This window comes from Syngnathus leptorhynchus, chromosome 1 (assembly GCF_054491065.1).
Source record: "Syngnathus leptorhynchus isolate UIUO chromosome 1, UIUO_Slep, whole genome shotgun sequence".
In the NCBI taxonomy this organism is placed as follows: Eukaryota; Metazoa; Chordata; class Actinopteri; order Syngnathiformes; family Syngnathidae; genus Syngnathus; species Syngnathus leptorhynchus.
Genome location: NC_141195.1, coordinates 13561992 through 14138707, shown reverse-complemented (window position 1 = coordinate 14138707; position 576716 = coordinate 13561992). Strand labels below are relative to the sequence as shown.

Below are 576716 nucleotides of genomic sequence, written 5' to 3'. Positions count from 1 at the left end.
TCACAGCGCTCCTGGCCTCTGTCCTCTAAAGCGACTTCACAGAATCGCTGATCCCATATCCTACTGAATTCGTCAGCTCTTAAATGCTCGCATGGAGGAATCTGCTCATGAGCCATGTGCAGATGTATGAAAAGGCTCCAAGGCATGGCAATCCATCTGCAAAACTATACAGTAATGGCATTCATCTGTACATCTGCCAAAAATATCTTTTTCATCTTGGATTTCACATGCTCTGTTACACCCAGCGAGGATACTAAATTAATCCTGTCCAGTTGCAGCTAAATAAACCTGAGCAAACACATAAATACACACTTTGAATAGGAGAATGTACAATGCTGTCTGTAAAGTTTGGAGAGCTACTTCTCTTGTTACTCCTTACCATGACAAGAACAACTGTGTGAGATGGATGTTGGAACCTTTACACAGGAACCTCAAACAAACTGGGTTCATGCCAGACGTACAAAAGAAGATGACACTAAGACATAGCCAAATTTTACTGCAGCACCATTAGTCACGTCAAACACATGTACTGCATTTGTCACATCAAGCATGTACTGCATGGGCCTCCCAGAAATGGGACAGGGGACAGAAATAGATGAGGCTCACATCCATTCAATGTTCAAGAACCAGAAATGAGATGAACAAGGCAAATGTCATTTTATCGGTTCTGCTGCCACAGTCGCTAGTATGCATGCACCACACTGTGAATAATTGGTGACAATATATTCGAAGGCCCTGCAGCGAACCCTATACAAGCCCCTCTCCGCTTTTGCCTACACTCTAAATTCACATCATATCATTCGCCCACCACTGGGGTGGCTCCGCACTTGACGAGCACCCACATTTCTCAATTGATGAGGAGTCAAATGGCTGGGGCTACAGTGCAGCGCAGGCCACTTGGCTTTGAGCAAGCAGGCTAGCAAGTCTCTGAATGCGATATAAATACTTGTCCAACTTTTGCTGCTTTCATTGTTGCTGGCAATGGTAGATCCAAAATACATTCATCTCTTCCACTGTATCGAAAGGTTCATTTGTTTTGCTAGGCCTTTGGCAAGACATCAACAAAAAAGTAGGCCATGGAGAATAATGGGACATCATAGTTGTTACAATCGGGAACGAAATCGTTTTTCATCATGTTAGAATGACTTTAATCGTTGGCCACAATAGTTTTTTTTTATTTGGTATGCTATAACTCACTTTGGCTTGTCACCTTCAGGGAAATACAGAATAATAAATGCTTTGACATTTCTACTGCACTTTAGTTCTGCAGCATTTCCATATGACACAGCAACTTTGGCGTGAGGTTTGCATTCTAATACAGTGAACCCGCGAATGCCAAGCAACCTATTTGGAAACAGTTGATGCAGTCATATTCATTCTCTCTCATCTTAAATGCCAGACAAGTGTAAAAATAAGTAAATAAAATAAAGCAGTAAGTAATCCACTGCATATCTTAGTGCCTCTCGCTTATTTTATTAAGCCCCACCCACCCAGGAAGAAAAAAATATTTTACGCCCCCCAACTCTACTCAGAGTTAATTATTGTTAATTAATACGTGTCTATAAAATTGTAATATGTTCACCACTTCATAACATTGTATGCTAATTAAGATGTTCCCTGGGGTCACCCGCAACCCTTGGCATCGCATCGCGCCCCCCCCCCCCTCCAGGGGGGCCCGCCCCACTATTTGAGACGCACTGGCATATCTTAACATATCAAATTGCGAGGTCTTAAGAAGCATGACAGAGTAATAGAGAAGAGGGACTATTGACAGTATGTGCCTGGGAGAAGCATCTCCTAACCCAAACAAATTTTGGCTTTGTTCTTCTTTTATTGACATCAATTTATTGTCATTTTACCCATACTGTACTCAGCAGAGACCCATTTGCCTCTCGCTTTCCCTTTTTTTTTTTACCTCAGCTTATATGTTAAACAGTGGCACAAGAAAACAGTCAAAGGGTTCCAAAAAGGAAAAGGACAATTGTGGAAATAATTCTTTTGACTCACTTGAAAATTCTGGTCCACTGTATCATTTTATGGGGTCCGCTTAAGCAAATAATGTGCATGTTCTTCCTGAAGTCTGTAACATTGGATTCACTTTGTTTAAAAAAAAAAAAAAAAAACATTCACCTGTAGTTGAACATATTATTTTGCTTGACTTAAAGTATTATTTTAAAAGAATAGTTGTGAACACTTAAAAATATTGTATTAAATATGATTTCGACATCTGTGTAATAGATTATTAGTCTTGAGCAATGACTGTTCCGCCTGCAAGTGTTCCTTAACATTTTGTTTTGACTTTTGAAATTACACAACCTTTTCCTCTATGCTGTACAGTAATAGTAAGACAGAACAATGTTACTTATAAAATAGCAATACTCTTGAGCACATTTTTTGGCTATACCCACGTCTGACTCAATCGCAACACTAAACACACCGCACACTCGGCTGGACCATCTGCTTCTGCATGAACGTGCTTAGAGAATCTCTTTTGAGAAAATACATGCAGAAAGACAGAGAGTGGTCTACATTTACATATTGGAGATCCACTCAAATTACATCAGCAAAAAATATCAAAACTTTCCGACTGGTTTGACCTATCAAATTGCAATGATGGTTTGCTAAAGTCAAGACAAATATGCAAGTATAGAAATGTGTGTTTGAGAATAGGTCCAGTGGATGACTAATATCTTCCCTAATAGGCTACAGTATATGACCACATTTGGGTGTGAGAGCATCAGTGATGTGAATACACACCCAATATGTGGCTAACACCAAGTTACAGCTTTATATGGCTTGTTAATCGAAATGACACAGTTCCGTCTCTCTCACTCTTTCTGTCTCTCTCTGCAATGATCCCTTTGTGGACAGTATATCTAAATGAGTGGCTGGAAAGCATATGGTAGGGTTCCAGACTATCAGTCATCATCAACATGCATTACAGGCAACTAATTACTCCCTCTATTAACTTGTTAAGGTTTTAGTCTTATTAATCATGCCAACGTGGGTCGTTACAGTTGAAATACTATCTCTGATGGGTGGCAATTCATTCCTAATGTAGGACTCATCAGGAAAGTAACGGCAACAAGATATGTGCTAAATGAAGTCAGCCAAAGGAAACTGTGGGGTTTCACTGCTTCAGTGAGTAGCCATATGGACAGCAACTGTCAAATAAATGTCTAACAATCCTGCCATTAACATGAGACCTGGAAAATGATTTTTTTTTTTTTGGGGGGGGGGGGGGGGGTCCTGTTTCCCATTGTGAAGTGGATTTCCATTACCATCTTCATCAATAGTAACTATCTCACGAGTGCGGTTTACACGTCTAGAACTAATTGACCGCTGCCATTCATGATTGACCGGACTGTCCCAATATGTTTCTCCTCTTTTTTGATTATTTCTATGGTTATTCTACACCGAATTCTTCTGTGATTGACAGCAAGTTTAAAGCTAGTTCCTGTGCATGTAAAAAGGCATGAAAATAATGGTGTGTTATAAAATGTCAGGACTAAGTGCTGTTCAAGCAAAACCCTATCATCTAAAGTCAGGAAATTGTACACCTCAAGAAATCTGATGGGATTTTGGCAGGCCCACAACCAACCGCCAATAAACGTAAGCTGGTCTGGGAATGATATTCATTGCAGCCATGAGGAATTGATGTGCCTTAATGCATACCATTTCAACATTGGGAAATGCACTACATGGACAAATGCAGTTGGACACCAGGTTATTCCATCTACGGCCGCCTTTCCCAAACTCTAAGCCACATACCATTTTTTACATGCCAGGTGTAGGCCTCTGGCCTGAAGAAAAAGTAAAAACTAAGCTTGTCTTTGGCCAATAAAGGCACGTTGTACAGCATAAACAGAATTATAGAAAAATGCAATACTTCTCTTGCGTGCAAGTTCAACTAAAATGTCAAATTAAAATGTTCTTATTCCCATTACTACTACTATTATAGGGTGATGAGAGGCTATGCCAACCCCTGAATAGTTAATCAATTTATTAAGGTGTGTTCAGATATGTAAGGCTCACACAGTGAATATTTAATTAATTGGTTTGGAGAGAAGCAGACTCTCTCAGTGTTCCCATCAAGGGTTCCGTTGAACTGCTCTAATGGACTATTCAAAATTACTTTTCAATGAGACAGCCTCCTGACGTAACAATAATATCTAAATTAATTTCCGATGTTAGTGGCCAGGGAGACTTAACATGAGCAGAGCTATAGCACTGCAGTCTTCGTGCCATTTTAATGTTTAAATTTGGCTTCTCATTAATGATGCATGTAGACATAAATCCCTCATGCTAAATAATATTGTATAATCAGGCTAATTCAGCTCTGATCTTCGACACCCTCATGAAGAATGTTATAGATTCAGGTTCTGAGATGGAATTAGGAAACAAACTGATTTTTAACGCGCGACTTGTAAAGTCAATTCAGAGATTTGCGTATAAATTAGAGGCGCTCCAAATCTCTGATCCATCACGCACCAATCAGCCAATCTCCGTGATCGTCATGTGTCACTCCATTTTTGTTGTGGATCATAAAAATCGATCACCCATAGCTCCGATTTTGCAGCTTGCAATCATCTGGAGAGCAGCCTGCGTGCATCTCCAATTCCTTCATACTGCACAGGTGCACGGCAGCGGCAAACAAACAATCATGTTTGCCATGTGGAACGTTTGTGATTTTAGTGTGATTTGAAGATTTCATCTCACCACACATGCTATAAAAAGATAGCTTGTCGGGACAGCATGTTAAAAAGGTTCATAACAAAAGATCTCTGGTCAACTTTTCACATGTGAAACAATCTAGTCTTAAGCGTCGTTTACAGATAGCACTACATTGATACGTGGATTTCAGTTGTCTTTTTTAGCACAGCTATTATGTTTTATTTTCGACTTTTGTCAAAGTGACAGCATTCTAAAATCAAGTCACGTGTATTTGAAAACGAGCTTTCCCATTGTAGGCCAGGTCTGGTAGGAAGCCTCCATCCAGTGCATAAATGACAAGACAGAGCATGAGCAGAGCGGAGACAACGGATGACTAAAGCGTATGTCTGACATTTTATTTTCACTTTAATGATACTTGGAAAGATTGGCATAAACAATAACAATTGAGCCCGGTACAGAGAAACACAATTTCTAACCACTTTGTAAGCCTGCTGATCTTGTTTGGCTTAATATTTCGTTGCTATCGATTTCACCATTTTAGTCACCGACAACTAAGCTTTAAAATTGTAGACTAAGAACCTCGCTAATATTATAATTACAGTATGCCTAAAGCCTTGGTGTGGGGAATTTAGAAAGGTTGGCTCTGAAAAACACTTGAATGCACTTCTCATTTCAGTCACTACTAACATGTTTCAAGCACAACAACATACACATAAAACTATTTGACTGCTCATTAAATTGATCTTCACATCATCAGACAGATCTAAAAAGTCACACTTTTCATGAAGTGGCTAAGTGCACATACACAGATTACATATATACAATTTGCTATTGATATTTTTCACTGTGCGGCATAAGAAAACCTCGAGGTAGAAACAACGTAATTGAAGAAAAAACTATCCTGCTGGCGAGGTCACCGCTGCTTCTGTTGCTGTGCTGCCAGGTAGCACCAGCAACTTCTCTTCCCTCAGGACACGCGCTGTGCCGGCTGTGCAATGAACCGGTGACCCTTAGCGCGCACTTCCCTTCCAAATGTAGCCACTGATGATGAATTACCTAATCCACCAAGCCCCAGCCGTTACTCGCATACACCTCGGGTGGTAAAGGACAGCTCCGGGGAGAACGAACAGATAACGAGCGATAGGCATGAGGCAAAAATAAACGCGTTTCAAAAGGAGTGGAAAGGTAAGCAGGTCAAATAAAAGCAGGGATATTTTTAAATGATGTTCAAACTGGGAACTATGAAGCACTTGGTTGCAGACCCAAGATCTATGCACACACTCTTTCTTAAAAGAGCATTTCTGGTCACAGAGAAGTCAAAAGGATTGAAATTCATGTGATTTCCATCACGAAACAAGAAGCCGGCGGCCATCATTTCATCTAAGCAGCCAAGCAGTTCGAGGGACAATGACATCAGCGCTCTCAGAGGAACGCTTGTCGTCATTCACTTTGGCACACTGCTATGGTAATGGTGGCAATGATAATGTGTATGAAAGTTATAGGGGACGCTTCACAGCAAAATATAGAAAATAAAAATTGCACACATAGGAACCCAAAGCAATTGCAAACAAAGCAATTTTAAAGTCACCAGCTGTGTCATGCATTGGCTGTGTTTATCGTTTCCTCGTAACAAAGGTCAACAAGGACTACATGACTTTTAGTCATAGCGGGGAATGCCGGCTGACCTATTTTTTCTCGTGAATATGCAAAGAAGAAGTAGTGCAGACCTTTACGGCATGAGTGTAGCTTGACCTCTGAGGTGTCTCAAATATGTTGGTTGGGAGGGAACATGCTGCAGACAGACAGCTGGCTGGAGCAGCTGACTGCTATGGAAACAGGCAGAGTGTGGAAGTACGTCTGTGTGCCAGGATTTGCTGAGCCGAGCATGCTTATGTCACCGACCATGTGTAAATACACACATCTGTCCGCTGTTTAAGTCCAACTGAGTATATGAAGGTAAGAAAGGGTAAACAATAGCGCACACACACATTGAACAGCATTTTACAGACGGGACAACTATTCAAGAGCTTTCTGTAACCATAACCCACGGCAACCCGAAAGCCGCCCACCTCTTTAGGGTACGCAGATCCATTGGCCAGCATAGTGCGAAATGAATGGACTGGCAGCCCTGTTTGTCAGGAGACAAAAAAAGAGGCTGTAACTTTACCCACTCATGCCTTACCAAAGTGCAGCACTACCCCCTCTTAAAGGTTCACAGGGTTAATTATTCAACAGAGGGAGGGAAGCAGGGGGTGAGAGTGGACACAAGGCAGCCAGAATTGCGACTCCCATCTCTATTGTGCAACTCAACCACTCACTTCGACTGTGCATTTTCTAACAGTTTGCACCACGTGCTTTGTGTCTGCTCGTACTACACGACAGCATCCGTATGCGTCTCTGCATGTTTGGTGATTCTCGGCACATGATTCCACTCTGGGGCAGGCACTGGTGTCTTACCGTTGTGGTTGTGCTGCCTGCTCTCAAGAATGCAGCTGGAAGGGTCAGCAGCACCCAGCTCAGTCAGTCTGCGGCTGGTGGCGCTCAATTCCGAGCGCAAGTTGGTCACCTCCTGGCTGGCTGACTGAATGGCCCCGTCTATGTGCTGAGCCAGCTGCTTGTTGTCATCCATCATTTTCAAGATTTTTGCCTGCCAAAAGGAGAATCCGGAAAAGGTGTCATGCTGACAAGTTGTGCATTTCCAGTGGAGCCATATAAATCCTTCTTTTTGGCCTTTTGATGACAAAGCCAAGTTAAATCCTCAAAACAGTTTGTCCTTTCGTTTGCTTCTCCTGTGGGGAAATGTGAATCTGCTGTAGGGACACTGTGCGTGTGTTTGTGCGTGCGTGCAGAAGAGTGTCCGTGCGCTTGTGTATGTGTCTGCTTGTGAGTTCTGTAAGCACATGTGTGAGAGTGTTAGTCTGCAGAGCCCCTCAGTGATATGTGCTCCCCGCAGCTGACTGTTGAAGGGACACAGCGCATTGAGAGATGACAGGCACCTTTTTAAATGGACTGTACCACTTGCACACAGAGTCGGAGGGGGGAGTTGGCTCCACATGTGAGCTCAGGGAGGTCACAAGTCTTTTGCACAGCTGTGTTGTGAAGATACTGCTGTTAATTACTTTGCAGTGAAAATAACTATAGTCCTACAAAGCGTGAGAAAAGAGATTAAAGTGAAATTACGTTGCTTCTTACTCTTTCTCTGTCTTCTCAGTGGTCAAAGGGAAGGGACTTATTAAGATATTAGGTTGACAAATAAGTACGTAATAGTAAGGCAAAATAATTGTTGTTTCACAAATCAAGCTTCGATCAAAATATCACACCATGTTAACCCTCCTGTTGTGAGGATGACTGGCATTTGTATGCATCCAAATGTGGTGGATGCTACAAAAGTATATTCCTTTGAAAATAGTTGAGGGAAGAGGGTCTAAAAATAAACAAAAGAATATCAATTTTGCTTTGATTCAACAAACCAATGCCAACACCTGATATTTTGAATGTGATGTATTTGTATTAAGTAGGGGATTGACAATGTTAAGTAAGGGATTGACGATGTCATATTTTTACCAAACAGTGGTAATTAGGTCCAACAATCATGTGGATATGTAGGGCATTAATTGTGCCAATTTCCATGTATATATAAAATTAATGCTTGAAAACTTTGTAAAAAATGGTATTCAGATGTTGTATAGCCTGAGAATGAGGTACCCTCCTATTCTCCTGCTATGTTATTGTTTCTATTGTTTCTATTTCTTTATGGTCTGCTCCTTTCACTGGAGTTGAGTAAATAAACACCACCAACCATTATACAAGGAAATACTATATCAATATGGTATACTGGTTAGCAGTTGCTATTGATTAAGTCAGTTATGGTCATCCATTGTTTTCGCAATAGACTGTATATTGTGTTCATTGTAACCATATCCTTAAAATCACCTGCATGTGCATGATTAGGAATATGCAATTAGAACATATCTTGCATAGCTGTTTCAGATGACTATCATTGCAAACACTAATTAAATCTCCAAATGTTTGTGGTTCATTTGTGATCCAAGCCCCAGTCTACTGTATATCTTTGAGATGACGGCATGAATATCCCATTGCTGAGGTTGGAGGTCTTGAATGCGTGTGCTGGTCAGTGGAGTGAATCAGTGCCTAGTGGCGAAGGACTGGTAATTAGAGAGCGCGGCAGGGTTTTGGATTTGCATGTGAATGGAGCCAGTGGTGAGCGGACTCGCAAGTCTGTAGCCATCCTTCATTGTGCTGAGGTTGAGCATCTGTCTATACACTGCAGACCTTTTGCAACCAAGGCAAGGCACCAACTCTGCTTTTAAGTCCTGAAATAAAAGTGCACCATGGACACTTCAATACAAAAGCTATTAGGATGCTGTGATTTTTTTTCTGTTCTTTCCCCTCCTCAAACAAAGTAGAGATGAATGGTGTTGCTATGCAATAACATATATGCTGCATACACACAGTGAAGCTATTTACTGCCTGGCAACAACACAAAGTAAAGTTTATTTCTGTGCTTGTCATCTTTTGGCAATAAATGTGAGCACTTAAAGGTAATCAAGGCTAGTATATACAGACTTTCTTCTCAGCATGTGTTTGCTGTCAAACAGGTGAACAGTGCATCAAACACATTAGGCCACGAGTTTGTGTTTTTTGTTATTGTTATGGACGATGTCATTTGAAACAAGAGATGTATCTCATGTTATTGTTATACATGTGACTTAAGTCTTTAGTTCCAATTTTGGTTTCAAGTTTTGTTGTGAAAAATGATTTCACAGATAATTGTCAAGTTGATTGACACACATTTCCATTTGTTTAGGCAAGGTAGGAGCAGCTAAAGGCGGGGATGTATTACTGGAAAGTTACATGACAACTGTCCTTGACATGACAAATCTCTCAACTCTCATCTTAACTTTTGGTTACACCCTCCTTATGTTATGTTCATGATGTCAAAGGAAACACATAAAAGAGTGAGGACAGAATTTTGGGGTCAATCCTAACACCAACACCACAATTGAAATGAAACATTTACTTTCCAGAGCAAATCTGGACAAAAAAACTCACACCGGCCAGTTTGACAATTTCACATGTATGCCAAACAGGTGCTCATCAAAAATAGTAACTATTATTTTACCTGAATAAAAATAAACTGTACAATGCTTAGTTCAAGGCGATGTGTGCAAATTTCAGACAAATGAGAACAGTATGTATTAAGAAAATTATTATTTTGAAAATTGAATGCAAGTGAGTGCCAAAATGGTGGCTCCAATTCCAGCAGGTTAAGTGGGATCATAAGAAATTGAGGGATAGAAGTTCTGACCAAGAAAGCAGACGCCTCACTGCTTTTTTTGTTGTTTTTAGATTATTGTCTTGTAAATGTACATACAGATTGTGCATGTTCAGAGTAGACAACTCTTAACAGAATACAACACGTGACAAAAAAAATCTCACACCATAAATGCTGAGTAAACAGCAAACAAAAAATTTAATTGAAAAAGTGAACAAAACCCCAGCCACTGACATTTGAACAAGTCCTCAACAAATACATGCCAAAGTAATTCGTTGGTTGTTGCCCTCAAGGGCTTACAGATGGATCATTTTTCCAGATGAAAAGTGAGCGTGGTTGCACATCTGATGATGAATGTTGTGCTAAAAAAAACTCTGCGTAGGTGTGAGTGAGCTACTGCGTGTGGTTTGTTTAAATTTGAAGTGTGTGTCAATATGTCTGACTCTGCGGCTGTGCGTGTTTGAGGGAAAAAGGAACCAGAAGGATGGCAAGGGATGGGAGTGTAATTGTCTGTTTCAGGTTGAGGGCAGCTCTTGTCTCCTCTGCTTAGTATTCAGCAACTGTCATCTCAGTGACAAGGATTGAGAGATGCTCTGTTTAGGGTTTGTAGCAGGGCTGGATCTGGCTTCTTGGTGCAGCTATTCCAAACCAATTTCCTTCCAAAAGCCTCATACGACAGATGATGCGCATTATTTTCTACAATACAGATGCAACTAAATATAATATTTAAGTTAGCTTTAACAGATAAGCTGATGAGGGGAGATTAGTCAAGACAACAACCTACCTTAATGGGGCAGGTAAGCAGCACGCATATTGGCAAAATATGGAACATTAATGCCTTCACGTTTGAAGCCCACGATTTGCAAATTCACCCCCCCCCCCAGCTAGTCACTGAAAAAGTCCTTTATTTGCAGTTTTTGGACTCTTTCTGCAACCCTAAGATCTCAAAAATGAAAGCAGTTTGCCCCAGAGAGAACAACCTTAGGATGGCTGTCGTATAATACTTTGTACGACATCGCAATAACTGACTTGGGTTTGATTCTACCGTACCGAATGGGACTCTGGTAAATGAGTCATTTTCAACCTTGTAGCACTGATTTGCGTATTGTGACAGTTTCCGTGAAAAAGCGTTATGGAGGAGGAAGGTGGTAGCGAGACTGACAGTGACAAAGAAACAGTATGACACAGGAGAGTGACCAGCAACTCCCCACCTTGCGTTGCCGTGAATCGCTTGAGTTATATTACAAGGACAAATTCTGCGGCGATTGAAATTGTACTGCCTCACGGCACATCACAGCTTGAGCGGTCGCCGCGAAAGACAACATTTAATTCTATCAATTCATCTGATATGATACTCACACCTAATCAAGACAAAATATGTTTTATGAATCTTAATAAAAAGGACGCTTTGGACTATTTTTTCTTGTCTGTGCACATCATTTCAGACTGCCTGCAAAATGGCATTCATAAATGGGTGGCTTTGGCATCCAGTTGAGGAAAAATACTGTAGTTCCATTCGAGAAGATGGTCTGAAAGTTGTGATAGAGAACAGTGACTAATGCAAATTGTGCCAATTGGAGGATAAAGTGGCAGTGTTTGAGGATGCCTTGCAGCTGTTAACAGTGCAGTCCAGAGGCCTACACAGTCAGCACATTAGTAGGCCAGCTGTGTATTAAAAAAACAAATCTAAACCAGTAATCACATTGAGGCCCCGTGCTAGGCAAATTACAAATGGGAATGTTTTATCTTGAAATGGAACAAACTCCAAGCCAAATGTCTATGCAGCATAAAACAAGGGTCGTCCAACGCAACAAGCATCAAGAAAGAAAAAGTCACGAGGACCTTCGTGACAACAAAACACCAAGGGACACAGCTGAAATAATCTGATGTGATTTTATTTATTCATTTGTTTAAACTCTGCAAAGGACCTCAGTCGAACGAGCCTGTGGCTATAGTACAAATTATCTTTGATGAATTACATCACTCAGTGCATCAAACCGGGTCAACAAATTCATTATGATTAGAAACATTCGCTGTGAAACGAGACATCTTTTTCGACTTCTAGAACTTAAAACACGGTTGCATGAAATGATGAGAACTAGAATACATGGCATAGATTTATCTTTATTTTCTCATTGATATTTATACTATATTATAATGTATTTACTGATAAGTACGCATCAAAATAGATGAAGTTCACTGAGTTAATCAGTTTGATGGTTTTAGAATAGTCTATTTGGTGAAAGAAAACAATGTTAAGAAAACCTCCTTCACAGTGTTAGCAGCCTTGATCTTAGGATTTTGTTGCAAAAAAAGTTAAAAGAAATGACCCAGAAATTAGTGTTATTCCATTTTTCACAAAAGTGAAAAGGCAATGTACTTAATTTCTACAATACAGGACTCACAGGTGGATTTTAAAGACAAGCAAGTGATAAATCTTAGTGAGGGTTTGAGAGAGACTGAGGAAGAATGAGCATGATTAATTCCATTTACTAAGTGTGTCCGAACCAAGATAGAAGATGGAACTCAAATGGGGGGAATGAGCATTAGGGAAATCATTAATTGGGGGGGGGGGGGGGACTAGTGTTTGAAGTGAAAAATTCAAATGCAAACCTATATATGACAAATAGACTGAATATAAAGTTTAAAAAAGTATCCGCTTGGGCTGCAATTACAATTACAAAATTGGCATAATCATAATAAAAGGTGATAATTGTGTCCATTTGACATGACACGACCAATAAAATGGTTCATTCAGAGCATTACATGTGGAGCAAATTGATGTGTGGAAGGAAACGAGAAAAGAATACCTCAATGAGAAGCACAGTTGAAGAACGTTTTTTATATTTCAGTATAAGATGAGTTTGATGGGAAACTTTTCAGACTTGATCGAAATCGATGACATTTGACATTGATTAAAAAAAAAACGTTTATGAATTCACACTCACCAGTGAAAGAACCTTATATAGACTATGCTAATTCTTCCCAGACTTCCATTTCCTTCAGTTAATTAATGCACAACACATATCCAATTCATCTTGCATCTCTATTAATTGAAAAATGTCAATCATATTCCTCCACAATTCACCGGCTCTTGCTGTGTGCATGACTCATTTCACATGCAGTGTGTTGAATTTCAATGTAAATCAAAGTAAGTCGTTAATATTCCTTTACAAGCGATGTGAGACCTTTTTTTTTTGATAATGAATGCTGTCGCCTTCAAAGAGAGGTCACCCTGCAGCTGAACAGCTGATGGCAGATTTTGCAGAACTGTGTTTCAGGGACCTTTTCTCATGCTTAAAACTGCAGTCACTCTAATCACGTTGATATTAGCATACTGCAATGACAGATAAGGCATCGTCTTCATTGCTGAAATGCTCAGGTATGCTTCTTAGGGAAATTTTGTGTATTCAATATTAATCTATGACTAGTCTGGACGATTTCATGCTGTAAACCGCCTGTGACATTTTGAGTGGCCTCAGCTCAGGAAGTTTTGCTTCTCATCCAAGAAGGCTTCATGCGACAAGGACTACACCAGCCTTACTCCTAACCTGGTCTTGCTGAACTAATTTGGCTTACTCAGATGAGTGGCAAAACATTTTCTAAGACAACTAAAACAGTCCAGTTGCAATCTGTGGTTGGAAAGAAATGACCTGGATGAAAGAAAAGATTCACAAGCATTTCCATTTTATACACACGTGCTTTACATGATTAGAAGTACAACATTTGAAAACAAATGAGAACCCCCCCCCCCACTCACACACACACACACACACACACACACACACACACACACACACACCTAAAATACACTTGTTGGACCCACAGGTGCCAGGCCAGATAATTGACTTTTGGGTATTTTCCACTTTTGCCTGGAATTTTTTCCACCTTGCCCCCCTGTCCCCAATAGGGAACATTTAGTGAGTATTTATCAGATTGTTCAGAAAACAAGAGAATTTAAGAGGTTTGGGTGTTTGGCCCCCTCAAAGGAAAAGAAATCCTACCTGACAATGGCATCTTATGATCCTTATGAGCCTTGGGCAGGATCATGGCAGATGCTTATTTCAAACACTGTAAGAGTCTTTGATGCACTGCGTCCACCAATCACCACTACTTGAAAGGTAGCTATGGACAATCAAAAGTTGCTCTGATAGGTACAAAATTGGACATGAAGACTAGCAGTATAAATCTACCCTATAAAGTTTAGAATTCGATATTTTGATTCACATAGTGAAGAGAAATAAATGTAAGTCGGGTTTAATTATTATTCATGAAAATGTGTGTATTACTGTTCTTTTTTTTAATGCCTTGATTGAAAGAGCAGAAGATTATATTTTTCCTTCTAGGATCATCAAGGAAATTACCAGTAAAATAAATACAAAAGTCAGCACTAGCTCTGCAAATATTTGTCCAACTGACAGGCACTAAAGCTAATTTTTCCATCCATCCATTTGGTATAATTAATTGTAATGTGCAATTACATGGAAATCCAAATGAATGGTCTTGAGCATGTATTTTAGTAGGATGGTTGTTTGGCCATTATAAGTATTTTTAAAACATATACTTACTATATATTGTATACGTCATCGACATTTTAAAATAATTTTGATAGTGTATGACAATGCAACAATTGAGAGATGGATTGGGATACGAGTAATGCAGCACAGAACGAGGTAATGAGCAAGACTGGCGCAGAGACAATGAGATATTTCAATTTATCAAACACTGATTGATGATACAACTGAGTGCATATATCCCTGGAGCTGTGTTCCTCCTGCGAAAAGCTGAGGAATGGCTGTAGCAGCACAGATAAGAGACAACTCAAGCTGCTTTCAGCATGCCAGCTTGCCCCCAATCACACAAACTAGCATCTCATGCCAGATAGTCAGATGCTTTGCACTATTACCTTAATCCAAATGTGTTCCCAGGAAAGTGCCTCCAAATCACACTCACTTTCCTCCTCCAATCAATAAGTTGTTGCACCAACAATGTTACACATGCTGGCACACTGACAGGGTTACAATAATCTCCATAAGCCATTTTATGTGGCAAAAAACAAACAGCCAAAAATAACAAAAGATTTGACGTGTACATGCCTCATGTACAAAGATGATGGAACGCTCACTGCGGATAAGTAGAAGCTCAACAATTGGCTACTGCGTCAAAATATTAAAATATTATCTATTTTTAAGGTTATGATGGGAATTAAATTGCTGTTTTAAATGCTAGCATACCTATCGAGTATTTAAATAAAGTATTTTTATACTTGGTATACTTGGTTCCTTATTTGTCCATAAAACCATATGATTTTTTTGCACGTCCCAAAGGGCACAACGGAAAAGTTTATTCTTATCTTAAAGCTTTCTTGAGATTGTTTTCGCACTGTTGTACAACAGAGATAACTTCAGATCTGAAGATAAGCCTCAATTAATGTATGAGAAAAACATGTTACTAATTGCAAAGATTAGAAAGTCATTTAGTTTACATTTTCCATTAAAGATGCACAGAAGAACAAAACCAAATGTGCCTTTCTGTGATGGTGCCCGTCAGACAAACTGTGTTGCCAAGCAACCACAATTTGACATGGTGTGTTATGGAAATACTTGTATTCAAAGACCCAAAGCTTAAATGAAGCACTTTTGAATTTGTCTAATGAAACATTCAGAGTTATTCAACATAACACTAAAACTATTAATCAAACAGGACATAATACTCAATTAATTCAAAATGAATGGAGGGAGCTGCTATAAAAGGTCTTAATGAATCATAACAGTCAACGATTTTGTCAGGTAATTATAATGCATCGACATGACCCAAGATGATGATATTTCCTATTACATATTTACCACCTATAGCTTCACAAAGGCTCTGCGGTGTATCGCATTGCTGCAAAGTCAGGTGATTCCCAACTGATTTTGATTCACTCATTGCCGACGTGACTGTGAAAGAAAGTTGAGCTAAGACACTCCTTGAAGTACAATCTGATATTATAATAAAATGTAACATCAGTCTTGGTGTTGAAGGGCCGTATTTTCTTAACCAGTACAAGTCCAATGAAAGCGCAGTTTAACTTTACACATGAATGGAATGTTCTGTTTATTTTTTGGGGTGATGGATGGTATTTTGGTAGACAGGGGCAGGTATGATAGAAAGGCATGTTTACATTGTTGTGTACCATTGTGGGGGGAAACACAGTCGACTTGTTTGCCAGCCATTGAAACCGTCTCTCCTTTTTGCCTGTAAATTAAGCATATTAGAAGTGCACAGTTCACATTGTAGAATCACTCGGTGGAGTCCTTCCATAAGATCACTACTCGCAAAGTACATTTAAAAGGAAATGCAAGACCTGTGTGAGACAAATAGCGCACACCGAACCGTAATTGGACAGGTGCTTTTCGAAACATACTTTGATTATGACAATAGTATTATTAATCAGAATCATTCATAATTCATTCAACGAAGTGAATTCTACAATGACGCATTGGGATGAAATAGAATGACATCCACCAGATAACTACGTCCTAAGAGCTCAGAATCTGTCTGCACCACAACTTAGACCTGCTTTTAGCTGCTCTAAATTTGATCTACTTTCTGTCACCAAATTGTCAGGTGCACTTGGGGCGTGTAATAGAAAATGCCCCTGGTTCGCTGGAATTTCCAGCGAGGCGCAACACAATCTGACAGTTTCCCAAACATGGATAAAACTAGACATGCCCTGGCACAAAAATGAAAACGCACCTGTCTAGGGCTCAAAGTATTTGAAGGCTTTATCTTGTGTGTCCCTGAAGACCACAAGAGTATGGTATCAAGTCTGAGTTGGAGTTGGACCGTTGATGCTATTTTAAGGCTTTAAAGAAATGTTTTCATCAACAGAATTGTCAATTTCAAAGCATATTCTTCAATGATAAAATATTTATTTATAGCTCGGTTGGATGACTGAAATGATTCTATGTCTATGCAGACCTGTAACAAAAGAATGATTTGAGATATTGGATTCCAACCCTAACTGTTAACACAAAATAGCAGTAAGCATCTTCATTTAAACTAGTGAATTAATGAGAAGACATTTTGCAGCCTCTCTGTTATGTAAATGTACATATGAAGTCTATAATCTTCATTAGCTTTTTGAATTATTGTATGTACTTCAGTAGGAAAGTCATTATTTAGCATTAATGCAGCGACAAAGGATGACATCGTTGTGATAGAGTATTGAGAGGTGTTTGACAAATTTAGGTTTCATCATTTTCATTGTTTATAACAGTACACTACAGTTATGATTTGAGATATTAATTTATTTTGTTTTGTGACCATGCGCATAACTCAAAATGTTCCTATCTCAAATAATAATTTCCCAATGAAATTAATTTGAATATCATTAATCTGTTCCAGGTTCCCATACACACAAATAACTAACACAAGTATTTGTTATATGTTTTTAGAATGCATCAAAAATGCTGTACTTTATAAAATAATGTTAAAAAAAAAAAAATCAGACGGTTAGGATAGGCTCGCGATCATCGTGGGGATAAGCGGTTCTAAAGATGGATGGATGTTTTTCCTCATCTGTTGCATATTTCATTTTATACGCTGATCCTTCTGGTGTGTGTGCATTGACCACTCGTTGGCCGTATAATACAGACTTACTTGTGAACATTGCATGCAAAAAAAAAACAAAAAAACAGGTGAGCCATGACGTCATGTGATGTCAGTTAACGGCGAGTGACAAAATGGCTGCCCCCTGAGATGAATAAAAACAGGTGGATTTTTCTACTTAATTCAAACTACTACTTACTTACTTGCATAGAACATATTATTGGATAGAAAAGTTTTGAATTGACTTGAATTTCAAGTGAATTTTCATTCACTTCATTCAAGTAGTGCATTTTAATTATTATCTTTCCACTTCTACTTACAGATCTGGTTCCTTGACCTATCAACTTTATTAGGCTAGTGCCAAAGGATTGCCAAATCATCATTCTAGGTAATCAGTCACAGTATAGTACAGTACAGATTCTTGAAATTTGAATCTTGAATAAGCACTTAAAAACTAAAACACTTAAATTATACATCCCATAGTAGTTCAGAAGATGTAGTTTCACATCTACAAGGACTCCCGGAAGAAAAAGCGATTGGATCTACAAAAATCACACAAAGAGGGTTGCAAAACATCATTGGTGCATTTCAAAGGTCCACTGGTGTCAGGGGATAGCGGACGGGACCAAGGCCATGCATAATGCATGAACAGAAAGCATGTTTTGGAGGACCAGCTGAGGTCCCATTCTGAGAAGGACAGATTGACCCAGCGAAACCCATCACATACTCAATCCCTCTTCAACAGCTCCCCCCGCTCCCCCACGTGCTCTTGAGACTGCAAGCGGGATGCACTCTTCCATGACCTTGGCACTTTTTGGCACATAAATGCGGAAAGTGAGTCAGATGTGTTGTAATATTAATAGGATACTTCCCGGATAGCTGCATGATAATGCACATTTATGAGGTGGCCTATGTAGAGTGATTATAAAATTAACAGACAGCTTTTAACCATCCCTCGTTGTTCCCAAAAACAATGTTAGCATACTTCCAGCAATTTTTGAGAACGTGGTTATCCTTTTGAATTTGATTGGCAGCAGCTGTCAGGCTGCCTGCGCACAGACATTCTATTGTTATAGAACAACAGCCAATACAACAAAGTGCTGCAAGAATAAGCTATGGGCAGGCGCTAAGTTGCCAGCAGGTGTCTGGAAAAGAAACAGAATCTATCTGTACATCCACACAGACAATTGGCGAGTGTTTGTTCGTTGTTTTTTTTGAACAGGTATGCAAACAGAATTCCAGAGTGCAAAAGCTAGGTTGGTATTATTGTTCAGGTATGGCTCTATGAAGCCACTGTGTTGGCCAGAATACTGATGTTATTGTTTGATTCAAGATTAGATTTTCTGCAACAAAATAAAGACAGAAGAACAGTAACTCACTAAACTAGACAGCACCATCATGATCTGTTGCACTGAAATCCCTTGGGGTCTGAGTTTTATTTTATCTCAGAGGACAAAGAGGGGGTGATTCACCCGTTAGGCAGTGTATTTATCAACTGGGGGGGTAGGGATTTATTGGAGTGTTGTAGACAACGCCGAAAAATGAAACTTAAATGCAAAAGTTGTATTGATGCGTAGGTAGGTGGTGTTCTATCCTCCAAACCCATTACTGTGTAGCACTATATATTCATATTTATCTGAGTTTTATCGATGAAAACATCCCCTGGCATCAGGAAATGAGGTTGGTGGCAGCGGGGAGAATTAACTTGAACATAAGGACCATCCATAAAACTAAATGGACGAACTCAATAGATGCTCATGAGAGAAGCAGATTTAGATGATTCACTAACACAACACACTGTCCATCATGTATGACCAGGGCCACATTGACGTCACGGATTAAACGCAAACCTCAAGGCACCACTGTATGTTGTGTGACGGATTACATTTTTCTTGACATCTTGAAATTGCTCATCAGTGCCTCCAGCTTGTCTAAAACCTCAGTTCCAGTTCATAACGAAGAAAAACAAGGCCAAAACCTGACGATGGCTATGGTGTTTTTGTGTTGATGTGCATTGAATAGTTTCTCAGAAAGTGAGGGTCTTGTCAGCATCTCTTCACTGATGAATACATCAGCATGGGGGTCAGAGGGAGTCACACAGATCTTATTTATCAGCGTCTCCTCGGACAAAAGTCACCCTCCACTGACTTGTTTAGATGCATCCACATGCTCCTGTGCCACAAACTCCTTCTCTACTCCCTGTTTTCAACCACACATGACTGACAGGTCCACTAATGTAGTCAGAGCTGGTTACTGCAGGAGGAAGGAGAGCAAGAGATAAGGTCAGGAGCAAAGGCTCAGAAGCTCAGCAGCAAATTTCCTCCAAGACTGACTGCACAAAAATGGGGACTAAGAAGAGGCAATGTGAAGTCCCCATTGCACAGACTTTCCAATCGAGGGAAGTCACTAGGTGTCATCCATTGATTTTGAGGTAACATTCTAAAGAGAAATGCAAGTCAGAAGATGCTGTAAATGTCTTTCTACCGTGGATGACGTCAAATAAATATAAACACTGATACAAGAATTTCCTCTTTGAAACTAGTAAATTGTATGAATGCCAACATTTTGTCATGCAGTGTGCGTACACAACGACAGATGTTGGATTAGGGTGCGTGACAACTCATCAAGCTCATTTGAATAATTTTGAATAAACAGCTCATTCACACTCTTGACATTGCCTCTTCGACGGCGGCCTCTAATTGGAGATCACAGCCTCTCATCTTGGGCTCTTCATCCTCTTCCCACAAAAAGATTGTCAACACGAGGGAAAACATCAGCGAAATCAGAGAAAGAATGGACATGGAGTGTCCATTTGGTCTTTTAGATGGCATATTAATATACTTCTATCCCCTCCAAATGATCGAAAGAGATTTATTTCATGAGATGTTTGTTGTATTTACTCAAAGGAGGGAAATAAGGTACCAAAGTGATGACGTCAACAAGTAGTTCAATCTTGTCCCATTTTACTTCAGTTACAACTTCAAAGTAAGAAACATACATGCAAAAACACAAAAACAATTTGAAAGCGAGTTTGGATTTTGCAAAGTGCAAAGATGAGGCACAAAAGTTTTGGAACAGTTTTATGGACTGAGGCCACGATGAACCACTACCAAAGTGATGGAAATGACTACATTAGCTCATCTGTGAAGCATGCAGGAGGAGTTCATGTCATGGCTCAAGTTTGCATGGCCGCTTCTGGAAAAGGCTCAGTAGTCTATGATAGTAGCAGTCAAATAAATTCAGAAGTGCAAAAAAACATGTTGTCTGCCAATTTAAATGAAAAATGCATCCAAACCTATCAGGAGAAGTGTCATCATGGAACAAGACCATTACCCAAAACACACAGCCAACACAACAAAGGACTTCATCAGGGGGAGAGAGAAAGGTCTTAGCCCGGCCAAGTTAATGACCGGACCTTAACCCAACCGAGCATGCATTTTAACACCTTAAGAGGAGACTGAAGAGAGAAACCCCCAGAAAGAAGAATTGAAAGTAAAGGCCTTGAAAATTATTTCTTATAAAAAATGCAACAATCTGGTCAAGTCAATGAGTCGCAAGCTTGATGCAGCTATTGCAAATAAGAGTTATATACAACTATAAATATGAAACGTTATTCATATTAACCTTATTTCATTGGGTCAGTTCAAATACATCTGCTCACTTGAAAAGTGGATGGCTTAAAACAAAAAGGTGCTCTGTCCTGTGCTATTTAACACATTTACATGTAAATGGTATGAAGTAAAAGCTGGAGTTTTGTATCATAATCATCATTTGATCTGAACCCCAAATGTCTTCAGTATACAACAAAAATGAAGGAGTGGACCTTGACGCTCCAAAACTTTCAGAAGGGGCTCTTTGTATTTATGGGGTGGTACATGGTGTAAGAAGTTTGAAACACTGTAATACAATAAAACAATGACAAAAAATAAAGTGCCTGAGATGGGCCAATGAACATTTTGAGTAGTTTCTCATATGTATTAACAGAATTATAGTTTGAAAAAAAAGATGGAACTTTAAACTTATTTTGAGAGTAACAAGGAAATGGCACTGGTTTGATAGACTTGCAATTTGGATAAAACTTTGCTGAGTGATGTGATGCAGTGCAAAGGGAAAAACGTTTTGGGGTGGGTCAGAATAAAAGGTGTTGGCTCAGAGATTTTCCCTAGATATGGAATAAACATGTGGGTAGGTGCGGTGCGTGAATATTTATGGACAATGATTTTTGTAGCCCCGCGTTGCTTGTAAAGAGGTCCGATTTGCATACCTGAGCATCCACGAGGAGGTGTCTCATCAAGGTCATTGACTTTTGCAGTGTCTCCTTCTCAGGGGGACAATATGCGTGATCATTCTGCTCAAGTGATTTGGGTTCCGTCACCATGAAATTTGCGATCTGATCATTCAGGCTGTTCAGGGACTGCACCGCTAGAGGGAGACAGAGACACAATTGACTTGCATCAACTACAATACAGTAGACATTCCGGACATTTGTATGCGTCCAAGTAAGTAGAACCAGTTTTTGGCAAGCCTTTGGTAACAATGGCTGTCCTTGCCCTATTCGACAACTTTCCCCCCAAATCAAAGTCACGCACTTACGTTGTGATGCATTCTGAATGCCACTGTTTTTTTTTTCCAGCTCAATATTGATGGTAACACAATTGTTGTTGTCGGACAGAAACCATTATCCAAATTTGGTTAATACGTTTTTTCACAACTTAGTATGATTGGTCAGTCTCCAATTTACATATGATTGACAAATCTTTGCCCAATCTGACGTAATGATAATTGCTTACGCACTTTAATGATGCAATGGTAATGGCTCAGCAAACATGCCATATTTTTTTTGGTTCTTGTTTTGTTTTCCTGAAAAGTGCCGGTTTGGAAGAAGTGAGCATCATGCCTGCCAACAGCAATAATCAGAATTCTTATTAAATGATCTTCTGAATGGACATTTCCATCAGACAGTGAAGGCTCTTGAAGGTCCTCATTTTCTTCCATGCTCTTATTGGCCAGGGATAATAGCAGAGGGGCAGAATGTGGTTTCCGACTGTCACCGACTCCCTTGGCTATCAACACCCTCTCTCATCCGGAATGTTCCTGTGAGCCATCCTGTTTTTGTTCCGAAGTTTTTGCCCTGGTGTGTCCTTTCAGGTTTCCTTCCCAGCTTGCCTCCCACAGTGAAAAGTAGCCAACCCGGCTGCATTTCCCCTTCCCAGTGCACAGACTTCCTCAAACCTCTTCCATTTACCTCTTCAGTCTCAGAGAGGCCAGAGAAAATATTTCAAAGGTCACAGTTGCAAGAGAAAAAGTAATTTCCGAAAGTATGTGCAATTTTCCCCCCCCCCCTTAACGATCCATTTTATTTTATATCCCTGTGACTGTTCTAACCCCTAATGCCTCATTATCCATGTTTCCAGTGTTGAAACCTTCAAATCTACAAAACTGTCATTCATACACTTTGGGCACCTCGATTGTTGAGCTGGAAAGACAACTGATAAACCGCCCGCAAACAGAGAAATTCATCTAGAATCTGTACTGAATAGGGTGCATTTTGGCTTTGAATTTGAGCGGGTGTTTGCGACTATAAAGCATTTCCCCACACACAAATTCCCACAGTTACAAAAAAAAAAGCAACGAAATTCAGCACGGATGTTTGCATTACATAACCAGCATTCTTCCATCGTGGTTGACATTTCCAAGCAAACCAGCTTTGGCGGTTGAGATAAAAAGGGGATGAGGGGGCTGGAGAGGGCCGTGCCCCCTCGAGGTGAGAGTGGAGCAGATATCGAATGTTTGAACGTGTGAGTGGGCTGCTTGTCGTGCAAGGAGTCAGCGTCAAACATTGAGTGAGAAGTCTTAGTGATCTTATCTTAGTGAATGACGGGTAAAAGGTGAAAGGCTATGAGAATACGTATTGGAAGGCGCTTGAGTTGCTTATACTTACTGCCCTCTAGTGGCTTTAGAATGCACACACGGGCCATTGTGACGGCAATGCGTTTATGTAGTTCACTACTTACAGTATCTTCAATGGTTACTGAGCTTAGTGTCATCAGCAGCTATTTTTTTAAGAGTAATGCAAAAAAAAAGACTTGGTGAGACTTTGCTCAACCAAGAAATTCTAAATGTAAATGCTTGGTGGTAATCTGAAGCTTGTTTTTAATAATTATTAATCTAGTAATCTAATAAACAAGGGTCAATAGACCTTTGAAACTACAAGGTACAGCAATGCATGATTTGGATGCTTTGCATGTCATCTGATGAATTAACAAACTACATAATACTTTGAGCAAAACCAATATGATTATTTTATACAGATTATGATCTGGTCAGGTCCATTGGCCGATGTAGGATAATATCTTGATTATGATTATTTTCTTTTTTTAATTGTCCTTATTCGGACAAGCATGAATATTAGCAATGAATATTACTATGTTGCAACCCTCTACTTTGCTTCTGTTAGTCTTATTCGATTCTATATTTGGTCTGTTTTTCGGCTTGAGAACGAGCATAACCTCATATTTTGATACTGTCTTGTTGATAAAAATGTAAAATATTTCTTTGTGAATTTGACAAGTTGAAAAGAATGTGCCATATTTTTTCAGAATATTGTGTCTTTCTTTAGTTCAGAGAGCTCACTTTCTCAGCCGAATTGTCTCGCCCTTTGCAGTCGGCCGTATTCTCCTCTTCTAAATCGTCAAAATGCCTTGCATGTCCTCCTATTGAGCAGCCGGTGTTGAGAAAAAAAAACAAGATTCCAGAGCAGTGCCCTGCCTGTCGAGCCTTTATCTTCACTGGGGAAGACAGTGGCTGCCAGGAGAAATGAAGATCACCACAGATGAAAAATGCTGAAAAGAACGCACAACGTTTTCCTAATGGGAGATGATGCACGAGCCCAGGATGGAGTCCAGGGAAAAGGGCCTCATTTCATGGCAAATTGTTCATAGCACACAAACAAATCTAAGGGAAAACTGATACATAGAGAGTGATGAGCCAAATGTTTTGTGCTGTCAACCTCTGCATTTGCTGTGCTTGGTTGAACAGCGTGAAAGTAGTGTGAATAAATGTGCTTTGATTTGTTTAGTAAATAAATGTTTTTGGCCACTATATGAGCTTAATTGTTATCTTTTTCGAGAATGCATTTAAAGTAGGGCGAGTGGGAATGAGAACACATTTAATGTGTCTGTTTGATGTGTAAAGAAATGTTTTGGTTATAAAAAAAAAAAAAATCATAAAGGGACAATTTCTAATCCTGAATTCGATGAGACACTCAAGGCAAATGCTGCAGCAAAAGCACTCGACAGTGCTGTGCAACATTGCCCCCAATTGGCCAAACCGCGCGTATAGTCTTGTTGCTAATGTCAAACCGCTGCACTTCCACTCTATTTAATCAAACCGTAAAATACATGCAAATCAGTCAGATCACTTGGGTACGGACGAATCCCAATCTTTAACCTCATAAATGATGGGAAAAAAAAAAGTCTGCCAGTGGAGGCACGAAAACACAAATGTTATGCTTTAATGGAGAGTTTTCGTCTCATGGGGAACAACTCATTGACCTACGAGGGGAAATTTAACATATTCCACAAGCTCGCCACATCATGTATGTAGATGAAATCTTTGGAGCGCTCAAAGCATCACCATGCAGTATGCATGAACAGACTGAAAGTTTTGCCTTTTCATAAAAAGGGCTGAAAAGGATCCTTGTATTTAATTAACACACAGGGGAACTTTGAAGGTTGGACTTTGAATGACATTTGCTTGAGGTGCAGTGATGCAGCATTCATTAGTTCTCCATAGTCATCGAAAGAGATGGTGCGCGTGCGTGTGTGTATCTTGGCCACCAGGAAGCAATATAGTACAGACATACAAAATACTCAAGGAAGAGTTTCAAAACCAAGTGATTCAGTAAGCTGCAGTAGTAATATTGTGCATTTGCGGCAAAGAACAAAGAAAGACTGCCAGTGACTATCATTATATCATCTGTCTGTGTGTGTTGCTGCATATTTTGTGTTCACATATCCAGTTTAAAGGTAGTCCAACCAGTGCAACGAATATAAATCATTTGTAAGCAATTCATTTTTTAAGTTAATGTAAAAATAGATTGAAGTTACGTAGAAGTATTTTGGGACAATGGTTTTGGGTATATTTATGTTTCATTTATTAATATACAAGAAACATTTTACCAATACCTTTTTATATGTTTTGGGGATCAATTACTCACGTTTTTTTGAAAGCACAGCAGGACTACATATCTGTTGACGATACTCCAAATATAACTGGGTCATTGAGTGAATTGAGGTACATCATTCCAAACAGTCACACACCTGGTTCACTCCATACATACATTAGTGCCAACAGCACACTCACAGGTAGGTTACAACACGTATTAGACATTCAACAACGCATACATTTGCTACTACGTCCATCTTCCTTTCGTTACACAAGCGAGATCTGCGGAAATGGAAAAAAAGGGGAAAAAAATGCTCAATTAGTCAGAACACATCATTTGCTGTATGTAGCAGTTCCCAAGGGGGTTCTGTTGCAAAGCAGTACACAGCAATCAGAACGCTACTCTCTACAGAGCTCATTAGACTCAACTAATCATATCCATTAGCACCGGAACTGGCTGAGCAAAAACTGATATGGGACGAGGCCTCCGAGGTGACGGGTTTCAAAATGGAATGTGTGTCACTGTATACGCATACGTGCGTGAAAAAACACGGCCTGGTTCTTCATAACCGTCCCTCCAGCAGCTGACGAGTCCCCCTTGATTTTTGAACAATTCTCTGCTGAGCTTCGTACAGCAGCTCGCTCAGTCTCTCTGTCCTCATTCTCATGTTTTTGTGTGGCACTTGAAACAACATCTGCAATTGTTGGAGGGATTACATAGCAGCTTGAGCTTGTGCCCCATTTTGGTGCAATAAATAGAAAAATAACTGTAGTATCTGATGTTTTGCAACAAAAGGCAGAATCGGATTAATGTTTGTGCACCGACTTCATCTCATTTTATTGTGACCTTATAAACATCAGATGCTCATAAACAGACTCCAGGCACCGAAGTTTAATGGCATGTTTAATGAGTTTTAGCCTCAAGCTACCTCCATTAGGGAGTTTGTGTTTTCATTAAACATTTTGTTTGTTTGCCGCATTTGCATCATGAGTCAGGCCTAGATTTATTTTTCCCCCAAAAAAGACCCAACTTTACCATGTATCACCGGATTACAACTGCACTTTTGGCTTTGACGTTGACATTTTTTCTCTCATATTCCAAAAGAAGGAGTGATGAGACAAACAGTAATGTGTGATTAGGCAATCACGCATATGATGAGGATTAGAGTTAAGGCAGGACTAGATCAATTCTCGAGAAATGTTTGACTTCTAAATCCAAACAAATTTCAGGTGGATCTGTTCTAAAATCATTAAAGCTTTCAATGGACATTCATTTGTGTGTTCGTAGGACTTAGTATGCTACAACTTTGTTATGAATATCCATTCTACATGGAAATGTAGACTACAATATTTTGCACTAAAAAACGGGATTTTTTTCATGTATTCCATTCCCAAAAAGGATGAAAGCAAAAGTGTCTGCCATGGGAATTGACACAAAGCAAAGTTCAACAATGCTGTCATAATCTTTCCCAAAATGGGAGCTGCCAATTTTCAGACATGTCACATTTTCAACATGTTCCAAATAAAACTGTTATCTGGCTTCGGCACATAAAAACTCTGAGCTGAATGTGAGGAATGGAAGTCTGTATTTGCAATGAGCCCAATTGGATGCAATAATTCTGTATTGGACATAAAAAGAGGACAGACCCAGATTATGTATATCTCTTTCTTATTTTATTTTTTTTAAGTCTGATGTTTCGCTTCCACATCATTGACACTTCTTCCAACTTGTAGGCTTCTCTTAAATGATTAACAAAACATTATTCTCTGTGAAATGGATATGAGCATTATATCCCACCATTACTTAATTTAGCTCAAGAGAAAGAAGATTGATTTTTACAATTATAGTGAAAAATTGGGCAGGGTATTTCTATTGCTGAATTGAATTTTATTTGTCAGGGTAATTTCTTTTTGTCAGTTTACGTAGGTCAATGCAATCAAATTATTAACTAATTTAATTGTCGATGAGTTGTCAATTAATTGATTAATTATTGTAACTCTGCTGCCGCGCCTCCCATGCTTGTCCTCAGTCACGTCCGCGTTGTTCACAGGCACGCACCGCTATCAGTATTTATTGCCGTTAACTGTCCCTCGTTAGCTCCTCATCAGGGCGTGAACTTAAACGCTGTTCTCCCATCACTCCTGGTTGGTTGGTCTAGTTTGCCACAAATGATTTTTTCCATTCATTTCGTATAAAACCCCACAAAATAGTGAAGCCACAATAGGTGAAGCACGAAGTGGCAAGGGATTACTGCATATTATTTTGGTGCAAGTTGACATATTAAAATTGGGGTGGGCAATGCTGGAAGGAGAAAAAAAGCTTGGTTTTGCTATATCACTAGAAATGAAACAAATCTTAGAAGAGCCATAAAGGTATTATGCTAAAGTAATTAGCAATGGAGCTCTGGAGGTATGGAGCTATGGAGGTATGGAGCCACCAGCCAGCACCCTCCGTGGCTGGATCAATGGAAGTGTTTAGGTACCAGGCGGCCAAAGTGCCGAGGCCTCACGCTCGACCACGCCGGTGCAGAGTTCCAGCCGCTCGGATGAGCTCTGTCACTCTCCCGCCGCGCAGCCACCGGTAACGGGGAAATGTCGCCGCCTTGTGGACACGCCGTTGTAAATGAATGGGCTTTCGCACTTAGTGCAATTTTCGCCAACTCTCTGACTTAGAGCTATGGAAGTATGGCTTTGGGAATCAAAGGGGGAGAAAAACACGGGTACAATCATGATTCTTATTTGGTGAGAAAAGTCTGGAATCTTGTGGGATGTCTGGGATCTTGTGGGATGTAGACATGCTGGTTTAGGTCAGTTTGGGTCATAAAGAACAAGCAGCAAACCAAAGACTGGCAAGATCTATCAAAATGTAATAACTTTATCAACTTAAAATCTTTAGGGTCTTGATTTATTTATTGACCTAGGGTGGTTTGAGAGTGAGCCTTATCCAAATTATCACTCAAGTGCAAGATGACACATCTTTGTAAATGCTGTCACAGTTTGGAACTGGGCCAAGTGTCGAGAGACAAAGGAATGTTTGCTTGTGTTTGGTGTCACGGCAGCCCTTTATTTTACTCGTTCAAACAGCTAAAACACATACACCGGCCCTGATAAAATAGTTCAGGAGTTAAACTTCACACCCACACAGAGGCGAGATTGGATTTTTCTTGCAGTGATGTCATTCTTGGTGTGAAATGAGTCCTCTCTAAGTGGATTATGCACTCTGTCTGAACCCGGAGATGAACAGGACTTGGCTAATGCTGAGTGCATTAGCAAACATGGAGCAGTTAATGAAAGCATGAAAACATTCAGACTGATGAGGAGCTGGGCTAAATAAAATTATGTTTTATATATCTAGCAAGCAAACACATAATCGTACTCTTGTGGTTTGAAAGTTCAATCGTCATTTATAGTTCTTGGGAGACATCATATACTGAGCAAAAGCCGCTTGTCTTGACTGAACAAAAGCTGCTCGCCTTGATCGACCATGGTTAATATGAACATTGATTTGTTTTTGTTTTTTTAAAGGGACAGGAGAATCCTTGTCTGAACAGTCGGAGGTGCTGCTTGTTAGTTGCCATTGACATCCCATGGTGATGTCATGTTGACCCGACTGATCTGATGTTGACGAATGTTTCTCAAACTGGGGTTCATTCCAAAACCCTCACAGCTGGACTGCCAATAAAACTAACATACTAAAAAATATACTACAAAGTAAACAATTAACTCCTTTCGACCGTAGTTTGGGCCACTGGATGGCACGGATAAGATCGTGACATATCACATTAATCTGACATCCAGGCAAGCAGCATTTCTAGGCAAGATGAACTTGGGCGCTTATAGGTCAGGTCAAAACTTCCCTATGTGTTGCCAAATTATTGCTTTTGAAATTTATAAATGGACACTGAGCAAGTAAGTCTATGATTGCCTTCCACAAGCCTTTCTTATGATACAGAACACAATGCCAAAAGGATTGCGCTCAATTGTCTGTCTTTTTTTTTTGCGGGAATTCAAGTCACAAAAATAATCACTAGAGGGTTCATGAAAATTTTCCAAATATAGCAAATACATTACTAAAAAAAAGATGACACTGACTAGCTTCTCTTTTGAACTGTTCAAGTCGAGTCAGAATCAACAGCACCTCTGGTGGTTGCAGTCAGGTAACACAGTTAATTTCTCCTCAATTACAACTTAATTCTTTGGAATTGAGTGATTATAGTACAATGCTTGTCCGTACTAGTTTCCCCAGGAGGGCCTGGGCAGTCTGTCTCTACACCTGACGAGAACAATTTCTTTTCCAGTCATCACCACTGATGAGACCAAGGAAGCTGCAAGCTGCTGTCGGCACTTCATCACCGAAACAAAAAGGAATTACATGCATAACAGCAGTCCCCTGTCAAGTAAAAACTGTTTGCTTTTCATCAAGAAGATTTGATCAAACTAAACCACACTTATTGCTTCAGCTGTCTAATTGCATTACATTTGAATGGTTGTGGACCAATTAATAAGTTAAAGGCGAAATAAAGTTAAAGGCATCACTATCTATGTAAACCTCTCCTCTAATTCCCCGGAGTTGACTAATTGTGTCAGGAGTTAAATGTCACACTGATTGCTGAAATGATTGGATTAGACAGCGTTGAGGGTTCAGCTCAGTCTAACAGCTCGACTCTCGCTGCACTGCAACAGCTTGCCTCTGCCTGATGAAATTACAGTGAAAGGTGCAACTTTAAATGTCTGCGAGCATTCAGGGCGAAAACTCAAAAGAGGAAGTTGCTGCTGTGTCCAATGCACTTCAACTTTGGATCAATTATCTAAAAGTAGTCTTTTGTCTTAAACGTATCGTTCCACCGTTTTTTAGAGTTTTTTTATACCCTTTTATCAAGTTTGCAATTTGGATTAGAAATGAGCAGAATGTCTTTCTTCATTTGTCACAAATGTCTGATTTCATTAATGATTCAATATGTAAATAAGGTTTAGGGTTAGCATTTAGTTTAGCTCAGTTTATTTTGGTAAAAGCAGCATTCCATTGTTGTGGATGCTTGGCGACCTCGCCTGCCAGCACGAAGCCACAGTGTCCTCCTGGTTTTCAATTGCAGAAAAACTTATTTTTAAACATACCTCCATGGTACTCTGTATGACCTCACAGCTGCCAGAGGGGACTGACCAATGTTTGTGTATAAAGTGGCTGTGTTGCTCGAAAGAGGAACTATATCTGTAGTGTATGAAAGCGTACGTTGACCAAGCCTCTTTCCTCAACATCTTTAAGGTTGCAAGCTGATGCCAAGTTTTATCTTTGCACAAGACACACGCGTGTTGTTACAACTTGTATGAACGTATACATTCTTAAATGCCAAATTGTAATCTGCTCATTTTGCAGGCCTTCAAAAGCTCTTGCAGGCAAACCACCAATCACGTAAATGTAAAACTTAAACCATGTCAGAGACTCATTCTGTCCTATGTTACACAAAAAACAGTGCGGGAAATTTTCATTTTGATGGCACAGGACCTTTAAAGAAATAGTGGCAAAAATGGAGCACACTACCTGGCTGCAACCTGCGGCAGTCTGGTTGAATTAGTCTCAACTGCGATTTAAAGAAGTTGTTCATAAGGATGGTGAAGGAAATTTGAGCTTTCTCTATCCAGACCTTCACCATAGAAAATCTTATGAGCAATGTTGACCCACTCAGGACAATATCGAGATGGAAATTGGAGTTTAGAACAGTCAGCCCATCCTTTTAAAGCTTCATTGGGATTGATGGGACATTATTTTCTATTATGTGGATTTCGGTCTTTACAAGTGCTGTTGAGAGGATAGAACACACGGGTACATTTTTATCTTGAGTTGTTAAGACTGCAGCTTCAATTTGGAGGTCATCCTTTTTTATTATACAGTCTCAGGGTAATATATTGCCCCGCATAATATTTGTGTGCGTTAAAAATGAGAATGATTTTTCTCTCTTTTCAGGATGTGACAAAAGGGGACCGACCAATTTTTCCAATGCAGATTTATAGCACATCATACTTATTAAATAGAGAGCAATAGCATTTCTGCCACGGCCCCTCTATGAGTCCTCATTCCATTTTCAACACACTGGTTTGAGATAAGAAGACTGGATGGCTATTCCTATATCGACTGAGGGGGAATATTTGTCAGAATGAATAACTGTGACCAGCTATGCTTTAGAAACCCCTTAAAAAATTGCAATGAAAGAGACTCAGTCCATTTTATATTATGGGGGCTGCCAAATATGTTTGGGAACATTTTCCCAATTTAAGTCGTCACTGGTGCAAGTAAACAAGAAACATTTCAAACTCGGGGGTCTCCAAGTCTCATCAGGGGCTTTTTATTGCATTGAAGTGTGAAATAGTGGTTTATATGTTTTGGGGGATTAAATTCAGCCATTATCACCGATCAATGCGCTCTCGTCTCACAACTCGGCACAGATGGATTGTCTAGATGTGAGCCCAAACATGCCTTAAGTAAGGATTTAGATACAGGCAACTGAGGGATTAAAGACGAGGATTGATGTGCTTGGCAGAGGGATTGTGTGCCACTGTTGACACATCATCCACCTGCCAGCAGCGATAAATGCAGCCGGAAAAAAAAAAGCATGTGCCATTTGAATAGCAGAGAGTAGGAAAACGTTTTGAAACAGTAACAATCAACTTGCAGTGATTAGTGAGGATTACAGATGCCTCGCAAAGGTGCCAGAAGGGAAATCATTTGGTACAACACTACATTGGAAAACTCTATGCTCACACTGATTGTGATTTTCTGCCTTTTTATCATTTTAATTTTCTACTAAAAGTCTACATTGACAAACTCCTTTGAGCTCCTAAAATACCGCTAAGTACAATTTAGCAAGCAATAATAAAATGGAGATTAGACCGAAAACTAAGTCAACAACTGTCGTATGTATGCCAAGCCTGTAGGCAGCAGCGCATTTTTGTAATTTCACGCTTCTCAATAAAATGACGCTTACACTGAAGGATTTTGGAAGTACAGGTGAACCTCGATTTAACAGCCTCAACCAATGGACCAATGGTCGGATTCAATGGTCAGAAAATAGTATCCAGTCCACTGAAAATGCCGCTCCGAAAGAAGCTGTTTAAGTCTGTTAGTTCCGGAATTGCCCGGAAAGGGTCAGTAAATCAAGCAGTGGTGCCATCAACAGATGGAGACTGGTCATGTGCTTCCAGCTGTGCTGCAGTCAGGCCCGGCCAGAAGTGGAATACATGAACCAGTCAGTGTTCAGCATAAACAAAAAATGTAACTGTGTTCTGTTACAGTTACGGGAGGGAAAACACATCATAAGATTAAGAATGCAGATTAATTTGCAGGATCCTAATTTCCATGCGGACAGAGAAGCCACTGCCGTGGTTGTTTATTTCAGCTCCCAGTACAACAAGTGGATAAACTGTTACATTATATACAGCTCAATAAGCCGTCCGACTCCCATTGCACTCTCGTTGTGAGCAAGCGGCAGTATTGTCAAGAGGGGAGACACAGGCGGAACTGGCTGTTTAGTTTCCCAATTGTGGTCATCATAAAAGCAACACAAACAAAAGGAGGACTGGAAATGGTGACTGGCAGGGGAGCTCGGGAATAATTGTAACATTGTTGACATTGGTGATTCTAAGCTTAAACTCTTGACCTACGGAGTTCAAACTAATTATCAAGGAAAATTCCTGTGCAACACACAGAAAATGCATGACTTGATCTCAAACACAAAAAGTTACAATAAATGTTACAATTGATGACATTGTCCGAGTCAGCTGTACCATACCTCGGGGTAAAATGCAACGCTATGAAATAAAGCCCACGGTGATCACTAAAGAGACTGAAAACGTTTTGTTCAAAACATTTACATTTAAATGAAACTGTTGTGATTCTCCAGAGTAGGACTTTAAATACTGAATATTTATGAGAATAGGTAAGAGTCGAGAAACTGTCAGATCAAAGTTGTTCAGATTGTTCAAAGGAGACATTTTGAGTGGCTTGGTTCATAGCTGGATCAGAATTCCAGTAGGTAGTCAGTCAGTAGAAGCTTGCTCAAAAATTTGGGCAGATGTCATTTTTAATGTTTGTGTACAAATAAACTACTGCCAAAAAGCTTGGGGTATTGAGCTGTCAGGATGAACCTAAAATTGACGATGTAATGAAATCAAGAGAAATTATTTCTACAGTTCATAGGTTACCCCATGAGTGAAGCTTAATCTCGATATTTGGAGAGGGAGGCTGCACAGAATAAATACCAGTTGCTCTGTGGTGCACAAGAATAATGCACCTTCATCTGTGGTTATGAGCTGGACATATTCTGCGTGTTTCATTTGATGTTTGGCTCCATTCATATCAATGTGCATCCTGCTGGAATGTACCAACTAGTGCAGAAAAATGTCTAAAAGTTCATGAACCGTTCAGAAACTGTTCTTGGTAAGAGTTGTATCATGCTGAAACTTTTTTTCCTTGAAAACAGACATAAAAGGACCTTGAATTGATCCACCCCACCAAAAGCAGTAATCCGACATCACAAGTTTTGCCTTTCTGGGGCAAACTGCATTGTGAACTGAAGCCACGATGTTGTCATGATAATGCCGTGTGACTCGTGCCTCAACAACAACAGCAGCAGCAGCAAAACAGAGCAGAGAAAGCTGCAGCGAAAAACAGCATCACTTGCAGTATGGTGATAAGCAAAAGAGGTGCACAATCTTTGAAGGAATGAAACACTATTTATTCTTTTTGAAGACTGTGTGCTGATGTAAACACTTTGTAAGGATAAAATATAGGAAACGGTATGTAGACTTGACATTCAGATTTGTAATGGCCTGCTTTGCATGCACTAGCCCAAAGCAGGGTTATTTGACCATGTTCATTGTCAGAGGTCTGAAAAGAATCTTCTTTAACAAACAATCCCCTTGTCACAAATAGAACTCCAGCCATCCATTTTCTGAACTGCTTTTTCTCACGAGGGTCACGCTCACACTTACAGACAATTTGGAGAGGTCAATCGGCCTACCAAGCATGACCTTGCATTGTGTAAAAAAAAAAACGGAGTATCCGGAGGCATGCAGGCACGGGGGCAACATGCAGACTCCACACCATGCTGCCCTTATAGAACTATTTTATTATTATTATTACAGAGGTCACTAAAGAATGCTGTAATGAAACTTAACTAAAAAAATGGACACATGATTATGGTTTTACAGCCATCCAGCAAGTGCAAACTGAATAGATTGAAAAGACTTAATTTCTATTGCTTTAAGAACCCGCTCTTAAATGTAAATGAGCATCTCCCATCCCTATAGTGAGCCTGTATCTGAGTCTGAAGCACTTGAGGTGAATTTCTTTCCCCCTGCATCTCAGAGACTGGATTATATACCTCTCTTGGCTTCCTGCATCATGTTCATACAAATGAGTAGAGTGAAAATGCTCCTGTAAAATCTGTACCTGAACCACAAAAACAAGCAAACACAAACAAAGAGGAACAAATGTAAAAAAAAAAAAAAAAAACTTCTAACTAACTGATCTCATAGGACAAGGTAATTCAGCATTAGTCTTTCACATGATTAGCAGCAGCAAGACCACAAAGCTAATCTCTCACTGCAGGCGAGTCCATCCGGCAAGGAGGTTAGTTAAATCTGTGCATGTGCATGTGCATGTGGAAGACCAAGAGGAATTAATCTCTTCAAAGAGTGGTCCCAGTTTAAAAATTCACATCAGGTCCACCTCTGCGCTGCTTTATGAACCCATCTTTTAATGTGGAGTATTAGGAGGATGATATTAAGTGAGAAAAGAAACAGAACTTAACTACCCTAGAGAAAATTGTCTTTTTTAATGTTTGCTTGAACAGTACCGCAATGCTTTTGTGATTCTGGGTAATTATAAGGGCTCTATTTTTGGAGACATTGCTCGAGCATGGAAACTGGTAAATGTTGAATTTTTGCAGGTCCGGGTGTCTTTTAGTGTGTTTTGAAACTAGGTGGACCACGCATGTTTGGTTGTTTCGGAGGACTGGCATTTTCAATTACAATCCGTCCCCCTCCCGGCACACCTGACAATCTGAAAGCAGAAAGTAGACTTATCTTTAGACCAACTAAAAGCACATCTTAGTTCTAGACGGGCTGGTGGTGTAACACAATTTGCGTGGATTTGATCAAAGTGTAGGCAGACAGATTTTGGTACTAACTTCTAACTAGTCCTGTGACGAACCAGGCAGGACAACCAACTGCAGCACGAGTTTTGTTAATTGAACAGAGGGAGAGGAAAAGTGGAGACCTAGCGCTTTGCAGGTGCGTTGCAGCAGGAGGGCGGGGCGAGGACAAGCAGGGGTCAAGGCAACAAGCAAACAGAATGTAAGGTGGAATTGTGGTCGATAGGTCGGGCCAGGCGGCGTTCGGGCACCGTTGGTCAGTTGGCAAACAGGATCGGCAACAGGAAACAATAAAAATGCAAATGCAAGCGGGGAGCAACATGGGTAGCATAACAGGACAAACTGACAAGGAGTGACAAGAGTGCAGGTTTTAAATAGGGCAATTGATGAGCCGGGAGCCGGTGAAGTGTCAAGTGCTGATTACTGAGGGGTGGGCTGTGGGCGGAGTGCGGACGTGAGAAAGGGAGTGGGGGGTGCAATGTGCATAACAGGACAAGAGGGGCAGGAGCCAAGAGTCAGAACTGTCCAGGGTGATGATTGGGGAAACAGACACGTGACAACTGCAGTGTGTTGTCTGCCTTTTGCACAAAGTCAGTTGCCATAAACTCCAGCTCACCAAGAAACTTTGTGAGGATAAGCGGTTCGGATAGTGGACGGATGGAATTAGCGCAGCGTCTAAAATGCCTGACCACATAATTTCCTATTGAACACAAGGATGGTGATGTACCTGAAATGTCCAACATCAGCAAAGAATGTTCCCTAAGTTCTTTTTTAACTGTTTCAAAACCAGGGAGGTAAGCTGTCACACTCTGCTGACAAATGGGAGCAGTGGGTGGGAATCTTGACGCCACATCACAACAGTGAGCAGAAAACAGATCATAGCACCAGTGGGGAGCAGGGGAATTGTTACAGGGTTATGCACCTGGCAGTACCACGTGCCACATACTCACAGTCTTACGCATACATATTCTGTTAGGGTCCCAGCAGAAGGCTGCTAATATTCTTTGGATACATGCAACATTCTGTGGATTTTTCCCAGTGGCAGCTCTTAGCTTTAGGGACTTGTGATGCAGTGATGGGTGACAGCCAAAGATAACAAAAATCCCACTATAATTACTGTTCGGATGTTGCAAGCCAGCACTACTGCGGATTAGTCTTCCACTAGCTGTGCGACACTATGTTAGGTTGCGGCTATAAAAATAGTACCCATCTCTTATTCTCACACTTTCTCACCCTATACCTCCTCCCGCTTTCCATCTCCCGCCTGCCTTCCTTCTCCCAAATCAAAGGCCTGCAGCATGAGCTTCAAAGAGCATAGATAACTTGGAGGGGCTAGAACTTAAGTTAGACTGTAATTCATAACAACGTGTGAATGATGATAGATTTTTTTTTCATTCATATGCACTGGCATTTGAGTTTGAAGCACCCTGCTTGCTCAGTGCTACACAACACTGAGGGTGTGGGGCGGGGGGGCATGTGTGTTGTACAGCACAGTGTAAAACGGGAACAGGTCAAAGGAGAAAAGTCATCATACGCTACGTGGTGTATGAGTAACGAATGCATAACGAGCAGCATGAAAGTATGTATACTCGTAAGCAAATTTTAGCATCACTTTCTATGGTTGGGGACCTGAGCCCTGAAACAAACAGTAAAAACTAATCTCACAATATTATAAAATAAATGGTTTACAAGAGAATTGATAAAAAAAACTAATTGTACCCCAAGTGTGTGAGTATGTGCATATGCGGCAAAAAACACGAAGTTGACTTCCACTAAAAACCAAGGCTAAATCTAGCTCTTTCCTGATACACAACTTTTACTTTCTTGCCATCAATTATAATGTTCCTATTAGCCAGTGATTTGGTGTCATCTTGTGTCATTTTAAGGCTTTCATTATATTATATTGCTGATTTTGTAATATTTTCTGTTCCGGGGGAAAAAAAGATGCTATGCAATTAGAAAATGAACTATTGCAATATGTTCTTAACCAAACAAATATTGTGTGAATATGTCAATGAATTTGACTAAGATAGAACATTGTGCAGTGCATTTTTAGGGGTATGGTTTACGACTTACAATATTACCACTAAATGTATTGTTTGTTGTTTTGCCTCTTTTAAATTCATGACCTAAACCACTTCGAATTAAGTCCAAACTATGCTTTTGTTTTCTGCTAAGACTCCAAACAAAGAATAACAAAGCGCATGCGTACATGCACACTCAAATGCCAAATCCAGTAACAAACCAGCAAATGTCAAAGCAGAAGTATATAAAATCCTCCTCAGTATGATTGCCTTCTAGGCACACAGCCTCATCCTCGCTTTGAATGTTTGTCATCAGTCAGTGGTAAGCAAATCATTTGTTATTTTCGTTTTATTATACAGTACAATGGGTAACTCCTCGTAAAATTCATGTATGACAGTAAATCATGCAAAAATATGTACAATTCCAGCTAGCCATCTTTGCTTTACGTGCTACACCTTTGTCATGTATTGTTATAAAGCGCATCGCGGCTCAGCCGTTGCTTATCCCTAGGGACCAGACATACGGACTGGGTTAAAGACAAAAAAAAAAGAGAAATCCGACGTCATTGGTACAAAAAAAACCAACAACTGACCTTTATGGACTCAGGAACGTGGAAGACCGCTAGGTTGTGTGTGGGTGCATGTTTGTTAAAGAAAAAAAAAACACTCCTATACATCACATGCATGTTGTACAAAAGAAACACGATGGAGAAAATCAAATAAATTGGTCAACAAATGAACCATGTGTCTCGCTTTATTAAGTTAATGCTGATTTTATTATTCTGTTGCAAAAGTAATCTTGAGTGAGGAAACTATTTTTTTTTGTATTTATAATAATGTTTTTATTTAATTTTGAATGCAAAAAAAAAAAAAGAATTGTTTTAGGATTTTGAGCATTTAAAATAGTCCTGTGAAATATTTCTCTTCGCCCAAGCTGTGCCCAACATGAAGATAACAATGATTTATAGATGAAGAGATAAACATTGGCACGCATATAAAAATCTTCTATAAATCTGCACTCAGAGTTTATGCACTCTAATGCTCCGAGGGAGTTTTATTGTTTTTTTACAGGATAAAAAACCTTTGTTATGCAGTGAGCAGGTTTAACGTCACATAAGGCATGCAGTCTCTGGCCTCAAAACGATTCAAGACCAAACTAAAAACTAATAATTCATATGTGCACCCACATGTGGCGGGTTAGTGGGTGTTGTTGGCAACCACGCGCCATTCATTATCTTTTTCCTCAAATGTGTGTATGAAGATGTTTCAAACACATATTTGTAAAGTCGATCCTTTGTGAAGAGACGGGGGTGGGTGAAGATCATGATTCTTCAGCTTCCACTGAATAAATCGATTGCTATACTATATTAAAGCAAGACTTTATAAACCAGAAAGCTTTACACGTCGTAGTCATGACTTAATCTGTTGAGGTGTGGCAGAATACAGACAAGACGAGACAAACAATAATATATGTTCTATATATAAAACAAAGTCATATGGATCGTTGGGGGGGACACTTTGAGAACCGAGTACTCCGATTTTTATCCAGTTTAACATACTGAAAGGTATAGCAGGTGATAAAATGTTAAAAATCATGCACCAAACTAAAAATTAATAGTCAGCACAAATTATCCAGCAGTTATTTAAAATGAAGCAAAGCAGTTCCGACCTGATGTTGTTTCAAACCCGATGGATCTTTAGTTTTGCTTTTTGAAAAGTAAAGTACATACCGTGTTTACACTCTTGCTATTTATTTTTGAATATTGTATTTTTTCTTTGTTGTATTGTTGTTATATGGGGGAGAAAGAACCCAAAAACTCAATAATATGCCCTTGAGTTCAATAAAGTTGCTGCAAAATCCAAACATTATGATACCAGTAATAGTATTTAATGTAGGATTATTACGGCCGCATCCCTCTTTATAGCCGTGAATATTAAATGTAATTTCAGCCTGGTTGATGAGTTAGTTTCCATTTTGCCAGCCAGAGACCACATTGTTGGACCCATATGTCCCATTTGAATGCAAATTCACTGGCACGTTTTCCTTCCACTCTCCTGAGAATGATGGGATGGTTTCATTCTATTAACAAATTTCGTTGTACAATGACAATAAAGGATCTATTCTATTCTATTCTATTCTAACATCAACGCATCTCGTGTCACGACGCAATACCCGGCTACAGATGCTTGCCACTAGACATGCTCGACATGAAATGCAAGCTCTAGCAACAAGCTGGCAAGAGATGATGACTAAAGAGTTCAACATATCACAGCTTAATATACTTTGCATTGGACACACAACATCAAAAACAGAAGTTCGTGCAACAAAGTTATTTTCAATCAAGCAATGTCTTATGGATGTAAACACTCACTGGCTTGCATGAGCTGACCCTGGCGCCCAAACACCTGGGAGAAGGGGCTGCGGCTGCAGGTGAGCATCTCTTCCATGACTGGATGCGGGGAGGAAAAGCGGTCCTTGACAGAAGAAAGAAGAGAAGAAAGTGCAGGTTGGCAGTTGCAGGCGAATCAAGTCCCTTCCTCTCTGACTATTTTGTCTCGCAATCTCTCCCTTTGGCTTTGCACTCGGACGACTGCAGATCAGCCTTGTGTCTCGTTGGCTCTGATGTTTGGCCGTACCCCGGCTGATGAGAGATCAGTGCTGCCGGGAAGCTCTAGGCTTGCTCATTAGTGCGACACTGTGTGCATGAGAGCGAGTGCGAGAGAGAGAGATGGTGGGGAGAAGACGACGACTGCAGCAGTGTAGACACTCTCCCCTGACAATACGCAGCGGAGAGATGAGCGTGTTGCCACTTTTAACAGATACTTGGACTTTGTGTGACTTAATGTTGGCCATGTGTCAAGAATCATTCTGGACAACTGCACAGATGTTTGCTCAATTGCGAATCCCTGACTAGTTGTATTCAAAAGCTCCACCCGTGCAGTGATTCACAGCCGTGAGGTATTTTCAGGATGCAAGAAACAATACAAGTTTACTTTTTGATCCCCTGAAAATATTAACCTCCATGTATGTATAATGAGGGCCGGCAAAATCTAGTGACACATAAGAATTAAATCCTCTTTCACTAGATAGCAGAAGGTTCGTACAATTAACCTACGTATCAATCTTTAGCTATTCACATTACGTTAGTCCAGGGTGTTACAGTCAGGAAAGACTTCAATTTACCCACAACACTAATGATGCTTCCTGCTAGTACGTATATCAGTCGTGTGTTCAGTTAAGCATGCTTGGACTTAAGGAAGTACATTTGCAAATACACTGAGACGAAATCATCATTATTTCCCATATTTTTGTGTGCAGTGGGATTAGTCTCATGTCAACAGTATGTGCCTTGGCTCAATTAAGGTTCGGATGCATTGCACCAGTGATTTAAAGTTACTACAAGAACACTACAGCACTTAAATCCATCCAATCCATTTTTTGGGAAACCCACAACAAAACTATTCAGCAGTGATAGCGATTCAGACCAAGAGGATTGCTCAGATTATTGTTTCTGCTTGTATCATTTGTTGCTAGGCAGAGGTCACGGGCATCCATCAGAATTGTCTTAAAGAATAAATAGAAATTTGCAAGCCTCGGCTACCCAACCAGTGACTCTGAATCAATCTGATGTGATACATTAGTCTGCTGTATCAATGTGTCAATTTTATTTGTATAGCACGGTTCATATGGCCAGCACAAATAAAATGGGCTTGAGGATAAAAAGCAAACAAAAGGCAAAAAATAGAAAATAATTAAAGGCCCATTCAGATGATTTTGAAAGTATATGTGCAGGCATGGCTCCAGGATTTTTATCTCCCGGGGCTAAAGGGGGGTTGAGAATTGTTTATATATATACGTATATGTTGGAATATCAAATAAAACGCTGTAGGACATTAATTGGGGCTACAGAGTAGCAGAATTTTGAATAATCAAATGAAATCACACCACTAATGGAATCTCAAGAGCATCTAGAGAGAAATAAGCCGCTGAGCTTGGTCTTGGTCTCATGTCATTGGTCTTGCAACAAGAAAATGGCCCTAAACACAAAGACAAGCAGGTGATTCTTGCACTAAACACTTGGTTGGGAAGATTGACCGATATGCATCGGAAAATCGATACGACCTGTAAGATGCAGTTGCATCGTATCGTATGGCACTGGATCGCATTGTTTTAAAATTAAATCGTACTGTATCGCACCGTATCGCAGGAGATGGGAGAATCGTATCGCATCTTATCATTGGCAATTCCATGAATCGTGAATGCATCGAATCGTTGGCAGTGTATCGAGATGTGTATCGTATCGCTTTGATGGTGAAGATTCCCATCCCTACTGAAACACACAAATACACAAAGACAAGCAGGCCATTCCTGTCCCAATTTTGCACCTCCCTGACCAAGGACATCAAATTCACAACTATCTTGTCATCCAGTATATCAGATTGTCCTTTAAGATTATCTTCATGTCTGAGGTGTGCTGTGGATTTGTCCGAAAAATAGGGTTCATAACGAGTCAGGCGAGACAATCTTAGATGTTAAATGCGGAAAGATATTTATGACCCAAAGTCTTGGTCGGTTTTTCTTTTTTAATCTTCACAAGTGGGGTCTGTCACCAAAATAGATTTCTATTAAGATTTCTTCTGTATGTAACAGATCTAATAGCATTGTGATCTTCCTAAGTGACCTTTATGATCCCTGAACTGAAAAGCCTATTGAAATCTGTTGAAGGAGCTGAAACAAGTAATCTGGCAAAAGCACTCCTTCAAACCTGAGATGACTGGAGCGGTTTGTTTATAGAGTGGGGGGAAAATACCTGCTGAGAGGTCCATAAATCTCATTGAATTCCCCCCCTAGCCTACAAAAAAAGTTTGTTTCCATAAATTTATATCAATTACTTTAGTCAGATTCAGCCTTTGTCTGCAACAAACTGTGGGTTTTTCTTTCATTAACAGACAACTACTAACATTTAAGTCACACATTAAATGTGACAAAGAATGAAAAAGAGAGTATTAACACCAATAAAACAGGAGAGGGGGGAAATTTGCACAGAATGAGCATGCCTTAAAAAAATGGGTTTGGATTGCAAGCCAAACAATCTTGATCTGGACATCTCTAATTAGTACTACATCGAACGAAAGAAATTAACAGAAAGACAGAATTTCTGCAAAGGCGGGAGAGTTTTAAACAATAGCTCGGCATTTGTTACCTGTTACTCTATCCAAGCTGATTGCAATGCTGACCAGGTGTGTGCTGAAGGTTCAACCCATCATGACAGCAACCCGGGGGACAAAACAAAACAGACCAGCAATCACAGGCTCATGTCATAGCACATCATCTTGAATGCATTTTCATCTTTTTGTTGATTGTAATCAAAAAAACCTCACCTCAAACGGTTTAGTTCACAATAAAGTTTTTAATCTGCCAAGTTGACAACTATAGAATGCATTTGTAGATTTAAGTCAGATAAAATCTTTTTTTTTTTTTTAAACAGAAATTTCCAGAGTGTGTTGGGGGGAAAGAGAGTGAAGAGACAGACCTTCAGTGTTGTTAGAAAATCATGTCTATTCAATAATCTGGTGCAACGGTTACAGTCTCTAGTTGGTGTGAGAGAAGTGCGCCCCCTTGTTGATTTCTCAAATAACTTATTCGAGCATCTGCTTGCAAATAAGTAGACACACAGTTTTTAGACATTCTGCATTTATTTTGGCCACACGCTTGAGGGGAGAAAAAAAAGTGCAAATCATCTTCCGACTTCAATATCATTTCATGGTTTTAAATTAATAATAAATATACATGACCATTTCTATTTTGAAATGCTACACAAACGTTCACAGTCAAACAGCAGTCCCCCTTACACCCTGTACATCCAACACAATGCAGTCTGTAGGAGAGTTACAAGAATTGCAGAGACAAAAGTTATATATTTTAGAAAAAATTACTCTCTCACGTGTTTTAGTTCCCACAAGTTAAAATGGATTTGATAGAGATATACTGTAATTACATAAGTACCCTGTTTAAACTAGTAGTTTATGAATATTTATGCAAATGGGATTAGATGAAACAGTCATTTTCAAAACTAAACGAGTTTACCTTAGCATTTTGCATTCACATTATACAATTGAGAGTAGTACATACTTGACCAATAAAATGTTACAACAACAGTAATTATGGATGCTTGTATTCTACAGTTGACGAATACTTTAAAGAAAAAAAAGACAAAACCTATACCGTATCACATTACTATGATAGTTGCACAGTGCTGCTTTTCACCACTTCTGAAATTTTTGATTCTTTGATTTGTACGCCACAGACCATTCGCAATTAATGGCAGAAATATGAGCAATCAAAATTTTCTGAAAACCTTCATATCAATACACAGAAAGGACATAAATGAGATTTACTCAGCTTCATTAACCCTGCACCACCACCCAAAAAAAACCATTTCCAATAATTCTTCTCATATTTCCAACAGTACACGTAAGCTAAAAAACGTTCAAGAGAAACTTTAATACTTGTGTGCTCTGTCCACAGATTTGTCTTTTAAGTTTTAGGTTTAAGGGCAAATCCTATTCATTGTTTAAAATACCGCACAACTGTAGAACAAGCACAAAACATGCAGCAAAGAATTTCCACCCAAAAGGCAACATACGACAGATAAGGAAAAAGTAGTGCAAATCCATGCTGACAGTGATTGCTGCCTGCCATCCTTAGCGAGTAGCCCGCCAAGCGAGAAATGAGAGGCCTTTCAGCTTCAACGCTTCCCCATTTCCTTGACAACGCGTTGCTGTCAGATTAACTTCAAAGTGCAAATCCAGGATGGCGACGGAAAGTTGATAAAATGGAGGACTGTACTAAACTCTAAACTGCCACAGCTCTCACACACTCTCTACTCACAAAAGTAGTTCATTTGTGTTCAGTTCAGTTTTTTTTTTCTGTCCTTGGTTCAGTCATCTCTTGTACAGTGTCATGGACATTAAGCTTTCGCTGGGTGAAGAAGTGTCAGGGGTGCGCATCATCCTAAAAGTGATAGAGCATACAGTACGTTAACAAATTGTTTGATTCAATAACTTCAAACTGAAGAGGACAAGATTCGTCCTTATTTTCTTACGAATCATCATAGCTCAACGACAAATGATAATGTATTGGAAAGAGCACGCCTTCAAAACAAAACATGGTCTTGATTGGGACATCTCTTAGTGCCACCAAGAACAACAGAAATGAACAAAAAGTCCATATTTTCGCATAGTCAAGCGAGTTGTAGTAATGCAATACCTCCGAGCTTGTTCAATTAACGCCTACGGGCCACATGCTACAGTAATACCGCGACAGTGTTGTTTTAAATCATGGCTACCGGTGCTAAAAACATGAGTAGTGGCAAGACTGATCCATTTTGAAACTTAAATTTGACAACAAAACCCGTTGATTCACTATTGTGTATGGGCCGGGCTACATTTGCGGCCCAAATTTGAAAATTTGGCCCAACTGAAATTATAATTCAATAGCCCTGCGGGATACATCATCACTTAAGTGATGGTGTAGGTAAAGACATTGTGTGATAGAAGTGGCCCAAATGGAGTCCACAAACTGGTGAAGGCCATAACACAAGTTATTTCATTTGTAACATTTTTCACACTACCTGACAGGGAATCTGAAAGATCTTCAAATTGTAGCACTTTGCAAAGAGCTGCTGCCAGCAGTTGCTTCCTCTCGGCTCGGTGCGGTGGGCTCACTTTGTTGTTTTGCTGAAGTGAGTTTAATCCGCGTGTACTGACGAAGAGGAGGATTGAAAGTACGAACCGTAGGGAGTTCGTTTAAAGTGGAAATGTCATTTTTTGATTCCTCCTTTATGGCTAGTTTGGGCCTCTTGTTTAAAAAGTGTGTTGGTGCAGGAGGCGAGGCGGGCCTTTTAGGAGGCCCTGATGTCTGCAGTCGTGTCCTAGGATGAGCTGAGGCTTGTTGCTCGTTAGCGCGGGGGACCCCGCTATGAAGTCTTCCAACGTTTTCCTTTGTCACAGAGATCCCTCCGTCTTTCCTTGTCCTGGCTTCCCTGGGTTTTTTGGGACAGACAGCCATGTGCTTGGTTCGGCTGCGACGCATTGTGAACTCCCTGCTGCAGTGAGGGCAAACAAACATGTCGTCATGCGTGTGGGAAGGGGACACTTTGTCTGGCAAGGACTTGTTCCTCTGGGGCATGACCCTTTGGACCAGCTTTCGCTTCCGTTTGTTCAGTAATTTCAATTTCAATTTGATTGATGACTCTGTCCTGTTGGACTGGCTGGCTCTGTTTGAGGTGTTACTTTCGTTTTCTGAATTTGTGGTGGACAGGACTCCGTTCTGGCTTTTCGCAAAGTGTCGGAGAGGGATGGGATTCTTCTTGGGCGTGTAGCGCCTCTTATCGCTGGCATTGGCACAAGCCAGGATGTGCCTGTGCAGTTCTGGCATGTTATCGAAGCTTTTTCCACATTTGGTACATCGAATAGCCGTACTGAAGGTTTGCGGAATGTTGTGGGTGGTGAAATTTGTGGCTGACGCCTGCGAGCCAGCAGGTGACCTGTTATGGTAAGGAAAGGGCGGAGGTTTAAAGCTGGGGTAGTGCTGGTTAATGCCAAGACGGACATCAGGCACTTTGAATTTGCCTCCATCTGAAGCCATGATTTTAATTGTGGTAAACAATTCTTCAGCAGCCACGTCAACTTCATTCTCTTCCTTTTTCACTTCACTTCTTTCTTTCACTTCTTCAGACACATCAGACAAAGAGGCCTCTTTGCTGACTTTTGTGGGGTAGTTGAAATTCTGAGGTCGGACTTTTCCCTTTTCCTCTTCCTTGAATGTACATTGCTGGGAAGGATGCAATTCCTCCTGATGCTGTTTCAGATTGCAAAGATAAACAAAGTCTTTAGGGCATGCACTACAAACGTAGGTCTTGTCAACACCGTGTAGGCTCGACCGGTGGTCGAGCAAAGCCGAGGCCTTTTCAAAGAGAAGAACGCAGAACTCGCATTTGTAGGGCCATTCCTCAGCATGGTCGCTGACGTGATGGCTCAGTTCTTTCATTGAGTGGAAGAGCAGGTTGCAGACATTGCAGATGAAGTTCTTGGTGAAAGTCTGCGGCTCTGTGTCACTTGCTGCGTCGCTCGGCACGTCACTTGGGGGGTTGCTTGGCTGGTCGCTTGGTGGTTCTGTCTCTTCAACCTTCTCAACATCGTTTGTGTTGTCAGTAGTGACTTCCATTGCTGAATCACTTCTTTCAGGATGCTCCTCTTCGTCCGCATTCGGAGCCTCTTCTTCTAGGCCTTGTGGTGGTTCAGCCTCGGCAGGACAATCTGGCATCACCGAGGTGCTTGACAACGTAACGGACTCTTCGATGGAGGACATGAAAATGGTGGGGTCCTCCGTTTTTGTGTTGGGTAATGACACCATGTGTTGCTGTTCTATGTGATTAACAAGCATTTGCGTGGATACTGAAGCCTCCGTGTTGTCTTGCACACCAACCTCAGCGGGGACATTTCCTGGAGCTTCAAGGGAAATTGTGCATTCTATCAGCACTGTGTTACTCGTGATGTTGTACGAGTTGATAAGGGGGTCGTTTAACGCTGCAGTAGGTGTGAACGGTACCTCGGACATCCTTTGGTCTTCGTTTAATGGCGCATCAAGAGAGATTTGATCGGTGAGAAACATGTGACCGGGTAGATTTATAGAAGGGTCAAGTGGATGCGAGAGAGTGACTAGGTTTGGAGCATTTGTACCTGCAAACGCAGAGGTTAGATCACAATGTGTAGAATTGATGGCACCTTCTGTGCAAAGTACCAGTGGCTCTGCTGATATATTTGGTGCCAACACTTGGATTGGTTGGCTCGAGGGGCTAGGAATAGATAGTGGCGGTGCCAGAACTGTGATTAATGAGGGGGTGGTTGGTAGAACTGGGGGTGCAAACGATACGGTGCACGGTGAAGCCGGTGGGAAACCGAGAGGGGTAAGGGTGGCGGGTGCAGAATTCAGAGGACAGGAGGGGAGCGAAAGTCCATACACAAGTCCCTCAGTGACAGAGTCCACCATATTTGAACCGGTCACAATGGTGAGGTCTGACATAAGAGGTGCTTCGTGGTTTGCCACACTTACATTTTCCTCTTCGGCACTCAGAAGAGCCCTCTCCTGCATGCACACATTTAAATGATCTTCCGAGGAGATAACTAAATTTGATCTCAGCTGAGATTCTTCGGGGCTCCTTTTTTGCAAACTTAAATCCAGTGCGGCATCATCTGAAGTCCCAACTTCATTTCGTTTCATTGAATTGGAGAGATCCAGTGGTTGCTGACTACAGCAGTTGTCGACAGTCACAGGAGGCCAGCTCTCTGTTGAAACAGGAATCGCTTGAGGTTCCTCAATCTTCTGGGATGCAGTATTCGCATTTTCAATGGCACTCCGCTGCATGGGAGAGCCGTGCAGGGTGTCCGTGGACATCGAAATGACAGCATCATCATCCGTATCTGTCATTGCTGCTTCCTCGTCAGATGTCGTGTTGTGCTGAGAACTTTGTGGAGAGCTTGTCCTTCTTTTAAACCTTCCCGCCACAGCAGACACAGATGTGCAAGGTGTTTGGCCATCCAGAAGAAGAGTGTCCTGCTTTTCTTGGAGCGGATTCAACTTGGGGGACGGAAACCCAGGGGTTGGTTTTGGGGATGCAAATAAAATCTCTGTATTCTGAGGAAGTAGAGTTTCTATAAACGAAGTCACTAGTTCCGAGGGTGACGACGACACCACCACCCCCGATTCTAGTTGGGTTTGAATCTGGGGTAGAAGAGGAGGTGTTGCGGTTCTTCTCTTAGCAAACGTTTGACCCGGCAGCTCTTGATTGCTCAGAATTGACTCGATACCTAACTCCAGGTTCAACTGGCAGGGATCCACAATCAGGGCATCAAGTCCGAGCAAAGTTGAACACGCAGCATGAACTTCAGCTGCTTCGCAGCCACTCACTGTGCTTGTTGACATAATTTTTCCATCAAAGTAAAAGCTGAGGTTCTGTGAGACACTGCTGGAGACATCAAGCATGTAGTTTCCAATGTGTTCCGTTTCATTCTCCACAACGTCTGTAGCAAGCTCGGCTGCGGGATTTGACGCTGTGATGATTATCTGCTGATGATTTTCCTCTTGGGGTGTCTCACTTTGTTCAACACGTGCAATTTGCAGATGCTGCTGGTGGACTAAGCTCTCATGCTGTTGTTTGTTGGTATATGTCACAAATCTCTTCTCACAGTAGCTGCAAGCATGATGCTCTGGCACCTGCTCATCAGGTTGTACAGAGCTGAGTCCAGGAATATTACTGCCCCCTATCTGTGTATCTGAGCTTGCTGAAACTGAAGGCTTCATATTGTCACGTTGCTCAAAACCCAAGGCCGAAGCAGTTTTTCCCTTCGTGCTTTGATATGTATGTGGCATATTCTTCATCAAAGTGTGACAATGCACGTGTCGTTCCAAGCCTTGTTGGCTGGCAAAACACTTCTCACAGTGCTCACAGGGGAAAGACTTCCAGCCTAGGCGAGTAGCATGGCCAAGGTAGTCATGAACGTCGGGCGTATTGGGCTCCATCCTGGTGTTGTCTTGACAAATGTCGTCATCTTCCTGCTGTAGATCCTCCTCATCTTCAAATTCAGACATGTGAGGGCTTTGTGCCATTTTCACTAAAGTTTGTATCCACTTCTCTGAAGAAAGCGCCTGTTATAGTTGTCACGCCTGATGAAGGAATAAATAGATGTCATATCAGAAAAATACCTAGGGATGGTCATATTCATAAATGCCCATAGTCAGCTGGGATAGGCTCCAGCATGCTCGTGACCCTCGCGACGACAAGCTGTTCTAAAAGATTACCATGATTATTCTTCTAAATACTAAAATAGGGTACATTCAGAGAGACATACCAATTTTAATAAAAGAAATAAATAACATTGACTTTTAAGTTGAAAAACTTAAAGGATACACTGCAACACAAAGATCAGAAAGTTGTATAAAAGAAAAATACTTTGATAAACCATCCAAGATACAAGCACTACACACATAACACTGTTATTTCACAAAATAAAGGTTAAATCAATAAATACAGTAAGAGTCTACATGATAGATTTGCTTCCACTTACCATTTTAGCAGTTAGTGCAGAGACATAGGGATGGCTTAATCGAAGATGAGAGACCTCGCTTACTGTTAAAAGAAGACACACATTAGGAAATGGGTGACTGTGTACCTATGTAATGCTACAAAAATTCACTGTTATCACCGTAAGTGTTGTCTTTGTCTAAATTATGATGCATTAAAATTATAATCAAAAACATCAAACACCTAAGAGTTTGAAGGGGAGTGGGGGTTATAGGGGCAATATTATCCCAGTAACCTCGCATTCTAAATACTATCGTTCTATCAATCTCACTTGTATGTACTGGGTTTTTCATCAACAATGTTGCACTTCAGTTACAATCCTATAATGAGCATACTCAAATGTTACAGTTGTGCAAGAATCACACACGGGTACAGACAACAAGACCTCATTTTGTATTTTCAGTTGTTTTTTTACAATGCCTGGGTTTCTGGGGGCGGGGGGGGGGGGGATATGACAATACAATGGCAGCGTTGGGTCTTTAAACAGGAATTGTAAGTTGTTGTTTGAACTATACGTCATGCCGTACATAGCAAGAGGGCCCGAAATAAATTTTAAACAGATAGAATAACAACTAGACATTTGGTAAATTGAGAATTCAGACAAAATCCCAAGGGCTAATATAAGCAAAAATGGCACAAAAAAACTAATAAACGTTCAAATGCGGTTAATTACGAATTCGGGTGCACTCAATATGAAATGCAATAACTGTCAACTAGAAATCATGCTTTTATCTTCTAATTCAAAGTCATAATTGTCGTGGTGGTGCGTTCAAGTGCCTCTCCCACACTTGGCTTGATGACGCTTCCCGTCCTTGCACCATTGCTAGTACTCCACACGACACGTCGCATTTCCAGCTTTGACGACAGAGGCTTCTCGCTTGCGCATGGATAGACATACCGCTTCCTTTAATATATCGGTGACATTCACCATATACGACATAAAACACAACGGCTGCGATCTGTAATCGGCTTTTGACGACTGTCAAAATATGCATCTGCGCAGTACTATCCTGCAGGCTACTCTATTATCACTTAAGCTACTAGCTAGCTCCGAGGGTAGCACACAAACCTTACCATGGCTAAAAACTTAGAAATCAGACTTACACAGGACATTTAATGACACGCTTGTCCGCATAAAATCGTTCGTTGTTGTATACGTTTCTGAATTACGTACTTGATTTGCAAACACATGTCGATCAGTAATTTCATATCCCTGTTGTGCAGGTTGTAAACAGCTGGGTGTTCTGCAACGCACCAGCGATAAACGCTTGTTTCAATTGGGTTAGAAAAGACGAAGTCAGTTTTCAACCAATCAGAGAGAGGTTTGTTCAGGAACATCATGCAAGAAAGCATCACTGCAAAGAGAAGCGTTTCTCGTCAGTTTTAAACAATACTGTTCTAAAAATAGACTACACGACACGTTACGCTTTTACATGACATTTGTGGGTATATTAAACAATACAAAACACGGAAGATATTAAATGTCACTCTTGTTTCATGTAATAACATTGACCTGCAGATGGCGGAATAATACAGTATAGATTCATGTATGGATTATAATGGTTGCGCCTCAGCTATGCAATATAATATAAACACAGACACACATACATACACATATATATATATATATATATATATATATATATATATATATATATATATATATATATATATATATATATATATATATATATATATATATATATATATATATATATATATATATGTCAAACTCAAGGCCCATGGGCCAGATCTGTTCCGTCACATCATTTTATGTGGCCCGCAAAAGCAAAATCATGTTTGTCGATTTAATGTTTCTTATTAAAATGTTGCAACATTTTTGTTATAATCCCAATTTCAAAATAAATTATAAAATTGTTGAACTTTTCTGTTGTGTGTATGTGATAATATCCACCCATTTATTTTTATTGAAGTCATCAATGGCCCCGCGAGGGAAACCATAACTTCGACGTGGCCCGCAACAAAAATGAAGTTTAACCTGATGTTTTTATATGCCAATACAATTGCAATGTATTATTTTTTAGAAAATGTGGAACGCTAATCGATGCATTGATGACACCAAATGTGCTGTTTAAGGTAGAATATGGTTGAAGTTGCCAATAAAATGTGCTGAAAGAGAGGTGAAGAAGTGAGACACAACCTGTCCATGGCAATGGATGTCATTTTGATCCAATTTCTTATGAGGTTGCCACTCAATACCTGTGACCTGTGATGCCCTTCTTCATATTTAAAGGGAATTGCAGCTGTGGGTCATGTCTGATGAGAAGGTCACCTCTGCTTGTAACTGAAAACATTTTGTAAGCTTGAAGTTTATCGAATGCTGAGGAATTTAACGGCATGGTAATTGTAAATAATAAATATGAATTGTAAACATGAACGTCTAAGCACATTAAGTGTTCACGTTGAGACACTATTTCAGATTTATGACCTCTCCGAAGTTTGCCAGAAGAGGCAGATCACTTGCCATATCATGTGTGCAACTTGTATCAGTGTCCCCTTTTTTTTTTTTGCCATGCATTCCAGTCCACATAACAGACTCAAAAGGCAAGCCTTTCGATGCAGCTCTCAACCTCATTGGACTTTGCAAATATCCTTTAAAGAGACAGATAGAAAAATTACTTCAGGCGTCAAGGGTGGGAAAGTAAACAACCAGCAACTTGCTAGTCCTGGTAATGAAAGCCACAGTGAAAGCCATTAGATCAACTGAGCCAGGGGCAGTGAGCAGTGACTCAGGTTCAAAACAGCCTAATTTCAGCGAGCCAAAAATAGGAAGTGAACAGGCCGTTATCATTCTTCATCCTTGCTGGATTTTGATGAACGTATGTTGGGAATAACTGGCTCTGTAACTTTTCTAGTTTCATTTAACTTGACCTTCTCTAAACTTTTGAATGTCTACATTTTCAGGGTTCCAATATTTTCTACACAATTTGCTCTTTTCTAACAAGGAGCTGAATGGCAACATTTACTTCAGGTGTTTAAAGTCTCTATTTAATCCTGGTTTCAAATTAGAGTTAGTATCAAAACAGATCAGATGTACTGTATTGCGTGTATGAAGTGGCAGGGGGCACCTGCTGGTGCCAATGACTCTGTGCACAATGAACCATTGAACATCGACATAAACATATAGAAACTGTGAGACAAAGAAGAGGGGGGGGGGTTACAGGGAGTGTATGCGCTCACGCAGTAGGAAACAATAAGGATGTGTCATGTGGCGCAAACAAAGCTTTATCTGAAAAGACAATCTGCCATGACACCTCGCAGAACACCAGATATGTAGACAAACATGCTAATGCAAATGTGTGTGAGCACAAAGAATGTGCATATCACAGAAACAAGGGCTTCTGTATGCATGTATGCAACACACAATATTCCAACAAACAAAGCTCATTAGCATGCAGTGCATTTGGACCTCCTCTCACTTCTTGACACTCCAATGTCGAGATGCTCCATAGAGCAACACACAGCACAGACGAGAGGGTACGTATTTACTGGAAAATATTTTTTTAAAAATGCTCTTAATAGTAATTGTAGAAGATTTATGTCGCGCTTTCTCAACACCATACTTTTCTGATAACCTTTTTAAAAAAAGACATTCAATTGTTTGAAAATGTATTTTGAATCAAAAATGTCATTTTTGAGAGAATATAGACAACAAATAACACTAGAATACATTACTGCAATATAAGCAGCTCGTAGTAAGCTCTAAGCAGCAAAAACATCATTTGCGCATGAAAATTTAAAAGGAAAACACATACAAATGTGTCCACTTGATTTAAGATAAACTAATTACCTCATTAAAATGAGTGGTGCAGGAACAGTTTGTTTCCACCCTAATATAACGGGCAATGACGAGGTGACACACACGTCCGCATACACACACACACACACACACACACACACACACACACACACACACACACACGCACACACACACACACACACACACAAAGCGTGCACAATGCACTGCAACTATGATGGACCACACAAAAATGTGGTGAGCTACTGCACGTTTTTATGTGCACACCACAAAAACATGGTGTTGTAGAATCAAACTGACATAAACAAGTGCTAAAATTCTGACTGAGTCGTACACACTCACTGACGTTACGGAACTGTCATTTGTTTTTACATGAAATAGGCTTAGCTCTGTGAGGGCATTTGAGTAAACGTTTGACGCCGGGCCCACCCAGGAAGTGACTCCACCCTGGCGCGATGCATAGAACTACACGATCCCTCCCCTTTTTTTTTTAAGCTAAAGAGTTGAGCGTGAGTGCTTCCCCTTCACGTCTGCCAAAGTGAAAAGCCTCGATTGTTCCCTGTGGTGTGAAGAGAGGCCGAGCTCAAGGCAGTCATGACGCTGGCCCATGGGGCAGAGTTGCAGTACATTGGGCGGCTGCCTGAAACCACACAGGGGAGCCAGATACAGAGCATCACTGTGCAACTCACCACTGAAAGTTGGATGCCGTGCCTCGGCCCAACGGCAACTTATGAAAAAGTCCACAACATGACGTATTTAAAAAAAAAAAGAAAGAAAAACACCAAACTGTCAGCACAGCACAGCGGGTTCAACTGACTCAACGGCTGCTTGCGCTGCCATATTTGGTGGCACTCTGAAATGGGGGTTGTTAGGCCTGAAGGTTATTTGCGGGGCAAAAGCATCTTGAAATTGTTTGCTTTCAAAAGGCACAGGAAGTCTGCCATTTTACTCTCAAGCAGCCTTTTTGGGGTGATTTTGGTCATTTCCAGGTCTCCTTCAAAAATAAACTTGTTCAAAAGATTTTGTATGATTGGTACCAAATGTGAAGTGCGTGCACGAGATAGACGTTCAATGACTTACCATAAAACACAAAATCTTAAAGTAGACACTACGTATCATTCATATAAAATCCCAAATGTACACCTACATCTCGATTTTAGGCGGACTTTGGTGTCCGGGATATGGGAATCATGAAAGCGTGTTATATAGAAAGTCTTGTCTTTTTAGAAAGACATTTTTTAACAAAGTGGTCCTTTCTTACATTAATTTAGGCCAGGCATGTTGTTGTTGGACAGCGCGTTGTCCGTCACCGTGTACTCTCCATACAAGTGAATTTTCCCGCTGTGGGATGAATAAAGTTCTATCAATCAACATCCAAGTCTGTTGATATTTTAATAAAAGAAAAGCAATTGGCAGATGAAGCCATTTTAATGCTATGTCAATTGGATGGAAGAGAGAATAAAGCAGCCATTTATTCTACGACTGTGTCAGGGCTACACTCTTTGGCTTGTGAGTGATTGTACGGATGAGGTACTTCTGCAAACTTCCCCACTCCGAATCAAAAACGATCCCAGATATCCATAACACTGTAATAAAGCAGTCATAGAGTCAAGATCAAATAGCCCGACTTCTTATGATCTAACGCCTTTAAATTGGTCATGGGAATTCATCAAATCACTAACGCTAAGGTTTACGCACCAGTCATTTTGCTTCGTACGGTCCTTATATCATCCATTTAGAATAGGACTTGAAAATGTATTTATGACCAAAAAATAATTGGGGTCCTTGACCAAACAACGTTAGACAGAAAGTCGCGTAGGATCGAACCGAGTAAAATCGACATTTAGGTGTATTGATAAAAGGTCACTCAATAAAATACAGTACAGTAAACTATATTACTATATGCAGTATATCTAAATATCATTATTTTAGCCCATCAATGAGAATTCACATTCCTGCATATGTTAGCATTATGTAAATAGACATTTAGAAATAATTTCAACACTTGGTTGAACATTTTAGTTTTTCAATATGTAATGTTTAATTTCACGTTTGTATGCTTTGTTTTTATGTCTTGCTGCTCTGTGTATCAAAGAAACAGTTGTTTGATTGTCTCTAATTACCAAAACATATATGCTAGTTTACATTAGCACATCTACATCATTTTCCATTATATGTTAGCCTTAAGCTAGTGGACTAATTTTTGATGCAGTTATGTGGTTTGGTTAGACATTTTGATGTTTAAATATACAATAGCGAATCCTCTTTTGTTTTATGTGTCAGTCATAAAATTTTAATTCGTGTGGTAGTAAGATATAAGCAATTTGAAGCAAGCATTGCCTCTTATTTGGAGGTCTGGAAAGTAGCCCCCATGATTAATGGGGCTTCCCCTTGACACACTTGAAGAAGGTTTTGTGTGGTGGTTCTGTTTCATGCAAATTAGTCACTACCTCCTATTTCAATGGACTTTTGCGCCAACAACAACCGGGCAGCTTGTCAGAAGAGAAAAGTGGAAATGAAGTAAGAGCATCATTTGTATTTTCCCTTATGGCGACATCATTTCATCAACAAATTATACCTGTCAGTCACTTGCATGTGGACGCTTTGCCTAGCTGCCTAGTTACAGACAGAGAAAGTTGGTGTGGGGGCACTATTGTGTATATTAGCCCCACTGTTTCAGTTCATTTTGTTTTATCTAGTTCAAAACGGATTACTCCAAGACACTTTTTATAAGTTATAGCTTTTAGAATAATTAGGTGAAATTGTATAATTTCCCATGACACAGTGGATGATCTGTAATCACAGCACAGCAGCTGGAAATCACTATTGACTTGAAACACTGGGTCTTGGGTTTGTCAGGGTAAGCATCAAATCAGATACGAAGACAAGGCTTTCAAAGGGCATTTCAAACACAAAAAAAGGCCACTCTTCGCACAGCATGGTGTCTTTTTATGTTTGTTTTTTTATTGAAACAGTAAGAACAAAAGAAATTAAATTAAAGGGTTCAAACCATTCAGACGGCACGCATTAGAGACCTGTTGGTAAAAACAGCACATGGCAAAGCAGGAGGAAGGAAAAACAAAACACGTCTTTGCAAACATTTGCTGTGTCTTAAAGCCTATTCATTAATGATTACATCATTCAGTCAGTGCACATTACGCAAGTTTTGCAAAGCAAGCAAAGCCAAACGAAGACTTAATTTGTACACCCTTTAATGCAGAAAGAACAGAACAAAGCAGGCCTGTTGGACTTCAACTCAGTTTGAAGACTGAACGGCCATTCTGCTTATCAACTATTACAACAATGATCGATATGTGTGAAAGTATAGTTGTTTCTTTTTAAGAAGAGGTGTCAATTGAAAAAGGGCAGTCAGTTCACATTGATAACGCATTCTAACATGGTTCTGATCTACCAGTGTCAGTGGCGCAAACCCTTTAGCGAAATGTCACAGATACATATTCGGGTGTTTTTTATTTTTAGATGGCAAAGTTTTAGGAAGCAGAATGTTGCTTTCATTTCTTTCTTTATTTTTTACAACCCACACTCTGGCCCGCTCTAAGCCAATTTTGCACACAGCATTTCTTTGCACAGTTGTCCAACAAAATGTCAGTGAATATTGCTAAATGAGGAAATATTTGCTAACAGTTCTGGCTGTGCCACATGTCACTAATGAGAGCTTTTGCTACGGTACATCAGTGTTGACAAAGTCCCAAGATATTGTGTCTAATTTAAAACCATCGTTATTTATTGCTTTTCGCTTTGCGTTTATTTATTCATTCATTCGTCTTCATGAGTGTTGCGGCCGTGCTGGAGCCTATCCTAGCAGTCAATGGGGGTGGTAGGCGAGGTACACCCTGAACTGGTCGCCAGCCAATTGCAGGGCTCATATAGCCAATGAAGCATTCACGCTCACAATGACATATATGGTCAATTTGGAGGGTTTAGTCGACCTACGATGCATGTTTTTGGAATGTGGGAGAAAACCGGAGTACTCTGAGAAAACCCACGCAGGCATGGGGAGAACACGCAAACTTCACACAGGAAGGCCAGAAAGCAAAATCGAACCCTGCACCTCTGAATTGTGAGGAAGACATGCTAACCAGTGCCACCCTTGCATTTAATTATCTCATTCTAAAATCTTTTGTTGCTCGGTTTGTTTGGTAGCAAGATTCTGTATGGGAAATGTTTACACAAATGCAGGTCAAAAATAAAAGAACATTTTTGTGCAAGTCTGACTAAATGTGGATCATTTCTTTTCTCTTTTTCCCCACTATTTGAGGCAGGATGGAAAACATTCTTCAGGATATAAACTGCTGATTTTGTTTGATCTTTTCAGAAGGTTGTTTTTCACAATCTTTTCATTTATGTTAGAGAAATATATTTTCTCCTTTTGCCATCATCTCAAAATGGGTAGAATTTTATCGTATTTTTTTGGGTTTTTGTTAAAGAAATGTATTTATTTTGCTCCATTCTTTGTATTTGTTTTCTAAATGGGAAGCAGCCTGCTAGCTAAACAACAACAACAAAACAAAACACAAAATAGATGGATACACAAATGATATTTGCTTTTTTGAATTTTGAGTCATAATAGAAAGTCTTCTGTCAGGCATTTTGATGGAGAAAGACTCCTGCAAACTAACAAACAAAAACAAATATAGAACTTCATATTGTCACTTTTGTTAGGAAATGTGTTTCTTTTTCCACAGTGTAAATCAAAGTAGAAGCATTCCCACTGACCAAGAATGCAAATTGACGGGGTACTTTTTGTCTATTCGCAGAGCCTTTCATCAGTCTTCAAACTAGGAAGTAGCCTGTACTACAAAATTCCTGACATACAAATTCAACTTTCAATGGAATTTTCTCTGCTTGCCATTTGAGTCATGGTAGAACTCCCAAGAATTGGAAAAGTTTCTTTTGGCTAAGCCTTAACTATTCTGTCATTTGTCTTGAACAGAAAGTAGCATGTTAACTACAACTTAACAATAAAGTATGGCGCTCCATATTGTTTTTCACTTTTGTTAAAGACATTCATTTTTTAGATTGTTTCTGCAATCTAAATTATGAGTGATGAATATCCACCACCAGAAAATGCAAATCAGCAGAGTCCTTTTTGTCTAATCCTAAATTTTATATCAGTCTTCAGGAAGCAGCCTGCTAACAAACAAACAAAAAATATGGTGCCCCTTCATATCTTTCACTTTTGTTATAGTAATGCATTTCTCTGTCCACAGTGTAAATCACCCTAGAATCATCCTCCCTACCCAAGAAGGCAAATTGGTAGGGTCCTTTTGCCCAATTCTTAATATCTTAACGTCAGCATTCTTGAACCAGGACGTAGCGTAGCCCAGCTAACAAACTGACGAACGTCTCAATGGAAGTTTTCCATCCCAAAAAAAAAAAAAAAAAACTAAATCTAATATCACTATAGCGCTGATGCCAGATCACGTCTTACTGAGCAATAATTTTGTGCATTATGTTTAGAGTATATCAATAACTCAATTGGCTTTGTGGTCATGGAGGTAAATGAGCGACATGACTCTTGTCTTACATACTGTACATACAAACTATCCTCCCATCCTTTTCTTCGACCACCATAACGGTTTGAGTCCTGCTTAGAATCATTAGGTTCCTGTGTTATAATTATTCTTAATAGCTGTTTTTGTTTAATTGATTGTAATTGACCTCACAGTTCAGTAGTTCAGAATTTCCAGAACTTTGACAGCTCCTGCTGCTTGGCCGCCTTCGTCTTATTCTTCTTCAGGGGCTGAGAAAGAGAAGGAAAGCCACTGTCACTCAGGAGATCAAATTCCAGGGGTTAATTTTTGCAATAACAGTTAGAATGGGTAAATAAAAGTTACCAGTGGTCATTTTAGGGGGGCTATGAAGAGATTTAGTGAATAAAATTGGGTCTTCATGTGCAAATTGGAAACTAGACAGTTATTTTTTTTTTTGTTGACGATGATCTGAATCAGATTTAGAGAGAACTGTGGTACTGTGGTTATATTGTAAATGATTAGCTGAAAGTAAAATATACAGGGGTGGAGGGGGCGGTGTAGGGTTTGGGGGATGGGGTTCTGAAAATCACAGAAGCCATTACATTTTCTTTTTTCACTGGCTTTTTGTTGCTGGCAAACCTGTGGCACACACACACACACAAACGCACACAAATACAATTGCATCATCAAGAAACGCACACAATAAAAACAAAGCAAAAAGAACGTAAATAATAACAACAGCAGTGACAATATTCATAATAGCAAGTAATAATTCAGACATAAATACATAATTTATCATGAATAAAACATGCTTCTCACACATGGGAAACTAAACTCAGGTCCTCCCTGGCTTTGGTGTTTAAATACATTCAAATGTACTTGCAAATATGTCGTACTTGAAGCTAAGTGCTACCATAATTTGTTCGGCATTCTTTTCCCCATAATGCAACGGCTACTTACTTCCATGTGCGCATAGTTTAAGACAAATACTTATTTGAATACATTCAAATGTATTTGCCTGTCAAACATTTTTTACTCCACATTGGCAGCTTCACGCTTCCATAAATCTGTGACCAGTGAACCCAGATTTAAGTATTTACTGATGTAAATACTCATATCCATTCAGTCGACACAAGATGACAATTTGAAATTAAAGCAAGGTACTCACGAGTATTTTCCCATCCTCTTCACAACAGCAATCACTACGGCAATGACGATGACGACCGCCAGCAGAGCGCCAATCACGATGCCGACGACCTGGCCCGAGCTCAGGCCTTCTGCAGGACACAAGCCAGAGTGTTTGGGACTGTGATTCTCAAAGTTTTACTCGTAACAGCTAAGAACTAAAAAGTTAAATATAACGGAACTCATCTATTCAGTGCTCACCCTCTGCACCATCTTCAACAACCACCTCGTCCGCCGTGTCCGCCTTGACAGCTTCTGTCCAATGAGGGATGACCTCAGCATCTTCGGGGGCCTCCGTAGGGCCGCTCTCCACGGCAGGGGGCTCGGTGTTAAGGGGTTCGGCGGCCTCAGTGGCAACCGGAATGGGTGTTTCGGTCTCGACGGCGGGCTCCACAGTGCTGAGCGTCACCTGAGCAAAAGGCCCCTGAGTTGTGACGTCCACCACATCTTGTTGTTCAGCCGTCACTGGGTGGGCTGACGGAAGACCGGTGATGACGTCAAGCTCTTTGCTGGCCTCTGTGGCCTCCAAGGTGACTTCTGCTACGGAGTCGGTCGCCACATAGTCATGGTCTGTTGGGACCACCGTGGGGCCTAAAGAGGAATCATTTTAACATATCACACGTTTGGAGTCAGCTGCAGGCTTTTCTTTTTGTATGTTTTCAATTGAAAGAAGTATGACATAAACTACAAGGACTTGATTTGTAGTAAATTTAAAATTTTAACTTTACTCCAGTTAAAATCAACATTGATCCCCTCTGATGGATTAAAACATGAAGCCTGCTTCACTGCTTAACATTTCCATCCATCCATCCATCAATTTTCTGAACCGCTTAGTCCCCACGGGGGTCGCGGGCGTGCTGGAGCCTATCCCAGCGGTCATCGGGCAGTAGGCGGGGGACACCCTGAACTGGTTGCCAACCAATCGCAGGGCACACAGAGACAAACAACCATTCGCACTCACACTCACACCTAGGGACAATTTGGAGTGCTCAATTGGCCTATCAAGCATGTTTTTGGGATGTGGGAGGAAACCGGAGTGCCCGGAGAAAACCCACGCGGACACGTGGAGAACATGCTAACTCCACACAGGGAGGGCCGGAGGTGGAATCGAACCCGCACCCTCCTAACTGTGAGGTGGACGTGCTACCCACTGCACCACCGAGCCGCCCTGCTTAACACTTAATTACCCTTTATGGCATTTTCCCCATGCCAGGAATTTTGTCTGGGTACAGTACTGTCTGCACAAAGATACATTAACATTCTCTTTTGTCCATTTCCTGCATAAACATTCTGTTTTCCATTTTTTCAAAGCAAATAAAAATGACAGGAATTACATTCGCCAGACATGGCACCTAAAGCCCTTACAATGCATAGTAGACGAACAGCAGCCATGTGCTGTACAGCAGGACAACACATTAGACACATTAGTTGGGCACAAGTCAAGGAAGTCTCAGAAGGCCTCGCAAATCTTTGGGTAACCCGAGAGCTGCCGCTCACTTTGGAGCTGAGGACCTTACATACCACTCTTCTCCTCTTACTGCCCTCTTGGACAACTCAAACCTTGTGTGTGAATGTATTCATTGTTGGACTAAAGCCACCATGATGGCTCCCTGCCTCATGTGTTGGCCTGTGTTCCGACAAGCCCGACTCACACCAATGTGATCCTTCTCTGTCCCCACCACCATTCTGTCCCAACAATGCTGTGACGTCAGCAACGAGACGGAGTGATATTTTGGGCTAGGAATAACTGAGAAAGCGAGACTGTGGGCCCATTCATGGTGCCCGAAAAAAACATTTCCTGCCATGGTATATAAACAAAAACTTGCCTTCTGCTGCAAAATAATTCTCATGCAAGACAATGGTTTCGCTGCAGTGGGTATAAAGCCAGACGTTCAAAAAACACTTCAGGTGGCCACTATTATCTCCTGAGCTCAACCCTATTAGGAACCTGTGGTGCTTCCTTGAAAGTTAGATCTATAAGAGCAGATGCCACACCGCCCCCAAACAGCATCTCTCTGAGGCATTTGGAACCCTTTGTAATGAAGAGACATCACAGCGTCATGAGACCGCCATCGCCAAAAGTCAGCTCACCCCACCCTATGATGTAATAAGGCACACATCTTCAAGCGATCCCTCCATCGTGTCTTTCTGGCCCTGTGCGCCCCAACATGCCACATCCTCTGCCTCATTTCCTGTGGAGGGAGCCACGCTGCACAAGTTGATGAGTGAGGAGCATGCGGCCAGCCTCTGCAGTTGAAAAATGTGGAAGTGTTCAAGGCCACAGGCAGGCAGGGCCACAAATGGATATTTTGTACTACTGGAGAGAGAATGACAGACAGAGAGAGAGAGAGAGAGAGAGAGAGAGAGAGAGAGAGAGAGAGAGAGAGAGAGAGAGAGAGAGAGAGAGAGAGAGAGAGAGAGAGAGAGAGAGAGAGAGAGAGAGAGAGAGAGAGAGAGAGAGAGAGAGAGAGAGAGAGAGAGAGAGAGAGAGAGAAAGAGAGAGAGAGAGAGAGAGAGAGAAAGAATCTCTGGAAAATCAGTAACAATTTTAAGAATTGTTTGCCATGGTTTTAGCGGTGACTATATTCCAGGCAGTAGACACCCACACTTTAGTTTGTTCTGATCCATGTTTTAAATTTGATAGAGCAGGAATTTAAGAGTGAATATTGGGGCCATGCTTAAATAACTGCTAGCGGAATAAAATTGCAATATTATTTTGGTATACACGATAAAAGATAGTTGTGTGTGTATATCACTGCATTTGATGTAATTATTACCTTCAATAATACAACAATATTCTCATAACTTTATGTCATATTATTGGGTTGAGGGTTTTAAAGCTAGACCTTATTCTATCTGGTTTTGGGCGAAAGGCAGACCACCCCCTGATTGGTGGCCAGACAATTACAGAGCTCATCGAGAGACAGACAAATGTTCACTGTCACTGAGTGGGAACTGAACCCACACTGTCAGCAACAAATTCGGAATTAGGAAAGTAACAGTCTATCACGTTATGTAACTATTACTTAGGCTTAATTTATTTAAATTGTTGTTTTTAATAGGAGGAGAAATTGAATGACATTGACTAGCTTTGTGGTATTGTTCCATATGAAAGCTATGAAAGCCATGCTTTGGGGTGAACAAGAATCTTCCGTTATGAGTTTTGCAGCTGTGCGGAGACATGCATCTGTCCTAGTGTCTTTCATCGAAGTCTGTGCTATGAAGCCGCCTTGAGCTCAACCTGATCATTACCCTTCAATAAGCCAAGCTTCATCCCGCCATGATCAACATTTTCCCAACCACAACTGAAAGCTTGGCCTGGACAGCGCTGCGTCCAAATCAGGGAGGGTACATTTCAGCTGCACCAAAATTACGGACTAGACTCCACTCGGGTTGGCCTGAAACGACTTCCCAATGGAAAGAAAGAAAAAACCAACAACACGCTTGACTCTTGTACTGCACAATATCTGAAACTTGAAAGTGGCCAATGTGCCAAACTTTCCCCAGCACAGATCTAAATACCTTTACTTGAAATAACAGAAAATTCTCTATATGGCTCAAAATAACTGCGCATCGGGGTCTGACAAGAAGTGCATCTATTTCTGGCATGTGCCGGACGGACGGACGGACGAATGGCTGCGCTCATTAGCAACAGGTGTGGTAAATAGAAGAAAACATTTGTTCCCATTGAAAAGGAAGGTGGGTTCGAATGGAGCCTCAGACTGTTTGTTTGGAAGGCCTGTAAGCAAAGATAAATTGGCCTTACGCTATGTGTAATCACCCAGACCACCAGCACCACTAACAATCGCTTCATTATGTGCTCAGTTCCCACAATTAGCTCTGAGTAGTATTTCCTCTCTCAGTGTCGGCAACGGTGGGCACGCACAGGCCCTAAGATCAGTGATGCATACATCCCTTCTGCTTTCTATGCCTTGTAATCTACATGTTGCCAGTCTTCCTTGGCTACTCCCTGAGGAGCGCACCATGGCAGCTGAAGCCTTTGAAGAGGTAAAAAGCCGGAAAGGGGAGGGAGTCCCGTTTCCCCAAACAGATCCTTCTCGTGCGACATCAGACCCATGCCATCGTACCTCATAGTTTCCTTCGGAGGGCCATTATGACAGTCAACCCAAATAAATGTATGAACGTCTCATATTATATACAGTATAAGCTACACAACAAACTGATTTAATAACTAGTTTTGAATTCAGAGACTAGTAAGAACTGTTTAAATTTTAAAAAGATGAATGGTAATAAAAAATTGCTAGAAACAGCTCTATTTATAATAAACCAGTAGAAACATGAGAGAAGGCAGTACAACAGGCTGCATCCATTACAGTCAGCTGTCACTGAGGCCCCTGCCTCGAGCGTAACAGTCACAGTGTTGTCCGGGAGGTGTGAGGGAGTGTGTGCACGTTTAACCTCAGGAATGTTTTTAGGGTACTCCTCAAGATAGACACTCAGCCCATGTCGGGTCGTGCCATGCACCGCGCAACTCACATCTGATTTGAGCCCACGTGTGAAATATTCTCAGCCTTAGTGTTGTCAATCCACAAGGTAAGAGATGTCGCATCTGGAGTCTATCGTCTCCAGCAAACCTTTCATCTAGTGACTAAGACATCTGAAAACAAGTAGCGGTACCCCTGGACATGACACTATATCACTCATACTCATTAGGGTCGCGATAAGCCTTTTCTAGCTGACTTGGGGCAAGAGGTGGTCATCGGCCGATGACTGCATTGCTCTGGTCCAGTGCTGTATCTTTCCTGACAACCAGTTAGGAAGCAGGATGGCAGAACTTAAAATAAGACTTTTTTTCCTCCACTAGATACCACAACGGTGAAAGCCTACAAATGTCCAGAAGGTTTTGGTCAAAGGTTTGAAGAAAAACAACAGGTTTAAATCAAGCTTCTTAAGCCATTTCTAATCCAAACTCCAGCCCCGCACACTGCGTAAAATGCCCACCCAACTGAGTAATGTGTTCCTGAGTCAGCGTCTCTCTCTCTCTCTCGCTCTTTCCGTCTCTCTCTTTTTTGTCTTGCTCTATGCCTCACCCACCAGCACACGCACAGGACATGCCAGACACATGAGACATACAGCTGTGGTCAGTCGAGTAAAACGATTCAACTCTCCTTCTTTGGTCTTCTCTGACTTGCCCTTTGTTGTGAGAAGTGGTCGATCAACACCGTGAAGCAGAGCCTTTTTATGTTGTCAATTCAAGTCAAGTGGTGTCCGCTAATGCTGATAACTTGGCCTAATTTGAGCAGTCCCTTACTCTGATCAAACCTCAGCAAAGCCCTACTTAGAGGATGTCTTTGAGAAATTATCATGACTGATTACCGTCTGGTACGGTATGTGTTAAAATAAATGTTTCCTTCCCGCATCTGCTCGGAAAATTTTTGGGGCCGATCATCATAAATGTTGACCATGTTCACTATTTCCACTCACATAAGACAAACCTTCCTGTTAATATGGAAAATTAATGTTGACTATGTTATTAAAGAAAATCTTTCTTTCTCGACTCTACTATGGTCGAAGAACAATTCAAATAAATCACCAAAAGCTCCATTTGTGCTCATGATGAGTGTAAACCTCTGACCACGACTGCATGTGCTCATAAGATCTGATACTTTAGTCAAGTTGCTAAAAGAGCAACTGCTCTCCAAACAGATGTTTCTTTCTGCTACTAAAAGGATTCACGAGTGAGAACGTTTTCTCCCGCATGGAGCTTTTGTGCCAGCCTCATATTTGGAGTATGAGCGCCACATTTGAGTCATTTCTAAAAGCGGGCCGATGACCAAAGGGGCCACTGACCTCTCTTGTCAGCAGCCAGATGTGACGACAATGTTATTAGCCTGCAGAGGCAGACAAAACTCATTAAGACGGAGACTGCAGGAGGGAAGGAGGGAGGAAGGAGGCAGGCAGTGCTGTGCTTTTATGGGACACACAAGTGCAGGCGTTTAAAATGTTGAAGAGCTGTTCTCTGTGTTTCCATACACTTTATGGAAGTATGCAATCAACAAACAAAAATCTAAATCTACCTTTGAAGATGACCCTGCCAGTTTGGATGTCCCTGGTGGCAAAACCGTGTGCTCTCGGACAGAGGCTTCTCTACTCAGGTGAGCTGACTTTGGGGCACTCTTGACAGTCAGCAACACCTGTCCATTGGGTACTGGCCAGGCACTGGCTCGCTACATTCACTCTTTATATATATACGTTATAAAGCATTGCTCTCCCGAAAACAAAATATGAACACTAGGATTTTAGCTGTAAGGCTCTTATTCCCCTTACCCACCTATAAACCACCCAATACATACAGGCCAAGGAATAGTTTGTGAAAGAGGGCGGGGTGCCCCTTAGTAACGTGCGCTTGCATGCTCTTCCTCCATACCCATATATACTGCCTATAAGTTCACTGTATGATATTTTATTAATAGACGGGGCTCAGATGAGTGAAAGCCATGAGGCCACAGAGCCCCTCCGTTACCCCCCCCCCCCTTTCACTGGGTGTACAAATTAGAACAGTTAATATATGAGGCTGCCATTTTGTTTGCAAACCAGTTAATATTGAGCTTTTGGCAAGAAGTAGGTATGTCGGATTATAGCTAATGACTTAATTTGACTAATTATGAATTTAGTGTTTATCGGGGCAACTACAAATTCAATCATTTTTGAGAGCACTTGTCCTGTTTTTATGGCTGCAGGTGAGGTGGAGCCTATCCCAGCTGTTTTGGGGCAATAGGCACAGGTTGCATACACATATATCACCTGTGAACAATTTACAGTTTTCAATGAATCCATATAAGGACAGGGAGAACACCCATACTCCAGGGAAACTCCTGAGCAGGGATTTGAACCCAGGACCTGTCGACTCCGAGGAAGAATTGTTAACCACGAATACACCACGGTGTGTGTGAGTTAAGATTAATTTACTTTGATAAATTAATGACTGATTTATCATGACTAAAGACAAAATTTTCAATAAGTGTTGGCTCATTTTATTTTGCAACTATTGCTATAATTACACAGTTGAGAGGCAACGTGCCATAGAATATTTTAACATGGTAGTTTGTTTTCATTGTTTTTATCAAATGACTTGGAAACACTTTATAAAATCCGAATGACCTTGCAACTATCTGATTAGGATGATAAGGCGAAAAAGGGATCATAAAGGTAGCCTTTTTGCAAAGTGGTAGCACACTAGACTGGCAAAATGAAGGATTCAGGCAGACAAAGGAGCAGCGGCGGCACATGGAGGCAGGAAGAGCGGACACAGTGTGCTTACGGCAGGATGGCCACTCAACTTTTTTTGGGGAAAAAGGAGACAAGTTCACTCACTTGCATGTGTGGAGGCACAGATCAACAGGAGCAGCAGCTGAACATTCATGGTGGTCAAGTCTGGTTCCTTGATTTAATGACTGCACAACAACCAGATGTCCTCACAGCATCAAACGCAGAAGCCGCTTTCCGATGGGACCTCCCTCTTTTTCCAAAAAAATGAATGAAAAGAAAAGTGCTGAGATCCAAATGGAAGCCCTTGAAGTCGGGATAAGAGAGGTGCAGTGTGGAAGTGAAGGAGGGCAAGGAGAGAGACTGGTCCACAGCAGACAGAGAAAGAAAGAGGGAGACTGTGAGCTGAGAGCAAAGAAGGGGTGTGGGCACTGGTTGTGCGCTGGCTGGGTGGGTTTTTGTCAGGGGGCAGGTTTGTGTTGGGAGGAGGCTGACTATGAAGAGGTGGCCCTGTAAAATAAGAGCACACACGCACACTCACACACAAAAACACACACACGCACGCGCGCACATACACACACACGATAGCTACAGTAAACACTCACCTGTTTTTTGGGGTTCACATTCCCTAAATGTGTTTGCCATTTGTTTGCCCTGTGTGGAAACTAGCTTCTTTCCATTTCTGTAAAACACCAAAATACTACACTGAAGCCCTCTATGTAAAGAGAAAAGGTGTAATTGGTGTCAAGGAAGTCTTTTGAAGGGAACCTTCCCGAGTGAGGGATGCCTTGTACTTTGGGATGGAGCTAAATTTAGCTTGGGGTGTAGTGTATTTTATCTGTGACAGTCTTGCATGTAAGCAATTTCTTCAAAATCTAATTTTATTTTTAAGGGTAACGCAATAGGATGAATAAGATTATTTTTTTTTTTGTAAACCGTAATTTGAAGTCTATTTGTGGTTAGAACCACTTAATTAGCCTAATGAGATCACAAGATGGTGGCAAAATATCCACGATGGCCTTCCTTGGGGGTAGGCAAATCTGGTCCTAAAGAGCTGACCAACAGCAATATACAGTCATATATCACAGTTCACCTTTCACGGCCTCACTGCTTCACGGATTTTTTTCACAGTGCATTGTGTTATGGCTTCAGATGAAAAAGACACTACAGAGCGGAGTCAGGCCACCATATAGTACACACTGATGATATTATTTTACTGTAGTAATCTGGAAGGAAGTGTTTACTTCTCTTTGTTAAACAAATGCTTGGGCCTGAAAACAAGTTTTGTCCTTTGGTTTCAATGTTATACCTCTATAATAATGCTTAAAAAAAAAAAAGGTTTCTACTTCACGGATTTCAACTATCACGGGTTCTTTTCAGAACGTAACCCCAGCGAATAACAAGGGATTACTGTATACCCAATTAAAGATAACCAGAACTCTTTTTGTTACAAACAGAAGCAGCCTTTTGCCTCATGAAAAGCAGCCATAAACACACAGTTGAAACACGGTGTGACTTTCTCACTGGCAAAAAAAAAAAAAAAGTACGGGTGGTCGGGACATATTATGCTTGGGGTGGGCAAAGAAAAACTTTGCTTGGGTCGAGGCTGACACCTGTTGGAAGACATGCTGGGCCCCCAATTAGGGATGTGGCAAATCTGTACACATTTCAATGTGGAGCTTTATGGGGAAAAAGTAAAAACTATTATGATAATGACTTAAGTGTTGAGAACTTTAAATAAGTACAGAAATAAGTACAGAAAGAAAGAAAGAAAGAAAGAAAGAAAGAAAGAAAGAAAGAAAGAAAGAAAGAAAGAAAGAAAGAAAGAAAGAAAGAAAGAAAGAAAGAAAGAAAGAAAGAAAGAAAGATCATGTACTACAATAACCGTACATGGTGTTGGAGGTAAATTTTTTGCTCTGTTCTAAATATGTTATTATTGTACACTTCTCTATATGTGCATTACGTATTATGAACATTATTGCATATATCTTATTTATGTGTAACTATCTATAGTGGATCTGCAAAGACTCTATTTAGAACGTTTCCAGAGGGACTGGAATTTTTAAAAAAGTACACCAAACACTGAAGTAACAATATGGCAGAAGCAAGGTTAGGGCAGTAAAAAGGGTCAACTGCCTTTTAATAAACACTGAAACAGATTTGTAACTGTTGTAGCATACACAGACTATTATTTAAGACACACCAAAATCACATATGTACAATATAATGACTGTATGTACACACAGTGTATCCTTGAAGGACAAATAACAAAAATAATTCTTTTCATGAGTCTGCATTTTTCTTTCTTTTTCTTAAGGGAAAACAGAGAAGAAACATAATGCTATTTACAAAAGGACAACAACGCACACACATACAAGTTATATAATGCTGGTCCCTGTAATACAGCATCACTGGCAATAATGACATATTTTAGCCTCTCCTCCCCCTCCAAAGAGCACTTTAACCTTCCGCTTCAGATTGGTACGGATACTTCATTTCTTTTCAGCAATGTGGAGCTGTACACTCAAGAAATTCACTTTTTTCTTTTACACATAGACTACAACACTAGAAAAAAAAACCACAAAAAAAACCCTCATTTGTTTCCGCAGAGGCTGATCAGAATTAAGCAGGGTCTTTTTTTAAGTTATTATTCAGCTATATGCTTAAAATGTGTGCAAAAAATGCATGTCTTCACCTAAATAAGTCATGACCTGTCTTTGCCATAAATGATAAGCACAAAGAATTTGATCTTTCAAAAAAAAAAAATGAATTTAATGCTGCCGAGTGTTGCACAAGCTTATTCCACTGCTTTTGCTTTGCTTTTAAAAACACAAATGTCACAGTTGTCAGGGGCCATCAAGAGCTGAATGTTGCACTCACTTTACACAAATGAATGGCTTGAACTAATGAATCAGCAAATTACCCTGAGAACATGACAGCATATAGACAATATAACAATAATGACCAAGAGAAATTTATGAATACTTTTAGAACAGAGAACTGTTTAGAACTATAGAGAAGACGCGTTGTGATGCTATATTTGACCGGCAGGTGGCGCGCAACCCATACACTCTCTTACGTCTCCTCATACAGACACCAGCAGACACCATAGAATTGGTACAGAGAATTTACAAACATGAGAAACATCCCAAGTATTTGATTTTGACGAAGAGAGGAAATTAATATTCCTCTGTTAGGAAAACACGCTCAAGTTGCAGTGGGGGGGAAAATATGAAGTCATAGTTGAGCCACACTGAAAGGAAAAAGAGAATGATACTTGGATTCTCTTTTTAAAATTCAAAGTAGTAAGGATTTTTTGGGAAAAATATTCAATTACAAGAGAATGCGTCTTCATTCCTATTCTTTAAAGACAAAACATGCTACGAGAATGAAACTGTATTTTTGCAGGAATATCATTGTGATTTTGTTTTTGTCCACACTAAAAGCTGTATTTGTTGTAGTATACAGTCATGTTCGTATCACGGGAATATCTTTCTAGACTAGAGTCATATTTTCCAGAAAAAAAAATTATATGAGGAAAATAAAGTTTTTGCTCTTTTAGAGAATAAACGCAAACATTTTTGTCAGGAAATGAGAATAAAGTTATCTCAGAATAAAGATGTATTTTAAGAAAAAAAAAAAAGCAAAATACTGAGGTTATGAGAAGAATTGTCTGTCTAAGAATAAAGTTGGATTTTACTATCCTCCTCAAAAAAAAGTCGTACCTTTCGAGAATTCTTTTTTTTTTTTAATATGTAATGTCATGAGAATGATTTTACGGAATGCTTGCCTTTGACTATAATATATATGTAAGTGTGGGGAAATTCAGTAAACCATTAATTTTTATTTTCTTGTTCCATTTAAACTTTACTTCCCCTACTCCTAAAAATATACTGTATTACATTGTTAACCCATTATTCAGAGGGACCAAGCACTGTGGTGACTAGCGAGAAAAGAAAAAGAATAATTGACACCCCCCTTAAAAATAGGTTTATAATTGCTTATAGGTCATGAAGGTTGGCGTCAAAGCACTCCTGTTCTATTTAATAGGGCTTTAGCCTGTATGAAAAAGACTCCCCTCACTTCAGCATAGTTATTTGGTACAAAGATACAAGATGGCACCCCAAAAATTATTTTATGATACAGGACAAAAACAACAAATAGGCGTTTATGCCAGGGAATACTGTATCCACACAAGATTATGACTTTTTTCTTGGAAAATATGCCTTTTTGGGGTGGGGGGGGCATGTTATTTTCCATGTGGCCCAAATACTGTTTGGTGGTAATAAATGGAGGAAAACAAAAGCAGATATTTCACAGATGAAGTTTTGACAGTTTTAAATCTTGTCACCCACATTAGCATGAGGGACAGGCGACTCATGATAAGACGTTGACCAGTGTCACTTCACAAGTTGGTCCACTGATTGTCTCCAGTTCTGTCCCCTCCCGCCAAATACTCTGTTCTTTTGGATTGTCTTGAGTGATTTTAATGGGCTCATAGCCCTACTGTTGCCATCACTGCTTGTCTCTGACTTGCTGCTCACACGATGGAGTCCCAGTCAAAGTCATCATGGATGTCATCAGTAGCCAGCATGCGTCTTACCTGGAAGTGTCCTGGTGGCAACATGTGCTGCTGCTGGCTCAGCTGGCTGTGATGCCCTGAACACAAGGCACAGACAAAGATGTTAGTCATTTTACACACAAACAAGTGATTAAATCTTAACAAATTACAAGTGATAAATACTTTTTACGAATACAAATACTTCAGCTGCTCCAGTATCATTTTAACAATCAAATACAAAACAAAATGTCAAAATAAAGCAATAATAATTTTTGTTGTTGCAGATTACCAATTTGTAGGAAAACCACTGGATTACGACATTAATCACAGTGTTTTTGTACTGATTATGTTAATATGTGTTGGGTCATCTTAAAGAAGAGTTTGTAAGTGAGCCCAGGACCATACTTTCCTTACTCCAGGTTTAGAATGATTGTCACATTTGCTGATTTGAAGTTACCTTATTCCTCATAATCATGTAACACTAGCGCACGCACGTACACATACACACACACAAAATAAAAAAAACATACACACACACATGCATAAAATATAACACACACACACACACACACACACATGCATAAAATAAAACACACACACACCTGGTAAGAGTGTGACGGAGGAGTCCACCGTCATGGTGGGAGCTGTGCTGCTAATGGGAGGCATGTGGGGGTATCCAGGTGGGCCCATCAGAGACGGAATGGTCGGTCTGGAGTCCATGTACAGGTTCCCTGTGGGCGCACACATAAAAAGGACCAATGACTAATACACACACATAAACTGTCTGTGCTGAAGGACTCTGCGACCATAATTTCCCAGTCGTCAACACTAAGCAACAGCCACAATTCCCTGGTAAATGTGTAACACAATCACAATGGCACAGGAAGTGTAATTCAGCTTCAAGGCCTCCATTACATTGCGCATAGTGTAGTAAAGCAAACCTGACATTGTGTCTTCATGTTCATAGTCACACGTGGAGAAGCAGCCATTTAAGCCTGTGCAGCTTTTCTCCGGCATGCAATATTTCACTAAAGACACTAGACTCGTGTTTTTCCCTTTTGATGTTGTTGTTTAGAATTACAAACCTGTTCGAATGAGTTGACCGTGCTGATTGTGCTGGCCAGCCTTTGGGTGGATGGCGCTGTGCGGCTGAGCTGGGTGCTGCGGTGCCCTGGGCGCTGCTGGCTGCGCGACCTGAGGTTGGGAAAGGGCGGAGCCCTGAGGGGGGATGACGCCCGTGGCCGCGAAGAACTGGTTGACGGACGAACACAGGTCAGCTATCTGAGAGGCATCCAGGGACCAGTTGTTGAGCTCCGCCTGACGCATGCTCTCCTTCAGGCCTGCCTCAGATAAACAGAGAGGGTGAGGTGTTGTCTTATTTGTCCATCACACACGTTGACTGCAAAGCGCTTGCACTTGGTCCCATCGGAGCTTGCTGCTCTACAAAGGTTAGATGCGGGCTTGCTGGATGGTAGTGTGAGTGGGGTCAAGCGCAACTGAAGAGGGAAAGGATGGAGAGAGTCTGGGTGTTATGGGACCAGCTGTCATCATCCAATCATGCGCGAACGGAGCTGCTTTAAACACTGACCGGGAGAGATGGATTTAATTAGATTATTTACATCGCACAACTGAGAGAGCAAAAGAGAATTGTGTGTGCGTGTGTGTGTGTGTGTGTGTGCGTGCCTACGTGCGTGGCAACTTCTCACATGCAGGCTAATAACCTTTGTTAAGCCAGGGCCATTACATTATTATAATATCGTGCCTCAAGGGCCTAACTATATCATCAAAGTATAACCAAAATAACGAATGAGATTCATAAGAAGTGGATCCATTCTAAATGCAAACTCAGTAAATGACTATTGTTATCGAGTTAAACTCACGAATAGTACAACCGTATGTACTGTATCATTTGGTACCACCAAAAAGTTGGAGCTCAAGTTTGTGTCAAATCTTGTGAGACCACCTTAGTGAGCGTATACAAGTAAAGCAGTGATATCCATCTAATGTGCCGTGACACATTAACATGTTGCGAGAGGCCATCAGCTGTGCCGGAAGAATTTATCCGATGCCATTTAATGAGATGAAAAAAATGTTTAGTCACGAGTACAAAACTACATTTGTATATGTTTGATTTTTCCCAGTTGACAAGATGGGGGCTGGCGGAAGCTGATGGAGAGTGAGTGCCCACCTAACGTATTTGGAGACGTCTCTCTCAAAAGTTTCATTTCCATTATAAATGGTTTAAGATATAAATCCTTGTGAACTCTAAATCTAAATATACTCCCAACTATTATCCTCATTGCGTATGGATCTGATAAACTCATTGTGTAAATTGGCTAAGAAAGAATTTGATCATTTGTTCGATGAAATTTGAAGTAAAAGCAGATTGGAGAGCAGAAGAGAAGTGTTGCTGGTATGCCATTCTATTCCTCTCCATACCCCACAGAATATTCCTATTAGCGTGAATGGATTTACCTTGAAACGGAGAGAGGTCTACATCAGCCCAATTGTAACTTGTTGCAATGCGGCAGCTTTCCTTCAGCCAGTCAAGGTTTGGGTACCAATCCGGAGTCATGCCTGAAAAAAAGGCGGAGGTGAAAATGCGTATCACAGGAACCTATCCCAGCTGATTTGGGGCAGTAATCGGGGGACACCTGGAACAGGTCGCTGGCCAATTGCAGGGCACACAATGCCACATACCAGACAAACAACATTTTGCACTCACACCGACGGAAAATTTGGAGTTGTCAATCGGCTTTCCATGCATGTTTTGGAACGTGGGAGGAAACCCGGCACCTCTGAACTGTGAGGTAGAAGTGGTAACCAGTCATCGTGCCACCTGTTTTTTTTTCTTCTTTTTTTTTTCTGGTTCCAGGTATACCCCACATCTTATTCAAAGTCACCCTGGACGGACTCCAGGTTTTGTGCCACCCTAATGAGAACAGATTAAAGATGGATGCATGGATGGACGTTTTTAACGATCATCCTCTGACGTCAGTTCCGAAGTAAACCACAAGAAGGCGCAGCTCCAAACAGAAATATTCCAATCCTAGATCTGCTGTGCCAGACAAGCAGATAGCTAATATCCATACTTACCTTGAAAAACAAAATCACAAATTGAAATACAATGTGTGAATAGTCGCCAATTTAATTCTTGTTTAAGTTTTCTTGATACCACGTGACACGCGCACACACACACACACACACACACACAAACACACACACACACACACACACACACACACACACACACACACACACACACACACACACACACACACACACACACACATGCACTAACTGAGGAGATGCAGAAGAGTGGGGAATGATATGAGAAGGAAGCATGTTGATGAAAGCCTCACTCGTGCACTTACTGCTCATATGAACCTCTGTGAGACGTGACAGTGCAATCTAAAAGCGATGAACGCTTGCAGAAACACACATATACAGTACACTCCACACTTTGGAATTGGAATAAGGGTAGAATTACGGCTTGGCTTTGAGTGGCATCAATATTTATTAAATATGAAACATAATGGATAATGTGCACTGGCAGAAAGTGTTGCTTTTACAAGATTAAGTCAAAATGTAAGGAGGAGACCAACAAGCTAGGCAAAGCGGATTGGGTTGTATTTTTTTATTTTTGCTCTGAAAGATGTGAAACTTACTTTCTAAACGATTTTGTGAGAAGAGGAATTTGATTCAAGAGGGCAGTTTGTGTGTCTCACCTGTAGTGGGACAGCTCTGTCCACTGTGACTCTGGTGGGACAGAGATGGGTGCTGGCCGTGGGTGGACAGGTGATGCTGAGGGTGGTGGGCGTGGTGATGGTTGTGTTGATGATGGTGGCCACCACTTCCCGTGCTGCCGCTGCCTTCGTTCCCCGCACCAGGTGAGTGCTGATATGAGCAGGCTGTCCGAGCGGAATGGTTCGAGTCCCCGGGCATAACCATCAATGCTGTTGGAAACACAAAGCATATCCTAGATAACATTACCGACAAAAACCTTGAAAATTAATTTTTGCAAAATGCTACCGTGGGAAACGGCAAAAACAACATTGCATTGGATGCATCAGTCAGAAGCAGACATCAATGATGAGAATGAGGCTCTATATACAGCAAAGTAAGGAGATTCATTTTGTACAATTTAGTTTAGATCCAAATTGGGCGGCCGCACGTACTCTCCTCTGGGCCATTCAAGATCATTTGCGAGGCCGTTTTTTTTTCTTCCTTAGTAAATACTGCACAAATATAAACACAAATATGCAAAAAAAAGTCACTGTTACAAACTGTAAAATGGCCTCACATTTAATCTGTTACTACTTATACTGAATAGTCCAAAGTGTTTAATTGTACTTGTGATGTCTCCTAAGGAGGTTCTCATCAAGTTTCTAAGTGTTCTTGTTAAATATAAACATTCATACAAACATTATTAACATTAGTGGGTAGTAGGTTTTCTTTCCTTTTCTTACATTATAATTTTTTGTTATCTCCAACAACTTTCCATTTGCAATTACAATTTGCTCCCAGTTGTTATGTTTTCCAAACAAAAAACTGATAGGTTATAAATAAAACATGCTATTTTGACCTAAAACACATTTACCAATCACGTTACCTTTCCATCCAATGAACTTTAATGTCCATGGATAGTTTTTCTGTGGATGAGGGGTTTTCTCCCATGCAAATTATCATAATGTAGAAGCCATGTTTCTTTTTATACCATGGGATGGAGTTAGAAACCTCACATATTTTGCTTGAGGTCATTGTGTCACCTTCAGGCATCCTGAAGGCATCTTCCATCTCACTTGCCATTATTGCTGCCAAAAACATGGCCATCCTGTCTGCTTTTTATTGACGTTCCAGGCTTCCAGCCTTGCCTGAAGTACATTTCCTTGAAGAAGGCTGATTTGGTAAAGTAATTATCAAACTTGTCATGCTTGGTATGACTGGTTTAAATAGATAGGATTTTCACGTGATTCTTTGCCAAAGATGATCAAAACATCTTTGTAAACGTGACTCACTTGGCACATGTACATCACCTTGCCGACCTGTTGCCGACATTTGTCTGAAATGCGCGACTGAGACTTCGTCAAAGATCAGTGAAGTGAAACAAGAGAACGGTGGCTCTTTTTGTGACCGTCAGTTCATGAAAAGTGTGACAAGTCCTCGAGAGGGGACGTTCGCTGCTGCCAACAGAGAGCCATTTTGCTTTACCTGCCTATAAAAGTGATTTTGTTTTATTCAGTCTTTTATCCCCTTTGCTCTCTGCCAACCCACTCGTCACTTCAACGTCCTTTTATCCACTTTTTTTTTAACTACCAATCCCTTTGTGGTGTGTATTTTCAATGCTCCGTTTTATGTCTTCATCTTACAGCTTTCAAGATTCAGTAAATGTCTTTTTTTAATTTTTACAGTGACTTTGATAGATTCAATTAACGCAGGGGGTGTCAAACGTTTTTTTCGCGGGCCGCATTGTGGTTATAGCTTCTTTCAGAGACATTATGACTGTCAACCCAAATAAATGTATGAGCACCTCATATTATATACAGCAAAAGCTACAAAACAAACTGACAAATAACTTGTTTTCAAATCAGGCGAGTAACAACTGGTCAAATATATTAAAAAAAAGATAAGATTAAAAGTGAAGACAATTTGCAATTCTAGTAATGACACACACATTTGATGCACAATTTGTCTTCGCGGGCCACATAAAATGATGTGGCGGGCCGTATCTGGCCCCCGGGCCTCGAGTTTGACACGTGTGAATTAATGTATTCAATGATACATTGGATGAATAGCCTACCATAGTCACTGCTTTTGTCCAGATTTTGCTTTGAACGATATTTGAAATTTTAAGATGGGCCAAACAGTTTATCTCCTTAAACGTTGAAAATGAAAATGGAATTTGGAACATGTCCACTAGGTACTGCGGCTGCACTTTAAGCGGACTTTCAAAACGAGTGTATGTGACACTTGGCTCACAATTCCATTTGTATCTGAGCCAATACCTTTTACCTGATTTGACACAGTGATACAACTTCAACGCAGTGCTAAATACCGTCTGCTGTGCGTGTGAAGCTACGTCAAGGTAAACATGGGTGACAAAACTTTTATCTGACTGCAAATTATACTATGCTCACTGCGCTGCTCGACTCCAGTCGAGCGCCCGTCACAAAGCCGCCCTGAGGCACATTGAAAAAAGAAAATTTATCGATGTATCAATTTAAGTATCACTTCAGTTGTCCTGTCATAGTTTCAAATTATAACGTGTTGTATTTGCAAGGAGTTGTGCATTTGTGCTATTTTTTTTCCAATTTGTAGTATCATCAATATGCGGTTGTGTATTTCATTTTTCATATCAACATCATGTCCCTTAATCCGCCTGCACACGAGCAATGTGGCTGAACTCTCCCAAAGCGTGTGAGGTTCAGCAATTAGTGTTCATAAGTGGATGATAGTCTGCCGCTGATCAGTGTCAAAACATTGCAAATACAGAATACATATATTGTGTTTTAAAAGAGTAACTATACTACTACTATACTACTATATTTATCATTTCTGTCTCTGGATGAGATGATGAATATTGAACGCTCTGTCGCCAAAATGGACGCGCATCGCGAGCAGTTCACTATAGACTATTTATTCGAGGTGCTCCGTCAAGATCGTTATCATCATTTGATCTTTTTTGTCTGTGCGTCTTCGATGAGAAATGGAAGGAATCCTCGCCATGTATCCAGCAGATGCACAACATGCTTTTCAGAAGAAAGAATATCATGCCTCTGGAGGAAACAGAGAGAGCGAGAGGGGAGGTTGATCAGAGGGTGGTGGGATGCAGGGAAGGCCCAAGTGGGAGGAGGCCGGGTGACCTGAAAGCTTCAGGAAGCAATTAGCGAGATGCTTCACAAACTTTAGAAGCAATCTAATTAGCTTCTATCAAAGCTGCAGATGTGTTTGTCTTTTTCTCGCCTTCCGATGAATTCTTCGCTCTTAATTGCCTTTGCTCGTTTGACTGAGCGGGCCGTAAAATGCAGATATGCGGAACAGCAGATTGTTTGTTTATTAAAATACAATAGACGCAGCGTGTGCTGGGAGGTTAATGCCGCAACGCTTCCCGTGCTGTGAAAGCAATATTAAAGTTGCACATCAATTTCAAGAGCTTAAGCTTGACAGTTAATTATGTGCAGGAAGTCTGACATGCAGAGGTTTTTTTTTTTTTGCCCCCGTGAACGGGTGTAAGTGCAGACATCCGACAGGCAAACACGAGCAGATAAAGTGTAGTCTGACGACAAGACGCGCGCCGACACTCACCTTGCTGCGAGAACGACTGCTCAAAGACACACTTGTACAGGCTTCGGAAGGACGCGCTCAAGTCCTCAAAGTCCGAGAAGCAAACGTGCTTGTCCCGTGACTCCGGCACGGGAAGAGCATACTGGGGTTGCGGAGGAGGGGGGGGAGGCCGTGCGGGCTGCTGAAGACTCAAGGACTGGGACGAAGGCTCGGAGTGACTACTCGCCTATGGGAGACAGAGGAACAAACCGTGTGCAAATGTTAGTTAATAGATATAATTATACAGTAAACTATTATTGGTGGGGAATATTAATTACATGAAAAGTTTAGATCCTAACGCTAGCACAGAGTTTGATCCTCATTTTGCAACAATTAAAAATGCAATCTAGATGGAAAAAAATAGCGTCAGTTTTACATTCTTTCCCACCATCTCGTGACATCTATAGGCAATTACATATCCCATTTTGGGGAAATGTCAAATACTCACGGGTTTTTACAATTTGTAGCAGGGCTTGGCCCCTATTCCCTGCAAAGAGTTGAATTTTAATGGATACTTAAAAAGAAGGCATTTCTTCTCCATCTGAATGCTGTTGGCTTACTCCCCTCATCCCAGCTGTCATCTTCCACAGCATCCACCCTTCTACAAAAGCACTTTGCTTTTAGCCCTTTTCAATTTGAAACACACTTAGCATGACGCGTCCTCCTAGCATTCCACCTCCAGCCAATAACTTTCCATCAAGTGCATCATTGTCGGCAAGCTATCGCTCAGCGGTAATCACAGGCAACCAGGAGAGGATCACCTACGACGGGTAATGAGACCCAACTAACCCCCGAGCTGAGCCCATCCGGCCACACCGCATACAGTCTGAGGTGTGAAATGACAAATGTAGGAAAGCAACGGGGTGGCGGTGTAGTAGAAAACAAACGAAGGCCAGGTGAAATGAGAGGTTGATGAGATCGATGAGATTGAGCTGACCTTTGCTCATGCAGGTGGGAATACACAGTAAAATACGAGTGACTGTTATAAAGACACACACGATGAACAGAAATTCTTCTTTAGTGCTGCACTTACTTTGGGATAAAAGTATTTTTGGACTTGATGATAATATTTTATTTCCTTTGAAGGGGCAGACACCACAAATATACTTTTAACATCCTGCCAGCACAGCATTATGGGAATTGGAAATGGTGGCTGCACTGACTGACCATTCATCTAAATTTGTATACTGGAAGTGACTCGACAGAAAATGCACAGAAATGCTATTTTACGGGAAGACACGTAAAAGAATCTCAAAATGACGTCTTACCGGGGTATAGTTGTGCATACTGTTGCCACCGCTCACGGTAGAGTTCATGCTGTTCAGGTTGATGGATGTCATGCTCTGCTCAGAGAGACTGTTGCTCAGGCTGCCGGGGCTCTCACAGTCGTCAGCTTTCGGGCTGTACAGTGCTACCTGCATGCACATACACAGGTATCTTAATTTTATTTGAGGTAGTTTGTCGCCTTTTACTCGGACAGGGAAGACCTGAAAGCTGCTGCTTCTTCGACTTTTCATCACTTATTCTGCAGTTCTAGGGTCTTTAGTCTGCTGCTTTTTCTACTTCTTATTGCGTATACTGTAGTTCTAAAGTCTTTCCACTGACTCTCGTTTAGCTACAGAATAGACTTGTTCTGCAACTGGTCAATAAATGACTCTATGTTTTAACTCCCGAATAAATAGAAAAAAAAATGCTGATAGAATATGAACCCAATAGGGCTCTGAGGTCTGCAGACTCAATTAGTGGACCCGAGAGTTGAAAGTAAACATGGTGCAGTAGCATTTAGCTGTTGGGCTGCTACAAAAGGAATAACCTGATTTTTTTTGTCTTCGTTGTGCTTGAGCTCTTTTAAAGCGTATTTCAAACCAATTGAATAAAATATTTTTCTTATCTCCTGTTATCTAATTTGTTTTCAAAAACGTTTATTTTTTATAAGCATATTGCGTTGTGTATGAAAGTAATTATATAAATAAAGATGTCTTTCCTTGATGCACAGATTATGTCGAACCACAGCTAATTTTACAGTTACCATTTCAGTTTTATCTGATGGCGACCGATTGGAAAGCTTTTAAGAGCGATGCCTCGGGATTGCGATGACTCCCAAATCTTGTTTGGTTGCGTTGTCAGAGTGGTGAAACAGCATCGGTGCTGCCTTTGGGCTACATTTAATTGTTCAGACAAATGAGAGACAAAGACTGAGTAAGACAAGTACATCAAAGTCTGTTGCAGCGTGCCAGTATGTTGAGGTGTGGGCCTCGTCGCAGCAAAAAAATGTACACTCAAGGGATTTATGAAGGCATTTTTAGCTTTGCATATAAACAGAATGCCATCCATCTTTTCACTGTCTATTTTGCTGATGGTTTTCAAGGTCACGAGTGGCGTTGAGGCTGACTTATGGACAGAGTTGGGGTACACTCTCGACTGTGCTGAGGGCTACTGTGAATGAGGTATTGACCAGTATGTTTTTGCTACAACAGAATTAAGAGATTAGCTTTTGACGTGCTTGGATGCAATTGCTAATTTATGAATGTGTGACATATTGATGGCCACCTTTCTGTCAAGATGTGGGAGGGGACCGGTGACGTGTGCATCGTCCTTCCAATCACTGAATCACTGTCATAGCAAAATGCGTCAGCGTCTATGACGAGCTGTCCTTGAAGATCATTGGGAAGTGGCACACAACTGTGTGAGGGAAGCGATCATCTATTCTTTTCTTTTCTTGTTTTTTGCACGCCTAAGACATTTTAATGGCGTTCAACTAATTCTGGGCTGCTGAATCTGAAAACGACGTCTGTTGAATAAGCTTTAGTTCTTGAGATATTGGCAGAATTTCTTATAATTAACTGATTGATCATTCATTTGGAAATATCCAAAATACGCATTTTAAAAATTAAAGTGAAACACTGTTGTTTCCTCCTAATACTGTCAAGTTTCTTGGTATTGAAACATGATTTACATGTCCTGTAGAAGGCTCTCTGTGATAGCCATCTTTCATAATATTGCTTCATAAATGACCCTCACAAAAGGTCAGTCCATGCGACGTGTTGTGAAAGCTGTTGCTGCTGCTACCGCACAAATTCTCAGTTTGATCGAGGTCAGGTGTCATGTACCACACACAAAATCCCTGCAAGACTGCAATAGCTCAACCGTGATATTGGGGTGGTTACTGGAATGTTACATTTTAAAGCTTAAGTGTAAGAAAAGAGGAGGTAACTCTGTCACTATTTACACATTAAAATAATTCGAAGAGGCATATGTGCATCCGCTCTACCTTGTTTGTCACCGCGTTGATGGCCAGAGTGGGAGACGCTCCACCTGACATGATGCAATCCATTCGCAGAGACTCCGACTCCAAGCTGTAAGGGGTTGACGCCTGCAAGCAATGAGAGATAGAAAAAAATATTTTTTTATAATATGAATTACTAAATGCTCAATAGAACAGAAGTGTTTTGCTTTCAACATGTTTATTGTCCGACTTATTAAAAGGAAAGGCAAAAAGTTCAAGACTTTGCAGGGAGACTGATCGACAGGGTGAGAAAAATGGAGAGAGAGAGAGAGAGAGAGAGAGAGAGAGAGAGAGAGAAAATAGCCTAAATATGCTACTTATTAAATTGGGAAGGAGAGTTTTCCCTTCTTAAGTTACGGTATAATATTATTCTAGTTTGATAGCAACTTCAACACGACACTCCTATTAAATGTGCATATCACTAACAGAGTTAGGGTTAACCTGGTAATTCTCTTACAGTTTGTGTTAAAGTGCAGATTTACAATATTTTTTATAGAATAACGTCAGATTATTTTATTTTATTTTATTTTTTTTAGAAAAATTTAGAGAAAGAATGCCCATATCGCCCAGCTCGACTCTTGTCTTTACTATTACTCTACTTTACTCAGTAGAAACATTTAAGACACGTTTAAAGACGTATTTCTATGATGTGGCCTTTAACCTCTCCCCGACCCCACTCCCCCACCCCTCCCCGGCTGGGGAGGTGGTTAGGTGACACCCATGCTGACGATGGCTATCTAGATTCTCGTGGACCAATTCACCATGAGGGAACTGCAGTGGAATACCCTCCTGGAGGACACTGCCAGGACAATCGAAGGCACCTCCGACAGCTCTTGGCTTTGGCCTGGGCATCCACTTTTTGGTTTCCATATGATGTATTTTATGTGCCCTCTTTGCATCCATTGCAGCCTGGTGATCCTGAAAGGGGGATCCTTCCATCTGTGGTCCCTTCTCAAGGTTTCTCATTTTTCCCCTTGTAGGGTTTTTTTGAGTTTTTCCTTGCCCTTTTGGGAGCCTAAGATCAGGGGATGCTTTGAGAATTATTGTCAATTGATTGTCTATGTGAAGCCCTTTGAGACTGCTTGTGATTTAGGGCTATACAAATAAACTTGACTTGACTTGACTTGACTATTGCAACTCTATCCCCTTGGGTCTTCCTCCGCTGCAAGCATGTCATCACATAAAGCAGCTCCTGCCATCACGTCATCCCCATCCTTCAGCAACTTTACTAGCTAACGAACAAATTCACAGCTCAATTCAAGATGTTCTTTTACACCTTCAACACCATCCACACCTGCATGACCACATGACCACTCCAGTCTACACCCTCAGATCTGCCTCCTGACTTCCCCTGTCCGCTCCCAAGCTCTGGAACTCCTTGCCTCGAGACCTCGGACGCATCTCAGTCTCTCTTACCACTTTCAAATCTGAACTCACACACACCTATTTAAGATCGCCTAGTCTCTTTAACTGCACTGCATGTGTTTGTTTTATATCTCCTGTATAATTCAGTTCTTACTGTTGTTTTATTGTTGTGCAGTGTCCTTGGGGGTCTCAAAAGGCCCTTGCAGATAAAATGTATTATTAATATTAAAATAACCTTTTTAAAGCTCGAAGCAGTTAACAGTTAATACTGAGGTAGCTTCCACCACAGTCCGCTCCATAACAACCGAAAATGTACCATTTATCTGAACTAGGCCAGCCCCACTGCAAGAAATGACGATGCACCCCTTTTGACACTGAGCCTCCAGTGCCAAAACGCCCAGCGAGGCGCTACACGGTAAACTAGACTTGCGCTGGAAGGAAAATGAAGTTGTGTCCGTTTTTCCACACGGGTTTTTACCAGTCTACAAAAAAGATGAATATGAAAGTGAGCAAATGCCCACCAAAAATCAAGTTTGCAGCACTATATATTACTTTTTCACTGTAATGCATAGGAAGCTTAACATTTAATATAGTTTTCAACTTCAACCGCTTTAATAATTCTTTGTGATGATAAGTGTCAGCTGTGTCCAATTCATCTCTACTGTATCCTCCTCAGCTAAAAGTTGGTCTAAGTTGCGGTGGCAGAAGGAAGACACTGATGGATGAATGAATGGCCGCTGCAATTAATTACGAAAATGGTTCCAACTAAAAAATGTGATATTTATCCACCAAATTTTGGTCCAACTTTTGAGTGTTGGAATTCGAAAGTACCACTATACATTTGATATTGTCTACTATGCGCCAATGTCCTTTTGTGCGTTTCCTCCAATTACTCATACATAAAAGCATGGTTCAAATATGATCTCTGTTGATTACAAATATGCAGAGGAGGGTGAGAGTAAAATTGAGAGAGGAAATGAAAAGTGACATTGCTTATGAGAAATGTCTGAACGTTACAAATTTATGATTACGTCGGGAGCCTCTTGAATCACCAGACCGCCCGCGGCCGCAACTCTGTAAACTATTTGAAGCGTGCTTCGTTTAAATTGCCGGACACTTAAGCGACCCACAAAGTGGACACATCGCACGCACTAACATGCATCAAGGCATCCTCATACATTATTCAAACATGGTGAATAGATTTAGGAGAGTTCATTGCTTTGTGTCCTCAGAGAGCCACGTAAGGGTTAACAGAATTTGAGGCTACAGGGAACTAACCAAAGATCAACAAGGACCAAATTTGACACCTGGGAAAAAAAAAAAAAAGGTGGATTATATTTTTTCGAGCCTGACTCCTTTTAGGGTTCAAGGCTGCTTTCTGTGCTGCCTTCCCAAACTGCTTACAGTAAGAGGATTGGTTGGTAACAATGCAATCTTTAATTTATGATAAACTCCCAAAGAAACAGGATGCTGTCTCTCCGGTGGAGCCAGTTACAAAGCAGACGGGATTCGGTGGAAGAAGGGAAGAGAGATAATTGAGTGGTGGCAGACAGTCCCAGAGAGAAGAAAATAAGGAGAGTGATTAAGCTGAGAGATGCAGGTAGGCTGCCTGTCTACACATTTAGACAATGCATGCATGCAGCCGCTTTTTAGCCCCGCATCCTGCTGACTTAAAGCAAAGAAACAGCCAGACATATTTAGTAGACCCCCCCTCCCTCCTTTCCTGATGATAACGCCTCGCACTTAAAACCCTCCTGCCTCGCCTCAGCCCAAGTGACAGCCCGCGGTGTGTCTGCCAGCGCTGTAAGCGAGGCGTAAGAAAGGAGGTCGAAAGGCCCATCCATATAAGACGACTTGACAAGCCTCGGAATTAATTAATGTTTGTAATTTGAAAGAAAAAAAATCCCCGGTGAAGAAAATATGTCTAACGGCAGCCCGAGGCTTTGTGTGGTAATTAACTGGAACATAAGAGTGGAATACTCTCCCTCCGCTCCCTCATCTCCTTGTTATCTGGTTCCCCTTGCACCGTGACTTTTTCCTCTCCGTCTCATTCTCTAATTCCTCCTTGGATGCTCTCCTTTCAACCCTTCCCGTCATTTCTTGTGCCTCCTCTCTCTTTTACCTTCAAAAAGTCTGATTGCGCATTTTGTCACTGCGAGCCCGCCTGAAGCCTGAAAGCCTCCCGCCGGAGATGAGAGCAGGCAGGTATGCGGGCCCAGACGAACGCAGACACAGACAGACAGACAGACAGACAGCATGAGAGATAATGATCAAGATTCAGCAGCACTGACAGAGACAAACGATGAAAAGAATGCACAAGACTAGCTATGATTAAAAAGTGGTGTGGTTTTCTTGAATGAAATGACATCGTGTTTGTGTGTGTACGTAGTACGTGTGTGCGTGTTCACATGTGCTTGTGAACAAAAGGATCACATTCAATAACGGGTGACTCCACACAAATAGGGGAAAGATTTCTCGAGTTCCCATTTAGTCATGCGATAAATCAAGCTAACATCATGTGTGTTAAGTTGCCAGACATTGATCCTACAAAAGTAAAATCACGGAGAGGTAGCCTGTAACATAAATATGTTTTTTCAGTGTTGAAGGTACACTAGCCCAGTTGTTTCAAGGTTAGTAGATGTCTTCTTTTACTAGGACATTTTCCAAAAAAAACATCCAGCCGGCAATTAATTTCCTCACAATGTACTATAACTTCTGTCCCACCTTCCAGTTCATTGGTAAATTTCGTCACCATAAACAGCACCGGTGATGGATTGTGATGTTACTGTCCTCGCCTCCCAATTCAAGGGCGACAGTATTTGCTCATGTCTTATGTTCATGAACAGTTTCTTAATAAACATTTTGAACATGTAGCCAGAGAGTGCAAAGTTAAAATATGATCATTTAAAGGTTATTCTTAAACGTACGTGTTTTATTTTCTTCTTAAGTGTATCACAACTTTGATACAAGAAAATGCGAGTTGCAACCCAAAGGTCTAAGCTATGCAAGTGTTGAAGGCAGCAGGTTGAAAAGGGTGGTAAAATCTAAACTCGGCACTGCGGGCGCACGCAAAAGGCAACGGAATGGAAAATTCACTGCCGACATCATCTCAAGCAGCATCATCGCTGAAGACGATTAAACAATAAGAACTTTTTGTGTTTACTTCAGGCTGATGAAAGTTTCACTTCTAGATCGCACTTTACCGCAGATGCCTTGCACAGAGTAGTGTGTGAAGCTTTGTGTCATGTGCTTTACAAGCAGTGCAATCATTCAAGTCAAGTGAAGGCGTGTGTTGAAAAGTTCATCCACAGTGTTTTCCAGCCCGCAACTACTCATCCACTTCAAGCAACCCCAGGGCCAATTAATGCAGTCATTCCGTAGCTGTAGACATATAGGCCAAAATTATGCCCACCCAAAATCTCATTATTTTGGGATATGAAGCAGTGAATGATAGCAGCATTGTAGCCTAGAAAAAAATTGGTGCAAAGAAGATGACACTTGTGCCATCAAAGGACTTCATTGGCCTTTAAAAACCACTGTCAAAGTTGAATATGGGCAAGGCAAGTCACTCATTACTGTCACAAACTGATTTGCAGTCCTTGCTGATCTGCAACATATAGTAAGTGCTATAAGTCATTTCAGGAGGTAATTTGACATCGTAGTGTTGAGTAATAGTCATTGTCGGTACACACCATCTAAACTTTTAATTGAAAAGAAACAAGACTTTTTGAATAGTGGCTACGTTTACATGGAATCTTTTATCCTGATTGGAATAAAAATGCTTCATGAACCCCATTCGGAATATTCTGACCATTTCAAATGAGAGGGTTGGCTTATGTTGACTGATTATCCGATCAGCGCGCGTGAAAACCCTTATTCTGACCTTTCTGAACAAACCGTGCATGTCTGAGACGTCAGTATACGCATCATCATCGCACGCGGAAGAATGTACAGTTTAAAAATCAACACCAGCAAAACGTGGAAATCGCTACGGCTTTCAGGTATACACCATTGACTTTTCCAGAGAGGAAACATTTCTCTTGATTGTGACATTTCATAATCAGTTCATCGGTCACAGTGCTGTGAAGGTGGTTGGAAATGAATGCCAATCTAGTTGACTGCAGGTCAAATTGAATCTCTCAGTGCGCTGAGGAGCGTGCTAATTATTTTGAAAATGTGCAATGATGATCAAAGTATACCCAGACAACACGATGACGGCTGGAACGGAGAGCTCACTCTGCTTTCTTTGTATTCGCATTCACAGGTTCACGACTCAACCAGCCGCAGTCTGCTGGGTTGATGCAGAGTTACATATATTTATAGCCACGGTTGCTGTCAATCATTTTCCCCAAAAACCCATTTCATTTTCCCTCGCATCTACTCAGACGCTTGTACCTGCTGTTTTCTATGGCGTCTTGAGTATGGAACAAGTCTACCAACCTGCAATTAGCATACACTTACATCTGGGTCAACCCTGCTTGATCTGAAAGAAAATAGCGTGCAGCAAAAGTAAGGTGTGCATATGAGATACCACTCTTGCTAGAGGACGTGGAATATAGTCATAAACAGCAAATTGACATATTCGGACTAAATGCACAATCTAGTAAAAGATTTCAGACAATAATTGCCGAAAAAAAAAAAATATATATATATATTTCAGCCACTGTACTTTTATCATTTGGGTTGTACTTTGCAGAGGTATACAACTGTCTTACACTGAGAGCTGTTCCTAATATTCAGATTTTCTTTGAAATATACACGAGTCAAAATATTAGAAACAGCTGCCTGTATGATGCAGTAAAGTTTGACACCGAAGAAAACTGCAATATGATCCAATAGGTAGTCACGTGTCTATCACAGAGCAGCATTATTACCTTTTAAAACGACATAATTTTTTATAACGCTCTTCCGTTTTAAATGTGAGGCTGACTAGCGTGGGTGGAAATGTCAATGTCACTTGAGCAGTGAAAAGCAACAACAGCCCATTTCTCAGAATTATATTAAAGTGCAACATGGTTCATTGAAAAAAGGAATACAAGAAAATACCTGACAGAAAAAAAATCCTAAATGTAGACCATACACTGCCTGTAATTTTTTTCCTGAGAGAACTTAGTTTTTACACTATTACTGGAGTGTGTACGTGTAGCATGATTTTTATGCAAAATATCTACAAAATGGAATATCCCCTCTCTGGGATTAATAAAAGGATTCCTTCAGTGCAAAAAAAAAAGCAACCGCATGCTTGTTCAAAATAAGATGGAAAGGAACAGTATTTGCAGTGAAAGTTTGTTCCAAATGTAATGGAATTCAACTCCCCAGGTTTCTAAGGTAACACCTTCATGAGAAATGTGATGCATGTGAGATCATGGGTCACGGTGACCTTAACAATCAAGTGCATCATTGTAGTAAATCTGCCAGGGACAGCAAACAGTACAATTCATAGTACAGTTTTGTATTTTGTATTGGTGAATAATGATTACACTCTGACATTGCATTCTGTACAATAGGAATCCAAGCGTGTGCATTTAACAATCGACAAGTGGAAACATGACCTACCCTTTCTCCAGAGCGAGGCCTCTTCTTTGGCCTGCTGGGTGCAGCGTCATCTTTTGGGTTGGTGTCTATGGCCCAGTAGGAACCCTGCCGGAGGAGCCCAATGTAATGTTTAATGTCAGCAATTAAATGAATATAAAATGAGAATGATGATGATTGGGTTCTTGTCTCTCAGTCTTTACGCAATGGACTACAGGAAGTTAAGTAAAAAATAGTCCAAGATGATCTCTTGGTTCAGCTTTCCAAAACACTCAACAATTCAATCTGAGTATATATGCAATTTTATTTCCGGACCATTTTGGCATAATTTCGATCAATACCGTGAAACGTTCATTTGATGTACTAATACAATTTACATGCGAGTGTGAAGAGATTTTGACAGGTATGTGATGACACATGATGCCTTGATTGACTATCAAATATCTGTAGTTTATGTTGAATTCTTTTTGAGTATACATATACTATTTTGGAGGGAGGCAGCGTGTAACCTGTTCTGCAATCAAGATCTACTTTTCCTTACTAGTTCCTTCATAAACAACGCACAAGCACGGCAACAACACTCAAATAAATAATAACTGCAACGAAGTAAATCAATTTGTTCCTTGATTTTCTCCCGGTATATCCCTTTCATTTTCCCCCTTGACTCCCAAAGAGGTCCAAAGCAGCAGAGATAGAATTTCAGGAGGTTGATCCAGGCCATGTACACACACACACACACACACACACACACACACACACACACACACACACACACACATGTGAACACGACACACACAGCACACACACACCTCTCCCTCATCTTTCTCCTCCCCCTGTCTCTCGGTCCCACATCACTGAACAGTACACAGCCAATTAACGTACCCACATGCATGATTTAGTTTCTCGCCTCCCTCAATGGCTTCATACAGCCAATGTTACATACAAGTTCTCTCCCACCGTGCTGAGCTATCGACCACTTCGATCTGAGGTGTGAATTGAGGTGCCGGTCAGGTCCAGGCCGGGTTAATCAACGGGGAGTCACTTGCTTTATGTCTTCGCAGCCCTCCACTCAAGCTCAAGGATTCACTCTGAATTATTTAAACCTTCTTCCTTCTTAATTCATTTTTCAATGGCCCCAAAATCCCAGCAGCATGGCGCACCCCCTGACGAGTGCACAAATGTGGCACGGGGAGGGGGGGACTAAACATGTACCAAGAAACAGCAGCAATGTTGGAGATTGACTTACTTTGCCAGGATCGTCTTTGGAGCGAGGCACTTTCAGAAAACACTTGTTCAAGGACAGGTTATGTCGTATTGAATTCTGCAAAGAGAGGAGGGGAAGGAATGCTGTGAGAACAAGTGAACCGACAGTAGATTATTTTTTTTTTATAATTAACAATACACAAATTACATTAGCACTTGCTCAGTGAAAAGGCGAATGCATTCACTCCATTTGCTGCCCTTAGACGGATGTGAGAATATTGCATGGCCTCAAATCCGTGACAGAATTCTATCTAAGCCTTTCTGTGAGGGTGTCGAAATGATTTTCCTTGTTACTCAGCAGGCTGGTCAATATCATCCATCTCGACGGATGGTTACATTTTGGGATGAGACCACTTGACCAAAATTGACGCAAGATGTCTCCAACGTTGAGTCATCACTGGCTTTTGTGTGTGGTCCTCCCACGCAGCCTGACAGGCATCAGTGAGGTCTGAAGATAGCAAGCATCATGGTTTACATTTGAACAACATTTATAACGTGAATGTAGCATATATTGGGATATGTTTAACGACTAAGCCTTATCAGTGGTGCCTCAAGAAAGTTTTACCGAAGGTGGCGCAACAGGTTCAGTTGGAGGGTGGAGGTTAAAACTCTCTCGCAAACAATTATTGTCAATGTATCATTGGATATAAAAATCTGATAATAAAGTTTCACTTTATTTTGCTTCCCTTGTTTTTGCCGCTGATATGAATCGAGTATAAGCTAGCAGCAGGCGGGGTTTGCCTAAGTTCTTTAACTTTCGGAAAAAGTTAGACTTGCCTGCTAGCTGCAAGTACACTGTCAATTGGCGTGTTGACAAAACTGCAATTAGATTGCTATGGATATTTAAAAAAATTGAGGGTCACATTTCTCAAACAGGTTGAAAATTAGCCAAAAGGTTTGGTAGATAATTATGTGCTGGATATTTAAAAAATGAGGGTCACATTTCTCAAACAGGTTGAAAATGAGCCAATAGATTTGGTAGATATGTTACGGGCCTAATGGGTTAGCATCCGGCGATTCCCACATCAAAAGACAGACTATTAATAAGAGTTGGCAGCTCTGCAAAACCATGGATGGTCACCAATCATCATAGAGGGAAACTATTTACGATCACATCCAAAATTGATCTAGTTAGTGCTGGCTGCATTGAAGTCACCTTTGAACAGTATCAAGTACATATTTTGTTACGTCATATGACATTGCATTGGTAAAAATAGCTCCATTTGTGTGGAAGTAAGCTTCTCTTTAGATTAGTAGTTTGTCATAATCGTCCAATGCAGTCCAGTTGGGGTACGTCCTCGACTGGTCTCAAGGCAATGTCAGGGCAGATTGAAACAAACAACCATTCACATGCTCATTTTTGGAATGTGGCTCAAAACCAGAAGCTCTTGGCTGTGAGGCAGACATGCTAATCACTACTTCACTGTGCAGCCTTTGTGCAGTTGTAAATTGTGCAATGCTGCATTGCAGAAAATTGAGATTAAGTGAAATGCATAGAGCATAACCCTTGAAGATGGTTGGCATGTCTGTGAATATTGTCATTCACCCCGGTCATTGTATTCTCAGGGCATTGAATCGATCACAACTGTAGCTGTCTGTTTGTGCTCTGACAATTGTGCACAAGTGACAAAAAACCACAATCAAAATGGAGCAGGACACTTAATAAAAAAAATAAGCACTGTCATAACTATAGACAAGTTTTTTGGGGTGATTTTGGAATATATAAGAACAACTTTAAAAACAGGCACTATTTCATCCTTTTTCTGGCAAAACCTTAACATTTCATAGTCGGTGTGTAAGAACAAAAGAAAGCAAAAAAAGAAGGCTCATATCAGTGCAGGCTAACCTGGCGTGAACCTGTTCTCCCTTCAGGCTTCTTTTCTTCACTCATCTGCTGTTGCTAATTAATACCAGGAGGAGATGATGGAGGATAGGAGGAATAACTACACTACACCTCCCCACTTATTCCACTCAGGCTTTGTCCGAGCCTCCGTATCAAGTTGAAGAGAAGAGCCATGTCTCAAAACATGCTCCTCCAAGAGAAAATACTGCAGGAGTTGGGCTTCTCAGCGTCTACAGCACAGACATTGACGTTTATGGAGCAGCTTGGGTTTGGAACCAGAAGAGCATTTCCCCCTCACTATTAATGATGACTGTGTGCACAGCAAGTCGCGGGTGTTGTGCTGTTTAATGCGGCTTGCTAAGGAATGTGGGCTCCTGGACTTGAGGATGTTGGTTACATAAGGCACATTTGACAAGCATGGCTGACTTTTTGACAAAATACAATGTGATATAATGTGATGTGTGACAAAAAGTACGGTTTGAGGGACACGCTTTGGGGTGGAGGGTGTGTGTGCATCCATGTGCCTCCATGTACACGCGTGTGTTCGTCTGCGTGTGTGTGCGCGTGTGTGTGATTGTGAGCTTTTTTGTATGGATCAACTCAAGAAAGTTATCAATGGAATTACTGTTTGCATGCTCATGCGTGGTTCATGTACGGACGCAGACAGAGAGAATGCCGATTTGGAAAACAGGAGGGATATTTTGCCCAAAGGAACAAAGGAAAAAAACAATGTTTAGAGAAGCAACAAGCAAGCAGGTCCCTGAAACAAAACTCAAGTTGAGAATCAAAAGGGCCTAAAACATGGTGTTTCCCGATATTAACGATTGTCTGGCAACCAGTTTAGGATGTCCCCTGCCTTCTGCCCAAAGACAGCCGGGATTGGCTCTTGCACGTCCGCAAGCCTTGTGAGGATAAGCGGTTCGGGATTAGTTTTGGATTAGTTTTGCCTAAATTGCAAGATAACATTAGCGCCATTAGTCTTCAGGCAAAAAAGGAAACAACTTAATTACTGATGTGCTCTTAAATTGTATAAAACTAAAAATTGCTTGACATTTTCAGAATGTTTATTTTCTTTCTCAAGCTTGCCTGCCTTTTAGTTTGTGATGTCTTTGATTCTTCACTGTGAAAGGATTAGTATAGCTGATGCAGTTTAATATTGTCAAGAACATAATTTTGCTAACTTTGAGTTTGGTATTAATCTTTTCTGTGTCACAGGAAATAAGTGGAATTACTTGACATGAGCACATGTGCACTCTTTTGCACATTATCATTAAAATAAATGTACCTTCCTTGTACCTTCTCAGGTCCTCAGCATCACCCAGACACCTTATTATATCCAAATAATGATGGAGTGACAGGTTTACTGCGAAGAAGCATGCTCAAGTTATTGAAATGATCCCTCCTTCCCTTCACTAAACTTCCCAGAAGTCCTCTTTAAAAATGTATTTGAATTTGGAACCAGAATTTTGCATAACACATGGAGATCATCCACTTATGTATGTCTGCGTGTGCTTGCATACGTGTGTTTGTGTGTGTGTGTGTGTGTGTGTGTGTGTGTGTGTGTGTGTGTGTGTGTGTGCACGCATGTGTGTGAATGGGGGGTCACAAATCTGATCACTCATAATCTAATATTATGCTCTCACGCCTCGCAACCCAAAACATTTGTAGGAGGAATGCCGTTTTGAAAAGTTTTGTGCACATCATTATTCTGGGCTAATTTACAAGCCGTCACATTTCTTTTGCAACTCTTCCGTGTCTGCTGCCTTCCTACTTGGAAGCCAGCGTCTTGTGCTGCCAAATATTGAAAAAGAAGTTCACAGGCTAGCAACCATCCTGCTTGTGTCACATCAGCTTAACTGATTTAAAAAGACAAATGCTCTCAGCCTTCATTCCAATGCAGTCTTTCCAAAATAACAGCGGGACCAATCTGGGTTGCAGGGCAGCGAGAGGTCATGGTGGCGCGCTTCCTGCTTATAGTAGTGTCGGGCAAAAACACTCTGGAGAAGTGACAGCTTCTGTCAGCAACGTTCCATAAGACGAGGAGAGAGAGCGAGGGAGGAGGAAGGATAAGAACCGGAGATGTGTGATTGTACTCTGCATCCCCTAAAAATATGTCTGACAGGTTTGGCTTTCATTCATATTGAATAAAAGTATGAAGACAATTCCACAATGGGTTTGTGAACTACACAAGATAAGACGTTTCTCAGTTTGACTAGATTTGGCAAAAATAAACAAAATCAACAAGGTGAATAGACTGGAAGAACCTGTCTAAGCGCCTGTCAAATAGAAGAACTTTTTAGGAAGCTCAGAAATCCAGCCAAAATTTCTATTTACAATGCCAATCACACACATGTCTTTAGGTCTTCAAATCGCAGCACAAAATTACATTATGATGCCTAAGCCTGAGAAAAATGCATCAGAACATTCCTTCCTTCCTTCTTTCCTTCTTTCCTTCCTCTCTTCTTTAGTTCCTTCCTTTTTCCTGTCTCACTTGCTTCCTCATTTCCTTCATTACTTCCTTGCTTGCTTCCTTCCTCTTGAGGAACACTACCACCGAAAATCTGCTAAGTGTTACACGAGGTTTTATATTAAAATTAGTTGTTACGACAAAAGACGTGAAAATGCTCTATAAATAACTAAAAAATATACATACATATATAAAAAAAAATAATCTCATAAAAGTGACAGTTTTTCTTAAAAGGTTTTAGACAGGGAATAAACTATTGAAAGTGATTGTGATTAAAATCCAAAAGAATCAACATGACTCTTTTTACTGTTTTAGACTAGTTCTATAAATATTGGAACAATAAGAACAAAGTCACATTTAAAGACGCCCTGCTGTTTTGGCAGCAGCAGAGAAGATGTCACAACTTGACTGTGTGCTTTATGTTGGTGAAAATTGCACGATCCAGGTTCTCCAGTTGAACTAAATACTGGGATTTTCATCGGTCCACAAACGCACCATGGCCATCAGAACGTCACCATTATCAAAAGCAGACAGCAGCACACACAAAAACTGAATATGTGCCAATGCAGCACAATCAGACCGACAGAGCATAAAATTTCAAGATTCTCCGATTAGCCACGCACGCATGATTAGTAAGTGGCTGACTAGGTCTTGCTCTAACTTAACAGTGGTTTGGTGATTCTGTTTAAAATGCGCTCCGTTATTAATATTGGACAATTTCCCACAGCACAGCTGAACATCTCCCACGGCACACCAGTGTGACGCAGCACAGTGGTTGGGAAAACTGCTCTAAATTACCCATCGATGCGATTATGAATGTGGATGGTTTTTCGTCTCACTGTGTCCTGCGATTGGCTGGCAACCAGATCAGGGTGTCCCCCACCTACTGCCGAAAGTCAGCCGGGATAGACTCCAATGCGCCGGCGACCCTTGTGAGATTAAGCAGTTCAGATAATGCATGCCTGCGAAATTTTTGTGGGAATAAGCGGTTCGGATGATGAATGAATGAATGAATGAATGAATGAATGAATGAATGAATGAAGGAAGGAAGGAAGGAAGGAAGGAAGGAAGGAAGGAAGGAAGGAAGGAAGGAAGGAAGGAAGGAAGGAAGGAAGGAATGAATGAATGAATGAATGAATGAATGATGCATATATGGATGAATAAACTCGTTTACTGGCACCCCTTTCCCGTCCTAAGGGAAAAATTGGCTAAGATGTTGTATAATTGTTGCTTAGACCTATTGTTAGCCATATGGAAGGATCTAGAGGCCTGGTTTCTTTATCAGGAAGATGCTGGGTTGGATGTGTGTCAAATCCTTGAGGAGATAGCGAATACATAATCTTCTGTTTTAATTGAAAAATTGAAGTCTTGGACTGCTAATATTGATTAGTAGATAATTAGTTTTTCATGTCAAAATAAAATTACTAGTTACATGTATGTGTAGATATCTGTCAGTTTATCCATCAAAGGGAATCTACTGTTTCATGTTCAAAAGATGCATCATGTTGGGTTCTTATTGAATAATTTCAAATAATGTCATCACATGTAAAAAATGGGAATCTGTCACGGATTTTAACATAACACACATGTTGACAAGGATAGGAATATGAAAACTATATCAATCCAAAATGTGGACAAATACTTTTTCTTAGGCTTCTGAGTGATGCCATCACAATTGCAGCTACTTCAAAATGGTTGCCAAAGTACCCATTTACACTTTAACACTAGCATATATTATTGTTACACACCGTATGTAAACCTCTTCAATCAAGGACTGGCTCATCTAGGTTGCCATGGTTACATTGAAGGAGCAGTTTATCAACAAAAGACAGCTAGCCATTGGACTCACTGTCTTAAAAAGTAAATCACAACGTCACACAGCATGGTTATACACACACAAACATCTGGCCTGCAGACGCTACCACCATGACATGTAGACTGGGAATGTAGGCGTATAAAGCAGTGTGGTATGCTTCTTTATATGGCTTCTAGAAAATTCTAATAGTGATTGTGAGCAAAAGCATCACACACGGGTCAACATTTAGATTGAAGTGAGTACTACAGTATACTTGATCATAACGAACTATGATGATGATGTTGATGGATAAAATTACAACAACAAAAAATGATCAATGCATGCAATTTTACTCAGTACCCAGCTGAACATTTTGACTGACAAATTACATAATATCCAATCAATACAATCACGGTCAACCACAATGTATGTACCCTGGCTATAAAGGTAGAAACAAGAGTCAGTGCATCAGCTGTACCTTTACAGTGAGCGACCTGTGTTTGACAATCGCCATCTTGCACGCTGAGCTACAAACATGCACACTCCTGTACTCTGCAAAACTGTACTTCTGAATTGTGTTCTTTGCATACCATTGAAACGCAAAGTAAAGATTTTTCAGTTGCGCTTAAGCGACCCGAGGAGGCTTTGTGCAGCTAAAGAGCCGCTACGACTCCCAGCAGCCTTCCTCCAAATGCGAGCACACTTGACAGCGTACACCGACCTCCGCTGTGCTTTGTCGCAGATCTCCCGCTGAGACGCGAGGAGAGGATGGCAGGCAGAGTAATGCCTTGCTGGTGATTCATATCAGGTGATGATGCAGTGACGTTGGCAGCGCATGCCGCCAAAGGCCAAAGGCCATTGTGGTAGCGCTGCCCTTTACTACAGCAAATTAGCTCATGTTAATTTGCAGGCAATTAGGCCCGGTTGCATGCAAGCTAGTTTGAGGCAATGGAGGATGCAGGGGGTCGAGCTCAGGTTAGTCAGCAGAGACTACAAATAAGGCATTTGTTAATGCTGTAGCTCAAGAGTGCCATCTATGTATCTATACTTCAGTGTCCCTTTTCCTGCTACGTATTGAACTGTGCTCAAAGGGGAAATCATGGGGAGATGCATGGGTGTGAAAAATGTGGCAGTGGGACCACTGAGGTAATGAGAAAGTAGTGCAGAGTACAATTTAGAACGAGGACATTTTCGATGCAATGCCTTTTTAACAGAAAATATTTATTTAAAAAACAAACAAAAAAAATTGATCCATTTGTCAACATTTGTTATTTTGGATTTTATTTAATGAGCTCACAATATTCTAATTTTACAGATGATAGTTACATTATCTGCAATTCACTGGTGACTTGTCCAGAATCTAGACAGTTTCTTGCCCACTGTCAGCTAGGATGGGCTGAAGCTCAGCCTCAATAAAAAAGGATAAGCTGTAAGGGTGTAATATAAAACAATTTAAATCTGAAAATCGGTTTTGAGTTGACAAACCAAATGGAATCATCAAATTTTAAAAATGTTGCGTCATCGGATCATATTACACCCCATATATCAAGATACATATCAAACATTTCAATATCACAACTGTAATTGCAATATGGTGACACCGATAAACCGCTTTATTTGTGCTCACAGTCATCAGACCATACATAGGGTAACACAACCTAACGAACATTTCCCATTAATTTGACATCAACATGTCAAATTTTATAACCTTGTAAAGTGTCATGATAATAACAGCAAACACAAGTGGCCGTTACATAAATTTGTATATGGCTAGAGTGTGTTGTCCTCATTTAAACTCTGTCTCCCCTGCATCCTCGCATTATCATACAGAGCAGACGTAGTGCGTGTACAGGGTAGTAAAAGTCTCCTCTACTCGCTGACAGTCTTCGCTCCTCCCGCCCCAATTTTCTCTTTCCTGCTGAGCTCCCCATGTGTAATCTGCAGACTGCACACGTATACTCTGCTTACCTGGGTGGGTGCACAATCAAGTGTGTGTGTGTGTGTGTGTGTGTGTGTGTGTGTGTGTGTGTGTGTGTGTGTGTGTGTGTGTGTGTGTGTGTGTGTGTGTGTGTGTGTGTGTGTGTGTGTGTGTGTGTGAGGATGAAGGAGTGGATGAACATCATATGAAGCATGTGTTGGTATGGGGGGGAAAAAACTGTGTGTGCGTCTTGTGTTGGTACATTAAGAACATGTCTTTCTACATGTGCGTCCAAATGTCTGGCCAACATGCCAACCAAGTATGTTTGTGTGAGAGTGTGCATCTGACAGCAATCACCTGAACTGGAATGACCCACACTTACGTAACCTTCTGAGTGATGGTCATAGCTGGTATGAAACAAGGCTGCCTGCCAATGTCTTGCCTCTTCCTTACACTCCTGCTATGCAATGCAATTATTAGCCTTTCTTTTACAAAGGGAACGCTTCAAATCACAGTTAAATGGAACCACTCGTGTGCCGCTTTTATGCAGTAAGCAGGCCTACTGTAAATTTCATCACACAACTTGCAATACTAATTTATTGAACACCCATTTTTTTCAAAGTACTAGTTCTTTTCTGACCGAATAATTTGATCAATGTTTTTTTTAACCACCACAAAAATTGATATAACACAAATTGATGAAGCTCCAACAGCAAGGACAGTCTGAATATGGCAGGAGTTCTTCAGAAATCTCTAAATGTACTCCAAGCAGCAGAATGTATTAATGACATGCAAACATAAAACCATAATGGGAATTATCTGAATGGCGATGACCTCAATGGAAAGTATCCCTCTCTCTATGGGATATGGTCCTTGCTTTAAATACCCCGCACAAATCTCACGGACAAATGCCAGAGTGTGAAAGTAAATCCACCACGGGTGTGCAGCTGTAATGATGCTACTCGAATGCAGCTTCACACTCAAATCAGTGAAGTGTAATTATGGGATCCCAAAACATTCTGGCACCCAAATACAATTGAAGAAAGGGGAAGTCATAAGCTGCACTGACAGAAAACCTAAAAGGCCTAAATAAGCTCTATCCTCTCTTCCTTAATAGGAAACAAATTGAGTGAGTCCTGCAATGGAGGTAAGAAGGTGGGCCAAGTCAAGCTGGTTTGCGTGTCACCACTTCAGGCATGTATCTTCACACAGGGAGCAGCGGATAGAAGATTATAGACTGACAACAATTGAAGAACGCATATAAAAAATGTCAGCGTAAGACAGGTGGAATAAAGAGGAGAAAAAGCTCCATAAGAGAACTTTGTCAACATCACGGAATGACTACACTGAACCTGTTTATTATGGGTGACACGTTATCGAAAGACCACATTAAAAGAATAAATAAATAAAATAAGGTTGTGGTCTTTATCTCTCCCACATGCTTAAAACATTTTTTAAGCGTATTTGAACACACCCAAAAAGTGGAAAGCACAAAACGTACAGAAACTACTGTAAGTATTAGGAACAAGTGAGTACCACAACTAGTATCAATTTCAGCCTTATTTTAATGTATCGGATGTCGCAACGGCGGCCGATACCAGTCATCGATACTGGGGCGCCCTCTTATGGCCGTTTTACTATCAAGAACTAAATGACATGCATTGCAGATTGAAGATTATTCTATATTAATTCTATCTATGTCAATCCTATTTTATGCTCATCAGGATTATTCATTCATTCATTCATCTTCCGAATCGCTTATCCTCACGAGGGCCGCGGGCATGCTGGAGCCTATCCCAACAGTCTTTAGGCAGGGTGGGCGGGGTAGACCTAGAACTGGTCACCATCCAATCGCAGGACACACATAAAAAAAGAGTAATGTTATCACTCGTGAAGCAAAGACTGAGAAACTTGAGAATGCACAATGTGAAATTCAAGCATGGAATAATTGGTGTCATCTTCCTTTAGTTCACCTTCTCAAAAGCTAATTGCTCCAAAAGTGGAAGTCCTGCTACACAATGTCTGTGCTGATAAGAAACCATGGCAGCACAGGCTACGGCGACTTCTTAACTTTGTGTCAGCCTTAATGACCTCCAAAGTTTTCAGTGCAAGGGTTGTTTCTCTGTCTTATGACAAGCAGGTTGCAGAATTGATGTTAATTGGCTACCTAATTAGCCTGCTATCTTGTATAATTGGGACTCAAGAATGTTTCTCACTTCTGTGATAGTGAAAGAGCAACAAGAGCTCTTGGGGACTGCCAACATCCGCCAACATCCACCAAATCAGTGTAAACAGCTATGACATTAGTAGTTACCAAATGAAGATGAGAGTTTTGTCTGGAATTGTCCAGCCATCCAGTTTCTACAGCATTTATTTATTCTATCCAGGCACCCAACAGGAGCAAGAGTTTATCAGAGTGTATGGGTGTTTTTTTAATGGGACACTAACAAAAAGAGATCCCATTTTAACTGCACAAAAGTCATGTGATAAGATTTCTTATGCTGAATTCATATGACTGAATCAGATGGGATCTCTCCTGTGTAGCGTTTCTATATTCTACCTGTGCTTGCTTGCAATTATTTCTTTTCTCTGTACTCAGATTTCCTCCCATAATCCAGAAACATTCCATCCATCCATCCATTCATCCATCCATCAGTTTTCTCTCCCTCTTGACTTCATTATGGCTTAGGTTTGCAACTGAGCTGAAGCCTATCCTATCCGAGTTTGGGTGCGGGCCCGTGTACAGTGTACAGTAACTTGTCGAATCAATTGAAAACTGGAAGTTGCCCATAAGTGTCAACGTGAGTATGACTTTCTTCATGTGTGTCCAGCATTTGATTGGTGACCATTCCAGGGTCCTGAATCAGACATTGTCTTCCATTATAAACTTTAAAGTTTTGACAAAATGAATATTCTCACTGAAATGTAATGCGTAAATCCTCTCCCTATCGTGGAAAAAAATATAATTGATAAATGATCAACAGCGTCAAATGAACACTGTACAAAGTCATGGAATCAAAATATAACCGTGGCAGCTTTAAAAAAACGTTTTTTTCAGTTCTCTTTCAAATCAAAATGAGCAACGATGGATGGATTGTGCTGCTGCTTACCTTCCAGCCACTGCCAGCCTCTCTGTAGTAGGGGAAGTTGTCACAGATCCACTGATAGATCTCACTGAGGGTCATGCGTTTGCGAGGCGAGCCATTGATGGCAAAGGTGATGAGGCTTGCGTAGCTGTATGGTGGTTTACCGTCTCTTTGTTGATTACTTTCCTCCTGGTCTAAAGTTGTTCCGGGTTCCAACTGAGTGATTTTCTTTCCTGGCCCATGATGTCCATGATGTAGACCATGATGATGATGGTGGTGGTGGTGGTGATGTCCATGATAGTGACCGTGGTGGAGACCACCCGCATCTCTGTCAGTCTTCTGGATGGCTGCTCTCATGCCAAGCTGTGGAAGCCAGTCCATGGAGGTCAGGCTACTTTCCAGTTCAGAGGTCATAGTGCTGGAAAAGGATGAAGAATAAGATGAACAGTGGTTTATGGACCCTCTCCTAATGGGCTCAATGGGTACCGACCAGGGTGCTGCAACCTTGGATCACATCTGCATGATAAGAATAGAAAACAGTACTAGTGTTAGTATATAGACCATGATCACAACAGCCAATTGTAAGACCTGTTCAGGCTCTTTTGAGGCCACTTTGATCAAAAATAAAACATTCCCACGCTTGAAGTAGATGATATTGTTTTGGTATTAAATGCAACTTGCATAAAGCAGAATTCATTACTGAAAACGACTACAAACATTGTTCAGTCTCATTTGGTTCACATTGAATCAGTAAAAGAGTGATGTGGTTTGGATTTTAGTTAAGACAACAACAACATTGTTAAACCTGCTGACACAGTTTCAACTCTCATACGTCACTGGTAGTGAGGACCATATGTGACTTTCCACTCAGTAAGTGTAGCTGTGAAAGGTTATCCGTCTCTGTCTGTCCTGTAATTGACTGGCACCCAATCTAAAGTCTACTGGTTTCAGGTTCTATACTGGGTCTCCAATTTAATGATGAATTTGTCGCACTAAGGCGGCTATTAAAGCATATATTACATATGCCAATTTGGCGAGGGCAATGGATAGAGGCTTCTGAACAAGACCTGGTGGCTGCTTATCTGTCTATATTCATACATTATTCACTGAGAAAATCTGTCTGGAATCTTGTTACGTCAACTAATGTGATAAAACATTGCTAAGTGTGAACTGAAATGCAACGAGTTGCTCCTAGGCCCGTGCTCCCTTACTTCTCCCAAGTATCATGCAACTTGGGTAACACAGCTAAACTGGTAAAGAAAACAGCAATAAATATGCGAGTTGTGGCGGTGGTTTTTGAGGAAGGCAATGTGATATCTCAAAGTCGGTACATTGTTTTCAGTAGTGAGGCGTTAACGTCGTACTTCTAACAAAAAGCTAGTTATGTACCAAAGCGGGATTTTCATGATGCTATTGAGTTGCTATGTTATTCCTTGAACCACAAAAAGAGAACAGGGCATCACAAGTTGATCTCGTGGACAATGTGGACTGTCACTGATAAGTGGGTACTCAGAAGCAACTTAATGGGACCACCATGGCATTCTTTTGAACACCCATTGACAGTAATGAATAATGGCCAAGATGCAGGCAGACTGTGTAACAGCAAAGACATTTGAAGATGTTGTAACCAAACATGGAAAATGCTTTTCTCCAGCCAAATATTTTGAACTAATTTATGTCTGCACAGAACATCCTGTAGACTGGTTTAGAGCAAATCCCTTCAACAATAAGAAATGTTTTTTGTTTGTTTATTTTGTTTTTTCCATCAATGACACATGTCAAACTGTTTGTTTTATTTTCAAGGGTCAATAGACAAGGAGAAGTATTAAAAAACAACAAAGGACATCATTATTAAGAAGTAACACTTCTCCTGTACTGTGGATGACTCGGCTTTGTCCATATCTATCATATCTTTCCTTGGCAGAGTTAAGTTCGATTTTTTTTCTTAACGTAGCAACAATCCACCGAGCAAATATTTCTGTTATAATTACCTTTTGAAAGTTCAAAATAAAACCGCAACATAAATTTGTAAAATACAACATATCCTATAGTTCAAAGGCACACAGTCATTTAAGATTATGGGTTGCATTGTGAGTGGATACATTGCATTTCTGGTGTGTGGCTCTCCAAAAGTTGAAAGAGGAACCCTTCTACACATCGGGATGTTTTCCTTACCAATCGACAACCAAAACTTTTGTTTCCAATGGTAACATTTTAAATGAGTGGATAATGAACTTGAATGAATGACAAAATAGTAAGGCAAGACGCTAAAGAGGAAAGTCAAAGGACTCTGGCAATGCCTGGTGCTGCTGCAATGCACAAACAGACAACCACACAAGATGGTGAGCTCGCTCCGCCAGCCAGCCTTCATGAGATATTAATAACGTGCAAGCGTTCAACTGGGCTCAGCATCCAACCTGATTTCAACTCTCCTTTATGTCTCTGTGTGTTCCGTCAATCTGGATTGCTTCTCATTCTTGTTGTTTCCCAAGTGGAAATGGCAATTGGATCTGCAGAATGACTAAAAGCTGCGGAATTGTTTTTACAAGTGGCTGCCAAATGAGAGAAGAGGGCAACAGCTCCAAGCCTCTGAAGGAATGGATTGTCTCCTATATATATGTAAAGCCCACCAACGTTCCATACTTGTTTGACGTGCCTCAACGCATTGTCACGTGCATCTCATTGGGCATAACGGTTGTATAAAACTGCACGGCAGTAAAATGTGACCCTGTGTTACAGTGCCACCTGCAAACCCCACAATGAAACACAAGCCTGATCAGAAGATATGCCTCTTAACCGCTCATCATCGGATATCGACAAGAACTCTGTAAAATGGCCTTTAAAGACCGACAGCTCACATTCACCACGCTTTTGAAAGTTACATACCTGACACTTCAATCCCGATGGGCACAGATAAAGCAAAACCTTGCTGCAAAATGTGTAGGCCGACAGATAGAATGCTCACGGTAATTAGCAGTTAGCCTTCGAAGGATACCAACATGTACACTGAATCTGAACCTTCATTTTGCATCCCACACAGTAACCTTCGTGTGTCCTTGCACACAACAAAAAAGCCCACTGGCCCACACGTTTTCCATTCATACCCAGTGAATATGATCAAGGTTGGATAATTTCAATCAATCCCTCTTGAGAGGCAATATACCAGGAGAAGCTCCAGCAAAAATCTTGTTAATTGCAAATACACATAAAATAATTCCATAATATTTTTTTAGAAACACAAATATTTGGCATCCATGTCAATGAGATAAATTCAGGCAGTGGTACCATGGCAAGGAAAGAGAACACGTACAAAATATGTGATGAGGCTACCTGCACAGCAACACCTCCCAGCTCACCCTCAAGGTCTAGCTAGAGCTATCATCCCAGGAAGTCATCTTAATTGATGAAGCTCTATGGCTGGAGGAGAGGTAAAATTGCTAGCAGCGGTGATGGTATGTCCTGTAGGTGGGGGCGTGGGGAGGTAGTAACAGAACAACAAGTACTTATTTTCTCCTCATTAAAAGAAGAATAAAGCTGCAATTCAGTCAGCCACAAGCTGCAAACCCGCTGTGCTGCAGTGGCTTACAGGAAGTTTGTTGGGAGCGGGGACTGTTTGGAATGTGGCCCGGAGTAGCTTCACACAGCTCGGCTGACGAGTCGTCGAGTTGATGAGTAATAGGAGAGAGCGGAGGAAAGGGGGAGGAGGGGCATGACTTGGCTTCTAGGGAGATGGGCCCTGCTGGATGAGCGAGGTGCAACCAATTACCAAGTCAACCCAGTCAACTGGTCCCACGGTGACTGGGCTGACCTCAACATAGTGCCTCTCTAATTCATGCTGTGTGTCATAATAGCCTCAGAAGCTCAGGGGAGAAGAATTATCAGTGCACAGACATCATGTACAGTGTACCTCTGCAAAAGCTCTCTAACTGCACTGTAGGCTACTCTGTCTGAGGATGCAAACGCTTTGTATTTTGGGGAGCAGAAAAACAATCTTGCGTAGCCTCTTCTTCATACACCACAGCATATCATTAGCATAAATTAACTACTTCTGCACAACCTTCTCGACCTCTCCAAACAAAGACACCAATAGATATAAAACTGATATAAAGGCACCCTGGGGTTTTGTGACATTACAAAAACATGAAACCGAAATAAATAATTTCAAAACATTTCCCACCATTACTATAACCTACAACCCTTAATATAAAAGATTAATTCTTTTCAAAAGGCAAAGTAAAAAGAATCGACTATGATAATCTGATTGCCCAAGCGCGTATACCTTTGAACAACTGCGGATAAGACTATGTTCAAAATAACTATTCAATTTCAAACTCCTGTTAAATGAGAGCCCACACACAAATGGCAGCACTTAACATGCATAAAGTTTTGAGTTTAGAGTTTTGGAGAAAAATGTTCATTTAAAAAAAGCGCTATTCATACACGAGGTACCTTAATGTTCTTGAGGATCGAACCCACATTCTCATGTTAGGAGACGGCTGTGCAATACTGGAGCCATGCCACTCCTATTGTGTGTTAGATGGAATTCTTGTACCACCAAAAAGAAATCATTTTGGGGACACCAGCAATAACTGACGCCAACATGTTCCCCACGGGCACCAGGAAGGGTACTGGCCTGTTGAAAATATAGTTCACCAGTGAGGTGATCTTTTTTTGTTGTTGTTTTTTTTGCTATTGCTACCTTTAAAAAAAAATAATAATAATAATAGAGCCACTTAGTAGCGTTCAGCATCTCACGTCTGTTTGTGCCATTCTCTTTTAAATCAGACATGTAAGCTTGGAAATGGCAATATTTCAAAACCATATTTTAGTAATGCATCATTCAGACAACCTTGTGGGCACAGAAATGAGATGTTTTACACCCAAATAAGTCAACCAAATTCGCATCAGAAGTGTGTAATAAACTGGTAGCCCTTTGCACTCGTAGCTGTCACTTTACAAAAGGTCGGTAAACCATGATATAGATCAATTAAAGCATAACCTTTATATCTATTCCTCTTTTATAATGCTGTTCTGGACTTTTACTGTAGCTTTTTCTGTTGCGTGTTTTGGGAGTTTATAGTCAGTCTCCTGTTTAGCAAGTAGAACGCATGCATGTTCTATAGGGTTTGAATTTGGAGATCGACTTGGCAAGTTTAAAACATCCCACTTCTTACCCTTGATTAATTAAACAAAAAAGAACTTGAAAATCGATCAAAAGAAAGTCGCAAGGCATTTCATACTTTTTTTTATTCAGAAGTTAATTTTTGCAACTTGTCAGTTGTGAGTCATTAGTTGTTGATTCTTGCAAATAATTAAGCATGAATGACCAGACAGGAGCAAGCACCCGGGCATCGCTTCTCAGGAAAAGGCTTATAATTTTACACTTTCTAATCAAAATAGATTTTCTGCCATACTGTGGCTGGAGCTTTCCCAACTCTAAATATTGTCCCTTTCTAAAGAGTCGAGGGTGTGTGAGCGAATGAATGTATTAGACTTTGTAGTTGTGATGTACGCACTCAGCCGCATGCATCAGCAACAGCTAACAGTCCCCTGCTGCTAGCTGGCTTTTAGACTGAGAGCTTTTTACAGTTCTGCATTTTAATAGGGAGTACTTTGAATGGAGTGATGGGGGGTGAGAGGGGGGTTTGGGGCGGAGAGGGGGGCATCAAAATATTTTCAGAGGAAAATGAAGTAATGACAAAATACCCACCCAGAGCTTGTGGAGCAAAGGAGGTTGCCGAGAAGGGAGCACTTTGCCAGGGGTTGGGCTAATGTGTCAAAAGAAGCCATCCAAACTGCAGTATTGAACATTTTAATTACTTTCTGTTTCGACGCCAAAAGACATAAGCCTGAATAGCTTGACTGCTTGTACATGAAAGCGAATCAAGCTGCCCTTATGGTGGTGGCTCACTCATCTCTCAATGAAGCTGGGTGGAGTAATTATCAGCCGCTCCTGTCAGCGTATTCTCAAAGAAGACCATTGATGTCATGTTTCAGTTATAGTCCTTAAATAAAATGGTCAGACATATCAATACTCCAAAGGGGAAAGAAATAAGTAGTGGGAGCAGAGCGTTTATCCACATTTAAAAGTCTGGCAGCTCTTTTATAGGCCATTTCAGAAGCTTGCAAGTTGTCAGCCGTAGCAAGCCAATTGCATCTCAAATGGAACTCCAAGAGCACTCAGTCGCATACAGACCTCTGCCGAGGTGTGGTCTGTATATCAACACACAGAAAACTTGGCTTTTCACTTTCAACCGCAACGGAGGTGTTGATTGACTTCATACAAGATGCCATAAAGTATGGTTGCTTAATTAATATTCGTATATGAAGGTACTGAAAAGGTTTGGTGTATGTATAATGTAATATTCTTCTGGGGCAAATGATAAAACACTCGGCCAAGTTTAGGACTGGCCAGGGAAGAACAACCTTGTAGTGAAATCATAAACAGTCCCAATAAAACCATATACACTACAATGTAAACCTTATGAAAACATACAGCAACTCCAATAAGTTATGCAAAGTCAAAGTAGATGTTGAGCGCAAAACATTTTGTTAAAAATGGTGCCAAAATCTAACGGGTTACTGCAGTACCACCCATTTGCAGAACCTACTAAATAACACACAAACAAGGGGTGGGAAACAAAGCCACATTTGCACTTAGCGGATTTGGGTACCAAACAATTGTCACCATTTTTCTCAGAATCATTGCTGGAAGAAAAGATGATTGAGGGAGTAGAAAAGTAAACCTCAGAAGCCCTGGAATAAATCATTTAAGTCATTAAAAGCTCACCAAATCTGAGCATAACACCTGAAAACATCTGCAGAGAAGTGCTACCAACCCAGAAGATTTACCACGGCAAACTCGGGGGTGTGGGGGAAGCAATCGTGATTCGAGTTTTTGATAAAAACGAAAAAAAGTTAACAAGCCGTATTTTGTCATAAATAAAACATAGGAATGCAGCATTTCAGTAAACTCCCCCAACGGAAGATCCCAGGAGAGAGATGTTTGTGAAATGGTGCAGCGCAGTAAAGGGGGCTATTGCACTGCGTCACTACAGCTCTAACTACATCCCCTCATCCAGCCCTATTCAACAAGGACTAGTCCTCTTTAAAAATTCATTAATTTACAGCAAAAATAGATTAAAGCGCTCATCTGCAACAACCTAAAAAGTTTGGCTTGTGAATAGCATTAATAATGAAAGCAAGCATCCAAAACCTCGAGGCCCCTGGCTCGAAGGCAAAGCTTGGCTTTTGTTGCGCTTTATAATGGAGAGTCATTTACATGTTTTAGAAGTACAACAGCTTTCTTGTGGTTGTTTATAATTATATTGTTTTACATGTAAAATGTCCAACAACTGCAACGTATTAAAACTTATCCAGCAGAGTGCAAAAACTCTCAACTTGTTAAAGATACTGTAGAATCTTTACATCAGACAGATGATGAAAGATTTGCACTACCCTGCCTTGTTTGGCTGTTGAGTTCAGTCTAAAAAAGTCATCATCATGTGTCTCGTCTTTGAAATACTAATCTTGAAAAAAGGGGAAAAATAGGGGGGAAAAAATCACTGGCAATACTTTCCAAGCAGAATCAAAAAGTATTCTTGACGAAATAAGAGGTTTTGTTGTTTTGTAATACAATGTCTATTTTTCTGGCGATAACACATTACATACACAAAATAAATGTTCATGGAGTTGTAATGTTCTAATGCGGCATCAGATGGTAAAGGACCTTTCTTTGAGGTCTGGTTTAAGGATGGCATAGAGAAAACACCTAACGAGGAATATTGCAGTGACGAGCACACAATCATGTTGTACAGATTTTGGTTGTAAGAACGAGTCGATCTACTAGACTACTAGCTTTGAAACAATGCGTGTGTATGTGTGTGATCTATGAACAACACATTTAAATGCATCAAGTGGGCTGGAGGAAATTATCCAATTTTACATAATTGGGCCAAAGATTTTTTTTATTTATTTCTGACACATAATGCATCTTTCTTCATCTATCTTTGACAGCGACATATAATCAGATGCAAAACAATTAAATGAACTTCCAGTAGATGGCAGAAAGGACAGCAGGCCTGTTATTCTGTTGACGGTGTTGAGCTGTGAAATTTTTCTACTGTGGAAAAAAAAACGTGCCTTGGCCCCCTTACAGGTTGGAAAACTCTGGCAGAGATGACTTACGCGTGGAGATTATTGCCTGACAGGTGAGCCTCTCCACATCGATAGGACTGACTGCAGTCCATTCCGTTCTTTTTCTTTCATATCAAATTAATGTTACTTTTACGATTTGGTACAGTATTGTGCTGAGCTGCCAGACGTCTGTTTTTCTTTTCAATAATAAATCTGAACTCTTAACTTCTTGGGCATCAACTTAAGAGATTCAGTTGTATTTGCTTGTTTGTCATTTAATTTGACAGATTTGAAATGTGTGTGACAGAGGTGTATCAAATCTAAGATAAAGAGGAAACAATTTTTCAAATTGAATTTACCTCTCCTTACTCTACATTGAAACTCACAGCTCGTCTAAGGAGGTGTTGTGTTCAAGGACAGCGTAGAAAACAGAATCAGGCAACACAACTGAGTGTCGGTGTACGATGCTAAAAAGATCCAGTTGATAGATTTCTTACTAATAGGATATACGCACATTCAGGAAAATGGCATCAGTATGAAAAGGTCTTTGAAAGAGAACATACAGCGGACAGTATACACGCGGTACGATATATGGGTCAGCCCAGTGGTGAAGGCAAGCTACCCACATCAAACACATGTCTATTTTGGGCTTTTAATTAGGAGATGATACACACCATGCAGAAGCTTCAAGATGCTGTAGAAAAACTGAAAAAAAAATGTACTCCACTGTGTTACAATGTCGACGTGAAGCCATGTCTGAAGATCAGATTTTGAACTCTCGTGCACAGCGCGTACATCGGCGATCATCTGCCAATCGAGATCAGACTTGTCAATAAATAGAGAAAAAATATGTTTGCTTCTCTATAAAAGACATTTTGTTCTCTTAATTCAAATATGTTTCAGTTTCCTTAAAAGCAAAATCACCCAAGCTGAATTTGTGAGTCGTGATGAATAAGTAAGGAGACAAAGAAATATCTTGACAGGCTTGACAGATTGAGAGAGTTTCATACCGAGTTCGTTTTCAGCCAAGAAAATGAGACGCGTGTAACGCATTCACAAATAGCCCTAATTCAACTTCCAAAAAGTAATTACCACAGTGCATTTACTGACTTTGACGATAATTACGACGACCTTTCCGATGATAAAACATAAATCAGTAAAACATTATGAGGGTCCTTTCTCTTCACGTTTGACGCGATTTTGCATCATGTTTTAATGAAGCATTTAGGGGGTCTAAAAAGTGATCTACCGAGAAGGTCTACAATGGCAATCAGCAGAGAGTGCGGCAGCTGTTAAGCAATTAAAAAGCCAAATTACCCTCAATCAAGACCATTTACGAGCCCAAGTAAATCTCACAGCAAATAATGATGAGAGAGATCTGTTCAGACAGCTCTCATCTTGATAGGAATTAGAGACGCATCCAAACTGAGAGCGTGGCACGCTTTTAAAACCGCCAGATACAAAACATTTACACACACACACACACACACACACACACACACACACACACACACACACACACACACACACACACACAAACGTCACTGTTTTTTTCCACAGATATGAAAGCATGATGCATTAGCTCAATCTGCATGCTGCAACAAGATTAATGGGATTGACTTTTAACAATGTTTGTCATTGTCTACAGTGAGGTCAAGAACGCTTTTTGGAACATTACGTCAATACTTACAGCACCTGGGTGAGGGTTAACGTAACAGCACTGTAAAGATATCACCCGAATATACTATTTGATCATTAAAATAGTTTATTTGAGTGATTAAATTACTTTTTAAATTAGGGCTTCTGAACTATGGATCAAATCATAATCACGATTATTTTGTTGAATATTGAAATCATGATTATTTGCACAATTATGTTTTTGAAACTGAACAGCATTTATTGAACATGTTTGCAACAGTATTTACTGAACATAGTTTAAAAAAAAATATATATATATATATATATATACTGCAGGCCATATATATATATATATATATATATATATATATGGCCTTTTTTCCTCGATTATAGGAATTTTTAGATCATCTGGAGCCAAAATTGTAATCATGATTCAAATTTGATTAAATGAGCAACCCTATTTGAAATTAAAGTTAAAATGGTATCGGGATCAAACTCTGCCACCAATAGCAAAAACAATACGAATGCTTGAACCCCCCCAAACCTCCAATACGTTTATACAGTGGAGCCTCGGTTTTCGAACGTCCCAATTCTCGAACAAATCGGTATTCAAACAAAAAAATCGAGATTTTTTTGCTTCGGATGTCGGACAAAATTCGGGTTAGGGTTAGGGTTCGCGAGATGAGCCGAGAGGACCCGCATGCCAACTGACTCCGTTCGTTATTACGTTCTCGTTACTCTGAGGATTGCGTCAACTCTAATCATGCCTCCAAAGGAAGCAAGTGGGAGCAGTAAAGCCATCCTAAAACACAAATACGCTCCTAAAGCAATGCGACAGTGAGCGCCCGGGCCGCACGCTGCAGTTGCGCGATCGGACCAAATGAAGCTCCCTGCGCACTAACGTCCACTTAAATTTTGGAAAGTACATCAGGACTTTAAAAATATTTTCTAAATTTTAGCGACCGCTCTGTCACAATAATGCGACCAGCGTGGTGCAGTTGCGCGGTCCGAGACGCGCTACGGTTGCGCGTTCGGCGGTGCGCTGCAGTTCCACGATGAGGCAAAAATGCGCAAATGAAAAAAATGCTTTAAAAAGGCGGGGGTTTTGGGGTTTATTTATTTATTTATTTTTGCTTCGAACGAATTACATTTTTTCCATTATTTGTAATGGGAAAACATGATTCGGAATTCAAAATGCACTTCTGGAACAGCCTTCTGGATCGGATTGTGGTCGAAAACCGAGGCTCCACTGTAATTTTCTTTATGAACTCATTCACTGACCTCCAATTTCAAAGCAGTTCCCTATATTGCCAGCTAATTAAGAGCATTTAGATTTTTGATCTTTCAGAACCCAGTAAGGATAAGCAGTTCGGAAAATGAATGAATGAATGAATGAATGAATGAATGAATGAATGAATGAATCATTACAGTACCCAGTGGCCATCTACCACACAACTGCACGAGTAGTCATAATGAGTTTTGAGTTCGAATTACACAAGTACTCGCACAGCAGACCATGAGTATGTCATTAGTCATTACATTGCCACTCTGTAAGTACTATCCTGTTATTGCCATGTTATTACATGAATTCTCAACTACAATTACCATGTACGCTACATAAGCAAAACATTTTATTGTATTTATTTTTATTATTATTTTACGCGAAATCCTGCATTACTATCAAAGCGTTCATTTTTCTACATTTGCCAAAATGTACAAAGGACCTCTGGCAGTCTTGGCCCAGAGGGTGCATTGCTGACCACACTGCATGCTGACACTTAAAAAGACTGAGAAGAGGAAAATCAATAGAAACCACCTGCTGCCATTTCTTGAAACTTGAGATTTTTATGAGTATTTAATCCTTGTAATTTTTGACAACAGTGGTGTGGCAAATTATTTTGTACACCCAAATGTGCATACTTTAATATAATGATAAGCACAGTGTGGAATCCGTGTAAGTGGTTCAGCACATTCACCTTTCTGCTGTAACTTTTCCTCATACACGTCTGCAAAGGTCACGTCTAGCAAACCTGCTTGATGTCATGGAGAAAAGAACCAGTCGCCTCTAAGCACACATCACTGTGCAGGCTGTGCTCACATGCACAAGACAGTTGTCTACTGCTCACTTCAATTTGACACATTGACAAATGTTTTAATAAGCAGACCTGCAAGGGCCTCAGTCAGTCACACAGGGATGCTGCAAGGTTACTACAGCAAGCTTATAGAAGTTTACTTTACCAGGGCATATAATTGCTGAAAAAGAGTGATACAATGATTGCATGCATGCATGCATGCAATTCATGTATGTATGAATTTTGTGACATGTCATTTGCTAAAACCTCGCCGTTTTCTTGATACGCTGAAATTGGAAATGATAATGCATACATTACAAATGAGCAACGCAGAATACTCACCGTGATAAGTGAACAGGAACCGGGTTTTAATTTTTGCACGCCGGTTCAGAAGCTCCAGACTATGGCAGTGCTGCACTTCCCGACGTGACTCGACGACAAAAGCTCCCAGTTGGTGTCTGATCTCTGTCACCGCCGGGGCTGCAGGCTCGGTACTCGGCAGGCGTGTCACTTGACGCTACTGTTGTCATCCGACTGTCATGACGGACACCTCGGCCCGATGTCCGCGTTTGACTCCAGGCGTCTGGTGAGGACTCAGGGAGACCGCTCTCTTGACTTCCCTCCGCCGCCAATTCACCGGAACTACTTGCAAAGGCAGCCGAAGCACGGGCTAGATGGATTCATACACCGCCGTAGGAAAGATGATAGCGCATCAAAGTATCTAGTCCCTAATATTCATGAAGAAATTCACGCCTGTGTGACGATGGGCACGACGACGACAACAACAACAACAACAAATAATAATAATAATAATAATAATAATAATAATAATAATAATAACTTTAGGTTGATTTGCAAAAACAATAACTAAAATGTTGTTTTGTATTAAAAAAAAATGGGTTTCTTTGTGCAAAAAAAAAACCCCAGAAGGTTTTGTCAATGCGACCCAACCTCCATATGTCTGTTTGGTTAAAGTTTTAACCCAAATTAGTTTTTTTTTTAACCAAGCATTTTAATCAGATCATGTCCAGCAGGTGTTCCTCTCTGTCTCAACAGTTCCAGTTATGTATCATCCATGTACCATGTTTTGTCTTTTTGCTTCCATCCATCCATTTTCTCTAGTGCTTGTCTCCACGGGGGTCACGGGGGTGGTGGAGCCTATCCCAGCCGTCATCAGGTAGTAGGAGGGGGGACCACCCTGAACTGGTTGCCAGCCAATCGCAGGGCACACAGAGACAAACAACCTTCCGCACTCACGCCTAGGGGCAAATTGGAGTGCTCAATCGGCCTACCAAGTATAAGGGAGGAAACCGGAGTGCCCGGAAAAAAACCACGTGGGCACGGGGAGAACATGCAAACTACGCACAGGGAGGGCCGGAGGTGGAATCAAACCCGCACCCTCCCTTTATGTTTCCTCCAAATTAAATTACTCAGTTACTGTATCTTGCTTCCCTGCATTTGGATCCTCCAGCATGCCTCAGCATAACAAAGTTTCTTCTTTCTGGCTTTTCCCTACTCTGGTTTGGTGTTTTGAATTTTGCTTTGGTTTGGGGTTTATATGGACTGTTGCCTTTTGTCTTGAGGCAAGAATTTAGTGTGGCCTCTTAGAGGCTTGTTAAGTACAGTGGTCTCCTGTCCAAGTACAAACCAGGCCTGACTCGTCGAGTTTTTTTTTTCAACTCGATATTGCCCTCTTCTGGAATTGAGGGACAATACACAAACTTCTATTTGTGCAGAATAGGGACTGAGCAGTGGTACAACACACAAAACATTCCATGTTCACAAAACGTAAATAAATAAGGTCACGAATTGCATGCATCTTTCTGGGTTATTATAAATCAGCTATTGTTGCACAATGCCACAAGACTTCTGTAATTAGGCAAAATATTACTTCAGTACAAACATTATTTTTTGTACTCGACACATTTACTGAGTTGAACCAACTAATTTATGTAAAAATTATGCATGTAGTTATAGTGACTTGCTGGTTTACTTTCATTCTATTCGAAAGTGTCCTTGCAAAATGAGGAGCATCAGGAGCAACTGTACGGGTTCAGTAGATCGCTCCAGCCAAGGACACTTGGACCGGGTCACAAGAGCAAGGGGTCGAACCCAAAACTTCTGGGTTTGGAGTCGACTACTCTACTATCCATCCATGCCTCACCAAGTTGGATTTTATCTGTCTGTCTGGATAAATATCACATTGAAGATTTTCAAACTGCCTGCACAGATTTATATTACGTAAACGGTGGCGTCCTTAAATAAGACGTAAAACTGATTCGAAGTCACAAACTTAGTGAGGCAGCCTGTAGACCAACACTTTCTATTTTTTTGTTAGAGTATGTTCAAGGTGACAAAAATATGCACACTTAAACACAGATGCGCGCACGCACACGTGCATTTTGTGACGTCTCGTGGTAATGAAGCAAATGAAGTACACCAGCAATTGTCATCCTTAAACACATACGAGGGCATTTTAGTTAGAAAGAAAGAAAGTAACCGCATTATTGTTTGCAGTCATTTTAGTGCTGTCCATGACTGAGAATGTCCATAACAAAAACGATAACAAATCCACTCTCGTGCTCAAGCAGGGCTTAGAGGGCTGGTGCGCAATAACGGACGCCAGTGGCAACCAATCATAGAACGCAGCCACCCGTCCCTGATGACGGAAGTGTGGGTGCGGTGATGCTATTCAATGACCAATGACTTGTGCTTGCATCACAAGGTCCAGCCTAGTTGAAGGCGCGCTGCGCGTGATGGCTCCCGTACGCGCTCTTTCCTGCAGAACCGGTTCACACCAGACCGTTACAGGCAGGAAAACACATCACGGCCAACGTAATGCGCATTTGTCTAGGTCATTGTCTTACAAATCCAATCCAAGAATTACGTGAGCGTCTGCATGCAACTCTGAGCGGAAAACAAAAACAAAAAATAGACATGTGAACTGGACTTGGGGCTTTTTTCCCCCCGACTATTTACGTGCAAAACACAGTAGCAAGACAAAAGTAAAGGTCAAACCGGAATCATGCTGAGAAGGCTAGGCAAGCACATTCCTGAAACACACACTCCAAGTTCAACATGCATCTTTGTTGTGTCACTTAAATACCGACAAAGTATACTGCCTGTATGCTTTTGTTTGCTGTTATTTGGTCATACGCACAAGACCATACAAAATAAAAAGTATCCTCATAATGAAGTATGAGGACGTTACATTTCAGAGAGCCTGCTTTGTTTCACAACAGTTGCATGTTACATTAAAAAGTGCTTTGCCTGGTTCTCAAGTTTATTTTTTTCCCATAATTTCCCCACTTTGATTGAGAGCATCAAATAAATGTTCATATCAGACTCTATCCATTCATTTTCTACGACCGTGAATTGTAAAAGGACCACCAGAGGATGCTGTAGGCTGAAAGAAAACTCTTGCAACCACGATGGTCGCAACGGCTGGTACACAAAGGAGGCTATTTGAAATGTGACGTTTGATGTTTTTTATTTTTGCATTGGTGTTGTGCATATCACTTAATAGTACCTCATTGGAACCAAAACATGTTGTATATAGAAAATAGACATGAGCATATAGACAATATACTTGATCATTTTTTATAAGACACAACAAAGATGAAGAGTCTGAGGTGTCGCACTGCCGCAGAGTGGATGTGGAAGAAAGGAATCTGCATGCCTTGGCCCTTCCCCCGCATCTTCCACGGTAGTATTGACTTGGCCAACATGATCCCGTTTTGGCCGGTTTGACCTTTACGATCTTCCGTTGCTACTGTATTCTGGGCGTTAACAGAAGAAACAAAGCTCGTACGCCTGTTTTTTTTCTTCTTCTTCTTCTTCCCACTCATTTGCATGCAAATGCTTTCACAATAAAACATTGTGTGAAGTTGTCGGGTTGACACATTTAAGACAACACCCTAGACAAACGCGCATCATGTTGACGTTGTTTTCGATGTCCTGCCCGGAGATGTCGTCGATTCTTTCAGCAAATCCTGGCCTGGCCGCAAAGTCTAGTCTGAACCGGTTTTGGAGGAGGAGCGCCCGCCGGAGCCTTCCCGCACTGATTAACGCCTTAACGCTGCGCGCCCTCAACTCAGCTCGGCCTTTTTGTGACGCTCCCTCATCTCATTGGTCCTAATAGCATCACCACGCCCACACTTTTCGCGTACCATTAACCAAGGACGCTGACTCCTGCTGCTTGCGATTGGTTGACAGCCTCCCCATCATATTTATTTTGGGACCAGCCCTGCACGAGGGGGAGCGGAGTTGTATACATCGAGCTGTCGGGTTGCCTACGCTACAGTTTAGCGGCGTGCACCTTTCAGCACCAGTACAGTGTGGATAGCAGCCCGCCGAAAAGGGAGATTATCTCCGAAGGGGTATCCGTCGAATGTGCCGTCAACTTCACCGCTCGGCTTAGGTTCCGGAAGATATCGTGTGGTAAGCGTTTTCCGTGCCACAAGGCCGTCGCTCGGTTTTAAGGACAAGTTTATGTGGGCAGTAATTGCGATCTTGGCCTTGCTGAATGGCTGCAAATGAAGGGAAACAAAGGTGATAAAGAGTCTTCGTCCTAGCTGGCTAGTGGTGGCTACTCGCGCCAGCTCTCCATTGTGTGAGCATCCCGGTGCTATTTTTCACAGCTGCCCAACCCCCGGCGTCCCTTACCCTCCTCCCTCCCCATCCGCGCAGCAGCTCCAACTCTTTTGGACTCACTTTTATTTGGGGTGGGGGGGAGATCACGAGCCTTCCGTAATGTGCTCCCGTCTTTGGTTTGTGACCGACCGACGTATCAGCCAGGAATACCCCCAAATTCAGATCCTCCGGGCATTGAAGGAGCGTTGCGTGGAGGAGGATGTGGAATTCCGTTCTCTTCTCATGGATCAGATTGTCCTTACCATCAGCGAGGGACAACTGGGTAAGTGCAATTAAAATACACTATTATTGCACAAACAGTACTATTCAGTTGTGATTGTTTCAAGCGTTACTTCAGACTCTGCTCGATGCTAATAGCTAACAGTTGTCAGGGGCGTAGCCAGAAAAAAATCTGAGGGGTGGCCAGGAGGATGAAGAAAAACCTCATCTAGAGGTGGCCATATTTGCACACATACATCATGAGCATTCTTGTAACACTTTCAGTAACCAAGAAGCTATCCTTCATCATACATGGTTTAATGAGATATACTGCATACATATGCATACAGAGAACCTTGCATATGCAGCAACAAATGTCTATGCAAGAACACGAAACAAGTTTCGCGCATTGAAAATATATTCTTAAAATGTTTCTCCAGTCGCACTTTTTTTTTTGCATGTTGAGCAATTTTAGTGGTGGGTACAACCAGTTGGCAGACTTTTTATTCAAGCCCCTGTTGGTATGTGTAAAATTTAACTGTGGCACTGGGGTGGTCTGATAACCAATGACTTCTCAGCCATCTGGTTTGTTTGCTATTGTGTGAAAGTAAGATTTTGGTTGAGGTTGACCGCCAGAATTAAATGTTCTTTTCTTAAAGCAGATTCTATCAAAGTTTGTATGCAGTTACTTTAAATTAATTGGTAAAGTATCAACGGGTCTAAAAATACGGTATCCATGTGAAAATGGCAGAAAGGTCACAGGTACCTTCCCTAAATGTGGGGATAGCTCGAGAGTGACAAGAGGTGGCCATGGCCACCCTTAACCAGCACATAGCTCCGCCACTGATGGGTGTTGTCTGTTGGGGGGGCTTCACGGGCTTGCCTTGTACGCCTGCTAGCAAGGAAGCGGAATGAAAGCAAATCTGTGACCGCCTAACCTACTTTTCCCTGCACCTCGTCACCAAGGGGATGCTGGGTGTAGTTAATAAGGTTTCTTCTGGCCACGACTCGGAACAAAGGCCTTTATTAATCAAATCAGATTGAAGTGTAATTTTGCAGTGCGTCATGTTGTTGAAATTCACAGTGCTTTATGGTTGTGCTGGGAGATGGGATGGAAACAAGATTCTTTGCCCTCCATGACCACAGCTGACTGAAGCATCCACCCATCCATCCATCCATCCATCCATCCATCCATCCATCCATCCATCCATCCAACCCCCTCTCTCCCTCCCTCACTCCCTCACTCCATCCATCCATCCATCCATCCATCCATCCATCTTTCAATCCTTATAGAACAGTGATTTTCAAACAGAGTCTGCAAAACCGTAATTTGTAACAAATTGTTGTTCTTTGGGCCTGTTCAAAACCCTGATATTCTGGTCCCCGTTGTTCAAAGGTAATCTGAATGGGTTTTGTCTAATGGGTTGGCTCAATTCTTGAAAATGTGTTGTTCAATACCAACTATGGATTCTGAAATCAGATTAGATTGGCGTCAAACACTCAGTTTGTGTTGTTCAAAACATTTGGATTGGAATAACCTTTATCCTAAAAATCATGATCAATGTATTCCTATCCTCGCAGTTAGGTGGATTCAGAGTGTATTTCAGGAATAACAGTTGATTTAAATGAATTCTCTTTGGTAAATAACATTTATCATATTGATTTTTTTCAACTGACTTTTAAGCCACACAGTTGAAATTATAGAGTACTTCATACTGTTAAAGTAGGAATTAAATAAGAAGTCATTAAATCCATCGATCAAATTCCTCATCTTTTATGTAAACAACCACCGCGCGGCACCGGTGATGTCACTTGCAGTTCAAATGACAGTATTCCCTTGCTACATCACAGTTCGTTTATCGCGGTTTCACTACATCACAGAATTTTGAATTTTGAAAATTTTTGAAAAAAAATCACATATAAGTCGGTCCTGAGTATAAGTCGTCCCCCCACCCAAACTATGAAAAAAAACCGCAACTTATAGTCCGAAAATTATGGTAGTTGTATTTTCTGTGCTTTTTGTTGCTCCAACATACATTCAGCGACCCCAATTTATAGCACTCATTTTCTGGATCTGTAATGTTACATCGTTTGCATTTGTAGCAGGCTGATATTATGCAAGGTGCTTTAAGCAAATGGAATAAACTTAAAATGAATTACGTGATCCCAGATAGCAAAACATAACTGGATTTCAAAATCCAGATGATTTTGTTCCAAATGCATGTGTCCGTTGTATTATGAAACCACATTTCTGAGCCCTGACTTAATTGTGCTCTATCATGTGATGGTGACACTAGAATCCCAACCAACAGAGTCGAACGGAATTCATCAGCACAGTGCAAAGTGGACTTAGTGTCACCGGATGAGGATTGTGAATGTGTCTCAATTAACACATTATTGGTGTCTGCTACCAGTCACAGACTGACACTTAGGACAAAATGTTGAACAGAACATAGTCAAAATAGGTCTACAAAATGTGTTTTCCCTGTTTAGCCAAACTCTGGCTAGCTACTGTACAAAAATACTACTGTATACTTCTTGGTAATGGTTAAGAAAGTATGATAGTGAGTGTTTAAAGATTTTACAGCATTCCAGTGTTTTGTTTGTTTATTTTAGCACCTGTATGAGAGTTTTAGTTTATGATTTAATGATATAATACAGTGGCCTCCTTATTATTACACTTCCCAGGCAGCAGAGAATTGATTGAAACATTTCCTATACAGTAAAGTAATAAAAGACCTAACTGGGAACAGTGTAATCTGGAACCAGATTTTGTGTATTTCACTGATTTTCTTTCGGAAAAATAGTTTTGAAAGCTGAATAAATCAGAAATTTGTGTTCCACCTTTTGAGGTTGCAGTTTATAAACAATCAATGGCGGTTCTACACTGAATTACTCCCTGGGCAAAACAATTTCTGAGCGCAATATATTTTTTCAGTTGTTTATAATGAAAAATAAAATAAAAAAATGTCTTACAATGTTAACGTTAATGTTGTTTTTAGTCAAGCAACAAGCCCCTGTACTGCTTTCCACCATTCAACCCATCCTAATCTACTAAAACTTAGTATCCGTTTAGGTTTGGTCACAATGCAGTCACTGATAACACTCAAGGTTTTATCTGTCATTGGCCACATTTTCATTTTCACTTTGCCCATTAATCATTTCAATTTAATGCCAGGAGGGCTCATGAAAATGCACATGTACGTAAAGTATCACCTGTTTTGGTGATGAATGGTCTTCCTGAAGTCTAACACAGACAAACCCAGTCTTCAACAGTGCGAGAGGCATTTCACATCTCATGATTTGTTTACAGGGCCATTCGAGGATAGGTCCTGCGAGGAATTGATGACAAATGCATCACCCTTATGTTGTCAAATGACAGACTGGAATGAATATTAACACCAGTTTTGTTTACACCAGTTTAACATCAGAAACGGTTTTGTTTCGTGAAGATTATTTTGTTTCTCTTCTGATCAGAAGCCCCCAATGCCACCACAATGTGAATGTTATTCTGCCACATACCTGCAGTATTGTCACACAATAGGCCTGAATCAGACTGGCGGCTATGTTTTTGCCACCATGTGTTTGTTAATTAGCAGGGCTCTCTGAATTTGAACACGTGAAATGTTATAAAATGACCCAGACATGACCAACAATATAATAGCTCTCCTCAATTTGCTGCTTCATGGCTGGCTGCTATGTGTGTTTTTACACTTCACATTAGTGATATGCTTGTTTTATGATTTAAGTGGCATGTCTGTGTCTTTAATTACACACTCATTTGTCAGGAAAGTTTATCCAAGTGATGATAGGGTTTCGTTGTTTCACAAGTTAAAAATTACGGGGTTCACCTTTTACACCTAGTGGCCATTAAGAATGTTCTCTGTTACCTTAAATCATCGGAGGTACAGTTATTAAAGTGGAACTCGAGTCAAAAATGTTCTTTCTAATAATATGTTCAATGTCCCCCCCATACCAAATCGGTATACTGATTTGTTTTGCATTCATGGAACAAGAATGAAGCCAATTCATTTCCAGAAATCTCAGTAACAGGACCATTAATGTAACACTGCCCGCCCGCAGCCGTCAACTGAAGCTAGCTTTTGTTTCAGCAAAACATCATCAAACAATAGATAATTGATGTTTTAAATTGTAGGAACTGATTCTATTCTCCACATTATTGTTAAGTTTGAAATCCAAACAAGAGGTAAACCACAACGAAACTGTGTTTGAACATTCCATTCAGCATTTGTATGTTTTGACGAAGAAATTATTTTGTAGTATTGTTGTTTTTTTAATTACTCAACCTTTGATGTGCTCTCATGCACATTTTGACTTATTATACTCCACCGTAGCACTCTGTTTCATTAAGAAATCCCCAACAGTGATGGATATTAAGTACAACCCACGAGTGCACAACAAATGACATGCAACACAACATGAAGCAAGACCTTCTGTCTGCAATTCATTTATTGAAAGCTGTAGCCAGAGTTGTTGGCTTTTTTTTTTTTTTTAATAAGAAATCCCATCTGCATCACAGCTTCGGGATGTTCGAGGATTCATAAGATCTGGCAAGTTGGAAGTTCTGCATTATGCACATTTTTGCATAAAAGTTCATTTAAGAGCAATTCGAGATGAACTTATGATGAGCTTGTGTACAAAGTATTGTGTATTCAAAACTGTTTTTGCAATGTTATAACGACAATGCATATGATTATATTTTTTGTCTTATCCTCACAGAGACTTACTGATGGTTGTACTGCACTGTTAAAAGGGTCAAATTGTCAATTGTGGCAGTTGGTCTACAAAGTGCAGACTTTAAAAGTAGGCAATATGTGGTATGTGTTGGCTTTCTTGGAAAAACAGTGTCCACTTTTGTCTCCCACAATCCAACGAAATGAAAGGGAAAGATAGCAGGAGGGCTTTGTGGGTATTTGGAGTATTGCAATGGAATGCGCAGAGTGCTTGTTATGTTGTAACATTTCATTGCAGTCCTGTGGACCACATCAACATATCAATAAAATAAAACATTCCCATTACTAAGAGCACAAAATAATTTTAAAGTTATCACTCAAATCTGGTTGACGATTACATGTATGACTCCATCAAACATTTTCCAGTAATTACATGGCACCCATTGCCGTTCAAATGATTCCTCACATGAATAATAATAATCATAATAATAAGACTTAATCAATGCCTTAACCGTCTCGACACTGTTTTTTTGTAAATGATGAAAAGCACAGTAAACACAGAACAGTGTCTGTCCGACACCATGATACCACCTCTCTACACTTCCCACTGTAGCACTACTCGCATTGCTCTGTGTGTGCCAGTACAATCGGAGCAGTGTGTGAGCATATTGAATAGAGTCGACCATGAATCCTTTTGCTTGTGTACAGAGATTTTGTGAAGGAGGGTAGGGGAGGGGGGAAGAAGGGTGGGCTGTTTTTATGGCTTACACACACTTTCACATGCAACACTAGTCCCCTCCCGTGTATTAGGACCTCAAGACATCCTTGACTTTTCCTGGCTGCTGCCTTCCTATTACTCTCAATACACTAACTGTGCACACAGTCCCACAATGGGTAAACTACAGTTGCAAAAACAAAGTGGATAGTAGCAGCACCCTAGAATTCCATAATTGTATCCAATAAACAAAAATACCCTTGTCCATAGAGTACTTAGAATGGCAACTGTACATGACTAATAAATATGATAAATGCAGATGTAAATGGCAAACTATAAACAAATAAAAAATACATGCATCATGTCAAGATAGTATCAGCCTCTGTTGCCCCAGAAGAATTTGTCCGCAGAAGGCCCCTTGTAAGTTTTATCTGAAGGAACTCACTTCCCTTTTGTACATTAAACTGACACAATCTTGAAACATCTGTTAACCATACAGGAAGCCTTTCTTAAATTATTAATTTGTTATACAAGTGTACAAAGAAATCAACCTTAATAAATCATAAAACTAATATACAATAAAATTACTGAACCTTTGATAACAGACATTTACAAAATTGGAGAGATGAGAACTTAATCAACAGAAGTTTTGAGTAAAATTGTTCAAATGAGTTATCCGCATATCTTTTATTTTTATTATCATTTTATTAAGATGGTGCTTCCTTCCTTCAGAGGAGTTTCAGAATCTTGTGGAATTTATTCCAAGCCATTCAGATTTTTTTTTTGTTGGCTAATGACTCTTATCACTTAGTCGAGTGTCACCCCATCTGTTATCTCACCTCATATTCCCTAACCTAACATCTGTCCGTATGTGGTTCCTTCTATTCTTCTAAATTCATTCACTCCCATCACTGAAAAGAGCCCCCATTATGTGGGATTTCTTTGTTGACACCAACCCAAACAGTCACCCCTAGTGCATGCCTACATTTTTTTCATAGTCCAACGTGTGATGTGTCACACAATAGAGTTTGCGTCCAGTGTGTGGCTGTCACAGTTAACCAGCTCTCTTGTTAGGCCAGACGGTCAGTTTGAATCTCTGAATGCTTTTGCCGACCTGAACAAACAAATGGAAACATACCGACACGCGTCAGGACTTCACTCAAAAACTTTCTGCCCCCACAAGCAGAGTATCCGGCAGCACAACAGGATAGATGATGATGAAGGACAGCCTGCCGCTAATCATATCATCAGCCACGGCCGGCTCCAAACAGCTTAAGACTGCCAGCCTTGTAATTGAGTGTCGCTTCTTTGTCCTTAAGCCTGCCAACTGGCAGCTAGAGTTGTGTGACGGGGAGGACTGTGGAGTGTTCACATACTGCTTCTGCCAGAAAAAAAGGTCATATTTTCCACCAGGAGGTGATGCCTTCCGCAATATTTCACCAGTCCCATAACGTCTCTCTCTCTCTCTCTCGCTCTCTCTCTCGCTCTCTGTCTTAAACGTGGCAAGTTTAAGAGAAGCCAAAACAGATGTTGACTAATGTCTGTGCTTCCATGGCCCGAACCACACTGGCAGAACCTCAAGTGCTGAGCTTCACTTGTAAAAATGCACGCTGATTTTTTTTTTCCCCCGTCAAATGACTATAGCTCATCTCTTGCCCTGTAGGCCTGCAAGTGGACCAGGAAACAGTGACATCGTACCCACAGGTGGTGGTGGTGCGGGTGCCCACGCCATGGGTGCAGTCCGACAGCGACATCACCGTTCTGCGCCACCTGGAGAAGATGGGCTGTCGGCTGATCAACCGTCCTCAGGCCATACTCAACTGTGTCAACAAGTTCTGGACCTTTCAAGAGCTGGCTGGCCACGGCATACCTCTGCCTGACACCTTCTCCTACGGTAAGCACAACACGAGTTTTGAAACAGAAGCTCGCAAGAGAGACCAAGGCCAGTGCTTCTTGAACTTTTCACACAAAGTACCACCCAAAACAATAAGCCTAAATGTTTTTCAGAATAGAGAGCGCTTGTATCCCTACGGTTGCAATATAAAAAGTTGTGAGAAAAACAGCATCCAATGTTTACAGAAGTAAATTTGAAATGTGAGGAAAGAAATGCCCAAAACTAGAGAGAACACAATAAATATGAAAAAATGTTAAAGATGAAAAAGAAAATTAAATCAAAATACAACATTGGGAATGAAAGCCTGCTCATATATGGACAGAATCGTGCTTTCTTAATATTTTTTGTTTTACATTCATTTATAAGGGGGAAAAAACGAAGCCAACACCACGAGTCCCACAATTCCTTGGATTAAATTTAAAAAAAAATTACAAGAGCACAACACTGATTGAAGACGGAAGCGAGTGAAAGAAAGGGGGTGGCCCACATTCCATCGGTCTCTCTTCGGTGTAGTCCAGGCAATCCATGCAGAGTGGATAACAGAGCTTATGCAACAGTCCTGCTGCCTGACCCCATGTCCGCTCATGACTTTTCGAAACAAAATAAGCTACCCCTCGCTCCTCCCCTCCTCGTGTTCTCCCTGCTTAGTCTCTCTCTCGTGCTCCCTCTCTCTGGTGGAAAGCATGTGAATCAATGAGTCTGGAAAAAAAACATGTGACCAAGTGGATCACATCTGTTCCCTTCAATGGATGCCAGATTTGAGCAGCCAGCCATGTGAAAACAAGGAGAGAATTATACACTGGGTCTTCACTATGTTCAGTCATATTTATCATTATACTTATATGTCTGATGTTCTTAACACGTTTTGTCTTGACTCATTTTAGCCTTACAACAGGAGCATATGAACTGAAAGCTGTTTTTGCCTGCTCCATCAACCGCTCACATCCAATCTTATTCGTCTTGCAGCGACACGACATTGCCGTTTTGAGTCATTTTTGTTGTCATGGCAACATGTGCCCACCATCCCCCCCGCCCCTTTCGCAATCAAAGAATGCTCCTTTTAACACATTACATTCCCGTTTAATCCCGTGGTCCTTGTGCGTTTACCTGCATGTGGGTCTTTCCCAGGTGGACATGACAACTTCCGAAAGATGATTGACGAAGCCGAGCCGCTGGGCTACCCAGTGGTGGTGAAGAACGCACGTGGACACCGAGGTAAGACTGATGCTTAATGCCTCGCTTTAATCGGCTTGTTCAACGAAGGTGGATAACTTCAGCCTGGGATGAGTAGAACAAAGACAGAACCGAAGTGTACCTCTTATTTCTGCTTGGTTTACCGTTACACAATTTCCCTTAATTTACTCAACGAGGCGGTTGGGGGACAAAGTTTGCTATGTATGTATGTTTTGAAGGTCTGCTGACCCCTTTGCCCTTTGGCATTTAGTTTAGTTATTGACACTTGACTGGCTCGGACATTGTGTGCAACAACAATGGGCAGTGGCTGGACAAGCCGGCCGTTGTGGTGTATTGTTGGACTGAACAACCGTTAGTCAGAAGTTTAGAATCCAACTTTTTCGTTTTGTTGCATTTGTTGTCCTTCCCCTCTGGTTGATTGTTGACGATAGCTGGCCTTACCTCTCCATACTGGAAAAACAAAAATTGTTTGAATGTGGTCATTGCACCTTGCATAACATTTTTATGTGTGACATAAAATGTGCATGAGTAATATTCGCGCACGCACACACACACACACACACACACACACACACACACACACACACACACACACACAGCGTATTTGTCCTATAATTAATGCTATTGGGCCACTCCCCAGTTTCTTGTGATACATACCACAGGATGCAAAACAGAATGAAAATGGAGACTACAACTGACTTGGCGGTCACGGAGTGTGCCATCTTATTAATAGTGCGTTCGCTTATTCAAACTAACAGCCACTTTGCTCAATGGAAATAAAAAAAAACTTGACATAATTCATCGTAAAATAAAGAGCAGGGTACTTTCCGCGGCAGGCACAAATATGCTTCAAATGTATGTGCTAATGAAAAGTGCATTTTGCCAAAATGCTTCGAGGGGAGATGAGGTGATGGCACACCTCAGCAAAGTGGAGCTTCCTATTTTTTTTAAAGAGCAATATAAAAGCAAGCCAGTAGGAGAAGGAGGGAGATTTCTGCCCGGTCCGACTCACTTTAAGTTTTTCAAGGGCCTCTTTGACCAAATGTCCCATACAATGCTGACGAATATTTCCTCCTCGTTCTTCAGTCTCCCCACTGCTCTGTGCTCAGCTGTGCCTAAGCACATACAGTACCTGTACATGTACTTTATGTCTAAATGCCCAAGTCGATGTGTTTGGTTTCAATTTTATGTTTCGGGCCCAACATGAATTACAATGCAATGAATGAAGGAAGCAGATGTCGACATCTTCCTGCTTGCCAGGCAGAAGTTCACCCTCAAGCATGGTTGTGATTTCTTGCTTGTCTTGTTCCCTACACACAAAGTGCACCATCATGCCTTTCGCTGTGAGTCGTGCTAGCCGAGGAATGCCTTGTCATCGTATTTGGATTGTCACTTAGACACCATGTACACATGCATGCACACGCACATGATTTGTCCCTGCTTTCAGATGGCGGGTCAGAGGCCCTGGCACGAAGAAGTGCTAATTAAAACGGACTTTTCTTGCCTCAGTGAGAAGCATTTGTTTGTCCCCTAAGAAAAGCACCCTAACTAGGTTTTAGAGAAGGGGAACTGGCAAAAGGCTTGGTCAGCAAATTTAGCGAAAAGAGTTTGAAGAAGAAATCTCACCACAATTAAAGTTCCTCAAAAGTCTAATCGCTTGTGTCGCAATACCAAATGTTTATTGATGCCTAATATAAAAAGTCATTGCACCTTGTCGTCTTTTCTTTCCCCTCTCCAGGCAAGGCTGTGTTCTTGGCGCGGGACAAACACCATCTGACAGACCTGTGCCACTTGATCCGCCATGACACCCCCTACTTGTTTCAGGAGTATGTCAAAGAGTCACATGGCCGTGACGTACGTGTGGTCCTGGTAGGCGGGCGAGTCATCGGCTCCATGCTGCGCTGCTCCACCGACGGACGTATGCAGAGCAACTGCTCCCTAGGTAGGCATTCAAATCACGCTTCCCAAATAGTCCAGCTGCTATTCATTCTTGTGAAAGGAATTGAAATTCACATGCAGTACCTCAAGTTTCCTTTGGGACCACCCAATCTACCACCACTGGTTAAAGTCTTGTTTCCAAGTGTTGCGGAAGTGAGTGAAGAGTCAAATCTTGGATTCAGAAAGGACAATGCAAAATCGCTCCCGGTCATGAAAGACTAGAGCAGTTTAATTGCAACCCCTGGGTGCTTGAGGATATTTGGATGTTTGCCCAACAAGTTCAAAGCCTAGCGGGAGGCATCCCAGAGTCAGTGTCAGACCTGCTTTTCCTGTACCGTTAGAGCTCATAGCCTTGGCTTGTGTCTTGTTATTGGTTCTGTCCATTCATTTCAAGGTCTAAGAATCTCATCCGTGTTAGTTGTCCGATGTATGTAGTGCTGTCGACTTCATGGACTCGTGACCAGGACAGCTGCTGTAATGAGAATCAACGCATCCAAGACTGAGGCAATGGTACTCGGACACAAAGCAACACTCAGTGGCTATGGAGTGGCCTTCCACCTCAAGTGTAGGAGTTTGAAGCATCATGGCTTGCTGGTGCTCGAAGCATTCTGTGATAATGACTTCTCCACATGCCACAAATCCACCTCATCAGCCTGAATTGCAGTGCTCCCCAAACTAGGAAAACAGCTGAAGTCAAGCAGGAGACATTGAAGACAATTCATGCGCTGACGCTTCGACATTGTGCCTTTGCCAGAGATGTGCTGCTACGCTGAATGTTCTCCAGGAAAACAATTGGACACGCATGCTCATCTCCTCTTAGTAGGGCCAACAACAAAATTATCAATGGACAGTTTTTGATTCTGGTATTTCCTCAGCAGATATAAAATGTGGCTACTCTTCTAATGCACTGGGTTCTCTTGGGATCCGAAATTATAATGCAGTTCTGGAAGAGGCGGACACTATGTACATATGGCCTTCAAATGGAATCTTTATGTATGGAAAAGAATATCAAAATATTTCCACTCATGTTGTCTGTGTTTTAGCATGAATTGAACTAGTCACTTTTTTAAAAAAGGGTCGCAAAAGTCACTCCTCGCAATTTTATTTGAATTAATCGTAAAAATCAACTGTTCACACAGCCCATATTATTTTATGAGATCACTGTCCTTCTGACAATTGTTGCGGCTTGGTGAATATTGAGATGAATTGGGTTTTTTCTTTGTTTAGTGACTGCATCAGTGCTGGATCTAATTATTTACCAGCTAGCTCTAATAAAATAAGAAACTAGTTGTACCATTTATTTTTTATTTTTTTTGTACCAAGCATGACGATCCATCTGCTCGATAACATGTTTATTTGGAAGCACTGCCAGAGCAACAAGGCTGGCCTGAATCTACCCGCAAGATGCTGGCTAACTCGCTCCTAGCTATTTCCACTGTCAGAGCGAGGGGAGTTTTGAGTCCAGTTGGAGTCCTAATGCACTGTGGCATATTTGGGCCATTCATCATCAGATGATTACTGTTTATGTAACGCATTTTGTTGACTGTTGTGTATCGGATTTAGTGACATTAAATTGAAGTTCTTAATGACCCTACGTATCCTTTTTATCAATCCTCTCGTCTCGTGGTGTGTACACAGTGGAATCTTAATATTTAAAAAACTAAAATTCTCGTTGACTTTCAATTCGATGGGAAAGATTTTATCGGTTCCAGTGAAATTTAAATTAATCTCTTCCTGAGTGACCTTTACTAAACATATTCATGCATTGACGTTTTTATTGAGCACCTCACGAATGAAGTCAACAATGTGTGTTTGCTGTCATCAAGGTGGCGTGGGGATGATGTGCCCACTCAGCGAGCAAGGCAAGCAGCTGGCCACCGAGGTATCAAACATCCTGGGCATGGACGTATGCGGCATCGACCTCCTGCAGCTCAGCAACGGTTCCTTTGTGGTGTGCGAAGCCAACGCCAACGTGGGCTTCATCGCCTTCGACCAGGCATGCGGCATGGACGTGGCGGGCATCGTCGCCGACTACGCCCTCTCCATGCTCCCCAACCGTCTCACCCGCAAGATGTCTCTGCTGTCGGTGGTGTCAAGCACCAGCGAGACCAGCAGTGAGCCCGAGGTGTGCCCCGTGCCCGCCGTTGGGGGCTCCTTGCCCGAGGCCGTGTGCAACATGAGCGTGGGCTCCACTTCCAGTGAGAGCGACCCTGAGCTGGCCGAGCCCTCCCAGTCGCCCCCCTGCCAAGCCTCCGGCTCGGTCCTCCCCGACCCGGCCTACAACTTCAACACGCTGCTCGCTAATGAGATCAAGCTATTAACTGAGTGAGATGCGAACCGCCTCTACGCACCAGCACACACACACACACACACACACACACACACACACACACATGCACACACATTCCTTTTCTTAACACACGGGGTTGAATCCAAACAGAAATTCTTCCTCATACTAACTCCCTCCAAAAGATCTGAGGCTGCTCCCCTGACTCCCCGTCAGTCCTAAGGGCTAATTCAAGTATTCTCTCTGCTACCGCTTGGTTCTAACACCCCAATGGGCTTAGCGTTTGGGTTCACCTAAGCCCTGCAGGTTTTACGGGGGTGTTCCTTCTTCGATGCGCGTTAGATATGGTGGGATGCAGACTATAGTTTTTCCAAGTCTTTTGGGGTAAAAACCTACAGCGCACCAGACATGACATGGGTAGATAAAAAGAAGAACTATAAATTTGAGCAACAACATGCTGCATTCATTTGGGTAATTATATGTCAAAATATTTTTAAGAATGAAAAGCAAACAAGGATTGCATGTGTACAAATGGCTGCATACGTGATTTGCAGGTCAAAGTTTGGTGTGACAAACAAGTCAGAGGACAGAAAAATGCTAACATTACTGTGGGCCAGTGAGGTGGTTCTGTGAGGCCCAATTGAAATGTAATCGGTTCAAGAAAAAGTCTCTTTGCTCATATAATTCGAGTTATATCAGCGAGAAGTATAGATTCTGAAGGCGGATAAGGTTGACATGGCAACACACAGAGGCTGAAATCTGATTGGACAAATAATTTCTATGCTATACATACAGTATTGGGAGCAGTGTAGGTCCGATCCTCTAGTAGTGTTTATATATATTTTTGTCTCCAAATGAACATTTTCTGACCACGTTATATCTACTGTGGCCAAAATAGAAGGCCGCCCTATGTTATGTCTGGGGCTCCGTAGACGACAACCTCGCGCCAAGCTTATTTCCCACTCGTGTTCAGTTTAGCACAAAATCGAATGCAGACACAAAAAGTTGCAAGTGAACTTAAAAGAGCTATTCACACGGTATGTAAAGCCCAAGACGCAATAAGCATTTAACGCTTATGTCCAAGTTGCTTCAAGGAATACATGAAGTCCTCTTGTTTGCAGAGCTTTGTTCTTGCGTGTGGTGTCTTTAATTAGCCATGCCAGCAGCAGCCGTCTGCCAAGTTTGAAAAATTCCCTCATGTCTAGCACTTTATGACGAACAGATACATTTGTTTTTCGTTATTGTCCGTTGAAGAGAAAATATACCTCAAAAAAGTGACCTGTCACTGCCACAGAATGACACGTAGACAAAAAATACAACACATATCAAGCAGGATGCTGCACCTCTCACACCTGCTGGTTTTCCCTCTAGTTCTTTTTTGTGCTTTGGTAAATGTTACCTTTGGTGGTCATTGCTGTTGTTAGAAAAACTGTCAATTTCAATATCCTTTTTTTTTGTTGTAATTTACAAAATGCATCATATGCAACAAACACAAAATAGCATATACTTTTCAATCTTGTCGGACGATTTCAGGGATTTCAATAGCATATTGCTGTCATCCAGGCAGCCGTCCCCAGTGATGATCGATTTTTGACTTTGCTCCACTAACGTAGCCCTTGGTGGTGACATTGTTGTGTGTTTTGTTGATAACTCAGGGAAGCAGCCTGGATCTAACCTTCAAATACCAGACATATCTAAAAAGCATGACACAAAAACAGAACACAGGCAACAATGAGAAAAAAGTATCTTAAGATGTGATGGATACATGGACTTTTTCCACTTGCTACTTCTGTATTGCTCATTGTTTTATTCCTAATTTATGCTATTTTGAAAGACAAATGGTTTGTGTGCACTAATTAATGTGTAAAAACAGAACGAAAAATGAAATCGCTGTGAAGCCTGATTTTTCCCCTTTTTTCGTGGGCGGAAGTGTGTTGAGTGTAGCCAAAGGTAAGAACGAGACATCTCGCGAGACATCAGGAAAAGCAGAAGCTGGCTGCTTTCAGTCCATCTCTATCTCTCTCTTGCTCTCTCTCTCTAACGTACACACACACACACACACACACACACACACACACACACACACGTGCGTCACATCGGCGGTGTCAGCACACATACTATGAGTCAACTCTCTCCACTTGTCGTCGTCCTCTTGATTTGGATTTGTAATGTCGCCTATATCATTCCACATTGTTTACATCAATGATATCACAGCTTTTATCGACAAGTCTGCAAACCATATCATCATATCATCATAATGGTAAAATGATTCATGGGCTGGCTCAAGTTCATCGTTATTTTGTTGAATGCTGGACATGAGTAAAAGGCTCCTTTTAAATCCCATACAAGCAATAAAGAAAAGGTATTGTTGAAAATTTTACTTTAAAAGCATATACTAGTATTTTATTTTTAAAACCTTATGAAATATTGAGGATGAACAAAAATGAAAGCAAAATTCAATATGGCAATTACACAAAAATGTTTACTGATATCTTTGTATGGATCTTTTTTTAGAAAAGTCCTGCCCTTGTGATTAAGTTCTACGTGAGGGGACAGAGGCGTACAGAATGCAAACATGTACCGTCACACCCCAAGTAATAAGACACACACCTGTCAAAATGATGTCGTTTCTCATAGAAAGGCCTACACCGATTTGAGATGCACATTGAATGTGTCGTGTGAGTATTACATGCCACGTATGACGCAAAATAACTTATGGCGCACTGCTCATAATCTCGAAACATTTGTCTGTACCGTGACTCACCCTTAATGGGTCTGGAGCCATCTGTGGATATCTACTTCTAACTAGCACTTATTTGAGTAAGATTGACAAATTATGATTTGTTCCGATTGGTCAAATTGTTGACGGTGCAAATTTGAAGTAAATTAGGTTTAATTTTGTTGATCTTTTTTTTTTTGGGTGGGCTCAGATGTTTTATTTTTAATTGAGTAGCAGGCCGTACTGGCTGTATTTTCCCTACCACTGCTTTAAATTATGCTACAAATGATCAGGTTCATTTAGAATGGTGCAAAACATTGCTGGCTCTCAAGCATGAATGCAATGAATGTTTCCAAATATTAAAAACTTTTAAATTAGAAAACATTTGTATGCGTAAGGTCTTTCCGATGTCTCTTACAGGCAGGCATGTTCTTGTCAGTTCCAGCAGATAGATAGAACTTGATTGGAACTCAAAATGTGGCCAGTTTGTGAATCATTTTGGGTACGTCAGGACACGGTCTATGTATTGCAGAGTACGAGGTTAACTATTCCCTGCCAACAGATGCTTATGTGTATTTGGCACAAACACACAAGAAAAGAGAAAATAAAAAAGGGAATATGAGGAAATCTGTTGTTGTATTGCCTCCTCCAATGAATCCGAATGCCAAAAACATGCTGTATAATGATGTACTAATAAGAGTACATAGTGGCAGGATGATTACATGTAAATAATTGGAACGAATCAAAAGCCGTCTGGAGTTTGACTTTTTGCTTTACAACAATGCAATGTTTATGCTTTCGTGACAGGCTGGAGCTCTGTGTTGGTGTGTAGCGTCTAGAAAAACTGACTTAAGATAAGATAAAGGTCATTTGATGTTGGAAAGTGCTACACTGGTACGAGATGTAAAGCAAAAGCCCTCCCCGTTACTTTCTGTCCATCAGTCTGAAAGTGTTCAACAAAAGGTTCTCGAAGGTTGTTCACAAATGGTGTAAATAATTCCCTCTTGCTTTTTCATTTTTTTTTCAGATGAAAATAAAGACAAGTCATTATTCAGAACCAAAAAAATGTTTCCCTTGTACTTTCACTTTACTTACTGTTAAAACACAAATATTTGGAAACTATCTAGTGAAGTAAATGACACCTTTCATTTCAATATCACATATTTGAAACATATTTTTAGTCTCACCATATATTATAAGTAAAAAGTAGATGAATCAAATCACTTTTGAATCAATCATGATTGAAACTTGCCAATTTCACCCAGCAAAATAGGTTTTCTTTTGAACTTATAATACAGCTTCATAATCATAACAGTAAGTACTGCTCATATTTGGCTGTTACAATAAATCCGGTTCTCTGAAAAAGCGGTCTATTAGTGTGATGGGAGCCGAAAAATAAATTTATTCAAAACCAGGTCAATATGTATACTGTACTATATGCTTGAATCAAAACTTCCGGCTGCATGCTAAACATTATATGTATGTTGAACCAAGAGTGAGGAAAGACAATGATGGTTATAAAAAGGGATGGTTACCTCATAATGATAGGGTGGGCAACAATTTCAAGGACAAATGTAAAATGCCAAAGACAATCAACACAAATACAATACAGATGACTCTTTATAAAATAAATTTATGTAGACAATAAAACCATGGATAAAATGTCATCATTCATGCAACCACTTATTACACACAGAGCATTCAAATGGTATAAAAAGAAGGAAACATTTATTTTAAGAGACATATTGGACTATGTGTGAAAATAAACAGTAAACATTCATGAACTAGTTTGGAGAGGTAAATCACCAAAGCAGACATTGAGCAAATATATCGGGACTCTTGACAATATCAGTTCTTACTGAGTGAGTTCTTCTTAAAGAATAGAGTAGATCACTTGTGACCCTCGGGCCATCTTTTGCCCACCCCTTGTGTAGAGGTTAGACGGAAGTCAGTTGCGGGTCTTTAGCCAGCAGCTGCAGCAGGGCCCGAATGGGCTCTGTCAGGTCATGGTTCTGAATCAGCTGGCTGGCTTCCAGTGCCATTCGCCCAAATTCCAGTGCCTGTCACACACACATGCATACACATACACGCAGCAGAATCACAAAGACAAGCAGCAACAGCGTCACACTATAGGAAAGAAAAGTAGATTTATAACTACAACCTGACTTTATTCAGCCCACGTTTTCCCTTCCGGACGCCACAACCTATAGGCTATTTCTTTACTATGATTTTTTTTCTAAATTTATGTACAGGATGTGTGATACAAATTACAATCTCTCAATGAGAAATTTAATGTACATTGTTGTGTATATTTCATGTCGCACAACACAGAAATGGATGGATGGACGGACAAATGGACGGACAGATGGATGGATGGAGAGCGGGAACGAGCGAGCGATAGATTTAAAAAAGTAAATGGAACTTAATTCTCATCCCTTTTCACTACACTGTACTTTTCAAATGACAGCTCCTGCACCACAGCCCGCAAACAGACAAACAGAGGCAAGATGTGACCATGGCGTCCCAAGTTCCACTCAGATGAAAGTTGTCATCACCCAAAAGGACAGTGGTCATTATAGCACAGAAGCCTCTCTGTTTTTTCTAAGTAGATCAGTGCGGATGAGCAGTAAGGGACATTAGAAGGTAGATTTTGGTCTATGACGCACTTGTATGAAACTATATCTTCAAACGTGCTTGCGTGCGACTAGGTGCACCCTCTCTTCCCCGTATACACCCTCGAAAAAAAAAAAAGGAATCGTTCCAACTTTGGGAATCAACAAAATTTTGCAACTCTAAGCTGTTTTTTTTCGAGGGTAAATACGGGGAAGAGAGGGTGCATCTAGTCGGGCAATGATGGAAAATTTCCAACTTTGGAAAGACATATAAACATGGAAAGATTCGTGTACGAAACCAAAGTGTACATACATTGGTGTTGTATACGTGCGGCTGGCATCTATTCTGGTGTGTATCTGTGCCAGACACTACTTAAGCTTATTGGAAATTAGAGATGTAGATGAAGCTTCCTAAGGTGTAAAAGTCAGCTGTCTGGGCGGGAGACTTCCAACAAATGCTGAGATCAATTGACGGCCTCATTGAGCGGACAAACAATTTCCGTCTTGATTCACTGGATTCCCTTAAATCGCTACACTTACACAATACCATGGAAGCCAATACAAAAGCTAAACTGATTTCAACAAATTACAATATTGTGGCAATATTTATTCAATTTAAACAATACAATATTGTTTAATTTTGGCTGTTGAATTTTAAAAAAGAAATTCACATGATTTTGGCACATAGTAGAGTATATTTTTTATGAAACGTTAGGACTTTCTCAAATTCATGCAAGGTTATTTTCTTTAACTCGTTTAACTTGCAAGTGTATGTGTACTGGCCTGTGAAATAAATTACAATATTATAGGCAAGCAACTTTACCAGTATGATGAAAACAATATAAAATCAACAAATGAGCTGTATCTAAGCACAGATATCCGGCTTGTTTGCATGACGCAGTGGAGCTACTCGTAAATCCCTGCTTCATCTTTAAAGCTTTAGCAATCACGGATAATCTCACACGGAGACAGCCGACGAACGGAAGAAGTACGCCTGGGGGTAAATAGGGCACTGTGTCACGGTGTTAGTAGTATACTGACTCCTAGGTCACTCACCTTGACTGCATCTCCACCCAGGAAGGAGAGCATGGCCAGGGCGTGGGCCACCAGAGCCTCAATACCGGGTTCTTTTCGGGTTTCGTCCTGCTCAAAGGCTAAAATGGACCTAAGCATCCTGTCCACTTCCACTTTCTGACCTTCATCTAGTTAAAGGGCGATAAAAGACACTCTTTAGCATTGTTGTACAACATGACTGTACAATGGCCCCATTAGATTTGTGGTTGAGCTGGAGACCATTCAAGCTTTGAATCATCAGACAACACAAATAATTTAGAAGCCTTCCCCACTACCTATAACATGTACAATTGGGAAATAAGAAACATTGTTTTTCGAGGCGGGGGTTCTTGAGCTGTTTGGGAAATCCTGCTCTGGTGTGAAGCATCCACAGCCAAATTGCATGACAGCTAACAAGCTTAGTGTCATATGTAGGGCAGCAGCTGCCATAGAGGCTAGTAGTGCGGATGCCGCACAGCCAAAGATGTGTCAGTGACGATCTCCTACCATGCGTGGCGTAAAGCTGAGATTTAGCCTTCCGGTTGCACAGCAATACAGCTCAACTAAATTTAGCCCCGTTGACCTTATTTTTCAGTGATACATCAATGAAGCTGTTTTATCACAAGGAGTGTCGCTATTGTGATGTCATATGGCCAATTTGGTTAATTGTGCATGGTTCCAATTTGAAGTGTTCTCAACAATAGGTGAATCACATAGCACATTTTGCATCACATAGCAACATCGCAAGATGCTTTTATTTCTCAAATATATGGATTTTATATTTAACACAGAGCAGTAGTTGCTAACTACGTGACCACCATGCTGCCATCTTAAAAAAAATTCTATAGCTCTTTTGAAGTAATTTTCTTTGGGTGAGTCTGTGAGATAGCTATATTAGTTTGTAATGTTTAATATTGACTTGTCGATATTTGATATTAGTGTAGGATGGCAAAATTGGACTTAAAAAAATTGTATCCACTAGAAAGTGTAGTTTTCCTGTTTCAGAGGGCAAGAGTAAACATACTACTCGACAAGATTTCTGTTATCTTGACACACCAAAGGAGGGCTCCAGCATGTCAGGGTTCTTCTGCATATTTTGGATGTGACTCTCCAGGAGTTTGGCCAGGTGGGAGTGCCAGGTTTCTGCCACCTAAGGAAAAATATTGCAATTGAACAGAATTTGATCACACTGGTAACAGCATCACTGCTGGCTTATATACATCACCTCTGTGTATAAAGAATGAACAATAGCCGGTTCCCCCAGTTTGACAAACACAGCTGCCATGAGGAAGTAAGCTCCACATATCACAGTGCTATCCAGACCGTACTCCTCACTAGCAAAATATATCTGAAAACATATTCGACAGAAAGCCTCATGTGAAAACGTTGCAAGTATGCATCAACAGAGTTTACTCGTGACGACACGCACGTCATTGGCAAAGTGAAAAAGAGCTGCCTCAAAGTGACCCGTAGCCGTGTGGAGGCAGCCCATGCTCCTGTGCAGTCGGTGGTGAACCGCATAGCCACATTCGGGGCTCTTCAAAACCGCCCACTCCGCCTGGGACAGCAGCTCCGCCACCAGGGCCAGATTATTCATGCCTGCAAGACACAATCACACAAATGCCAATGTGGCGCACAAGAGATCGAACGAGCCGAGGGCAACGTTCCTCACCCATATTAGCATCAGCCAGCAGCAGGTAAGCCGGCACCAACTGGACCGTGTTGGGTCCATACACGTCGGTTGAACAGCGCAGGCAGGCCTGGGCGGCAGGCACGGCCTCTTGGTGCTTCCCCTCAGAGAGCTTGCTCTCTGCCACCAACCGGCAAATCTCTATCAGCTCTTTCTGCGCAAGAGTTACAATTCAAATTCATTTTGCGTGTTCTATGCTGCTTTTACACCAGCCCGTAGGGAAAAGCAGGAAACTCATTTCTGGCAGGGAAGTGCTATCTTTCATGGCCTAGGGATGTAATTGGCATCAGATCTAATTTCTAGGTGCATGTTATGGCCTCACCGTTTTGAGTAGATTTTCAATGCGGCCGGCTCGTTGCATACTAAAAAGCGATGGGGTGCGAATGGGAATGAGCAACTGACAAATCCTCTTGTGGATGCCTATCCAGTCAGATTGCTGGTGGTCTGCATCGCTGCCAGGTGAAAGAAGAATCGCAGGTTAGTGTTTGACAACAACTTCTTCGAGGGGTTATTTGTAGTTTGTTGTTGTTATTAGAAACCGCATTGCCTGAGGAAAAACAACCAGAGAAATTGAAGATCACAACTGGAAGATGTGACCGACGAGGTGTCAATGATATGTGCACTCGGAACCTCACGCTGGCACCATAACTCTCTTCAAATTTACTGATACCAACTTGATCATGGCTGTGTTTATTTAGAGAAGAATCATCGCCCCCCCCCACACACACACACACACACACAATTTTCAGGGTTTTAAAAATATTACAAAAAGTCCCTCTGGCATCCAAGTGAACACCTGACCCGACAGTATGTACAAAATTCATTCCCATGACAGCTGTTAACAAAACATTATTTGAATTGTTTGATTCCTTCCTGATAGAAGTCCCAACTGTTTGCGCACAGGTTTTGCAAGGATCCCTAGGTGTGAGTCACTGATTCATTTTCGGATGTATCATCATATTAAATTGCATGCTTTTGCCCAACGGCTGCTGTAATTTTCTTCAGGCGGCTGCAACTGGGTTTTGGCGTCTTGTGTTCCTTTCCACTCGAGGAGCACATGGGACTGCGGTTTCTGTGCCGGAGACAGGAGAAGATGGCAGCAGGCAAAATACTTTGGCCACGTCGCATCCAAAAGTAACTCTTAAGGAGGACACTTGTAACTTAATATAACTTAAATATCTAATTGTGGAAAACTTCTGTATCAATGAGGAGTTCACCAAACTATGAAAAACGTCAAGATGCAGCAGCAAAGTTCTACACCACAACAAACTATCTCTTCGGGAAATATGGATAATTCATAACAGTTCTAGTCAAACTTGAAAACTGTGTTTGCAAATGCAGCATTTGTTGACAAGGCACTCAAGACTGCAGATGTCATCCATCTCTGGTACTTCCACTGACTGAAGGTATGACATTTTAGAGAATTTTTCAAAGTTCTAAAGACCAAAGGTTTGGGATACTGACAAGCCCGAGGCACAAATGGAAAAGTAATTACAGCTGATCTGTCATTTCCTGGCTAAATATAAAAACAATGCTTGACTATAAAGGATTTCGCCGTGGCATGTGGTTGAGAGTGGGGACCTCACTAAACTGCGCACACACACACGCACACACACACACACACACACACACACACACACACGCATAACGCATTTCACCAATTGCATGAAATTATTGACAAAGAGAACAGGAACTGTCAGCTAATAGGCTCTGATGACTGCTGACCTCCAGCTAATGCATTCCTGATATTAGAATTAGAATGTTTTCAAGTGTCATGAACTTGAGTATTTTTGTCGAATGTTTTTTTCTTTTTTGGATTTGAAAACAAAATAGGCTTGTTACCTTCTTCAACCTCATTTTTATTTACACATGAAGAATCATCTTTATTTGTCATGGCTGCACAAATACACGAAATCTGACATGTGGGTGTGACTGGTTGTTTGTTTGTTTCATTGTGTGTCTTGCAACTGGCTGGCGACCAATTCAGGGTGCTCCAGCACCCTGCGACCCTGAACAGGATAAGTGGTGGTGAAAACGTACGGAAATGGATGACCTCTGGCTTTGACCCACTACAGTCGTGAGTACAGCAAAGACAAGTTGTTAGTGGCACACAGGTGCCCATTCTGTACTTGTACACAAGTACTCAGTGGGAGAACTTTTGCTAATTAAAAGTTTATGGATGCGCTGGAGGGCATCATCACATCCGGCATCGACAACAAGGGTGGGGCAACGTTAAAAAGGGCCTATTGAGTTTCTCAGTAAACCTTAAAAAATGTGATGCAATCCATCAATCCATTGAATCATCAAGCAAATAACTATCAGGACTTGATTTCAACTAATATATTCAGGTAAGCTGAATAAACATAAAGTAACATAAAGCTCAGAGAGGCAAGAAGTCACACGAATAACAAAAAATGTTCCAATTTCATTTCCATTCTGGCAACAACTATCAAGCGATGTTATAGCCTCCCCACGTGAGCAACACCGCCATCTGGCGGTCACAGCCCTTATGTGCCTTCTGAACTTAGTCTTGTCATGGAACACGTTGCTGCAGCCTATTTACAATTTGCACCTATTTGCCATTCGTTATTTGCATTTCTAGAAACTTCAACTTATACCTTACTAAATTTCCTAACTAGAATATTTACTTTTACTTCGGTGCATGCATGACCAGCATATGAAGCTTGAGCTACAAACACAGAGCTGAATAATACCGTCTTAAACTATTAAACACAGATACAAGTAAAATATAGAAATTCTACCCTCACGATTTTATTTCTATTCAAGTGTAATGTCAGAAAATAACTTTTGATACTAAAGTACATCAGATGTCAGAAACAAAAATTACTCTGTAGTCCTCACAAAGTGACTTTAACCAGTTATTGTTAAGACACTTCTAACTCAAGTGTCGCATGATACACAACTGCGTGTAATGCTTGTGATGATCTTCGGATGGTTGTTTCTCTTACCAGTAATAGGTGACTCGACACCTGGCGCATTGCAAGTAAGCTCTTTTTTGACACAGTTCACACAACTTTTCGGTTCCTTTGGGCAAAGCCAGGGGGATGATTTCGGTCGATGGTAGAACGTCTTGCGCTCTGGACTCCATTATTCATTCAGGACCCAAATACACGGGCGCACGTCGATAATTACAGGACCCCTGTGTTCAAATGTTATTATCCAAAATGAATTCAGGAAACAAAAGCTCATTGATACTGTTTTGTATTTGTAGGATGCAGTTTTTTTTTCTGCTTCAATGAATCCACTACGTTCTCACGCGTGTGACGTCATAACATTACGCGTGTTCTTTGTTGTGTATTTGAACAGACCACCATTGGGCGCGTTGTCTGAGGTCGTTATGGTAACGATCAACACTCCTCCACACACTTGGGTCACTGGTTTGCCTGGTTAGGTTCTGCCAACTACTCCTACTTTTGTATTCTTTCTCTACTAGGGACTACTGTTTTTCCTTGTCCTATTTTCTTCAATTACAACAAAATGTATCTTCTACTTTGGCACTACCACTGCTACTTTTTAAATTGTTGCTGTAACTACTACTACTACTACTACTACTACTACTACTACTACTACTACTACTACTACTACTAGCAATACTCTTTTCTTCTATAAGTACATAGTTTAACACAAGAACACAGAAAAAAATGGACTGTAAAAGTTTAAATTTAAAAAAATCTACATTTTGGGGAGTAGATTCTAACTCTTAGAGGTGTTCTGAGGCCCGTCCAATTTTTTTGCCCTAATTGGGTTGTTTTTAATTCAGCATTTTTAAGCGTGTGATTTTATCAAAATGTGGTTTGGGCTTTTTTTAGGCACACCCTCAAAAGAAAGCACTGTACTCTTTTCTTTGAGTGACATTTAATACGATAATAAAAAATTCTACAGGTACAAAAATAGATATCTGCATGCATTTTCCTAAAAAGTGTGCTACGTATTAGATATTTTTCACATTGGTGTATGTTCAACAATAAAAAACATTCAGGAAAAAATAGCATGCAAGCTTGTCTTCTGCTATATTATGAGTAAATGTTGAGGATTTAATCCCTTGCTAACAAAATAGATTCTTCGGGTTATAATTGTGTTTACTTTGAAGAAACAAAATTCCATTGACCAAAGCACAGAAAGCGAGGAATATAAATGTGTGCTAAGCTGAATATTTTCCATCACTGTGACATTGTGTTGTTTTGCCTGATCACTCTTTCTTGCGTAAGTGGACGTAAATGATGCCGCTGCTGAGCAGGAGAGGCACACACACCCAGGCTAGGATGAAGCAGTAGCCAAAGTGTCCCGAAGTCAGTTCTTTGCTGTCCTGGAGGATTTCCTTGTTGTGTAATGTGTAGATGAGTGCTGCAGACAAGGCTGTCAGGCCTGAATACAGACATTGAGTAAATTATGTTTCTTTTGTCTCCAAATTTTGAGTGCCATCTAAAGATGTATGAGATGGAAAGCAATAGGAGGCTATAAACTTCATTGCGAGCTGTTGCTGTGGCAATGCGCTGTTTGCTAAAATTTTGAGCGTCTAAATATGCACAAAAATGCATGAAACATTGGACACTTGGTAGAAAAATCTATATTTTAGATTCCAATTTTCAAAAAATTGGCTCAGTACTGCCCCCACAAATCTTTCACCAAGCATTTCCAGGTGTATCTTTCACCTAACCCTGCGAAAATCGAAAAGCCAATGTAACAACCCAAGATCTGCAACAAAAAAAGCCTTTTGGAGCCATATGCTCAACCTAAAAAGCAGGAAGTTGGCAATTTTGACTTTATTTTAAAATTTCCAAAATTTTAACAAATTCTTAGAGAATCTATTTGATCGTCTTAAATCTTTTCATGAAAACATTTCATCTAAAGATGTTTAACATTAAAAATTATTGAAAGCTTTTAATTTTGTTGCAGTGGCGATGCACCGTTTGCAAAAACAAAAAAACAAAGAGATGCTGATTTTGAGGGTTTAAATCTGGACAGCAACTTGTGAAACTGCACATGCATCAGGCCTGGCATTTTTAAAGTATATTTTAGAGGGTTGTTGTCCTATGTGCCAGTACCCCAACGTGTCAGACCCATTACCCCATTGAGGCTAGAGTTGCGAGAGCCCTTCGTAGCTGCTCACAGCTGTAGTTGTTCTATTCCCTATTCTTATTGTTGTCCACTTTGTGCATGTGGCACACGCCAGCTTTCAAAATAGACTCATGTTTCATCGAAAAAATACGTAACGCCTCCACATTTACCTGCAAACACTTGACACAGTCCAGTGAAGTAAAAGAGTCCACCCTTGGACATGGTAAAAAGTTGACCCAGAAAAACCAAGAAGGAAACCGAGGAGAAGACCACTGAGAGGACCATCAAGACTTGAACTGCATGAAGCCACTCTGCGAAACACAAAAGTAAGTTTATTATTATTATTTTTTGTAAATCACTGAATACATTTTAATGAATAAAATCAAGAAAATAGATATTTGTTACCAGTTTCTTTGGAGGACGCACATAACCAAGTTCCTGAGAAGTTGTCGTACCGACAGTTATACCACAGATCTGAGTTCTCCATCCCATCCCACACCCACCAGGACTTTGAAAGAAAATATTTGCCACGTTTTACAAACCTCAATACATCAACACTTTTTGACATTTTGGCCTACTTTCTCCATAGTCGAGATGAACAGCATGGCCAGGGTGATGAGATGCAGCAGAGTCACAAACATGAGCAGGAAGGCCATTTTGGTTTTGTCTGTTAACAACACAGAGTCAATGAGAATAACCAGAGAAATGGATTCGGCATACCGCGTGTGTGTCAGCAAACCTGTTGGTTTTGCAGTAAATGTCCGTTTGGGGACTCTCCTGTTTTAGTAAAACAGAAACTGGAAAGTGTGAACATAGAGAGGTTTTTGTGTGGGAACACGCACGAAACAGTGAAATCACTCATTGCTGTAACTTCAATCTGAGTGGAGTTGGAGTACGAGTTGGCCAACCTGTGGCAGGGTCCTAGAACTCTACACGAGGCCAAAATATTTACCCAGTTCATCCACCACTCACCCCTCTGTGTGGACTTTGAGGGGTTAAATTTAATTAAATCAAACCTAGACATAAATGGCCTTGGTTTTCTTTGCACAAAACAAAATAAAAAGTAGAAGAAAAAAAGAATTTGTGACTGGATGAAATTGTTTGTGCAGATCTTTATCATAGGAGAGGCCCCTCTGAGTGGGTGGTGGGTGAAATTATGTCATTACACTAATTTTATCCATCAAAGGAGGAGGAATGGAAGGTGATAATTTGGATAAAATGAACAGAAACAAAGTACTGTAATGAAACATTATTCCTTGAAAATAAACTGAAGGTAATCTGTAAATGATTGTTAAAAGTTTAATTGAGGGGGAACGCACATTATTGGTATTTGAACGACATACAGTATCTAAGTATTGATTTAATTTAATTTATGTAAATTAATTTCTAAAATATTCAGTGAGTTACAAACAGCTGTCCATAAAATGTCTTAAAAAACAAATCTGCCTCCTTACCCTGATTATTGCTCTTGCTCTGATCCAGACCTCGAGAGCAGCTTCTTTGTCGTGATTTTGTGTCCAGTAGGTGGTCTTCTCCTCTCTGGGCTTGTCACGCCCCTTTTCGTTTCCCACTCACTCCATCCAAACTTTCCAAGGCCGACGCCCATTTCCTCTGTGCACAACAGAGCTCTATTTTTCTCCGCCTCGAGATACACCACAGGACAACTCCACCTTCCACTAAAAAAGATTCAGCAATAGGCAGCATGTAGAAATGACTTGAAAACACAAGGGGCGATTTATAAAAGTCTCCAGTGTGCTTCATGCATAATCTATTTACAGTATATTTTGCGACATCTGATTCATAAGACCAGTGGTTGCACACATACCTCACTCTGTTGACCCACATTTTGCCATGACCCATGTAAATATAAGTCAATCCAAACAAATATGGTTTTTAATTTTTGAGAAATGCAAGTACTCTATGTCATTTTAAATCATAAATAGAGTAACAGATTAAATAATTAATTAATACATTTATTCTGCAAAGCACATTAAAGGAAAAGGCTGTAATTATTTTTGGGGGCCCTCACTTCACAAATCCCTCAGTTGAGTCTGACTCATGAAATGCAATTATGAAATTTGTAACAAATACGAGCAACAAAAGCTAGCATTAGCACTGTTAACAAGCCAAGGTCAGCCATGGCTGTTGTGTTGGTAGCACGACTTGTTCAGAGCAAATTGTTAGAATTGATTGGTTTGAAGTTTTGTATTTAGAAAAGTAAAGTCAATTAAAAAAGAAGTGAGCAGAAATGTTGTGAATTTTGCATTGCTTCTTAATCTTTTCAGCGACTTGAGGTCTCAGGAGGCCTAGGCATTAGTTTTATTTTCCAAAGGTGAATGATATTCTATAATAGCTCCCAATAACCAAGGTAACAGGTCAGTGTCAGGCTGCTGCTGTTTGAAGGTGACCAGCATGTGCCCGAGAGCGCACGCCAAAAAAGGAATCACACTTTGTCAGTCATGCTTGATATCTCTGATAGGTTGTTGTTACTCCTGTGTGGTGGTTTCTAAAAAAAACTAAAAATCTGCAAACTTTCATTTGAATTTTAGAGCACATTATTAAGAAAGTGAGGTGCAACATCAGTCCAAAAATAATAACAAAAAATAAAATAGCAAGCTACGTACATTGCATTAAATAAGATATTTAATTTATAGAAATATTTACGACATAAAATGATAACGAATGAACAAATACAATAAAAATATATCAACATTAGAATAAAAAAGAAGTTAAATTAACTTAAAAATATTCAAATTAAAAAGGTGCACAAAATGTTTGTCATTATATTAATATAATAAAATAAAATATATCAACATTAGAATAAAAAAGAAGGTAAATTAACTTAAAAATACTCAAATTAAAAAAGGTGCACAAAATGTTTGTCATTATATTAATATATGTATTAGAATTTTGATTGTGACTAGGGTTCGGGTTTTAAAGTAGTGTTTGAAGTCAGAGTTAGGGTTTTGAATTTCAATCTTAGGGTTTCTAGCCTGGGTTAAGATTTGTAAGATTTCAAATCAAGGTTTCAAGCCGCTGTTAAGGTTTTAAACAAGGGTTAAGGCTTCAAATGAGTGGTTCAAAACTGGTGTTAGGGTTTCATGGAATGTTAAGTGTTTTAAAGTCAGCATTCAAGACAGTATTAGGATTTCTACAAAGAGTTTTGAAAAAGAAGGGTTTGAATAGAGTTGCCCCAATAACCAGGGTTGTGTTTTCCGGGATGGTTTCTGGCTTGGGTTAGGGTTCGCAGTGTTTGAAATCACCCAAGTCAGACGAATGCTTGTCCCCCCTCCTACAAAATGGTACGCTCCGTTGCCTAGGTGCTCGTGGAAGCCAGTTCACTTCGCTTCGTTTTAGCACGCTCAACATCACCCGTTTGCTTCAGTTAGTTGTCGCTGAATGGTGAGTAAAACGTTTCACAGCCATCAAGACAAAGCTCCGAAGTGTTGCGTTTATTTTCCTAGTGTTGTGTTACTACGGTGGTCACCAGCTTGACTTCAGAGGAGAGTCTGACTAGCGTTAGCCGAATTAGCGTTTGCGCAGCATTCAAACTTTGCAACTCACTTTGTCATTTGCCTAGCACATAACCCAATGGGTGCACAGTAGATTAAACTGAACACAGGAATGTCGCGTTTTAAAATGTGCTTTCGGGGCTAAACCACATCATGGCCGAGCTTGCGTGGGCAAAAGGAATGCAAGTGGTGTGTAAGTCTACTGGGAAAAAAAAAACCTTGCTCCTCCTTGTCAGACATTTTGAAAATTTAAGAAAATAAAGATACTTAACCCCACATTAGTTGCAAGAGGTGGACAATGAGTAGAGGACTTTAAATACACAATGTAGACATCACTTGGATCTGTTTAAATCCTTACTTCAGCATTTCAGTAGATCTGTCAGGACTAATCCCAGTCTGCTTTGGGCTTTGCGTTGGTCCTCTGTAACAAGGATCAGATTTTCAGACTGCTTCTTCCCGCATAAAGGTTATGTTTCGTATACTCTGCAGCAACGATGAGGCGGAAAAGGAATTTTATAGATAACCTTGGCACATGACATCCAACTGACGTACGAGGACTAATCGTCATCTAGAACCCCTCCACTCCTCCAACCACAGAAGCCAGGCTCCATCCCTGCCAGATGCTGTTCCATACGACTTAAAGTGTCACCATGGACCACAAAGAGGTAAACCTTTCAACTGCTGATATGCATGCTTTTTGAACAGCCTACTTTGTTTGTTTCTGTCACTTTGTGACATGCAGTCAGTTGTAATGCACACTTCTGATTTGGCTTTTGTGCCACTCATTGCATCCGCTTACTACTTTTTAGAATATCAAAATCCGCATGGCCGTGTGGTTACGTCTGGTACCCTTGATCACTATAGTTATCTTTTGGCTCCTCTTGTAAATATTATCGTGTCATTCAGTCCCTTCCGGCAGTAGTATAGAGTAATTTGTGTCGTGTTTAAAGACAACATGCCCCTGAGACATGATACACAGCTTGTTACAATATGCTGCATGTCACTGGCCACTCCTGGGGCCTCATGACGTGCCAGCTCGAGTTACACGGCCTGTGAAGTTCAGTATTGAGTTCAGCGACAGGTGTTTAGTGTTGGCACACCATTCTAAAGTTGTAGTCATCACCTATGTACTCTATGAAGCCAGCATCAGCTCCCCACAACACTGACAGGACTCTTGATTTTTTTTTTTCCAGGATGTACAGTACGTATTATACAGTACAGTAACCCCTCACTACAGTGAAACCTCTACTTACAAACTTTCACGCATATACAAACTAGACAACTGGATGTTATAGCATTAGATTTTGTCAAGAGTTGTATATCTTTTAAGGAATCCTGAAAAATGTGCTTGGTCTTTCGTCCTCAGGTGCATACAGAGCTGGACCAGATATCTGCTCGGCTCCAGCAGGATGGTTTGCTTCCAGAGGCTAGTCCGGAAGAGCGCCAGCGCCACCTTTGGCGGCGGCTCCTGGACACTGAAGCAGAGCTGCAGCAGTCCTCCCAGGAGCTGTGTACTTTGCGCACCCAGCAGGCCAACGAGATGAAGGAGGTGAGACTCTTTGTACAGATTGTCATGTCCCTACTCATTCAATAACTAATTCATGTTGGTTAATTCATCAAACTGGTGAGGGAGAGATCAGAATCATTGCTGACTCGACCACAGGAGGAAAGGGCCTCTCGATCACTCAGCGCTAAGTTTGTTTTGTTGTTGTTGTGATCAGTTATTTGCTATTGTGTTTTTTTTAATTGGCTGAGAAACCTTGGCAGAGGTCTGCTTTTTCCATTTTTTTAAAAATATTTTTTAAAATGTTTTTGTTACTTTTGAAATGTGTGCTTTTGCTTGTTAGGTGGACAGCTATGTAGAGCATATCCGTGGCCTGCTGCAACAGCGTGAGTGTGTAACTGCTGACTACGAAAGAGACAATGAACAACTGCAAAAAGAGCTCCACCACATCAGACAACAACAAGGTGGGGACAGTGCAACTTTGCTGTACACCACATTAATGTATTGTGTGAACGTATTCTGCTATGTACTCTGCTTACAAAAAATGTTCGGGGGTGAAAGTTTGGGTGAATTTGACCCTCACTATACTTTTGAATGCATGTTACGTGTTTCAGTACTTTTTGCACAACTTGCTGTTTTCTAACAATGAGCTGAGCGGCGAGACTTGCAACACGTTTCAAATTTTGCTCAAACCTTTTGTGAGTAGTCTGCAAATTATACCTGTTGTCCTGTGAGTCTTATTTCCCCGTCTTGTTTGACAAAACCTCTCTTATAGAGATTCAGAGCAAGGAGCTGGCAGAGATGTTGGCACAGGAAGACCTTGGGGAGATGGGCTTGAGCAGCCCCAGTGAGCAGGTAGCTTACCTACTGGTGGAGAGGGCAACACTCCTGGAGAGGCTTGAGGCTGCTGAGAGAAGGCTGGAGAGGCAGAGCTTGTCTGGCAACGTAAGGGATGTCCAGATACAGGTAAAGAACACACACTATTTAGAAGCTCTCCTTTCTCCTTTTTGACTTCTATTATTGTCGGGCACGAAAAATGTGATTTTCATCATCATCTTATTTCTATGGTGCATAATTAAAGCACAATTTAGAATACAGTCAAAATATTTCCAAAGTGATTGAGCCATGATGACAAGACAAGAAATTATGTCACCATTTCATTACAATTTCTTTTGCCTTCTGCTGGTCAAAGAAACCAGTGTGAAGCCTTCCCGGGCCTTCTTTTGTCCTCTCCTAATCTTAATGTATTGTCTGGTGTGCTTCTGCACACACCGGTTTTTGCTCTCAGCAGGGTTCATCCCAGACTCCTTGGAAGAAGCTGTTTGGGCTGCGCAAGTCTGCTCAGAACAAAAACAATATTACCCCTGTAGGTTCCCTCTCAAGACGAACTAACTCAACTAACTTTGCCATGATTTAAAACAACAGTATCTTCTGCGGCTGGTTTCGCTGTGGCATTGCTTGTTACTACTGGCAGCTGCATGAACACAGGAATGTTTTTCCTCACTAACGTCCTTGTGATGAAAGCTGTTGGGCTGCAGGGCCACGTTGCAATTGCCAGCATGAGAGCTGTTTGTTGTTGCACTTGTCCAGGTGAATTGTAATACAACCTGTCTTCTGATAGCTCTCACTACGTTGCAGACATGCGTCGATGATGAACTCAACTCAATCTTCGAAATGCATGTCACTGACAACACCCACTTTATCCCCTCACAAGCCCCCTGTCTGATCAACCCGTCATTAATGCCTGTCTGCTCCAACAACAGGCACACAATGAGGAGCTGTCTCGTGAGCATAATGAACGCCGGCGGCTGGAGCGTGACTTGGAGGAGGCGTCAAGCAGGCTAGAGATGGCTCATCAGGAAATCCGAAGGCTCAACAATGAGCTGGACGTGGCCAAAAGCAACAGCCTAGACCCCTGTGGTGTGTTACTCTAAGAACACTAAATACTGTATGTATGGCTTGCTGGTCAACATGTCACGATTCTTCAGCTACTATTTAGTATGATAATAACTTTATATTTCTCCTGGCTGCTTCTGCTTGCAACTATTTTGTCGCTACAGTCATCTGCAAGGAAAGAAAGTGGATTTGTACTTTAAATAAAATGGTTTCAATCTCAGGGTCTGAGCTTCAGGAAACACTCCAAGAACTAGACATTCTGAAGAGAGAAGTGGACAAACTAAAGCAGTGCGGTGAGAATGTGGACATTTTCTGTTTCGCACTGTACAGTTTGTTCTTGTGGGGCGTTACTTCATCTCAATGTTACTAGATGGTAAACAGATTTTCTTTGAAGGTGGGGGGTGGTTTTTAAGAAATGAATGTTACCAAAGTAATATGCTTTCAGTCTCAGTAATTTGAACAGAAAGTACTATGTCAGAACTGCTTTGGTTGTATTATCCTGGCTGTATTCAAGGCGATGTCATATATACATATATATATATTTTTTAGATATGATGAAGCTTCAGCAGGCCAAAGACGAAAGAGACAGACTAGACGTTGAAAACCAAAGTCTCAGGGAGATGGTGTCCTCTTTAGAGTCTGAAAAGAAAAAGCTTCTCGTGCAGGTTAGTTTTCTTGTAGAAGTCTATTCAAATTGAGACCAAACAGCAGCGTGTGGTTGTGTTTGTCCAGTTGGAAACAAGGCACATAAACAAAGATGCTTCCTTAAAAGACGATGTGAGGAAAAACAGCAAGTGCAGTGAGCTGCACAACATGTCTGGCATTTCAACCAAAGATTCTGATCCAACTCACAAACGGTGAGCGTGTAGTCTTTCACAATGCTCTTTTCATCAATGGTATACTGACACTCACCCTCTTCTATGTCAGCTGTCATGCAGCGATCGAGGACAAAAAAGTTCAGGTGAGAGAGCTGGAGCGTCAACTCCAAAGGCTACGCAAGGAGCAGGAGGAGCTGGAGGAGAGAAATGAGGAGTTGGAGGCTCTACTTGGCGAGGCCCAGAATGCCAGCAAGGAGGAGAGGCTTCGCCATGACGGAGATCTGGAGGGACTGCATCGACGGGTAATGATCGGCATTAACCTCTCCCTGCTAAATACTAGATATTGGGGGAGTGATAGTTAATATTTTGACAGAATAATAGAAGGTTGTCAGTTTGCCATAGGGCAAGTCACGCGAGTCCTTTAGTCAGAGAGAGTTTAAGTTGGCGTTTGGGGCCACTTAGTAATAGGTGTGAACTGACCATGCAGATCAAAAACCTTGAGGCAGAGCTGAAGAAGCAGGAAACTCAAGAAAAGCTGTTAAAGAATGGCGAAGAGGTCAAAAGCACAGAGTCCTTCTTGCAGCTGGTAAGAAACACTGTGTGACAAGAGCTATTGTAACAGATATGTCACTATAATTTAAATACATGAGAATGGTTTGTATTTACTGTAAATATTTATTTACTTTTAATATTTACTTCCCTTTTTGCTTAGAACAAACGGTAGTTTGTTGTTATTTTGTCCAAGACACTTTTGAAAGAAGTGGCAGGCATCATTTACTGAAAGATTTCAGTGTCAAAAAATGCAGAGCAATGTTACCTAAAAAAAAACCTGGATCCAAGTCTGAAATTTTACAGGGACTTTTGCTGTCACATCCTTCCACAAATTTCAGTGGAGGGGTGCCAATAATATGGTTAAAAAGTAATGAACTGGCACGCAAAGCAGCACCAAACTGCTAGTCAATTTTGAATCAAGACATGACTTTGAATGAACCTTTATATCAGGGGTCGGCAATTACTTTTGGATGCGGGCCAAAAAGAATTCTGACTATGGCATCGCGGGCCATTGCTTTTTTTTGGGCCCCCGTCCCTACTATTTAAATTATTAATTATTATATTACATTAAAATAAACATCATCTTACTTTTAAAATGCATTTAATTTAATTCCATTTGAACAGACCTTATGTTGTTAATTTAATGAAATATAGACTATATTTTACCTTCCCCATTGGAGAAAGGACATTTTATTTATTTTTTTGCATAAGATTACGCGCACTCACATGTCAATACCGTTCTGACCTGTGCGTCATGGATAACTGAAACAGGATGTTCCACCTGTTGTTGTCACTAAGGACTATCATAGCTCAATAAATGTTTTGAATTTGATGGGATTGTTGTATGGCATACAACAACCCCATCTTTTTTTTTCCCATCATATTAACGTCATCTCGCGGGCCAGACAGAATAGACGGCGGGCCAAAATTGGCCCGCGGGCCCCTATTTGCCGACCACTGCTTTCTATGATTGTTTAGTGTAGAAAAGTTAATTACAATGAAACGAAATGCTTCTTTGTGGCTGTATATGAAGCACCTACGGGACAGTGGCCCAGAAAGAATGGCTTTACTGGAAGCTCGACTGACTGAGGAGAAGGACTGGAGGAAACAACTCGAGCTCGACCTCAGTGCTGCTCAGGCTGCCTTAAAAAAAGACAAAGAGGTAATTATAGATTACATGGCTCCATTTTATGTGTTGCATGTTTCTCACTGTGTAAAAATTGACTTTTTTTTTGTCATTCTTATCAAGGCTTTGCAGATTGGTGAGAGAGAGCTGAAGAAACTAAGACTTGAGGTTAACAGTCTCACAACTGAGTGCCAACAAGGGAAAACCCTCATCAAGGGGCTCAACCAAGTCAAGGGGGAAAAGGCAGTTCTGGAGGAGAAGGTTTGCCGGATGTTGTCTTCACATAGTAGAGTTGCTATTTTTACAATGAGCTAAGCTCCCAACTAACTTTATTCCCATCTTGTTTGGAGGTTGCATGAGCACAGCACAACCTCTTTTCTGGGTCTTCCTGCAATATATTTTTGTTATAAACCAACACATATATCAGATATCATTATATGCTAAAATTGACGTGCATAAAATGTACAATTCTTATGATTGAATACAGACTGGGGTCTTCAAAAACAATTAAATCAGCATTTGCATTGAATGTTAAAAATAGATATCTTTCTATGACTATTTGTCTTTCAGTTAGCCCAGATGGAGCGAGCTCACCGTCGACTTCAGAATGAGTTGGAGCGTCACAAAGACGCTAATCACACCCAAAAGAACCTCCAGGATAACAGAATACAGGTGGACCAGCTGCAGGAGCAGGCTGAACAGCTGACCAACGAACTAATCAGCCTTCAGAAAGAACACAGCACACTCAGGTCGGTGGAATTTCACGTATGGCTTGGAAATGCTGAAAGGAGAGAAATGACTGGCCCATGAGAGGATGGCTCAGCAAAGCTTTCTTGTTTGGCTTACATTTTTTGCCTTGCCCAGGAATGAAATGACCTCTGAGCAGCGGCAGGTGGTAGAGCTGCAGGCCAAACTGAGCGACAGCATCCAGAAGAAGCTGGAGATTGAAGAGGAAAGAGTGAAACTGCAGCTTGAGATACAGCACCTCAAAGAGCAGCATCAGGGACAGCTTTGTTTGGATAATGAAACACTTTGCAGAAACCTGAAGTCACTTCAATCAGAGTCAGCTTTTGGTCCAGTGGAGAAGACCAACGAGAAACGCTTGGATCAGGTAGCTGCATTGAATTTCTTCTGGCAAATCCTTAAGCGCAAAAGAAATCCTATGCCTTATACTTTCGTTATTTTTTTATACAGTAGTTGTAATGGAAGATTCATATCTGATCGTGAACAAATCTATCCCTAATGTGACGTCCTTAGCATGTTCTAGCATGCTTTGTGCTGTTTTTGATGATCTGAATACAGTGTAATGTTTTCTTCTTTTTTTATTCAACTGGGCTTGTATTTTACCTTTAACAAAATCTGGATAATACAATAGGGCATTGATATGAATTTTTTTCCATCTCCTCATTAGTCCCTGGGCATAGTCCTGAGTCAGCAGGCAGAAGAGGCTAAACATTTGAAGCAGGACCTGCAAAGAGTACAAAGTCTATTCACCTCTGCAGAACGAGAACTGCGCTACGAAAAGGAAAAGAACTTAGACTTGAAGAGGCACAACACCCTGCTGGACAATGAAAAACTCAAGGTGTGTTTCGTATTCATTGAACAGCTGTGTAGTATTTCTTAGCTAAGGCTTGGTACACTTAGAATAATTTTTCAAATCTTAAAAGATTTTGAATGCAAGTTTCATACAGAAAAAAAAGACATTGTGTAGGACATGTTTTATTTACTGCTGCCTCCTCGTTGGTCAGTTCTTTGATTGGCTGCATTCCATTCATGCCACAGTTTACTGAGTCAAAATCTAAGAGTAGTTTTGCTTACCATACACATGAAGATTTTAAGGAAAATATTGGCTTGGTTTGTTATTTAAGCTTGTCAACCCTGACCTAATTTTGGCCCCATTATCAGGACACATCAGACGTAAGGATAGTCTCATAGGACAGTCGTAGAGGACATAAGATTGTCGGGTATTTGACGTACTTGGGCAAGGTGTAAGATCAGGACAAACACAGCCCAACTGTCTTCGTGTGTACCCAGGCTTAAACTCTCAATGGAGGAATGATGATACATTCAAGGAAATCATATTGTCTCTTATAGATTTCTGCAGAGCTGAACCAGGCACAGACAAAGCTGGCCCAGGTGGAGCAGAGTCTTCACACTCAGATGGCTGCATCAGAACGTCAGCAACAAAGAATCAGAGAGTTGGAGCTGGAGCTAGCACGCAATTCAGCTAATCGCGGCGTCGCCAAAAGTCTGCAAGAAGAACTACAGGCTGAGAGAGCAAAGGTCATTACTACTGACCAAAAGGTCAGTAGGGGGTGGATAGGACTCAAGCATTTGGCTGGAACACTATTTTTTGATTCAAGACAAATAAAGGTCATTGTCCTGATTTACATTACATTTTAGTCTCTAAATCGAGAAAAACCTTGACGATTGTGTTTCACCCAGCTGATTTTGGTCAACGTCTGTGCTGTCTAAAAGTTCTTTTTAGAATTTATTTTACAGGTTATTATCAGCAAAGAAGTTATTATCTGTCTGGTTTTAGCAATATTTTAGGTAGTGAGTGGCGCCACTTTGCATTTGATTGTACTGACAGGTGGTGGAGCTGCAGCTACAGCTCAAGACGACACTGCACCAACTGCACATGGAGGAAGCTCGATCCAGCGAGAGCAGCCGCCTGGAACGGGACAGCAGAGAGCTGTCTGACACCTTGACCGCCTTGAGAGCCCAGCAGCAGGAGGACCACATCAAAAGGTCCTAAATCAGAATTGCCAACCCAATGCCCCGTGTGAACCTGTCCTGAATAATCCTAAAAAAGCTGACCTCATCCTCCATCTTGTCTTTTTCAGGAAGCTCTTAGAGCAGCGTGAGGAGGAGCTCCAGCACCAAGTAAATTCCCTGAGGTTGAAGGAGGCCTCGCTCACTAGAACCAATGCCGAGCTCAGCCACCGAGCACAACAGATGGAGGCAGAACTTAATAACGCCCGAGAGGAGGTACAGAATGCCGTATGTTATTACCACGAAATGACATTACACACAAATAATTACCAATCATGCACAGAGAACATTAAGGTGCTAACTTGATTTATTATAGTTGTAAGACAATGCACACTGACAAAATGACACTTTACAGCACTGTCGCTGAATTAATAAAATTTGTTGGCATGGGGCATATGTTTGCCGTGTGTAAATAGCCCAAAATGTCGGCTCATGAAATGGATCAGCGGTGTGAAAAAAATGTGTGGACCACTGCCTTTACAAAAAATATATCTTTTTTACATGTGCATTGTTGGAATGAAAGTCGATATTCTAATACTTTTGTCAATGATTTGTACCTGGAAGCTTTAATAATATTTTCTGGAATTACAATGCTTTGATCGTGTAGTAACTTAGATGAGCATCATCGAAAATCGAAAATAATCGAAAATACTACCTACTTTGCTATGGTATTAATTGATGTTTTATATTTTGATTCATCTAAAGCCACTCATTAGAAGAATTTTAAATGTAATATGATTTTTTTTTTCCCAACATAAAATACTGTTCTTTAAAATTATGAGGATCTTTTAACTGCAATGTTTATCAAATTTTTATGATTGTTACTACTTCTTAATTCTTCATTTTCCCCAGTCTGTTATTTTTAATTCCATGCTGGTATCCCTGATGTTTAATTCTATTGCACTGTATGGTGTGCGCCCCAGTGGGTCTCCTTAGAGAATCCTGAGAGTTTTTTGTCCAGATGAGACTCGTGTCAAAGCTTATTTGTCTTTCAGATAAAAGATGATCAAGCCTCTTGTCGCAGACTGAAGGATGATCTAGCGGCCAGTCAGCTAGATTGTGACAGAATGCAAGGAGAGCTCAAGCAGGTTTTCCTGCAATTGAATACATACGTCAGGTGAGCCCAAATGTTATTCTAACATGAAATGCAACGTAATACATTTTTTATGATACACATTGTCTCAGCCAAATAAGATTATACCAAGAGTCACATGCCTAACTGAGATGTCAGATAGCAATATTAAGAGCTTCATTGCGACTCCAACTAGGAAGTACGATGAAAAACAGAGTAGACACAAGAGCAAACTACATCAAGCCAAGCAGGTCTTTCTCCAAGCCACTGCACAGCGGGACAACACCATCCAGAAACTTGAGAATGACTTAGCCCTGGCCACCAGTCTCTTGAACAAGGTCAGCTATTACGCCGTCATATGCCATCATCTTGTGTAACTGACGTGCATGCATGTCCTGGTTCAAAAGTGTATGATTCGTGAATTGCGCAGGGTTTTACAAATTCCCTGAACCTTACAGGAAAAGGAGAACATCCATAGTGTCATGGAGGAAAATGAGAAGCTTCTGGAAGAGAGGAGGAGGCTCTTGCTGAAGATAAGTGAAGCGGAGGAACTGGGCAGCAATGGCATGAGGGCAGCATCCACTGTCCAACACAGGTATCATTCTGTCTTGTGCATGTTTACCATTCTTGCCATTGAGAAGGACTTTGCCTCACTTAAATAAACAGCAATAGTCAACTAGGTGATAATAGAATATCAGTATTCGTAGTAGATGGACACGTAGTGAATATTGTGTCTCTCCAAGGGTCATTGTCTTAGAAGCAGAAAACGGGCGACTGCAGGATCAAACTCTAAGGCTGTCCAATCAGGTCAGTTCTTTGGAGCGTGCCTTGAGGAATGCCCAGTCCCTCAACAGCAATGAGGTAACGCACACAAACGAAGTGTTCTAGCTCAACATCTAATTGATGAATGACCAATCAAAGAGGCGTGTCTCAGTACTTTTCAGTGTGTCCCTCTTCTGCTCCGTTTAACACATTCATGATGTTATTTGAACAGAATTCCAAGAAAGTTTTTTGTGACAGCATCATGCAAACTTCAAATTTAAGGTATGAATGTCACACGAGAGAAAGAAGCATGATTTGAATGATTTCTCTCACGAGACGCATTCTGCCCTGTCTCACATCTGTACTCACCAGCCTCACGTCCAGTTCCTATGACCCTTGGGAGTTATTGGATGCAATCTCCCGCACCAAATGTCAGCATATGTCGGAAGGCACACGATCATCTGTTTCCACGCAGCAGCCATCAGAACAAGGCTACCTGAACCTTGTCTCCCCATTGCTTCCTCCTGACGCTATCTTGGGAAGTCCAAATAGTAGTGATGACGCATGAGGCACCAGAACCTGATGACGCAAAGACAAAGGGTAAAATATAAGCGGAATCAAAAGCAGAAGACAGTAGCTGACTTTTTCCATACCTCTGCAGTGGGAGATGAGATTGATGGAGAAGATCAGATTTATTTTAAGGGATTGGCCAATCGCCAATTCCCCATAATTAGGGAAATCAGCGCGGATTGATCAGTGCACCCCTAATCAAAACACTATAATAATAATAATAATAATAATAATATACCAAGAGAAGACTTCCACTGTCTTTCTTGAAAAGGGGGATCAAAATGGCAGAGGAACAAGAGGAAGATAGGACAAAATTATGTCTGGCCAGTGAATGTTGAAATGATAGTACCTGACTGAGAGTTCAAACAGCACTTTACAAAACAGTTCAGTATGTTTACATTTAGGGAAATGTAGCCGTTGGATGTGAATACATTTGCATTTTAACCTTTTTTTTTTTTTAAACCACAATTTGTAATTTGGTGAAATTTTGCCAATGCATGTAGTGATAATAGTGTTTTGCCTGTGTGATTATCCATGCACTAAGCAGCCACAACATTCTGCCAATTTACACTGTATAATGATAGTTAAAACAAGAGCTGCATCAAATATTTTGCCTTTACCAAGCGCTGGCGTCTAATCCAATTCATTTGTAGTCTTTATCAATGAGGGGTCTTGGACAAAGTGCATCGTGTCATTGTCTTGTTTGACCAGTTGATTAGGGATAAACGAGGTTAAGTCAAATACCATTGGTGTGGCAGTGTAGTCGAAAATGCAGGGTGGGCATTGTGGAGGAGACGACCTACAGCACGCTATAGGTAATGTTTCATTTTGATTGACACATTTAGATTATGTTGTATTAATTTAACAACATTTTCAGAATATTTGACATAGCTCTTTATTGTGCAAGTGGTCATAATAATGTGGCTGGATGATAACTACCAGGTGTCTCCTCACTGCTCATGTTACTCTAGTATTAATGATGAGATCATTTTAAGAGGAAGTGAATCCTGCTACTTTCATCTGCCTTGAGTCTCCGAGCATGATTTGTTCATTCCCAGGAGACTTTGTCAGAACAATTATTACTCGTAATCGAACACTAAGTAGGACCTTTGTTTGATACAATCACCAGTTGCATTTATATTATACAATAGGTACAGAAGGAACCCGTGTTGGCTTAAATGTGCCAAAGCGACAAAGTGTGACTTTGTCTTGCTGCTGTGTGTCGAAGTTGATAAATAGCAGTGTGCGTAAAATTCAAAAGAACCTTGAATTAATGTTTTTTTTTATTATAAACTATTTTCATAAATAAAGAACTTTACACAAATTGGCTTTTTTTTTCCATCTTGCTCCACATGTAAAGTCTCCAGTTCAGACAAAAAAAAGCAGATTGCGCTGAATTTAAAACAGTCTCTTTATTAAACAAGGTAAAGATACAAAGCTTTTTTTTTTTTTTTTTTTTAGTTTGAACATTGCTAACCCATGGGTTACTTTTCAGTCTTGGTTGTCATATTTAGTTGTCTAGAAACCGTATATGAAGCCACAATGCAAGACAAGAAAATGTTTTAATAAATCTACTCAATATTTTTCCATAGAGAAACTCAGGTTAGACAGTTATACAGATTACAGCTCCATGCAGGAGGGAAGAAGAAAAAGCAATGTTTACAGGACTGAATACTGCAGAACACAATACAGAATAATGAAGATGGGATGATAACACAAGTTAAGGCTTACATGTAAAATAACAATATAAAAGATTAATAACATACAAAGGTAAATTCCCCAAACAAAACCTATTTATGAAACCTTTAAAAATAGATATTATAAATGAGTAACGCATTATACAGTACAGCAAAAAATGAACAGCAACATTCTGCCCATTATCTCCAAAGACAGAGAGAATTAAGTTGAAGAGGCAGGGTTTGTTGTTGGTGTAAATGTCAAAAGTTGCCTAGGTCAGTGACTTACTTGAGTCCTGGACTCAGACTTCTTAGTTTACAGTTTACTTTTGTACATTGTTCGCGGTTCCTTCTCCGACGTGACGCCTCGCTATAGCACCTTTCTTCTAGTGCCTCAAAGGATACAACGTACCCTAATAGTACCATCAAGAGCTTCAGAAGTACAACGGAAACACAACAAATACTATGGGCAGTCAAAATAATACTACGCGAGAGAAAACGTAAATGCGGAAGGCGTCAGGAATCTTGGCATGTACAATACATTTTAGAAAATGTTCGCCACACTTCACTTTTTCCATTTTTGTGTTACCTCAGGAGTCGGGAACCTATGGCTCGCGAGCCAGATATGGCTCTTTTGGCGACGTTAAAAACATTATTAAAAAGAATACATTAGTACACTCAAAAAATTGTTGGTCTTAATTAAAATACATGCATTTAATTGTATTTAGCCTATCTGGTTTTGATTTTAATGGTATGGCTCTCACGGGGAATTTTTTTTTTTTTAAAATGGGCATTTATGGCTGTCTGCCAAAAAGGTTCCTGACCCCTGTGTTAAAAAGAGTGAAAAAGAGTGTAAAATGAGTAGACGTAAGAAAAAAGCTCACTCCAGTTCAAGTCTGTCATTGCAAATTTGCACAGCAAGTATTTTCAGGCCTATAGATCATGTCAAAACGAATCAGTGAGGAGAAAAAATGAAGCTTCAACATTGCTTCATGAACCAGTTATAATTTTTGACTCCTCTTGATGACTTTTGGTTACAAAGAAAGGAGTTTAAGAAATGGTAAGTCAGTGTGCTTTCAGTCCAACATTGAACAGAGAGTGCCAGTTTCAGGAGTCAAAAAATACAACTGATTCATGAAGCAAATATGAAGCGTCATTCTCCCATTACTAGCTGTAATCGCTCCCCAAGGTCTGTCAACAATGTACTGAGCAAAGGCTGTGAATACTGCTTTACGTCTTAGGTAAACCTTTCCCAAAACTTTATCATTATGTGAGTAGAATTGAAGTAATAAAGAATTGAATCAAATGTGGAAAAAGTGAAATGCTATGAAGACTCTCCAGATAAACCGTTAAAGCATAATGGATGTTTGTTTATACTGCAGTTCATTCCATATGCATAAAGCTTCTGACAAACTCCTTGCTGTACAGTTGCTGGAGTTACTTCACATTTTGGTCCAATGATTAGTTAATGCTCACTACTCAAGTAAAATTAAGTGGATACTTTTTGTTTCGATATGTTGTTTTTAGCCGGGGTGGTAAGTATGGCTGATTAGTCCTGGCACCAATAATGTGTGAAGCTCATACTTGTAAAATAAAGCTTAATAATTCAAGACTGGCTTACAACATATGGCACTAGTTTGCAGGGCGTGGGAAGAAGGGCAGAGGGAATGGTCATTTATAAAAAGGTTACAGTGATTGTGTGATGTGATCACGAAGGTGCCATCAAATAAGTGAGTGAAGGCTTGAAAAGGGGTTGAGAACTTTGCTTCCCTTTATGGATCTCTACGCCTTCCATCCTCACATCAACAAAACAATACAATCTTTGAATGCTTCCATTGTCATCTACGATTGCCTCTTGAAATTTCGATGACCCTGTAAACGTGTTCTTGAATAACTATGCGAGTAAAACAGGAATAGTCTTTTTTTTTTTTTTTTTTAACGCGGTCACTGCTCCTAGCTGCCACAGATAATGCCCTCTTGCATTTCCCCCAACCAACATGATTTCAACAATTTGAGCCAAAGCAACGAGGCCTAAAAAGTGCTTTAAGATTCTCTTTGGATGTCTCCAGAACACACCCAGCAAACATTTTACTGTACAGCTTGATCAATTCTTTTTCTCAGAGAGGAATTTATCATCTGGTATATCTTAAAATCCCATTTAATGGATAAGGAAGAAAAAAATACAGAAATGTTTGATGGCCAATTGATCTGAGCCCGTATTCATAAAGAATCATCTCCTCTCTGAGAGGACTCTTTACGAAAAAGTTTACATGATGCGTACGAGAAAGTGCTTCTTAGATCTGACGCACGACATTATTTGCCACCTGGTGCTTATCATCCGGACCACATTAGCTGTATTGTACATTCACTAAATGGCGCCCCCGTCCCCGACTCTCGCACTGAATGCTTACGTCAGCTGTCATAATGCTAATTCCAGCTTTATGTAGATGACCGCCGCTCCAGGGCCTGTGAAGCTCGCGCCTAATATGGGCGCTTAATAGAACCGATACTGGGCGCCAGGCAGCTCAGATAAGGGAGATCCGTATGGGGATACTGGGGGACTCAGTCCTCTCGGGAGACTGGTGGCTCACTAGGTGTTCCACCACCGTGTGTTTGGACATGTGCTTCATAAGGTAAGTCTCCTGCAAGAACAGACAACATACATCGTGAGAATCACAGCGACAGACGTAACATTTACTTATTGCGCGCTTGGTTTACTTACCGAGGTGTAAGCCCGGCCACACATGCTACAACAGTATGCCTTGGCGTTTTTGATGGCGTGCGCCGACAAGTGGATCTGCAACGATGCAGAGTCGGCGTAGGCACGGTAGCAGTTGGGACATTTGTACGGCTTGTCTTTATTGTGCTGCCTCTGGTGAGACTGGAAAGACAAATTTGTCATCATTCCCAAAGCCGTCGCCATTATCGAAACCCGAGACAAAGAGATTTGGACAGTCGTTTATTCCAGCTGCACTCCGACTCTACAATCGAGCCCGCAGGCGCGGGGAGACCTGGAGCTAGAGACTTGGGACTTTTTATCTGCACATGATGCACTTTAGTAAACTACCAGCTTGCACTGCATGTTACGTATTGGACCAGCAGTGTGTTATGGTGCCTCTTTTTTTAAATGTCATGAGCCATTTGACAACTAATTTTCCCCAGAGGGGACAATAAAGGTTCAATCGACTTATTGTCTGCCACTGGGTGGCAGAAATAAACTCACCTGGAGATTGGACAGTTGGGTAAATGCCTTTTCACATCCGGGGTGAGCACATTTATAAGGCCGGTCGCCGGTGTGGATTCTGCGACAAAGAGAGTGATTATTCCTATTTGACTTTGCATTGTCAACTTGTGAGCGCTCTTTAAAGGCCCGTAACAGCTGACTGACCTGGTGTGCTGCTGCAGATGTGAGAGTTGGCGGAAAGAGTTCTCGCAGTAGGAGCAATGGTAGGGTTTGATGCCCAGATGGATACGCAGGTGCTGGGCCAGGTAGGAGGCGTTGGCGAATGTCTTGGAGCAGTGCGGACACTTGTGTGGTTTGGCTTCTGTGTGGGACTTGGAGTGGATCTGCATTTCTGACTTGGTCAGGAAGGTGAGTGGGCACACTTTGCACCTTTTAACAAAGAGACCCAGCATCAGCTCCTTGATCATTTTGTCTTAGGTTTCATTTTCCTCCCTCTACCCTGTATTTGTTCAAACTTAATTGCAAAGACAACAGTAAATGTGAGCTCCACAAAATTGGCTGTTGGGCCAATTTAGTGTTAGAACGAGAGTCAGAGATCTGATTCACTCTGAAAGGTGTCAATTGGGATGCAAATGAGCTCTACATGGTGAGAAAACAGCAGCTTTGAATGTCCAACCTGTATGTTTTGCCCTCTTTGGGTGCCACAGTGATGCAGCCTTGGTCTGCCAGAATAGGATAGGGGACCACCAGCAAAGGACCCGACTGGTTCTCAGCTTTGATCTTCTTTCGTCCCCGGGGTGCCTTGGGTGGCGGGCCCAACAGTCCCGCCAAACCTCCAACCTTCATGTGGTCCATGGCAGGACCAGTAGCCAGCCCAGAGATGATGTTAACTGAGGGGGCACCACCCAGGCGGTTCTGATTGCTGGAAGTTGGTGTTGTGGGGGTTAGTGCATCGGAGGTGCTGTGACCTTCGGGTCGGGATGAAGGAGCTAGACCTATGGAGGTAACAGGTAGGACAATGCTATTATTATTATGACATTGAAGTGCTATTTACTTGACGGGTAGCTCAAGGTATTTTTTTTTTTTCATTCCAAATACAACTTCAACTTTCTCTTAATCGTCTCTCCTATACTGACACAAGACCAAGCAACGCGATAAGGCAAATTTCAGCTTGGATGTCAGTATGTTTTCCTGGCATAAAAATCCGCAGTACCTGAGCGATGGTTGGCGCGGGCGTGCTGCTCGCTCAGTTGCCTCATATGCCAGTCCTCCCATAACCCTTTGGCCTTCACAGCCGACTTGTCGTCCATATTTCCATCTAGAATTTAAGAAGGCAAGACCAAACGTTACTTACATCCTTTACCAACAGAGTGCAAGACAAGTCTTGACAGACTTTTTTTGTCTTTATTGGGGGGGTTATTGGTATAAATAGATGTGATAAAACTCAAGGAATTCCATGTGAGGAATTAATGATTACATCATGACAGAAGAGGAGAAAAGTTGGCTACCTGGTCCAGAAGCTGAACGAGCATGCAAAGTGATATCCGACTGCTGCTGCGGGTGGTGGCCCGGCACTTGCTGCGACTGTGGTTTGGGAACAGACATAGAATGCTGGGAGCCGCCGCCCTCAGGGGATGAGGTGGGCAACAGCAAAGGTTGCTGGGAAGGCGTGGAAGTTGGCGGCATATGCAGGGGTCGAATCTTCTCAGCCATCAGTTGCTCCTTGATCTTGTTTATGAGCACCAGGTTATCCAGCTGAAAGGGTTAACGAGTCATGCTCAACAGAAAACTGACAGATGATTGTTTCATCAGATTTTTATCAGATATCTAAAATGAGCTTTGATTTTGTAGCTTTTTGTCACAACTGGCCATTCACACATGGAAACAACAGAAGATAGAAACATCACAGGTAAGTGATAAGGCTGACTTACCTGGCCAGGCATGGATGGCGGTGGCGGCCAAAAATAAGGGTTGTTAAATCGTGGCTCTGCCATCCTAAAATTCAAAACATTTAATGAGACACTAAGATAAGAAAGGTATTGCTCAGGATGATTTATATTTTTAATAGATTTGTTTTTACGCAACTTCCGTAGCACTTAGGCTGCTTCAATTAACAGCACGGCTGATAAACATGGAAAGTAAAAATGAACATCTGAGATATTGTGGACACCTAGAAATGTATTTGTGTTCCGAATTAACCAATCACAAAGTCACAGGGGTCAGCCCATACCTGCCACCATTTAAAGTTTCTCTGAATACCACAACACAACATTCAGATGTTCTACATTTGTTATCAGATCTTACAGCATAAGAGCTTCCGCACCATCAGAGGAACCTCATTGTTCAAAGACATCAAAAGATGTGCATAATTCCAAGGCATTAAATTAGAAATACAACAATTAATTGATTATTATACTTATTCACATTTTTCAAATGATTGAGTCATTATTATAAAAAACTCAAAATGTAACCCTCTTTGCAGAAATATTCACAGTCCTTATGAAAATCGTTTTCTCCAAGTACAAGACATTGGCAAATATATACTTTTATTTGGGAAAACAATGATCGACAATTTTGCCTATTTCTGTCATGTTACAAACCATACCAGTAATTGAATCATAATTTATGATTGTGTATTTTCTGTTCTGTCAATTTGAAATGTGTTTTGGAACCAAGGGAAGGAAATCAAAATGTTTTTAACCATTTTTCCTTTGTCATTGATTAATCGAGAAAATAATGAATACATTATTAAATTATAAAAATAACAGTTTGTTGCTGCCATACATAAAATGAATGAATTTTGCAGTTTTGTTAAACGTTGGTTGGGTGTATCAAGAAAATATTCTACACGGATAAAAAATTCATAAGATAAAAAATGTGACAAATTGAAGCGTCAAGCTGTAATAGAAGTTTAACTGCGTGCGTGTGCAGACTTGCAGTTGCAGTTCAAAATTTTAAACGTCATCTAAATTTAAATACAAATACTGGCGTCCTGAGTCGTAGGGGTGAGCTTTGAAATCTAGCTTTTTTGTCTTTTCATCTGCCCTTTCTGCTGTGATGTTCGTATTTCCGTGAAGAAAATAGTTAGTCGACCTTTTTTTTTTTTTTAATTGGAAACCAACTTTGCCTTCCTGTGGTGTTCGACCACCTCAGAACACCCATCCGGATGTGGGAGCTTTTCGGAACTCTTATTTTTTGCCAGACCTGTACGGTCCATCTGAAAACATTCCCAGACAAAAGAGAAACAAAAATGGCAGCCTTATTTTTATAAGGCGGGACGCCATATTCTGCAGTCTTTTTCTCCCTCCCCCCTCCCCAAAAAATGTAGTGAGTGCGTTGTGGCCGAGAACGTGTGACTGTTTATTGCGTCCATGTTAGCACGATGGCTTGTTTACGGCCCCTTGCACAGCTTTGAATAGCCCGGCCTCCCCACCCCTTAAAAAAACTGACACTTCCTACAACAACCATGCCCTGTCGAGGGGGGAGGGAAAAGGGGAAAAAAAAGCAGCGCGGAAACAGACAAGATGCGGTCGCAAGCACAACGGTCTATAAACGAACAGCTTTCTTTCTTCTACACAACGCCTAGATTACGCAGTGAAAGGGCGACGTTCTATTTGAACCAAATCCCACTTTGTTGTGTGCGTGTGTGGTTTTTTTTTTATATTCTGCAACTTTTGGACGAATGAACGGCGGCTTGATTTTTTTTTCTTTTTTCGTGCACGGTGCAGTAGTTTGGAGTAGAAAAGACAACGAAAATGCATGCACAAATAAATACCTTTGGTCCTGACTGCAGGTATTGTCTTGCGAAGACAGCTTTCATATACAAAAAAGACTGGATGCCCTTTCTGCCTGCCTCCAGTCGGGGCAACGCTTCCGGGTCGCTTTGTTCACTTCTGGGTGCCACTAGTGCTGCAGCCTCGATGGAGCGGCAAGCACGCACACACGCACCGACGCGCACGCAGTCGGAGAAAATAATTTGTTTTTTAAGTAACTCTCTGACCTACTTTGACAGCACTAGAATAGACTTCACTCATAAGAATATTTTAATTCAGACAGTGGTTTTCAAGTGAGGGCATTAGTACCACTAGGGGTACTTGAGATTAAAAAAAAAAAAAAAAACAACTATGTGTGTGTGTGTGTGTGTGTGTGTGTGTGTGTGTGTGTGTGTGTGTGTGTGTGTGTATATATATATATATATATATATATATATATATATATATATATATATATATATATATATATATATATATATATATATATATATATATATGTATATATATATACAGTGGAGCCTCGGTTTTCCAACACAATCCCATCCAGAAGGCTTTTTGAGAAGTGAATCGTTCGAATCATGTTTCCCCATTACAAATAATGGAAAGAAAATTAATCCGTTCCAAGAAAACAACCCGCCTTTTTTAAGCATTTTTATCATTTGCGCATTTCAGTCCGATCGCGCAACTGCAGTGCACCAACGAGCGAGCAACCGTAGCGCGTCACCGACCACTACACTGCACCACGCTGGTCGCATTATTGTGACAGAGCCGTCGCTGAAATTTAGAAAATATTTTCAAAGTCCTGATGTACTTTCCAAAATTTAAATCTACTTCAGTGCGCTGGAAGTTTAATTTTGTCCGATCGCGCAACTGCAGCGGACCGCCGAACGCGCAACCAGTGCACGCCGCCGACCGCACAACTGCACCGCGCTGGTCGCATTGTTGTGACAGAGTCGTCGCTGAAATTTAGAAAATATTTTAAAAGTCCTGATGTACTTTCCAAAATTTAAGTGAACCTCAGTGCGCAGGGAGCTTAATTTTGTCCGATCGCGCAACTGCAGCGCACTGCCGAACGCGCAACCAGAGCGCGCCGCCGACCGCGCAACTGCACCGCGCTGGTCGCATTATTGTGACAGAGCGGTCGCTAAAATTTAGAAAATTTTAATAAAGTCCTAATGGACTTTCCAAAATTTAAGTGGACGTTAGTGCGCAGGGAGCTTCATTTAGTCCGATCGCGCAACTGCAGCGCGCCGCCCGGGCGCTCACTGTCGCATTGCTTGAGGTGCGTCTTTGGGTTTTAGGATGGCTTTACTGCTCTCACTTGTTTCATTTGGAGGCAGAGTTGATGCAATCCTCAGAGTAACGAGAACGTAATAACGAACGGAGTCAGTTGGCATGCGGGCTGTCTCGGTTCATCTCGCGAGGATCGACGACCAAATTTCGTCCGACATCCGAAGCAAAAAAATCTCGATTTTTTTGTTGGAATACCGAATTGTTCGAGAACCGGGACGTTCGAAAACCGAGGCTCCACTGTTTAATGATGTATGTTGTATCATTATTCTACATCACGGCTTATCTATTCATGAAAAGCACTCTTTAAGTAAATGTTAATTGATCGGTGTTATTATAAAAGCGAAACTAGTTTTTTTTAATTATTTATTACAAAATAAAATTGCATTGGATTAGAATTTGATTTTAGATTGTAAATGAGTCTGTTTATGACTTTTCCTGCATTAATTCCTATTTGTTGGAGCTCATTTCACCCAGATTGCCATAAAGGTGTTGTGGAATTATGATTTATCAGGCCAAGTTGTCGCAAACGATTACCATGGCAACCTGACCAGCGCTCACGCGGACTACAACTCACGCGCTGGTAAGTCTCGAAAGAAAGGAAGAGGGAAGGAGAAATTGGATGTGTTTTGAATGTCTTTGTTTGTCTCCGTCCTAACATTTGCAGCTTTTGTTGTTCAAGGGCCATGTTGAGTTGTCCCGGCAACGCAGATTAGAGCGCTATTGCATTATAGTAGCCCACAGCAAATGGGTCCCATCTAGTGTTTTCCCCAGGCAGTCCGGGGCAAGACATAACCTAACAGCGGCCATATTTTTTCGGATTTTGGTGTCATTTGAACATTGAATAAGTCTGGATTTATGCAAGTTTTGGTCGGTCTGCTCTTAGGCATGAAAGTTATTGTTGCGTGGGGAAAAAAATACAGGTAGGTGGTACAAACAAATCTCACATTACCAAGAGAATGAATTACACATTCCTTGACCCATTAGTCTAGTGGTTATATTGTTGTACGGGAGTATCACTTGTGGTTCGCGAAGAAAACAAATCACTGAACTAAATACAAATACAGTTTAAAACATGAAATAACATGTAAACGTTACAATGAAGCTGTAGATGTCTATAAAGCCTGTTTAAACTTTTATTTGCCTCAAGTATATTTTTTATTTGTCATTTTATAAGCACAGTTGAGTTGTATTTTACTTTTAAGTAAGTAGATATTTTCTAACATTTTAAGAAGCGTCTTAAACTTTATGTCCTGGTATTATTTGTGACATTTATCCCTTATAACAAGTCGTGTTTTCTATGAGTAAGACCAACGACATTTAAATCTTATCTTTTCTGTTGGCAGGTGACGTATGTCCTGGTGTGCAATTGTGAGGAGGTAGTCAATAATCATGACTGCCATGGTGAGACCTGGCATCAAGGTTTCAGTTCTGTGTGAGGGTGCAGACAAGTTGCTCGAGGCTGGCGAACTGGTTCGGGCTACCTGCCTCTACATGTCAGCTTTCAGTACTCATGCAGGAACAACTGTTTCCCATATGCGCAAAATGGAGTTGTCAGACCTCCAAGGAGTTATCTCGATTCTAGAAAGTTGGCTCAACCACCCGGAGGTCCAACCTGATGAAGGTCTCAGTAAAGGTTTGGTAGCTGTCTTTCTGTCCACGCTCTCCCCAAATAATTTGACGGCCACTGTTTTCAAAATGGAGTCCCTCCTTCAGAGTGGCGGGCAAGGCTGTGAGGAGATTTTTGCTCGCTGTACTGCTCTGCTTGAACAGAAACAAAAGCCAAATCCAGAGGACATTTGTTATGTAGCGCTGGAGATAACCCGCGCCTTGTCCTGCTTGTTGTCAGAGTCTCGCCGAACGACGGGTCTGAAGCTTTACCTCAAAACGTACAAGAGCAACAAATGTGAAACTGTCAAATTGGTAAAGAGCAGACAAGCTTCTCAAATACCCCAAATAGTAAAAGCCGTTACAGAGCAAATGCATCACTGGCATCCCTCCTTGATGCTGGACAGCAAATGTGAAATAACCAAGAAGGACAGTGTGCAGTTGAATGTTGAGGCTGCTTCTCCACTGCTGGAATTCCTGTTGGAGCTCTCACCAGGTGACAGCCACGTGCAGGAGCTCCAGGCGGCACATTTGTTTTTCATAGGCCGCTTTGGCGACAGTGCAGATGTGTATTCAGCTATCTTGGAGATGATCCAAGACACACCTGACAGGCGAGCGAGGATCTTAACCGGTCGAGCAGCCGCCTTTCTCTCGGCAGGAGGTCAGGTTGCAGAGGCCTGTCTGGATTTGGGCCGAGCCTTCGAGGCGCACCCCACTTGTGCCCGGATTTACTTCCAAAAGATCTTCACTGATCTTGGCACGGGTTGGGCTGCTTGCAACCATCTTCGTCAGCAGGCTGAAAAGGGTCTCTCTGCTTTCCGGGAGACTGTCCTCATCCGAGCCGACCTGAGGTCCCTAGACGGATTGGAACTTCTGGACCCTGTGATCGCTCAATTACGAACCATTTGCCATTTGGAGCCTGATGGTGGAGGACGAGAGCTGCGGGTGCGACTGGCCGAGTGTCTTCTTCTCAGGGGGGAGCATAAGGAGGCCCTTTCTATTTGTAGTCAGCTGGCCATTTCCAAAGATCAGAATAGCTACCAGAACACTGTGCAAGTGCTCTGTGGCTACGCGCGACTTCTTACAGATGACCACAAAGGGGCGCTAGAGGACTTCCAGGCTGTGATTGAACACAATGCCCCTCACCCACCTAGCTGTGTGCGGGCACTTTGTGGCAGGGGGCTTCTGCGCATGATGGGGGGCTTCAACTATCTCACAGCTCTCGACTATGTGACGGCCAACAGGTTGCACCCACTGGAGACTTCATTGACCGTTCGCTGTCTGGTACCGTGGAACCTCCGGGGTCTGCTCTTGACTGTGCTTCTGGAGCAGGGCCGGGTCATGCTGGAGCAGGCTGGACGCCGTCAGTCGGCCACGTGTGAAAATTATTCACAGCAAGCTCAGCAGGATGGTCAGCTAAATGTTACATCTAAGCCAGATGACCACAGAGCAGGGTATTATGGGTCTCATGTACATTCAAAAACTACATTTACATATCAGTTTTATTGTTCAAATGGGGCAAAAATACTCGCGCTCTTACTAAAACAATACACTCCAAAAAGCACTTGCTTGGCTCAGGTTTAAATGCTATCAAAATATTCTTCCCATATCTTTGCTAACATTGGAAACTACTAACTCAAAATGCCTCAAAACTCAAAATGAACTAATGGCAACTTTAAAAATACACCTTTATTTCTTTTAATTCTCTTAAATCTAATTTATGTCTAATTTTTTTGCAGACAGATGCCTGAAAAATCCACTTAAGACCATGAAATATTAGTACTTTGACTGATGCTCAAAGTGCACTGCAGGTTTTTACAGTGCACTTTGAGCATCAGTCAATCTTGATATCCATCTTAGTATGCACCCCACCTCTCTCTGACCTTCAGATCTCCTGCTGGTGTTCACTGCCTTGCTATGTTGCTCATGGAGCTCCAACCAGGCACCGACGGGCCTCAGATCTTAGCAGCAGACGCCTTGTACCAGCTGGGACGAGTGGAGGAGGCTTATCGCTTGTTGCTGCTTTCCATCGGGCATACGAGTCCTCGGGCACCCGTCCTGGCTCGACTTGTACTTCTGCAGCTGCACAGGGGCTTTCTCTATGACACCAACCAGGTAGAGAAGCTTGAAACATGTTTTCTTTTCACCTAATATTTTTAAATTTGTATTGTGTGTATTTAATGTGTATTTATTGGTGTCATATGGGGAAGCAGTCCAAACAAAGCTGAATTCTGTGATACCTTAGGGTAAGTTCATTGTCACAAAAGATCAGGTTCTACCAAGTATTAGTGGTTATTCGCTATTCATGGTATTGCTTTCTATTCCCATGGGCTTACGTAGAAAATTGTTCAAAGTGGTGTTCCCTTTTGATATGGCTTGTGGCAAAGTCAGTCATACATTTTTCTCATAATTTTCCGTGAAAGCAGACTGTATTTAATTTCCCCTTTCCCCCTTTTGCAGCTGCTAAAAAAGCTCATTCAATGTGGCGATACCAGTTGTCTGCGCCCCTTGTTGGCAGTTGCGAAGCAAAAGGACCGGGCACTGCTACAGGCGCGCTGCCACTCTGCTGCCAAACGCCTTCTGGAATGCACGACAGAGAAGAGCGCCATCAGGGAGGCTGTGGCCTATCTCTCCATCGCCATCATCATTGCTGGTAAAAAAAAACCCAAAAAAACCATATACAAAAATTTCAAATTACAAATAATTTCGATGTTCCCAGATGGCGGGGCAGCCGACTCCTTGCTGGAGAGAGGGAGGTGCTACGCTCTCCTCGGCCAAAGAAAGACAGCCATCTTTGATTTCAGTGCCATTCTCAAGGAGCAGCCCAAACATGTTGAAGCACTCTGCGGAAGAGGCTTCACGTACCTCCTGCTGAACCAGCAAAAGGTACAACTTTGGCATCACTGTATGGACAATGGGACACACCTCTTCCCTCCACTATAAGTCTTTAAAAGCTTCTTTTTTTTTTTGCATTCATTTCTCACCATAAGAGCAGTGGCCAAGTATACCAAACTTTTTGTTCTCCAAATGTAAAGGAACAGATTAATTACAATACGATAGAAAATGTTTATTTCTATAGTATATAATCATTGATTATTCAGCTTCAATGAACACATTAACACATTCAGAAAGCAAATTTCTATCTGACTTTCAACCAGGCTCGAGCTCAACCTTGACCTTAAATGAACTGTGGGTTTTAGCTTTGACCTACACTATAATCATCAAAATTATGAAATATTTATCTCTGTGTATATCTACATGATATATGACAGAATTACTGACATAAATGAAGTTTTTCACATTTTTCTAATTTACTGTCTTATGCGTATTTCTTTTGCCCAGTAAAATGTGTTTGAATTCAAGCAATATAAGCTTCACCCTATCTTCCTACTGCAGGAATGCACCCATGACATTCTGGCAGCACTGCAGATAAACACTGATGAGGTCACCAAAGACCTTCTGTCACTCAAGGACAGAGCGCGCAAGCTGGTCAGTGATTGGCTGCATGAGTTCTGCAGGAGCAGCCTGTCAGACGTCCTGGTCACCAATGCTGTCCCCTGCCACGAGGATCGGCTCAGGGAGGCTTCCGTAATCTGCGCTGCTTTGATGAAGACTAACTGTGCAGGCCCCAGATGGCATCTCCTCTGTGTTGACATACTTTTAGCCAAAGGTGGTGTGACTTTGCCCATCTTTGCTGATTGAATATGCAACGTTCTGCTCAGCTTTGCACTGATTTTTGTATACTTGCTGTATTGATCCATCTGGCTCAGGTGAAGTGGAGGCGGCAGGTGCCCACCTGAGCCAGATGCTCAGCCAGGAGCCAAGAAATGTTTCAGCCAAGGCCAGGGCGGGTGTAATGGATGCTTGGCGGCACAATTATTGCAGAGCGGCTCGCAGACTCTGCAAGCTTGCTGAGAAAGAATCCTCATGTCTGGACCTCTTGTTGGCTCTGATCCCATCCAATCAGAGGGAACAGGTAGCAAAGGTGCGCCATTGCTATTCATCCGTAAAAAGCAAAATACCTGTGCTAAAAGATGTCTGTGCTAAGGTGGGTATTTCTGAAATACACTCCACACAAAAAATCTGCATAGTCGCAGGACTACATGATGTGAACTATATTATAGCCTTTTAAAACATTTCAGATAGTGTCAGTCAAAGCTAAACATGATTCTTTATGAAAGTTGTCTGAATGTTGTGTCTTATTTCTATGGCAGGCAGCAGCACAGGATGCCAGCACCGTGTGTTCAGATGGAAGCTGGGATCAGGCTCTTCCTCTCCTGACTCTGGCAGTACAAGCTGCGAACAAACACCAGTATCTTCGGCAGCGGGCAGTCTGCCTCGCGCGACTTGGCTTACACGAGCGGAGCATAGTTGACCTCAATGGAGTCATTCAGAAGCACGGCTGTTCCGACGCTGGCTGCTCCAACGACCCCCAAGTCTGGGCGGAAGACTTGTGCCGTCGCGGATGCAGCCTGGTGCTGTGTTCCAGAGAAGGACCCGCTCTGGAGGACTACAGCAGGGCCCTTGAGCTCCACAAGGAGCGGACCTTCCAATGTGTGGACGAAGGTCTGGGGAGGCTACGCGTTGGTGAGTGCTTTTTGAGGGGTGCGCTGCAGCACTATGGCGAGCAGCAGCTCGGCAAAGCTTGGGCCTTGATTGAATGCGGCCTCGTTGTGGACGGTGACAACGCAGAACTCCGCCGGCTGAGGGCAAAGGTCAAACGAGAAGTGGCTAGCCCTTGTAATGTCAACTAGCGAGTCCACAAAACTATTCATAATTCAGCACAAAATTTTTTAGGACCGCGGTTAGGGTTCCGCTCAACAATTTGGAATAAATGATGCTGTAAATTAGAAAAGTGCATTATTAAGCCAAATAGACATCCCTAACAAATGATGGTGAGGCATCTCATCAATTTGACATCCCTGCTGATTGCCTTCCACTTGGCTCCTTTTTTGTTATATGGAACAAAATGTGAGAATGATCCCCCTAATGTCTTTTGTACCTTAGTGGGAATTAAATTCACTAGTCATTTTAATCTAAAATGCAGTAGTTTAGTTGTTACAGTGGTGATAGGTGCTGCTAAATATAGAAACCACATTCCCAAAATGACACCACTGTGCTTTTGTAAACTAGCTCCTTTCTGTTCACAGCCTTGTTGTAATTTGTAAGCACTGTATGTTGGCGAGCATCAAAGAATAAATCTTGAATTTGATCAACCAATTTTGGATTACATGACTAAAGATTGAACAGGTTGTGTAAATTTGAAAAGTTCAAAAACCTACTAATCTCCATGGCATAGTGTCTTCTGTAAATTTTAGCACATTATATGTACAACATTCAAGGTCCCGTAAAAACAAAAAACAAAAAGAAAGTGACAGCATGATAAAGACAAAAACATCGTATTAGAGAGATTTGCTGCATTTTTTTTTACATTATACATAAACAAACTGCAGACAATAGATAACACCTTGCATATTTGAACTGATTTATTTCCAGGTGTGGAAGTCCATCAAAATAAGAAATCACACAACTTGTTTAATTTGTTGTTTAATTCAAAGCGACACATCTAGATAAGAAAGTGCCCAATGTGCAGGGTTTACGCTTTTAAAGTAGAGGAGGCACACATTTAATCAGATCCACATCGGCAACCAACAAGCTGTCATAGGTGAAACAAGTAAACTACACAATGTTTAATTGAGATATGTTTGAAGGTTAACACTTACATTCTTCTTGGTGCATAGAAAGCAAGATTTGTTCATTTAAGTTAGTGCTGCTTAATGTTGCTGGTAAAATTCTATGTCCTCTATGCAGACACCGTGATGTACTCGGGCTCCATGTTGCCAAAGTAGGACTTCTCCCATTCACTCATCAGGTCAAAATGCAGCGGGCGGTCACAGAATGTGCACGAAACAGCTGCGAGGTTGCTGAGCTCCAGCCCCACCTCCTGCCACACGTCTACCAGTTTCTCTGTGAATGTGATTCTCGCATTAATGTGGCTTTTCTGTCTTTGTGGAAAGTCTGTGACTATAAGTCACTTACACAGCAAACAGAAAATTACCTCTAATGTAGTAATGTACTATTGAGTAGGTCAAGAATTGTACTTACATGAAAACACAACCAAGTGGAGCCCACATGAACAAGCACTCATCAACAACAGGTATAATAGTCCAATGTTGACAGCGACAACCTTGCAAGGACAAACTGACATTTCTCGGCACATGACACTCACCCACAAAGTACTCCATCATGGCGGGCTGATGATGAGGAGACGGAGCCAGGCGCAGCAGCTCCTCTCCGCGAGGCACTGTGGGGTAGTTGATGGCCTGCACGTAGATGTTGTGTCTCTCCAGCAGGGTGTCGCACACCTTGGTGTTCAGCTCTGCATTGCCCACCTGCAGAATGCATGAAAGTTAAACTCACAGGACTGCTATTGGTGAACTACTCATCTTAATCACACACTTATGTAGTCAGATAGTTAGATAATGTTACCACTGGTTTGTGACATACACTACCGTTCAAAAGTTTGGGGTCACCCAGACAAGTTAGTGTTTTCCATGAAAACTAACATAATTGCACAAGAATTTTCACGGGTTTTCTAATCATCCATTAGCCTTCCAACACAATGAGCAAAATGCACAATGAAGCATTTGATCAATAGAGGGATGGTTGCTGGGAATGGGCCTTTGTACACCTACTATGTAGCGATTGCATTAAAAAAACAGACGTTTGTAGCTAGAAGAGTTATTTACCACATTAACAATGTTAATAGTGTATTTCTGATTAGTTATCCTCATTGAAAAAATAGCAATTTTATTTCAAAAAAATATGACCATTCCTAAGTGACCCCAAACCTTTGAACGGTAGTGTACGTTACTGACTTTTCATCCTGTTGCCAAACCTCCTTACCCGTATGGGGATGATGTGGCTAGGACAATGTACCACAGGCAGGCCCTTATCCATGAGCAGCTGCTTCATGTGTTTGACATTCCTCTGGTGGGCTCTGCGCAGGGACTGCCCCTCAGGGCCCTTCAGGACCCTCACGGACTCCAGGGCTCCGGCCAGGACCATGGGGGGCAGGGCGGTGGTGAAGATGAAGCCAGCGGCGAAGGATCGCACTGTGTCCACCAGGGTGGTGCTGCTGGCGATGTAGCCTCCCACACAGCCGTAGGCTTTGCCTGGAATAGCGTTGATGAGGTCAGGAGACACATTTTCCTTTCGATACAGTATTTACATTTCACATGCAAATTTCTAGATGGAATTACAAACACCATGACGCTTCCAAAACAGAGGTGGGCCACTCCATTCTTTAATCCGGTCCACTGAGCATTAACATTATCAGATTCCCGTATTATTTGTTACATTAAAATTACTTATTCTAAATTAAACAAATTTCGATGGGTTTTTTAGTTTTTTTTAAATATGTTTTTCTTATTATGTAATTAGTTATGTGAGTAATGGAATATATAGTTTAAAATATACATTTAATATGTATTTAATTTATTGAGTAGTTCTTTGATCAATAATAAAATTATTATAAATATTACAATTATAATCGAGAATCATTTCTTTTTAATTGCAATGAATATCTTATGTTTTATAAACGCATCTGAGCTATTTTTACCTCATCTGCCACTGACCAGGCCCATCTATTTTTACCTCATTACATAGCAAAGAAAGTTTATTTTTAAACAAACAATGCTATGTTGAATGATTTGCAGTATTTTTAACTTTTCTTATCGATGAAAACCTTCCAATTGTGTTATGAGTAGAACTTGGAATGATATTGTGTATTTGTACCCTAGGTCATTATGACGATGAAACGCTTTCAAATCAAGCGTTTCAATCCTGTAGTGGTTTGACGTCCAAATATGGCTTTGCCAGTTCATTTTTAGCTAAAAGTTTGAAGTTACCATAAAAGTCGACCCAGCCTCTGATGTTATGTTATCAGCAGAGCCACAGCGGCAGTAGCGCCGACACCCTACTGATAATTCTCTGATTCCTGTGATGCAAACGCCTCCTCTTCAGGCCCTGAGATGTGAGTTAAAACAGCTAAATTGCCACGAGGGACAGTGACAGTTAGGCCAAGTGGGTGTGAGTGAGACTTCAGCGCCCAGTGAAAATGAGTCCAAATGGTGATGTCCGTATGAGCCGCTTACCTAAAGTCCCAGACACAATATCAATCTTATGCATCACATTGTCCCTCTCTCCCACTCCGGCTCCATGCGCTCCATACAGGCCGACGGCGTGAACCTCATCAACAAATGTCAGAGCTCCGTAACGATGAGACACATCGCACAGCTCCTCTAAGGGACATATGCCGCCTGGAATAAAACAGGAAATTAAAGACTCAAATACCCAAATTGAGATGATTAAAAACAATGAAACAGGTTCTAGTTAATTAATGAAAGGCAGATGGTTTCCTGAGACAAAACCTATCTTAACAATGCAAAAATAGCTTTATTTAATGAAACAGTTTACTATGTGCTTTTTATGGAAATGGCACAAAGATAATGGATAAAGACATAAAGCTGGAGCACCTGGTAATTTCCTCTCACAAGACACAATGATGAATGACAAAAGATCAAAAAAATTAAACACTCCAAATCTTTTCATCCCATTTTCTTTATGAATTTTGTAATTTTATGGTATGAGGGAGTGGCATCTGGAAGAGAGCATTTTGTGAGCCTCACCGTCCATTGAATGCACCGTCTCAAATGCAACTATTTTGGGCTTCTTTGGGTCTGAACGCTGCAGAAGCTCCTCCAGGTGTCGACTGTCATTGTGGCGAAAGATGAAGCGCTTGGATCCGCTGTTTCTGATGCCCTGAATCATTGAGGCGTGGTTCCCAGCATCAGAGTAAATCTCGCAGCCTGTGAGTAGGACAGCAAACACACTGTTAAATCTTTCACCTGTCGCTTCATCAGCCCATTCAGCAATCCATTCATTTTCTGTCACGTATCCCATTCGGGGCCACAAGTGAGCCGTCGACAATACCAGCTAACTTTGGGTGAGAGACCCAGCACAGTCACACATAGACAAACAACCATAGATGGATCGAACTGATCAAAGAAGAAGAAACTTTTGATTTCAGTTCTTAGTGGTATCGTCATATCACCTTGAGTGGGATCTAATCCAAAATCAGCAGCATTCTTGTCAAAGTAGGCGTCAGGGTTATACCTGGCAGCATTTTGGCCAAAGTGAAGAGGGTGGAGTCATTTGCCACAAAGCAGGAAGAGAAGACCAGGGCGGCGTCCTTCTGATGGAGCTGAGCCAGCTCTTTCTCCAGAGCTGCATGGTAGTTACTGGTTCCTGAGATGTTCCTGGTTCCCCCTGCTCCCGCACCATGCTTGTACAGGGCATCACTGAGGAGCAAAAGATGACACATGAAATGTGAAAAGCTCCAAATCTGATTGTATTCTACATCCACTGTGTGAACATCTGGCTTTTACCTGATGGTGCTGAGGACTTGCGGGTGACGACTCATCCCCAGATAGTCGTTGCTGCACCACACAGACACTTGGGAGCCCTCGTGCGCCGACACAGAGTAATCCTCAGCGAAAGGAAATGAGCCGACACTCCGATTTACAGTCTTAAAGACTCTGTAAGTGTGGTCCTTCTTCTTCTCTGCAATCTTCTCAGAGAAGAAGTAGTCGTAGTCAAAGCTGGGCCCAACTGCAAAGGCAAGATCACATATTAGAATGGCACATACTACCTCTATCAAGGCCAACCATTTTAAACAGGTACTTTACAAGGGAGATGATTTTTTTTCCCATCACTTTCTCGATCTAGCGGGTCACTGCACCCACCTGACCCCAATGCAAGTGGACAGTAAAAGTGAAGACGACTTCCATGATCTGCACCTTCATTTGTGCTTCATAATTGGGTCTTTGATGGGTATCAATGATGTTCAAAAAGTAGGTGACCTGACAAGCGCCACACCTCTCGTGTCGACATACGCACCCATGTTGTCTTTGAGGAGGTGGCTGATGGTGATGTCTTGAGGTGATTTGGGGAAAATAGACTCTTTTAAATCCTTCAATAGAGAAATCATCACACCTATCAAAGTAGCACAAAGGATCATCACTTCGATGTAAGCAACTCAAGCTATTTTTTTCAAATGTTTGTCAATTTGTTTTGCTGCTTCCTACCCTCTCGGACATCCTCTTGCACTTCAGGGCTGGCTTGGACCATCCCGATGTGAGAGGTGACGAAAGGGCAAGCCTTTGACACCGCCGGCTCCGCCACTTGAGGAGCTGTTTGAGCAAGCCTCCTCCTTTGTTCCACCGTGGGAAGCTGGGGGCAGTCAGGACTGGCAGGAGAGACGCTCAACTTGGCCGCCAAGGCAGCTGACCTGCAGACGCTGATCTGACGTGCAATGATGGGACACTGATTGGCCAGAGAGAGCAATGGGCTTGATCTCCTCAAAGCTGGTTTGGTGGCAGACTTGAAGAAGGGACAGTGGTGAAGGAAGGCAGCCATGTTGAGCCACGTGTTCTTGCTCTGAGTGAAGGTAGATGACAACATTTTATTTCAATGTTAAAGATCAACTCGATTTCTGCAATTTTTGAAAAATGCTCCTTTTTGCAGATAATGTCAAGTAAAAAGCAAATAAGGAACAAGTGAAACTTTGCTATCAACATAATTGATGCCAAGAGTTGTGACGCTTTGTGAGCTGAAGGTGCACCTTCTGGGTGGGGCTTATCTTCTCACTGCAGCCGTTTCGGTGCTGAGCGACAGACGTCATCAGCTGAGGGTCGTATCAAATAATCCACCAAGACCACAGTTTCCCATCTATAATTTTGTATATTATCAGCTCCAGAGAGGTATTTTAACAATGTGTTTACTTTTGTGGGAGTAGAATTGTACCACACCATAATGTGAACTGTTACTAATATCTTTCATGTAACAAATTCAGCTAACCAAAATATTTGACACAGCTCAGAAAATCCTCAACAAGAGGAAATGATCAGTAATATCTTCAACAGAAGTTAATGCCATTTTTTATTATTTTTATTAGTTAATATATAGATACCTCTCCAATGTGTTCAGACACCCTTGCCCTGGCCTGTGGTCTGAAGATAAGGTAATTCTTAGGATTGTAGGCTTTCTCTTGTGGTGAGATATTTATCTTGACATTGGGCTGTCATATAGGAAATGCCTTTCCAGGAAAGTCGGTCAAAATTTATTTTTTTGGGTGCCAATTTAGCTGGCAATTGTGGCTCAATAGCAACAAATTAGTGCATGATTGTCTTACAGCAGTATAGGAGTCAATTCTAAAATATGTTGCTTTCAAAACATTAGTATACTCTTCACAAACAAAAATAATATCATCATAAGTGATACCACTATTGAAAGCTTTCTCATTACTAGCATTTTTCGACACATCTATGACGAAATTAAATATGATTAAATTAGTCATTAAGACTTTCTATTTTTTAAATTTCTTCTGTTTTTTCCTACATTATATTAAGAACGGTCACCATCCTTTAGCAACATGCATTGCTGCCAGTCGATATGTATATAATAGACCATGCTGTATTAAGTAATATAAAACTAAAAATTAAAAGGAAGGGGAAAAAGTATCTAGGCCTGCAATTTTGTAATTTATTTACATTTTTTTGGCATTTGTTATGACACACAGGATAACAGGAGGGTTTAAGATTACAATCCTAAAAATGACCACAAAACAATACATTGTAATGATTCAAGACTCACCTGTTGACCTGCACTGAGGACGAACTTCAAAAGAGCTGTAGGGAGATGGTCAAAATAGTCCACACATTTATTGGTGCATTTAGCAACCACCTCTGCCCCCACCCATTCACACTGTCACTGGGTGGGAGTGGGCTGTAAAGATGATGACATCCAAGACTAGTGACATGTCACATTTGTGTATTGAGCAGTGGTTCACAGATAGTGTATGGTGGCAATCAAAACACACACAGTTCAATATTTCTAATATGTCTCATCACTTGCAATTTAAGTGTTAGACGTGTATAACATTCACATGATTGCTGACTGTTGGATTGCGAAAGTAGGGCATATTTTGTCCATTGATATACACACAGACTACCGTACAAACATCATACAGCCATATTCTTTTATTTTACAATACATGCAAATTCTTTGCAATTGTACAATCCAATCAAAGCCAAAACAAGATAATCATTTGTGATTGATCATTATAATGTTGCTTGGAGTGAAGTAGAAGAGCACCGACTGGAACGTGTTCCTAACATTATTTTATTACCATAGATTCCCTGATCTAAGGTAAACATCGCCTGGGGGCCACATATGACTCATCGCTTTTACTGAACATTAAAATTTGAGTCGTGTAATATTTGTCGGGGTAAATGGTCCTAAAATTGGTTCGTTTTATTGTAGATTCAAATAAAAAGAAATAACTGGAACCTTGATTTATTGTTTGAAAAAGGTGCAACAGACAATAAATTGCATTTCAGTCAATAACTAGTTAAATTACTACAACTCTTAACTTGATTTAAAAAAAGATATATATTATGCATACTGCTGGTTGCGGCTGTGCTGGTGCCTATCCCAGCTGCCATCCCCAGCACATTCACATTTGACCTGTTTTTATTTAGTTACTTTATACCTCACCTACGACCTGGCCCATCTTTCCCAAACTACCTTTCTCGATAAATACTGTGATACCGATCGTTGTTCCTTGCTCTCAGCTGATCCTGGTCACGGTCATAACGTGCGCGTATGCCGTGATCGGCAGAGGGCGCTTTGTTTCAAAGTTCCTGAAGGCGGAGTTTCTTATCGTGTGCACTGCGCATGTGTCTACGCTCAGCCTCGCTTCGTCTCATCCTGACAGCGGACCTCCATCCACCCGATCAAGCACCCAGCGACCCCATCTATCCATTTCTCCATCTTTTCATCCGGTGCAAGGTTTGACGATGCTGGCGTGTACAGAGATGATCACGATGTGTCTGCAGTCTGCCAAGCGGCAACACCTCAGCAAACAGCTGCAGCAGGAGTGTGACTATAACCACAACCGCACCGCATCCCTTTTCCACGATGTAAGTGCGCCTTTATCTTATTTAGGTATTTGTCATCATTGCATGTCTTACTGCTGTAGTCAAGGGTCACTATTTATAGGTGAAAAATGTAAAGGGAAGATGAAGATGTGGGGAAGGGGGGGGGGGGGGGGGGTCACCGCTGCTCATGGTGAATGGTGCAAATCCGTCAGATTCCATTCATGTGGAGCTGATGAACAGCAGCCCCGTTACATAAGAACGGTGAGTTTCGGATGCTCGTTCACCGTATTTTGCATAGTGAGAAGATAGAGTCACACCATCGGTCACAACACCTCGTGTTTGAGGAGGCAATTTAAAACCTGGTTCAAGGTAACACCATCTCAGCCCTGCATGCCTTCATGCCTCTGTTAAAAAAGAAAAAGCTCCCACTTTCCATCATTCATCTTGCCTTGCACCCTGTTCTTTTCGTTACGACGTAAAATATGAACAGGCCAATTTCATAAACGTTTGTTTATTACTGCATTTCAAATCTCAGAGGGGTTGATGGCTGTCGATGATTTATGGAGGAGATGCTCCAGATAAAACAAACACATGACCGGCCATATTGAGTGAATGGCATCGTTTTGAGCTCCCACTAAAATGTAAATTCTCCCAGAAGCACGTAATTTTTGAAACATTTGTAAACGACTCTCTTGACATAAACCTTGTTAGTACGGTCATTTATGTATTCATCAATATTTGCCTGTTTTAGTCTACCGCCCACTAAACCCTTCCACTCATTTTGAATAGCATTTGTCCTCATTTTGGATGTGAGTGACCTGGAGCCAATTCCAGCTGACTTGAGCCAAGAACAGGGAGAACCGACATTAAAACCCCGAACCTCAGAACTCTGTTGCAGACGTGCTACCCACTAAGATGCAGTGCCACCGAGGCCATTTACATATACATAAAAACAGTCCATTTCCCAGTGTTTTTTAGTGAATTATAATGTTTTTATTTTTTTCATTTGAAAACTTCAAGCATATGCGGTTTGATTGGCTCGATGTCTAAAGGCATATAAAATTAAGATTGTTGGGCCTTGGAAAAGTATCTTTTGAGTTTGTGCTTGTTAGAGAGGGAGTGCAAACGAGCACACGAGAAGCCCTTATCCACCCACATATGTCTTCATACTTTCTATATGTGCACTCTTATGACACAGCACACTTTGGGTTCTTCTTGAGATACCAACTCATCATTAGAGTCTGGCAGTTCTTTGTGTTTGCAATCATGCTACTTGAAATCCCCGTTGTTGATTTCATTAGACTCGCAGTTGTGGGTACTGTACAAATGTATTGCACACTCATTTCTCCGGAGGCTGATGAAATGGAGCCTCTTAGATGCTGCCATACTCTCTCCCTTCTTGCTTCTGTGGTTTTGTTGTCTTCAATAGTCAGAAGTCACGTTCAGTGTCTCTAGGGAGGTGGCTGAGGTTTTTTTTTTTTGGCAGTGTGTACGCTTTTTAGATGATCTTCATAAGCTCTGTGGGAGTATCCCGCCTCCATCGACTGAAGCACAAAAGAGAAATGAGCATGTGAGAATTTGTCTTTGAAAATTTGACAGAGAAAACTGATGTTGGGTCCCTTATAGGCATCTTTAAAAGGATACATTGGCACATTTTGAAGGTTGGTAGAGGACTGACAAGAATGGCGCAGCCTCCAGGTATCACGCCAACATCTTCTGAAAGTGCTTACATCGCTAAAACCGGTGTTTCACAACCGTTATCAATGTCACAATCAAAAATGTCATAGAAATTGTACCTTCTGTATATTTAGGAGACAGCATGTATTTTTTTTTTTTTTTTTACTACAAATAAGGTTTGTTGTAAAATATAATTTAAAAAAATGTGTTTTCTATGCCAGTAATGACAGCAACATGCAGTATAATTAAACCATGTATGCCCTTTTTATAATTCATATAACAATACAGCTACATGTTAGAATAAATAGGCCTAGTTTCAAAGTGAGGTACATTTGTTTGTGACTGAGACGAGATTCTCATTATTTCATTGGGTGTGTACTTTGTATGTGGGTTTTTTTAGATCCTACACTGTTTTCCTTACCTATTTCTTGAATACTATCTTCTTTTGTTGCAGATATTTTGCCGGGCAGACAAAAATGGTGAGTAAGAAAAAGCACATGACAGAAGGCAAAATGTCTTTGCTATTCACACTCGCACCTCCGTGTAATCACATTAGTAAATGCTAAATGGTTGAGTGTTTTGTGCATTTAGTCTTCTCGGGAGGTTGGTAGTGTTACATAAGAACTCCCCTGTTAATAGTGCCAGATTGTTGTGATGAGTTGCATATTTTAGACTTGAAGGAGTCTTTATATGGGAAAGGGATTTGGATGGGCTGATTTTGTTACACATCTACATTCAGAATGCTACTTTTGGTCTAAAGACGCATCCCAACTCAGTGGCATCAATTAGCAGAATTACTTGTTTCCTTTGTTGTCACTCATTTTCATGAACACTCATTCCGCCGCAGAGCCCACGTGGAGCAATCGTTGGTGCCTCGAGCCCAATAATTTTTAACGAGCCAGTCATTGTCTTTCCGAAGGTTTGCTGGTGAGTTCGTTCAAAGTCGCAAATATGTTTGCCCCGACGTTTGCCAACAATTTTAACAGTTGCAAACAGTTTTTCTATTTAACGTTCAAAATTTCCTGCCGACAACAAAAACTATTCGACTCCCTATGACCCCAATCAACATCTCTCACGTTGTCATCCTCAGACCGCTCGAAAAACGTTTTTGACAAAAATGTAGAGTAGAAATGACAGATATCTATTACAGCGAGTAAAAGTAAACAGTGACCAGACAGGTTAATACTCCTTTAATGAATTACAGGCATCTGAAACTTGTGCAAAAACACAACAGAAGTCTTCTTTTGGAAAGGGATTTTGGCTTCACTTGTGTAGCTGTCGTACATTTTACACTTGTGTGACTTCTCAAGTCTGTTTCCTCATCTCGCCTTTGTTGGTTCCCTGCTGTGTGGAACAGAGGGAAGGTCAAACAAGAGAGTGCAGTGGCTTGTTTGTGCAAGCTATCTTCACTTGGCAGTTTGTGGGTAAGTTGAGATGGAGCTGCATCCTCCTCCTCAGTCAGCACTGAGTGGGATGCTCATCATTCACTGGGAGTAGTGCACATTTTCTACATAATGAGGAGGTGTTTTGATAGCCGTATCAACACACTCAACACACTGCTTCCCTACTGCAATATTGAGAGTGGGGACTTGCGCCTTTCATACAAAACACAAGATGGAAGCATTTGTGCGTCTGCCTAGCATATCGCTGCAGGCAGATGAAAACCTAAACCAAATCAAAACGTCATTCACATCTCTATCTGACTGACCAGCATATTTATTTGATATGGGATTATCGTAAGTGTCAGACCCACAATAGTTGGCAAACTACAATTGTTCAGTACTGTAACAAACAATTGTGTGAGGATGTTAAAAAGATTTAGTCTCCAAACTATCATTGTGATCTCAGTCTCAGTTCAGGGCAGAAGAGTAGTAGAAGATGGTTCGACCAAGGGTTGGACTCACAAAATGTGTAAGCCACGTATATCAAACAATCAAAGGGGGGGGGGGTACACAAGTACAGCCTTTCTTAACCACAAACTAGTTTGTTGCGTGCCATCTGTAATTTCTAAGATGTTGTAAAGCGAGGACCCGGCTGTAATATTTTACTACCTGTTTATGACTCACCCACTTTTACATTCTGACTGTCCAGCTAGGAATCTTCATGAGTTATTGCTGCCTTTTATGATTAATGATTCCATTTAGAAACCCTATCTCTGCCTGGTAAGATTAATGTTTTGGACTGCAGCTACAGTACATTTGGCGTTTATGAATCTCGAGAACAGCTCTCAATGCGTCTTCTTGGCTCTTTTGCGAGGTACTGGTACTTCCTGATTGATGGCTCTTTAAATAGGCACAATGTCCTGTGTATCCAATTTGCATATTCTGATCCAGGATCTTGAATGGAGATAATAACTGACAAGCACTTGATATAAAATTGCATTCATGGGCTGCTGATTGTTGTAGTGTCATGGCTCCAAGGAGAAAGATGAACAGCTAACAGTCAGTATTGGCTGGTCTGCCACCATTTCTCTTTGACAAGCGCTTGCGTAACGTGCCACCCGAGTGTTTCTCCAACCTAGAATTGAACTTGGTGAGAATCAGATGGTGGAGAAAGGCTGTAGAATGAGTCACATCCCATTTACTCCTACGTCTTATGGCATTGAATACATAGCAGATGCTCAAGGTTAAAATTAAGGATGAAAACATTCTTTTTTTTTTCTTTTTTTTTTTACAATGAAATAGTGGTGGGTGGATTTTGAGCAAAGTAAAAACTCGCAGTCCACATCAAACCTTGAACCATAACCTTCGGCAGAGAAATGAAATCTGCTGAAATGAATAAAACCTGCAGCAAAAGAAACAAACATAGATTTTTAGGAGGGAAAAGAACATTTGAAATCTCTGTAGGTGTAAAATGTAGCTTAAACAACGGCATTGAAATAATTTTGATTCGACATTGGCTTGTGGTAATAGCATCACATTTATGTTTTAGCAGTCTTCAGTATTTGTTGACCAGCCAGTTTGTGATTTTGCCATTACCGCCTCCATTTTTATTATGAAACAATAATGAAACACACTGAAATTATTTTTTTTCCCTGAAATTAGCTGAGCTTTCAGGAACAAACATGCATTATTAAAGAAACACATTTAAAGTCGCATAATGCGACTCACATTTATGCATCACTGTAGCACTCGTCCTCATTTTGATGGTGTGTTTAAAATCACAATAGCCTATTTATCCATTTACACAGCTTTGAAATCATTTGGTGTCTGCAATGTGAATTGTGTTTGCTCACCACATTTGATTGTCACTCACACATGATTAAAAACTAAGTGATAAAGCTTTGAACATTTTTGCTCCCCAATTGTTGAATGCATTGCCGTTTAAGCTAAGAATATCCATCCATCCAGTTTCTGAACCGCTTAGTTCCCACTGTCTTTAAAAAAAAAAGAAAAAAAAGGGGAAAATTATTCGTTTATTTTGATTTGTTATATGATACCGATGTGTTTTTGTGTGTCGGTATTTTAATCATATAACTCTTTGTCTTTCAAAAGGTTTCAACACATTCTGGTCAGTGTATTGAAAATTGGGTTAGTGAAAAAGAAAACTTCTAAAACTTGTTTCATGTAGAGAGATCAAAAAGCCTTGAATTGTTTTTCACTTTTTATGATACTACAGTGTAATCCATTATCTTTTTAAGTAAATTTCAATATTATGCCTTTTCTAAAAAAGAGATGGGACTTTTGCTGTTGATGCTGGATGGGAATAAACATCAGGCCAGTCAAACCAAAATTGTTTTATTTTTTTTTACAAAACAGCATCGTGTCTGCATTGTTTGTTGGCAGCAAGTCAAAACTGCTCTGATCAACTAACAGATGATTTATTGGGCGCTCAGACCCAGCAGACAGAATTCTACTTTCTGGCAAGCATCCTGAGACAGGAAATACGACAGCAAGATCTTGTTATCGTGTGTAGTTAGCCAGCTAGTGAGATTCAAATTGGCTCTCACCCCACTGAGATGCTGCCTCTTACATATTCCTTTTGCGTGTATTCACTCCAGCCTAATTGACCTGTGCTGCACAGTTAACTAAGTAACTTTTCACAATATTGTCACAGTCTTATGTGCTTTCAGATGACGGGAAGCTGTCCTTGGAGGAGTTCCAGTCATACTTCAATGATGGTGTCCTCACAGACGAGCAGATGCAGGAGCTTTATCGCTCCATCGACAGGCAGAATGCAGAGTGAGCTCTTCTTAGTTTTGCCACCTGTAGTGTGTTTTGCAGCTCACCCGCCACTTAAATATTCATTAAATCGAGATTATGTCCGTGATACATATACGCCTTCCTTCTTGCATTTAAAGCCAATTGTGAAGTTTGCAACGGATGAACAACAGCCTCAAGTAGAGTTGTGCTTAGTAGATGGTATGAGACGAAATGATGTTCCGTCAAGCATTGATTCATTTTGGATCTTATTCGATTGTGCAGGTGTACCCAATAAATTGTCTGCGGTGTAAAAAATGTTTCTAATATATCAGTGTGCTCAATTGTAATGGTATTTGGCTTCTCTGTTTCCCCATAGCAACATGGACATCGACAAACTGTCAGGTGCAATTTTTTGTGGTCTTTTTAATTCTCACAATACAATTTGACTCTATATGGTGGTGTTATTCCAATCACTCAGCACATTACAAATACACGTCCTTTTTCCAGAGTACTTCAGTCCACATGTGGGGGAATACATCAACGTGCTGTCTGCGCTTGAGAAGTTGAATGTGGCTATTTTAAAGGCAATGGATAAAACTAAAGACGTGGGTGACTTAAATCTTTGCGCATATTAGACATGTGTGTACTGTATGGTCTGAAGCATTGGGGTATAATGGATGATGTAACCATAATAACATGTTTTACCCTACCCACCATGCAGGAGTATCAAGGTTCTTCTGTACTGGGTCAGTTTGTGACGCGCTTCCTGCTCAGGGAGACCTCCACCCAGCTGCAGTCCCTGCAATCATCACTGGACTGCGCTATGGAGGCTGTCCATGACCAAGGCTGCACAAACAGAAGGTCAGTGAAAAAGCCAGAGGACCTACCTATCCAGAGGGTCTCCAAACGTCCGGCCCGACGCATCCAGAAGAACATGTGTCTCTCTCCTACGGACCCTTACTCTGGCATGCTGACCACAGGTAGGGTCAGTAAACTGTTGAATAACCGGTGACGAACAGGAATGTATACAAGTACAGAACTGTGTGGACGTTGTCTTGCAGGGGTCAGCGTGGAGTCCGACTACCACTGGGGATCCCAAGTTGACCAACTGGAGCACCTCATAGACAAGCTGGAGTGTGAGGTTTGTAAAGAATGTACTATTGATAGTTTAGTGTCAACTCTGTGCCAATTTCCCAAACTTTTGCTAGACAGAATTTGTGGGTCACAGTCAAGTAAAAGTTAAACATAAAAAAAAAAAAAAATAGGTCTTCTGCCCCACCCAGCAGTATAGGTACGGGGAAAGTCAGCAGGAACGATCAGACTGGCACACACTAAACAAATTGCATAAAAACGTATCTGTCCTATGAGAATTTCACAATTAAATCACAACCAATCTAATAATAGGCATTATAGACTGTTAGCACTGGCAGAGCTAGAAGCGGAGCTGTGGGGGCACTGCCCCACTCTCTGTAGAGAACGTACAATGAATATTTATCACGTTATCTGAAGAATTTTGGCGGTTTGCAATGAATAAAAAAGAAATTGTTGGTGGACCCCTTGATATAGCCACGGCCCCTCTCTGACCACTGACTGTTAGAAGTGGCAAATAACCAATGAAAACAGATTTATTTTAACAGCTTTTTTACAACAAGCAAATTCTATAGGCTGACGGAATCCAACAAAACCCAAAGACACATACTGTATTAGCTTGCATGCCACCACTCTCATAATGACATTTCTTTACTTTTGCCATATGTAGATTATTATTACTATTATTATTTTCAATTATCACAGTTTTTTTTTTATTTTTTTTAAATCTGTGATGGTCAAAGCGTTGTGTCTGGCTGTCGTGCAAATTACAATAGTGCTGCCGCTTGTGGATGACTCACCTATCTCCGCTCCCTCCTTCAGAGTCCACATCTTGAACCTCTCAAAGAAGACACACTGGCGGGGACATATAAATCGGTGAGTCAGCTTGTCTTTTTGGCTCACTTTTTCACATACAGTGCCAAAAGGAACACTAGGTTTTAACCCTACCTTCCAATTACAGCATTGTTGCCTTGTGATGTGGCAATGTTGTTGCCATAGTGACTCCATGTTACACTCTTCAATGTTCTATGACCTGACCAGCCATAACATTACTCAACGAACATTAGTGCTAATTTGGGCAAAAACAATGAATCGATAATATCGATGAAAATCGATATTGAAAATGTCAATTTGGTAATCTGGTAATCTGATTATTTTTCTTGCTGCCCATCAAGAACATCCTCCTGGTCCAAAGACAAATGTCAGTGAAGGAGTGTGATGTGGAACGATTCCAGAATGCTCTGAAGATCTACACAGAGTCCAGCAGCGGACAGCAAAACAATTTACAGTCAGTCTCATGGTGTACTTTCCTACCTCGCTTTAACACCGCAGCCTTTTTCACTTGTCGCTCTCCCTTCTTTTTTCTCTCTCAAGCATTTCAGTCCAGAACCTGCCTGACAGATCATGCTTTATCATGTATGAATTTTGGCAGGATCGTCTCTCCTGGATGAGGTGAAGAGCAAAACCACACATAAAATAAAAAGGGGTCTTTTCAAAGTGGGGGGATAATGCGTCTCTTTTGTGTCTTTCCTCATAGCTTCCTGCAGTCGCCCATCAGTAAAACGTTCCAGCGCTGCATTATTGACTCACTGGAGGAGCAAGAGATCGTCTCTACCATGCTCCTTCCAGGTAATCTAAAATGATGACAAACACTTATAAATAGCATTTACTTACTGTACCCGCTGCCGTAGTGAAACGGCATTTAATTGCCCAGCCTGTCACTGTATGTCAATGGCATACTTGATAGAAAAGCAGATTTTTGTAGTCGATCCAAAATATTTTTGGGATCAATGAAGTTAAATTGGATGGTACCTGGTCTTTCACCTGTATCGCGCTTTTCCACCTATATTCAAAGTGCTTTCTACTGACTTCCTCATTCACCTACTGACCCAGCATGGATAATTATTATGGTTCATACGTATATTTTGACAAAAGCATGACAAAGACATGCATGTTATTAGATCACATGAGAATTATTTTAAATTGTGACAAATATTGAAAATGGTTTTGTCTTCATCAGCTTCCTGGTGGATTATGAACAACAACTGACGCTGCAACGCTTCGGCACGAATGAAAAAAAAAGGGTTGTTGTTGTTGTTTGCTGTTGCTCTTTTCTGTAAATTCTGATTAAGGCATGATGGCCAGAAGAGATACGCTTCAAGGTGCAAAAAAGGACTTGAATAGAATTTAATGCAATATTTGATGATGCAATCAGCATCAGTGCTGATATTGATGTGGCACTTTTCTTAGACCTGATTTAATCGAAGCACAGAAAATTGGGAGGAGTAAAAAAAAAAACATTGCATGATCCTTATACCTACCGATCTCTCCCTATATTTTAAGTAGATAAAATGTCGATGCAACAAAAACAGCCCATTCATCACCCCCTCAATACAAATATCAATAGAAAGATTAAATAACACGTTAATTAATTTCCTTTTGTCCTCGTTGTGATGTTGTGCGCTGATGTCTCCTTCACTAGCTCTCATCTTTCTGCTGGTGGGGATAAAGAAGCTCCTAGTCTAGACTCAATAATAAAAAAGTGTAATGTGATATATACAGTATGTAATACTAAAAGGGTCCAACTCTAAACTTCTCTGTCACTCTTGCACTTTAGTAAACCTGGACCTACATGTATTTGTTCAAAAATATACGTACAGTACATTTATTCTAGACTGTAAAAGTATTTTCAAGAAGAATTTCACTTTAAGTAGAATATTAACAGTCAAACCAAATCACATGAATGTCAAACGACACTATTTTACATGCATACACCATGCAGGCAGAAGACACACACGAGACCTTTTTTTGTGTGATGATGCAAGAGAATAGAAGTCTATTATGTACAATCGTCAGATGTAAGTAGCGTAGTTGAAGATACACTAAGTTCATGTATAGCTCCTTATGAAATGTGACAAACAAGCATTCTCACGGTCCATGCATGAGAATATCACAGAAGAGTAATTAATGCATGGACTGTTCACCCACTTTTTCCCCTTTAGCAATAATGTGAATTTGGTATGTGTTATATGTTATATTTGTTTTCAGGCATGCAATAAAATTAATGACATGCACAAAGTGTTCCACTGGTCACATTCATATTTTTTTTAATCAGAAGTATAATTGCATTCTGTGGTGCATTCTCTGTGGTACACTCTGAAAACCAGAGTGTAATAATTACACTCTGGTTTTCAAAGAAATGCTATTTGAAAAGTAACAATAAAAAAACAGACTTCATGTCAAATAATTGTTGACATTTGAAAATGAAACATTAATTTCATCCTCATTTTCTCAAAAAATAATTTTACTTTTTTGGGACAATGGAGCAGTATAGAAATACTGCATTAAAAGGATCAAATTAATCTGCCACACGCATACTGTTTTAATAATAATAATAATAATAATCTAATAAGAAGGCTTATGTCAAATGTGACACTGCTTTTAAAAGACAAATGGAAAAAAAGGAATGTTATTTTCACAGGTTATGAATAATTTGGGTGAAAAAAATGAACAAAACAATTCTCACGAGGTACATTTAGAGGTTGACATGCACAAGGGTAGATAGGTATTTTACTTTAAGATGAAATGAACAAAATAATGGGAAAATTTGGATCTAAACCCTAATATAGACCAATTTACAAGACGTTTCCAAGAATAGTAGTAAAAGTGGGAGGAGAGTAGTCTGAATTAGGTTCTGGAGTCGTGCTCCACCTCATCCATCGAGCTCATATGCCAGCCGCGAGTCGTTCCAAGTCCAGCGTGCGTCGCATCCACTTGGAGCAGGAACACCCTCAAGCTTCGCTTGCTATAACTGCACAATGACCCGTGTTTTCTGGTGGCTCGCTCACCTGCTTCAGGTGACGCCCTGCAAGGACGGCAATTGGCTCTTGTCTCAGACCTTCCCCGAGGTGAATGGTGGAGTGACCTTCACTCTGTACGTGACCTCTACAATGAGCTTCCTCCCACAGGGATGACATTCAGTCACTACTACTTTATCCCACGCAAAATTCGCAATCCCTTTCGGTAACGGTGTCGTACTTTCAGTCAGGTGTTGCAGCTTTTCAGAGAAAACATTTCAACCCCACTTTCTGATAATCTAGCTGCTTCAATTGACAACAACAAAAAAAGCAGATAGTGACAAGTTTACAGTCACTTGACATGTGACTACACGTAACTACATAACTGTCGCTTCAGTCGTGAAGAATCTGAATATCTCTGAGTGGTATCAATATGAAGTTGGTCACCTTTTATTAAAACAGCTTGCACCAGTATTATTTAACTTCAAGCTATTTTGGTTCAAGCGTCGTGTAAAATTGCGCAAATCTGCAATGTAACAAATAGAGCTCACATGCATTTGTCACCTCCAATATGGCGGATACACTGCCGTATTGAAGCAAATTGACTATGTGGTCAACGCGAGGTTTGTGTATTTTTGTCCTCCACGCCATCACGCTCAATGAGGTGTAGTTGTATACTGAGTTATATCTCCGTCCCGGACTGTATACTGTATTGTGATGCCTATAGCTGTTATATTCTGGCAAATATCACAGAAACCGAAAAGGAATGGTTATCGGGCTGGTTGTCGCATTTCCCACAATGCCTATCGGCCTCAAACCCAGCGTTTACTCTGTCTTAAAAAAAAAACATTTGACGTGATTTAGAACCATCGAAATCAGTGTCAAACGTGATTTATTACCTCCTATTTGACATCGCGCACATAGTCCAAATTTTATTTCAGCACCGCGAGTAAAGCTCCTACGCGTTTGTCTTTCTATTTGAACCGACCGTCCTGCTTAACTGTCATCCGGGCATTCAGAAGGCTTGCACTCTGAGCTACTAGCGGAGAACAATGGTTTCTCACATCATTGCTCAGGGGAAAGTCCCCGGACACAGAGCAGAAAGTGCACCGCGTAGAGCGGACGACGGTTTGGTTGGCCACCTTGGGCGAAGACGTTCACATTGAACAGAGCTTGGCGTTAACGGACCGTTGTTGTCAACCTACAACAGGAATGCAGGATTGCTATACGCATTGACTTAACGGGGCTTAATCTCTGAATGCTCATTTTTTCCTTATGAATGTGCTCAAGGCTTCATGTTTTAAAAATGGGCCAAAGACGAGTAAAAAGCGAGTAAAGGAGTCTCGAATGGAAATTAAAAACACAAATCTTATCCTCATAAGCGAGGTTTATTATTTACAATTTAGCAATCATTTACTAGACTACAAATGGTTTCGATATTTATTTTGAACATGAAAACAATAATCATTTTGAGATTGTTTTCAATGATCAAAAAGCAGTATGTAGGATATACTTATAGTATATACTTGCACAGGTATGACCCCCCTTGCTTTACCACAACTGGTAATTTCGTAACTATATCCTGCTCACTGTTAGCCAACAATAATGTCCTGTTTTTTTGGAGAGAGGAGGGGGGGGGGGGGGGGTTACTCCATGCTTCTTATCCAAGGAGGGCTTCACATGGCCAAAATTGACAATTATTTTCAACATTCCCTGATCTTAACTCCCAGAAGTCAACAACACTAAAGGTGAGCTAGGGATAGGGTTAGGGTTAGAGCTAGGTTTAGGACTAGGGTTAGGGTTGGGTTCGGGTTAGTGCTAGGGTTAGGGTTGGGGTTAGGGCCAGGGTTAGGGGTTAGGGCTAGGTTAGGGGTTAGGGGTTAGGGGTTAGGGTTAGGTTAGCGCTAAGCCTAGCACTAACCCTAAATCTAGCCCTAATCCTAGCCCTAACCCCAACCTTAACCCGAGCACTAACCCTAGCCCTAACCCCAACCCTAACCGTAGCTCTAAACCTAACCCTACATCTAACTCTAACCCTAGCTCTGACCCTAACCTTTGGTGTAACCCTAATCCTGGCCCTAACCCAAGCTCTAACACTAACCCTTGCCCTAACCCCAACCCTAACCCTAGCTCTAACCCAAGCACTAACCCTAGCCGGAATCCTAACCCTAGCTATAACCCTAACCCTAGCTCTAACCCTAACCAATGCCCTAACCCTAACCTTAACCCAACTACGCCACTAGCCCTCACCCCTAACCCCTAACCAAGATAAAAAAAAAATGTCCGATTAGGATTTGAACTGAGGTCGCTGAGTTGAGAATCCAGAGCACTAACCAGTACACTATTAAAACCTCGCTTAAGTTGCATGGAAGGTACGTACACTATATGGTTTAATGGAGATCGGGGGGGCTGTTAGCTATAACCCTAACCCTAGCTCTAACCCTAGCTCTAACCCTAACCAATGCCCTAACCTTAACCCTAACTACGCCACTAACCCTAGCCCTAACCCCTAACCATGATAAAAACAAATTGTCCGATTGGGATTTGAACTGAGGTCGCTGAGTTGAGACTCCAGAGCACTAACCAGTACACTATTGAAACCTCGCTTATGTTGCATGGAAGGTACGTACACTATATGGTTTAATGGAGAGAGGGGGGGCTGTTAGCTCTAACCCTAACCCCAACTTTAATCCTAACTCTGACACTAACCCTAACTCTGCCACGAACCCTAGCCATAACCCCTCACCCTAGCTCTAACCCTAGCCTTAACCCCTAACCAGGATAAAAAAGTGTTTATCCGAATGGGATTTGAACTGGTGTCGCTGGGTTGAGGACCCAGAACACTAACTACTACACTATTGAAACCTCACTTAAGTAACAGGAAGGTATGTACACTATATGGTTTGATAAGGGGGGGGGGGGGCAAATGTTAGCTCTAACCCCAACCTTAACCGTAACTCTAACCTTAACCCTAACTCCGCCACTAACTAGCCCTAACCCCTAACCCTCACCCTAGCTCTAACCCTAACCCTAACCCTAGCTCTAACCCTAGCTCTAACCCTAACCCTTGCCCTAACCCTAGCTCTAACCCTAAACCTTAACCTAACCCTAGCCCTTCTCTAGCCCTAACCCTAACCCCAACCTTAAACCTAGCTCTAACCCTAGCCCTAACCCTAACTCCAGCACTAACCCTATCCATAGCCCTAACCCTCGCGCTAACCCTAACCCTAGCTCTAACCCTAACTCCAACCTTAACCCGAGCACTAACCCTAACCCTAGCCCTAACCCCAATCCTAACCGTAGCTCTAACCCTACATCTAACCCTAACCCTAGCCCTGACCCTAACTTTAGGTGTAACCCTAATCCTGGCCCTAGCTCTAACCGTAACCCCAACCTTAACTTGAGCACTAACCCTAACCGTAGCTCTAACCCTAACCCTACACCTAACCCTAGCTCTGACCCTAACCTTAGGCGTAACCCTAATCCTGGCCCTAACCCCAACCCTAACCCGAGCTATAAGCCTAAGGCTAGCCCTGAGGCTAGCACTAACCCGAGTTCTAACCCTAACTCCAGCCCTAACCCTAGCTCCAGCCCTAACCTTAACCCCTAACCTGTGTTGGAAATTTTTCCATGATAAAACATTTTTTTTTCCCACCGGGATTTGAACGCTCCTAGCAATGGTTGAAAGTCGAGAGCACTAACCACTACACTATGGAACCAGCGAATGTGTTCCCTGGAAGGTACGGTATTGACAAAATATTTGATGTCAAAGTGTATTCAATTTACTTGAAGCACTGTGAATACCTGTGAAAAATGAACATTAAAACCCAAAAGTGGGAGGAGAGTAGTCTGAATTGGGTTCTGGAGTCGTGCTCCACCTCATTCATCGAACTCATATGCCAGCCGCGAGACGTTCCAAGCCAAGCGTGCGACACATCCACTAGATACGCTGCGTAAGAGCGCCCTCTAGCTTCTCCTGCTAGATCACACGGTGGCCATTAATTTCTGGTGACTCGCTCACCCGCATCAGGTGACGCCCTGCAAGGACGACGATTGGCTCTTGTCTCAGACCTTCCCCGAGGTGAATGGTAGAGTGACGAGCACTCAGCACGTGACCTCTACAATGAGCTTCCTCCCACGGAAGGATTAATGCCCTCCACATGACTTTATGACAGGCGTGTGGCGCAATACATTTCAGCAACGGTGCCGTGTATGATTTGATCATGTATATATTTATCATTCTCGTGATTGAAAACTATTTTGTCTTGCTTGTTTCTCTTTTCCGATGCGTGTGTCATCTTTTTCATACTGAAATTCTTACACACGATGGAGTCATGAATGACGAAGTGCATGCTGGGAATTGTGTGCACAATTCCCCTTTTATCCAATGAGTTTAAAGAGTTTAAAGAAACTATAATAATAATAATAATAATAATAATAATAATAATAATACAATATATATTCAAATATCTCTTGTAGAATTTTTACATTAGACATTCATGTTCTCAAACCTTTACATAGTAAACTTTAAATGAAAGGTAATACAAGTTTAAATTTAATTTAGGAATATGGCATTCCAAGAAATAATACTCATAAAAACAAGCCTTCTTTATGTCTGCTGGAAAAATGCATGAACAAATTCCCGTGACGTGACAATGTAATAGGTGGATAGATTATTATTTAGTTACAATTATTATTATTATTTACCATACATACTATTAATTTCGTATCTAGTTATTTTACTTTACTTATTTCTTTTACTGTTGTCCTTTCAGGTTATATTAAAAGTTGAGTTTTAAAGGAATTTAATTTAAAGGAATTCTACTTTCCTCAAAATTCAGGGACAGTAAGATCCAACAACTTTTTTGTTATACCAACATACATTTCCACATTATATAGCATAAATACAATCCCCAAGGTCCCAGGTTTTCCCAGTAAATTGCCAGACTTGTGAAACCAAAGATAAAACAAGAGCACAAGACAAAATATGATAGAGATATAACACAAGCATATTCAAGACAAAGGTGTGGCTGTAACACGCACACACAGACACACACAGACACACACAGACACACACAGACACACACAGACACACACAGACACACACAGACACACACACACACACACACACACACACACACACACACACACACACACACACACACACACACACACACACACACACACACACACAGACAGACAGACAGACACACACACACACACACACACACACACACACACACACACACACACACACACACACACACACACACACACAGAATGAGCGTCTGGATTATCCAGCAAAACACACAAATAGATTAAAGCGTCACGTGCCTGCTAGTAACCCTGCTCCACACACCCAACCTACCCCCACCCTCAATATCCATGCCCTCCCCCAACATTTAGTAGGAGTTTGCTACCGCAGCATCACAAGGTGGAGTGCAGGGGGGTGAGAGAGGGAGACGCAAAGAGGATCAGGGTCAGATGGAGTCTAGTTAGCTAGAGTGATGTGCATTGTGTGTTCACATGAGTGAGCGACAACAAACAAGGGAGGGAAAGAGCACTGTGGAGAGCGTGTGTTTGTAGGCGTATATGTGTGTGTGTGTGAGACAGAGAGGGAGGAAAGCCAGACAGGAGGCGGAAGAGGACGCCAAAGCAAAAAGGAACGAAAGGGCATCAATATAAAACAAGGGGATCCATATTAAGAAGAAATAATGGCCGAGCCAGAGCTGAAATTACGTAGCAGCCGGGAGAGCGTTGCCAAGGAGAAGATGGGAGGTAGATACACACACACTATAACACAAAATACACTCCTTCTCATGGCGCAGGGCTGCATTAATACATGCGAGCTGATGCAATGTTGCAAGGAGAGGTTTTTGCCTCGGGGAGGTATGTGCATATTTGAAGTGACAGGTGAATGCTGTGTGCAAACGTGTGCTTGCTTCATTTGCATTTTAACTGAACTCCACTTTGTTCCTCCTCTGAGCCTTTGAATACACACAGTATTTCTTTGATGTGTTGTTTCTCGATCTGTAAATATGTACAAAAAAGCTACTAATAGATGCTTTGAATCATTTGTGAGGGCCATTAGTTGGGTCACAATTACTCCATGTTTGTTCACAAGATGATTCTTAAAGAGAAACAGAGATCGCAGATCATACAGGTCTTCCCAATTTTTATGCACAATACTTATATGAATAAATGTGTGATCTTGGACATTTAATATAGAGCAAGCAAACAATAAATTTAGGTTTAAATAATGTGGGAAGTACTGCAGGTCTTTCTGTTACATGGCACATAGCAGTGCCTAGTAAAAATCACCCCAAAAAGCTTTTTATATAGAACTACTATTGTATACCTCCAATTGAATCACTGCTCTGTATGAAGTATGAAATAGAGATTTGAAAGAAAAAAAACAGCATCATCTGTCCCCTGCCCTTGTTATTAATGCTTTTGCTAGTCAAGTTAGTTGGTACCATCTTCTAATCTTGGTTCTTCATATTTTCACATAACCAGAAGCAGACCCAGCCCAAGATGGTGAGATCATTGAAAAAGTTTCTCCGTCCACCCCCATGGTCGCTGCCCCCTCAAGCCCGTCCGACCCACCGCCCGACAAAGGGCAGAAGATTGAACTCAAGCGCAGCATCACACTCTTCAACGGCGTGGGCATGATCATTGGCACCATCATCGGCTCGGGCATCTTTGTCACGCCAACGGGCGTTGTGAAAGAAACAGGCTCGGCCGGACTCTCTTTGATCATCTGGACCGTCTGCGGGGTGATCTCCACCATGGGGGCGCTTTGCTACGCCGAGCTCGGCACCACCATCACCAAGTCCGGTGGCGACTACACGTACATCCTGGAGGTGTACGGCGAGCTGGCCGCCTTTCTTAAACTGTGGGTGGAGATGCTAATCATCCGGCCATCATCGCAGTATGTGGTGTCGCTGGTGTTTGCCACGTACCTCCTTAAACCCATCTACCCCACCTGTAGTGTGCCCGACAGTGCAGCCAAGCTCATCGCCTGCCTCTGTCTCAGTGAGTACTATAACAAGCACAGGGAAGCAAGAGTACTCACACACTGTTCAGATACCTGTGTAAAAAAGGCTGGTAAAGTAGAAGTACTAAGTAAAAAAAAAAAAGTTTCCCTCATTCATCCCCACCATGGATTAACAATAGCTATTTGAATAATTTGGCAAAGTAAAAAAACACCTTTTGCTATTTAATGTTTTGCTTATGTTGTGAAGCGAAGGAGAAAAAATACAAAATTAACTAATGATAATGATTGAAGATAAAAAATATGATCTTGCATATGTATTGTTTTAGTCAGTTTTGTTTGTCAGATTGTTTTCCTGCCTTATAAGGCCTCAAGAACTTTATCATTTACGATCTCAACCATGGCTGCCTATATAACAAAGTAAGGGGTAGGAAGTATAAATATAGGGAGTAAAGTAAAAAGTGAAATAAATACTCAAGAAAAGCATTTCACAAGAACTAGTTGTAACTGTAGTACCGACGGTCTCTCATTGCTTCTCCACCTCTTGCAGCCGCCCTGACCTTTGTCAACTGTATCAGTGTGAAAGCCGCCACCAAGGTCCAAGACTTGTTCACTATCTCCAAGCTGCTGGCATTGATAATCATCATCCTCTTTGGCTTCATACAAATCTCCACAGGTGAGTCCCAGAACAACAATTGGCCTTAGTCACATTACTTACAGGTACAGCAAAACACAGATTTTGCTATTTAAAGTAACATTTAATAGGTGAATTATATCATGCTTAGCCATTAATGCAAGTGCAATTTACAAAGAAGATAACTACCAATAAAAGTTAAAAAAAGTTTGTAGGAATACTGCCTGTTACTCAATTTCTTGTGTACACTGTGCTGCTGCTTTTACCATGATTGTCACCATATTGTACTAAGCAGGAAGTACAGAGACCTAAAATACATGTTTTCGTGAATGTGGAAGGAAGGCGGACAGTGATGATGATGCAAGGCCATGATGGGGACTAATCTCGTTTGACCACAGCCACGAGTCAGCGTGTGCTCATGTGCATGTTTGTGTACACGGTGATGAGTGCTGCTTGGATGAGCAGTGCTGAATTCACGATTGAATGACGGAGCAATGAATGAGCAATTAATCCCTTATGTCAGAGCAAGTCTCATTTTATTTATCAGCCCTGGTTGCAAAAAGGATGACATGCAACTTTAACAATGAACCATGCTTAAAAACAAGGCGCCAATAATGTCAACAGAGCAAATGTTGATTTCTCCATGGCTACTTCTATTGTCTCCAAGAGACAAAATGAAGTTGAGTATGAAGTGTAAAAATTTCTCCTGTGGAGTGAATGTCATTTATAACTACTATTATGGTAATATTAAGTCATATCCACTGGAGCCCCATTCATAAAAGAATAATATAGGGCATGAGGCAGGCAAACAGCGTTGGCGCCACTCTGGCCTCACTACATCTGCTCCTCGCTCTCTCTTATTTCCAAGGCCACACCCACAAGTATTGTGCTCTACACTGCGTTGCTATGGTGACAACTTAGCGAAGCTTGCCGGCTGCTGTCGCATGCAGACACTGAGGCCTTTCAGAGAACCCAAAAGAAAGGACAGAATGTGATGGTCATGCACGTGCGCTGTCGTCCTCATTACCATCTGAAGAAGGCAGGTTTAGGCGGGAATTGGAACCAAACATACACGTATTGCCTTTACATTGTGTATGTTTTAGGTTAATGATAACCAGAATGGGCACACACCAACAGATGGCTCACATAATGAGATGCCCACATAAGAATCGACAATGTATCATTCCTCACAGGATGAAGAGAATATTTAATGTATCTACTAGTTGATTACTCTGTATAACCCATAATGGAGATTCACACTGAATCAAATACAAACATCTTCGTCTTCTGTGTGTGTGTGTGTGTGTGTGTGTGTGTGTGTGTGTGTGTGCAGGTGATGTTCCCTACCTGATGCCCGAAAACGCCTTTGAAGGCAGCAAAGTGGGTGTTGACAATATAGTCTTGGCCCTGTACAGTGGTTTATTTGCTTTTGGAGGCTGGTGAGTCATTTTGTGACAGAATTACTGATTAGAAATGGAAACAGTTGCACTTAGTGTCTTGCCTGTGTGCATTCATTGGCCACAGTGTTCCATGCACCTGCGCTAATCTATCTGTACAAAGAGAATGGTGACCAGCTCTGATCGATACTTTTAGTTTTATGCATTACACAAAACAATCAACGTTTGGTTAACTTTCCCGACGACATCCATGAAATTCGAGCGTGCTTTAAATTGAAAAGAATGTGTTTTCATTGTTGTCTTCTCAGGAATTACCTGAATTACGTAACCGAGGAGATGATCAATCCAGAGAGGTGACTTAAATGTGATGGAGATTGTTTTGAGGAGGGTTTTCCTGTTAGTATTTGCCAATAGCATGACTTCACTTCGAGCAGAAATAGCATGCTTGTCATTCCTTATCTGCATGATGCACAATGTAAATTGTTGCATAAACAAACAAAATATTATACTTAATGTCAAATGTACATAAAAAATTGGCATTTCTTCTCTTGTTACTGCTTGATTATCATAAAATAAGTTTAGGATGTTCATGAAAAGAATCCGACAGTATTTACTCATCCTATAACTGTTCTAAAGAAATATTGACTTTCCAGAGCAAACTGACTCTTTTAAAAAAACAACTTTTTTTTTTCTCAGATTACAAATGTGTAAAATCAGGTTTATTCTGCCCATTATGCAAGAACTGGATTTTTTATTTAAAAAAATCCAACAAACATCACACCCAGATTGATAACCTTTTTTGTTTTCTTATCTTACATTATACATTCGTTCTGATTTCTGATTTTATTCTCACAATATTTGGACTTTTCTTCAACTATCTGACTTTTTCTCAGACTGTAATAACTTTACTCGATGCAGGATTGCACCTTCTTGTTCTCATAATTAGCAGTTTTCTTTTTGGTGTGTGCTGTTAAGATATGAACACTGTCTCTTCTTCAACCTAGAAACTTGCCCCTGTCAATCATCATCTCCATGCCCATTGTCACGATTGTCTACATCCTGACCAACTTGGCCTACTTCACAACCATTTCCCCTCAAGACATTATTGAGTCGGAAGCAGTCGCCGTGGTGAGTTCTTGCCCAAACAATAACTGTTGCATCATTGCTCTGAATTCACATTACTGCTGTCGGCGTGTTGCCTTGTTATTCTAAAAATATAACCTGTGTGCTGTGGCTGTATGCAGAGTTTTGGAGAGTACCATCTAGGTGTGATGTCTTGGCTCATTCCAGTGTTTGTGGGGCTGTCTTGTTTTGGAGCCGTAAATGGATCCCTGTTTACTTCAGCACGGTAAAATGAAAATGTGTTTTTGAATTCATTAGTATTATTGTTGTTATTATTATTTGAGAGTAAAGCCTTCATGGAAAGTTGTCTGAAAGTGCCCAAAACTTAATGTGATGTGCAATCAAGTGCTTCCATCAACTGCCTGACTGTTAGTGCTATCACACTTGATATAGGCCCAACGGAACATGTTAGAAAATAAATAAATGTAACCCATACCATTTGTTCCAGTTTGTTCTACGCCGGAGCCCGCGAGGGTCAGCTTCCTGCCGCTCTGGGACTGGTCCACACAGACCTTTTCACACCGGTGCCATCCCTCATCTTCACAGTAAGAACAGCTAGGATAACAGCACTGCTTATGTGCTTTTCATGTCATAACAATCCCAATTATGTGGAATTTGGCCCATGGAAAGGTCGAAGGGTACACCTGCTCTGGAAACACATCGTCATGATGTAGGTTTAGCCACGGGACCCTCGTTCTGTTGTCACTGCACTGGCTCTGTTCATTTTAGGATTCAGTACAAAATATAAAGAAAAAAGTCACTTCACTGAATGACTGGGTTCTAACATATTTGTGGATATAATGTCATGTGATTGTCCTGTCAAGTCACTGTGGTTTGCTAACTGCCTTTTAGTTAATGCCTTTACATTAAATGAAAAACTAAAAGGTGTTAGAGCCTTGCTGTCTGCTCCCCCCAAATTGCCCCGTTTGACTGCTGCTATAAGTGGAAGTTCCAAACATAATTCCTTTGGTAGGCCAATGAGTAAAATTAGTTTATTTGGATTCGTCAGATTTGTTCTGTAATATAAAATGTTTCACTATTTTATACATGTTAGTAATTATTCCATACCTATATGAAGCGTACCCGCCTGGTCCTATTGTATGCAGTTCATAATTAAATGCCTAATTAAATTAAGAAGTCTGCAAGCTATATCACCCAATTTGAGTGTCATGTGTGACTGTATATACACTTCTGTCAATTTAACTCTGAAAGAAAAGCTTTAAGCACATATGCACAACAGGGACTTTCTCAAGGCGCTTCAGGTGCGGCTCAGGTCAGAACCATGCTCCCCACACAGTAAGAGTCCAACCAAACCCTGCTTGAGCAAGCACAGGGCAACAGCGTGAAGAGGAAAAACTCCCTCAAACAAAGAAACCTTGAAAAGAATCAAGTCTCAGTATGGGGCAGCCATCTGCCTCAAAAGCTTGGGTTGAGATAGACTGGTCAAGGACAGGGACAGTCGAGAGAAGGACTGAATGGGGGAATTGCACCGGGGATACGGATGCAGTAGTTGTATTAGCGGTAACAATTCTATGATGGTGACAGTGTGACAAACAAACAAACCAAACGGAAAAAAAATTAAAATAAAATGTCACTTCCAAAATGTCCAATTTTACAAGACTAACCTGATCTGATCCATGTTTTGTCTCTACTCCCAGTGTCTGCTCTCCATGTTTTACGCCATATCCCAGGACATCTTTTCCGTCATCAACCTGTTCAGCTTCTTCACTTGGCTTTGTGTCGGCATGGCCATCGCTGGGATGCTCTGGCTCCGATTTAGAAAGCCCCACCTCAGAAGGCCAATAAAGGTACAGTGGTTGTGAGAGTGCTGAAACTGTCTGAGAGCTCTCAACTTGACACATCTAGACTTCAAACAGACAGAGTGACATGAAAACCGAGAAGTCAACTTGTTCAAAACCAGGTCAAAATGCTTTAAATCTCATCTTCCTGACTTTCATCTTTGCTCACAGACAAATTGCCTTCCAGGCTTTTTATTCATGAAATGAGTTATGCATTTGTCCTCTTGTTTGTGAGGGAACTGTTGATGACCAAGCCACTCAATATATATTTTTTTCATTGATTAAAAACAAAAAACTCCTAACATTGGGATAATGCAGTGAATTGATAATCAAAACAAGTAATGTGGCCTTTTAAGAAGAAATGGTTAAGTAGGAAAATGACAGTGCAGTACTTTTAAAACTTTCAACAGTAATGTAGTAATATATCCATCAAACGTCTCTAATCACATTTGAATTGGCGTGCCAACTACGATTCAGCCTTAGGCCCACCACACATGAAGGCTAAATGACATTGAAATGGCGGGATTGCTGAGAGCCATGTTACTGTTTAATTCAAAAATATACTTTTTTGGTCATGTTTTTTACTATCATAACAAGTGTCTACGTGTTTTTGTTCCCTTGGCACAGATCTGGTTGTTTATCCCTGTGACTTTTGTCCTGGGCTGCATCTTCATGATCATCGTTTCCTTCTGGGCGGCCCCCATCGAGTGCCTGATAGGCTGCGGCATCATTCTCACGGGGATCCCGGCCTACCTGCTGGGCAACAAGTGGAAGAAGCCACGTGAGGTCAAGAAGGTGTCAGGTGAGTTGGTATTGTTTTGGAATCAAATAAAAACAAGGAGATTTGTCCAGCCCTAAGTTGGGAGGGATCAGTGACACTTTGTTATGAGATTGTGGGAAGATGAACAAGTGGAGAGCACATGTCGGCCTCGTTAAAATTAGCGTCTCATGTTGGCTTTCACCCGCTAATGCAATGTGACGCCTGTTTCACTTGGTTTGGAGATTGGTACCATCAAACACGGAATGTCGTCTACTAACACCGTAGTTCAGATGAACACAATATGAGTTTTAAGATCAGGACAAAATGCAATGAAGCATTCCATGATATGCTTAGAAACACAATGAAAATTAACTTGCTCCGCTTCCTAAGGGAGACAATGAAGACTTCAACGTTGTTTCTTCTTTCTTGAACTTTGGGTTGGTTGCTCACACGAGTACTAAAGACTTCAATTTGTTGCGTAAATCTGTCCATTTTACCCTAAAGCTCTTCTTTCCAAAGTGTCATTGAGAACTAACATTTTTTTTTCTAGGAACTGAGCCTGATTCTGTGACAGCTCTTTACACAATACTTCAATGCTGTGTGACAATGAATCATCTTATTTGCACTTAGCAATCCCAAAGTTTCTTATAGCTCATTTACTCATGACAACCATGCGCTGTCCTTCCTCAGAAATATTCACGATGTTTTGTCAGAAGATATTCCTGGCCGTCCCGGAGGAGAAGAGCAATGAATCTGAGGCATCTGAGTAATGCCGGAAGGCCCTCAACAGCCCATGGCTCAACATTATGTTTACTTGAACATTTGTAATTTATGTGGCAGTTGGATTTTTTTTTTTTTGTCATTGTAGAGTTTTGCAATCTTGGTCAAGAAGGGTTTACATGAATGTATCACTTGAGGTCCAAGTGTGTGTCGGCTAAAACAACTTGCTTCAAATGTATATCACTCATTGTATTCATTGCAGTGGCCTAAAAATGTATCCAGGTATGTTTCAGTGTTGCTGCTCTCACACAACTTTAGTACAACTGCCACAAAATGAAGGTGAAATAAAGTATTTTATCTCCCTTCTCTGTCAAATTAAGGCCAACTGTAGCCGTGTCAGCTATATTTATAACGCTACAGTGCTTGAACATTTTAATATGGCCTTCTACTACATTTTTATGAGAGCATGTTCAGCATGTTTTCTTTAGATAAACTAAAAACATACAAAAAGGTCTTAGTATAAATAGAATAATACAACTAATCAGAATCATAAGGAAAACCCTTAGCTGATAATTAAATGTTACTAATGTAATTTATGTGATGCTACTTTTCCATATTTTTAGTTTTGTATCCATTTGTACATGAAGCACAAACTATACAGTGAAATGAAATGTGTGTGCGCGTGTGCTGATGTTGTGCTGCTGTCTTTCTTCTCTTGAAAAGGGCAAAACCACTAGGGATGGGCATCTAATTGAAATGAAAAAAATATATATATAGTTTACTTTTTTTAAATGTCCCTGAGACGGCTTTTAGTTAGGTTCAGTGAAGACTCTAAGTCAGTGGTTCTTAACCTTATTGGAGGTACCGAACCCCACCAGTTTCACGTGTGCATTTACCAAATCCCTCTTTAATAAAAAAAAAAAAAAAAAGTTTTTCAAATTCAAGACATTAATGTTTATTACTGGTGCACAAAATGAGCCACGCATGAACATCACCTTGCTCAAAGTACATAACCAACACAATGGATAAACTCAAAACAAATTACATACCTGCAAATCAGTGTGACTTCTGCTGTTGCCTTTGCGAGACCGGTTCAGATGTGTGTCGTCACAAATTTACACAATAAATCAGGCGTGTTCCGACCTCTGCAGTGAAGGCTCTGCAAAATCCCTAGGCTTCGATCGAACCCAGGTTAACAACCACTGCTCAAAATTATCCAAAGGAGTGCATGTGAGTGTTCACGGTTGTTTATCTGTGTATGAACCAGTCCAAGTTGGACCCAAACCCCAGTCCAGCCGACCTGATACTAGCAGGACAAACGCTATTAAAAAAAAAAAAAAAGAATGGTTGAAGCTGAGCGGTGGAATAATGAAAATAATAATTTGCCACAATCAATGGATTATGCCCATCCCAAGTGATGATGCTGGATAAGAGCATCTAAGGCTTTACAAAGACTTGCATCACTGTCAGTCTGTAGTGACTGCACAAACTGTTGCAAGCGTCACTGTCGTATTTGTATTTTCAATCACATGGACCATTAAATGTGTGATGAACAACCCAACTGAGCTGAGCCCCAACGGACTCGAGCGGGATCACGTTTTCATTACATGTTTTTGTTTTTCTTGCCCACCTCCCAAAGAAAATCAAGGTGGCTTGAAAACATCATTCTGCTCATAGTCTCATATGATTTCCTACTGAATGTTAGAATACAGTACAGATGCAGCTCAGTAACTAAAATGTATTGGTAAGTTTATTTTATTTTACTAGTTTAATTCAAAAAGTGTAACTTAGGTAGATTCACAACACACTATGAAATATTTCATGATTTTGTCGATATGTTTAGAACTAACAAACATCCCCAAATTTACCAATTTACCAAGAAACTGGAATAGTACTACACCAAGTATGGTGACCAGTCCAGGTGCTTGACTTCAGCAGTCTAATTCTAATTCTAGTGAGGATTTTTTTTAATTCCTTTGTAGATTTGTTTTAATGAATCTGAATAATATACATTATGAGTTTCACTTTTTGAATTGAACTATTGAAATAAATGAACTTCTGACCGATATTCTAGGCATATTTATGAGCATTGAACATAGATATTCACCTGGTTCAAAACATAAAAGAAACTGGATCATTGATGTGAACGCAGAAAAACACTGTCAGCCATAATTTTTGGACCCTGGATAATAATAAACACAAATAGACAGAAGGGCGAAAGAAATTGGATGACCGACCCCGCCTCCCAAAAAAAATCACTGACTGTCTACTGAAAGGTTTCTGCAAGCAACCCCCATGAACACTGCCTTTCATGATGCCTAAGATTTCATCAGATGTAATTGAAAGTGGATATGTCAGTTTCAGTCCAACTGTTGTGTGGCAGTGACGATGGCAGGTACATGTGACAATAAAGCTATTTTTGTTCAGCATTTGTGTTTTCTTGAGCATTTACAGACATTGCAGCTATATAAACATGGAAGGTACAATAGTTTTCTTGTCTTATTACTTGCACGTTTGTGCCTGTCTACTGCCGTCAAAAGAAGTCGTCATAGCCGCCTGAGGCGGAAATGAAAGGGTCTGATGGTGGCTGATGGAAGCAGTGCTATTCCAATATGAAAGATAGAGCAAAGGACAGGCAATATTCTCTCTATATGAACAACAAGGACTATTATCAGAGTTGATCAATTATAATGTTAAAGGTTTGAAGCCTGTATGTTACTGGTAGCAGGAGCCAATCATTTTATAAAAGCAAATGAAAAGCAGCATGGAAAACTGAAATTTCTGCATTGAAGATACACCGCACTTCTAATATGAATATTAGTGAACATGGAAGGGACTGGGGGAGAAAACATTAGCGATGACAGCATTTGGACAGGTCAGATAGAGCTGTGCAATTAATAGAAATTACGATTATCACACTCCACGTTTACAACATTGGCATAATCGGGAGAAAAATATTAAATGTGCAATAATATCCAATGCACTGCTACAAGGAAACCATACTTGAATGAATAGATTTGCACCTATTTTTATTTTGAAACAACTATTTTATTATTATTATTTTTATATTATTTATTTATATATTTATTTTATATTATTATTTATTATTTATTAATTTCATTTTGTTTAGTCAAAAGGGAATACAATTATAGTGCTTCAAAGAAATGTATCTTTTTTTTTTTTATGTCAAAATTGAGATACAGACAAAGCTTCCCCGACTCCAGAGGAGTCGATGCCTCTCCAGTCATAAACTCCACGGGAGGTTATTTGGGTGAGCGTGCATGGCAACCAGTCCAGCCTGTATCTCTTGTTTGGTCCCCATTTCACCAGCAGGTTGTGCCAAAGCAGTCTAAACTAAATCCAGCCGTTCCTTATACGCAACGCATTGGTTGCGATATGGGTTTTAAAAGAAACTTTTTTTTTCACGGCACAAACACTTTCAGGCCAATTACATTTTCGTTTCATGCTATGCACTACTTTACCAGTAGATGGCGATAGATGAACGTGACAATTTTGCTGCCCTTGTGCTGTGCGCTATATAAAATGTTTATCCTTCTCATTTTGTTTTTGGGGCATTAAAGCACATTCGACTTCATCCATAAAAAAGTATTTGTAATCATGAACATCACTTTTAAGTATATTTGGGATACTTTTTTTATAACCTGTGAAAAACTTGCAAATGACTTATGCAAGAAGTGAAAAAAATAATGGAATATAAAAATAATGCATTACATCTATTTAAACGCTTAAATTTTTGTTTTGATTTTCTCAAACATTATTTATTTATTTGCTATTTTCAAATCAACTGTAGGGGGCACTGCCTGTCCATCATCAACAGAGAGGGAGAACGAGAGTGAGCAAGCGAGAGAGATTACATTTCCATTCGATTTTTAATCCAACTGTGAAATTCAAAAGTAAAAGGCAATGTGTGTGTGAGTGTTTTATGTTTTTCTCCTCGGGTGGTTCTGTGAAAGGCTGTGCAAGGCTGCATTAACTACGAGTTTCATCATCTCACTTTAATCAAAAACAAAAATGACCAGTGGCAAAGAAATATTGTTTGGAATGATATTGATTATTTCTGATGGGTTGGAAGCAAAAATGCATCAAAAATGCTACACCATCTTACTATAGCTAACAATCCATTGGACAAAACATTCACACATCCACGCCAGTAAGAATAGACTAACAATTACCTTCAGTCGCTTTGGTACATTTCTTGATCAGAATTGAGATTGTCAAAATAACTTTTCATGTCATAGTGTCATTTACCCACTTGAAAAATACATATCTCATTTGTCTGAACAAAATGTAAATGGTTTTACAGATATTATTGTGTACAACTGGCTTGAGTCTCTGACATTATCAATTGCTTATGGCATATTGGTTAGATAACATCTTATAGCAAACAAACATACAATTTCCCCCAGGTAGACAGCGCTATGTTCATGTTTGTACTTTTGCTTGTTGTTTTTTTACTTAGTGCTGTCATTTCCTCACTATGTGCATCACTATGAGATGGTTTGTCATCAAATTGAAGGACAAACTATAAAAGCATCAGTGTGAATCCTGACCACTCTTGCAATCTTGCGCATACACGAAGATGTAAGTTACAATTCAGAAAAGTAGTCATCTTAAGCCACACTTTTACATCAGAACATCCAAGCAAAACTCAGTGTAATATTGACAGCATTACTAAGCTACTTGACAGCCTCATCCCTAAACAGTAACACAAAGACTTACTGACACGTTCAATGACACAGATGTTTGGTTTTGAGAGATGAATTTAGTAGTTTGAGAGAGAAAGAAAGAAAGGAAGAAACATTTGCAAGGGATCCACGGATCTTTGACATTTTGTTAGTTGTACAAATTGTTTTAAGAACTGCATTTACTGTTGAGCAAATTTTGAGAACCTTTCAAGAAATGCACCATAGCAACTGAGAAAATGGTCAAAGTCTAAGTGTTGCTGTGTACACTAATTTTTGAAATGTATATGTTGGGATGCAAAGACACCAACAGAGTTGCTCCAAATACTTTAGACATTTTATTACAGACAAAAAAGAAAACAAAGGAATATCTGTGACATAAAATTAACCCAATGCTGGTCCAGTGGTATTGTACCAACAATTTCTGAAAAATAATTTTAAAAGCCGTGTTATGATATAATGATGAGTATAATACTATTAATAATAATAATAATAATAATAATAATAACAATAATAATAATGCACCTGATGAAAAAAGCTAGCAAGTTACTTATTTATATTTATTATAAACCTAACACGTTTATAATATAGTGATGAAAATAATAGGATAATAATAATGATACACCCTGATGAAAAAAGCCAGCATGTTACTTCTTTATTATTCATAAACCAATGTGAAACCTTCTAATCAAATGATATATAATGAGCTTTTTTGTAAAACCAATATTCATTAAAACAAAATGGGTCTCTAGGGTGACAAAGAAGTACATTTGGCAGGCTTTATACAAACAATTGAATTATATACCCCGATGTCCGTTCCTCTTAAATCCTGCTACAGTGAAAACCAAAAAATCGTATTTAAAATTCTTCACAAAAGATAATAAAGATGAGTTGAACACAATTCTAAAACACCTAATAAAACTAGTCAAAACTTCAAAACCCCACTGTTTGTTTTCTTTAGTTAACATTTCACATTTAGCTTCTTTTTTTTGTTGAATTCACCTGTACAAGTGGTGTTAGGAAAAAAGGGAGGTGGAGGAGGATCAAAAGGGTTTAAAATCTTCCACCTCTGTATTTCGGTAACATCCTGAGGTCACGTGACGAGAGTCGGCGCTACCTACGATCGGCAGGGAGATGGCGATTGGTTTTTTTTGGGTCTCATCCTCCTCCTCTCTTGCTTGTAACACATTTTTTTTAGTGTGTGTATTCCCTCACCACATAATTCAATGAAAAGAAACTCAAGACAGCAAGGGGCTGCTGCTGAAAATACACACATAAGAAGGATCTGTTTTTTGGTGGTATTTACAATCTCTGTGAGAAATAAGGAAATTAGAGAGTCCTTCATTAAGAGAAAAGATGGATTTTGCAAACATCTTGTGTTTGCTACCAGCTTGAAAATGTCCTGGAGTACATGCACCCCCTGTTGAGGTGACTAATTTGGAAAGCCTTACTCTTTGATGATGCTTTGAGCATGTCAACTCCACCGATGAGAAAGCAAAGGGAGAGCATCTCTAGAAAATTCAAAACAAAATAAGATTTGTTTTGTCTTTCTCTCCAGTATGCTGGCAGAAGCTCATAGCTCACTGCCCCCGCAAAAAAAAAAGAAAAAAAAGAAAAGTTCACTGATGAGAGAGAGCAAGAGAGCGAGAGAGTAAGAGAGCGTAAGAGAGAGAGCGAGAGAAAAAAGTGCCTCGGGCATGTGGCTGATCTAAGTGCTTGGCGAATAGGTGAAGATGCTGGAGCAGTCTTTGGGATTTTTAAAATCCGGTAGAAGACGAAGAAGAAGAAAAAAGCAAAACGGTGTCGAAGCAGATATATTGATGATGTTAGGTTGGAAATCTCCCTGGAGTCACACGTGTGGAGGTCTTTCAACTTCAAGTGAGGTAGAGAGGCTTGTCCCGAGCTCCCATGCCACTGCTGAAGAAGAACAGATGCAATGCTCATTTCTCACTCCTCATATATGCATACATGGAGGGAACATCAGTGTATGTTCTACAAGTACAGTAAGCGTACAACATTACGACCAATGTCAGAGGTATTCATTGAACAGATGAATTATTATACTGCCATTGAGATACTGTCACCATATTTAGCCACAGCTCACACTATGCTGCAGTAAAATTGGAAAGAATATTTGAATATATGTACAGGTGTACTTATAACATTGGAATATCATATTGCACATATTGTCACATTGTTGCGGCTGGTTGCTAAGGTTTCCACAAAGGCTTGGAACAAAGTCACAAAACCTATCATTATATGGAGCCAACCATTTTCTATACTACTTATATTGCTACGGATGTCAGGTAAAAAACATAGGCACATAAAGAGACACTCACATTTCACTGAATGAGAACTGCTGAACTGCTACACCATCAGTCACATGTCAAATGGCAAATTCAACAAGTGTTGTGTATGACTTTTCTTTTGCATCGCAAACGAGTGAAAACATTCTCGGTTGGGGCATGCCTCTACTTTAGAGGATGTGCGAATGGGTCTATCTGGTCTTTGAGCATAAACGGATGAAAGCTGTTTGGATGAGAGGCAAAACATTCCAGTTGCTACTGATTCAATGCCCTCAGAATAGAATAATCTGGATGAATGCCTTCATAAAGGGGACCTTTATGACTGACCTTTGACAGCGATTTCCGATTGACAAGTGATAGCTAATGGAATCGGTTGCTAGGTGAGCTTGACGCTCATCTTTCACATTTTATGAGACTCCTAACTTGAAGTGTCAAACACAAAAATCTTTCTTCAATCCATCGTTCTAGAGACAGAGGGCCCTTCAAAGCGTCAAGCTATTCAGAGAAGGAGAACATTCAAGCAAACAGACCGTGTGCCTCAAAGAGCAGCAAATGTGATTTGACTCAGGCATGATACTATTTGACATACAGCTAGAGAATAGGCTCTAAGTGGAGGAGCTAGCGACTTTCCACTCCTCCACATCTTGGCATAACCAAGCCGAGTTTCAGGTGAGAGACAAGACAAGAGGCCTCTTGTAGCCGCTTGAATGTCTCGCAGGCCGCGTTAATTGGATGTCAGAGATGGTAATGACGTTATACAGCTGCTGTGTGTCACTTCGGAGGAGTTGGGTTGCTTTAAACAAGAAAATCACAGTGTCTTAAGAATGGAGTTTTAGGTCTGGCCGTGTGATGGCAAATCATTCGGAAAATGAATAAAAAGCCTGGCAATTCTTATTTGGTGACACCTGCTGTGTGGAACCTACCTGCAGGGGTTGGGTCCACAATCCCTGTTGCAGTATTCACTATCCCAGTCTGGGTTCTGGCCATGCACTGGGTTCGGGGCCCCTGGAGACTGTGAGCCACCCACACTGTTCTGGTACTCAGCCTGAATATGGGAAAACCCCTGAGGGTCAAAAATGTCATTAGGAAAAATGAATGTGAAATCAGGCTGGAAATGTTACTGATTAAATGTGGAAGGAAAGCAAAAATATTTGTAAATAATATACGCAGCTTGAAGTTCAGCCACCTTGAATTCTGTCACACCGGTCAAGTTTTTATTTGATCTACTTTCAAAACTAAAGTTCTCTTATGGAGTTTGCAATCGTTTAGCTCATCTACCTTTCTGTGTGGAGTTTGCATGTTCCTTGCGTGATTTGTTTTTTCTCCGGGTGTTTGCTGTTTCCCCCCCACACACACATTCCCAAAAATAATACCAAGCTTAAGTCAAGTCTGCTAAGATACAGCAATTCAATAAAACATAATACTCATTTAGAACGTTCTAATTTTTGATGACAGGCAACAATACAGTATAGTGCAATACGCAAATATAGCAATCTGTATATCCACTCTGCTTGCGATCCGATTGAAATGCATGACACCGGTCAGAGCAGATCCAAATCAAAGTCCTGTCCAAAAAGTTACAAATTGTCATGCTTTAAATGGGACTGCAATGGGACATTGTGGTATAAAGGCAGGAAGTAGAAACCTACCCAAAAAAGCATTTTGACTCATTCATTACTAACACTACCATGACATGGAACCACCCTGGAAAAAAGTACCCAGACACTCTGCTTAGTTAATGGTCACAAATTCCACAGTGTTCAACTTTTGGAGCAACTTCAAGGCAGCACTGTTCTTCACTGAATTGCTACAGTAAAAAGGATCAGACAGTAAGTTAACCTTAATATGAAAGCCATTGCTCACCTGTTGGCTGAGAGGTGGGGAATGCAAAGGCGCCTGGAGTCCCATTTGGTGTGAGATGATTGGCTGTGACTGTTGCATGCGGATTGGCTGGTTGAGCAGGGAGCTCTGGTGCAGGGAGAGCTGGGCATGGGGATGCAGGGGAGGGCTGATTTGGAAGGGAGCAGGTGGCGAGGCACTCATGCTGGGTGGCAGCATCTGCGATTGGCTGAGAGTGGAGGCCAGGCTGTGGCGCGGCGGCCCCGCGTAGCTCTGGAGGTCCGACAGGGGGAAGGAGCCCGATGGGCCCAGGTAGGGTGACGAGGGCTGAGGACTATACAGGGGCTGCTTTGGGGGCAGCAGGTGGGAGGGCTGGCTTGTCTGCTGGGCACTTTTTGGCTCTGGATCATTATATGTCTGGAGATAAGACACCGAGATTAGTATCATATAATCACATAAACACATCCCGTTAAAAAGTAGATACTGAAATATTTCTGATGAACTAGCAACCAATGCAGTTTGTAACTGGCCTTTTGCCAAATGCTGGAATAGGCTAGGGTTCCGGCTAGGGTTTCCGACCAGTTTTGGGGTCCCTAATTAGGGTTTCAAACGAGGGTTAGGGTTTCCGAATAGGGTTTTAAAACATGGTAAGGGTCTCCAACTAGGTTTTAAAACTAGGGTTAGGGTTTCCAGCGAGGGTTTCAAACTACTTTTAGGGTTTCCAAGATTAGGGTTTCTAACTGGGCTTTGAGACTAGGGTTAGGGTTTCCGACCAGTTTTGGGATCCCTACTTAGGGTTTCAAACGAGGGTTAGGGTTTCCGAATAGGGTTTTAAAACATGGTTAGGGTCTCCAACTAGGTTTTAAAACTAGGGTTAGGGTTTCCAGCCAGGGTTTCAAACTACTTTTAGGGTTTCCAAGATTAGGGTTTCTAACTGGGCTTTGAGACTAGGGTTAGGGTTTCCCGCTAGGGTTTCCGACCAGTTTTGGGATCCCTAATTAAGGTTTCAAACGAGGGTTAGGGTTTCCGAATAGGGTTTTAAAACATGGTTAGGGTCTCCAACTAGGTTTTAAAACTAGGGTTAGGGTTTCCAGCGAGGGTTTCAAACTACTTTTAGGGTTTCCAAGATTAGGGTTTCCAACTGGGCTTTGAGACTAGGGTTAGGGTTTCCGGCTAGGGTTTCCGACCAGTTTTGGGATCCCTAATTAGGGTTTCAAACGAGGGTAAGGGTTTCCGAATAGGGTTTTAAAACATGGTTAGGGTCTCCAACTAGGTTTTAAAACTAGGGTTAGGGTTTTCAGCCAGGGTTTCAAACTACTTTTAGGGTTTCCAAGATTAGGGTTTCTAACTGGGCTTTGAGACTAGGGTTAGGGTTTCCCGCTAGGGTTTCCGACCAGTTTTGGGATCCCTAATTAGGGTTTCAAACGAGGGTTAGGGTTTCCGAATAGGGTTTTAAAACATGGTTAGGGTCTCCAACTAGGTTTTAAAACTAGGGTTAGGGTTTCCAGCGAGGGTTTCAAACTACTTTTAGGGTTTCCAAGATTAGGGTTTCTAACTGGGCTTTGAGACTAGGGTTAGGGTTTCCGACCAGTTTTGGGATCCCTAATTAGGGTTTCAAACGAGGGTTAGGGTTTCCGAATAGGGTTTTAAAACATGGTTAGGGTCTCCAACTAGGTTTTAAAACTAGGGTTAGGGTTTCCAGCCAGGGTTTCAAACTACTTTTAGGGTTTCCAAGATTAGGGTTTCTAACTGGGCTTTGAGACTAGGGTAAGGGTTTCCGGCTAAGGTTTCCGACCAGTTTTGGGATCCCTAATTAGGGTTTCAAACGAGGGTTAGGGTTTCCGAATAGGGTTTTAAAACATGGTTAGGGTCTCCAACTAGGTTTTAAAACTAGGGTTAGGGTTTCCAGCCAGGGTTTCAAACTATTTTTAGGGTTTCCAAGATTAGGGTTTCTAACTGGGCTTTGAAACTAGGGTTAGGGTTTCCGGCTAGGGTTTCCGGCCAGTTTTGGGATCCCTAATTAAGGTTTCAAACGAGGGTTAGGGTTTTCGAATAGGGTTTTAAAACATGGTTAGGGTCTCCAACTAGGTTTTAAAACTAGGGTTAGGGTTTCCAGCGAGGGTTTCAAACTACTTTTAGGGTTTCCAAGATTAGGGTTTCCAACTGGGCTTTGAGCCTAGGGTTAGGGTTTCCGGCTAGGGTTTCCGACCAGTTTTGGGATCCCTAATTAGGGTTTCAAACGAGGGTTAGGGTTTCCGAATAGGGTTTTAAAACATGGTTAGGGTCTCCAACTAGGTTTTAAAACTAGGGTTAGGGTTTCCAGCCAGGGTTTCAAACTACTTTTAGGGTTTCCAAGATTAGGGTTTCTAACTGGGCTTTGAGACTAGGGTTAGGGTTTCCGACCAGTTTTGGGATCCCTAATTAGGGTTTCAAACGAGGGTTAGGGTTTCCGAATAGGGTTTTAAAACATGGTTAGGATCTCCAACTAGGTTTTAAAACTAGGGTTAGGGTTTCCAGCCAGGGTTTCAAACTATTTTTAGGGTTTCCAATATTAGGGTTTCTAACTGGGCTTTGAGACTAGGGTTAGGGTTTCCGGCTAGGGTTTCCGACCAGTTTTGGGATCCCTAATTAGGGTTTCAAACGAGGGTTAGGGTTTCCGAATAGGGTTTTAAAACATGGTTAGGGTCTCCAACTAGGTTTTAAAACTAGGGTTAGGGTTTCCAGCGAGGGTTTCAAACTACTTTTAGGGTTTCCAAGATTAGGGTTTCTAACTGGGCTTTGAGACAAGGGTTAGGGTTTCCGGCTAGGGTTTCCGACCAGTTTTGGGGTCCCTAATTAGGGTTTCAAACGAGGGTTAGGGTTTTCGAATAGGGTTTTAAAACATGGTTAGGGTCTCCAACTAGGTTTTAAAACTAGGGTTAGGGTTTTCAGCGAGGGTTTCAAACTACTTTTAGGGTTTCCAAGATTAGGGTTTCTAACTGGGCTTTGAGACTAGGGTTAGGGTTTCCGGCTAAGGTTTCCGACCAGTTTTGGGATCCCTAATTAGGGTTTCAAACGAGGGTTAGGGTTTCCGAATAGGGTTTTAAAACATGGTTAGGGTCTCCAACTAGGTTTTAAAACTAGGGTTAGGGTTTCCAGCGAGGGTTTCAAACTACTTTTAGGGTTTCCAAGATTAGGGTTTCTAACTGGGCTTTGAGACTAGGGTTAGGGTTTCCCGCTAGGGTTTCCGACCAGTTTTGGGATCCCTAATTAGGGTTTCAAACGAGGGTTAGGGTTTCCGAATAGGGTTTTAAAACATGGTTAGGGTCTCCAACTAGGTTTTAAAACTAGGGTTAGGGTTTCCAGCGAGGGTTTCAAACTACTTTTAGGGTTTCCAAGATTAGGGTTTCTAACTGGGCTTTGAGACTAGGGTTAGGGTTTACGGCTAGGGTTTCCGACCAGTTTTGGGATCCCTAATTAGGGTTTCAAACGAGGGTTAGGGTTTCCGAATAGGGTTATAAAACATAGTTAGGGTCTCCAACTAGATTTTAAAACTAGGGTTAGGGTTTCCAGCGAGGGTTTCAAACTACTTTTAGGGTTTCTAAGATTAGGGTTTCTAACTGGGCTTTGAGACTAGGGTTAGGGTTTCCCGCTAGGGTTTCCGACCAGTTTTGGGATCCCTAATTAGGGTTTCAAACGAGGGTTAGGGTTTCCGAATAGGGTTTTAAAACATGGTTAGGGTCTCCAACTAGGTTTTAAAACTAGGGTTAGGGTTTCCAGCCAGGGTTTCAAACTACTTTTAGGGTTTCCAAGATTAGGGTTTCTAACTGGGCTTTGAGACTAGGGTTAGGGTTTCCCGCTAGGGTTTCCGACCAGTTTTGGGATCCCTAATTAGGGTTTCAAACGAGGGTTAGGGTTTCCGAATAGGGTTTTAAAACATGGTTAGGGTCTCCAACTAGGTTTTAAAACTAGGGTTAGGGTTTCCAGCGAGGGTTTCAAACTACTTTTAGGGTTTCCAAGATTAGGGTTTCTAACTGGGCTTTGAGACTAGGGTTAGGGTTTTCGGCTAGGGTTTCCGACCAGTTTTGAGATCCCTAATTAGGGTTTCAAACGAGGGTTAGGGTTTCCGAATAGGGTTTTAAAACATGGTTAGGGTCTCCAACTAGGTTTTAAAACTAGGGTTAGGGTTTCCAGCGAGGGTTTCAAACTACTTTTAGGGTTTCCAAGATTAGGGTTTCTAACTGGGCTTTGAGACTAGGGTTAGGGTTTCCGACCAGTTTTGGGATCCCTAATTAGGGTTTCAAATGAGGGTTAGGGTTCCCGAATAGGGTTTTAAAACATGGTTAGGGTCTCCAACTAGGTTTTAAAACTAGGGTTAGGGTTTCCAGCCAGGGTTTCAAACTACTTTTAGGGTTTCCAAGATTAGGGTTTCTAACTGGGCTTTGAGACTAGGGTAAGGGTTTCCGGCTAAGGTTTCCGACCAGTTTTGGGATCCCTAATTAGGGTTTCAAACGAGGGTTAGGGTTTCCGAATAGGGTTTTAAAACATGGTTAGGGTCTCCAACTAGGTTTTAAAACTAGGGTTAGGGTTTTTTAGCCAGGGTTTCAAATTACTTTTAGGGTTTCCAAGATTAGGGTTTCTAACTGGGCTTTGAGACTAGGGTTATGGTTTCCCGCTAGGGTTTCCGACCAGTTTTGGGATCCCTAATTAGGATTTCAAACGAGGGTTAGGGTTTCCGAATAGGGTTTTAAAACATGGTTAGGGTCTCCAACTAGGTTTTAAAACTAGGGTTAGGGTTTCCAGCGAGGGTTTCAAACTACTTTTAGGGTTTCCAAGATTAGGGTTTCTAACTGGGCTTTGAGACTAGGGTTAGGGTTTCCGGCTAAGGTTTCCGACCAGTTTTGGGATCCCTAATTAGGGTTTCAAACGAGGGTTAGGGTTTCCGAATAGGGTTTTAAAACATGGTTAGGGTCTCCAACTAGGTTTTAAAACTAGGGTTAGGGTTTCCAGCCAGGGTTTCAAATTATTTTTAGGGTTTCCAAGATTAGGGTTTCTAACTGGGCTTTGAGACTAGGGTTAGGGTTTCCGGCTAGGGTTTCCGACCAGTTTTGGGATCCCTAATTAGGGTTTCAAACGAGGGTTAGGGTTTTCGAATAGGGTTTTAAAACATGGTTAGGGTCTCCAACTAGGTTTTAAAACTAGGGTTAGGGTTTTCAGCGAGGGTTTCAAACTACTTTTAGGGTTTCCAAGATTAGGGTTTCTAACTGGGCTTTGAGACTAGGGTTAGGGTTTCCGGCTAAGGTTTCCGACCAGTTTTGGGATCCCTAATTAGGGTTTCAAACGAGGGTTAGGGTTTCCGAATAGGGTTTTAAAACATGGTTAGGGTCTCCAACTAGGTTTTAAAACTAGGGTTAGGGTTTCCAGCCAGGTTTTCAAACTATTTTTAGGGTTTCCAAGATTAGGGTTTCTAACTGGGCTTTGAGACTAGGGTTAGGGTTTCCGACCAGTTTTGGGATCCCTAATTAGGGTTTCAAACGAGGGTTAGGGTTTCCGAATAGGGTTTTAAAACATGGTTAGGATCTCCAACTAGGTTTTAAAACTAGGGTTAGGGTTTCCAGCCAGGGTTTCAAACTATTTTTAGGGTTTCCAATATTAGGGTTTCTAACTGGGCTTTGAGACTAGGGTTAGGGTTTCCGGCTAGGGTTTCCGACCAGTTTTGGGATCCCTAATTAGGGTTTCAAACGAGGGTTAGGGTTTCCGAATAGGGTTTTAAAACATGGTTAGGGTCTCCAACTAGGTTTTAAAACTAGGGTTAGGGTTTCCAGCGAGGGTTTCAAACTACTTTTAGGGTTTCCAAGATTAGGGTTTCTAACTGGGCTTTGAGACAAGGGTTAGGGTTTCCGGCTAGGGTTTCCGACCAGTTTTGGGGTCCCTAATTAGGGTTTCAAACGAGGGTTAGGGTTTTCGAATAGGGTTTTAAAACATGGTTAGGGTCTCCAACTAGGTTTTAAAACTAGGGTTAGGGTTTTCAGCGAGGGTTTCAAACTACTTTTAGGGTTTCCAAGATTAGGGTTTCTAACTGGGCTTTGAGACTAGGGTTAGGGTTTCCGGCTAAGGTTTCCGACCAGTTTTGGGATCCCTAATTAGGGTTTCAAACGAGGGTTAGGGTTTCCGAATAGGGTTTTAAAACATGGTTAGGGTCTCCAACTAGGTTTTAAAACTAGGGTTAGGGTTTCCAGCGAGGGTTTCAAACTACTTTTAGGGTTTCCAAGATTAGGGTTTCTAACTGGGCTTTGAGACTAGGGTTAGGGTTTCCCGCTAGGGTTTCCGACCAGTTTTGGGATCCCTAATTAGGGTTTCAAACGAGGGTTAGGGTTTCCGAATAGGGTTTTAAAACATGGTTAGGGTCTCCAACTAGGTTTTAAAACTAGGGTTAGGGTTTCCAGCGAGGGTTTCAAACTACTTTTAGGGTTTCCAAGATTAGGGTTTCTAACTGGGCTTTGAGACTAGGGTTAGGGTTTACGGCTAGGGTTTCCGACCAGTTTTGGGATCCCTAATTAGGGTTTCAAACGAGGGTTAGGGTTTCCGAATAGGGTTATAAAACATAGTTAGGGTCTCCAACTAGATTTTAAAACTAGGGTTAGGGTTTCCAGCGAGGGTTTCAAACTACTTTTAGGGTTTCTAAGATTAGGGTTTCTAACTGGGCTTTGAGACTAGGGTTAGGGTTTCCCGCTAGGGTTTCCGACCAGTTTTGGGATCCCTAATTAGGGTTTCAAACGAGGGTTAGGGTTTCCGAATAGGGTTTTAAAACATGGTTAGGGTCTCCAACTAGGTTTTAAAACTAGGGTTAGGGTTTCCAGCCAGGGTTTCAAACTACTTTTAGGGTTTCCAAGATTAGGGTTTCTAACTGGGCTTTGAGACTAGGGTTAGGGTTTCCCGCTAGGGTTTCCGACCAGTTTTGGGATCCCTAATTAGGGTTTCAAACGAGGGTTAGGGTTTCCGAATAGGGTTTTAAAACATGGTTAGGGTCTCCAACTAGGTTTTAAAACTAGGGTTAGGGTTTCCAGCGAGGGTTTCAAACTACTTTTAGGGTTTCCAAGATTAGGGTTTCTAACTGGGCTTTGAGACTAGGGTTAGGGTTTTCGGCTAGGGTTTCCGACCAGTTTTGAGATCCCTAATTAGGGTTTCAAACGAGGGTTAGGGTTTCCGAATAGGGTTTTAAAACATGGTTAGGGTCTCCAACTAGGTTTTAAAACTAGGGTTAGGGTTTCCAGCGAGGGTTTCAAACTACTTTTAGGGTTTCCAAGATTAGGGTTTCTAACTGGGCTTTGAGACTAGGGTTAGGGTTTCCGACCAGTTTTGGGATCCCTAATTAGGGTTTCAAATGAGGGTTAGGGTTCCCGAATAGGGTTTTAAAACATGGTTAGGGTCTCCAACTAGGTTTTAAAACTAGGGTTAGGGTTTCCAGCCAGGGTTTCAAACTACTTTTAGGGTTTCCAAGATTAGGGTTTCTAACTGGGCTTTGAGACTAGGGTAAGGGTTTCCGGCTAAGGTTTCCGACCAGTTTTGGGATCCCTAATTAGGGTTTCAAACGAGGGTTAGGGTTTCCGAATAGGGTTTTAAAACATGGTTAGGGTCTCCAACTAGGTTTTAAAACTAGGGTTAGGGTTTTTTAGCCAGGGTTTCAAATTACTTTTAGGGTTTCCAAGATTAGGGTTTCTAACTGGGCTTTGAGACTAGGGTTATGGTTTCCCGCTAGGGTTTCCGACCAGTTTTGGGATCCCTAATTAGGATTTCAAACGAGGGTTAGGGTTTCCGAATAGGGTTTTAAAACATGGTTAGGGTCTCCAACTAGGTTTTAAAACTAGGGTTAGGGTTTCCAGCGAGGGTTTCAAACTACTTTTAGGGTTTCCAAGATTAGGGTTTCTAACTGGGCTTTGAGACTAGGGTTAGGGTTTCCGGCTAAGGTTTCCGACCAGTTTTGGGATCCCTAATTAGGGTTTCAAACGAGGGTTAGGGTTTCCGAATAGGGTTTTAAAACATGGTTAGGGTCTCCAACTAGGTTTTAAAACTAGGGTTAGGGTTTCCAGCCAGGGTTTCAAATTATTTTTAGGGTTTCCAATATTAGGGTTTCTAACTGGGCTTTGAGACTAGGGTTAGGGTTTCCGGCTAGGGTTTCCGACCAGTTTTGGGATCCCTAATTAGGGTTTCAAACGAGGGTTAGGGTTTTCGAATAGGGTTTTAAAACATGGTTAGGGTCTCCAACTAGGTTTTAAAACTAGGGTTAGGGTTTTCAGCGAGGGTTTCAAACTACTTTTAGGGTTTCCAAGATTAGGGTTTCTAACTGGGCTTTGAGACTAGGGTTAGGGTTTCCGGCTAAGGTTTCCGACCAGTTTTGGGATCCCTAATTAGGGTTTCAAACGAGGGTTAGGGTTTCCGAATAGGGTTTTAAAACATGGTTAGGGTCTCCAACTAGGTTTTAAAACTAGGGTTAGGGTTTCCAGCCAGGTTTTCAAACTATTTTTAGGGTTTCCAAGATTAGGGTTTCTAACTGGGCTTTGAGACTAGGGTTAGGGTTTCCGGCTAGGGTTTCCGACCAGTTTTGGGATCCCTAATTAGGGTTTCAAACGAGGGTTAGGGTTTCCGAATAGGGTTTTAAAACATGGTTAGGGTTTCCAACTAGGTTTTAAAACTAGGGTTAGGGTTTCCAGCGAGGGTTTCAAACTACTTTTAGGGTTTCCAAGATTAGGGTTTCTAACTGGGCTTTGAGACTAGGGTTAGGGTTTACGGCTAGGGTTTCCGACTAGTTTAGGGATCCCTAATTAGGGTTTTAAACGAGGGTTAGGGTTTCCGAATAGGGTTTTAAAACATGGTTAGGGTCTCCAACTAAGTTTTAAAACTAGGGTTAGGGTTTTCAGCCAGGGTTTCAAACTACTTTTAGGGTTTCCAAGATTAGGGTTTCTAACTGGGCTTTGAGACTAGGGTTAGGGTTTCCCGCTAGGGTTTCCGACCAGTTTTGGGATCCCTAATTAGGGTTTCAAACGAGGGTTAGGGTTTCCGAATAGGGTTTTAAAACATGGTTAGGGTCTCCAACTAGGTTTTAAAACTAGGGTTGGGGTTTCCAGCCAGGGTTTCAAACTACTTTTAGGGTTTCCAAGATTAGGGTTTCTAACTGGGCTTTGAGACTAGGGTTAGGGTTTCCCACTAGGGTTTCCGACCAGTTTTGGGATCCCTAATTAGGGTTTCAAACGAGGGTTAGGGTTTCCGAATAGGGTTTTAAAACATGGTTAGGGTCTCCAACTAGGTTTTAAAACTAGGGTTAGGGTTTCCAGCCAGGGTTTCAAACTACTTTTAGGGTTTCCAAGATTAGGGTTTCTAACTGGGCTTTGAGACTAGGGTTAGGGTTTCCGGCTAGGGTTTCCGACCAGTTTTGGGATCCCTAATTAGGGTTTCAAATGAGGGTTAGGGTTTCCGAATAGGGTTTTAAAACATGGTTAGGGTCTCCAACTAGGTTTTAAAATTAGGGTTAGGGTTTCCAGCGAGGGTTTCAAACTACTTTTAGGGTTTCCAAGATTAGGGTTTCTAACTGGGCTTTGAGACTAGGGTTAGGGTTTACGGCTAGGGTTTCCGACTAGTTTTTGGATCCCTAATTAGGGTTTCAAACGAGGGTTAGGGTTTCCGAATAGGGTTTTAAAACATGGTTAGGGTCTCCAACTAGGTTTTAAAACTAGGGTTAGGGTTTCCAGCGAGGGTTTCAAACTACTTTTAGGGTTTCCAAGATTAGGGTTTCTAACTGGGCTTTGAGACTAGGGTTAGGGTTTACGGCTAGGGTTTCCGACCAGTTTTGGGATCCCTAATTAGGGTTTCAAACGAGGGTTAGGGTTTCCGAATAGGGTTTTAAAACATGGTTAGGGTCTCCAACTAGATTTTAAAACTAGGGTTAGGGTTTCCAGCGAGGGTTTCAAACTACTTTTAGGGTTTCTAAGATTAGGGTTTCTAACTGGGCTTTGAGACTAGGGTTAGGGTTTCCCGCTAGGGTTTCCGACCAGTTTTGGGATCCCTAATTAGGGTTTCAAACGAGGGTTAGGGTTTCCGAATAGGGTTTTAAAACATGGTTAGGGTCTCCAACTAGGTTTTAAAACTAGGGTTAGGGTTTCCAGCGAGAGTTTCAAACTACTTTTAGGGTTTCCAAGATTAGGGTTTCTAACTGGGCTTTGAGACTAGGGTTAGGGTTTACGGCTAGGGTTTCCGACTAGTTTTTGGATCCCTAATTAGGGTTTCAAACGAGGGTTAGGGTTTCCGAATAGGGTTTTAAAACATGGTTAGGGTCTCCAACTAGGTTTTAAAACTAGGGTTAGGGTTTCCAGCGAGGGTTTCAAACTACTTTTAGGGTTTCCAAGATTAGGGTTTCTAACTGGGCTTTGAGACTAGGGTTAGGGTTTCCGGCTAGGGTTTCCGACCAGTTTTGGGGTCCCTAATTAGGGTTTCAAACGAGGGTTAGGGTTTTCGAATAGGGTTTTAAAACATGGTTAGGGTCTCCAACTAGGTTTTAAAACTAGGGTTAGGGTTTTCAGCGAGGGTTTCAAACTACTTTTAGGGTTTCCAAGATTAGGGTTTCTAACTGGGCTTTGAGACTAGGGTTAGGGTTTCCGGCTAAGGTTTCCGACCAGTTTTGGGATCCCTAATTAGGGTTTCAAACGAGGGTTAGGGTTTCCGAATAGGGTTTTAAAACATGGTTAGGGTCTCCAACTAGGTTTTAAAACTAGGGTTAGGGTTTCCAGCCAGGTTTTCAAACTATTTTTAGGGTTTCCAAGATTAGGGTTTCTAACTGGGCTTTGAGACTAGGGTTAGGGTTTCCGGCTAGGGTTTCCGACCAGTTTTGGGATCCCTAATTAGGGTTTCAAACGAGGGTTAGGGTTTCCGAATAGGGTTTTAAAACATGGTTAGGGTTTCCAACTAGGTTTTAAAACTAGGGTTAGGGTTTCCAGCGAGGGTTTCAAACTACTTTTAGGGTTTCCAAGATTAGGGTTTCTAACTGGGCTTTGAGACTAGGGTTAGGGTTTACGGCTAGGGTTTCCGACTAGTTTAGGGATCCCTAATTAGGGTTTTAAACGAGGGTTAGGGTTTCCGAATAGGGTTTTAAAACATGGTTAGGGTCTCCAACTAAGTTTTAAAACTAGGGTTAGGGTTTTCAGCCAGGGTTTCAAACTACTTTTAGGGTTTCCAAGATTAGGGTTTCTAACAGGGCTTTGAGACTAGGGTTAGGGTTTCCCGCTAGGGTTTCCGACCAGTTTTGGGATCCCTAATTAGGGTTTCAAACGAGGGTTAGGGTTTCCGAATAGGGTTTTAAAACATGGTTAGGGTCTCCAACTAGGTTTTAAAACTAGGGTTGGGGTTTCCAGCCAGGGTTTCAAACTACTTTTAGGGTTTCCAAGATTAGGGTTTCTAACTGGGCTTTGAGACTAGGGTTAGGGTTTCCCGCTAGGGTTTCCGACCAGTTTTGGGATCCCTAATTAGGGTTTCAAACGAGGGTTAGGGTTTCCGAATAGGGTTTTAAAACATGGTTAGGGTCTCCAACTAGGTTTTAAAACTAGGGTTAGGGTTTCCAGCCAGGGTTTCAAACTACTTTTAGGGTTTCCAAGATTAGGGTTTCTAACTGGGCTTTGAGACTAGGGTTAGGGTTTCCGGCTAGGGTTTCCGACCAGTTTTGGGATCCCTAATTAGGGTTTCAAATGAGGGTTAGGGTTTCCGAATAGGGTTTTAAAACATGGTTAGGGTCTCCAACTAGGTTTTAAAATTAGGGTTAGGGTTTCCAGCGAGGGTTTCAAACTACTTTTAGGGTTTCCAAGATTAGGGTTTCTAACTGGGCTTTGAGACTAGGGTTAGGGTTTACGGCTAGGGTTTCCGACTAGTTTTTGGATCCCTAATTAGGGTTTCAAACGAGGGTTAGGGTTTCCGAATAGGGTTTTAAAACATGGTTAGGGTCTCCAACTAGGTTTTAAAACTAGGGTTAGGGTTTCCAGCGAGGGTTTCAAACTACTTTTAGGGTTTCCAAGATTAGGGTTTCTAACTGGGCTTTGAGACTAGGGTTAGGGTTTACGGCTAGGGTTTCCGACCAGTTTTGGGATCCCTAATTAGGGTTTCAAACGAGGGTTAGGGTTTCCGAATAGGGTTTTAAAACATGGTTAGGGTCTCCAACTAGATTTTAAAACTAGGGTTAGGGTTTCCAGCGAGGGTTTCAAACTACTTTTAGGGTTTCTAAGATTAGGGTTTCTAACTGGGCTTTGAGACTAGGGTTAGGGTTTCCCGCTAGGGTTTCCGACCAGTTTTGGGATCCCTAATTAGGGTTTCAAACGAGGGTTAGGGTTTCCGAATAGGGTTTTAAAACATGGTTAGGGTCTCCAACTAGGTTTTAAAACTAGGGTTAGGGTTTCCAGCGAGAGTTTCAAACTACTTTTAGAGTTTCCAAGATTAGGGTTTCCAACTGGGCTTTGAGACTAGGGTTAGGGTTTCCGGCTAGGGTTTCCGACCAGTTTTGGGATCCCTAATTAGGGTTTCAAACGAGGATTAGGGTTTCCGAATAGGGTTTTAAAACATGGTTAGGGTCTCCAACTAGGTTTTAAAACTAGGGTTAGGGTTTCCAGCGAGGGTTTCAAACTACTTTTAGGGTTTCCAAGATTAGGGTTTCTAACTGGGCTTTGAGACTAGGGTTAGGGTTTCCGGCTAGGGTTTCCGACCAGTTTTGGGATCCCTAATTAGGGTTTCAAACGAGGGTTAGGGTTTCCGAATAGGGTTTTAAAACATGGTTAGGGTCTCCAACTAGGTTTTAAAACTAGGGTTAGGGTTTCCAGCGAGGGTTTCAAACTACTTTTAGGGTTTCTAAGATTAGGGTTTCTAACTGGGCTTTCAAACTAGGGTCAGGCTTTCCAGCGAGGGTTTCAAACTATTTTTACGGTTTCTAAGATTAGGGTTTTTTCGGGCATTGAAATACTTTATGAAGGTCAAGTAAAAAATAAACAACTGACAATGTGGTTGCAATTGAATGAAAATCCTGTTTTACCAGCACATTATGTTCAGCGGTAACTACTTACATTCAAACTGTTAAGTTGGAGTCGCACACATCCGCTATCATTTACAGTGTTATGCCCAAATGATACCAATATTATAATACAATACAAGTACATTTATATAGCGGATTTCACAACAGCTGCATCAACAGTAGCCAGACAGCACTAGAGGGCCCATCAAGTGTATCAGTCATGCCCGAACTAATTCATTATTTTTATCAATTGAAAATCACAATGGTCCTTTAATCAATACAGGATATTGCTGTATCCCTGCATCCGTTTACTAGGAGCCTCTCAGTTGACTTTGGGCCAAAGACGTGTACTGGTTGCCAGCCACTTGGTAAGGCACATATGTAGAGATCTACAAGCATTCATATTGATGAACAATTTATAGTCTTCATGCATGTTTTTGGAAGGTGAGAGAAAGCCGGAGTATGTGGTGAAATGCCACACAAGTACAGTAAGAATATGCAAACGCAGGAAAAGTCAAGTTTTACTTCCCTGATGTCATAAGGAGTGTGAGGCTGCCATGCTAACCAATAGTTCACAGTGCTGCAGCTCCAAAATGCATCTCAACTTAATTTTCAATCGATCTTTGGCTTGACAGCTTTCACTTTGTGTGTTCCATGCCCTCATTGTACTACGGCTGATGAATGAACAGGCAGATGAAATTTGATGTTTAGCAAGAGCTACAGTGGAGGCGGTGTAAAAACCCACACAAACTCCACCAAACAGAAACTTGGTGACTTGACCTTTCTCATTGTGGGTGCTATGAACAAGTGTAGCACCCCCAGGGCGCACCGCTGCCACCCTTTTATGATGAGCTGTCACACTGCTCATCTCCAACCATCAGTGTTGATTAGACAGTAATGGAGCCCATTTGTATGAATAGATCTGAGGCTGGCGTAATGATCAATAGACACCTTGACAGAGATGGGAGAAGGATACACACACATGCGCATAGGCGCACACACACACATACTGACAGAAACCGAGGCAGAGAAATGAGGCTGTTTGCTTGCAGAACAAATGGAATGACAAAAGGAATCTTCCTGGCACTATGTTGTGTTGTTAATACAAGACGGCACTAAACAATGCAATCCTCAGGCTTCCTCCTTGCTCTTCTTTATTCCACCGCTGCCACGTTTCTGTAAATCATTCCCGGGGCACACAAATGCTACTCATCTGAATTAACAAGAAGCTAAAAATAAAACACCAAAGATATCATTCCTGGCATTGTGACTATTGACATTCTTTTGTAGGCACATAGTAGTGAGAGTAATGTGCTTTAGATTCTTAATCCATCATACTGTAGCTGTTATGGTCATGTGCTTGCACTATGATTTGTTGACCCCTCCCCCAGTACTTCACGATTGCATCTACAATACCCCCCCTCACCCCCAAGGAAATCAGGTATTGTTCTGAATATGGCTGGTTCTTTTTGCATCTAATGCCCACCCCTCACCCTCTCCACCGCAGAGGCCCCTCCCAGCCCATTAGCGGGGCTTTTCCATCCAATCCATCAACAGTCTAAGCCGGTGCCTGTGTGTCATAAGCGTTACCTTGGAAACCAGACTGGCTCTGTACGCCGCCAAGGCTTTCAGGTACTCCTTCTTTGCCGCCTCAGTTTTTCTCTTGTAACCCTGAGAAGAAAGGTGAAAATCAAAACATGCAGCTTCAGGTGAGACTTGGGCTTGACATGCGCGCGTGACACACACACGCACACACACACACACACACACACACACACACACACACACACACACACACACACACACACACACACACACACACACACACACGCGCGCACAGGCACACACACGTGCCCTTAATGTTTCTCTTTCCATCAGAGTCAATGGCACAGAACATTTTTATTTCCTCACTGCAGAACTAATACTGCCTCATCTCAATGTGTCTCCATCTATTGTAGAAACACATCATTTCCATTCCAATTCACCCCGAGAAATGAACTGGAACTTCCTTCTTTGGCTTCTTTCAGCTCCCAAATAACAGTCCTATCAGTACACTGACATTATACACTGACTGCAGCAGTACAGCCTGTAAAGAAGGTTTTATAGTATCTGGGTAGGATGTACTGTAGCAGACTGAACATCCTGATATAGAGCTCGGTAAAACAACAGAAGGTATATACATAATCGACAGGGAAAATATTATTGCTATTGTTTCTGCTGTTGGCTCTTCTGCCCACAATGCTTTTTGAGAGGTCGAAAGGCACTTAGTATTCAATTAGCATTTAGTCATCAATTAGTATTACCTAAACTGCCTTTCACATCATATTCTAAATCAGTTGAAATTAATGAAATAAGTGAGCATTCTCAATACTTGGAATTACGTATAATGTTGAATTACATACAATTACTTATACTCTATATACTGTACATACACACGCAAAAACATGTACAGGCAGAGAGAGAAGAGTCATTTCTGACATATTTGATCCATGCTAATTCTATTAAAAATTTACACATAAACAGTTGCCAATGTATGTACCTATGAAAATTTAAGCATTGTAAAGTCTGTGGTAGTATTACAGTAGAGTATGTTTTTGTGAAAATATTGAGAGTAGAAGAGAGATTAAAGGGTACGATTCAATGAGTACCACGTAAAACTCAATACTTTGGATAAACAAAGTGAGGGCAGATTTCTATCTCTTTAAAACATATCTATTTGATGCGTTTTAACTGCACATGTTCAAAGTAAGAAAACGATGAATAAAAACACTTGAATAAAAGTACAGCAGTGCTACTCAGTACACATTATTAGAATAACACATTTTTTGAAAGCAAAGCTTGATCATGACATGAAACTAAAGAAGGCAACAATTTTGCTTTGGATTTGAATGGCCTCATGAAAACATGATGACCTCCTATTTACTGCGGCAAACCAGGCTGGCTGCTTGTCATGAGAATGGGGATTGTCAAAATGCCCTTCAGCTGCTCAAAGGACTAGGTGGATTGATTTTATATTCCTGGAAGGATCAAAAGCATAAAGAGAATGGAACGCAAGCTACGGTAGCAAAAAAACAAACAAAAAAACACCCCATTTGTGGAGGTTTTTTTTCTTCTTCCAAATGCAACACGAGCTACAATAACACACAAAAAAGCTTACATTTGTAGACAATTTTTTTTTTCTTCAATTCTCCAATTTAGTCACATTTGGCCGTGTCACTCGGAGTATGGTGGGTCTTACACTGTATATAAACATTGCAAAGTAATTCAACTCATCAAGTGTATAACACATTCCCCAAAATACGCAAATCGGCCTGTAAAATGTTCAACTTCATTAACTTGGACTGTTTTATTGCTGCTGTCGGCCTTCTCCTGCCTCTTTCAGTATGTAGAATTAAATTTAGAGAGAAAATCATTTTAACGAGAGTCGGGGGATAAACGGCTGGATTATCTTTAGAAAGAGGAAAAACTTGCTCATTAAGGTGAGTGTTATCCCACAGCAATGTTCTGGTAATTACACAGTGGAAGATGCCTGCTCAATGCTTCACATACTATCCACTGGAGAATTTGGGATGTCATTGTGAAAAAAATATATAATCTCCTATGTTACTAGAAAAAAAGCTTCCTTTTCTTATTGGTTAGTATTAGACTCTACAATGATCTAATCATGAACTCATGATCTCAGCTGTTTCCAAGAGCATATTGTGTTTTCAGCTCATCTTAACCGCCAGTTTTTAGTGCGCATGTCGTAGAGTGTATGGCTTTTTACATGAAGCTCATACAGGCACAGTGACACTCATATTGACAGAAAATAGCCAATTTCTAAATGCATTCCCAGAAGATTGGTTTCCTTTTTTTTACCCACATTTACAGAGGGAGAGGGAATACAAATATGTTTCCAGAGTGACAGTCATATAGTGGCCTTTTATAATTATTGCTAGAGTAAATGAATGGGGTTTATTTTTATGTTCCCCACATTGTAGTGACTAAACAGACCATTTCCCATGTTGCAGCAAGATTATCATTCCAATTTTAGTCCTTGATCTCTCAGAGAACTGATCATGACTTTGGACATATTTTTCCAGAAAGCTTTTGTTGAAAATTCAAATTGTGACACTTCGGAGGTTCTGCTATTGATTTCTGGTTTATGTTTAGCATTTTAATGTAAAATGAGATAAAAATAAAAATGAGAACAGAAAGGTAAAATCTCTTTTTTGGTTGTTGTGTGCTGAAGACATTTGGGTTTCAGAGCAAGAGATGGATAGGAGACAAACACTCAGAATTACAGCTTCTATTTCATAGTATTTACATCTAGATGTCTTAAACAACTCAGTGGAAGGTCTTTGACCAGCCAAGCTAATCACCACACCTTAACCTAAGTCTGAACAGTAGACTGAAGGGTAAAAGCAAACAAGAACGCAAGTAAAAGGACTGGAAAATGTATTTCAAATGAAGAATGCAACATTCTGATTAAGTGAGTGTTTCACATGTGTGATGGAGTAATTGAAAATAAGAGTTATGCCTCCAAATATTAAAATGTTATTCACTTGAAATTAATTCAAGAATGTCTGTTTCCAATACCTTTGCTCACTTGAAAAGTGGGTGGCTTCGAACCAAAGGTGCTCTGTCCTGAGTTGTTTAACCCATCTACATATACATGTACAAATACCATGAAATAAAAGCTGGACTTTTACTATACTGTCATTTGTACCTGCTTCTGTTCTTCTCCTAGGCTGTCCCACATGGAGGCCACAATCTTAGAGACGTCTCCAAAGGTAGCGTTGGGGTTCTGACCCTTAATGGCTGCCTGGGTATCTCGAAAGAAGAGCGCGTAGGCTGACACTGGTTTCTGGGGCTCGTTGGGATCCTTCTTCTTCTTCTTCTTTTGCGGTTTGGGTTTGGGCTTCATCATTTCTGCCGAGGACCGCTTGTCGTTGCTTATCTGCAACGGTACAAGGGGTAGGAAAACAGCTCGTAAATCATTTGATAAAAATAACTGTTTACACCAGAGGTATGAAGATGAGATGAGTTGGAGTCCAAAATGTGCGTAGAAATGCATTGCATTGACTAGGCAAAGATGTAAGGATGATTGTTGTGTTCAAAATGTGATCTGCAACTCTCAACAAACAGCAGAGCGAGGGTAAAAAAACAGATGCGTTCTGTGAAGTGCGGCCAGAGTTTTTTCTAAGAGAGAACACATTGATTTACGAACTAACGGGACATCAGTGAGACTGCTTAGCCTCTGGCGTGTTGAAGAGAAAAACGGACCCGAAACAGAAATAACTTATAATCATCTACGAAACATAGGACTAGTAATATATCCTTTCTCGTACCTACAGTTTGGGAGAAAAGACAGTGGGTGGGAAAAAAAAGTGAAATCTCTACATTATAAAACTCTAATCACATGATCAGACAGTTTGTCTACAATAACACAGTACAATTTCGCTCCGCTTTCAGGAGGCGTAAACTGCTCACATCCGCATGATGTGCAACATCCAACACACATGAATGCACTTTCATTTTCCGTGAGGGGGTTTAGATGGGGAGTCAAATCCAGGTCACCTGATCCTGGTTGTGATTCTGTATGAAAATTGCCTTCTTGGATGCAGAGAGAACACATCAAACACAGGAGGAGGGGGAGGGAGGGAGGGAGGGAGAGAGAGAGAGCGCGAGAGAGCGAGAGAGGGGGGGGGGGGGGCGCAAGGGTGTGGGCGGCAAGCAAGCACGAAGACATTGCGAGGCAGGATGGTTAGGAAGTAGTGATAGGTTGATGCTGCCATTTGTATCAGTGTGAGATCAGTTAACCTAAAAAGAATCTTTTCATTCATTAACGTAACAGCAAATGTAATGGCACACTGCCCATTATGATAATCAAGCCAGTTTTCTGTGTGTTTTCTCTGTCATCTGAATCTCATTTGAGATCTCGCAGGAAGAACAACGCAGAGAACTGGTAGGTGTCAAGCAGCAACTTGAGGAAATAAATTGAAATGATACTATATTTGCAAAACATTATTTTTAATTGCATTTACGGTCCCATAAGTGTTTGCATGGCATCATTCCAGACTCTGTGTTGACGTCGGCTTTATTTTCTTCTCCTAAAATGTACCTTTTGTTTTGTTATAATTACATCTGACCTCGGACAGCAGTGTTTTGTTCGCCGTGTATGATATTTGTTTTGTAACTGTTATCGGTGCTTTTGAATTCTACAGCTACCTCCCTAAATCAAATGTACACTTGCAGCAGATTTACACAGCCGCAGCAGCCGTGTTTGTCCTTTCACTGTCAAAGTAAAGGCAGGAAATGAATGCTTTTGAAAGTCTCATTGTTTCAGCAGAAAACTCACAGCCAAACAAAAAGCTGCACACGTCTCTATACAGCATGAAATTAACTAACCCAAATTCAAGGTGCAGGAGGGCAATTGGTGGGAAAAGAAAACGAAAAGAAAATATTGAAATGAAATAAATAGATGTTCCCATTTAGTGCTTGTCTATTTCACAGCCTACAGGTAAAATTCGTTTCTTGTGTGCAAGCATGCCTCGTTTCATTAAAACATAATCAGCCCTCACTTCCAGGCAATGAGGCAGAAGACAGGCATTAGATATGACATCTGTTCCATCCAAGCCTTTGAAGTGAAAAGAGACTAAAATGAAGGTAGGCAAAATGGAACGAGCAAAATGGTGGTGGTGGGGTGGGGCGGGGATGAATACAGCTCCAATACTTCTAGGAAAATTTGTACTCTGGAGAGCATGATGACAACAGCATGCAACAACATGCAATTAACTACACGATGGAACAATGGACACATGCTTTCATTTCCTCTCTTGGTTCGTCTCTTTTATTGTACAAATGGTGATGGAATTACATTGAAAATGAAAGAACAAATAAAGCACTCACAAAACAATGCTTCTAAAGAAACCCACTGGACTCACTTCTGGAAAAAAAAAAAAAGAAAATCTGCCTTGCTGATTGAATTTTTGTTTGCTTGAATCACAAGCGTATTCCTCCTTATTTACAGGCTAAAGCAATTTGTAACTCCACGGTAGCCTTGTAACCGGCAATGAGCCCTTCTTGATAGCTTAAAGGAGTGAGGCTTAAATCTAAAGAAATAAAAACACAGCAGACGGGTAAAGATTGTTATGACTGTAAAACAGTCATAAGGACTTATTAATGTTTTTCATGAATGTTGAACATATAAAGGGGTTGCAAATATGTACGCGGCTGTTGGCAGACACGCATTCCTGTTTACACATTTATGTGGCCTGACAGCATTTTGCGTCATGCTGCATTATTTCACTCTGTCAAAAATGATAAATTTATGATAATTAGACCGTGTGTACATAATCTTGTAGTCTCCGAGTGCATTTGAACTGCATTCTAGAGATGTTCTTATTCCATTGTTGCGGCTATCTAGTCATTCATAGATAATTAACCATTTAAAACTAGAATAAACTGAATATATTTGTGAAGTAATACTATCCAAACCTTTATAAAATACAACTTTCCCTATGAAGACCAGTAGGAGTCACTGTTGTAGTGATGTCCTGTTGAGTGGAAAGTCATAGATTAGTCCCGGGAATGTAACTCCTCAATTCGGTGAAGAGGGAGAATGCCAGATTGTTTAATTAATATTACAACTGTAACTGTGATGATGATCACATGAGTGTTGATGGGGAAGAAGGAGCGTGCGCACGCCCATTTTAGACCTCGTTGCCATTTCCATTTGAACCTTACTACACCTCGCAAGACCGTTCACATGCTTTCAATCTAAGTAAATGTCATTCAACATCAGAGCAGGCTATCATTTAAATTCCTTATCTGTGAGATCTATATCAGCCTGACAGACATTGTCAGACATTTTCTTGCAGTAAACTAGAGGACAAATTGTGTGTTGAGTGACGCTCATAAATAAAAGTATATTTTCACTTATTGTAGGTTGGTGCTGTGTGAGAGACCACCACCGTGCTCCGTAAGGACCAGTCAGTCTAAATATATATTGCACTCCGCTTTCTAGTTTACCATCAAAAGAGTGAACCATGGTGTCAGCCTCGGCTTGCTCATCCCATCAGCGTTTCTGTTGTCTGAGGGGAAGCGAGAGACGGAAAGGGGGAGGGGGTAGAAGCTCCGGAGGAGGGTGGGGGTCGCTGTAATTCTGAATGGAGAGCACTGCATCGGCAAGACAAGATTAGAATTGACAGCCTGATAACTGCGTCACTACGAAAACAGCAGCGAGAAGGAGAAGGAGATGAAATATGTAGAAAAAGGAGAGGCTCATGGAAGGACAAACTAAGACATGCAGGCTGACAGTTTAAAAGACGTGAAAATGAGGCAATCAAAGCAGGTAACAGTGTGGGAGCCTAGTTATGAGTGTGTTTGCTCAGTCACAGTCTTAATGTTCAATATGCATCATCATCATCATCATTGGATACACAGAGTAGCTGAGTGGAGGTAGCCGTGATTTGTATTGTCTTGACAAAAACAAACCTCTCTTTATATGATGGCCATTTGTAGCAAAGCACGTCACAGTCACTCAAAAGCCACAGAGTTTAAATTGTGCACAATAATGATGAAAACATAATATTGATGAAAACGACAATGGCCACAAGGAAATAAATCAGTTAAGAACTATACACCATGCCTTAAAACGTTCAAAATGAGATCATACTTAGACCTCTGTCACTGAACTGCCTACATTACTTTCATGAAAACAAACATGACACATTCTTGAAATAAAGAGCACACATTCCAAACAAAATTATCGCCGCCTGAGTGAATTCCATGTTTGCTGTACAGCACAGTGCAAGGCGCAGTTACTGCCACTTTTTATTTGACGCTCTGAAATCTGAGCACAACACAGTGGCCACAAAAATTCCCACAGCGGAAGGAAAAAAGAAAGTGTTTATGGCATGTCAACGGCTCGCAGTGCTTAGCTGCAAAGACTACAGACTCATAACAACTGTCAGCGATGACAAGAAATGATGATTCATGTCATTGTGTTTAATTTACTGCTTGTGTAATCATTGCGCTATCTATCGGGATTGCATTCTCACGCTCAGCAGTGACAACACGGGGGACAGACACAATGACAGCAAAAGATCACATTTAATTGTCTTTGTTTGCAAAGATTCCCTCGTGTCATTTGATTTCCAGATGTCAACAGCTGCCAGTCTCACTTGGAGAAGTGGGATCGCAGGCAAGGTGTTAAGAGCGAAAACACTGCTTGAAATGTTTATGAGGGCCATGGTACTAAGCTGTGGCACAGCTAGCTAGTAAGCGTCCCAAAAGGCAAGACTGTGTCTCACCAACAAAACAAGACGTGGTGGCTGCAGAAGCAAAACTGTTGTTTGGAAATAGAAGGAGCTAATTGTCGGTATATCATAAGCAGGATTGTAATAGCAAATGACACCTACATCTCGGATGGCATAGAGGATAGCATAAGCTGCTAACAAACTACAATTCCCATGTTGTGATATTTATTGTGAGTATGATTAAGTTCAGGCTCCCATTTTTAAGATATGGATCAAGGGACATCATGTAAATGAACGTGTGGTACACTTGCAAGCATTTCCTCAACACTCCAAGCATGGAGCGCTGGAGTGCTCCGTCGGTGCAGCTGTTGTATGCACTCATAGCCTTAGTGGGTTTATAAATAGATAAATGGCCATGGTTAAGGCAGCAGTGGCAGCAGCAGCACTGAGAATAATGCAATTTCAAAATGCCATATGTAATTTGTTGACCATTTCCACCACAAAATGTACCCAGAAGGGAAAAAGTGGGTTTCCTAAAAAGCTGCACAGTGCAACAAAAATATCGGATGCATATTGAGAAACAAATAATATGTTGGCAGCATGCATGTGTAAATATGATGAAGATTAAACAAAACTAAAGTTTTCAGATTCAGGTTGGAAGAAAACCAAATGAACACATTTTATCAAATGGGTAAGAAACTACGTGGGTTGTCGTTAGCTTTGATTGCATGCATGTAGCGGTTTTGTAGATATTCATTTTGTTTTGATGAACATCTGCAAGCAATATACAGCATTATCAAGATTGGTCTTATGTAACGTGGCTGACAAAAAGAGTGTGTAAACAAAGCTGTTTGATGCTTAAACCTTTGGGCCATAATCGGAATACAAAGTACTAGTTTTTAAAACCCCACAACATGTGATCTTCTACTTAAATGTCTGCCCACACGATTTTCAGATTGTACAAAATCTATAAATCACTCCACATAGGTGACTTTTGGTGGTTTGGGACATATCTTGAAAATATACCATGCGTTTTTCATCTGGAAGCTATTACAGGGCCATGTCAGAGCAGCCATCTGTAAGCAATGAGCAGGACTGCATGTCAAAGCCACCTCACAGATCTCTGAGCTAAAAGAAGCAGGCAATCATTCCGAGAGCAGTACTCATCACATAAAAATACAGCCCGGCTCAAACAATCATCAACCGGAAGTGCACATTCATGGTGGTGGTTTCAAAAATAAATAAATAAATAAAAACATTAGAGGACAAGCTTTACGATACAATATTCCCTCAGACTGGCAGGTTGCGCCAGTGAGCCCGCGGCGGATATTACCTTTGCAGATATTTGAATTTCAACTTCAAACCAGAACCAAAGCAGAAATCGGTGTGCATGATTTAACAGAGGGCAGAGAAGCACTGACAGCTCTGAGGACCTCCTTCTCAGCATCGGACTGACTTAATCAGCCTAAATTGCAAAGTCGAGACCCTCGTATTTGGTAATGTCTTCAAAACAGTGGCAAGTGAGAGCTAATTAGATTAACGGTAGTTTAACGAGCTGTTGGAGAGGTCCATGCAGATTGGATTTTAATAAATAGCGGCAAACAGCATCTGCTGTGCACTTCCTGGCTCTGCTGGCATTCTAATTGGCCCCAGTGGGTTGCTGTAGCTCAGCACTGCAGTGTGCGATTTAGAAGGGGAAAAGGCAAAAAGATGATGTTCCATCCAGGTAGAAATTAGGATCTTTTTTTCCTCAGGTAAGACTTTTTAGCACGAATATAAAAACAAACATTGTCTAAGCGCTCACGTTTGTGCTCTGAAGAGATTATCGAAGAGATCAAATGCAATAACCTCATTCTGTTATTTGTTTTCAAGCTAAAATGTCCCTGTGATAAGGTCTTTGTAGAAGCAAAAAGCTATCACAGGGGGGGGAAAAAAAAAAACCCTCAATTAATCAAACATGAATGAGCGACCATAGCAGGGTTATTTCCATAGCAACAGCCCGAGGGGACGAGTTGAACCCTTTAATGCGAGCTGGTGATGTCTCTTTGTAAACATCTGCACAGCGGGGGGAAGAAAGCCAATGAGGGAGCCTGGCAACAGAGGCATCACAGGGCAGCAACCTCTTGGTCGCGATCGAAGTTTCCATTATCTAGTGCTGAAAGGACTGAAAAACGCTTTGCGTATTGTATGAGGTAGACTTTGAAATCATGCCATGCTTCAAGAGCTGATAAAACAATATGTAAATGATTAGTAAAGAAATTGATTTCCCCTGCTTTGTGAAAGTAGCATCAAAGCTGCGCAAACACATTTTGATACGATTCCTCGACCGCATTGAGCAGTGACGTACAGACGTCATCTCTCTTTATGCTCCCGTTTTTTGGAGCTGGCGATTAGAGAGGCTCTTCCAGCATCCAGCTGTGAGCAATAGTGAGCGTAATGGTAAATGCAAAACTTTTCATATCATAAAGGGATTCTAAGAAACTGATCCGAGCACACTTTTTTTCTTCTTGGCTGGACTGTCAAAGCGCTCACAACTTTGCACATTCCGAATGCAGCCACTCACTTACATTCTTACTGCTAAATCATATCAGTAGCTTCTCATTCAAGTCGAAACCCTTTTTTTTTCTGCTCACAGCACCAAACACTGTGAACTAACCGCAGCACTAACACAAAATGAAAGATGGCTGGGTCCACCAATAGTTTTAAAGCCTAGCCCGTACAACATCAATGAGGCCATTATTGTAACAAAACCATTTGCAAATGCATAACCAGAGGCCCAAATACATGACAAGAGCCACAAATACGTAACCAGATTCACAAATATATAAAAAACAATTAGCAAATGCAAATAATGGTGCCTTAAACATCAAATTGAGTTTTAAGCCCGTCCGAAAATGAGGCCAGATTATTATTACATATCGTAACTTTAAATGTTCTCCTGTTCTCGTGTGCATTTCTCCTTTCTCCTTGACTATAATGTATACCTTCAATTGGCCTCCAAAGCGTTCAGACAGTGGCTTCCTGGTGGGAGTAGAATAAGATCAGGGGGCCGGTAAAGCTGAAATTAACTCACGGGACCTACCATTATGTTCTGACTGACAAGCTGTGATCTATAAAATGGAGCTCTAGTTTTACAAGCTCCAAAATCCTCTGTTGTGTCTTTTGGTATTGTGGAGATGTAAAAACATTTAGTATGTTGCCGTTTTCCCTGTCATTATTCTACCATTTAGAGGCAGATGCTTGGTTGTTTTTGGTCTCTTTTTAAATGCAGAGCGCAATTGTTTATGTCTGTTGGCTGCCAAACCTTATTAGAGGCCTTTATTGGTTGCTATGCGGGTACAAGAGCAATTTTTGTGTGTTTTAGTTATCAAATAGTTCAGTCAATGTATGGTGAGGATTTAAAAAAAATACAACCTGCCGAACAAGGCTGAGACCTGGTTATGATCTAAAACTCTTGAAAACTACAGACTGGAGTAGCAGAACAATAATTCAGTCAATCACAATGTGCCCTGCATTTAAAGACCAGTCAGCAAGTCGTCAGTGGCTACTGGTTCTAGGCAATGTGTACAGGGACAGCCCTTAAAAACAATGTGCAATTTCATTCTCTTTCCACCCAGAAAGAATTAAACCTTGATTACGTTGGTGGAACCTGGCAGCAGCACCGCAAGCAGGATGCAAGAACCCGTCGCTTTCTCTCGCCTTAAACCTCTGAGGTTCCTTGGCCAAGAGTAATGGCTCCTCTGTGCTGGGCTGCGCCTTGCTATTGTAGAATCACAGAGCGGTTAATTGAAACAAATGACTCTAATAATGGGACATTATCCCCACAGGCTGACTTTGCGGCGCGCCTAATTAGCGTAGCGTTGCTGACGAGAAGGACGAGTCATTGCACGGATCCCTTCAAGGAAGCAGCCGAGGCGGTGAGGGATTCTCCAACTTCCAGCGCAAACGGCGTGACGAACTCTTACAAAAGTAGTGAGGTACACTAACCTCTTTTCAAATGCTTACATAATTGCCCCATTTGTTTGATTATTAGCATTTTTTATCCTACGACTTGAACTCAGTTCAAAAGAAGAGTATGTTGCAAATACTTCAGTTTATTGTGAATTTTACTTAAGAAATTGGCTGTCAATAATGATTTTCTTTGTCAAATGCTGCGTAAAAAATGTGAAATTAAAAGTGAATACAAATGTTCAAATTAACTGCTGAAAATGGACAAATGCAGGAAGAAAGATCCCAAAGCAAACGTTGACTATTACTGAGAATTCGCTATTCACAGATGGGCTTCGTTCCTATAACCTTTAAAGAATGGTGGGCATCTATTATGCATTGTTACCATTTTCCAGTTTCCTTGTCAGTTAAATACACAGTGGATTCAATTAAAATTTGCACTGACATGCATTCTTTCCATTTATGCGGCTCTTTCTTCTAAATATAGCCCATTGCTATACAAAATTGCGGAGAAGCTCGACAATACTATTACAAATGGCAATGTTCTCTGATTTTAATTTACTGACTGACTGATTAACCAACAAGTCCTAATCACTATACATGCAGTATTGTTTCTTGCATGTCATCAAAGCCTCCTTGTGTGGACCGTAACAAAAGTGCAATGCAAACATGGGGGTGTTGATCTCCAGATGCATTTTGATAACCACTCAAACATTTTTTTTCCCTCAAATTATTTACCCTTGTACGTGATGCTCCCAGAGTCGGCTATAATGCAGTGTTCAAATTACTGTGACCAAGCTGTTTTAAATATTCATCAGTCGTAACAGTTGCCTAAGGTTGTTTGCGTTAGTTCCATGAATATTCATGCACGCCAATAAATGTGCATTTGTTTTTAATGCTCAGTCCGTTAATATTCCACTTCATTACTCCAAAGGCAGCATAATAAAGCGATGCAAAACAAAGGTTCATTTTTTAAAGCAGCATTCTCTTTGCGAGCTTATTTGTTTCAGTTAAATGAAAAGGGAACACCCTGCCAATTATCTTGCTGTCATTTCTCTTGACAACTGCAAGACACATTGTTTGCCCCTGTGCTGGAGTGCAACACACTGAAGGGCATCTGTCTCTTCTTTTTTTAATGAAATAAAAAGACACAACAGAAAACATTTCTGCTGCTCCAAAAAGTGATTTATCTGGGAATGTCACCAAGATGTCATATCTGCCCCAGTGAAAGGCAGCAGAGCATGCAGGTCATATGAGATATGTCTCAAACCTTTGGAAATAAAGACAGCTGTTTCAATAAACGCAAGTAAGCCAAGCAAGCAACGAACATTTGATGTCATGTGCAAAGTGCAATTTGCTGCCACTAAAAAAAAAAAAAAGTCATACTTGTTTGATGGTTTATTTGAAAGGTGTTCTTTCACCATTGTTATACGAGAGGTACCCAAACCAACTTAGTGTGCCCTTCTGCACACATCACATGGACTGATGTTTAGGCATTATACATTGCATTTTTGAGCATGATCAACTATACAGTAGATGTGTCACTCTTCTAAGAGGATTCACAACAGTGATTTCTGCCCGGGATTGATCCACCAATTCTGACCTTTTTAACTGCTCCATTGGGCTCCGATATAACACTCTCTAAGCTGCAAATAAACATAGAAGTCTGCATTGATTTTATGTCACTATTTTAAAATTGGTATTGCCTTCATTGTCGCCTCTGTCCTAAATGCCAAGTGATGCAAAATAAATTTCCTGTCAGATTACAGTAAATGAAGTCGAATGGAATCAAGCTCACATAACCTTGTAGCGATCAGTGACTCTGACAATGTCTGACAACACACACACACACGCACGCATGTACGCACACACGCACGTACAGTGCTATGGTTTAATTACATTACAGTGCATTGGAAAATGCATGCTGTATTTCTGTACAAATTGGGGAGTAATTCGCAACACAAAACCATATAACCATACCACACTTTGCCAATGATAATATATCAAAGAGCAATTATGCAATAGTTGACATCTGGGATACATCACAATATCAATGTAACAGAGGAAAGGTAATTGTAGAATACATACAATATTGAAAAACTGGTTGGAATTACGATATATACACCCTTTTAGAGTTTTTGGTTTGTTTGTTTATTTAGGCTTACATACATGTTTTAGACTTACATTTCCTAACGTAGTCCACAAGAAAACATCATGAACTATATTTTCAGAAGCCACAGCAAAATTAAAGTCGGTAGGTGCGCAACTGGGCACTGGAGCTCCACAGCATCAATATCTGATGGTAGTATCAATACTGTACTGTCAGCGATTGCAATGTCATATTTTACAGAGTGCAAAACAATTTGTATTAATGGACCCATCACGCATGAGCTTTCTACACCACTTGTGCTCATTGAGGACAAGGAGCTTATCCATGCTGACTTTGAGGGTCAGTTCACCAGTCAATTAGACAAACATTCTCACTCACAGTCACACATATTTAGAATGGGTCAGCTAATGTGGGCGCAGCGAGACAGAGTCTCTGTGTGCCTGGGTCGCATCAATTATCCTGGATAAAAACGGGTTGAAGTATTTGATAAAGTACAACTTATTAAATCTTCTCATTGTTCATTAATTACAGATCAGAACATTAACGGTTCAACAGAAGGTGAAGACGATTGGTGAACCGGTCCTCTCACTTATCTCCCTGGTACTTTGCATACTCCTCAGCAAATCTAGTTGAGGAATGAAATCTGATTACTTGAGCACTGCAACTTGCTCTGCTCATTCAAGATATGTTGGGGTGCTCCTGTGCTCAACAAATAAAGGTTTTGTCTGCTGTTTTTCTGAAAATTGGCTGTTTTTGTCACCAACTGTTCTCTTTACGACAGACTGAAAAAGACACAACTGGGACTGGGTGACAGGATATCTTTTTCTTTCATTTGGTGTCATATTAGAATGACATTTTATCAAAAGCTTTCATGAGCCTGCGCTATACAAGATGAAACAAACAAACAAACAAACAAACAAACAAACAAACAAACAAACACACGCACAGCACAGTAAAAAGGGGGTCGCAAAATATAATCCCGTGTGCCTCAAATGGCCCCCGGGTCACATGTTTGAGACCTCTGATTTACAATATTCATACATGCATTTTTTGTGAATGTGGGTGGAAAACTGAAGAATACAAGCACATCCAAGGTTTGAACCAGGAACATCTCACTTGTACTGCCACCTTTAATTTATTAACATATTGTAGGTCCTTTCTTCACCTGGACAGGATATTCTCGAACTAACACCACACATCATATTAATAATAAGAACTCCTGATGACTGGTTAACAGCACATATCTATTGTATGAATTCACCGTCAATATGAGTGTGTTTTTTGGGGAGGGGGTGGGGCAGTCGCAGCTTTGGCCTCCCTTAACTAGCCTCATTATAGCAGTAATGAGAGAGGGACCGGTTCAATATTTAAATGCCGTTATGCTCCTCAAGGCGCTATTTTGGGCCCCTCCACGACCTCTGCTGCCAAGTGTTCTTGCTGCTTTATCTTATCAAAGAGGTTAGAGCTTACTGGCATCTCTTCCACACACACCAACAGCAGCCTCAAGCAGACCTAAGTGATCAAGGGGCTTGTTGAACACGAGACCTCTGAGTGCCACCTCTTCCCGGGCTGGCAGACATCCTGACAGCGAAGGATGAGACAGGGATTCTCCGGCAGTGCTGAGCATTCACACGCCAGCATGTTACATTTCGCAGTTTGCGCTCATCCAAGACTGATCTCCTTCTGCCTTGATTCAGTAGGTCAGCGTGGGTGGAGAGGAGGAGCTATGACAATGTAACCAAAGCTCGAAATAGCACTCTGTGTCTGGCATCGACATTAGTATAACTTTCAAAAACAAAGGGTGGATTAGAGTTTGGCAAAGTACTGTAAATACACTGACCAACCATACCATTATGACCAATGTTCCCTCATCGCTCGCACAAGAAAATCTGTGCAGCGCATAAACTAAAATTCACCAAAATTATATTAATGTCTAATATTAGCCCTAATCTGAGCTGTAATCAGGCCAATCTTTTTCTGGACCATTTTTTAATGTTACGCAGTGAGTGACTGGTGTCCAGCCAATGATACCGTATGTTTTACTCACACTATGCAGCCAATCATATATGTTAGTGCTTGCATATGTGCCATGCAGGGTTAGCTAGCTAACAACAGCGTGGCGGAGTTAGAGACGCAACCTCTTATCGTGGCGAAATGAACAAGCAGCCACTTCAGGGTTGCTGTCACTGCTTTGCCAATAACACAACAAGTCTCTGTCTGCATTCCGCAACAACTGACATGAGCTGATTAAATGGACTTCTACATTCTTTTACTTCTACACCTTACACTGTGTCTTAAATGTTTCCCTATCTGGATCCATTACTTTTATACTTTTAGCTATAACCTGCCTCTCTTCAACCCAAATGGAACAAAGGCTTGAATAATGTCCGCGCTATCGTCGATAGGTGTCCAAACATTTCCTGTTTATGCCAAAATTAAAGAGGTCTTGAAAACACAGAAAATAGACAGAATAAAGGAGTCCATTTAAGGTTCGATGTGCATCACGCTGAAATGACTTGAGTGTCAATCTGCAACATCATACGATTTAGTAGTTAATACGTGTGCTGCTTGTGGAGTCCCAATCATAAGGATAAGGAGGAGGCTGGCACGATGAATTGGACTCTTGTGAGGAGCCATTTAAAGTGAACATTTTGTGCCTAAGCAGCATGATGGTGGTCAATCCACTGCTCTCATTCCTGAAATGATTTAACTCTGCTTGCAGTAGGATCGATGTGCACTGAGGAAGAGAATCCCAAAGCAGGGAGAAGTTTACAGAGCTTTAGCCTAAGGCTACATGTTGTACAAAAACCAGCAACAACATCCCTTGAGAAGAAGTGAATCTGCTGCTCCAGCTGAGCTTGTACTTGTAGGAGGTTTATTTGTGCACTGAAGGACAGCTTTTATTGCAGAGAAGCGTATACTTAGAGTACAGTTTTTTATTTTATTTTTTACTGATGGTGAACAAGCCTGCAAATGTTTTCAGTCTATATATATATATATATATATATATCAATTATATATATATATATATATATATATATATATATATATATATATATATATATATATATATATATATATATATATATATATATATATATATATATATATATATATATATATATATATATGTGGGATAGTAGGAAACAAAATCTCGATCTCTTTGTGTGTCTTGACGTGAAGAAATTGACAATAAAGCAGACTTTGACTTTGACTTTTTGTTGTTAATGCAGCCCCGAGTGTTGTTTCTTCAAACGTGACCAGTCACATCAAGACCGAGAGCCTATTTCAATCCAGCCTCATTTTCTTTAAGCATACAGCAGACAGAAATTCAATCTTACTTATTATATGCTTATCAGTATGAAATTGAGGCTAATTGACTTTGTGAGGGAAACATCACATGAAACATCCCTAATGGAAACGAAATGAAAACAACGTCATCTTCAATTTCTTTAAATATTTCTCAATATACAGCCCACTTTCCTATTCCACAGCCTGAGAAATAAGCTCCTCTTGTCCCAGGAGATAATAAATGAATTGAAATCCCCCCTCCCCACCACCACTCCCAGCTCCCATCCCCTCCTCTTTCTTTCTTATCGGTCATCTATTTTTCCAGAGTAAGCTATTACTTGTGGCGGTTGCTAGGCAACAAGAAATATTATTAGTGGCTATTATTAGTGGGGCTCTGCAAGAGTAGTACTAAAATGTAAAAGTGGGAAACATGAATGTGTTACATAAATCTTGGCCCTTTCAGCGTGCGTGTAAGTCCGTGTTTGTGCAATGATTTACTGCGATGACGGTCCATTTATGAGAAAAGGGGGTGCGAAATAAGAAAATGGAACATTACCCCGAAGGGCTATTTCAAGGTAAATAATTGCAAAGGTGAAACAAAAGCTGCAGAAAAAGACACTCCCTCCCTGAGTCCTTTCACAATGTCATTGTACAAAAAGAACCCCAATGATAAAATAAAGATTGTATTACAAATTCTTCAACTTGGGTTACATTTGGGTTAATTGACCTGAAGTAAGCATCTATTTATGGAGATGGCTAATCTACTCATCCACATGACTATCGGTTTCTCAAGCCAGCAGCCACCATATTGACTATGTTGCAGTCAAAAGCATATTTTTATGGATTGAGAATCTTCAGCATAGCAGCCTGTGAAATGTGACCTAATCCTGACTAACAGAGGCCTTTAGCCACCACCCACAGTGAAAACAGAGCAAGCAACTTATGCCGTTTGAGAAAGAAAACCACATAAGACCTGATTAACGGAGGATAAATGCCACGGATGCTCACATTATAGCATCAATATTCATGATGGGGGGTAGAGTGGAAAAAAAGTAATATTTACGTCAGATGAAAGTATATGATGTTGAATAATTAACCACATGGGGCATCTATAATTCATCGGGTTCGATTCTATGATTAAAGCGTCTGACTGTTCAGCAGGGGTGTTTACATGTTGGGTGTGAAGCATGTTTGACACAAGAAAAGTCCCTTTGCTTTCACAGAGGAGGATGAAGGTCCCTTTAAGAAAAGAAAAAGTCGCTGACACGGGACATTCCATCTTCTCTTTCTGTTCAAAAACCTCTTTTTCCCCTCTCTTTCGCTTTGACTAATGAAAATGTAAAACGCTGAGTTTTGTGCTCTCTTTCTTGGCTCGCTCTGAGGTCATGAAATCTTTGAGTTGCACAGCCGAGGAGATATTAGAGAAGCTGTGTGCTGCGGAAATGTGCGTGGCTGCAGCTCTGTGCGCTGTTTTTATAAATGTTTCATACTCAAGGCACGAGCCTCTGCTTTGACTTCACTGTCTCGGCTTCCGTGGCCTCTAACCGCGCTAATTTTCACACTAATGGATGAACGCTTTACCATTATGAAAAAATGATCACAGTTGAGCAGAGGGAGGCATACCGCACCGCAGCGTTAGATGACAAACTGGGGTAGGTGGGGCTGGAGAACAAGGGTGTACTTACTGAGTGCATAGGCCCCGAGAGGATGTGGGTGTCCTGACCCAGCATGTTGGACATCATAAGGGCGGGCAGCTCGGGGTAGGAGTAGGTGTTGAGCAGGCCATTGTGAGGCAAGGAGTGAAAGGGGTACCCTGACTCATGCTCCATGAGGTGCAGCAGAGAAGGGTCAGCGTGATTGGGGGGCGTGATTGGGGGGATCTCGTAGTCCTCGTCGCCTGCTCCTCCTCCTCCGCCACCATTGCTGCCTCTGCCCTGACTGGAATAGCTCTGCAAATGCATACAAGACAAATTAACTGCGATCTCGACTTATTTGTGCATACTTGTCAACTTGTTTGCTATTGCCAGTAAATGTTGGCAACATATTTGACAAATGCATGTTACAAAAAGGATGTGCGTTGACACCCAAGGGCAATTTGGAGTCTCTAATCCACTGACATTGGTGCATTAGCATATATTTAGGTATGTGGGTGTAAACTGGAGAACACAGAGGAAATCCACAAAAATAAAATTCAAATATGAAAACTTTCCACCTGCAAAACACAGCCACATACTTGAGGTAAAGTAATATAGCCTGTTATTCAGAGAGTCTTGCTACAGATTAAACTTGAATACAATGTTAGAGTCAAATGCTTAATTACTGCAATTTAACTCGCCTGAAGTAATTCATGAGGTTTTGGCACAAATTGCTGCAATTCCACACAGCAAGGAACTATTCGGCAATCATTTGATTCATTATCAATTCAATACTTAGGACGACACACACTCCACAGCTGTTCTACAGAATATTTTGCTTCACAAATCTCAACAGCGACAATAAAATGTCAGCTTGTGAGCAATAGAAAAGAAATATCGTTGAGTGTAACATTGTGGTTATTTCAAAATCTCATAAATGCAATCAAACCAATATCATGTTTTTTATGTTAACAAAAGTCCAGTGTGCGTAAATGAGCTGTAAAAAATGCATTGGGGATGAAGCATGAGCAGAGTCTGTAGTTGTCTTTCGCAGAGCTTGTCTTGACATAATGCTGCATAAAGAAAGATGCTTTTCTGCTCTCAAAAGCATACTGAGGGTATTCACTGGGGAATGAAAAGCAATTTTGTCAGCGGCAATCTGATGCCAACTCCCCTTTATAATGACTGAAGAAAATTAATCATCACAAATAATATTCCAGTGTCAGCCATTCAAGAGCTTTTTAATAGAATTTTTATTATTCGTGTCTCGTGGTACACATCAACGAGTCCGTTCTGCAACATTTCAGGAATCAATTCAATATCGTCTTCATGTTGCCTGTCATCTCGCCCGCCAGTGCAGCAATTCATCTTACAAACAAACATTTAAAGCAAACAGAAAATTTGGAAGAACAGCTATGATATCTCCCAAACACAAGTGGTGCCTCAAGTTAGGCTGCAGCTCTCCTAATGCATACTATTATTGAGAGAGAGAGAGAAAGAGAGAGAGAGAAAATGTAATATGTAACACTAAAATATTTTACTGAGTGCTGAATGTGCTTTTTCTTGATGATTGCTTAAAATGATCACTAACAGTTGTTTTTTCCCCTTACAGTAAAAGGTTTTTGCAATGGCTGGTGTCATTTTGAATTATGGTTGCTAGGCACTCTGTATACAAATAGAAACAAATCTAATGGTTTGTACACTTATCCAACGGTACAAGTATGGCCAACTGCTCACTCCGCAATGTGAGGACATGAAAATTATGGTTACTGGTTCCGTATTCTTTTTTGTTTGGTACCTTCCCTTGTGGAAAGAGGAAAATTCTATAAATGGACAAAAATAGCCTGCCCAGAAAAAGCCCCTTGTGCTCCAATGGTTTCTGAATTGTTGTAACACTGAGGAATTCCTCATTAATTTGAAAGTGTGTATGTGCGTCTGTGGTCAAAACTGAGCCATTTCACATGATGAAGTATTGCGTTGAACAAAAACATAAAAGCAAACAAGGCGACATGAAATTGTTATTTAGCAATCAAACCGGCAACCCTAACCTCAAAACAATTTGGGTTTATTTATTCATTAAATAATGTAATATAGGAGTGTACTTGCTTTATTTTGGACACCTTCTCGGTGTGATAAAACATGAGTTGACGTTTGCAATTTCTCTGGTTCAAATGCTGTCAGAGGCGATTCAATAGGATTTTATTCATCTTTATGGCTTCCCATGATGCCCTTGGAGATTAGCCACGAGACAAGGACATTTCACGTTTAATATTTTCAAATGTAAGATAAATAATTCATAAATATACTGTCTTTCAGTACATGAAGGAGAGCGGATCAAAGAGGGGTCAGAATAAAACACCAAATGTTGATTCAGCCCTCTCCTTCTAACCTTCACATGCCCCCTGGAGAGGAACATTTTGAAGAAACTGTGTTATTTTTTCAGACAAAGGTATTAATTTGATTCTCTACACCGTCAATATAACCTACAATCAGTGCTGACTATTTTTTTTGTTTAAGTAATGGTGTTTGCTGACCATGACAAATGTAACTGGGAACAAAGGTGCAGTTGGATCTTTGTGCTTGCACTTTTTCAATTTTTGTGTGCCAACAGTTTTACAAAAAATAAAAAAGAGAAAAAAGATAACTGAAAATAAATTGAGCCTTTTGTACCTTCATGTTTTGATAGCACGTCAGTTATTGGGAATACATTTACCTCACGGCATAAATGAGAGCACCACAACAGCCAGCCATCCATTTTCTGTACCGACCGCTTTTGCTCATTCATATATCAATTTATCGTCCGAATTAAATGTGATCCAAATCAGTGCAAAACATTTGGAACTTTTGACGATGCTTTTACGTGCGTAAAGTGGGTGAATTGCTCTTTCATTTAAAAGATAAATAATAATCTTACATTTTAAAAGATCTGTTGAATGCATATCATTTATGTGTGATATTTTGGAAATGGGCTGCATGGTTCACTTTATGAACTTGCTAATCATCAATAATCCTTAGTGTTTTACAATTAATACTGTTAACTCAAACTGCTCATATTGGGAGGTTATCAAAAAGAATTAACTTGTCTTCAGTGGCAAGAAATGTATCAGCTTTGAGGAGGAGAAAACAGTTTTGAAAAAAATACCTGAAGGCGACTCATGGTTGTGCTGAAGGAGTCATTTACGGCTTTTGATGATTGGCAGCTCACCTAGTAATGATTTGTTCATTAAAGAGAGGAAAACAGAATGCTGCTGAAAACCCTTGAGAGCCTGGCATGGTTGATGGCTTGGGTAAATTGCCCAGAGACTGGAAATGTGATGTTTAGAATTTCTTCTGTGATTGTTGAATGTAATAAGACACACAGGAAACATGAAGAAAATAGCTGAGAAGAAAAAATAGACCTCATAAAACTTAAATAACTTTGAATGAGTATACAATGTCCTATGGAAAGTCATTCAGCCATATGCTGCTCAGTGAATAAAGTGACAGTGCAGCATGGTTTTTGCGACAAACAACAGCTGGCTATGCATACATAAAGATCCTCACGTCCAGTTTGTGTGTGCCAGACAGACACATGGCAACAACAAATCTTTAAAAACATCTTATGGGGAATTTCACCATTCACCTTCAAAAGCCACCCTGTGCTGTACACAAAGGCAAAGAATCAAGCTCATTATCAGCTACACGGATGAGGAGTGTCCAAAAAGTCTTCCTAACCCGTCTTTGAAAAGACAAGGGAGTTCATTTGTTTCAACGGGAGCAGACAGTGTGATAGAAAAGAATGAAATTGCACCCGCTTGAGTGACAGCGAGACAGAACTGGAAAAAGTGAAGTGTGCAACTCAGGGTGGGTGTTACGGGAGTACGGTGAGGTCAAAGTTTGTGTCTGTCGCTAAAGGACAGGTGGGCTACAGAAAGCCTCAGCCAATGGCGAGGCAGTGAGCTAACCTCTTCCCTGCTTCACGTGTGCACTGGTAATTCTCTCAAATGTCATATCAAAATGGATGTCATTTAAGAAAGACTCGACTCCCAATTGCAGATGTGGGTGGACCAGACTTATACATGGTGGTGGAGGATGTACTGTATTTTGAAAAGGTCTACAAAAAGCAGTTTTTCACACATTCTTATCAGTTTTTACACCATTGTACTTCAAAGAGGTAAAGTTGAATGTTTAAACAAAACGTCTCATCTTTGCACTGGAATGGAAAGGTCTCCACCACATTTTTTTAAAATATTTTCATTTGAAAATATATATTAAAAAAAATATGTTGTATATCAGTGGTCCCCCCCCCCAAGCCACATAGGAAGCCTTGGTAATCACATATGGCACAATAGCGGGAGTATAATCGCCTTTATTTTTATATTCATGATGTCAGTCTTTTAGCCCCTTGCTTTATGACTCGCAAACGGAGCAGAGACAGGAGAAGGGGTGGGGCGGAGGGAAGGGGAAAAAGCAAGGGAGGGGTGAAAACAAATGATGTGGATCCCTCATTGTTCTTTCTCTATGCCCTCATTCCAGTCAGGGTAATAAGAGAACATTGTGATTTACTGTCAGCGAAGCGCAAGAGTGCATCAGAGAGAATCCACTGCGGCAGGGGCCATTAAAATAGATTTAACTTCCCACAGTATTAGGCCAGATGTCTACACTTCTATTATATTTCAATCAGCCATGACCTTGGTCTCCATGTGATGAGAAAGATCACTAGGAGAGTGAGCGAGAGTGAGCGTGAGGGAGGGGGAAAACACAGTGAAAACCAATAGAAATATCCAACTACTTAGTCCCGCTAAATCCCTCCGCTCCATCGTGCTGCATTTACAGCAAGATGCTGGGACCGAAATAGAGGCAAGGATTCAAGTTCTGTTAAGAGACTGTATGAATCATTGAGTGCTCTCTTGGTGCTGATAAGTTGCTGCATTTTTGGAGGGAGTGCTGCTGTTCTGCAGAAAGACGCATTTTAAGCAGCCTGGCAAAATGAGCGGGACCGTGGGGTCATTTTGATGTTCTTCACCTCTTAAATGTCAGTATTAGTCGCTGTATCCATTTACTCGCTCCCTTTCAACCTCAACTGCCTAATATGATCATTCTAAACATGCTTGCATTTCTATTTTTTCCTCTCATTGTGCCATCCTTGCATCAAGTCCTGAATCCATTTCATGCTCATGAAAGCAGAGCAAAGGTCGCTGCTTGTTCTATTTCTGAGGCTGACGGTAATTGGACTTATTGGCGGGCACGGGCTGACCTACATAAATAACTTCAGATCCCTGGCTGCAGCTTTTTACAATTCCTCCAAGCATAGGCGTGGACGTTTTGCTGATGTGACTCCCATGTTCCCCGAGCATCATTTTCAAATTGCGATTTTACAGGACTGCTGTATTTGTGTGCTATAAACAGTGTTTAACCCGACTTGATAACACTCAGTTTTAAAATTTGAATATATTGTGAAACTCTCCTGACCTTGCCGACGGCTCTATGTAAACTCAAAGAAGGATTCAAATGTGTTGGCGTTTTCAGACACTTGAGTTTTATTTCTCATCCTTTGTCTTAAATGTCCCTTTATGGTGGTGAGAAACAAGCAGATTCTCTGATAAGGGGGAGCAGAGTGGCAGTGGGGCTATAATGGTTCACTGTGAGTCACTATTGAGTAACGATGCCTTCGCCTACATCGGGGTGTGTGGTGCCAGGGTGTACTGACGTGACTCAGAGAGGGATAGCGAGGAGGAGGAGGTGGTGGTGGTGGTGGTGACACTTGGGCTTAAAGGCCGATTCCTGCTGTTCATAAAGGCTGGATATTGATTAACCACATCTGGATATTGATTAACGGAAGTCACAATAATCATGTCAAATGTTTGGAATGAAGAACATTTATATTGGTTGACAAGTCCTGAAAAGTTAGCCGCAGTGGAATATAAAAAAACAAAACAGAAACAATTATCTTAATTGTTTTAAGAACCTTACAAATGAGAAATGATCTGCTTATCCCATCCACCTCCCTGTAGCGTGCATCTAAAACACCTTCCCAACACCAACCTTCGGACTGCAATCTTGCGGGTCAATGTGCTCTGTTAATTGTGGCGTTGATCGACTAGTGCACTGGAAACTTGCCCTTAATTTGCATAATGTAAATATGCATGCTAACAATACCAGGAGGTTATGCACTGACAATAAAACAGTGATATGACATTGACTGATGAGTAGAAGCACAAATTGTAGGGTGTATTAAAAAGTGGTGAGCAGACAATGCAGAAAGTTTGAAAGAGTAACGACAATGATAATAATAATTTGGGAAATCTAAAAGTGATTCGATTTGACAACCTGAGTCTATCACAGTCAAGCTGCAATAAGCCGAGGTGTGTGAAGAAGAGATCAGATTTGACATTTCCCTGCCAGAGTAAAACCAAACTTGGCTGGAAATAAATTCTGCAGAGGCAAAACAACATTCTCACCTGAGCATTTGATAGGTAGATACACATCGACACAGTTAAAAAAATTTGTTTTTTTTTTTAATACATTTATTTTAGAATGACCGAGAAGAGCTGAGACATGAATTGGCTTGTATGAAGTTCATTCCGGTGAGAGGCGAAAGAAAGATAGCCACTGAGTGACATGAAAGACTATCTGTGTCTAAACACAGATTCAAATCAACAAGACCAAAATGGAAAAAAAGAAACACAGAACCAGAGGGAGCACAAGACCAACTAGAGAGCTTTCTATTATAATACAGCCCATCGGCGACTGTTGGCTTGCAACCATCCCAAATCAATACAGACACATGGCACAGCAAGGCACCTGCGAGCAGAATACACAGGAAGAAACTTACAGCTTCTCTGAAGACCAGTGGACCCTTGCTCAGCTTCAAAAGGACACGAGGCAAAAGATCCAACAAGAGTGCAGGACACACACAAACTTCTTTTAACTTAAAATATACTTCTCTACACAGCTGCTTCTCTATATTCTCCTTTTGTTGTCTCTCATTTCCACATCACTATCTCAAATATACTACACATACTGTTTATGCATGCAGGCTAATTACAGGGTGAGTAGAAACCAGCCCAAATGTTCCAAAATATATGTAGAGGACATGTCTGCAGACACACGCCAACAGATCAGGCCTGATATGTATCCAAAGAAACGCTTATTGTCCATTGAACCAAATTAGAAAATGTGTGGTGATGTTGAAGGTAGCCATTTTGGTTTGGCGGCAAGCCCTGTCATGCAGCTATTACCCTGCTACAAAAATATGCACTGCAATCAGCATTATTTGACACACGCACGATAATCACAATAAAGTGAGATGCTTTTTAGTGGGACTCAAAGGGAGGGTGGGCTCTTAAACTCAGAAGTGACAGACAATTTTAATTTGCCACAAAAATAGCACTTAGAAACATTATTCTAGCAGCTCAGACATTTTAAATCGTTATTTCTGTGCACTGTTCCGCAACAAAATAAGATGCACAATGATTCTATTCCTAATTTTATTGTAGTAATGATTGTCTTGTTTTATCAAGCAAGAGACAATAAACTGTATGATGAAATAAATTAGGTTAAAACTATATACTATGAGATGCAATCTCAAGTAATTATTCAACCAATCAAGAAAACAGAAACATTTTTTAATTCCCCTAATGGTTTTGGACAGATATATGAACACAATCCGAATAAGCTGTCCACAGTATGACACTATGTGATGAATGGGACACATGGAAAACATCACTTTCATATCGAAAATGTACAGTGGTCAGAACCTTGAAAACATCTTGTTTGAATGAAGTGATTGCGTCCAAGCAGAAAGTAAACGTTCCCCCCTTGAAAGCTGTTTCTGATTAGCGGTTCTCTCTTTTTAAGAGTGCAAAGATGTTATGTGTAATGCAATCTCCTGGCTGTGTCAAACTGCTACCTCACTGTGTATGCTGTGGAAGATGCAAACAATGGGCTCTCTGTTCTGGCTCCGTGCACCTTTTTCACTGGCATGTGTCATGGTCAGACTCCGAAACGGTCCTGAATCCACACTTAGATGTTGTATTAAGGGGTTCTTCTTTTCGAAAAGGAAATTCTTTTGAAGGTAGCGTACTGTCTCTTGAGCCTTTTCCCAGAAGACGTTATGAAAGACAAATATATACACGTGTTTAATGTTACAGTAATCCCCATTTTTTATTGAAGCAGAACATTATTCCATATTTGAGACTGATTTGTCAGATGTAAAGTCAAAAGCCAGAAATATTTAACAAGCAAAATGCATGAAATTAAGCATCCATTAAGAAATGACTCAGATGCGCAGCAAATTGCTCTGATTATTAATTTTGTTCAAATAATGCAAGCACTTTTTTTTTTTTTTACATGTAGTTGCGTTTCAATTCATCTTCAGAATTGTTACAATGAATCAATGTTGTTGTGGTGCCATACACGTTACAATCCTTGATTGACACTTTTGCATGGAATGAACGAACATCACAAAAAGCATTCAAAAATAAGCGTAATTTTACCCCAAATATCTAATTTCAGCATGATTTTGACAGGACAATGCCGTGAAAAAGGACAATAGCATGTCTGGCATCGGACAGGGCAACCAGAAATTGCCAGTAATATCACTTAACATCAGTGCTTTCATGTTCAGAGTTGTGCGCAAATGGGTGCACAAACTCTCTGGCTGGGTTCTGAAGTGCATTCACTTGCTTCTGACCTTGTATTTGTATAATTTTAATCAAACAACAAATGAAATTTGAATGGTTGCTAAGTGTTCTTACAACAACTCGTTGCTGCGGAAGAACACGGCACAAGACTGACAGGCGGCTTAAAAATTGCCCCTTTACAGGCCTTAGTGCAAATGAAGGCCAAGTTATTAATCATTCTAGTATTTCATGTTACTGCCTAATATTTGAAACCATCCACACTACAGCAAAGGCATGAACACGTCACCCCCATTTCAAATGATTGTGGTGCATTAAAGGATTGGGGGAATTAAAGCCAGAGTGAACTTTGTGTTTGTGGTGGGCAGTTTCGGGACTGGTGGTGAGTAAGCTTCTCTTTCACATCACTGACAGAGCATCAACTGCAGCCGAGATGTTTTGAAAAGCCCAAATTGCTTTATCCACTAAGAAGCTATTTGTTGACACAACAGTGCAGACCTGCCGAGGCAGTCGCTGATTGACACATGGCTGCCGCAGCGGAGAAAGTACAAAGCCGGACATTTATCCCAATTAGTGTGCACGCATGTATGCATGCAAAGTGACATATAATTAGGACAGCCCAGTAAATGCGACTAACAATAATGAACCCCCAGTCTGTGATGAGAGCTATAAGTAGACAATGAGCTTTAAAGCTCCCTCTCAACCTCTTATTACAAGTCACTCAATCCCAACATCAAAGTTAAGGCCACCTTGTGACTATACTACTATCATCTGTGCGAGCGTGTGTGAATGTGTGTGTGTGTGTGTGTGTGTGTGTGTGTGTGTGTGTGTGTGTGTTGTTTTATGAGCATTTTGTTTTTGTGCTTTTGTCTTGGCAAGAACAAATGACACCAAAAACGGTCATTGTTGATACTATTAGTCTGTCCCCACATCGTTGTTATTTTTAGAATTCATATTAAAGTGTTTAAAATAGCTAGAGAACAACTGAAAAGTATGATGAAACTAAACTATGTGGGTTTTCTCCGGGTATTTTGATATCCTCCTACTTTGAATGCATGGTCGGTTAATTGAACATTTAGAGTCTAAATTGACTCTAGGTGTGACTGTGAATATTTTGTCCATTTGTGCCCTGCGATTGGCTGGCAACATCTTCAGGGTGTCTCGCCTTTTGCCCGAAATCAGCTGGGATAGGCTCCAGCACGCACGAGTTGGGTATATTTGAGTGAGCCTGTTTTCATTAAAAACTTGAATAGCTTCAATGCTTTGGTGGAGAAAAAACTGGTCCACCATCAAGGTAAGTCCACAAAGATTAATTTCTGCCTATTTAATGGATTAATCAGACCATCTTTATATTTATTACAAAAATCATGGCTCTGAACGTTTTGAAAAAGATTTTGGATGTAGCCACAGTTGTTTGCTTTTTTTTTTTTTTAACTGCATCAGCGCAGACTATGACGTGTCTTACCATTTTAATCAATGACTGTAATACTTTCTCATTTTAGGTAGGTACAATATGATAACAATAAAAGCTACAATGCCACTTGTACCTCCTCTTCCCAAGCTTAGAGAGGGCGGCTATGTGATGATGACCGCATCTGATGCTGCTCTACTGCTTTTGCATCAGGTTCTGAATTCTGCACTGACGGAACATGCCTGGTTTTAAGGACGCCTTCTCTGAAAAGTGCTTCGTCTCATTCAATGGACTCTCACGTTCTGGCTAATATTGTACAGCACTACATTATTTTCATTCCCAAGTCTGGCGCAAAGTGCAGGCTAACTGCACTAGTCGAGTTTGGTGCAGTTAGAAATGGGCTTTTGTGGGACTGATCACAGCCGACTTCATTTCCCCAACCAATCGAAATGGCTCCCCTCATTCCCTTTACATTTAGCACAGTATAGACGCGTGGTAGAAATGGCGGAAGCTTAACGGTCACAGTGGAGTCCGAGAAGAAGATTGGTGCTTGCAAAGTATGTTGATCAGGAACAGCAAGAACTTCTCCCCTTGCGGGTGATGAACCCCTGCACACTGCATGAGTGTTGAGTGGAGTTCTACCGCATCACTCACTGTGGGGAGGCCCTTAAGTAAACAATTATCAACCACGCAACCAACGATTACCAAAAATGAATAAAAAATACTACTGGAGCACGCACATGAAGAAACAATCTAACTGAATAGTGAAAAAATAAAATGTCACTTTCTATCATAGTGTAGAAAGTGACAAGTTTGTGTTTTTCTGCACCCAATGGTCTTGACCTGTCATTGAAGGTATTTAGCAAGGCGCTAATTGATGAGGAGGGTCCACCTGACCATGTTTTCACTCTCTTTTCGCACCGCTGGATCAACAAATCACAACGTGCCACAATTGACCATATGTCCAGCCGTGTGTTCCCTCCCACTTAGCAGCTGGGAGCACTCACCACTGCGCCCGTCCATACCTCCCTGACTGTGACTATGAATGCATCTAAAGCAAGCAGTGACGCTGCGAGCAGTGAGATGTGGCTGCTGTGAGTGACCTGCTGACTCACGCAGTGATAACACTGCTGATGGTGTAATCCATATGCTATGTTTAAAATAACATAATCTGGCAAATGGCACACATTTTGTGGTTTGTGGAGATTTACGTAATGCAATCTCTTACATGTGGAAAAACAGGAGAAACTCAAATATCGCTGTTAGTTAGTGATGTACAAGACAATCAAATAGGGCCATGATGAATCTATTTCTAGCCATTAATTTTAATTATTAGCTTTTGGGATGTATTATTTTTAGACATGTTTGTTCTTGGGTTAAAGTAACTCAGTGGTGTTCACTGCTGGCCCACTCCTGTCATTCATCTTTACACAGACATGTGAGTTGTAACCTAATTAATAATGGTGCAAGTGCTATACACTATAATATGTCAATATAAGTTTTGTTTGGAGGAAATAAACCATTTATCCATATTTTCTCGGTTTAAGACTAAAATCGGACGTTTGCTATTGTGACTTCTGAGTCTTTTGAATTCTGGAAATTCTGATCACTTCCTAACAGACAACACATTTTGACCCTCTGAATTGATCCAGATGGAAAAATAATAATATCCTAGCAATCACAACAGCAATACACAGAAACAACTCATACTGACAGAAAGCTTTCCGCACGGAGATTTGCGTCTAAAGCTTTTTTTTCCAGAGCGAGTGAATCACAGCCACAACCAAAACCACAACTGACAGCTTAATAATAATAAATCAGAGTTTGTTTACTTTAATACAGAAAATGAATGTGTGTATTAAGGCATGGGTATATTTTGGGGGAAGTACATCTGTAACATCTAACCAATATTCAATTTTTCAGAAAGAACAAATGATTATTCCATTGGTTGGTGTATGCGGTTGGTACATCTACCTCACAGCCAAAGGTTCTGACTTTGAATCTCAGCTCTGACCTATCTTTGTTGAGTTTGCATGTTTTCTTTGCGCTTGTGTGTTTTTTTCCACACTTACTCCTGTTTCTCCCACCATAACCTGCATATTAGTTTCATTAAACACTTGCCCACATCTGTGAATGCCATTGTGAATGTCCAAAGTCATGAGCTTACGTAGGACTCTGAGCAGGTTTTATGGCTGTACTATTGTGAAAACATTAAACAGTAGGGTGTGACTGGAATTGCACTTATTATTGGCCACATTTGCAGAATCTTAATCTATTTTCCAAAGGTAATTTTTGCAGTTCTGCAAACAATCTTTCATGCAGCCAATCCTTCTAGCAGCTCTAAAAAATTCAACATCTTCATTGCCAAATGGGCTGTCACAACTGCGGTACTAAAACACAGAATAGAATAAAAGATATTCCATTGACTTAAACGTAGACACAGTTTGTTTTAATGTCTCCAGTTTCACATAAATAACAGATGTGGGCACACCTACCTGGTTTGGTGACCGAAACTCTTGGTTATTGTCATTCATGTACATGTTGTCACCATCAAACTGTGGGAAGAAGCAGAGAGGAGGCATTAAGATGCTACCCAAATAAATATTAATCAATAAATACGCCATGGAGGAGTTGTGCAGGAGAGAAGCCCTTTACGGGTGGTCTGAAGTGAGAGACTAATGACTTTGTCACTTTGGTTAAACCTTATAGTATGTGTGGCATGGGACTGTCGGTAATTACTGTTCATCAGCGGCGCCGGTAATGAGGCTACATGAGCTCAGTGGTGAAAGATAGGCTGTTCCCTGTGGGCTCTGTGGTGTGTGTGAGAAGGAGTGTGAATGAATCAGCGCACAGCAGCGACACGCGCGTCTTCGAGAGCGAGCTAACAAGGCATTGAAAGATCACTTGCTGCAGGTGCCAAAACACTGTCTGACGGGGGTTAGAACTCAAACAGTGACCCCTGACCCCCCCCTCCGAGAGTGTCGGGAAACAATCCTAGGCCGCCACTTGAGTGCTACATGCAACACGCTAGCTCTGATGTCAAGTATGCTGGAAAGATTAATCCCAGAGGAATTCCCTGCAAAGATCAGCTGTTACAAAGAGGGGCAAAAAAACCAACTCAGAGTCTGTTTTTAGCTCAGGAGAAAATGAGATTCCTCCCCACAAACAGCTCAGTAAGTGAACAGGTGCAGTGTCAAGGTGACGGAGAAACTGCTACCCTGTTAAGAGCAGACGTATTGTGAAACGCCCTTGGCTTCCAAAGGCATCACACTTTTTCATAGCACGCACACAGCAAATGGAACAAACCTTGACTGGGCTGGATAATAACAATCACCCGCACGCAAACACACAGAAGACAAACGCACGCTCACAAAAACTCAATGTGTCAAATGAAGCCCCCTCTCTGTTTGCTGACTGAGGTCACTCTTTGTAATATCACTGCTCAGAAGCCAGACAGCAAGAGACAACCTGATCAAACCCGACAGCGTTCCACACCAGATTCCTCAGATGTTAAGCTACTGGGAGCCCTTTTTTTATTCGGGTGGCCGTCTGTGCACACAAAAAGAGAAGCCTTGAAGACATAATACACCATGCTGTGTTCTGGAGGACATGAAATAAGATATGACATACCTGGTTAAAACAGTGACCAACAAGAGGGCAAACTATTATTAAGCTTTAAACATTTGTCACACCAAAATCAATAAGATAGGATTTAGAAGAAATAAAGGTATTTTTTTTTCTTGTTATTCTTTCTTTCAAATCCAATGTAAAACGGATCGTTTTTAAACTTGGTCTGACAGCAGATGGCTGTGCCTGAACATTTTGAATTGAACTCAAATGCTGAATGTGTCGTTTGTGTTGGAACTAAAAATCAATAGGACCACTCTTACAAAAATACCTATACATTATAAAACATCCAGGTTGATGAGCTGTAAACAGGAAGTTGCAAACATATGCAGATGAAGTCATAATTTCAACACATTACCTTGACTAACAGACCATATTATTTCTAATTATCTTGTTGATACGAGGACGGTAGCTAAATGAGCATGTGAGAGGTAAGAAATAGAAATGAGCGGATGTCATTGGACATTGCTTGGTTAATGATGCATAGCGTAGCAGCCACTATGTGGAGTTACAAGACTGAAAGAAACATTATACACTGGTGGCGAGGCTCCGGTTCGTATCTTGAAAGGTTCAAAGTATAGGCGTTCGTAAGTAGGAGTACTACTGTACATCAAATCACCATTTCTCATTGTAATGAATGGAAATTCCATTACAGCGTTGCCCAATGTGGATAATTGTCTTTTTTTGTGTTCAGTTTACTAAATGTGAACTAATTAGAAAAATTCAACTGGGAGTGGCCATAAAGCAAGAATTGAAGCAAACGTTTGCTTTCCGTTTTAAAAGTTCGCTGTGACCGTCTCGCACACAAATTTTTGCTCACTAGTCAAAGCAAAAAAATTGATTCATGAAAAACTGATGAGTTTGGTCACCCGTACGTCAAGGTCCCACTGCAGTCACGTTGAGCGGAAAGGCCCACTTGTACATAGCAAGGAATAATCACACAAATGATTGCCCAAGCCGTTATATTATTTTAATAACAGATGACCTTACTAATTTGCAATATAGAACGCTTAAGTGATCAAGCCCATGTAACACTCCTGCAGCACGTCTCAATAAATGTTCAACTTACCAATACTATCATTTTAACATATCACATTACTTCACTGCTGTTGTATCTGATTTTATTTGAGACAAGGCCTTCAATTATACTCATAAGGAAAGATAAAATCCTGAGCAGTGAAAACTACGTATTTCAAATGGGATGCTGACTAATTTACTTCATGCTGGGGAGAAAGAGGACATTTGCTTAATGAAGCGCAGCGTGTGGAGTTGGGGCAGACAGTTTAATTTGAAAACCTTTTTCATATTAACCTTGCGAGGCAGATGGACTCATAAGAGAATACAGCTTTAAGTGCATCTTGTCAAAGCTTGCCATAATATTGAATATACACACAAATCTCTCTCTCTCTCTCTCTCTCTCTCTCTCTCTCTCTCTCTCTCTCTCTCTCTCTCTCTCTCTCTCTCTCTCTCTCTCTCTCTCTCTCTCTCTCTCTCTCTCTCTCTCTCTCTATATATATATATATATATATATATATATATATATATATATATATATATACGTGTATATATATATATACGTGTATATATATATATACGTGTATATATAGAGATACACATTCATATATTCATATATATTCAATATGGGAGAAGCAAAACTGACTCACTGGAGTCCGTGCAGGAGATCAGCACGTGCCAATTACTTTGATAAGGAACAGTAAGCAGATCTCCTTGTGCAGATGATATAAAGTTGACCACTGCGACAAGGCACCTGAAGACCACCTTCCAGCCCATAATGCACCTGTGTGGCAAACTCCCACCCCACCCCAGACACACCAGTTGTGCCACAGTCTCAGGCTTTTGAAACATATTAAATATGCAAATAAAAACAATAGTGCATTCAATGAATTGATTTCTATAATCATTCAGAGGGTTCAGTGCATGCTGATGTTGTATTTATGAATGAAATACAGTGACTTCCACCACACAGACTCTGTCTTTGCCTAGGCCCTAGATCAAATCTACCAAAATTGTCTTACACCACCTGTGCCACAACTTAGACCTGGATTCACTTGGTCTTGACTTTTGTCTGCTTTATGTAGCCAATTATCAGTTGCACCGGGGGCATTTAAACGAAAATCTTCTGGGTCCGCTGAATATTCCAAACATGGTAAACTACAATTGGAATGGCACAAAAATGAAAATGCAGCCGTTAGGCACAACCAAAATAGAACCCTCAAGCATCCATCCATATTTCTATCCGCCCATGCGTCTGTCCATACACCCATCCAGTCCACCTGCCCGTCCATCCATCCATCCATCCATCCATCCATCCATCCATCCATCCATCCATCCATCCATCCATCCATCCATCCATCCATCCATCCATCCATCTATCCATCCATCCATCCATCCATCCATCCATCCATCCATCCATCCATCCATCCATCCATTTTCTATACTGGCTTTCTATACTGCTTATTCTGCTCAGGAGGGTAGAGCCTATACCACCTGACTACGGCAAATGGCTGACTAAACTCTGGGCTGGTCACCAGCCAGTCACAGGGTACATGAGACAAAATCATTTATTCTTATCATCCACATCATCAGTGAGTGGAAACTGACCACATGCTGCCTGCACCAAAATGTACCATCAGTGACCTGCCACAAACAATAAAACATAATATTAAATGTAAGGGGTAAAAACACCAATCAAAATGATGAAATACTACCTAGAAAGGTCAGCCATTTTGTGCTTCAACATGGCTGCTCATACATTGCAATATAAAGCACCCCCACCCTTTCAGCTCTCCTACGCACTGCCTCACTTAAAATGCCAATTTATCCTGGACTCAATGCTATCAGCTCTGCCATTACTCCACATTTACAGCAGAAATCATCTTCTCATTCACTGCTTTTCCATTCCCTACCCCCTTTCTTCCTCTCATGTTCTCATCATTTGCAACCTCGCGTTGCAGTCGTAGCCTGCCTCTACTTCTCTCCCCTCTCTTTCTTCAGAGGGCTTTGGCATCGTTCGCTCCCTGGCAGTCTAATTGGGCATTCTGCCTGAGACAAGGGCCTCATTAAGCAGTAATTACACACATGTTGTTTTCGGCAAACATCTCTATTTGGATTGCTTTGCATGGTAATTGTTCAGCAGGGACCGCTGTTTGCGATGTTTCCCTGCATGACACGTGGTGCAGCGAGAGAGGAATAAAAAGGATTTGCGAGTGTAATGATAAGATGAGGAAGAAAGATAAATTAGGAACTAAAAATGCATACATAAAAGGATAATAGGGAAGACCAGAGTAGATGGCCTAAAAGGATAAAGGTGAGACCCTAAATTGAGACGGACAATAAATAACAGGCATTCAGAGTTAGAGGAAAAGTGGGTGGAGTGGTTTAGAGTGAGGAAGTAGATAGGAAAGAAAGTAGTGCAGCTAGTAATGCCTACAACTACATCTTGCAATTTTTCGACAAAGATGAGTGTCTCAAAGATAATGAAGCCACAAGGTTGAGGAATCCTGACTAGCATAGCCAGGGAAAACGTGGAATAGTTACACAGCGCTAAGAGTGCGACACACTGCTGGGGGCATTTCATCGAGTCACAGGCGAGACGGAGGGCGGCTGAATGACAGACGTACAAGCTTGGCTTGGATTGATGGACAGAGAGCGAGAGAGAGGGGGGGGGAGGTGCTCATGTGGATGTGAGTGATGCATCTAATTTTTTATTTATTTTCATTGACATCTCTGAATACCACTGTCCCATGACTATTATTAAATTGTGAACTAATTCAACTTTTAATGCCATGAGCGCAGTACAAAAATATGTGACGTAAACCCCACAGTAAATTATTCAACAAAGCACTGTACTTAAAAATGCACTAACCAGCTGTCACATTAAAGTTTTACCTTGTATTATTATTTTTTGAACTCAGATTATTCAGCCTGCAATACAACATTACATGAATTACAATAAAAATGTGCTTTCACGGAAATAGTTCCTTGGTATTTTCTATTAATTGTATAAGTAGTGTTAGAGTTGTATTTTGAAAAAGTGACGTTCGTCAAAAACTATTGTTTCTAAAATGATTACGCTTCTGATTGTCCTTTTAACCAATTCTACATCAAAGTGGATCTTTACTGTGGCAATAAAAGTGTAGAAAAACTGCAGTGTCTTACCACTCAACAAACTTTTAGAACTTTTCAATGTATATAAGGCAATCTCAAACAGAATGTGTAATACTTGTGACTTTAAAAGCCTTTTCCAGCACACCAAGTCTCTAAAAATAATTCTCTCACCGAGCGGAATTAATAAGCCCAGAACAGTACACAGCCATTCTGTGAAGAAAGGGGTATGGTGGTGGTGGTGCTGGTGTGTCGAAGGGGTGGCTGTGGTCGGGGGTGGGGGGGCTCCTCATGCAATATGCATGCCTGTTTGAGCACCCTCCTTCCTCATCTTCACACTCTTCTCTTGATTTCTCTTTCTACATCTCTCACTCGCTCCCTCCTTCTGTGTTCAATTAAGCTGCAGGAGAGACCGAACAAACCTCAATCTGAGACAATGTGCCCCTGAATTTTGATGTTTCCCAACACGCACGCACACACACAGACACACACACACGCGCGCGCAAAAAAACACTACAGTAACAATGCTGCCACCGCACCACGAGCAAACAATGAAGACTCACGCACACACACACACACGCACACTGTAGCCTGGCGGTTGTGTCAGGGTCAATTTTGGGGTGGGCCACATTGTAGTTACGGCTTCCCTCAGAGGCAACTGCACATCCAAATAAATGTTTAATTGTCTCATTTTATTATCACATATACACAATAAACTGATGGTTTACTCGTTTGAAATCAAATGTCATGAAAAATTGGTTATTTAATTTCCAGTTTCTGTAAAAAGCATTGCAAAAAAAATGTTCTTCTTCCTGGGTGTGAGAGCATGCCACACACACCCAAAAAACACCCACATTTGACTGCAGCTGGACCTGATTCCCATACAGGAAAGGCCTATGTCTGTAACTTTACTCCCTACGACCAGTTTTGTTTATTGAAGATTTCTTTGCAAAAAAATCATGTGTTTGAAAGATTCCATTTCCGCAAAACAGACAAACCACAATCTTAAACATCACCGTACTGTCTTTCCAGACAATCATATTGCAGAACAACAACGGAAGTGCGTCACCACATTGACACTGCCATCCCAAAACACTCTTCAACCCTTAGTTCCACAGAGGAATTCTGTATGTGAACACCACAGTATAATGTAATAATAAATGTGAATCCACTGTGTATTCCTATGCAACTTTACTTGCAGCATCCTCATAACATAACGTCAATATAACATCAGTAATGGTATGTTATGTACACGTCACCGATTTGTAAAATCCTGCCTTATTTATTCTTTCTTGTGCGGCCCGGTACCAAATGATCCACGGACCGGTACCACTGAGTTAAACAACAGCATTCCTAACTTAATCAGATGAGGGACAAGATAAACATGATTTACCGACTTTGTATCATGTTGGAAACTATTAAGGGTCTCAATACATCTATATAATAACTACAACAACAACAAAACATACTCACTCCCAATTTAGAATGTCCATAAAGCCTCTTCAAGTGAAATGACACAAAACAGCACATCCTTATTCAGAGGCTGGGGGAAAAACATTTAGCACCCACAAAAAAAAACACATTATAGGTATCAACCGCTTCCGACACCACCAATTTAAAAATAAAGAAGCTTGCAGCTCTCATTCATTTGTTCATCTGTTGCAGTGGAGCAGCCACAAAGACATCCAACTTTTAATTGCAGAGATAGCGACAGAAGTAAGGCAAGATTGAGGAGAACGCTTTTGTTTCTACTCTGAACTCAGGTTCGGTAAACTAATGAGAGCTCATCAGAATTGAAATCTCACCGATAGGACCTCAAACTATTTTAGTACAATTCAAGGTTTCAAGATGTTTTTTTTTTTTTATTTAAATGTAAAATATGTATGTATGTATGTATGTATGTATGTATGTATGTATGTATGTATGTATGTATGTATGTATGTATGTATGTATGTATGTATGTATGTATGTATGTATGTATGTACGTATGTATGTATGTATGTATGTATGTACGTACGTACGTACGTACGTACGTACGTATGTATGTATGTATGTATGTATGTAATTAAACGCCCACCACTGAAAAAGATATGTATGTAATAGAACATAACCTTTATTTGAAAAGCAGGGACTTAATGCAAAACCAAAGACTCAAGTCATCACTGCGCCGCATGAATAATTGTAACAAAAATTCATGTTTTCCTACCCAGTGAGAATTGAACTGCTTATCAGAATGATGAGCATGCAACTACATTTATATTACCCTCAGGTTTAAAACAATACAAACGTACACTGGCTACTATAAAATTGCATCCCTATGATTGTCATAGTACCCAAAGATCACTAACCACAGCTCATGTTGCGATAGCTGAGCTGCGTGCAGTCCTTAAACAGAATTAGTCATCCGCGAACAGAGCAGACATGTTTTACCTCCCATTTTGTTAGCATCTCAATCGTCCTTTGGCGAAAAGACTTTTTTTTTTATAGCACTTGAACATAGGCAATAACCAAAAATGAAATGAAGCCATGACTTCTTAATGCCCTGCCGACATACAAACACAAACACACACACACTCACGCACACATATGCAATCACACTCCAAATGCTTCCATTTGACATTTCAATTTCATTTTGACACAGAGCCACATTTATAAATATGTGCAGTTTAAAAGATGCATTTCCAGTTCTGGTCTAATTTTACTTCATTCCAGAAACCCAGGAAGTTTGAAAGTTTTCAACTCTAATTTGGAGGTGCACCGGAACCCACCCGATATGGATTTCTAAATTAGTGTTGACTGACTTGACCAGAATGATAATGGCGAAAATGGCAGCGTACACAGACACTTATTGGTATTCATTTATATTGCTGATAAAAAATAAAAAAAAATAAAAACCCTGAAATTTATCACAACCTGGATATTCTGGGTATAATGCAACAGTATGTCGTCTCTGAATTTATTCCGTCAAATGTTGAATTAAAGAAATCAGGTCTGCATTCGGGATTGGTGTCAGTCAGATTATCCATTCACAAACAAAGCATTTATTATCGCTTTTGTCAGCCATGGTTATAGTTCCTGTGTGACTGGAACAATTTACTAGGCTTGGACTGCCTTTTTTTCTTTTTCCGTGTGCTTTGAAGCTGTGGACAAATGCTACCTTGTCTATTGAACTCTCTGCACAGTATGCACATTGCAACCATGCTACCACTGTCCATCTGACCATGAGAAATAATGTGTGCTTCAAAGATATAAAAGAAAAATAATAAGACTGCGCAAAGCTGCAGAGTATAATCAATAACTGCATGCTAACTAGCCGAAACACCTGAACAGCTTCCAGCGCAGCAGCATCACGTGCAATGAGCTGGGCCCAGCAGGTGCACAATAGTGCTATATTTAACTACATGGGCGCCACTAGGAAGTAAAGTAGTTATCCCATCGGTTTGCCTGGCAGTTACACATTCTGAGGTGAGAACGTGTGTTTGTGTGTGTTTGTGTGTGTGTGTGTGTGTGTGTGTGTGTGTGTGTGAGTGTGCATACAATGCAGTATGTTGTTGAGGTTTCTCATGAGAGGATGCAAGAAACTAACTGAGGTAAACAGCGATGAGGAGGAGATAAAGGGCAGAGTGAATGTCACATTACCCCAAGCCCTTTGCCTCAGTGAACAACAGCATCAGATAACTAACTGCAGCAAGAGGGGGGAAAAAAATTTGGTTTCCTCCATCATATAATTGGTTATCACATTGCAATCTACTGCTTGCAGCCTGTGCACAGAATAGTAAAGAAGCAAGAAAGAGTTTGACAGTTGTGGTAGTGACAACGACGATGATTACAAACACAGGGATCACAGCTACTTTCAAGTGTCTCAGTTTTACACTTTATAAAACAAGTAACTTTGCTCTATTTATCAACGATAACAGATGGTATCAAACACTGTTTGTGCATTTGAACAAAAATAATGCAATATGTTCATAAATCACACCGAATGCATGATGATATTTGTTTCTTCTCTGCACATTAATTCCACATCAAATTATGAATTATCAATTAAATAATAATGTGGTTTTGAAATCACACATTTGAACTTTGAACATAATATTCTGGTGTTCCTTCTTCCCAACACCTGCAGTTTAAGATTGTGGAGACTATGACCACTACTTGTAAACTAACATTCAAAAGTTTGGGGTCACTTAGAAATGTCCTTATTTTTTAAATAAAATTGCTATTTTTCAATGAGGATAACGTTCAATTATTCAGGAATACACTCTATACATTGTGAATGTGGTAAATGACTATTCTAGCTGCAAACGTCTGTTTTTTAATGCAATATCTACATAAGTGTATGCCAGCAACCATCCCTCCAGTGTTCTAATGGCCCATTGTGTTTACTAATTGTGTTACAAGACTAATGGATGATTAGAAAGCTCTTGAAAACTTTTGAAAACACTTGTGTAAACATGGTAATTTTCATCGAAAACACTACATTGTCTGGGTGACCCCAAACTTTTGAACGGTTTGAACTGTTGAAAATGCAGATTGAGATAAGTTAAGCACAGTACAATAAAACACGACTAAAATTACTCATTGAAGAGACGTAATGCGAGTGGAAAAGGAAACTGGACTGTGTACTTAACGGTAACTAAAGCTATGTTAGCAAAAGCGTGTATGTATCCAAGTGATAGTTATTTGATTTATAGGTGCATCAACTGAGGGATTGATTCAAGACTAATTTATCGACTGGTTTCAAGGAGGTAATGCAATTCATTTTGCCCCAATTGTTGTCAAGACAAGTCAAGATCAATTAATAAACACATTAGTTAAATATACAACTATAATTCCTAATTATAAAAATTTTAAAGATCCAGCTAGCATTTTTTCCTCTGTTAAAATCCCTTCCCATATGGCTATTAAGTTTATCAAGAAAATAAATTGGATTCTTGTTTTTGAAACATGAAAATATTGGCACCCTATTGTAGAATGATTGCATGTGCAACAATAGTTGTATGCCAGAAAGGTTTTTGTCAGCTGTTTTCATTCATTACTTGACATCATCATTATAGGGTCTGTAAGTCAGTGCTACGAGGTCAAAGTTCTCCAAACAACTGGGCAGCACAAACAGGAGAGGTTTTCATGAAGTGGGTCTTAGCTAATGTATCTCACCACAGCAGTGGGTAGTCTTTTCCTAGCTGGACTGATGCCTGGAGGGGGGGCAGAGTGGAGCCTGACCCCTCGCTCACCCACACTGTACCGGGCCTGTGGTTTGAGATAGAGAGACAGAGCGAGACAGACAGAGACAGCAGGGAGAGGAAAGAGAGGAGACAGAGAAGACAAAAGTGGGGAAGGAAACGACATGGTGGGGCTTTAGTTTGCAAGGTACAAGCAGTGCATTTGTAAAGGAACATGTCAAGCCAAACAACCACAACACACACACACGCACACACACAGGCTCACAAACCTCCCAAATCCTCCACATCCTCTACAACCCTCGTTCCCAACGCACACGTGCAGGGGAGGAGTAATGGCATGAGACAACACAGTGCTTCCACCTTGGGGGCTGGGTGGAGAATGGAGGTTAATGAGCTGACATACCATCCACCCAAAATGCACGCCCCTCCACCCCATACCTACCATTCACTCGTTTCCCTGCGCTACTCCTCATACTGACAAGCAGACACACAAAGCCCGACAAGGCCGCGGCACTAAGCCAAGACCGTGGAGACTAAAGATGTATGGTGGAGCATTGAGTGAACTCTGCATGATGCTTGCAGCAACAACTCCATTTGAACAACTGGAACATCAGCCAACGTCTTGTGCAATCGGATTGATCTGCAATTCTCAGGGAAGCAGGTGTGCATCTGCCCTTTGTGTTTGTTAGGGTGCAAAAACTAAACAGAATATGGCAAAACAACACTGTTAAATTAGGTTATCGTGTACATGGTTCTAGGACATTCCTTCAGCAAAATTCACAATAAAATAATTTAACAAATACAAGTTGTGATGGTTACCATCTGTATTAGATCTGCATGTCTTTCATCTTTGAGCTGTAAATAGCACTGTTGACAAATCCTTGCATGACCAGCAGCAGCCGATGAGCCAAAAGCTAGCCCAAAAAGTAACCACCTAGGATCTCTAACCAAGCCAAATGGCTGATTATAAGTAGACAAAAGGCAGTCTGCAAATAGCTTCAAGCAAGCCTAATGTTTACAATTCCACAAGCAATCCTTCAAAACTTGCTAAAACTGACCACCGTAAACTATTGTTTATCAAAACTAGCTTTCAATTAGCAAAACCCAGCTACAAGCAGACATTACTAACCTATAACGAGCCTCAGTGTTGACAAAAACTTGCTTTTATCTAACCAAAATTGCAAGTAGCGAGTACAATCGAAAAACTAGCTGTCCTAGATCACTGGAATTTAAATTGCATGACCAAAAAAGCAACAGCATTCAAAGCTGACCATTATAAATGGGTAGCACTCAGTGCTGGCATAAGGCAGATGTACGACAGTTCTTTGCCAGTGAGATATCCAACGACAATCTATGAATAACATAAAGCTTTGCTATTCATACACAATGGCATGTTGTTTGCCAGGTAAACACTCCCACACAAAAGAGCGTGCAGACAGGATACGACCATCTACAAACCAGAGACTTACACCACGAGTCTTGGCACTATAATAACATCGTTAAAAAGAACATGATCAAAAGCAGACAGAGAATTGATGAAGTCACTATGGGTTGAAAACCACAAAGAGGAATTGTTAGTTATTAGAGCTCAGTGAGACAGTCTTTGGAGTGAGTCATTTGTGGGAAGACTTATGCATTTTTAATATCCTTAAACTGAAGAGCCAGAAGAACACAAACGGCATGAAATAATAAGAGGCATTTCACCTTAGCACTATCTGAGCATCTCAATTATTTACCACTAATGAATAGCCTCGGGCAATATTCTTCCTAAGTACAATATACCATCCCAGAGAGGCTGAATCGGCTCGCTGAAATACTTAAATACATTTACTCAATTATGCTCACTGTCCCTAATGCCAAGGAGACAAGCATGTACATCCCCACCACCCCGCCTCCTTTCCAAAAGGACCATCTGCTCACAGTCAAGCGAGAGATATCAAGGAAACACGCAGAACCACACTGGTGCTTCATTCAATAAGGAACACTATTTGACCAAAATATTTAGCTAAAAACTTTTCTTTTATGTGAATTTCAATATTTTTATCCTCCATGTGCTGTCAACATGACTCATATATAATTGATCGATTAATAACAAATATATGACATCATGGTGCAGATCGTTGTTACTTTGTTTTGATAAAGTGTTGAACGATGTAATGCACAAAAAGTGTTGGCTGGAAGTATAAACATGGCGTATTTTATTTCTTACGTATGCTTTGTGTGAAAAATAGTCTGTTTCGACAAGTTTTCCCTTCTTTATCAGCTATCATGCTATAGTATGCATGTTGTATACTGTTCATGTTTATTGCTGTATTGTGACACTGTTGACAGCGTTGGGAAAATATCACAAACATGCAATCGTTTGTGACTCCATCATTCCCACCGCTATCAGATGTGGCTTTTTAATGATCACTGCCAAGTGTAAAGTACTGCTTGATGACCTTCAGTACATAAACATCATCTCTGTGAATGTTAATAGATGCTGCCATCTGTTACTTTCATCTATAGGCAACAACTTGTGCACATTAATTATGTTTCATTCAGAGCTGTTAACCTTGCTGATCACTTGTCAACGCACTAAATACTCATGTATTCTAAAGTTTAAAAGGAAAAAAATGTTGAAAATACTGTATGAAACAGAAAATGGGACTGCTACTTGTTCGTGGCCCAGAAAGACATGGTCAGGATGATAACCACATAGACATTGCAGTAGTGCATTTTTTTTCCACAATGCAAGATTTAAAAACTTTCCATGAGATTCTCTCATCCCTACATTGTGGTATATATGAAAAAAAAAAAAGGTTTTACCCAAGCCAAAATTAGCACACTCTATTAACAATGGATTGTCTTTAGACCGCATTTATCTTCGAGAACTGTTGAACTGTGTACATTTTATTTAATTTACTTCCATGTTATGTATATATTTACATCATAGCTTTCCTTGGACCTTAAGCGAGACTACCTCACGATCTAGTGTTTGCTTTCTGTGCATAACACAAAATCCACTCAGAGAAGCAAAGAGCATTGACAAGATTTGGTCATTTTTTATTTGTCAGTTTGGCTGTAACTAGACCAAAATGGAATTACATTGCTGGGATTTTGTTCCTAGACAGCTTGTAAACTACAACCAGGGAATACAAAACTAAAAAAAAAAAAAATGAGGTGGGGGGGGGGGTGTATGAGAGTTTGAAAGAAAAAAACCCCATACTATTTTCATTTCAACTGCTTTAGGGATTAAGGTTCTAGAAAAAATGCATTAAAATAATCCACCATTTGCATTTTTTATCTGACAAAGGACACACACACACAAACACAAACACATGCACTCCAACACACAGAGCCTCCTCCAATCCCACCTCACTTCTTCTCATCCATCCCCTCCCCCATTCTGGGTCACTGAGCACACACACACACACACACACACACACACACACACACACGCACGCACGCACGCACGCACAAACTCATATGCATGTCACACACACACTGTCATTAAATACACAACATGCACAAACACACACACGCACACATCGAGATCAACCTGCTGCCATCTGCTCTATGCGCTCTGTACAATCCTGGCTGAATACATTATTCACTACAATATATCACATCACATTCCCTCAATGTCATACTAGAGAGAAGTGGGCGAGGGGGCAGGGGATGCAGGGGGTTGGGGGGTCAGGTAGAATGCTTAAGAGCAAAGAGCAAATGGAGCTATTGTATTCAGAGAAAAAGAGTTATAGAAAAAGGCAGCACACATCAGTCCCTTTCCTTGTGTTGTCCTACACGGTCCTATTTCCTTCTTGTTTATTCTTTTCATAACAGTCCCAGTCTGCACAGTACAGCTCAATCCCAACTCCAAAGTCACGTTATAGTAGCCACATAATGTTTAATACTGCTATTATTCTCTGCTGTTTATCCATTTCTTTCAACTCTATCCCCTGTCAAACCTTGTTCGGTTTGACTGCATTTTCCAATAAATATCCATCACAATCTAAGTAACCACAGAAGGAGGATATCAAACTGTCCTGTTGAACAAATAAAAAACATTCTGGCATAAAAAATACATACAGATCCTCCACATTGCCTGACCAAAAAAAAAAAAAAAGAGTGAGAGTTTTGCATTGTCTTGCTCTAGTTATGTCATTTGTTGAAAAAAAAACAAGGTTGGCACAATAAGTGTGAGCAGCCAACTGAGCATATCACAAGAACTGTCAGTGCACCTCAGTAGATTAGCTCAGTGTGCATTTTGTCACACTTTTTCTGACCGTCCACCGGAGGTTAGCATGAAGTAAGCAGAGAAGAATTTACAATGTACTTTTCTCCAGCGTTATTAAGAGTTTCAGTGTCACAATAGTTGGAGTTCACCAGTAGTCTTGAATGACTAAGAGAAGTGTCCCATCTGTTAAGCGATGTTTAGTGCTCATTTTTTAATTTGTAGCTTTTTTTCTTGCTGTTTTTGTATCATTGCCACTGACTTGATAGGAATTTCAGTTTGTATTTGTGAACAAAATACTTTGATCAAAAGCTTCTCTGACGGGTGTGCATATAAGACCATCTGTCTGGCAACAAGGAACACTGAGTGAACATGTACACGGCTATTTCAGCTCCTCATGCCAGCCACAAGTGGCCATATGCTTCAGCGTGACTTGAGGTGAAACGGTAGACTGTTATCTGTGTGTTACATTTTGGCAGATTTCATTTATACTATCACAGTTGGAGGAGACAATTCTGCACATACTTTACAGTATAAAAACAACTTGCAGATGTCTTAATACCATGTCTTACGTCCAAATTATCCGAGGCACCAAACAAAATATTGTTCCAATAAATCTCAGTTAAACATGACCATTGCATTAAGTAAACAATCTCTGCTTTGTTTTTTTTACATTCCCTGTCCCCGTTCTGTACTGTTTCATGCACATTTATTTGTGCCAGAGCAGTGGCACAAAACATCTGGCAAGGCCACACTTGACTACCAACTGACCTACTTTGCATTCACCTGCTATTCAGCCCAACACTTGACTCTCTGGAGCCGATGAGTGGCAATTAACCTTGGTGGGGGAAAGTCTTAAGCAATCATTCAAATTTTACAAAATGTCATGTTGGCTAAACCTATGAAAAGGTAATATTTTTAAGTTATGTGCCTGCATTAATATATGTCACAGTTAGGACAGGTGATAACTGGACTATTAAGAAGCATCTTGCTTGTCCAAACAGATCTTTCAAAAGGAACATGGTGTGAGGAATTCCTCTCTCCCTTACACTCATCATTTTTTCCCACCCTCCACACCTCCTCCATCCTCCACCCAGCTTTTTCTCAGATGCTCCTGGCTCTTGTCTGTGTTTGGGCTGCGACTGTGCGGGGTCACCGCTTGCCTTGTTCTCACACGCGGAACACTAAACGTGTGTGTGTGCACGCATATGTGTGCGTTCTTGACTGAGCAAGAGACCGCACGCATTGTAGAACAATGGTTGTGTGTGGAGCTTGTATGTGTGTGTATGTGTGCAAACGTGTCAAAAACAAGCGTGGGGATTTCTCCAAATAACAGAACCTTTTCCTGTGTGTGTGTGCGTGTGTGTGTGTATGCGCGTGTGTGTTTCAAGCTCAGTGCCAGGCCTCTTTAATGAGTCTGTCAGGCGCTGTTAGCGACGGCGTGCTCCCCTGGCTCGGCGCACTCCTGCAGACACACTGTGATTAGCCGGGCCAACGGCACACCACCGGGCCAGATTAAACACTCACCATGCCGGCAGGGAGCGAACACACACAAACACACACACGCACGCACGCACGCACGCACACACACACACACACACACACACACGCACACGCACACACACACGCACACACACATGCACACACACACTAAGGCGCACACACAGCTTCGTCACCATTGCGCCTATTAGCGCAGCTCTGATACAGTAACCTGTACTTGCCCTCCAGAGCCAGGTGTCAAGCTCGCTAGAATAGAAGACAAAAAAAGGCTGGAATCCAAACAAAACAGCAGCCTGCAGCGCTAGCAGAAGGTGCTAATATTTTGATAATCTGTCCCAATTTATTGAGTCTCCCTCCACTACTAATCTCAGTGCATCAGTTTGACAGGGCTATCCTTAATTCGGCCTTCTAGGGATTTATTAAAACGACATGATACACTATTTATAGGTAATTAGCCTTTAATGAGTATCCTCGATGAGTGGGCAGATATGTAAACGAGGGGCAGGCCTAAGGGCATGTCGTAATAGATTCCTTGAGAGCCTGATGAGTTTTTCCAGTTTGACCGCAACACCGTAATATTCCAGATAAACATAACTGATCACTAACAAAAGGACATCTTTCAGAAACATACAATCTAGACTTAAGTATTTTGTACCTTTTTCAACATCTACAAATCACAGTCTGAAGAAAATTCTGTCCAGTAATCTAAAAGGGCATTCAAGTAGTCAGACCAGTGATGTTGAACCTCAGACAGGATCTGCTGGTTCATGATCGCTGTTCTGGTTTTGCTCAAAGGTGCTTGATAGGCTGGAGTGTAGTGACCAGCACGTAACAATAACAGGTATCAGTATGAGGCTTATTTCTCTTATTCCAAGGTACTTGCGAAGGCTCACAATATCCGTAATCAATACCAGACATCCCCTTGTGCCCGTTCTACTATCAGAAAGTAAGTGCCATGCACGGCTGACCCAAACTATTTAGTAAGTGAACTGCATCCAAGTCAACCCTCTGAAATGCCCATTAATATGACCTTTATTTAAGTATATGAATAGTTTCTAAGGTTGACACATAAGTCACACCGACTGCGAATTGGGTCTACAACTTATGCAATGCAGCCGCCATACAGAGGCCGTAAGGGAAAGATAGCAATAGAATCTGCGTGTCGATTAAAACTAGCTGAGGTACAGACTGTATGCAGACCATATGCAGAGCTCAGGAAGGTGCAATTCTTTCCATATGCTACTTGTGAATTTTGCTGAAGAAATTACACGAACCAAAGTGGAAGTTGGGCATATGCATTCGAGGTGGATCCGGTATTTCCCCCCAAAAAATTAACAGTGGAACCTGTTACTTTGCGACTTTAAATCAGGGAGTGTGGAGGAGGGAATGTACTTACATGCAGTGGAGCTTGGTCAGATTAATTACTGTATGTTGACCTCCATAATAGTTCGAACACATTTATAACACAGTAGTGTTAATTTTGATAACGGCAACTAGATATATTTATTTATCAAGGCACAAAGATGGAACTAAAATAATGATAATAAATATATTTATATGTTTTATCAAAAAACAAGAACAGGGATTAAATCAGTTTTACATTTTCATGGACTAATGAAGATGAGACAAAAATGTAGATTATAACATTAAAAACAGGCTAAAATCTATACAATTAGTATAAGATTTCATGGCATCGAATACCTTACCGCTCTTTCTAGTCTCGACCAAGTTCTCACACTATTCATAAAAAAATAACACTCTGTGGCGAGTTCTCTCGCAAAGCTAACAAAACGATTGGAGATGGTTGTTTATAACGAAACATTAAACCAACAATAGCATTAAACACACCTCAAACATATGTTGTACTAGCTTGCAGTATGTGGCGATATCACCCTCTGATAGAGCTACTGTTGTAATTGTGTCACACAAAATTTTATCAGAACATGTTCCATATCTGGCAATATTTATTAAAATGTGTTTTTCCATCAAAAAGATGAGAAAATGTTATGTGAAATAATTTTAAATCAATGAGAATTGTCTAATATTATCTACTGACAAAGTTAAATGTGAATGATTTTCCTGACTAAAACGAGAATAAATGTTATTCTCCCGAAGCTTGATGAAATAAAAATAAGAAGAGGTTGAATTCAATGTGCTAAAAACTAATAACTGGACAAAAACTGAGACAAAATTTAAAAATGGCTGATAAAATTAACTCTATAACAGAGTTAAGAAAAAAAAATGGAGAAAAAAAGTCCCTACAGAAAAACATTCCGTTGTGGTCTCCTCTACACTCCCCCACTCGTACCGAGTGGCCTGATTTTGCCCCTCCATGTGGCACATCATGGTTTCCCTTGTCACCACCTCGTTTCCTGCTGTCATTGCGGAGGTACAGTCAAACAGTGCAGTTACCAAATAGGTCTAACTGACAGTCTCAGATGTGGTCACAGCTTTTCTAAACCTCTTCATAATCTCTGTTTTTAAGACAAAAAAACTTTTGGCTGCTTTACTTGCAGTATGGTAATCCATACAATTTTGCATTACGATATATGCAAGACCCAAAGGATTGGCTTGCGACCAGTACGGGTCAGCTAAGAGAGGTTCTATACACTTTAGACGTACACTTTAAAAAAAGGACAGATACTGTAATACAAAATATGTTCATCACAATATACTACTTAAATGTCTTCTCACCCTGAACAGCATTTCACCTCCCCTTGTGCCCCATCTTAATACTTGCTTTTTTTCACTGCCTCAAACATGCACAATTGGGAAGAGCACAATGTTGTAATAGTGTTTTGCTTCTGGAGGGCAACTGCATGCTCCATTTCAAATATACGAACGGGATGTTCATATGCCTACGAAAACCCTATAACAATCCAGTTAGGAGTGTGGGCATCCTATCAAAATATAAATGAATAACTTCACTTCTAATCTGCAGCTGTGCCGCATGACCTCTATCTGAGTGACTTTCCTTGCATTTAATGTCATAGAAGATGCATTGTGATTGCTTTTATCAAGCAGTTTAAAATAGAAGCTGCACGCGTATGAAGTGATTCACTCAAGCAACTGCTCTAGATCCATATTGAGATCATCCAACTTCACTAACGAGTGACATTACTAGGGTCTTTGACAATAGTTAGCTAACTTTTGACACAATGTACCCCCTAAAAAAGTTCTTAGCTCTCCAAGTACCACTTTCATGACGTGTTCAGTGCGGTTTCACTCCTAAAATGTAGGTTTAATACTTTTTGTAACCCACTATAACATGATGCACTTTGAACATTACCACATCAATATAGGAAAATAAAAACACTGATCAAATTTATACCTAAATACAAGTTTAAAAACAAACAGCTCATGAAGTTTAAGTGCAAATATATTGTAGTAGCTAAGATAAAGTTAAATACAACAGTAGGGTAGTTTTTTTTTTCTGTAAAAATCAATGATCAGAGACCTTTGCTCATACAGCACTAACCTTTGACCAGTCAAGGAATAGAGATGCGGGTAAAATGGCCACTCCACAGAAAATGTTCTTTCTTTGTGGCCTTTTGTGTATCATATCACATAGACCAAAATTTGCCAGACACAACTGTAGGACAAGAGTGAAAGCCTTTTGAACCATTTACCATTTATGGAATCATTTTGCGTAACAAATCATCTGTTTAGTGGTTACAAACAAGCTCTCACTTAAAAGGTAAAACCATTATTGACGATTGATCAGTTGAAGTGCATGAACCTCATGTTCATTTCATCGTAATTATGAATGAAATTTGTACTGGCTAATTTCGGCCGGCATCAGTGGATGATGTACAGTTGGCCGCTGTGGGCACTTGGGACTGCCTTCCACCCCAGCTTGTGACAACCCACCCACTCCCCCACCAGGGTTCTGATTAATGTTTCATTTGTGGAATATGAATTAAACAGGCAAATTCCACTTATTTTTCTCCATCTCAGGGGGTTGCCCTTTTGCCACTTGCTGTCAACTGAAAATGACATCACAGTTGCCAGGTCTCAGGTGACAACCAATCACGTCTTACCAATTTTCTGAAGCTGAGCTGTGATTGGTTGTGACCTGAGACCTGGCAACTGTCATTTTCAAGCGTACTTCTTGTTTACATACAACAACAACAACAACCACATCATGGAGAGAATCACCAGTACATCTAAATCACAGCAATGAGTTGCAATGTCTTTTGCATGAAATTATGTAAATTTAAATCAATTTGGTTAGATGAAGATGTTAAAATGGTTGGTTGTGTAAATATGTAAATTGAAATCAATTTGGTAAGATGAAGATGTTAAATTGGTTGGTTGTGTAAATATGAGCAGTTGTACATATAGTATGTCTATGTCTAGAACTGCATGAAAATGACAATGCGCATGCTTTTACACCAAGCGCAGATCAATCTGTGTCATCAATTTAGCAGGTGCATCAGGAACGAGGCTGCTTCATGTGCCGGTGCACACAGTTGAGCGCAGCACTACCCCAAACAAGCTAGACCAGACTTGTGCTGGCACAAAAATTAAGTTGTAACCATTTTGCGCTAAGCGCACAGACACCAGTCCACCAAAATAGGGCTCTGTGTGTCAATACATTGCTTGCAGCCAATCAGAGCATTTACTGTGCAAATATTACCAGGCTATTTCTTTGGGCAACACATGTGACCGAACCATGATCTCCTATAGAAGCATTTTTGCAAAGAGATGATTATAGTTAATAGAATTACAAGTCTTCCACTGTCTGAAATATGGGACCTTAATATAAGGTCTCACTGTAGGCCAAACAGCGAATTGGGCTTTTGTAGTCTTAAGCGGACAAAATCCTTTCCAGATGTTTAGAAGTGGATAAAATTCTTCCCCGAAAAGACAAATATACATTGAGATTTGAAACGATAAACAATGACATGCCACGAGACTGCTTGAAGTTTGCCGTCCTCTTTAAACTGCAGCTTGCCGCCAGTGTGACATATAGTGCTTCTTTTGTTCTGCCACTCATTGCTTAGGTTACTGTAGTGCGCTAATGCACATAGATCGATAGCATACTTTCCATTTTAACACATTTAGTCGATGGTCAAACACCGGGTTAGAATTGATCCTGTCTTGTCAACACAAAAATGTGTTCTTTCTTTCTTTCTTTGCAAAATAAACAATCTCAACCTGACTAGAATTCATTTGCAGCCTGACATCTCTACCTTACATGAGGCAGTGCTGATGAAAGGTAAGGTAGCAGTGGCAAATGATGCAGATGTATGTGCAACAAAACATCAGTTCAAACAGATGAACTTCTTAAGTACACGTATTTTCAGCAGCTTTTCCTTTCCAAGTTGAAACATCACCCAAGCATAGATAACAGAAACAGACTCATAGATGGGTTATCAAACATCTAGTTTGGCCACCAAAGGCAGAGCCAAAGGCAAAACAAACCAAAAGACAGCAATTTTACCAATCTACACTTCTAACAAGGACGATGGATAGGAAGGAACTGGTGGAACTCACTCAAACAATCCATTGTAAGACAGAATGCAAGCAATGTGACTTTGTGAGAGATCCGGATTGTGTGAGTGCGTGAAATATATCTGTGTGTGTGTGTGTGTGTGTGTGTGTGTGTGTGTGTGTGTGTGTGTGTGTGTGTGTGTGTGTGTGTGTGTGTGTGTGTGTGCGCGTAGGCAGAGTCCCTTCCTCAGAGCATAGCACAAAGTATGGAAACAGGCACAGCAGCATGTCAGTAGATCGAAGTCAATTCATTCTATTTTTTCTATCTCTAAACTGCTGTTTTAGCAGAGATGTTTGATAAGAATGAAGCACCGCAAAATTAGTCACCAATGTTTCCTGTCTCCTCATTATTTAGGTTCTTTAGGTTTTTGACATTGTGCAGAATGTTTGCAGCCAACATCTACTGACTTATGATAGCATAGTTTCAAGGGTAGGCATTCTCTTTTCAGATGATAGCTGTAGAGTTTATTTCTATCTGCTGTTCCTATAGGCTAAGGCATTCTATTGATTATAATTTTTAAACCAAATCATGTATAAATATCAGCTGTCCAACTAAACTCATACCCAAGCCGTGTATTACTCTCCAGAAAAGAAAAAAATACAATAAAAAAAAACAATTGTAATGCGTCACGAAAAAACACAATAATGTAATATGATATGAAAAGCAAAATATGGATCCAAAAGCAGACAGGATACAGAAGTGTCAAAGTAGATGACTTTATATACGTACAGTACAAAAATACAAACCAAGACCACCTAACATGCAGTGAACGAAACAATCAAAGTGACAGCAACACGGCTGTTCATGGCAGTGGTAGAGCACCTGACCAGCAGGCATGGGAGGACACTTGATGTTTTGGCGACGTGTGACAGAGCAACCAGAGCTAAGAAAAATTGAACCCTTTGGACCATACTGTAGGTGTCAAACCCAAGGCCCATGGGCCAAATCCGGCCCGCCATGTCATTGACAAAATGTTAAAATATTACAACTTGAGTGATGAGGGTTGTGTCGTGCGGTCACAAGTGTTGCCGATTCAACGGATGGATGGATGGATGGATGGATGGATGGATGGATGGATGGATGGATGGATGGATGGATGGATGGATGGATGGATGGATGGATGGATGGATGGATGGATGGATGGATGGATGGATGGATGGATGGATGGATGGATGGACGGACGGACGGACAGACGGACAGACGGATGGTTGTATGGACAGATGAATGGATGGACAGATGTATAGATGGACAGATGGAAGGAGAAAGACTGAATGCAAACTTTGCTTTAAAAAACATCTACTTTCCACAGTAGTCAGTGGCAAATTTATTTATTTTAATGCAAGGTTCTCCATTTGTTTTGTGAAATTGGTGACAAATTGACATGAATAAGGCTGCCCTTTTTAATGAAGTCAATGACAAACTGTGTATAACATCATGCCTTGAAATTACATTGTATCCTGTACATAAAATCAGTTGACAGAGAGCCAGTAAAGCTCGACATACTTCAAATGCATGTTTATACAGTTGGTAAGTTACCTAACACCCACGTGACCCGCATAGACTGTTTCATAATGGTGTCTGTTGCATAAAATAAAACTGGCATTTTTTTGCAATTCAGAAATCAGAGCTATCATTACTATGTTATGTATTATTATTATATTATGCAAGAGATTGTCTCTTTGCAAAGCTCTGAGCCCAAACAATACAGTAGGCAGCACTAAGACCTAGATAAAACACCTTGTGTGGTAACAATATAACGGTTCGTTTTGCTTCGATGAACCAAGCAATCAGCTTGTGAAGAGAAGAGAGAAGCCCTAATCTCATTACCTTCGCTTGTGGTCATGAGAGAATACTTATTTCTCCGTAGCAATGTCTGGAGGGTGATGACAAAAAAATAAATAAATGAATAAAGACAAGCCTCAGTCACACATCTCTCTAATTCGTTTTTCATGTAATTAAATCAGTGATATGTTAGAAAAACATGTAAACTCTGTTAGCGACTCTGGGCCATTTGCATTTTTAATCAAACCAGATTAATTCTAATAGGCGAGCTAGGCTAAGGGGATGACAGAGCAGGCCTATTGTGTGTCTGTCACACTCATTTAATTCTGTCATTATGTCCCATATCCTATTATGATAATTGGCTTTTTATTCTTAATCAACAACCAGCACAGGCTATTCAGTTATAATCTCTGACTGGTGCACTGTTCACCTTAAACATGTACAAAGTTTACTATCTTTAAAAACCAGGAACAGAGAACCCAGTGCAATGCATTGCATGCAGTAGCTCATCCAACAAGCAAGTCAATGAGACAACTGCCGATCAAAATCAGATAATGGACTGCAGCCTCCAAAAGAGCCTAAAAACAATACAAGGCTACATTACCATATCAAAGTCATCATTTGTAATAACGTTGGATTTGTTTTTTGCTTTCTTATGTTCACTCTGGCAGCAAGAAGTCATATGTTAGTGCAATTGCCATTTAACCCATAAAAGAGAATAGGAAAATAAAGTGAGTGTTGACTTTAGTTTGCCAAACTGTTAACAAGAGGTTAAAGCTGTTGTTGTTTAACTAACTTTAAATGGTTTGGTACTTACTTTTTCTCTCAGATTTTCCTGCCGTTTGAAGTTGGAAAGTGCCAATCAGATCTGCGTAAAATCTAGCTCATAACAGGGCAATCGGCAGATTTTATATATATATATATATATATATATATATATATATATATATATATATATATATATATATATATATATACACAATGCAATACATATGGCTCTCTAGGATGTGTGATGTAATAATCATGCAAATAAAGACATAACTTAGAAAGTAGATGAAACTTATACATACAGTATGTACAAACGCCATGCTTCTTCATTTAAAAGGACTTCAATACACAACTGAAATAATTTTTAATGTTTTCACTTTGGCTCATTGCTACAATGTGAATGTGTTTATGTCAGCTCTCCCTCTATTAGAAACTAAAGTGATCATAGTGAAATGTGGTCATTCAATCGCTCAGAATGTACTTTAAACAAAGTCAGGAAAGTGGTAGGGGCAGAGTGGGGGGAAATTCTGGTGTTGTTTCAATAGAGGCCACGCTGATGCTGTTGCCAGTCAGACATTCACTGTGTGCACATTCTTATAAGCTTCTCTTGTGACAAATGGCATCTCAGCCTTATTGCTGCTTTTGGCTAGAATGAGTGCAGAGTGTATCTCGCAGTGTGCACGGATTGAGTCAGACAAGTGCAACTAGAAAGATACTAATTTTCTCACTGTGGCCACCACTTTGCCTAAATCCACGTGCATTAGTGTCCTTATGAGGAGACACTTTTACGAGAAGAGGTTTTTAGAGCGATTATTGTGCTCCCAAAGGACAGATGCTAAAAGCAAAGTAGGTAAGGCCTCTCCAAACAGTTCAGGGATGAGTGTTCTGCTTTATCAAACACAGAAAGCCAAGTTCTTAACCCGCATTTACTATTTCATACTCCTAAAGCAATATGACTTTTTTTACAGAACAAGAAGTTCATTGCACACAGCACAGTCGGACCAAATGAAAGGTATGTTATATATTTTACACAGTTCCTGCAGAGGGTGCTATATTCTTCCTTTCTAGTATACATTTTCTATTTAATACAGAGCACTAATTAACATGCTAAATCAACATATCTAACATATAATTTTTGTAATTACTTGAGTCCTGAGAAACCTACCCAGCAATAAGTGATGACACAAAGATCAATGGCTCCATTTTCTAAAGCACTTGAAGCTGCAGGTAAGCTGCAGCCTATTCCAACTGACTTAGAAGTGGGGTACAAGCTGGCCTCAATGCCACACATGCATAAAGACAACATGCAAACTCCACATGGCAGGGCCTGAGGCAAGATTTGAATTGGGGCCATTCTAACCACTATGTTGCCCACTGTATTAATGTGATCACTGGAAGAAATACAAATATTTTTTTTCTGTAATTACTATATTTCAGTTGTGATTTTTTTTTGTAATGACTTCTGAATAGTACAATGCTAGTGCAATTAAAATCATTGCCATTGGAAGATACATTGTATTATGGCGCCGTACCAGAGCATGTCCTCTAGATTTCCTGGTGAACCTTTCCTTTACCACCATTAAGAGTATTTCCTATAAAACACTACTGACTGTACACAATTTACATATGACTCACTATTATTTCCATAAAGAGGTCTTATTAATTCCTGTCTTGAGTACACAGGGTGGCGTTACTATGGGCACCATGGCCTGTTCCTTTGTGGCTGGAGACAACAGCTGTCTTTACCTTTGGCAGGCAAACAGGCTCATTAAGGGCAGCCATGTTTGTTTTTGTGCCCGATACCTGGCCCTAAGCAAACATTGCCATATCTCTCCTGTGCAGCTCTCGCAGTCTCAACATTTCCTTCCCTATTGTTGGCGGGAGGGGGGGGGGGGGGAGCTGGCACACCAAGCCCACTATACATTTTATTTTTCGTATGGGCTTTGGCCAAGCTGCCAGTGGCTCTGAAAGAATGCACGGTTAATTGAGAAATTTTGTCGAGGTTGGAGCTGACGCAATGCTGAATTGTTGTTAGAGATGCTATGAATGTTACATGCATAATGTATGCCATTATAGCGCCTGATATTACATCTTGTCGTATATGACAAGAAAGGCCTCTTTGTTTGTAATGTGGCAAACGTGATAAAGGCGTCATTATTTAGAGCGCTCACAGTAAAAATGTGCGCTGAAAGGTTCCATTCACATATTCTCTCTTCTCCCACCACTGTCTCGATCTTGAGTGACAAGGCAGGTTGAATTCAGAACATTTTGCCAAAAAAAAAAAAAATATCAATTTTAAGGGAAAATGGCATTGGCTGTGATTCCATTACTATAGATGGCAAACACGGGAACACTTAAACCCAGAAGGCATTCTCATTCTTTTATATATGGGAAAAAAGCAGACTTTTGGGCTTTTCGATAACTTGATGATTTTCATCTTGCAAATTCCAAGAGAAGTCTTGCAAAATGTACTCACTTATTTGATTTCATCTCCTTTCACGATTTGTCATGGCCAGAGTCACAATGCATTGTGAAATGAGTTCTTAATGTGGAGTAATGAGACTGTCATGGCTAGGCAGTCTCTGCTTGTTTGAGTTTGACTCATGTTGGAGATTCAATTAAATCAGCTGAAGTCAAGCTGGCCTCGGGCCAGATCGGTAATGGGTGACCTCATTCAAACAATGCTCTGACATATTGAAACAATAAGAGGAAGGGCCTTGAGCCAGTCGCAAAAGCAAACTGCACTCAGAAGCGATAAGGTAGAAAAATTACAGTGAAGTCACTAAAGTGTTTGAAAGATTCATACAGTCATTTGTCTTTGGGCAGATTTTTGTTTTCTACTTTTGGTGCTTGTAAATCACATGTGTCTGTATGCGAGTCATTAATATAAACAGATCTTAAGGGGACAGGACTGTGTAAAGGTGATAAAAGCACACATAACAGATGCAAAGGAGATAAAAGGTATTTTGTGATAGTGCAAGTCTAGTTTAACATATTGTTGTAACTCCCTGGGCCTTACGGTGGACGAGGTTGGTGCAATTTGGTGATACAACGTAGACTGTACGCAGTAGATTGCCGAAACTTTATTTTCGTAGAGGAGCTGTTTAACGTGTTTGCAGATTTGGAAGACAGCATATTCTATTGCACGCCCCCGGGCACATCTGGCTATATGGTGACCAAAGACTAGACTACATTTTAGACCACCTAAAAGCAGGTCTAACTTGTGGCGCAGGAGGTGTAAGTTGATTTTGGTGGCTTTAAACAAGGTCCAAACAGGTGAACACCCTTGTATTTTATTCATTTTCCACACACGGACACACGATCATGGGTGGAAGGCGATCTCCAACTACCCATCTACAGCAGCCAACTATACATCATCCGCAAGTGGAGATCCTCTTGCAGTTGCTTCTAAATGTATTTTGCACGTGCCAATCCCCTGCTTCTGCATGCCTTGTAACCCACACAGGAAAAGGACTTAAATACTGATTGGCTGGGAGTAGTATAATGAGCACAATGGCACAAACACTCTCTTCTACCTGTATAAGTCTACAAAAAGGCCCCAAAAAAAAAAAACCTGACTGCGTTTAGCGCTATAACTTACTTGCGCTGTGCACGGATTTGCTCATGCAGCTCATTAAAAACAAATCTTACGAGTGTAAAAATAAATTAAGTAAACACAAGCCACATTATCATTTGACCACTAGAATTCTACTACTTTCTAATATTTCTAAGAACGTGTTATTCTCTAAATCTTTCAATCCCAAATGTTCCTGTTTTTTTAACGCCTCATGTTGAGGCTGGTCCTCTTTTGAAACAAGTGTTGCAAAACGTTCCTCAAAAATTCACTTTATTCAAATGTGCATAATGACCTTTGACTCGTTTAACCCGGAATAACAATTTCTAAAAACGTTCAACCTTAACACTGCCAAATAGAATTCAAACATAAACGCAGCTGGTGCATCTCTTCTGTTAGAGGTTTACTTGTCTGTTTACAAGTCTAAGGCGATTTATTTGGATGTTGAAATGTCTGGACTCAAAATCAAGACACAAACACTCCCAAGGCTATGTAAACAGCCATCCCATTTCCAGCCCCTAACCACGCTTACCGAGCACTAACTTTGACGCCAAGGCCAAAAGCCTTCGGAAAGGATTCCCGTTGTCACACACTTTGTAAGAGAGGCTATTCCTCCATTTAATCTTAATCCAAATCCACTGTCACTATACAGGCACTGCTGAGGCATTTGATGGCACATTTATCATCCATCGTGTGTGAATTTGCAGTTTGGAGAGGTGCAAGCATCCTCTGAGTGCTTTGTGAAATAAACAGAAACAAGTTTAAAACATCAGTATGGAACATCTTGCTCTACTCACTTTTGTTTCCCTATCCACTGGGGCCAAATCAGTTACAGTAAACAGATAACAGAGTGCACGCATTCACAGTAAGTGCATCTCATTACGCCGCGTTCCCTACGGCCCTAATTCCATTAGAAATTAAAACTAGAGACAATTAGTGGCAGATTGGTCTCAGCTCGGCGCACGACAGAGTGCTTCTCAAGGCGCCGAAACGACTTAATTACAGGCTCATCTGGAAAGTGCACCAGAGAAGAGCACACGGTGACTCCATAAAAAAAGGGAGCAAACTAAACATGGGTCAAAGGTGAAAGAGTAACCTTTAGAAATACTATGCTAACTTATTGTACTTATTGAACCAAACAGTCCATCCCAAAAATATTTGTTATGGACGCTAAAGCCATCATCACTACAATATAAACACAAAGCCTACACGTTTATAAAAACTCATTCTTAATATAGAGCCAAACAAATTGAAAATTAGTAGCTTGTAGGGAAAGGTAGCCACTTGCCATAAATTCATGGATGTTGCCACAGAAGCTTTTATCAGAACGAGACAATACTCACTTTTCCTGATAAAAAGCGAGGTTCTACAATAGTCTTCTAGCAGCTTACTTTCACAAAACCCAATGGCCGCTCTCATGAACTCAATGACTCGTTGATCTGATTGGCAGACACAACTTTCATCCAGTCCCTCATTGTTGGACAAGAGTGCTGAAAATATAACCCAAACGATGACAAGCTAATGAAAGGTCAAATAGTGAGTACAAACCTGACCCCTAATGTCAGCCTGGCATGCTATCTGTAGCCACATTGAATTAACACTGACAGTCAAGTTTAAATAATGTTTTCATGAATTTTCAAATCAGATTCTCATCTTCAAAAACTCCCGTCTTATCAGACTCAGCATTACATATATGCAAGGTATGCTATCAAAAAAATCTTAGCAGAAGACAAATAACTAACTCATCTATTCGTTTCAAGGACACAAAATACATTTGGGGGGGATATTTGAAGCTATTTTAGTTTATGTAACTATGACTACCCAGTTTGCCCTTCAAAACAGAGACGCACAGAGAGTGATTTCATTGTTCCATGTTGCTGGTGTCACGTGACACCATGTCCTATTATATTGTGATGTTGTCATAGTAGAAGAGGAAATGAAATGCCTGCAAGATATATGTATGAGTGCGTGTGCAGGGAGGGTCCTGTCGGGTTCAAAATTTACCACTCTAATTGGGCAATTTGGGATTATTATTATTATTCTCTTATCTTATGCTGCCACTCATGCACTGGTCCAAAAAGATGTGTGGATTTGAACACAAGCTTTCATTGATATGAGTTAATTGCAAAAAAATGTTGCAGCATAATACTGCCTGTGACCTTACAGTCGGACAAGGTAAATAACAGAATTGTGTGCTCATTTCTGTCGCTCTAACATGAAAATATGTTCAAGTCATTTCAAGCCAGACACAGGCGCTTATCTCAAATGAAAACTATTAGGTTCAAGTGTACGATTTGTGTTTCTGAATGTGCAAAAAGAGAACAAATCAAATAAGGAGAATCGACAATGAGCGTGAATTAAAAATCCCCTTAGCTAATGTTTTCTTGCTTAGTTCTTTCTAAACAACCATGCACCCCAAAGAGAGACCCAATATTCCATCATCTATGCATTGTATCTTGAAACAACTGAGGCAACATTGTTTGCTTAACTTGACTGCAACCATCAAAGATACTGTTGATTTACCAGGTTAAGAGTTGTTACCAAATGACCATGGAGATCTAGCCAGGTTAAAAGGGAGCCACCTTCATAACACTAAAAATCCTGGCTTTAGACTCAACGCAGCTCGCCAAGCCATTAATCTCGCGTCGTAGTATACTTCTCAGGTCTACATAAAATCCAAGGCTATGTGTGCTCTGTATCAAGTGCCAATGTTTAGGTCATAGTAAACCTGGCGCACTTGCCAGCGGGGCCTAAGTCATTCATCTGACAAATTCTACACAGCACAATGGCCACCAATGTCCTTTGACAGAATTCTGAACGCGGTAACATACTGTAAGGGTATACAGGGTATATGATTGAATTAACTACCTAAATTATGTTTGTTTACGTGTGTGCACGTGCTTTGTTGACAGGAAGCCAGCTCACGAGGAAGCATGAGGAGGGGCTTGTGCGAGTGACAGAACGAGTGAAGGGAAAGAAGGAGGGAGGTGCAGGGAGGAAAGGCGGAGATGGGGGGTGGGGGGCGAGGGGATTAGGGTGGAGTGCACTTTTTCAGCAGGCCAGGAAAATGACATGATCTCTAATTACCCACAAAAGCACTGTGTAACCCGAACCACAGATTAGGCGGTATTATCAGGCTTAATAAAACATGACCATCTCTCAGTTTCACTTGCTTTTCACTGCTGGCACACAAACATTTGTTGCTGCCTATGACACTGACAACGCCTATGCGGCCTCCTTCTTACGTAGCGCCGGTTAAATAGAAACAGGCACTGGTATTCTTTGGATGAAAACACAAAAAAAGTGTGTTCCTTGGCTGGACTTGACAAAAAACAAAATTCCCTCAAACTTTATTGTATTTTTTTCATTCAAGGAAGAGATCCAGGGCAAACATGATAAATGTGTTGCAGCATAGATACAAAATTGAAAAAAAACGAACTGTTGTTTTTAATCTACAATTCGATGATACATGGTTGTGTGTCATTTGACCAAAAGAATGATGTTGCATTTGACTGTTGTCCACCAATGTGTGTCCGGCCGATTTCTTTTCCAGGTCAAATGACACCACTTGTTGCAAGGCAATTTTCATGAGGCACAATAATATGAGCAAATTGAGCAAACATAGGTCACAACATTGTCACTATGCTGTTTCCATGGTAGTATTGGGTGAATGAGAAAGGACAGGGAGAGAGCAGGGTAGGCAGCAGTTAAAACTTTAATCTTTACAATAACTGAATGAAAAATATTGATGAATCTTTATCTGTTATTGACATTAGTCTTAGCATTAGCATAACGCCGATTCTATTGCATCTGCGAAGACGGTTCATGTTACGAACTGCACTCAGGGTAACTTTTACTCTCCGTTCCGTACACATTACACTGCACACTGCATTGATACCATTGTGGTGTGGGATACAATTCTACATCATACACAAGCACATGTACATAGGGAAATACATCAACACACACACATGAAACACACATACACAAACATATGCTGTCTTGGGTCTGGCGGGTTGTGCCAGTAAGTGCTGCTTTAGGCTAGAGGTTTTTTTTTTGTTTTGTTTTTTAACTGTCTACTGTGTTATTAACAAAACTATAAAAAGATCAGCTCAAGTTACCCTTTCCTGTCTGTTAACTACCCTCGCAATGGGATATGAGGCTGCTGAAGCTTGAAAAGACCTAAAAAAGCATGACTACATTAACCTTATGTCATTATTTCCAGAATGCTGTTTGTCTTTTCTTTGCAAGGTCATCACTTATCTCATCTGCCTTGCTCATGGCCATGTGAAAGTATAAAGCTTGACAACCCAAAAAAAAAGCTTTTTTTTCCCTTACTTTCTTGTGATATTCTCCACTCTCCAAGCCCTGTACTTCGTTTTTACTAACCTTGTTCAATATCTTTTCTCTTTCCATAATTGTGCTTAAGCCAACTCCCATGCTTTAAACCAACTATAATAACAGTGCTGACGCCACGGTATTACAACTTCCATGTGGCAGATTTTCTCAAACACTTCTCCGGCCCTTGTAAACAATCATGAAGCTCATCATTATCTCTCCAAAAGGAGCCACAGTTGGATTCCCTGAGTTGTTCTGTGGGCTCCCGCGGACTCTGCTACAATTTCAACCTTGCCCAGGCAATTATATCAGCCTGCTAAATATGTCAGACACAATAAAGAAGTATTCTTGACAGATCACAAAGACTTCACCCTCTCAGCGGTGAAAGAATTTCACTGTGGCATCTGAGCATCAATTAAACCTCTGTGTGTGTTATCCCTTCAAACTATAGTGCAAACACTGGGGCCGATTATGTTTGTAAGGGATATTCCATTAAAAAAAAAAAAAAAAAAAGTAAAAGTTTGTAAAAGAGTCTCACAACCTTGGCATGGAGCTTATAGCAGGGCCTGCTGTGTTTGCACAGGACATACCTCAGGAAGCTGAGACAACCGGGAATGTTTGTCCAGATCCCTGCCTCTTCCATTCATACATATATGCATACATGCCCGACATACACAGTACATTTTGTACATGTGTGCAGTATGGAAACTAAGGTTGCCCTTCATACCGAAGGTTCTTCTCATCCAAGATAACCATTCAGATAAGCATATGCTATTATATAAGGACAGTAAAAAAACGTGTTTGGTAACTTGAATACTATGGACCCTAAAATAAGGCCATTTTTAAACGTGGCATGTAATGATTAAAATGTATAATTAAAGACATGGTTTTGTAAAAATGATCGTACAACTATATTGACAGTGGGTAAACAGCTATATATATATATATATATATATATATATATATATATATATATATATATATATATATATATATATATATATATATATATATATATATACACGGATATCTATAATCCCAAACTTTAACACTGTCACACATGGTTATGTCAGACTTTGTGCAGCCATTAACAAGCATAATCAACATTTAACTAAACACCCAGGGGACTATTCTGCAGCGAGTGCTGGCATAATTTCTTCTTTCTTCTTCAGTTGTAAGAATGAGGATGCCATTGCACAGCCCCATGGGAGGTCCCTGGCAGACTCGCGTAAGCACAGCACACACTGACGCATTCGGGCTACGGTATGGCTAAGAAGACTGCACTTGTACGTACCAGTCAGCAACCACAACACAGCCACTACAATACATTTCGGCAAATTCACAACATCACAGCCTCGCTGGATGCACTCAACCCATCTGCTAGTTTGGAGACAGAAAGTAGACTATACTTGGTGTAAAAATGGGCGCATTTCAATTTTCATGAGAGATAAAGTCTATTTTTATGCAAATTTGGTAGACATGCTGGACATTCAAGGTGATACAACATCTCAGAGTTTGGTGACAAAAAGTAGACAAAATTTTAGACTGACAAAACTTGTACACAGTACACTTGGGTGCCACTGCCACGGCATAGTGGGTGAAAATCACTGAGTAGGTAACATGATGTAGTTAGCAGTTGTAAAATAAAATCACCAAGGTGAAAACATTAAATGAAAAAGGAAGCTCTGACTGTCTTACCATGTCAGAGTCAATCCCAGTTTTATTGAAATACTTTTGATAAATATTTCATTTGATCATAGTCCCCAGTAAAAAACCTGTGTGGTAAAGTGTGGGGAATATGATGTAGTGTCTGTTTGTGCTTGGCCTCCACACTCACTGTGTGTCACCAGCTTTTCCACAGTGGTATGCACAGCCTTCCTCTGCACAGGACTATGAAAGCAATTGTGATTGTGAGTCCGGAGTCAGCAAAACGCTTGAATGGCCCTGACTTAGCATAACACACACACACGAACGCACACGCGCACACGCACACACACACACACACACACACACACACACACACACACACACACACACACACACTGTCCACATACTGGGCCCCCGATTACTTCAACCCATTTGACTCTCACTCATCCTTTGATTCTCACTCTTCGCCTCACTGTCACATGCCACAGAATTTGTCATTAGCTAAAAGCGACAACAGTTTACACACGCAACATGAATACGCAACAGCCTGCATGAGTGACGGATACGACCTGTTCATTTGTTACTTCTGCCAAGGAGGTTGCATCTTAATGCAGTTTGTAGGCTTGATTGTGAGCAGGATAAGGTCAAAACTGCTCCACCTTGACAAAACCTGACACTTATTTATATGGTTATATGCTGTACATGCTGCATAAGGGTGACTTGTACACAGAACAGAATGTTTCAATCGATTCACTTGATGCATGATGAGTCTGGATGAAAACCATCTTAATGTGTAGTGAAAGTGACCTTTGCACCACACGCACGCACACACACACACACACACACACACACACACACACAAATACAAAATGCACATATGCAGACAAGGCAGTACTGTAGTTTAAAAAAAAAAAAAAAAAAACAGGGGTGCGATAAGGCATTCAAATGGAGCGCATCATTCCCCAGCTTATCAGAGGCAGCGAGGACCACCAGGCAACAAAGCTTCAGCTCTTCAGTCATGTCCTATCGAGGCAGATATCAGTTGTTGAGAGGATATATGAGCTGGGTGGGGCCTGAGTGTATAAACACCGGGCCCACTCTCGCTGCACTCTGTGCTCTCGTACTGTAGGCAGTGCCTCGCTGGAGCGGCTGGAGCAGTCACCACTGTTTGATTAAGGTATTCAAATAAAGGAGCAGACAAGGTGTTCCCTTTTCCCAGTGCAAACGAAGAGAGCCTGACAAACAAATAACCTCGTTACTGCACGTTACAATTGTACAAGTTGGGTGGGGAATGCATCTGGTTTTTCTAAAACTGCCTTTTTGTGCATCATATGAGTAATACATGTAAGCATGCAGCCCGTGAGGCAGCAGACAGCATTAACAAATGACACAGTTTCATATTATCCCTGCTCAAAGCTGCTGTGGAGCTATTATTCAGTATAAATTCTCCCAGGCTCTGCGAGAGCGCCGCAGAGATAAAAGACGTGAACGCATAGTGAAAATGAAGTGGGCACTGAAAAGTAGTGAAGTAGAAATCTTCAGGGTTATTTATGGATCTTTCTGAATCATCTCATCCTGCACTTGAAGTATCCCCCACAGTTCATTTCATGCAGCTTTTTCTTTGCACTCAATCGCAAAGCATTATAAGTAGAGTGTTGTCACTTTTCTTACCAATGACCAAAAACAGAATTACTTAAATGATTTACAAATATTTTTACAGAGGGATGGGGCACAGGAAATCATTACATTTTGGTCCAGCCTCCAGATACACTCCTTATCAACCAGATTGGAGCGATAAACAAACAGCTAATTCAAACAAGCCTGGGGCCAGAAAACGTGCATGTTTTGTGCTCGGTATTCTTTGTTGCACCTTCTGGCTGATCAACACTGGAACACATATGCTTGTATTGAATGAATGGTAGGTGGGTTGCAGGGGGTAAAAAGTGGCACCGACAATCTAACAGCATGCACGCAAATGATCGTGAATGAAAGCAGCTGCAGTGCCAAAATGAGCAATGGTACAGCGTCTGAAAGCATGGCGGTGACACACGTGTTCGCTGTCACATAAACTTGCTAATTACTCCAAATGGGTTTGTGGTCGCATCCACGCAGCATCCAGTGAGCGTCACCAAGTACAGTCCGGATTTACAAATACACACTGTAAAGATGAAATACAAGCATATGCTCAGGTATTACCAATTAAGCTTGCTCTCTATACGCATTTGTGTGAGAGAGAGATTGAGAGAGAGAGAGAGAGAGAGAGAGAGATTGAGAGAGATTGAGAGAGAGAGAGAGAGAGAGAGAGAGAGAGAGAGAGAGAGAGAGAGAGAGAGAGAGAGAGAGAGAGAGAGAGAGAGAGAGAGAGAGAGAGAGAGAGAGAGAGAGAGACTCAGCAGCAAGATAAGAAAAGCTAAATCTCAGCTTGCTCCTCACATTGTCTTACATTAAGTTTTAATTCCCTATCAAGACTATCAAGAGTTTCCCAAATAATCCAGAAAAAAAAACACAAAATATTGCGGTGGGCTAAATATGCAAGGCTGAGACGACAAAAGTTGAAGTTTGGCTCCATAGTGGAGAAGAAAGCAGAGAATCAAGATGTCAGGCATGACGTTTTGATTTACAGAATTTATAACCTCACAAATAAGCGTCTTCTTTTAAAGAATGACAACCTTGAACTTCATTGTGTTAAGATGACAAACAAGGCATTGATTGCTATGGTAGTTTACTTGTGTTATGGCACCTGCAACTTGTGGCCTTACGCTGCTATTTCAGTCTTTCTGTCCTAGTCATGTCACCACATCCAGAAACTTTGGCTACAGGATTATGCACTGAGTATATTCTTGGGATGTTCCTAAATCATTTCACCAATAAAAAAAAAAAATAGAAGCCTAATTTTTTTGAGTCCCAGACGTAAATATGTGATTGACTAGGAACATTTCCTCACTAACACCTCTCTCTTGTTTCAACTAATTACTGGAATGTTCCGTTCAGTGACACTTTCCGTTGCCCACACACTCAGTCATGCAGTTCCTAACAGGGTCATGTATCATTCTCTTCACTGTAAAAGTGGGAACATCGTCTTTAGGAAAGAAAGTTCATCAGGGATCAACATGCATGATTGACCGGGTGAGTGGCAGTATTTGGTACAGGAAAAATTTGGATAGATGGTCAGGCATTGGTATAGACTATAAACTCACTATAGACACTTTATTAGGTACACATGCACAATGTGATTCTGCCTTTGTAAAGATAATGACATTTTTAATATCTGTAGTGGATATGTGTGCATCAAACGGAGAACAGTTTCTATCATTGTGTCTTGTAATGTGGTGGAATGAGTGTCTGTCAAACTGAGCTGTAGCATCGTTCTAAAGGCGTCAACGTCTTTCATTATAGTGTACCTAATGAAGTGGCCAGGGAGTCTCGAAAGTACCTGGCTTTGTTTTGCATTATGCTGAATTTGAGGTAAATAGACCCAGTTCTGCTCCAACCGCGTTCCAACATGACATCTCGTTCCCCTCTCAGTGGCTTTTAGTATATTACAAAAACGTGTACTGTGAAATGCCAAGTGCGCACTTCGTGCCAGCACAGTATGCGGTACGTGTCGCGTTACAAAGCAATTAAGAGTACATTATTGCGCGCACAATCCATTCAAGTTATAAAGGATCAAGAAGACCACTGTGCGTTCTTTACAGCCTCTGCGCCTTCATACCGGAGCGGGACAGCTAAATAACTAAATTGCATATTTGAGCGTGACATGACCATGGAAAAATGCCGACCATAAAGATATAACACTGCAAAAGTAAAAGTTGCACTTAACTTGAATTTACAATACCAAGGGAAAAAAAGAAGTTAAAGCTGTTGGGTGTTCGGGGATAAAACAAACAAACTATAGGGAGGAAGACGGAACAAGTAAAACGCGCGCAAAACAAAAAAAATAATAAAAGCGTCGCAGGTTGGGAAAATGTTGGCGCGTATACTCACATTCACACTCATGCATAGCGCGTTGTTTACTCATTTACCTTGTTGGAGTGATAATAGTCCAGCGAGCTCAAGCAACTTGGATCAGCGGGTAGGGAGCATGAACCCACATTGGCCGGTGGAGCAGGGTAAAATCTCACGTCCATCTCAGGTTGAGCGAGCCTGAACGCATGAAATCACTCCCAGTTTGGAATCGAACTCACTGTCGTCTCGGCAAAAACACACGCACGCACGCACGCACTCACACACGCACACACACACGCACACTAAAGCAAGAAAAGGAGACAATTGGGAGAATATAAGTTGTTGTCGGTGCACTTTCCCCCTTGTTCAGTGCAGGGGGCTGGTGCGCAGGGTTCCTCGGCTTGACAAATAGTCCTTCACTCCAAATACAAATGTCATGGATGCACACGTGCTGCCACAACTACTGTATATCCGGGTATTCCACAGCAAAACAAACCTCCCAAGTTAACACTTTCTTTCTTTCTCTCTCACTCTCTCTTTTTTTAACTCCACTGCCAAACGTCAGTCTCCTCTGTGCTCTCTCACACTGGCTTTGTTATGAGCGTGCACATATTCTCGCACTGGTTCCAGTGCGCAGAAGTGGTTGGACTTCCCTCTGCTATGCGACCTCTGCTGATAATACACGGGAAAGAGGAAAAGAGAACGAAAGAAAGAGGCAGGGGGAGGGGATGGGGAGATTGGTTGGCTGCCTTGGCAACCGTGTGCTCTTTTCTGCAAATGCGCACTCCCGATTAAGAGCAAATGTAGTGTATAGCGCGCGCGCGCGCGCGTATGTGTGCGTGTGCGTATTATGTGCTGCTTCTATACTGGTGTTCCATAAAGGCTCCCATACGGGTTATTGTGCAGAAGCATAGTGCAGGAGGGGTACTCGCTCACTGAGTTCATTCATGTGCTCTTCCAACACATTTTGGATATATGTGTGTGAGCGCAGTACATTATTTGCATGACTTTTTAAAGTAGAATTCACCTGCTGCAAGCACATTTCTCCCGTTACACACTATTGTTTAACACTAAGAGTGGAACCAACACAATCCATTCTCAAGGCATTTTCCTCCCTCATATTGAAAATAATGAAACATGAATCATCCAATTCCAAATTGTGCAACTTCTGCGTGATTTAGGGTAGATGAGGTAGAGAAACAAAGTGGATTTATTTATTTATTTATTTATTTATTTATTTATTTATTTATTTATTTATTCATTTTCTGTAACAAGTAAATTTCCCCGTTGTGGAATAAATAAAGTTCTATCATCATCATCATTATCTATTTATTTTAGTTTCATATTATCAGTAGTTTAATATTATTGTCTGATGTAATTTTGTTTGTTTGTTTGTTTGTTTGTTTGTTTGTTTGTTTGTTTGTTTGTTTGTGTGTTTGTTTGTTGCTGCAGAATTCATTCGAACCCATTCGGTAGCCTCCATCTCCCTTTACTTTTAAATAGCCGATTAAACCTGCAGTACAAAGTATATATGACCTTGGTAGAATCCCAAGTCATTTCTACTTCATGGTTTATTATTTTAATCTTTACATTTAATCATGAAATTTAATAACCCATCCATCACTGAATGCATTTGAATGGTTTTTCAAAAAGTCTTTTTGTATTATTATAAAGGTGTGTAGTAGTATATTGAGGTCCATTCGACTTTTGTGACCTTCTCATTTATTATTTTCATAAGAGTCCATTTTTAGGATCACAATATATTTCACTGACCTTCCATCCATTTTCCTAACTGCTTGGGTCAAAAGGGATGAGATTGTGTTCGAGATAATTCATTGAATTTCCATTAAACATTAGGTTCCTTGCCAAAATCATGGCAATTGTATTTGTGGATTTTGGCTACCTCTACAAATATGATACCTTACCTAATAGACACTTAAAGCAAAGCTTGTGCATTTCATTGCAAATCTCAGAGCTGTCTGAGATGCACATATCTCGTAATAAATTTGATGCAAGACGCCTTTAAATAGTACCCCAAATACAACTGCACGATAATGCACGGTGTACATGCTCAAACAAATAATGGGTGAGCTCAGCAGCCAGTGTAATTATGTTCAAGGAGCTTTAATCTTGTATCGCCATACAGTTGCAAATGTGTTCCGAGCAAAGCCAAAGCTGGCAGAGGTGCATCTGACAGCTCTCCAAAAGTGATGGATCGTGTACCCTTGCCCTGTGATGTGCATGCACATTTGATGTTGAAATGGCCTATCCACGACACCATTGTCTTTCAATCATGTCAAGGCAAAGTACAGAAGAGAGCACATTTTCCGTTGCCTGACATTATTACTGTGCTGTACACTTTGCAGCACAATCTTCCAACCGCCTCCAGCACGCAGATGCCTTGCTCTTATGACTTTGCTCACTTTCATTTAGCCTGTTTCTGGGAATCTTATCAAATAGTTATACAATATAGGGGAACATCTAAGGTCATACTCTAATCTGTATCACCACATTCCCCCAAGACCATCCCAGGGTCAACCATCCTAAAACTTTCATTAATCGGACAGGCTATTTTTAATGGACATTTGAACACTGTAAACAGTCATTCAAGTGTAAGAAGTTGGCCAGTGTTAACATTTAAGAGAGAATTTCCAGTTTTAAAATTGAAAGCAAGATATTTTTCATTTTTAATTCCGTACCTCAGCCCACCCCATGGCCTCAAAGCAAATTGCGCCACCAGATGTGCCTCTCAACTTTTAACATTGTGCCACACAAAAATAGCATGAAGCCAAACACAAAGTAAAGACATGGTAAGAGCTAATCTGTTTATCCTTGACCCAATGGTGCATTCATAATTAGTGGCGATTCTGCAAAAGGGGCAAGTGGATTTGTGCCCTACTAGATCCAGCAGATGTCGCTGTGGTGTCCCACTTGTTATTTCATTTGATCCATCCATCCACTTCTTATTTAATTTCATCCACCCACCCATCCACCCACCCATCCATCCATCCATCCATCCATCCATCCATCCATCCATCCATCCATCCATCCATCCATCCATCCATCCACCCACCCACCCACCCATCCATCCATTTTCTGGACCGCTTTTCAAGTAAAAAAATCAATTTGAAAAATTATTGTGACTTTCTTCGGCTTGTCATTATATCAGCACCCATCATATTTTTACATAGTCATAGTATGTATATTGACAATAAAAAGCATTCTGATTCTGATTCCACAGCACGCATCAGATCACGGACAGTCTGTCTTGCCTCCAACCCACCACCTACACCCCCAGCCTCCGGCCCAGCACACTGAGGGTTAAACACATGGCTCGGTGCCATGGCTTCATGGGAATGGAATGTGGAGTGCTGCGTGTGCACAGCTCCTTTCCCAGCATCCTTCACTGCTCTGGCGCATGCTAATGATCAGTATTATTGAAGCACAATTGATGGGGTAGCAAGCAAACAAGAGAAACTAATTACTACTACGGCTTTATTGTCCTTTAATTACTCAAGCTCTGTGGCAATTAGCGTTGCACAAAGGCGCAGGCCTACTTTAATCTCAAGTAAAATGTGATGCAGATGAAAACATTTGGAGGATGAAAGGTAGATAAAATCATGTGGATTTCGGTCTGTTTGGCAGAAAAGGGGGCTGCCTTAGGTAAAGGACGGAAAAACAAAAGAATTGCTGAGGGTTGAGCTCATTTTGACCCAGAATGAGTCATCGCAACAAGAAATAACATATGCCAACCAGCATTAATAAAGAGCAGTACCATAAAATTGTAGCACTACAGGTGTGAATTGTACTTTTTAAAATTTTCATCTCCTGTGATGAATAAAAATAATTACAAGATAGATTTAACTGGCAGCTTCCAAGGGTGGTTAAATGCATTAGGTGTGACAATGGCATAATCGGAAGCTAAAGAAGCCAAGCTAATGAATGCTACATGATAACTTTCAACATCAAACATCCTGAAGTACAATCATGTTTGTGGAGCTGCACAGAACAAACAGGAATGGTCACAGATATTGCCCCTTTTGAGCTGAGTGCCCATGGCGATGCTGAGATAGGAGGGGCAAAGGAGTCAGTGCATTTCGTGTGTGTGGGCGCAAGGAAAATCAAAAATGAAGCATTTGCCGGCGGATTGTGCTGCATATAGTTGCGCACAACATTATGAAATTACGACAAGGGAAGTGGGAGTTACATTCCATGCGTTTTCCAAAGTTAAACACATCTAGGAGCTTCATGTTCTGTGTGGATAGTGCACATTTTGTCAGTGACAAAAAAAGTTAAATCATTAAAATCGATTCAGAAATGAGCATGTTACGAGTGAGGGCCGCCGCAAAAACTGCCCCATCATTTTTGTAGAGGTGCAATGGCCTCGTTAGTGTATTTGGGAATTTGGCAGACAGCTCTGCACCATCCTGGGTATTCCGGTGGTTGCTCAAACTCTGTCTACTGGCGCAGGTAGTGTAATGCAATTTTGGTGAATTTGATCAGGGTGCAGGCAGACAGATTCTGAGCTCTGCAAATATGTGGTGTATATTTCATTCAGAAAGATGACAACAGCATCATTGAAGAAATCAAATCAATGAAACCATACTTATTATTATTATTATTATTATTATTATTATTATTATTATTATTATTATCAGACTTAGACTCAACTTTATCTATTCCTGGGGATTACTCACTCAGGAAATTCTGGTTCCAGTAGAAAAACACAGAAAAACAGACCAAAATAGAATAGTGCACATGAGTAACAAAGAGTTGAGCAATAAATACACTGAGTAATAAATGAAGTGTCGAGTAATAAATAAAGTAATGAACAAGCATTGACGGTCATCCCCCGGTCCTATCGTCACATTACTCCAACTAAGACGTTATGCAGTTTGATAGCTTGAGGAGCAAAGAAAACTATTATTATTATCTTTATTATATATTTAAAATCCCCCACTTTGCCTCGGAACAGGTATGGGAGGATGGAGGGCATTTTGATGACTTGAGGAACAAAGACAATTATTATTATTATCTTAATTATATATTTAAAATCCTCCACCGCGCCTCGGTATAGCTATGGAAGGATGGCGGGCACTCACGATCACAAACAATAGAGTAAGGAGGAAATGCCCAAGAAATTATCCTCACCACCTTTACATCTTCTGTCAGTGTATATATCTATATCTATATCTATATCTATATCTGTCTGTCTGTCTGTGCGTGTGTGTGTGTGTGTGTGTGCGTGTGTGTGTGTGTGTGTGTGTGTGTGTGTGTGTGTGTGTGTGTGTGTCGAAAGAGGGCGAGAGAGAGCGAAAGAGAGAGAGAGAGAGAGAGAGAGAGAGAGAGAGAGAGAGAGAGAGAGAGAGAGAGAGAGAGAGAGAGAGAGAGAGAGAGAGAGAGAGAGAGAGAGAGAGAGAGAGATTTTGACAAGAAATCAAGACAATTATTCTAATCTCGTCACGTGAACTATGCCGTGAAAGGTAAATATGATGAATACAAATTATCCCATCATGCTAAAAACTGTCTTATAACACAGCTTGTGTCTGCATGCTTTACTGGCCTTTGGGTCTTGACAAGCTTAAAATATAAAGTACGTTTCATTTGACATTTCTTTGGTTGTTTTTGAAATTGACATCCCGAGAAAATAAAGTGATGTATGTAATGCACAACGAGAAGTTGTGCTTGTTATTTGTCATGCACCACCTGTCCGTGGTGACTATGACTGCAAAACTGAGAGCCTTCAGGGCATTTAAAACTCAATTTAACTCAGGGGCAAGATAAATGTCAAGGATTTTTCATTTACTCAGAATAATTTTATTAAATGTCAGCGGACCTCATGACTTCAATAAATGTAGTCATGTAATGTAGAAAGTATAATTTGGCGTTTGGGCAGGAGAGAGAGACAAAAAATATATATATATATATATATACGTATATATATATATATATATATATATATATATACACGCAGACTCACACACACACACACACACACACACACACACACACACACACACACACACACACACACACACACACACACACACACACACAATATATATATACACGTACCCCAAGCGTATGAATAATTTTAGGCATTACTCTACAGTATCTAGTCTATTTACAAAAGGCATAGGCCAACAGTAAAGCCAAAACTAATCATACCCACCCAGCATTGAGTCTGCTGGAAGAGACAAGAATAGGCAAGGAATGTACCTAACTCACTGGTTCTTAACCTTTTTGGAAGTACCGAACCCCACCAGTTTCATATACGCATTCACCTGTTTTCAAATTCAAGACATAGATGATTTTTACTGGTGCACAAAATAAGCCATGCATGAACATTACCTTGTTCAAAGAACAAAACTAACACAATGTATGAATTCACAACAAATTACATAACTGCAAATCAGTGTGACTGCTGCTGTTGCCTTTGCGAGATATGCGTCATCATAAATATACACAACAAATCAGGTGTGTTTGGACCTCCGCAATGGAGGCTCTGCCGAACCCCTGCGACCGACTCACCGAACCCCAAGGGTTCAATTGAACCCAGGTTAAGAACCACTGACCGAACTCAACTCATGTGACAAAATTTCCACTGTGGTGAGACAAATGGACTTTTGCTTTGTCTCTTATTTAGAGGAGTGCATGAGTGAGGGACTGGGATTAGGCACTGAGAAATATATACTTTCAATTTTTTTACAAGTTTAATGTGTTTTAAGTGAAAAGGAGGGGTAAAACTTTTTCTAAAATGTTTTTGTATATGGGCTTTGTATAGAGTGTAATTTCAACTGACGTCTTGCATTTGATTAAAAAAAAACCCATCATTTTCTTTGTAATTTTACAAGGGACCCTAAAAATCTATAAAAAAATAAAAAAAAAAAAGCACAGTAAACAATCATTGTCCAGTCAAAATTGCCTAAATTAAGTAGTCAATGCTACACATTGACTTGATTCACTGACCTTATGTCAGTGTGACAGCTGCAATCTTATCAACAGCTCTCTAATTCATCACAGGTTTTCGAGTGCAACACTCTGCAAACTCCATTTCGGGCCACCATACACTCCCTTGATGTAAAACATCAATGTCAGTATGTTTTTTTACACCACATCCAAGACTATGACTCCAACTCTATGACAAAGTTTTTTCCTCTATTGAAACTTTGACCCCTGTAACTCTTTCATTTCACTCTTGTAGTAATCCTAAAATATCCCCGATGATGTTTTGGAGGTCACGCCACTGTTTCCCCAAAGGTCAGACTGATAACACTCCCCAAGTGTCTGACATCTGAGCTGTTACATTTGCATCATGGGAGCTTTTTCTTGATTAATTTCATTCTCTGCCCCATATATTATATTGCATTTTGCATTCGGCAAAATTCAAATGGAGGAAAAGTTCTCCGACAGAATTTGATTGACAGTACGTTCTAATAGTCCACCTTGCAAATCAGCATGAATCGTAATCATGGAAAATCACCAGAGGGCCTCTGTGTATTGACTCTTTAGCTGGTTAAAGATGTGGAGACCTTTTATTGCAAAGCTTAGAGGAAGTGAAAGAGGGCTGCAGGAAGATCACGTTTCATTTAGCACTTCACTTTGAAAGATATAGTATGGGCTTCACTTCAATTTGTTAACATTTTATGCAGAGATAATGAACCGCTATCAGTCATTAAAAAAAACAAATGGAGTGATGAGCTGTTGACCATATAGTGAGCCCACTTCCAGAATACAAGAACAATTCCATATGCATATCAATGTATATTGTAGAAAGGTAGGATTATATTTAAAAAAAATACTTTCGTGTGTGTATATGTCATTCATAGGCAGGCGTGTGAATTAGCCATATGGTATTCATTGATGACTCCTGTCAGATGAATAGCATGTTCACCTCTTGGTAATGCCCAATTTTCATGGTATGGACAAAACTACAAGAAGACAAACATACAGATTTTAAATGATTTTCTTCAGATGCCAGACAATTAAGTTTTGCAACCATGCAACCAAGTTAATCATAATCAATGATGCAAGCAAATTATGCAGTTTATAATACTGGCATCAGCTCAAACAATTTCAGTATTACTCTGATTCAGAGACAACACACGGTAATCTTCACTATGCATCTTGGTAGAACAATGCATTTGCTTCTCATCTCCCTTCAAATGACTAAATGAAGCATACTTGAGCTTTATCTGGACTGAAGGACCATGCCTGCATTGGCATCCTTCCAGGTCCTGCAGGAATGTGAAACAAAATAGACACCCCATATAAATGGATTGGAGACATTTTATTGGCACCAAAAAAGCACCAATGCTGAACACTTAAGATATTAAAGGGGTATTTCACCCTTTATTTCATGGAGTGCCAGATGTGAACAATCCACAGACATATAGTATAGGTTAAGAGAATACTCTGATACCGAATTCAATTTACACGCTGCATGTATATTCGTATTACAGAGAACTAGATGTCACACACACGCACACAGGAGAGATGTATTAAACAAAAGGGCAAAATGCACAATCAAGTGAAAGCACAATGAAATGAGTGTTCCACTTCCATGTGGCTGTCTTCAAAGTTGAGTTGTGTGTTCGTATTTGTAATTTAAAAGCTGGTGTGTAGTGCCATTGCAGGTTGTTTAGGCATGCGCTTAAAGCAACCAGGCTGATATTGTCTTTGGGTCATGTGAAAATGGATCTGTATGTTGACAAGGGAAAAATCTAATGCATTGGAATTGGGCATTGAGGATCTCAAATGTTGAGTCAGTGGTTTACAGATACAGTATGAATGATTGTGACGATTGGGATTGTTCCCGTGTATAATCTGCATTTGCAAAATAGATGCATGGATGACGCTTTATGTGAACTAAAACCGAGATTGTGCATGAATGCTTAGAAAATACATTTGAAAAAATACCTCTGGTTAAGTGGACCAAGCACTATATGAAAAAAAAAAAATCTGCATTGTTTTCCTAATCTCCTTGCTTAGTAACTGTGGATTTTAAGCAGATTGGATAGTTTTTACCAAAGGTTGAGTTAATTATTTTGACCCAGTACATTATGTTGAAAATTGGATTTGGGCAGGCTGAAGAGCTGAATCTGGTGGAAGAGCTTCCTCTCATAAAATGTTGGTTGTAAAATTTGTAATACACTGCTCATCTGGTATCCCATTTCTTGGCAGCTTTAACTCATCAATATGGGTAGTTTTTAACACTTGTTGTATCAAATTCTTGACCCTGCGTCAAATCATCAACCCAATACGCTGGATACAAGGCAGGATTGTCTTGGTCTTTGAAGGACCCAGCGCTGGATTGGCTATTTCATACAATTTGGGTTACTTTAGACCAGGGGTGTCCAAATCTTTTACAAAGAGGGCCAAATTCGGTGAGGTGAAAATGTGTGTGTGTGTGTACCATTCAGCTTGGTGTAGCTTTCATTTTTCATGGTGTTTGTTTCCAGTCACTGTTGTACTTTGCATGCTTCGACTGGTGATGTCTCTTCATGTTGAATTTGAAAACAGGCACAGTCTCTGAGCAAACTCGGCAGACAGTTGTTTTGGAAAACATGCCAATTTTTACTTGTCCTGAAAGCGACGACGCTCTTTGCCAACTTTTTTTTTCTTCACCAGAGTCTCCCTTTTAGAAATGGGCTGTAAAACATCATGCAGTCAGGGGGTCATTCTGACACCTAACACGACTTTGAGAGTGCGCTTGGATTATATTTACGAAAGCGTGGCCACAGGTCTGCTGCTGTTTTCTGGTGAAATGTAAAATGGCTTTTTGTACATGTGTATTTTCTGCTGAGGTCAACAGTGCTGACGGGCCACACATGATTAATTTTACGCCAAAGGCTGCGGCCCGGTAGAAATTTGAACACAGGCGGCATTTGACCCAAAGACCGGACTTTGGATCCAGCAGTTTTGAGAATGTTGTGGGAAGGTGAAGTTAATACTCTAAAAACCGTTGGGTAAAAAATAACCCAACATGGGTTTAAAAAAAAAAAAGGGTTATTCATTTCACCTGACAACTAGCCTAAAGATGAATAAACCATAAAACAATGCCAAAACATCGAGTTGTTTTGCATATTATCTGACCCAGATGTTTAGGGTTAAATGAACCCAAAGAGTTAATGTTAGGGTTTTAGGGTATATTTAGAGTGAATGAATGGTCAAAAGAATATTCAAACATGTCTGAGAATTGAGAATTGTGTGAGCAACATGTTATTGTAGTCCTCAAGAAGTTCCACATCAAAAGTGGATGATTATATGATTTGTTCAGTGTGACTTGATGTCAGTCAGGTTGATTTCAGCACCACATATAGTATGTCTCTGTGTCGGACACATGAATAAATATGATATGAAACATAGCACTCCTCACGCTATGGCAACAGCGATAACCTTTCAAGGCTGATTTCAACCTTTTCTCTTATGCTCTTTTACATGCTCAAACACACAGATGCAGCCATTGAAAAGTAGGAGTAAATGCAACATTTCCATTGCTGGTAAACACAGACTCTGGGCAGAGGTACAAGGTGGGATCGAGAGATCAAATCCATCAGATTTTATAGCATGGTGATATAGATGAGATTTCTTCTTTCCAGATCAACAAAGAGAAGGCGGCCCATGAGGACTGTCATTCCTTGCCGTGTCTAACGTGTCTCTTTGTGCACAAGCACTGCAGTGGATCCTATAAGCAATTACAAGCATCGGTCCATTGCATCACCGCTTGATCTCGTGATGGAACAAACCTAATCTTAATCCTGATGCATACAGAAGAGAGCGTCATAATACTATTGCTTTTCTGTTTGTGCAAATAAGAGTCCAAAGGGGGGGGGGGGGGGGGGGACACGCACTGCTTTGGTAATTTGCTCCAGAGAAACACTGCAAAATAAAAGTGCTGTGGAAATAGAAAGCTTTTTTTTAAGGTCTGAAAGCCACAGCTGCTTGGCAAGCGCAGACTGCCTCCTTTTGTCTTTTATCTTCTTCTGTAATGCACACAGGTGCTGCTTAATTCAATTGGAGAACGTTGCCATGGTTTTACATTAATATATTTCCATGTTACCATTTCTACTGTTGTCATGGAGATGATAGGACCTATTTGAACTGAAAGCAGAGATGGCTTTTTTATGGGGGTATTCTCTTGCTCTTCTCTCTCCCTCCCTCTCTCTCCCCTTCTCTCTCTCTCTCTCTCTCTCTCTCTCTCTCTCTCTCTCTCTCTCTCTCTCTCTCCCCCCCTCTCTCTCACTCTCACTCTCTCTCTCTCTCTCTCTCCCTCTCTCTCTCTCTCTCTCTCGCTCTCTCACATTTTACCCCTTTTTTGTACATGCTGAAATTATGCTTACATGGCAACACATTCATGCATGCAGCACAGTTCTTTGTGCGTGCTTTTTGCTATGATGCGCAAATCATATTTGCACTCCGACATGTGACATTGAAAATTATTTCCATTAATGTTCCAGTTGCCGTTGCCCCTCCAATCACCACTCAACCCGTACTGATTGAATCCAAGAGAAATCGAGTACAAAGGAAAATGAGCGGGTTAATCAACTCCATTGGAGATGGAATTTGTTGAAAAATCCAAGCCACAGTGTAAAATGCAAACACTTTTTATTTACGCTAACATCTCATGCAAGACTGGGATATTCCATTTTAAAGTAATTGCATGCTTTTATCAAATCAATATTCCTTCCCGCTATTATAATTGCATCTTTCTGTCAATTTGATGCAATTCCAACAGCCAAACGTAATGCGGGTATATCCAATTTACTCTAGCAAGGCAAAGTCTAGAACGCTTGTATTGGCTATTAAGGCTTTAAGGTTTGTTTTGTTCTTCTTTAACATGCCATCTGAACATCTACCCTGTGCCAATTCAAAGTCACCTTGGATCTTATGGAACTCATTATTTCTGTAATAGACGGATCACTGAAAAAGTTAAAAAAGGGGGAAAAAAAACATCACATAACACTTTCTTCAACTGGCCAAAGCGCCTTAATATGAGAAAAAGCAAACACCTTGGCTTAAAGTTGGTTTGAAAAATGGAACAAATTGATGGTTGAATTTCATCAACAAATGCTGATTTGAAGCAGAGTCAAGTGTGGCCTAGTTTCTGCTGCATTAACATAGAAGAATCATTTAGGGGGAATTTTACACAGGCACCATTTTAGATCGTGCTTGGTGCCATTGTGAAATGAAATATATCAAAAGTGGGTCACAGTATGGGTCCAGCTTTCTCTCAAACACCCCTTTATTGTCATTGCCAATACACTCTAAACTAGAAACAACTGAGATACATGCAATAACCTCACCTAATCCTTTAACACACAACAGAAGCTGCACAATAAGTTTTCAATAATGAATAGATATTGAACATGATTAATTACTGTATTTATTGCAAGTTGGTTCCTATGGATATGAACAAAAGGTATGGCACGATACAATTTGGTCATTTTGCCTTTTGTCATGGTGTAAAAAATGACGCGTATATATGCTTTCAAATCAATGACTAATAACAGTCAATAGAAGAGATGATCTAAATAGTTCCCTTATTTATGTCAGAAAGAAAACTTAAGACCCATTTTTCTTCTTTTTTCTTTTTTTATATACACTAAGTGACAAGATGGTTACTCTTTCTGCACACTGACAGTTCATTCCGGACTAGGGAAAATGTCAAAAATGTTTAGTCACGGCTGAGTGGAGTTAATTACCGTCCTCTAGGCTGCCTCACAACTCAGTGCCACTAATGGTCTTGAGCTACAGATAAAATTCCATTTACAGGAATGTTGCAGCCACAAGATCTGATTTGGCCAATATGAAATATTTACTTGGATGTAATTAAAGTGACAATGCTCATCACCAACTCGTACCCAGGAAGAATGAATTGCCCTGAATAGATAAAAAGCAAAACAAACACTCATGGCGATTTGGATGAAGATGGCCTGTAAATTTACATTAGTGTGGGATTATTGTAATATTGTTATGATGGAGTAAGTGCTGATTTTAAATTGTTATGATGACTGCATAGGCTTTATATAAGAAGAAAAGATATTGTGCTCTTACTGCTTGATGTACATTTCAACATTTCTCTACCAGTGAAAATGTGTGAAATAATTTCTTAACAGCTTCATATGCTACAATCCCTTCTGCTCCAAAAGGAAAATGAAATAACTGGCACTTGCATAACCCACCCACTATAATGTTTGAATGGCAAACTAGTTAGAGTGATGATGGCACTGAATTGGATAACTTCATAATTCTGTTTATATTTGTCTATGTATGTGCAAATATATATATATATATATATATATATATATATATATATACATATATATATATATATATACATATGTATATATATATACATATGTATATAGGCAAAACTACATATAAATACATATATACATAAATATAGGAACATATAGAATAGAATAGAACATATTGAATCGTACATACGTAGAATATGTACCTCCACCACGATTGATAAATAAATACTATCAATTTGTGCAAAGCATTAGGACCCTCTGAAATGGCATCAACAAAGAGACATGCTTACGAGGCACAATTCAAGCAACTAACAACAACCAACCTGTGTATCCATGTGTTGCAATTCATGTAGCTGAAGTAATTGCTGGCGAATGCTGACTGTTAAATACAAGTGACAACAATCTCCCGTATTCTTCGTATGACTGGGCTATCAGATAATGTGGCAAAATGGAAGCCTTATATTGTGAAGAAAATCCCACACTTGAGATCTCAATCACATGACTGTGGAAAAATGTGTTATTGCTTGATGAAACCAAGATTAAGCATTTTGGCGCATCATGCTTTGGGGCTGTTTTTCTTCAGATGACCCGAGGTGAAGGGTATTATGAACAAGTGTCTATGTGTGTCTATGGTGTGATCTGAAGAGGTCGGCTCACAGCAATCTGACAGATATGGAGTGATTTTGCAAAGAGTGGACAAAAATTGCCACCTCAAGATATGCCATACTGACAAACTCCTACCCAAAAAGAATAAGTGCTGTGATATGAGCCAAAGTTGCAGCTTTGAAGGTGTGCATATGTATGCAACCTCATTATATATATTTTTTTAACTGTCTAGATTACAGGTCACAGCAATTGTTGAAAGTGTTTTGAAAATTGATCTTGTTATTTTTTCCCCCATCACAAAACCATACTATTTGAGCAGAGGTGTGTAGACTTTTTATCTCCACTGTAAAAGGTCTATGTATTTTATGGGTATAATCCACTACCCAGTGTTTATATAGTAACTTAATCTTCCTTTATAACATCCCATATAGTCTGAGATTACGTTGCACGATAAAAACACGCAGGAATGCAATGTTTTCATATCCATGCACAAGGACAAGTCTACATGGTTATCACAACTATCCAGGCCGTTGCACCTTCTTATGCACACATACGATCCGCCTATGCAATCTACATCACTGCAGGCAAAACTGAGCAATAAAAGCTCACCAAACATGCAAAATGGAACGATAGTGGAGAATTAAAATGAGTGACTGAATTGAAATGACAGAAAACGCGTACAATTGAAAACCACCACAAGTAAGTGCTGGGAGCAAATGAGAGAAATAATTATTTATTAATAGAAAACGGCTAAGTGATAGCGCAAGCCATTTTTGCACTGTACCTCACTGTACCACAAGCACTTAACCTTTTTCCCAATAGAAAAAGAATGAAACGAGTAAATTAGGGTGTGGGAGCTGTGGACACAAAGATCACAAGAAAAGAGAATAACCATTTCAATTCACAATTTTACAAAAGTGATGATAATGTAAAAAATAAAAAAATGAGAATGCTTTTTTTAAGTTGCTAGAGTAAATTAGTGCTGTAACCAGACTACATTACAACTATAAAGATTGTTGAACTGAAATACCTGTGGCAATACCAATCAAAACTCAAGCTCTATGAAAGTGTTCCAACGTGAGGTAGCTGCCTAATTTAACCTTGCTTGGAAACCAGCTTGCAACAATTCAAAGCTAACGTGCAAAGCAAGTGTGTTCACATGCATGTATCGATGAATTGCTTTACAATTGGAACCATCAGTCCTATTTGCAGAGGTCCAAATCCCCCCCCCCCACACACACACAAGCAGTCACACATACAAACACTTGCATACACACTCACACACACACTGCGCACCATCTTCCTCCCCCATTCTCATCTCCCTCAGCTTGTAACCTGAATTCAGTAGCGCAGTCGACCAATCGATCACAGGGAGTCCTTTTTTTTTCCATCTTGGCAATTTTCCTCTGAGGAAAGGGGGTATAATGTGAGCTAACAGTGTGGAAAATCAATGCTCCACTGGCATACAATAACTAGGAGTCTAGCTGGCAGGAGCATTGAGCTCCATCAGGCCAGTTGGAGCGATAAAGCCACCCCACATGGCCCATCCGGGGTCCCTTCCCAACGCATGCACACGCTCAGCAGTAGGTTAACAGTCTCATTCCCCCAAATCCTCTTGATTCCTAAAGTGTACGCTAGGGAGAGTTCGAGCACAACTCATAAGTAGGAGGATTCCCATTGTGCATATGTACAGTTAAGTATATATGTGCATGGACTCCCGCCAATGCTGCAATGATGTACATGAAGTCGTGACATTCATGTCATAAATGCATATGAATTAAATTTGGACAAAATGCATCCTAACTAATCAGGAGAAGCTTCAAGCAACAAAACAATGATCCAAAACACAAAGGCCTTCATCACGGGGAAAAGGTTTAGGGGCTTTGACTGGTCAAGTCAATCACTGGGTCTTAACCCAGTAGAGCATGCAGTTTACCTCCCAAAGAGGAGACAGAAAGGAGAACCCCGCTGGAAACAAACAAAAATAACAAAGACTGCAGTAAAAGCCTGGCAGAGTCAATGGGTTGCAGGATTGATGCAGTGTTAACAAGTAAGGGTGATGCCACCCAATGTGAAATGTTATTCACTTGAAATAAACTTCATCATGTCTGTTCTAATACTTTTGCTCAACTGAAAAGTGAATGAAGTCAAATGAAAGGTACTCTGTTGTTGTTTAGCACATCTAGATGTTGGTTGGTCGGTCGGTCGGTCGGTCAGTCAGTCAGTCAGTTAGTTAGTTAGTTGGAAGTGGAGCCCACACCCTCTATTATGTCATAAAAACATTTTCACATGAAGATATTTTATGGAATTCATTTACACTTTATTAGAACATGGATGATTGAATGTACCATATGAAAAACTGTGTTTTCTGGTTTTAAACCAGAAAGCTATTTGATATTAATCAACCCCAAATCTTCTGACTCATCACTTCAAGTGAGCACATGTACGTGCGAGCCTATCATGCACCACAGCACAAGTGTTAAAGAAGTTTCAGAGCCAACAATAAACTGGTTGACACATTTCATAACAGTACTGACACATGGGTACACCGCAAGGCAGGGTGCACATGCTCTGCATCTGTGTGTGCATGTCCTTTTCACTGATATTCCATTGCTTCTTCAACACCACCCACACTGGCCTAGACTGCCTCCAACTTGCTGATGTTGCTTTTAGTGACAATAATTTATTTCAGATCTGCTCATATAAGGAAACCACTTCACTTAAATAATATCTTGGAAACCCGGATAAACCTAAACTTGCAAAAAGTAACGAGAACAACACCCATACAGCAAGAGCAGCATATATACGTTGTAGAAGTTGTTGAATGCTCCACTAATTTGACTACACATGGACTGTGCTCTATCCAACTACCATTGATTTCTCTTATTTTAAGACCATGGCCTTATCTTTGCACCCTCCAAATCATTCAAACGCAAATTGTTTGCCAAAATACAAACATATTCAAGTGTGATCAGTCATTAGTCTGTGTAGTGCGAGCAAAGCAGTGAGTGCAAAACTGCCAGTTATATAACAATGTATATAAATTAGTCTATGGTTTTAGAAAATTTTCCATTGAGAGCTAGATATATTGCACACATAGATATGTATATACTGTGGATAATGAAGTGAATCGCTGCTATCTTCATTTAGTGTGTGTAACAAAGCAAGGCTGTCATTGGGAGCCACCAGTCACAGAGCGCCGTGCCAATTACACTTTGCACGATTCCTCCCCCAAATTAGGATGAGCCAAGAAGGGAAATCATTCCTGGCATGACACGGGTCCTAATTATGCATTGAACAAATAGGGGAGAGGAGGAATCATCGACATTGTGGTGTTAATCCACCCATAGACGGAGGGAAACAAAGCGCGCTGACAGCTTTCTGGCATGTAACAGGCCATTTTGTTGTAAGGGGGAACGCATACTAAGAAAGATTATATGAAGGTGCCCAACTTGATTGTGATAAAGCAAGGTGGCCACGTCGGGATGAGAAGCACTAGAAATATGGTCGCCAATGGTGACAGACAAACAGGGATGTATGCTGCGAGTCTTCAATTGCATTATTGTGTTTGAAGAGCACAACTTGAATCTTAAGAATATCCTCACTTACTCACACGTGCGTGCACACACACACACATGCATACACACACGCACACACCTATTTTCAAGCAGCACTTGCAGCACAGTGAGACCCCAAACACACCTCAGCGTCTGCCTCTAAATACTTTGCTTGTTATTCACACACAGCACGGAGCAAATATTACTTTAAAAGAAACTTTAGCTATGTTGTGCATCTGCAAATTTGACTTTATAGGGACTTGCAATGAAATAGCATTACCATAAGCTTGGTGCAATGCATCCATAATAGATTGTTGTTTTCACTCTGCATATGGTAGGAGCTGGATTCGCTTCAAAGTGCACCAAATTTGCATGATTCGATGTGAGGGATTCTGGGATTAGAGAATACCACTCCCCCCACCCCACCCTTCAGCCATAGAAAGGTATCACATTCCCACAGATGGAAGCGAACATTGAGAAACTGCAATACAAAAAGAGAAAAAGGGGGGGGAAATAAAAGCATAAATGCAGCAGCAAGTTTGGTGAGTTTTATCCTGAAACATATTTTTTTAATGGAACTGACAAACATGAGCTATTATGGATTTTCCAGCGTCTAGTGCAAGAAAGCACATACAGATGATGTTTTAAGACATTAAGTATGATTTCTTCTTCCATGTTTGAATTACTGAATAGAAAAAAGAGCAATATAATAATACGTATTTTTACACAGTCGTTTATGTTCGGGTTAGTAATTGCATTGATGTTAGGATGGCAATCATTTTGATTACATTGACTTGCAATAGGTATGTACTGCATAGTCTTTCAGTTATTACTATGATGACAACATCTCATCTGCTTCAGTGGTTAACAGTACATGATCAACAATCCTGTCACACTAAAATGATCACACGTTATCTTCCAACATAGTTTTGAAATTAAAATAAACAAGTAAATCTTTTATTACATGCCTATTTTCAAAAATGTTCCTGTGAGAAATCTGTTATGACTTCCTTAACTAGGCCGGGCTAAGATCCAAAGCCACTTCCAAGCAATGGCTGGAATCCAGCCTCTAGGTTAGACTGTGTGAAACACTATCATGCAGAGAGAGGCACAATCATGCAGAAACATCCACATCCCCCGTGGGTTTGACGCCCTAGCTATCATATCAATGCCAAAAGGTAAGCAGAGCTGCACTGTCTTCAAATTTGGTGACATGTTAATGCGCCAAACACAGATGTGGTAGAAAAGCCAGAAAACATACCAACCTTTGAACACACAGTATAAGTTTGGTCATTACCATAAAGAAAGATCGATTCACCATAAGCCCAACAGTACATGGGGATAGATAGGAGAGGGCCAGACCCTAAAATCGTCCTAATTTCAGCACAACAAGATGGGGTGTGTAAAGTACACATTCATTTTTAACCCTGCGGTTCTTTTCAGCAGTATGTGCAAATTGTGTGTCAGTGGTGAGCTTCCGTTCTAGACATTGAATAACCTGATTATAATTTAGATCAGGATGTCTATCTGTTAAGTGAACACCCACACAAACCATGCATGTAGGATGAATAAGGCTGCTGCATGATTTTCTATAACCCCGCTTACTATGAAACAATGTCAGACAAGACAAAGGGACACTTTCATGTACATATGTGCTTGTCTACGACAGTCTTGCTTTCAATTCTTGTTCATATGTGGACAGGTTTTAAGGACAACATTGTCACTTCGGAGTAGGATCAACATGACCACAACAGGAAAAAGAGAGAGAGGAAAAAAACATGACATAACATGAACAATTAGGGAACGTTATATGACCCTCAACAACCAAAAATATTTTGGGAGGTCACAAGAACTACATTCGGTGTGGAAACCCATGCACCACAAATCTTCAATAAAAACAATTGACGACTACTTCTACTACTACTAATAATAATAATAGTAGTAATAAGAAATAATGAATAATCAATAATAAATCTCCTACAAAATGGCAAAGTGCTTCAATCTGGCTTTCACTTCCTAATCATTTTTGGCCAAAAAAGGGATGAGAATGGCCTCAAATCTTAATTAGCCAAAGAACATCACAATAAATAACAATGAATGTAATGACAATCACACAAACAGACGAAAAATTACAGCGAAACAGATCATTTTGCCTGTTTGAACTCATATAGAGGAAATGTGAGGAATGGAATTTGCTTGCAGCATTTAAAGTGCTGGATGGAGCTTCACATTTTTAAAAATTCAGTAGGAAACTGTCTTTTTAGGAACAATGCCCTAATTGTATCTGCAAAAATGTTCCAGCAATTCTCCTCTGAAGGGAGAGAGCGAGAGTGAGACTGCGAGAGAGAGTGCGAGAGAGAGAGAGAGAGAGAGAGAGAGAGAGAGAGAGAGAGAGAGAGAGAGAGAGAGAGAGAGAGAGAGAGAGAGAGAAAGCTGCTTCTTGAAAGATTTAGCTTGACTCTCACATTCTCTCATTCCACAAACTTTGAAATGTAATTATTTAGATGTTACTTTTTTTCAATCTTTCCTTTTATTTGAAAAACAAAAGATGTTTTGGATGTGTCGTGGGGAAAGGGATGATGTCAGAGGCCAACAGGTTTTTAGGATTTCTAAAAATAATCTTTCTTTCTGCCAGATGACGTCATTCACAGGCAAATCAAATTGTACACTTGGTTTCTTTGGGTCAGAGCTTATGTTCCTCCTGACCTTAAATGGTCAGGTTCAAATCATCAGCTGAGGATCAGGTGCTTGTACAATATTTTGGAGGATGAAGTGCCTACTTTGCTGAGTCACCAATCACAAGGCTTGCCCACGCCTCTCAATTTTTCCTACGGACATCTCCTTCCAATTTCATTTCAGTTAATTGCCCAACCAGGTCGTGGGTGAAAGACTAATCGAACCACCATAAATATTTGGACATTCAGCACAGCTGTTGCGATAATCACAAGTACATACAACTTAGCCACTGTACTTCAGTGGATTTCTCAGGTTTCGGTTCTTACCTAAGTATAATTTATTTTCTCTTGAAATTTGATTTTTTCGCCTTGCATTTGAAAAGAGGGTCTACTCCTTACTTTGCCAAATGGGCTTTTTATTGGAGGTGGTGTGATGTAGAGTTCCAGTAACATTCTTTTAAGAATAAAGTGATTTTCTGAGGTCAGCACAAGATTGTACCTGTCACTGAGTGTGCCCGCAAGTGTGCGACTTTCTGTTGTTTTTTTTGTAGATGAAATTAGGCACAAGATAGGGCCAGAGAGTACTAATGTTTTTTCACGGATCATTTTATCATGTATTACTGTCATTGATACAGAACTTACAATCATGCCAAAAAGAGATTTGAAAAATAAATAAATATAACAGATACAGATTGAGTACTTTAGTCACATGAAAGTTAAAAGGTTTTTGGTCATTTTAAAGTCCCAAAGATGACACTGAACATTATCAGCGGAACACCACAACCACAATGAAAAATGGTGGTGGCAGCCCTATGCTTTGGGTATGCTTTTCTTCTACTTCTGTAACTTGAGCTTCAATTCTAAACTACAGTCAGCTTTGCATGAAAACCTGGAATCTAATTACTTTAGATGTCTTTCAGTGAGCTGAAGACAAATTTCAACTTTCAATGCAATCAATGATAAGCTTATGCATACAGCAAACTTCGAGATGTGGGCGGTTTAGCATTTAACACTTTTCAGTGGAGCTTGTTTTTAGATATTTGCGGTAAAACTCACCTATTTGTAGTTCTTATACTCTAGGAATGTGTAATATACTATAAAAAATGGTGGCATTTTGGTGACAAGTAACTAACTGAGGGGGAGTATCTTTATTTTGTCAGGCAGAAAAAACAATTGTTGCCATCATTGATTTGTTTATTTCTGCATGTACTATATTATCATCATTCATTATAATTTCATTTCCTGCACTGTTTTCACCCGACTTGCCAAAATGAGAAACAAGTTGAAGCAATTTAATCCTGTCATCTAATACAAATGTTTTGGGGCTTTGGATTGGAAATTTTGAGTTTAGCTCCACGAAATGCGATACAGCAAGATTTGGTATCAATTTAATGTCAATTAAACACTTTTGCATGACTGCTGATTCTCATTTTCTCATTTGAGTTCCCCCTGCCCCTTTTTGATTATAGAAATAATGGGCTGCTTAGTTTCTTAATTTACTGTTGTATAATGTGAGTGATGTGGGTGAACGCTGGTGCGACTTGCTGCCGCTGCTCTCCGGTCATTTTTAAATGTTTTTGCTTTGATTTTCTGCAGATGTTTCTTTGCTTTTATACCCTTTTTTTCTTTTAATTGTGTATGCTATTTTAGGTTTGTGCAGCGACCTTGAGTGCCTTGAAAGGCGCCTTATAAATAAAATGTATTATTATTATTATTATTATTATTATTATTATTATTATTATTATTAAAGGGCATGATAAGAAATAAACACGGAGCTTTATTCAGGGTTGAATAACCCGTTCTTGCTTTAATTAAACCTATTGCGATGACTGCCGTTGATGTCTGCCTTTTCTTGTTCAAAGTCACTGAAACCCTTCTGATTAAATTCCATCATAATTGATTGTACTTAATAAAATGCAAGCAATTAAAGTAAAAGCCTGATAAAACCTTGGCCAACTGTCAGTCAAATCTGCAGACATGTACTGGTAAATGTGCCCCTTTCTCTTGCTGTCCGCTGTCCTCCACGGTTTGCTTTCGGCTTGTTTAAAAACAGATCAGGTTTCCGGGGGCGACCGGCAGGAGTAGATGATACTTAATCAGCTAATTGACACAAGAGACCTTTTCAATAACATTTGCCCTATCATGTTTTATCCTAAATAATTAACCAGTTGGTTTATCAGCAGTCAAACAAGCTGTAACTTACTTTTACGCACATGACAAAAAGCAGCATGTACAGTAAGGTTAGAAAGGGCTCTCTTTTGTGCATCCTTTAATCATTACGATGATGCTACATTGGCATATAATAGTAAAAATAAGTGTTTTTTGTTGCAAAGGTGACCCAGGATCACTCTATTGGTGGAGCAGTTAAGACACTATTTATGACAGTGTGTTAAAATAAAATGACCCTTCACAACATTTGTGTACTGTGTCTTTAAATACAGGAAGTTCAGGGGGAAAAAAAACACATAATTGGATATTGAATGGAAATTGAATTTCAGAATAATTTCATGTCCTGGGCTTAAAAAAAAAATTATACTATCGGCTTTAATTTGAAAAAAAATAAACAGATTTATCAAAACTTTAACAACAACTTTTAATGGATATAGATTTTAAGCGTCTCAAATGTTGTGTTCTGCCTGTGACAAGCACATCTTGCTTTGACTTTTTCGCACCATGTCAAAATCTGCTTTCCACTTGTATTCTTATTCAAAGTCCTAACAAATGAATAGTTTTCTTTGACTGTATGCAACCCTTTTAACACTCAACATGCTGTTTAATTGCAACTAAACGTCACTAAACACTAAATTTCTGAAATGAAAGTTAGATTGTGTGGAGGAGGGGGGAGCTAAAATGCGATCCCAATTTCATTGATCAGTAATTAAATGTCTTTGCCCATCATGTAATTACCCATCATTCAAATCATCCTGCATTGTTACTGTGCTACAAAAAGCAGAATGCAGAAGACAATTCAATGGATTGCCTTTTTTTCTCCATGTCCCTTACAACAAAATTCCCAAATTACCTTCAATCTTATATTCGGGGCATGCTAAAGAGGACCGGGAGACAGAAAATAAGGCATATAATTTTCCAGGTTGCTTGTGTTTAACTTTGCGACAGTTACAGACTGAAGGCGTAACCGTTCCTCTCTGTCACGGAGGGGAGGGCAGGGCCACGTCTATATTGTGGCTGCAGGTCATTGTTGGCCTACAGATGAACTAAGTGACAATAATTGAGTTAAGAGGGGAAACAAATGATGTCATGAGTGCACGAAGTGGAAAGAGTCGACTGATTTATTTTCCAAAACAATACATGCCAGAGCAGATCAGTTTTATTGGGAGGTGGGGTGTAGCTTTAGTTCACTACAATTCATCTCTGTAATGCATCGAGGACTACTCCACACACTAAATCACCTTTAACTATGATCCGGAGTCGAATACGGACTCACGAGTGCTGAAATCAAGATATTTCCATAAAGATGTGCGAGTAAAAAGGAAACTGGCACACCAATGAATTGGTGCTGCAGTCAGCATAACCTAATGAAGTAAAAAATTTACAATAGTAGCAAATTATAAAATCGCACTTTATGCTTGAACTAGGCTAGTGATTCTCATACATATGAGTATACATATATACACGTATATATATATATATATATATATATATATATATATATATATATATATATATACAGGGTATATATATATATATATATATTGTTAAGAGTTAAGTTATTTACTCAGCCTGCCCTGTGGTTGGTTGGATTGTATATAAAAGTATCATTGTTTTGATCAGGTCATGTTCAATAGCATTACTGTAACTTTATTGGGTTCAATTCTGAGTGTAAATATTCAATTTTTTTCCTGATCCATCAAGTTAGAGCAAATTTCTACTTTCTGCAGCATTGGTTCTTTTGAGAATGTCTTCCATATAGAAGAAAATTTGGTACTGGATAAAATCCTTAAATGAATCAAAAATCAAATTGAATCGTGAATCGAATCAGGCACTAGTGAAGCAAATCAAATACATTTTGAAAATTTGAATGTATACCCAGCACTAGCTCCTCCCATTCCCTTGAAAAGCAGCACAGGAGAGTCACATTTATATCATGGCGGAGGAAGAAACTAATTTGTTTGCGTCTAATGAGAGATTAAGGAGCTCAAAGTAGGTTTATGTTCAATTACGGTCACGTCGTCCTCACAAATAAATGGAATGCATATGGAAAAGTCAACTACTGCATCTATTGCACATTACCAATTAACTGTATATGGGTGAGATAACATTCTTCTTTTCGTGTCATAATACGGTTAACTTATGATTACACCTGTATGTCATTGTTCTTCTACTTATACTCTAGGTTGGTAAAGCAACACAGAATGAAAAATGAATAACAATGCTGCAGTCAAAGGCTTTACACTCATATTTGTTCTTTTCAATGCAGACACTGTTCCCCTTTCAGGTCAGTTTAAAACAAAATCAAATCTGTAGATCTTTTGCTCTGCAAAAAATGCATCCGTCTTAGTTTTTATTTGAGACTCTCTGAAAAAAAAGTTTCCCTCTCTGTAGGTGTGTTCTACTGAACATGACTCGTAATCCACATGACTCATTTGGGTCTGATAAGAGGCCGGTGACCGTGTTGACAAAGTTGCAGAGTCCTCCTTTTATTCTACTTGGAACACTTTTTTTTGAAAGTAGGGGGATCCTTAAACTCTGCTCTGAAACCAGCTTATCACCAAAGAGGCTGATATGAATAACTATGTAGGATAAACTAGACAGTCTGTTAAATATGCACTTAACTGCAACAAGAAATGTGCTCAGTGAAACTAGCTTAAAGGGATATGGTAGCTTTAGATATCACAGCCAATGATGCGCCGTGAACACAGTCACTGCCTCGGGCCAACACAGTGACTAATGCATTTAGCAGAGATTAAACAGCCTATATATTTAATGTGAAAGCCAGTCATGTTTTACAAGAAAGAAAAAAATGAGAGCACTGAACTTTCTTTGACTGCATTGAGAACAGGTTATATAAACTGATCGAAGTGGGCTTTCCAAAAACATCTTCTCAAAAGTCGATCTACTAACTAACTGTCATCAAAGTGTGCATTTTCTATTTCACGCGGTGCACTGTGGGGAAAGGAATGGCGCACTGTGCGTTTGTGGGATGTTGCAGTCTAATAGAGGAAAAGAATGTCCAGTCTGAGAGCTTGAGTTTAGAACAACCAGCCGCAGGGACACATCCGTACTAATGTGCACTGCTTCGAATATGTATTGGTATACACAACATATTAAAATAAATGTAACAGAATACTGTGTGCCTTTGCACTTTTTGAATACCACAGAGAATTGCGTTTGTGGGTCATAAAAGGGAGGGGTGGGGGCCATTAGAGAACTTTTCCAATTGGAAATGGACATAAACACCCAGTTCTGAACGAGATAGAAAAGTAACTCCGGTGAAAACATCAATTGATGTCTCAAGGCTAAATTGACGACGTGCATAAAAATGGGATCGCATCTTGCAGTTTCATGGTTCATATTCCTAAAAATGAGCAGCAGCGGTATAAATATTGACTCTAGGTGTTTTCTGGTAACATGTACCAGGCGGACGCAAACAATGTTCTCGTTGCATTCGAACAGGCTCATTCGCGCAGTATTTTCAGGTCAGTGGCTTTCATTAGACGTAATGGGAAGGGGGTTGGGGTGAGTCTGTGAATTATGAATGAAGAACTACTCTGCGGATGACGAGAATGTTGCAGATTATGCAGCCCCGCTTTGCTGATTGTCACCCCTCAGCATGATTTCACAATTCAAAACTGTATTACAGTAATAAGTGATAACAAGCACAGCCATGCGATCTTAAAAACGTTTTGTCAGAGGTGACAGATATGGGAATGCTTTTGCAATGTGGCTTTGTCACAGTAAAATCAAGGATTCATCTGAGAGGCAAAGCACTCAACAAATGAATTGCTTCTAAATAATTTAATGGCACTGCTTATTTTCTGTATTATGACAGAAGGGAAACTGTTGAGTACAATATATATAGTGAGTTTGGAACAAAAGGCTAAAAAGTTCCCACAAACAGCAAATAAATCTAAGATACGTATTATTATCAATACCATAATAATCTTCGTCACCGGTGCTGTTTAACTCAACTGCCATAATTTAGACAAAGGTTAAATACAAGCCACACTTTGACACACTGATCACCTCATAGAATGCGGATTGTCTAATTATTTTTGATGCGCCAAAATTGTATCAATTTAAAATTTGACACAAACTGCAGTCTGATAACTCACAAGGTTAGTTGCTTGGACGGCTTGAAGCAAAACAGCCTTTGCACAGTGCTTGTTGATGTAAATAAAAAAAAAACATATGGATCTGCCCCATGTGTTTGGACCGATTCCAAAATGTAATGGTTTTGCTTTAGCTCCCACACAACACCCATCCCCCTTGGAAAGTGGTATTTGCATAACTTTGCAGAGAGTCAGAAAAACATACAATCCACACAGAAAACATAATCACCTTTGCTTCTGGTAATAATTAACACATCCAGCTCTTTGCTATTGCATTTCACACATGGAAAGAGTGACTAAAGCTTGAAAACAGAGGATTATTCAGGAATATTCAGGGAAGTAAGCTGCCAAAATCATGCATATTAAACACGAAGCTGGAACCATTGTCAAGAATGATGTGAAACTGCAGCCTATCTTGTGAATAGTCAAAGGACAAAATATGGCTTTTTTTTTTGTGCTACAATAACAGCAGGCTATCCAAAATGCTAAAAAGAAGAAATACATAGAGTAAAGACTGCTCAGTAAATTATGGCTTTAAGTCAACAAGTATAACTACAGCACAAAGTCAGATGTTTAAGGGAAGAGACCCACTTCCCAAGCATAAAATTCCTTTAAATTTCCGTTGGCAATGCTTCAAAGGATGTGTTCAAAATACATTTATTAATGCTTTAATATCAACAGCATTTAATATATATATATATATATATATATATATATATATATATATATATATATATATATATATATATATATATATATATATATATATATATATATATATATATATATATATATAGATAGATAGATATATATATATATCTATAGATATATAGATATGCGATATATCAATATATATTGATATATATATATATATAATATATATATATATATATATATTTACGCTTGATATACAGTAGCCTTATTTTCTCTTGTATTTCTTATTGTATTTCGCCTTATAGTATTTTTATACCCATTTACTTTTTTTGTTTGTTCAAGGTATAGAGATGAAGAGTATGAACACGATCCGAATTTATTTCTTCATGTTCAACAAGTTTCACCAACAACCACAAGGAGCTACTTCTAGCATCACCTCAATGAAGAATCCAAAGAAAGGGCTGAGAGCCAGCTCGAAGGTGAAGTAGAGTGACGTGAAAGAGGAAACTGAATGGGGCAGGGTATTTCAACCATTGCTTTCCAGTGGTCAATATGCGGATACTGACGAAGAGACAAACTAATGACTCAATTTAACTCAATTCAACTCAACTTTATTTACATATATGGCAATTTCACAACAGCTGCTGCTATTATAAAACACATCAGATAGTAGATAGATATTTACATTGAATTATCAGTCGCAGCATCCAACGTCAGTATATATAGAGATATATAAAAGGGCGGCTCAACGGCGCACTAGGGCAGCTCGGCGGCGCATTGGTGAGCACGTCCGCCTCACACTTAGGAGGGTTGGGGTTCAATTCCACCTCCAGCCCTCCCTGTTCTCCCCGTGCCCGCGTGGGTTTTCCCCGGGCACTCTGGTTTCCTCCCACATCCCAAAAACATGCTTGGTAGGAGTATTGAGCACTCCAAATTGTCCCTAGGTGTGAGTGCAAGTGTGAATGGTTGTTCAGCTCTGTATGCCCTGTGATTGGCTGGGAACCAGTTCAGGGTGTCCCCCGCCTTCTTCCCGATGACTGCTGAGAGAGGCTCCAACACGGCCACGACTCCCGTGAAAACAAATGGTGTAGAACATGGATTAGTTTCAACCGTGTTTTCTTCAGTTCTCTATAAAGGAGTTGATAGAGGTTTTATCATGATGACTTTGACCCCTGAGGGATTCATTCAATTTCCATTATTCCCTATGAGAATAAACATATGATTATACCGTAGCTGTTCAACTGCACCCTTTTGGTGATGTTGATGACTTTATTGGAACAGATCAAGTTATAGACGATAAATTCAGACACTGAATCAATTCGTTGTTGTCTATTGTTTGTCGCTGTTGTAAAAATCATCTTTTATTTTAAACACATAAAACCAAGTACAAGCTGCATCGGCAGCATCTGATGCAATGTTACAGGTGAAAGACTCTTTTCTTTCCATTTCTACATTTTACATACACTACATGGGAGTTCTTTCACGTATTGTAAATCAAGTCCAGATGTGATGTGCACCATTTCCTGAAGTCATGATTATGAAATGTGTCAGTGAGCAGCCACCTGAGCAGGACCTTGATAAGAAATATTGGAATGCTTGAATCTTATCCTGTATACTGTTTCCTCTCTGCCATGATGGAGGAGGAGAAAGATGAAGAGGAGAAGTAAAAGAGGGAAGGGAGGGTTATGGAAAAGAGAAATGAGGTTGTGCTCTGATGAGGATGAATAGTGAAGAGAGGAGGAGGAGGAGGGTGGGGTAAGAATAAAAGGGGGAAGGGACTATGAGGAGGGAAGGTAGATGGAGAGAGCGGTTGCTGAGAGGGGTCTAACTCTGGCATTAAAGTAAATTCAAATGCATTATTCATGGCGCTGTGTGTCGAAATATCATTTACGTGTGCTGTGTTGACTCATGGCTCGTAAAATGAGAAGGACATGAAAAGAAAGAAAGAAAGGGAAAGGAGGAAATAAACAACTCGAGAGGCTTCCTCCCTTCATGGCCAGAAAATAATAAAAAATGAGCCCTGTTGTGCTCTCTGTCAACTTATTAAGCATCAATTATTTATTGCATTTTCTGTTTACTATGCTTTCTATCTGCAGAAAATGGCTGAAGTCCGCCTTCAAACTTTACAGGTGTAAAAAAAGGGTAGGGGAGAGGCTTTAGGTACAAGGCTAATGGAATGGGGGAGGAAGGATTGGATCACCTAACACTTGGTATTGATTCTATTTCTAACATCTAAACAGAGTATGAAGGGAGGGGGGGGGGTCCCCCATTTTTAATCAGTCCCAGTTGTTCTTTCTTTAAGTCGTAACTTATCTGTGAAAAATCTGGGCCAAGATAATTAGCAAGAGTCAGACATAGGGTGCTGCATTTTTTTTTTTTTTAATGAAGCTGTACTGGTTAATATTCCAGCATAAGCTCTTTTGGATTCTAAAACATCATTTAAATGTTACTTTTTCAAATTTACTTTTGTGTCAAAAAGGGTGGATGGGTGGGTGGTGGGTTGGGGTAATTGAAACGTCTACATGGTGTTACTCAAGTGAATTACAGGACATTTTTGTTTTAGTGATTAAATGTTATACTTGAGTCATTTCTGACTTTGCAAACACTCAGATTTAACCATCAATCTAAGTGAAGTAACATGCAAGTGTATCACTCCTGTTGAAAATGCCGAAACTGAGAGCTGACTGAAAAAAAATTAAAGCATCCGCAGCAAAGCACTTCATGACGCTTGGCTCCTCTTTGAGACAAACAATCACATTTGGCTTGATAAATATGTTAAGCGCTGTATATATTTTATTTTCTGTATAATCAAGGTTCTCACAATTGCACAGTACTAGCCCCAGGCCTGCATTTTCTTTCCAATTGGAGTGCTAGCCCTACATTGGCACCACAGCGACTCCTACAGGTGACCAGCAGGTTGATAGCTTTATGCGTCTATTCTATTAACAGTACAGTATGTACAGTAACTACAACTATGCGTAGAAAAAATAAAAATAAAATAAAAAAGCCCCACAACTATGCATCCTTCTGATTTGGGGATAAACCAAAACAAAGGACCGATAAGCCGAAACAGTACAAACAATGTTTCTGTTACAAAGTCATAGCATTCAGTAGATTTCATGTTGCATCGCAACATTCTCTTTTTCTTGTAGCATTTTAAATTGTGTTACTTCCGACTCGGTGGATATAGATGTTGTACATCCTGTACCGTTAAGTCCAAACATATTTGGACAATATTTGGTTGTAGGTTTTTGCACAACAACACAATGAATTTGAAATATAACAGCCAAGATGCATAACTAAATTGTATTTCAGAATATTTACAAAAATATGGCATTTACAATGCAGAAATGAAAGCAACATTGACACTTCTCCGAGGAGATTCTTTGGCGGGCCTTCATTACTGCACGGCCACCTTCACTTGCTTCCTATTTACAGATTTTGCTGTCTTCACAAACCTATCTTTCACCCTTTGACAGATGCGAAAAGCTCTGTTAGCGTGTGCCGCACAAGCAGTATGACGTATACAACAGTGTCTACCACAAACGCCAAGATGAATAATCTTTGCAATTATATATCAGAGCTGTCTTCATACATGCACACTAAAGATGTGTCTGTATGTTTGAAATCCTATTTATCTGTGTATATCCCATGAAGGTGGAAGCATATACGACCTGCTCCACTTCTATTTTCTGATTTATAACGCCGGTGGAGAGCATCATCACAGAATCGCTTTATCTTTTCTCTTTTATTACACCACATTTGTTTTCATTTTCTTCCCAAGGTCTGGCTAGCTGAATACATCACGAATCTCCCACGGGGCAACAAGGCCAGCCTCGACACCATGGGGGAGACAATTGGATGACGGGGAGGGATTTCGGAGCATGTTTTATCATTAAAACCATTAGCATTATCTTGACTTTGAAAACATTATTACCATGACTCTTAGTATTAGTGGACATATTGGCGGGGGCAACAGTCAAGCTTATTGGTCATAATGGCAAAAAATGTTCAAGGGACAAATGGAGAGATTAAAAATGTCAGGGTACAGGAGGAGTTGCAAAATGAAAATATAGCAATTCTGACTATACTCATTACCATTTCCCTTTTTCAATCTTGCTGTCAGCTACCATTTGGGTGATTAAGATAAGACAAGTCATTTGAGACACTTTTGAAGCCCAAGGCTAGAGTGGATAACAGAATCAGCAGTAGGGCGACTGCTAAGGGTGGAGATGATTTGGCATTTGGGTTTAGCAGAGGTCAATGACCGGTTAATGCACAATGTAATACATGATTGACTCACGGAGCCTGAGGAGGAGGGGCAATGAGGTCAAAGGGTGGAGTTCAGCCTTGTTTAGGAGTCACTGTGGACACAGTAGGACACAGCACGAGTCAGTGAATTATGCACATTTGTTAGGTTTGTCATTGAATTTTTGCAGAAAACTCTTTGTGACATTCAAAGGAATCCTAACATTTTCTGAATACATTTGGAACACATGAAGAGAAAATACTTGGTACACTTTGGTTAAACTGTGCAAGAGACAATCCTAGCAAATGTCCTGCCTCGTGTCAGAAAGCTAAGTCTCAACCACAAGTCATGCAGCCTCCAATAGAACAATGATCCAAAAACACACGGCTATCAAAACCCAAGAACAGCTAAGAGCAAAACACCGGAGTATTCAGAAGATTCCTGATATAAATCCGATTGAACATCTGTGGAAGAAGCTGAAACATGCTGTCAGGAGCAGTTTGCTCACAACAGGGAGGCCAAAATAGCAGTCGACAGGTGCACAAGTCTCCCTGAGAGTTAGAGAAATTGCCTGATTTAGCAATTGCCTTGAAAAAAAACGGTTGTGCAGCAAAATAATAAGGGTAACTTCTTTTTTTGGCCAAGCCAGTTTTAGTAACCCCCCCCCCCAAATAGTCCTGGGCCACAATTGAAAGTAAAACCTTTTTTTAATTATTATTGTCAGTTTTAGTCAGTACGTGGATAGAAAAACTGTTCCAGATGCTGACTTCAGCTTTACAGATGTCATGTCTACTGTGAAGGCAGTTTCTGTTGTAATCGTCATAATAACAGTCATTACAACCCTCCATTAGTAAAGCCAGTTTTCTCTGTAATAGTTAAAGCAGATGATGAAGGCAGTCAAAAGCAGGAAGCCACCGTTTGTGCTTACTGTAGCCAACTGCCATCATCTTGATCCATTGTGCATTATGAAAGTGTTTCAGACCCTGATCGACGAATTTAAAACTTTGATATTTTCATTTAGAGTATGAAGCGCCGTTCTCTGTTTCATTCCCATTGCAGCGTTGACAGCCAGCACTGAAACTGATAGCATCTATATCATTTCAAGGACGTACAATATCACCCATGAGCCAAGCCTCCGTACATGAATACATAGAGGAAAGGTTTCCAGCTACACTTTTCCATAATTGAATTCCCAAGGACATGAGAGGGGGCGGGGCATGGGGAAATAGAAAAGGTTGAAAGGAGGGAGCACAAATGATACATTCCAAAGGTTCTGTGTGATGAGTACACAAAAGAAAATCACACAAAGACCTCAAAACCATTCAATCATTATATAGTATTCAGCAATGGAACAGTACATAAGACACCTTGGAAGAGTCAGGTATGTTATAACACATAATAGAATCAGCCTTAGAAAAAATTCCTTTAAAAAGAAACATCAGTGGATCGCGCAATAAGCAATGCAGTTGAACATCCAAATTGCATGGCCTTCATTCCCCTGGGGGTAAAATGACTTGTCTGCTCACTGCACTGACTATAATAACCTAGTAGACTGAGCCTATTTGATGGCTTGGTGGTACCTGTCAATCAAATCAAATGCAGCCCGAATAAATTTGCATAGTTACACTGCAATGAATCATCTGGAAGATTATGCAGATACGGCTCAGGACAATACATCACTATCAGACACTGATCATGAGAAATCTAAGATGGTTATTTTAAAATGTCATTTATATTTTGTTTGTTTTGCATTTCATTCTAAAACTGAAATGAAAATTTGTGAAATACGTTTCGAAATATGCAAGTGATGGTGCTGAAATAGAAAATCCTCCTTGGTTTTGAGTTGGACCTTTTCTATTTCAGGTCGGCGTCGGGCTTATTGATACAACAGCGCTCTCTGCTGGTTGATGATGGGAACATACAGCCATGGATTATGCCACGCTGAAACGAATCATCAGATATGCTCCAAATATGTGTTGTGTTAAAGTCGTTAGCACATCCGCCTTACAGTGCCGAGGTTAGACGTCCGAGCAGTCTGGGTTGCGCCCTGCCTGTGTCCCAAAGTCAGCTGGAAAAAACTTCAGCTTGATCGCCACACTGGCAAGAACAAGCAGTATAGAAAATGGCTGGATGGAAGGTCAACAACACTGCCCATTGAATTTTCTTTATTGATTTTCTTACATACACATTGACAAGTCACTTCATTAAGTATACTGACATAACTCTAATGGGATCCGATTCGATTGATCAACAATACTCAAACAGGATGTACTCAGAGGGTAAATGCCACTAAGCTAAGAGTTTCACAAAGCAAAGACATAGCAGTGGATGCCCTTGGAAATTAAAATATTAATAATAATATTTTAAGCACGTACTGTGAATTTTGCCATTCTGTTCCTTGTTAGAGAAAAAGCAAATTGTGCAAAAAGAACTCTTTCAAAGCTTAAAGCCAGTCGAAATAATTTCAGCTGTACAGTTTAGCGTGTATTTTAGGTTCATCCTAAAATTTTACACGGTAGTCTAACCATAGCCTAATTTTTTGTGAGTAGTCTCTGTATCCTGTGATGCTTTGATGATCAGTCCAGCAAGCAGGGTGACCTTTGGGATAGGCACTAACTAATCATGCCAAACAAATGGATGTATTTCACTGATTGTCCCTGCGGAAATATTGCAGCAATGCAGTTCTAACAGCAGGGGCCTTGCGTGGTCCAATTCTCAGGTGAAGTCTGACCAAATGGCGGAATATTCTCGACTTCCAGATTCACCATGCTCCTCGCAAATGTTACGCAGCACAAAGCAGATGACGGCTATTTACCCGGCAAGCTCTACTTTGCAGTCCAGTTTCTTGGTGAGGCGTTTCCATCGACCTTTCAACCTCCCGAAGGCCGCTTCTAAAACAGAGCTTGCACAGTTCAGTCATGAGTTGAAGGCGACTTGCTCTGGGAGTCAAGTGTTCCATGTCCCAGAAGGGCGTCATGAGCCAGTTCTCCGTGGGGTAAACTGGGCCACCGATGAAGTAATGGCCAACACGAAAGACGGAAAGTTTGTGTCCCTTCTGCCCAGAGCATGGCTCACCCGACTGCAGATGTATTCAGAGAACTGGATAAATGGAAATGCTGCTGTAATTGTGAAGGCCGGAACGACGTGGTCTAACCAGCGGACGAATCCATACGGAAGGTGTCGCTTGCCTCGACATGAGCCACAACAGCAACTGATGATTCAGACAGGGAAACAAGGCCAACTCACATATCAAATATATACAAAAGCTAGAAAACTGAATCTGTATTTTGTGTAATTTGGTTGATAAGTCCTTCCTCAACATCACGGTAAATGCTCTGAGCAGAGGAAGATCAGTGGTAAGTCTTTGCCTGAATTTTTAAAGAATAAACACAGCAAATTATATAGGGTAACAAATAAAATATTGTACCTCTTAAAAAGCTCACCGTTTATGGCTGAGCTGGAAGAAAAACAATTCATGACTGTTCATTGATAACTTTTCTTGAAAGTTTAGCAAAAATAAATTGATTATTTTTTAAACAAAGTTGACATTTAAATCTCGGTGGTTATCTATGAATGGCAGTGGCACGTATAGAAAGACGCACGCACACAAACAAATCTTCACCGAGAAGCAAGAAAAATTCACAATTCACAATTCACAATGACCTTCTTTCTGTTGCGTAATCTCTGATGATGCATGTCACGGAGAAGTTGAAGTCGATAACGGGTTCCAATGGAAGCTTGCAAAGTCAGGAGCAACATTTTCACAGTCGTTCTCCATTCCTACTGCTTTTCTACTTGAACAAAGTTTGGCCACCAGCGTCCTTGCCGTGCGCATTTCCGCCACCTTAAATTACGTTTCTCATTCCGTGTTTTTTTTTTCCTCATTCCGTGTTCTTGATCCCTGTATGGACACGTGACGTGTGCCACGCCGTCTAAATAATAATCTAGGCAGAGAATCGAACGTTAATGCAGTCGCCATATATTGTGTAATAATGGATCACTCGCAAAAGATGCGTACCACAGTTCAGCAGTCAACTGAGATTTTATGCGATTAAAAAATCTATACAATCTGTCAAAGATAACATCACAACAACGTTTTAGAAACACAATTTGCTCACTTTATGATTAATAACTAATGGCAAATAACGCGGTTCGGAATTTCAGAGAATGGACAGATGGATTTCTTTTAGATCTGAATAATAAAATAAGAAACACTTCATCGGAATTTAAATTTTAATCTCATCATCAGGAGGACACAGATTATATATGTTGATTATACGTTGTTTATATTTCAAAGATTGGTTCAGTCTTCAGTGCTATCAAAATATCTTTGTGTCCTGTCACCACACCCAATACAGAAGACGCTCTGACGTATCGTAAAATCTATTTACAAATGTTTACGGAATGCACAACTCGAGGCCGAGAAAGATGGAGAAGTGACCTTTTATTTTAATCAAGATGCCAAATCTGATTGCTACAAGACATCTATACTTTGTGATTTTCTGACTTTAAAAAGCTCTAGAACATTTTACGACAGAATATCAATGAAATTCAACAGGCACAAGGACCTCGCATCCTCTTCCAGGGCTACCCTAGTCTGCAAGTCGTATTTGTCCCAACAGGAGGAGCGCACCACATTCTTGTGTGTGCAAGTATGGATAAGTTTACAGTTTTTGCACTGGTTTTAGCACTCGGTGCATTTCTGCAATTTAATACAGCTGACACACAGGATTCTCCAAATAATTTAACAGGTAGGATGTGCATAATCTTCGTACACTTTTACTCAGTCAAAAGAAAAACTTGTCAAGTTGACACTCTTGTCTAATTGAGTATATTTCTTTATTTACTCAGCGATTCTCCCGAAACCAGGCCAATGCCCTCGCCTTCTTAAAGTGGTGCCATCACATAAAGGCTGTGCGTGTGATGACGACTGTCCCGAGGACCACAAGTGTTGCGTCTTTGATTGTGGAGCTGTCTGCGTCCCCCCTTCTTTCAGTATGAGCCCCCAATAGTTTTCCTTGTTGGAGTCTATCAATCACTCTGGTGTCCTTCGATGGGACGCGCCCTTGCACTTTAAAACGTGGTCATCTTGTGATGTTCTGATGATTTTTTCAGAAAAGCCAGGAGTGTGTCCTCGTAGAAATTGGGGCTCTGGAATGTGTGCCGAGTTTTGCTCTGACGACAGTGACTGTCCCAATGAGGAGAAATGCTGCCACAACGGATGCGGACATGAGTGTGTTGCACCTTACAAAGGTTAGATGGACTGGGAGTCCGCGGGCACATAAATCTGTTACTCCGCTCTGTAACCCAGTGTATTCTGTTTTGTGTGGCGTTGTGCGTCAGTGAAGCCAGGCCGCTGCGCTCTGCCTCAAGGAACTCCCATGTGTGCAGAGTACTGCTACCATGACGGTCAGTGTCCAGGGGTGCAAAAATGCTGCCGGACAACCTGTGGTCATGCCTGCAGTGATCCATGTTGAATGCACAACATTTAACTTCATGACAAAAATGCAGATGGAGCCCAGAGAATGGGCGTTTTATTTTTGTTGGTTTTTCTTCAAAATATGTTGAGGTAGGTCTTTAGATAACCAGCCACCCTACATAGTAAATATGGGTATAAAGATAATTCACATTTTGACATTTCATTCTCATCATTTCTTATCTGATATTTGAAAAAGAATGAATACATGTGTTATGAGAAATGTGTCACATTTATTTTCTGGAATATGCTATAAATGGGCACGTTTATAGGAATGTAAAATGTATTAATGAATACCAGTGTATCAGCATAAAAACATACATCTGAAGCCTGTTTTTTTTTTTTTTTAAAAATGCTTGTAGAGGAAATCATTTGCAGCTGACCTCCCTCGCACCAGAACTTCCACATACAGAGACCGCTGTGTTTGCCTGCTCCATTGGAGTTTGCTTATACAGCATTGTGCATAAATGAGGGCAGTCAGAAGGAAGTAATCCAATTCCAACACTGAAGCAGTTTACAAATGTGACCCTTTTCTCTCAGATCATACGTGGATCATCTGATAACTCTAAAAGCATCTTGCCTATCATGTAGGCAGTTTGGTGAGTTCATGTCTCCGTAGCAGAGTGAGACACGTAAGAGTCCTGAACTGTGAGGTGCAACATTAGTGATTACTAAACAAAATGTACGTTGATAATACGTTTTGTCATACTATTGGAAATAACTGTGGGTTTTGAACACCGGAAAATCAAAACAAACTCAAACATATGTGTACAATCTTTATTTTGTGCAAGGCTCACATTTGACCAATGCTGCCAGAAATCAAATAACTGACTCACTGTGGCAACCCCTGATGGGACACGTCGGAAGTTCCATCAACTGAATAAAGGTTTTTCATTGTATGGGTTGAAATGGTGCAGCTTTTTAAATGCTGCCCTGAGAACATTGCTGTACAGGCCAAATAAAATTACAATATCACCTTAAGTACAAAAAAGAGAACATAATTGGTATAGAGTACCAGTTTCCGGTCATAATTAAGGCCTTGATTTTCAAAAATGCTAATCAACCAAAAGTGCAAACAAAACACATCCAATAAAACAATTCTGAACAATTTGGCCGCAACAAACTGGCTGTAGTGTCGCAGCAAAACACATTCCGCTCAACAAATCCACTAGTACAGCGATTCCCAACTTCTGGAGCATTTTACTTAACTGGTTCCATAATTAGGAATAACGGATCTTTGTTCATCTATCTATGCCATACTGCAGTGGACTTGTGAACCCACTTTTGGCATTCATGCAACAGAATAAAATCACTATTTTTTTTTTTAATTTTGTCTGCTGCTGTGCCGTGAAAATGTTCACATGGAAAATATGTGTCATGTCTAAATAAAGGATGGCAATTGTGTTGTCCACTAGTGTTAGCAGAAACTTCAAAGTGACAATAAGACAGCAAAGATGTTCTGTTGTGAGGACACATTGGCAGTCATGAGCTCATACATTCTGCTTACCTGCTTCCTTAATGCTTGACAACTCGAGGATCACGCCCTCCATCCAGATTCCTGCCCTCCATCCAGATTCAATCTAAAATGCGTTAACGTCTCTAAGCGAACATACATAATCCTAGAAACATATTACAAATAAATAGAAAATCAGGTAGAAATTCAATCAGTTCTTTCCCAAATTGGACTTATTTATCAGCAGGTCAACTAAAGTAACAGTTGAGTGGGCCCGTCTTCCTGCTATGTCTCACAGTGGCGGCACGCCCCGAATTTTGCGGATTACGTTGGCGATCCGTTTGGCCAATCCCGGTCTGGGCTCATCTATTTGGAAGTTGCGTGTGAGCAGGTTGAAAAGGGATCCATAACCCACAGCCAATACAGTGGAAGTCAGGCAGATCACATTGTAAGGCATGCTGAAGTCAGGAGTGGGCAGGTTGATCAGCAGCGGTTCTGTGTAGAGGCGCACAAAGTAGCTGAACTCTTCTTTGCTGGGGAAGCTGAAGGAAGACACGGAATTGGAAGAGAACCTTTCCACCTTGTCGACACAGAAAACCTACAAATACTTACAAAGTGTTGAAAAGGGGGCTTTTGTGTGTCGCATTTGTGTCTATGGCAACGATGCTTGGAACAAGAGAACTGACAACAGAGGACCTAAACAGCAAAGAGTAATGAGTTAGATTTTGGAAATAGGTCGCTTAGCAACACTCTCGACAAGCAAATTTGATGCGATGAAATAAAAAAAAAAAAAAAAAACCCACAAACCCAACATAGAAGCCGTGATTGGGGTCAGGTGGGTACTCTGTCCATTTGAGCAGGGCTCGCTCAAACTGCACGCTGACTTCAGTGACAGAGTTTGGGGGAAGCTGCACCAGCATCTCCAGCATGTGCGGTTTCACACGGTCTTTGGATGGCTCATAGTGAATATAACCTGCCGGCGGAGGCACAGCAGCAAAGATGAGAATTGTCTCGATGAATCATTTATGACGTAAAGCAGTTGCGAATTTCATTCTGCAGCACCGGTGCAAAAGATAAACGTGCACTTTTTTTAGACAGTTGGAGGACGGTGGAGAGGTGAGATGCCAGACAAGAAAGGAAATGGCCAGTCATGTAGCCAGGACTAACTTAACTTAAGTTCAACACTAGGATAAAAAGACTACAACATGAATCAGGATCTTTAAAAATGGACCTCATGGGGGAAAAAAAAGCCCATGTTCTCCCTTTTGAGAACAATAGAAGCACTTCAGAATTTAAAGTTGCTCTTTACTCACTGGGACTGTTATTCTTCCCCTTGCTGATGACGTTGAGGGTGTGTATGTAGAGACGAAAATACCAGGGCACCGAGTCCAGCAGTAGCACAGGAAAGGCCCTGTAGGGGTGGTTGTTGTATAACAGCGTGTGGATCTCTCCGGTATGCAACCCTGAACCCGCCACATAGCGCTCCGCGTGGAGCAAGGGACGTAGCATGTGAGCTGTAAGAGGACGAAAAGAGGACATGGTGCTTCGGAAGTCTTGCGAGGACATTACCAACAAAACTATAAAGGTGATAAGTGTCTTTCCAGTTGGCGTATACAGCGGGTTTTCTGACTCACGTTCACTAGATGTCCAGCGAATCAGGAGATTGAGAGAGGACGTTGCACCAAAGGTGCTTCTTTGAGTCAGGTCGTAGACAGAGAAGTTCCGTCTGTCCCCGAGCACCACCGCTCGGGTGAGCAGAGGAGTAGGAGGGCTCAGCACAAAATCCTCCCCCTATAAGATGACCAATACTACTATACAATGTGGGCAGAAAGGAAGTTTTGATCAAATTTTAGTGCGCCGTTCAAACCTCGGCACTGCCGGAAACGTCGACGTAGATTTTACTGGAGGAAGCCAACGGACACGCCTCTGTCAGGGTGCGGGAGAACATCTTGAAGAGAGACCACTCTATGGAAGAGAACAGTTGGAGCCACACGTTAAAACACGTTTCTTTGGTGGCTGACAAACCTGAACTACAAGCAGGGTAGGATTCCTACCTCGTTTGCCTTGTCCCGAAGTGATATAGTCAAAGACCACATTCAAAGTCTGTCTCAGCTCCACCGATGTGCTTGTGCAGTGTGCACCCTCACCCTGGCACACAGGTCGGATGTGCACTGCCTGGGAGTGAAAACTGCTGTGGAAGAGTTTCTCAGACTTGAGCAGGACAGCAAGGCCGGCCTGTGAGAGCAAAGTGCCACCATAGGAAATATGCGTTTGCCGATGTCACAAATGAGGACGATGGACGTGGTAGAACATGACCACTTTCACTGAAGACTCACCTTGGAGCCACATGGCAAGAGTTTCTTCCACGGAGTCAAATTTTCAGTGCAAAAAGACTCGCGTGGAAGGGCGGCATAGCGTAGGAAACGGTGGTCGGTCTCTTGGAGCGCAACAGAAAATCAAACCAGCATATCAAAACAAGCCACTTTCATCTATGCATTCATTTAGTTTGGTGACAGTCACAGTAGGTAAACCTTGATTTTTGATTTGGCTTAGGCTCCCACCAGTAGACATGCCCCCTATTTCTTTCTCTGTTGAAAACTTAAACTACTAAGAAAACTTAAATTCTAAATAAAGTATTGTAGAACAGTCAAATGATCCGCCTGTGATTCAATATCTTTCTTGTAAGTTTTTTTTTTCTTTTTAAATAATGATTTTATTTCCTTAAAATCCTTTGAGGGTTATTACCTAACAAGTATCTCAGCATTTTGACTGTAATTTGCAATAACATTATTCAACATTGTATTGAGCTTTTCAGCCACAGGAAAATCATCACTCATGTCACACTGCCAATTATACATAATACATTTTTTAAAGCAACTTGGCCAAACGCCACTAGAATTCTGTAACACTGGTGCTAAAAAGTGGCAAGTTAAAACTCAAACTAGCAACTGCGATGATCGGTTGCCTAATGGAATGACTCAATTAGAGACGTGAGGAGCCAATAGCATCAGTGTTTACATACTGGAAACAGAAAAGTGTTGAACAGTGAAACGCTACCGTTGTTTATCCCCAGAGGCTTGAAGGAAGCGCTGGGCTGAATGCTGTTGATGGAGTCAATATAGTTCAAGGAGGCGCAGAAGAGGCCTGACAAAACGTTTGTCAGCTCTTTCCATGTACCATCCACACTGAAAGAATCCAGAAAAGAACAGCTCCACTGTAGAATGCTTTTGGATTAATTAAAATAACAGAGTACCTGCACCAAAGAGGGTTTTTCTTTTTCTCCCTAACATTTACAACGTGATGTAATAGCATTGTTCGAAAGAACTACTCACTCTTCCACGGAATCTTGGAACCAGACCCAGATCTCCGCTCCAGGGGGAGACGAATGATAAGGCTGTCCCCACTGCATGGTTCTCCAGTACCCCTGCGTAAAGGAGATGTGCAGCTCACGGACGGAGAATTTCGAGATAACCTGCCCGAGTGACTTGGGAAACAGCCGGTAGTGGGACACTGCAGAGAACGAGCAAAAACAAGGTGCATGTTTAACAAAAATACAAAGAAATACTATGGATTCAGTAATGTGTCGTTCACGAGTAAAATTATCAAACAAACTTTCAATATCGGCCTAATTTACCGATATCAAACCGATACAAGTTACATCATTATCAATATTAGCCTGTTAATGTGCATCTTTAAAAAAGATTTCAACTCAATCATTCAGTAATACAATTTGGGAGCGTATGAATAATCAAAGGCTTGGAGCCAGTCTCAAAAGTCATGCCACGCTATGAAGCCACATACGGTATGGTATGACAGAACCGATTTCAAGTCTGCATTTCTGTACTTTTTCAGATGCTCTGTCCCAAGTTTTTGTTTTCTTGCCTTCAACCTGGCGGCTGCATTTCTTGCATTCTTCTACTGTACTATGATGTATCTGATCTACTGTCCCTTCCCTGCATTAGTTACAACTATATCTGGCCTCAAACTTTATGTAGCCGTTTCATACTCTGATAAAGCACTTTACAGAACAAACAATAAAATTGAAGCTTCGTTTATAGATGAAAGGGCAGCAACTCAGTCCCCTCTCAATATTTGATCAAATATTTTATGATCACCACAGGCTGACGTCACTCGCATCTGCTGCAAGCTAAGCTTTAAAGTAAGGAAGCAAATGTGTTATCAACACTCGGCAGTCATCTGTACTCTTTACCTCTTTCCACATCTCGCATTACCCACAAACTAAGATGAGTTTTATTGAGACACTTTTAGAATTGCTTTAATAACGTAATCAATGACAGCCCTAGTGGCTTTTAACTCTGTAGCTAAGTGCTAACTTACCTTTGTTTCCTCCAAAGAAATCTGTGTCCCACAGGGTACGGAACTGAAAGCTAGCGTAAATATCTCCCGAATGTAGGGGTCTGATGACCAATTCTTCTTGGAAATCATCTTTCGGCGTCTTTGGAGGGACAACAGCGACCGGGTCCGAATGGTGCTCCTTGACGCCAGGGGTCCCTTTCCCTTCCTTGGAAATTTGCTTGGTCGTTTTCTTGACACTTTCATTGTTCACTGTCGAGGCTTGACTCGGTGCGACGATAAATATTGCCAAAGCAATAAGACCAAACAGAGAGACGATGCTACAGCACCTGCGAAGGGCCATCTTTCCCCTCGAACCTCCGTGGAGAACTGACAAGCGTTGACTTCCGTATTTACGTCATACGTGAAACCAGCCAATGGATCTGCGCCTCGAAGGTGGTCACATGACACTCAATCGTACGCGCTTTGTTTTGCGCAAATCTTTACTTTATTACAACATTACCGTTTGATGTGGTTTAATAAAGTAACATTGATAGTATGTAGCAGTTTGTTTTTTAAATTAAGCTTGAATAACATACACAACCAAGTTCTGCCAGGAACACAACACATCTCTGTACCGATGAACTGGGTTTATGATTTGTTATTAAAAGCAAGCTTGTTGCGTTTGACTATTATTATTATTGTTATTATGATTATTATCATTATTATTATTATTATTTAATTTAGAGATGGCCAACAGGTTTTCCGATCACCATACGAGTGTCAAATTGCAGACCGTTAGATTGGGTAATTTTTGCAACCCAGCACGTGATAATAACACATCAAATATAACAACATGGTAAAGCACTGTTTACTAGCAGCGTGCGTTTGCGTGTTGATGGACAGGGACGGACCCGGAGCACATCATCATTCATCCTCTCCTGCAGGCGCACATGCGCGCACATACGCACGCGCACGCATACATACACACGCATGCACATCCACGTTTCTTTTGGCCGGCCATGGATCCCTCGACGCTCCAAGCCGCTGTTGTCAGGGCGAATTAATAGCCCGCTCGCTCGCTGTTTTGCTCCTCCCGACCTTGCCCGCCTCCGGCTTGGCTTCTCAATATTTGATCCAGGATTCCTGTGCTGTCCACCCATGGCCACATCGGATGGAATAGACGGCTGTCTGCAGCGAAGCAGATCTCAAAGTGACCCGAATATACTCACCGAACCGGGGATCGATTTGGCTCACGGCACAGGTAAGGTAACCGCATCGTTCTGCGGATATATTTATCTATAGCATAAATGGCGTTGATGATGTTATTTCCCCTCCGTAAAATGCATTCTTCATATTGGGGTAAATATCGCCGATGACCCCACCCCCCGCGCATTGGATGTTGACTGAACCCAAATATAAAAATTAATTTACCTCATCAGTGGCCGCAATGCTCCCTGCACAATTAATTATGCAAGCTGATGGTTGTAAAGACGCCTGTGGCATCAGCAAGTGTGTCACAATGCACACGTTTGCATGCATGTTGCTCATTCGGCGCAACACTCATCAATATGAACAATGCTGCCAGTTGTTGCCCTATGTTGTGAGCCACCATTGTCCACCGAGGAAACACGGGTTCTAGTTTGTCTTTTTTTGTTGCAGGCGTTGCATTTGCACAAACTCATCTTGACATGCAAGTCAGTCTCATTAAGCCTGTGACACCACCCTTGTCTCCCTCCATACTGAGCCCCTCACTGTTATGATGAATATCACGTGATGCCATCCATGGAAGCATTGAATGCCCCTGATTCACCACAGCCATCACTTTGCAGATCCATTGACACGGCAGGTGTGCTTTTCAACATGGAGTCTCTGTTTATCTCGGTGTTAGTCATCCTTGTACATGTTGGTCTTTAATGACAGCAGCCGCAGCTTGATGAGGTGCAACTAAAGTTCACAGTTTACTCTAAATGCTCATTATTCTCAAAATGTATTTGGGGCAAAGCCTGTATTTCTTTTTTTTTTACATAAGAAGCTATTTGTAGTTGCATTGTGTGGGCTTGCTACTAGTCAGTACTCCCTCCCACACGTAAAGAGTTTTACGCACACGACAAAGGATGCTCCACTAAATGATGCAGACAGAAAAAGCATGACTTTTCCTTTTCATCTGTTCACTAATGAGCCCAGCTATTGACTCTATGAAATGCATACCTGTGTTCTCCTCTCATCCTCCCCAACGCTGGGTTTAAATGGCTGCATCCGCACCCACTTTTGGACGATCTAATTCACACGTTGGTGAATGTGTTAATGTCACACTGAGTGCTTGACGCAACCTGAGTAAACAACACCAACTCCTCGGCAGATCCGCCACGCTAACAAGGGCCAAAGTCATCAGGGAGAATGCCCACACACACAATGGTGACACTTGTGCAAAGTATGCCAAAGTTGTACAGTACCACCCAAGTACACTACGTAAATGACACACAGCCAGTAAAGTACAGTCAGTGTGCAGCTGCAATGACAGCGTCTGGTCTGTTGACCCAATGCACACACAATGGGACGACCCCCTCTGCGTAAGGCTCATCACCAAGCTTGCATCTGGGGCATCAGTCTTTGCCAAAGGATTACTTTAACACCCCTCAACACAGTTGTGGTCTTCGTGGCTGCAAAGGCGGACACTGTCTGTGACATTGTCTTTATCTCTATGTATTGTATTACTCTTTCTCTCTGTGGTCTGTCTGTCTGTCTGTCTGTCTAATATCTGACAGTCCACATCACTCAGTCCATTTATTTATATATATCGTAAACATCCATCCATCCATTTTCAACACGTCTTATCATGTTGAAGATGTTATGACCTGCATATTGATGTCAGCAAGTCATTTTCAGCAATTAAGTTTGATCCATAATTTGGAAAATAACAGCCTCATGTGGGGGCTGAAAAATAGTATCACTTTGTGAAAACATATTAATGTGACCAAATTTAGACGTAGGAGGTTTCTGCCCGACAGCGCTGATATTTACAAATGTTTTCTGAACTTATTTACTTATTGCATCAGTGCAGAGCTGTGGTGTTACTATATAACCCCATCATTTCATCAGTAACCATTTTCTTTATTGAGTTCATGTGCAATCTGAATTACGTGAGTTTATTTTTGGCGCGTAAATAAAAATAATGTAATGAACAGGCATGAACATATTAGCAATTTAATATTTACACATACATCACTTAGTATATGTATACCACTTGTCCTAGAACTGACTTTGGGTAAGAGGCAGAGCACGCTCTCGACTAGTAAAAATCCAATCACAGGACACAGTGTATAAACAAAAACACTTTCACACACACACACCTATGGACCTAACATGTGCATTTGGAACACGGGAGGAGAGGAAGCCAGAGTGAAAACACACAAAAGCACAAGAAGAACATGTAAATTATGCACAGGAAGTTCAAACCCAGAACCGTGCTGCCAAGACTAGTAAATAACAGCTACAGTACATTATTTTGCAGTGGTGCGTCAAATGAAAAATTATGAAGATGATGCTTGATAAAATAATGGGTCGGACAAAAGACAGGACACAATTACCATCATAATAATGTCGTTCCGTGTGGCAAGTAGCACCATTAAAAGAATAAAAGAAATGTGAAGTTTCTTGTAAATATACAGTCGGTTAGGCAAATTTGGGAGTGAAATTGTAATCTGTGAAAGTATAGCTCTTGCATGAAACCTGATTAAATACTAGTAAAACTAATGACTGCAGAAATGATGACGAGATCAATGAGCATTTCCTACCTACCTAGGTAGGTAGGTAGGTAGGTAGGTAGGTAGGTAGGTAGGTAGGTAGGTAGTATTCGCTTTTAGTAAATGCTGTCATGAGGCAGCCCGTCATGCACCTGCACCTACGTGACGCCCAGGCTAATTATGTTCTCACTTCCGATTTCCTATCGCAGAGCATCTCTTCACACCAGTCACTCATTAGTCATGGTCAGCTTTAAGGGAGCGTGCTTCAGTCACAGCCACTTGTTGGTGGAATCATAGTCACTATAGAGCCATTCATCTGTCCTACGGTGATGCACATCTCCACAGAGCCCTTGAAGAAACACTCAGTCAGGTCAAGTGGTAGATCTGAGCCGCTTCCTGGACCATCATGAAACTTTGCAACTTCTATTAAACATTTCATGATAGTCGTTGTGGCTGTCTGAAAAGAGACTTGTAAAAATATTGCACTTTTTTAGAGAACGTGTTTGAGAGTTTCATATGGACGACAACGTGATAGTTTATAGTCATGTTCATTTTTTGGGCAATATTGCAATTTTCCTGTGCAAAACTATTATTCATGTAAATGAGACATACTAAACACTATTTTCATGTGTGGATGACAACATTGGTGGCCAATCCTCACAGCAGTTTAGATTTGCATCTACAAAAGCTGTTGTAAATAGTAGAATAATCACCATGCAGTATAAAACATTAATATTTTTGAAATGCTCTCTTTTTTTTGTGCGCTGTGTACCCCGCTGTTATATCATTTTCTCAAGTTTCTAATATATGTGTTAGCTCAGGGTGTAACTCGAATCCTGAAAGTGATGTTTCATTTTCTGCTTGTAGACGGTCAACATGACATAAGGAAATTGAACAACATCCACATAGACCTACCTCTGCAGTATAGCAACTCCCCCAAGCAGCAACTACTAACTCCAACACTGAACAAGTGAAACTGGGGCTCAGAGCATCTTTTTCATCTTTTTGTCCTCATTAGGATCTTGGTAAGGCCGGAACTTAAATTGGGCTTGAACATCTATGCATAAGCCATGACTATATACTATTCTGTTTGGCATATAACACACTCCACACTCCTTCACCCCGACTTCAAATCAGGAAGCGGAACCAGTAAAGAAGGAAAGGGTGAAGGTGAATATTTTTGAGGTGATTTAGAGCTGTGTTGCACAACCACATGGTGCAGGTATGTGACAAATTATACAATCATCATATACATATGGTCATTAGCACTGCTGAAAAAAGGCGTATCGAATGATGACCTAATTCTTGTGCACAGTACAATATATATCGCCTCGCATCCTGCAGTTGTCGCGCATACCGTATCATAACAAGGCCTGTAAGGATGCAAAGTGACAGCAGTGCAAGGTTCCGGCTGGAGGCTAGGGCAGCTGGCAGAAGAGGCGGAGAGACAACATAGAGCAAGCTTAATTGGGTAAACCAAAATAGATGCTGCCAGAAACAACTGTTTATGGCACCAATGCTACATTTACACAACAGGTCCCAATAAAAAACCTACTTCTTTCACCCATGTGACCCACAGGCAAATCATTTCACTTTTTCATTCCTTCTTTCTCTTTACTTATGTCATTCAAATCTTAATCATTCCTGCTATCCCTTCCTGCTAGTATGTGATGTCATTGCACTGTCGAAGTGACACTGAGTGGCTCCTCAATTACAAAATAAGGATAACCTTGAGTCCCGCTTGCTCCGGCTCAGCTACTCAAGAAAACAGCTGAAAGACGAGAGCAACAAAAGCCTCAAGTGCCTCGTCTGCTTCCACCGATGAGACACATTTCAGTGTCTGCGGCATGTGTTGCAGCGGCTGTTGTTTTTGTCCTTACACCTGCATGTTTGTCTGCATGTTTGCCAGCGTGCGTGACGGAGGCTTGTACTGATGCAAAAGGAAACTGGCAGCTCTTTGTAGGGAAGAAAAAGCACATTGCAGGAAGACAAAAGGAAGATCAAAACAAATCCCCATAAAAGCGAATGTAGTCTAATGGCATTTGGCAGAGTGCAACAATGTTAAACTGAGTTCAGGAAGTTGAACGCAAGAGGAGTTATAGCTTAACCCTGTGCGGGGAGTGAAATTTCAGGGTTGTGCAGACAGTCTTTTTGGAGCTAAGTGGATACAAGCAAGACAGAAAGACATGTTTGGCTGGAGGAGAGGGAACTTGCACAAGGGGAGAAAGACATGAGGACGTGGCTGTTTTATTGAAAGACAGCCAAAGCTCCCCTAATTGCTGAGTAGCCATGACAGTCTGAAGGGTGCACCACAGATAGCATTGACTGTTGACGTGTCATTTAGAAAATGTTCCAACAAGCACGAGTATATTTAGGAATTGAGCAATAACATTATATAATTGTTATTACATAGCAGGAAATTATTGTATGAAATGTTTGAATGACAAACTAGGGCCAAATGACGGGTGAAGAGGTACGTTTAGTCGGTCGGTCAGTAAGTAGGTAACTATGTAGGGGATGTTGGTCAGTAAGTTTGTCGTGAGAAAATTAAATGACAACAAATGAATGGTAGGAAATGGAGATGGGCACTTACACTATGTACACCACAGACTCATTGAGCTTCTCTGGCAATGTGTCTCAGGAGATGTTAAATTAAATACAAGGATGAATCAGATAATACCAGGAGGAATACGGTACATTCATGAGGAGGATATGAATTCAAGTGTTGCTGGCCAGAAGGCAAAGACAGTACTTACAAATGTGTACGATTTTACCAAGTTCCACAAAGGAATATTAACATAGTTATGATATGCAAAGGGAAAACATCCAAACAAGCCCACAATCAAAACTCAATGAGTTCACTCAATCCCTGTTGACTGTTATCAGTGCTAATGTTGCCATTGCAGTATCACAGAACCTCAACTTTGTCATGATGGGGAATGTACAGGGAGAAGAAGAAAACACGCAGAGGTTTTAGTTGACGGTTCGGTCCCTATTTTGATGGACTGGTGCTGGTGCGCTCAGCCTAAAAAGTGGCATAACTTCATTTCATGCTAGCGAAAGTCTGGTTTTCATGTTTGGAGCCGTGTTGCGCTCATCTGGGCATGCCGGTGCACGAAGCAGCCTCGCCCTCAATGCACCTGATAATCTGGTAATAGAAATAGTCTGTGGTTGCCATAAAATGGGCCACATTGTCATTTTCGTGCAGAAGCAATGGTTTCGTTGAGTTTACCATGTTTATGAACTAGATAGATGCACTACGCCTCACTGGGCGCTTCTGCCTCGCCCATCAGTGCATCTGCAAATTTGGTTACAAAGAGTAGACTCTGTCTTGGAAAAGTGTACTTCCATTCCACAGTATGTTATCATCGCAAATTCAAACAAATTGCCAAAAGAAAGAAAACGAAAATAGGGCCCTTTATTGTTAGTCCAATAATCACACTCTGATTATTCTTCTTGTTATACTTTGACTAGTTGGTCTGTCAGAACTTAGATTTCATAAAAAAAACATAGATTTTCTATAGCACTTGTCCACATTAGGTGATATAGTGTGTGTTGTGTGGTTCAGCACCAAGGACAGTGTCAGCCAGTGATTAGAACGCACTAAGGCAGCACACACGCAAACTCATAGTGCAATGTCTTGTATTCGTCCCACACAGAAAGCAAAAGCAACACGTTTAATGTCTGATGATTGAATGTTTTCTTCTGCCCTTCTTCTATTTCTCAGATGACTCAGGCCACCTGAGGCTAATCCTGCAAATTATATTTGAGATTTTTTTTCCCTCTTAAACATGCAGTGTTTGTCGAACAGGTCCCTGATGCTGCAGTGGTTCATTCGCTTGAAATCTGTGTAGGCGGTCCCACTTGGTGACAGTGTGAATGATTGTATGTCTGCATCCACCCCTGTGATTGACTGGCAACCAGTCTTTTACCACAAGATAGAATAGAAGCCACCTTCCTGTGATCCTGTCTAGAATAAGCAGAATAAAAAATGGATGAATGTTAGTGTGTTGGATTTAGGAACACCATTTTGAACAACAATGACTAGTCAGTGAGCTATATTTGATTTACTTTTCATGGAAATACATTCACATCTCTGCCATTTAAAACCTGTCTCAATGGTTATGATGTCTGCCTCACGATGAGGTCTCACCCTAGTTTAGAAATTACAGTCTATGCAAGTATATTTTTGTACATATCGATATTTTTGTCTCGCTAAGGTCATACTGTATACATGTTGACACAATCCTTTTTTAGTAGTAACAGTCGGTAAATGTGCGTGGCGTGCTTAAGTATTACATGTCATGCTTATTATACAGATGAATGAAAACTACAAGCTGTGCATCATGCATGGGCTGGTATTATGGCCATGACAAATTATATTCAAAACATATTTTGATTAGATTCATAATTACATTACATTCAAGACACTTGCTGTAGCTCAACTTGCCATGTCTGTGGCATCTAATGTACCAATTTGAGTTTGGCACGTGAAATAGGTATAGAGAATATTCGTGTGTGAGCTTCCCACCATCTACAACTCGAGTTTTTACATTCGTGTTTAATAAATTACAAACGGCCACGCTTGTGTTTCTGGATGTACCCTTGTGAGGATCCAAGATGGAAACGTATCTTTGATGTGATTCATTGCTATCAGAGGCTTTCCTGCTTGGACAGAGTAATGTGCTCTAAAATCAAAATGCTGTCATTGTGGAGACTCGGGTGCTCAAGGCACTGGCATGCTCTTTTCGATGTAGTATTTACATGCTCAAAATTTGTATTTATTAACCTGAATTAATGGACATTAAATCGCATGAATGAATGATTATTGGCATTTACCGGATTAGCCTCACTTTACTTCTTTGCATCCTCCCTAATCAAGGAGGATTTGCATAAGACCCCCTTCAAAGCACATCACACTTCTTCCTCATTCACCAACAACCACTGGGTTGAGGGAAGACCACTGTACCGCTGAACCACACTGCCACGACTCCTTCCGCAAGACACCTTATTCCCGTGACTGTGCTCCAGTGCACTTGTGTGTGCTTGGTTTGAAGGACCTTGATCTTAACTTCCATTACTGTTGGGGTGAACAAGAACAGAGACTGTGAGGTCCTCTCTCTTTCAGATCATCTGAGCTCATAAATGGTCAAAATGTGTAGACACATTCCAAAATGATGGAAAAATCTTCTGGGACAATTGCAAAGGGTATAAAGTGCTTGATAATATATTGCCATCTAAGTGGATTAAAAATAGTGGCAGGCAGAATGAATGTGTAACTCATGAGTGTCTGAATGTTTTGTAAAGAGGGCCAGATCTGGCGAGGTGAGATTGTGAGGGGGCTGACCATTCAGTTTTGGGTTGCTTTAATTTTTCACGGCATTTGTTACCAGGCACCTTGTCATAGTTTGCATGTTTTGTTGGTCTGGCAATGCCGCTTATATTATTATAATCCCTAGAAAACAGCTGGTGTCGTATCAATTAGTGAAAGTATTTCAGTAAAAAAATAATGCCAATTTCTACTTTCCTTTTCTTCACGACAGCCTCCAGAACTGAAAAGGCCCACACAAGGGTCACGCAGCAAGGTTGTCACTCTGACACCTAACACAACTATGAAAGTTGCGTGTTGAGAGACACAAGGTTTGTTTGGAGCATATTTATTTCCCAAAGCACCCGAAAGCAAGGCCTCGGGTCCGTTGCTATCTTCTGGTGAAACATAAAACGACTTTTCTGTCCTACGTTTTCATTTATTATTTTGTGGATCTGATGGCAGCACTGAGTCTTTCACACCTTGAGTCAAAGATAGCCAATCTTTTTTTTTTTTCTTCTAGTGTGTGAAATGCAGAGGCGTGTCTGCAGGGACACACGCACATGTTCCATGTGTCTCCAGTTATTTGTAGCACTACCATTTTTCCTCTACCTTAATGATATTTAAGATATTTGTGCATGAACCATTGCAAAGCTAGAGAATTGCAATAATACCCACCCAAGAGCGTTAGGTAAATTCAGAGTGTGGTCTGATATCTGAGTTCAAGGTCACAAAGAAACTGGAAGCTATCTACTTGACTTTAGGGTGCGGGTCAGTATACACCCACCACTTATCACCTGGCAATCACAGGACCAACATGCTGTGGAGCACAGGTGTCAAACCTCAGCCCCCGTGGGTCATTATAATGCATGTTTTAGATATTGGCCTCCTGCAACATTTCTTAATCAAATGAATCTCTTCAGGAGTCTGATCACAATCCTGATCAACCCAGGTGTGTTGGAGGAGGGAAACATCTCAAAAACGCAGGTTAGTGGCCTTCAAGGACCGGTGTTTGACACCTGGGCTGCAGAGGCAACCATTCACACACACACATTCACACCTACTGAAGTCTTCAGTGAACCAGTGGAGCTGAGATCCACGTAAATACAATCATAAATCTGATTCCTGAATATACATCCACCGTAGCTTTTTTTCACATTGGCACTTTGAATACAGGAGATGCAGTTTTATTCCACTTGGTGCACAAGTTGCTTGAGGCTGTTAGTATAGATGTGAGAGGAGAAACAATGAAGTCTATATTGACCAGTAGGAGAGCTTTGGGATCATAGATGTCACATTGTAAGTGTACAAAAAGGGAAAAGAAAATAGAAAAATGAGCTACAATGGGAATTCATGAAATATAAAGTATGAAAATATAAAACAGAGTGAGTTATTATGAGGCTGCAAAAAATGACTATTATGACCAATTAGTGCTCAAAACGAACGTCTATTATGACCAATTACTGCAAAGATAAATAAAAAATGATGGCTACTTGGAGTGTTATTAAAGAATTTATCAAAATCTTTATAATAGAAATGTTGTTTTCTATTGTTTCTATTGTAAAGAAGCAACAGCCCACAGTTGTTCTAAATCTGACGAGTAACACATACAGAAAAATCTGTTGAACTCTCCCCTTTCCCATTTTGTCACTTCATTTTAGTTTTTAGTGCCGAAGCTTCTTGCATTTGCACCCCCCCACAGGTGTACCATCACAAAAAGTCCAACAGCGCCGATATTTCATTTTAAATTATAAAGCGCTTGCAGTTTACAGAAAGAAAACTGTTTGTTTTGCGTTTTTTTTGGTGTACAGCTCTAGCAATTTATATGGTTTCACAGTTATAACTGCCTCCCTGGGGGCAACTATGACTATGATATGGCACAGATTGGAAACACACCTGCTCTAAGGTGCAAAAAAAAAAAAAAGTCTCTACTTGACCTGGTGGATGACACCCAGAGAGCACAACAGCTCCACAAGCTTTATTGCAATCTTTCATCAGTCTATTTTACAACAAATAAATGTTCACAGTTCCAAACTAACAATTAAAAATCATCAGTTCTCATTGAATTGTCATATTGTTGCTTCAGAGCGGCTTTTTCGCATTACAGAGTCCTCACTCTCATGAGTAACATATGGTAACTAACAAGGGCCTCTGGCCTTGCCTATTGGCTCTTGGCCTCACTGATATTATTTCTCACTCTTGATGCCAGTGGTCTGCACAGTGCAGAGGAGCTGCACACTTGCACTGTAAATGAGCTGAGACAGCCCTTCCCAAACACGTTCGTAGAATTGTATAGTCTTATAGCCACCAATAATTTTCTCGCCATTTCTAAGCAGTTAGTATCATTTTTGAGAAAAAATCCAACAAAATTCATCCTATTAATTACAAATTATGTTACAAAACCCCCTTTTTTTCGAACTCGTCAATAAATGGCTTTTCTATTATTCGGTGCTGCTTCATGAACTATTCACGTGCGATCTTTTACTACTGTAATATTATTTATTGTCCTTTTATAAGATGATCTTGGGTCTTTTGTATTTAAAAATGTGTGATATTATTGTTATTATTATTATCATTATTATTGGGTATATTTTTCCTTGATCAAACAGCTAAGATGTCACTATAATAGACAAGTGACTCTTTTTTTAATTGATGGCTCTCTGGTATGGATTACTGAATAAATGGTTTCAAAACTGTCATAAATAAACTGCATGTTTGATTGCACATGCATTCAATGGAAGTAACCCAAAACAAGGCATGAAACCTGCATCAAGATTACAGTATATGACTTCTTAACAGAATTTCAATTTTCAATCAAAATCATCTCAATGACTCACTTGACAACTAAGACCGATCAAGTCTTTTTGTCGCGTCTTTATGTTTTAATTTCATGTCGCTGGAGCTGCTAGTCATTTTGTGTGGCCAAGCCCCTGAGGCAGAAAGGCCACGGACAGATGGCAGCACAGTTGTAAAGCCAGGGGGCAAAGTGAGGAGGCGATCTGGCGTGGTAGTGAGTAAGGAAGGAGGTGTCCACTCATGGAGACAATGTGCAGGTGGGAAAGAGCAGAGCGGCTTAGCAAAACTCTTCAGAGAAAGAGATGTATAATATACGTATATATGTACTGTGAAGCCAGAAATGATTCATACCCCAGGGGTATGAATAATTTTAGGCTTGACTATTGGCCTAATATTGTTATGTTGCTCGAGGTTTTAATGATTGTTTGCTGACTTTTGTCTCATTCAATGTCATCTATTGCCTCGTTCTTGTCCAAGAACAAGCTATTGATTGCAGATAATGCTGCACATCCTACTGTGGCAACCAATAAGCAATTACAACAACAGGTATTTTTTTGACCAGAGTGGTAAATCAAACAAGTCTCCACTTCTGGATGAGTAACGGATTGTATGCGACATGTTATCTGCTTCAGTTGGCTTCGAGCTGTTTTAAGATGACTTCTGACCCCGGGTGCAAGTGTAGGCTCCGCAGCCATGACAAACATGTGCTTTACCCACAGTTAGATGAAAACAATGAATGACTTTAACAAAGGGACTATTGGTCTGGTCCACAGCAGCTCTTCTGAGCCTATATGGTAGCTTTTTTTTTTTTTTTTTATCTGACCAGAGGAAGAGTGTTGACGAGCTGTTTAAGTGGGGCGTGGCGGCTAGTGGCTCACTCAGCATCTGCTGTGTTAAATTTCTCATCATGCAAATTTATCACTGCTCTGAAGCTTCCTAATATGCAGCTTGTAATATGTTGTTTGTTTTTCATGATTTATGTTATACTGCAGGCATTTTAGCAAGCTGACTGTCCATACAAAGAATGACCAAATCCAGTTTTCTCAAGCGGATTAATTAAATGGGCGTTTCATTGCCACATGGTGCCTGGTCATGCTATACTGAAAGCGCATTTCATTAGTTCCTCATCGGGGGGGAGAAAAGAAATCTCCATGTGCTTGTATGTATTTACACATAATTCCCATGTTCCCCTGTCATTTTCTGTGAACAAAACCCTGCTCTATGAAAGAAGGGCTTGATATGCATTACGAAGGGCTGCTTCCTGATTGGACGAGCCCACATTCTCTGGCCATCTCTTCCGGATAGCAACAGCCCCCCTTCCTCCTTCTAACTGGAACCCCCCCTTCTAAACACCCTCTTCCACCCCTCTTCCCGCCTTCAAAAGGAAGCACGTATCTCCTCCTCCATGTGGCTTCTTTCCCCGCCTTCAAAAGGAAGCACGTATCTCATCCTCCATGTGGCTTCTCTCCTCATCCACCATCCTTTCCCACAATGCACTTGATGCCCAGCCACTGTCGTTAGATGTGGCTGTATTTGTGTGCGTGTGTGTGTGTGTGTGCGTTTGTGTCGAGGGGGGCTCTCCCCCTCTCCTTCTAAGCTGACTCGCTCAATCCTGCCAGCACCCATTGCTGCAGCAGCATCTGGATGTGGTTGTCATGGCAACAGTAGTGGGTCTGACCCCACCTACTCTCCCCTTTCCACATACACATAGATACAGACAACGCCCCAACCCTTCCTCCCATTTGCTCCTCCTCTTTTTTTTTGCACTCTTTGGTGCTTTTTCCTTCAAGATTGACCTGGATCCATTTCGCGGCACCACCCGTCTTGAGGTACGCAAGCAAGATAAAGACATGAGTGACACGGGCGGGCTGTGTCACCTTTTGTGGGTCACTTCTCTAGCTCACCTGAACAAAAATCCCTTCCAATCTCACTCCTTTTTCTTCCTTCATGCTGTCCGCTGTTCTTACAGTCACCCACACCTTTCAAACAACATGCTGTCAATGTGAAGACACAAAAGACACAAAAAAAACTTCACAAGGGGCCCACCCCATCCTCCTTGACTGTACTCCACATTACAATCACAAATCATCCTACATTAGTTGAATGTTTGAAAAAAAAAAAAAAAAATCAGCCCCCTCATTCTTGCTATTATGCTTTTTCCATTTTTACTACATTTTCATACTTCCTGGCATTTCTTATTGTGAGAATTCCAAGTTGCTTTAATGTTGGAAAAGGGCTTTGTGTGCACAATAAGAATGGAAGCACAAAACACATTAGGGCACGGTAATTTGAGTGTCCCTATGCTTTCACATTACGAACATATGAACACATATTTCAATAACGAACATTCTGTTTGTTGCATTATTATTTTTGTAATTGTTTTTATTCTTATTAATTATTATTACTACAATAAATATTGGGCTACCGCACTGTTCTGACACTCAGGGTTTGAATCACTCCTTTGGCTTTCCTATTTAAATTGTCTATTGAATGGTTGTTTGTCTACATGTGCCCTGTGATTGGCTGACGGACAGTCCAAGGTGTAACCCACTGTGGCCTGAAGTCTGATAGAATATGCTCCAGTTCGCCCGCAACCAAATCAGAATAAGCAGTTCAGACAAAGGATGATCGGTTGTATAATTTTTTGTCCGAGAAGCAGTTGTGTGGAAATCCATTTGTGTTGCTGTTTTGTCATTTTATGTCATTAAATGTTTTTAAAGGTCACTGTAGGCCCTTTAAAAGTGTGAATTCCATGAAACAACACCCTAACCCTGGCATACATCTTATAATCAGTAGATGTGCTGGACCAGCAGAGGGTGCTAAGGACCGGCTGCCTGGTGACCGGAGTCCACACTCCCCCCATCAGGCGGAATAGCAAGCTGGCCACACTGGGCCGCATCTTCAAGCCCTGGAAGTGGAGGAAAAAGAAAAATGAAAAGCTAAAACAGAGTTCCACAGGTACGCAACAGGGGACTGCTATTACTTTGTTTAAGAGTCAGGAAAAAAAGAAGTAGACGGGATTCAGGAAACACACTCAACAACATGACTGATATGATCACCTCCTGTCCTGCTTGTCTCCATTAACAGATGTAGCATTATCCAGCGGCCTTCTCTACCACGACCCAAACTGCTCCGGCCAGGGCTGCTGTTCAGATGGAACACTCCTGCTTGGCAGTTTTGGGGGACCTTTGAACTCAAATCTCACGGTCAGCAGTGTGGAATACCTTGGACCAGAGGAGGACCATCCCCTTCCAGGTAGAAAGGTCCCTCACTGATTTTGTAATGTGTCTTAACCTGGGCTTCATGACTATATAATACCAAATAAAAGTACAAATATGAATAAAAAAAAGTTTTAGAAATTAAAAAAGAACATAAAAATACATGTGAAAATACAGTAAATTTAAAATACAATTATATATCAATGTATTTTTCTTGAATGTATTTTTTTCCAATTACATTTTTTATATTTATTTTTAATTTAACTGTTATTTATTTTTAATATTGGCAGTTCTAGTCCTTTATAAATCACAACGTAGGCACTAACACGCACCGTACCGTTCAGCACATTTTCTTCTATCATAAGGTTTTTATGATCACGGAAAGCCATAATCAAACTCTCCATATTTTTTTTTATTAATTATACAGCCCTAACCAACAGTGTATGAGATTGCGATAATTCACCTGAATATTTGCCTAAAAACAATTGGATGTAGCAAAATAAACATTAAGACATCAATGACCCATTGGGGGCTTGATGTGTTTGCACTGTACTGTAAAATTCTACCTGCCAGTAGATGGCAACAAAGACAACCGATTGATAGGTGATGGCTTTATAGATGCAATCAATTCATGCATGTTTTAAGTCCAACTGTGCTCATTCTTTAAACTAATAAGGACAAACAGTATAGAAAATAGAAGGTTTGAAACTTTTTTTTTTTTTTACTTTTCGGCCACCCAATTCACTAGTTCAAAAACACAACATCACTACAACACGTTACACTCAACACTAAAGGGCAAAAATAACTATATGAACCATTTCTCCCCCATTATCCATCTTCAAGTGATCAGCCCCCTCCAGGAGTGCGAGCGTCTGCAGGAAGCTGTAAATGCAGCACTTAAAGATGACGACTTGGACCAAGGGGCACACCCTGTGGGAGACTTAGCCGAAGGCCTGCAGGATGTCAGAGAGCGAATGGAAGAAAGACCGGAGGAGGAGATTGCTTCAGGAACGTCTCCTCCACAAGTACCTCCAAAACATTTACCGCAGCTTACCACTGGAGACAGTGAGTGTTAAGATATGTATTTTTGACACTGTCATACTTAACTTGATGGGGCACTTTTATTACTCCATGTTTGCATGTTTGCATTAGCTTGCTTTTTAGGAACTTGAAAGTCCTGATCTCAACCTGTATTTAAACGTTTTTGGGATAAGCTTAAACAAACAATGAAGATAGATCTTTTGGAAAGTCTTCTGGAAAGCTTGAAAACTGTAATGGCTTCAAGGTGCACTCTTAAAAATGGCGGGTTTAAAAATAATCCACTTTTAGTTAAAAAATGCACAAATTTGACCCAACTTCCTTTTTGTTTTACCTGTGTGTGTGTGTGTGTGTGTGTGTGTGTGTGTGTGTGTGTGTGTGTGTGTGTGTGTGTGTGTGTGTGTGTGTGTGTGTGTGTGTGTGTGTGTGTGTGTGTGTGTGTAAGGAGGAGTGGGGGGGGGGGGTTTCAGGAATGGCCAGTTGCCGCAATAATTATGTCCAGATAAACCAACATCTGACATGAATTGTTCATATAATAAAAACATGCATGGATGGAGTGATGGATGGATGAATGGATAATAAATCTTTTCTTTCTCAGATTCAGGCCCTGTATCACTCCCTCTTCACCACCCAAACTCTTACCACCCGAAGGAGCCTCCACACAGGCCCACAGAGAGTCTGGTGCCCATCACTCTTCCCCTAAGAGGGCCCCTGTCCAACTCCTCAGGGTCACCTCACCTTGGCAATATGATTCACCCACCTATGCCCCCGAGTTGTATTATGGAGGAACTCCAAAGAGCATTCGCCACCAAGAACAGACAGGAGAGGTGAGCCTGCACACATGAACTTAAAAACAAATTCAGAGATCACAGGGAACATGCAGATTATTTCAGGTTGAGTGTCTAACTTTTTATTTGTTATCTAACAAGTGGCTATCTGCAACCCGCTTTGGGATGAGTCGTTTGTTTTTTAAATCCAGATCTCCCTGCAGTGTCATGACCTTTTTGTTGACATTTCTCTTCCTGTGGTTGTCTTTCCATGCAGTGTGCATGAAGGGTGTGAGCAGGGCTCATCTCCCCCGCGGCTCTGGTGCTCCGATGGACGCCTTTCTCGTTCTTGCAGCTCAGAGAACCAACACACATCTTCTCTGACAAGTATGTGCGTTGGAGGTGGCAGCTCCGACTGGCCCAAGAAGGAGGCGGAGGAGAATAAGGAGAATGTGCGGCTGGACCAGTGCTTCTCCAATGCATCAGGCCTCCCCACTGACCTGGATGGATGGAACGACTCTGTCATCTCTGGTGGGTTATGTGATTTGCTGTAGTCCCAGATGTTGAAAAACCACAACTCAAGCCCAAAAAGATCTCCACAAAGTGTGAACGTTCTTTTTATGTTGTGACTGCTGAGTGTTTTGAGGCAGTCACGTTGGCTTTTAATCACATCAAAAATTTGACAAACCCCAAAAACAGTACGTAGTATGTAGTTTGCAGGTCTTGTCCTAATTTATGCACAAACGTACTTGTACGGGTTCTTTTTAATGTATTATTTTCTGCAGGCACACTTCCTCGCAGGTTGAGAAAGGAGCTACTGGCTGTCAAACTACGCAGCAGGCCCACCAAGCAAGAGCTGGAGGACCGGAACATCTTCCCGGCGAGGAGCGACCAGGAGCGCCAAGAAATACGGCAGCAGATTGAGATGAAACTTGCTAAGTAAGCAATTTACTTGAAATTATTGATGATGGCAAATTAGACCTGTAACAAACATTGATAGGTCATAAACAGAGATAAGTGTCGTGATTGCTGTAATGCTGCTTCGGTTTTTGTCGTTACTGCTTGTTCGGCGGCTTAGTCGTGCACCATGGCGGATGTAGTACGTATACTATGCCTCGGGTGTGTCAGACAGAGAGAAAAGAGAATAATGAAGAACAGTACAGTTCTTATCAAGTCAAAGTCTGCTTGATTGTCAATTTCTTCACATGTCAAGACAAACAAAGAGATTGAAATTGCGTTTCCTATTATCCCACAGTGACAAGACATATTACATATTATATATATATATATATATATATATATATATATATATATATATATATATATATATATATATATACACACACATATATTATTAGTATTTATCAATATTAATTCAAGGGCGGCTCAGTGGCGCAGTGGGTAGCACATCCGCCTCACAGTTAGGAGGATTAGGAGGGTCGATTCCACCTCTGGCCCTCCCTGTGTGGAGTTTGCATGTTCTCCCCGTGTCCGCGTGGGTTTTCTCCGGGCACTCCGGTTTCCTCCCACATCCCAAAAACATGCTTGATAGGCCGATTGAGCACTCCAAATTGTCCCTAGGTGTGAGTGCGAGTGCGAATGGTTGTTCGTCTCTGTGTGCCCTGCGATTGGTTGGCAACCAGTTCAGGGTGTCCCCCGCCTACTGCCCGATGACGGCTGGGATAGGCTCCAGCACGCCCGCGACCCCCGTGGGGACTAAGCGGTTCAGAGAATGAATGAATGAATGAATGAATATTAATTCAACTTGTGAACGGCTTCTCCTCACAAGGGTCGTGGGCATGCTGGAGCCAATCCCAGCTGACTTTGGGCGGTACACGGGAGACACTCCAAATTGGTCGCCATGAAATTGCAGGGCACACATACGTAGACAAACAAACATTCATTCTCACAATAACATATTACAATTATCGAACCATGCGCCTCTAAAATGTGAGGCGGATGTGCTGACCAGTGTTCAACCGAGAGTGCAGTCCAGGGAGATGAAGTAATCACCTCCCACGAGTAATCACGAGCGCTTTGTATAGCAATTAGAAAGGGGCCCCACACCAAATGACTAAATCCCATAAGCATGCCTCTCGAGAGACAGGCTAGTTGTGACTCAACATTGGTATACACGCACGATTTGTTGGAGGTTTCCAGAGTTATGTAGTATTTAAACGAATGGATTGATGGATGGAGGAATGGATGGATGGACAGATGGACGGATGGAATAGAAGTCAAGGAAAAATCAAACAGCTTTATTTATAGTGCGTATTTCATACACAAGGTAACTCAATATGCTTACCATAATTAAAAGTACAACATTTAAAACAATTTGAAAACAAAAGAACTAAAGACATTTAAAAGCAGAGTAAAGAAATAAAAAGTAGCTCATTAAAATTACTAAAAGAACTTATAGTGCAAGAAAAAGCCTGGAAATTTGATTTTACAAATGCCTACAAGACCTCAATCATATCAATCAATAAGCAACCTACACAATCTTAGTAATGCCCTCGTGTTGTGCTTTTTAGAGTTTGCCACTGACTATTCCCAATTTCCCAATGACAAAAATGTTATGTTCTTTTCAGACAGTTTGGGGTTGTTGTTGAAAGAGCAACAACGTGAATACTGGACTCTGAACAAACGATTATATGAGCGAGAAATCCGTCTCAGCAACAGGCACAGACAGAGTGTGCTTCCAGAAAACCTCTTTGTTCAAGATCCACTGACTCACATTAGCGAGTGCCTGCATGCTGCGCTAAAAATAGATTTTTTTTTTTTTTTCAAACACGGCCGAGGAACGCAATGTTCAACTTGAACAACAGCACTGATAATTGTGAATTTGTCACATCTCGACCCTGGTTCTTTAGCACTCGCATAACAAACACGAGACACGCCGCTGAATGCATTGCATAAGAAAACGTGTCATAACTTACAGGGAAGCACAAAGAGGCTCACGCATTTGCTGGAGCAAAAATGTCGCACTTTGTCTCAGAGACTGCTTAGAATACTTTTGACAACCCTATGGGTTCTTAGATCTGTGAGACTCATCGACATTTTAGTCAAAGAGAAGGTATTTTTCGACTTGCTTTCAAACATCCTACATAAAGACCAAACCTTTCATATGGGAGGATGCAGGATCAGTGATTTTTAATGCACTTGTAGCACAGTAGTGAGACAGACTGCATGTTATGTAAAGTCTCATTCCAGACAGTAGCTGTTGCGGGCTGCTTTGAATTCATGAACTTTTGTTTTGCTCCAGGCTTTTTGCTTTTGCATAGTGCTTTTGTGCTCGTCCAAAAACACAAGTGCAACAATCCAACTATAAAAACTGTAATCAGTACAGTCAACCGATCCATCTGTTTGGTTGTTTGTTTTCACTCCTAGTCCTGGAGGGGTTGCAGGTTAGCTGGAGTCTATCCCAGCTGACTTTGGGCAAGAAGTGGGACACCCCTTGGAATAGTCAGGACACATGGAGACAAACAACCATTTCCACATATTCACACCAAAGAGGGGTAGATCATATATACTTTTAATTGAGAGATTTACCAAATACATTGCAGTGTTAACATTCTATACTGTCAGCACAAAGCCATTAGCCCTGGCAACATATAGCTGACGAGGGGTCAAAAGAGGGGTTCTTATGACAGTTCATTTGCCCCGGCAATCCACAGTGAATGACAAAAGAGTCCATGAAATACATCTGTGGATTTGGCAGCAAATATATCACAGCTTTATTCTCAGCTCTTTATTCTTCTCCGTGTGAGAGCACAAAGACCTGCTGCATAATTTGCTGCACATCCAGCATAAAAAAAATGCTATCAGGCCTCATGGTAACGGTGATGAAACTCTGTCCACACGAGTACACTTGATTGATGACCTTTCTATTTTTAGACTCCCGCCTCGTGACTATGCTGCAGTCACACTTGGCTTTTTCTAATCTTAGCTTCGCTTTCCTCAATAATGAATAATGAGTAGGAGTCATAGAAAAGAGACGTGAGGGAGCACTTAAAAAGCGAATCGTGCATATGCAGTGTGCGGTGAACCTGAGAAATAAAATAGACATAAAGAAGCCAGATTTCATCCCTCCTGTCTCCAGCATATTTTCATTCTACAACTATATAGCGTTCCCTAAGAAGCCATTTTATCAGCACATGCACAGTTTAAAATATCTGCACTTAATACATTTCATTTTGGTAAATGTGTCAATGTTTATGTAAAAGATCGACTATCATAACGTAACAATATATACTGTATTTTTTTCTTCAATGCTTAGGGCTCTCGGGACAAAAAGATATGATTTAAGGACAGCACCAAACTACTGAATAAAAAACAAGAGACACAGTATATAGTGCAGTTGAACACCGTCGCGAGCATCATCTAACTTATTATCCTCACAATGTTACAGGTGATTGTTTCATTGGGCAGTATCTAACGTTAAATGTCTCACGTTTCATGACAAATGATCCTAAATGAAGGGAACAGTGAATGTTTGACTCGTGACATGTGTGAGACCAAAAAATAGGCCTTGTTTGATTTTAACAATGTACCTAATAAGCCTCGACACGAGAAAAAAACTTGTTTTTTTTCTTTGTTCTAAAAATAGCATCATACCAGCAGCTCAGTGTGTAACAGAGAATTCCCCTTCAGTTTGTTGCTAGGGAGAAAATGAGGATTCCTGCAAAACGACCATTATGTGAGACAGAGACTGTAGTTGCCTAGCAACTCAGAGGATGGTCATGTTCGTTTATTTCAAATGTAATAAAGCAGTAGAGGAGTGTTTTTGAAGGAATAATTCTTCTTGTTTTTCCATCTGATGGCATATGACAGGAAAACATTTCAACGTTCATATACATATGATGGACCTGAACTGCTGTTTAAGTGTATTAGGAGACATTTTAATACCTTCTAGTTGTGTTTCCTATGAACCACAAAAGCTGGCAGCTCATGCTATTTTCGGATGCAAAGTCAAGCACGTGTTAATTAACAGAGACTGCTTGCTATATGGGTGTGCATTCCTTACATAATGCAAAAAAAAAACCCACCTCCAATCAGTATAATTGATAGAAATTAAGAATCAGTGACTTGTTTCTTCTGGTTCTATAAAATTGGGGTAAGAATACCTAAAACATTGTGTTAATTTTAGGTCACCTCACTATTTTGGTTATGTCACTCAATTGTGAAACAGATGGTCAAAAAGATAAATACATTCCCAGCTGTGTTCCACCTTGGTCACAAGTACAAAGTGTCAACTTGGAACAAGGGATGAAGGGGAGTCCCACAACAAAGGTTTCATTCTGCTCCGTACTTTGAACCCTTCGTGGTCGACTTCAGCTATGTAGTGTGGACCGCATTTATTATTCATATCACATATTAATAGTTCACAAGCTCACAGAGGGTATTCTGGGTAACAAACCTTTTCTGGAGGCCTTGCTGCATCCAATGGGAGTGTTCACCAGTTTCTAAAAAAATCTAGAATTTGAATAAAGTAATCAAAATGTATTCTCATTTTATACATTAAGACAGTTACTAGAATTTAAGAGTTAATTCAATAGATTTGCTTTTAAGCGTCTTGATTGATATAATATGTATCTTTTGATAGAAAAATATTAATGTGGGCACCTCAAATGTATAAGGCAATCCCCTGGATGCGCCGCTCGTACAGTACACATCAGGAGATCGGGGATGCCGTGAGTGGGAGCCCGCTAAGCCCTGCCCAGTGCTCATTACGCATGCAGTAACCAGGGAGACTGAGGCAGAGCCACGCGGGCAGCCCATCACGACTCACTTGAAAAGCTCATGTAGTAGAGTGCTCGAGCTCGTAGAGCACCGTAGTGCACAGGCTAGACATGGGGAATCTTGACTTCCTTGAATAGTCCAGCAGAACAAGTGCAGGGCAGCATTTGAGTATTCCAGATGTTCGGAGCACCTCTTCCCAAGTATCACAGCCGCGGTTCGGATGCAAGATGGAGACATAGGCAAAGTGGCAGAAGTACAAAGAAGACAGGGCCATGACAGTTGGACAGTGGACAATGGTTCAAAACGTGGTTTTGGTGTTTCTGCGCAGGAGGCTGAGCCAGAGACCCAACGTGGAGGAGCTGGAGAGTAGGAACATTTTGAAACGTAAGTTCATGCTATTCATTTATATCGAGTAAATGACTGCTGGCGGGGGGGAAATACTGCACAAAACAATACATTAATAATAACAGTGTTACATTATTCAAGGGCCTTTGCTGTAAACCTCTTAAGTGTGAGGACAGTCCATGATGTGTTATTTTTTTCTTCTTCATACAAATGAACGCGTTTGTTTTGTTGGGACCAGAGAAAATCTTTTTGTTAGGTTTATTATCCTAAACAAATCACAAATAATGAAGAGAGGACGTTTCCGGTTTCTTGCAAGGAGAATAGGAGAACTTAATGGTTCTGACAATTCTAATCAACTTCTCCTATCCACCTCACTTTTATTCATTTAGAGGTCCTTAGTTACATAATAGGCGGTGCCCCTAAAAGGATGGGGAGTCAACAAGATCAGCAAAACGGCCTGCTCCCCTGACAGTTTTTTTTTTATGTATTTAGGCAGCGTAAACACAAGCAGACATTGGCAGATCAGCTCTTTCACACGTCATGTCATCATAAAAAAGCACTTCATTTCTACAAATCACTAAATAGCAGAAAGGTTGTCTTCAGACGTTCCTCATCTTTTCGGTCAGCTTGGGGTCGACAGCTTTCGATTCCTCATCTCCCTCTGACCTTTATTCTACAGCAAAAACAGTCTTTCCAAAGCAATCATATTGTTAAACCACTGCATTCATAAATGTATAATCAAACATAATGAAATCCTTACTCCATCACTTTTCAATTGAATACAACAGACTAAAAAAACAGACAAACAAGCCACCAACATTACGTATAATCTCTGTACAAAAATGGATGGTTGCATGGATGCTGTTTTCATTTTTGTTTTACATTAAAAAAAAAACGTGTCGCAAAATACCCAATACCTACAAATTAAACAAAACCATATAACAAATCTTGAAGACATACAATTGATCAAATGTTCTTTGGTCCAAATTCTTTTGTTAAAATCAGTGTAGCAGTATTTGCATGAGCCTGCTTGCAAGCAAACAGCAATGAAAATCTTATGTCTTTTTTTTCCCCTTCCAGAGAGAAACGACCAGACAGAACAAGAGGAGAGGAGAGAGATCAAACAGAGGCTTAACAGAAAGGTTCATATCCTTTTTTTTTTTTCAAAATATGAATGCTTCTACTTATTGAGGTGTTTGTATGAATTGAAATGGTGTCAACATAGGTTACATTTCTCATCTGTTGCAGCTCAACCAGCGGCCCACTGTCGACGAACTTCGTGACAGAAAGATTCTGATCCGCTTCAGTGACTATGTGGAAGTGGCCAAAGCTCAGGACTATGACAGGAGGGCGGACAAGCCCTGGACGAGGCTCTCGGCAGCAGACAAGGTAACCACTATGGTTCCATGTTCAGCAGTTCAGCGGAAAGACCTGTTGCACATTGCTTTGTTTTTCCTCTTCTCGCAGGCTGCCATCCGTAAAGAGCTGAATGAGTTCAAAAGCACTGAAATGGAAGTACACGCATCCAGCAAACACCTTACGAGGTTTGTGTTTTCAAGCGCACTCGTACTGTATCTGGGAGCAGCTATTCTGGGAAGCAGCACGCTCAATTTAGCTCCTCCATGTTCATCCAAGGAGGGCCATAGGAGCTAAAAATAGATGGAAATGCCTCAGTTAGGGACACTTGGGGGGGAAATAATAAAATGCCAATGTGTCCTTGGCTAAGGTTGAAACTAGAGCCCTGCATTGTGACAATGACTCAAAGAAAGGATAGGAAGTAATCACAGACGAAGTAAAAATAGACGCCTACTTCTGACTAAGAGCAGCAATCTTACATGCATCTCCTCACATTTGTCTCCCTAGGTTCCACCGGCCATGAGAGCCTGGGGTTTCTTCTGTGAAGAAATGTTCTGAATGTGCTCAGTGTCGACAGGCCTGGAGCCTTTTCCGTCTTCAGTGAGTCTTACTAGCTGTCTTCCTGTTTGGACAGGAGATAATGTTCATGGCTTCGTGTTCAGAAGGCCGCTGGACTTTGAAGGTGGCAGCAGGCTGGTGTGGCTGGACTGTATTGTGAAGCCTCTGATTCCCAGGATGAGAACAAATGAGGATAAATCTGTTTTGTTAAAGAGTCAATGTTGGGTTTTTTGTACCATTTCATGGACATGACAAGACATTTAGTGAGAGGATGTGCATGTGACCACCTTTTCTTAACTGCTGATTAACATTTCACTTGACTGGGTGGATTTGATATTCACTGTACATAAAGTACGTCAACATCAATGAAAAGAAAACCACCTTTGTAACAAGACATTAAAATAGTCTTTTCTAAAAACAAAGGCTCTTTTACTTTGTCAAATTTGTGACCCAAGTGCAGGGATGCAAGGAAATGGGGAGGGACAGAGTTCATTCAAAAAACATTTAAGAAAAAGGCAAACATAAAAAAGGTCATAAAAAGAAGAGAAACAGGTATGTGCACATGAGGCTTCATTGGGTCTTGAGGCTTTCTCACCAAGCGGTTTGCAAATAGCTTCATTTCTCGAGGAATCATGTGCACACACCTCCCCCTGCTGGTCATCAGGAGTAAATCATTCCATTAATGAGAATTACATTCACCTTTATATTTTGCTTGACATAGCCTGATCAAAGTGAACACAGTTTCTCTCTGCATGTGCATTCACGTTGAAAGAAGTGGGATACTGCATCTCAATATGTAAATACCATCAATGTCAAGACACTAAAAGTTGACAGATCGCATTTTGTTTTAAATGGCTGTGGTGTTTAAACAAGGAAAGACTGTTGTGCTTATGGATGAAGAGGACGTGTACTTTTGAACAGTAAGAGTGCTTATATGCTTGTGCAACTGAGGGGGATTGTTATTATTGGTTTTTATTCAAGAACAATAATTTATCGACAGTGCTTGGATGTGAGCAATGTTGCATCTTAGAAATGACTTAGCCTGCTTTAGAGAGTAGAGATACTGGGGTGCACAAATAGACAAGTCTAAATTTGTAGAAGTTTGGGTAAATTGTTTTCTGTCTCTACCAATAATCAAGTGGCTCATCACTCCTCCCAATATTTGGGATGCACCACTCCTAGGAGAGTTGACCTCAATATCATGTTGCTATCAATGTAGTGGCATGTGACAGCCAGGTAGACCGAACACACCTTCCTTGTGGGGATTACGTAGGTTGGATATAATTTAGAAACAACATTTCTAAATCCCTGATCCTCCACAATGCTGAACGGCTGTGTGTCTCCAACAATCATGAAGACAAAGGCCTCATCCAGCTCCTGGTTACTAGAAGAAAAAAATAAAAATAAAATAAATCTATGAACACTAGTTCTGTGAAGGTTACTGTGGTTGATAAACCGATATTGTAACATAATTGGAAGTGGGTAATTATAATAGCATTTCGATAAGACTTACCATGTACAGATGTTGGCCTGTGTATCTGTATGCAAGGCACGTAAATGCTTCAGCATTGATGTAGGTGTTATTGTACCCAAACTCCTTTGCACACAAGACACTTCACCTTGGAAAAGAATGCAATACATAAATGCAAACTTAGATGAAATAGGGCACCATACAAAAGAACACTTACTTTACTTGGGGAAAGAGATCAAAATGTTCCCACACTGGGGAATGTTTCCTTTTTCTTGAAGGCTCCATGAAAACAGTTCATTTACAAAGAATCTCAGACTGTAGGACAGAAATTCGATTGCGCGGGCAAGACAGGGGATGCATTGACGCTTTTATGTCAGCCAATCACAGCAGCTGTCACCGCTCCAGAATGATACATGCCTTCATACTCCTTCCACTAAACACTTCCTGGATTACTCTATACACGCAATCCAACACTAGTAACAGATGATGAAGTATCAAAATAACAACTAGCAAAACAGACTCGGTCAGCAGATACAAAGCATGCCACATATTACCGCGCAGGACAATGACCCACACCAACTGACCAGAAAGCAGGAACTAAATACAGACAAACTAACAAGACAATAAGGAACACCTGAACAAGACAAGTGGCCGAGGGAGCTGATTGGAAGACGCAAGGCGGTTGGGCTGACAGGACAAGGGGGAAACAACAGCCTGATAAGACAGACATTGAAACAAAGAAATAAATAAAGGAAACATGACATTTATCAGCAGGAAGTTGGAAACAAGGCAGAGTCCAAATCAAAACTAATTGAAAAAAAAGGACCGACAGACAGGACATTCCAGAATCCATTTTGAATGGAATACAATAAAATATTGCAATGGATTGCGAATGATGTGTCAATTTCCACACACAAAAATGGTTTTATATCACATTAATTTAATGTTGCAAAAATGAGTACACACCATGAAAGTCTAGCAAATGTTAGATTTAAAAAGTAAAATTCACAAGGGTCAGGGAGACAGAAACATAACTTGCCCATAACACTTCTATATATTTGCTTAACAGTAGTAGTGTAACTGCTGTTAAAAAAATACCAAACATTAACAGTATAACTTAACTTACACTTATGACTTGATGTAATATTTACACTAACTTAGCATAACTTATCCAGCAATTCAAACTTCAACTTCAATCAAGGATCCAGGCGCGCAATCCTTTCCTCAAACTTTCCAGGGCGTCCTTGTGCTGCAAAAATACACACAAGCAGAATAATGAGCACTTTTTGAAGACCTTTTATGTGTAAACACAAAAATTTATCTCAAGCGAAAAATGCTTGTGTGCAGACAAGGTCAATCACACTTGACATATGAGACAAAACCCATTGGGTGTGAAACTGATTCGCACTATGTACACTGACCATTGTGCTGAGGAGTCGTTCTTGGATTGATCTCATGTCTTTTTTCAAATGAGCCATCTGCAAACAGTGAAAGGCTATCAGAAGGTGTGGAGGAACCCATGAGACAACTAGACGATCAAATTGTTGGTATCATTCGGCGCGTAAATAATGAGAAACACAAGCTAACATTTTATATTAAAAGCCACTTCAGACCTGAGATGTGAAGAACGGCTCCTCGCACTCAAGGTTTGAGCGCAACTCTCCCAGGGTTCTCTTCAGGACCTCTATGCTAAATGAAAGAAGAAAAAAAAAAGCAAACTATCACCATAAATGTCCACTTCATGTTTCAAGTGGGATTAAATTAAAGTCACTAATGTTACTCCAAATTCGATCTCCCAACACATACACACAAACAGACAGCAATTTTCAGTCATGTTCTTGAAATCATTCTCCACAGAGTGCTAACTTTACCTCTTGGTTCCCTGCTCACGATATGATTGGAAGAAAGTCTTGTGTTTTTCCGAGCATATCTGTAACAAAGAGGCCAGACACTGATCACTCACTGGTGAAGTCACAACAAACCATACACTCATATTTCAAGTGACTATGTAAAATTTGTGTTTTTGTCTGTGTGCGTGCACATGTTCGTAGATGTGCATGTGAGCGTGTGCGCCTTGAGATGAGAGAGAGAGAGAGAGAGAGAGAGAGAGAGAGAGAGAGAGAGAGAGAGAGAGAGAGAGAGAGAGAGAGAGAGAGAGAGAGCAAGTGTACATTACATTCAGGTCTTTATCCATGCTATTCAGGACAGCCTTCCCCTGCTCCAGATTGTGGAGCTCTTTCAGAAGGACATTCTTGACATCTGCAAACTTATTAGTCCTGTACAGTATGGGAGGAAAACGTACCCACAGTTTAAACATTTATTAAAAAAGGAGAGAAAAATCTATCAAGGGGAAACAATGATTGAGGCCTTCAGAAGCCATAGCGGAAGACAATATTAAATTATGCCCTTTCAAAATGTTTTGTTGGCAATATAGTAAATACTGACTGACCTATGTTTGTTAAGCTGCTTGGTGAGAGAGAAGATGTGTTGCTCGACAGTCTTCATCGTCTCATTGTAATAACCTTCCATTAACTTGATGTAGTTCTTCTTCTAAAAACATGATAAAGTTAAGTCATTTAAAACCATCGTGATTTGTATGTGATCAAATTTACTGTACGGTAAAATATTTGGCGATAATATCCAGTACATTAATATATTTTCCACCTGTAACTTTGCCTTCATCTTAGATTTGAGTTGTGGAGACAGATTACTCAGGTTAACTCCAACATCCTCAAACTCTAAGTCGTCCAGATCCATCTCTCCATTTCCCCCATCTGCGTCCCAGTGATTCATCATCATTGAGAAGGTGGTCTGTCCATGGCTCACCTCACCTTCAATCCTCTTCTCAGCAACTATAATTGAAAGCAAAGTCCACAGGTCCATGGAATGTATTTTTCATCTATTTTATGACTTCTTTTAATAGTTTTCATCTCATTCACAAAGGTGGCATGGTTTATCTTGCCTAACTTTGCTAAACAGTACCATTAGTTTAATGTCGTATTATTATCATCATTGTTCTGTTACAGCTGCTGCTGTTGAGAAATGTGCTCTATAAATAAAGTTGTCATGTATTGTATTTTATAATAGCAAAAGGTGGAATTACAGTGATCCCTCGTTTATTGCTGATAATTGGTTCCAAGATAAGTGAAAATCCGCGATGTGGAGACAATATTTTACAATATCTGACTTTTATAATTGTATTGACTTGATTTATTGACTGATTCTGCTGACGTGAACGAGGTGGATGAGCGGATTACGTATCACGACTGCGGGAGGCAGAGATAAAGCATGGTTAGAACTGTTCTTGCAACTCTAAGCCAATCAGTGGCAGGAATACAGATCAACATGTCGCCATTGGTCTCGTCCCCTCTAATGCCCAATAGTGTGCTGTAAAGTCAAATGGGCAGACGCTGCCACGCTTCAAAAGAAGTGTGCACTGAAACCACTGCACTGCAAGCGATGCACTGAAATATCTACAATATTTCATATTCTTAAAAGCCCGCCATGCACTGAGACAGCGAAAGACGAATCGTGAAATAGCAAGGGATCACTGTATTGAGATAACTTAAGCGCAATTAATGCAAAATGTGCGTTTAATAATAATGCAATATTTTTTTTCTTACAGGAGTTGAATAAGACATGATGTTTCAAGCCAGAGGTGCACTTCCTTTTTTGTCTCTCTTTTTCCTCAGCGTTAGTGGACAAGGAGTTGCGGCGCTTTCGAGTGGGTCCTGTCATTACAATGTCACAAAGCAATTTTTAACATGGGTCAGATATTTCCTCTTATTGTTTCAGAATCCTTTACAATAGCTCAATATTAATCATCGTCACGTGCTTGAGACATTGTTGCTTTGTGGTTAGATGGGGATGCAGCAAGGATATTGGTTGAATCAAAGTTTACCTGAGGCGAGAGTATCAGAAGAATCTTCATTTGAATGTGCCGTTTTCTGTCAGGACAAAACATGATGCAGTCGTTCGTATTTGAGAGTGGCTATTATTCCAGAGTAACTATTTCTCCACAAAAGAAACACAAGAACCTAACCTCTGTTTCCGGACTAAAAGCCTGTAAGGCAATTGCCCTTTGCTGAACTCCAATGGTAAATGACAGATTGAGGGAAACCTGAGATATTGAAGATTCCTGACTGAAGCTGCAATTCAGGTCAGGATTCGTGGTGGCTCCGGGAAAATAGGAATGGGGCGAAGCAGAGATCGGGGAAACATTTATGGGTGTTAAAAAGGGAGAAAACGACAGTGGAAGTGAAGACGGTTGGATCACACTTTTCTACAAACAAAGGAAAGAACACAATGTCAAAATAACAGACAGAGAGTACTGCATGGTTAGTGACATCAAGAGTAACGTAGAGAATAGTTTTTACAATGCCCCTTGACAAAACGTACGACACTGAAATTCTGCCTCTAGGGTCACTGTTTAGGAATTAGATCAACCGGCCAATCAGTGCAGGGTGTGCAGTGACTTCAGTGCCAACTAACATAACTTCATTTTCAGATTTCTTTTTCACATTTTGTCAGGAGCACTCCCACATGACATCCATGACTGTCATGTGTCAGCTTCATGTACATCTCAAAGCGGACAAATTCCACACAACTGCCATGAAGTCATTGGAAAGGGGATTCTGTGTTTCATTGTTGTTTCGCAGACTTGAACCGACAACAATGATGAGGCAATACTAGTAAATAATTAGTACCCAGAGACGTTGTTTTACCTTCTTTGGTGAGAAACCCGGTGGCGGTCTGACGGGAGGTGAGAAGTCCAACTGTGGGGACTGGGTGGATGGTTCATGGACTGTAAAGGTCCAAAATAAGTACATTATCAAATTGCTGGCAGCGATAGACAATATGTAAATTAAATACATACACTCAATCAATACTTAATATCAATCATTAGGATTTGATTAGCAAAGGACATTACTATTTATTGTTGAAATTTCTGGGCGGATTAACATTCGTATTCTTTCAACTTTTAATTCATCAATTCTGTGTTTTCTTGGTACTGTCAGGCTATTAACATTAATAGTGCCATGAACAAGTATTTGCTCCCTTCTAAATGACCCAGTGTAAAAAAAATTACGAGCCCCTTGTTAAATCTGAATTTCCTGTGGCTAATCAGATTTTTCAGTTTTATTATATGATTTATTATACAGCACAGCTGCAGTGCACACTGACAAGACTGTCCAATCTGAGGACATGCATAAAGTGTATAAAATAAAGAATGTAGCTCATTTCAAGACATCTCTCCTGAACAGTACTTAAATTACTTACGTCGCATTTTCTTGATGGAGGAAGGAGCGGTCTTGCGGACAGGACGAGGACACTTTGATTTCTGTTGTTGGGCATGAACCTTTGTGGCACTGGATTTGTTTGGTTGAATACTTTTACATGCCTGCTGGCAGATAGAACAGTAGAGATGTAATGTTGCCTTTCATCACGAGATGTTGGCTGGTGAGATAATTACGGAATCAGAATATCAGTAAAAAATGAGAGGCTTGGCGATGTAATGCTTTTACTAACAAAGAAGTGACATGACTTCCGAAAGGCCCTTGCCTTGGTTACTTGAAGCTGCTCTGATTCTGACAGGCTCACATCTGTGTCTGGCTCTTTATAGCTCTTTGCTACGGTTGCACTTCGCCTGGGTCTTTTGTTGACATTGAAGGGACTATCAGGCTCTGTAATATCCTTCTGAAATTCCATTGGCTTCTACAAATGAATATTATTTTAGTGAATAACAACACATTGTGGCTGACTGGAGTAAGGTACCATGAGCACAGTATCTCTGAACACTTCCTTACCTTGTTGAGTCTTGAATTTCTTTTTCCAGGTTTTGGAATGCTTTCGGGTACGACTGGGGATTTAGCTACCCTGGCAGAAATTGGGGGGCGAGCTGTATAGAGATATGCTAATTAACCATTTTAACAGCATTCTTATTTCAATAACCACTTTGTCAACATTTTAATATATGATTTGGACCAAGACAAATGTTTTACTTGAATTATGAGGCTGAAATCTTTTTGAAGTGACTGGTTCATTTTGGGCATATGTCGTTTTAAGTTTGGTTTTCTTGCTTGACTCTTTCAGCCTGCTGACATCTGGGGAATTGATATCGTCTCTGCTGAACAGAGGCTTCTTTCCATCCCGCTTTTCCTAAAATGTACAGGTCATATTCATACCAATGAGTTGCGGTTTTTATTCAACATAACCAAAACCACTGAATTACCACATGTCAAAAAAATAGAAACATACTTTTGTGGCTAGCTGTCTTGATCTGGTTGTGGGAAAGTACACTGAAGAGTCACGGATACCTCTGCCAATCAACAAATATATCATGAAATAAGATGAATCTTAATACAAAGTATTCTCTGTTCATTTCATGAATCATATGGTAGACCATCAGACCAAATTTCGCCAACAGTTAGACATACTTGCTTGATGTGGGAGATTTGCCAAGGAGCGTCTTGCCCTAAACAAAAATAATGTGGTTACAATGTTGGATTCAAATATCACTAGCTACAAAAGCACAATATTTACCCCGATGCTGAATGGCTCATCAACGCCAAATTCAAAAACATCTTTGCTGTGCAACAGAGAAAAGTATTAAAATCGGAATCCAAAATGCCAACTCTTTCTGTTGAATGTTATCACCTTTTATGTGCAGAATTTGATGTGATCTTACTGTGGAATTTGGTTACATCTTTTGCTTGTGCATTTTTCTATCGCAAATAAAAATAAACTTTAGCAACTCAACATCAAGGCTCCCCTCAGTGAGTAAATAATAAAGGTAGAGGTTACTTACTTCACTGGTGGAAAGTAAGCTGAAGGTCAAAAAAAGGGTTAAAAAGGAATATATCTGGTCTATGTTAAATTCTTGCAGAACAATACCCATTAATACAATAGTGTGTGTACCTGCTGATATTAGGTGGAATCCAGCATTGAGGTCCACTGCCATTTTTGTTGTTGTTCTTAGAATAATAGCTAGAGATATGTTTCACCATGTTGCCTACAACCCCTGTAGCTCTCTGAGTAAAACACGAAGTATCATGATATCAGAAGCTTTCATTTGTCTGAAACAGTTGATCTTGATGGTGAAAAACGTGAACCCAGACAATGTCTAGTCATAATATTGCTGTGTAGTCCACCCAACTGAAATATATTCTAACTTTCAATACCAACACATGTGAACTGAATATGTGCCTTTTAAACCAACAAGTGGTCGTGTTTAGGGTATTTAGCAAAGATTCTGCAGATACATCACTGAGCATAAAAAGTGCAATACAGATTTTCTGTAATCAAAAACATAAAACAAACACATAATACCTTATCATTTGAAGTTTTTTCCTGGTTGGTTTTAGATGCCTCAGTTGAAGTTCTCACCAATGATTGCTTGCCTCTATCAATGGTTTTGTCAAGTCGTTTGCCCTGGGCCTCGAGCTCTTTAGGAAGGTGAAGCTCAAAATCATCTGTGTACCCAGGAGATTTTTCTTTCGAGCGCTTTTCATTAGACATCATAAATGACGTGGCTGTGGCACTTCCTTTTGTCGCAAATTGTGACTTTTTCTCTCTGATGGCCTGTTGCGGGTGCTGAGTATGTTTGCCGTTGAGGTGCTTTGGCTTACTCAAACCTGCAACTGTCTGGGCAGATTGTAGGCGCTCTTGGTTCTTTGCAACATTTGAAGGTTGTCCTACAAAGATCACAAGGTTGCTATTTAAACATCATGAAAACAAATATTTTGTGGGTCAATACACTTAACAACATTCAGTAGCAAAGTGACAAGATTTTCCAAAAATGGCAGCCACTTGTCACATTGCTACGGTCAGGAATGATACTATGTGTGCATATTGCTTACCAGAATTTGGCAGAAGTTGTTGTTTTTGTGGCGGCCTTTTGGGTATTTCCGAAATTGACGGTTTGTTCCTTTGACACCTTCAAGGTGAGCACAGAAGAATTATCCGACATGATGACAGACATACTATGCAGTGAGCTATGGAGATATATTGCTGTCCTTACGTGTTTCTCTCAATTAAAGGCTGGGTGTCAGGCACAAAAGAATTATCTGGAAGTGACAAAGTGATTCTTTCATACATAAAACACTGTTTTTGGAACCGAGTTGCGTGGCAAATACCTACCCTGAAACTGGTCTATATCCTGTCCTGTTTGCATTCTTTCTGGTTCTCTGAATACTGGTATGCTCTATAGGACGAGCAAGTAAAAAATATCACATAGGTGTCAAACTCAATAGCACAAGGGGGGGACCTAATTCAAAGCATACTTAAGGTTCCAAGCTAAACAGAGCATTTATTGAACAGACCAATTCGAAATATGAACGTTGCTGTTATTTTTGGGTAACGTTCTGAGTTGTAGATTCTCAGAATGAACTGCAGGTGTTTTTCAGTGAGGATACTCCATGCGATAATTTGTTAATTTTCATTACAGAGAAACACTGCTCACGCAAATTTGTGCGATTTAAAATGCACAGCTTTTCAGCTTTTGCATGTAACCAGTTATGGAATGTATACAGATCATTCGGTAAAGCAAATGTTGCGCCACGTTATGGAATTTGCAACTTATTTGTGCCATTAAAAAAGAAAAAAAAAAAAAAAGAAAAACAACAGGGACTCATAGGAGGAGGTAAAGTATTACCAGTTACCCAGTATTACCCTTTACTGTAGTTATAATTACGTTTGATTAGTATCACATTTCTTCAATGTGTTATTTTTTTACAAACAAGGTGTAATGTTAAACATTAAACAATAATCAATGTGACATTTTCTTTTCTCCTTAGTGTTGCAATTGCAAAATCATTTGTGATTTTTTTTTCTTTTTTACTATTTGCCCAGCAGCCTTGGCCAGTTGCATTTGACATGATGTACATATAAAAACATGTTTGAGTAAATGCAACTTTCATTATTGAAACATGATGTGAAGAAAGGTCAAACCCTCACTGAAAAATACACATGGTTGAAGGAAATTGGTTCAGTTGTACATGTAAAAGAACTGTGATGTGTCACATGCCGTAGATACAAAAGCATGACTCATTAGGACAATTTGGGTTTGTTTTCCCCACTCAAAGGTTAACTATACAGTATCAAGAGTATTTTCTTTTGTTCTATGACCACTCAGAAGTCATATACATAATAAATATACAAATATACAATATACACATAGTATCTAGCAAAACCATACCTGCTTTGTCCGGACACATTTGGAGATTTCATCCGTGGTCTTTTGTTTTGCGAGGTTAGCATTCTTCTTTCTATCAGAAGCACAAAACATCTCCAGAGATGGTTTCCCTTTATTCTCTGCTGAAATGTCTAACATACAGAAATAGTATTACTTACTGATATGATCAAATAACAAACAACACCCTTTAAGACTAAGGGCCTTATTTTCAAGCACAGTGCAAGTTTAACGCAAAGCGCAATCTAACTGTTGGCATGAGTGTAGTTTTCTTTCTTTTGGTATTTTCCTAGAGTCCACAGGTGGAAGAGAGCATTTGTGCCATTAGGGGGTGGAATGCAGACGACTACCACATTCCCATTAAAGTCCTTGACAATGGGGAAGCAGAAATTGACTCACTAGGACTCATGCAAAGTGTGTTTATACAGGTAAACTTCAAGTTTTCCCCTTGTAGCTGATGCGGCATGGGTATTTGAAGACCGCCTTGCACCTGCAATCTTATGTTCGTGTTTGACATCCCCAACGCATAGTTGTGCCGTGCGGTCAGGGTGGTGTAGTTAAAATTTTAAGTTGATTTTTATAATAATTGGTTCAATGAATTGATTTCTACAATGATTCAGAGGTATTGTCCGACTGTTGTCATATTTATCAATGAAATGCAATGACATGCACTAGTTTACATCCACCCAAATCATGTTACGTAACTAGCGCAACTAGTTTGACCTGATTGTAGGTAGTCTAAAATTCTAGTCTCTCTTTACTCAACAAATTGTTAGACATTGCAGTGTGGCTCTGTACAATTATGTGGTTGTTTGAAAGGCTCTTGATGCTCATCAAGTTGGCCGCCCCATTCTAGTGTCACGTACTTGATTTATGTATGCCCCCTTTGGAACTGTCGTTGCTTAAGGAGGTCAAGCCAGAAAGCATCATATCGGCTGCGAACTGGAAAGGAAAACACAAATTGGCAAAATATTCTAAATATTTTAAAATAAAAACCTCTGTAAAGTACAAAAAGTCACTTCTAAAGATGGTGGCTTTTCAATTCCAAGATATGAGAGCGTGCTCTTGTCATCGTCATCATGGGACGCTTGAGTCTCAGGGACTAAATTCTGCTGGAGAGTGAAAACACACCACATTTCAGTCTTAGATGGCAGACATAGACAGTTGATCAAATCCTTATTTGATTCCCTGTTTTACTCACTTTATCCACAACTACATGCACAGTCTCCTATTCTAGGGTTGTGTTTGACAATTGATATAGGGTATCAGTATGTGTGTGTAGTGTACACATGGACATGCACACACACACACACACACACACACACACACACACACACACACACACACACACACACAAACGAGAATTTAATGAACTGTTACTTATGACACCATGGTACCGCCTGGCAGTATCTTCTTCAAGTTCCTCAACTAGAGGTCTGGAAGCTTGAGGGCTCTGCCAAAGTGCCAACTATAGGCAGCTCCTAACTTTTAACAACTCAATGGGATACTAACACTTGTTGAAAGACAGAGGCATTCAGGCAAAGCATGTTAATGCATGTTGTTTTGCATTCTAAAGAATGATACAATTTGTGGTTGGGACAAGCCTCCGTCTTATGAAGTCTACTTTGATGAGAAGCAAATGTGTGTGTGTTTGTACACATTTTACTATTATCATAATCAATAACTCAAAAAAATAAGAATCCTGTTAAAAATATGAATTTTACTAGATATCAAATAAGGACTATAGATATGTGATTGTTTAATATTCTAAAAAAAATGATGCCGATCGAATGTGCACTTTACCTGGGATTTGTCCTCTTCAATCTCAACGTTAAGTGTCATGTTAACAGTAGACCTCTTTCCCAATGTGCTCTGCCAAGGGAGGAGACATGTTAGTGATTTCGCAAATGTTCTTAAAAATCTGTACGTGTTGGAAGGAACTGCTTTCACCAATGTTGCAAAATGTAAAAGTTGGTAGTGTGACTACTGGGATTCAAGAATTAAGTAGATCATATCTATTTAAGTGCTTAATAACAAATACTGTGTGCATGTCTGCTTTACTTTGATCTTTCCTTGTCCATAGACGCAACGAACAGTCTGGAGGATGTCTAAGGTGGAGCAGAAGCTGATGAAGATATTTGATCCTTTGACACTAGCTGCCGTGATTACTGCAGACAGCTGTAACTGTAAGATTTTTTTCATTCCTTTTTCTGGAAGAAATTAACACAAAAAAGTCAGACGTTAATTCTGTAGTACACTAAACAGTACAGTATTTGGTAAAATTGTGCCATGAGAATAACAGGAATATATTTCTATGAATTTGAACATTTATGAAGTCAGAGATCAATGGTGCTTGGGAAGGAAAGCGCTTGATTCCCTTTATCTCAATTCAACATTGCTTTCGAAAAGGGGTTTTACTGTTTTTTTAACCATGCAGTGCAAGAATCAAGGCTAAGCCCCAATGTATTAATTCATAGCCAAAGAGATGGATGTCTCAATACTTTGGTCGGTAAGTGTCTGCAATGTACCTGTAACACTGTAGCTGTGGATCTCATTCTCAGGGATACAGATTGAATCCCAATAACCTGTCTACATCAACGGGATGCCAATAGCCAATCATTCAGATGTACGTATACATTATAAATACAACAAAATAGACATTTAAGATCAAAACCTTGACATACCTGAGACTTTTCATCAGCACATGAGAAATAAAAAGAGATGCTTTGGCTGCCAAGGTTGAAGTCAATCCAGAATTTGTCAGGCTTGTCATCAGCGGGTTTCAGAAGCTGACAGCATGTGTAATTATCGTTTAGACCAATTGCATTAAACATGAGAAACTATCATTCCACAACATCAAGCACACAATTTTTTGTTATTTTAACCACTTGCTTTGCATTGTTAGAATGTGCTCAACCAAGACATACTTTACAAACCGTAGCAACTGACCTTGACATTCCCCAGAAACACTTCTAAACATGGGTAAGATTTCACTCTGCAGTAAAGAGGACATTTATCAGTGAAATAAGCACATCTTTATTGTTGCACAGCTATCAATAATCTATTTTCACTGGCAAAGGTAATTATTCAACATGGAACCCGCAGTTCAGCACCCGCAAATTTGCATGTGGGCAGATTATTTTTTTTCAATTTATAAAAAGAATAACAAATGTTTTAAATTCATCAATTATATGTGGATTTTCACTGTACGGAGGCTGGCCCAGCCGCTATCTCCTGCAATTAGTTTTAATCCAGAAATGCTGCAAAATTACATTTTTGGCTTATGGCTGAAAGACTTTAGTCACAGAAACAACGCAGCCAAAACAGTAAGTCGTGATGACGCAATCAGTTCAAACACCCTACCTCAGAGCTGTAAGGCAGATGTGCTAATCAGTTATCCATATTGCCCCTTTTTGGCCAAAGTTACATTTTATCTGTTTGGTGTATACCTTCGAGTGTCTCCTTGTAATCCATTTACGAAGTTCAGAAATGTACGACAATCCTAAAATGAGACAGATTGATATGAAGAGTGGCATTACAATGCATGTCAGGTACTAGTGCCATAAACTTTAAATACCAATGATGGACATAGTGATTTCCAACCAGTGTGCCATGGGAGATTTGTACTATGTCATGAGAGATCAAGTGTCCCATGGGACATCATCCAAATTCACTTAATTGGCCTGAAATCAATTCCATCTTTGTTTAACAAAAAGGCAGAACAATTACATTTTCTACCACTCGATTCCTAAAAAAAACCAATTCATTTGCGTATCCACTTTTTGTGATACTTTGTCTTGGCTCAATAAAGGTTGGGAAACACTGACAGAGCAAATGCTTTACCGCTTCAAACTCCAAAGGTTGAATTTGGCCAAAAGCATAGGCTACTTGAGCTACTCTGAACCAGACGGCGGGCAGCTTCTTTTTCTGGTCAGCTGTGGTCATTCGGAACAATACCTCGATCAGAACAACCTGGAAATCGTAATCTGACACAAACAATTTTGTTTTGACTGTGTTCATAAATAATTTAAAAAATGAAACAGGATTATGATGTTTAACACAAATATTACCCCCACAGTGCATAATCTGAGCAGCCAGGTCTGACCTGTATAATTATGACAAAAAAGAAAAGTGAACATAATGAAATAACTGTATTTTATCAATTGTAAAAAACTATAAAATTATAGTGACATACATCATATCTGAGGCGTCCTGTGAGGTCAGGACCTTTTCTTTCTCAGGCGACATTGCAAGTTCTTTCAGAATTTTGTTCAATGCACAGACTGCCTGTGTGCACATTAATTGTTAGATTGAAGACTATGCAATGAGGCAAAGGAGCTTAATGTTCAGCAAAGTTGGCAGATCAAACCTCTTTTCTGATGACGATGCAAAGTCTGGGATCATTCACCAAATGGCCAAGAGAATACAGAAAAGATTGGATTCCCACCAATGCTGTAAATATACGGGGCATTATTACGGTCATTCAGGATTCACCACAGAACTGCTAAAATGTAGTGTATCATATAATCGTCTCTTCTCATATTGCTTATTCTATGCCCTGAAAATAGGTTATTATGAAGAAGAATGCCTTTATTGTCATTGGACAACAGCTATACGAACAAATTAAGATATTTCACCAGTGGGAGAAGGCATGCAACCAAATTAGAGTTCGCTATCTTGCTCAAGGACACTTCAACATGGTCACCTTGGGTGAGGACTGAATCCACAACCTTCAAGTTGGGAGACAGACACTCACCACTGAGGGACATTGTCCTTATTTAAAGTTGTCAATATGATCAGCAGTCTAGTGTGAGAGTAATTCTCGACGTCAAAGTGATATCAGAATATAGATCAGATATCAGGTTACATTTATTACATAACGTTAATGTGGAGGGAGAAAAGGGCATTAACAAACATACCTTCTTTGGATTCTTCAAGGATAATCTGTCACAAAAGCAATCAATTACTTAATTGTATGCAGTGGAATATATGAAAGTACAATGTACTAGCTTTTCAGATACTATCGCACCGTGATAGCGTCAAACAAGTCCTCTGACAGTGTAGACAAGGATTTATCCCTCTGCGGTCCGTGCTGAATCCACACTTCCTTACATTTGATGAACCACTGAAACATGTGTACAAAAATCTGTTTAATTAAAAAAATGTGTTTATCCTTCTTCTAATTCTTTGGCACGGTGTTTGTTTATAGTTGATATACTTATCTTCTGGATGAAGCCTTGCTCTATTATTCCTGTAATTCCATTACTGCCACTAGGAAATGTCAAGTTTCTCCCACAATTATGGAGGACTGTAAAAGCTACGCAGGCAGCATTGAAATCTTTTTCATTCAAGCTCTAGTAAAAAAAAAAAGAATACCTATGGTTTCACGACAATCCAACACAAAGACCACAGTATCTAGTACAAAAGAGAGTATTCAAATTATCTGACCCGAATGATAAGATCATCCAATTTGTTGAGAAACTGCGCTGAACATTTGAGAGCCTCATTGGCGTTGTTTTGCAGGAATGATCTCAGAGCGGTAACATTTCTGCTCTTGAGTGCCTCAGCGATTGCGTTCTCCAACTGCAAATACAAACATTTCTATTGCTGTCATTGACTAGAAAAGGACAGACAGACAGATAGATACCATTGCCATTGTTTTGGATTAGAAACAACACATTTTCTTTTTGAAGCCTTTAAAATGCAATACTATCCTTTATTTGTTTGATTTGTCATTACTGTTTATGCTTTTATAAATTGCACTTCTGCTGTGCTTTTTTTATGAACATATGACAATATTTCCTGCGACCCTTGTGATGATAAGAAGTGATGCATTCATCATGTATGGACAAATATTACAATATGTATAATTCATTTTTGGTTGGCTGGAACACAACTGGCATTCTCATGATTTCAATGTGGTAACAAAACAAAACAAAGTGTGATGATTAATCAAATGGAACCCGTAGGTTAAGGAAGGAAACACTGGGTTTAGTGTACATTTTGTAGTATTTTTGCCTCGTGATAATGTGAGCATGTACCTTGGCTCAATAAATTTTGGAAAACACTGCAAGTGTACATATTGACATGTTATACCTCTGAGGCCATTCTTCTTGCTTCAGTGGAATTTAGTTTTATCTTCAAAACATCTGGAGGGGAAAAGGGGGAGAAAAACATGTGTACAGTCAGCCTTAGTACAAAAACATTAAACTTTCATGAACTTTCTCTGAATTGTGCTGTGCGTGTGTGGCTGTGTTACATCAGCACTACAGGTATATGCGACCTATCAGAAACAGTGTAAACCTTTGTTGTTGTTGTTTTTATTTATCTGGGCACTATGGAGACAGGTCATCAATATTAAAAGTATTTAGCCTCTGTACATACAAGGAGCGACGCGGCTACATTAGCATACGGGGTTGGTTTATAATAGCTTAAAATTAAAGGTTTAGCATAACACGCAGTTTCCAAAAGGCGCAATGTTTAAAGGACATATGATAACCTTACAATAGATTTCACTTAACCGTGGGGTGAGAAAAAATGGTTCCTAATTCATAGTCCTCGGGTCCGGTTCACACCCGCCAAATCCTCTTGTCCAATAAAGTCGCGAACAGTTGCCGAAGTTCTGCTGCTACGGCTATACATCCGGGTACTTATTCGAAGGTGGCGCATTCGGAAAAGCGCTCCAAGCGCACAGTTGCGCAGTTCGGAAACTTGAAGCGTGACGTTCGGTGCACTAAAACTTGACAACTCAAATAAAAGCTCAAGCAAAACATTTCTCCATGTGTTGTAATATATAGCGTTGACATTTCTGGATTTGTTTTGTTTTTGCTGATTATAAGTCTTAATTCCAGGACTAAATTTATTAATTATTTCGAACTATTATAAAAACCTGTAGCGCAAGAGAGAAAAATGAGTCAGAATCTATGCACACAAAAAAAGCCAAAACCCTAGAAACGTTTATTTGCATCTTTGATTAAAAATAATAGTAAAGATTTGTTGAACAGTGTACCAACACATTTAACTAACGGGGTATTCAGTCATGAAACATGAAAATGTGTCCACTTGGTTTCACCAAGCTGTAGCTACTTTTATGGCATTAGTACTATTTCTTGAACTACTTCGGAAGTAACAATTGTTTTGCTAAAATAATCAATGCCAGACATCAGTCAGGACAAAATATATTTTTTAAGTCTCCCTCAAATACATATATTAGAATTTTGGAAGATTTGAGAAACCTTTTTTTTTTTTTTTTTTTTTACATAAAGTCTCATAAAGCGCGAAATACAGATGGAAAGAGTACTTTTGGTAAATAGATACATTGATATTTTGTGAACCTCATTTTCGATCTAAGTCCAAACATTGTGTTTTGCTTTGCAAATAAAACAATGGAGTATGCAAGGACACAAAGGTTAACCTGGAAGATGCAGATAAATATAGATGCATTTCCCATTAGAGTTGATTCCTCCCACAGAGTCATAAGTTAATCATTCAGAGTCTAGGTGTAAAATAATTTTAATTTTTATTTATTTATTTTATTTATTTACACAAAGTGAACAGTCAATATCACAAGGAGGTAATAATTTGCAATAAGTGTGCTTTTCATTTTTGGGGGAAGCATCTTTAAAAAAAGTGAACCATGCTATGCTCACATTCTTTGGGCACAGTGTGCTTGTAGTTATGGCAAACTAACTTGTAATTTTCTCCATTATTATTGTCCCAGTATTCGTCTCCACAAACCTCGTACTTTATGGCAAATTCTAACATTGCCCCAGGCTGCAGGAATGGAGGGACAGGCAAGTGGAAACGGAACGTATCGCAAGTGAGTTGACCTCCTCCTTCACAGATCTTAGTGCTAGTAGAGACCCACGAGGCCTTAGTTTCGGCACAGCTCTTCCACTCTGTAAATGAATAGCGAGCTGTTACGTCTTTTACAAAATCTAGATTGAGCACTTGTGCGATTCCGATGACACCAAATTCAAAACACAAGACTCTCTCGAGACACACTTTGTGCTTGTAGAGACGATGCAAAAACCCTGGATGATCGCTGGGCTGTTGGTCAAAAAGTGGTTTTAAGTAAGGCAAGGATATCTCCAAATGATTTCCATCGGCCAACTCTGCGGCCATCAGCAATCTAAAGCTGACGTGATGTGGTATGAATGGTTCGTCTCCAGATTTGAAAAACTTGATATCCGCCAGGTCAAGGCCCAGAGAGTCAATAAATCGTACACCAACATGTCTGCATTTCCTTCTCTTCTCTGTGGTAGGCGGCAGAGACTGTGAGCGTTGTCGGATGATGGATTTCGGTAAGGGTTCACACGAGAAAGAGTGGAAGTCTTGGGACTTGGTCCTTGGCGTTGACGCTCTAGGTGCTGGTGGGCGGATGGGAATCAGCCTCTTCTCTGCATCGTTTTTTACTTGCCTTAGCATCTCATTCAGATTGATGGCCATACAGGGCTTTGAAAAAACTTTACCAGCACTAGACAAATGTGTCTTCTGCACAGATGTTGTAGGCAGAATCTTCTCTTGTCCAATAAACCACCCTCTGTCCATGGTGTCAGAGAGCCTGTGTCCACCTCACCTGCAAATAATGTTGGGAGTCATTCACCTCAATTGTATGCATGTGTGCACCATATGCTTATTTGAAATAGTGTGTGATGGAACTGATTCAACAGACTAATAGAGGGAGGATTCGTAAATCTGACTGTCCGCTAATTTGAAGCACGGCGTCCTACGAACACACAATACAGAATAAAATTATTGTTTTGTACTTTTTTTCATGGCCGCAAAACACCAGTTCACCACAACTTTCTTGTAAATTATATATCTATTTAATTATTAATAATTATTTTAAAATTAATGTATACACACATCAGTAAAAGCAAAACTTGCATCTTTATTTTAATTAAAAAAGTATTTAAAATTTAAGTTACTTTTGGCTTTAACAATTTCAAGAGGCACTCCAAATGTTGACCATCATAGATTTTGTTTTACGATGTACATTATATGGCAACCACTGCTTAGGTGATGTATTCAATGAGATTACTGCATATGCATTTTCAATTTCTTGTCTAAGAGTCACCGATTTAGTCCGTTTCCTGCAATACACAACTTATTTCAATATAGGCCTAAATGCACGTAAAATACATATGTAGCAGTTGCAATGTCATTGGACACTGACCAGTTTAGGTCACTGCATAAGCATACATGTCTGGAAGCTAATGGCAATTACTTTGGTACCAAAGTTTATGTTTACTGATTATTTTGGCCAAGTGTAGATACCGTCTGCTCCTGCTGTGCGCGCTTTGGCCTCTTAACGGCAGTAGGGTGCCATACATGCATGGAGAACATACAATTTCAGTTTAACTCAAATTTGCTTTTGAGATTTATTAATATGAAATATTTTTTTTTTCTCAGATTAGGAACAATATATGATATCGAGAATTGTTATATTATTGTCTGTATGTGTTCCATCCCTGGTTTTATGTGAGCGGTATACATAACTCTATTAATTGCCCGTAATTGTGAAAGGCGACCAGTCCAGGACTAAGTCACTGTCAGAAAGAAACTCCGGTTCGAGCCCAGGCGTAGTTTTCAGACAGCTGGGAGGATCAGATTGGGAAAAAAAGATAAAGGATGAATGTATAGTTATTTCGGACGGTTTATTGTACACAACAGACGCCCGATTTTTTCCATTATGACGTATATACGACAACCAAAAATATAAAACAATAAAAATGCGCTGTCAGGGTCGAAATTTGATGGGGGGAAAGGCAGAGGTATGTTAAAACACAACTCAAAGGCAGAAAATAACGGATGGGCCTGCATTTGACGAGTACGTGCAAGGCTGCACGTAAGGTACCTTGAAGTTGTGCTTCAATAAATTCATTAAGACACATCAACTTTATCTCACCATAGAACAATCGGGGATCTGTCTTTCAGGCTGCAGCCTCGACCTGACTCTTCATTTCCGTGTGTTTCGGCGATACGACTTGATCTGTAACTTTAGCCCCTGGCCCCATAAACGTCAAACAAGAGGAAAAAATGCACCACTCCTGCTTCTTTCGATAACGATTTGTTATGGAGCGTGCAACATTTTAGGAAGCTGCGCATGAACTGGTGTTTTATGGGAGATTGAGTGATATTAAATTAAGTGATCCAGGTTTAAGACAAATACAGCATGTTTTCTCGTACCTGTCTTCTTCCGCTCCAGACATACGCTATCGCTGTTCGCTTTTTAACAGTGAAGCAGACGAACTAATTGACTTGACTGTTCTGATTAAAAAAACACGCCTGAAACCTTAAACTTCAAGTCCCACAATGCACCTATACAGTTTACGTCAGGACTGACAGAGAGCCAGTCATTGGCAGGTAAACAAAACTGTCACTGGCTGGGAAGGCGAGCCAAACAAAGCGAATAACCCCTATGGCCATGTTATTTCTTTTATAATGGCGATCGTGCAGACGCACAAAAGACAATACGTAAGTTGTGCTCCTATGGAATCGAAGCCGATATGTTGCCGAAGAGTAGAGGCTAAATGGGAAGATGGTACACGCTCGGCAGAGGCATGCATGCAAGCTATTCATACTGACGCATGATGCACTGCAGTACTTTTACTTTTTGCAGTACTGCTAACATCCTACAGCAAAATATCAAATCCAATAGACCTTTTATTCTCTTTCGCTCGAGTGTTTATTACCTTGGCAGACTCAAATGACCATCACCGCTGCAAAACTACAACATGGGGCCCATCATACAAGAGCGCGCAGCATCCACAACACTGAAACGCGTCGTTTCCAAAGAGAAGATCCGCGTCAAAAACACGGAAAATAGCGGACCAAATACAAGGTAGGACTTCGAATTAAACCTTATGTTGTATCGAGCGCTTATTAGGTAACTGTGACCCATCTTTGTTTTCACAGTTTAAAGAAAGGGAAGAAGATGAAGAAAGCAGTCAGCCAAGTGCAAAGTGGCCTGCCAGGACCAGGTCAAAACCAAAACGTCGTGGGAACAGTGCAGCAGGTGAATTCACGTCAAATATATGTTACATACACAAAACCTTTTTGTGCAAACTTGATTGTCATGGTATTCTGTTTTCATATCATGGATATGTTTGAAGGATCTAAATTTTGCTATTGCAAAATGTAGTCTATGAAGAGTTTTTGTTTTGTTTTGTTTTTTTACAGGGTTCACAGCCAAGAAGTTCCAAGTTTAAATCCGGCACCTCTCAGAATACAAGCAAACTCCCCAGGTATATTTTGAGGACACTTTGTATTAATACCCAAAGCTCTGTTTTGGGTAAACACAATTTCTGAATGCTCACAAGCTTTAGATTTCCATGTATGTTTGTCTTTCCCACAGCCCGGTAGAAGCACGAGATGCAAGACCTCAACTTGGCCAACATTCGAGTGTGCACAGAAATGAGGAAAGGAGAAGCCATCACCGGGCGTCACAATGCAATACTGAGCTACAACCGAATCACAGGGGGATGGGCAAAAATCGACGAGCACTCTCTCTTCCGCTTTCCCCTATATCGGGACTACGACACATGCCGGGGCATTCCCCAACCCCTTTACCAGAGGCCCTGCAGGACCCCTACAAGATTGACGACAGCGACAGTGCCAGTGACCTATCTGACTCGGAGAGGTTGCCTGTGCTGCCATCGCCTTGTACTCCTTGTACACCTCCTCATCTAAATCTGCGAGCTGAGGTAATTAATTCTAGTGATTTCCCACTGGACATCCCCGGACCACATGGGAATGGAAATGATGAAGATGAGGGGGGGACACCTACCCACTGTTACCCAGACTTTCTTCCGCCACCTTTCAACACCTGGAGCCTTAGACAGCTTGCAGTGTTTCTTCATACAGAGGGACGTGGGGCCCCCAGGCCTAAACCGGTTGGGCCTTTGGAGAGATTCCTGGAGAGATTGCTGCAGTTAGAGTGGCTCCAGATTCAAACCGTTCAAGCTGAGAGCAGCCGCCCACCTGGGAGACACACCAAGCCTCAGACCACATCTGGTCACTCACCTAGACCTCACACAGCTCCATCATCCCGACTTAACTCCCCAAAAGGGCTGCGGCACAACCAGCGAGCCTTCCCCTTTGTCATCAACCCGCCGTCACCTGCATCTGCTGCCACACAATCCCGCCTGCCAGTTTGCACCCATTGTCACATTCCCTACCCGTTGTGCAACGGGAGTTGTTCTGCATACGCCTACCAGCGCCACTCTCGTCTCAGCCCACTGCTGGAGCGTAGAACCCGACCAGGGGCGCCTGTGAAGAGGAACTGCAGTGAAACACAAGAAGTCACCAAAGAAGGTAGGAGCCAAGGAGCACAAGGCGGAGGTGGAGCCCAGTTCCCAGTGAGCCCCTCAGGAGGAATGAGTCATCTCAGGCACATGCATGCAGCAGGCAATGCTCGAAAACAAACCCAAGAAATGGGAACAAACTCAAATGCTAGAGGTCAGGTGAGGAAAAGTCGAGTTAGAACCAACTCTGAGACCGATGTTAAGAAGGAACCCGGTGTGGTTAAAGCAGCAGGCAGGGACAAACTTGCAGGAGGGCCAAGTAAGAAGGGGGCTATCACCTCAAATAAATTAGAAGACTGGCAGAGGACACCAGCAGAAGGTCAGGCATCTAAAACCACCATGAAAAGAGCTGCAAAAGCGCCACAGTCTCTTTCTAAAGCGCCTTCAAGTGGTGCAAAATCGAAAAATGTCCAAACTGCTACAAAATAAGATAGTAACAAAATAATAAGTCAGCCTATAGTGCTTTATTACTCAGTGGTCTCTTGGCACTAGAGCTTGAACCTATGCTTGCTTTCGATCTATTACTAACACCGTATGATGTTATGCCAGTGTCCAGATAACTTTCAAGAGTTACCATATGACAATATAATTATCCGAATTTCAAAGCACAACATTATATGGAACAGCAAATAACCAATAACGTTGCAGTATAAGCAGGAGGGCGATTGTGTCCTCAGAAAACTCATGCAATTTCAACCAAACTATAATGCAGTCATTTTCTTGTTATGCTACTAATGTCTAAAAGGCATGAAATTGGCAACTACTTGCCAGCTTTCAACGTAAATAATACATAGTGATGCTTACCAGCTATTGATATACGCACATTTTGTCTCTGAATAATGATCATTGCCATTGGTGATACAATTTTAATGTAATGTGTTTTCAGTATTTTATTTATTTATTTATTTATTTATTTATTTATTTATTCACTCACTTTGCTTTTGGGTGCCTCATTTTAAGACATGTCCTATGTGTTTATTGCATCCCTGTCTGAAAACTGAGCTTATTTATCAATTGCAGTGCACTGAAGCAAAGTGTGCTAGTTTTACATGTGCAAATAGTGTCACATTTTTGTTCAAAAGGGCTTCTTGTGTGTTAACACGTGGATGGTCGTCTTGGAAAATGAACTGTATTTTTTGTGGATGGTCGTCTTGGAAAATGAACTGTATTTTTTGCATAGAGGTCTTATGAAATTAACGGTAATGTTTGCTATGAATGTAAATGGATATTTTTCCAAATTTTATACACCATAGTTATATTTGTGTAATGTATTGTGTTGGAGTTGTATTCATCATTGTCATCATTATGTTTACATGTGTCATATACATCATGAAAAATATTTATTAAAAAAACACCTAAATATGTCTACTGTGCTATCTCACTCTTAACTCGTGGTTTAGTGGAATGTTATAAGACTACACATATGTATGCTAGGTTGAGACATGTCTTACAGTACATTGCACTATACTTGATAACACGTTTTATAATTGTCTGAATATTATACACACAAGGAGCAAACTGCAGCGCTCATGTTGACTTTCATTACGAAATACAAATTTGGACTTTAGTCAGCCTGAATTCGACCTAATACAGCTATACTAAGATTTCAATTACCAGACTAGAATTTTAGGCTTTAAAGGCTTGGTATATGCTGTGTTTTAAAAAAAAAAAAAAAAAAAGAGCTGTAGCAGAGTAATTGAGTGATAGACAACCAGGGGTCAGTATTTGCAACCTTTATGGAACCAAGGCACATGCAAGAAAAATCTGACACACCATCAAACAAACATGTCAGAAAACGTGTACAAAACTAAATTCATCATGATGTCTCAATTTATTCACACACATTTGGCTGAAATCTGGGTTTCTTGATTTGGAGAGGTTGAAGCACATGTGATGATCTCAAACCATTTTGGTAGCAATTGGATGATCATTTCCAGCGTACCAAATTATCCCGCACACTGAACTCTGCCACAGCACAGCAGATGCAAATCTCTTACTGTATGTTGACTACTACTGTCCAAGGAGGCACACATCACATGGTCACAAATGTTGCACGTGTAAAGCTACTTGCAGACATGGATGACACCCCGAGGCCTCATTCTGTCATACAAAGTTATTTAGTGAAACGGCATCTCAAACCTTCGGGACCTTCCGGTATTCCCAGTTATTTCCACATCCTGCAAAACAAACATGACTCAGGATTTAAAAACGTAACCAATAATGGCACATTATTAACACTGTCAGTGGTATAAATACCCAAGTATGTGTTGGCCTTTAAGTACGAACACTCATATATTTCTGGATTGACGTCCTCTCTAAAGACAGGCCCGTCATTCCACATGAGTTCATATCCACCCACCCTTGTCTCCTTCCCAGTCAACCTAAGGAGGTGTAGCACAGTTATTATCTGCAGTGTGACCACCATTACTCTACCCAGTCGTAACTTTTCAATGTGGTAGCTATTAGTGCAGGAAAAAAATTGAAAGCATTGCTTCTTATGTCATGGAAATGTACCTTGCTTCCATGTCAACAACAGTCACAGTGTCGTCCAGCAATCTGTATTTCATCTCAAAGTCCTCTTGACTACTGGCTGTAAGTGACGGAGAGGCATTTACTTCAATTAACCACCTGAAATAAGATGATCAATAGTCAAACAAAACAACTTAGAGCAGCATCATTTGTGGAGAACAGAAAATATGCGATCTTTTAGTCGAGATGCAACATAAAGATTTACAGAGAAGTGAGGCAGCTGGATCAATGCCGCTGGTCACATATCTTTGAATTGTACATTGTACAGAATGGCATTTGGTTTATTTCACTAAAAGAATTGGCTTTTTAGGGGAGTGGGGGGACATAATCACATAAGAAAACATGTGTTATATATTTGAACTCACACGGTTTGAGGTTCTTATCCAACATAATGTCATAGCCGTAGAGCTCAAAGCAGTGTTTGTCATTTATAATGATCTTCTGTACACTCTGGAGGCTCCTAATGAATATGTTATCCATTTCTTTGAACAGAGTTTCCACCACCTGTCTTCCGTGCTTTGCAGTCAGGTACCTACGTAGCTTCTGTATTTTCCATTTACAACCCTGTGTAAAGGCAGACAGGCATTGAGGAGAACAAAGCTGGCCTCTTCCTACTAAGATTGCAATGAATTTCTCACCTTCTCAGGATCATAGTCAGGTGCTGTTTTTTGAATAGACACATTAGTGAGATGAACATCTGTGCAGGAAGCACTAAGGAAAATGCAGGAACCTTTACCATTTTTATGGAAACTCGTAAATACGTAAAGGGAATAACCAGTACAATGACAATAAAACCTAAGTGTTCGTAAAAATACCAACACGCCTTCCTCCTCCTTTTCAGACCAGCAGTACATGTGTCACTATGAAATAGTAATTTGTATTGTAGAGTTTTTATTTATTTTTTCGTACTATATGTTAAGGTTCAATTTATTAAAAGAAATTCACCCAAATGCTGAAAAAAAGGATACACTTGTCATCAATGCTATGAAGGGAAAAGCGTGTGCTTGAGAGGCGAGCAAAGCCTTCTCGATATAGCCATGCCTTCAAGGGAAAATACTGAGCAACAATATCACAAAGTAAATATACAAGAAAAAACAAAATGAGTCAAAAATAAGTCAAAAAAGAAATCTATTATTTTAAGAATTCCAACATGTTCTAAATATAGAGTAGATTCAAATGCTGTATCCACTCTCTTCTATCTACTCTCTTCACATTAAAATGTCAAATTTAAAAAGATTTTTGAGCTAATACGTGCTTTTAAAGTCAAAGTCAAAGTCAAAGTCAGCTTTATTGTCAATTTCTTCACGTTAAGACACACAAAGAGATCAAAATTACCTCTCCCTTTTATCATTAATCCCTTTTTACATACCGATGTGACCATCACATAGACCCGCAGATCAAACTTCCGGCCTGTGGAGAAGCAATGAATCAGTAAATGTGTTCCCCTATTTTTTCAGATGAAAGTGCAGTTTTGAGTCCATTATTTACCACCGAGCAGGTACGGGTTCTCAATGTAACGCTGCACCACATAGCTTTCCACTTGAATCACTTCTTTTTGCTCCTCCGAGCGAATGCTATCGTGCTGGAATGTAGTGTTATCAGTCAGATCACAATAGCTTTCTTATGCATTGTCCCGTAAGCATCACACACCTTCCTCCAATCCATGATGTCTTTCAGTTTTTTAAAAAGGAAGATACCGGCCCCTTGAGATTTTGCTGCCTATAAAAATATGAAATTCTCTTCAGTGAGGTCATTCACATTATATCGTACGCTAAACAAAAGGGTCTCGCATTCCATCGTACGCTAAACAAAACAGTCATCTGTGATGAATTTGAGCTCACTGGTTTCATGATCCAGGTGCTGCCAGGGTTTCTTTTGAACTCTTCGACAAAGAGATGATACTCATTAGGCAGTGCGAAGGTGCAGGGGAAGAAATCACATTTGGAGCCCTCGATGCAGCTGGCCTCCCTTTCAAGTTGCTTCTTGAACCTTTTCAAATTTTTCAGCATGAAGTCTTTACGAGTCAACTGAAACATAAAATAGATAAATATAATAATTACTGAAAGCTGGGGATGTAAGTGTAAGAACAACCTGAATCATGTGCCGTCACCTCATAATTGTTGGGAAAGTGGTTTACTCGTACGTGTTCCTCCATGAATGAATGATCAAAATTCTCTCTCAGCCAGCCCACATCGCACCAATGGAAGTCCCATTCTTCATCACTGTCAGAAAAAGAACACACTCACAACAAAATCCAATACCTTGATGATATTGCAACAGAAAACTTCTAACTCTTTGACTTCAATCCATCCTGGTCTTTGTCTCAAGACATCCTGTATGGTGCCAAGTGGGCCACATTTGTAACGCACAGCATTTCTTGCCTCCCTGGGGAGACAATTGTCACCATGTTGAGATGTGTGTCAATCCTTTGAAATAATGACAGTAATGGTAATAATAATAATAGTAATAATTAAATGCATGACCCACCGCTTCTCAGTGGGCTTGCTACAGTCCTTGGATGATTTGAATCCAGCTGCCTGCGGGCGAGGAAGAAAAATATATAGACTAACAAAAGGTTAAAATAAACAAGTAAATATGTAAATACAATTTACTGCATTTTGGAAGAAGTGTCTTCCCAAATTAGATGGATAAATAGGCAACAGTAATCTCCCATTGGAAGAAGTGTCTTACCAAGTTTAATAGGAACATAAACATCAAAGTCACCTCATAATCTCCCAGGACAGTGAATCACAAAATGTGGTATGATGAAAAAAAAATACGGAAATGATTTTTAATGGCTTATTATTATTATCATTTTAATTCAGCTCAGTTCAGCTGTAACTGTAAAATAGATTTTTTGGACCTGTGTTTTCTGTTTTTTTTACATATAAATTACATTTGACCTTTATGTAGAATGCCTTTTAATTGCATCAGAAGTCCAACTTATTTATTTTTATTTAGGGGCGGTGGTGTTCAGCAAACAATGCATACATATTGATTTACTGGTTTGATCCATAATATGGGCAAACAATATCATACTGTTCCAAAGTATAATCAAATGACTTGCAGTATTGTGATCACACGCAACTATAATCAATCTGATTTCACGGAGGACAACAAAAACACGATATTTTCTGTTGAGAACCTGAAATTCTTACATAAAGAAAGTATCTAAACCCCTAGCCAATCATGCAAAATAATTATCGTTAATTTGCTAATCTAGTACTATTTTTGGAACAAGAGCGAAGTGACGCAAAAATACTAACTAAACTCTAAGTCTTAAACATCTGTCCTCTGGTTATACAAACATAGCGCATAGAAATTTGAATTTCTTCTGTGAGTTGCTGATGTGTACAATTCCAACTAGTTTAAGCACAATATACAGCATGGGACAAGAGACTCATTCATACTAAGCGAATCTTTCAATCACTACAGTGCTAGTTATTTTAAGGGCGTTAAATAGGTGCATATGAGGTCTATAGTTTCTACCAACTCACAATGGAGAGCGTGATCTTGTCTAATTGTTAGTGGAGATCGTTAATCCAACTTTATTTGTAAGCGTTAGTACCACAGCATCATCATCGACATCAGATTCCGGTTTACCTTAATCTTTGACAGCAACATTAGGCGTTCACAAGACGGAAAATGGACGGGAATCTATTCAGGTTATTCACACGCTTGATTGCTGTTGTCATGGTAACTACACAAACTGTGTAGGACCCGTCAACTTCCTGTGCAAGATCGTCCCACGTTATTAATTTTAGTGAGCGTGTTACGTAAAGGATTTGAGAAGCAACACACTAAATTGTCCTTCTAATACAACAAATTCACAGTTGTGCAATGCTCATTAAAAAAAAAACGACTCACGAGAAAATTAGGTGATAAAATATTTATTCACCATGCGACAAAAACGTAATGTGGCAACCTCAGCACAAACCTCTGAAACCAAGCGTTTTTTATTACGCTGTAAAATAGAAGAGGTATGACGTCAACATGCAGGGGTAAGAACCAGGAAAATGTGGATCATTTTATCCCTTAATTAACAAAATAACTATGTAAAAACTGCATTTTTATGTTTACTTCGGTATTTTGTCTGATCATTATTTGATGTTGTTAACTTGAAAACTGGAAAACTAAAAAATTTAAATAACTGTAAAATGGGAAATTGCCAAACACAAGGCATAGCAGTAAAGAAAATGGAGCGATGGGTAATACTGTATAATTATAATTCCCTGGGGTTAAATTATAAAATTTCTAGACGTCGTAATGGTCACAATAAATGTCATTACTATTCAGACCGTGCATTGCTTTATTATTCAAGCTTAGCCTCAGAGGCTTTCCAACCTGCGATGTATCCTCCATTGCTTGCGTCATCACCGCTCTCTCTTCCTAGCTCACCAAAAGTGTCATTTCCATTTTCTTGTGCAGCGGAAGCTGCTCTGCCTACGCCTAGAGGCGCCACTCACGAGTCACGACTCTTTCACAGCACAAGTACTTGACCCCAGCCACTTGGACCAGCAAAACCAAGTAGCAAGAGTCTTCTATGCAAAGCACAATAAGGCAAAATGTTATTTACTTAATTAAGCACATGCATCAAATAAACAGCCCATTTTCGATATCATGGATTAATATGACAAAATGAAATACTGCCAATTTAAATGTACACAGATGAGTTTTGTCTTGGAAAATCACCATCAGAATGCAAAGCAAAACAATCGATAACCAGTAGAAGTATAATCTGGAAAGAATGACCAAATGAGAAACAACAGACGAAACAGACGAAAGGAATCTCATAGAGTTGAGGTCCAGTTAGAAAAAAAGAGTTGAAGCCAACTCTTGAGACTGATCTTACAAGTTAGGTCAAGAAGAAAGTTATTTAGTGGCAGTGTGGCAAATCAAACTGACAACTTCATTCTCTTCTGGCCAGGAAATGTTTTCAGAAGAGAATTGAGTTGGTGTTCCCTGTCGTTTGCACACCCTGAAAAAAGATGTAAATAAAGTCATCATCATCTTCACATTCAGCTTGTTGACTCCAAACAATTGCTCTCTTACCCAAGTATGTGTTGGCTTTTAAACATGAACAGCCAAATATTTCCGGGTCAACGTCCTCGCGATAGACAGGCCCATCATTCCAGACGAGATCATAACCACCCACTCGCTTCTCCTTGCCAGTCAACCTGAGGAGGAAAAGCACCCATAATGTCTGCATCAAAGACATGATGACCTCACATTCATTCATTCATTCATTCATTCATTCATTCATTCAAATGAATGAAACATCATTAACTGTATGGATAAAGGTATTGTGACCTCCAGTGTTGGTTGGTTATACTGGAACTGTACAGTATTTTTCTTTTTCTGCTGAATAAGTTTCTCTTTTGACCACTGAAAGATTTTATAGGAGTGGATATTTGGTTTCTGATGTTTGATGTTAGGGCCTGGCTTGCAAAATCTGGTTAGGTTCAGTTCATCCAAAAGGTCTTTGAGGGTGTTGATGTAGGGGCCCTGAAGGTATTCCTTAGCAAACTCTGAATTAGATTTTTCTTTCAATTTCACACACTTGACAAAAAATTGAGCCAAAATGTCACGGTAAGAAGCAAGACATTCCAGAGTTTAACCCAACAGCCACTTTTTTTCATAGTTTCACGTATTGAATAAATCGCAACAAAAGCCATTGGGAGACAGTGATTTACCTTCCCTCCATATCCACAATAGTCACAGTGTCTTCCAACAGGCTATACTTCATGTCGTAATCCTCTTGGCTACTTGGCGCAAGTGATGGAGAGGCATTTACTTCAATTAGCCACCTGGAAAAAAGATACAAGATGGCATCACTGGGCATTAGGTCATCCTTTCAATTTGGGCCCTTAGGTAGAAATCCAAAGAATGTTTTTTTAAGATTTGTGTGAGCGTTGCTATTAATACAGCAGGAACATTGCCGATACCTGTCTTGCCAAGTACATTGAATAGACATGACACATTATATCTCTTCGGCCAAAGCTTTTACAACAGTTTTACTATCCAGGTCGGCAAGTTTAATCCACAATACGAGAGTATGTTTCCTCCATGTTTGTGCATGTATACATGTGTGCCTCTGTGCAGCACTCACATCGATTTTTTTATTTATTTAAACTCACACGGTTTGAGGTTCTTATCCAACATAATGTCATAGCCGTAGAGTTCAAAGCAGTGTTTGTCATTTATAATGATCTTCTGCACACTTTGGAGGCTGCTGATGAAGATGTTATCCATTTCTTTGAACAGATTTTCCACCACCTGTCTTCCGTGCTTTGCAGTCAGGTATCTACGCAGCTTCTGTATCTTCCATTTACAACCCTATGTAGAGGCGAACACATACTATTAAGTTGGCATGAAGTCAAAAGGTTGGCACACGTAACAGTGACGTGAATGTGAAAGGACTCACTTTTTCCGGATCGTAGTCAGGTGCTGTCTTTTGAACAGCCACATTAGTGAGATGCACATCTGTGTAGGAAGCAATCAGGAAAATGTACAGGAAATAAGCAGTAATGTATATGGAAAGTAAAATCATATCTGTCCAAAAAGGATACACTTGTCATAAATACTACTAAGGGAAAAGCGTGTGCTTGAAAGGCGAGCAAATCCTTCACGATATAGCCATGCCTTCAAAGGAAAATACTAAGCAGCAATATGCCAGACACTGTTAGATATAGTGTACATGTTAAGGCACCACATTATAATTCATCATTAAGGGTGATTTGTGTGTGGCCGGGCGGGCCTCTTTTGGCTAGAAATGACACAGTAAAATAGTTTAAAAACCAGAATTGCTATTAACACAAAAACTATAGTTGCTTAGAATGCTCTAGTTCAGTAGCTCTCCAAACTATTTTATTCTGTCACTGGCTGCACCAGACCTAAATATTCAAGAAACATCTCCAGAATACACTGAGACTCATCATCAGAGTTGTGTCCTTGGACGGTCACAATATACACGCTCATCTAGGCGACCAGGCCAAGGATGATCAGGCGCTCACTTGCATCCAAGCAGCTCGCAACGGAACAGACCTTTTTCTACCAAAGCCACCTTGTGTATTTTTCTATGACTTTGCTCGCAGATTGTATGGAGTGCTTCTTGCCCAGTCGATAGTGAGCACCCTGCAAATCTTTTGCAACAAACTTCTCTATGTACTCATTTCATGTTTTCCAGCCTGTCCCTGCATCCTTCCACAAGTTTCTGATACTTGGCATGTTCCCTACAATTGTCTTTCCCAACGCGTTCTTTCCAGGGCACTATCAGTTCCAGCATGATAAAATGTTTAGATGCCTCTGAGGTGATGATCGTGTTGAGACAGAGTAGCAGTGTGCTGTGGTAATAACAGATGCTTTACAGAGTCAGCCCACAACTGCTAATCAGGGGGCTATGTGGAAAAAGTTCTGTTGCTGGAGTTGCCTTAGGTTAGACTTTCTTTCCAACTTTGAAGGTTATAGCTTTCTTTGGTGGTGTGGTGTGCTGGAGCCTATTGATAGCTGCTGCCTTGTGTTCAAATTAGCCTCTGCCAGAGCAGGCATCAGCGTGCCTAGTTCTTTTCCAAGGGGTTGTAGACATCCTGCACCAGGAAGCAGACGCAACAAGATGTTAGACCGGGCCGCCTGTGCTACATTATACCCTAGCACCGTGGTCCTTGCTCCCTGCTGCCGGAGCCCCACTAACCTGCTCACTAGCTTTTTTTCCACACCTCATACTTCTTGGAAAAAAATGGTGTCTCTCCTTTGTCAGGGCACTTGAATTGACCCTTGGAAGAAGCCTAAACCTACTCTGCCAGTTGTCACTGTGCCCTCTCCTCAGCCTTCCTCGCTCACCATTTCCATTCTTTTCTAACCTCAATGCCAGGTGGTGACTTTTAACCATTCTTCAAGTCCCTGTACTGGGTCTTCATACTTTCACAGTTGAGGGCTTTTTACAGACCCTGTAAGCTCCACCGACGCATGCCAACATCCTGTGATGCACATTAAATACTATTTTTGGGGACGAACGTCTTCCACAACTTCTTGTCTTTTGCTATTATACTGTGCAATTTCCAGCCACAAGTTACCCATTCTGGTTTAAAATTTGTGACCAATTTGAATTATCCGTGTACATTTCAATTCTAAATCATGAATGTTGGCTTCACAAATGTTTTTACATACTGACGTAACCATCACATAGACCCGCAGATCAAACTTCCTCCCTGCAAAGAGTCAGTGAATCGGTAAATCTATATTGCATTACTTTTACTTTGAAAGCTTCGATCTTTGAGTCAGTGAATTACCGCTAAGTAGATAGGGGTTCTCAATGTAGCGTTGCGCCACATAGCTTTCCACTTGAGTGGCATCTTTCTGCTCCTCCGAGCGGTTGCCATCATGCTGAGAGACAATGTAATCAGACAAATTATATTTCTGTGTTGGTACTGTTCATTCATCCATTTGTTATCATTCAAAATCACACACCTTCCTCCATTCCATGATGTCTTTTAGTTTTTTAAAAAGAAAGATGCCTGCCCCTTGAGATTTGGCTGCCTGTGAAAATATTGCACTCAATGGAGTGTTACTTTACATGGTGATGTCATGCACATTCTATTGTTTGCCAGATACAGTAGAGTCATCCTTGCATTTCTTTTTTTTCTAAGCCATATTATTTTGCACTTGATCTGTGATCAATTTGAGCTTACCGGCTTCATGATCCAGGTGCTGCCGGGGTTTCTTTTGAACTCTTCGACAAAGAGATGATATTCATTAGGCAGTGCAAAGGTGCAGGGGAAGAAATCACATTTGGAGCCCTCCACGCAGTTGGCATCTCTTTCAAGATTCTTTTTGAACCTTTTCAGATTTTTCAGCATGAAGTCCTTGCGTGTCAGCTGAATGAAGAAGCATAAAACTGTCTTGTTATTATTGAAAGCATTGAATTCAAGACATAAAGCTAATGATACACATGATCCCTCACCTCGTAATGGTTACGGAAATGGTTGACTCTTACATGTTCCTCCATGTACAAATTCTCCTTGAGCCAGCCCACGCCACACCAGTGAAAGTCCCATTCACTATCACTATACGGGGGGAAAAATAACAAAAAACCAATAGCTGTGACAACAAATATGGCACAGAAGCTGATTTGTCATAATGACAATCTAAACTACTCACTCTTTCACTTCAACCCAACCTGGCCTTTGCCTCAAGACATCCTGTATGGGGCCAGGCTGACTACATTTGTATCGCACAACATATCTTCCGTCCCTGTGATAAAAATGTAACAATGTTTATGTGCCAAGTGACATATGCAGTAGCTTTAACTTTTATAAGTCGCTCCTTATGATATGATGGTACATGTCGTAAAAAGAATAACATGTCATTGCTATACTGACTGGAAGCAACGTTTTAATAAAACATGACTGATCATTTCCGCATCGTTTGTCTGGCAATTCTTGTACAAACTATGTCAGTGAAATTGCAAAAATGATTTGTGCACAACACGTGAGTTGTTCAGACTCGTCCTCTGGAGTGAGGTGGCACTTTGTATGTTAAAATCATTGTTAAGTTATCCTTCTGACGGTAAAGCAAACATTCCTACTCAACAAATTATACTTCATTCAATAACAACTCCCACACCTTTGCTATCTTTACGACTTGCTCCCAACTGTTAGGCAACCAAGATTAATTTGTCTCATTTGCACATAATTTAACACTAGATGTATGCCCTGGACTGGCTGATAGACAGCCCTCGCAATCGCATTTACATTCAGACATATGGACAATAAAAGAGTCTCCAATTAAATTAACATGCATGTTCCAGCGATTTGGAAAAATACATAAATACCCGAAGAACGGGGAGAACAAAATCCACACAGTTTCAAACCACAAAGCTTAGAATTAGAATTAGAAAAATAGAATTCTACGCTTTTCAAGATACATTTAAATGGCCCGTGGCGAGCCATTATAAAACCAAGCAACAAAACAGCAATCACGTGATAGTTGCGTACATTACAAAGTGGGGGTGTCGCCGTTTCTCAACTCGACAAAACTTGTGAAAATGTGGTTGTGAGGAAAGGTGTCATGTAAGTAAGTTGTCCTATGTTTGAAGACCCCAGTGCTTAAATAATGTAGCAACTGTCATGGCCAACAAAACAATCAACACGTTCAAAACAAGCGCTTGTCATCACTCTATGACGTCAGAAGCGCTTGAAAAACTCACGCGCAAGTGTCATGTCAAGCTTTGTTTTGCAAAGAATGTCCGCACGCACACACAATTACTACAGTAGATAAGTATATAAATAATATCAATCTACACTCACCAGCCCCAACATCAAGTGCAAAGTATACAAATGATATTTTAGAATATTAAATAAAATACTGAAGGGGCATAACAACCTACGGATTTCTGACGGGTAGCACTAGCCACACCATTTATTACGGATACTAAATGTATTTATTAGAATCTAAAATACGTACTGGTATACAGTGGAGCCTCAGTTTTCGAACGTCCCGGTTCTCGAACAAATCGGTATTCGAACAAAAAAAACGAGATTTTCGGATGTCGGCAAAATTCGGTTGTCGAACCTTGCGAGATGAGCCGAGAGGACCCGCATGCCAACTGACTCCGTTCATTATTACATTCTCGTTACTCTGAGGATTGCATCAACTCTAATCATGCCTCCAAAAGAAGCAAGTGGGAGCAGTAGAGCCATCCTAAACCATAAAGACGCTCCTAAAGCATTGTGACGGTGACTGCCCGGCCGGCGCGCTGCGGGCCATTGCGCGATCGGACCAAATTAAGATCCCTGCGCACTGAAGTCCACTTAAATTTTGGAAAGTCCATTAGGACTTTAAAAATATTTTCTAAATTTGTCACAATAATGCGACCAGCGCGGTGCACTTGCGCGCTCGGCGGCGCGCTACGGTTGCGCGTTCGGCGGTGCACTGCAGTTGCGCGATCGGACAAAATGAAGCTCCCTGCGCACTGAGGTCCACTTAAATTTTGGAAAGTACATCAGGACTTTCCAAATATTCTTTAAATTTCAGCGGCCGCTCTGTCACAATGATGCGACCAGCGCGGTGCAGTTGCGCGGTTGGCGACGCACTACGGTTGCGCGTTCGTCGGTGCGCTGAGGTTGTGCAATCAGACAAAAATGCGCAAATGAAAAGATGTTTAAAAAAGGCGGTTTTTTTTTCTGCTTGGAAGGGATTTTTTCCCCATTATTTGTAATTTGTTCTCAAACAGCCTTCTGGAACGGATTGTGGTCGAAAACCGAGGCTCCACTGTAGTTTGCATTTGCAAAGATGTACTTTTTGTCTATTTACCTACAGGACAGAGCAACTGTGAACCGAGCCTTTGCTCAACTCCCAACATCAGTTACTCCTTAACCTCATAAATCTTGTGGATTTTTGTTCTTGTGGATGAAAAGAAACAAACTCCACATACACTCCAAATCCTTTCTGGAATTCTTTCCAGGTTACAGCTGCAAAGGTGAGGCTAAGGCCATATATTTTCTTCCATTTTCTCTTTTCTCGCTGGTGTTAAACTGGAAATTCCAATGAGACAGACGATGCTTGGACAATGAAGTCCAAAGGCCTGGCCCACCTAGTGAATATGTGTGGATAACTGCAGCAAACATTGTTTTGTAAGCCAAGTGTGAGTGCTGGCAACTTAAGAGCAGACAATGTCCCAAACATCTAAAGAGCATTTTATTTTGTCTCCATTAAGTACTGAATTGACTCAAAATTGATATTATACTAAGTCATTGTACTTAGCCCACATTTTATCAAGCTATTACATTAGATGCCAAATAGATAAAAACCACAGTGCTTTGCTGCACTTCCAAAAGGGCTCTCAAGCGTGTTTTTGCTGGAAGAGCGGGAGATCATCCACTGTGATGGACAACAAGCCTCTTTGATAGCAGTACTCAAATCCATCTTTCAACCCCACTTGAGCTCTTTGATGACTCCTTGTATTGAAAGAAAATGAGTACTTGCCTTTATGAAACAGACCTTTGTATTCCTTCCACATTGTTTATGTTCAGTATGTGCACGATTTGGGTCTGGAACAGTCAGAGCTTGACACACTAGTTGTTTTTGCAAAATAAAAACTCCATCACTGTTATGTAAGGTCCCTGTGGTTTTATATTTGCTTTGTTTTTCACGACGCTGCGCCCTGGCACTCGTGGGAAATGCGGTCAAAACAATACCATTTTTGTCCATATGGCGCCACTATAATCAACGTAAACTGAAATGTTCCCTAGTGGCGCTTTAAAACAACAAATAGGCTTGCTTCTATTGCATGAAGATGTTTTTTTTTTCTAAATGTTGATGTTTTATAAATTTAAAATTCATGTTCCATCATTGTTTTTTTTTTCTCAATATATTCGTTGACTAACCCAACGTGATGTAGCTTTGGTGAAACTCCTGAATTGCAATAAAATCACCATTTCGTGGCACCAAATCCTAACTTTATGGAATTTGATACACTCCAGTTGACCTTAACAGTGCTGCTGTTTTTTGTCTTTTGATTTGCTCAAGTGTTAAATACACACTTTATGATTTTGCTGGGTTACGATGGTGAAATCAAAATAAATGATCATGTTAAGCCTATCTACAGAAAATTACAGATTTATGATTTTGCATCACCGAAATGGATAAGGAATTTAAAAATCAAGATTAAATGCAGACTTTTAGCTTTTCATTCGATGTTGATTCCTCCTACAGTATATTAAAAAAACCTCTTAATTACAGTGAATTTGATCAATTTCTTGCGTTATGCAATTTTCTGGTAAGGAATGCTCTTACTATTTTGCTAAAGATAAGAACAGGTATTTTAAAAACATTTATTTTCCAAGTGTGGTATAAGATTACAAGAAATTTCTGGGGGGAAAAGAATGTCGTGATTGATTTAGTGTGACAGGACGATTACGAAAGAAAACAGTGCAGTGTAGTCTCTACTGCGCCTCGGGCAAACACGGGGCCTACACAGTCGAAGATCTTCCTGACAGGGTGGGGAAGTTCTATCGCTTGATGAAAAGTGAATTTGGGCCTGGTTTTTGTGAACAGTTTGAGCAACACAGGTAACTGACTGATGATGAATGTAATTCATTTTTGAAATGTAATTAAAAACACAGCAACGGTATTCTCAGATGAACACAATTACTGCAACACTATTTTATGGATTCCATACATTCTGTTTGTTTTGTGGTGAGAGAAGCATTATTTAATGAATGCATGCATTGCATTCCCCCCCTAATTAGCCAATAGAAGTATTGCTTATCTTTGCTTCAATTTGACAGACATGACCTTGCATGGTGGCTAAGGATGCTTGGCTTTTCTCTATACGTGCGTCATATGGTAACAATGTCTCAATGTTTGCAGATGCAGAGTACCTACATTTATTGTTTTAAGCACCTAATTTTCAATAGTGCAAAAAGAGCTTATGCTTGCAGTCAGATTCCTTTGAAAAGATAAATAAATTGGCAGCTTTGTGGCAATAAATGCCCTGCCTTTTTTGTCTCAGCCACCCACCTGGAATTAAATAATCAAGCTTATACTCTCTGCCATAAATAAGCACACAAACGGACAAGGTTTAGCTTAGTTTAAGGCTTTCAAATAAGCTTGATGTATAATTTGGCTACTTTCCAAAGTGTCCACAATAGTTGAAACCATCGGCAGAAGGTCTCAGCAGAAAGGTTAGGCCTTTCACAATTACTCAACTGAACCAACTAAATCTACCTGAGCAATTTAAAATGTCTTGAATATTAGGCTACCGTTGATTCTTTTAAAGTAGTTAGAAAATCATTAATGAGCAACTTTCTCATCATCTTCTTAACTTGCCAATTTTTTTTCTCAGGCTTAAGCACCTCTACTGAAGTCATCTGGCAGATTTGAAAACTGTTGATATATAAATACTTTGTTTTATTTTCTCACTAATCTTATTTTATTGTGGATTTAAACTATCTGACATGTTGTACAAAGTTAATCCTTTTGACATAATGAGGTTTAAACACACAAAGGAATTGGAATCACAGTAGCTTCACACTGTCTGTTATCTCCTGCCGTAATCTTCACACAAATTGTTGTTGGTCAAAAGCCAGATCCTCCCATCGTCACAGTACCACAAATCCCAACTGTCAAGTTTATGTACGATAGGTTCCATAGCAGATGTTGAAGTTTTTAGTCTTTTTTTGTTTGTTTATTATAAATACTTCTTTATTTATTCACTTTTTATTGTTTTATTTTATTTTTAGCTAAGTCCTAATGATGCTTTCAGGAGCCAAACGAAGGTCAGTTTAGTTTGGCATTCAGTTCTGCAGAAGCTGCTCATGGAACCTGGATCACATTAAGCTTCAAATGTTCACTGACCACATTTTTCCGGATCCAACATAATTTATCTGCTTGTCTCTTTCAAACATGTCACCGGAGCTCTCATAGATCCAAGGTGAAATTTCTTTTTTACTGCAACATTTGTTTTTTTTTTGCACACTACTGTATTTAAATTCTTATCAGTTGCTCTCTTATACACCAGTGTTATCACCTGTGGTACAGCCTTGCCAAAATCAAACGATGACTAATAGAAAGAAAGTAAAACTGCTGTAGTCGGTCCCATTATAATTCTTGTTCAGTGTTTGTGTAAAAGCTCATTTAGGAGGTTATTATTATTATCTCAATCCTTTTATTCATTCATCTTCCGTATCGCTAATCTTCACGAGGGTCAAGGGCATGCTAGAGCCTATCCCAGCAGTCTTTGGCTGAACTGTTTGCCAGCCAATCGCAGGGCACACACAGACAAACAACGATTCACACGTAGGGACAATTTGGAGTGGTCAATCGGACCATTGCGCATGTCTTTGAATGTGGGAGGAATCCCTAGCACATGGAGAAAACTCTCGGAAGCATGGGTAGAACATACAAAATCCAAACAGGAAGGCTGGAATCGAACCCTGCACCTCTGAATTGCTATGATTACCAACACACTTTTTCTCTTTATAACAGGTAGCTTATGACACTGGTTAGCAAAAAGTATTTCATGATTTTAATCATCGTGTTTTGGGTCGACTTTTGAGGCGCTATGACACAAAAATGTGTATTCTAATACACTGTACCGTAGTTTCAAAGCAGTTTGCAAAGTAAAGACATACAAATATTGTAGAACAATGCATCACACCAAAATGTATCAATCCTTCTGTTGCGTTTGCTTTCATTAGGTGTACTGGAGCCCATTTCAGGTGAGTGGGGAAAAGGTGGTATACACTCTGGACTAGTAGGTCCCAAAATACATTCAGATTATGAATTTGGACTCACATGGCACATATTCATTCACTTGCAGAAGAAAAGCAAGACATCAGAGACAGAAAATGGGGAAAATGGAAAATCCATTAAAGTGGGATTCAGAGGATTCATTTATTTGTACAATGTTAAGTGCAGTATTTGGTAAAGTAATACAACAATCTTTGCTGTCAAGGAACTATTTACAGGTGTACATTGTGTTTGGATATACTACAATGTTTTTCACATGACTTTAAATATCTGCCTTCAGATATTCTCCTCTCCCTATACTACAACCTCTTTGTCCATTTGGACTTCAACACAAGGTTTTCTTTATTTCTTTATCCTGACCAAGCTGCCACCTCCCTTGAAGTACTCTGGCTCCCCGAAGGGTGGTGCTGGCTATTGGAAATGTGTCCTTTGTAATAGATGAGACTGCAATGCAATGCAGCGCATTAGTTCGGTTGTTGCTTATGGAATATTTGTTTTGTTTCTGTAGCACACATTCTTAGCACGAAAACCGAGCTTTCACTGAAAGTGGCTCTGTGTATCTAAGAGGAGGGCGGATGAAGAAATGGCGTAATACGAGTATACTGTGGCAGCTTAATGTTGGATCAAGCAGAGCCAGACATTGGGATAAAGTATTGGTTCCTAATTCTTTGCTTGTATGTGCAGGCAACAGGAACGTGAATGACACCTTAAATTTTACTGAGTTGAACGGTGTAATTTCTTACCTTTTCTTTGATACATATTTTCCCCCTGTTCATGGAACATCTTGTCATGTCAGCTTCTTGACACTGCTGATGCAGCACCATGCAATTCCAAGCATTTGGGGCCCCGTAAAAAAAAAAAGGTCTAACTTTGGACCCTCCGTGAGCTCTTCAACCCGTCATCACCTTCCTCTTGCATCCCATTAATGGCGCCTCTGACTGGGGGTCGGTGTCTTGCTCAAGGGATCAAACTCGGAAGCTTTGGATTGATATATGACTACTAGAATGGAAGAGATAGTGTAACATCCGCAGCTATGCTACAGGCCAAATGAACAATTTTCTTACCACCCTGAAACGTTCTTCACCCTATTCATTTCAACTGGCTTATACCTGCTGTTTATTGTTTCTGCACTCCCTACCTCAGAAGCTCAACATCACCACAGGGGTAGGTCTGTAGATCCCCTGGCTTTGCGCAAAAAACATTTTTTCTCATCAAACACGTGATACATGTGTCCAACAGCCAAAGCTAGCTTCCAGTGCAATGTATTACCTGCTGCTCTCTTGAGCAAGGTTCCTCTTAACTATTCCTTCAAGGAGATGTTCAACCGAATGACAATACACTTGCATCACAGCCCAGATACAGTCATCGAGAAAATGACGAATGGAATGGAATCCACTACATCAGCGTTTCCCAATCTTTGGTGAATCAAGAGATTAATTTTACCTTAGAATGTGATGTATGTATGACGAAATAATCATGATGTTTGATGGTAATGGAAGTAATGAAAGAACATTAAACTGTCTCTGCTCTGTTACTACATGTCCCTGGCATAGATAGATTCGTTGTAGTAGTAAATGCATGGTAATTTTCTGACCAATTAAATAAAACTGAATAATGTCTCAGTCACATTTGATGTTCTGTCAAGACACACAAAATCTTCTGCGAGGCAACGTTTTGGGATATGGTTCTGAATGGTTTGTGAATATTGTAGTGCTAATAAAGAGAATCTTAATAAAGATTTATGAGACAGGATGATATATTTGACATACACCCATAGAAATCATTAAATACTTGAAATGCCAACAAACAACCCTATCGTGGAGCTCTTTCCAAGCTTTTCAAGCACTTCATTCTTTTTTATTGCTTCAAACATGCCAAAAAGACGTAACTCCAACAGCCATACGGCTTGACATAAATGTACAAAGATGAAAGAGTTTCGACATTTTTTGTTTTGACCTCGAGTCTGCTGCCTGCAAGTCTGTCTGCGTTTGTTTGTTTTATTTAGGATCCCCATTAGCTCTGGCAATGCGCTACTCTTCCTGTGTGTTAAGAGAGAGAACACCACACACCTGAGGCGCTGGTTTACTCATGAGTGAGTGATACAGTGCGTAAATTGTGAGCCGTAGTGAGTCATCAATCCACAGTGTCTGTCCTACCTGGTTGAGATCACTCAAGAGCATCTGCATTCCTAGTTCATTATCTGCAATCTCCACAATGGCCCTGACACCAAAGTTTTTACTCACCCACTAGTGCTTCCTCAGTGCTCGTTCTAGTCATTAGTGTTGTTCTGCACACACAAGTCAGACCTCAAATGCTCAACATCCCTGGGAATGTAACATTTGGAAATCAACTGCAAATGTTAGGAAAAGTTGCACAAAATGTAGTATGTCCAGAAGCCGTCATGCATTTTTAAAAAAAAATTAATATCCCAATATTTTTCTCATCGACTTTTCACTCTGTTACAGGCCTTCCTCTGTTCTCCTTCTTACTTAATTGTTGCGTCCCGCCTTCTTTTCGTCTATGTCCATTTCCCCCAGGGCGTGAACTTTTACTTGCTCCTGTTTTTGTCTGCCTTGTTTTCCTCACTGCCTGTCTGATTTCCTGTGAACTAGAGTCAACAAGTGATGAACTTCATTTCATACTTTCTCTAAACTCCTATGTGATCCCTTCATTAGTGTGTTCCCTTGAAATTCACTTGACAATACCACGATGGCTTCCACAGGAATGTCTGGCATGCACGTGGCCGAAATAGCTCAGGTCAAATTTGGGTGAAAGGAAAAGATAATGATGAATGTGCGCTGTGAAAGAGAGGAAAGACCACTCTCACGTCTTGCGTGCTATGTATCAATTATTTGATGAGATAATCACATTCGTAAGTGGCAGTCCAAAGGTAAATTTCTTGTCTGAGAAAGCATTTTATGACAGATGAGACTATACTTGAGTGTAGGTATGTCATGGATACACATGCCCGAAAAAAAAAAAAATGATATAAAGTGTCAGCAACACTCCTTAAGGAGGTTATACACACATATAAATTTCAACAGATTTTAGGACAAATAAGACCCCACATGATCAGGGGGAAGAAAAACTGCTGGATTAAAAACCCAACTGACCCTGAAAATTAGGTTAATTTGCCCTAATTTTGGGATGTTTTGCAAAAGGGGCGAACATGCAAACTCCCCCTAGGAAGGCCAAAGGATCGAACCCTGCCCCTCTGAATTGTGGTGTGGATGTACTAACAACCAGATTTCATATTATTTTGGAGGTTAAATACAAATGCTGTCCTCAACCAGGCAACGCATTATGGACACGATTTTGGGGTCCACTGGACGCTGACGTTTAGTGGGTGATGACTCCAGTGTAGTTGAAGGTTTTTCACTTTGAAGACAAATGACATCCCACAAATGCTGGTAAGTTCTAATAAGTTCTTTTTATGTGATGTGTCACATTTGCTATCACAACCACCAAACACGTTTAACTTATACAATTGTTACCCCTGACCGCGCTACATCATCTACCATTTGGGGTGGGCCCGCGGAGGCAGCAGCATGGAAGCCCACACATTCCCACCAAGACAGTAATCTGTTTCTGGGAAATCAGCTGTCAAAGCATTCATCATCATCTGTCATCAAGGGATTCAACTCGGTTCGTTCGGTCCACTTTACATCCAGTGATTTTTTTTTTTTTAAAGATGATTTAAAATGAGTGGCGCGGTGTAGCACTGGTTAGCATGGCCGCCTCACAGTTAGGACGGTGCGGGTTCGATTCCACCTCCGGCTCTGCCTGTGTGGAGTTTGCATGTTCTCCCGGTGCCCGCGTGGGAAAAACTAAAACATCAAATTGGGTGATAAAACCACGTCTACTGTTTCACTCATTGAACTCCCCAAGTGTTTTGCCTTTTCCATGATTTGGTGTGTTTTTTGGGGGACCACCCAGCTGAAAGTAACAGGTAATGACAGAAGAAAACATATAATAAACACAATAGAACATGAAAAAAATGTTTTGAATGAAAAATGGCAAAAGTGTTTGTGTCCTTGGTTCTCATTGCAATAGAAAAATGCAACGTGTACCAGAAAGTAAACAATATATATTTTTTCTTCTTTCTAAATTTTAATTTTAAGTTATTTTGTCTGGTTGTACGTTTTTTTGTTGTTCCATTTATTCTTGAGCATTATGTATTTGTATTATTGTTTACATCATTCCTGGGATTGGTATTTCTACTTGTGTCTCACCTCACCTTGCGTTCCTCACCAAGGCGCCGGCTCCACTTATGAACTAAGAGGCAACTTCTCATCTTGGCCTGCCCCGGAGGGCACCGAATGTTATTTCCAGGAAGTCTCTTATATAACCCAGCATGCATTTAGATATTGAATGTTACATGTGGCTGCTTAATCCTGTTTTCTACATACACCTGGAGTGAACTGAACCATGAGAACTGAGATTGTACACTATGATGGTACAGGAAAAAGATCCTCACCATCCAGCTGGACGCATATTATCGAGTTCATGCAATGTTATGATTACATAGCTCTACCCCTAGATATAACACGAAACAGCCCCATTCCTATGGCCTGCATCAACAGCAGCTCAAGTGGAGCCCTCCCTTTGACACACATTTGATGAGGGGGGGGGGGGGGGCGAGGTGTCGCGGTGGTGCACCCCAGCCTATCCAAAGCCCATCGATCTTTATTCGGGGTTTATAGGGGGCGGGCAAGCACGCTGCTCTGTTCTCCAGATGCTCCGAGACTGCGATACGTTGGAAGAGTTGGGGCATATCAGTTTGTTGCAAGGACTAGTAAGGACAGGTCGACACAGTATTGCGCGCAGGATGTACGACGTGAAGGTACACATATGAACGGAACGGAGGAATAAATAATGCTCTTTTTTTGTTTTTACCAGATCTGCACATGGACACTAGTGGATTTTTACAAATGTTGGATTAATATGACCACTTCGCTGCATTATCACCAGGCTTTACAATTTGGGAATAATTAACACACGATATAAGGATCTTTTCCCATATGCCGGCGAGAATCATGTTTTATAAAATCCTTGCTGTGATTTTCTTACAAGGTACGTGGGTCTCGTCGTCGTGCAAGCTGTTCCCCATTTTTACCTCTTTTCCTAACACTGTAATGTGTTTCCTGTGCAATACAAGGAGTGTTGAGGTGTGATGCTTGGGTCATATCCGAGGTCAGCCCCGGAGGCGTCTCGGGGTCCAGCACGGGGCAGTTGAACTCCGGCGGAGTCGCGGCTCGAAAGAATTCTGACGCGACGGAACCAAAGTCCAGATCGAAGCGCTGCACCTGTTATTCCTACAAGGATAAAGAGTGCATCTATTACTGCCATTTGGACATCATCTGGATCAATACTCCCGAGTAAGACATCCTTTGTAAAAATACTTTTGGTTGAAATAATAAATAAATAAATAAATAAATAAATAAATAAATAAATAAATAACATCTAATATGCACTGTAATTTATTAAATTATATTGAATTAAAAACGTACCTGCAGCCTGTATTGGTATATTAAAAACAATAGATTACAAATAAATGAGCTTTCATTAAATTTGATTGATACTGACACATAATCAGTGTCAGTATCAATCTGATATATATATATATATATATATATATATATATATATATATATATATATATATATATATATATATATATTGCATTTTTTTGCCCTTACTCATTATTTTCTATTTTGGGTCTACAGTTCTAACGCTGACGAGTATCTCTGACCTTTTGTTACTAATTCTTGCCTTATACTATATAAAAAAATCATACGTACATGTATCTTTGCCTGGTCCATAGTTGTTACATATTCCTGAAGTGTTGGCATATCTGGAACAAAGATAATTAGGTAAGGTTGGTTGCTAAAAACAGGAAAAAACTCTATTTAGACATTTTAGGAAAGTATGCATATTTTCCATACCTTTTTTTCTGTGGGTGCAGCTGATTGTTTTTCACACGCTCTGACGTATTTGGGGTGAGCTGGTAAAGCACATTTTTACATTTATTAATTTATATGATTAACAGATATGATAATAGATCTGTTCTACTTCTGTGATGCAGCATCTGTAGTTGTAGTACACTGATGGGATTTAAATGACTTGGCGGGGATGAAGGTTGCGGCCCAATTTGGAGATAAGATTGCTTCTTGAGGGGTTGTTGAGCAAGGCGGTTTCACGCTGTATTATTTCATTTAAGGTTTAAGAGAATGCGACATTCAACCAGGAGGAGTGAAGCTACTTGGCAATTGAAGCTGACTAAATCTTACTACCGAATGTGAATATTTGTGAAATGTTGTTCTCGAGGCACATGAATACCTGTCAAACCCACAAGGCAAACATTTTATTAAACCACACCAGAAAGCTTTAGGCACGTCAGTTTACAAGTCATGGCATGCCCAACAGAAATACCTAAAGGTCATTGTTTGAGAGAAGATACTATAGATATTATTTCAAATACCCTCTCAATATCTGCACCTTTCTTCCGCTGACTCTCCTAATTTCTTTGAGTGACTCAATAAGGAGGAGTTCCAGTTACTGTAATTAAAAACATGTTCATGTCAAACAATATTTCAAGATCACAAAGGCTTAATGCTTGAGAAAAGCTATCATTCACAAACACGGATGTTAAATATGGCCTTTTCAATTGCATAATTATTTTTCATATCTCAAAGACAAACAATTAAATAAAAGTACTCAAAATGCACCTCAGCTATGGTAGTCGTCCTGTCTTCTTTAATGATGGAAAATTAGCATAGCTACATGAATTTAATGTCTCCAAGATTCAATCCAATACAGTCGGAGAGCATTATTTTCATTTATTTTATGTTTCAGCAAACACATAGTATGATGCTATTACACATATGCAGCTATTAATTATTTGATTTTGTTCAAACTGCTTGGAATAAATTAAAAAACATAAAACAATACGAAAACGTATACCAATAGTTTATATGGAATTGAGGTTAACCGGAAATAAAGTGACAGGGTTGACTTGGGTGGGATGCGTGGGAGGATCATGCAGCAATGAATTTATGTTCACCTTGGTTGAACATTAAATCACAATGGATTTGAGAAAAAGATGAGAGTAGTATGCACCTTGATTGACAAGTACAGTATAGTATATCTGTAGATCAGTTGCAGCATGTGCACATTTTACACTAGTCAAGTGTCTTCATGTTGCGTTGTGTTACACAAGAGTACTTTGAACTCGGTAGAATGCAGTTCTCTGCTAAGGTGAAAAGAATATAGTCTACATATTAACACAAAAAAAACCTTACTGGCAAAGAAGATAAAAAAGTGTTACTAGAATTGGTACAGTCAATGGAAATGAGAGAAAAGAAATCTCCTTTGTCATTTTTTTTTCTGAAACTGCAATGGGCCTTGCTCGTGTTCCAGACGTCGCAAACGTTCATGGAAATCAATGCTATTTTTGTTTTTGCGTAAGATGGCTAACTTGCTAACAAATAGGGGTGAAAGCAATACATCTCACCTTCACACTTGGCAAAGGTAATACATATTTCATGGCTCCTGGTAGACCATGAGGCATGACTGCTGTGTGAGGAAGCCAGAGTCCATTGGACTGAAGCTATGACATTCTAGCCATTTGGCAGCACCACTTAACCACTGTGCTGCGTGTTAAGATTGAGTAAGGCAGAGGAACCTCTGGAATCAAACAAACTGTTCTTGTTTACTGGTTGTCCCCCCAATTTTGGTTTTGAAACAAAAAAAAAACCATTAGAAATTATGACAGAAGAAATAATAAATTCCTGGGTATATCTGTTGGCCGTAAGGATGGGTGTGATAATTAATCGATTTATTAATCTCAAATAAATCTGTCGACTGTGTGGAAACCTACAGAAAAGCAGTTGATCGAGTAGAATCAGCTCCATCCATGCAGACTTTTATTTCTTTGGGCTGTAATATTATGAAGGTGTGGTCTGATATGTTGACATCATGCCCAAAGAATGTCGAAGCACCAAATTTTTGTTCAACATTTGTACTTTTGGGTGAACTGGCTTTGATCTTTAGAAGTAATTGAGAAAAACAAAAACAACTACAACAACAGTAACTCCAAGGTGCTGTCAGTGAACTCCGTCAGAAACTGGTGATTTAGGGGGTGATAAATAACCCAAATAATGAGGTGTTGTCATGAACACATTGTAGAAAGAGTTACTGCCTTGCTTTATAGAGGTAACAAAGTCACCATTGGCTCATAATCCATTGGTGGGCCACAGTTGTCACAAATGTCTTAGGGTATATTGGCAAGAGGCTGACTTGAGTACAAGAAGAAGACGGTTTGCTCCAGAACCATGACCGTTGATGAACGGTGGGTTTACTTTCCTTGGAAAAGTGACACCATCTTATCTCCATGGTTGTTTCTCCTTGTCATTTTTGAATACCTTTTTTTTTCAGCAAGACAGTATTTTCTCTGTGGTTTGTCTTCTTTTGCCAAGATTGCTGTGGGCTATTTCAATTTAACAACACTCCCTTTCACCGCCTAGCAAGTCAGGACAGATTGACATATTTGAATGTCCTCACTGTATACTCATATACATGTAAAGTACAATTTTGATAGAGAGCATAAAATCTTTGCCACAAAAGGGGGATGAAAAGAAAACAAAAAGGTTTTCTTTTACATTAAAAATTTCAAACCGCTGGATGGAACAGAGTGCTTTTTATTTCTTGGCGTCAATTTGTGTGATTTCCCAAGAGGCCCCTTGCTATTATAAGATTTATGACTCAGTGTGATGTGAAAGTGGATCATTATACTTGGTGTCTAGTGCTGACATTAAGGCGCACTGGAATGGAACACAGTGTTATTTGATAGAGGTGCTCAAGACCAAACTATCCGAGAACAAGATTTGTAAAAGACCAGAACTCTGAGACCAAGACAAGACCAAGGATTTTGGGAGTTGAAACAGAATCAAGACCAAAACCGAAACGATCCACGACTGTAACAAGATCAAGTCCATAAAAATGTATGTATTTGGTTGAAAGCATTCTCATCTCTAATTAAATTTTTGTCTTAAATACATGAATCCAAAAAACACTTTCAAAGCAACATATGCAAAACCTTTTTCTTATTTATTAAAAGCTGCGACCCTAGTGAGGATAAGCGGTTCAGATAATGAGATTTCTTGGTGTTGCTTGCAATTAATGTTATCTTAGAGAGTCGCTTTGTTCATTTTTAGCTGGTAAAGATGCCGGTGACAATAATATCATCTGTTGTCATGATTAGTCAAAACAAAAAAGTTTGTTAGGCATGCACAAGTTGCCACATTGCCCAAACAGCTCCAAGTATGGAACTGTATGTCCCACCTTTCCTGAGCATATGACAGTGGAACAGTCCCAGATTGATACTGAGAACTCCTGTGAGTGATTCACACATCAATCTGGCTCTTGCCAGGTTATCATTGAGTTGGAAGACAGAATTTGCACACAGCAGTGGGTTTTCATTTGCATGTTGTTTTGCAGTATTTGTGGTTGAGGAAGCCAAATTTAACCTTTGGTTTAGTGGCCATAACTTGATCTGGGATCTCCTTACTCATTTTAGTACTCAAGTCTTGCCCCTTTCCATGTTCCCTTCCGCATTCAGCCAAGGTTTTGTTCACTTTCTGCCTTCAAATTTGGAAAATGCCCTAGGTTTGCTGGAACACCCAGCATGGTGCAATCTGGTGTGCCAAATTCCCAATCACTTTAAAGGAGATTTGCATCTTCATGAAAATCAAGTTTTGCCCGTTTTCACATTCGAGTCTGGTGTCTATTAAAGTAGAGCTCTCATGTTTGACTTTATATTAAATCATGTTTTCCTGGTTAAACATCAATGTATTTTGGGGTGTGGTTCAACAGCTAAGCCATTGAATAGTTCACAACAATGGATAGGTGATTCAGATATCTGTAACTCATTTCTTAGAGAAAAGAACATTTCAGAGACCTGCAACTTTGTTCTTCCTTTCCAGATTTGACATTGCAGATATTTGCAGTCATTACTTTTGCTATTCATGTGTATGGCAGCAAGCCTGTGAGTGGGGGGGGGGGGGGGGGGGGGTCATTATAAAGTTCTTCGAGAGGCAACCCATCCGTCATTGCAATGACAGTTTAAAGGCGTCTCATTGATATAACTCAAAATCAGCTGTCTGTCAGTGGTGGGGCCTAGCAGGCTGCTCTGGTAGTCAGAAGCCCCTTTGCGGGTACCGCCACACATTTTTATTTTTGCAGTGATACGATGTCAGCAGAACCATGTAAGACACTTTCAGCTCAGGGCCCAAGGGAATTTTCTGCCTTGCCTATCATGTTGCAACACCTCTAATTGATTGGCAAACTGCTGCTCCACGGATGTCCTCTCTTCGTGCTCTGCTTGCTTCATCAACTCTGTTAACCTGACCCCGCTGCAAGTGAGTTGAGAAGATTATAAGGGAGAGTGGCACGGTTAGCACGTCCGCCTCACAGATAAGAGGGTGCGGGTTAAATTGCACCTCCGGCCCTGTGTGGAATTTGCATGTTCTCCCTGTACCCGCGTGGGTTTTCTCAGCGGACTCTGGTTTCCTCCCACGTCCCAAAAACATGCATGGTAGGCCGATTGAACACTCCAAATTGCCCCTAGGTGTGAGTGTGACTGCAGATGGTTGTTCGTCTCTGTGTGCCCTGCGATTGGCTCCAGCATGCCCGCGACTCGGTCAGTGGTCATCTCCAGACCCAGAGGCTCGATTTCCGGGCATTGTGACTATGTTGAAGTATTCATGAACAAGACACTGACCCTCCAAAGGAATTCAGTGTAAAGGGCTCTGAGAAACTCGCAATATGATTGAAAGACTGTTTGCAATTGTTAACATGAAGTATTGAAGTTTTTACTGGCTGTTCATCGGCTAATCTATACAGAACTCAGTGATTTTGTTGGCATAGACCAGGGATTGTCAACAGGTGGTCAGCGGCCCTCTAGTGGTCCGTGGCGGTATGCAGGTGGTCCGTGAAATTGGAAATGGAAAATAATTATACCATTTTCAAAAGTAAAAGTGATTTATGATTTAATCTGACCTTATGTTCCAGCTAATTTTGTGAATCATTTACCCATCCAAATTATGTTAAATGTACCTGAGATTCCCCAAATAAACATACAGATGCTAAATAAATAGCTTGTATAAATGTAATGTCCTTTGGTGAAAAATAAAATAATATTCCGCCAAAGCAGTGGTGCCTGAGTTACTCCTTGGTTATAAGGGTGGTCTCTTGGACTAAACCAGTTGAAAACCCCTGGCATAGACAATTCCCATGCATGAACATATTAAAGCAAGCTAACCAAATATAGTAGTATATTTTTTTCTTACTTAGGTTGCTTTGTTAACCTTTTTGGGGGGGGGGGGGGGTAAAGCCAACAGCAATACTTTTCAAATCAAAGTAAGACTGTCTGGCTATTAAAGATGAAGAAAAACACATTCCAGATTTGTTTCTAAATACATTAAATATGTCAGAAAAGCTGAAAACATGAAAAGAGTGAGAACACTTTAGTACTGAATTGTTGACATAGAAGCGTATGTTAGCATGCATATTCACTAGTCTGTAGATCTTCTGTAGATAACGCAGCCTTTACCATGTGTGGTTCATTGAAATGTTCTGTCATTTATCTTGTGACATGCCATCAAATATGAGAACATTTGTTTAGGCACGGTTTGCTTCCATTGAACACAACAGCCTTTCTTTTTGGGAACTTGCAGGCGTACGGTACCCTATGGAATGTCGAGCTACCAAGGATCCCAGCGAATCCGACGTGCTGTTGCTGGACGGCCGAGTGAGCGCCAGCAAAGAGACAATCAGCGCTGCCTATGTGCTTCTCTGGATGAAGACCCAGAGTGCCATCTTTTTTGTCAGTCAAGGTCAGTTCCATTTTTCGTTTTCAGTCTGTTCTGTCTTTTAGTATGTTTGTTGACAGGCTCAGTTATAAATGAGTGTTTGCACCATTATGGGAGTCAACACAGCCAACCAGCCTCTCCTCTCACTTTTTTGTGTGACACCCTTCCTTATGCACGTACAATACAATACAATACAATACAATACAATACAATACAATATAGTACATCCTTATTTATATTGCACTGTCACAACAGCTTTTGGCGCAACAAAGTGCTTTATAAAACATAAGAGAAAATAATAATAATAATATTAATGATAATAATAATGAAAAATAAACTGACTGTAATTGAAAAGACACTCGATTCGCAGGACTGCCCAGCATGGCATAGCGCGGTCTACAACACAGTAACACGGGTTAACTTAACTTGTACCACCATGATGCATCAGTTTTTACGCCTGAGCGCACATGCGCTCCTGTCTCCGAAAATAGAACCCTAAATGTCAAATTGGATGCCACCATTGGAACTGACAGACCTCACTTCGGACTGAGAAAAACACGAAGGACTGCAAACTCATTTATTCAAAATCCAAATAGTCTTACTATAAATACATATGTATGTGAGGTTTTACAGCAGTGTTCCACTTTGATGTGCTCAAGGGGGAATGTTTCTACAGAGTTTACATGCACCAACATGCATTATTTATAGCAAGAAACATACATACTTTGGAATCCAACTGTGGTCAAGGTTCCTTATAAAAACATGCAGAGACCTCCACCAGTGGAATAGACTTGGACAACTTTGTATGGTGATTTGACCAAACAAACAAAAAAAAAGTACAGAAATCTAAATGTTGTGTTCATTTCCCTAAAAGTCTAGAACACAATTGTCAAACTCAAGGCCCGGGGGCCAGATACGGCCAGCCACATCATTTTAAGTGGCCCGCGAAGACAAATTGTGCATCAAATTCCTGTCATTACTGGAATTGCAAATTGTCTTCACTTATAATAATATCTTTGTTTTTTTAATATTTGACCAGTTTTTACTCGTCTGATTTGAAAACGAGTTATATGTCAGTTTGTTTTCTAGCTTTTACTGTATATAATATGAGGTGCTCATAGATTTATTTGGGTTGACAGTCATAATGGCCCTCCGAAAGAAGCTATGACTACAATGCGGCCCGCAAAAAAAAAGACTTTGACACCCCTGGTCTAGAGCGATTTGTATTTTCTTTAGAAAATAGTCTAGTTAGCATTTGCCTTTCGAAACAAACATTCTATGCGGTCACTTCATCCATTTTTTGCTGGAGCTCTACATGTGCATTTTAAATGTCCAAAAGATGACATTGTAGAACTGCATCAGTCATTAGTCACTATTATGCCAAAAACTGAGAGAAACAGCACAACTATCGCAACAGAATAATGATTAAATATTGCGAAAAGCACAATACAAATGTGTGCACTCTGAGAGAGTGCACATATTTGAAATGTATGTAACCAGTTATCAAAATTTTACTTTGGCAATTTGAAGCAATTTCATTCCATTTATATTGCATCATTGCTTTTCTCTCCATAGAGAAACAGAACTTTCTCAGGAGCCAAGAAAATTTGTGTTGAATTTAATTTTGTGTCTTCCCATCTAAGCGCTCTGCAGAATAGGCCAAAACCGAGTCTTCATGGAGTCCCAAGGCCTGGCTGACAGTTGGACATCTCCTCATCTCGTGCTATTTTCTTCAGGGAGTGGATCCATCCCTCATCTTCAGCCCATCATTCTCTGCTTGGCACTCTTGCTTCCACAGGTACACTCCCATTCAAGGAAAGAACTTTGGAGATTGAGACTGCCGACATTCCTAGGCATCATAATTCTAGGAGCAAGTTCCATCAGGCCGCATGCTTTTAAGAACACTTCAGCAAATTCGATACAGTTCCCTGGAGGCTAATCTCTTTTGACTTCTCTCCTGATCAGTAAAAGGATTGCTTTCACCTTGAAAATCCTGTGTGACCTTATCGCCATGCTTGATCAGACTCCCTCTTTATATTCATATTTCGTAAATATCACATCTGCTAACATATTGTGGATCAGAGTTTCTTTCAAAGCAGTGAGGTGAGCTGTAAATGTTCAACAAGCCATGGACAACATTGGATGTTGATCAACAACATTTTAAGTTGTGAATGAAAGTACTGAAGCACGATGCAATTATAGAACTCATAATAATGAATAATAATAAACTGAGGCACTGCTCTACTTTTTATAATGATGTTTCCTGATGTTATGTTTAAAATTAAGGTCTCATTTTGTACATATTTTTAACAGAATAATATAAAGGTATATGAATATTATTAATTATGTAAACTTTACTCTGTTCTGTGTAACACTAACCTTAACCCAAGAGAAATGTGATGTTATTTGACTTAGGTGCATATTATAACAGAGCTCTATTTTGAGCAACAATTGGGCAAGTAAGAAATGAGAATCAACACTGACAATGTGGGCTGGAGGAATGACTACGTATGGTTGAAAAACAATGTAGTCACAACCAGTGTCAGGGTCATGCCTAAACGTCATGTATCTCGAAGCCAAATATTTTATTATTTTTCCCTTCCGGAATGATTTATGATGATGTACTGCTTGAATCTTTTTATTAGAAATGGAATGAATGACTGACATCGATGGGGAGGTGATGATAGAATGTGATACTCTGTTTCAATTATAGGATAGTGTTTTTCAATAATGAAAGAAACATGGAATAACACCAGTGAGAGCTTGTATGTGCAATGTGTGCTGGATTATTGGAGGGCATTATTAATAAATGACAAAACACCTCGATCGAGATGGAAACTTTATCGCTGGTGATGAAATGCGTTGCCCAGACTGTGGTTGGACTTTAGTATGGAGCTTATTCACAGAGGGAAGTCAGTAATATAGAGTGAAAGTCAAATGGCAACATTTCCTTTAGCCTCTGGGGCTAGACTTTTTCTTGCCTGACCAATAATTACTAGTAGGTCCCACTCGACTACTTTTGCAAGTAGCCTCTTGACATATACAAAGCAAACACTATTTGCTTGTTTATCTTGCATACCTTAGTGCTGACAAGTCTTTATGTTGTTAGTATATTTGTGCTGGGTACGATAATAGTGTCATGATGTAGTCAACTGGAGAGAGGAAAGGAACACTAATTTTAGTGGGACCTGAAGCTAATACTGGGGTTACAGTGTTGTGTATTTATGATAATTTACAAATGTCTTTTTTAAGGTTCCATCTAAACTTTTGGTAAAGCATTCAGTGTAATTCAAAGAGATTTATAATTAAAAACAAAGCGAACAAAGTAGTTGCTGACTCTTGCCTTATTGTACACTCTTCAACTTGGGTCTGAAAGCGGCAGACCTAAAACACGTTTAAATTCATCGCTCTCTCTGTCTCTGTCTCTGTCTCTGTCTCTCTCTCTGTCTCTCTCTCTCTCTCTCTTTCTCTCTCTCTGTCTCTGTCTCTGTCTCTGTCTCTGTCTCTGTCTCTCTCTCTCTCTCTCTCTCTCTCTCTCTCTCTCTCTCTCTCTCTCTGTCTCTGTCTCTGTCTCTCTCTCTCTCTCTCTCTCTCTCTCTCTCTCTCTCTCTCTCTCTCTCTCTCTCTCTCTCTCTCTCTCTCTCTCTCTCTCTCTCTCTCTCTCTCTCTCTCTCTCATTTTTCATATTTTTTTTTAGGAATCATCAACCCGAATCATTAATACATATCAAGATATATATGTATCGAGCTCTTTTTTATTGGAGCAATATAGAAGAAATTGGCACATTCACAGTACTGCCAAATATATTCAAATGTATATTAAATGACAATAAAAGTGACGATGTGCACGGAGGTGTGACTGGTTCTTCGTCTCTATATGTGCCCTACATCTGGCTGCCGAACAGTTTAATGTGTAGTCTGAACAGGATAAGTTGTGTTGAAAATGGACGAATGAATGTTTTCAAAATATCATTGACTGTAGTCAGGCAGACAACCCTAAAATAAGCAAGATTACAATACCCCTGCTAAATCAGACGATTTGAAGACATGTAAGACAGCTATCATAAATCAATGATAACTGAGCTAACTATCTGTGTTCTGTCAGTGAGTTATACTTGATCAAAGTACACTGTATTTACACGCCTGATTTTTTACCCAAACAACAGTCACACAGCAAAAGCTCAGAGGTGCATAGAAAATCATTCCAGGCTATACTGTACATGATACATTAGAGGTACATAGACCATGGAGCATGGCCTGAGACAAATAAATAGGTAAAATGATTGCAGATGGCGGCCACTGGAGTCATGCCAATAAAGGTAGATGAGGGAGTCCAGGCCAATCTAAGCAGGATGTTGTGTCATATTTAATAACAAGTAATGTGGCTCATTTGAATATAGGAAATTGAATATTATGAAGAGTTGCAGTCCAAATTCATCCCCCAAATCGTTCTACTATTACCTTGGGACAAATTTCAACAAAAGGGAAACTTTTATATGTTAGGTAATCTTTGTAGGGGAACTGTCAGTGAACCTCTGACAGTCTAAACCCATAATGATGTTTTTGCTATTAATGTATACCGCTCATCTTGACTAGACAGGATGCTTGTCTGGGATGAAGAAATCGTATAATAAAAAAACAGGCCCATTGAGGTATAATTCTATCTTAGTGATTTGATCTTCCTGTCTGGGAGAGTAACAAAGCTCACCAGGTGTTATGTTGTCTCTTTTTTTTTGTCATCTGCAAGCTTTTGACCTACCTCTGCCCCCTTTGCATCCTCAGATGACTTTAGTATGCTGAACTCCCTAACGTGCCTCGACATGCAGCCATAAACAATTCTCATGCTCGTGTGACTCCTCTGAAAATAAATGAAGACCTATGGGACACGGTGAAACTCATACAACAAAATGAATGCTCGCTCAAATGTTACCATTGCTACAAACATTTGAATGTTCAACAGAAGCGGCAGCAGGAAGCATATCATGTTAAAGCCGACTGACTGTGAAACAAATTCACCAGATGGATTCAAGGTCAAGAAAAAACACTTGATTTGATAACTGCTGATTTGTTTGGATTCTGAAACACACCTGATTCAAACAATCACAATGGTTATCAGGCTCCTGCAGAACTGCATGGCTGATGAGGTCATCATATGAATCATTCATTACAAGTTGTACTTGGAGGCGAACGAGGTAAAAATCACGTTTGAGTCTGATCAGATAAAAGAAAAAAAAACAATAACTTTTTATGTATCGCATATGTGTAGCACGATACAGAATTTTTTTTTGTTCTTGTAACTCAGTGTCATGCTAGTTCATTTTTACAACACACGGTTAGGTTGGACAAGCCACGCACATGTTTTTCTCCTCAGAAAGGGTGTGAGGCTGACTGCATCCGTTGAGGCTCAACCGATGTATAACCCATCTTCCTTGGAATGTCTTGCTAAGTCTAACGAAGGTCTACCCCGGAGCTTCAGTCTAAGGCCTGTGCAGAGAACATCAATAATATCATCTTCCATTCCCACAGTAAGTCCTGGGAAATATTTGTGCAAACAGCCTAACCAGCCAGGTTCATAGCCCCCACCGCAGCTTACCGTTTGTTGTTCCAGTTCGGCTTCATTTGACCTCGTACATTAGAGTCTAATGATTAGACATTCATTGAAAAGGGACTTGGGATGCACCTGTGGCAATCACTTAAGGATCTTAAAATATAATCTTTGTGAATTTTCAGAGGATTGTGTGTACACAGGCAGCTCATGTGTTTTCTTTTTTCACCCTTGTTTTTCACATTTTCTTTTATAGTTTTAAGTAATGAACATGTTTCATTTCGTTTACATTATAAGCAAGAGAAATACACTTCAATAACAGTCTACATTTATTCTTCAATTTGGTTTTGTTGTTATTGAGCCTCTTCCAGAAATGACTTTCTTCAGGCTGTAACATGGTCTTCCATGTGGGACTACTGGTATCAAGTTTGTAACAACATGTGTCCATGTGGTTATAGCATCATAATCTTGAGGCAACATCTTAAAATTGTGCTAATATCTCAAGGTTTTCATTAGATACGTGATAATGATGACTTATTCGAGTTTTTCACTGTTTTTCTTTAGAGGTGACTTTGACATATTTAATTTTATACTTTTTTTTTTTTTTTTTTAACCATAAGCCAATACTTTAGCTGGTCTGCTGACACTGTATGAATATCGTTTATAACAATATAGGTTAATTTGTTAATTTGTTTTGCCACCTCTAGTAGTTTAGAGGGGACAGCACAGTAACACACTGGTTGCATGTCCGCCTCACAGTACAGAGGGTTTGGATTGGATTCCACCTCCGGCCCTCCTTGTGTGGATTATTCCATCGCTGTGCCTGTGTGGGTTTTCTCCGAGGACTCCAGTTTCCTCTCACACTCCAAAAACATGCATCGTAGGCCGATTGAGTGCGGAAGGTTGTTCGTCTCAGTGTGCCCTACAATTGGCTGGCAACCAAGGGTGCAAGGTGTCCACCGCCTACTGCCCGATGACTGCTGGGATAGGCTCCAGCATGCCCGCGACTCCTGTGGATGTATGAATAGTAGTGTCGAGCCCCATCCTGTGCTATTATTCCACATGTTGAAGATATGCAGTATTTTTCCAACCTATTGGTAACTGTGTTTTCTCTTTGGGAATTGTTTGCTGTCAAGCATCCTGCTATTAACGTCATAATTAAAAAAAAATTACCTGAAACACATACTTTAGCCGAACTCAATTAAATCAAGTGTGTATGGTGGTCACAAAGCCATGAACTATGTAAGTTATGCCAACTTAGACTGCTGTATTGTTGTTAGAATGCATGATGAATGGCCTGTCATTATGCAATTCGAGTGATGCACTTTGACTGACGCACATTAAGGAGTTGGAGTGAAGCACAAAAGAGTGTAAATCACAATTATTGGCTGCAGTAATGTTTATTTTTAAATGCCTAAAATTTCCCGACTCTTAAAATAAATACAGGTGATGTTGAAAAAAAAAAAAAGAAAGAAAAGGAAGAAGAAAAAGACATAACTACAGGTACAAGTGAAATGGCAGTCTATAAAATGTATTTGTCCTTAATAACCTATTAGTTGTCTGGTTTAGATTTAACAAAAGAGATTTAGCCCTGAAATCAGTTGGGGGGAGACAATCAAGCTTAATAGGAACAAAAATTGTCCCTCCCAAAACGTTGACGTTTCTGACAAAGCTCAAAACAAATTTTCCACATACACAAAACTGCCATAAACGTTTCACAAAGAGGGAAGAAATCAGGATAGATTTAATTAATTTTCTCCCTTAAATTATGTTCAGTAGCTTATGTATGGTATTATATTGAGTCAGACCGTCGGGGGCTTTTACGGAAAGTATGATGATATTGTGCTACGCCTCCTGCCAAGTATTCTCAGACAGGGGGGTCCCACATTCTCCTTCCCACTCATCTTCTATTTTGGCAGAAGAGGAGGGGTGGGAATCCCTTGCCATGAGCTATAAAAAAAAAGTGCAATTCTGTATTCATAATACTAGGTTTTGCCTGCTCATATTGCAGAAAATGAGTGCAGAAAAACTTCATAGTTGAAGATACCTTTAAAAAATGACTATTTGGCAGTCCTAATTTCTCCACATATGTAGAGTCGGGGAGACATTGCTCCCACTCTACCTGCAGACATATGGGAAGCAAAGCTGTGTATTCCAGGAAGAGTGACCTTGTCTTTATGGTTGATTGAAGAATCAAACAATTATGCAGTTGAACAATTTAGATGCACCTGTTGACGAGCATGCAGACAGGAAACACAAAATTACTGGACTGACATTGCCCTAATGGCCACGTCTGGAATGCGGAGCCAGTTAATATGGTAAGCCTGTTGAACCGTAACGCCGGCATTCGGGCAGCTGGATCAACAGCAAGTCTGAGATGTCCTGCGATTCAACCCGCTGCTCTGCCACTGAGCCCACTGTCTATAAGATTAAGCCTTACTAGGTACATATGGCCTATAAGCTAAACTTGTAACCTTTCAATCCTTTGTATGATTGCAAGGACTCACTTGTGTAGTTCAACTTCTGGCACTTGATAGGGATCTGTCATATCCAGCTCGTTCAGCTTGAACATGTATCTCATTATGTTCTTTTCCTCAATGTCAGATGTGATCTCATTTGGATGGAATGTTAACTGATAAATACGCGTTTTATCCTTTGTCTGCCACCGCTACCGTCCTGCCATCATAAAATAAATGCATGTGAGGATCATTCGCATGACGTCTGGTGCAAACATTGTCGTTGTTGTTCAGTTTAGAACAAAATATAATAGAATGCCTTTATTGTCATTGGTATTCAATGAAATTTACTGGTCGAAACTGGAAAAAAAGTAATAGTGGTGGTATCAACGATTGTTGTGCGTAGATCTATGCACTATGAAAATATACCTCATTCCCAAAGTTAAACTGTCAGAGTATGTGTCATATTTCAGAATTGAAGGGAAGAGGGATTATCCCACAAGTCCAATCACTCCCGTTTAGCTGAGGAGGGTCAAACAAAGACTTCTATCTGGAACATCCATCTACACTAGTAAAAATATCATCGCCATATCATTGAAGTGCTGGAGAAAGATGCCTTCAGTAAAGTGGGTCCCAGCCCAATTATTAATCTATATAGTTATGGCAATAGCAGCGCCTGCGAGGAGGTGGTCCACCTTAGATCTTGTCCCAATCAGTTGGCGAGGAATCCAGACAGCAACTTCCAAACCAGTCCAAACAGTTTAAATGTGAAGGCGGAATAAGTTACATTTTAGCAAGTTTTATATCCTTTAATCAAACAATAGAACGATACAGAGTTACACAAGTCAGTTGTGCAGGTGTTAAGCCCACAGTAAAATGCCATGTCACAGACTGTGAATTGCCAGTGCACAACAAGCAAATTATGCAGAATATGTGACGCTACATGCACTGATAGTGTATCCCTGCAGGCATTTCATAAAGGGTGCAGACAAGCCTGTTCAGATAGGTGTGAATCTAACAGCTGCAACAGAAACTAACGAGTACAAACATTTCATTATTACTTCACTTGTTTTTCACTCTCAAATTAGGAAAGAACTTCTGTGGTTTTAATGCAAATATTTTTGCAGTGCATGAGTAATTCGCAGTCTCTTGCACAACACATTTCAAAAACCAATGTGGGATCAAGGTAAGATGAAGTGGATATACGTCATCTTATTTGATCAGAAAACTGACAAACCTTTTACCATAATAAAACACTCCATTACGTGGCAGGAGAAAATTGTAGCCTCGAGCTTACCCCGTCTGCAGGTCAGTCAGCCGGTCTAGGCTCAGCTCACCTATGACCCTAATGAGGACTTGAGGACAAAACATAATAGAAAATGGATGGAGAGGCACACACAGAACTGTTTCATGGGAAACTTCTAGGATTCCTGCAGTCCTTTAAATCCTCCCAAAATAATACATGCTATATGACTAATGGCAAATGACACCACAAAGGAAGCAGGACATCCAAAAAACACATACCACTGTAAAATTGCACAACCACTAATTGTGAGTTGTAATTCAAACAGTGGTACACCGAAATGACTGCGCCTTGTACTCATTTATTTGCGTTTCAAAACATGGCAGTAGCACCGTCGTTAAAAAGCTCACTGAAATAAAAGGTTACTGCTTTGCTTAGAGCAGTCCTTCTCAAATAGTGGGGCGGGCTCCCCTGGGGGGCGTGACCTCAATGGCAAGAGTGGGGGCGTGTGACCTTATGGAACATGTTCATTTGGGTAAAATGGTATGCAGAGGTGTACTCATTACAATTTTATAAACATATGATACTATTTATAGACACAGATGAGAATTGGGGGGGCATAACAGAAAATAATTGAGAAGCACTGGGTTAGAATAAGATAAAGCCTTTTGTCAGCGTGCACAAAGAACTGATAAAAACATGTGCCTTAATTCTAAGCTTAAGAAATGAAAAGGCTAAAAGACAATGAAAACTAAAATGTATACACATATTTTAAAATAAATCATAAAAAGGAATGACGGGTGCATCTTTGATCTTATAAGAACAGAATTACTCACTTTGAAAACATGTCCACAACTAGTTGCAAAATTACTTAAAATTCATCTTTATGAGCGTGTGACCTGCTCTTGACGATGTTTTTGAGTAACACATATGCCTGAAAACTGAAAATCGAGTCGTAACATCTTAATATCATTTGAATCTTGATTTACTGACAAATTATCTTCAAAAAACATTTCTGAAAATGCTTTTATTGTCTGTTGTACTAATCTTTGCAAGTAGAACCAAGCAGCCTGCCACAGCCCACATTTGGCAAAGAGATGATGAGACCCAGCCCACTGAGTGATGCAAAAAAGGAAACGCCCAAATGCCAGCCGGAACATGTACAGTTGCCGGCAGTATCCCGCACCTGCTACAGGCAAAAATGCAAGCAAAATTGTGCCTGATGTTTTGTATACACTTACTGTCCAGATGCTGAGAGGCAGGACTGGCTCAATTGCATTTGACAGACCGAAAAATGGTTTGATTTCAGCAAGACAAGATATACTGAGATGTAAATTTGTGCTATAATTCTGGATCCTTGGGGTATTATGTCGATGTTTTTATATATTGTGTTCTTTGCATGTTGCCACCACGTTATCCATACCAATGCCTTTTCAAATTGTGAAAAAAAAAGTGCACATACCAATGTAGGGAATAGTCCTATTAGGCCAACTAAAGAGTGGATTCATTTTTTTACATTTTAAATTTATATTTTGGTGTTATTATTGCCTGGTGTCGACACAGTAGCATATGTCGTCTCAGGTGTGCAATAAATGTAAACATGGATATATGACGTATGGTCACTTGGAATCAACAGTACTGTACATATAAGCAAAACATTGTTCCTGTTTTGGATATTGGAAAAAATATCTATGGGGATTTTTTTTTCCACAGCCTTTCAAACAAAACCAGTTTTACAAAGTGCAATACATCCCTGCATCTTACTACACCATGGATCGTAACTGACGGCACTGACTTCACATATGCCCATCAAAATAAGAGGGAAAGAACACATATAACAGATTTCATGCATTCAAACTTTGCCAGATTACATTCCATCTTTAAAGCCTTGAGATGGTTCATAAAATTGAGAAGAAATGTATGCTGGCTTTTACCTTGATCAATGAGACAATCCAAGTATTAATAAAAATGATCAGGACAGAGCTTAAACAAAGTTTTGCAACCGACTAGAGAGATACGGCACATGTTTGTATTAACCCGTACAAAATGCAGTACCAACTGTTCTACCAACATATACACCAACATTACCTTGAAAACAACTGAATTGCTTCCATCTGATTTGAAATAAACTGGGGAAAAAAGTAATCCAAAACACAAGCCAGTCAATGGTATTATCAACTTGTAAGCGCATGAATGAATTTATGAAATTGCCGCAGGACAACAGTTATTGCATGACTAATAAAAGAAACAAATAGCTTTACATGTTTACCATTTTTTCTTATTTATACATTCCACCAAGAGGTTTGTTATGATCCTGTGTTGCAGTATATGCAAATGTTCCCAGACATGACTCATGAGAACCAATGAGACAATAAGCCCCCAAAAATGTGCTTTAAACAGAGCCGTATCAGAAGATGCCACAGCCGCCCAAGCGTTCATCTTTAAAAAAAAAAAAAAGTACACATATGCAGTAGCTCCACTTCAGCACAAAAACGAAGGAGCAGAACTAGCTCTATTGACACGGAACTTCCACATTTGGTGTTCAATGGCATTGCCAAATGTTTCTGCAGGAATGCAGTACGAAGAATTATTTCTCAAATGTATAATGCTGTGAAACGTTATCAGCCCACTTCTTAGTTCTCCCACTTTAATACTTAAGTTCATCAAACAAATGTAAATATCGGACAAAATAATCAAAGTAAACATTATTGGTGATTTTATTTACGAAAGAAGTCAAGTAAAAAATATAATTTACAATTATGTGTTCCATGTGGCTCCACTCGTCCAAACACGGTATTCTGTGTTTTTGAAATATGAATCTAGCAGCAAAATCAAGCGTTTTTATCCATCTCAAGAGGCGTCTATTTTGCCAGGGTGCCATGGCATTTGCCAATATTTTCTAAAGAATAAGCCTTCTCTCTTAATGTATGATAAACAGTGCAAATATTACACACAGAGATGGCAATTAGTCAAGATCCAGAAAGTAAAAACACCGCCAAAGTTGTTTTTTTAGCCACGGGTGGTTCTATTCAAGTGGCAGGTAAATGGGTTCCTTGAGTAAAAGCACCTGTGGCTAAAGCCAAACTGTGGCCAATATATACATAGGCCTAAATAAAAACATCCAAAGGTAAAAGTAAGCTCTAGTAGTAGCCTGGTAGTGGTTTATTTATTTATTTATTTATTTATTTATTTACTCAACAATAAACTAATTTGGTGTTCAAATATTTTTTAATGCTTGTGGAAAGGTTATGGGCTTTCATAATAATACAAAATTATAATCACAGAGGACTTACTTTTAAACATATAGCCTGCATTTCATTCATTGTTGTATTCTGTTCTTTATTATTTGCTCTTTACATTCAGGGATCATGCATTCCTTTCAGTCGTTTGGGTTTGACTTCCTTCAGAACGGTACTTAAAAGGAGCGTTTACATTCCTCCACTGGTCTCACGTTACGTAATCAAGTAAAGGGTTTGGTGGACCCTTTGTGGCGTTTTTTCAGTTCATCAAATATGTTGACAATATCCTGCAGCTGTGTTCCCTTGTATGTTACAACAGTGTTTTGGTTGAGTGATCAAAAATATTTTCTGTGAAGACTATTAATCCTATCCCGTAGACCAGGGATGAGCAATTGGCAGTCGGTGGGCCTCGCAAACTTAATGGCTCCGCCAAAATATATAAATATATATTTTTTTATCCCCCCCCATGCAGTCTTCAGAAAAAAAATACATTTCCCATGAAAAATAGGGGAAATTGGGATAAAACATGATCCCTCAAAAAATCTGAGAAAGTCCAAAAGAAGAAAATTGGTTGGATTCTGGCTCCAATCTTACTATGTGGAGTTTGGGCGTGGATGCCTTTGTGGGTTTGCTCCAGGTGTTACGGTTTTCTCCCAAATTTCAAGCATATGCATCGTAGTTAGTAGATGTGACTCTGAGTGTGAATGGTTGTTTGTCTATGTGTGCCTTTTGATTGGCTGGTGACCACTTCAGGGTGTACCCCCATCTACTGCACAAAGTCAGCTGGTATAGGGTCCAGCATGCCCGCTGGATGGATGGACGAACAGACGGACGAACGAACTGACGGACAGATGAAGTTTTGACCACGCCAACGGTGACAAACATTTACAAAGGAAAACAACACACTACAGTGATCACATTAACACTGAGGGATGTACAGGAAAACAGGTACATAGTATCAAAAAATATATATTAACAGGCAGCCTCCAGGGTAAGTCAATACAAACCAGTCATCACTGTTGCGTCTGTCGCTCAGATTTTATTTTTCTCCAACAATATAAGCACAGAGTCGGAATAACAAAGTACTAAATACCTATATCGTGTCAGTTACAGTAAAAGGCAGGCAATGCTGTGAGACCACAAAGGGGGGCTTGTTATCTGTAGGACCTTGTTCCTTCACACAGGCATCATGATGATAACAAATCTTCTCAGAAACATTTGACACTGCAAATAGAAAAAAAAAAAACTCAGGGAATGCATTGGATGACAGGAAACAAGGGAATTTTTCAGCGACCTGTGGGTTGATGGTGACGGCTTGTGACTGCCACCATGTGGACGCATTTTACAAACTCTCTAGTGTGTTCTGGCAACACAAACATTTTAAGATGAATCATGGAGTTGCAGTCACATGCAATGCAGGCCTCAAAAGTCTTTCAATCAACACGGATGGGATGAATACAAACACATTCAGTAGCAGTGAGTTACAATTTGAAAAGCTTCCCAATACACTTTTGGAACCGTCACCCTCATCCACTGAGGCATGACAAAGAAATTATTTGGGCCCAAACTTTCCCAGGTTGAATTCCAAATCTAAGGGCCTTAGATGATTCAAAAACAAAATCGGATGGATAAAATAAAAGGTTATGAACCTGCATATGTAGACACAACAGATATTTTCATTATCCAGTGGGACAATCAATCAAAAAAAAAAAAAAAAAACAATTTCCAACGTGTAAACAGTCATGACCTGGGTCAGTCAAGAAAATGGATAAGACACATGTCAACTGTTCACTAACAGACATTTATGAGAAGTTGCCTCTGAACGGGTGTTTTTGCATGATTCAAGGAATGAACAAATTTAATTGTTGGTATTTTTCGTACGTTCACCGAGGAGTTGATCTTTTATCCATACATATATGTATAAAGTACACTGAATATGAAGAATCAACGATAGGAATTGACGAACAAACATAACCAAATCAGAGCCCAAATAAGCCATTCTTTCTTTTTGGTATGAATGTTTTTATGTATAGTTGGTCCAACTTACATTTGAATTTGTTTCTATCACTTGAAAAATTATATAATAATATAAAAAAATATATAAAAAATGTTTTTGAGAGAAACAAGTTGTTCTCTGTATGTCCAAACCTGTACCACAGGGACATTGGATTTGACCCCATCTGCTGCATACATTTTTTTTTTTTCAAATAGCTGTGACTTTCACTCATGGACGTAATCACACTCAAAATCGCAAATTTTATTAGCATATTTTCCATAATGGTGAAGTCCGGTGCTGGAGTGATATCATGTCAACCTAAAGTAAAAATGATAATAATAAAAAAAAAACCCTGAGATGACATTTTTGGATCTTCTCAGCAAGAATTTTCCTTATTGTTTACTGCCAACTGTAGCTTATATCTGCAAACCAAATGCCGAGGATGGGCTAAATAGGTTTTGGTTGTTAATTGACAGCAGTTCGGATTTCATTCGGAACAACCAGTTCACGTGAAATCAAACTGCGTGGCAATACGTATATCAATTATTATTAATATCAATTATGCAATACGTATATCATTTGAAAAGTTTTGGTACGTGATTGAATTTGTACAGGCTGTATTTTATTTGTTGCTATGCCTACTATATTTCCAGGTTTTGGGCGCCAAATGTAAAAATAGTTTTGGTTTGAAAAAAGAGAAAAAACGTATAGGTGAAACGACGACGTGATGCTGCGTGGCAAATGCTGAGTGGCGCTCACGCGCATAACGCACAACGTTAGGAGTTCCCCTCTCTTCCTCCCCCTCCTCGGGTCGGCGAAATCTTTCTCGCCGGCTTGTGGTTGCTTGCTGTCCCCGCCTGCAGGGCTACATCTCCCCGGGCAGAAGAAGGCGCTGGGGCGGGGCGGCGGTCAGCATACGACCCGCTACCTCCATGATCCGCATCCGGTATTGACGCCCGGCATCACCACACAGGTACGACTTGCGAGTTGACTGCATTTGTTTTGTGCGCTAGCTGAACAGGTGCATGCTGCGTTTGGCTGCCTGTAAATGGCATTTCGGGACCAGCTGCATTGCAGCCGGACAAAGGCACCGCTTTGTCTCTTTTGCAAAGGGACAGAGGGCGTTGACACGTTTCATGCACCCACTATTTGTTGTGCGTCACCTCGTACTGGTGTAGATGGAATCAGAGCATCTTTCTATTTCATGCATATTAGGCCCAATGTGCAGAAGCTGGAAGCAGGTGCACTTTTCTTTTCCTAGCATCTCCGCTCTCCACCTACATTATCATCCCGAGACGAATCATTTATTTCTCAATCGTGCCGCCACAGGCTTTGAAGCCGAAGATGATCATGTAATGAGCTCATTGAAGATGGTGTGTGTATTGTCGCGGGTGTGGCAGAGGGGGCAGGCGTGGGCTCCTCACAGACACCGGGAGGTTTGGGCACGCTGTGCATTGTGTGCAAGTGGAAGCAGGAGAAGTGACTGCTGGTCTAGTGAAGCAACACGTTTATTGCTGATTAAAAGGGAATGCTGTCTGAAATGAAATCAGTTTGCCGCCATTAAAATCAGTGCATTCGTGTAAAGTGTCTTGGTGATGGTCCAGCGTGTAATGTTTCCATAGGTACGTTTATGGTAACGATAAGGCTCTTCTGGTGGCCTAGAAGTATACTGGCTGCAATTACGATTACAGTAATCCCTCGTTTTTCGCTGGGGTTACGTTCCGAAAAGAACCCGTAATAGGTGAGATCCGTGAAGTAGAAACCTTCATTTTTTTCCCCATTATTATACAGGTATAACATTAAAACAAAAGGACAAAACTTGTTTTCAGGCCCAAGCATTTGCTTAACAAAGAGAAGTGAACACTTTCTTCCAGATAACTACAGTAAAATAATAAATTTAATCATCAATACAAAGTATGTACTATATAGTGTGCCATTGCGCCCTGACTCCGCTTTGTAGTGTCTTTTTCTTCTGAAGCCATAACACAATGCACTGTGAAAAAAATGTGTGAAGGAGCGAGGCCGTGAAAGGTGAACTGTGATCTAGCGAGGGATTACTGTACTATCGATTACTTTTCACAAGTGAACTTAGGGTGTGTTCAGAATGACTTCCGAGTCACTATTCTGTATACAAAGAGTGTACTATTTGTTCACTCATCATTCAAATGAAAAAAAAAAGTTTGCAAACAATAGTTGGAAATGTTGTTAATTATGTCTTTGCTATAATGTACTGGATCAAAGATAGCTCTTGCACTCTCTGTAATAGCATTTTTCCAGCTGACTCAATTTACAAAATGAAATCAGACAGCACTTTCTCCTGTGTTGATGTTGTTGTTGGTGTTGATGTTTTGTACCAGCATAATGCATCATGGCATGGATAGCTTTTATAATGACCTTCCATTGTTTGCTACTTTTCAAAATATATTATATTTTGGGCACTTTATACTTTAGGGTATAACCTATACTCACAACACGTTTGAACAGTGCTACAAAGAATATCAAACTCAGAAGTAGCAGGACATTGTGGACAGGCCGGAATTGCAAACACATTTTCACTTAGCGTGACATTTGGGCCTGTGTAGTTGAACACAAATCGGACTTACCTGCAGGAAGTCATGACTTGTGACTCCAAGGGGTCACCAACATGGTGCCCGTAGGCAAAACGTAACCCCGAAGGACCGTGGGCCTTTTCTAAAAATAGCTCACCAGTCATGGGATATTGTGATTTTTTCTATTTGTCTGAACAAAAGAAAATGAGTTCAGTTGTAATTTATTCTACAATTTAATCATATACTGTATTGTACTCACATTGTCATATTAATACGCAAATCCATCCAAGTCCTCATCTTATGTATCGAAATTAAACAGTTGGGCAAGTTTGCCGTTAAACATGCCAAGTTCCCTCTTGTCATTGTCTCGTCGTTGTCACGTTGGTCTTCTGCAATGATCTCAGCTTTCCAGCTCTAATTGTGCCTCGTAAGCATGTCTCTGTGTCGATGCCATTTTAGAGGGTCCTAATGCTGTTTGCTTTGCACAAAAAGAAAATACCATGCAATATATAATACATATAATAACTTATAATATGAAATGACTATAATTTATTTCCTCTTAGCCATTTTATTATGTTTTTGGCTCAATAATACTCAGATACTCTACTGTTTATTATAAATTACAGTGGAGCCTCGGTTTTCGAACACAATCCGTTCCAGAAGGCTGTTTGAGAAGTGAATAATTCGAATTCTGTATCATGTTTTACCATTACAAATAATGGAAAACACTTTTTATCCGTTCCAAGAAAAAAAAAAAACGTCAATTTTTCATTTGCGCATTTTTCCCGATCGCGCAACTGCAGCGCACCGCCGAACGCGCAACCGTACCGCGTCGCCGACCACGCAACTGCACCGCGTTGGTCGCATTATTGTGACAGAGCCGTCGCTGAAATTTAGAAAACATTTTTAAAGTCCTGATGTATTTTCCAAAATTTAAGTGGACCTCAGTGCGCAGGGAGCTTAATCTTGTCCGATCGAGCAACTGCAGCGCACGGCCGAACGCGCAACCGTAGCGCGCTGCCGGCCGCGCAACTGCACCGCGCTGGTCGCATTATTGTGACAGAGCGGTCGCTAAAATTTAGAAAATATTTGTTAAGTCCGAATGGACTTTCCGAAATTTAAGTGGACCTCAGTGCGCAGGGAGCTTAATTTGGTCCGATCGCGCAACCGCAGCGCGCCCGCCGGGCGCTCACTGTCGCATTGCTTTAGGAGCGTATTTTTGTTTTAGGATGGCTTTACTGCTCCCACTTACTTCATTTGGAGGCATGATTAGAGGTTAATACAATCCTCAAAGTAGTGAGAACGTAACAAGGAACGGAATCAGTTGGCATGCGGGTCCTCTCGGCTCATCTCGCGAGGTTCGACAACCGAATTTTGTCCGACATCCGAAGCAAAAAAATCTCGAATTTTTTGTTTGAATACCAAATTGTTCGAGAACCGGGACTTTCGAGGCTCCACTGTACTTTATCTTTAGTTTGGCATTTTTTCATGTTAAACAGCTAGCTGTCACCAGCTATAAACAGCAGTACTTTGCAGTCATGCTGGCAGTGAAAACAAATAAAATGGTTTGAAGGAAGAGAACTTACTAAAAATAAAATGTGGACACGAGTCTAAGTTTAGCCATCAAAGTGTCTATTTTCTGTAGGACAATGTTAGAGAATTTAGAAGAGTTTTTTTTAACAACACCTTGGAATAGTTGAAATAAGAACGTCAAGAGTCTCTGTTTTTGCTCATTTTCTGCACACTGTGGATGTTCTTGTGGGCCAAAGGTAGCAAACAGTACGTCTTCTGACTTCATGGAGGCAAAGGCGTGTAGGGGGCAAATTAGATCAACAGTACATGCATCTGTCCACTCATGCATCCCCTAATCTCTACCTCCTATCTCAGTCTATCTGATGTGCATTTAAGTAATGAGGCTCTCGTAAGATATTTGCAAGACTTTTTGTTTTTGAAACAGAAATAATATTCAATTGCACGGCTGTTTGACCGGCTGTTACCAAGTCGGTTGCCTATGGGCCGTACTTTACAATAATAAAGTTTCATTCTGCACGAGGATCACATTATGACATAAAAATGTGGCTTAACTTAGACTCCCGAGTTTAAAAAATTACTCAGCATCTGTAGAAGCAGACAAGCAGACAATAAAACCTCCTGTCAGTGTGTTCTCTGAGAACCACGCCAAGGGTAATGCTCAGGTCCCATGCAGCTGCGTGCATCATTCATCATGCACACTCGTGAACAATTTCCCCCTTGAGAAGTATTGAAGAGTTGTTCTTTGATTGACTTATAACAGCGTATTGATGCAGAGCCAAGTGGTGTGGCCACAGCCAACCACCAGATGAAGACATGGAATAGAAATGACAACACTTTTCAAAAGGTGGATTCAAGATGGGTGTCACGACTCATCTCCGGTCGTTCTATGATGTGTATATGTTGTCATGGTTTCTGTTCATGTCGCCCCTCCCCTCCTGTGTCTAATCACAATCAATGTACTAATAATCACAGTTACCTGCCTCTCGTTACATGTCGTGTATTTAAGTCCTGTCTGTGTGTCACTCCCGTCGGATTCTTCTTGTCTCTTTGTCTTTCTGTCCTGTCTCGTCTCGCGTCTAGTCTCTTTACCTTTGTCTTAGTCTGTTAGTCGGTTTCTGTTCGTCTGTCGGTTCCCCCTGTCGCTCTGCCACCACAGTTTATGTTCGTTTGTCGTTTCTTGTTGGTTTGTTCCCCTCATGCTCCCTTCCCACTTCCTTTTCCCTCAATAAACCCTGGTCCAAGCTGCATTTGGTCGCCCCGCCCCATTCCCAAACGTGACAATGGGAGCATGTAATAAAATGTCACTTTATTCCCGAGCAACCGAGCAAGTACACATGACATAGACTGTTCTGGTATGGTTATGGTTATCACTCTGTTTTGACTGGTAAGCAGCAACTCATGGGAGTCGTAGACCAGCACACGTGCTCGGGCTTATAAAAAAATGGTGCTTCTTGATTTTGTGCCGATGCACGCTTAGTTTAACAAGACATTTGTTCTCACTTTATAGGGATTTTAAGATTAAGCTTAGTTTTTGTAGTTTACAGCAGTGCACAATTGAGATGTATTTGAGTTACAAGTTGGCCAAACTTTGATAATACTATGACTAGTAACGAGAGTGAGAAAGTATCAATGCCCTAATTTTGTTCTGCCCACCCAAATAAAATTATTTATTGATGTAGAGTCAAGACATTAAATCCAAGTGACTTATTTATATTACTTTTTTCTTTCTTTCAACAGTTAAGGTAAAAATAATGGTCTAAAAATAGCTGTTACTGGGTGAGTTAACATATCCACCTACATAGGACACAAAAATAAGTCATCTTGAATATGCCACTATTATTCAAATCAGAAACACCAAATGAGGTCATTTGAAGGTCAAATCACTGCATAATTTTGTCGTGTGTGACCGTGGTGGCTGATATATCACATGGAAAATTGTCGCTCACCCTCATCCACCCACCTCCTCTGTCCCCGCCACTTCAGTATTCACACTTCTACTGGAGCTGTCACTGCCTTCACTATAGCACCAGGCGACGCTTCACCTCTCAAGTGTGTCAACAGGCAAAATAGTGCCTGGAGGCTGCTCTCTTGTGTTTTCTTGACTTTTTTTTCTTATCTTATTTTGATACGCTTGGCAGAAGATGTTAGCCTGGAGTTTCCACAGCAACTGCATATAAAAAAGGCCTGGCTGATGACTCTGTTGTGTTAGTTTTCAAAAAAGTTAAAATTTTCCCTTTAGCCATGCACAAAACGATGCGTAGGGCATGACATCTCTCTTGCCACTGATTGAGGAGATATGTTCTCAGTTGGACTGCGTGCGGACGAAGATGATGCTCTTGAACTGGCTGTGATTATCATTATCATGTTTGATCGCCACTAACTTGCAAGGCAGCCTCATTTTGGGGCAGAAATCAAGCCCAAGATGCCCTAAGTTTTGAGCTGGCTCACTTGATATCTTTCATGAAGAACTTGGAGTCAAATCTGGGTTTAAATGTGACAGATTCTTTCTGCAGGCTTTCACACTGCAATTAGAACAACGATTGCCATTGACCAACCTGATGGTTGTGTGCATAAACATGCATGAGGTGGGGACCTGCCATTGTGGCCTACATGACGGAATTGAAAAATTCGTGGCAGCCCCGATGACATCTTACCCACCCAACAGAAGAGATGACGGCAAAGTGATACACGTGGAAATAGGTGGTAAACTCTGGAATCAGGAGTCAGAGAATCACAAAGTAAAACACCCACAAACAAAGGAAAATTATTTAGAACATATCCTCCCCAAAAGAGGACTATAAACTGACTCCATGTGTTAAACCTCTATGAGTGAAGGGTTCCACCACTACTGTTTTTCGACTACTTGATCTATAAAGCACGGCTTCCTCCTGGTTGCATTGTCCCAGGGAGGATGAGGTTGTAGCCTCAATGCTTCTTTAATAATTTATTTCTGTTGCTTTAGGATGTGAATTGCAGCAGACTGAAGCTGTACTATGCAAGCTGTCTCCAACAATGCTCTGTGCAAGAGTCTCAGGCTTGTGTGTGTGTGTGTGTGTGTGTCTGTTTCTCCCTTGGACAAGGACATCTTGCCACTCCCTTTCACCCAACCCCCACCCATGGTCTTGTTCTGGTTTCCCAGAGCTACCATGAGCCCAGTTAGAATTGATGAGTTGGCTGTGTGTGCCACTTGGAAGCGAGCGCTGATTGGAGTAAGAGTATGATGGCATGGCAAGGATCATTATAGCCTAAGGCAGACTGTGTGTAGGAGTCAGTGATGATACAATGGATTATTTTACAAAGCATACAGAATTTCCTGTTACATACACGACATGCAAACGCTCTGTCACACAAATGATCTCTGAAAACAGTTCAGTTTGAAGCCTCAATGTACACACAGTCTAGGGCTCTATTTGAAGGAGTTATTTTATTTGTGCAAATGCTAACCTAGTTAAGTAAAACAAATGAGGTGTGAATGTTTGTTTGGTGGCCATTTGAGGGTGTGGGAGCCCAACTGTAATTTCTTCAAGTTCAGGCACTGACCATTGGCGAGCATTTTCTAAGGCAGCAAATTTTGTGTTCTTCTCAGGGTTTGTTTAAGGTCATAAGCGTTGACCAAAGGGGTCGCCAGACGTTCGCCAGATGTTTGCCTGTTTTGCAATAGTTTTGTACAGGTTACATACATGTTTGCAGCGTAGCTTTGCACTGTAAAATATATTTGATCCCTGCAGCAAAACAGTGAGAGAAGCTGCTGAAATCACTTTTTTTCCCCCATGTTTTCCAAAGACAACAGTCCAATGTAAACCGCATTTAAATGCAGAATGGGGGCTTCTTTAGAGGATGATGGTGGTGTTTTTATAGCTTTGACAGGATCTGCCAAGAGTGGCTCAGTTCTAGCTCTTCACTTAATTAGAACAAATCTGTGCTGTTTCCTGAAAAAGATGAGAATTAGAACAATCAGCAAAATCGGAAAGCAGTGACATGCTTGTTTTTAAATTTCTCTTGGAAGATTTCGAGTGACAATATTCAGTAATGGGTCTTAAGAAGATTACCACGGTTATCCAGACAGCTCAAAATGACACACCATTATTTGATCTCTCATTTGTTTTTTGGCCAAACCTGTCAGGAATGAGTGGAGCAGGGCGACCAAATGCAGTTTGGACCAGGGTTTATTGAGGCAAAAGGGTAGTTGGAAGGGAGTCAGGTGGGGAAACGAAGACACAGACGGTATAGAGACTCACGGCCAGCAAACAGACAGATCAACTGACATGAAGTCCACTTGGACAAGGTTAAAACTCTGACCGTGAGCCTCCAGACAGACAGAAAATCAGACGACAAGAACAGAAACACTGGGCACAGACAGGAATGTACACAACATTAGACACCGAAAGGGAGGACCACACGGGCAGGGGCCTTAAATACACAGGGTAACAAGAGGAAGCAGGTGACAGACATTACGGTAACGAAAGGGGTGTGGCCGAGGGAAGTGCAGGCCGAGCGTGACAAAACTAGATAATGAGAAAAACAAGAACACTTGCAGATGCACCCAAACAGTGAGCACAATTCTCAAGTTGCGTATCCTATGCAGATATCTTTTGGGGTCATTATTTTTGGACATATAAATAAAATAAAATGTGTGAGACACACTCTTAAAATGATGCTTATGGAGACAGACATGATGACAGGGTTATGAGACCTCCCATTGGCTCTGTTGTCTTAAGTGTGCTGCATTTTGGTAGGAGAACGGTCAGGAGATCACGATTTTTTTGGGGTGGGTGGGGGTGTCACATTTTGCTTCCTTTGTTGGATAAGAGTTTGACATATGTTTCCACTTTAGTGTGTTTGGTTTTGAAGTCTAGCTGCTGGACTGACACCAGCTCGTGGCGCTGAGTATAATGATCCCTGAGGAGATACCGCATGACTTAAGTGGAGAGCAAATCCAAGGTCAGTTGGAAGGCCTGACACAATCCCGAGTGACACACAACAGGAATTCTTTATCTGAGTTACTGACAGCAGAACGTGACACTGACTTCCTCTAGTAACGAATGGCATTGCAGCATCTTGTAGTAATTATCTACAGAACATTAGGACTATTATGGCTAGAAAAGGGTGGAGGCTTATACACTACATTCACATTAATCTTTAATAGTCTGCACTGGTGTCCAATTTTACATGTTTGTGTAGAGCAGTAACCTACACCTTATCACCGAGAGTCCATTGGCAAGAGCATTTGATTCGTTCCACCAATGACAGACAAACCCTCAGATGAACTGTTACAGAAACTCCTCAAACATTTAACAGACAAAAGCTAAAAAATATATAGTTATCTTTTCTTTTGTTGTTGCATCACATTTTGAATTCCTTTCATATGGCCGCTAAGGGTTTCGGAAAAAAAAGTCCCCTGTCCTTAAAAAAAAAAGGGCCATAACATATATCATTGGTAATGTATCGAATTGAAAACCATCATTCATTCATGCCATTGGGTGTTCTCATATTAGGACTCTGATATGAATGAACTGCACGAGGGATGAGATCATTGAGAAGTTTGACAGCTGTGTATTATTCCTTGGTTCAGAACAGAAATATATGGCACAATTGGCACGCTTGACAACTGATTGTTTTTTTTTTCTCGGGCTATGCTGTTTATACATTTAGCTATTTAACAGACTTTCTATCCAAATTCTTCTCAATTTTTTATTTCAAACCCATCAGGGGTCACCGCGGTGTACCACCTTCTAAGCGGAAAACCTGTTCTTCATCTGGGCCTGGAACCAGTACTTGAGGTCTTAAGATGTTTTTTGGACACGAAACAGCTGGCATTTGGGAATATTTAGTTTTCATGCAACCAAGGTTTCATCAGGACGTTTTATTTTTTTCCCCCCGCAGAAAGTACAATTTCCGAATTGTTTATTCATCAGGATGTGAATGAAGGAACATCAGAAAACATTTTCAGTGTGGTTAATGTGGAAAAGCGCCATGTGAAACCACCCATTTACTGTTTCCCAGATACCTGGCACATAAGCATTGTTTTGCAATAAACAGTTTTGAGCATTCCGGGCAGTGCTTTTACTACAGGAGGAGAAAGCATCCACTTTATCTGTCAGAAACAACATCAACGTCCCTGAGATGTTCACCAAAAAATCTTGAAGAAATGATAAATTGCTTGTGTTGACTGTTAGCTGTAGGACTGACTGCAATGCAAGTGCACCAATAAACAAAAAAATAACAAACAAACAAACAAACAAACAAACAAAACAATAAATTCCACTTGAGGAAAATGCAGTACATTTGCCAAGCTTTGGTTACAATATAATATTCCTACTTGGTCAAGTAATTTTAATTCAAAAGAAGTTCAAAAGAATAATTCCAGTGTTATCTTGGCCAAGTTCAGCTGACATAAAGTAAATGTTAAAGCTCTGATCTTGTGGTCTCTTTTGATAGCAATGTCACTGTCTGACTCGGGTTTTATCTCGAGTAATTTGACCCTCTTTGCCATGACGCCGAATCTGAATTTCAGCTCTTTTATTTGGAGAAAGAGCACAGATGGGGTTGGACCAGAGCCCAGTGGTCACCTTCAAAAGACAGGTCTCATCCGTCACCAGTATATTGCGCCATTGCTTTTATTTCCATCTCCCCACCTTGCTGTCATACTCTTCATAACCCCTTTTACTTGTGTTCTATCATTTCTCTTCATAACCTCTCCCCGCATCTTCACATCACTACCCCCTCCCTGCCTCCTCCCCTCTATCTCCGTAGGCTGTCTGCTGCGAGGCTCGCCTGCTGATAGAATTTACGTTTATATCTGCTTGAGAAGACAGGATGCTGAAGCTCGCACCCTGCACTCTTTCTCTATTTCAAGATCTTTTCCGTGCATGAAAAGCCGACTGGATGTGAATGGCAGCTGAGACTAATACAGTATGCCAGCATGACTCAATTAATGTGAGGATACTTACAGAGGGAGAGCGTTTTGTTCAATCAGTCAGCCATATTGGACATTTAGGGCCAGTAATCATTCCAGCCACACTGTTCTTTTGAGCAAGCAAAATTAGAGCTGACTGTGTTTATATGTGCTCATAGGTCTTCAATCTATTTCTATGACAACAGAGAAGGCTTTGGCGGAGGAAATGAAAAGTGCAATGGAGGGTGACTCCAGGCGAACCAATCAGGTGGGTGCACTGGGTAACTACCAGCAGCTCACTTCATTCGGGTCTCTCAATCATTCCTCCCACCTAGACAAAGCATCTTTACATATTTCTGCAACGCTTCAACCAATTGAACAATTAATCATGTCGTGAAACAAGCAATTGCATCTGAATGAGGATAGTAGGACACAAGCACTTTTTGACTTTCTCTGTCCAGATTCCGGAGGATCATCGAGATGTGGATGAAAGCTCAGACAAGACACCCAGCAAGGCTTCCAAATCCCCCCAGAAGAGCAACAAAAGGCCCAAGACAGTCCCTGTTAAAGTCAGCTTGCTTGACGGCTCAGACTACGAGACCGCCGTTGAGGTACATTGCTCAATTCTGTGGTCCATTTGCATACTCACATGCTGAAGTGGAACAAGAGTGGAATGTTTAAGAGCTACACTCATTCACCCTGTCATTTACTGGCATCTGGGCCGTTAATTAAATCAATCAGTTGCCTATTGCAGAAGAGACCAGCGGTGACCAACTCAGCAGGCCAAAAGGACATCTCAATCCAGCCCCAAATAAATCTTTCTGACTTTTATTGGAGCAAGATATTAAATTGATGAAAACCTCATACTAAGATGTAAAAGTGCACACATTTCAAAAGTTCTAAACTCATCTTAAGTTGAGTTCAGATAATTGTTTACAAGCTTTCACCATTTACCAAGTTGTCTTAGACTTAGTTTTTTGTGTATGTGTTTAATGTTAGGTTTTTTTTTTGGGTGCATGAACGGAACCAATACAAGAACTTGTTTGTTGGTTGGCCGTCATTTGTGACAATTGAATGAATTCAGCCTATGGGGAGTGGACGTGATTTTGAATGTCTCCCATTGTTTTCTTTTGTTTTTTTGTCACATTCCTCTTCTTTGTTACATTTGTTTGTCCAATTCACTGTTCTGTGCTACTGTGATGTCACAGATATCACCATTCTGCACGCACACCCGGCATCAGAAACCCATGTCAGAACACAAGCAACTTCAAACCTTGGCCTCTTTTCCCTCTGGCCTACTATTTTCTCCACGATTTTCTGATTTAAATCAAGACATTCAGCTGTATCGTATATGCTATTGTCAGCTTTTTAGTTTGTGGCTCATTTTGCTCAAGTCTATAAGCTTATGTATTATTCCTGCACGACTGCCAGAACAAAAACTGATATTTATTGTTCCCTAATTTAATAAAAACATTCATGACACTCTGTCGAAAGAACTGAATAGCAAAGTGACAGTACATGCACACTGATTGGGAATTTTCCAATTCGAGTCAGCACGAGTCATAGCAATGTGGCGTCACAGAGGAATGCTTAATGAATGCCACACATGAATAGGTGGTACAGTTGACGAAATCAGTCAGCAGCTATTGGGAAAATTAAAAGCAAGAAATTAACAGAGCAGTTTCAGGTAAGGTAACACAACAGCTCAGTTTTGAATGAATAGCAGCCACTTTTTGTACTGAGTAAAAAATGCTTCTTCTACGGCTAAAACAATGGAAACAACCTTGAGGTTTGTGGGTCATAAAGTTTCACAGTCCCATTGAGGCTTATTTTACATGTATACTTAGGAGTGAACACCCGCAAGAGTTACACAGACTCATTCTCAGAGGAATTTTGTTCAGTAATTGTTTTATCATCCTGTGAAAGTGCAAACCTCTAATTGAATAAAGCTTTCATTTTTAAAGCGTATAATGCTGCAGCAATTATAGCAATCTTTAAATGTGCAAAATGCTTCTAATGGCTGTCACACTGTGCAAGCAATTCTACTACATTTGAACAGTCTGGACTCAGCACATCACATTGCACCTCAGAGACAATCTGTGTGTCGTGAAAAAATAAATGTGACTGAGTCAGGAAATACTACAGCTTTCACTGTGCGGGTGGGTGCTGCTCAGATCAACGGCTGCAACTGCTCAGCTTCTGTGCAGCTTGAGGTGACTTTCCAGGAAGATTGGTGGATGTTAATTGGGCATTCCACATTCCCGGCTGCCCATAGAGCATTCATTATGAAGCTCTTTAACCCCTCTGGCCCATGCACTTGTTGAAGGGTCTATTACGACAACACCTTATCCCTGTCAACATTACTTGTAGACCTTGCCGTGACTGCCTTCCTCCATTAAATGGCTTAGCCAGCGAGGCAATTAATCCAAATGTAATCATGTTTTCCAATCTGGCCTCTCTTCCCGTTGTTCTGAAAGAACCCTGAATGGAACTTGTTACTTGTGCAGCAAGTGTGTGACAAGTGTGATTCTGTTGTTCTTGAGGCGTGCTTTTTGGCTGTTTAATGACATCGGAAGCTATGGAAAAAATTGAGCAGCTGAAAAGAAAAGCAATAACACAATAGTCTATAATGAATGAATCATGCAAGCAATGCAGCAGACCTAGCTAAGAATGGTTTGTGCATGCACACGTGACGTCCTGACTGCAGATCATGCAGGCTCACATTGGTGAGGGCCGTGGCTTCGGTCAGACTCAGGAAGGAAAGCATTCAGTGAGTCTACATTCAAACGTTGCAGTTTCAAAACTGCAAACTGCCTCTTTAATAAGCCCCCCACCTCATTCTTTACTAAATAAAATCTTTATTTTTATCTAACCTCTACGGGTATTGTGTATCTGCGTTGTTTTACCTCATTACATTACATACATAATTCTTCCTTGTCCATCAGATGCACACACATCCATCCCTTCACGTTCCTTGGCCCACGGAATTTGCACTTTGACAGGAAATCCATACAATTGACAGATGATGTTTGACCAGGGAGAAAATGGAATGTGAGAGCGAGAGAGGCGTAGGAAACCGTAAAGAGAAGTGGGGGGAGGAGAGGCAGAGACATATGGTCGTTCGTGGGTGAGTCGACTGTTTGGACACAGTGATGAATGCTGTAAAATTCAAACTGTAATTTCAGCTATAAAGTGCATTGAGCAAGCAGCTTTGATGCAAAAAACACAGAGAGCCTGACTTTGCCTATCATTAAGGTTTGGCTGGTAAACGAGATATTGATCAAGTCCCACAATTAAACCTGGGATTCCATTACCTTTGTGCTTGAGGCTTCCATGGGAACTCTCTTTTTAGTTGTTGTTTGGAAATTGAACTGAATTTACAGAAATGCTAATGGCCATATTCTCACTTCTGCTACTTAACCACAAGTCCCTTCTATGTTTCCTGGATTTTGTGGCTAAACAAAATCAAATAGCAACAAATTAAAAAAAGTAAAAATCTTTGCTTCAGATCAGTTTCAATAAGATATTTATCAAATATATATTTATATCAAATAAAAATGCAGGGAAAAATAAAGCCACTATACTGACACAGTGTCTATTTCATTCTTATTTCATTCTTCTTTTTTCCTTCTTCTTCTTATTTATAAAAAGGGATTAACATATGCTCTGTTTATCATTTTACATTTGCATGTCATGACTGAACGAACGACAATAGTCATGTTAAAGGGTCATTGTTGATGGACTGCTGTTGTCACGGCTACCCTGTATCCTCCTAGCTTAGTGGTCTACAGCATCATCGCGGTGGACCAGCCAGCGCACACTTTACAGTATGTATGAGTACCAGAGTTTCCGCACCATAAGGCGCTTCGGGTTAAAAAGCGCAGAGTCAATTGCTGGGTCTATTTTGTATTTAATTCACACCAAGGGCGCACCGCACGATAGGGCACATGCTTGCCATGACTTAAAGGCTTTTAAGTGTGCCTTAAATACGGTACAAGTTGTGTTCAATAGTCAGCTGCAAGACATTTTCAAAATGGGGTTAATTTTTTTTTTTACCATCCATTCGTCCATCCATGCATCCATCCTTCCATCCTTGGGCAGTAGGAAGTAACCGCCAAACTGCCAGCCAATCGCAGGGTACACACGCGCGCACAAACACACACCCACACTCACCCAACACACACACTCGCACACACACACACACACACACACACACACACACACACACACACACACACACACACACACACACTCGCGCACACACACACACACTGTCGGTCGCTGATGGTGTTGATAGTGTATTGCTTAAGCGCAATAAAGTCTAATTCCTCTTCAGTACTAATTTGAAAAAAATGGTACATTGTTTGGCTTTCGTCTCGTGTTCACTGCTTTAGTCTTTTCTTACCAAAGAGAAAAGGATGGAGTGGGAGAGGGCATAAGGGACCTATTACGTCTGTTTCTATGGTAACAGCTGCTTGGTTGCTTTGTCACCATAGGAGCTGGACTGCCCAAGGAGATGTGTGTGTGCACATTGTGCATGTTTGTGTGCAATCAACAGTGTGCATGTTTTCTCCCCAAAGGGCTGCATTAATAAAATGTGTGATCTGTTAAGATGTGTTTCCCTTCGCCTGACGCATGTCGACACTCCCATTCAGCAAGGGGTAATTATTGCTTGGCATCTTTATGATGGTAAGCATTGGACATGAAACGTCAACGATGAATAAAATAATTTATACAACATGCAGTACTATTGTTTAGAATGATGCCCTCCTGACAAATAAGCCTTCGACAAAGTCGGGACTTCCTTATAGTTTTATGGATGTAAGGTGGTAAATATTCCGCATTCTGTATGCCTCTATTTTAGTTGTTGCTGGCATACATTAAACATGTTTAGACATTTGCAACTGTCATTGAACAGTTTTTTATAGCGATGTGATGTCTCTGTGTGTGTATGTGTACGTGTGTGTGTGCATGTGTGTGCGTGTCTGATAGAAATTTGTCAAGGGCCAAACACTGCTGGACATGGTTTGTGGCCATCTGAACCTGCTGGAGAGGGACTACTTCGGTTTGACGTTCCACGACCCCGACAATACCAAGGTCTTGTCAACATATTAACACACTTTTGGAAATATTTGGGATGATTTGTTCTGAGCACGATTCTTTCACAGCCAACATGTAAAAAATTATATAAGGGCGGCATGGTGGAGCACTGGTTATCATGTCAGGTCCAGGGCTTGATTCCAGCTCTGGCCTTCCTATGTGAGGTTTATAGTTCCACCTCTTCCCTAATCGCTACTCTGTGGATCTGAAATATGTAATGACAAGACAAGCCTGTGGCACCTACTCTCCTGTCCACATTTGCTTCACACACTAGATAGACCGAAGGCGCATTTCAGAATGGAATGTGAACGCTTCCACAAAATAAATTGTATTCCACCAAAAGTCCAAATTGAACATAAAGACCTGCTAGTTTAGGTCTAGTGTTTGAGGCAAATCATTGTGGCACATATGCAATGACACATCAAACAGCATGTAGTGCTTGATTTTGTACACATATTTTGTGAGAGCAAACATTGGAATGTGAATTAAGATTTTAACATGATTGATTATGCATGGGGCATTCTATCAAGTGATCCAGATGGAACCTTAATTCGAACATGATCAATGCTAGATTCATGTTGTCCAAACATGTTGGCTTCAGACTGAAAATAAGATTATACAGCCTTTTTAAAAGAAGGTGCTTGGACTCGAAGGAGACGCATAAAAGCTGCTGGTGACATTAAACAGAACAAGCAGCATTTGGTTAACCTTCATCACACCAATATTGATGCTTCCTGTCATTTGTAGAGGCCAAATTTTGCTCTTCAACTATGCAAGACAGTCAACAAAGGAGCTCTTGAAATATAGCTGGGGATTTTGCCGAGGTCAAATCTCACAAAAATGCATTGTCTCTTTTTTTCATCTTTATCAGCATTGGTTGGATCCGTCCAAGGAGATTAAAAAGCAAATTCGAAGTAAGTGCACAAGACAGAGACTGTATGCACATTCAATATATTCTGTGTATGTGTGTGTGTGTGTGTGTGTGTGTGTGTGTGTGTGTGTGTGTGTGTGTGCGTGTGTGTGTGAGTGTGTGAGCTTGAGGGCACACGTGTGTGTGTGTGTGTGTGTGTGTATGTACCTGATTAATGAACTAAATTACGTGCTTGCAGTTTGGCAATTAAATGATTTCTCAAAAATATCTGACGTGAACTTCATTATCAGACTGCCAAAGAAACAAATGACTAGAAAGATGAGCGAAAACAGGGTTGGTTCATTTAAGGGAAGTTGAACAGATGGCTAAATCATGAAAGGGCTAGGTTTGATCAAGTGGTGAGGTTCTGTTGTGTTTAAAGTAAGGGTGAAGTGTGTAATCATTTTCAAATGTTTTCAATCCCTGTTTCTGTGGCATTTTCTATTTTCCATGAATGGAGGCAGTGTGCCCCAGTAGAGGTCTGTGTAGATCAGATGTCAGCAACTGAGCGCTACTTGTAGGGAACTGATTAATGAGAACATCTCATATTATGTTTATTCAAATGTTATTGGTAAGAATTAACAGTCTTCATCATACTAAGCCCGTCAATATAAAATATTTTTGAGTCAGTTATTCTATTAATTATTCCATCGATTAATGGACTAATTGGACCATGAATTTATTTTGTATAATTAAATATATGTTTTATGACTTTTTATTAATCGATGATTGTTTATCACTTGTTATTGTTTTATGATTAAACAAAGCCAAATAAATAAACAACAAAAGCATAATCTCACAGGAGCCCCAACCTTCTTGAAATCTAGAACTTCTTGGGTTTAGCAAAAAGCTGCTCGTTGGATACATGCGTCTGAGGCTCCTTTAAATTTAGCACTCCAATTACAGGTAATCCATACTTTTCGTATCCAATAAATTGATTACGATTCAGTTGTTTGGTCCTTAACCGGTCAGAAGACGGATACACGTTCACTATTGTTCTCCAAAGTAAACCAGATGTTAACAAATTTGTCATTCTGATGAAACACAAACGATGTCTGCTTACATGAAGAACAGAAATCACCAATTGTTACACCAATCAAAGCATTGTAACTGTTGAGAGGCGGAAATCAGAGGATTAGTACTTCTTTAAGTTATTTGATTAATCAATTAGTTTTGACCCCTCCAGTGACAACAAAAAACATTATAAAGATTTTAGCACAATGATTATCAACAATCATTTTACAAGGCGGCAAACCAAGCAGATATCATACATCACATATCCAACAAGACATCAACAGGACCGCCACGCTGACCTAGTGAATATGTCTGTAAGCAATGATCACATCAATTCATATTTTGCCATAATATACAGCATAAATAAATGTACAGGTACAATAAATTATTTCAGTGCAGTCCAATAGAATGGATATTCGGTCCAAAATCAACAATGCAATCTTGAGCTGAGTGGTTGAAGATTGTTGGAAATGTGCCTAACTTTCTATGTTGCTAATCTGTTCACAGTTGGCGCCTGGATTTTGGGATTCTCTGTTAAATTCTACCCCCCAGACCCATCAGTGCTCATTGAAGACATCACCAGGTTGGTCGGAATTCTACAGCTCAAGTCTTTAATGTCTTTGGCCATCACTACACGAGTAGGATTGTTGGACAAGACAGTTTAGACTGGGCAGAGACAAAATGACTCACCTCAAAGTGTGAAACCTATTCTATTGAAAACTATTTCCGTAAATTCAAAATAGACAAACCAACCCTAATTTGTATTTTTCAGCTATCATAGTTGGACAATCAAATGAGCGATTGAGCCAAAGCTTGATTGAGACATGACCTATTTTGGTCGTGAAACTTTCGCCCAGAACAATGTGTGATGTTTGGGTCCTGACAAGTCAAAGTATTAGGTTTCCAGTTGGTTCCAAACGCTGCGTTAATTGTTTTAATCCAATACTGCTGAGACAATTACAAAAGGATGAATCACACAACTTGTGGAAATATTTATAGTCGTCTGTGGAGGCATAACAGCATGTGTGACTAAATTCCACAACTTGTTAAACCTTTCTCTGTCTGTGTTAGGAAGGTGTATCCCATGAGTAGAATATGCAATCCAGATGTAGAGTTCAGTGCCAATACCCAAAAAATCTAATGATTGAGGGATCCAGAAGTCTGTCTGTCTGTGGCCACCAATCGTTTTGGTATAAAACCCAACAATGTTTACCGGTTGTTGAAATTCCACAATGCATTGACATCAACAAAAAAAGGAATATTTGACAGAAAAGGGTTAAAGTTTTCAGGATTGTATCAAACTGTCAAACATGACATAAAGTATGCATATCCGTATTAGTAATAATAGATGAACTGCTGACTGGTTATTTAATGAGCAAATATAAAACGCTCGAAAGCCATCCTGCTTGAATTACTATGTTTCTAGAAGATATTTTTTTTCCATGTGACCCAGTGAGCACACTGCTTGAACGTGCAGAAAGCCTTACTGGAATTAGTTTCAACCGCAAAGCAATGGTCTTTTGGCATGACTGGTATTTGTATTTATGACCTTTTTACCCCGATCTGAAAGTACTCTCGTGTCCAAGACAATCAGTATGTATACCTGTGAAATTGTTTCTGGACGGACATTTTATTAAAAAGGCCAAGGACTAATCAACCACTAGCTGTGTGGTTGTTTCATATATACTTTTGGTTGTACTGTACAATTGGATCCAATTTTGGTTACTGAATAGCATTTATTGTCTTTGAGCAGATTTTATGGGGCTAGTCACCAATGTTCACATAATGTGCAACACTTTGCTTTTAATTTACTTGCTCATGACTTAATGTGCATCTGCTAAATTGGACACAATCCACTGTCCAGCCACTGGTTAATGTCTGATTTCAGAAAAAAAAGTGAACATGATTTGGAAATGATCCATTCCACACTCCAAATGTCAACAAAATAAAACTTTTATCAACTGTAACAGCCAGGTAAGAAAAAATAATTTAAAAACATGAGTGAAAAATCAAATGCGCTGGTCTCATAAAATTTGAAGTCTCTCGAGCCTACATTGGCAACAGTGGATGTTTTGGCAGCGTGAAAGTGTATTTGTGCAGTCATCTTAATGACAAAAAGACAGAAGGCTAAACCTAACAAGTCTCTACATATTTGTTAGGTACTACCTGTGCCTGCAATTGAGGGACGACATCCTGTCCGGCCGTCTGCCCTGTTCTTTTGTAACGCACGCCCTCTTGGGCTCCTACACTGTTCAGGCTGAACTGGGTGACTATGAGCCAGAGGAACACGGGCTGGATTATGTGGCTGACTTTCGCTTTGCCCCTAATCAGACGCGGGAGCTGGAGGAAAGGGTGATGGAGCTGCATCGTAACTATAGGTCGGCACACAAATTCACCTAATTGCCAGTGAAACTTTGTGGGGTATGGCAGATTCAATGATGACTCATTTGTGATTATTCCACCCTAGAGGAATGAGTCCAGCAGATGCAGAAGTTAATTTTCTAGAAAATGCAAAGAAGCTCTCAATGTATGGGGTAGACTTACATCACGCTAAGGTACATGTACAGAATATAGTAGTTATACAATTTGTAGTATATAGTAGTTACTTATGCTAATACAGAGATTTTTCCATGATTAGGATTCCGAGGGAATCGACATAATGCTTGGCGTGAGCGCTAATGGTCTGCTCATTTACCGAGACCGTCTAAGGATCAACCGCTTTGCCTGGCCAAAGATCCTCAAGATCTCATACAAGAGGAGCAATTTCTACATCAAGATCCGTCCTGGAGAGGTAGATACAAATGACCGTCTTTTTGGATGATGCTTGGCTTTGCAAAAAATGAACCCAATGCCTAATGACGACGGCTCATGATCGTATGACAAATCCTCACAAAGTGAAACGAGGGTACATAGACTCCACTATTTCATGTCGTAATGGTTTCACTGTTGTCAGCAGGGTTAGTAGTTAACATGTCTGGTTGTTCCTCCCGAACTTTCATGAGTGCAAATTTCTTTCTATCTTGCTAGTGAATAATAAGCCAAAGTTTTCTGATTTTCCTTTCTCTATCTCCTCAAGTCAGTGTGAGTATACATGTTTACGGTCAAGGTCCTGTTTTTGAAAGGACAATTTAAAGACTTGTGATATTGCTAACAACCTATTGATTGGGCAGATGCTACTTCTATTCACATCACTGAACATCTGATGCAGGGAGTTTTTATTTCTCAGTTGGCTGGAGTCGTACCGTACGTGTCACCAAATAAAATGTGTCTGAGGGAAAAGAAAATATATCGATTCTTCCATTGCAGTAAACACAGCTCACCCTCACACTGTCCCTTCATCTTTCCCCGCACTCTCTCCTCTCACCCTTCTTTTCTTTTCTCACCATCCATCACTCCTTCTCCCTCACGGCTCAGTATGAACAGTTTGAGAGCACCATTGGCTTCAAGTTGCCCAACCATCGGGCCTCGAAGCGCCTGTGGAAGGTTTGCATTGAGCACCACACCTTCTTCAGGTAGGACTTGGGTACTCGCCTATTCTGCATTGCTGCATGGCACAATACAGCCACCAGGAATGGGCCTGATCATTGATCAAGCAATCATTAAGAACCCTGCTGTCTACGTGCAATTGTTGATTGATCATCTTGAAGCAACTGAGACAAAACTGAATGCAGCTTAGCTGGAGAAAGCAGCGGTGCTGCTGACTCAGTCGGAAACCATTCATGTAGGTAGTTGCTGCTCTATTCTTTAAAGAATGCTGATTGCTTCATGCATTATTCGATTGGCTGCAATCAAGATAAATCTTGGCCGTATGTGTTAGGGACCTCATTTTATCAGCAGAAATCCAGGACTAGATTGCTTACATTAATTTCTTTAACCTCAAAAATATACTCTGTGAACTGTTTTTACAGGTTGGTATCTCCAGAGCCACCACCAAAGGGCTTCTTGGTGATTGGCTCCAAGTTCCGCTACAGTGGGCGAACTCAAGCCCAAACCAGACAGGCTAGTGCTCTGATTGACAGGCCTGCTCCTCTCTTTGATCGCTCCGTTAGCAAGAGGTACTTGCTGTCCCGAAGTATTGATGGGGGTAAGAGCTCCTATTCGTCCTGAATCCCTTCAGGCTGCAACCATGTTTTTTATAGTGTTCTGAAGGGAGTGATCTTTCTTGGCAAGGCTTTGTCCTGACCTTTAGATATGGTTAAATTTCAGACTCTTTTTGATGGTGAGCCTATCATTTAAAAAGAAAAAAAAAAACTGCGCGGCTCTCTTAAGGTACAGTACACGACCTGTCTTTATTTCAGCACAAAGTTATAAATTACTCTAGGGAGAAATGTTGTGACAAAGTATAAAACTACTGGCCGGAATCAAATAGACCAATCGAATTGCGAAGAATCTTTTTCCTGGTCACATTGTTTTTTACTTGACAAGGTTCACAGGGCTCAGTTATAACGCCTCTGAGGTGAGTGCAAAAATGGGCCGGACAGCATAGTGACCAAAAACAATTTAGAAAGCTTTACCCCACACCGCACAATTGCCTTCAAATCATGATTTATTGTGTGTCAAATGGATTTTTGTAAAGTGTACCTACGTGAATTATTAAAACTAAACACAGCACTTTCCCTCCACTGGCACCAAACCAGCTTCAACTTTAGGTAATAGTATGGACCAGTTGTCTCAGCGAAGCTCGAGTGACCAAACACAGTTCATGTCTAGAGAAGACCTGGACCAGGAAGGCAGCCTGGATCTAGACCATGATCACTACCACTATCCGGAACAAGACCAAGACCATGATCACGACACTGACCGAGACCTAGAGCTGCACCACGGTCAAGAGCACATTCGTGGTGCGAGCATTTCAACATGCAGCAAAACTTTGGAGCTCAAGGTATGTTTTCCTACATTGACTGCCGATCAAAACATATTTTATTCAATACAGTTCTCAGAGTTTTGTACTGACCCACATCTTTGACTTGACAAACATCCACAATGATAAAATCTGTGAAACCATTTATGCTCTTCAACGTCCTTTGCATTGGACAATGGTATTCACCGTCCCTTTATTGCCAATCATTTGACTAATCTCACTGGTTTTTAGCTCCTCTCCAGGCATTTAAGAAATCCTTCACTTGCTTCTAAATACCCTTATATTTTTTTGAAGCACCTCTAAAACATTTCTCTCATTTCCCTGCTCTAATGTCATCATCCCTTCTCACTAACCACCCCCTTCTCTGTTTTTTGACCTTTTTTTCCCCTCTGGCTTGTCTTGTCCTGCAGGCCGAGGAAGCAGCCTCGCCTGTAGACTCGAAACCAGAGGTATTTTGGCCACTTATGTGTGCGTCTGTTTGTGGTTGTTGTTGGTTTAGTACCGCAACTTATGTCTGCACCCCATGTCCTTTTGTGATTGTTTTTTCCCCTAAAAGAATTGTTACTTCTATTCATCTGGAGATTTTGCAGAATTCCAATGCTGGTAATTTGTTGTGACACTGTGAGTTGTTCACAAATTAATGGACAGAAAATGAAAGGGGGGGACGAAAAGATAGCGGTCCTGTGTGGAGTTTGCATGTTCTCCCCGTGCCTCCATAGGTTTTCTCCAGGTAGTCAGGTTTCCTCTCACATTACAAAAACATGCACAATAGGCCAATTGAACACTCGAGATTGCCCGTAGGTGTGAGTGCGAGTGCGAAAGGTTGTTCGTCCATTTGTGCCCTGCGATTGGTTGGCAACTAATTCTAGACTTTCGTGAGGAGAATCGCTTCAGAAAATGGATGAATGGATAGTTTACATTTAAATCAATTAGTAAGTCTTTAAAAAGAAATATCACCTAAGTTAGAATGTACACCAGTGATTGTCAAACTTCTCACAACAAACTCCACCTAAAAATGTTTCATCTTCATGACCAATATGAAGTTCAATTGTGTAATGGGCCTACATATTGCTAAAAAAGAAAACATTCCTGTTTCGATTATCAAATTAATCGATATGGTTTATATATAATCATAAGCCACTGTATACTTTTGTGTTGTGTCAACATTAATATCAGACTTAAATATCAAAACTATGTACCTCATATTTATTTAATCACACTGTATTGCACATAATTAAAATGTACTTTAATACTTTTTAAGATCAAACACAGTTCTGAAAGAATGAATGAAAATGTACTAAACATTTAACAGATCAGCACTTGGGCAGTGATGCTTCTGTAGAGGCACGCGTTCACTTGTATTAAAGGGAATAATTCATTCTAATTTTTAGCTTTCATTACAAACAGATGATCCTCAAGCATTGCTGATTGTCCAGTGCTTCTTTTCTCAAATGACTCTTGACGTTTCAGTCTGCAACAGCCAAGTGTTAAAAATTATCATTTTTGAGCATCAACATGCTTTTTAATTGGAACCCGCCACATAATATATACTTATGTATTCACACACTCACGATGTTTACACAATCATTTACTACACAGTCTTTAGGGAAAGTAGTCCTTGTATATTAATAATCAATAAGCCAATGTTGAAAGGGATTGTTTGATGATAGTGTGAATGTTTGCCCGCTGGTCTTCCTTTTTTCCCTTTGCTTTTACATTTTTGCATGAAAATCAACCAAACTAATGAAATAAAATCACACCATCATCTGCTTTGCTTAAATCGCCTCATCGCATTTGGCTTGCTCCCCACTTGGACAAGGATCTGGCCTCGGCTCGGCCCAAGCAGGAGGTATTTGCTTATCTTGTCTACTTTGATGTTCGTCAATTCTTGTCGTGCAAGAACACAACATGAAAAATGTTTCGTTTGACTTCAGTGTGCCATATTTGCAAACACATTTCACTATACAGTGTGTCAAACTACTTATTTTACTGAGGCTGTTGACTTGTTTTGAGCTCCAGGGAGCTGAAACGTGCATGTCTGAATGTAGGGTGTCTTCCCCAGAGCAAAAATAAGTCTTTGAAAGTCATTCTACTGTATAACGCCATCATCTGGAACTAACGTCAATCATCCAAGATCGCTCACCCATAGAGTTACCCATCTGGGAGTGGGAAAATTGTAGGGGCTTGCCAACAGTCCACACCTCAAACCAAGTGAGCACATGGGATTGGCTTGGGGGTGGAATGTATTCTAAAATGACCAACACAACCACAATGGCTGACTTGTTATGACTCCTGGTTGAGGAGGTAAATTCCATCCCAGAGCAGTGTGACAAATTAGTGACTAGTTTGAGGATCATGCACATTACTAGGCTGTTTTGGCGGTGTATGATTCCTCCACATAACTCAGAATGTTCTTTGAAAGAATGCCAATATGTCTCGGTATAAAGTTATCATATGCTACTGATTAGAATGTGATTCAACAAAGCACATCAAACAACTCAACAGCAACAATAACATAAGGTGATTGGCATAGGCTCTGATGATGTGAGCCATTTTACATGGGGACAATGCACATACCCAGCTGTGCTGCTCATCCCACAAATGCATGTTCATTAGATATCTAGAAATAAGGTATATTTTAAAAGAGCCTTCCCGGTGGTATGACATTATTGGCAAGAAAGGTTTTTAGTGTCCAAGAGGACAACGTGTAAACTGAATCACTGTTATTGTGATGACGAGAGGGTATAAACAAAGCCAAATGATTCGCAATCTAGCAGAGAAAATGTGTAAACCTTAGAGAATACAAAAACACCCTGTTAAATTTGGGCCTTTTTAAAAGATCTGGAAAGTATCTCTTTGGTGTTTTGTAACTCAGCCTTGACTTCTACTGTGTAAGTAGCAGTTCTTGGACAAGCCAGAAGATGTTCTACAGAAACACCAGGCCAGCATCAATGAGCTGAAGAGAGCCTTGAGGCAGCCCAATAGCAAGATGAACCAACGGGAGAAACGAGCTTGCTCTGCTACTCCTCCCGGAGGAACCCCAGAGCGGAAACCAGTAAGAATGTGATTTGATTACTGAGTAATGACGTCAAGATTTTCCCTTTGTCTGATCTGTTTGGCTTGGCCAAATGTCCTGTAATGTCTTAAGCAGACATTCCAAATGTTACTTACTGAGGCTGAACGAACCAACAAGTGAGAAAAACACATCTTGATGAACGGAGGAATGACGTGATTTGCATTTCCCCTTGACATGTCTTGAAAAATCCCTTTCAGTGTTTCGTAGGGTAAACATTGGGGTGTGACGCTAGGCTAACTCTTTACTCTATGTCAACATAGGCGACTGGTGAAGTCAATTTGATTGACAAGCAGGATGCTTTTGGACGAGCGCTGGATTGTGACTCTAATGTGGCTCGAGACATGCTGACGGTCACACCTTGGGCTGAGGAAAATGGGGGAATGTGGAACTCTCAAACTGGCAAATCTCTTCAAACTGACTTAAGAGCAATGGGACAGACAATTAGAAGCCCCCAGGATGCTCCTTTGGCTGCTAACAATGGTCATGATTTTCAAACAAAGCGTTACATTCATGAAAATGGATTCAGTTCACCAAATACAAAACAAAGAAATGGAACACCGAGCAAAGATGTTAAGCTTTGCCAACATGAGCATAACATACCTCAAGTGCCAACAAAGAACTTTGCTTTCTCCTCGGAGACTCTGGATTCGGAATCAAAGGGAAAAGGGGCCGAGATGTCAAATGACACACAGAAAATTGAAGGCCTGAGTTCTGAAGGTTTGCTGAAAGATTTCTGTAACAGTTTCAATTGTGAACAGCCTGAAGTCACTAAAGTTGTCCCTCTCAAGCCGCAGAGATCCAAAAGATCTTTGAATAAAAACACCATAGTTTGTGTGAATCCTCTTAACCAGTCTGCGTGGGTTACTGTCGGTGATACAGCAATGACACAATCAGAAGGTGAATCCGCGGAAAAAAGAAGTGTGGAGGATAATGTTAGACTGGCCACAGATAGAGTCAGTGACTCAGCAGTTAGAAAATACCATACTGGCGCTGGAACATTGCATCATCAACAAGACTTGAGAGAATTTAGAGATGCAGCAAGTCCGCTGCCAAAAAGTGGCGAAAAACTGGAAGATGCTCAGAATAACGCAGAGGGGCTCCTGTCCAGGTTACCAACTGTTCCCCCACGAACACTCCCTCTGAAAAAACAGTGGTCCAGAGACCGCCACAGCAACACTGACTGCAGCCACATCCACTACAGAACCAACCAAGATGCCACCAAGAGGAAGCAAGCGGTAAACCACCTAAAACTGTCTGTCCATCATGGGGAAGTAAAACATTGCATGAGCTTGACGCAATGACATGCAGAACTTGTGTTTGCCATCTCCAAAGTACAACAAAATCACGCGCTCATCCTTTACAACTCATGTGACAGAGAAAGCAAAAGCCATTGATCGACTTAATTCTTGTCCACGCTCCAGCAAGCTTTTTGCTTTCCTTTCTCCCCCTCTGCAAAGCTTGACATCTGCTTGGTCATTTCAGAACGTCACAGACCTTTATACCAAGGTCCCCTTTATCTTTCCAACATCCTCACATGACAAAGGTGGCTGCTGTTGCAAGAAGCGCAAGGCCTTTTCCAACCATTCCTCCGCCGAAATCTATTGGTAAATAGCCGAGAAAGGCTGTGAAACTAAATGACCTGCATTGGCACTTCTGTAGCAACACTCGACAATCTAAAAGACGTTGATTAGACACGGTCAGAGGCTGCAGAGCTGCCAAACCATTCTGGTTCTAGGCATTCATACATTCCATTTCCGATGTAGTATACTTTTCCCTTGAAAATGGTTATTATTTTTGTTTTAAAAGTGGAACGGTTCAGTGCATGGCATTGCAGTTCTTTTGAAATGAAAAATAGCATGCTTCTGACTGTAGGTTCAGTGAGGAAATTTCTTGTATTTCTTCCCAGCCTGAGTAAGAAATCCCAATGGGCAACTTATCACGCATTAGACAAACAATCAGCAGAGAACATTGCAAACTTTTTTAAATGTCACAACCAGTGTTCATTTTTCTAATTGAATCCTGTTATTTCGGTATTATTAGGCTGACTGTCGTGAAGGAATTTTGGATTTGATCCATTATTGACTGTATAATAACCTCTGCTTGTTCTTCTGTAGGAGACCCCTCCGACACCTGCCATTCATGAGGAACCTCTCAACGATTCCTTGGTAAGTGTCATGAACAGAATGGAGCAGGGCGACCAAATGCAGCTTGAAGGGAAAAGGTAGTTGGAAGGGAGGATAAGGGGAACAGACAGCGGACAAACTAACACGACGACCTAACCAAACCAACAACTGGACTGACAGACTGGCTAACAAAAACACAACTGACAGAGACGTGAGACAAGAGACAAGCAATCATCCAACAAGGGCGCGACACGCAGACAGGATTTAAATACGCGACAGGTAACCAGAGGCAGGTGACTGTGATTAGTACATAGATCATGGGCACACAGGAGGGGAGGGGCGACAGAACAGACAGAAACTATGACAATATACACATAATGGACCGACCGGGGATGAGTCGTGACATTAAGTTGTCAATAAGCATAATACTGGATGATAGTTTTGACTGAAAAAAAATACAAAATATCAATACTCAGTGTGATATCATTTTATATTTATTTATTTATTTATTTGATATTTGATATTTATTTATTTGATATTATTTTATATGAACTAATGTTACAACAATTGATGTGTGTTTGGAATATGTGCTTCAACTTAATAGTAACTTGACAAAATTCTCCACAGTCTTCCCCTTAGCGCATGTATACCTCATACTCAGAAGTTAGGCTAGTTAGTTTTTCTCAACTGCATCACAGAGCTAACGTGGACTCTATCTGTAGCGGGAGCCTTGGGAGAGACGTCTGGGGTCAGCGTCCGAGGACGATCAAGACCACGAGATCTTGTACTTGAAGGAAACCCACCTCGGCATCGAGCGCAAATGTTCCAGCATCACAGTCAGCTCAACCTCCAGCTTGGAGGCCGAGGTCGACTTCACTGTTCTCACAGACCTGCACACAGGCATGGAAGAGTTCTCCCGCGGCATGTCCGAGCTGGGCGAGCGGGACTTGTCACCTGACGGGGGCCTGCGCTTCGGGATCGACTTCCTTCAGCAGCAAGGCCCCTCGGGGACGTCGCCTCCTTTGGTGTCTGCACCTCCTGTGTCCAGAGGAGCGAGCAGCAGTCCCCCAGCTAAGCATGTCCAAGCTGAAGAAGTTCGGACGGAACCCAAACGGCCAGATGTGCAGGTGAACTTTTCAGATTTGTTCAGCCTGTCTGATTCTGTATTTATGTATCGGAACTCAAAAGTAGGTTGTAGACACATTTTGTGGACAGGTTGTTAAAAAAAGAAAAAGTAAAAAATAAATTACCTCTAACGAGGGCACGTACTATAAAAAATGATAAATTGCTATATTAAGGTGATATTTGCATAAATTGAGGCGTAAACAATATGTGATTTTGTTTACTGGTTTTCTCTTGAGAAACAACACTTTCTTTATGGTCTCCTCCCAAGCCTGTCGTGCCTAAAAAGCCCAAGAGGTCGGTACCGGTTTCATGTTCAGTGGACAGGGAGCAGTCACACAGAGAAGCTAGTCGTATCACCAGCGCCACGCCTCTGAGTCGGGAACCCAGTGATGTCATCGGCGCTGTTAGGAAGACGGACGTGAGGACAGAAACCCAGCCCAATGGGTCAGAGGTCACAACAACCATCGTGGAGTTCACAGATCAGGTTGGTTAGGACTGCGTAATATGGTAGTAATGGTTTTCTTGGGCACCTTGTTTTTACACGGTTTATTTTTTTGCGGAAAGCATCTTCAATATATCAAAATTTATGTAAGGTGTTCTTCTGTGTTCATTGTCATGATGCAATTGTGACTTTGTACTGCATCTTGAGTCAAGAGAGGAACTGGTTTTGTAGTTTGGGTCTTGACCTGAAATTGTGACTTTGTACTGCATCTTGACTCAAGAGAGGAACTGGTTTTATAGTTTGGGTTTTGACCTGTAACTTGTTGTTGCAGGATCACGGTATGACTGGCCTGAGGGAGGTCTCTTACTCCACGAGACAGAGCATCTCCCCTGTGAGTGTTATACCCGCCAACAGATACACCTGCACAATTCAGAAAAATCTGTTACAAGAGTACAATCTTTATAAAAATTATCAACATTACAGAGTTGTAATGTTAATTGATCATTTTTATAAAGATTGTTAACATTTTCTTCAATTTTGGGGGTGATAAAATTCATTTTAGGGGCCTGATTGATTAGTTAAACATCTCATATACAGTGTCATAGCCGCATATGACACTGTAGAAGGTGGGGACACGTCTTTCGCAGTTTCATTAGGACCGCAATTTGTCCCCCGCACTTAAAGATGAACACCGCAGATTTTGCCCAAGATATCCTTACAATTGCCTTTTAATTTGACCATTTGTCACTGACACATTTTATAAATAGCAGATTAACAATTTAAAACTCTGGCGTTACAGCGTTGTGGAAATAGGGTTTCAGTCTAAAGTTAAAGTTTCAAATTAGGGTTAAGCCTTAGAGTTTAGGTGTTAAGGTTAGGGCTAGTGTTCTTGTACGGTTTCAAACTAAAGTCAGCTTTTCAAACTCAGTTCCCCAAGTAGGGTTTTAACCACAGGTTTGGGGTTTGTAGACGGGTTTAAAACTAGGGTTAATGTTTCAAATTTGGGTTGGGCTTTGGGAAGAAACTTTCAATCTAGTTAGGGCTTCAAACTAGGATTAGGTTTAAGGTTAGGGCTATTGGTTAAGTGTCATAGCATGCTTTCAAACTAAAGTCAGCTTTTCAAACTAGGGTTAGGGTTTCGAAGTAGGGTTTCAAACCCGGGTTTGTATTTTGTAAAAGGGTTTAAAACTAGGGTTAAGGTTTCAAACTAGGGGTAGGCTTTGAAAGTAGAGTTTCAATCTAAAGTTAGGGTTTCAAACTAGGGTAGGGTTGGATTAGGTGATAAAGTTATTGGTTAAGTGTTGTACTGTTTCAATATGAAGTCAGGTTTTCAAACTAAAAGTTTGTTTAGAGTGGCAGGTGTGTGAACTTCTTTCCCCCCTATAGGTGCATATGAGCAGTCTTGGAAGAGAGTCAACGGGGTCTCCCATCCTTGTCACAGAAAATGTTACATCAGCGACCACACAGGTTACCAAGGTTGAGAATAAAAATTTACAAATATCATCATTTAATGTGGAATAGTCTGTTTAGTGTGGTGTTAAACTCACTGCAGACGGTGAAAGGAGGCTACTCAGAGACCAGGATTGAAAAGAGGATCATCATCACAGGAGATGATGATGTGGACCAGGAACAGGTGAAGTTCAAAATTTCAATGCAAACAAGGTTATGGCACTGCAGCCCTTCAATGCCATAACATTGAACTCGGGAAATTGATTTTTCATACATATCATCTGATCTGATTTGGCAGGCTCTGGCCATTGCAATCCAGGAGGCCAAGCAGCAGCACCCAGACATGCAGGTGACCATGGCGGTAGTTGTCAGGGAAACAGAATCATCCGCCGAGGAACGGCATGAAGCAGAGGTGCAAGAAGCCATGTTGACTTTCTTAAAATGTGCAAGAAATCAATTCAAATAGAAACTGATGATTACTAGTGTAGGACGTGTCTGTTGATTTCTCCCTAAGTGATAAATGTTCCTTATTTGCAAAAATAAGCATGCAACGAACAAGGTGGATTTTGCTATTTTGCAGCTCTTTTTCATGAAGCTTACGAGTGCCTAAATATTTAACTTACACCACAGAGGAAAAAAAAGTAAATAAAAAAAATCCAACAAATGTCACTCAGAAAACTCTGGTACTGCTATTTGTAAAATCACAAGCTAGCGGTAATACAACTCGAGCTTTTCTGACTGACTATTGCAATAACAATTCGTTTAAATCTAAACCAGTTTAGTTATTTTGAAGTCACGTGATTACATGTTGCTTTAAAACAACCTCTCTTCTGTTTCCTACAGTCGTGATTTCCATGAGAAGCTGTGACCTATCATCCCAAGTGGCAGTCCCCATATGCCCCATTACACCCAGTCAAAACAGAACTCATTCTGAATCTAATTTCTGCTATTCTGATTTCGGTTGACACACAGCTTCATATTGTGACTTTGGGTTGATGCTGTAAAGAAAATTTAGGGAAAACAAGTTCGGTGGATAACTTGCCCTATAAGAATTTGACAATTGTTACTTTTTCTACTTCAAAGAGATTTTGTTCATTTTTGTGATATTGTGGTGCAAAAAGGATGAGAGGTGAATATGTAGTAGTATAACTCCTAGTTCCCAAACTTCTGCTGTGAATGCTTCCTAACTGGTAATGCATTGAATAACTGTCATGACTACTGAAATGGACATAGTTATATCTGCGTTGCGCTGATAAAGGAGTTAAATAGAAAAGAACAATAGCGCCCTCTTGTGGTGTCTTCAAGGCCCATCGTCGAATTTGAGTTTATGATTCTACTGTGTAAATGGTGTTGATGAATATGACTTGCTGCAACGTTGTGAATTGTACATTTCAAACGATTTCTGCCTTTGAATCTACAAATCAGGAGTTGCTAATGCATCTTCTATTCTCATAATAGTCCGGCATGTTTAAAAGGGGCCCAGTTCCTTCCCTTCTTTCCCAGCCTAAGGAGCTCAACTGCATATTTGTGTAGTGAGTAGATTAAGATCATCACTGGGCTTCTGTAGCGATATTTGAGATCATATTTGCATGGCAATGTCTTTGCATTATTGGGCTTTAATTGAGTAATGCATTTAAGCCAATGTGAATGGTTATGATTGCAGATTGTAATGACAGAAACAACAAAGATCAAGTCAATCACAATCCAGACCAAATGTATAAAAGAGGAAATTTAACTTCCTGACAGGAAATGAAAAGTGCTCACCGAAATAAGGTGCAGATTTACCCAGGCTACGTAATCCTAATCCCCCGGTGATAACAGATAATAAACTGTATCCCTCTTCCCACAACTGACACTGACCTGTATGTTTTTACAATTAATAGGCTCCATAAAAATAGAGTTTTTTTTCTCCCCTCCATAATGAAAAACAAAACAGGAGCACACTCTGTTGCTGTTCCACGTTTTATACACGCTTCATTCATTTCATCAAGAATGCTGTTATTTATCTAGCAAAGTGCAGCACTTGGCTTCCAATTTGTTTTGACAGTACAGATGTGCAATGTGCCACTTGTCAATTAAATGGGCTGAGGTTTAGGAAGTTTTTTTTTTCTATCAACTAGAAATGTAATTACTGAAGTGCCAGCCTGTTGACAAGGACTCAAGACTAGTGTCCCTAGATGTAGAACTTCTGCAAAGAGTTGGATTATGTGACTGATAAGAATTGTTGTAAGATTTTTTTTTTCTTTGCTCAAGGAGTAAGGGGAGTATTCAACATTTACATTTGTGTGGTGTAGCTCCGTTGCGTGTCTTGTGGCTGGAATGGAAGATGGACCAAAAATAAAACAGTCATGTACCTTGTAGTTAGTTAATGTATTCGGTCGAGGTCAGTGAAGATGTGAAGTAGTTGCCAAGGTCCCGATGGGCACTAGAGAGCAGCGGCAGACAAAGACAGCCTTGCATCAACACAGTGCACGTGAGCTTGTCATCTTACCTTTAATCATATCGGATCTTCCTGTGCACGTGACAGAAACGTGCTTGTCCTCCTCGAGACCAACTGCAGATGCTGTGGGCTTTTGACTTTCAGACCCTCTGCACTCCTTCCTCTGCAGCTTCATTTCTTCTGCAGTGCTTCTCCGTCAAGTTGTGCCGTGTCCTTGCTGTACATTGTCCTTGCATTTCTCTCAAACAAATAAACAAGACTAGTACTTGGCTTTCCCTTGCTCAGTGTGTGTCGTTACAGCGCAAATTACATTTGTGATCAAATGCATCACTTGAGGCCACATATAAAAAAAAATATGGTCATATTACATTCAGAAATGAACAAAATACCCAATTTTCTACTGTCTTATTGCATAATCAACTTGTTAATATCTTATCCTAATCTGAAACACTTAGAATTAGTATTTGATCAAATGTCGCAACATATAAGAAATGTGTGAATATAAACTTTTCTCTCAAGTAAAAATAAGTATATTCTAGAAATTTAAATACATTATAAAATAAAATCAATTACGAGAGTGGTAAAATAAATGTATGATACAGTACAGTACAAGAGTTTGGCTTTTTATACAATTATAAATACTTTGGCCAGTTCAATATCATATCAAAAGAAATGCACAGTATCACAAGAAAACCATTTTTTTGTGACATTTGGAAAAAAAATATTGGTATATCATTTTTAAGATAACACTCTAAAATGATTGCACATTAAAGGCATGGACAGCAAATTGTATCACTGAAGAACTCAACTGGTTTTGTTCCAATTGCATTTTGGTGACATTTTCCCGAAAAATGTGACATTCCCGAACAGAGAAAAGAGTTAAAGGTCTTAAACACAGCTTCAAGAAGGTTTTGGCTACATAAAGACCAGGAATGCATCACTTACATTCCAAGACTACCTTTATGAGTCAAGAGAAAGAGACCAAGGAGGAAAATGGCATCATGTTTATTAAAAGCTTGTTGAACCATCCGAACATCCACCAAATTTGCCAACCTCAATCTGATAACAGCCAATGACAAATAACCCATTCTCAGTAAGCCAGAAGGATCTGTCTCTCATGATGAAAGACGGTGTTGTATGAGCCCACATTGCCCCAAAATACATAGAACACACAATACAACATGGAGAAACAAATTAGGAACGAAAATGAATGCAACTGTTGAATACCAACAACAACAATAACAACAACAACATGGATCCTAATTAGAAGACTTAAGGCTCAATTGGGACCTGAGGATTCCATACATTGAATGTACAACTCTCAGCGTGCCATCATTATGCACTTGGTGAGAAGGGAATATGGAGGAGGAAGGTAAGACATCGATCCACCAGCAGGTTTGGCCTTGTCAAATCTATGAATCACAACTTTGGTTCCAGTCTGTTTTATGCCTGATGGGATGCAGCCTGAAAATAAAAAAAGCATCAGTAAGACGCAGGTAATGTCACAAACATCTCAAATTGGAGTTTGTCAAAGGGCAATCAGGTACCTTGTTTTGCCCGGAATCAGCAAGTGTTCTTTTTTTTTTTTTTTTTTGCGTTCCAACAGTCTAAATGGATGCAAGATGTTTTTTTTTCACTCAACCACTTGAATGCCACTTGTTTTGATCTGTCCTCTGAAAGTTCTGCTAGTCTCCATATGCCAGAAAGAAAATCCAGGTAAAGTCCATCATGGGTACACAACCTCTAATACATGACACTATCCATATATTAGAAGTGAGGAAAGAACAAACAAACAAAAAAAGCATCCAGAAAAGCTGCAGGTCAATTCCTGTCACATCAACGCCTCCTTAAAGGGCCAGTTCCTTTAAATAACTCCTTAAAAAAAGGATGAAGCGCATTCTTCGCAAGTCGATCTTTTGCACAGGACAAAAGACACAGTCGAGTGGGAGGCAGGTGAAAGTGAAGACAAGGCTCCCAGGCCTCACGTCTTACACCTGCTCATTGTCTTGATGTTAGGCTGGAAAGTTGAATTGGTCATAGCGCGGTCCTGGCTGTGAGGATGACAGCAGCAAGGTAGGCCACAGGAAGTGATGAAGACACCGAGGCAGCTCCTGTGGCGATGGAGTCTTGAAAAAAATAAAAATAAAAAATCACACACACAAACATGTAATGTAAATGCCTACTCAACATCTGGACAACCTGCCCATCAAAGTTTGACTAACACCTTCAAATAGGTTTATGTTTGTTGTTGTTGACATCAAACTTTCGAAAGTTTCCCCCTTTCATGTACAAAAAGAAATGAATAATAACATGGTCAAAATAATAGAAACAGCTTTTGATAAGTTTCAGAACAGTGCTTAGGGTAACGTAGCAAACTTGTTTACATTTTCTGAGTTGGAAAACTTCAATGGTAATTTAAGAGAGGAAACTAGAATTTATAAAATGAATGATCATAAAAAAATAACACTTTGGCATATTTCTAACCAAAACAACACAACTTAATTTCAAGTACAGTTGGAGCTTATTCCAGCTGTCTTTGGTACACCCTGAACTGGTTGCCAGCCAATCGCAGGGCACACATAGGTAAACAAGCCATCACATTCACAATCTCATCTACGGACAATTTGTAGACCTCAATTAACCTACAATGCACATTTTTGGAATGTGGGAGTAACCAGAGGAAACCCATGAATGCACGGGGAGAAAACGTAAACTCCACACAGGAAGACCACAGCCAGATCAAACTCCACACATCTGTAAGACGACATGCTAACCAGTGCCCCACTGTGCCGCTCTGATTTATTTAATTTTTCAATCAAGCTCTTGTCGTGAATCGGGCACGTTTCAGAAAGCATATCAATGAATGTGTTGCTTGAAGGAGGGCCACTGGGTGGCACTAGTGTGTTAAGCACACTCTTAGAAGAACCTGACATTCAAATAAATAAAGCAGCAAAAACAAACAAATAAAGTAAAAACATTTTACAACTAAAGTACATTATTTACATGGCGTCCGTCAATGTATGTTGGTGAATGATATTTGTACTGCTGCCTATGGAACTCTACATAGATCAACACAATTCCACTGCTTTACAACATCTTTATCTTCAGCATCTTTAGAAATGTTTTTGAGAAACAGTTCAAGAAAGAATTAGGATCAATGCCATATCCATACTTGCAGTGAAATCAAACGCCTGTAGCATTTCTCTGTGTAACTTGCCAAACTGATATGCTTTGAAGGCCTCTGTCATGTTTTATTTAAAAACAAACAATTCTGTCTCAAATCCATTTTGGGCCCACAGCAATTAGAGCTGGGCGATATTGCCAAAAATAAAATCTATTTTTTTCCACGAGGAAAAAAATCAATTTAGAAGACAGAATCCCATAGGGGCAGAACTTCTACAACAAAAAATGCGAATCACTCCCTCCCCAAAAGAAATATTGATGTGGCTCTCAGGCTAAACAACAATACTCATTGCAAAGCTCACTGACATGCACTTAACATTTGTACGTAACTACACACTCAGTTGTCATGTTTCCAGTTTCATGATTCCATGTGATACAGAATCAGTGGCGGGAAATGTTCTGTTTGCATGTTTTATGTATCAGCTCTCCAACCTGCTATCTTGGGGATCGTAATCTGCCGACTGCTGATGCCCTCACCACCTTCGCTGAAAGGTTTAATCTGGATGACGTAGTCCTCGTTGACGGGCAGTGACAACTCTAAGGATGTGGTGTTGGTCTCCACCACGCTGGGACGGCTGTGTCTATCCTGGCTGTACATCACCTAAGAGATGAAGAAAATATCTGTTTGCTTCCTGCACGATGAAATATTGGGACAGAGGACAAGGATATGGTGAAGGTTGTAGGACAACGTGATGGGAACACCTCCAGCGATTAATGCTATGTTTAACAATTTATTATTGATTATTGTTTGGTAGTGTGATTTGACATTAGAAAAATGTCAAATCACACTACCAAACAATAAATGGGGAAAAAAAGTATATCTACGGCTATAATGACAATCTAAGTAAGATAGATTCACACTGCAGGCAAATGCAACCCAGATCAAAAATGTTACCCAGATGCGACCTGCGACAGTCTGCATGGCTCAATTCAATTTTTTTCAAATCTGTACCTAAATTGCTTTGATATAAGGTTCTAGATCAGATTCATCAAACTTTTGCAATGCAACCGCATGGTGAACAGTCATCGCATAGTACATCTGTCACCAAAATCTCAAAATACAGGTGGGGGTCAGGCTGTTTGGTAGGGAGATTAACTGTTGGATCGTCTGTGTCTCTTTTTCCCAAAATACTGTATTTTTGTAGTTTGTAGTGCATTTACATTGGAAATTATTCATTTTGTAAAATAAATTTGGGGACTCAAACAGCCCTTATAATCAAATGCCTTTAAATTGGTCATGGAAATTCATCAATTCACTAGGGCTAAGGTAGCGCTCGTCATTTAGCTTTTTATTACTTAATGTTACTTGAAAAAGTATTTACGATACACTGCGTTAGACAGAAAGTCGAGTGGAATTGAAGCGTTTAAATTAGAGGTTCAGGTGTATTTAATATATGTTCTAGTCACTAAATAATTTTCAAACTAATGAAGTGATACTTTCCCGCCCCACAACTGATGATCTCTAATGACACACTGCTAATGTGCTGCATCACGCTGGTTGGGAGTCAAATAATTCAACACAGGAGATGTGTCCAAAAAGAAATCACTGATTGTACACTGCATTTTACACCCACTGAAAACTAGTAAAACTGCAATAACAAAACCAGCAACATAGTTGTAGTACACAAGTCACCAAATTTGCTGTCTGTCTTACCACCTTCTATTAATTTTACTATGAATAGAGGTAAATCTTCCCCTCCCTTGTTTGTGTTTTATTTCTGTCTTTCTTTGGGTTCACCTGCTGCTGTCAGCCCTGCCCTTCAACATCACCTAATCAGCTCTTTTCCTGCCCTTGCGTTCCACTGAGGTCTATCGTACTGTCAATTGTATTCTTTTACGCTTTTGCCTGCATTAAATTGCCAGTGAAGTAGCATTGAGTTTATTCTCTTGTTGTTTAAGTGCAAGGGTTTGCACTCATTACCTTATAACCCGTAACTTCAGACTCATTGTCCAGAGCGTGTACTTGGTCCCAGTGCAGTATGACCTTGGAGTTGGAAGTGTTCCACATGATTTTGACGGGAGCTTGACTGGGTGCTAGAGTGGGAGGGAGAGAGTTGGAGAGGGGTGGAAAAGAGGCGGTCGTGAGGAGATAAAAACAACAAGGCAGCCAATCAATAAACATTAAAGTCAAGAACCAACTCAGCATGAAGGATATTTCTCATTAACAGTTGAACGGTGGTGACTCAGGTGGTGCAGTAGTAGTTGCTTTGTTTGCTTGTGAAAGGGATGAGGTGCCGAGACACCCTGGTTAACAAAACTATTTTGATTATTATTTGCTCTTTTTGACAATCTATACATACATATAATATCATCCAAACATCCAGTCCAACAGCGGCTAAATGCACCATACTTAAACGTAATGGCTCAGTTGTAATGCATTCATTTTGTGATGTGGACTATCTTGTTGAAACAACATGCACAGTGTGGCCCAACACTGACTGCCAGATCCTCTTCAAGCATAATTTGCATTATGAAGGAGGCAGTCCATTAAATTAGCGACATAATAAACTGACAAAATAGAATAGAAGGATGATTTTCACTCCTGGTAGAAGCAAGACTAAAATAGTCAAACAAGGAGTAGTAAGGAGTCAAACGAAGCATAACGATTCAACATATAACTATGATCTAAATTGTGGAACAAGATCATGTTTTGCTGATAATGTAGATATCTAATCACTGGAGAAGTGAATGTGTCAATAACTCTACATCCCTAAAGCCTCTAAGTATTCTTTTTTTTTTCCAGCAATTGAACTGATTGTCACGGCCAATTTATTGTCTGATAAGACTTGGGAGGTTGACTTTTTTTAAGAAGAGCATTTGGAAGGTTAAATGTTGAGTCTCAGACTGAATATTTCAAATTCCCAACTGGTTGTTGGTATAAAGTACTGTATTTTACTCTGGGTAGAAAATATGTATCTTGTGTTGACCGTCACCTACAACAGCAACATGCACACATGCACGCACACATCAATGGATACATTTTGCCAGTTACAGTATGTTACAAAAGGAGCTCTCACGAGGCTTCTTGGTGGTGACATTGACAATGCTGCTCTGTGGACCCACTCCAGCGCTGTTATAAGCCCGTAGAGCTATAAAATAGGTCCTGCTGCCTTCCAGATCTCTGATGTGCACTGATGTCTTATTCCCCACCGTCCTAATCACACTGGCCGCCTCCTGCTTCGCCTTTACCCCCCAGTAGTGCAACTAAAGAAAAAAACAAACAAACTACATGTTATTGTCTATAACACACAGAATAGCCATAGATTGAGGTGTACAGATACAGTGTGTCTGGAATATAAAATGACTGTCTTCATCAATATAGCTATGCACAAATAGTGTGTGTCTAATTAAAATGAGCTAAAAAGCAAGAAAAAGCTAAGATTAGTTTTTTTTGTGTCCAGCTGCTATTGTGTGGGCATGTGCTGTTTTTACCTCATAGCCCAGGATGCGTCTGCGATTGTTGCTCCAGGCCAGAGGCTTCCAGGTGACCTCCACCACAGATGCCGAGATGCTCTTCGCCCTGAGCCTCCCTGGTGCTCTGCTGGGCTCTGAAATGTACACAATACTGTCTAGACATATACTTGCTTCACACCTTTGAACACATTTTTTTTTTACCACTTACTTATTATTGTGATTATTATACAAAAAAGTAAAATAGCACACATTTAATAGTGACTATGATGTTAAACATTGGCCGATTTGACTGCAAAGTATATGGTCGATATCAATATATAGATGTTTTTTATTTTTATAACTCTTGAAAAATAAGGCTGAATGTATTTAATATTATTTTAACAGATAATACCTAACCTTTCATCTGAGTTCAACAATAAACTTCTCCAATAAAAACATCAAATAAATGCTTTCTCAAACATAATAGTAGGACTGAGCGATATAGCTGAAACATTTTTCTCAATATAAGTGAATTATGTACGATATCAACATTGTCTATGTCAATTTTGATAAGTACTGATATTTTTGTAGCTCTTGAAAATAATAAAAACAGTTTCTGTGTACTTTATAAAGTTTAGAGTTGCTCCTCTCACAGTGATATTTATGTGATAGAGGCTAGTTACACACATGAACCTTCATTCAATGTTCGTACAATGTAAGTATCGTGTACTAATACTCTTTACAGTGCCAGCATTAGCGTTACCCAACCACCACCAAAGTCACGGGTAATATCGACCTACGGTGCATGCAAATCAGCAAAAAGAGAAAGAACAAGAGTAAAGAAATAAAAACAATATCAGGTGTATGTCGTGGAGTTGTTCTATGTTTTCTGAAGCCATTCTCACTATCACACATTACGCACCATTTATACGATACTACATTCTACGTAGTTGTGTTTGTTTCACTACATACCTTCCTCCGCTGAGTAGATGGTTGCCACAGGACTAAAAGGCCCTTCTCCGTTGTTGTTGTAAACCCCGACTTTGATTTGGTAAGATGAATAAGGGGGAATGCTCTCGTTCTTGAAGACATATCTGGAGGCGTCAGGGGATGTGACAGCAGCCTGCATCCAGCCCTGTGCACCCAGTGGGCGGAAAGCCACCACATAGCCAAAACCGGGGCCGCTCTGCAGCTCCTCTGGAACAGGCTAGAGTAGGATAAGATGACTCATAGGGATGACTCAAGAAAGTGATCTTTAAAGTTATTAATACCAAACGAAATGCACTATTGCAATATAGAGGAATACGGCTGAGGGTGATGCTGAAATTGCAAGTACTTATCACACCGCATAAGTGGATTTATACTAAGGAGAAAAAAATATGACTATTCCAACAGGCCTTGAGCGTTAATCTTTATGTTGCGGTTCACAGGCGGGGGAAAGTCAAATAAATAAAGAAAATACAGAATGTGCAGGAATGTCTTTCTGGAAAATAAAAGGTAGACTACTAACTCAGAGAGAAAAAAAAATACCTCCCAAGTGATGACCAGTTCTGAACGTCCCCCTCCACCACCATTCACTCTTGCTGGAGTCACCCTGGGAACTTATATATGAACAGAAAGGATTAGATGCGTCATGCAGTTAAAAAAAAAACTGAAAAAAAAAATTCTAAACACGCTTTACTCAATAAGTAATGTTTTCATCAGAACAATCAGATTAAGATATTTCAGGCATTTTGAAATTGCGAACAGAAATGTAGTTCATGTACTGCATGGCAAATTCTGAATCTAGAACCACTAAGTTTCGATTTAGTTCTTCATTTCATTCATTTTTCTCTTCACAAAGACGAGTGAAGCTACAAAATACCATGGCTGACATCAGCAGCAGGGAGGTTTGCATTAACAAGAGGCACAATAGAGTTCTTTCAGAATATCTAATGCTGGGCTTAGTGTGTTTCCCCCACTTTTAATCAACAAAGCTCCTGAATAAACTTACTTTTGGTGGTGTTGATTTGGAATTAATTATAAGTAAGTTGTGGTACATACGCGTGTCCTTGGTGCGGGCCTTTCTTGAGGCTTTGCTGGGCTCTCCTGTTCCGATGTTGTTGGTTGCCAGTACTCTGAACTCGTACTCCACCCAGGGATTCAAGTCGATGACAGTGGCTGACAGCTGCTTTCCCCCGAGTAGCTCAGGAACTAAGAGACATTACACCAAATTACCTTTCATCAAAACCCTGAAGAATCCACACTGGAGTTGTCAGTGAAGTATTTACTCTTTTCATATGTAATTTTTAAAACCCTTTAGATGTAAGCAACCTACCAGTGGAAACGGCTTGCCACCCAAGCGAAAAAAGGGACCTGGCCTGGATGGTATAGCTGAGAATGGGGCTGTGGTTGTCCATCCCAGGTCCCCAGGTCAAGAGTGCCGTGGTCTCTGTCACCTCAGTCACTTGACAGTCCACAGGGGGCCCTGGAGGACCTAGACACCAGGGTATGAAATTATTTTCCAAAGGGGCAATGTGAGGAACTAGAGTTGCTGTTGAGGGCCAACATTTTAAATGTATTAATTCTGTGTAAAGCTGTAAATTTAATTGGTGATAAACATCAGTGTCGGATCAGGGAGGCCATTGAGATCCGTAAGCGAGGCCCGAGGACCATCAACAGGGACCCTACATGCTCTCTACCACCTGGAGCAGCATTTTGGAGAGGTGAATGGACAGCAGAGGGCGTGACTCACCTGTCAAATATGACAGGTGAGCCATGCCTTTCATCCATCAGCTGATAAAGATGTGTCCTAATCACACCAGTGTCATTCTGATGAAGGCGGAAGTACACGCCGAAACATGTCAAGTAATGCAACCTAAAATACATTGTTTGAGATAAAGGAACCAGTGAAGTGATTCACAAGTAAAACAAAATGAACTTAGTACAACTGTAAATTGTATTGTTTCAATAAGGTCCTACTGTGTGTATGTTGTTATATTTAGGAAAATAAAAAACAGTGCAAGCGTCCCAGAAGGATAATTACAGAGCGTAGTCGTGTAATTAGGCCTTATTCTATGTCAATGGTTTCCAATACAAGAATCACTTATGACACTTGTGACACGTATGTGCAATTTCGAAATGCAGAGTAAGTTAAGTATTAACAATAATGTAACAAACCTAGAGTTTTTTTCCATGAAAAAATTCTATATTAACCTTAGATGGCAGAAAATACTAAAGATAGCTTTCCCCTTCTCCTAACAGTTAGCAGGGCACACAGAGACGAACAAACATCCACGCTCGGACACCTACAGGCAATTTGGAGTGTTCAATCAGCCTTCCATGCGTGTTTTTGGGATGTGGGAGAAAACCGGAGTACCCGGAGGAAACCCACGCAGGCATGGGGAGAACATGCAAACTCCACACAGGGAGAGGCAATCCAACCCACACCCTCCAAACTGTGAGGTAGACATGCTAACCAGTGTGCCACCAAGCCGCCCTGTATTTTATTGTATTGTATTGTATTGTATTGTATTGTATTGTATTGTATTGTGTTATATTGAGACCTCTCATCAATTGTGCAGTAACCGACTCGTTTAAGAAAAGAGTAAAAAGCTGGCTTGAAACAAGGAAGAAATCTTCAAATGTAAAAATTACTGATTTTCTCTGAATTAAAAGTTTTCTTTCTTTTACAATACTGTGAGTGCTTCTACACAAATTCTACACAATTTGAATATATTGGCATAGAATATGTGATACATCTTATCTTACCTCTGACCACCATATCAGTAGCAATAGAGACACTGTCCACCTTGGTCTGAACTGCACATGTGTATTTCCCAGCATGCCTGAGCTGAATATTCCGGATCATTATGTCCCCGGCCGAGCGCTGTCAAAACATTTCAGGTTAATTTATATAAATAAAATAGCTGATTTTTTTTGGTATTCACTTTATGAGTGTGATCGTGGTAGTAAATTCAATGGCGTAACCTTAGGGAGACAGTCGTGCTTTGCAGTTATTTACAATTATTGTTTGAAGATTTTTTTCTATCATATTTATCATTTAATGTATTCATCTTTTCTGCACAAACGTCTATCAATGCCAAATGCATTCATTCTACCTTCAAAACCATCAGAGCCACAGGAATAGTAATAAATAGTGTTCGTTTAAAAGAACGTTCCTAAAATGTTACGTTTTTAAAGCAATAAATAACTAAAATATACTACATCATATTTATATCATACATCATATAAATAAATAAATAAATACGTATATATATATATATAAATACATATATATATATATATATATATATATATATATTCTCAGGAAATAGATCAAAACTAGTAATCTGTTTTATTTACTTCAAGTTGTACGGTGTCTCAAACAGTGGCAACATTCTGTCACTGACTGAATGAAAACAAAGCCCGACTGTCACCAAAATTTGTGTGGCCATGCATAAAAATATAAAACTCATAATCTGACAATATTCTCATATTGAAAATGCGGTAATATTTTGGAAGATAGTCACGTTAGAAGTGTTACCTCGTTAATATATACATATGCATAATAACGCTTCTGCTATGACTGTCTTCAAAAATATTGCAAGTATGTGCAGCATGTTTATTCTAATTTGTTTTACAGTAGTACAGATAAATGTAATGCTTAAGTACAGAATCAATATAGTATTGTTTAACATCAAAACACTCCCCATCCTTACTCTTGACTAACCAATAATTGTCAAGGAGCTTGCTGATTATCCTTCACTCGCTATGCAGTATTTTTCACAGCACGTTAGTGATCTGAATGCAGTGGGGTCAAGGGATTAAATAAACTGCAGAGCAGGAGACATTATTAGGCTACTATTGCCCATGATCACTTTGAGTGCAAGATAAAAATAAATAGGGAATGATCAAGCACATCATAATTGCTTCTCTTGTTTAGGAGAGAAACATTGTTATAGATGATCAAGTAATATGCTTGGCTGCACACTGCATAATGACTTAACTACTTGCTGCTCTTGTTGATGGAGGATGATATTACCAGCTCAACGGGCAACCACAGATCCTTTAACACTTATCTGTATGTTTCTTATAAGCAAACAATGAATAGGTTGTTCCCTGATGTATAGGATAAATTAACCTGTAAACTGATAAGAGATCGAATTAGTGGAGCTTTTTTTACATACAATGAAGACCAACTCTCCCAAGAGTCTCTTTAAACTACAGTTAAGTAAGAACTGTGTGGTTAGAGATATTTGCTGTATTTGATAGCGCAAGCCTCACCATTTCTGTGTGTGAGGGATTTCATTTGTATGTGGCTGTGTTACTTTCAGAGTTTAAAAGACTTACCCCACCAACTCTTTCAAAATAAGCCCCTGCGCTGCCAAAGTGGATGAGCTGCTCATTGAAGAACCATGTGAACTTGAGATCCAGCGAGGGGTCATGATAAACCTGGCATGGCAGCACAATGCTTTCCCCCACCGTCACATCTAGATGACCGGCCGGGCTTGTGATCACAGTTGGCTCTGGAAACATGGAGCACTGGTTGAAAAAATGCTAAGCAATAAGTTCTCTATTCATGAATCACACACTTTTTGCAGGACTTTTTGAGTATGAGTGTATATTATCCTATGACTTTTCTGCTTTATGCTCCATGAACATTTAACTGTATATGGAAAAAAATATAAGTCATCCTTTTTTTTCTTTTAATCCTGTTCCAGATATTCACTCAACTCAGAATAAATTGTATTTGGTCTGTAGGTGAGCAAATATTGTACCTCTTATGTGAGTTGCATAAATTACGACACATTCCAATGTAACTATACTGCTGCAGTGGCAAAGAAAAATAAACTCAGCCTGCAATGCAATTTAAGTCTGTCAACACTTTGTCTTTTTGTGTTTGCATTTTACTTTTCTCCAGCTACGTGATCTTTATTCTGTCTCATATGGGTTCTCGTTTAATACACATAATAGATAATAGAGCAAAGGTTGAGAGTCCGATGAGCAGTGAATTATACATGCATGTCATAAGTATTCTAGTAGACAGAGGAGTCAATACAGCTTTTCAGGGAGAGTAAAGGTCTGTATTTAGCTCTGTCAAGACAAGGCAAGTTGTTTATCTGGTAGCGGCTAAAGAGAACTGGCTGGTCGTAGCAGAGCATTCTAGGTGAGTCCGGGCAAAGTTTCAATACTGGATGCAAAACGAGAGAAACTTTCTGCCCGTTGATAGCAGAGCTGTCACGCTCATTTCTTGTTATGACTGCGGGGGAAATCGCAAATTGGCTTCCTCATTCACAACATACAGTATTCCCCTGCACACGATAATCCTCATTCGGTACAGTTCTGTTTTTATAGCTCTGAAGCGGCTTCTTTTACAACCTAGATTTTAATATTTGCATCAGAATTAGCATAGAAATTGCTGCAAATTTTGTGGGTATGCCTCAATATGCTCATACTGATCAAGTAGAGCCTAAATGCTATATCTGCAGTTTAATTTTCCATTTAGAAGGAACACAAAGCATGACATGAATTCCAGATGGAAGAATAATTTACACTCTGGAAAGCAAGGTACACAACAATTAGATATATTAAAGTCGGATTGAGCTCTGGAGCCAGAAAGCAAGATTTACTTGTATACGTAATTAACATTATTGTAATTGACCCTTTACTAAATTAAACCAAATAGACAGTCTGATGAGAAAAAGGTTGTCTGTAGTTTCAACTAGTGAATGTCAAAATTCCCACTTAAACGAACGCACCAGTGCAATTGCAGCAGCAACTCCCTCTCCAGCAGAGGCATGCTACTCAGTTGAATAAAGTGGTAATATAGCATTAATTATTTATGATAAAACGTTCAGGCTGATCATTCAAAAAGACATAAATATTTACACACAATGTAAAGTGATACTGAATTTGAAAAATTAGGAGCTTAAAATTCTAATATATAAACACATATCTATATGTTACCACAACTTGTATATAGAAAGAAAAGAACTGGGGATGTGGGAATGAATAGTTGGGTGTCTGGCAAACGTATTTGCAATTCAAAACAGATGTGAAGGGGAATCACCAAAGGCCACTCTAATAGAGCACTGTTGTCAACTCGGCTCTTTAAAATGACCCCGAGATCTTACTGCACAGCAGAGGAGTGTTATTTAGAAGGTTTTAAAAAAAAAGCCATTGTCCATAAAAATAAACGAAACACTAAGGCAAACAAATGCAATCAGCTTTTAGCTTCTTGCAACTAATTGGACTGCACAAAGTAATTTAAAAGGCCATGGCGTACCTGGGCACCTTGGTTTAAGTGTGTGACTTTAGTGTGATTTAAAGCGCACAACAATGACTGCTGATTGTCGAGGATATTTTGCACACCAGCTGCTTTAATCTTACTGGATTTATACGTTTGTAATTGCTTTATAATTTTAGCTGCTCGTCACTGATGTGCGACAGGAAAACAGAAATACACAGTGTTCTCTTCGAATGAAGACTTTTATTCAATGTTACCATAGCATTTTGTGGCTAATAACTGGTGCAATGAAATGTGATCCTTCAGGTTTGCAAGCGAAACGAAGAAACGGTAAAGATGTTTCTTTCTTATTTATTTTTTTTGCTTCAGTTCAGATTGATGATCTAATTGTTTTTTCATTCAACTCTGTTATGTTAAAAGTGAAGGAAGATTAATAATTCATCCACCCAAATTTTATAGCACTTGCCCTCATTAGGGTCAGGAAAGCTGGAGCTATCCAATCTAACTTTAGGCGAGAAGCAGGAGCCGCCATGGACTGGTTGTCAGTCACTCACCAGGCAATGATTAATCTAACAAAACATAAGTTCTTACCTTTAACCAAAAGGCTACCGGCGCTGCTTGCTACGCCAAACTGGTTTCTGGCTACGCATGTGTACAGACCGGCATCCATTTTAGAGACATTGGATATGCGAAGACTTCCATTATCCAGCACAGTAACTCTGCGGAAAAAAAATGCGCACACAGACACATACCCATACAGTTTATACAAAGTTTATGAGGCGTATCTGATTAAGACCGTTGACAGCATCAGTGTTGGTTTAAGGAAATTCAAGTGAAATTCAGCCCGGCTTGCGCTAACCTGCATGGTCATGCCGCTGAAATGAACAAGCCCACTATCCTAAAGCGTTTTAAATTGAGCCTGGTGTTTATCTCAGCAAATTTTAATTGGCTCCCTGCGCTGCAGTGTGACATAAGCAGGACTTCAGCACCAAGTGCCACAATTTGATTTCGCTGCACTGACTTGATAAGAACAGTGCACTTTATGGGAAGATCTACTCATACCGTGTAACTGTACTTAAATTGCTAATATGTAAATTTTTACTCCATACATCATATATACACAAATTGATGCCAAATGCATGCACTCACCCTGTATGCAGTATGATAATCATAAATTAAACTTGTTCCAGTCCAACACTTCTACTGTATACTTGTATTATAAATCTCACACTACCATTAATCATAAAAATAAATTGTCAACTCTTGTGTAAAGTCATGAATGAAAATATTCTCCGGGTAGAATTGGCTCAATTGCCGCGTTTATTGTGTTGCTGTTGCATTTATGAATATTAACGACTTAAAGCTGAGAAAAGCACAGTCAGACAAAAGATAAATATCGCCTTCACCAGTTATTGAAATTGATTCAATTATTCCTCATAAATGTCAGTAAAATCTCAGGAGGAACAAAGTCGACCCGCTTGGCTGCGTGACAATAAAAGAAGGTTGAGCCGCTACAACAGATTGTCCCAGCAAGCGACAACAACAAAGCTTCTCATTTCAAATGTCGCCGTCATCAGTCAAGCCTGGCAGATCTCATCTGACGCAAAGAGTGTGCTTGTGCCGCTTTATCTGTCAACGAGCTGCTCTAGTGAAATATAACCAGATATGACGGATGAAAAGTCAGCAAGGTAACTCTTGTGCAGTGAAGAGCAGATGCTTCCAATTCCCAGAGATTTGAAGAACAGGTTCACGTCACAGAAACTCTAATTCTAAGGTGCATCAGTTTATCTCTGGGTAATGGCACCTCGTGTGTATGTAAATTACCATGACAGAATTCAATGTACTGGTTTCTCGCTTGTTTTGAATGCAAGCATGTGAATGTACAGACTGGCAATCCCTTGGCACATTTAGGGGATATCCATCCATCCATTTTCCTGACCGCTTTTCCCCACGGAGGTCCTGGGCGTGCTGGAACAAAAACGAACAACTATCTGCACTTGCACTCACACCTACAGGCAATTCGGAGTGCTCAATCTGCCAACGATGCACGTTTTTGGGACGTGGGAGGAAAACGGTACCCGGAGAAAGCCTAAACAGGCACAGGGAGATCATGCAAACTCCACACAGGGAGGGCCAGAAGAGGAATTGAACCTGCAACCTCTGAACTGTAAGGTGGACGTGCTAACCAGAGCCCACTGTGCTGCCATCATTGAGATACATAATGTACAAAAAATGTACACTGATTGATTGGAGGGAATTACGTGACACCACAATTCTGTGGGAGATATTTTCTAAGGGAGCGTCAGTCCTGGCCAGCTAATGGCGTGTAACATTTGGACTGGAAAACAACTTGTATCGTCATTAGACATGTCCCAATTACAAAGCAATGTAATTTTTTTTAGAAACATGAAACCACGTTGAGGCCTACCAGGTGGACACAGAAACAAAAAGCTGAGCTCTTATCTTATTTCTTCAATTTAAAGAAAGACACAGACACGAGCTAAGACGGGGGAAAAAACAACAACTCTGAAGCAACCTTTAGTGGGGCTGGGAGCACAACGTGGGCACTGGAAAAAAATATTTTGAAGACTTGTACATGTGGCAGGCATGCGGGACCCTGTAGTTTACACATAGTATTACTATGACAAGCAGGCGAAAGTTTCCTCTGCAGGTCGTCCAGGCTCTCCCTTCGAGCCTCTCACCCTATCTCTGTCATACGGGAGGGACTCAGAGTTTAGCACATTTAGAGGAGCCAGATGAGCTGGCTGGAGTGAGGGAAGTTTGAGCTCCCCTGCTGAAGCTGCGACCCGCCTCCAGATAAACGGTAGATAATAGATGGTTGGATGGATATTTTGTGTGTGTATGTTCATTTCCGTGTTACTTAGCGTTTCACACACGTTAGGTTTGTACACACTCGGGGTGTTTCAGTTGCTAAGTAAATGCAAACAATAATCTCACATTTTGAGTTTTGGAAAATACAGTATAAAATGTTCGTATCAGTACTGTTATGATGTTTTAAAAAAAGTCTGACCAATATTTGTACAAATAAAAAGATCTCTGTGGCAGATGTAGTGAAAAAATGGCTGGAAATGTCTCATTGTAGGATATAATCACCGAAATATGCTGCCTCCAAACACCTCGCTTGTAATGGGAGCATCTTTTAAAAGCATTTCGGTGTCAACATGGCCTTGCATTTATTGTGTGCTGCAAACACCTTTTGAAAAAAATGAAAAACGAAAAATTTATTAAAAAAGACAGCAGGATTTGTTTGGTTGGGAAGGTAAACAAAGAGAAATTGGTTGAAAATTACTGGTGTGAATAGTTCGTTCTATTGAGAATCAGGGCAAAATCATTTTGTCCACTGCATCCACTGCAGAGAAAGCAAAAACTACTCATAGATTCATCATGTTCATTTAGCATGTAATGCCGTATCAGACTATCATAATCTACAGAGGATAATAATGACCAAAAATAATATGAATGGTCTCTAAACTCTATTCTCCAAAGAGCAGCAAAATATCTTTGACAAACGTTAATCCCATAACCTTGTTAAAGATGAACACCCTCCAGCAAATAATCACATCTCTTTGAATTATTTATCTAATTATCTGATTTTGGGGGAATGGTTTTATCTTAATTATTAGAAAGAATCTGCTACCATTAATTCCTTTGAGCACAGATTTGAACATTAACATAATCATTGTGGTTCTAACTGAGTAAGTTATCAGGGAGCTAAACAACACTTGAGTGCCGCTGGCATGTTCGATGGCAGCAGACAAAGTTGTCTTTTAATCTTTAATCTAAGTAATTTTTTCAGTAAGAGAGGTCGTGCCAATTTAATCAAATTTCTTGCCATCAATTTTTTATCCTGCCTCCTAGCCCCGATTGTACAGCAATTTCCTGAACACATTTGGATGCTTTGAAATTAATTACCCAGCTCAAGATGCCATTTTCTACTCAGTCATGGGGTTATGCCAATATTTCAAACAACTTGCTTAAAATACAGCTGAACACGCCTCTTTAATAATGAATACCTTGCAGACGGCCTGAAGCCCTCCAAATTGAGCCAAAATGACCAATATTGCCCTAAAGACTAGGGAAATTAAAATACATTGTCCACTTGTACCTGTGGGACAGCAAATTTAATCTTGCAGGTGAACCCAAGGGGTCTTTTGTTGTGGACGGTAACATTGAGTTATGGATATGAGATGTCACACTTGTATGTCGAGTTCTCTCCTCAGCAATCTTAAAAGGGATTATCCAGGATAAAGATTGGGAAGAGCATTATCTATCTGGAAAGCTTTTTACGTTGGTCTTCCTCCTGTCAAATATTGCACTAGAGCAATTAACAGGAGTGGGGAAATTTGTGAGGCACATAAAAGATTGAGTAGTGTGATACAGTAAATAGGCACTTTTCAACCTTATTGGAGGGTGTTAAAGTGAGCTAGTGGGTCTAATCGAGTAGCTCAGTCTGTCTCTCCATGGTGCAACAAAAAACTATCAGGCTGTAAATAAAAAGAAAACTTAATTTGAACCACTAAAGAAAGATGGCATAGTAAAACTATTTACTACTACGATATTCCGGCAATCTGTTTATTCCATTCTTTGCAGTGACATGACGTTTTTTTTTATAGGCAGCACTTGAGAAACAGTACTTGAAGTATTTCTGATGAATTACGCTATTAACCATGTTACTATTCTCAAGCATGATTCCCAGTATTGTATTACAAATAGTCGTGGCAGTGATCAGCGGTTACATTGAATTTGTTACACACTTTACATTGACCTACAGCTCTCCACATACAGTACACGGAAATGTCAAGGCTATCTTGTTCTATTTGCATTTGCATGCTGTACGATTAGCGGAATCGCTGCAGCAAGATTTTATTTACACATCTGGTTCTGCTTTATTCTGAGCTAGTTTGTACCTCTCTACTCCACATCCTTGAAAACATTATCCCTGAAAGATTAAGAAGGAATTATGGGTATTTTAGTTCTGCCAGTGGGATGGATTACTGCTCTGCTACTGCTGTAATAGGGCTGGTAGAAGCCTCATTTCTGTGCAGTGGAAACTAAAATCTAACGAGCAAGGAAGCAGGGAAAATGCTTGCGAGAGATGCTGCAATAATGTCAACGTCTACATTTGGTATGCAACTCACCCACTACAAACCCGAATGGGAAATCTCCCCATTTGGGTGCCATTGCACATAGCCTTATGGCTCCATTTTTCTTTTTATGTTTAAGAGGATGATGAAGCTGCAAGATGGGTCGATCTTTTCACAGCACAACAAATAATCTTGGTGCTGATGCAGACGCTCAGTTTCAAATAAAACATCTTAGAGCTGTAACCACTGCGTCTTTTGGGGTGGGATTGGTATTTACTATCAGATCAGCCTTTCCATTTTCCCAACAAACTGTCTGGCTGGGGGTTCTGAGTTGAGACTTCAACTGCTCCTACACTGCGGTGAGGATGGATATCTGAGGAAAGAAAAAATGCTGAACAAGCCGAGCAATTAATCCCGTGTGGAATGACAAAATTGGATTTGATGTATGTTCCAGCAGGTGTGATTTACCTCCTGCTGGTGCATTCCTGAACGTTGAACACATTCAAACACATAGCAATGAATCACTGACAGATTTGAACACTTTTTGATAAGTGAGGTTTTGACTTGCATTTGACACCATTCCAGGAAGTACAACAGGACATGTTAACAATGTGCATCCTGAAGGTCCTTTGAAGCACCCCCCAAAATAAGAAATATATAATTGCATTATTATTCGGCTCGGTGGGGCACTGGGTAGCACGTCCGCCTCACAGTTAGGAGGGTGCGGATTTGATTCCACCTCCGGCCCTCCCTGTGTGGCGTTTGGATGTTCTCCCCGTGTCCGTATGGGTTTTCTCCGGGCACTCCGGTTTCCTCCCACATCCCAAAAATATGCTTGGTAGGCCAATTGAGCACTCCAAATATTCCCTAGGTGTGAGTGAGAGTGGTTGTTCGTGTCTGTGTGCCCTGCGATTGACTGGCAACCAGTTCAAGGTGTCCCCCACCTACTGCCCGATGATGGCTGGGATAGGCTCCAGCACGCCCGAGACCCCCGTGGGGACTAAGCGGTTCAGAAAATGGATGGATTGATGCATTATTATTCAACAATTCAGAAAATGCACGCCTTTTTGTGCTCATTGATTTCGGTTCGGTAGACGCCCAAAAACCAATTACCGTATGTCATGTATAGGTTAAAAGTGAAAGTAGTGTATGCTCATCGCATTAATTATTATCAATTATTTTCTATGTATTCTCATTCAAATTCTTTTTAAATTTTCTATCTATGCTAATGGTGACATGCATAAAAATTGCTCTTCATTTGGATGCAAAATGTGCATAAAAGTTCAGATTTCACATCGACAAAATACATTTGTGAAAATTAAAATGAGGCAATTGTTTTGCGTGCATACTTTTTACTTTATTTTTCTTGCTATGCATCATGTTTCAAGCGAGATTAAATAAACGTCAAGTATAAAGTGAATACTGTTGCTCAAAACAAATTTGCAGATTCACAGACAATCAAAATAATCTACATCACTCCCTATGACATCCAGGTTGCATATACGTGACCTGGCCGTTCAGATAGCGGTCACATAACAAAACAACGGATACATATCTGTCCTACGACGACATATGAAAGTGTCCCAGGTCGAATGCAAAAAAAAAAAAAAAAAAAAAAAAAAAAAAAAAAAATGGAATTGAGCCGTTCAGACTGTCTTCAGATACAGATCGTATATGGGCAAAAAAAATCATAATTGAGCTGCAGTGTCAATGTGTGATGACACCACTATTTAAACCCATATTTAGCCGGTCTAAAGATTGTTCTACTTTCTGCCACCAAATTGTTTGGTGCATGTTAGGACTATGGAAAAGAAAATATCCTGGGTCTATCAGAACACCCAGCGTGGCGTTGTGAGAAAGAAAGCTTGAGCCTGCACGGAAATCAAGTTGTGGCCGTTTCTATGCAGAGCACTGTCTATGAAAATAGAGCCCCTTATCGTCCTGTCTTTCCTTGCTCAATGAGGTACTGCATTGATCCATGCAACCTGATTTCTAATAAGACAAGGTGTCCAGTTAGCTCCCTCGATGCCACATCCATTACTGCAGAAGAAGGTATGTTATTCTGCAGCTTGTCATTGATCAGCTCTTTTGGGGATTGTTTCTATTACGTACGTCTCACTGCCTGCATCACCATCATCTGCCTCGAGTTTGAATAGACGTGTAGAACTCGCATGCTGCTAATGAGCTGCTAGATCTAAGAATGGTCAATTACCTTTTTGTAAACAGTGTGGAAGCCAGCCCCAGCCAGACCCTTAGAACAATTAAGTCAAAGAGAAAATGTGGAATCCAAAAGGGAAAGGGGTAGAATGCAAAATTTAAGATTTTACTGTTTGCCATGGTTTGGTTATTTGCAGTTTGTCAACATGAATAAAAAGTCGACAAAAGCTAAATAACATGTCCATGAATTTTGCTTCAATAACGATAGCAGTCGACTGTTCAACACACATTCACAATGAAACCCAGTACCTGTGGTTCTCTCTCAAGGCTTCTTTTCCTTTCCTCCACGAAATCACACCCCAAGGAGACATCTTGGGCTTGCATTCGATCAGGACATCACCACTCTGTCGCGCCAGAGTTTGGGCTTTCAACAAATTCTGTGAGAAGTCTGGAGCGATGGCTAGATGAGAGTCAAAACAAAAGAGAAATGAGATGGTTTTCTTCCCATTACTTTAGTGGCATTATAATGTACCCATGTGAAACACTTCTGTATGAATTACAATATGAAATAAGATATGTGTCTATTTTTTCTTTTTTAGTAGATCTCAAAACCCAGTACATTCTGGTGCAAATTAAGCACACATAACATGGCTGACATTCCAAACGTATTATATTCTTGCTCTTACAAGCTCGTCATTGCTGACGTCAGCCGTAATTCGACTCAATTTCATTTTTTGAGCATACACTTATAATAATACAATATACGTAGCTGTTGTGCTATTATATTTTCAAATACTTATTGTGATATTAATTTGCTGTTCCTATCCCGAACACATTTCGAGCCAAACTTCTGTGAAAAGTGTACTGAACATGTAAGTATTTACTCTGGTCTTTCAAAACTCGGCATTTCACACTAGTCAAGTGATTTGCAGTAACTTCTTCTGCTTTTTAGGTTCTTGCTTTTTGCACAGTGTGCTACTCCACACTTGCCTGTAGTCATAGCGTTACAACGGAGGCGAGGATCAATTCCGTAATGCAGAGCATTCACACCACGCAGCTCATAGCTGCTGTCTATAAACATTGTGCAGAGCAAGTTAGCTAAGTGCCAAGCGTTTGTGAACAGCAGGGAAAGTGGGGACTCGGGAAGATGGGTGATTGTGTGACGTAGACAAGCCGCTTTTTTCTTTTTTATAATCAACTCAGAGCTGATTCATTAGCGTGACCTATCCACGAGTAGCATGCTACCTCTGATTAATGAGCTTTTGGCGACAAAGAACACTTAAAAAACAACAACGCAGCTTTGGTGATCACAAATCTGCATTGTCTGAGATCAGGATTTCGATCTGAAAACGATAAATCATTCAGTTCTAGTAGGAAGGCTTGAATTACTGCTGCAATAAAGTCGTGAATATCGAGAAGCTAGATCCCTACCAAGGACATTATTCGAGTGAATGAGCATCTAAAAACATACAAATAACTTCATCTAGTACATAGGCCTGCTCTCACGCCCCTTTCTCTAACTAACAATATACGGTTGCTTATGCAAAAGAAAGACAATCACATATGCTCACAGAGCCACACACAATGCTTTTTTTAAGAGGATATTTAATGTGAAAGAAAGTGGGTTTTCCATTTCCATGCATTTCCCTTAAAATGGACATTATGCATGAAGAATGAAGGCTGTGAAGCAAAATGAAAGAATGCAAAATGAGAGGGAGGTTTCCATGGTGGTCCTTTAGGCCTCAATTACTGAGGTGCTGGTGTCTCATACGATTTGGTATGCGCTCACGCTCAGCAGAAAGCTCTTGCAAGTCTGCACACAAGCTGGCGCCGGAGACATACAAGGTGGTCAGAGAGATTCCAGGATTGGTGTCACTAAAGATTTATATCAAACTGCTAGTTCAATGTGGGACAGAGAATCAATCAGCACATCAATAGAAAGAGTTGAGGCAGGATCACTTGCCTGCCTTAACTCACAATGCCCTCAGCATGCAACAGTTCATGGCAACAAAGAACATTGTCGTGCTGGAGCGACCTCCCTACACGCCTGACGTGGCTGTGGGTGATTACAAACTGTCTTCACGGAACCTGTTTCAAAGACTAAATGAAATCAAGATGCATGTGAAAACGGAGCCGCAGTTTAGCTCTGAAGAATCCTTCAAGGAGGAAGGGATTATTTAGAAAAAGGAAAAAAATGTGTGGGTTCAGAATGTCTTTTGTGACACCAGTCCTGGCGCTGTTTGAACACATCTTGCAGGTGAGCACCTACCAATGCATGTCAGTATGTATCTGCCATACACAATAACATGGACTATAATACAAGTTTTGTTTCAGGCATTGCATCACGATTGTTTGTTTCAGTTCAGAACACCTGCCTTTTGACACCTTGCTTTTGTCTCTTAGCTGTTGAGGAAAATTCCTAACAAAATTTTTACCAGAACTGTCTCAGAAGTTATAGAATGACATCATGTGAATATATTCTGAGGTATCAACAAAGACTTCTTACCAATGACTCGAAGCTCAGCATTGGTGAATACTCTTCCATGCTTGTTCTCAGCCACACACTGGTATGTGCCAATGTCAGCCAGATTCAAGCTGCTGATAGTCAACACTCCATTATTCACCTGAATCCGGTCCTGCTTAAGACATACACAGAAGGCATTTGTAATCACTATGCAGGAAATGTCATGTAGTGCGACATTATTTGTATTCAAAGGGCAATGGTCTTGGCCTTCATCCTGGAACTTTGCTATATTGTCTAAGATACATCTGCAAACACAATCTAATGTTCTGATGTAGACCTTTTTGGAGTTGGACATCTTGAAAGTTAACTAAGGTAGACACACACACAGGCAATTAGCTATGCAAGAGATATACTACTTTGCTGAACTGACCTTTGAATTTATGTAAACTATCCTGAGAGAAAACTTATAAACTGCCCAATTAGTGCCACAGTAGCATCACAAAATAAAATAGTTGCTCATACGAGAGCACACATTACTGGAAGGTAGGTAATTAGTGCTGTATTTGGACAGTTTAAATTCAATCTGATGAATAACCTAATTTAATTCAAGTGTTAGCAACAGATTTTCCAGACCTGGGGGGTGATCAATCGAAAACCATGCTAATTTTCTTTAGTCCTAATAGAACCATGGTGAATGGCTGCAACCCACCGTTGTTTAACAGTGCTCACAGTGGTTGAGACCACACCTTAAACAAATCTTTATCCCTTTACCACGCAATTGCTGTTCATATTTTTTTAAGGAACCGTTCAATTTGAATAAAAAGATAAATGTCAACACAAACAAAAGTCACTTCATTCTTCTAGTTTGTAATTCTAACACAGTATGCCATTGTTGTAATTGTTTTTGTGACTGACAAGTATTGTAGAACACCCAAATCTGAATGCTTTTAAAGTTGGAAAAAAATGCTATGTCACAAATAAATAAACAAGTGAGATATCTGCTAATATTGTGAGACTTCAATAAATCTTAATCAAGATCGGTTTAGCTATTATACTGTATGCATGTCATAAAAATATATGTACGTATGGGTGTGTTGTATCAATATTGACAGTATTTGTTCTTTTAACCCCATCTCCATTATTTTTTACTGAATTAAAAAATAGTTGAATTATGTAAAAAATGGAGATCAGCCAACGTTCTGGAACAGATTGAGTTTGACCGGAGATGTCCCACTCTAGTTTTAATGGCTGTGTGGCAAATGTGTGTCTGTCATCTTAAATAACTCCAGAGCTAACACTTGAAAAGTCAATTGCTTCAAGTCTGTCAGTGACACAGCTGAGGAGCTTCAAACCGATGCCAGATCTAAAGCTCAGTCACATGATTGGCACACTGGTGACCTGGCGCCTGAGGGAGTTCTGTGTGAAGATGGATAAGATGCAGTTTCCAAATAAAACACAACAATCTGCATGGTTTGGGGCCAGGGAAGGATGCATATGTGTGTTCATTGTGACTTCGAATAGATGGCCCTTTTGAGGTTACATATTGCAAGCCCCAGGAGGTGACAAAGACTAAAGACATCTGCGTGAGTGCATGAGATGGTGTCACACTACCATTCTGTTCCCACTGTCCTGATTTTAAAAAAATCGTGCCGGCCTTATTCAGTTTTTAACGGTGGAGACAATAACCGCATTTGTTTGCTTCTCTGGCAGCACTGAATAATTTGTTATTCTGAAAACAGCACTGCTGCAAGTTGATCTATGAAGAACAAACGATAGGGGTATTGGTGCTCCCTGACATCTGAAAGCGCACTGAAAGTGTGCTCAGACATTTTTAAAACTGAAAGTCCACACTCATACTGAAGCAAGCATGTTGATGGTTAAGTAAAATACAATCCAGTACAGAGTGAGTGGGCCCTTGTTTTGACAAGGGAACATTTTGAAGTGACAGCTCTCCTTGGAGTCATTTATTCTTCTCGGGAGGGTCAGAAAAGCATAGGAGGAGCGAATAACATAATAGAGACCCAGAGAGAAGGTGAACCCAAAAAGGGAGATAAAAGACAGAAAAAGGCAGGGACAGGGACTGATAGATTCTAATGAGAAATAACAAATGCTCCCCCTGGCTCCCCCTTCACTTTTTCCTCCCACTCACTCTCTCTCTACACCACTGACCTTTGGGTTTGGAAATTGATTTAATGCTGCTGCTGTTGACGGTGGCATTTTGAAAATGGTAACACCTCAACTCATTAATATAGTCACATGTACAGAGAATGTTACCTGGGTAGACTGTCAGATGAAGTGTCACAAAAGTAGGTATTTACAGATCAATAATGAGGTATTCTAGTAACTATGGGTGCCAAACAGAGAAATTACCTTCGACTGACAAAACATTTTATAATAATCACATAGAGTCCCTGACAATAGCATTGATTGCACAATGTGTGTTTGTTGAACATAATTTCAAAAGTGAGGTTTTGAGAAGGTTTGTTAAAATCACTTAAATCCACAGTGAAGACAACTAGAGGTGGAGGGAAAGTAATAGCAGCCATTAATGGTAGTTCCTCAAGAGTAACACACACTTAAAAGCCTTTTCTTTGTACTTATGCACTGTACATGCTCACCATTTGCTGGTTTTCAACAGAGCAATTAACGGGATATTAATTTGACTTTGTGTATTGTCAAGAACAATCTAATGTTCTGTGATAGTAATATGCAACATTAGACATAAAATAACATATTGGAACCTTTTTTACAACACCTAGGTACAGTACACTTATGCATATTACTTCGCCTAGATTTTGGATGATTTCAAGAAAAAAAAACTGTTATTCTGGAATTTCGCCTTCACTCCTGGCTACCATACACATTATATGTGGAGGAATTAGGTTTCAAAGTTAATAGCCCATTGGGGAAATGAATTGAAGCAGAACACTCTTGTATAATGTGTGATCATTGTGTTTAAGCTCTATTAATATATCAGTTTACAATCCAAGTTACCAAGAAGCCGACATCATCGATCATTGTAAAGAGAGAAACATTGGCTAATCACACGAAGGTTACCTTTACTCATTTGGGCTACGCTACAACAAAGTACAAATGGGGCAAATTGGGAATGGAGATTAAATAATAAGGTATTGTGTCACTGTAAAAAGGAGAAAAGACACTGAGTAGTAGTATACAAAATAGAGGAGATAATTGTTGAGTCATTGGTGGGGGAAAAAATGCTTCATTAAATTCACTGCAAACGTGCATAAATCGGTCTCTCTTTTGAAGACAAATTTATTCTGCATATTTGATTTTATGATATTTAATACATACTTGCCTTTACAAACCAAAGTCTACAGATGTAGTGCATACAGATGAATACATACAGCAATGTATTTGGCTTCTGGCTAAACTGTTTTTCAGTTTTTGTGTTCTAATGAAATATCCATAGCTGGAACTGTGAATCACAGCAGTTGGTAGACAGCAAAACTTGGAATACATCCTGTTTAGAATCATTGTCAATATTTTTTGCCAAACATTTCGCATGTTTGGGCTCATTTTACGGCTGCATCTGTTATCCCTGACTACTTGTCCCTTTTCCACTTAATCTTTGTGGTGCTTTGGGGTGTGCAGAATTAAGCAATTAAAAGTATCCAAATTCCAACTCAGGAGAAGTCCCTTACCTCGATCATGTCCAGAGGCTCTCCATTCTTCAGCCAGCGGTACGAGGGTTTAGGTTTGGCACTGGCTTTGCACTCCCACACCAGAGTTTCATCAATAGTCTTCTGAACATCTGGGGGCTTCTCAGTCAAATGAGGAGCAGCTGTCACAAACCACATACAATAAATATGCAAACTAACAACAAAGTGTTTACCTGACAATGCAAGCAAGTCATTATTCAGACTCTTTAGCTAAAGACACAAAATATGAACCAACTTCCAAATTTGTTCAGCTGTTTTTCATTGCTTCTAACGGGCTAATATCATACCGGTTGTTTTGGCAAATACTTGCATGGGGACTAATAAGGCTAGCATTTTAAGAGTTGTATGGCGTAACAGTTAAGACGAAATATTCAAAATATAATTGATCTTAATTATACATTTTGAAATAATCCACTAATGGATTGTTGTCTATCTTTGAGTTAACCATTGCATTCTCTTTTTACTACTTCAGGCATCTAAAATTCCAAGAATGCCTCTATATTTATGTCACATAAATAATTTGCATCTAATCTCTGGTGACAGAATAGAAAGATTTATGGTGCTTTTGGAGAAGACACATTAATACAGGAAAACCTGCCAGGGTCAAGGAGAGAGAAGAATCTAAGTCAGTCCATCTCCTTGACATGATGTGTTGCATAGAGAGTTTGTGGTGTAATAGACACCAAGCTATCAAGATGTTGAAATTACATACTAAGAGGAGCACAATGACATGACTATGTTGTGATTTAAAACCTCAAATTAAATTAGACCTGATCACATCATACGCCAATTCTCTGTGCATATTTTTGTTGTATAAACAGCATTTTCAATTCTCACCTCGGATATTCTGAGCCCCCACATGCGCCACAAAGTCCTGCATTATCATATCAAAAGCATCCCTCTTACAGAAATGAGATGTGGATGATTATTTAATTCAAGCAAATCCCAACTGAGCTTTATATGCAGACATCATTAAAGCATGAAGTGCAAGATAATGGGAAGAAAAACTATAAATTCTTTCATCAAGAGCCATTAAAAGCTTACTCAGAATACGGCCATAAGGGCAGTGTTGTTGAGGGGCAAATCACTTCTCCCTGAAAGGTGATATAAATCTGTGCATGCAGCACCCAATGTTAGCTGTCGATACAATAAAGAGCTTGTCAGAAAAGAGCTATTGGGCACAGGTTAATTTATTGCCATATACCAATATATGATGCAGTTATTTATAGGCTCTAATAAAAGCTAGATATTTTATAACAACATAAACTTTTTTGCTGGACTCTCTCAAACTACAATTTTTTGCTGAACCAATTTTAATCTTGCTCAGTTTTGGAGAATCCTTGAGTTTTTTTAACAACCTCTATAAATCATAGGCTAGAGTATTTGATTAAAAAAAGACTGTAACTGGACAGTTTGTGGACGAGAAGTGCAAGGAAGGGAAGACGTGTTGAGATTTACACCCAAGCTATTACTTCCAATCGAATGAGCTTACCATAGAAGGACAGTTTTCCTTTTACAGAGTTCCTGCCTCTGCTGTTTTCAGCCAAACATTCATACATCCCTGCATCCTCCTGTTGAAAGTAAGGGATCTCTAATACTCCGTTTGCTTTATTGATGTCCACTTTTCTTCCCGAAGAGACTCCATCGACTCTCCTCCAACTGATGGTTGGCACTGGGCTACATGAATGTAAGCAATAGGATATAATGAGTGTTTAGCAGGGGTATGGGACAGACTCCAACAGAAGCATTGCACTTTCAGCGCCATCAGCGACTAAACACTCATTGTAGACAAGAGGTTGCCGACAGTTGGCACGTACACTGACTCAAGAGACATTTCTTTTCATCTTTATATCGCTAATGTACGTCATTCATCACAAGTCTGTGCAGGCTGACTTTCAACATTCGGACTAATGCCGAAGACATTTAGTCTTCCTGATTGGTACTTTGTCTCAGCTGGTTGAGCAGATAGAGACTGAACTGCCATCTTCAAGTGGGAGTCCTCGAAGAGCTCTTCAATTCATTTGTATTGAGGTAACTGTGTTTGACTCCAGTACATGAATTATAATTTGATCAAATTCTTCAGGGATTTTGATACAGATGGGTTTCATAACAAACATCAGACATACACTCCTTACATGTGCAATTTTATACTTGATGAATTTTATAACATATTAAATATAAAGTTAAGATCAAGTCGTTTTTGATGGAACATTTTGAAAAAGACCCCCTCCAAAAAAACAACCCAGTAACAATAATGAACTTGACTTTATATGAAGACTATTTTGTTTTTCTTGCTTTGAAATTGTTGAACAGTGAAGTATAGATTGAAGCACGATTAAAAGCTTTGAAAAGATATGTTTCAATTAAGGTCGAAATTGAAGCTTAAAAATGATTCATTAGAATGTGATATAATGTGTTCATCCAATTACTGTCACTGAATTTTCCAATCCTTACAAAATAGATTCTACTGGTACAGTCAGCAACTTATTGTGAGTCATCACTGGAGTTATAATACACAGGGGAACGTACTTTCCAAGTGCAAAACATTCCATCTTAACAGTTGAGCTCTTGGCAACTGGAACAACTTCAGGGAACTGCACCTCAATCTTTGGCTCATATTCACCCATTACACCTGGTGTTCCAAAGACAAATTGAGAATTGATGTCACATAACTGGATTCATCTTAAAGCCTGAAAATGTCACAAACATCAAAACAAAGTTCCTCAATGGTGATAATGTTCTGTGAAAGACAATCAATGGAAATATCTAAGGATGTGACCCCAAGGCTGGATCACACGCGTGCACGTTAACATTGTGCAAGGCACTAATACCTTACAGGCAAGTAGACGGAGCTGGAAGCAAGCTTCGGCTGGCCACAAGTGCAGCTAAACATGTTGCAGAGTCGCTCCAAAGTCAGTAATCATTAATTTTGTTCTCATGAAGAGATGACGAAGAAAAACGGAAAAGCCATGCTAATTTCAAGGACAACTGAAGACACAATCTCATATTGTATTTAGATTTGTATGTGAAGCATAATGTAAAACTAAAATAATCAGAATCTGAATATATGCAAGCTCCTCCGGTTGTGGCATTGCTCTTACCGTCTACTCGAAGCACGAGGGGTGTGGGTGGTCCTTGAACACTGCTTTTGGTGACTGTGTTGGTGACTACACAAGTGTAGTTGCCCACGTCCGAGGGTTCGACTTTGGCAATGTAGAGGTTGCCTGTCTTCTGGGACACGAATCGCCGCGTGTCCTGGATGACAAACGATGGGTACTCGTTGAAGATCCATGTGAAGGTAAGCTCTGTAAACAGTCACGGACATAGCAGATGTAAGATGCAAGTGATAAAGTCATGAGTGGATCGAACAGAGCCAGCCTTCTGTGATCAAAAAAGTAAAATAATAACCAAGAAGCAATTACTCTCCTTGTCCTGAAAGCGTGATTTAATGCATTGGGTTCACTATGTTACAGTGATAATTGTGATGGCACAAAGACGTTAGAATATTTACACCGCAATACTAACCACTGCATCTAATTCATTATTCTGCTTACTGTAATGATCAGACCACACTTGAGTACATTTTAAGAGCAGGTATTCCAATTATATTTTGTGGCTGGCAAATATTCACAGCAGAAAATAAATTCACAAATTACAGATGCTTTATTAAAATTATATGATGCCTTGAAAAATGCCCTATTACTGATTTATGAACAAACTCTAGATTTATCACACAGACAGGCCAAGTAAAATACAAACAGATTTTGTCTGTGGAAGGTTACAAAGCCATTTCTAAGCCTCTGGGACTCCAGCCAACCATGATCAGAGCCATTATCTACAAATGAGGAAAACTAGGCTCACTTGTGAAAATTTTAAAAAGTTGGTGTCTTGGATTACTCCATGAGTGCAACTGCGAATCTTCCAGGAAGTTAATGTCATTGTTTCTAACTCAAGTTTTGATTAAGACAACTGGTAGAAAAAGGCATCCGAGACGGAGTTGCAAGGCGAAAACCTCAGCTGGCAAAAAAAAAAAAACACAGATCACCAAGAAAACCTTAATAAGATTTTGGAGAGAAATTGTGTAGACTGAGACTTAGGTTGAACTTTTTGAAAGGTGTACAGCCCATTACAATAAAATAAAAAAAAAAAACGCCAACAGTTAAACATGGTGGTGGCAGTGTGATGGTCTGGGGCAGGCTGCTTTTTTTTACTTTGGGATCATGATGGCGACCTTGTTGTCTTCCAAAAATTCCTACAGGCTAACATCCAGTCATGCCCTCAAGCTCCAGCACTCTTGGATTTTGTGACAAAAGCTCCAAAACATAAAAGAAAGTCTCAATCTGAACAGCAATGAAAAAAAAAAAAAGGAAAAAGGAAAAAAAAGGAAAGACTTGGCCAATGCCAAGTCAAAGTCTAGACATACTGCTTGAAGGCCCTCCACCACGGCTGAGTGAAAATACATTTTCAAAGAACTGTGGGCCAAAATTCCTCCTTTTTTTTTTTTTTTTTTTTTTTTTTTTTTTTTACAATTGCTTGAGTTTAGTTATTGCTGCCAAGTTTGACACTAGCATTTGTTCGGGTCAGGGGACACATACCTTCCCGCAGTCCTTAATCAATAAAATCATCATTGATCGCAGTTTATATGTACTTGGGTTGTCCTTGTGAGGTATTAAAGGTTGGTTTAATGATATGACCCATTTACTTTGAGTGCGATAATTATGGTGGAGGGGGTCAGAAATTGGGAAGGGAGCAAGTGCATTTTTACTTTATTGGATTTTAGATCAAATTGCCACTACATCCTACTATTAATACTTCATTCAATTGAGTTTTGATAGACATATGAACCAAGTAGAAGAGAGGCTTTGCAACAGAAACATTATATTCCCCATAAAAACCTAAAGATGTTTTGACACTGACAACCAGAGAGACTGGTCTGTTCCTTATTATATCCTTGACCTAAGGTACAACCTTAGTACAACTCTCACAAAATGATGAATCATCTCACCCAACATGCTGTGTTCACACTTACCTCCCTCCTCAGGATCAAATACAACGCACAGTGCTTCCTGCTTTATATTCTTATGTAGCCTGTGTTCGAGTATGTGCATCTGCTTAGGAGTATACCCCAAGAGAGTCAAGCATCTACACAATTTTAGTGAGGTCAAGATAATTTTAAAATAACGGGGAGAAACTGGACCTATTTATGTCAGATTCACTTTTTCAGCAAAACAGCAAAATCAGGCATGAACCAGATTTCAGTCTCTTGATAGTGGTGATGCCATTTCTCTTCTCTCAGAAAATTTCTGATCCAGCTATCAATAAAGTTTGATATTTGGGCCATTTTGCATTATTTTCTTGCAGGTACATGATTAAATATCACCCGGAATCTAGTTAGCAAACTCACAATGTGTTACTATGGTGGCCTATTATAGTTCAAGAGTAGTGTCTTCTTGCACCGTTTATAGTCCCAATCATCAACTTCTTCTCATTTCTCACTGTCATTTATTGTATCTCTGTTGTCTTTTCTTGTCTGATACAATCATATCCTCCTCACCTGCCATTGCATCGTACTTAGCCATATCTCTTATTCAGAGCATTTGTCCAGCCCCCGTCAGGATGGTGTCTCTGATGTAATTAGAACCTTCCATTGTCCATTTGCAGTTATGTCCCTATACCAACATGTGACAAACCTATGACTAAATAGCTGCTACAAATTGTTTTAGAGTGAGAGAATAACTAAGGTAGTATGCACCTTGTACCCCAACTATGTATTTCAATTATAAAATAATTACAATTATAGAATAATGGAATTGTAAGTGTGAGACGGTCAAGGTATGAGACAAACCTAGCTAGACAACGTTCAGGACAATAACCATTGTCAAGTATTATTCACTCCTCTTAAACAGTGTAACATTGTAATTTGTAAACGAACTGAACCTGCCACCCGGATTTAAGTGAAAAGTGAGTCAAGCATTTATTTTTGGATTAAAACCATGTATAAATTATAGATTTCTACTTTGACGTTTACCCTCGTCCCTCTGACAAATATCGATAATAACCGCCGCACTTGATGCATTGGACTCACTGTGGGGGCAGTTGTAAGAATCCCCCTGTGCCTAAATAATACACCCCAGGACTCATTGTAACAAGATCATGTATATTAATTGCCACTTTTGAAACATCCTCCAAAAGGTACAGTGAACGACAAAAGCAACAACAAATAAGCAGTCCATAACAGGATGGTTAAAAATTATGATAAAAAATAATAATAAAAAATAATACTAATAAAACACTAGGGATCTGATGATTTTTCATTCTGTGAAAGGGCTGTAATGGAATAATGCAAAATATATGACAGTGACTGGCATATTCTCATTGCGATTCTATTTAGCTTGTGTATAATGAACATGCAGCATCACTTCCCCTGTAATGGCATGAGAGGAAGGAATAAAAATAGAACATGACAGGCCAAGGACAATGTGAATCAAGACTGGCCTTACATGTGTGTATTGTATCAGAGGAAAGTATACAAACAACTTGTTTCAACGTGTGGGGGTGGGTATATCTTGTGTATTAACATCTGATACTTGCTGACAATTTCACCTATTTGCAGCTATCAACATATTTTTGTGCTGTCTTTAACACTAAAATGGCACAAGACTGGCTGATAGAAAACATTTTAGGAATAGCTATTTTTACAGACTGCAAACGCAACAAACAAGTTAGTATGCTCGCACTTTGTAAATAAACGCATGCGAAGAAGTCAATTGTAAGTTGTGACATTGAGATTTAAAAATAATGTTGAAATGATCTTTAAATTATATTGTTGTGTTTTGTGATGTTACAAAGTTATTTTCAATGAATAATGATTTTAAAAGGAAAAGCGAAATATACAACCATAATGTAGCTTTTAAAGTTAACTTGCGATGAGGATCAACTATATCGTGTCGTGTTATGAGGTATGAATGAATGAGATCCTCCACACAAACTGAGGCCTCAGTCGCATGATTTTTTTTTTTTTCTTTTGTGTGCGGTTCTTGATACACACTTTAAATCAGGCTTCATTTGGCCCATCACTACTAAATGGGCAATGAGTTTCCAAATTGCTGCAAGAATTCCTCAGAGAGGCAAAAAATCCTGTTAGAGTGGCTGAGTGCATCTTGTAAATGATGTAATAGTTCGCATCCCCAGTCAAATTTGTGAGCGAATCATTATTGTAGTTATTAACATGGACCTAGAAATGAATCATATTCCAGAATAAACTTAGAGTTATATTAAATTGTTACTGCCTACAAGTAATATATTACTGTAACGCGTTACTTTAGTAACATGTTACCCAAACACTGAATTTGGGTTCTATCTAGGGTGTAACCCATTAGGAAATTGGGAATGTATATGGTTGGGACTTCAATTACTTATGGAGTTTCACTATTCAACGCAGGTCTTGGGTTCATTGTACTCACAAATGTGTTTCCATAGTTGTCTGTATTCAAAACACACAAATCCCCTCCATGAAATGGCTTACGTCACGCACATAAAATCTCTGCAAGCTATATGTGTTGTTCGTTCCTAGCAAACATCGTGTTTGAGGGTAGCTGCAATGCAAAAACAGAACAAGCGATTTCAACCTTGAGTAGATATAAAAGGACTCCTTCCATTAGTGGAAAGAGGTCAGATGCATCAGGTTCTGTCTGACCACACATATTCAGACCTTGTAAAAAGCAAAGGATGGCACGAATAACATCCAACCTAAATGCAGAAAAAGATGGTTTGTGAATAGACTTTCATTTTATGCAATTTTGGACATTTTTTCTATTTAAATCCTTAGAGCTCAGAGATTCACTGCATTTTGAGTGCATCCAACTATTTTCTAGAGCTGTCAAAAGCACTTTGAGGCATCATGAAAGTGAAATAATGGCTCCCTGAATCATGCATGGGATACTGAAATCCCTTAAAGGGGAAATGAGGCAGCTCCCTGTTTTGTGATCATGAATTACATCTTTTCAGTCTTTATGAGAGCTTGTTTCTCACATTTACAGAAATCTGAGCGTGTAGTCAAATGTCTTATCTGTGTTTCAAACATTGTGTTGAATTGAAAAGCAATGTATGCATGATGTATGAAGCATGTATGCACGTACAAAATATAAATATTGTGAATGTATGCCACTTGTTTTTTGGGGGGGAGGGGGCTTGTGTAAATGTGTGTGCGTGCGTGTGTGTGCTGAGGGAAAACACTATCAGATACTACATCATTATGACTGCTGATATTAGCAGGCTTTCAGAAATGACATTAAAAATTTAGGACTGACATGTCACAATCTGAACCTTTCCATCACTAGTCATAATCATTGATGACAGCTGCTAAAAATATTGGTCGAAAATGGATCATTTCAGTTTCTGTGCTGTGTCTCAAGAGAAAAGCTAGGATCCATCACAACAAGGCATGAAGGGACTTATGGGGTAAATACGAGGAGCAGTCTACTTGCTTGTCCAAAAGCAGGCTTGGGCTAAATTTAAGTGATATGATGAAATCAGCAGTGAAAAGGAAAAGGTCCTGTTTATAATGACATTTACGTTTCATTCAATATTCAAAATTAGACTTCACAGCCCAAGTAACAATCATATTTTGACACTATAATATGTGCAGTAATTCAAGTAAAATATGAACAATTAAACAAATAGAAAATACAATGTAAATTATTTTTAGGGGTAATTCAGTTTTTAGCACATTCACCTCACAGTTCTGAGGTGAAGGGTTCAAATCCAGTTGTGTCCTTCTTGTGTGGAGTTTGCATGTTCTCTGCATGCCTGCGTAGGTTTCCTCTGGGTACTCTGGTTTCCTCTCACATCCCAAAAACAAAAATGGCAGGCCAATTGACCACTCCAAATTGTCGGTAGGTTCGATTGTGAGAGCAGATGGTTGTTTGCCCGTGTGTGCCCTGCGATTGGCTGGTAACCGATTCAGGGTGTACATACCCACCTACCACCCAAAGACACGTCTGGGAACCTCGTGAAGATAAGCGATTCAGAAACGATTCAGAAAACAAATAAATAATGATAAATAATTTTGAGTGTACGATGCATGCCATTGTCATAGTCACAAAGGAAATACAATGACATCCACAACCATAAATCTGCCGATGCCCTGATTACGTAAAATTGACACATAGCAGGCATATGTTTCAAATGACTGTGCCACCAAATTGTCAGGTGCGGCAGGGGCATATCAAAGGAAACATCCTCGGCAAGCCAGAACTCCTAACATGTCGCAGAGAGATGATCCAAACTCCCAAACAAGGTCATCAAGGCTTAGTCCAGCATGAAAAACTGACAAGAATAGACCATTCTACCAATGTAGCAGCCTTTAGTAACATCAGGTTGTATAGAGTGCACAAAGAAACATGGTTATCAAATTCAGGTAATTGTGTATCGGCAAAAAAAACAAAAAAACACATAAGCTTGAAGGCAATTCATCTGAAGTAATTCAGAACAACCAATTCTTAATTAGCATTCTCTGAAGGATAACATACAACAGCTCCAGACAGAGATTCAAGTGTCATTTCAAGAGAGCACATGAAGAGCAAATGAAGCTCATGCCTGTTTGTATATTTTATTAAATAACTCCAAAGGGATTTGGTGCACGCAATCAATCAAAAGCAAAGCCATGTCAAGTCAATGGACTCTATGCAAGCACAATTTTCACATTTTGGGTATGGTTAGTCAATAGTTTAATGCATAGCGTTTATAATAGTGACAGCAACAAACTCTTTAAAATATACACTGTGATTGCAGAAATAATATTAAAGTTATCATATACGACCTTTTAATTCAATAAGTGCGGAATAAGCCATCAAAGCACAATACCTGATTTTATGGCCATTCACTGTTCCACAGTACATGCAAGCCGTACATAGACTTGCACAGATTCTTTTGAACAAAAGCAACCACCAAATAGAGTACAAAATGCTCTACAATTCAGATGCACCAAAATTGAGGTTCTAAAAACATAAAAGGCAACCAATAATAACAATGACACGCACTATTAACTGCAGGATGAGGATAAATGTTTTCCCACAGCTTGAGAGTCTTTCGATTCCCTTAACCACAGCTTTCTGACGGAATGGCCGACAGGAACAGAGGGGGAAAGAGCGAGTGAGACGAGCGGCCGCGGCTGTGACTCGCTGGCCAGGGAGCCATGCAAGGAGAAATGGAGAAAAGATAGAGAAACTACGATTGCTGATTCACTTTTGTTGCAGTGAAATTTTACTGTGAACATTTTCCATTTATCTTGTAATACCGGCTCACTGTTAAACGTGTTCAAATAAAATCCTGAAAATACTGGTAAGCACACCATAGAGGTGGCAGAAGGAGCTATGCCTTTGTCTAAAAAAAAAAGTCACAGCAAGCTCGGTGCATTATTCCTATGGCTGCTATTTTCCTCTAGCATCGATCTATAACATTCAGCTTTATTTGCTACTATTGACAGAAGACATTTTGACCTGTATGAAGACATATTGCCATGCGCAATGTCTTGATTTTTAAAGGGTGATGTGAATTCCTTTTAGATATGGGAGCTCTAACAAATCCTGACACAACCTGTTTTGCTCCAGTCTTGTTGCCAAAGCTTTTCTTATCCCTAATGAAAATCCATTTGCTGTTCACAGTACACAGGTCACAGCCTGTGACCATGCTGATGAGTCCTTGAGCAAGAAATGGAACCCTCACACTTGTTGCTGATGCTGCGTCATCAGTAGGTGAATGATGAGATGGTGTGAAAGCGCTTCAAGTACCTTGAAGGTGGAAAAGTGCTTAGTATAAGCACATTTACCATTTGAAAGTGACATATAAATAAAGCAGTGGGCTAACATAGTGTCACAGAATAATGATAAAATTTTCAGTATTTAATTTCCAGGTTTCTCTCTCACACACACACTCTCTCTCTCTCTCACACACTCTCTCACACACACGCTCTCTCTCTCACACACACTCTCTCTCTCACACACACTCTCTCTCTCTCTCTCACACTCTCTTTCACTGACTTGATCATGGAATTTTTTCAAAAGCTCATCACCAAAATTTGGGTACTTATTAGTTAAACTTATGCATAGTGTTGGTAGAACCAAAAGGTGCCTTACCTCCAGAGTGGAGTGGTGTGCCACACAGTAAGACCACTCCTTGGCCTTCACGAACTCTCACTGGATTTCTTTTTTGAGTCTTGAAATTCTCCAAATCTGTTGACATTAAAAATAAAATAAAGATGAATAATCATTTTATTTCTCACAAAAGCTATAAAATGAGGCAAACAAGAAATGTCAAATTCTTTATCGATGGGGGGGAAAAACCTCAGTCATATCTGTGATTTCTCCATGAATTTATATATGGACTATCATTTGAGGCTTTGTTTCAATGCATAACAATTTAATCATTTCACGACACACGTTTGCATAGAAGCAGACACGACACTTCAAAGTGCTTAAACACTTCTGACCGGGGCAGAAACCAATTCTTCTCGTACAAGTCACACATGAATGAATTTAATTGCAATTGCACATTGTTATCATTTTCTGTGTTTCATCCTTTGACTCCACAAAGACCAGCAGCAATTAAATGACTACGACTGAACGACCAAGTACATGTTGACAAACTTTGAACAATTTGCCTCTTGCCCTCATCTCAGATACTGCAGGTTGTACAAACCAAAACCATGATACAGCTGCCATTAAAATTACATAATCATCACTCAATAGAAAAATACACAAATGAATGAAAACACTGAGAGAAAAAAATGGGCCTTTGTGTTCCTAATACCCCCATAAAGTTGTTTTCCTATTTTGTAATGGCATATTGTTTATATGCGTCCATGGCCAACAGAATTTCTGTGGCTGATCCATGATGATATTCTTACACATTCGAAATATTATTTATAGAAACACATACACCCACTGATGCAGCATAAATTGTAGATCCCTCCATCTGGACTAAAGCTCAAGAGAATATGTGCTATTTATTTTGTCCCTTTCTTGCTATAATGACACAATTGCTTTGTGAAAGTGTGTGTCGAGAGAGGTGGAAGTCAATACAAGCAATTAGCAGCACAAGGCAGACAATAAATTGATAGAAAGAAAACGGCAGACAGGAAAGAAGTACAGAGTGAGCCCAAAATGATTAGTGAAATAAGAAATGTGGAAGAAAATATAAACTTCTTATAAAGAGCAAATGATTGAACAAGATTGCTTGTACGTAGTGTAGACCAACATGTACTTTGCAGTGATTAGAAAATGACACAAGAACCAGATAGTGTCAAGTATTGTGGGGTTATTGAACAGTGAGAATAAACTGAAAATAAATTAAAAACAGTCAAGATCAATAATTAAATACAAGGTAGACAAAGATATACTATTCAATTAAAAAATACAGAGAGCGAACAAAAATGTCAATCACTAATATGCCACACTTGCAGGTCATGATTAGGAGGATGAGAGGCTTGCCAGGGAAAGTATACAGACTTGTGTTTGATTTTTTTTCCTAATGAGTTAATGTGGGCTCTATTTTAATCGACTAAATATGTGCTAAAATGAAGGCTAAAGGGTTGACAAGTGTATCGTGAAAAACCTTGGATGCAGTGGCAAAGACTTAACACATCTCTCACTACATGAAAATGGAGAAGCAACATACATTTTCTAACATTGCTTAAAGCTTACCTTCGATGAAGTATCAAAAAACAAAATCTTATGTATGGACTGGTGATATAAGCTTCGCTGATTCGTGAAAGTCACAATTGTCTTTTTATTGGCAAATATTAGTCACCCCTGATACAAAATTGTTGCCAATAAATGGTGACTCTTTTGTCACTCGACTGTTTTGCTGCAGCCCAACACCAGAGTAACATACCATTTTTTTTAATGTTGGCTATATAACTGATCTATCCAAACATGTACTAATAAGAAATGCAACAAAATAATGTGCCAACCTTCAACGTGGCAGCGTTCCTAGAAGAAAATCTACCAGTATCTATAAAAGACACACCTTCTTTTCCACAAAGTGATTCCAGGTGTCAAGATAAACTATCATGAACAACATTTTGTACATGAGCAACTAAAGTCAGTCTTCCATTTCACATTCCATCCATCCATTTTCAACACCACTGATCCCGAACAGGGTCGCGGGGGGTGCTGGAGCCTTTCCCAGTTGACATCAGCGCAAAAGACAGACTACAACCTAAACTGGTCGCCAGCCAGTCGCAGGGTACATAGAGAGACAAACAACCAGTCACAGACACATGCATACCGCCAGTGAGTGAAAATCAATCCCATGCTGCCCACACAAGTCAGAAGCATGTACCCTTACACCACTCGCAACATTGTCACAATATCTACTAAATAAAATAAATTAAAAAAAATATGTATAGAAGTTTGCATGCAGCTAAAAAAAAAACGTCATGGCAGGCACATGCATAATTGTGCAATACATTTTTAATCTTACCAACAACACTTCACGGAGTACTGCTAGATATGATTATATGACCTAACTGTTTTTTAAAGAAGAGGCAGAGGTATAAGAAAAAGGTAAGACTTCCTAAACTCTGAGAGTGCAACTCCACTAATCAATATTCAAGTTGCATATGCTGAGGTAGGTGCAAATGAGCTAGACACACTAAAAGCCAACAATGCCTGACAAGCCAAGCTGTTCTGCACTCCTGGATCATTTTATCAAGCCTATCAGAGCTCTGCACCTCCATGTGCTTCTCCATGCCATTGCTTGGGCTATTTTGAGTGCCTTCAGATCCATGAAATTGAATGTGAATTAGCTGTTTTGGCCAGATTACTCCAATGTGACCCATTGTAAAGAATGAGATTATACCAAAGAAAAATCAAAGCTACTCTGTTAGAGGGTAAACTCATTTTGGGTGTTTTTATAACTATGATAAAACAAGCATTACAGACACACACAAGTGATAATACATTGAAGAAGCCAATGTTGGTTTTGTTTTTTTATTCATTGTTTACTTGAGAAACTTGCCTGCCAACCGTCGCCTAAAATTTACTCCCACAAAAAAATTTCTTAATAACTCTGATCCACATCCACTGTGCCATGTGTCATTAAGTGTTCTGCAGATAATGACCTGATTCAATTAGTCTGAATTATTTCTTTACTACAAAAAAATAATCTTTGATCATCTATCTATGCAAGTGACATGCAAAACAAATAAATACTCTCCCACTTGATGGCAGAAAGTACAATTAATCTATGTTCATACAACAGAATAATAGCTTTATGTTCAAGTAAACAGGGATTTATTTCACACTGAATAAGTAAATTAGTGAGTACATTAGGGTCTTATTACGGGTTACAGTATAGACAGTACCTTTTGTGACATTTATGTTTGGTGGTGTGCCATGGGAAACACCACAGCAAAGTGTCATGGACAGAAACATGAAATTAAACAAGACCTCACAGAGTCCAAAGGTCTGAATTTAGGCCAGAAGCATTGACTAATGAGTACACAGTTGATGCTGTTCAGGTGAGAAAGAAGAAATAACAAATATGCTACACAGGTAAGATAATAGGATAAAATGAGAATGAATGCAAAGCAAGAGTAATTATAGGGCTGAATTTGATAGACAAAATCACGGGCAGCTAGATACAAGGGAGTCACATCCTGCTTTGCTTTCATATATACAGCCATTTCACCCTTCATTAAACACAGTGTTATACCCTTGTGGATTTATACGCAGCTCACTAACTCGGCTGTGCATTTCTCCTTATCAGGACAGTGACCCAATGCAGCATGCCTGACACAGCAATAGTTGATGTCATTTTACAAAACTCGCCCATTTAGCACCAAAATAACCCAGGCAGATTTGAAAACACAATCTGGCAACGCAATCACCAAAATAATTTAATCCAGCACTTGTAATAGGGAAATAGAGAATCTATAAAAAAAAAAAAAAAAAAAAAGTCATTGTTGTCATCTGGATCAAGAACATTTTCCAGGGTTTAAGGCTGTACCAGATGGTAAGAGAAACTGTTATAGCATCCATCTGGCAGAGGATTACAAGTGTTCTTAACTCATACATATGAGCTGCACATTCCTGGATTTGGATCTGCAGTTATCTTTGGCTGAGGCAAATCCAAGACATTGATAGTGTCAGCAGGGAGTCACATAAAGACATTGTTAAAGACGATGTAGTGTTGTTTTTAGAAACAATTGCCCTCTTGTGTTCTTAAGAAACCAGTCTTGATTATATTACCAGATACGAATGAAGATTCAAGCCCTGGCTTCATTGAGGGGGAGCTTTGTCTTTGTCTAACAGCACACGTAGCCGAGGGAGGTGTCAGCCCCGAGGTGTTTGAAAAAGCATATTGCCCTACTCGGACTCGCAGTGTGTTACAAATGACCCAGGACTGACTCTCATAACAGGCTGCTGCACTGTGAGTTATTTTCTTGGCCGAAGACATGCTCAATCACACAACACACTTAATTAAGTTAAACCAGGACCAATAAATATGATCTATGACATATCAGCCCTGAAACTTGTCCCCATCTGTTGACAAAAGCAGTGAGTCCGAGGTCTGGCCCAGGAGATGGATGAGGGCTATCACAATGAAATGCAGTTTAGGTCGTGTCTGAAAAGTGACAGGAAGGATGAATATGACAGAAAACCTGATAGAACATCAGCCCAGCAATCTGTTCTGGGGACAAGGACGCACCCAAACCTAGAGATGGGGGTATATGTAGTACTCGCCCTCCGTGCACCAAAAGATCATCTGTGCATCTTCTACTATATACTATGGCAGACAGACAGGCAGACAGACATCAGCATTCTGTCAAGCTGTACAATCTATTAATTGATATGAGGGCTGTCACTTGATATGGACACCCATCAACAGAGCAGGCCCCAAGCTCACCTTGCCATCAGAGATGCCGCAGACCCGTATAAAATATGACGGATGAGGCCAGTGATGCAGCAGCTATATGGGATCTTGTCAAGGCCCAGCCACACAATCACACACTCTTCATGAAATGGATCGCAATTTTATAAACACAAGACAGAGTCAAAGACTCAGATGAAGCACTAGAGGGCTTATGTGAATTATATAAACACTAAAAACTGCTTTGTGTTTTCTCGTTATTAACGCAATGGAGAACGTTGTTATTGCAGGGAGATCGCATCCGACGTTTCCTAGAGAATCGCGCTGGGTCGTTATATTTTCAGTAAAATGCTACATCTTTTCCAATTAAACTTTTAGTCGGGCAAACATCAGGCTGAAGTGAAAACATTTGGAGTTCAATTGAGGAGACTCAAACTTTAAATACATGAAATAAAAACAAATCCAAATTGGCTCAGCATAAACAACATTTTGGGATTGTTTATCACCTTGTCACAGAAAAATGTATTTAAATTAGCACAAGGGAATACCAGTAACTAAAATTGAGGATTACTTGAAACCTTTTCTCTCAATACATGAATTTGTAAAATATATCAATTTCATCCCTTTTAGCCACAATTTGTGGAAAGATATCAGCAGAAAAACATTTCTCCAGTGCCTCTTCTGACTTGTTTTAGGCAAGCACACAGCTCACACGGGCACCGTGAATCTGGAAATCTTACGAGGTTACTTTCTTCTTAATGACAGCAAAATGGTTTTGTTTCAATTGTTTTCTCAACATTGAAAAGAACAGTTTTTCCCATATGAACTTACAGGCAATGTGAAGACTGGCCTCTCTGCTGACGATCGTGCCAAATGGGTTTGATGCCAGACACTGAAATATGCCAGAATCGTCTGCTTTACTCAGATGGGTAATGTGTAAATTTCCTCCCGTGAGGGAATATCGTGACCCCGATGTTGGCACGATGAAAGAGTCATTAAGCCTCCACCTGTGAAAAATAAGACAGAGAAAAAGAGCGAGTAAGTCATATTCCAAAATATTTTTTTAAGAATGAAGAACTACTGCATCTAGGATTCTTTTAAAATCAGAATGGCTTTCCAAAATACAATCGTCAAGAAAGTTTTGCTTCATCAATGCACATAAAACTTCAATTGAATACATGGAATGGGAAGTTGCAGACAAACCAAGAAACAAATTGTGGCATTAAAAACTTTTACATGGCAGAAATAATAGCACATTTTCATGTCTGAAGCAGGCATCAAACCAAAATGCAATCTCCTGAAATGACCAACAAAGCAGCTTTCGAAAGATTGTTCTGGCTCATTTAGGCTTTAGGCAAGAGGCCTTCCTTCAAAATGAAAACCTCTAAATTTGTCTGAGAATATCTTTCCATCCTCCCACAAAGCTTGGTTTTAGAATGCAGCAAATGTTTGGATTGTTGTTGTTGTTGCTGTGTGTGTGTGTGTGTGTGTGTGTGTGTGTGTGTGTGTGTGTGTGTTGTAGGTGTGTGTTGATGTGAGCGTGGTTTTGTGTTTAATTTAATAATAATTTAATAATTGTTTTGCGAAACCCTCATTCAAATGTATTTCTTTTTTACAGTATCTCTTTCAAGAGTCCAACTCATTGTGGGGATAATGCCTTTATTCTGAATTACAAATAAAGAAGAGAATAATTAGCAATAACAGTTAACACAATAAGTCTCAATACAACAACACCATTAAAACTGTCTTGCAAAGGTAGGCGTTTTGTTAAAGTACTCTAGTGCAGAGGTCCCCAACCAGAAATCTGAAAGTTGTGCACTGAGCTTTTGGGCAACTGGTCCCAACCCCATGCTTCAAAGACTATTTTTACATGCCGTCAATATTCAGGTAAAGATCGAAATTCTGTTTCCTGAAAAAGTCAGAATAACCTATTTTACTTATGTGAGCAGATGGAGTTACTGTTATATATAGTGTATGTGTATGGCAATTCTGATTAATAGATGCTTGGTAGGCCGATTGAGCACTCCAAATTGTCCCTAGGTGTGAGTGTGAGTGCGAATGGTTGTTCGTCTCTGTGTGCCCTGCGATTGGCTGGCAACCAGTTCAGAAAATGGATGGATAGATAGATGTGTTACCTAAATCCAAACCGTGAAGCACAGATCATGGCACAAATAGACGTTATTTCCGCTTTCTAGCTTCTATCATCAATAAAAGACCTTGCATTCATGATGTCTTTCACCATACTGATAAAGTAGTCAGTTTCTTTTTTGCTTCAAAAGTGTGATGCTGTGCTGTGTCTGAAATTGAGTTTTTGAAAGCGTTGCATGTAAACAGTCATGACAAATTACTAACCTTTTGGTATAACGGCCAAAGAGCTCAGCCTTGCTTTCATCAGCCCATGCCACCTTTTTTTTTTTCTATGCATTTGGGAGATTTCAAAAGTGTTTTTTTTCCCCTGGTTCAATTTCTTGTCTTGCCGCCCTACCTCACAGCCCGGGCATATGAAGAGGACGGGAGATGGTTGTCATGTACTTAACAACCAGTGCCTGCCATAAATTCCTGATGCCCCGTCAACGTTGCAGCAATGTCATGGCATCCTCCCTGAGCAGTTTCTTACTTGTTTTTCATCAATTTTGAAGGGACCTCCGGTTCTTAATAGTGTCACTGTTGGCACCGTATTTTATTATGATTATCCTCACAGTTTTCCATGAAATATTTCCTGCCTTGAAAATTATGCTTACCATTTTCTTAACTAATATTGTTGAATAATGAGATCAGTCAGATTCTGTGGAAGTGCTCTGATCTTGTGCTGTTAGATGTGACTACAAAAACATCAGGAAAATAACTACGAAGAACTTAATTTAGGGTTAATCAGGAGCACTTTGCAGTATCTATTGTAATAAACTGTCATTTTTAACAGGGTTGTGAAGACTTTTCATTTCCACGGCACCATTGTAGGTTAAGACAAATGAATTTATTCTTATTGCTCCTAAAAATAGACCAGTTGTTTTCCTCCAGGTGATCAACAGAGAGATCCAAAATCTACATAAACCAAAGCCTTTTCCAACATTCACGAGTGACCTTTCATAAGCAAAAAGCTGCCAAAGTCATGAGTGCAATATGTTTTGTTTATTTAACCCTTAATGACCACTTGGATATCCATAAAAGTCACCTCTGTGAAAGAGAAGCATTACAGCACAGCAGCTTGCGAGCAATCTAAATGGAGTATATCAACTGCCACCTGGTACTTGCTGTAATTAAAGCTAAATTTAATGTGAGCTGGACAAGCTCTTTTGGCAGAATAAAAGACTCTCGTTTTATTAAAGATGAGTTTGACCATCCACACAGAAATAGTTAATAAACTGGTCAATGTGCACTTAATTTGATAAACATAATGAGATTTTCTATAATTGTTTCAATTAAACATAACAACCAGAATGCAGAAACTATAATGCTGGCTGAATAAGCTGTCTTTAAAGGGGATCATTTCAACCTACTACACATTAAAGGCTATTTGCATTTAACTATATTGTGCTGAATAGCAAATGTGATGTGGTCTCAAAGGATTGAATGTGGCCTTGACACAAATTATAGCATATTTCAGTTTGTTTTCATTTGTCATCATTTCTAAAAAGCAAGGTGCTGGGCATTGATCAGTGCCTAACACAAATACTGAGACTCTGGACTACATATTTGGTGGGTTACAGGATTTTTGACATGTAGTTTCTTAAATGTGAAAAAGTTTGAGACAATCATTTGTCTTCCTGACCATCAAGGTCATTTGTAGGATTCTTTTGAGTTGCTGTATGGTTTCAGAAAGACAACAGTAAGTTAAGGAGACTTCCGCAGATCCATGTGCACATGTCAAAGCAAGTGTTGGATTGATTAGTGTTAATAACTTTGTCCAATAAATTTATGATCCATGAATGAGTATTGGGCATACATCAGAAAAATGAACAAAGATTCAAAAGATGCAAGTACATCACACTGAACTGAATCGAATCATTCCACTTTAAAACTTATCAAGATACTTCTGTAATTTATTGGATACATTTATATTTGAAATAAATTCTACATGAAAGTTAGCTGCTGACAAATTCACCTATATTGCAAAATGACAATAAGAATCTCATTGCATTATACCCTGTCGAATTGTGCCGTATCATATTGGATTGAATCACAATCACTTAATTGACCTCAATCAGATTGTTCCACTTCAAAATAAACCGTCTTTAAATCGTAACACATCCCATGTATCAAGTTACAGATCATAAGGTCTTTTAGTGAAGGGATGCACACTCCAAAAATGTATATAGGAATCTATTTTTTGAAACAATAAATCACTCTGGAGTATAAGTTGGACTACTTCAATAATACAGCACAAATAAGAAAAAATATGTGCGAGTCACATTTTTGGTTGGTTTGTTTTGAATCAGATGTGTTACAGTTGTGCCACATCTGAATCAGGCTGGATAGGGGCTCTTGAGGATCGGACTTGGGCAGCCCTGGTGTAGCTAGAACAGCTATGTATACGTATATGTGTATACCATTTGAGCCAACACAAAGACCATTTGGAAAATCTGAGAAAAATGTTCAAATGTGCCGTTCTGTTATTCGGAGTGCCCCAAAAGGGAGTGTTGCAACGCAGTGCACGCAGTACAGATGGAAACAGTTCAATCGAGTATGTTCTGCCTCTCCAAACACACAAACTCTCAGGCTGTGCCCAAATTCACAGGCTGGGTCCTCCGAAGGCCACGTGGCATCACTTCTGTGGTGGATGGACCAATTTTCCATATTTTTGTTTCGCAACAGATTTCAAAGATAAAACCCTTTCGTCTACAGCAAACATGCTTTTAGAGTGTCTGCTACCACCCAGAACACTGAGCGATGCCTGTAGGCTTTACCTGTATAAGGGCGGGGGATGGCCCTGGGCCTCACAGCTAAACACCACCTCTCTCTGATTCTCTCCAGGCTGAAGGGGAAACACCACACTGCCGGGTTGTTTGGTAAACACAGGCCTAAGCAAAAGTCTGTTACCTATACGGAGACACACAAAAATATGTATATCAGTATTGATGCCTCGAGTAAACGTAACTTTTTTTTTGTACATGTAGGCAGGTAGATCACAAGGACGCAAATGGATATGATGCTGTACATACTAGAGAAAGGCAGTCACGCAGAAATCTATTTCTTTCAGGGTCAACAAGGAACATAAGATGACAGTATTTTTTCTTATGAAGATGCATCTGTTGAAATTAAATTAAATCACATATAATATCACAGAGAGTTTGTCTGAAACGGTGGAAACTTTAATTGCTGCAAATGGGGAACCACTGCATATTTATATTCTCACTTCGCTCGCTTGTCCAGGTCACAGGAAATTGTGTGCTATCTAAGTCAAAATGTTAAGCATGGGATTTTTTGGAAACAACAACAAAAAAAAAAAAAATCAGGAAAGGAATTAAAAAAACCAAAAAGCAGTGTCATTTTTTGAGCAAAATTCCTTCCCTATTTTAATTAGACAGGTGCAACAGTGAATACAATAGTCCACAAGGCTCATGGTAATTGCATTCCAAACAATAGATGGTTGGAGGAATTGTAAAGGGAATTCATTATAGACTTTTTGAGAATGCATTTGCATTTGTGTAATGGCACAGGAATAAGAAAGCTGTGTAGGTTAGACAACTTATTCGAATAAAAAGCAGGTTTCTAGAGCATTGAGAGTACAAGGCCTAGCCACACAAATAACTGAAAAGGTGGAGATGTTTGACAAGAGGCCTTGTGCGCTAATTGTTTGCCTCAACAAGGAAAAGCCTCTCGAAAAGTTACACAGGCTAAAAGGCTGCTCACCGTGGTTTTGTTAGATGATGGATGTCTGTCAAAGTACTGCGAGGAAGGACATTTTAACAAGGAGCTGTGTAAAAAAAGAGTGTAAAATGCAGTAGAGATTAATGTGTTTTTTTTTTTTAACAAAAAGCATCTGTCAATGTTTTTTACGATGCTGAAGAGATTTTGTACCATGTGAATGGAAGTGTGACTAACTGCCGACTAGTCCAAATTGTACCCTGCCTCGTGTCCAAAACCAGGATTGCCGCCAGCTCATTTGTGACCATAATGTGGAAAGGTGGTGCAGAAAATTGATGCATATAAGATGAAACTGTTTCCTCTTTAAAGAAATCAATAAAATGAATGCCAAAGTGGAGCGCACTTAATATAGTCCAGTCAATGAACAGCACACTATTTGGTCACACCACCAAGGGCCTGTGACGGTAGCTCTTAAATGGCCTGTCTGTCGAGAGCACCGTTGCAATTTTTGGCATAATGTTGAGTGAGGGTTGGAAAAAAAGGAAGGAATTGAAAACTGTGGCTGAGGATGAAGGCTCTGTTCACACTGACGTAAACACCCTGAAACCTTTTTTTTTTCCCCCCTTCCGACAGAGAGATTCAGAAAAGCTTGTGTACTTGTATTCAAATTTAAAACATCTACCTGCTGCTCATGGTGAATCAGTCTGAAATCAACAGGCCAAGTTTTAACCCTCGAGAATTTAATTTGAGCAACCAGGTACAATATGGGAATGCATCTTACAAGTAACCACAGTTGACAGATTGTCACTTATTTGCAGATCTAAGTCGAGGTTAAAGCAGAATCCTGTGGCTAGACCAGACATGAGCAACGATGATGAAAAATCACTCTATCTGGCAAGTGCACTGATGCAAAATCCTGACGGAAAATTCCCCATTCAATACATCAGGACAAAGATGGAGGTCATTATGAAAGATTCTTTAAAGAAAATAGGTCGCCTCCACTCTTATCCGTCACCTGCTGCCAGATAGTGATAATATGCAGTCATTTCATAAGGCTTCTCAAACAAGGAAAAACCGTAGTAGGTGGAAGAAGGAAGGCAGGAAGGCAGGAAGGCAGGCAGGAAGGCAGGAAGGCAGGAAGGAAGGCAGGAAGGCAGGCAGGAAGGCAGGAAGGAAGGAAGGAAGGAAGGAAGGAAGGAAGGAAGGAAGGAAGGAAGGAAGGAAGGAAGGAAGGAAGGAAGGAAGGAAGGAAGGAAGGAAGGAAGGAAGGAAGGAAGGAAGGAAGGAAGGAAGGAAGGAAGGAAGGAAGGAAGGAAGGAAGGAAGGAAGGAAGGAAGGAAGGAAGGAAGGAAGGAAGGAAGGAAGGAAGGAAGGAAGCCAAGCTGTTTTGGAATCTGACATAAAAAACTTATCTCAAATTCAATACAAGCTGACGCCAAATGAATACCTCCATCTTACCTCAGCATGCATAAACAGGCACATGGGGAGTCAGCTGTAGGGGAGTTATCGGTCGTTTGAGAGGTCCCAAATCCATTCGTTTCAGCTCAAGGTTTTATGCATCAAATAAAAAAGCCAATCTTATTTTTAGAACCAGCTTTCGTCTCTGTCTGGGTTGATAACATACATCTTTCAGATCTCTCATTGAGACAAATATTATTTCAAGGATTAGGTTATGTCAGGTGATAAACTGTCGGTTCAAGCAAATCTAATGAAAATATTGGACAACTTTTTTCTTCTCAAATTTATTAAGCTCATAACATTAGTACTATTGGTAAAGCAGGAAAAATATTGAAACATAAAAAGAAAATGCCCAAGAGTGAAAACTTTGGCTTTGGGGTATTGCCACCACTTACAATATTGTCTGTAAAAAGAGAAATTGGATCAATATTCTCAGGCAATATCTAATCTATCTAATAGCATGCCCCACAATACTATGTTCGCGCAAATCAAAACTAGTACACAAGAAATGCAATAATACCCTTTTTATGATGGTGTCTAACAGCAGATTCATCGGGGAAACATATCATTGATTACGTTTAACTCTGTATGTGGGACGAGAAAATTAAAGTTATTTTTTGGTTGTTATTATTTCCTTTGACCATGTACATAGGCAGAGAAACATGCTGCTTCAGCAAAGACCATTTGTTATTGAATTGCTTTTATTCCCTCAACAATGGTGAGGTTATTAGCTGTCAGATACTAGCTGCTAGAGGCTACCTTAATAGAAACATCAATCAAAGGATACATTTTTTTATTTTTTTTTTTCAAATCCACTCATTTGTAATTATTTTCTGCGTCACAACACTATCACCTTGATGTAACGCAGTGGTCTTAAATCCAAACAAATGCTCCAAAAGAAATCAGTAAAAAAAAGTTTGACCAATTATTATTATTATTATTATTATTATTATTATTGTTATCATTATTATTATTATTATTATTATCATTATTATCATTATTGCCTCCAATTATACATTCTTTCTGAACATTTTAACAAACTTCGTGCCCAAACAATGAAGCAAAAACAGCGACAGTTCCGTACAGGGCTGTATAATATATTTCTTTATAAAAAGGCTTGTTTTGACCAGCCTTCAAAGCTGCTTTTCATATAATGCACTGCATTCTACTGACTAAATCTTCAGGAGAGCATGCACTTTCAAAAGAACAGTGGGGATGATAAATTTGAAAAGTCACAATCTATCAAGGACTGCCTGCTATGCTTACAGCTTTTCAGTAGCTTGACCACAGATGACACCTGTGATAAATCATCCCACTTTAAAAACTTTAAGACTTTGGTGAATGCTGAAGTCTGATAATATCAACAAAATAAATGAAAAAGAGAATCCAAAATTCAAAACCTTCCTTTGTAGGGTTACAAGCAAGCTCGAGCTTTTCTTAGCTGACCAGGAAAAAGGTGAAATCCACCTCGGACTGGTTGCCAATCTATCACAAAATTTTCAAACCAGAAACCATATGAAATATTTCTTCATGAAGTTCTTGTGATTTGCAGCATTTCTTTGAAAACTACAGCTATTTACATGATGCATATTTATGTACATATAAATCATAATTTCCAGACATCAGGGTGCTAATTTTTCCCCCCACACTTTGAATACTGCGCTGCGACTTATATGTGACGCGGATAATTTATTTATTTTTAGCGACTAGCTTCATGTGACCAATATATTTATCGACAGTGTCATCACTTCTGACCAATGAAACCGCCAAATACGTCAGTGTGAACTAAGGAAAGTGTCCTGTCGTCATTGGTCGTGAAGCTTCATATCAGTTATAGTTTACTTGAAGCTTTGTACTCTTATTAGAATGAAACCAAATGACCAAATGGAATGAAAATGCTGTTTACTTGTGAAGTGATCTATTTCAATCCGTTTACATACACATACATTCATCAAAACGGCTGTTTGATAAACACCTTTCTTTGCAAACATCCCGTGTTTTAAGGTGGACACCTCTGGCTAATGAGCGGCATTGATATGTAAATATTCGTATCTGAAGAAGCCTGAAAACGATCCCGCTCATTTCAATCAGGTGCATTGCAGCAGGGAGACATGGGCTGCGTTCAAATGTGCACACTATTATATTGGTGTAAAAAATCTTTTGGCTTTTTTAAACTGTGTTGAATTGTTTTTATGTCTATGTGCGGCGACCTTGAGTGTCCTGAAAGGCGCCTTATAAATTAAAAGTTTATTATTATTTTTATTACTATTCCCTATCTACTGTAGTGCACTTTTAAGACGGCAGAGCTATTCAATTAGCGGCCCGCAGGCCACATGGGCCCCAGAACCAACCCCCGAGTGGCCCAGCCTGTGTTTCAGGCTGCCGTAATTGAATTGCATTTAAGAGATGTAGAGAGCATCTCAGTTTGCAAGATTTCAAACTCTCTTGTAGTGTTTGAAACAGTGAAGGCAACATTTGCAGAGCCTACCCACCTTGCTGACGGCATTGTTTTGAACCGTGACTAGCGGTGTTAAAAACAGGAGTAGTGGCAAGATAGTGGGGGGAAAAAACATTTAGAAAATTGACAAAAAGTGTCAATTCACCAATGTGTATGGCCCAGCTACATTTCTTGATGTGAAAATCTGGCCCAACTGAAATCAGAATTGAATAGACCTGGGTTAGGGGATAAGAGTGGACATTCAGACACATCCATGGAAAACAGGCAGGACATTGGCCCTCCAGGACCCAGTCTGGACACCCCTGATCTAGGTTGACAGTAGAGCTATTTTTTTTTTGGCTCAACAGAACACTGGCATGGAAACTGAAGTTAGGAACATTTAGACTTGCTTTCTCACCCCACTAAAAATTGATGTACTATATAAAAGAATTTTCCCTCTTGTGATAAAAGGGATTTTGTCAAAACCCCACCCCTAGTGGGTGCAAGCTTTGCCTCTCTTTTTGTGAGTGCCTGTTTAGTGTATTTACAGCAAGTCAGATATGAGATACAGGTATCAGCGTGATTTCACCAAGCAAGGAATACACTGAAATTGACTGTCATTTTCCTCTCAAGGGTTGTGATAATATTGCTGTAGCATTTTTCACATGATGGCTGGTTCAGGAAAGTCCAAGCAGACGGGTCAAAATGCATCTTCCAACCAAGTCCACAGTCACCTCCCTGCTCCCTGACATATACAAACACACATCGAGCAATCGCCCCTGGGAGGAAAGAATGGGGAGGGATCTGGTTAATTCCCGAGAAACTTTCTATGGGAAGGATTTCCTTCTGGCTCATCGGCTTGCCCACATGGCCGGCTGCCTGCTGTACGTATAACCTCCCTCAAAGCAGATACCTGATATAATGACACTGCTTATGCAACTCAGTATTGTGATCATGCGTTCTAAAATACTATTAATGTATTTCTTAGAATACCAAGGCTTTGAGGATCTTAATATATTCCGCTATAAGAAGGCTTCTGTCATGGCCAACTGCCCAACATCCTCTCATATACTGTAGGAACAGAAACTACATCAATCATAATCACAGGCCTTTTGTCATGAGTAAAAAGAGAATTATTTTTTTCATTTTGAAATTTTTCTGAAAGTAAAAGGCAGCTCCCTCTATACATAACTACCATAAGCAGTTGCACTTTAAAGTATCTGTTTGGACAATCAATGTCAATGTATGAACATTTGTGAATTAGTTTGGTGCGGTGACCGAAATTCTGTAATTTTGCTTTATTTGATTATAATCTGTTTTTAGAAAAAGCCAAATGTATCATATCGAGAGAATGTTTGCAAACATCCAAGCCTGACAAACATCAAAACCCTTTCAAAGGAAGTAGTTTGCTTTTAACATAAAAATATTCTATAATTTGCATTTAATTTGTGGGAGTGATTTTTTTGTATGGTATGCAGCACTGTCATGAATGCTCTGATTAAAACTGTTCATCTGGCATCAAATCTCTTCACTCTTTACTGTGTCCAGATAATGCCTGAGGGTCTATAATACACGGATGCAAATTTAAACGGCAGATTCTAATCCTTTATTAACTGACGCTTAACGACACATCATCTGATGTGTACTGGATTCACAGATAAACCGTGCTAATTGCCAAAATGGCATATGTAGGTGTGAAAATGCAGCACAAAGAGACAAAGTGATGAAGTAAGGCACACAGATGCTAATTATTTTACAGCCCAGATACTGGGGGGAACGGGTAATCTGTAACAAGACAACATGAAAGATTAGTCATTCTTTTATGTATTGTGCTCATGCTGCAAAACCCTCATTTATATTGCTCTCATCCACAAACTCCGACATTAGGAGACGTCATATTTGACCCTGAACATTTTGTAAGAGACTCAATTTAGGTCTCTCATTAAAAGCAAGATCAGTGGAAGGATTTCTGTGCGACTAGCCATGCAATCACAAATAGGTTGATGATTGAAGTGCCCTTTAAAAAGAATGACCACATGTTCAACTGCAAGACAGGGAGGGTTTTTTTTCAGAGGGGAAAATCTGTTTCTTTTTTTTCCCCAGCAGTGCCCCTAAACTGAAGTCATGCTGCTTGAAGGTAGCAGTGAAAAAACATCAACATTGTCCACAAATTACAGGGATTACTAGAAAGGTGCTGGGTGCCATAAAACCAAATTTTCTTTCAGGTGGTCTCTATTCAGTAGTTTCTAGAGCTGTCATCAATCTTTGAATAACAATTCATAGTTAATATCCCAACACACAGAAAATAAAAAACTGGTCATTCAGGAGGTTTACCTGCCAGGCAGTCCAGCAATGACAGCAGCAGTGCCAGTTTCCACAGCAGGTCCATTTTAATGGTCTCAGGTCGATGTGATCTTAAATCCAATCCTAAATGTATGATATTCTTTCTTTGTCCTTTCGAGTACTTACACTTGTTCCCTGTTAAAAAGAAGAAAAAGACGGGGGGGCACATTAGACGTGAATTCCAAATACAGATAGGCGTTAGGCTAGATTTCCTAAATTGCCTAAGACGGAGATCAATATGTGAGTAAAATTTTTTTTTTTTTTTTATTATGACACACTAGTTGTTAGTTGTAGTTATAAAAAAAAAAAAAAAAAAAGGCATTGAATGAATGTGCTCCATATAGTATACATATTTGGGATAATAAGCAATTATTGACCATAAAGAACCAATTATTTGCGTGAAATTGAATGTTGATTAAATTAAGGCAAAATGTGCATTACTTTTTGCATTGCAAACAACTCTTATTTTACTCTCGACAAGGTAGTGGGCTAAAGACAAAAGCTATGTGATGTTACGTCCAAGCAGATGTGCACCATGGCACCTCTCTGAGAGATATTTATACAGCAATATTAAATTCTGTAGATTAATTTGTATAAAAATAAATTCATCAGTCATGAACTACTCCAATTATAATTAAAATGGGTTCTTGAGAACTGATTGGTAGAGAACTGTAGTTTCCAACAACAAAGTAATGTCTTTCTCGACAGCTATTTACATGATCAAAGATCTAAAAATGTTGAACAACTACTTGATCTTTGGTTCTAAAAAATCTTTGAAAATGCATTTCAGGACAAAAAAAATCGCTTAAGACAGCTTTAAGGCAAGGAAGTGTAAAAACAGAAAGACAAACATTTGTCCAGGGAAAGACTACAAAGACAAAATCGATGTTCAAATGTGCTTAACTGCATAGCAGGGATCATGTCTGCAAAATAAAAACAAATGGGATTTCAAGCTTGTACTGAAACTTGCTGAGACAAAACAAAAGGGAGACTGGTTGTCAGACATGCAATGAAGCACTGGACGTCTTCTCAAATCCCTTCAAGATGCAGAGATTAAATCTTTGCTGCAAATCGCTGACAGCGCACAACTATTTGCAGTTCCTCGGAAGAATCACATTTTTTTTACGTCTAATTTTTGATGCAACCTGATTGGGTCTAAAAAAAGTTCTCATAATGAGACATATTCCTGATGTCGCTGACATCATTTTTCTGTCAAACACACCCAAACATGTTGACATCTCCAATGTGATTACCAGATTAGATATTTGCCGATGACAAACTGGTGATAAAGTGAGAGAAGATTAAATGACAGTAAAAAATTTGCTAAATTGACTTTCGCTGGTACATTGAACTGAGTAGAATAGATTTATTTTCAACCAAATCACCAGCAGGGAAATATTCAAATACGTTTTCTTTGACTGGTCACAATCAGTGTGCAGAACTAACGCGAGAGTTGAAAACAATACTATTCTGTTGAGTCTATCAAGAAGGAAGCAGTGGAAAAAGAGACATCTGAAAATTTGCTCTTTGAGAGTTATCTTTGAAAAGCAGAAGCAAGCATACCTATTCAAGTGTGAATGCATGAATTCAAGTGTACATGTGCTGCATTCCCGACACATTTGCATACAATACACTCACTTCTGAGTCTACAAAGCCATTAAAAGGCAACACGTTTACCCCATAAATCTCAATATGGAGATTGACTTTAGAGTGTCATCTTTGCTTCAACATATCCTGCGGTTATTACAATGCCAATGCCATAAGTAAATGTTAGCTTTAAATAATAAAACTGAGACTTCAAATCACCTTTTTATGCTTTCAGCTATTTTTGCAGGGTTCTCCTTCAACAGGGAATAATTGCAAGAGCTTCACTGAATACATATTACATATTTTGTAATAAAAAGAGAAGGACCTGAAATTCACCAGAACCTACAGTAGCACTGCAACCTCATCCATTTTCTATACAACTTGTCCTCATTAGAGTCGTGGAAGAACTGGAACCAACCCCAGTGGACCTTGGGCTGGAGGCAGGGTAGATTTGCACATACAGAAAGACACTTATAGCCTTACAAGTAATGTTCCTGACGTGTATAATGACACGTGGCTGTACAGTGGACCCCTGCTATTCGCGGGGAGAGAGGCCGGCTCGGGAGGCCAATAGGGAGAATTGAAATGCACTGGGTGAAAAAAAAAAAATATTATCACCCAAATTCTTCCAAAACGCTTAGAAACATTCAACGTCACTGTCGGGCGGAAACTTTGAATGGGCAAAATTACAGCTTTACAGGAACTTGTTTTGAGTTCCCAGGCACCGCCTCGTTCAAGTTGTACTTTACCTTATGTTACGACATGGTGATGGAAATTGATAATTGGTCGAACATGGCTGTGGAGGCCTGGAGGTTGGGAATGGGTGTGTGGTGAGTGGGAAGGAGGCACACAAAGGCACACAAAGGAATATGGGGGCCACTGTAATATATCAAATTGTGTTGCCTGATCATTCACTTTGAGAGCTCAATCAACAAATGTTTGGAAACTCTTGAGATATCCCATTAAAAAGCCAGTCTCATCTAATCTTCTCATCTTTAACAGCAACCTTTTGATCTGCATTACTGGCAGACATGAGGCCACAGTTACTTGGTGGATAAAAGACACCTTTTGATCAAAAGATGCTGACTAGTAGCAGGTCAGGTACTGCAGTGACCACAGCAGTTGTTGAACATCTTCAGTGATTTACCCTTATGACTTGGTTGTCCCAAGAGCAATGACTGCGTCCGTGCGTGCGTGCGTGCGTGCGTGCGTGCGTGCGTGCGAGCGAGCGAGTGTGCCTGCGAGCGTGCGTGTGTGCGTGTTTTCTTGTTTGCTTGCTTTTTTGGTGGTATCAGCAAGTATTCTATGCACATTTAAGTTCTTGAATTTGTATTCTATTGATGCATCCTTTAATGACAATCTTGTGTTATACTGCAATATTGCCATTTTGTCCTACTCCTGAAAGAAGGCTATTATATAAGAGTATTTTATTTGACTTTTGAATATATGTTTTCCTGTTGATGAATAACCTCTAATTTCCACAGACAAAAGCACTAAAGATTTCAAGTATTGTCAGAATGCTACCCCTTATCCTTGTCTCATCTGACAACAGCAGCTGAAGCTGACAAACTGAAAATTGTAGTTCAGTCGGACAGTGATGCTAGTTGATTTGACCCTCTCCACTACAACAGATCACGCAGCCGCTATCATTTTTTCAGGGCTCAAAAGTGTGTTAATAGAAAGGTGCTCCTCGTCCAGATGAAGATAAGAATCCACACTGAAATCCTGGGCCGTAGTACAGACACACTCTCGGACTCGCACACATCCTCAAGCACTGAATCATGAATGAGACCAGACACCCACTCCCTGCAGAAACGATACAAGACTAGTAAAAATGGCAGAAGATGCTGCATCTTTTATCACCTGAGATGTGACTTCGCTTGATCTACAGACACCCGCTTGATCTGTGTTTTCCTCCATCCCACAGGTCTGAGTGCCTGCAGGTTATTTAAAATTCATTTTCTGCCCCCGCTTCCATTGAGATTGCTAGTAATCGTGAAATTTCCCTTCCTGACCCCACGCATGTGAATCAAAGTGCCCAGCAGCACTTCCGTGACAGACTGCACCAGATAGTGGCATCTTGTCAGATTGTGTCTTGCGGTTTTGTGGTGCTGTGAAACTAAATGACCAAGAACGATAGCAATTGAGCTTCATTGGTCATTCAGTATTTGAGATTACCTCACAATGTCACAAGTAATTAATATGCCTGTACTCTCACTGGCATTAGATATGGTGTACCTTCATGATATTGTTACATCCTATAGAGCTCTATCAGAATCACAATCAGAAACTGTTGTCCCTTGAAGGAAAATTGATGTTGCAGCAGGAGCACATAAGGGACAGGGTACACATTGACAATATCAACATTGGCTACAGTAGTTGAAGCTTTACAGGTAAAGCATATTGTACACAATAAGATATTTGGCCACCCACATGCTTTCACTCAACCTGGATTATTTTTCAGAACCAATAACAACATACTGTTTCAGATTGTCACAACACCATACACACAGCTAAGAGGGTTCTTCTGCTGACACTGGAGTTTCAATCAAGGTGCACAGTCTCACACAGCAACCAATTTTTGGAACTACATCTATAGGGGGAAATTTGTGTCAGAATTATTCACACAATTACATCACCAACAGAGATTGACAGTTGCCATCACCAAAGTTGACCATAGTAATCAATAAATCAATCATTATGAATTTCATAGTTGTGTGGAATTAAATGTTAATAAATTTCCTAAATTGTAGAGGCAATATATATATATATATATATATATATATATATATATATATATATATATATATATATATATATATAATATAGCGCTGACTGGAGGCCAGCATAAAGCCTTTCGGACTACAGTGATATGTTTTGCGTTCTGATCTCTTTATTATTCATGCGCATTACTTTAGTTCTCTCTGTACTGATTAGCGTTTCTTGCGTTGCATGTCTTTTCAATTGAATTGTTCTGGTTATAGATTAAGGTTTTATTTTCATTGCCAATGTCAGAGTGGCATTATTATCTTTGCAAAGGAATTGAAATGAAATTGAAATTTCAATCCAGCTCTTCACCTCACAGGGTTGTGCTGGTACACCTAATAAAGTGGCTAGTGAGATTATGCTCAAAACTTGTTTGAAGTGAGGTTATATACGCCAACTAATTTCGGTTCTCCACAAACAGCTCACCGTGGGAGCCAATTGAGGAAAATCCAACATATCCGCCTGCCAAGACTGAGCCTCAAATATCGGTGCAAAACAAAGAGACTAATAGTGTTTTGATGTAAGCCCACAAGCCGCTGGTGTGACACATCATATGCCAGCTTCTTCATTTCTCCAAACAGGAGCGCTCTGCGAGACCACTTGTCCCAATCGCCCCTACGACAAGAACAATAGCATATGTTGAAAGGTTGTCCCTGCTTGCATCTGCATGTCCAAATTTAAACGTCTAAAAAAAAAATGCCACTGTCCTTTGATGGATTCATCCCTTCCAAATAGGCATGAAATTTTTGCAATTTTTGGGCACCAGTTTTTGGGTAGCTCCTTAAAGTACTAACTTAGAAGATAGCACTTAAATATGGTCGCAGGGCAATGCTAAATTTTGTAAAAATAGAGAGAATAATGTATTGCTGCAGGGTTAAATGTATTCACCTGCTACTGCTAATAGAACCATTTTCTCCGACTGCTCTTTCAAAGTGTTGAGCTGCTGAAGCGACAATATTTTGTCACACAATAGTCACAGAAAATGCAATGTGCTTGTTAGTGAGCTGAGTGCTGGCTGCCATCATTCCCTCTATGAGCAATTTCAGGATTTTTTGTACCAACAGTTCAAAGTTCAGTTTGAAATGTTGCAGGGGGAGAAATGTAGCAAGAAGGAACAGGCACAGTGAGCTTTCAGATGAAAAGCTGCAGGAGACAGGCTGCAACTTTAACATCTCAGTGAGGGAAGCAGCTCTTTTCACTAAGTCCTGCTGGCACACTCACAGGAGCCATGAGCAGCATCAGATCAGACCTCACTTTCTCACCAAATACTGGAAAAGGGGCCAATTACTGTCTGTTCCTATTCAGATGGAAATGTGTTTCTTTGATGTCATTCTGGGATTGTGGAAGTGTTTTCCATTTCCACACACAATAAAATTTTGTATTAGAGTATAGGGCAGGAAAACTGCTGATGTTTTCACCAAACAGGAATTCATATGAACTACATTTTTTGCATGTGCCTTATTGGAAGAGGCAAAATCTGCAAGATCTTCTAACCCATGTTTTAGTGTTTTTCAGTTATTGTTTGCAACATTTTAGTAGATTTCTAAGAAGAAGGCACTAAACTAAAGTCAGGAACTTTTATTCATGAACTTCAAAGTTGCCATGCAGGTTTAGGGTTCAAGGCGGCTACATTTTTAATTAAAGGGGAAGTCAACCCCAAAACTGTCTTTACAATCATATGTTGTATGTAGCCCCACCAGTCTAAACACAGTTTTCTGATTAATATTAAAACATAATAATACATAATATTTAAGAAGCAAATGTCACCCGGTTTTATCCATCTCAGGGGCGGCCATTTGGCTGTTGACTGAAAATGACATCACAGTTGCCAATCACAGTTCAGCTTCAGAAAATTGTTGAGTCGCAAAATGAACAAAAAGAGATGGATTTTGCCAGCTGAATTCATATTGCACAAACAAACAATCAGAAGAGTGTGTTTTGACTACTTGGGCTGCACAGAACATATTATTCCGAAGATATTTTGGGCATTGAATTCCCCTTTAATGTGGGGATAAGCAACAGACGTGATATTCTCCAGCAATCCAGTAGTCTGCACTAATGACATTATTGCCAGTCAGAGACTACAGTTAACCGGTCACAATGAATAGATGTTTTGCTTATGTGGCTCCCGAGCGCCCTTCAATAAATTGTGAACAAATTCATGGGGTCGACACTCGAAAGGAGACGTCTATTTTTCTTCTTGCATTGAAGTACATCAAAGAGAGACCTTCAATAATGGACTTGAAAGCAAAATAAAGATTTGAATCCCACTGCAGGTATCTACAAGGAACTGGCTGGTGATAGGCACCACTGGGTTCGAGAAGCCAGCTGGTAAGAAAAAATATGTGCCAGCTGTAGTTCGAGCATGTCAATCACATGCATAATGTTATCAAAAGCAACAAGAATTATTCTGAAGCTTGTACACGTCACAGATATGGAACAAATACGGTTTCATATTACAGTACAGCAAAGGAATAAAACTTCAGAATGACATGCAAAAAAAAAAAGACTGTTAAGTATTTATTTACTCCAAGAACATCTTTGGAGTTGGCATTATAAGGGTGGGAAACTGTGGGACTTATTCGATATTGGTGAGAGATTATCCTTGTGTGAAATTATAGAATCAACCATCATAAATAGTAGAATAATGAACAGCAACTTTAAATCATTTGATACGTGTTATCGGGTTGCCTTGAATCAAATGGCCTTTATGTAATAAGATGAATATGATTGCTTGTATCTGGTTAGGTTAAAGTTGCTCTTAAAATATGCAAAACAAAATAACAATATGCTTGATTTTATTCAAATTTAAACTAACCTTTGTTTAAGGCATTTCATTTATAGATAGTGCAACTGCATTCACACATAAAAACCTGGCGTGTCTTGATTTTCATGCCGACAGAATCCACAATGCTCTTGTTTAGAAGTTTGGTTTATTTCTCTGCTCCATGCTGGGCGTTTTGTTTGACATGCGCCTGGTGCACTTGACAGTGTGGTAGCAGAAAGTGGACTTAACTTTTCACCTGCTGGGAACACGTCGAACTATCAGTGTGTATCACTTGGTGAATTTGATCAAGATGCAGGCAAATAGATTATGAATTCCGTGGATGTGTGGTGGATGTAGAGCTGTCAAATTAATCGATTAATTGACAACTAATTGATAATCAAATTGATCAACTATTTAAATAATAAACTCATTGTTGTTCAAATCCTCTAATGTCAATCAAACTCAACAGTATTTTTTCATTCATGTTTGTAGTCATTCATTAAAACAGACCGATTACCTTTAGTGTTTACTCCAAACAAGACATTTGCAAACACATGCTCTGACAAAAGGGACACCAATAACTGAATCAGTTTCATTAAGGTTGGTGAGGATTAATCCTTCTTGTGTGATACTGATTAAATGTTGTTTCGTTTTTTTTTATTTACAAGTAAACAATACCAAATAATGAACAACAATAATTACGTGAATAAACTATAAAAAAAAATGGGGGGAATGGTTTTGTCATACATTTTCATGCAAAATAAAATGTTATCAGATTATTTCCATGGGGTAGTCAATAGAATAGTGACAGCCTTAATTGAATGTCATCGTTTTTCATTCACAGATATGAGTGCGCATCCTGTGCAGAAATCAATTAATTGAACATATTATGTATTATTATTCCCATTTTTGAAAACATCCCACTGGTCAGACATGGAAGCTGGCTTGGGGGAGGGTGAAGGGAGGATAACACACATGGACAATCCTTCTTTGTGTGCTTTGACATGCCACGGATACAAACTAATCAGTTTATTCTTCCAAGGAGTATCAGCATGTCTTTCGCTTTTTTAGGGACTGATCAGAGGTACTTCAAGTCAGATGTGTTCATGCCCACAATGGTGCCCCCCCCCCCCCCTCTTTATTAATGCGGCATGTTGCACCCGCTTGCATGCATTTGTGAAAATATCCAAACCGAGTCTCGCTACAGCCTATCCCTGCACAGATTTTATGCCACATTGCACTGGCCATAAAAAAACAAAGCCTTGATAAGCAGTTACTCAACGTTCAAAGAAGGAAGGTAACATAAATATTGGGAAGATTTTGTATAGGTTGTTATGATTTTAACAATGTCCAGCTTTGGAAAAATAGCAGACTATATATTGTGTAAAGCCATTCAGACAAAAAAATAAAAAATACTGCGCTATGGCCTTGGCCATATTGCCCGGCTGAACTAGATACTTAATTGATCTTATGGGAAATTCTGCAGCACTATGCTTGCTTCACCATGTGCCCTTACAACAAAACAGATAAACATAATACATTTCTCATATTGGACAGCAGTTTCTGGTTCTTTGTGAATGTTTTCCATGTGCACTAATAAAACCAGTTCCTAGCCTCATGTCTCATTGCATGACAAACATGTTGCAAATGTGTGTGTTGGAGGGTGGGGGGGGGACTCATAAACAGCTGTGCAAACGACAATGTGAAATAAAGCTTCATTAGTCGTAATCACATAAGCTATATCCAGAGCAACAGACTGCCCAAAATAACCAAAAGTACTATACCCCAGAGCAAAAACTCTCTGTGGGGTAGTAAATGACCTTAACTAAATTTAGACGATAATCCCCGACATTCAAACATGCAGCCGTACACCACATGTTCATATGCACCTCAGAACATGGTGAGAAGCAACTTAATCTAACATTTTAGTACTCATTTACCAATGCAATGTCTACTTTTCCTGTTCTTCTCTGCATGTTATGTTGTTTCAACCTCTTACTTCAGACACAGTGGCATCATCTCAAGTGTGTCAATAAAGTAGATATAGAAAGATGCAAAATGTGGGATGCATAATGCATCTTTAAAAAATAGTAAATTGATTTAAAAGTCAAGATTATGCCTACAAAAAGGTAAACCAAAAAAAAAAAAAACATTGCCACGGGGATATTGTTTCTCAGTGATCAATTCTGACCTGCATCCGATACACTTCAAGACACTGTTTAGATGTTCAGGTTTTCGCGAGGATTTTATGAGAATAACTTGCAATGAAGTTGCTGACGTGCGGCTTTTGGACAATCTTAACCGCAATCAAGCTCGGAGCTCAGTTCAATTAAAAACTGGGAGAGATGATGATGAGCCCGGACTCGGTTCAATCCCCCCTCTGATTACTGACAGCAAATGAGTTCTGCCAGTGGCAATAGGTGGATTTGTGACCCTGCACAGAACACATGATATGTAAACAAAGATAAATGTCAATACATCCCCAAGATATACAATTTTTCTTTGATGCATATGCTTACAAAGCCATGCAATTAAAGACACATGCATGTGCAATATGTGTGCTCACTGTTCAGGCTCAGTAATTTCTTTGGGAAATAAAAAGGATTCTGAAAAACACTCAATACTGCCCCGCACTCCCCCTTTAATTTTTTTATCGTTTTGACCATGCGTTATTCGTGTGTAGAGGTGTCTTAATAGGGACTTAAATTTTTCCGAAAGTATGAATGGATATTTTGTCTGTCAGTCAATGTGCCCTGCGATTGGCTGGCGACCAGTCCAGGGTGCACCACCCAGCTTTTCACCCAGAGTCAGCGAGGATAAGCTCCAGCACACGCGCGACCTTAATGAGGGGGTATGGAAGATGGAGATTGATGCCGGAGCAGTCAATGAACACAAACGAATAGCGCCGTAATTAAATCAAATATAGTACTTAGAAGAGGCAGAAATTATTTACCCGCCTCAGTTCGAGTAGGTGGTGTTTGTCGAGTTTTATCCCTCCTCGGATATCCATGTTAAGCCGCACATCTCCTTTCAGCCTCGCACCAGTACCGAACGTGGAAACAAACTCTTCTCACGCTTCTTTTCTTTATCCTAGAGATCCCATCAAATGTTCGTTTCTCTCGTCTTTTTTTTCCCTCTCCTCTTGCAGCTCTTCTCACTTCACGCTCCTTCTCAGAGAAGCACCGGATTCGTCCGATGTGACGAAGCCCAGCCGTGGCTGTCTGATGCTGGTTCTCCTCCCGAGCGCGCTTCGCGTGTGGCGGTTTGGGGTTTGAGACTAGTTGGGGTGTGCTCGCTGGCGTCTGACGTAGGTGGACGAGCGTCCAAGCGCGTGTAACGCGCACTTCCTGTTCGCACAAGGGACGCAGAGCTGCAAGACGCGCTGCATTTTTACATTTTTATGTGCAGTATTCATTCCCGCTCGAGCCGAGTCTTAATCCCATAGAGATTGTACACTATCAGAAGTTTCTGCCGAGAGGTTTCTACCAATACCATATATTATTTAACTTGCAAAGTAAGCATTATTTACATGACTACAATTTAGATCAGGGTTTCCAAGATATAGTTGCACTCACGGGGTACACTAAAAACAAAATCCGTTACTTTTACGGAAAATTTCCGGTAACTGGGATAATAGTAAAATGCAGGGTGAAAAAAGAATTAAGGCACCAGAATTAACTTAAATCGAGTTGATATATAAAAGTGATAATTAAACAGAGATTTGGAGTTACTGTATGAATACTAGGTAGAGTTATGCTTATTTTCTTTGTCTTTGCTTCTTTAAAACATCATTATGTAAACAGATCAAGTATTACATTGTATATTGTATATATACGTATGTCTATATACATACACATATAGACATATACACACACACACGTATATATATATATATATATATATATATATATATATATATATATATATATATATATATATATATATATATATATATATATATCTTTACAACATGCCTATTACTTTCTTGCTGATACAGGTCATGCCAGGTCCATCATCACAATTTAAACAAATCTTTGCAGACTAACCAGCTGTGTTGACAAAACTCTTTATTTGCCATGCCTTTAGTCCATAATTCATCCATGTTGAGTGAGATTTAAGAGAATCAACTTTTGCTCCAGCCAACGGGTGAAGATAATTACAGAAGAAATTAATTAATGCCCTGCTGAGCCTTCGAAAGAAGAAAGGGAGAGAAAAGGACCATTTGGATTAACCTACCAAACGAGTACAACATTCCTTAAGCAACTATGCATGCAGCTAATTATGGCACACCAAGGACCATTTGATAGTTAGACATAGGTGCCCCTAAACAAAACATCTGAAACATCTTGAATATATATTTATATGCTCAAACCTTGAGGGAACATTTGTCATCTTCTAACTATGATGTTTTCTAGAAAAGAAAGACAAGAATTCTGCCCCGTGTGGTTCACTTATTTCGCTTTGCTCTCCATGGGGGGTTCGACGATGAGTGTACTTCTATAAATGACTAGTTTCTCATTGTTGTTTGAAGGATGTCATGCTCATACTTGGATTAGAATTTTCATCAGGCAGTAATTGAGATGCTAAAACAAGTAACTTGTTTTTAGTTTCAGAGTCAGACCGACATGCATTTCCGACCATCTTTCTGAGAGCATAAAAATATACCTTCTTTGCACAGTTTAAACTGCCATTCTATTCACAGATTTTCAATGGAAACATGTTTATTTCAAATTACAACACCGCACATTATTCCATATTTGAAAAATAAGTATGATTTGTGAGAAAAAAAAAACAAATGAGGTTTTTCTACTGGGCCAGCTCTATTTATGGGAGTACAATACTTGGCACATGGCCCAACCTGGCGTTGGCAGAGTTAGGTCAGCCCACTGTACACCTGTCTCTGTGTGATATCATTCAATATTAATGAAGTGAAGGACAGTCGACAGCTAAATTAGCTCTGTGACACATTCACACTGGTGAATGTCCTTAAGTCAGGAGGAAACAGACCTCAAAAGCTGTCTAACATAAGGCTACACTAAATAAGTCATATAGCTGGGCCACATTGTTGAATTTCTCTTATTTGTTATAATCTGACTTAGACGCTTACTGCTGAGGCCACACGCTTCTGTAAATTTGCTGTTACAATATACAGGAGTGAATACTACTGTAACTATGTAAAATGTTTTTGATATTTGCTGCTTATAGCTCCTGGCTGCTTTTAACACCCAGTACCTCCATCACGGTGCTGAGAATAAGCACCTGAACATGTGAAGAAGCGTTATGTTCAGCATTGAGTTTAGGTTCTGCGTACAAAAGGAGAATGTTTGAAATCAGACTGTGGAGAAGCTGGGCAGGGAACCAGGCTGATTACTGCAGAGCAGGCGCAACACCTTTTGTCTGTGGCAGTGTGATCATCAGCGGCGGCATCTAACACACCGAAAAAGGAATAGCTCATTATCTCATGCAGAGAGATATCGGAATGAGATTCTTAATTACTTTTCACCTTTATACAATGAATCAAAACCGTACCAGAGGCGGGGAGTCACCTGCGAGTAAGCAGATTCTATTGCCAGGAATGGAATAGGTCATTTAACACCTGACACACACCTCATTTGTTTATCTGACTCCGGAATGTAGATTCCCTATTTTGGATTCAGTATAAAAGTCTTGGACACATGAATTCAAGATGTTATTTAATGCCTCCGATGCAGTAAAATTGCGGGAGCCTATGTGAAATAGGCTGCTCATTCAAGCACTGTTCATATAAGACAAGTCAAGGAAAACTCATCTCTCTGCCACACTTTGCTTTCTGCCTTTGATTGACAAGAAGCTGCTATATATCTGTCAGGGTGTCTTATATCAAAGCAATCTTGGTGAGAACAATGTCCCGTTGCAGGAGTGTATCCACTCTGATGCTGTCGTGCACTGACATGAAATGCACACAGATTTTGGCAGTTGTAGAAGTGTACAACTGCTTGTACTTCTCAGAATGTGTACATGCATGAATGCTTGAAACAAAGTGTTTCAGAGAGCAGATATGTAAAAAAAAAAAAAAATTAAAACGTCACAATGGTGGGCTTCATTGTGACTTTGGTGCATGCCAGTAGCCTGAAGTCATTATGGCCGATAAGAATGTCCTTGTGCAAAGTAACAGCAACTTTCTGCTGAGAGCAGGACTTTGAATAGGCCCAGATGACGTTTAAAAATTATGCACAAAAAGTACTTAAAGCTGCAGTTATAGCAGAAATTCAAATATTTGCAACCACCATATATCAAGCCTGACTTCTAGAAAATATGCCTTTTTGTGACATTTTGCATTTCGGACAACATATGTGTGGCCTATTACCAAATTATACTGTAGAAGAAAAAAAGGATATGTCATCAAATGTAACAGAAGCTTGTCACGATAAATCCAAGGGTGTGTCAATCACTTCAAAAATAAAAACTTTACCCCACATCGACACTTCTCAGAATCAAGCAATAAATGAATAACTTGTTTGCTATCACGGTATTTCCACCAAGCAGTACAGTTCACTAAACAACAATAAGATTTGGTGAAACTTCTAAGAGATATAAACATTGCGGATGAGCTCTCAAAATAGCTTGACACCATTGCTTCAGGGTAATGTGTGACACATCAGGGAATTCAACAATGAGGCAAACAAGAAACACGAATATCTTTAAATGAGTTACCCCTCTAATTGCACTGCAGTACTGATAGCAACCAGGAATACGATGACAAGCAGAAAATGTGAAACAGTTACGCACTCCATTGCATTGTAACAATTAAGTAGCAATCAACAGATGTTGCCATGTCTACAGTTTACCTCTAACCTTATACAAGCATTATGCAAACAAAAGGCCACCTTTAGAATATATGTATTTTTTTAAATCTTGGTACTGTCTGTAGTTGAGAAATCAGACTATATCACTTATTCGCCGTTTTAACCCAGCGCTCAACATATTTCACAGCAATTATTGAGACAAGGCACCCATTTTTAATTACAGAAATCACACGGCATGCTATTGAACAAAAATATCACATAACTATGATGACTACGATAATTCTTTGAGGGTAACATACACTCAAATATTATACGCACCCTGAAAACAGCCCATCAAAAGCGCCTGGGCTAAAACGACAGGAGCACCCTTATTGGTCATTGGGCAGGTGGACTCGTCAAATTGCACCCTCCCATTGTTTTCTTAATTTGTTGTTAGAGAACACTATAGAGGCTTACCTCGCTTACTTTATTCCACAGTGTGCATTTTGATGCCTTATCGCTGATGCGATTGTTTTGCTTTGCTTGGCAGAAGGCAGCAATGTGGGCAAACTTCACATCATGCCAGAATGCATTGTATCAAATTAGCAATAAGCAAACCATATTTTAAAAATTTATATAAAATTAGTATACATCGCAAACAATGTTAGTAGTAGCAGAAGTCGGTGGTTGTATCACTGCGCCAAACAACTGAGGAAGAACTTGAATAACTTCAATCTTATTGACCCAAACAAGAATATGGCCAGTTGAGCTTTTCTGTTTTTCTTGTTGTGTGGGTTGCATCCTTGCTTTGTAAAAATTATAGTGGTATTGAATTTTTCCTCATAAAACCTATTCGCTGATCGTCTTTGAGACCATAACTTCTTTATCTTTTAAGCATTGATTGTCTTACCCAAAAGAAGTCAACATCAATAAAGAGATCATGAAATTAATGATATGCTGGATTAATGCTGTAGGGCCTGATGGTCTCATTGATGCATTAAATTGGAAACCATTTTTATAAAACTACATATGTAGACATCTATCTTCTCTAGAATGCAAGATGAATATCGTGATGCAAAGCTCATAATGGACAAACATGAAAAGTTTATTTTCTGTCTTAAATGGTAAGAACGTTGATATTGACTTGAGACTTCTTGCTCCACAGGCCAAATTTTGTGAGCGCGAAATATCTCAAAGAAAACCAAGACTGATTTTTTTTTCTTCCTTTTCTCGCTTTTCCTCTTACCACCAGCCTTCACTTGCTGCACACTAATGACTGCCCTGCCAAAGCATTTAACCTTGAGCCAATCTGTCTTCTTATAGCTAAAAAGCTGAGCTCTTGAACCATGAAATAGAAGTAGATGTTCCGCTAACAGAGGGCTACAACCCAGACTACTTCACGATTAATCAGTTCATGCTATTTCAAATGGCATGAACTCATTGCCTGGGATCTATGAACACATACTAGGCTACAATCACAGGGAAGCAACTCAATTAAGGTAGCTATGGTTGACTAATTTCAAATCTTTATCAACATGATTGTTGTTGAAACTAAAATGATTTTCAGGCCAGTATAATTCCTAATCAAACATACTCTAGCACAAGCATGAGTTGCATTCATTATTGTCCCGTATCCTGGAGCAGCTTTCTCATTTGACACATTGTAAAGAAATTGTGAAGGTATGTGCATTGAGTGTAAGCAGCTGTCTCCATGCGCCCCAGGACAGATAGAGGAAAAGCTGTCACGCAGTGTGGATAAGCAAAACCTGCATGCAAAAGTTTTGTAAGGCCCACCCCGCCGTCATCTGTCATTGTAGAAGTTGTACAATTTGACCAAAATATCCCAAAATATGTTATGAAGTTCAAAACATTTTTCCATCATCAGACATGGCCTTCAGATATCTTGCGGACCAGCACCATCTGTCAAAAGGTGGATACTTTTTTGATTACACATCAAACAAATTGAGTGGACACATTGATGCTCTTATTCAATGCATACTCCAGCATATGTTCACCGTCCTGAGATTTTGGTGTGAGGTGCTATACATTTCAGTATCAAGTGGGCCGGTGGTTGGAGACCACTGATGTCAAGAAATGAGGTCAGAGAGGTGCCTCAGTAACGCTATGTTTACGGCCCCTCCTCATTCATCATTATAATTAATAAGAAAAAGTTTAAAGACTGTTTAGTTTTTTTCTAACATAATTAACTTGTGCATTTATGACTAAAAGTAACACTTTAACATTATCACACATCGCCAGTACAGTTAAAAGTTTTATGGTGGTGACAGGTTGGCCTTTGGTACAAAATACTGTATTCCAACTAGAATTGATCTCAACGGGGGGCTTTGTTTTAGAAAATGATCAAATCAAATTTTGAACGATGTTGCCAGTTGTGGCCACTCTGGGAAGGCACTGCACAGTAATGACAACTTAAATCTTTGTGGAACATTGTCTCTGCCACTGTTGTCACAAGAATAGCTGCAGTAGGATTGTTGTGTATTTCACACAGAACCAGGAGGTGTTTCATTCATTAGTGGCTGACAGAATGAGCGCAATGTTGTGTTTAACCCCTAATTACATACTTTAAAAAAAAAAAAAAACACCACAAAATGCAGGAACACATTTCATGTAGGATTAACATTTCGAAAATGTTGTGAATTACCTATTGTGATGATAAAGTAAGTCACTTCACCTTAGTTTTTAACACTGCAATTACTGTTTATCCAAGTAACATCTTCCAGTTTGTTAATTTACAGGACTTCCAGGTGAACTTTGTCTCAATTTGTTCAAGATCACCACCAGGAGCCACCATATACTTCTGCACTTTACTGACTTCTTTGTCTTTAATGTTATTTGCCTCTAGATGACCACTGCTGTGGCTGCTATCGTGACTTTCTCTGTTTTCTCAAATGAATAATGCAGTCAAAGTTACCCAAAATGAGTCCCTCTTTCCCCAGTTTTAGTGCATTGATTTGTTACACCTCACCCACATCTGCTCAAAGGAGACTTAACGTCTGCTCTTACAATATATTGTATATGTGCATGTGTGGGAGGATAAATGAACGACAGACAGCAAGGAAGTATCAAACGAGAAGTGCACTTTCGAGGAGTAATACAAGCGTCATCCGAGCTCTGTTTTCAAACAACTTAATACTGCTTGCAAGCCTTGAAGAAAAAAAATAATGTCTTAACATCTTATGTGCCATTACAGTACTAAAATGACAGACTGACTGAGTGAATACTGCTCGCTACCCTTGGGCAAAAAAATAATGTCTTGACATCTTCTGTGCCATTATAGTACTGAGATGACTGACATCAAACTCAACAGCTCTGATACGTTGCATAAATAACTTTAAAGAAAGGTTCAAACACTTTTGGAGTCTTGATGATATGTGGAAACTGGTTCAGATAGCGATGTCATGTATAAGGAGACAAAAGACAAGTCTTGTCACTATTGACGTTACGGGCCCAGTTTTCACGACCAGGGCAAGTCTATCGCAAGGCGCGGGCAAACTGTGCATACGGAGGAGTGTTCCGTCTTTGGGTAGATGTGTGCTATTATAAATGGACATTAACCTTTTAGGAGTGAACACAGTCGGCTTGTTTCCCGACCAATGTGCGTTGGCGTCCACGCTGGCGATCAGCATAGACAGTGTAACAATTTAAAAAAAAAAAATGATAAAATTGGATTTATGATGTTTAATGATTAAATGTAAGGGTCTTTTTTGTTTTGTGTTTAGCGCGACTAGCGCTAGTAAGGTCTGCGGCTTCAAATCCTCAGTTGTGAGAAATGGACGGAGGTCTATTGATCATACTCAAATTGCTCCACTCCTCCACCTTCGATGTACCTCTTACTAAGCTTGTCAATAACAAAATCGCTCACTTCATTGTTTATTTTGTGACATCTTCCAACATGACATGTGGAAGTAAATACAAAATCTAATGGAGCTACCTCGATCACAACTCAGACTCATCATCTTTTGCAAATGTTGGTGCCTAATTGTGATAGCGAAACAAAATTTCAGCATGTGTTTGCATCTAATTCCGACTCAAAACTACCGTTTCAATAAACCCTGAAATGACCATTTGAAAATTGAGCCAATGGATTGTCATGTATAACACAATTTCTGGGAAATTTATAGGAGATGTTACATTTTAATTTAGTACGTTGATGGTCTTTAACAAGATAACAAAGCTCAAACAAATGACAAACAGTAAGAGTCCTTAATAGCCCTAATTTCCACGAAACATTCACATCAGTCATCAAGTGTTTGATTTTTGTTTTTATTTTCCGTTGCTAAAGCAACAACAAAAAACACTTCTAGTCCACTTTAGCTTTGCCATGCTTCCAGAAAATGTGTATTGGTAAAATCATTGTAAAATGAACTCAGGAAAATACAAGTCACACAGGTAACTGATATTCAGTTAAATGAGACATACCCTTTGGCAACATGAAGGCACATAGTAGGAGATCCTCTATAATTATTCGTGAAGAAGAAGAGTTTTTATTGAACTAGGGTTAAGGATGCTGATGAAGCTGCCTTCCTACACTTGAAACTAATTTTCATTTTTCACAATCAGTAAAATCCCTCACCCAAGAGAAATGATTAAACGCAACATCTATTGTAATCATGGCGGCATAATGTCGAGGATGAAAGCAGCTTCGGTTTATTAATTTCTGATATATTAGGGCTAGGGAAAAATACGAGTACAGTACTCACCTATTAAATCTCAGTATTGGATTTCTACCCTTAATAGCACACTATGTACTTGCGACTGTACTGTATGAGGAGACAACAAACATCTTTCCATTACTTTTGACAAAGTTTTCAGATATGACGAACCATTTTCATTTAAATAAACCATTCCAACCAATATGATCAGGAGACAGTATTTGAATAAATGAGATAATCTAACTGGCATGAAATGTTTTCCCTTCAATCTTGATGGCTTTTAGTGCAGCGGAAAAATAAATGTAGTGAAAGGTCATCGGAGAAAAGCTTGCTGATTACTCAGCTTGAATATTGAGAGGCTACAAGAGAAATGAATGTGGTAATCTCGCCTCTTGACTCAAACTGTTGGAATCAGAAAAATGATGAGGGGCCTCCAGTAACGCCCCATATAATCTAACTCGGGGGAACATTTTTCACCGTGTTCAAAAATGTATAGAGATCAATATTTAATCAGCATCAAATATTGGACAATGCACAAAGAAGTCCCGAGATATTCAATGCTAGACACAATGTGTTGCTGTCAGCGGATGACTAAGCTTTTAGGAAGGCTTCACGATTTCATGCGTGGAAAAGCATCACAATTGTGAACCTGAATGGTCGGCGAGCTCTCTCAACCCTCTAATCCTCTTGCAGGAGGCACAGACAATTGCATTTTCAAGATGCAAGAAGCATTTTTGTGGCGGGAACCCAGAATCATAGTTGCAGGCAGCATAAACCTCCCGAAGAGATGCGCTTGCTGTCTTGCACGTTAGAACAATGCACTTGCATGAAACCGCCACGGATGTGGGTGTGATCAACATGCTAATTCATGCTTCAATGTCTAAGATAGGAAAGTGCGTGTGCGTGCGGGTGCGTGCATGTGTGTGCGTACTCCACAATTTGTGGTACATTTTTGAGTGCAGGGCTCAGGTAATAGTGCATACAAAATATCTATGATCAGTTCTGAGAACGTTTCACCCTAATGTTGGTTTGATTTAATTCTATCAAACATGAAACATGTTTGTTGTTTTGCGATTAAAATACCATCAATTAAAATATACGTGTGCCCTGTGATTGGCTGGCAACCGGTTCAGGGTGTCCCTCGCCTACTGCCTGCTGGGATAGACTACAGCACGTCAATGACTTCCGTGGGGACAAGCAGTTCAGAAAATGGATGGATGGATGGATGGATACACACGCACGCACACGCACGCGCACATACACACGCGCACTCACACACACACACACACACACACACACACACACACACACACACACACACACACACACACACACACACACGCACACACGCACACACTCGAGTTAGGGTCACAATGGCAAGAATGCACCACGTACATCTCCTATACTCCAAAGACCAAGATTCCTTGCGAATAAAGCATGGGTAGAACACAAACCATTGTCTTGTTCCAAAGGAGATGATATGATTGCTCTTACATGACACAATCAGATTTTTTAATCTTAATCATGTTTTAGAGAGCTCTAAACTAGAGCGTATTCAGGGATATTGATCAATGTACATAGTCTTTAAAAACTTGAATACTGTCAATGCTTGGTTTTTAAGAGGTTTATTGACTGCACATAAACATAGTTTGTGTGAACCACAATATATGGCCAGATGTAAAAATGCTAGTTTTGCGAAAGTTTGCTAATTTAAGATCTACAAAGTTGTTTGACTAATCTCTCAAAAATATGTTACAGCTCCTGTTCTCCTTGGGACACTCAGCAATCCACCTGTCATCAGTGTGCCACACACTGGACACTTGATCCCAGAGGACATTTAAGGGATGCCCGGAGGGGACTTTATAATTTTGGACCAGCAGAACAGCATTCTGCAGCACGAATGAGTGCAGTCACGATTACTCAATGTCCTCAATAGCCATAGTAACCAATGCACACGCGTCGTCTAAACTCAAGGCATTTTATGGAATACAATGTGAGATTGTGCAGATTTTTTAACTGCACAGGATTGATGGGAACAGAATACCAAAATGACTCATTATATTTCTAAAAAAGCGTATTACCGTGACGTTTCTGGCCTTGACACTTATATAAAAGGGATCATTGACAGACAGCTTGCCTCCCAGTTGGTTACAACATCATGTTGCCAAGGTTAGGAAAGGTCAAAGTCACCACGTGGTTTTCAAACAGCGTCATGTCACTGAAGTGAATCCAAGAGTCCAAATCAGATGAACTGTTGACAATATTTTGTTTTTTGTCGAGACACACGCCCAATAGGAATTGAGCTTCATGAATTTTATTGACATTAATGGCACTGTAGATCAGGTTTAATGGTCACAAACAAAGATTCATGGTTAGATGTTCCAAGCAATCAATAATATAATTGCTTTATGGTATAAAAAGCACATGCTTGTTTTTATGAGTACAGTATTATGACATTCCGCGGGGAATTTTAAATGTTAATATGGCTTTAATGAATCTGCAGGAGGCATTCTCTAAGCAATGCTCTGTCACAATGAACAGCCCTCAACTGACTCAAGCACATTTCTTTATGGATTAATACTTAATGCTTATTGCGGGCTTAAAATGTAAATCACCTCTAATTCACATGGACACACTTGGGAGGATACTGAGAATATATAGACTGCAGTGAACTGCGGCTCGTTCACGAGTCTTGTTTCTGCATAATAGGACACTCGCCCAAATTGTGCTTTTCATGCACTGGACATAATTTATAGCCATGTCTTTATTAATTCATTTATAATAACATTTGGCCTGAAACGTAGCTTTTTGCAGCTGTAATAATCACTCTCAATAAATGACTCTTTCTGAATCTCACTGAATTATTTCGCACACATTTTCTGAGCTACCAATGTTTTTTGAAGATACAACATTGAACCAAAGATAACAGCTCACGGTTTCACAGAACATACTTTTCTTGGTTGTTTGTGAATTTAATAAAGTCAGAGGCTGCTCACTAATGAAATAGCTATAGTACATGATGTCACTTTATTTCCCCCCTGAAGACTTTCAACTCATGCGTAACAGTCTAAAAGCAAAGAGGACAAAACGTGACTTGGGCGTCTGATTCATTGGAGTGGACAGTCAAACAGAGAGCATGCAAACTTGGGTCAGAACACTCAGGAGAAGAGCCCCCCCGCAGGCTACAACATGCAGCTAAAGGTGGGGCACTCATTGAGAAACATTATAATGAGGTTTGTCACTCCCAACCATTCTGCTCGAGCAGAGAACAAGAGGGGTGTAAGTAGATTTCTACTCAATGGAGCAGAATAATGGGAAGAGGGACACTCGTGTCAGGAGGGGAGGGCCAGGCCCGGCCAATGCTGGTTAAGGAAGTAGTGTGTACTGAAAAAAGATGTGGCTTGCACACTAATATCACTGCTGATCTTATAAAAGAAAGGTTACATTATTCTTTATTTTAATGCAGTCCAACATGCATTACATATCCATCCATTATCCATAATGCTTTTCCTAGTAAGTCGGGATGCGCATGACAAACATTGAGGCAGACACATTGCACAATACATGTCGTATATAATTGAAGTTAGTTACCATTCTGACAACTGAGGGCTTGTTTTTTGTTTTTTTTTGCCGTTAATGTCTCAATAACCTCCGTATTTGTGACCCCATTCAATCCCATCAACTGTTAGCTACCTCGTCATACTTGCCGATGAGATGCCCCCAAGGGACTGTTGTGGAAGTCATTGGGTAGACCCTGCAGCATTCAGGCCAACAATGTTCTGATTTGTCTTGTGACAATATTTTAATTGAAAGCAGCTGTGGTCCATTTTACAGATGAGTCCTATATTTGAGCAGAGTGCAGGTCTGGCGCAAAGTGTGTATGGATAGAGTTTTTTCTTTATTTTGATATTTTTGGAGATGGGCGCTTAACGGACTTGCTGGAGTCCATGTAGAAGACCACCGTTTACTTTCAAAAGGAAATGAAAGATTGGATGATGTAGATTTGGCCGCTGTGAAGTGGGCACATGGAGATCGCTTTTTGTTGTGATTTTGTTGATGCCAATTTTTCCATGACTAATAACATGGAATTATGAGTTCATAAATAACATTTATGAAATGCCATAAACACGATGAGTATTAGATGAGAATGAGCTGGACAACCACATATACAAAAATGAATGTCTTGGCGCTGATCTCTTCATTTTTAAAAAAAATTACAACTTCAATACTTACTGGGGAAAATAACCTTTAGAGCCCGTTTAAATACCGCTGCAAGATGTATTTACGCCCCAGGTAAGATCAAATGCTCCTATGGTAACGTAACTCACATTTGTATGCAAGTGAGCAACGCACCAGAGTCCATCCCTAAGCTACTCTAAAAAGCAGTAGTAAAGTAATAATTACCGTAAATATCTGTTTTGCAAACATTTTCTAAGCAGTAGACACACTTTCCCACACGATAGGGCACAAAATATGGGACGGGAGATCAAAAGTTATCTCGGTAAAGCCCCGTTTCTACCGATAAATTTACCTGGCTCTACTCTACTCAACAAAATGAAAGAGACTTGAATGTGACATGATATTTTCAAGGTAATCAAGAATAGAAGAATTGAGGGCTCAAAATCTAACTTGAAGTCTGAGGGAGACACCTTATAAGCCCGTCACGCTGTTATTTTTTTTTGTGTGCTGAATAAAAAAATAAAAAAAAAACGTGCAGGGATCAATGGGCATGAGGCTTTGTTGGTAGGTTTGTATAGTTAACTTTTGGTAGTCGAGCCCGCATAATCAAGGTTTATCACCCTCTGATTTACATATTTTATTTCCATTTGTTAAAAAAATTTCTTTATTCCCCAACTACCCTCCCCTCCACACCTCCTCCCTTATTGTCAGGATATGATAAAAGATAAATGATAAGCACGTTCATATAAATGTATGGTGTGTCTTTAATCTTTAACATGAATCTCTTGTTTTGAATTATTAAAGGGTTTCTCACCTCCAAAATAATAATACATGAATATAATTTTTTGATCATTTGTAGAGGGGAGGACTGTCATAACAGTAAAATTAATTACGTTTTTTTTATTAATTACATTATTTAAAGTGATTTAGTTAATTACATTGAATTATAGCAAACATTGTCGTTCTGATTAATTTTCATTTGACTATTTTCAATACAAACATGGTTATGTTTTGGTATTCAATATTTGTACAGGCTGATGGTAGCCTAGTGGCTCATTTGTCAGCTAATACAGTCAAAAAGTGACTTTAATGTCATTGATTTACTCTTTATTTATTCAGGTAGGGTAATTGAGAACACATTACCAACCTGGCTGCAGACAAATTAAATTAAAATAAAAGCAATTACAAAATAGTCTGATTTGTGATCAAGGTGTAGTCTGTTCAGTTAGGAATTGAACAAGGTAATTGATACAGAAAAGGCAAATGATGACTGTACCAGTACTCATCAGGCCTCACGTTGACCGTTGGTCAGGTTTTGTCGACCCTTAGCAGGCCATTAGTGGACAGTTTTGGCCCAATTCAAAATGGTGAAACCTTCAGTGATAGTTCATCACTAAGATGCGGAAGTGAACAACCAGCTTCCACAGAAGACACGCACACACAGGTCTGCCATTACTGTAGGAAAGCGGCAGTCTGCCAGAGGTCCGCCACATTGTGTGTTGAGAGCTGTACACAACATATTAATTGGAGGAATACATTTCTGTGAGAAATCTATCCCCGGGCATACTCAGCCACAGCCTGTTTCTTGCCTTCTCTCAGTGCCATCGGTATCTGCAGGCTACTCAATTTCATTCTGCATTTTCTTTTTGCTGTCACTCAAAAATCATAAAAATACAGACATGTCTCATCACCTCATTCATGTTTCCATCGCATCCTTGAGTTTTCACATCAACACATTGTCACCTTGAGCTACATTCTGCATTGTCTTATGCTCCAGGGCGGCAGTACCGCTGTTATCAGAAGCACCCCATTCAGAAGACTTGTTTCTTGTGGTCATCCACTTTTCTGCTGGTCTCCAAGGACCAAAGTCCATCCCTCCCACTTGCATTGAAATATTAATTGAATACCTTTCATTGTCTTATCTCTCCCTCTCAAGGTGGACACGGGGTTTGGAATGAGAAGCTATGGGGGAAAAAAAAGCTGTTCATTATTCCAACCTATGAATTAAAAATATGTTCCTAGAAGGAGAACTCGGGAAAAGTCGGATTTTATATTGTCAGTGTTGCTAAATAATGGTTGCACCTTACTTGATTGGAAAAGCAAGACACAGAAATCTAAAGTTGGATGAAATATTATTTGATAACTAAAGGAGTGTTTGAAGAGCCCACTCAAGTAGCCGCTTTTGAATAAGAATAGATGCAAAAGACCATCCAGGGAACAAGAGTAATTTCAATGTTTTGCAGCCAATGAGTGAAGAAGCATGATTTAGGATCCTATGAGCTAAAAGGAAATACATTTCATCCAGATAATAATATTTATCATGGTTTTAAAAAAACCCTTAAGGCGAAGAAATTTTATCCAATAAAAGTTCCTCTGTAAACAGAACATTAATTCATGAAAATTACAGATTAACACACTTTGTTGATTTGAAAATTTGGCATTTAGACTCAAAAAGTTCATGAAATGCTGGAATAACATATCAATATCCTTTCCAACATCCACACTTGTCATGATGTAAAATGTGGTTTCTTATTTTTTGTGGGCGTGTTGTGGCAGGCTTTGACTGGACTGCTCAGACCAACACCATTGTTGTCAAAAGAGAGTGTATACTCAAATGCCTGAGCATAAACCTCAATGAAGCGTGAGAGAAGCCTGTGACGAATACAGTTCTAGTACAGTTTTTGCATTATGGTGCATTGCAGTTCTATACCACTGAAAAGAACAACCACAATAATTAACAAATTTGTAGGCAAGTCCCCAGCAGGAGCCATAGTGGCCACAGCAGTAATGGCAAAGATGTTCCAATCCCTCCACTGAGACAATGATCTCCACACCAGGAGGTGGCCAGTGGCCGAGCCTGAGGAGATGAGAAAACATTGGAAAGAAACCGATGCTGGTGGTGGACAGCGACAGTGACAGATGAATCGGAAAAGGTCGAGAAGTATCCATCACAGCATGGGAGATAATGAGAGCTATCAGCGAGAGAGAAGCTGCTTTAAATTACCCCACATTTCCTAGTTCACAGTACTTGAACAGAGGATTTCCATTCAACATGCAGTGATTTTAGAGTATGGAGCTGCTTTAAATTATCCCACATTTCCTAGTTCCCAACACTTGACCAAAGTATTTCCATTCAACATGCAATGATTTTAGTGCATGTGCTCTAGCTATGGTCAGGGACAGGGTCGTGCAGTGACCTTTGGAGGGGCAGGTGCTTGAGGTTAGAAAACAAGGGCACATCTGTAATACACTGTCCAACCAACACAGGGTTCAGACCCTCGCCACCTTGCCGCCAGCTTGCCGCCAGCTTGCCACCAGCTTGGTGAAGTGTGCTGACTGCTGAGCCAAAAGCTAGCAAAAGGCCAGCACCATCATAAAGTGTGAGAGTGAGGTTAATCCAAATAGGGTGACCAGACGTCCTCTTTTCCCCAGACATGTCCTACTTTTCAGCCCCAAAAATATGTCCGGGGAATTTCAAAAGTCATCTGGGATTTTATTCGACTGCCTCACAAGTACAGTAGTACATTGTCAATAGAATTGCCACTCAGTTCCATTTCACTCTATTCCAGGTTTCTCTGTAATCGTTCGCAAATAAGTCATGCCCTTCTCCTCAAATCTAGCCACCTTGCTCATTGTGTGTGTGTCTATGAGGAGGAAGTAGACGAGTGCTTGCTAGCGAGTGTATACAAACAATGCTGAAACGAAAATGCACGTTGACGGAGGAATTAAAAAAAATAATTGCATACTTTCGCCAGGGTCATGATGCGTATGAAGCTGAGTGCTTAACGTGTAAGGCAGGCACTTATGTGTCTGTGGCAAATAAAGGTGCCAACGACCTGCAGGCACACATCAATTTTGTTTTGTGTTATTCACCAATAAATGCAATTGATATACAGACACCTTGTCATTTAACCACGAGCACCTCCCCCCTGGCATCCTCGAAAATATGAGAATGTGTCCTCTTTTTCCCCAACCCAAATATAAAAAGGGCAGCTCGCTGGAATCTTACACATAGAATGAGTTTGAAATACCTTACGCAAACATTTGGTTGAAATTCAATCTAGTTATTCAGTACAGTCAAAAGAACTGGCATTCCCATCACTTCTAAAGACACAAGTTATTCCTCTTGTTTGCTTGTACCAGATACACACATGCACATAAAAATAAAAGCACCACGCTTTATTGAACTTCTCAGGATGTAATAACATAACAATCAAACTACATCTAATTATTGATTGCTGAGCAATTGACTCTCTTGATATGAAGTGATTGCCGTACAGGTGGTAACAACCACTTCTTCCTCTTGTTTTGGCCCCTTCTTTGGTTTTGCCTAATTTTGCCTCCTCTTGCTGGTGTAAAACACCAGTCCACCAATGTAAAAGGGTGGCACCCTTGAATCAAAGTATCAATGTGTTTCCTATACTGCCAAGTGGCGTTGTTTACATTTGGCGCAGTGCATTACATTTGGCGCAGTGCATTGTAGAATGTGTGATGTCACCCAGATCTCTATTAACCATGTCTTAACCTTCCACATGCAGGTGAACTCATTTAGTGGGAGATAAGCAGGGTACGTAAATGTATGAGCACAATGACATATGACAATTAAGTTATGTTGTCAACATATTTATTTGAGTGCATAAAGAAGCTCTCCTGGCAAACCACTGAAAACTTTCACAAATGTTTCTACAGAGATCGCAATCGAGTAAGAATGCACAAAGTTGCAGAAGTGAAAGGTTCACCACAAATATTTAGCTGAGCATAAAATATTCCAATAAAGTCGTTTTTGACTTCCATTTGATAGTCTTCACTTGGCAAATTCTTCAATATCAAGAGTACCTCGTACTAGCAGAACGTTTTCAACAGAAACAATATCATTAAATGTGATTATAGTCAAGTGACAAGACTAATTAATGATCATGATTTACAAATAAAACCTTCCTTTGAACCATTCCATAACAGTGACCCTTGTATGCTTCTTTCAGCACTCTCAGGATGTCACAGGAGCTCCTGCATTTACTTTGACAGCTTCTATTCAACATCAATAACTAATGTGCACATTTGAAGAGCACGGCGCCCTCATGTACTATACATGCGGTTTCTCCTTTTGCATTCCAGGAAAATCTTGACTCAAAAATATTGGCTGTAATGCAACAATTTTAAAAACTCAGTTGTCACATGTGGAGAGACTAAAATTAAATAAGATAATCAAAGCATTTTTAAGTATTTTGAAGTGGTGTGTTGAATGAAAATGAAGACCTTCCATGTAGAAATAATGCCCTAACAGGTTTTGTGGCAAAATGCTGCAGTGATAAGGCAAAGAGAGGGCGGGGGCTTATTTTCGCAGACAGATAGTAGGTCACAGTGAAAACAGTAGCATCAAAACTAAAGAGCTGAAGAGAGAAACATTATTCAGGCAAGCATCCTCCGCCAATGTTATAAAGGCTCAGCAGTGACGCTTGGAGTACTTGAATAATTCCAAGTGATGTGGTCACATGATTTTTATCCGCAAAATTGAAAGCATGGCATGTCACTGCGGGTAATATCAGAAAATCCTTAAGCGAGGTTGAATACGTTTTATATATTTTTAATACCTTCGATATTTGTTTCTAAACAACATGAAATGGAGTTGCAACTGCTCTAATTACAACCTTTTGAGGTTTACAAAACTAGACACTCTCGGCCAATACAACATACATTTCAGACAAACAATATTAGGCATGTTGAGTAGGGTATGATTTATAGCACCATGCAGTATTATTACAAATTGAGATCTGAGAATCTAAATAATTATTGTCTTATTATTCCATTCTGGCATTGTTTTCAATTTTTATTCTATTCCAAATGGTGGTGTTGGCTTTGGCCAATGTTTTTGCAATGGATCTGATTGATTTCCGTTGTCTGTTTCCCCCCCATGGACATTTCTGTGGTTTTCATGTTGGTTACACTGCTAACGCTTCACAAACTCCAAAGCTGTAACTGAGCGTAGATTTCAGTATTATTTATAGTTTTAATAATTAACATAACCACATCACGCTTGCCATGAAAAATTGTTCACATGTTCCAATAATTGTACTCAAATGGACAGGTTCAAACATAAGGTAGAATGAAGGCTGAAATGAAACCTAAATGTACCATGACAGGAGCCACCAAACACACATGGGTTCTGGTGCAATGAAAGCAAAGTTGAACGTTTGGGCCATAATTCCAAAAGTTGTAAATGGAGTGTGCCAAACACAACACTGTTCATCACCAAAAGAACACTGTACTGTACACCTACTGTGAAGCATCGTGGTGGTCGCCCCATACTTTGGGGGTGTTTTTCTTCAATTGAGTTCCACAGGTCATTGCTCTCATTCTTAGTGAAAACTATTTGCCAATGATTTATTCTGGTCTCATTTTTGTTTTTATTTTTTATCATACAAAAAACTGGCAAGGGTCTGTAGACTTTTTATATCCACTGTACTTCATTGTGTCTCTACTCAAATGTTAAGATGGCTTTTTCTTCTCTGGCAAGGCTGTGCTAGTGTTTCAGACATGACACTTTGATAGCAGTGGACCCTCATGTGCTTTCGACAAGCCAGAACAAGGAAAGCTTCATGATGTCAGAAGTGACATAATGAGGACAGTGAGAGTAGTTTTATGAGAACTGAGCAACAGAATGTTCTCGATGTCAGGAAGATGAATGGAGTACAAAAGTTCTATTTACTCATTTTCCTGCTCCGTATTCGCGGTGACTCAAGAATGTGCCTCTATTTTTATTACAGCAGCTGTGATCTAAATAAACTACAACACACTCTATTGTTCATTTAAGTACAGTATTTGACTGGATCAGAGTCACTAGCAGCTTGTGTGTAAACCAAAAGAATTGCACAGCAACAGTAAACCTAAACACTACTTTGCTTCCCTTCAAACATCTTGTCTTAAAATGTAATTCAACATTTGGGATTGTGTCAGAAGCAACACATTTTGAATGATCAAAAAGACAAAATCTTATGAACATTGCTAAACAAATCACCATTAAGGCGTTTTGATGTGGAACCATTTGACTTTGAGGTTTTAACCTTTTCAACCAGAATGAAAAATTTCAAACATAATTTTCCTTTTCAACTCTTAGAATTGAGAAAGTTAACTAGACCACAATAGCCATTTTTTTCCTATTCAGAAACATAGCAGTGAATAACAAACAGGTACAGTTTGATACTGATCAATGCATTGTGTGCTGTACTTTCTGCAACAGTGAATTAAAAATATTATTGCATAACATTAATATAATTGTATTTGAGTGAAATATTATTTGGATTCAAAGGTTTATACCCATTCCAAAAACATAATTCAAATCAAAAATTAAAATTTGTTTTGGTAGCCACTGATTTTGTTAATTTATGGCAGCTAAGGCTTAACATTGTGAGGACGTACGTCTGTATTGGCAACAATAGTGTTGTTTGTCATGGGAAGGGGCACAAAATTCAAGGACTTACATTATCCAGCTTGACAATAATTAAGATGTATTAAAATGTCTCTGTGTGTAATTCATTTTAAAATTACAGTCCATTGCAAGCTCATTATATTCCACTAATGCAGCCATTAAATTGGCCACTAGAAAGCACTTGATCGGATTGAATTTTGGTTTTGAGGGAGAATGTCATGACTTCATTTGGGTCAAAGTGATGTCAGAAATTGTGGAAATGGGTGGTGAAGGGCTCTCCTGATGCATGCTAAAGTGCCAGTGAATGAAGGGGCATCTATTATTTATCTCTCATACTAACCAATAAGTCCAGAATGAACTGTTTTAATTCACTCTGCAAACAGGCTTACAGCAGCCATGTATCAATAAATGTTAATTATGCCGGCTACTGGTCGCGCTGCACAACATAGTCCGTCTCTGATTGCCGCAGCATGGAATCCAATATGTTGCATGTCAATACGACTTCACATAAGAAGGCAGTGAGTGTTCCTTGTGCAATTAAGGCTTCACTCTCAACCTTAGCATAAGTGAGTGAGCCACCTATCATTACGGGCAATTCTGCTTCATCTGGATTCTCTGTCAACAAAGCTATCGATCGAAGCAATGGATCAGTGTCACTCACTGTCCCCTCATGTTGAATTATGTATCAGGTGCTCGAACTTGCAATCAGTGCATTCAGGTACAATCAGTTCCTGGCAGTGGCATTCGTTCTGTTTGAATTGTTACGGTGCGCTATCATGTTCGTGACACTTTTAAATGGCATCAAAACCGAGAAGAAATTACATAGCAATCTAAAGCAGAAACATTGACATCCCCACACATTGCTTTCGTCCTTTGGCTATGTTGGAATATGCTGTTGAGCAACAATCAATATTGTTGGTCAATAATGCCTTGCCCAAATAAGAGAGATGGATGCTTTAAATTGACTATATCCGTAAGGCCAGCAAAGGCCAGTCCATTCATCTTAAAAATGGAACTAGGAGGAAAACAGGAAAGTGTTGCTTGTGTTCTCCAATAGTTTTATTTGCAGTTAGTTTGCCATATCCTACAAAAAAGAAACACTAAATAGCATAGACAAAAAGTGTAAAAAGATTAATTTAATCCTTTTTTAATTCGAGGACATTTACAATGTTGCGTCAAGGGCAATAAGCAACATAAGACATGCAGCATGAGCTTTTATAACAATGACAGTATATTATTTATGCCACGATCAAAATCCAACAGTAAACAGCTGCAATTACTGCAAACAATATAATGGTTGATGACTGCAGTGTAATAAACAGTTCTCAGGAGTGTGCTCAGTATTCTGCATTACGGACATTACCCAACAAATAATTGTCTATGAATCAACTCATATACAATAGTGCCTATTTGGCATATTATATTCAGATCCTGATTGGCTGTTTTTCCTAAGGCCAATATGGAGGTTGTGATTTAACCCTAGATATACGTCGTGATTAAGACCCAACACACGGCAGATGAACTCAAAATAAGATTGACCAAAATAAACAAAATGAAGACAATAGCATATCACCATTCAATTGGCAAAGTTAAATAATAACATGCATAATTTTAATCAGAGCATTTATAACACAGGAGATTATTGAGTCTGATTTGTTTTGTTGTGTAAATACTAGTTCATCCTCAACTCCTTTTAACCCAAAAAGTAAAAGTAACAGTCAAACTATAAAGACACTATAGCTGATGTGCACAGATACAAAACGTATTTTTGCAACTACTTGTTTTAGATCTCCTGACCATTCGCTGTGGTGCCCTTTGAGCAACGCATTTAGGCCCTGAGGTTACTCAGATCCGGGTCGCAGTACCCTTTGTGTGCCCCATCAAGCTGACAAATCTACGAGTACCCCTACAGAAAATATACTGCAAAGTGTATATTTATTTCCCCCTCAAGAGATTAAAATGAGTGCATGTAGGTGAGTGATACGCTCATTGAGTTCTGAGAGGTAATTCATTGTAAGGTTCTGCTTTACAGGCATGTCAGGATGTTGGAACAACTGCCTTTGTTGGAGTCATTTCAAACTGATTCCAAATTCCAATATATTATTTGAAGCAGTCAATTTTGATAATTTGCCAGTTTTCCAAAGTCTGTCAGATGAAAACATAAACGTCGGGTAAAAGGCTCAAGTATGCCATGAATTGTAACTTGCCCAGGATGCTAAGGAAGAAGTTCATGCTCCAATATTGACACCTGCAAACTCAAGTGAAAATTGTAACTGCCTTTGTGGACACACCTAATACCTCCTGGACATATTTTTAATGGCCAGACAAGAAAAAGACCAAACTATTTGGCCAAAATGAGCTAAAGTATGTTTCGAGGGGTTCAAGATGAGGCTTTCAAAGCAAAGAACTTTGCTAAATTCCCAATATTTTGATACCATGTTATTTGTTTTGTGGTCATTTACACCAATGTTCCAACAGGACAGCGATCCCACACACATATCAAAACTACCTTTAGAAATAATAAAGCCGCTTAAAATTAGGGGCTCTATTTTTGTGCCGGTGCAAGTCTAGGACAAGACACGGTCTAAATTTATGAGCGTTAAATCTTGCATGGTGGATTAAAAATAGGATGTAGTGCATCTTTCTCAGTGTAAATGTCGACTTGATTTGCCACCAGTTTAAAGTACTGGATTTAAAATACTAGATCTGGAAATTAATAGATAGTGTATTTATTTCAGCATTGAAATGTTTAACAATCTCATACCTCCTGGTGCATTTACAATTACAGGGACATAAAGATCATGTAGGTAATTACCAGTTCTTTACATTTAAGGCTGCTGTGGCATAAAGCCTATTTTGGTTGGTGGGCTCATAAATGTGTTGAACATTATATGTTGTATAATCCTTTCATCTCATAAAATGTTCATTACAACAGGCTCACAGGTCATTTCGGTGGAGGTTGCACAGCACACTGACTTGACTATGCTGTTGCATTATTCGTGTGTGTTGTTGTTGGTGGTGTTGTGGGGGTGATAAATGTGTGTTATATGACAAAGAGAAAGAGACACGGGGGTACAAAATGTGCCCCTCTAGCCTTTGTAATTATCTGCCAATTTTCTCTCCGTCAGTTGCCTTTATCATCCCGTTCAGATCTCACCTAGGGGTCGGAGACACTGACTCCGTGGCACCTCTATCTCTCAGTGTGTGCCGTATGAAATGTAGAAGTCCTCCCGTTGACCTCTGTCTGCCAATGCGCCGCTAGCCTTATTTGTTTCCCCGTAACGGGAGACATTTGGAGATAAGGATAATTATCAATCAGCGACCTCGGCAGCTATTTATGCCACTACTGAGGGGGAAAGATGTGGGTTGGTGTTGTCTTCTGATATGCTTTCAGGATGCCCTGATAAATTGTGCCTGTTTTTGTCCACAGATATTATCTTCACTGAAAGGGATCTTGTAGGAGATTTTGTCATTAGGTCGACAGAAAATGTTTTTTTTTTTTTTTTTCACATTTCCAAATCTTTGGTGTAAGTAATTTTAGCAAAATTTGAACACATGTTCTGAACATTACCATGAAATTGTGACATTTACATAACAGCGATACCCTTGGGTTAAACGGATACTAGTGCCTGGAAGTATGTGCATGAAGCTTTCACGCAAGCATTGTGAGAAATTTTCATCCCCCATCTGATGTGACATTTGGACTGCACCAAAATAAACAAATGTGGTAAAAAAATGACACACATGGCTATCATTAATTCCATTATTTCCTAGTCAAGCACAGTTTACCATCCCATCATGCAAGTTAAGATCATTCATAAGGAGTTAATGCCACTGTAAGCCTTACTTGTGCTGCCTTCCTTCATTTTGAAATGTCACAGCTTCATAGCTCACAAATGATTTGTGTCTGCCAAAGGGGACAGCACATACTAATTAAAGAATATGTTTAAGCTCAGGGAAACATGACTGAGCAGATTTGCCTCTCGAGGTTTTCAGTGCAAATTTGTTATCTAAGAAGAAGCCAGGGAACACAGAGATTTTTTTTTTAACAGCTGTAACTTATCTGCAGTATTTAAAAAGGTTCCTAATGGGTATAATTGTGATTAAAAAAAAATCTTTGGGAATTTGTCTTGGCACAGAGCGAGATAAATATCACATTGACTACTTACATCGATGTGCCATCTAGGTCCACTTTGCTGCATGGTCAACCAGCAAATCCGAATTTCCCTTTAAACAGTTAATGAGCGCTTCGGGTTCAGAGAAAAAAAAATATATTTGTTTCAAGCAGTTCGTTGTTATTGCTTTTCATCTTTAGCCAGAGCCAGAGATGTAGTTTATAATTGACATGCAGTGAGAAATGCATCATTGTTCCCACTATACACTTCAGAATATGGTCTTCATGGTTGGAGTTTATTTGTTTTGTCTAGTTCTTATCAGAGTTTGTGAGCACTCACACAGTGTGTGCAAGCACCTGCTCTGTCTAAAGAATCCTGAGCCACCTTCTAAATTGCAAAGAAGAGGTGCCCTTATTCAACTCAAAATAGTAAATTAGGAGCAAGAACCTTTTGGTTTGGTTAAAGCACTCAATAGTCCCTCTGGGTATTATGCGCTTGACCAATATTGAGATGTGTACATGAAATTAACAATTGGGGACTTTTCCGACCAGTCCTGGCCTCATTTGCATTAAAACCAGGGCCGTTGGAAAGCATACAGACTTGACATTACTGCAAAATAAATAGTCTTGCTGGGGTCTGTGCATGACATTGGCACGTAAACTGCAAGATCTCCCCTTGCAGATTATGTAGGTCCCACATGCAGCATGGGCATTTGGAGACTGCCTACACTCATGCCTGTATGAACCTCACCCCCTCACCCCCTAAAAAGTTATGCCACACAGTCAGGGTGGTGCTATTAAGATGATGATTATAATTCGTTCAATGAAATTATTTCTCCAATGAGTCAGAGGAATTGTCCAACATTGTTGCCATATTTATGAATGGAATGACATCCACCACAATAAGGGAGAAAGCGACAAGTCAAGATTTGTACTTGATTAGAAGCTGCACACAATACTTAACAATGTAAAGTCATAAACTTGTTCTTTCAGGGAAGAATTGGGAGTCCTGTAAAAAAGAAACAATGGTAGAATACAAAGAAGGAGTCAACTAAATCCAGTCCTTGACATTGCAAATGTAACACTGCAGACTGCAAATATCCCCAGATACTTTGTCTCCAGAACATCTGAGTGCCCAGGCAAATGAAAACTTCATTCACAGAAAATTGTGGTGTCATTCCCATAACAACTCATCCCTTTAAGGTCAGGTATTGGAACCCCAACAAAGTGCACCCCAAACCTTCTCACCTAGGATTCAGAGTGGGTAAAGAATTTTCCCTAGAGTGGGTGAACCCTCTCAAGGATAACACACTGAGATGCTGCACTGTCCGTCAAGATAGTAATAGACACTTTGGGATCCGTATTTGACAGGAAGAGAAAACCTTTCATAATGAAAGAGAATGGATGAGTCTAAGTTGGTTTTTACAGACATAGGCATTTTTTATGTTGGCAGGGCTTTCAGCGTGCAGCAATTAAGCAGTGCTTAATGGTATTCTTTTATCTGAAGACAAAACTGTCAGTTATATGGCATTGGGTTTTACTCTAAAAACAAGTGGATTAATTTTTTTGCATCTGTGTTTTTTGAGCATGACATTGGTGCTTGATTTCAGTGGGAAGTTAAATGCTTTGACAGCTTACGTGCAATGAAAAATCTGTGGTTTTTGAAGTGTTCCCTGGGTAAAAGGCTGTATTCCTCACCTACTATAACGGCCGTGTTGGTCACAGTGGTAACATTCTGTTCTTTGTTACAGGTTGAATTACCATTTGGCACAACATTTTTAAATTCTTCAAGGACTTTTAAACTGAGTGAGCTGTCAGTCAGTAGAAATATATTATAATATTTTCTCAAAAAATTCCACCCACCTTTTGGCTTCATGGACTGGCTGACAAGCGGACATGAACGTGCTCAACTGCATGAGTGGTGGCAGGCCAATCACATCTGGCTGGCACCGAGCTTGTTTTGTTCTGAAAAGATAGTCTGTTTAGTGACTGAAAGATAAATGTTTCCTTGAGCAGTTATGTTACTTTTAACGTCACTATAGGGGCTATTGTTAGCCTGGGGTAATAGCCTGCCTCCTGAGATTTAACAAAAACTTTAGCACAGTTAAATAAATGTCTGAAAACTACAACTGAAGACATTGACATGGACAAGGGTAGAAATGTGCATATTACAGATAGTATAATTTTGGTGGAGATTGGTCACTGTTTCAGACAAGAGGTGACAACAATAGAACGTGACAAACCAAGCAACATTACAATGATTGCCTTCCTACTATGTCGTGGACAGGCTGGGATGGAAAATAGCAAACAAAAAAAACAAAAACAAAAAAAAACACAAGCCAAGCTCCGAAAAGATACAAATTCTACTGATTCTTTAAGGGGGCTAAATTTTAGTGCTGACATAATTTTTACAATGTTCAGCACTTGTTTGTTTGGAAAGTCTTTTCCAGGCATTATTATTTATGTTAAAATATTTTTTGTTTTCCAGAGATAAAGACAAACATATTCAAAAATGGTGTCATTGTCCATCTTGGCATTGTGCGGATGTCAAAGTGCGGAAAAAAAAAAAGCCTGGCTGCCTTTCAGGACTGACATTTTGCCCCTGACACTGACAGGTTACCAGTCATTTTTGATACGTTGATGAACAGCTCGACATAGTCCAAGCACAGTGTGTTATTACAACTAAAGTTCGAGGCCTGTCCACCCACTGCTTGTCAAGCTGACAATAAATTCACCTCAAAAGGAGGTTTAAAGTTTTTAAGTTAGTGTGTGCAACAGTTTGGCAACCTGAGTAGGTGAAGCTCTGTTTATACATTATGTTCACGGCGCCAACAACAGCTATGTTTCAGGTCACCAAACAGGATGTTTATGAAACTATGCAAGGACACAAAATGGGCAAACCCAACTTAACTTGACAAATCATAGTAGGACATGTCAACAATTGGAGGAGTTACATGTAGAATGATGGAAGGCATATTTATCTATTATGTAATTATCTCACAGCTTTTTCAAATTGCGTCACATTGTGTAGTGTTTGGTTCGCATTTTGTCCCAATGTTGCTGTGGTTCTTATGGCATACTTGGATGTATGGTAGCCATTTCGTCACATTCATCCATGCCGTGTTCTGGCATGTTGTTGGTTGATGGGCGAGATTTTCCGTGCTGCATTTTTCACAATCTGACATGGTGTGCACAGTCTGGGAGTGTCATTTGAATCAGCCAGGGCAACAAATATGTTCCAAAGATCAGTTGGAAACCTTGACAGAATGTGAGAAACGTGAATAACATCATCAGAACATGACAGGCCGAATTGTTGAGCACACGGCAATCTACATTGATTCCTTAAGACAGTTAAACCGACAACCACCTACGTACGTACGGTCTGAAGTGTTATCACCATCTGCTTTCGCATCTGTCAAATAGCATTTGTCTATATTTAGCCATGGTGTTATTTATTAACTAGTTTTGACATTATGTATCACATTCTAACCACAGCTATGTAACTTTCAAATTAATTAGTGTCTTCAAGTCAATTAGTGTCTTCTCAAAGCACCATGTGTTGCCCACGGTAGACTTCAAACCTCCAAATGAAAATACAGTGGAGCCTCGGTTTTCGAACGTCCCGGTTCTCAAACAAATCGGTATTCGAACAAAAAATTCACAATTTTTTTGCTTCGGATGTAGGACGAAATTCGGTTGTCGAACCTCGCAAAATTAGCTGAGAGGACCCGCATGCCAACTGACTCCATTCGTTATTACGTTCTCATTACTCCGAGAATTGCATCAACTCTAATCATGCCTCCAAAGGAAGCAAGTGGGCCTAATAATACAGCCTAATAATCACTAAATTTGGCAACATATTTACTTGACTAAACAGTTCATCTATGACTCAGTATGGGACTGTGGAGCATTTTTTTTAACATGAGAATTACAGAAACAAAATATTTTTATAAGGATCTCATACTTGACTTAAAATGTAGAAATATTTTTTGAATGTTTCAAATGGTGATGTTCCATATACGAATCTGTCTGCCTGTTCTGATTTGTTTTCTTTCTACAGTCTCCATCTTGAGTGTTGGTATGCGGAGTCACCTGTGTTAATCTTGGCTCAACTACTTGTATTTACGTGGTCATTCTTTTGGTTTTCTATTTATGTACTTTTTTAATTTTCTCTTAGTCTTTCTATCGATCATTCGTTCGTTCGTCCGTCCGTCCGTCCGTCCGTCCGTCCATCCATCCATCCATCCTTCCATCCATCCGCACTCACACCTATGAGCAATTTGGAGTGCTCAAATGGCCTACCAAGCATGTTTTTGGAATGTCAGAGGAAACCGAAGCACCCAGAGGAAACCTACGCAGACAGAGGGAGAACATGCAAAGTCCACACAGGAAGGCCGGAGCCAAAATCGAGCCCACAACCTCTGCATCTTTGAGGCAGACATGCTAAGGTGACCTTTCCTTCAGAAGCAAAATAATTCACATTAAATAACTTGAAATTGATGGGAGTAGAATTTTGGAAAATGCATATTTAGCATCCACACAGCCTCTCAGGGAGAATTTACTTTGCACAGATGAGACAAGGATTGGTTGTCTTGGACTGCTTTTCTATGTCTGGCAAAGCACCTCTAATCTGCAGCGTACAATGAATTCTCAAGACTATTTAGCTATTCTGGAGTGAAATGTGTCAGAAAGCCAGTTCTCAGTTGCAGGTCATAGTTCCCCCACATAATAAAACACTCAGATCAAATCACTCCAAAATGACTAAGAACAAATTAATGGACTATTCTGAACTGCCCCAATCTAAACGTTGAACATACTGCACAGTGCAAGAAACAGAACCATGGAATGTGGGGAATGCACCATTGTGGGTCATTTTCTATTACAAGAAGGAGTCCAATAATTTTGCTTTATATACGTACGGGATTGAGATCGCCTACGTGATGATGAAGATGCACATTCATCATATTGTTTACTGTACACGTGATACAGCACAGAAGAATGATCTCTCCATGTCACAGCATGCCTAGAAAAGATTGAAAAGTGTGATTTCTTGCTGCTGTGTTGAGAATGGCCATGCTGATGCCTATAAGACCTGCCTATCTTATTTAGATACACATTCACGGATTTAGAGCTACTTCCTGCTGTGAACCGTATCTCATCTCGCCACTGTGGTGAACCTATCTTCACCCTGAAGACACCATATTCTGAATGTTCAACTGTGTCTTTGGGGCTTTGGTAACAAGCAAGGTGCACAGCAATTAGCCTGGTTTCTGTGCTCTTATTTAATTGCCCAAATGAAGGAGCTTTCGCTGCATGGGGAGAGTGCTTTGAAACAGTGGTTATTGAGGGCTGCATCTGTTTACTATAATAACTGTGTCAAGGACATGTTTTCTATGTAGTTGATTTGGGGGGTATTTTTTTGCAGCATTTTTTCACATCCCCATATTTAGCATGGAATAATACACTACAGATGGTCATTTTGAAATGGATGTGCGCATTGCGACTTTAGATGACTTTGGAGTAAATAGTGGTTTTTCTATCCACTTCTTGTTTTGTCATTTAACTTAGCATTGTGTGAAACTCATGTTCAGCAGGGCAAATTATTACTTCAGCAAATTATTACTTCAATTTCCAGTTGAAGTGGTACCGGGAATTTTGAAAGTTCAGTAAAAGTACCACTGAGAGTTATATGCCAGGTAACAAGTAGCCTATTTATCATATGACAAAGATGACAAAATATCACGAGTCATCAATGGAACACAGTTGACAGACAGGGTTGTCCATTCATCTTTTGTTATCTTATGTCTGCTGAACCTATTATCTTTGATAAAGGCAGCAAAAAAATCACCTCAACAGACCTAATTTCAGCCATCATTAAATGATGAACTCTGTCTGCCTTGCCTTTTCCTTATTTTTCTTTGGCACATTTTTTTTCTGAAAGAAGACTGATGAGAAAGAATGTGACAAGAGAAGAATATACATTGAAGGCATTATGAAGTGAGTGAGTATGCTAGTCTGAGAAAATCAATAGTTGCATGTTTGGCGTTTGATGGGGTTACTTGCTTAATTTTGTAAGTTGTTACTTCTTTTTGTTTGAACTGAATAGTTGTGCATTACTGCTACATTAGTGTCTTGCTGGCCTCCGACTGGTTAGCTGCCATATGTTTATTTTAGATTACTTTGGAGATAGATTTCACTTCATTCTCATGTGACAGATAGTTAGATAGTTATATAATATAGTGTATGATTCTGGAATATTTTTTTCCCAAATAGAGTATTATTGAAGTCAGTGGGAAATGTTTCGAGTGAAACAAAGTTCAACGAGCGTCATGCAACTCGCCAACAAATCCTTAACTGTAGAAATACTCGTTAGTGATGTGTAGCCAGGAAAAAAGTGCTGATAAAAATGAGATTCATTCATGAATGACTTTTTCTTATAGATGCTCTGACTGGTCATGGCTGCAATAGAAGTTTCTGATTGTTTCCATCACTAAGAACACGCTCTCGATCACTGCCAAAGAGAAAGAGGTGGTCCACCTGCAGCATAAACACAGACCACTGATGCCCGTTCTTGTTTCAGAGCAGAATCTGGGATTCTTTCATGAAGCTGTCTGAGGCTGCACATCCACAAAACGCACCTGCCCCCTGTGGAGCGTATGGTCCGAGAGGACTTTATTCTTGAGTTTTGGCACCCTTTCTTTTTTATTTATTTTTACTCTGGTGATAACTGCAGAATTATTGTTAGTGGCTCTTGTACACACGTGTACATGTTTTACACTTTGAAATTTGAAGGAATTTTAAATCGTTTAATAGAATCTAGATGCCACACTGACTGGAAATAATGAGAATAGTTTATCTGTTATTGCAACGTCTACCCCGGATTACCTACTTTATGGACTAATATTGGCAGAGCAGCCATGACCCAACCAAGTTGTGTTGCCACTAGCAATAATGGTAAGGTTATTGTTTGCACTTGAAAATGTTCACTCAATATTTATTTGTGCTATCATTTTCCATAGAAAAAAACTATTAGCCTTCAGCACAAATAGGACATCCCTTGACTTTCTCTGTTGCCAACCAACTCTTTGACCTTAGCAAAATTTGGTTTGAAAACGAATTACACTTGCAGGGGTAACTTTGGAGCAAAGATTCGATTAATCTGAGACAGCTGGAACTGTGCAAGTAGCCTGTGTTACTACAAATATCCATTTATCACTATATTTTGAGACTCATGAACAGACAATCATTGAGGAAATTGTTTTGGAAGCGCTGTGAAAATGCAAATGTAGCAGCCAACTTTATAGCAATTTCAACAGAACCTAACAGTGTCCACTATGTATGAGTGGAAATATTTTAACTGTTTTGGCTTTTTTCCATCTTCCAGAATATGCTTGTCATGGTTGCCTAACACAATTGGGAAAAAAAAAAAGGTTCAATTCACACCTTTGGCCACAACTACAACAAGGGCTCAAATACTTTATTTGGCTCATGTTTTGTCATTGTTTGTGAGCAACCATCCTCCGTTCATATGTATGCATTTTGTGCATAACCAGCTTACACCCTGTGTTGCTTACACAAATTGTAATGCAAGATTCATACCCCTCCTCACACCTTGCGGGTGCCATCCTTTGTGTGAACAGCAAATCTGTCTTGGCTATACATCAAAACAGCGCACAATGCAAAATGGCATTCGTGGAAGAAAATAGGTTGGATTTAGCCGGGAATTTGAATGGAGAAAAATGGCATGGGTTAATAACGAGGGATAAATCGTATCTTTCTTGCGGCTTGAGCCTTGTCGATCCATCCGCATCATTACTCATCCGTTTTCAAAGACCTGACAAAGATACAAATAGGAGACAAAACTCTGACCTTGCATCCCAGAGTATCAGACCAACAAAGTGACTGATTGTAGATTCAAAGGCAGCCAGAACGAAAGCATTTTGCTGGGACCCTAATGCCTCTTTTGTCTGTTGTCTGCCCAGTTTCCTCGTTTATTTCAAAGCCGTAGAGGGAAACAAGAGTATTCATAATAGATGGAAAGTGTTGTATTTCTTATTTATCAGTGCACCTCACTTTTAAGACTGTGCTATGGAAATTTAAATACTTAAAATGAAACTGTCAAAAGAAAAGACACAACAGTTTAAAGTTGTATTTATTCTTTGTTTTTCTGAATGCAATGTTGCACGCTGTGCGATGTGTCTCAGCTGGATGTTACCTACTCGATTTCTCAATTAATTTTTCATGAGGGAAGGTTTCACAGGCAGCACATTTCATGGCTCAGCCTCACAAAGATTGTGTTTCAAGTTGCGGCTGGGCTGAAATGCAAGTCCTCTGAGGACATGTGAGCTTCTCTCGGGTAAACTGAGGTTGATCATGCTAATATGTGCTGACTTACCAGGGTCTTTGGGTCAGTCTTTGTTTTGGAAACGCAATGCAGATTCACTTAACAGTCACTCAAAGCAGACAGATACAGGCGTTATTAGATCTCAGATGTAGTAGTTGTTTTTTTTGCATTGAGCATGCGCACAAAAAGCCCAGAACAAGAGATATGAAGCGCAGTGAACAAAATCTTAAGCGTCAGCATGGACAAATATTTACCTCAGATGAAAAGGCATCAAGAAAAAAAAAATACGTTAAGTTATTCTGAAGTTGTAAAGTGGTCAATGTTTTCTGTGTTTTGTTATAAAGGATACAATGTTATGCAGAGGGTTTTACAGACAAAAGACAATTTGCAGCCTCTTACGACTGAGAATCGGTGGGGCTCATAATATTTATTTGACAGTAAATAATTAAGTATTGCTCTAAAGTCACACAAAAAAGCTGTTGCAATGTATGAAATTACTTCAGGAAATATTACAAGACTTTTACAAGTTTTGTTGTCTTTCGCTTTTGATGTACTTATTTATATCCAAACAAAAAGGTAATGAGCTCGTGGTAACCCATACGTCCACCCTTTTTCTAGACAGTGAACCGCCTTCTATGTCCCCGTTTCACAAACTAATCTACTCACATTTCCCCCCCCTGCAACCTAACTGCAGTTATTCACTGTAAATCACACGTATTTGCAGCTTTCTGTTCTTTCTACTAACACCAAGAGCTTCCACGAGATGGCACCAAAACCCAAGGAGAGCAATAGTTGGTGTCAAAGAAGTATATTATCGTGATACAGTATCTCAATTGAGAGACGATGAGCCTGATACACTAAAAACTGGCTTCCACCAAATCGTCAAAATTGTCAAGTTGCTCATTTGGCGCAATCTGATAGGAGTATTTGCAAAGACATGAATTTTGCCTGTACAATATGATTTATCAAACCTGAATATTGTGATAGGCAATTTGGCATGTCTGACAGGCGCTTACCATGACGAGGAGGCGCAGACAAATTGAGATGCCACGGATAATGCTCATTCCTGTTGGCGTAAACAACTTTGAAAGATCTCAAACAAAAATTGAAGTGACATATAAGCAACGCAGTTTTGGAGCTTCAGAAAGATCTAAGAGCTGACTTGGAGCGAGTCAAAAGAAGGAGTCGTCCTTCATCACCTGTGACAAGTCTGTTTCCAAATCTACAATTCTTTGCATCTGGGTCATTTAAGCATTCTGTGACAAGTGTCTGCTGGCCTTTCCCAGAGGAGTTATTAGCGCATGCGGTCAACAGTTTAGACGCAATATCACGCTAGACGGGCACTTAGGACCCATTAAAGCGAACAAAACAAAGCTTTTATGCAGTTGCTGGCTTCCCCAAAATTACACTGATCAACAGTACTTATACTTCAGTATATACAGTAAGTATGAATACTTTTGACACCTTGGAAAGTGTTACATTTTTCTTGACAAAGTCTAATTGCAGTGTTACAGATTTTCTACTTGTCCTTTTTTATTTTAAATCAACGTCTTCTTGCAGCTGAATGTTATGTGCATTTGACTGGAAGGTGTAAGACAAGCGCTCAAGATCCAAAGTCGAGCCAACTTTTAACAAGCTATGAGTGTCTCAGCCATTTCACCTGCATGACAGCCCTTGTACAGTGACACATTACCCACGCGCGCACACACACCTATTATTGAGAGGGGGTGCAAACATTGATTTATGAAATGTGGTTGCACAGGTGTGCACATTCTCTCACTGTGACTGTTCAGAATTAACCACCCAGCTGTGACTACTATTAGGAACTGTTCAGAATTCCCTTCACCTTGTTCAAGGACCCGCGTCCAGCTGAAGAAAAACAAAGTAAAAAGCAAGATGCTGCTACCATGTTTTCCTTGTATAAAAATGATTTTTGCTAATTTGCTTTCATTCATCCGTTGCCATTTGAACCCCACTGTAAAAATTAGCTGACCAGAGAAAAGTAAAGTGGACAGTGAGAGCTGAGTGTTTAATAAAGACAGGACAATATTTGACATGCCAAGAAGCTGTTGCGGTTTTCAAAGAATACAATATCTGCCATCACTTTGTCACAAAGCATGCAAACTATGCAGTTTTATTATTATTATTATTATTATTATTATTGCTCATCAGATAAAACAACTCTGTCACCATATTAACGTAGCCTTAGACAAATGACACTTCCTTTTCCATTCACTGCTATTTCACCTCATGAATGTTAAAGAGGAGGTGCTAGTTATTTATGGTTGAGGACTGGTCCCTGAATACGTTTGCCTGACAATGGCTGCCTCTTTGTTTTGATGTGGAGATGGAGAGAAGTTTATGCTTACAGCTCCACGGGTGAGCATAATACCCTGCACACTGACACAGACAGAGGCAAAAGAGATGTAGATGGCAACAGGAAGATTTAGCTAAAGAAGGAATACTTGAGTAATATTTGTAGGGAAAGCCTGTAGCTGGGGTGCAAATACATCCAGGCACACACACAGACAACACAGTGTGTGTTAGAGCAAGGGCCACAGTGCGTGGGCCATGCTCAGTGGACAGTGTATTTGAGAGTCATCGCTGCCTGCCATGACAATTACTATAATGAATGTAAGATGACTCTGGACACACAGACACAATTACAAAAATAGTCTGATAAGTCATCCTGTACGGCTCAAGGGAACAAAAGTGACTGCTGTCCTCTTGAGGTAGACACCCAACAAGAAGTCAGCTTTCACCATTAACAAGCAATCCCTTTGTATGCTGTTGCAAGGGAGCTGTGCCACATCGCTGATTCAATGGGTACCAACAAGTTTGTCTTCATGTTTGTATTACTGTCAGAGAAGAGACATGAAAGTTACAGTGCTGTGATGCTGGATACACTGAAATGTCAGCATGATATAGGTAAGAGTAAGGGTGCTTGTGACATAAATAGGGATGTATATAATATAAACAGACAGGGCAGTATAGAGGATTTTCAGTACATTTGATCAAGGCTAATTAAGGGGTACAAAGATGATGTTTTCAGAAAAGGGGGGACAAATAATTTGTAATGTTCTTAGGACACTTGTTAGAAATTTACCACATTCATATTTGCTGTCACATGCTGAGATATTACCTTTGGGCTCTGCAGGACATGTCTGCAATTGCCCTGCCATCACTTTTCAAAGTGTAAATAACCTCAGAGCCTCACAGATCTTAAAGCACTATTGAATAATGCATGGTCCAAATTACAGCTCCTGTGATAGCTGCCGCTGTTGTATCCATGCATCTCTGCTCTCGGATTGCTCGTGGCCCCATAATTGTAAAAAGCCAGATGTCACAAAGACGACAGACTGATAAGGAATTCTGCTTTGTCATTCTTGCGAGGAGGAAGATGCTCCTATTCCTGGCTAGACTGTAGGCAGAAATTGCGACACTTCACCATGCGGTGAAAAGGCGAGATGTTTAGAAACTTGAAGCAGAATGTCAGACCACCACCCCATGTCAGCATATTTTCATTTACCTAAACATGTACAGCACCTCCAGTACTTGACAAAACATTTAAGGTTGGGTCTTAATCAGTTCTAACTGTCCATCACTCGTAACCAATCACCTGCGTATACATGCCAGGCAGACTGCGCATTGTGCCACTCTCTGAACTTAACGGGAATGAGAAGAGGCGCTTCCATTCGATCGACAACAATCCATAACAGCACAAGCGAGTACCTTTACGAGTGTTGGAAAGTGCCGCTGATCACAAAAATAGGGTCCCAAATCTAAGTTGTACTACCGATTCTAAATTGTCTATATGTACCCTGTGATTCACAGGCCAGCGTGTAACCCACCTCTCGCCCAAATCACTCAATTGCCTCCAGCTCACCTGTGTGACCCCAGACAAGATAAGTGGTTGAAACGTGGGGGTACCACCTGTTATTGTTATTTCTTGAACCATTTATCCTTAGAAAACATATTCTGTGTTTGCTATTGTAACCCAGCTAATATGATTTCCAAGTCAGTTATGGATGTATTGTACATTACACCCCAGTGACCAAATATAATTGTGTTCAAAGCCAGGAAAGTTTTCCCTCTATTCTGCAAAAAAAGCAGGAGGCCACCAAATTTCTCTGAGTGACTGCAGTGCAGTTTTATGACCTGCTGTGTTGTTTTCTGATTACACTCCATTCAGTGGCACGCCGGCCCTCCCAAAAACCTTAAACTACTCAGCTGCCTAGTGTCCAGGGAGAGACAAACGCATGGCCTTTCAATAAAAGATAATAGAAAATGACAATAAGATTTACCCTCTTCATCCATCTTGTTCATGGCTGATCTTTGCAATAGTGGGAATAAACCAACCCAAAAGGCTGACTAGCCCACCAGGTCGACTGGAATACTGCGTATGCATGGCAGCAGGTTATTCATTACATTTAATGGGATGTTACACTGATCTTGTGCTTCAGGGCTTCTACATATTGAGTCTTTGATAAGAGTTATAAAATCTACTCCTCTGTGGCAAAATTATACGCAACAAAACCTGGGTAGAAATGCTCCTCTGCAGCTGTGGTATGATAACTCCACTAGACTCGATAAAACACAAAGATGTGCCTCCATACAATTGCAAACTGTCTTTGGCCCTCCAGTGGGCTATGCCATCAAGAAATGTCGTCTGTCTTTTCCATCCACTATCAGATGAATGACCTACTTTATACAGTTTAGCCACAAGGTACAGTTATCTCTTTATAAAGGTTGAAGCCAAATATGGAACTTTATTTGATTATATTGGTTGTTTTAGTTGAAGTTGTGATTCGTAATTATCAATGAATTAGATGGTAACTTCCTTACATTGAGTGTGTACTGTATGTGTGTGTCTTTCTCTTGGATGTTGGGCCATCGAACCCTCTTTTTTTGTTCTCTATGTGGTAAAAGCAAGCCCTCTTCCCCAAGTTGCCAAGGAAACAGCATATAAAGGGTTCAGAGGAACATTCAGGGAAAGCATTGTGCCCTGTCAATTCTGCCTAGCAGCAAGTGAATGCTGTGCTGTTTATATCCTAATGGAAGTGGAAATACCCTGCAACTTCCAAGTTCAGACACAATCTGTTACAGATTGACCAACATTTTATTCCAATTCTGAAATAATTTTACCCCATAGGAAATAATGTGAGTGGAAATAATTACTGCCAGAGTCAAAATATAAGTAAAAATATATGAATAATCACCTTTCACTTCAAACTCAGACTGTTTGAGCCAAAGTAAACTCCTTCCTAACAGCAAATCCACCTCAGATCATTATATTAAGGAAAGTCAGGTGAACAGTAGCTCATTTGCAAGAGACAGACCCTCACCCCCAAAACCGAGAATTTCATCGATCCATCGAGCCATCCATTGATGCATCAAGCCATCCATCGAGCCATCCATTAATCTATCCCTCAATCTATCGAGTCATTCATCCATCGAGCCATCACTCGATACATCGAGTCATCCATCCCTTCATCCAATCCATCCATCCATTGAGTCATCCATCCACCCATCCATCGAGTCATCTATCCAGCCATCCATTATTCGAACAATTAGAATTTAATGTGCACTGTACTTTCTATCCTCAGAATAGTTTGACCCAAGAATGCCTGAGATCGACCTATGATTAAGACACCAAGGACACAAACTGAGGAAAAAGCAAAGCATATGCCTTAATATAATATAGTCTTGTATTGCTTTACACCCCAAGCATAAGTGAATTTACTTGTGTATAAAAGAAACTTTTCCCAGTGAAATGACTTGAAATGCATTGAATCTGATCCGGGCCCACAAAGAGCAGCACATTCTTTGTTTTTGATGCATGAAGAAAAATAGTACTCTGTTGTATAAAATAAAAACCCCAATCAAATATGACAAAGAAAGGGAACTAAATAAACAGTTTTTAAGTGTATTCATGGGTAAACGTGGTTGTTTTTATATAAATGCCACTGATCATCATCTTGTGCTAAGAATGCATTAGTATTTACTATACCACAAGTGTCATTCTATCATTGCATGATTTATCTTCTCCTTGTACTGTTAGTGCTACTGAAGATCATGATAAAAATACTCATCTATTAATATTTTTGCATTCTTGACGAAATAGTCTTTGGTGAGCAAATACAACCACCCACATACAACATGTCAAATAGCATACGAGGAGACCTGCATTTCATACGCCATGTTCTCAAGAGCTGAATTAGTCAGCATCAAAGTTGGCTAACTATAATAGTAAAGGACAGCAAAAGGCTCATAATTGAGCGTGTCAGAAGATGTCTCTCAAGCAGAAAATGTGAAGTTAAAATAAAGGGTGCCAATAAGCCAAGGTAGACAAAAGTTGATGGATTCCAGAGGAGGATGAGTGGCCACTAATTGAGGATATGGCACCCCCGTTGTGACGCTCTGCATGTTGCCTGTAGACAGAGAGCAAATTAGGTTTGGTGAAGTCATACGGGAGATATGAGGCGTGATGAAGTATAATGGCGGCAAATGAAATGAGGTGATTTGGACTGAAAGATGCAGAGGACACAGCCCACAAGCACTGGAGTGTGAAGAAGTTTGAAGAAGTTAGGCATTATCAGCCTAGAAAAGTCTGGTTCTGTGCCCCTCACCTTTTTTTTTTTTCCATGGACATGTCGAGATGTCAATGTTAACATTACAGGTGAAGTTTGACACAGAAGCCAATTCAAGCAAAGACATTGTGCACAGACATGTCTTGTGTGTGCACAATGAAACTATTAGAGGATTACGTTGCTTGCTCACAGACACATTGAACAAACACTTCTCCCAACATTATGCACAAAATGTCACCAAGTGAGTCTTCAAAGAGTGTCTTACTTTTAGTTTAGGTTTATCACATTGCACTTTTGTATGATAGTTATGAATGCTAATGAATGTCATCCTGTTAGCGTAATGTGATGATGCCTGTATGTATTGTTGGGTGCTCTTTTTGCTCGGGTTACTGTCAGTTTATGCAAAAGTAACAGTTGTGTGATTATTTAAATGTATTGTACTTAAAAGCCGTGCTAATATTCGTTTCCCCGTCTATGGTCTTTCCGTTTTTATGTCAGCATCAAGTTACAAGAGCTTCAAGTATCAAGCTTTTTTTTTTTCTTTTTCTTGCTTCCTAGGGCCTTCATTGCAGGCAAACCGGCCACCTGTTGGCCCACTTGGACTCACACATGACACAAAACTAGGGGAGGCGGTGACTTTTTGGATGGTGGTTGCGTTGTAGAGCCCAAGTTACCTACAGGACTGAAACAGCTCACCATCAACCTGAATATAGAACTGTGGAAATATAAATGTGAACTCAACATTTCTATGTCATTGAACGATTGAGGACAACATTTCTTGTGACTAGACTATAAAAAAAAAACACCTTGGGATGACGCACAACACATCTGAGGACCTCTTTGTCAATGCTGCCACAAAAAGCTTCATACTTTCCTCTTTTATGCAAATCCCTAAATTTTTGCTCACCACGTCTGTCATGTTTGCATTATCTTTTGAAAAGAAAATGTCTTGCCAATTAATAACATGCTGAGTAGAATTGAACACACAATCCCTAACAGTTAGTAAGAAGCCTGGCTCTTGTTGTCTCAATTCTAAAAGTGCTTGCCAAACAATCATTCCTCTTTGAATCATCAGATGGTGTCTGCCCCTCTAAATGCGTCACAGTTATTTGCTGCTCTTTTGTCTTTCTTCACAATTAGCAGCGATTTACAGAAGCGTCAGAAGAACATACTCCAGTAAGACGACTAATGCCGTTTGTGACTGCTGTTGTCAGCACAAACACAGAGGTAGTTCAAGTGTGCCTCGAGGACTTGGCACACTGCTTTAACAAAGAGAGTAATAAAGGAAGGCAGTGAAATAGAAAAGCTCACTAAATACATAACACCCATCTGTGCTCATTGTTCCAGCGTGTGCACGTGAGTGCTCGTTAACGCACAGCCTTAATGTGTGGAGCGAGTGAAAGAATCAAGAATTCCCCTGGTGGAGCGAAGGGCAAAGCCAGTATATAATCACAGTCATCAGTCGGGGCTGGATGGAACTCAAAGAAGAAAATGTGTAGGCTTTCATGCTCGTGTCCTGCTTGGTTTTTAGATTTGACAGCATGATTATTTGGCATTGGCTGATGCTTTTTGCACTTAGAATTTTCCACCATCACGCTAGTTCTCTTTTTTGCAACAATGGGACAAGTAAATTGGCATAATCAAATAAGTATTGTTGGATATGGTCCACAATTTGGGAAACGCACGATCCGCGCCTCACGGCAAAAGCCAATTATCCAATATTTGCGTGCTCGTTTTATGTCTTCAGGTTAAGACACCTACACAAAATTTGACTTACACAGGTTGATTACGTTCAATCACAATTCTTGTTAAGAAAGCTCTGTTTTCAGGAAAAATACAATACTTTGAGTGACAACGCTCAAGAGCAGAAAGTCCCCATTCCGAAAAAGCAAAGTTCAGAATTCTTTGGCCAGCTCATATTCAGTTGCACATGCTGGTGTGGGCCGAGTTTGATAGGTGATGAGTCCATGGGGGTGGGGCATGATCGCGGGAGAGTTTGATTCCATGGGACTTGGTGCTGGTTTGGTGAGGGCTGGTTCAGTGGCTGCTGATTATGGGTGAATTGGTGTATGTATGTGGGGGTTTGACTTGGTGGGGGCTGTTTTCCATCCTATCTTTCGGCCATGGCGATCAATGTATTAATTGGTAAGGTTTCATCTTGAGGTGAACTTTTGCGTTGGAAGCGTGTTACATTATGAGCAATTTCCTTGACATGGCATACCAAATAAATAAAAAAAAAAAATTTGAATGCATCCAAATTACTTAAGGACTCGTGTGAGTATCACAAAGTGCAAGATAGGAAAAATACATGAGAAGGTACTTATCACTCCTCCTTTTTAAAGTGTGAGAGTTGTACTTTGTGAACCACACCATTTCTTATTATTCGACCAAAAAAAATTCAGATGTAATCAGTTTACTTCGGGACGTCATCTCTGTTCCCTGGCTGTTTGACGGTCCAGTGGCAGGCTAAATCATTTGACATTTACAAGAGGATCAAAAGCCCTAATGCATTTTCCACTGCCCCCCTCCCCTCTGCGTGTTATGCAAATCTCTCTTTTTTAATAAAGGCATAATGAATAATTCAGGTGCTGTGTTCCTTCAAAGCACAATACAGGAACAAACGAGCTGAAAATAGTTGTTTTGCAAGAATAAAAATTGACAGTGCAGTATTTTTTTTGAGAACATGTAATAACCTGGCCTGCTCGTTCCTTCTTTCTTCAGCTTTAAGAACTCTGTTAACGAGGACTGTGTGACAGACGACTAATTACTGGCAGGCAGCGAAGAAAAATGGTTTTAATTTGCTCACAAGAAAACATATAACTTTCGATCCCAGTTACCTCAAGCATCTTCTATCCGTTACCGCTTGCCAATCAGAGATAGAGATTAATATTGTGCTCAACAAATCTATTAGACCAGCACCCGATGCAAAGTGGCGTCCACAGTTGTCCCAAACTGACATCATAGGTAGTTCCCATTTTTTATGCTTCTGCAATCATGGATATCAGTATCAACAAGCTTTTAGGGGGAAAAAATGACATTTTTATGTGAAAATATTTTGTTTTTGTTAACCACTGCCATCCATCCATTTTCTGTGCAGCTTTCCCCACTCAGGGTGGCAGGGAATTTGCCTATCCCAGCTGACTTTGCCTGACCTTGCGTTGTCTTGTTGCTAGTCACTTGCGGAGGACATGCAGGAATGGAATGAAATCAAATTACAACCCATCTGAGAGACAGAAAAACAATAAACAGTGGCCACTGAGAGAGAACGAGAGAGAGAGAACGAGAGGGAGAGAACGAGAGAGAGAGAACGAGAGAGAGAGAACGAGAGAGAGAGAACGAGAGAGAGAGAGAGAGAGAGAGAACGAGAGAGAGAACGAGAGAGAGAGAGAGAAGCACGACGGGTCACAAAACAGTGCCACAATTTTCTTGGATGAATAAAGTTTTGCAATCTTATTATCGGTGGTCATTTTATGGCAGTGAAACTGAAGTTAAAACTTAGTAAATGGACTTACCTGGTAGAAACTACAGCATAAACTGCAATAACCAAACTGGAACAACCAAGGCAGGCTATATCGATACGCATGCAGAAATAATGCAAATATAAAAATGGACACAACACAGCGGAGCCAGCTGGAATAATAAGTCACACATTTCAAACTACCATACATAACTTCAAACCATCTTTAAAACTACCCAGGGCGCTTGTTTACCCACCTTTGCTTGAATTTAGTGACTCTCACTCGGTTGCACTGAGAGGCTTGCTAAAATAAACATTGCTGTTTAACGTTTAAGGTCAACGTTTGCATTTCAACTATTTGTTGCCACACATTTATTTAGGTATGTATGTACAAAACAGTTGGATGGATTCAATACATTTTTTATTATTCCAATTAATTTTAGTTTTCCATGGCTTACAATAATATTTAAAGACAAACTTCTAGGACTAAAACCCATGTAATGTTTTTGATTAACACTTGGGTCTACTATGCTACTGTTATTTCAAATTGGTCATGATGGTGGTAATGGGATATGTTAGGGGTTTTTCTTTAGGTGGGGGTATTGGT

General features: G+C 40.3%; 25 protein-coding genes, 1 long non-coding RNA gene and 3 other non-coding genes across 72 annotated transcripts in view; 11 read left to right on the top strand and 18 right to left on the bottom strand.

Annotated features, from left to right (window-relative positions):
* Nucleotides 1-43196, bottom strand: part of kazna (kazrin, periplakin interacting protein a) — a 99998-nt gene extending 56802 nt beyond the window's left edge. Inside the window, exons 1-4 of the mRNA XM_085916377.1 lie at nt 43106-43196; nt 40274-40376; nt 21828-21985; nt 7132-7321 (exon numbers count right to left, since the gene is read on the bottom strand). Coding sequence (XP_085772503.1) covers nt 7132-7321; nt 21828-21985; nt 40274-40349 — 424 coding nt within the window. The 5' untranslated portion in view covers nt 40350-40376; nt 43106-43196. The remainder of the gene's footprint in view (nt 1-7131; nt 7322-21827; nt 21986-40273; nt 40377-43105) is intronic.
* A 383-nt stretch (nt 43197-43579) lies between these two features.
* prdm2a (PR domain containing 2, with ZNF domain a) lies at nt 43580-51288 on the bottom strand. 4 transcript variants are annotated; one of them, XM_085920977.1, is made up of 4 exons: nt 51152-51288; nt 50031-50092; nt 45536-49629; nt 43580-44916 (listed from the first exon to the last, which is right to left on the bottom strand). In XM_085920977.1, exon 3 carries the CDS (start codon nt 49570-49572, stop codon nt 45559-45561), a length of 4014 nt encoding a protein of 1337 aa, XP_085777103.1. In that variant the 5' UTR covers nt 49573-49629; nt 50031-50092; nt 51152-51288; the 3' UTR covers nt 43580-44916; nt 45536-45558. The 4 variants fall into 4 exon arrangements, with proteins under 4 accessions (XP_085777103.1, XP_085777094.1, XP_085777112.1 ...); XM_085920968.1 differs by having other exon boundaries at nt 51222-51288; XM_085920986.1 differs by lacking the exon at nt 51152-51288 and adding an exon at nt 50946-51087.
* A 5486-nt stretch (nt 51289-56774) lies between these two features.
* pdpn (podoplanin) lies at nt 56775-68151 on the bottom strand. Of its 3 annotated transcripts, XM_085925115.1 has the most exons (5): nt 67841-68151; nt 60707-61096; nt 60489-60597; nt 59923-59959; nt 56775-59589 (listed from the first exon to the last, which is right to left on the bottom strand). In XM_085925115.1, exons 1-5 carry the CDS (start codon nt 67887-67889, stop codon nt 59524-59526), a joined length of 651 nt encoding a protein of 216 aa, XP_085781241.1. In that variant the 5' UTR covers nt 67890-68151; the 3' UTR covers nt 56775-59523. The 3 variants fall into 3 exon arrangements, with proteins under 3 accessions (XP_085781241.1, XP_085781221.1, XP_085781231.1); XM_085925095.1 differs by lacking the exon at nt 59923-59959; XM_085925105.1 differs by lacking the exon at nt 59923-59959 and having other exon boundaries at nt 60489-60594.
* Nucleotides 68152-69842: 1691 nt separating this feature from the next.
* Nucleotides 69843-114649, bottom strand: LOC147062050 (forkhead box protein J3-like). Of its 4 annotated transcripts, none has more exons than XM_085926783.1 (13): nt 114360-114649; nt 102662-102687; nt 102196-102589; nt 91046-91120; nt 89824-89907; nt 82888-82989; nt 80885-81031; nt 79599-79803; nt 76022-76249; nt 74769-74870; nt 73379-73633; nt 72896-73024; nt 69843-72391 (listed from the first exon to the last, which is right to left on the bottom strand). In XM_085926783.1, exons 3-13 carry the CDS (start codon nt 102583-102585, stop codon nt 72273-72275), a joined length of 1836 nt encoding a protein of 611 aa, XP_085782909.1. In that variant the 5' UTR covers nt 102586-102589; nt 102662-102687; nt 114360-114649; the 3' UTR covers nt 69843-72272. The 4 variants fall into 4 exon arrangements, with proteins under 4 accessions (XP_085782909.1, XP_085782902.1, XP_085782893.1 ...); XM_085926776.1 differs by adding an exon at nt 110982-111114 and having other exon boundaries at nt 102196-102687; nt 114360-114373; XM_085926767.1 differs by having other exon boundaries at nt 102196-102687.
* A 3584-nt stretch (nt 114650-118233) lies between these two features.
* rimkla (ribosomal modification protein rimK like family member A) lies at nt 118234-135501 on the top strand. 2 transcript variants are annotated; one of them, XM_085922097.1, is made up of 5 exons: nt 118234-118932; nt 125941-126171; nt 127300-127386; nt 129104-129307; nt 131130-135496. In XM_085922097.1, exons 1-5 carry the CDS (start codon nt 118770-118772, stop codon nt 131630-131632), a joined length of 1188 nt encoding a protein of 395 aa, XP_085778223.1. In that variant the 5' UTR covers nt 118234-118769; the 3' UTR covers nt 131633-135496. The 2 variants fall into 2 exon arrangements, with proteins under 2 accessions (XP_085778223.1, XP_085778215.1); XM_085922089.1 differs by lacking the exon at nt 118234-118932 and adding an exon at nt 125006-125693 and having other exon boundaries at nt 131130-135501.
* Nucleotides 135502-135955: 454 nt separating this feature from the next.
* Nucleotides 135956-142874, bottom strand: zmynd12 (zinc finger, MYND-type containing 12). The gene is made up of 8 exons (XM_085918375.1): nt 142634-142874; nt 139987-140116; nt 139647-139818; nt 139404-139573; nt 139200-139322; nt 139031-139124; nt 137978-138123; nt 135956-136369 (listed from the first exon to the last, which is right to left on the bottom strand). The coding sequence occupies exons 1-8, from the start codon at nt 142771-142773 to the stop codon at nt 136247-136249; spliced, it is 1098 nt and encodes a 365-aa protein (XP_085774501.1). The 5' UTR covers nt 142774-142874; the 3' UTR covers nt 135956-136246.
* A 639-nt stretch (nt 142875-143513) lies between these two features.
* On the bottom strand, nt 143514-146319 carry emp3b (epithelial membrane protein 3b (MAM blood group)). Of its 3 annotated transcripts, none has more exons than XM_085914765.1 (6): nt 146198-146233; nt 145483-145520; nt 145322-145410; nt 145149-145251; nt 144914-145054; nt 143514-144050 (listed from the first exon to the last, which is right to left on the bottom strand). In XM_085914765.1, the coding sequence occupies exons 3-6, from the start codon at nt 145397-145399 to the stop codon at nt 143875-143877; spliced, it is 498 nt and encodes a 165-aa protein (XP_085770891.1). In that variant the 5' UTR covers nt 145400-145410; nt 145483-145520; nt 146198-146233; the 3' UTR covers nt 143514-143874. The 3 variants fall into 3 exon arrangements, with proteins under 3 accessions (XP_085770891.1, XP_085770907.1, XP_085770900.1); XM_085914781.1 differs by having other exon boundaries at nt 145483-145540; nt 146198-146217; XM_085914774.1 differs by lacking the exon at nt 145483-145520 and having other exon boundaries at nt 146198-146319.
* Nucleotides 146320-148041: 1722 nt separating this feature from the next.
* Nucleotides 148042-160643, top strand: ccdc30 (coiled-coil domain containing 30). 5 transcript variants are annotated; one of them, XM_085927188.1, is made up of 26 exons: nt 148042-148145; nt 148745-148920; nt 149622-149804; nt 150103-150223; nt 150535-150725; nt 151051-151125; nt 151523-151679; nt 151877-151948; nt 152205-152320; nt 152388-152512; nt 152583-152775; nt 152961-153059; nt 154059-154187; nt 154275-154412; nt 154722-154900; nt 155016-155262; nt 155563-155733; nt 156246-156455; nt 156745-156902; nt 156998-157142; nt 157922-158043; nt 158195-158336; nt 158457-158593; nt 158742-158859; nt 158993-159042; nt 159133-160643. In XM_085927188.1, the coding sequence occupies exons 2-26, from the start codon at nt 148906-148908 to the stop codon at nt 159326-159328; spliced, it is 3489 nt and encodes a 1162-aa protein (XP_085783314.1). In that variant the 5' UTR covers nt 148042-148145; nt 148745-148905; the 3' UTR covers nt 159329-160643. The 5 variants fall into 5 exon arrangements, with proteins under 5 accessions (XP_085783314.1, XP_085783305.1, XP_085783322.1 ...); XM_085927179.1 differs by having other exon boundaries at nt 151048-151125; XM_085927196.1 differs by lacking the exon at nt 151051-151125.
* Nucleotides 160644-161729: 1086 nt separating this feature from the next.
* On the bottom strand, nt 161730-168226 carry znf362b (zinc finger protein 362b). Of its 2 annotated transcripts, none has more exons than XM_085922132.1 (9): nt 167966-168226; nt 166122-166185; nt 165699-165918; nt 165404-165508; nt 164867-165185; nt 164395-164619; nt 164230-164308; nt 163729-163887; nt 161730-163648 (listed from the first exon to the last, which is right to left on the bottom strand). In XM_085922132.1, exons 2-9 carry the CDS (start codon nt 166182-166184, stop codon nt 163532-163534), a joined length of 1287 nt encoding a protein of 428 aa, XP_085778258.1. In that variant the 5' UTR covers nt 166185; nt 167966-168226; the 3' UTR covers nt 161730-163531. The 2 variants fall into 2 exon arrangements, with proteins under 2 accessions (XP_085778258.1, XP_085778249.1); XM_085922123.1 differs by having other exon boundaries at nt 165699-165945; nt 167966-168221.
* Nucleotides 168227-169681: 1455 nt separating this feature from the next.
* Nucleotides 169682-176049, top strand: ttc34 (tetratricopeptide repeat domain 34). Of its 3 annotated transcripts, none has more exons than XM_085917877.1 (8): nt 169682-169836; nt 170600-172315; nt 172751-172976; nt 173322-173514; nt 173581-173747; nt 174258-174531; nt 174632-174837; nt 175076-176049. In XM_085917877.1, exons 2-8 carry the CDS (start codon nt 170646-170648, stop codon nt 175613-175615), a joined length of 3276 nt encoding a protein of 1091 aa, XP_085774003.1. In that variant the 5' UTR covers nt 169682-169836; nt 170600-170645; the 3' UTR covers nt 175616-176049. The 3 variants fall into 3 exon arrangements, with proteins under 3 accessions (XP_085774003.1, XP_085773984.1, XP_085773994.1); XM_085917858.1 differs by having other exon boundaries at nt 174632-174846; XM_085917868.1 differs by lacking the exon at nt 169682-169836 and adding an exon at nt 170104-170176 and having other exon boundaries at nt 174632-174846.
* Nucleotides 176050-176392: 343 nt separating this feature from the next.
* Nucleotides 176393-182675, bottom strand: alas2 (aminolevulinate, delta-, synthase 2). The gene is made up of 10 exons (XM_085925236.1): nt 182577-182675; nt 181010-181361; nt 180822-180917; nt 180311-180533; nt 180039-180223; nt 179552-179731; nt 179018-179182; nt 177768-178036; nt 177091-177253; nt 176393-176828 (listed from the first exon to the last, which is right to left on the bottom strand). The coding sequence occupies exons 2-10, from the start codon at nt 181338-181340 to the stop codon at nt 176665-176667; spliced, it is 1776 nt and encodes a 591-aa protein (XP_085781362.1). The 5' UTR covers nt 181341-181361; nt 182577-182675; the 3' UTR covers nt 176393-176664.
* A 1040-nt stretch (nt 182676-183715) lies between these two features.
* Nucleotides 183716-193818, top strand: LOC147062042 (N-terminal EF-hand calcium-binding protein 1-like). Its single transcript, XM_085911811.1, has 12 exons — nt 183716-183904; nt 185994-186018; nt 189612-189720; nt 190058-190083; nt 190189-190286; nt 190403-190661; nt 190743-190822; nt 191593-191646; nt 191946-192058; nt 192145-192222; nt 192308-192399; nt 192791-193818. Exons 1-12 carry the CDS (start codon nt 183782-183784, stop codon nt 192817-192819), a joined length of 1086 nt encoding a protein of 361 aa, XP_085767937.1. The 5' UTR covers nt 183716-183781; the 3' UTR covers nt 192820-193818.
* Nucleotides 193819-194436: 618 nt separating this feature from the next.
* Nucleotides 194437-194736, bottom strand: LOC147062041 (Nuclear RNase P). Its single transcript, XR_015068159.1, has one exon.
* An 840-nt stretch (nt 194737-195576) lies between these two features.
* On the top strand, nt 195577-195830 carry LOC147062040 (RNase MRP). Its single transcript, XR_015068185.1, has one exon.
* A 2570-nt stretch (nt 195831-198400) lies between these two features.
* On the bottom strand, nt 198401-198706 carry LOC147062039 (Nuclear RNase P). The gene has a single exon (XR_015068157.1).
* Nucleotides 198707-200029: 1323 nt separating this feature from the next.
* Nucleotides 200030-210401, top strand: LOC147062038 (large neutral amino acids transporter small subunit 1-like). Its single transcript, XM_085919125.1, has 11 exons — nt 200030-200345; nt 201084-201602; nt 202112-202237; nt 203529-203634; nt 203901-203945; nt 204597-204720; nt 204837-204940; nt 205163-205259; nt 206373-206522; nt 207141-207315; nt 207964-210401. The coding sequence occupies exons 1-11, from the start codon at nt 200282-200284 to the stop codon at nt 208041-208043; spliced, it is 1590 nt and encodes a 529-aa protein (XP_085775251.1). The 5' UTR covers nt 200030-200281; the 3' UTR covers nt 208044-210401.
* A 1721-nt stretch (nt 210402-212122) lies between these two features.
* On the bottom strand, nt 212123-331697 carry LOC147062037 (TOX high mobility group box family member 2-like). 3 transcript variants are annotated; one of them, XM_085927717.1, is made up of 9 exons: nt 331663-331697; nt 273026-273118; nt 262612-262671; nt 250136-250399; nt 234568-234798; nt 231450-231530; nt 216866-217258; nt 215926-216065; nt 212123-214613 (listed from the first exon to the last, which is right to left on the bottom strand). In XM_085927717.1, exons 3-9 carry the CDS (start codon nt 262654-262656, stop codon nt 214571-214573), a joined length of 1197 nt encoding a protein of 398 aa, XP_085783843.1. In that variant the 5' UTR covers nt 262657-262671; nt 273026-273118; nt 331663-331697; the 3' UTR covers nt 212123-214570. The 3 variants fall into 3 exon arrangements, with proteins under 3 accessions (XP_085783843.1, XP_085783825.1, XP_085783835.1); XM_085927699.1 differs by lacking the exon at nt 331663-331697 and adding an exon at nt 300396-300575; XM_085927709.1 differs by lacking the exons at nt 273026-273118; nt 331663-331697 and adding an exon at nt 300396-300575.
* Nucleotides 331698-336216: 4519 nt separating this feature from the next.
* On the top strand, nt 336217-338311 carry wfdc2 (WAP four-disulfide core domain 2). The gene is made up of 4 exons (XM_085920051.1): nt 336217-336359; nt 336460-336603; nt 336724-336861; nt 336952-338311. Exons 1-4 carry the CDS (start codon nt 336263-336265, stop codon nt 337083-337085), a joined length of 513 nt encoding a protein of 170 aa, XP_085776177.1. The 5' UTR covers nt 336217-336262; the 3' UTR covers nt 337086-338311.
* Nucleotides 337848-343239, bottom strand: pigt (phosphatidylinositol glycan anchor biosynthesis, class T). The gene is made up of 11 exons (XM_085920040.1): nt 342876-343239; nt 341870-342047; nt 341595-341722; nt 340874-340974; nt 340592-340772; nt 340405-340502; nt 340172-340328; nt 339851-340051; nt 339345-339510; nt 339150-339233; nt 337848-339079 (listed from the first exon to the last, which is right to left on the bottom strand). The coding sequence occupies exons 1-11, from the start codon at nt 343192-343194 to the stop codon at nt 338830-338832; spliced, it is 1863 nt and encodes a 620-aa protein (XP_085776166.1). The 5' UTR covers nt 343195-343239; the 3' UTR covers nt 337848-338829.
* Nucleotides 343240-343823: 584 nt separating this feature from the next.
* Nucleotides 343824-368088, top strand: phactr3a (phosphatase and actin regulator 3a). The gene is made up of 12 exons (XM_085926348.1): nt 343824-344094; nt 357474-357638; nt 357768-357935; nt 358742-358963; nt 359535-359763; nt 359981-360234; nt 360489-360642; nt 365771-365826; nt 366868-366929; nt 367036-367176; nt 367255-367331; nt 367651-368088. The coding sequence occupies exons 1-12, from the start codon at nt 343824-343826 to the stop codon at nt 367664-367666; spliced, it is 1815 nt and encodes a 604-aa protein (XP_085782474.1). The 3' UTR covers nt 367667-368088.
* On the bottom strand, nt 366095-369753 carry LOC147062033 (uncharacterized). The gene is made up of 3 exons (XR_015067767.1): nt 369390-369753; nt 369215-369320; nt 366095-369085 (listed from the first exon to the last, which is right to left on the bottom strand). It is a non-coding gene; the product is annotated as an uncharacterized LOC147062033 (long non-coding RNA).
* Nucleotides 369754-370099: 346 nt separating this feature from the next.
* On the bottom strand, nt 370100-385438 carry sycp2 (synaptonemal complex protein 2). 8 transcript variants are annotated; one of them, XM_085914919.1, is made up of 44 exons: nt 384459-385438; nt 383811-383945; nt 383585-383716; nt 383392-383496; nt 383282-383306; nt 382732-382814; nt 382558-382649; nt 382433-382467; nt 382206-382348; nt 381812-381864; nt 381312-381357; nt 381047-381151; nt 380891-380951; nt 380424-380572; nt 380166-380234; nt 379382-379474; nt 379229-379304; nt 378369-378496; nt 377312-377375; nt 377193-377238; nt 377032-377108; nt 376502-376866; nt 376091-376203; nt 375981-375999; nt 375830-375897; nt 375716-375761; nt 375610-375647; nt 375431-375491; nt 375175-375331; nt 374980-375071; nt 374735-374887; nt 374453-374573; nt 373897-373976; nt 373215-373454; nt 373074-373119; nt 372796-372903; nt 372004-372024; nt 371837-371946; nt 371622-371722; nt 371349-371448; nt 371044-371102; nt 370786-370861; nt 370594-370650; nt 370100-370421 (listed from the first exon to the last, which is right to left on the bottom strand). In XM_085914919.1, exons 1-44 carry the CDS (start codon nt 384537-384539, stop codon nt 370365-370367), a joined length of 4086 nt encoding a protein of 1361 aa, XP_085771045.1. In that variant the 5' UTR covers nt 384540-385438; the 3' UTR covers nt 370100-370364. The 8 variants fall into 8 exon arrangements, with proteins under 8 accessions (XP_085771045.1, XP_085771053.1, XP_085771071.1 ...); XM_085914927.1 differs by having other exon boundaries at nt 371622-371719; XM_085914945.1 differs by having other exon boundaries at nt 371837-372024; nt 384459-384511; nt 384867-385438.
* Nucleotides 385439-385593: 155 nt separating this feature from the next.
* On the bottom strand, nt 385594-388699 carry ppp1r3da (protein phosphatase 1, regulatory subunit 3Da). Of its 2 annotated transcripts, XM_085914993.1 has the most exons (3): nt 388554-388680; nt 388273-388371; nt 385594-386940 (listed from the first exon to the last, which is right to left on the bottom strand). In XM_085914993.1, the coding sequence occupies exon 3, from the start codon at nt 386910-386912 to the stop codon at nt 385983-385985; it is 930 nt and encodes a 309-aa protein (XP_085771119.1). In that variant the 5' UTR covers nt 386913-386940; nt 388273-388371; nt 388554-388680; the 3' UTR covers nt 385594-385982. The 2 variants fall into 2 exon arrangements, with proteins under 2 accessions (XP_085771119.1, XP_085771128.1); XM_085915002.1 differs by lacking the exon at nt 388273-388371 and having other exon boundaries at nt 388554-388699.
* Nucleotides 388612-392030, top strand: fam217ba (family with sequence similarity 217 member Ba). 3 transcript variants are annotated; one of them, XM_085914982.1, is made up of 5 exons: nt 388613-388841; nt 389068-389208; nt 389283-389382; nt 389547-389611; nt 389722-392030. In XM_085914982.1, exons 2-5 carry the CDS (start codon nt 389102-389104, stop codon nt 391097-391099), a joined length of 1650 nt encoding a protein of 549 aa, XP_085771108.1. In that variant the 5' UTR covers nt 388613-388841; nt 389068-389101; the 3' UTR covers nt 391100-392030. The 3 variants fall into 3 exon arrangements, with proteins under 3 accessions (XP_085771091.1, XP_085771108.1, XP_085771100.1); XM_085914974.1 differs by having other exon boundaries at nt 389050-389208; XM_085914965.1 differs by having other exon boundaries at nt 388612-389208.
* Nucleotides 392031-392399: 369 nt separating this feature from the next.
* Nucleotides 392400-397691, bottom strand: LOC147062029 (putative tubulin polyglutamylase TTLL9). Of its 5 annotated transcripts, none has more exons than XM_085919265.1 (14): nt 397544-397691; nt 395687-395736; nt 395492-395584; nt 395310-395421; nt 395041-395226; nt 394850-394918; nt 394688-394781; nt 394569-394609; nt 394168-394255; nt 393838-393896; nt 393567-393763; nt 393185-393298; nt 392927-393051; nt 392400-392847 (listed from the first exon to the last, which is right to left on the bottom strand). In XM_085919265.1, exons 1-14 carry the CDS (start codon nt 397571-397573, stop codon nt 392804-392806), a joined length of 1302 nt encoding a protein of 433 aa, XP_085775391.1. In that variant the 5' UTR covers nt 397574-397691; the 3' UTR covers nt 392400-392803. The 5 variants fall into 5 exon arrangements, with proteins under 5 accessions (XP_085775391.1, XP_085775421.1, XP_085775401.1 ...); XM_085919295.1 differs by having other exon boundaries at nt 395569-395584; nt 397544-397589; XM_085919275.1 differs by lacking the exon at nt 397544-397691 and adding an exon at nt 396803-397002.
* Nucleotides 397098-403321, bottom strand: LOC147062028 (putative tubulin polyglutamylase TTLL9). Of its 4 annotated transcripts, XM_085919316.1 has the most exons (13): nt 403192-403321; nt 402356-402448; nt 402159-402261; nt 401887-402072; nt 401666-401734; nt 401488-401581; nt 401366-401406; nt 399769-399856; nt 399624-399682; nt 399339-399535; nt 398893-399006; nt 398252-398376; nt 397098-398177 (listed from the first exon to the last, which is right to left on the bottom strand). In XM_085919316.1, coding segments are annotated over exons 1-13 (1254 nt in total). In that variant the 5' UTR covers nt 403194-403321; the 3' UTR covers nt 397098-398094. The 4 variants fall into 4 exon arrangements, 3 of the variants coding, with proteins under 3 accessions (XP_085775442.1, XP_085775459.1, XP_085775450.1); XM_085919333.1 differs by lacking the exon at nt 402356-402448; XR_015066996.1 differs by lacking the exon at nt 397098-398177 and having other exon boundaries at nt 398342-398376; nt 399337-399535.
* Nucleotides 403322-413138: 9817 nt separating this feature from the next.
* edn3b (endothelin 3b) lies at nt 413139-423144 on the top strand. Its single transcript, XM_085914366.1, has 4 exons — nt 413139-413521; nt 413607-413826; nt 420184-420342; nt 421962-423144. Exons 1-4 carry the CDS (start codon nt 413470-413472, stop codon nt 422014-422016), a joined length of 486 nt encoding a protein of 161 aa, XP_085770492.1. The 5' UTR covers nt 413139-413469; the 3' UTR covers nt 422017-423144.
* A 20637-nt stretch (nt 423145-443781) lies between these two features.
* On the top strand, nt 443782-467747 carry LOC147062026 (band 4.1-like protein 1). Its single transcript, XM_085910963.1, has 24 exons — nt 443782-443819; nt 445953-446041; nt 446235-446384; nt 450766-450870; nt 451745-451787; nt 453305-453380; nt 454957-455175; nt 455265-455352; nt 455436-455588; nt 456212-456309; nt 456706-456881; nt 457435-457679; nt 458069-458107; nt 459478-459507; nt 460558-460713; nt 460995-461969; nt 462849-462899; nt 463580-463984; nt 464251-464466; nt 464756-464815; nt 465811-465900; nt 465977-466057; nt 466172-466285; nt 466717-467747. Exons 2-24 carry the CDS (start codon nt 445970-445972, stop codon nt 466720-466722), a joined length of 3648 nt encoding a protein of 1215 aa, XP_085767089.1. The 5' UTR covers nt 443782-443819; nt 445953-445969; the 3' UTR covers nt 466723-467747.
* Nucleotides 467748-468964: 1217 nt separating this feature from the next.
* Nucleotides 468965-576716, bottom strand: part of cntn3a.1 (contactin 3a, tandem duplicate 1) — a 110099-nt gene continuing 2347 nt past the window's right edge. The window contains exons 2-26 of one of the 7 annotated variants that reach the window (XM_085912597.1): nt 562638-562741; nt 559582-559683; nt 523434-523577; nt 516304-516436; nt 512231-512406; nt 506662-506757; nt 498628-498831; nt 498056-498158; nt 497019-497203; nt 495509-495648; nt 491886-492018; nt 489689-489839; nt 482709-482836; nt 480221-480396; nt 478640-478757; nt 477207-477365; nt 476933-477082; nt 476420-476490; nt 475862-476096; nt 474929-475044; nt 474514-474700; nt 473418-473530; nt 471929-472097; nt 469861-470439; nt 468965-469777 (exon numbers count right to left, since the gene is read on the bottom strand). In XM_085912597.1, coding sequence (XP_085768723.1) covers nt 470348-470439; nt 471929-472097; nt 473418-473530; nt 474514-474700; nt 474929-475044; nt 475862-476096; nt 476420-476490; nt 476933-477082; nt 477207-477365; nt 478640-478757; nt 480221-480396; nt 482709-482836; nt 489689-489839; nt 491886-492018; nt 495509-495648; nt 497019-497203; nt 498056-498158; nt 498628-498831; nt 506662-506757; nt 512231-512406; nt 516304-516436; nt 523434-523577; nt 559582-559594 — 3192 coding nt within the window. In that variant the 5' untranslated portion in view covers nt 559595-559683; nt 562638-562741 and the 3' untranslated portion in view covers nt 468965-469777; nt 469861-470347. Of the gene's footprint in view, nt 470440-471928; nt 472098-473417; nt 473531-474513; nt 474701-474928; nt 475045-475861; nt 476097-476419; nt 476491-476932; nt 477083-477206; nt 477366-478639; nt 478758-480220; nt 480397-482708; nt 482837-489688; nt 489840-491885; nt 492019-495508; nt 495649-497018; nt 497204-498055; nt 498159-498627; nt 498832-506661; nt 506758-512230; nt 512407-516303; nt 516437-523433; nt 523578-533515; nt 533868-559581; nt 559684-562637; nt 562742-576716 lie in introns of those variants that run through there. The other 6 variants (XM_085912590.1, XM_085912612.1, XM_085912629.1 and 3 more) reach the window with 6 other exon arrangements.

What these genes read in the sequence shown, in the direction of transcription:
- LOC147062029 (XM_085919265.1), bottom strand. Translation starts at nt 397,573, where the DNA reads ATGACGCAAGCAATGGAGGATACATCGCAG. An exon ending in ACTTTCCCAACAATTATGAG is followed by an intron (nt 395,227 to 395,309) that starts GTGACGGCACAT and finishes TTTATGTTTCAG; the next exon opens with TTGACTCGTAAAGACTTCAT. An exon ending in GAACCCGTACCTGCTCGGTG is followed by an intron (nt 394,610 to 394,687) that starts GTAAATAATGGA and finishes GCTTCTCCACAG; the next exon opens with GCCGGAAGTTTGATCTGCGG.
- prdm2a (XM_085920977.1), bottom strand. Translation starts at nt 49,572, where the DNA reads ATGGCACAAAGCCCTCACATGTCTGAATTTGAAGATGAGGAGGATCTA.
- pigt (XM_085920040.1), bottom strand. Translation starts at nt 343,194, where the DNA reads ATGGCCCTTCGCAGGTGCTGTAGCATCGTCTCTCTGTTTGGTCTTATT. An exon ending in TTCGGGACAAGGCAAACGAG is followed by an intron (nt 340,503 to 340,591) that starts GTAGGAATCCTA and finishes TCTCTTCCATAG; the next exon opens with AGTGGTCTCTCTTCAAGATG. An exon ending in GGGGAAGAATAACAGTCCCA is followed by an intron (nt 339,511 to 339,850) that starts GTGAGTAAAGAG and finishes CTCCGCCGGCAG; the next exon opens with GTTATATTCACTATGAGCCA.
- zmynd12 (XM_085918375.1), bottom strand. Translation starts at nt 142,773, where the DNA reads ATGGAGTCCAGAGCGCAAGACGTTCTACCATCGACCGAAATCATCCCC. An exon ending in TTTTTCACTTTGCCAATGAC is followed by an intron (nt 139,323 to 139,403) that starts GTGCGTGTCGTC and finishes ATATGTTTTCAG; the next exon opens with ATATATTTTGCTAGTGAGGA. An exon ending in TTCATTCTTTATACACAGAG is followed by an intron (nt 139,125 to 139,199) that starts GTGATGTATATA and finishes ATTTTTCCTTAG; the next exon opens with GTGGCAGAAACCTGGCACTC.
- emp3b (XM_085914774.1), bottom strand. Translation starts at nt 145,399, where the DNA reads ATGGCCTTCCTGCTCATGTTTGTGACTCTGCTGCATCTCATCACCCTG. An exon ending in TCATCTCGACTATGGAGAAA is followed by an intron (nt 145,252 to 145,321) that starts GTAGGCCAAAAT and finishes TTTCTTTCAAAG; the next exon opens with TCCTGGTGGGTGTGGGATGG. An exon ending in TGCGTCCTCCAAAGAAACTG is followed by an intron (nt 145,055 to 145,148) that starts GTAACAAATATC and finishes TGTGTTTCGCAG; the next exon opens with AGTGGCTTCATGCAGTTCAA.
- rimkla (XM_085922089.1), top strand. Translation starts at nt 125,489, where the DNA reads ATGATGATGAAGGACAGCCTGCCGCTAATCATATCATCAGCCACGGCC. An exon ending in GTCATATTTTCCACCAGGAG is followed by an intron (nt 125,694 to 125,940) that starts GTGATGCCTTCC and finishes CTTGCCCTGTAG; the next exon opens with GCCTGCAAGTGGACCAGGAA. An exon ending in GCAGAGCAACTGCTCCCTAG is followed by an intron (nt 129,308 to 131,129) that starts GTAGGCATTCAA and finishes GCTGTCATCAAG; the next exon opens with GTGGCGTGGGGATGATGTGC.
- sycp2 (XM_085914894.1), bottom strand. Translation starts at nt 384,539, where the DNA reads ATGTTTTTCTCCCCCTTTTCCCCTCCAGATGTTTTGAAGATAAAACTA. An exon ending in GTGCTGATGAAAAGTCTCAG is followed by an intron (nt 380,952 to 381,046) that starts GTATGTCAAGGT and finishes CCGTTGATGTAG; the next exon opens with ACAGGTTATTGGGATTCAAT. An exon ending in TTCTGATACTCTCGCCTCAG is followed by an intron (nt 372,904 to 373,073) that starts GTAAACTTTGAT and finishes TTGTAATGACAG; the next exon opens with GACCCACTCGAAAGCGCCGC.
- LOC147062037 (XM_085927699.1), bottom strand. Translation starts at nt 300,500, where the DNA reads ATGGACGTGAGATTTTACCCTGCTCCACCGGCCAATGTGGGTTCATGC. An exon ending in TAGGAGAAGAACAGAAGCAG is followed by an intron (nt 231,531 to 234,567) that starts GTACAAATGACA and finishes CTTTCTTCTCAG; the next exon opens with GGTTACAAGAGAAAAACTGA. An exon ending in CCCCACCTCTCAGCCAACAG is followed by an intron (nt 216,066 to 216,865) that starts GTGAGCAATGGC and finishes TTTGACCCTCAG; the next exon opens with GGGTTTTCCCATATTCAGGC.
- phactr3a (XM_085926348.1), top strand. Translation starts at nt 343,824, where the DNA reads ATGCACATCCACGTTTCTTTTGGCCGGCCATGGATCCCTCGACGCTCC. An exon ending in CGATTTGGCTCACGGCACAG is followed by an intron (nt 344,095 to 357,473) that starts GTAAGGTAACCG and finishes TCTTATAATCAG; the next exon opens with TAGATGTGCTGGACCAGCAG. An exon ending in ATTGAGATGAAACTTGCTAA is followed by an intron (nt 360,643 to 365,770) that starts GTAAGCAATTTA and finishes GTTTCTGCGCAG; the next exon opens with GAGGCTGAGCCAGAGACCCA.
- ttc34 (XM_085917858.1), top strand. Translation starts at nt 170,646, where the DNA reads ATGACTGCCATGGTGAGACCTGGCATCAAGGTTTCAGTTCTGTGTGAG. An exon ending in TTCTCTATGACACCAACCAG is followed by an intron (nt 172,977 to 173,321) that starts GTAGAGAAGCTT and finishes CCCCTTTTGCAG; the next exon opens with CTGCTAAAAAAGCTCATTCA. An exon ending in TCCTGCTGAACCAGCAAAAG is followed by an intron (nt 173,748 to 174,257) that starts GTACAACTTTGG and finishes TTCCTACTGCAG; the next exon opens with GAATGCACCCATGACATTCT.
- fam217ba (XM_085914965.1), top strand. Translation starts at nt 389,102, where the DNA reads ATGGGGCCCATCATACAAGAGCGCGCAGCATCCACAACACTGAAACGC. An exon ending in AATAGCGGACCAAATACAAG is followed by an intron (nt 389,209 to 389,282) that starts GTAGGACTTCGA and finishes TTGTTTTCACAG; the next exon opens with TTTAAAGAAAGGGAAGAAGA. An exon ending in AATACAAGCAAACTCCCCAG is followed by an intron (nt 389,612 to 389,721) that starts GTATATTTTGAG and finishes TCTTTCCCACAG; the next exon opens with CCCGGTAGAAGCACGAGATG.
- alas2 (XM_085925236.1), bottom strand. Translation starts at nt 181,340, where the DNA reads ATGGCTGCCTTCCTTCACCACTGTCCCTTCTTCAAGTCTGCCACCAAA. An exon ending in CCTCCTCAAAGACAACATGG is followed by an intron (nt 180,534 to 180,821) that starts GTGCGTATGTCG and finishes TTGCCTTTGCAG; the next exon opens with TTGGGCCCAGCTTTGACTAC. An exon ending in GCCACATCATCCCCATACGG is followed by an intron (nt 177,254 to 177,767) that starts GTAAGGAGGTTT and finishes TGCATTCTGCAG; the next exon opens with GTGGGCAATGCAGAGCTGAA.
- edn3b (XM_085914366.1), top strand. Translation starts at nt 413,470, where the DNA reads ATGCCGGCGAGAATCATGTTTTATAAAATCCTTGCTGTGATTTTCTTA. An exon ending in TGCTGTGATTTTCTTACAAG is followed by an intron (nt 413,522 to 413,606) that starts GTACGTGGGTCT and finishes GTGCAATACAAG; the next exon opens with GAGTGTTGAGGTGTGATGCT. An exon ending in ATCTGGATCAATACTCCCGA is followed by an intron (nt 413,827 to 420,183) that starts GTAAGACATCCT and finishes GGGAACTTGCAG; the next exon opens with GCGTACGGTACCCTATGGAA.
- LOC147062038 (XM_085919125.1), top strand. Translation starts at nt 200,282, where the DNA reads ATGGCCGAGCCAGAGCTGAAATTACGTAGCAGCCGGGAGAGCGTTGCC. An exon ending in CATCGCCTGCCTCTGTCTCA is followed by an intron (nt 201,603 to 202,111) that starts GTGAGTACTATA and finishes CACCTCTTGCAG; the next exon opens with CCGCCCTGACCTTTGTCAAC. An exon ending in CTTCATACAAATCTCCACAG is followed by an intron (nt 202,238 to 203,528) that starts GTGAGTCCCAGA and finishes GTGTGTGTGCAG; the next exon opens with GTGATGTTCCCTACCTGATG.
- pdpn (XM_085925115.1), bottom strand. Translation starts at nt 67,889, where the DNA reads ATGAATGTTCAGCTGCTGCTCCTGTTGATCTGTGCCTCCACACATGCA. An exon ending in CTGTGCCTCCACACATGCAA is followed by an intron (nt 61,097 to 67,840) that starts GTGAGTGAACTT and finishes ATTCCTCTTTAG; the next exon opens with GCCCCACGGTGGTCCCAACA. An exon ending in TGTTGAAGATGGTGCAGAGG is followed by an intron (nt 60,598 to 60,706) that starts GTGAGCACTGAA and finishes TGTGTCCTGCAG; the next exon opens with AAGGCCTGAGCTCGGGCCAG.
- znf362b (XM_085922123.1), bottom strand. Translation starts at nt 166,184, where the DNA reads ATGGCAGAGCCACGATTTAACAACCCTTATTTTTGGCCGCCACCGCCA. An exon ending in CGCCATCCATGCCTGGCCAG is followed by an intron (nt 165,946 to 166,121) that starts GTAAGTCAGCCT and finishes TAACCCTTTCAG; the next exon opens with CTGGATAACCTGGTGCTCAT. An exon ending in CATCTGCAGCAGCACACCAG is followed by an intron (nt 164,309 to 164,394) that starts GTCAGTCAGCTG and finishes TCTTTGTCGCAG; the next exon opens with AATCCACACCGGCGACCGGC.
- ccdc30 (XM_085927179.1), top strand. An exon ending in ACGAGAAACGCTTGGATCAG is followed by an intron (nt 155,263 to 155,562) that starts GTAGCTGCATTG and finishes TCTCCTCATTAG; the next exon opens with TCCCTGGGCATAGTCCTGAG. An exon ending in TTAATAACGCCCGAGAGGAG is followed by an intron (nt 157,143 to 157,921) that starts GTACAGAATGCC and finishes TTTGTCTTTCAG; the next exon opens with ATAAAAGATGATCAAGCCTC.
- ppp1r3da (XM_085915002.1), bottom strand. Translation starts at nt 386,912, where the DNA reads ATGGACAGAGGGTGGTTTATTGGACAAGAGAAGATTCTGCCTACAACA.
- LOC147062042 (XM_085911811.1), top strand. Translation starts at nt 183,782, where the DNA reads ATGCTGGCGTGTACAGAGATGATCACGATGTGTCTGCAGTCTGCCAAG. An exon ending in TTGCCGGGCAGACAAAAATG is followed by an intron (nt 186,019 to 189,611) that starts GTGAGTAAGAAA and finishes ATGTGCTTTCAG; the next exon opens with ATGACGGGAAGCTGTCCTTG. An exon ending in ATCGACAGGCAGAATGCAGA is followed by an intron (nt 189,721 to 190,057) that starts GTGAGCTCTTCT and finishes GTTTCCCCATAG; the next exon opens with CAACATGGACATCGACAAAC.
- LOC147062026 (XM_085910963.1), top strand. Translation starts at nt 445,970, where the DNA reads ATGACAACAGAGAAGGCTTTGGCGGAGGAAATGAAAAGTGCAATGGAG. An exon ending in CTCATTGAAGACATCACCAG is followed by an intron (nt 453,381 to 454,956) that starts GTTGGTCGGAAT and finishes CATATTTGTTAG; the next exon opens with GTACTACCTGTGCCTGCAAT. An exon ending in GAACCCCAGAGCGGAAACCA is followed by an intron (nt 460,714 to 460,994) that starts GTAAGAATGTGA and finishes ATGTCAACATAG; the next exon opens with GCGACTGGTGAAGTCAATTT.
- LOC147062050 (XM_085926767.1), bottom strand. Translation starts at nt 102,585, where the DNA reads ATGACCTCTGAACTGGAAAGTAGCCTGACCTCCATGGACTGGCTTCCA. An exon ending in GGCCTCGCTCTGGAGAAAGG is followed by an intron (nt 82,990 to 89,823) that starts GTAGGTCATGTT and finishes CATTGCTTGCAG; the next exon opens with GCGTCAACCCCTTACAGCTT. An exon ending in AGACCTCTCTCCGTTTCAAG is followed by an intron (nt 73,634 to 74,768) that starts GTAAATCCATTC and finishes TATCTGAGGCAG; the next exon opens with GCCTGAAGGAGAGCATGCGT.
- wfdc2 (XM_085920051.1), top strand. Translation starts at nt 336,263, where the DNA reads ATGGATAAGTTTACAGTTTTTGCACTGGTTTTAGCACTCGGTGCATTT. An exon ending in TTCTCCAAATAATTTAACAG is followed by an intron (nt 336,360 to 336,459) that starts GTAGGATGTGCA and finishes TTATTTACTCAG; the next exon opens with CGATTCTCCCGAAACCAGGC. An exon ending in CTGCGTCCCCCCTTCTTTCA is followed by an intron (nt 336,604 to 336,723) that starts GTATGAGCCCCC and finishes TGATTTTTTCAG; the next exon opens with AAAAGCCAGGAGTGTGTCCT.
- LOC147062028 (XM_085919316.1), bottom strand. An exon ending in GCACCTGGATCATGAAGCCG is followed by an intron (nt 401,735 to 401,886) that starts GTAAGCTCAAAT and finishes ATATTTTCACAG; the next exon opens with GCAGCCAAATCTCAAGGGGC. An exon ending in ACATCATGGAATGGAGGAAG is followed by an intron (nt 401,582 to 401,665) that starts GTGTGTGATTTT and finishes ATTGTCTCTCAG; the next exon opens with CATGATGGCAACCGCTCGGA.